At 49.4% G+C, this 428,464-nt stretch overlaps 15 protein-coding genes across 51 annotated transcripts; 9 read left to right on the top strand and 6 right to left on the bottom strand.

The window, feature by feature from the left end:
* The first annotated feature begins 3,225 nt into the window (after positions 1-3,225).
* Positions 3,226-6,260, top strand: HPS6 (HPS6 biogenesis of lysosomal organelles complex 2 subunit 3). Its single transcript, XM_040992249.1, has one exon. The coding sequence runs from the start codon at positions 3,311-3,313 to the stop codon at positions 5,732-5,734; it is 2,424 nt and encodes an 807-aa protein (XP_040848183.1). The 5' UTR covers positions 3,226-3,310; the 3' UTR covers positions 5,735-6,260.
* Positions 6,261-24,244: 17,984 nt separating this feature from the next.
* On the bottom strand, positions 24,245-36,950 carry LDB1 (LIM domain binding 1). Of its 7 annotated transcripts, none has more exons than XM_040992245.1 (11): positions 36,457-36,950; positions 29,005-29,107; positions 28,856-28,900; positions 28,666-28,741; positions 28,460-28,562; positions 28,169-28,341; positions 27,497-27,619; positions 27,180-27,263; positions 26,964-27,087; positions 26,673-26,821; positions 24,245-25,986 (listed from the first exon to the last, which is right to left on the bottom strand). In XM_040992245.1, exons 1-11 carry the CDS (start codon positions 36,479-36,481, stop codon positions 25,756-25,758), a joined length of 1,236 nt encoding a protein of 411 aa, XP_040848179.1. In that variant the 5' UTR covers positions 36,482-36,950; the 3' UTR covers positions 24,245-25,755. The 7 variants fall into 7 exon arrangements, with proteins under 7 accessions (XP_040848179.1, XP_040848181.1, XP_040848182.1 ...); XM_040992247.1 differs by having other exon boundaries at positions 26,679-26,821; positions 36,457-36,580; XM_040992248.1 differs by lacking the exon at positions 36,457-36,950 and adding an exon at positions 31,515-31,607.
* A 7,246-nt stretch (positions 36,951-44,196) lies between these two features.
* PPRC1 (PPARG related coactivator 1) lies at positions 44,197-59,156 on the top strand. Of its 5 annotated transcripts, none has more exons than XM_040992238.1 (14): positions 44,197-44,349; positions 48,726-48,914; positions 49,443-49,589; positions 49,671-49,772; positions 49,891-52,750; positions 53,035-53,088; positions 54,269-54,326; positions 55,092-55,159; positions 56,063-56,786; positions 57,757-57,897; positions 57,987-58,053; positions 58,169-58,290; positions 58,517-58,668; positions 58,906-59,156. In XM_040992238.1, exons 1-14 carry the CDS (start codon positions 44,197-44,199, stop codon positions 59,007-59,009), a joined length of 4,941 nt encoding a protein of 1,646 aa, XP_040848172.1. In that variant the 3' UTR covers positions 59,010-59,156. The 5 variants fall into 5 exon arrangements, with proteins under 5 accessions (XP_040848172.1, XP_040848171.1, XP_040848173.1 ...); XM_040992237.1 differs by having other exon boundaries at positions 55,089-55,159; XM_040992239.1 differs by having other exon boundaries at positions 49,440-49,589; positions 55,089-55,159.
* Positions 59,157-61,159: 2,003 nt separating this feature from the next.
* On the top strand, positions 61,160-70,750 carry NOLC1 (nucleolar and coiled-body phosphoprotein 1). 5 transcript variants are annotated; one of them, XM_040992232.1, is made up of 13 exons: positions 61,160-61,327; positions 63,571-63,626; positions 63,750-63,895; positions 64,000-64,130; positions 64,426-64,588; positions 65,951-66,081; positions 66,194-66,332; positions 67,622-67,750; positions 67,948-68,061; positions 68,180-68,860; positions 69,024-69,130; positions 69,275-69,367; positions 69,530-70,750. In XM_040992232.1, the coding sequence occupies exons 1-13, from the start codon at positions 61,208-61,210 to the stop codon at positions 69,686-69,688; spliced, it is 2,169 nt and encodes a 722-aa protein (XP_040848166.1). In that variant the 5' UTR covers positions 61,160-61,207; the 3' UTR covers positions 69,689-70,750. The 5 variants fall into 5 exon arrangements, with proteins under 5 accessions (XP_040848166.1, XP_040848170.1, XP_040848168.1 ...); XM_040992236.1 differs by having other exon boundaries at positions 61,167-61,327; positions 63,753-63,895; positions 65,960-66,081; XM_040992234.1 differs by having other exon boundaries at positions 61,167-61,327; positions 63,753-63,895; positions 65,960-66,111.
* A 38,483-nt stretch (positions 70,751-109,233) lies between these two features.
* ELOVL3 (ELOVL fatty acid elongase 3) lies at positions 109,234-112,331 on the top strand. Its single transcript, XM_040991796.1, has 4 exons — positions 109,234-109,500; positions 110,210-110,341; positions 111,189-111,340; positions 111,608-112,331. Exons 1-4 carry the CDS (start codon positions 109,400-109,402, stop codon positions 112,033-112,035), a joined length of 813 nt encoding a protein of 270 aa, XP_040847730.1. The 5' UTR covers positions 109,234-109,399; the 3' UTR covers positions 112,036-112,331.
* Positions 112,332-112,905: 574 nt separating this feature from the next.
* Positions 112,906-114,580, bottom strand: PITX3 (paired like homeodomain 3). Its single transcript, XM_040992231.1, has 3 exons — positions 114,457-114,580; positions 114,140-114,342; positions 112,906-113,866 (listed from the first exon to the last, which is right to left on the bottom strand). The coding sequence occupies exons 1-3, from the start codon at positions 114,572-114,574 to the stop codon at positions 113,279-113,281; spliced, it is 909 nt and encodes a 302-aa protein (XP_040848165.1). The 5' UTR covers positions 114,575-114,580; the 3' UTR covers positions 112,906-113,278.
* On the top strand, positions 113,408-239,925 carry GBF1 (golgi brefeldin A resistant guanine nucleotide exchange factor 1). 14 transcript variants are annotated; one of them, XM_040992217.1, is made up of 41 exons: positions 126,653-126,903; positions 136,223-136,328; positions 137,595-137,661; positions 209,004-209,135; positions 215,179-215,297; positions 215,782-215,890; positions 216,384-216,444; positions 217,547-217,601; positions 218,307-218,405; positions 221,528-221,675; positions 221,992-222,215; positions 222,725-222,890; positions 223,997-224,208; positions 224,539-224,637; positions 225,196-225,390; positions 225,689-225,878; positions 226,441-226,581; positions 226,862-226,950; positions 227,913-228,115; positions 228,541-228,664; positions 228,942-229,067; positions 229,361-229,443; positions 230,060-230,296; positions 230,566-230,659; positions 230,997-231,173; positions 231,454-231,518; positions 231,604-231,727; positions 231,912-231,983; positions 232,133-232,227; positions 232,431-232,584; positions 233,747-233,972; positions 235,028-235,188; positions 235,301-235,547; positions 235,661-235,854; positions 237,038-237,188; positions 237,299-237,429; positions 237,584-237,685; positions 237,967-238,080; positions 238,193-238,373; positions 238,517-238,645; positions 239,071-239,925. In XM_040992217.1, the coding sequence occupies exons 2-41, from the start codon at positions 136,233-136,235 to the stop codon at positions 239,346-239,348; spliced, it is 5,670 nt and encodes a 1,889-aa protein (XP_040848151.1). In that variant the 5' UTR covers positions 126,653-126,903; positions 136,223-136,232; the 3' UTR covers positions 239,349-239,925. The 14 variants fall into 14 exon arrangements, with proteins under 14 accessions (XP_040848156.1, XP_040848151.1, XP_040848157.1 ...); XM_040992222.1 differs by lacking the exons at positions 126,653-126,903; positions 218,307-218,405 and adding an exon at positions 113,408-113,681 and having other exon boundaries at positions 222,722-222,890; XM_040992223.1 differs by lacking the exon at positions 218,307-218,405.
* A 4,207-nt stretch (positions 239,926-244,132) lies between these two features.
* On the top strand, positions 244,133-252,177 carry NFKB2 (nuclear factor kappa B subunit 2). 2 transcript variants are annotated; one of them, XM_040992215.1, is made up of 23 exons: positions 244,133-244,242; positions 245,479-245,571; positions 245,759-245,840; positions 245,929-245,969; positions 246,209-246,307; positions 246,387-246,538; positions 246,755-246,861; positions 246,941-247,099; positions 247,621-247,725; positions 247,866-247,951; positions 248,027-248,165; positions 248,255-248,383; positions 248,475-248,660; positions 248,749-248,890; positions 250,015-250,129; positions 250,227-250,440; positions 250,582-250,751; positions 250,854-250,956; positions 251,060-251,211; positions 251,298-251,367; positions 251,496-251,668; positions 251,749-251,860; positions 251,954-252,177. In XM_040992215.1, the coding sequence occupies exons 2-23, from the start codon at positions 245,551-245,553 to the stop codon at positions 252,073-252,075; spliced, it is 2,679 nt and encodes an 892-aa protein (XP_040848149.1). In that variant the 5' UTR covers positions 244,133-244,242; positions 245,479-245,550; the 3' UTR covers positions 252,076-252,177. The 2 variants fall into 2 exon arrangements, with proteins under 2 accessions (XP_040848149.1, XP_040848150.1); XM_040992216.1 differs by lacking the exon at positions 244,133-244,242 and having other exon boundaries at positions 245,311-245,571.
* A 119-nt stretch (positions 252,178-252,296) lies between these two features.
* PSD (pleckstrin and Sec7 domain containing) lies at positions 252,297-266,509 on the bottom strand. 2 transcript variants are annotated; one of them, XM_040992213.1, is made up of 18 exons: positions 266,437-266,509; positions 265,509-265,567; positions 263,597-264,333; positions 263,260-263,362; positions 262,423-262,783; positions 261,357-261,803; positions 260,111-260,305; positions 259,861-259,941; positions 259,571-259,683; positions 259,077-259,135; positions 258,892-258,981; positions 256,135-256,178; positions 254,411-254,601; positions 254,251-254,321; positions 254,009-254,166; positions 253,734-253,878; positions 253,465-253,608; positions 252,297-253,093 (listed from the first exon to the last, which is right to left on the bottom strand). In XM_040992213.1, exons 3-18 carry the CDS (start codon positions 264,248-264,250, stop codon positions 252,863-252,865), a joined length of 3,087 nt encoding a protein of 1,028 aa, XP_040848147.1. In that variant the 5' UTR covers positions 264,251-264,333; positions 265,509-265,567; positions 266,437-266,509; the 3' UTR covers positions 252,297-252,862. The 2 variants fall into 2 exon arrangements, with proteins under 2 accessions (XP_040848147.1, XP_040848148.1); XM_040992214.1 differs by lacking the exon at positions 266,437-266,509 and having other exon boundaries at positions 265,509-265,958.
* Positions 266,510-268,269: 1,760 nt separating this feature from the next.
* Positions 268,270-270,321, top strand: FBXL15 (F-box and leucine rich repeat protein 15). 2 transcript variants are annotated; one of them, XM_040992208.1, is made up of 4 exons: positions 268,270-268,552; positions 268,714-268,867; positions 269,150-269,655; positions 269,991-270,321. In XM_040992208.1, the coding sequence occupies exons 1-4, from the start codon at positions 268,500-268,502 to the stop codon at positions 270,178-270,180; spliced, it is 903 nt and encodes a 300-aa protein (XP_040848142.1). In that variant the 5' UTR covers positions 268,270-268,499; the 3' UTR covers positions 270,181-270,321. The 2 variants fall into 2 exon arrangements, with proteins under 2 accessions (XP_040848142.1, XP_040848141.1); XM_040992207.1 differs by having other exon boundaries at positions 268,714-268,952; positions 269,124-269,655.
* Positions 270,322-270,445: 124 nt separating this feature from the next.
* CUEDC2 (CUE domain containing 2) lies at positions 270,446-277,019 on the bottom strand. 3 transcript variants are annotated; one of them, XM_040992210.1, is made up of 10 exons: positions 276,938-277,008; positions 275,149-275,150; positions 272,258-272,339; positions 271,822-271,965; positions 271,675-271,736; positions 271,457-271,584; positions 271,190-271,372; positions 270,987-271,048; positions 270,848-270,908; positions 270,446-270,774 (listed from the first exon to the last, which is right to left on the bottom strand). In XM_040992210.1, the coding sequence occupies exons 3-10, from the start codon at positions 272,329-272,331 to the stop codon at positions 270,628-270,630; spliced, it is 861 nt and encodes a 286-aa protein (XP_040848144.1). In that variant the 5' UTR covers positions 272,332-272,339; positions 275,149-275,150; positions 276,938-277,008; the 3' UTR covers positions 270,446-270,627. The 3 variants fall into 3 exon arrangements, with proteins under 3 accessions (XP_040848144.1, XP_040848143.1, XP_040848145.1); XM_040992209.1 differs by lacking the exon at positions 275,149-275,150 and having other exon boundaries at positions 272,258-272,344; positions 276,938-277,019; XM_040992211.1 differs by lacking the exon at positions 275,149-275,150 and having other exon boundaries at positions 270,446-270,738; positions 272,258-272,344; positions 276,938-277,019.
* Positions 277,020-282,912: 5,893 nt separating this feature from the next.
* Positions 282,913-283,554, bottom strand: CUNH10orf95 (chromosome unknown C10orf95 homolog). The gene has a single exon (XM_040992504.1). It carries the CDS (start codon positions 283,552-283,554, stop codon positions 282,913-282,915), a length of 642 nt encoding a protein of 213 aa, XP_040848438.1.
* A 12,493-nt stretch (positions 283,555-296,047) lies between these two features.
* Positions 296,048-303,017, top strand: MFSD13A (major facilitator superfamily domain containing 13A). Its single transcript, XM_040992206.1, has 8 exons — positions 296,048-297,393; positions 297,941-298,023; positions 298,443-298,895; positions 299,005-299,128; positions 300,135-300,231; positions 300,943-301,114; positions 301,197-301,390; positions 302,245-303,017. The coding sequence occupies exons 1-8, from the start codon at positions 297,226-297,228 to the stop codon at positions 302,505-302,507; spliced, it is 1,554 nt and encodes a 517-aa protein (XP_040848140.1). The 5' UTR covers positions 296,048-297,225; the 3' UTR covers positions 302,508-303,017.
* Positions 303,018-304,850: 1,833 nt separating this feature from the next.
* Positions 304,851-320,615, bottom strand: ACTR1A (actin related protein 1A). The gene is made up of 11 exons (XM_040992205.1): positions 320,491-320,615; positions 312,527-312,591; positions 311,717-311,792; positions 310,978-311,103; positions 309,987-310,111; positions 308,761-308,977; positions 308,158-308,250; positions 307,342-307,516; positions 307,181-307,242; positions 306,628-306,668; positions 304,851-306,499 (listed from the first exon to the last, which is right to left on the bottom strand). The coding sequence occupies exons 1-11, from the start codon at positions 320,536-320,538 to the stop codon at positions 306,397-306,399; spliced, it is 1,131 nt and encodes a 376-aa protein (XP_040848139.1). The 5' UTR covers positions 320,539-320,615; the 3' UTR covers positions 304,851-306,396.
* Positions 320,616-320,812: 197 nt separating this feature from the next.
* On the top strand, positions 320,813-423,040 carry SUFU (SUFU negative regulator of hedgehog signaling). Of its 5 annotated transcripts, none has more exons than XM_040992203.1 (12): positions 321,875-322,097; positions 333,009-333,143; positions 350,410-350,546; positions 383,077-383,219; positions 384,087-384,172; positions 384,435-384,507; positions 388,609-388,762; positions 390,508-390,619; positions 406,324-406,458; positions 408,139-408,277; positions 417,534-417,602; positions 419,920-423,040. In XM_040992203.1, exons 1-12 carry the CDS (start codon positions 321,916-321,918, stop codon positions 420,007-420,009), a joined length of 1,455 nt encoding a protein of 484 aa, XP_040848137.1. In that variant the 5' UTR covers positions 321,875-321,915; the 3' UTR covers positions 420,010-423,040. The 5 variants fall into 5 exon arrangements, with proteins under 5 accessions (XP_040848138.1, XP_040848135.1, XP_040848134.1 ...); XM_040992202.1 differs by having other exon boundaries at positions 388,606-388,762; XM_040992204.1 differs by lacking the exons at positions 321,875-322,097; positions 419,920-423,040 and adding an exon at positions 320,813-320,882 and having other exon boundaries at positions 388,606-388,762; positions 417,534-418,904.
* Positions 423,041-428,464: the final 5,424 nt, after the last annotated feature.

Below are 428,464 nucleotides of genomic sequence, written 5' to 3'. Positions count from 1 at the left end.
TAATTGATACAAAATTGAAATAAGAGTGTGGTATAATAAGTTAAAGCTACCACATGCAGTGCCAAAATCTCAAGCTGAAATGCTAATTTGAGTCCTGGCTATTTTGTTTCCAGTCCAACTTAGAGCCAATGCATCTGGGAAGGCAGCAAATGGTGGTCTAAATACTTTGTTCCAGCTAGCTGAGAGGGAGGAATATAGAGCCAGGATATAGAGTTCCTGGCTGCTGCTCACTTGAGCTGGGACTGGCCCTGGCTCTGGCTGTTGTAAATATTTGGGGAGTTAAACTAATAGATGGAAGATACCTATCCTGTCTTCTCTGTCATTCTGCCTTGAAAATAAATCCTTTCTTAAAAGTTAAAATGGGGCCTGGCTAGATAAATCCTTGCCTCACACATGCCAGGATCCCATATGGGCACAAGTGTGCCCGGGGCCCATATAGGCGCTGGTTCATGTCCTATCTGCCCCACTTCACTGCCAATTCTCTGCTTATGTCCTGGGAAAGAGTCCAGGATGGCCCAAAGCCTTGGGAACTTGCACCTGCTTCAAAGACCCTGAAGAAGCTCCTGGTTCCTGGCTTCAGATCAGTTCAGCTCCAGCAGTTGCAGCCACTTGAGGAGTTAAACCAGCGAATGGAAGATCTTTTTCTGTGTTTCTCCTTCTCTCTGTAAATCTGTCTTTCCAACAAAGACAAATAAACCTTAACAAATGAAAATTAAAATGAAGATAGGCTATAAAGATGAAGAAAATCCAGTGGCAACTAGGATCCACATGAGGAAAAGCAACAGGCAGCAGGAAGATAACGCTTAGGTAACACTGAGACTGTCAGTGTGACATCCAGGTATAAAGATTTAGCAGACGTCTGAACACTCTGTTTTGGGACTCAGTGAGATGAACGCGCTGCCGGTGAACTTTTCTGAACTACTACTGTAGGAGCAATGGTTCCAAGACTAGAAGAGGGTAGTCTAGAAAAGAAGGTAATAGAAAAGAAGAACCCAAGATTGAATTGAGGTGTGGGGGGAAGAAACCCAGCATTTATAAGATGGCTGACAGAGACAAGCCATGGCAAACAAAACTCTGAAGATGATGCTGTATTTTTTAAAAGATGCATTTATTTATTTATTTTATTGGAATCCCAGATTTACAGAGAAAAAGATCTGTCGTGTACTGGTTCACCTCCCTCCCCAAGTGACCACAACGGGCTAAGCTCAGCTGATCTGAAGCCAGGGGCTTCTTCCTAGTCTCTCATGTGGGTACAGGGGTCCAGCGCTTTAGGCCATCCTTGACTACTGGCAGGGAGCTAAATGGGAAGTGGAGCAGCCAGAATTAGAACTGGCGCCCATATTTTAGCCACTAGGTTATTTCACCAGGCCTTATAAAGTTGTCTTTAAAAAAAAAAAAAGGAAAATCAGGGACTGTCATAGTGTATTAGGCCATGCTTCTGTCTGTAATGCTGGCGTCACTTATGGGTGTCAGTTCAAGTCCCAGCTGCTCCACTTCCCATCCAGCTCCCTGCCTGTGGCCTGGGAAGGCAGTGGAGGACGGCCCCAAGTCTCGGGAACCTGCTCCCATGTGTGAGACCCACAAGAAGCTCTTGGCTCCAGATTGGCTTAGCTCCAGCCATTGCGGTCATTCTCTCTATAAATCTGCCTGTCCTATAAAAATAAATAAATCCTTTCTAAAATTGTCTTTGAAGATTTCAGCAACAGTTACTTTGGGAAAATGATGGTTTGAGGAGTTATTGGAAAGAGAGAACAGCAGAGGATACAAGTGCAGAGGATTTTTGCAAGAAACTTAATTGAGGGCTAGCACTGTGACGCAGAAGGTTAAGCCACTACCTGCAGCAACGTCATCCCATGTGGGCATCAGGTTGTGTCCCAGCTACCCCACTTCCAATCCAGCGTCCTGCTAGTACACCTGGGAAAGCAGCAGCAGATGACCCAAGTGCTTGGGCCCCCGCACCCACATGGGAGACGTGATGGGGCTCCTGGCTTCGGCCTGACCCAGCCCTGCAGTAAACCAGCAGATGGAAGACTCCCTCTCTCTCACTATACCTTTCAGATAAATAAATAAGTATTTTAAAACAAAGAAAAAAACTTGACTGAAAGAGGAAAGGGGGTGGGAATGATGGGGTGGAGAAAGGAGAAATGAATTTCAAGACAGGCCAGGCAGGAGTGCGTTTCTGTGCTGACATGGAAGCCTGACCCCGCAGGAAAAGCTGCAGATCGTCAAGTTGCTGGGAAGCCAGGAGCCAGACTCGGCTCCTCAAGAGGACCTGGCCAGGGAGGGAGGGACGCCAGACCCCTGAGAGGGCCATGGTGGGCTCAGAGGAGCCATGCATATATACAAAGGGACTCAGTGCATCCAAAGTGTCTTTTCCTCTTACCCCCACCAGGAGACTGAATTGTGGAAGTGGTTGAGTGTATCCACCCTGGAGCAAGGTTGTGGTTGAAATCCCAACTCCGGGCCTGGCACAGTAGCCTAGCGGACTTTGGCTAAAGTCCTCACCTTGAATGCACCAGGATCCTGTATGGGTGTTGCTTCTAATTCCAGAAGCCCCACTTCCCATCCAGCTGCCTGCTTGTGGCCTGGGAAAGCAGTTTGAGGATAGCCCAAAGACTTGGGACCCTGCACCTGCATGAGAGACCTGGAGGAAGCTCCGGCTGTTGTGCTCACTTGGGGAGTGAATCAATGAATGGAAGATCTTCCTCTCTCTCTCTCTTCCTCTTTCTCTCTCTCTCTCTCCATATATATATATATATATATATCTGACTTTTGCAATAAAAGTAAATAAATCTATTAAAAATAATACTTTTTTTTTTTAAAGGAATCCCAACTCTGGCACTGAATACCTGTGTGACTATAGCCAAGTTTCTTACCCTCTCTATGCTTCATTTTTCTGTTTAGGGTACGAGAAAGCTGTTACAAACATGTTACGATTTTTTCACTCAATTGCCATCTCCACTAGAGGCTTTCTGTTTTGTTCAAGGCGTAGCACACAGCAAGAGTTCAATTAAAAAAAAAAGTGACTCAAAGAGACATTGAGGTGAGAGTAAGGTGGGTCGGGCCCTGGCCACTCGGCCCGGCGTGCAAGGTGCCTGGGCGCTGACACCCTTGGTTGTGCTGCAGGTCCCTCCCCCGCCAGCGCGTCGTGAAGGCGGGGCGTGAACCCACGCCACGGGGCGGGGTTGAGCACGCTCGGCCGCCCTCGCGCACCTCATCGACTGGGGACGGAAGTCTCACCCCAACTCTTGCCAACCTGGGGATCCGTGGCCCGAAGGCTGGAGCTCCCCCCACGGGGCTGGCAGCCAACATGAAGCGCGCAGGGACTCTGCGCTTACTTTCGGATCTGAGCAACTTCAGCGGCGCCGCCCGGCTTCGTGAGTTGCTGTCAGGGGACCCCGCGGTCCGAGTGCGCTGCAGCCCGGATGGCCGCCACCTGCTGCTATTGCGACCCCCGGGGGCCCCTGCGCCGCAGCTGCTGGTGGCCGCACGCGGAGCCGGTGCGGAGCTGGAGCGGGCCTGGCCCGTGGGCCAGGCCTCCCCACTGGACGCCTTCTTCCTGCCGGGACCCGCAGTCCCGGCGCTGGTCCTGGTGTGGGAGAGTGGCCTGGCCGAGGTGTGGGGTGCGGGTGTGGGGCCGGGCTGGCGGCTACTGCAGAGCACCGAGCTGTGTCCGGCTGGAGGAGCCCGCTTGGTGGCCGTGGCAGCGCCCCGAGGCCGCCTGGTATGGTGTGAGCAGCATCTGCCCGGCGCTGAGAACCAGCTGGGGCCTCCCATGGCCGCTTTCAGTCACAACGTATGCGTCCGGACCCTAGAGCCCAGCGGCGAGGCCGGCACCCATCTGGGCTGTGCCCGAGTCCTGCTGCGCCACTGTCCCTGCTTTGGGCTGTTAGCCTCCCGCAAGGACCTCTTCCTGGTGCCCACTGCCTCCACCTGGCCTGGCGTGGCCCACATTCTGCTCATCTGGAGCCCAGGGAAAGCCAAGGTGACAGTGACTGCCCCACAGCTTGGTGTATCTCATTGTAAGAGCCTGAACCCGGGACGAGGGGACTCATGGGACTTCCGGACCCTACTTCGAGGCCTGCCTGGGTTGCTGGGCCCGCGGGAGCCGCTGGCGGTGCATACATGGGCGCCCACTGCGCAAGGCCTGCTATTCCTGGACTCCAAAGGTACGGTGAGCCTCTTACAGTCCCACGGCGGTGTCCGGGTAGTGGGCACTCTGCAGGAGGGCCCTGGAGGCCTGGCCAGGGGCTCTGCAGCCCTGGGAACCTTTCAGGGTACCCTGGCCTGTGTGCTGGGCTCCACCTTGGAGCTGCTGGACCTGAGCAGTGGGCAGCTGCTGGAAAGAAAAGTCCTGAGTACAGACAGGGTGCATTTGCTGGACCCCCCACTCCCCGGCATGGAGGACGAGGAGGAACTGGAGAGTCGGGGCTGTCTTCGCATGCTTTCAGCATTGGGTCTGTTTTGTGTGGGTTGGAAAGCCCCACAGGGCCTCGAAGTACCTTCCGCCAGAGACCTGGTGTTCGAGGAGGCTTGCAAGTACTATCAGCGGCGGAGTCTGCGAGGTGCCCAGCTCACACCCGAGGAACTGAGACACAGCAGCACGTTCCGGGCACCTCAGGCCCTGGCCTCCATCCTCCAGGGCCATCTGCCCCCGTCCACACTGCTGGCCACACTGAGGACTGAGCTCCGTGACTACCGGGGCTTAGAGCAGCTCAAAGCCCAGCTGGTGGCTGGGGACGAAGAGGAGGCTGGCTGGGCAGAGCTGGCCGACCAAGAGGTGACACGCCTGCTGAGGACAGAGCTAACAGGAGACCAACTGGCCCAGCTCAACACCATTTTCCAAGCACTCCCCACAGCAGCCTGGGGCGCCATCCTCAGGGCTCTGCAGCTGCAGCTGGATGGGAATGGCAGGCTGCGGTCCCAGGCGCCTCCTGATGTGTGGAAGAAAGTTCTAGATGGTCCAGCAGCTGGAAAGGAACCCCCCAATGGAATACTGCCCCCCTTTGAACTGCTGTGCCAATGCCTCTGCCGAATGGAGCCCCGATGGCTGCCACTGTTTGTGGAGCTGGCCCAGCAGCAGGGTGGGCCGGGCTGGGCAGCCGGAAGCCCGGGGCTGCCTTTGTATCGCCGAGCCCTGGCTGTGCTGGGTGAGGAGGGGACCAGGCCAGAGGCACTGGAGCTAGAACTGCTGTTGGGCAGTGGGCGGCCCAAAGCTGTGCTCCAAGCCATGGGGCAGCTGGTGCAGAAGGAGCAGTGGGAGCGGGCTCTGGAGGTTGGCCTGGCCCTTGGCCCCTCCAGCCCACTGCTTCGAAGTGAGATCTTCAAACTGCTGCTGGCCCAGTTTGCCAAGCACCGCCGGCTCGATGCACACCTGCCCCTCCTCTGTCGCCTGTGTCCACCAGAACTGACTCCAACTGAGCTCCTCCAGTTGCTTCGGGCACACCTCCCAGATGATGTGGGACCTGCCACCCCATTCCCTGAGCCAGGGGCAGAACCTCCTCTCACAGTGGGCCTGCTCCGAGCCCTGCTGGAACAGACTGGGGCTCAAGGACGGCCTTCAGGTCCAGTTCTAAGTCTATATGAGGACATCCTATGGGACGCAGGTACTCCTCCTCCCACCCCACCCCGGGGACCTATGACCACTCCCCAGGCATCGGACCCTACAGGCCTGGAAACCTGGGTACCATCGGGACAGAACCTCTGCATGACTGACACAGGAAATTGTTTCTAGGTCTTGGGAATCAAGGAAGAGTGCCCAAGAGTTGAAACGGGCCAGGGGTGGGACCTGAATGTACAATCTTGTCTTGTTTTGAAGCAATTTAGCAGTGAAATATACGCATTGCACTTGTGTTTGGGAACAGCTGAGGGTCTGAGAAGGTTGTGAGTTACAGAGGGAGGGGCCGAATACCTCTGCTGACTGAGGTGGCAACTTGTAGTCACGGAGCATTCAATGAGTGCCAGGATGTGGGGTGCAGCAGAGGAGGCCAGTGCTTAAGATGCCATTCCTCCACACCACAGTCCTCGGGCTCATGTCCCAGCGCCACTCCTGAGTTTAGCTTCTTTCTCCTGCATATCCAAAAGGCATGGGTTCAAGTACTGGACTCCCTGCCGTGACACCCCTGTTAGAGTCCCGGATGGAGTTCCTAAGTCCTGGCTTTAACCTGGCCCATTCCTGACTATGGCAGATTTTAGGAGATTGAACCAATACATAGGAGGTCTTGGTAGTCTCTGTTTTCAAATAAATAAACGTTTAGAAGGTATGTTCCAGGTACTTACTGGTCTGTAAATGAACATTCACTTGGCATTTCCCAGACCTCTGCAGAAGCACGGACCTTGTCTTCTTTTTTTTTTTTTAAAGATTTATTTTTATTATTTTGTTATTGGAAAGGCGGATATACAGAGAGGAGAGACAGAGAGGAAGATCTTCCGTCCGATGATTCACTCCCCAAGTGAGCGCAACGGGCCGATACCATGCCGATCCGAAGCCAGGAGCCTCTTCCGGGTCTCCCACGCGGGTGCAGGTTCCCAAAGCCTTGGGCTGTCCTGCCACAGGCAGGGAGCTGGAAGGGAAGCGGGGCTGCCGGGATTAGAACCGGCGCCCATATGGGATCCCGGGCGTGCAAGGCGAGGACCTTTAACCACTTGCGCCACCGCGCCGGGCCCGGACCTTGTCTTCTATTTCACGGGAAGGGAAAGTTTTAAGCAAGATGAAAAGACGATATCAAGGCCAGGGAGCTGGAAGTAGCAGCTCATAAAATCTGGACCAGCTTAGCCTACATGCTGCTCCTTGCCCTGGGCTCAACACCAGCTTCCCCAGCCTGTTGTGAGGATGGGGCTCTGCAAAACTGCACTCTTCCAGTCCCCAGGACTAGCTTGCCCCTCCACAGGTACTAGAAGGTGCCACAGCCAAGAGAGCTGCCTGCAGAGTTCTCTGGAATAACAAGACACTGGGGGCTCAGCTACTTGGACGACCCCACATTCCTTTCCAAGTCAAGAAGTAAGAGCATACACAGCCCATGTTTCTTCTCTCTAGATATATTCAGCAGAACTGCCTCTGAGGAGTGCTGCCTGAGTGACCCTTCGGTGTGGTTTTAGCTGAAGGGAGGACCTTGCATGCTATTTGTCAACAGTATCCTGGGCCAGAGCTAGCCCTTGTCCAAGGCCGCAACCAAGGTAATGACTGCCATTCAGTCTTGTCCTCGGCTGGGACCAGCAGCTTGGTTTCTGCTTAGCCACATTGCTGCTTCAGGTGGATTCATGGGCTCATGAACTAGGGACAGTTCTTTGATCTGTCAGGAGGCCCCCACCCTTCTCTGAGATTGCTGTTAGCTTCTTCAACTCATGAGGGTCCTGTAGTGAAGCACAGCCAAATCTGAGGTAAGCTCTGCAGCCTCATGAAGGCAGGTTGGCCCCTGGCCCTCAGCCAGGGCTGGGAGGGGTTCCTCCTGGTCTCAAATCTGGGCCACTTGGGGCACCTCAGTGGGAAGCTATGGATTTGGCTTGGGCTTCCTTCTGTGCCCAGAGAATTAGACTGAATAAACCTCTGAGGTGATGAGTGAGTCAGGTTTTTCCTCAAAGTTTGTCTATCCCACAGGAGCTCCTCCCCACAGGGTTCACATGGCCTGGCAGCTCGGAAAACAGCAGGTGGCACTAGATGGTGACAGCTGCCTGCCTTCTCAGGCTGGACACTTGACCACACTGATGCTTGCCTATTTCCCACCTCTGAGGTAGAGAGTGCAGTAACTAAGGAGCAGCTGGAGGATGCAGAATCACTGTGCATCCTGGCCATTGGTGGAGCATCTGAGAGGGCTCAGGGAGAGGACTCAGTGTGAGCTTTGTGAGTGGGACATCCATGAATAGGTAGGTAGAGATCCCAAAAACAAGTTTGTTGGCTCACAGGGAAGGTCCCTGTACCAGCTGTCAGGACCTGAGGAAGTGGGAGATCCAGGAGCCATGGTTCCTGACCTTACTCTGGGGTTGAAGTGTCAAGAAGTGGTCAGGGGCTCAACCCCAAGTCTCCAGGCAGAAGGCAGAAGTAGGGAGGTCTGAGGTCCCTGACAGGAGTGTGTGCAGGGATGTGCTTCAGCCCTCAGGCTCACACAACAGCAGTCTCTGGAAGACCAGAAGGTGGAGATGCAACAAGGCCCCCTCGGCCCTGGGCAGGAGTGCCTGCAAAGCCAGCCAGCGTGTCAGGCATAGAAAAGGCAGCAAAGCCCAAGTCTCCTCCCCTGCCCACGTGTCCTTGAGGGCATAGTCCTTCTCCCCTGTCGCACCCTTCTTCCCTAGCCTTGCCAGCCCCGGCTCTGTACCTTGTTCCCCTCACCAAATGAGCCACTATTTGGACACAGACCATGGTCTCCATGCTGCCCAATAGCCAGGAGACCATGGAGCCGCACTGAACCGAATCTTCTCCAACCCACAAATGCCAGGGTCCTCTACATGTGGACTGGGGACAGTGGTGGGGGGTGAGAAACAGCCAATGTGGGGCCATCTTAGCAGTCAGGGTTGGGGTGGAAGGAGTGAATATCACTGGGACCACAAAGAACTCCTGACTCCCAAACAAGGAAAGGAGGAAGAGGAGGAGAGCCTGAGCCAGTGAGGTTCCAAAAGACAAATGCACGGGGTGGGCACCAGTGCCTACTGTGTGTTAATTTCAAAGGACGAAAAGATTGAGTCCCATATTAAATTTGACCATCAGAAAACTGGGACACGGTGGCTTCCATTGACCAGGTTAGAGAGGATAAGGGAATCAGAGAGGAGAGAACCGATATTTCTAGACTCCTATCTCCACAGGAAGCCACCTTTGGCCAGAATACTAGACACCCTTGCCGCCAGGGAGAGAGAAGAGAATTGCAAAGCTCGCTTCTAGACGCCTCTGCTCGACTCTTCTTAGGCACAGGCTCCCTCTGGTGGTTACTCTTGTCACTGCTGGATCCACCCACAACCCTCCCACACGCACCAGCTTGCCACTTTCTCAACTGAAGAAGCCTCTGGAGGTGGTAAGGTTCTCCAAGGACAATGGAGGAGGGGAGTTCAGGAGAGAACTTAAGGAACAGAATCAAGTGGAGCAGAATGATCTTGCACTTGCACAGGGACAGTGTTACCCAGGAGAAAAGCGTGAGCTGCCAGGACTCCTTATCTTTAGAATAGGAACTCTGTTCCATCTGCCAGAGCAACTGGAATAGTTTGGTCCATCAGGGGAAGAAGTCCATGGCAGAGTAGAAAGAGGACAATTTATATGAATTTGAAATAAAACAGACCAGTGTCATGGTGTGATGAAGCAAGTCAAGCCTCAGCCTGCAGTGCCAGCACATCCCTGTGGATATCAGCTGAAGCTCCATTTCCAATCTAGCTCCCTGCTAATGGTCTGGGAAAGAAGCAAAAAAATGGCCCATCTCCTTGGGCCTCCAAATGCACATGGGGGAACTGGAAGACACTCCTGGATCCTGGCTTCAACTGACCTAACATTGCCCCTTGCAGCCATTTGAGGAATGAGCCAAAGGGCAAAAGATCTCTCACTCTCTCTCTCCTTCTGTCTCTAAAACTCTGCTTTTACAATGTAAAGAAATAAATCATCTTTTTAATAAGTATGATGTTGGGCCTTATTCAGAAAATCAGTAAAATTTCACTTTATGAATTGCCTCTGGATAAAAATTTTAGGGAATTTATTGATTTATTTATTTGAAAGAGTGACAAAGATGGAGAGAGTTCTCTCATCCACTGACTTATTCCCCAAACAGCTGTCACAGCCAGGTCTGAGCCAAGCTGAAGGCAAGCATGTGGAGCCAGAAATGCCTCTGTGTCTGTGACACGAATGACAGAAATCCAGCGGGCCATCCTGTGCTGTGTTTGCAGGTGCGTTAGGACACCAAGCAGCCAGGATTCCACCTGATGTTCTGTTACAGAATACCACACAAGCAGTGGCTGAACCCACTGCACCGCAACACCGTGGTTAAGAAATCACTCGGCATACCCACACCTATGTCAGTGTATCCCAGTCAGCTGTCCATTCAGGCTTTCTCCTAATGCACATTCAAGGAGGTGATATTGATGGCCCAAAGTCGTAGGGTCCCCACCATCCATGCGGGAGACTAGGATGGAGTTCTTGGATCTTGGCATTGGCCTGGCCCGGTACTTGTTGGTTCATGCATCTGGAGAGGCTTCCCATGGGGTGGGGAGCAGGAACCCAAGTACTTGGGCTATCATCTGCTGCTCCCAGGCACATGCAGGAAGTGGGATGGGAAACAGAGGCTAGACAAATACTCTGCTATGGGTTGCAAGCATCCTTAGTAGCTTAACATAGTGTACTTCGTTTATTTAAGCATTCATATTTATTATATGTATGTATGTGTATATGTGTATCTCATGTACGTGTTATTTTAATAGCAGACAGAGAAAGATACACACAGAATCATTTCCCCAAATGCCCATCACCAGCCAAGGCCAGGCCATGCCAAGGCAGGGGGTAAGGAACTTAACCTAAGGCTTCCCTGTGGGTGGCAGGAACCCAGATGATTTTTTTAAAGTTTTATTTATTTTTATTAGAAAGGGAGATTTCACAAAAGGAGAGACAGATCTTCCATTCATGGATTCACTCCTGAAGTAGCCACAATGGCTGGAGCTGAACTCATATGAAGCCAGAAGCCAAGAGCCTCCCTAGGTCTGCCATGTAGGTTCAGAGTCTGAGGGCTTTGGGTCATCCTTGGCTGCTTTCACAGGCCACAAACAGGGAACTGGATGGGAAGTAGAGCTGTCAGAACACATACTGCTGCCCATATGGGATGCCAGTGTTTGCAGGTAGAGGATTAGCCAATTGAGCTAATTCTCTGCCTAAACCCAACTCCTTGAGTCATCACAAGCCGCCCCAGGTGCACACCAGCAGGAAGCTGAAATTCAGGGCAGAGGCAAGACGAAATCCAGGTTCTCTGACATGGGACAGAGGTGCCTCAAGCAGTATCCTGAATTCTACATCAAATACTTATTCCCACTGCGTCCTCATAGCTGCTAGCAAACAAAAATGCCAATGGGGGAAAGAAGCTGAAAATGCTATAAGGTCATAAAGACAAAAAGAAACAGCCCTGGCGCAGTGCCCTAGCAGCTAAAGTCCTCGCCTTGCACGCACCGGGATCCCATATGGGCACCAGTTCTTATCCCACCAGCTCCACTTCTCATCCAGCTCCCTGCTTGTGGCCTGGGAAAGCAGTAGAGGACAGCCCAAAGCTTTGGGATCCTGTACTCATGTGGGAAACATGGAAGAGGCTCCAGGCTCCTGGTTTCAAATCAGCTCAGCACTGGTCATGATGGTCACTTGGAAAATAAATCATTGGACGGAAGATCTTCCTTTCTGTCTCTCCTTCTCTCTGTATATCTGACTTCGCAATATAAATAAATAAATAAATAAATAAATAAATAAATAAATCTTTAAAAGATAAGGAGAGACAAACTTCAAGAAATGGAGAAGATGGGGCTGGGATCAGAGCAGTGAAATAAAAGAGACAGAGACTAACAGATGGGCATAAGGAAAGTGGCCTGGGATGGGGAGGCAGGAAAATTCCTCTCTGGGGAGCTGTGGGGCCTTTCAGGTCCCCGTGCTGGCAGGGGCAGGGTCCCAGAAAACAGATGGGCTTTCAGCTGACTCATGGCCAAGACCGAAAGCCAGAGAGCCAGCTGCCCCATTCTCGGTACCTAGGGAAGGGGTGAAAAAGAAGGAACTGTGAGGATGAGGAAGTTAAAATGAGAAAGTAGATTCCACACAGTGCACCTCTTGCGGGACACCCTGGGCCGACCCAGGTCTTCCCCAGTCTCTGTGTCCCCAGCCTGCAGCAGCCATTCCAACATCAACATGATATGCACTCTTCTTCAAGCCCACTGTTTTAGTTGTTGTTTTGCTTTATTCTAAAAGCAGGGAGAAGTGGGCATTGCCTCCATCCTACTAGTTCCAAGCAAGCTCCAGGAACATGCTGAATTGCCAGGACTTGGAAACAGGACTTCCCAAGAGAAGGAGATTGAGCCTGTTGCTGGGATAGGAAGGTGACAGTAGGATCTAGGGCCGGGAGGAGGGGTCACAGTAGGGGGAAGGAGAGAGAAAAGTAAATGGAGATATTGGGTATGGAAGACCCAGAGGTGGCTAAGCACTGATCTGTGTATCATTGAGATAGTTCTGAAACTGGTGCCATGGTGTAATGAATAAAGCCACCACCTGTACACCAGCATCCCATCTGGGCACCAGTTCAAGTCCCAGATATTCTGTTTCTAATCCAGCTCCCTGCTAACGGCCTGGGACAACAGCAGAAAATGATTCAAGTGCTTGGATTCTGTACCCATGTGGGAGACCTGGAGGAGGCTCCTGGTTTCAGATTAGCCCAGCTCCATCTGTTATAACCATTTGGGAAATGAACCAGTGGATAGAAGATCACCACCTCTCTCTCTGTCCCTCCTGTCACCTGCCTTTCCAATAAAAATAAGTAAATCTTAGAAACAAAAACTTTCAGTGATATCAGCTCATTCACATGAGTGAGCTGAACAAAATTAAGAGGGGGTTGGGCCACATGGGAGACCCAACAAGGCCCAAGTACTGGGGACATTATCTGCTGCTTTCCCCAGCCCATTAACAGAGAGCTGGATTAGAAACAGAGCAGCTGGAATTGGAGCCATCCCTCTGCCAGTATGGGATGCCAGCATTACCTGTTGTGCCTGCCACTATGCCAGTCTGGAGACTGCCTTCTCTTAGCCAGAGAGAATGTAAAGGTCTCAGAGATCATTCACCATGCTCAGGCAGAGCTTTGGACTGTGAACTTGAACTTGCTGGCATAGCTCCTACCACTTTGCCTAGGTTGGCCTAATTGTTGCTACCCAGGACTTGAAGCTCTTGGTTCAGCTGCTCCCTGTCCCTGGTGAGCTGAGGACCAAGGTTTCCAAGTGCTCTACAAAAGCTTCTTTGTAGCCTTGGTCACTAGGAGAGGAGTTGAGTACAGCAAACTAAACCCAGACCCTGGCATCGACAGGGGAAGAGGACTTCGACCCAGAGCAGGGTAGTACTGCTCTAACAGTGTCAAGCCAGAGCCACAGTCTCAGGGATTCCTGGGATAACTTCCTCCCTCCCCACTCCATAACTTACACTGAAGAGCAAGCTGCACCTCCCTATCAGACATTCCATCAGATCCTCCTACCTGCAGACGCCCACAGGGCAAGATTGTGATGCCCACATTACTGAGGAGAAATTGAAGCTATCAACAGGCAGGCAGGCTCCTTGAGGAGCAGGTGAGCTAGCTGGGACTAGAGAGGACACAGGTTCATAAGCTTTAGACCAGGACCCTTCCCCTTGCCTCCTGGACTTCTGTCCGTGGCTGGACTGCTGTAGCTGCAGGATTTTAACTTTGGATTTGGGGAAGGCAGATATGTGTTTCAAGGCCTGAGCATGCTGTAAGTTCTAAAGCAAAAGAGATGGCATCCTTCCATTTCATGACATCCTCCCAATTCAGGGATTTTTCTTCAAGTGCCGTGCCTTAAAGAGAACATGCCTACTCTTCAGCTCTGGGTGTTTCACCAGGCTTTTGACCCCATTTGGATTGCATTCTAAACTTTTGGGGCCAGCACTATGGCATAACGAGTAAAGCCATCACCTGCATTGCCATCATCCCATATGGGGACTGGTTTGAGTCTTGGCTGCTCCACTTCTGATCCAGCTCCCAGCTAATGGCCTGGAAAAGCAGCACAGGATGGCCCAAGTGCGTAGGCACCTGCACTCACATGGGAGACCTGGAGAAGGCTCCTGGCTCTGGTCTCCTGACTACAGACTGGCCCAGCTTTAGCCGTTGCAGCCATTTGGGAAGTGAACCAAAGGGTGGAAGATCTCTCTCACACACACTCTGTGTGTTTGTGTGTGTGTGTTTGTGTGTGTGTGTGTGTGTGTGTGTGTGTCTTGCCCATCTTGTGTTGCCACTACCTTTGTAATTCTTTCAAATGAAAATAAATAAATCTTTTCTAAAAAGCACAATAAAGTGTTGCAATGAACCTGGAGGCGCCCTGGGTAAAAATTCCTAAGAATTTTTTTTTAAAAGATTTATTTTTTATTTTGAAAGGCAGAATTACCAGGGGGACGGAGGCAGGGATAGAAAAAGAGAACCTGCTGATTCACTCCCACAGATAACTGCAAGAGCCAGGGCTGGGCAAGCTGAAACCAGAGTCCAGGAAATTCTCCCTGGTCTCCCACATGGGCAGCAGGGGCCCAGGTACTTAGGCCATCTTTCATGCTTTTCCCAGGCCATGAGCAGGGAAACAGATTGTAAATATAGTAGCCTGGACATGAACGAGTGCCTATAAAGGACGCTGGTTGCTTTACCTACTATCTCATAATGCTGACCCTGAAATTCCTAAGAATTTAATCCTGACTTTACCACCTAATGCTGTGTAACCCTGAGAAAGTTTCTAAACTTCTCTGATCCTGACCCTTATTTTCTGTAACCATCCATGAACAAAGGGTAAGATAATAGTAACTGCCGTATGAAATGATTTTGAGGATTAAGGGAGCAAACATGGAGAAAAACCACTGGCAAGCCGTGAGTTCCTTCTGCGCCCCTTGGAAGGCTCTAAAAGGGGCACCAGTGATCCTTGGGATCCATTTCCCCACCTTGCCTACGTGCACACAAATGCTCCTAGGGGAAAGGACCAAGAAACAGTCACCAGGAACACTGTATGACAGCATTATGTCAGAGATGATGTTTGGAAGTCAGCACACAAGTTAGAATAGACGGTTCATCGCATGCAACAGAGCCAGCTCACTTGCTGCTTCCCCTCCACCAGCAACAAGCCACAGTCCCCATGGCTGAGCCTGAATCCTTAAAGCTGGTTGGCTTAAGTTCCCTGTGCTGCAACAGATGCTTGCATTACTGGGGTGTTGCCTTCCTCCTCACCTGACAGCAGTTCCTCTGGAATTACCATTTGCTAAGTGCACACAATTGGGCCAGCCCTGGGTTAAAAGGGCTTACCATGTGGCACCATTGTGGTTGAAGGGGGTTTAGATCCACACCTCTGAGAAGGTCCTGACTGTCTCAATGTGTGCTTCAAACTGTTTCTTTTTTTAAATGAATAAATACTTTTGTTGTTATTAAGTGTTTAATTGGTTTTTAATAAATAGATGTCTAGTTATTTTTTTTTAATTTTTAAAAAAGATTTATTTATTTTTATTTCTAAGTCAGATATACAGAGAGGTGGAGAGACAGAAAGGAAGATCTTCTGTCTGATGATTCACTCCCCAAGTGACTGCAACAGCCAGTGCTGTGCCAATCCGAAACCAGGAGCTAGGAACTTCTTCTGGGTCTCCCAGGTGGGTGCAGGGTCCCAAGGCTTTGGGCCGTCCTTGACTGCTTGCTTTCCCAGGCCACATATGGGATCCTGGTGTGTTCAAGGCTAGGACTTCAGCCACCTTGTGGGAGACCCAGAAGAAGCTCCTGGCTTCAGATTGGCTGAGCTCTGGCCATTGCAGCCACTTGGGCAGTGAGCCAGCGGACAGAAGATTTTCTCTCTTGTCTCTCCTTATCTCTGAAAATCTGAGCTGCCTTTCCAATAAAAACAAATAAATCTTTTTTGTTGGTTCACTCCCCAAATATCCATAAGAGCCAGGGTGTGCCTGATGAAGAAGGAGAGGCAGGACTCAAATCTAGGGACTCCAACACAGCATGTCAAAGCCCCAAGCTGTAGCCTCCCTCACTCCATGTCACCTACCAAACCCAGAATTAATTATTCCCTAGACAGATTCTGGTAGGATCAAGCCCAGCCAGATTCTTCTTGTTCTTGTTCTTCTTCAAGGTTTACTTTGGGGCCTGGCGTGGTGGCCTAGCGGCTGAAGTCCTCGCCTTGAATGCGCCAGGATCCCATATAGACACCGGTTCTAATCCCAGCAGCTCCACTTCCCATCCAGCTCCCAGCTTGTGGCCTGGGAAGGCAGTCAAGGACGGCCCAAAGCCTTGGGACCCTGCACCCACCTGGAAGACCTGGAAGAAGCTCCTGTCTCCTGGCTTTGGATTGGCACAGCACGAGCTATTGCAGTCACTTGGGAGTGAATCATCAGACAGAAGATCTTCCTTTCTGTCTCTCCTCCTCTTTGTATATTTGACTTTGCAATAAAAATAAATAAATGAAAAAATAAAGATTTACTTTAAAAAGAAAGGCAGATTACACAGAAGGACCTTCCATCCACAGGTTTATTCCGAAGTGAGTTCGGAGCTGAACTGATCTGAAGCCAGTAGCCAGAAGCTTCTTTTGGGTATCCTATGTGGGTGCTCTGGGCAGTCCTTGACTGCTTTCCCAGGCCACAAGCCAGGAGCACCCAGGATATGAACCTCCACCAATTCGGGATCCCAGCGCATGCAAGGCAAGGACTTCAGCCATTAGACTACCGTGTCGCTGTGCCAGGGACCTGAGGTCCTTCTTGACTGCTTTCTGACAATCCTTTGAAGGAGGAGGACCTACTTGTGGATGTCTGCAGGAGAGAGGATGACAACGCACCACAGGCAGCCCCTCCCCGCCCAGTCCCACTGCAGGCTATCTCCACCTCACCCAGCAGGTTGGGTTGGATTTTTCTGATGGACTCCCATGCGCAGAGAGTGTCGGTATACTGGGAATAAAGAAGAGTATGAGGAAAGGGTTCCTTCCCAGAAATGGTCCCTAGGGAGCAAGGACAAAACAATGATGTTGGACAGACTGGGGTCTCTGAGCTGGGCCTGTGTTGTCTGGAATCAGGTATTACTGTGTGTGTAAATCCAGTCTTCCAGGAGGTTGGGATTCTAGAGTGGGGAGGGATTGGAGAATCAGGCCTGGAAGGAAATTCCTAGGGGTGGAGGAACAGTTCAGTTGCCTGCAAGCCTGGAGGATGGATTTGACAGTGAGGTGACTTGAGGTGAAGGTCGTGTATGCTGTTCCCAAGGGAGTTAGCCGCTGCGGGAAACTCCCACCCAGCTGCTTAGGAAGCTGCATATGTTCCTTAGGGAGCCACAGGAGGGAGGAGAGGACCCCAGAAAGAAGGGGAGCAGGCAGGAGAGGAGATGGAAGCAGGGCAGGTGGAGGTGTGGACATTAGGAGGGTGAGAGGAAAACGAAGCGTCAGGGTGCATGAGAGAGGAGGCAGGCTGTGGGCAAGCCTCGGGGGGCTCTGGGTAAGAAAAGCAGCCGGTGCTGGGACAGATGGGCCAGGGAATTCAAGGTGCACAAGATGGGGGCCAGGGAGCAGGCACAGGTTAGGATGAAATCTCCCCATGGGAATCAGAAGTTGTCCTTGGCCTGAGGGATCCACGTTCAGACTTGGGGTTGAGCTCTGGTCAGGCAGGGGCAGCACACAGGAGCAGTCACTGCCCCCAGGGAGTGGATGGGCAAGGGCTTCTGGCAGCTAGAGTGCTGGAACAAGAGCTCTTGCAGGATCCAAGTGGATGGCAGCAGGACAAGCTGAAGCTGGCAGAGAAGAGCAGGATACCAGGTACATCCTGGAGCCCTAGCCCATCTGAGGGAGCATGGCCTAGGGCTTCAGCTGGACGTTGTGGTGGCAGCTCACATTTCCTACCCACTGTGTGTCCAGGGCAGAGAGGACAGCAGTCAGGAGCTGCACATAGAGCTCCTGGCACGTAGAGCTCCAGGAGCTGCCCTGCTGGGTGCTGTGGTCATTGAAAAGCTCTCAGCAAGCGTAGGGCCTAGGCAGGACACAACCAGGACTGGATGAGTCACTGCCCATGGCGAGGAGACAGTGCATCTTTCCAGAGCAGAAAAGCACACTGACTTGCTAGGCTGGAACAGCAGGGATCTAATGGGCTGCTCCAGGACTTCCTGTATTCCCGCCAGCTTGGACCACCTCTAGCAAATTCTTGCAAGTTAGCTCCTATACTCTTCCTCTAGTTCAAGGTCCTGTCCACTCCCACTCCTGAGGGTTTCATGGCCTCCCCTGTGGCCTCCCTCCTGGCAGTGAGCTGCCTGAGGGAAGGGAGGTGGAGAAGCTATTTTCGGTCTGACAGGTGGCTGGGGACAGAGAAATCTTAGCCCCCATCTCTTAGGGCTCTTGGGTATATGACAATAGCTCATTTTTATTTAAAGTTTTTCCTGTGCCCGGCACTTACTTACTTTCTTTGTTTCTTTGTTTGTTTGTTTGTTTGTTTGTTTCTTATTTATTTATTTTTATTGCTAAGTCAGATATACAGAGAGGAGAGACAGAGAGGAAGATCTTCCCTCCGGTGATTCACTGCTCAAGTGACTGCAACAGTCAGTGCTGAGCCAATCCAAAGCCAGGAGCCAGGAACTTCTTTCCGGGTCTCCCACACGGGTGCAGGGTCCCAAGGTTTTGAGCCTTCCTTGACTGCTTTCCCAGGCCACAAGCAGGGAGCTGGATGGCAAGTAGAGCTGGCAGGATTAGAACCGGTGCCTATGTAGGCGAGGACTTCAGCCGCTAGGCCACCACGCCAGGCCCCAGAAGGATTCTTAGCGCAGTAAAATTTGGGTTTTGTTGTTGTTGTTTGTCATTTTAAGATTTATTTATTTTTACTAGAAAGTCAGATCTACAGAGAGAATAATAGACAAAGATCTGTCTGCTGGTTCACTCCCCAGGTGGCCACAATGGCCAGACTTGAGCTTATCTGAAGCCAGGGGACAGTAGTTTTTTCTGGGTCTCCCATCTGGGTGCAGGGTTCCAAGGCCTTGTACCATCCTCTACTGTTTTCCCAGGCCACAAGCAAGGAAATGGATGGTTAGTGGAGCAGCCAGAATACAAAGCAGTGTCCATATGGGATCCCAGAAGATGCAAGGCAAGGATTTAGCCACTAGACTATCATGCCGGGCCATCTGCTTTTTTTTTTAAATTATTTACTTTTGAGATAGATACACAGATAATCTTCCATCTGCTGGTTTGCTCAACAAATGGCAGGGATGGAGTTGTGAACTCATAGCTTTGACCTGACCCAGCTTCAACTATTGCAGATGGAGTCCTCTCTCTGTGTCCTTTTCTCTTTACGTATAATTGTACCTTTCAAATAAATTAATAATTTGTTTAAATGGGTAAAGTTTAAATTTTCCAAATAAGATATACAGGCAAGGAGCCTGGCATGATATAGCCTAGTAGCTGAATCCTCACCTTGTACATACCGGGATCCCATATAGACGCTGGTTTATATCCCAGCTGGTCCTTCGTTCCAGCTCCCTGCCTTTGGCCTGGAAAAGCAGTAGCCCAAAGTCTTGGGACCATGCACCTTTGTCAGAGACCCAGAAGAAGGTCCTGGCTCCTGGCTTCAGATCAACTCAGCTCCAGCAGATGCAGCCACCTGGGGAATGAATCAGGAGACAGAAAATCCTTCTCTCTGTCTCTTCTTCTTTATAAGATCTGTCTTTACAATCAAATAAAACTAAATCATAAAAAAAAAAGATATACATATATTCAGTATGGGTTGATAACTAGAGAAATGTGAGTCAATAGTCACAATATCATTTCCTATTCTGCAGGACAGCTATAATCAAATGGGCAGACAATAACAGGTGCCAGCAAGCACAGAGAGAAATGAAAGCCTTCCTATATTGCAGAGAGGTCTGTAAGACGAGGCAGCTGTGCTGAAAAAAAAAATCTGGCAGTGTCACAGAAGGTTAAACACAGTTACTGTAAGTCCATTCCTAAACATATACTCAAAGCACATTAAAACATGCATTCACACAAATACACGTACATATGCATAAATGGTCACAGCAGCTTATTTCTTAATAGACAAAAAATGGAAATAACCCAAATGTCAGCCAACTGACCAATAAAATATACCCATGTAGTGCAAGGTTCTTGTTAATAAAAGTAAATACTGGTAAACGGATCAATCTTGAAAATATTACATTAGGTGATAGATGTCCAACACAAAAGGGCAGATCTAATATCATTCTGTTTGTATGAAATGTCCAGAATAGGCAAAATTATAGACCAGTGATATCTAAGTCAGAAAGGGGGCATGTGTGGAGCAACTGTTAATGGATACAAGTTTTCTTTTGGAATAAGGAAAATGTTTTAAAATCAAGTACTTGGGGGGCCCAGCATGATAGCCTAACAGTTCCTCGCCTTGAACACGCCAGGATCCCATATGGTCGCCAATTCTAATCCCGCCAGCTTTCCACTTCCTATCCAGCTCCCTGCTTGTGATCTGGGAAAGCAGTTGAGGACGGCCCAAAGCCTTGGAACACTACACCCATGTGGGAGACTTGGAAAAGGCTCCTGGCTGCGGCCACTTGGGAGGTGAACCATGGATGGAAGATCTTCCTTTCTGTCTCTCCTTCTCTCTGTATATCTGACTTTGCAATAAAAATAAATAAATCTTTTTTTTTTAAAAAAATTAAGTACTGGGATCAGAATTGCAGTATAATGAGTTAAGCTGCCACCTATAACACTGGTATCTCATACAGGCTCCACTTTGACTCTCAGCTACTCCATCTCTGATAAAGCTCCCTGCTAGCATACCTGGGAAGGTAGCAGAAGACAGCCCAAATGCTTGGGACCCTGCAGCCAGGTGCAAAACCCAAGGTCCTGGCTCTTGGCTTTGGCCTGGCCCAATCGTGGCAATTGTGATCATTTGGGAGTGAACCATCAATGTAAGATCTCTTTCTACATGTAGCTCTGTCTTTTAAATAAGTAAATAATGCTTTTAAAAGGTGTGTTTATTTGTTTGAGAAAGAAAGATAGTGAGCAAGCTCCCATCCAGACTCATTTCCCACGTATTCACAATGGCTAGTTGGGGCGGGGCCAGGCTGAAGCTGCGAATCTGTAATTCAATTGAGGTGTTCCTCATGAATGGTGGAAGTTCATTACTTGGGCCATCACTACTGCCTCCTAAGGTCTGCTCTGTAGGAAGAAAGCCAGACTAGATAGCAAATCAAAGCTCCTGGCTTCTCATCAGCTCAGCTCCAGCCGTGGCGGCCATTTGGGGAATCAACCAGCAGATGGAAGATCTTTCTCCTTGTCTTTCCATATCTTTGTAAAATCTGCCTTTCCAATAATTTTTTTAAAAAAAGAAAGAAATATTTTAAAAAGATGTAAGACTTCTACTGCATGTCCCTCATTTTTCATCCAGGCTTTGAGAAAGCAAAGGGCGGGGCCCGGCAGCATGGCCTAGCAGCTAAAGTCCTCGCCTGCTCCCTGCTTGTGGCCTGGGAAAGCAGTTGAGGACGGCCCAAAGTCTTGGTATCCTCACTTCTCATTCATCTGCCTGCTTGTGGCCTGGGAAAGCAGTGGAGGACAACCCAAAGCCCTGGGGCCCTGCACCCACGTGAGAGACCCAGAAGAAGCTCCTGGCTTCAGATTGACTCAGCTCTGACAGTTGCAACCACTTGGGGAGTGAATTCAGTGGATGGAAGATCTTCCTTTCTGTCTCTCCTCCTCTCTTTATATCTAATTTTCCAATGAAAAAAAAATCTTTAAAAAAAATAACAAACAACAGTAAGAAAGTGCACCTAAAGCAGTGATAAGCATGTGCCCCAGGTCAAGGCACTGGCTAATCTGGTGCTATGAATTTCAAGTCCACATGATGAAAAGGAGTCAAGTTATGCCTGCCTCCTGTTGGGGAAGATTCTTCTCCCCAAATCAGCAATGAAACTTCTCTAGGGACTGTTCCCAGCTTCTTCTCCTCCAGGCAAGGTGAGCTTCTGGCACAGAAGTGCCACAACCAGGAGGGGGAAAAGTCATTCAGGCTTAGCAGCTCAGGAAATGGGGCCTGGATGCCGTAGGAAGTGGTACCCAAAGCTATGTGAGGAACCTACAGCACTGGGTCAGCTTCCACTCTCGCCCTGCTTCCCTACACAGAGCCAGCCAAAGAACAGCAGGAAAGCTGTCATCTCTCACCCATTTCCTGTGCCTGCTTCATCTGAGACCTCAGGCTGGGGCAGAGGGAGGAGCCTCAGGGTTGGGTGCTTGCTGCATCCTGGGTGGCCAGGATGCATGACAGTCCACCCGTAAACATTTGGGGGTACTGGGGAGCCAGGCCAACCTGGGCTAAGCAACACGATAGCCATGGCTCAAACTTTTCTTTCTGCACTCACCCTTTTAGCCTGCCCCGCCCCGCCCCCCAGGGCTGTCTTCAGCACCCCAGCTCCACAGCTTCCTGTCTTTCAGTATTTTTCCAGCCTATAACGCGAAGCTTTGATCCTTTCTTCTACTTCTCCTAATCTCAAGATAAGGCCCTACCTCATGAAAAAAATAAATAAATAAATAAGGGAAAGGAGCCTTTGGGAGGGCAGTTCAAGTCTTTCACTTTAGCATACAATGTTTGTGGTCAGATGGAACTGGACTACTCTGGTGGCATGAAAATCCTACCTTTAGGGGAAGGGATTGAAAGTCTGGCCAACTTAAAGGATATATAAGAGGGGCTAGTGGTTGTGCTGAGCTAGACCAGGGTGCTAGGAGAGGGGTCAGAGCTCAGGCTGTACTGTACTGGACCAGGACACATGGGGAAAGAACTGGAGTCAGGCTGAGCTGGGGATTCGGGGGGGGGGGGGGGGGGAGAAGGACAGAGAATTGGATTCAGGGCCATGCCTTCCTGATTTTGAGGGATGGCTCTTCCTACTCCTCCCAATTCCTCCTCACCCGGTGCCTTCCCCAGAGGGGCTGCTGGTGGCCAACAGGGAGGAATCAGAGCTGGCTTTCAGAGGAAGTCACTACCCATTGTGCTTCCTGAATTCAGATCCAGTGACTGTCCCTACCGCCCCTCTCCCAACATTGTGATGCTGACAAGCCCACAGTGCACAGCACATCCTTATTATGTTCTTCCACTCACACTCTGCAGCCTTAGTTTCTCTCCCCAGTACCTAGACGTGCACCTGACCCTGGATGGCTCAATCAATACCAACTGAATTAATGAATTCACCAGCAGACAGAGACAGCAACACATACATACACAGGCACACATTCATAGCCACACATTTATTTTCAGTTACACACAGGCCTATACACACATCCACACAGTCCCGGCTCAATAGTCACATGGACACTGGCACAAAGCTAAGTGTCCAACCACACTAGACACAGACCCACTGTAGTTGTTAACCTGCCACTCCTAGGATGAGTTAGTGGTAGCAGTTGGCTGGAAAATAGCCTTCAGTCAGGCCAGCCCCACAGAAACACATGTGTGTGTAAACAGTGTTTTGGGGTCCCAAGGCTTTGAGCTGAGAACCTGGGTGAGTTGCAGGGTAGGATCAAAGATAGCTGGGTGGGTTGGGGAGTGGTGGGCTGGGCAGGCTGTGCCTCACTGTCTTCCTGCCAGCTGGGCAATGAGGAGGATGGAGGTCAAGAGGAGGACCTGATTCAGATTCAGGAGTCCTTAGTGGAGGACTGACCTGAGGCCTCAGCCTTCCCAGAAATGGTAACAAAGGACGGTGTCTGAGAAGGAAGGGTCCTGCTTCTCCTTCCAGTCTGTTACAGAGCTCAGGTGGCCCCCAGCAACAGAATCCCTGTGTCCTCATCACTCCATCCCTCTCACTGGGAAGTCAGGAAGTAAACAATCCTGCTACTCTCTTAATCCCTACCAGGGGACCTTGGCATCAGGGTAGACGTGTTTGTCTCAGCTGGGTTGGCAGGCTGGGGGCTGGACAAGGGTGGGAGTGTTGCCAACAGAAAGCATCAAGGAGGGGCAGGCATCATGGGGCAGCAGGTTGACGTTGCTCGGGTCACTCACTCACATTCCAAATTGGAACACAGGTTCTGAACCTGGGAGACAGCAGAGGATGGCTCATGGACTTGGGTTCCTGCCATCCACATAGAAGATCTGCATGAAGTTCCTGGCTCCTGGGTTCGGAACAGCCCAGCCCTGGCTACTGTGGGCCATCTGGATGCAAGACCTCTTTCTTCCAGGTCCTGCAACTGCTCCTAGAACCTCCAATGCAAGCCCTTCCTAGACAAATACTGCTTCCTCACAACTCAGTCTAGAGCTATATCACAGAAAGCCTGCCTCAGGAATGCCTCCTTTCCAGGTGCCTACTGGGAGTGGGGGCTGATGAGCAAGTCCTAGAGTAGGCTGGGTAACCAACTTCTGATGGAGATGGGTCTGGGCAAGGACAGCTGGGACAAGACTCAGGGTGCAGGCAGGTGCCAATCAGAGTAACTCAGAAAAGCAAGTGGACACTTAGGCGAATGAGCAGGAACACATTCCTTCCCCTCATATAGGCTGGACTGGCTTCAGAACTCTGGGTGTAGGGGTGCATTGCCTGGACTACTGATTATTAGGTATCAATGACCAACCAGGACACTCTCAAACCAAAAAGTCTCTTTATTGATCAGTACCATACATGACTCAAATGGCCCAGAAAAAAAAAAAAAAGGCATTACAGTCGGGGTGGGCCATCTATCTTCCTCATCCATTCTCTCAGCTCCTGACACAACACTCTTCAGGAAGTGGAGGCCAGAGTGGAGGAGATGGCCAGCTCCATGGCAGAGAGGGGCAGAGAGGTGGGGTTGATACTTCCCAGGACTGGCTGTCAAAAGGCAGCAAGGTCAAAACCGGGTATGGCGGCTGGGGACCCTGTTCTCAGCCTCCCATGAAGCCTGATCCTCCAGGTCCAACCGTGACCCCACAGCAGAGGACCCTGGCTGCTGCCTTCTTCCTCCTCCCAAGGAGGAGGGGGAGGGGATGTTGGGAGATGAAGACCCCCACCTCCCAGAACAGAAGAGCAGGGTAAGCCTAAATGACACAGTTGACAGGTTGGGGAAAGAGGGTTCTGGAGAATAGTAGATGAGTCTCTCCCCAATTCCATGTCTGCACAACTGAGACAAAATCAAATACAGCGACAGACAAGGCTGCTTGCTCTCTTCTCTTCACATTCCCTAAGTGGGGAGTTTCGCCCCATCCCAGACAGCTGCTCCGGTGGAAGGATGTGAAGAATACACATCACAGGGGTGGGAGTTGGGCTGGGACAGAGGGGTCACGAGCATGAGGAGGCTAGGTCAGAGTCCTGGAGGCTGGGGAGACAACAGCAGAGCACTGTCCCCAAGGTGTGGCCACCCAAGCCCTCCCGTTGCCCCCTACACACCATCCCCAACTCCAGTCATTTCCAGAAAACAGGGACGAGAGATGGTGAGTGTCTCCTTGGTCTGAAGCTCTGAAACCGTGGAAAATGGGCTGTGCCCCTTCCCGCGCCCTCCCCCCCACCTGGGCCACAGGTCCCCCATCTGCTGGGAGAGTAGGGAGGTAGCTGGACTTTGAATAATAGAGGTAAGGGGCGGGGGATATGAATGACTTTGCTTTTTTAAACTTAACATTTTTAATAATATATTTTTTTAAAAACTTGGAGCTGAGATAAGTGGCAGGGGAAGGAGGAGCCCAGAGCTTTACCCCTCAATTACCAGCTGCCTAGGGTGGAGGGGCATTCATTCAAGCCCCAAGTGTAACTTCTTTTTTTAAGTCCCTAAGGGTTGTGAGTACAGACAACCCAAGGCTTGAAGAGGGTGGAGTCAGGCGAATAGGGGACCCGGAACCTGCGGTTAAGGTGGAGACAAATGCCCTGGGGTGGGGGGTGGTCAGGACATTTCTCAGAGGCCCAGGGCCCACAGAGGCAGCCACTTGAGTCTCCCCTACCCCCACCAGGCCTGGCCCAGGGCCACTGGGAGGGCCATATTGGCACCTGCCCCCAGCAAGTCCAGTTCCTCCCGAAAGTGGGTGGATTGGAGGATGTTCATGCTCAGTCTCTCATTCTGTCTTCTGCTCCCTGGGGCTGCGAGGGGTGGGGCAGGCAGGCAGAGCGCTGGGTGGCCACGGCAGGGCCCTTACTGGGAAGCCTGTGATGTAGGGTTCTCTGATTTGCTTTCTTGGCTGGACGGAGGCTTGCTGTTCCAGGGGCTGTTGGCGCCCAGCGCAGGGGAGTTGTTAAAGCTGTCCTCGTCGTCAATGCCGTTGGCCGCGTCAAACTGGGTGTTCTCCAGCCGGGTGATGAGCCTCTCGTCCTCGTCCCCGAACTCCCCGCCCATCAGGGTGGGCTCCCCCACCACCATCACATCCTGAGAGTGGCGGAGGTCCCCAAACATAATCGGGGCAGGGGCTCGCCCAACCCAGGGCGGCAGATACCCCTAGAACCCCATTGCTTACCCTGGAAGCTCAATTCCATCCAACCCCAGTCCACCCTACCCCAGCCCCAGCCCCGAGCTCCCATAACCCCACTGAGGGTCGCCAGGGTAGCAGAACCTTAAACCCATTTCTGTCAGATCCTGGAAGACGTCAGTCTGCTCACCAAGTTCCCCGTCTACCTCCCCACAATTTCAGGGGCCTCCTAAGCTTCTGTCCACATGCAGGATAGAGCAGATCACAGGCCTGAGAGAGGACTGTTTGCATGTGCTTGTATTCCAGACCTGCGAACACTAATATCTGTGTGTTCCTCTCAGCGTGCACCTATGTGCTTCTGACAGTCCTATGCCCTAAAAGCCGCCAATCCTGAGAATCCACAGGTTCTCGTGGCCGGCTCGATCCTCTATGTCCCCTACGTCCCCATGACTGAGTCTGTGTGGCCAAAAGCACGCATGTGCCAGCCAAGAACTCCCTCATCAGTGAACAAAGTCAGCCTGTGTCACAGAGTGCATGGGGCAAACTGCCAACTGCCTTTGCTTCAGTGTCTGCTAGGGACAAGGGCTGGGCGTCAGGGTAGGGTGGTGGGGCAGCCCCGAAGAGAGAAGAAAGCCGAGATGCTTACAGGTACCTGGCTGGAGAGGGCGAAGGTGCTGGCTGGGCTCTTCTTCTTGCTGTTGCTGTTGTTGGTGTTGCCACCCCCCGAACTCATGGTGCTGCCCCCAGACATCTTCCGTTTCCGCCGCTTGCTGGGCTGCTGCCGTGCAGGTTCCGCTGTTCCAAGGAAAAGAAACTCAGGTGGGAAATGGCCCTAGCTGCCCTATTCTCTAGCCTAACCCAGGCAGGAGCCAGCTTTGCAGACCAGAGACAAAGGTGGAGCAGCGTCAGACCCCAGTAAGATCAATAGAATACTCACCAGGGGGTGCTACCATGCGCTGCCACTTCTGGAAAAGGCAGGTCTTGAGGCAGTCTCTGGGGCTGAGGCTGTAGGTCTTGTGGCGAGACATGAGCTCTTGCATGGGCTCGAGGATCACACAGAGCTGGGGGCAAACCCAGGAGGTAGCTTATCAAGAGGGAGATGCGGAGTCAAGACCAGTGGAATGGAGCAGAAAGAGAGGGATCAGAGACTCACTCGGAGGTAGTTGAGAGTGGAGTTGGAGAGCCCACACCGTGTGATGTTTTTGGAAAGCTGATCCAACATCTGGGGGTCCTGGGCCTAGAGTACGAGGAAGACAGGACAGTGGCACCTGCTGCATTGCATCTGCTGGAGCCCTAGCATCCGAGTGCTGTGGTACTGGTTGGCTGGAGGGGGGCAGTTACAAAGCATGCTTTCCAGATGACAAAGCCTGAACCCTCGGTCTGAGGTCATGGTCAGGAAATAAGCTTTGCTCCACCCTTCCTGCTGCCTGCCTCTCTAGCCTGATGTCTTGGGTCCCATTCACAACTCACATGCATGGCAAGGATGCTGCGGGGGATGAGCTCTCGGTGCTGCCGGATGCTGAAGTGCCACGTCTTTATCCGCATCATGTCGTCAAACATGAACTCCAGGTACAACCGGCCCTCCACACACACCTGGGGGACAGGCTTGTCACAACCCTGTCCCCTCCCCAAACCTGACAACATGCCTGCTACAGTTTTCTCATGTGCTTCCACTGCATAACTTTAGGCCACTTGCTCATACATCTGGGTGCTTAACTGCCATGATAACCCTTATGTTACACCCTTGGGCCTTTTACACAGACACGCATGGACATTGTATACAATGGCATAGTTTGCAGAAAATGGGATCAATGGTTACATTTATTTTGTAGACCCTTCCCCTGCCCACACACACAGTAGAAAAAGCTCAATGCGCCAAGATACGCTCCCTGCCTAGCCAGTGACACACGCTCTATGACATGTTCTCCATGGGCAGGCTTCTGTTGACTGGCGACTGGTGTACATTGCCAGGGACCAGAAAACTGACCTGTGCAAACTCCATCGACGTTCACCAAGTGCTGCACTGTGCCTGCCTTCCCTTCTTAAGTGGCCACTTCCCACTCTGCTTCCCTGGGCACCCATTGTGAGAGAGGAAGTCACATCCCCGTGCCTTGATGTCCCACACGCAGCTGGGCTGCTGACCTGGGTGAACATGGGCTTGCCGTGCTGGGTCACCATGCTGCCCTGGTCACAGTCGAGGGACACGAAGTTGCTGTGGAATGCCTCCTTGGGATGCTTAAGCACATAGTAGAGCTCTGTGGCACCCCCCTCAAAGATGCTGCGGAAGTAGCGTGGGATCAGGGTCCGGCCAATAGCTGTAGAGATGGGACAAATTCTTCAGACCAGAGGAAGCTCAAGAGGCCAACCAGCTGTCTCCCCTGGCACCTCCAGCAGTTATCCATGCCCACAGCAGGGCCCCTGGAGGTCACTCACTGTATCTCTTTGGTCCATCCTCTAGGCAGAAAGTGATGGTCAGCATTGCATCATCCTCAAAGAACTCGGTTGTGAAAGCATCCCACCAGAGATTGTCACACTCCTAGGGAGTGCAGAGAGGGTTTGTGTGTCTGTATCACAAGGTTTGCCACATGACTTGCCTAAGATCTCTCACCCCTTCCCAGCTTTCTTCCCTTTGATCATACCTCTGTCCAGTTCTGAAGCCGTTTGTTAAGCTCAAATATTCTGTAGTCAGTTTGGTTGCCATATGGCGTATGCCTCCTGGGGAGGTGAAGGTGAAAAGTCAGGAGAAGCAAAATGTTCTTGTTGCTCCCCACACCTTGGCCCTCTCCTACATAATGGAAAGTACCCCGCTGTCCACTGGACTCTACTTACCCAATCCCAGGCTCCAGGTACGTAGGCGGGTACATGGGAGTTGGGCTGTGTAAGAGAAGAGGCTATGAGAATGGGGTAGAACATAGGAATTATTGGGAAGGGGGAGAGTTCCATTTGGAGAAGGATAAGGAAGCGGCCAAGAGACTCACCCCACATCCCGATCTAGCATGGTGCCGGGATGAAAGGGGGGGAAGGCGTTGCCGTTCGGGGGTTCCTTCGGCGAGTACAGCTTGAATGACTTGGAGGAACAACCTGGAAAGGAAGGCCAGTCCACTGAGCCTCTTGTGGGAGCCAAACCCCCGCTTCCCGCCCTGAAGCCTGATCAGCCACAAGCACAGGGATGGGTCTTACTGAGCCCTCTGCCTGGATTACAAAGCTCTACTGGGGAGAAGGAATACTTACTCTAGGAGGCACCTGTCTCCCTCTAATACTTTGGCTCCAATCTCATGTAATTAAGCTGGAGGTACTCAGCCCAAATCCCAGCCCATACTTAAAAATCCAACTTCATCTTATTGAGTCCTGGGTGACAGAAGAGGAACTGGAGCTGGGAAGAAATGTCAGGATCATAGGATGAACACCCACATGGGAGAAACTAAGTTGGACAGACACCCTTTTTATCTACAGAGCCGCAGTCAATCAGTAGCAGGGCTGGCTGAAATATACCCATTTTACAGGTTAAGAGGAAAGATGTGAGCTCCAATTCTCTGACTCTCCTATCCAGTACTAACACCTGACCCCTGCATTGCCTTCCATAGGCTAAGCTTGGGGGAGGACCCAGGGGGATTTGGTGTCTTTGCATCTCCTCCCCAGCCTCCAGGGTCTGCAGAGATAACCAGAAGGGGGTGCCTGCTGGGTGCCGCCCACCAGATAACCAGTTGGGTCTGCAGCCTTCCCCACTAACGGCCACTCTTATCAGCCCAGACCCCCTCACACCAGCCCCATCATGAGCAGGGTAGTTTCCAAACCAAAAACCCAAAGCCACACTCATTCTCTCCTAAGACTTGTGGAGGGGGAGGGACACACAAGGGTCCCTGCTATGTGTCAGTGCACCTGTAAGTGTCCCCTCTTGTACCTTATCAAGCCACCCAGTTCCCAACATACCATCTCCTGACTGAAAAAGTGTCCAATTCATTGCTGGTTAGGAGCAGCTCCCCTGCTGCCAAAATGAGAGGAAATCAAGGCACAACCCCACAGGTTCTAGTCGTGGTCTAAGGGGCTCCTCTACCCTCACACTTCCCCCCGAAATCTGACTGCATCTGGAAGGCAAGCAGAGGAGCTTCACTGGTAGGATCTGAGCCCCCTCCCAATGCAGATGCAAAACCTGTCTTGTTCGTTAGCGGAAGTAGACAAAGAAAGACCCTGTGCCAACATGTGTCATTGAACTCTCTCCCCAGGGCCCCCTCTTCACCCTATGGGCAAAAGCAGGGTCCCACAAGGACCCCCACCCCCCGAACTTGCACAGTCCCTGAGGGTGCCAAGAGTGACAGCTTATGTGTGCCCACACATGTGTGTGCCTCACCCCACCTAGCAGGCTTCCACCCTCATCTCGCCCCAACACGCCTACCAAGGGCTGCAACCCAGCAGCCCTGGGGCGGGATCAGGGAGTCGACAAAAGGCCCTTGCCCAGCGCAGGGGCCCTCACAGGCCATGTCCACAGGCTCCAAGCACAGCATACACTGCCTTCACATGCCAGCCTGGACTGAACCCGGGTTTAAGGAGACAGGGTTCCCATCCAGCTACCAAGCTTGCACCCACTCCACACACGGAGAGGTCATGGTCACTTAGGAAACCCGAGTTCACACAACCCACAGGAAGCTGGGCCTGGGCAAGTAACTAGGAGTCCGGATTCTCCCACCTGGCTTGCAAAGGCATAACCACTAACTACTGTGCCCTTCACGTCAAGTTCACCGAAGAAGACACGTGTCCACTCAAGAATGTGCAGAAAAACAAAGGAGGACACCTGGGTTCTTTCCTCCCCAACCCTGAAAAGTCTCACAGGCTATGTTTCTCCCACAGGAAGGGTCAGGCACTGTCTGGGGCTCAGTGTAATATTTCTGGGAGCTAACGCCCGAGGCTCTGGGGTCTCCATTTACACCTCCAGTGAGTGGACACAAACCAACTCAGCATCTCTCTAGAGCCATAGCAACTCCCAGCAGCCCCAGCACAAGAGCCTGGGAGAAGGGGAGGGACACCACCCAGGCCATCTGTCCCTGTTACTGCCAGTCCCCACAGGCAGGGGTAGAAGGAGCTAGGTGGGGGTGGGGATGGAGGGACTGTGTCTGCCACCCAGGAGTCACATGTACCCCCCACCCTAGCAATCTGGGAGCCTTAAGGAAGCTGGGATAGGACAAGAGGTGCCTAAACTAATAAAGTTTTCTCCAGACTGCAGCTGCATCCTGGGGCTGCTAGGGGAGTGTGTGTGTGTGTGTGGGGGGGGGGGGTCCTCTAGCTGGGCATTTCCATGGTAACCAGTCAGTCCTAAGAGCAAGCCCCCTTCCTTTAGGGGCTGCTGGTGGATGGGTCAGCAGGCCAGAGAGGCCCCTACCCATCTAGGCCTCTGAGCTGAGGCACCTCTCCCCCAGGGCAAGCACACCCGGCCTGGGCAGGACTGCGGGCCTTCCGCCCACCCCCAACAGGCTTGCAAGGAGCCCAGACTTACCTGGGAGAACTGAGGGGGCCAGGAGAGGTGCGGGGAGCAGCTGGGAGCCCACAGGCACCCTGGCAGGGGTGAGGGCTGAGGAGGGGCCAACTTCAGCCGCTCATATCCCGAATGGGACAGGCAGGCCCGGCTGGGAGCTCCACTCTACCGGCCGCACAAAGACTCGCACACAGGGGCCTCGGCCCGCCCCGCGGCGGCCACAGCCCCGGGGGAAAGTTACAATGGCCACTGGGCTGGGGGCCTGGGGCCAGGGGGCCGGCCTGGGGGGCGGGGGGCCGCGGGGAGTCCGGAGCCGCCTTTGTTTGCAAGGTTTCCCTCAACAATGGCTGCTCCGCTCTTTCCTCTCTCCTCCTCCTCCTCCTCGGCTCTCCCCGCCGCCGCCTCTCGCTGCCTCTGCCTCCGAGCAGCCCACCCGCCCTCCCCAGGCTACCGGGCCCTTCTGCTGGGGGTACCGAGAGAGGCAGGAGCCGGCACTCACACTCACTCACACACTCAGACACACTCGCAGCGCCCGCCGGCTGCCTGCCTTTCCTCCCTTTCTCTCCCTCCCTCCTCCTCCTCCCCGCTCGCTCTCTCCGAGCTCCTCTCCGAATGAGGCCCCAGGGCGGGCGGAGGGTGGAGCCGCCCCGCCAGCCCCGCCCCCTCCCTGCGAGGAAAGAGGAAGAGTGAGCGAGGGAGGGAGGGCGCGAGGGAGGGACTGCTGAGAAAAACAAAAGAGAGACAGAGACGGGGAGAGACAGGGGATGGATAGGTTGGGCCGGAAGAGACCTGGAAGGAGGGGTGGCCTGCGGGGGTTGAGGGGTAGCTAGGAGCGATGCGCAGCCTGTCCCTGGCGTGCTGGCCCGAGCTGAGCGCCAGAGCCCAGAGTCGCAGGCAGGCAGGCATGGGGTGGGAGGGGTGCGCTGGGCTCCCAGACTCCCAGTGTCTTCTATCTGCCTCCCAGATCTGCCCCGGTGTCGCCTCCCAGGAGAGTACAAAGCTGGCCTGTGCGGCCACCCGTGGGCTCTACTGCTGAGCTCCCCCAAGCAGCTGGGGGGAGTCCCTGGGGTTATTTTTGGCAGAGACATTCTGAAGGGAGCCTGTAAACACGAGTGAGAGGGAGGGGGCACCCTGCCCCAGTGCAGCCAGGTTCCAGGCCCCAACCTTCACGGGAAAGCCCCCTCGCCATCACCATCACCATCACCACCACTGAAGCCACGTGGTGTCCTCAGAGCAGAGGAGGGCAAACTTACCCCTCCAGGGATCCCTGGGAAGGATCCTTAAAAACGGCTGAGGAGAAAGGATGGCCAGGGTCAATGGGCGTAGGGCCTGTTCTCCAACCTGGTGAGGTTAGGCATCCCAAGGCGATGAGTCTTTCTCAGTCTTGAGAAGTAGTCCAAAATGACCACTGGCTGGCAGACTGGACAGGAAGCCCAAACGCACAAGGGGTGCGAGACCCTCCTACTTCCTACTTGTTTCCAACTTTAGCATCTACTCTTCTATGGCCCCATCTCACACAAACCCAAAAGACAGTATCTCTAAACACACTCTAGTTGTACAGTTGTGTCACACCTGGCTCCAGGAGGATATCCTCCACATGTGAACGCATCTCACTTTGACATCAGTCAGGACCTGATAAACACTTCAACCTGAGGGACATGGACACACACACAGTCAGACCCTGACTTCCATATACACTGGGACCCGTGACACAATGGATCCTGACCCCCAATACACACACACACCCCTTTCTCCCTCTCTCCCTCCCTCCTATTTCCCGCTCACTCTCCAAAGGAGGAGTCCTTCCTGAAACCTTCACACTATGCCGGACCACAGCCCTGCCACACTGAAAACTTAAGGGAAAGACCTGGGAAATCGTATCCTGCCACCAAGGCTATGCAATGTACAGCCCAACTGGGATAGTTCCGTTGATTGTCTTTTTGCTTCTAAACTTCCCAAACTTCATTTGCAAACAGGGCTTGGCCCCTGGCCAGGCTGGGAATTTTGAGCTTCACTAGATTCCCTGGGGCACTGCAGCCATTCCTTGCAGCAGCCCCTTCCTCCAGGCCTCAAATGACAGTCCACCCAGTGAAGTGGGGTGGGGGATGTGCTCTGGCTTCTGCCCCGTGTCAGGAGCTCAGAACCCCCACCCAGCCTGCCTCCTCACACAAGGGCCCTCCTGTCTCACTGTGGGGAAGACAGGCCCCTAAATGCCAAGATGTCTCAAGACTCTGGCGAAGCACCCAAGTTCCTAGTTCCCTCCTCTAGCAAGTCTGCGCCTGCTCTGATGTAGTGTTCCCCTCCCCCCCACCCCTTGCACAGGGCAGAGGAGGTCCGGTGAGAGCAGGTCTGAGTTAGGAGGATCTAAAATTGGTGGTGGCAGGGAGTAGCCAAGAATGACAAAGGTGAGAAGGCAGAGAACAGAGTACTCTTCTGGGAGGTGGGGACTCCTGCAGCACGGCCCATGGGATGAGGTACCACCATTGCCCCCTGCCCGGGCCCCTGACCCAGGCCTCCAGTGTGCCTGCCCCCCTTCCTTTGTCTGTGCCCGGCCTCCCGTTGGCCTGGCGCTCTGCCATCCTCCTCTCCTGGCTCCCAGCCGCCACCACTGCTGCCTCCTCCCCTCCCCCTACTCCTCCCTGCCTTAACCCTTCAAGCCACATGCTGCCCCAGGCGGCAGCCCTCTCAGCATCTTGCCCAGGGTGATGCCCCTTAGTAGTCGGTTCTTGCTGCTTCTGGCCATTTCAGCCCTAGAAGTCCCTTGCCACCCCAGGAGCACCTTGGAAGCTGGGGGTGTGTGGGTGTGTGTGGGGGGGCTATCTCGTAGCATTTTTCTGGTGTGCATGTGTGTGGGTCTGCCTGAGCTCTGGCTTCCCTCAGTCACATGTGTGGGGCATGTGCTGTCTCTGTCGGGCTGGGGGAGGAGGAGGAGCCGGGAGACAGCAGAGCACAAAGGAGAGACTCAGGAAAGCAGGCGGGCAGGCGGGCGGGCAGGCGGCAGGCGACCTGCCAGGGCACCTCTGCCCTCACCCCAGGGCGCCTCAGTGTGGGGGAAGTCTTTGGGCCTGAACTGCTAATGCAGCCCCATGCCTCTGCATTAGCTCCTACCCACACAAGTCAGACCAGTCCCCTCTCTCACCTCAACTCCTACCACTCCCCACCTCCAGGCTTTCTTCAGGTTCCCCCCAACCCAATGGGGTTCTCCTTGAAGTCTAACCTCCGTCCATCCTCTTGGCTATTAATCCATCATCACGAGAAACAGCCACCCCCGCCCCTCCAGCTCAGTCAGACTCCCAAGACACAAAAGGAACATTGCTTTTGGGGACCTGGCTGAAAACTTGTGCCCCTCCCCCCAACCAAGGCACACCCCTGGGCTGGTGGGGTCCTCTTCCTGTCCTCTTGCTGCTCCGAGAACATTCACTCTCTGCGTCCTCCCACTGGGCCCAGCTCTCTGTCTCAACTTCAGGACTAGCCTTCCTATTGACCCTCCAGCCCCTCCATACACACCCCTTGCCCCCACTGTTTACAGAAACTAAGAAGCAGCATTTACGACTGGGTCATCCAGGGTGTTCAGAGCCTTGGTTTTGGTGTTTGCCCAAGTGTGGAGAGGGAGGGTCAGGATCGAGGGCTGGCCTCAGAGTCATCTATGGACCCTGGACAGGGTACCCAGCATGGGTGACAGCAAGGAGAAAACACTCAAGCTGGCATGAGGAAGGATGGCGGGGCCAGGCAGGATTCCGGCTTGGCAAGTTCTTCCCTCTGCTGCTCTCTCCCACTCTCTACAGCAGGAGCCAGTTGTTTCCACAGCTGGGATGTTCCAGGATCCCTGTGCTCTCCTAGCCCTCCCTCTGGGCCCCGGCCCCTTAAATGTCAGCCACAGCAGGCGTCTGGTGTGTGCCCTGCCCTGCCCAGCCAGCCTGGTCTGGGTCATATGATTTTTCAAGGAAGCTTCCACACTGGCAACCTCCCCTGGGGATGTGTGGATCTGTTTGTGTGTGTTTGGGGGTGGGTCCAGTGGAGTAGAGCATACGGCTGGATGCAGTGGTACTGACTCCCCGGAGAAAGCTGACTCCAGTCTGGGACAGAGGACCAACCCAAATCGCCAGAGGGCTTGGCATGGCAATGGAGAATGTGCTGGAGCCCTCAGTAGAATACCCCATGCAGTTACACAGCTCCCCTCTTTGCTCCCAGCAGTGAGGTAGAGCCTTTTGCCTCAGTTCAGCCCCAGGCTGTCCTTAGTAAGAACCAGGCTGTTTTGGGGAGGTGAGAATATTAACTCTGCAAGTTCTTACTTTAGGGATCAAGCGCTGCTCTCCCCAACTTAACTCTCCACAGAGGGCTCTATTTCCTAGTTTGCCTGGGACTGTCACATTCCCTCCTCCCACTAAGGCACAGATGCATACCCAAGGGCCCAATTATTCAGCACCCCTAGGAGTATCTCCTACCCCCTCAGGAGGGCCAACCCTTCCAGGCAACGGGCAGGAAAAGTTGAAGGGGGGCAAGATGGGCCAATCCCTATCTCTCCCCCCACAAACAGAACCTTGGAAAAAGCCTGAAGGGGGTATCACAGAATATGTGAGAAGCAATAGGCCGCAGGGAAGGGGGGGGGACCCAAGCCAGCCAATCACAACTCTATGATGACCTGGGGGGGGTCAAAAGTCCAGAGTCACTTGTGATTGGCTAACACCTTGGAATTCTGGGAATTTCAGTCCCCCCAACCCCTCCCCAATTAGCCTACTCCCCCCCAAAAAATACACCAAAGCTGCCCTCTGCACCCCCTCTCAATGCTTCTGGGCTGGTGCGCATTTATAGTTGGAGAAAACCTTCCCTGCGGAGGCCATATAACCCTGACCTCCCCCCCTCCGAGGGATGACCCCCACACAAGTTCTCGCCAAACAAGGGGTGTGGGGGTCACGGGGAAGGGTAGGAAGGGAGGGGCCGGGCGACCGAGCGCCCCACTCACCAGGACAGGCACAGCCCACTGACATCTTCACATCGCCCGCCGCTGGGGGCCCAGCCGAGTCACGGTGCCCGCCCCTCGCGGGGACAGGCCGGGCATGAGCCGCCGCCGCCGCCCGCGGCCCCCGTTGCCCTCGCCGCCGGCCCGGCCAGGCCTCTGCCCGGTGCGGGCGGCCCCTGGCTGCAGCGAGGGGCCTGTCAGGCGCCGAGCAGACAGGAAGGAAGCCAGGCAGGAAGGCGAGCTGCCGCTGCGTGTGTGCGCGCGGGCGTGCGTCCCCGGAGTGTGTGTCCGTGTGTGCGCGTGTGCGTGTGCGTGTCTGTGCGCTCCCGCCGCCCTCGCCGCCGCCCTCCCCGTCGCCGCCGCTCCCCCGCCCGCGCCCGCGCGCTCCCGCTCGTCTCTCGCAGGCGCCAGCTCTCCAGCCGCTCCGGCGGGCTGGGCCTGGCTTTATTAATATGCTAATTGTACTGCTAGTGGGAGGGGAGAGCTGTGTCAAAGTGACCCGAGCGGGCGCGCAGTGAGCGGCGATGTGCGTGCGCCGCGCGACGGGCGGGCGGCGAGGGGCCCGGAGCGTTCAGGGAACGGCAGGCGGGTGACGCAGCTCTAAAAAAAAAAAAAAAAAAAAAAAGGAGACGGAGGCAGAGACCCCAGAAACGGAGGACAGTGGGGTGGGCGTGGGGGATGGGAGGCGAAGCCTCACACTCGGTGTCCGTCCCCTGGGTGCCGCTGGGTTGGGAGCAGAGCTGAGCCGGCGCGGGAGCCTGGGCTGGGGAGGCGGAGCTTGGGTGGGCAGTGAGGTGTAGCTCTCTCCACCCCAGGCCGCGCGCGTTCCGGGAGGGAAAAGAGACCGCTGATTCCTTTGCTCTCGCTCTCTGCATAGATCCCTGTGCCTCATGGTAGAGACCCCTTTTTAGGAGCCCCTATCCCAAGGTGGGCGGGGAGACAAACATTATACTAATTCCTGCAGCAGTCCCGCAACTCATCTCTCCCCCGCCCCATTAACCGCTCCTCCCTTGCCCGCCAAACCAGTTGGGACTAGTACTAAAAGGGTTAATTAAATGGGGTCCCCGCCCTCCTCTGCTCTAGGGCTCGGGATTCGCGTTTTGCTGGGGGGGGGGGCGGAGGGGCTGCGGAATGACCACCTGGTTGGACTGGGGAGGGGGAAGAGCAGCGGTCCTTCCCCTTCGCAGGCTCTGACGCACCCGACAAGACGCTCTCCTCCCTTCCTCCCCATCCTCCCTCCAGCCTCGGCGCCTTCCACACCCCACCCCATCCCCGCCCCCCTGCCTGGAAGCTGTTCTTTTGAGGGCTTTGGATTCGGAACTGGAAGCAGACCTCTCGGTCTCAACCCTAGGGGTAGAGACCAAGGGGTGTGTGTTGGGGGCGGGGGAAGGCGGGAAGAAGAGGAGCCGGGGTGACCAGTGTTAAGAAACCGGTGGCTTCCTCAGGGAGCAGCCTCCCAACCTTCAGGCACTCCTCAAGGACTCCCCCACCCAGCCTACGAGGGGAGGGGCACCATCGCCATCCATTCTCCCAAAGCCCAGCCTTGGCTGCCTCATAAACAGGAAATACCTATTAGCCCGGAAGGAGGGAGGAGTGAGAATCGGCCTTGTGGACGGAGGTCCTGGGGGTCCCCAGCGGCTGACTTGACCTTTAAACCTCAGGGCAGGCTCCAGGACTAGTGCGACTCCTCTAGGGCATCTCCCCTTTGTTACAGGGTAGGGGTGCTGGTGGAGAGGACCCCTTGGTTTCCTAGCTCTAGCCCAGCATCTGCATTGCTGGCTGACTGGTTGGGGGAAGGTTGCAGAGGTGAAGTCTTTAAGCCTTTGAGACTCCTTTCTGATCTTCAGTTTTTGCTGAAGGAACAAGAGTTCATGGACAGATGCAGCCTGGGGAAAGAGAGGGTCCACCGCGGAATAGGGGCCCCTTTCTCCTTCCTGTGGATTCCTCTACCCCCAATATCACCACCAGGATACAGAGGAACTTGACAACTGTCCACGCATACGATTTTGTCAGGGCAGCATCCTCTGCCTGAGTCTACCTCCTCCCTGTCTTCTCCCAGACCGAGGGATTAGAGAGGACTGAAAGCTAGGGTTGAATTCCAGCTCCACCTGTCCCTGGCTCTCCACTGAATGATCTGGGACAGCTAGTTGCCCACCCGAGCTCTAGCTGTATCCTTTGTAACGGGTACCTAGACGCTGGTGAAAATCAAACTGGACATCTCCTATGTACTCGGGCACTAAACCCCGCACTAGCTGCGCCGGCAGTCCTCAGAAAGATTTAGCTCCTGTCTGCTTTTTCTGACATTATTGGCTGTTCTTAGAATGACAGGAAGGGCCATACTGGCTGATGATTTGAGATGGTATGGAGGAGGGGGGAATGCCTGCTTTCAGCCCCTTCTCTGCTGCCCTTCCTCCATTCCTGAGACAAGTTACCCCTGAGGCCACCCATACCAAGTAACTAGCTTGACGGGATTCCATGGTGATGGACATCACCCTGGTGGACAGCTGAGCTGATAACCTCTCCTATGAAGATCATTGCTACCTCTGAAGCTAGGTTCCTTTTTCCAAGATGCCCCAGGTGGAAGGGAGGCAGGAGGAAAAAAAACACTGCATGTGTGAAGTGGGCTATAGTGGACACTGTGCCAGCTGGTCTGCACCCAGGCTGTCATTTGCTGCTCCTGAGGAGGCTGGGACGAAGGTAGCGTTCTCTTTATCAGTCAAGAAAATGGAGGTTCATGAAGGTAGGTGAATTGGAACTTACCAGCAAAACACTCTTTTCTCACCACCTGTTAACAAGTTAACACTTTAACTCCTCTGTGCTAGCTGCATCTCCTCTGGGACGATTACCCCTCTCACATCTGCTCCCACCCCAGCTACTAACCCAGTTTCTTTCCAGGAAATACCACCTCAGTACTGTGGATTTTGACTCCTAGAGGAATTGGGCTTGGGAAGTTAGGTAATTTGCCCTAGGTTACATAGTTAACAAGCACTTGACCCACTTCTCTAACTCCCTGCCTTATTTCTAGTGTGGATCAGACCTGGGGAAGGAGAGGAGAAGATCTTTAGAGCAGCTCTGGGAATTGGGTGCAAACAAAAATGGGAAGAAAAGTTCCAGATGCATGGAGGATTGATGTGTGGTACAGAGTTGGTAGAGCCCACCCGGGCCATCCTGAACTAAATCAAAATGTCTTGGAGGACACTGACAGGCTTAGCTGATTTGAAGAAAGGAATAGAAACATCCAGTATTTTATTTATCAAGTGAAATTTGCATGAGAAAATTAAATACTTTTAAAAGGTAGAGTTATAGGAGAAAGAGGAGGCAAGAAAGTAAAAGAAATCTTCTATCTGCTGATTTGTTCCCCAAATGGTTACAGTGAGCTCAGGCTCAGCCAGGCTGAAATCAGGATCCTGGAGCTTGATCAAGGTCTCTCATGAAAGTGGCAGGGACCGGGCCCAGCGTGATAGCATAATGGCTAAAGTCCTCACCTTGCATGTGCCGTGATCCCATTTGGGCATTGCTTCTAATCCCAGCAGCTCCACTTCCCATCCAGCTCCCTGCTTGTGACCTGGGAAAGCAGTGGAGGACTACTCAAAGCCTTGGGACCCTGCACCCACATCAGAGACATGGAGGAGGTTCTTGGCTCCTGGCTTCGCATCAGCCATTGCGGTCACCTGGGGAGTTAATCATTGGATAAAAGATCTTCCTCTCTTTTTTTCCTCCTCTCTGTATATCTGACTTTCCAATAAAAATAAATCTCTAAAAAGTAAATCAATCTTAAAAAAAAAAAAAAAAAAAAGAAAGTAAGTGGCAGAGACCAAGAACTTGAGCCATCTTCCTCTGCTTTCCCAGGTGCATTAGAGATGCTGGTGTGGGGTAGCAGCTCAACCCAGTGTACCACAGTGCAGACCCTGAAAATTAAACATTTCAAAGTGATTAATGCAGGGGAGGATACAGTGGCTCAGCAGGCTATTCTAACGTGTGGCACTGGCATCCACAATGGCACCAGTTTATATCCCAGCTGTTCCATTTCCCATCCAGCTACATGATTATGGCCTGGGAAATCAGCAAAGGATGGCCAAGGCCTTGGGACCTGCATCTCTGTGGGAGACAAAAGGCGGTTCCTGGACTTGGATCATTTCAGCGCCAGCTGTAGTGGCCATTTAGGGAATGAATTAGCAGATGGAAGATCTTTCTGTTTGTCTCTTTTCTGTAAATCTGCTTTTTGGGTCTGGTGTGATGGCTCAGTGGCTCAAATTTCACCTTGTAAGCTCTGGGATCCTATATGATTGCCGATTGGTGTCCTAGATGCTTCACTTCCCATCCAGCTTCCTGCTTGTGGCCTGGGAAAGCAGTCGAGGACTGCCCAAAGCCTTGGAACACTACACCAGCATGGGAGACCCAAAAGAAGCTCCTGGCTCCTGGCTTTGGATAGGCTCAGCTCCAGCCGTTGCACGCACTTGGGGAGTGAACCATTGGACAGAAGATCTTCCTCTCTGTCTCTCCTCCTTTCTGTATATCTGCCTTTCCAATAAAAAATAAATAAATCTTAAAAAGAAAAAAAAAAAAAGATGATCTTGGCTTCTAATTGGCTCAGCTCCAGCTGTTACAATCACTTGGGGAGTGAACCAATTGACTGAAGATCTTTCTCCGTCTCTCCTTCAGTCTGTAAATCTGCCTAATTTACAATAAAAATAAATCTCTTTTTTTAAAGATTTATTTATTTTTATTACACTCTGGCGTGTTCAAGGCAAGGACTTTAGCTGTTAGGCCACGGCGCCGGGCCCTAAAAATAAATCTTAAACAAACAAACAAACGAAACAAAGATCTTCTGTCTTCTGGTTCACTCTCCAAATGGCCACAATGGACAGAACTGAGCCAATCTGAATTCAGGAGCCAAGAGCTTCTTCCAGGTCTCCCAAGTGGCCATCCTTGACTGGTTTCCCTGGCTATACGCAGGGAGCTAGATGGGAAGTGGAGCAGCTGGGACATGAACCAGCACACATGGGGGATCCTGGAATGTACAAGGTGAGGATTTAGTTACTGAGCCAAAAATAAATAAATCTTTCTAATTTTCTGTCTCTCCTCTCTGTAAATCTCTTTCCAATAAAGATAAATAAATCTTTTTTAAAAATTATGTATTTTGGGCCCAGCGCTATGGCCTGGCAGTTAAGGGCCTCACCTTGAACGCGCCACAATCAAATATGGGTACCAGTTCTAATTCCGGCAGCTCCACTTCCCATCCAGCTCAATGCTTGTGGTCTGGAAAAGCAGTGGAGTATGGCCCAAAGCTTTGGGACCCTGCACCCGCATGGGAGACCCAGAAGAGGCTCCTGGCTTCGGATCGGCATAGTATCAGCCCGTTGCGCTCACTTGGGGAGTGAATCATTGGACAGAAGATCTTCCTCTCTGTCTCTCCTCTCTGTATATCCGCCTTCCCAATAAAAAAATAATAAAAATAAATTTAAAAAAATTATTTATTTTTATTGTAAAGGTAGATTTACAGAGAGGAGAAATAAAATGTTCCTTCTTCTGGTCTCCAAGTAGCTGCGACAGCAGGAGCAGAGCCAATCTGAAGCCAGGAGCCCTCTGAGGATTCTGGAGTTTGTTTTGGGTTTCCCATGCTGATATAGGGTCCCAAGACCTTGGGCTATTCCCTCCACTGCCCTCCCAGTGCACAAACAGGCAACTGGATGGGAAGTGAAGCAGATGGAACATGAACTGGCACCCATATGGTATCCTGGGGCATGCAATGAGAGAATTTAGCGACTAGGTTATTGTACCAGGCCCACACGAATATTTTTAAAATTTGGAGCCTGGTGGGGTTGGCACAGCGGCATGTCACTTAAATCCTTAGCCTGCAGTGTCCTGGCTTATTGACTTCTGATCCAGCCGCATGCTTATTGCCAGGGAAAATGGCAGCAGATGACAGTCCTCAAAAACCTACACCCACATGGGAGGTCTGGAAGAAGCTCCTGGCTTCTGATCAACTGAGCTGCAACTATTGTATCCATTTGGAAATTGAACCAATGGACAGAGTATCTTTGTGTCTTCCTCTTTGTGTAAATCTGCCTTTCAAACAAAAATGACTCTTAAAAAAAATGTACTTACAGGGATGTATGGGTGAAAGGACAGAAGTGCTTAAGCCATTAACTTCTAATAGAAAGTTGGATGGGAAGTGGAGGAGTAGAGACTTGCACCAAGTCTTCTGAAATGAGATGCTAGCAGGGAAACAGCTCATAACAACCCCTTCTGCATAGAACATTTTATTCACAAGTTTATTGGACATAAGATTTATTGTTTGGCTTTCATATAATTACAAAGAAAGTTGCGAATAAGACTATTCTCAAATTCATGCCTTCTAAAGCCTACCTGGGGAAACTACATTCATTCGCCTGAAATATTAAGCAACAGCTAAGAAGAGGTCCTCTTCTCTCATGAAATTTTGTAGCTATATATATTGGGGTTCCCTTCCCCAAGGGCAGTCTGGCATTATTCTCTGAATTTCAAATGCACACATCTTCCAACTCATGGAACAAATTTCAAGGAGAGTACTGAAAGAAAGATGGTAAAATGTGCAGATACTTGTATACAACATGCACAGGAATGTGAACTTTAATATGTCATAGTGAAAAACTGGGAACAATCTACATATCTGAATAATGATATACCCAAAAATGCAAGTGGTACTAACAGCTCAGAAAATTTTCAGCTAGTGAATGGATTAACATTGTTCCATGTTGTAGTACTACATGTATATGATGATTCCATTTTTGAATAAAGACCAGTTTTTTGCTACATTTTTATATATATAGAGAAAATGTTGCATGAATATTCAATAAAGACCAGGAAGGTTAAATCTGGAAAGTAGAAGTGTCATTTGCAAGGTTTTTTTTTTTTTTTCTTTCTACACTTTTGTATTTAAAGAATTTTTAAGCTTGTTAATAAAAGTTTTTCAAAAATAGAAAACAACATGAAGTATTTTCTCCGCGGCGAACAGGGCATAGTACAGACAGTAGTGGACTGTAGGAATACAGAAGGGGGTTATAAGGGCTCCCTGTAATTTAAAGAAGATACAAAAGGCGTTTTGAGGTTCAAATAGCCCAGACAGAAGCACAGAGGCAGGAGAGCACTCGTCCTCAGAGGACAGCAAAGATACATGGAGAGTTGGGAATAAATGTGGTCCTAAGAAGCCCGTGCAGGCGTCTGAGGTATCGCTGAGAGCGAAGAATGCGGTATTTTTTAAGATTAAATTTGCGGTAGTGCTGCAGTGTGGAAATCAGTGAGGGTTAGCATCTGCAGGATGGGTATACACCAGGGGGTGCTGTTTCAGAACGAGGGGCCCGCTCGAACTCAGGCAAGCAAAGAACGTACCGCAGGAAAAACGGCAGACAGAAACCTTTCAAGACACATCGACAGCAAAGAAATGACTCGCCAATGTCAAAATGTCAACTTTGTCTTTTTTCCTGCACGCCTGCAGCAACCAGTTTCTTCGGGTACCCTCAACTTGGGCACTACAGTACCACCAGAGAGCCTGCCACTCGGTCTCGGCGGAAAGAGACTACAACCCCCAGGGTCCTTCGCGCGAGGCCAGTTTCTCTTCCTAGATGCAAAAGGATCCTACCGCACAGCCTTCTGGGGTCTGTAGTCTTGCGGGGTCACTCGGGAGTTGTAGTTCGCTTCCCACAATCGGCTGGGCGAGGCGGCGCCGGCGATCAGAGCAGCGCTGGGTGTTCAGGGGCCAAGATGGCGGCGCGCCGGGGACGCAGAGACGGAGTCGCGTCGTCCCCGGCTGGGGGCCCTGGTCCGGACCCCGGCGGTGGAGTCCGCAGTAGCGGTTGGAGCAGTCGAAGCCCAGCGCCGTACGGGACCGTGGGCGCTGTGAGCGGTGGAGAGCAGGTGAGAGGCTGGCGGGCGGCCCGCGGCTGGCAGCAAAGCGGCGTGTGCCGGGCGGTGACACGTGGACGCCACAGAAAAGGGAGGAAGCGCTTGGGAGTCGATGCCGGGTGGCCGAAGCAGTCCGGATGGACCGAGTAGAGCTTACTCGTGGGCTGGGGGTACGCCGGCAAAGGCAGGGTCCCTGTGCCCATTCCTGGGGAACACCTGGGGGACAGAACCGGCATGCAGGAGTGAGGGCCCGTGGTGGCAGGTTAAGGATTCGTAATGGGAGTCGTAGTCTAAACATCTCCTTCCCCCAGACACCCTACCCCGAGGATGCCGAATGGGGCTCTCCTCGGCTTGGCGCCGCAGTTCCTTTTTCGGAGCCACGTGGGGTGTGTGGGGGGAATGATTTTCCCGGGAGAACTTGTCTGCTTCCCCTCCCCCTACTCGCGGCCCGGGCACCCACGTGGGTTGGGCTCCGGACGAGGGCGGGGCGGGGGGCGCGGGGCGCGGGTCCACGTGGGGGCGGGGAAGGGACGTCCACGTGGCTCTCGTCCCAGGCTGTCGGGCGTCTCGTGTCGGCTGGGAGCCGCACTGCCGGGAACTGGGTGTGTCTCAGCCGGTCCCGCCATCTCCAGCCGGGGCTGGGGGGCCTAGCCGGAAAGGAAGCTAGGGGCTGCTAGAGTCAACTTTGCCCAGAGTCTTGGTAGTTTTCTTCCTCCGGCTTGCGTCCCCAGCGCTTCTCGACAGCTGGTGGTGAAGGGCTTTCCAGATGCTGGGGGAAGCTGTTCTCTGCGGATGGCGGAGTGTGATGGGAGGGTAGTGGCTGCGCCTTGAAGGTGTGTGGAGGAGTGAGCTTGTGGCCGCTTCTGTCAGACCGGCTTGGAGTGGATCGTGAGTCATGGGCATCGGCGTTCTGGTTGCCAGAAACCCTGCCTTCTGCATGATTCCAGGGGGCGTGGAGAGGGTCTGCATATGCCTGGGACGCGCTGAAATCGGGGAAGGATACTCTTCTTCCCTCCTTTCTTCTCCAGCATTTTTTCGGAGGGAGACAGTTCAGGCCTGTTCTTGTAAACCGACTTAAGGACATTAATTGGGTTTTTTTTTTTTTTAAGGTTCTTGGCAATGTATGTTGGAGATGGGAAATATTGGAGATGGTTTGAGTGCTGTTTCATGCTAGTTTCATGCTTGTTGGACGGGTGGTGGTGATGTTTGAGATGGTGAGGGGGCTGGGGATAGGTTCTGTCTCAGTGGAGGGCTTTTAAAAGTTCCCATTCAGTGTCGCAGTTGGAAGGAATCATTTGGAACTGTTGTTTGTCTTAAGTTGAACCTTGTCAGTATTTGTTTCTAGGTTGCAGTTGGGTTCCAGGCTTCCCTGTAGTGTTCAGTATGGACCATTCCAGGCCCTTGCTTGGGTGGTGGTGGGGGTGATGGCTTCTAGGGCATCCATTTGGAAGAAGTCCAACCCTTCCTTATTATTATTATTATTATTATTATTTTTTTTGAGATGACATTTTTTGGAAAGTGGTGTTGCCTGCATCCTAGGGGAGAGGCAGGAGGGATGCAGCTGTGATGCAAATTAGGGAGTCATTTGGGGGAGATTGTCTTTAACATGGATGTGAGTCAGGCAGCCACCTCAATGGACATACCAAGTGTTCAGAAACAGGCGTTAACACGGGCAAACCGCAAACATGGTTCTTGCCTTCTAGGAGCTTATGTTTTAATCAAAGATCCCCTCCCCCTGGGAAAGAAATAGGACTGGGACAAACGGGATGTGCAGACTATTGGGGTTATGTAATCAGTGGTAATACTGCACTTTTGCAGTGTCTGGGAAAGGACATTTTAAGCTGAGAGCCAAGACTTTGATCAGAAGGAATCCAAGGAGAGAAGATGGTTTGTTAGAGAAATAGGATGGGATGACGGAAGGGGACATGCTGGTGAGGAAATGCAGGACCCCTGCTGAGAGAGAGGATGTTATAGAGGGTGATTAGACATAAATTTTTAGAAGTTTCTAACTGGTTTGAACTCTTCAGGAACAAGATTGACTTGAGAGAAGGCAGTTGTGAGGCTGTTGAACTTAGAGATGCTGTTCAGGTGGCTACTGCTGGGTTAGCCTGCAAGATAGACTGGGGGTGGAGATGTCCCTGGCTTGGGCTCTTGTGCCTGAGTGATGGAGGTGGCTATGACTGGTTGGTAGAGCTGGGCGTTGTACTGAGTTTCCAGCCTGGTGGTTGGGGCTCATCAGGTAGGTAGGTGGTAGGGCAATTAGGCATCCAGCCTCCTTACTCACTCAGGAGAGTTTGCTGAGCCAGGAGCTGGTTGTAAGTAATTACAGGATTGGAAAGGCTTGGGAGGGGTTAGTAGCTGAAACCTGTTGCTTTGACTCTCTGGGCCTAGCTTGCTGAAGTGTCCCTTTTAGGCCTTCCCTCTCCCTGCATATTTTAACTCTTCACCTTTGGGAATGGGGGAGTGTGTTAGAGCTAGTATCACCTCTTTAGTTTTCTCTTTTTGAAGAATTGAGGTGCAGTTTCTTTTTATAGCAGGATGGGGAGGGGTCCTGCTGCTATCTGACCTTGTACTCAGGTCTTCACTGGTTTTCTGGAGAAATACTTGTTGCTCTGGGCCCTGCCCTTACCCATTCTAGCCATTTCTGACCCTGCCTACACCCACATTGTTGACAGGTTTGGGCAGGTGCCTTGCTGCTATCTCTCAGAGGACATCTGCAGCATCAGACTTTATCTTTTGTTTTCACCTAGCAGAGGCAGGGAAATAGACCGCCCCTTCCCTTGGGACTATCATTGAAAGATTAGTGGCACTCCATTGTGCTTTTAGAATAGAAGTATGACCTGTGTGTGATTGTCATCTGCCTATCAGACATTGTGCTAAGAATTATGGGTAACTGCGAGGTATTAGTACATTTTAAACTCTTGTAGTAGCCAAGGATAATATGAGCTAACAGAATGCAAAGGGGTTATTTGGAACTTGGAACCCAGTTTTCATAGAGATACAGGGAATGATTTGGGATGAGGAGGCAGACTGTGACTGCCAGAAAAGCAAATGCTAGAAGAATACCTGGGGCCCGGCAGCATGGCCTAGTGGCTAAAGTCCTCACCTTGAACGCGCCGGGATCCCATATGGATACCGGTTCTAATTCCAGCAGCTCCATTTCCCATCCAGCTCCCTGCTTGTGGTCTGGGAAAGCAGTCAAGGACGGCCCAAAGCCTGGGGACTCTGCACCCGCGTGGGAGACCTGGAAGAAGTTCCTGGCTTCTGGCTTCGGATTGGCACAGCACTGGCTGTTGCGCTCACTTGGGGAGTGAATCATTGGATGGAAGATCTTCCTCTCTGTCTCTCCTCTCTGTATATCTGCCTTTCCAATAAAAATAAAATAAATCTTTATAAAAGAAGAATATGTGGTGCTCCACACTGGGGACCCTGGTATGGTTGGGGTGCTGGGTGTGGCTTCTCCCCTTATCTCCCCTCTTCTCCCAGATATAGGAAGGAAAAAAAGAATGTGGAAATAATGGTCTCACCCACCTTCCTGTAGCCCTTAACCCTTTGCACCCTAATCAATTATGTAAAAATCTTCAAAAATAAAAATAATTATCTTGGGGAAAAAAAGAATATGTGAATTTAGAGGTGGGGAGAGACCAGCATTGGCTGGGGAAATTTAAGGTATCTTCTTAAAGAAGGAAGCATTTGGGGCTGCCCCATGGCATATAAGTTAAGTCTATCTGTGGCACTGGTATTCCACATGGGTGTCAATTTGAGTACCAACTGCTTCACTTCTGACTCAGCTTCCTGCTAATGGCCTGGGAAAGCATCAGAGGATGGCCCTAGTGCTTGATCACCTGCACACATGAGAGAGACCTAGAAAAAGTATCTGGTATTGGACTGGTCCAGTTCCAACTGCTGTGGTAGTTTGGATAGTGAAACAGTGGAATGAAAGATCCTGCTCGCTCTCTCTAGCTTTCCTTCTCTCTGTAACTCTGCCTTTCAAATAAAAATAACTCTTTAGAGAAAAAAAAAGTAGCATTTGTGCTAAGAGGGATTTTCAGGTGCGTGCTGGTTCTGTTGGCTTCACCACACTAGCAGGTGACTTCTAAACAATCTTGATCATTCTGATGTTTTTATTCCCCACGTTAATAATCCCTTGTGACTTCAGCTGTTGCTGAATGAAGCCTAATTTTTTTTTTTCTGCCCAGCACATGGCTCTCCTGGTTGGCTTTTGCTCATGGTTTGTGTTTCTCCCAGCCCAGCTTGCAGCTTGGCAGTAGTGGGGCTGCTGAATTTGGCCCTGCTGGTGGAGGGTTGGGGACCTGGCTTATTGAACTGTTAATCAGTTACCCCCAAATCACCCAAGCTGTTACTACCTTTCTTCCTTTCTGCTTTAGATGTTGCTGCATGAGGAGGTGGATGACTCTGGCTTTGTCAATCTTTCTCGGCTGGGCCCCTCTCTGAGGGACAAGGACCTAGAGATGGAAGAGCTGATGCTGCAGGATGAGACACTGCTGGGGACCATGCAGAGCTACATGGATGCCTCCCTCATCTCCCTCATTGAGGACTTTGGCAGCCTTGGAGAGGTGAGCTGGAGCTGGACTTTGAGGTGTTCAGTTTTGTATGGAATTGCTTTTAGGCATGGATCTGTTCTTCCCGGATCTTGGCTTCTGGGCGCCCAGCCTGAGTCTTTGAAAGTCTTTTAGTTTCTAGATGGGAATGAGCCTGCAGACTACCAGATTATGTCCTGGCTAGCTGGGGCTATAGTCCAAGGTCTTGTTCGCTATTTGGGCCTCCACCCTAGGGTGGTGATTTTAGCTTTTGAGCCCAATTCCAGTCTGGCCAGAGGTTGGGTTAGGGTGCTGGGTACTCTGCTGAGCATCCCCATCTTGTGCAAAGGTGGGAGAGATTGTGAAACTCAAGCAGAAGACTCACTGACACTAGAGAGGTGATGAATGGTCGAGAGCCTGGAAGTCTGACTCTAGGTACTCAGATTGCTCGCTGGCAAATTGAGCTGCTGAGATTGGGAGGTAGTTTCCTTGGCATCCAGTCGTCAGTGGCCAAGAAATGAGTAAAGATGTTGGTGGGACCTTTGTGTTGTCTTTCTGGAGCAGAGCAAGTTATCGCTGGAGGACCAGAATGAAGTGTCACTGCTGACAGCTCTGACAGAGATCTTGGACAATGCGGATTCTGAGAATCTGTCTCCGTTTGACAGCATTCCTGACTCGGAGCTGCTTGTGTCACCTCGGGAAGGCTCCTCTGTGAGTGTGGGACCCAGGGAAGGGGACACGTGGCCATGTTTAGGTTGAACCACAGACTGATCTCAGGTCTTTCCCTCTTAGCTGCACAAACTGCTCACTCTCTCTCGGACACCTCCAGAACGTGACCTCATCACCCCAGGAGACTCACTGGGGTCTGGCACAGGCAGCAGTAGAGTGAATGGGGTAAGCCTGACCTGCGAACTCTTAAGGAGCTCCTGGGTGGCAGTGGTAGGTGGGTACGGGTTTGAAGAATACTTGCCTGAAGAAAATTCTTGAGGCTTCTCTTTGTTTCCTCCTGCAGGTTGAGATGTCTCTTACAGATCCCTCTTGGGATTTCTCCCCACCTTCCTTCTTAGACACGTCTTCCCCCAAGCTTCCTAGCTGGAGACCGCCAAGGTCAAGACTACGGTGGGGCCAATCTCCTCCTCCCCAGCAGCGTAGTGATGGAGAAGAGGAGGAGGAGGCAGTTAGCTTTAGCAACCAGATGCTTCCTGGGGAGCTCACCAACTTAGCGAGCAATGTCCCGGACTTCCCTATGCACTTGGCCTCTCCCGAGGAGGAAGACGAAGTGTCAGCAGCAGAAATGGCAGAGCCAGTGGCTGGCGATGAGAGCATCTCCTCCCTGAGTGAGCTGGTGCGTGCCATGCACCCGTACTGTCTGCCCACACTCACCCACATGGCATCACTAGAAGATGAGCTTCAGGAGCAGCCTGAGGATTTGACGCTGCCTGAGGGTTGTGTGGTGCTGGAGATCGTGGGCCAGGCAGCCACAGCTGGTGACGACCTGGAGATCCCAGTGGTGGTGCGGCAGATCCCTCCTGGACCTCAGCCTGTGCTCTTGAATGACACGCTTGAAGAGAGTCCTGCCTTGCAGCTGCTCATGCCCACTTTGGAGTCAGAAGCAGAAACAGCTGTACCTAAAGTTGCCCTCTGTCCTGAGAAAGACGGCTTGTCACTGGATTCTGAGAAGCTGGACTCAGCCTGCTTGTTGGAGCCCAGTGAGGTCATGGAACCCAAGGGGCAGAAATCACCTACTAATTCAGTCCTAGGTTCCCAGAGAACACGGAAGGTCAGGAAGAAGAAGAGCAAGGAGCAGCCAGCAGCTGGTTCAGAAAGCTGTTCCAGAAGGCTGAGGTCATCAAGTCGTGTTCAGTGTTCCATGGCTGTAGAAGGGACCTCTCAGGCTGGCAACCTGCTGAAAAAGCCTCAGGAGGAACTTCAGAGAGAGAGTGGGCCACCTCAGGGTAGGGGAAAGCCCCGGGCTTGGGCTAGGGCCTGGGCAGCAGCCTTAGAAAAGCCTCACTCTGGAAATCTGGAGCAGAGTGCTGGACGGGCTAGTCCTGCAGAAGATCCTCTAGACATTTACTCCAAGCTGGTTGATGCTGTCCAAGCCAGTCCTGCCCCAGCCCATCTCTTCCTGGCAGACTCTGAAGAATCTGGGCCCCCTGCAGGTGACCCTGTGTCTGTGGACCCTGTGTTGGTTGAACCTCTCCTCGCATCAGACCCAGTGCAGATTGGTCCTGTCCTGTCTGGCTCTGCAGCAATTGACACCGCAGTGGCTGTTCCTGTCTCCAATAATGTGCCATCAGTCAGTACTGTAGTAGCTGATCCAGAGCCAGTCGTCAACCCTGCACCAGTTGACTCTGTTTCCCGTGACCTGGCCCAAGGTAACCCTGTGCCAATTAAATCTAGACCGACTGACCCCAGACGTGCTGCAGTAGCATCAGCCCGGGCGAGTCCAGTTCTCCACCTTCCAGAGTCAGGATGTTCAGATGCTCCAAAGACTGTCAACCCTGAAATCAAAGAAGTTGTGGATCCTTTGAAGGTGGAAAGTGGTACCAGTACCACAACCCAGGAAGCCAGACCTCGGCCTCTCAGCCTGTCTGAGTACCGGCGCCGACGGCAACAACGTCAAGCAGAGACAGAAGAGAGGAGTTCCCAGCCCCCAGCTGGGAAGTGGCCCAGCCTCCCAGAGACCCCTACAGGGCTGGCAGACATCCCTTGTCTTATTGTACCACCAGCTCCAGCCAAGAAGACAGCCTTGCAGAGAAATCCTGAACTTCCCCCTGAGAGTGGCTTTGTGCCTATGGGTCCCAGTCCTGCTTCTACTAGTCCCGAGCCACCAGCAGGCAAACCTATGGCCTCAATTCCTCCTGAGCAAGTGTCATCCCAGGAGATGCCTCTTCTGGCCAGGCTTCCCCCTCCACCTGCACAGTCTGTGTCCTCTGTTGGGCCCATGCCTCCCCCTATGCCCACTGCTCTGCCTTTTCCCCCAGGTGGGCTGGGCATGCCCCCTATGCTGCCTCCACCCACAGGTGGGCATGGGGCTCCCAGTCTGCTGCCACCGCCACCTCCAATGCAGCCTGCTGGTCTCCCAGTGTCTGTGGGGCCAGTGCCACCTGATCCCTATCCTCACTATGCTTCTGTGTCTCCCTGGCCTTGTTATCCCCCTTCTGGCTATCCTTGCCTGCCTCCCCCACCAGCAATGCCCCTTGTGTCTGGTACTCCTGGCACCTATGCTGTGCCCCCTGCTTGTAATGTGCCTTGGGTACCCCCTCCTGCTCCAGTGTCTCCTTACAATTCCACCTGTACCTATGGTCCAATGGGGTGGGGCCCAGGGCCACAACATCCTTCATTCTGGTCTGCTGTTCCCCCACCTCCTTTACCTCCAGCATCTGTTGGGAGAGCTGCTCCACCACCCAAGGTGGAGCCCAGTGGTATTCCAGCTGGCCCTCCTGAAAATGTACCTTCCATGCCTGTGGCTCCTTCCCTTGCTATTGAATCACCTGGCCATGGAGCTCCACAGATTGAGCTCACCAAGGCAGAGAAGGCAGAGGTCAAACCTGTACCTGCATCTCCTCAACCAAAACATAAAGGGTCCCCCATGGGGCAGAGCCCCCGTGGTAAGGCTCCCCCTTGTCCACCCGCTGAGGGACTGGCTGTTGATCCTGTCTTAGAGAAGCCACAGCCTGAGCCCCAGGAGAGCAGGCCCAGGGAGAAGCCCCCATCTCCTGCCACCAAGCCTGCTCCTACATCAAGGCAGAGCTCTGTACCCAAGCTACCTGCTGTCCACCCAGCCCGTCTAAGGAAGCTGTCCTTCCTGCCTGCCCCACGTGCCCAGGCTCCTGAGGATGTAGTGCAGGCTTTCATCAGTGAGATTGGTGAGTACCACCTGGGTCAGTCTGTGGAAAGGGCATGGGTGGCTGAGGAATGCTGTCGTTGAAATAGGGTAGACCACCTTGAAGAGGCTAGTGTTTGTGGGGTCACTTGAAGGGTTGAGGTTTGTTAGAGTCCTTTGGGCTTGTGCTGTTGCCTTGGTGGCACTCAGTACAGGGGTCTGGGGCATGTGGAGAGAGACGGGAGGTGATAAACTGCTTCCTGGGATCTGTGGACTGATTCAGTAGGTAAAGGCTAGGTTTTAATGCTGTATTGTGTGCCTCCACAGGGATTGAGGCATCGGATCTGTCCAGTCTGCTGGAGCAGTTTGAGAAATCAGAAGGTAAGGGAACCTAGGTAGTGTTCCCTCCTGCTTTTGGGTTGTTGATAATTCCTTTAGGCTCAGCTCTGCAGTGTCCTAAAATGGAGTGGTACATTGGGCAGGAGGGCAATCTCAGCCAATAGAGCAGCTCTCTAATTGCCACAAGGAAGCAAGATTTGCCCATGACACTGGTGGAATCTTGGGCAGTGGTAGAACCTGGGATAGTGGTGGCACAGAATAAGTGCTTTTCTAGACAGGGAGATCCAGGTGGGGTTGGGATTGTTGGGAGACAACTTTCAACAAGGGAAGAAGCCCTCAATTGGGCATTGAAAGACAGGAATTCCCAGAATGTATATAGTGAAGAGAAGCAGAGAAGAGGAGGTATAGGAAGGCCACTGGTGGATTTGGCAGTCAAGAAATAGTTCTGTTTTTGTTTTTTTTTTCAAGATTTATTTATTTTTATTGCAAAGCCAGATAGGAGGAGGAGGAGAGACAGGAAGATCTTCCGTCCGATGATTCACTCCCCAAGTGAGCGCAACGGCCGGTACTGCACCAATCCGAAGCCAGGAACCAGGAACCTCTTCCTGGTCTCCCACGCGGGTGCAGGGTCCCAAAGCTTTGGGCTGTCCTTGACTGCTTTCCCAGACCACAAGCAGGGAGCTGGATGGGAAGTGGAGCTGCTAGGGTTAGAACCGGTGCCCATAAGGGATCCTGGCGTGTTCAAGGTGAGGACTTTAGCCGCTAGGTCACGCCACCAGGCCCAACAAATAGTTCTGTTTTCTTAATGTAAGGCATGGCTCGGGGTGCTGTGGAGGATTCTCCTAATTTAGGCCTGTTCTGAAGGAGCTTATGGCTTGCTTGAGGAAAAGAACTTGCAGAAGTGACTACCGAGTTGGATATAGGTCTCTAGTGGACAGCCAAATAATGTACTGCAAGGGAAGGTTGTATAAACCTTGAAAGCTAGCTGTATAAATTTATGTCAAATTTAGGGGGAATGTCCGTGTTTCCTAGAAGAGATGTGATTAAACAGCACTGGGGCACCCCCTGGTGGAGATTGGCTCTCTCTGGGGCCAGTTTAACTGGGACTAGATAGACACCTTGGTAAAGTGATTCTTCCCCCTTTGGGTCTCAGAGCAAGCCCTGTGCACCACTTCAGTCTGGAGCATCTCCATGGGCTTTAACTAGTATGGTTTCCTTGCAGCCAAAAAGGAGTGTCCTCCCCCGGCTCCTGCTGACAGCTTGGCTGTAGGAAACTCAGGGTAAGTATGGAGACCTTGGAGCGAGTTACCCTACAGCTGTTGGTCAGCAGCCGGCGGCACTCCAGGACTGTCGACTCGATGCCTCTGAGGCAGGACGTCAGTCAGCGGGAAGACTCCGTTTGCTCGTCCCCTCCTGCCCATCACTGCTGGGCACTGGTCTTGGGCAGTGAGGTGGGATTATGTGTCCTACCCGGCTGACTCCAGTCAAGGATTCCAAATGCCTTGGAGGTGCCCTGCTATATTCTGGCAGGTCACGCCTTGAGGATTTCCTGCCTTCACTTAATAGACTAAGCTTGTTCAGTATTGGTGAGGGGATAACTTACAGTAAGGGAAGATGTTAATGGCTGTTTTTGTTTGTTTGTTTGTTTCTTGACCCCTCCCGTACCTCCTTGCTCCCCAGTCTCCAGTAATTAGACAGTTTTTTTGTTTTCATGGTCATGTTACCTCATCCTGTTCTGCCAAACATCTTCCCCTCCACATTGGTTTCACCTTGATTTGAGCTGAGCAGGTGAGGCTCCTGTTTTGAAGGAGGTGGCAGGTAATGTTCAAAGTCATAGCTTTCCTGCCTCCAGAAGTTGGGCAGATCTGAGACCCAGTGTACTGTTGAGTACTTAAGGCCCTTTTATTGCTGAAGGAGGGTAATGGAGCAGTGTGTGCATCCCATTCTTTGTATGCACCCCCTTCTGTTGCTTTGTGAGGAAAGCAGATGTGCAAGATATTAAGGAGGCAATGAACCAGGCTTTCCCTTTTCCCCCCCGCCAGCAGCGTTGACACTCCCCAGGAGAAGAGGCCCCTAGACCGGTTACAAGCCCCAGAACTGGCCAACGTGGCAGGTGGGTTCACGGTGGGGAACTCTGCCTATCACCAGTTGATACAACAAACGTGTGCAGAAGCTGCTCCACCTAAAGTGTGTGTAGGTGTTGATGCGAAGATTTGATCTCTGTTTTCAGGTTCAGCCTAGTGGACAGATTTGTAAACAAATGGGCGTGTTAAGTATCAGGTAGTGTGGTAAATTGTGGTTTACAGTGAGATCTGAAAGGACAGTCTAGAGAGGTTATATAGGAAGTTACCACCCAAGATGAAGTGTGAGGAAGTGTTGGTAATTGACCAGGTGATAGATTTCAGGGATGGGGCCTTGTAGGCAGATGGAGCAGCTTCAGTGAGCTGAAGAAACAATCTAGCTGGTATGTTTTGGGGAATTGAGTGGCTTGATTTGAGTGGAGTGGCTGGTGCAGGGTGGTGGGTAGAGCTAACGCAAGATCCAGAGTGGCAAATAAAGTCAGGTTGTGGGAACTTTGGATGCTGTTTTAAGTTTAGACTTTGTGTGTTAAAGAAGCAGTTGAAAAATCTGCCTGGAAGGCAGAAGATAAGTAGACAGATATAAAGTTGGAAGTAGGGAGATAATCTAAAGGTTATCTTACAAGTCCAAGCAAGATGCAGCCCAGAAGTCAGGCAGCACTGTGTGAAGAGGGTGAATCTATGAAGCAAGAGGTAAATTGGATTGTGCCTGGTTACCAGCTCAGTTTGGCCAGAAGGTTCAGGGGGGATGCTGGTGGCTGGGTTGACTTGCTGGTTCCCAAGATGGGGAAGGAACAGTTGAAACAGCACAAGTTGGCCTGTTTACCACTTTGGTGTGCTGTGTGTGAGATGAGGTGGGGTTCTCGAGCCTGTGTATGCAGTATTTGGAAGCAGAATCGGATCTCATCGTACTATCTCCATCCTCCCTCCCCTCACAGGGCTCACCCCTCCAGCCACCCCTCCCCACCAGTTATGGAAGCCCCTGGCTGCTGTCTCACTGCTGGCCAAAGCCAAATCTCCTAAGTCTACCGCCCAGGAGGGAACCCTGAAGCCTGAAGGAGTTACAGAGGCCAAACATCCAGCTGCAGCCTGCCTCCAAGACGGGGTTCATGGTCCTAGTCCTGTCCACGTGGGCTCTGGGGACCATGACTATTGTGTCCGGAGCAGGACCCCCCCAAAAAAGATGCCTGCCCTAGTTGTTCCAGAGGTGGGCTCCCGATGGAATGTCAAACGCCATCAGGATATCACCATCAAACCTGTCTTGTCCTTGGGCCCAGCCGCTCCTCAGCCCCCATGCACAGTGGCCTCCCAGGAGCCACTGGATCACAGGACTAGCAATGAGCAGGCAGATCTCTCAGCACCTTGCCTTGCCCCATCTGCCTTGCTGTCCCCTGAGGCCTCACCCTGCCGAAATGACATGAACACTAGGACTGTCCCAGAGCCTTCAACCAAGCAGCGAGCAGTGCGCTGCTACCGCAAACCCTGCAGGTCAGCCAGTCCCCCAGACCGGGGGTGGCAAGGCCGCCGTGGCCGCAGCAGCCGCTCTGTCAGCTCTGGGTCCAACCGGACCAGCGAAGCATCTTCCTCTTCATCCTCATCGTCGTCTTCCTCATCCCGATCCCGGTCCCGGTCCCTCTCCCCCCCACACAAGAGGTGGCGAAGGTGAGCTCTGATGGCCTTGTTAGGTCTCCTGTATTTAGGAAGTTCATATAATCTCTGGTTCACTCTGAAAGCTTGTACACATTGACTTTGGTATCTCTGGGCACTACAGATTCCTATTTCTGTCTTGGCTTTTGTCTTCTTCCCTTCCCTGTTTTGTTGAAGGCAGCCGACTGTGAGGTGATAGCTTCTACTCCCTGTTGGAGTTTGGGGGGTATTGCTGAGGTCTCCTGCTTTCTTGAGACCTGACCTGTCTTGAGGAGACTAGGGTTTGATCTTGACCAAGGTGATTTCACAGACTGTGTTAGACCTCATGGTGTTTTCTCAGTGGGATGTGAGATAATTGATTAATTGTTTAGGGGAAGATAATTCATCCTTCAACCATTGGTTGGAAAAGTTGGCTGGGGCAGTTCCTATGGGTATTGCTGTGACCTCATTATTGTGTAGTAGTGTATTTTTCTCAGTTTTGGGTCCAAGTTTTCCCACTTGATCAGTGAACTCTCAGATTTTGGCAGTAATGCATGTTGTCAAAAATGCCCCCTAGTTTAGGACTAGTACAATGACATTCCTTTATGCCATGGTCACAGTATTCCTTTGAAGTGTGCTGTGGGAGCAGGAAGAGCTCAAATAGTCAGGTCTGGTCCCAACACCTCAGATGGTTGTAAGGCCTAGGGCCCTGCCCATTCTCTCCCTCTTTCCATTTCTTTTTGACTAAGTATTTTTCAAGTTTTAAGTGCACAATCGACAATAAATATGCCTGTCAGAACACTCCAAAGTATTCCAGGTACTATCTAAGTTTCCATGAAGGACCTGTGTTAATCTGTGAACAACAGTAATCCTTCTAGGTGTCTCTGCTCTGCTTTACTTTTGGTTCTGAGCCTCCTGATCAGGAGGCAGGGCTGGGGCTTGGGTGAGAAAAGCAAAGTGCACTTGCACTGGTCCCTACATCCTGGCATGCCCTTTGACTCTCCAGGTCCAGCTGCAGTTCCTCTGGGAGATCCCGAAGATGCTCTTCCTCTTCTTCATCTTCCTCCTCTTCTTCGTCCTCCTCATCCAGTTCCCGAAGTCGCTCCCGCTCCCCATCCCCTCATCGGAGAAGTGACCGGAGGCGGCGGTGAGCATGGCCTGGGATTCGGGTGCCTGAGAGTTCAGAGTCATGAACTATCTTGTGTGTCGGGGTCTGATGACACCTTCTCTTGTCAGGTACAGCTCTTACCGATCACATGACCATTACCAAAGGCAGAGAGTGTTGCAGAAGGAGCGTGCAATAGTGAGTAGAGGACAGTCATGGGTGGCGGAGGCTTGCCCTCCTGAGCAGGGAGCTCAGGAAGCCAGCTGCAGCCCTGACTCATATTGTGTCAATTTGCCTTGACATCCTAACCTAGGAAGAGAGAAGGGTGGTCTTCATTGGAAAGATACCTGGCCGTATGACTCGGTCAGAGCTGAAACAGAGATTCTCTGTGTTTGGAGAGATTGAGGAGTGCACCATCCACTTCCGGGTTCAAGGGTAAGCTTGGCTCTAAGGTCAGGATGGACTTGGTACCCCGTTTTCATCTACCTTCTTGGTTGTCTTCCTGCTCTGAATTGCTAGGCAGTGGTGGGTGTGAGGGGCAGGGAGAGACCTTATTTTCCATGTCAGGTTTGGCTATTGGGCAATGAGAAGCACTCTGGTGTGCTGTGTCTTGGCATGTGCCCAAATGAGCACCTCAGCTTCTGCCTCACCCTCCCACCAGTGACAACTATGGCTTCGTCACTTACCGCTATGCTGAGGAGGCCTTTGCAGCTATTGAGAACGGCCACAAGCTGCGCCAGGCAGATGAACAGCCTTTTGATCTGTGCTTTGGGGGCCGCAGGCAGTTCTGCAAGAGGAGCTATTCTGATCTTGGTAAGTGGAGGGCCTGTGGTCTCAACATTCTTCATTTCCTCTACAAAAGGGTTGAGAGTGGAGGTAGACAGGTTTGTCTGCATTTGACAGAGAACCTAAGGGGTAGGTTGAGTAGCTAAAGGAGGGTCTCCCATCCTTGACTTTGGGCAGTTTGAACTGCATCTGTTTTTTGGATGGGAAGACCCTGTGATTATGTGATCAGAGAGCTTGACATTTGTCTCTGTCTTTACTTTATAGACTCCAACCGGGAAGACTTTGATCCTGCTCCTGTAAAGAGCAAATTTGATTCTCTTGATTTTGACACCTTGTTGAAACAGGCCCAGAAGAACCTCAGGAGGTAACCCTGGGCCCTTCCCCCGTCCCTTTTTCTTTGGAGGTGCCCAACCTCCTCCACCCCCCTCCCCTACTCCAGGGGAGAGAGCTGCTAGTGAGGAGATGACTGTTTTATAAAGAAATGGAAAAAAGTGAAATAAAAATGTGTTAAATCAGGTTTCTTACAGGGTATTTGTCTTTTATAACAGGTATTGAAAAAGTGAATTTGCATTCATATGTAAGCTGGGTGGAACTGAGGGGTTCTCCCATTTGTTTGCAACAGCTAAGTTACAATGCAGGTTAATAAATATGGAACTGGAGAGTCAAGTCTCCCATGTTGTGCTGCTTTCCACAGCACAAGTGCCAGAGGCATTCACTTCACACTCACTTCTCTGGGACATGCCCACCTCTATCCAGTGCCTAGACCTGGAGCCAGGTGCACAATTAAACTCAGTTGGAAAGTTGTTTCCTCAGATGCTTTGTACTTAAAATTAGTTATTTAGGGTAGAACTCCTCAAAACTGAAAGAGCACCAATTCATCTAAGATCTTACCAGGTTCTTACTTATTTTGAGAGATTTTTATTGGAAAGTCAGATATACAGAGAGAAAAAGAAGACAGGAAGATCTACCATCTGTTGATTCATTCCTCAAGTGGCTGCAATGGCCAAAGCTGAGCTGATCCAAAGCCAGGAGCTTCTTCTGGGTCTCCCACGTGGGTGCAGGGTCCCAAGGCTTTGGGTCCGTCCTGGAGTGCTTTTCCTAGGTCACTAGCGGGGAGCTGGATGGGAAGTGGGGCCCATATGAGATCCCAGTGTGTGCAAGGCGAAGACTTTAGTCACTAGACTACTGTGCCGAGCCCAAGAGGTAGATCTTTGATCACTCCAAGTGCCTCCAGCAACCAGAGCTAAGGCAGGGCATAGCTGGCAGCTGGAAACACCTCTGGATCTCATGTTGGTGGCAAAGCCCCCAGTCCTTCGGCTGTCACTTGCTGCTGAGTAGGGTGCACATTAGCTGGAACCTGGAATCAATAAGCAGAGCCAGGAGTGAAGCCTGGCATTTCATCAATCTCTCAAGATGCTCCTGGAGATTTTGTAGGTTCTGACTGCTCGGGGAAAGGGGCTGAGAGTCTACATTTTGAATGGAATGATCTTGGTCCAGGAAGGATTTTTTGGCAGCTAGCATAAGACTGAGAAGCAGCTCATATTTATTCCAAATAAAAGGTTTTTCTAAATGGGCTGATGTGTGCACTCAGTGTTTTATTTAACAGATTTATTTGTTTGTCAGTGCTTGGCACAGCAGGTGTATGGCAGTTCATTCAAGAACACTTGTCTGTGGATAGACTTGGCTTTAGGGAAGAGGGCACTGTAGGAGGTCAAAGTGGGGAGTGTACCTAGGAAGTGGATCCTTGGGCAAAGTTAATGGGATGTATTTTAAAGGGAGTTTTGAAGGGATTGCTAATGTGACCAGAACTTGGACTAACCTGCTGAGTTTAGGCATTGGTTTATTCACAAGAGATGGAGTTCCCAGGGTGAATTCTGACCCATTATTCTGCAGGGATCTAAGGGTTGCTGCTATGATTGAGGTTTCTTGTCAACATTGTCCCATATGCAGTTCAACTAAACCTGACGTTATCTATAAGACCAGGAGGAACGTTGTCATAACTTACAAGCAAGTCCTGATTGAGGGAGAGGCAGTTTGTGGCGGCCACACGTTCCTCTTCCCAAAACTATTGAGCTTCAGCTGTGGAGGAGTCCAGGGTGGTATTGTGGGACCCTCACTGGGTACTGGAGGCAGGGACAAGGAGGAATCTACTGGCAATGTGAATGTGGGAGGCTGGGAGCGCTGGTGGCCATGTCTGGGCAAGTGAAGGGCAGCTGGAGAATCCAGGTCCAGCTGCGGCGCTGGAAACCTGTGCTCTGATTCTGCAACTTCGCGGAAAGAAGGCGCGGGAAAGCCCGAGTTTTCCCGCCACGCCAAGGGCATGACCCCTGACGTAAAGGCTCCGCCTTCACACGGACTCCACCCTTCCCGACATGGCGACGCGCATGGGACCGGAAGGAATTCCAAATTGACCCGGCCTCTGAGAGGGCGGGACGGCGCCGTGGAGCCTCACCTCTTCCGCTGTGCGCCCGCGCGGCGCCGTGACGTCGCACGCCCGCTGCCGGCCGCAGTCGCGTTCCTGGTTCAAGCTGCGTCGCGGACGGTAGTGACGTGCACGGCCTGGAGGATGGCGGACGCCGGCTTTCGCCGCGTGGTTCCCAGCGACCTGTATCCCCTCGTGCTCGGCTTCCTACGGGATAACCAGCTCACAGAGGTTGCCAACAAGTTCGCCAAAGCGACAGGCGCTGTGAGTCTTGGGCTTGGGACCCGCGGGCCAGGGTGGGGTGACCACGAGGGTCCGGGCCCTGACACGCTGGGGTTATCCTGACGAGCAAATCTGGGGGAGGATGGGGTCCAGCAGTCCGGTATCAGTGAGGCTTTTGTGCCGATTGGTCGGCAGTGACCGGAGGCAGCCCGTGGCCGCGGAGGGTCTTCTCCGGGCAGAGCGGCAGCGGCGTGGAGCCCTCGTGGTCTGCGTCACGTGGCGCCCTGACCCACCGAGGGCTTTGAGATTTTCCTTGGCTGAGGCAGCGCAGGGTTTGACCTTAGCTGCCATCGAACTTTCCTGATGCAGATAGATGAGATTGCCTTAGAAACAAAGCCGGGAATTTCTATTGGTTAAAGGAAGGTATTGGGACAAGTTGGATTCTGCTTTGGATGATACCGATTGTGATGCACGCCTCCCAGCAGATAGCAGTGGCTGGGAGGTACAGTCCACGCGACCGAACTGTTACTTTTGGAGATGAAGCCTTTGCCACTTGGAAGATGTAGGACCCAGGCAGCTTGATATAATCTCACTGTGTCTGTTTCTGAAGGGTGCAGATGTTACTGCTTGTTTTATGGGAGTTTAATGAATTTCAGTACAATAAAACGGAGGAATGTTCTGCATGAATGGGTGGTGGCCAAATCCTCACCTTGCATGCATCAGGATCTCATATGGGCGCCAGTTTATGTCCTGGCTGCTGCACCTTCCTTCCAGCTCCCTGCTTGTGGCCTGGGAAAACAGTAGAAGATGGCCCAGGGCCTTGGGACCCTGCACCCACGCGGGAGACCTGGAAGAAGCTCCTGGCTCCTGGCTCCTGGCTTTGGATTGGCTCAGTTCAGTTCTGGCTGCTGCAGCTTCTTGGGGAATGAATGAGTGGATGGAAGATCTCTGTCTCTCCTCTCTGTGGTCTGATTTTCCAATAAAAATAAATAAATTAAAAAAAAAAAAGAAAGCCATTAATACTAGTCAGGGCAGGTTAGTGTGCTGTAAGCAGATGTGAGAGCAAGAGAGAAGGAATGGATTAAGTTCTGCATCTCAGGAAGTGCATGTGCCAGGAGGCAGGCGTGGTGCAACTGGAAAGTTGGGCTGCTGCTTTGTAGCAGGATGCACTGGAGCAGCCCTCCATGGGCTCTCACCGCTTGCTTCTTCCTAGAGCTACTGGGGGGCGAGGGGAGACTGGGGCCAGAGTGTCCCTACAGTGAAGAAAGTTAGGAGTCTTGGGATATTTATATGACAAAAATTCATCTTTGTGGAGCCCTTTCTAAGGCCTAGATGCTAAGCCCTGTTGTGCCTTGTCACTTTTCCTCTCAGTGAAATGTAGAGTATCATCTTCATTTTGTAAAAAGAAAAAGTCTGAGATGAATGTGCTCAAGGTCACACCATGATAACAGGCAGAGGGAACTGTACTCATGGAGTGTCACGTTTTGCTTGCTTTCTTTAGTCACTTTATCTGTGTTGGGATAGTTGGAAAGCTAAGCACAATTCTGTGTAGTAGGCATATAGCATGTAATATTCTGGAGACGTTTCCAGAAATTTGGTCTTATAATTCACGTTGCAGAGAGCACTTCTGTTCATGTTTGTGCCCTCACTTCAGACTAAAATTAAATTCTTAGCTAGCTGGTAAAGAAGTGACTTTTTTGTTTGATAGATCTTCCCCGAAGAAGGCAACACTTTTTAAAATCAGATTGTTTATAACTAAATAGAAAGTTATTGGTAGACTTGACAGTCAATAAATCTGGCCCTTGCAGCAAGAGAATTTCACAGGGATTTTTTTTTTTTAAAGATGTATTAATTGAAAAGTCAGTTCAACAGAGAGAAATCTTCCATCTGCTAGTTCACTCCCTAAGTGGCTGCAATGAGCCATTCCAAAGCCAGGAACTTCTTCCAGGTTTCCTGTGTGGATGCAAGATCCTCAGGCTTGGGCTGTCTTCTACTATTTTCCCCGGCCACAAGCAGGGAGCTGGAAGGGCAGTGGAGCATCTGGGACACGAATCAGCACTCATATAGGATCCCAGCAGATGCAAGGCGAAGAGCTTAACTACTAGGCTATTGCGCCAGGCCAGGGATTCTTTTTTGTAGAGAACCAGTTGACAGGGCTTTATCAAAGGCATATGACACTAGTATTCTAGAGATGGGCTTTAGTGTGGCATTTAAGGAAAGTAATGCAAAAGCTTATCTCCTGGAATAGCCAAAGTAGCATTTCCTCACCCAGCTCTCTTCTACAGACACAGCAGGATGCAAACGCCTCTTCACTCCTGGACATCTATAGCTTCTGGCTCAAGTAAGCCTGCCCTGTTACATTTCAACTGCTTCTCTCCCCACCTCCTCATCTCTCTGGTGGCCTGAGTGTTCATTGGGTTTGAGAAGGTCCTGATCCCCCTGAAGATAGCCTAATCTCACTCAGCAGGTCAGCCAAGGCCCCAAAGCGGAAGTTACAGGCCAACGGACCAGTGACCAAGAAGGCTAAGAAAAAGACTGCATCCAGTGACAGCAGCGAGGACAGCAGCGAGGAAGAAGAAAAAGGTCAAGAGCCTCCAGCTAAAAAGGCTGGTAAGGCTGGGCAGAGGGTGGGGCTTAATAGCTTCAGGAAAATAAGTTGCAGCCTGCCGGTGCTAACAAGGTGGCTGGTTTTTCCTGGGACCTATTTTGTTCAGCTGTACCTGCCAAGCGGACCAGTTTGCCCCAGCATCCCGTAAAGGCTGCAGCCCAAGCCTCCGAGAGCAGCAGCAGTGAAGAGTCCAGTGATGAGGAAGAGGAGGAGGACAAAAAGAAGAAACCTGTTCAGGTTTGCGACTTGAAAAAACATTGGGGTTTGGAAAGGAAGAAACCTAAAATCTTGTCCTTCAGCTTATGATTAAGGGTTGTGGTGGTTTTCACAGTAGATGATTATAAAGAACAAGTGAGGTGTGGGGTACAGCAAGAGATATGATGAAGTTGGATTCCAAATTTCCTTTTTGTGCTTCCTATACTCTGTCCTGCTTTGATTTCCCTCATTCTTATTTTGTGATAGATAAACAGACTGCAGATGCTATTTGAGTACATGGAGGCTCCTCATGATAACCTCTTGTGTGTTCTAACAGAAAGTAGTCAAACCCCAGGCTAAAGCGACCCCTCAGAAGGCTAAAAGCTCCGACTCGGATTCTGACTCAAGCTCGGAGGATGAGGCACCTAAGAAGCAGCAGCCGAAAGCAACACCTGTGGCAGCAAAGGCTCAGGCCAAAGCCGCAGCTGCACACAAACCAGGTACCGTGTGACTCTGAGGAGGTTAGGCTGGGGACTGACGCCAAGATTGCTCACAGAGAGCTGGGATGAAATATCGGTCGGTGTCTTTTTTCCCCTTTTTAAAGCATTCCCCCCCGCCCCCTCTTTTTAAAGATTTATTTTTATTAGAAAGTCAGATATACAGACAGGAGGGGAAACATAGGAAGCTCTTCTGTCCAGTGAATGATTGACTCCCCTGAGGCCGCAATGGTCAGGGCTGCACCGATCCGGAGCCTCTTCTGGGTCTCCCATGCGGGTGCAGGGTCCCAAGGATTTGGGCTGTCTACTGCTTTCCCAGGCCACAAGCAGGGAGCTGGATGGGAGCGGGGCTGGTGGGATTAGAATTGACACCCATATGGGATCCTGGTGGGCTCACAGCGAGGATGTTAGCCACTAGGCTACTGTACGGGGTTTGCTTCTTTCGGATCTCCCATGTGGGTGCAGGGTCCTAAGGCTTTGGGCCGTCCTCTACTGCTTCCCAGCCCACAAACGGAGCTGCAATGAAAGTGGAGCAGCTAGGACACGAACCAGCACCCATGAGGGATGCCAGTGCAAGGTGAGGATTTAGCCACTAGGCTCTTGTGCTGAGCCCTTGGGATCATATCTTTTAGATGTATTCTGAAGCCAGTCTTGTGTAACTAGTTAAGCTGCTACTTGCAATGGCAAAATTTCATATTGGCTATGCATGGTTCAAGTCTAAGCTCCTCTACCTCAGTGCAGCTCCCTGCTTATGTGCCTGGGGAAAGCAGCAGAGATGGTCCAAGTCCTTGGAGCCTGTACTCAGTTTGGAGACCTGAATGGAGTTAAGACTCCCTACTTTGGCCTGGTACGGCCTCAACTGTTTGAGCCATTTGGGAATAAATAGATTAGAAGATCTCTCTCTTTCTCTGCAGTTCTACTTTTAAAATAAGTAAATAAATGTAAAGGATGTATCACTTTCTCTTTTTTTCCTTAAGGATGTATCTTAACATTGAGTCCCCAAAAGTCATCTTTTCACATGCTAGATCGTGATAGTTACCTTCATAGCTGCTGAAAAGCTTACAGAGCTGGGGGACTCCTAAGTTTAGCACTGTTTTAATTTGTATCTGAGAAAAGGGGAGGGGTTAAAACTCCACAATTGATGGGCCAGGCTGTCAGCTAAGACCTCAGTCCAGGCCTCCAGTGTGCTTGAACAGGCACAGTTGCCTCCTGGGGTGGGCATTAGTAGGAAACTGGAATTGGGGATGGATCTGGGACTGAACCAGTGCAGCTCAGTATGAAAATACAAGCATGTGCCACAGGAAAAATTTTATACGTAAAATCTTTTGACTTGCTATTGTAGTCCTCGCTTACTTTTTCTCTTAGTTGCGCCAGCCCGAGCAACAGTAAAAGTGGCTAATGGCAAAGAGGCTAGCAGCAGCAGCAGCAGCAGCAGCAGCAGCAGCAGCAGCAGCGATGACTCGGAGGAGGAGAAGGCTGTGGCCGTTCCCAAAAAGGTACAGGCCCAAAATTCCTTTCGGAAGAGAGTAGAGCAGGTGTGCCCTTTCATTCTCTGCCAGGCTTTTTCAGTATATTCTTTCAGTCACTGATGTTCTCTCTGTGACACAGGCTGTACCTAAAAAGCAGGTTGTGGCCAAGGCTCCAGTGAAAGCAGCAGCCACTCCTGCCCAGAAGAGCTCCAGCAGCGAAGATTCCTCCAGTGAGGAGGAGGAGGAAGAGCAGAAAAAACCCATGAAGAAAAAACCAGGTTAGTGGACGTGGCAGCCACATTGAATCTTTGGGACACAGACTTCCCCATAGAGCTGCTTAGTGTCTTCATAACTTGATTCCTGAGCTCAGGATCTGAGAAAGCATAGAGGAGCTGCAGTCCAGTGTGCCTAGACTCAAGATCGCCTCCAGCCTATACTTCTTGGAGAATGGGGTTCAAGCCCACATTCATGGGAATGAAGTGCTACATCCAGAAGGGGGCAATGTGTCGAGGGATTGGTGTTGCTTATTTTACTGTTTAAGTATTTATTCAACTGAAGAGTTAGAGAGCTTTCATCCTCTGGTTCACTCTGCTATATGCCTACAATGGCCAGAGCTGGGCCTTTCCAAAGCTAGGAAGGAAGCTTTCCCTAGTCTCCCACATGGGTGCAGGGTACAAGCGTTTAGTTGTCTTCAGCTGCTTTCCCAGGCACAGTAGCAGGGAGCTGGATTGGAAATAGAGCAGCTGGGTCTTTTTTCTTTCTTTCTTTCTTTCTTTTTTTTTTTTAATTTATTTATTTATTGGAAAGTCAGATATACAGAGAGGAGGAGAGACAGAGAGGAATATCTTCCGTCCAATGATTTACTTCCCAAGTGAGCACAACGGGCTATGCTATGCTGGTCCGAAGCCAGGAGCCAGGAACTTCTTCCGGGTATCCCACACGGGTTCAGGGTCCTAAGGCTTTGGGCCATCCTCGACTGCTTTCCCAGGCTACAAGCAGGGAGCTGGATGGGAAGTAGAGCTGCCGGGATTAGAACCTGCGCCCATTTGGGATCCCTGCGTCTTCAAGGTGAGGACTTTAGCTGCTAGGCCATCACACTGGGCCCAGCAGCTGGGTCTTAAACCAGAACTTACATGGGTTGCTGGTGTTGCAGGCATTGGGTTTACCCACTGTGCCACAGAACTGGCCCTTGTATACATGTTATAAAATCGTTCTGGGGCGTACCGTGTGGCACTGTCATCCCATCCTGGGTGCCAGTTGTAACACCAACTGGTCCATTTCCAATCCAACTCTGCTTTTGTCTGGGAAAGCAGTGAAGGATGGCCCAAAGCCTTGGAACCCTACGTCCATGTGGGAGACACAGAAGAAACTTGGTTCTTGGCTCTGAATTGGCTCAGCTCTGGTCGTTGTGGCCAGTTAGAGCGTGAACCAGTGAATAGAAGACCTTCTTCATCTCTTCCTCTTCAGAAAATTTGCCCTTTAACTAAAGAGATAAAAATAGCAATCTTAAAAAAAAAAAGGAAACAAGTTTTTTTTTTTAAATCCCCACATTGTGCCTTTCAACCAGGTCCTTATAGTTCAGTGCCTCCGCCTTCTGCTCCCACACTTAAGAAGACCCCAGGCACCCAGCCTCCCAAGAAGGGCGCAGAGCAGAAGCCACCTGAGGAAAGCAGTGAAGACAGCAGTGACGAGTCTGGTGGGTCAGGGGTGCAGTGGAAGGTGTGAGTGTGTGCATGCGCACGCGGGTTGGAGGCAGTGGGTGATGAGGAGGAGGAAGAGACAAGTTCACCATCATAGCACTGTTACTGGCTTAGACTCTGGGGGTGTTGGTGTCCTTATGTTCTGGTTAGGGTGATAAGTCTGGACCCAGTGTAATGGCCACATTCTCCCCAGAATCTAGTTCTGAAGAAGAAGAGAAGAAAGCCGCAGTTAAGGCAGTTGTTCCCAAAGCAGCCCCTAAAGCAGGACTGGTGAAGAAGCCCGCTGAAAGCTCTTCAGACAGCTCAGGTAGGGCCTTGGGTGGCCCTCAGCCGGTGGGACAAACTCCCCAGGGCCCAGAGCTGTCCCCGGGCTCCCTGGATCTGCTTTGGGAGCTGACTTCTTTCCATCCTTCCCATTTGTGTAGACTCGGACAGCTCTGAGGATGAAGCTCCTGCCAAGCCAGCTAGTACCACCAAGAATAAACCAGCTGCTGCTACTCCCAAGCAACCTGCAGCTAAGCCAGCTGCCACTCCCAAGCAGCCTGTGGCTAAGCCAGCTGCCACTCCCAAGCAGCCTGCGAGTGGTGGCCCGAAGCCTCTGACCAGAAAGGCTGATAGCAGCTCCAGTGAAGAGGAGAGCAGCTCCAGTGAGGAAGAAGAGGAGCAGGAAAAGGCAAAGAAGACTGTAGTCACCCCTAAGGCAAAGGTTGCAGCCAAAGCGGCTCCAGCTGTGCCAACCAAGCCGACTCCTCAGGCTGGAGGGGACAGCAGTTCTGAATCAGACAGCTCCAGCAGTGAGGAGGAGGAGGAAGAAAGGACACCTAAAACCTCAGTTAAGAAGCCACAGAAGGCAGCCGGGAGTGCCGCCCCTCCCAAGCCGGCCCCCAGAAAGCCCGCGAAGGCCGAGAGCTGCAGCAGCTCCTCTGATGACTCCAGTGAGGAGGAGGAGGACGAGAAGCCCAAGGGCAAGGCTACTGCAAAGCCACAAGTTCCCAAGGCCAATGGGACCTCTGCCCTGACGCCTGTCCAGAATGGGAAAGCGAGCAAGGACAGTGAGGAGGAAGAGGAGGAAAAGAAAAAGGCAGCAGTGGCCGATTCTAAGCCAGGTCTGTGTTTGAAGGCCCTGCCCTCTGGGAGGACGGAGTGGGGAGACCTCATTCTCCAGTCCTGTCCCATGCTCTGCTACCCCTACCTTTGCCAGCAACTTCTATTTCAGAACACCCCCACGGAAGCAGAACTGTTTTCCCGAGTGGTGCTTTTGATTTGTAGGTTCAGGAAAGAAGCGGAAGCAGAATGAGGCTGTCAGTGAAGCAGAGACACCGCCAGCCAAGAAGGTTAAGGTCCAGACCCCCAACACATTTCCAAAAAGAAAGAAAGTGAGTTCTTTCATTTTCCTCTCAGAGGCCAGCCCTTCAAAAAGCAGAAAGGGAAATCTGAGATCACCTGGAAGTTCGATCTGCCCAACACGTGGCTGTTAGGCAGCCATTCCACTTTGAATTTTCAACTTCATTCTTCCCTAGGGAGAAAAAAGGGCATCATCTCCGTTCCGAAGGGTCCGGGAGGAAGAAATTGAGGTAGATGCACGAGTGGCAGACAACTCCTTTGATGCCAAGGTGAGAGGTGTTTGCTGTTCTTCGGGGTTCCGGGGTTGACAAAAGGGTAGCTTTCGGTTCGGGTTGGTGGGAGGCTCTGTTCAAGTTTCTTGAGCGAGCAGTAGAACATGGCAGTCCCTGGATGTTTCCTTCTGTGTGTTGAGCACCTCTCTGCTTCACCAGCGAGGTGCAGTTGGAGACTGGGGGGAGCGAGCCAATCAGGTTCTGAAGTTCACCAAAGGCAAATCCTTCCGGCACGAGAAAACCAAGAAGAAGCGCGGCAGCTACCGAGGAGGCTCCATTTCCGTCCAGGTCAACTCCGTTAAGTTTGACAGTGAGTGACCCTGGTAATGATTGGAAAGTGCCCACTTTCTCCAGTGGACTTGGGAACCCTCAACTCTATTAGAGGGGAGGGTTTTGGTGAGGACAGAAGTTTCAGCTGCAACATAACATATCCTGTGTTCCTAGTCTGTACAGATTTTTTGAGTGTTGGGTAGCAGGGACAAGGTAAGGGAAATGTTATTTTTTAAAAATCTTTTTTAGTTGTCACCCCATCCTTCCTGTTTTGTGGAAGTCCTCATATGAGAAGTTTGTATGTTTTATATTAAATCATTTCCAATTGATGATTGTGATTTTCAGAGGTGGATTCGTACAGATGAAATCTTAACCATTGCCGAAGATACAGTAAAAGGTCACATTGTTTTTTATACTATTGAGAACAAAATGTTCTGAAAAATACATATCATTTATAAGTATTTGTTTTGGTGGCTATTATGACATGCAGAATTGGTTTCATTAATTCCTACGTGACTGGGAACTGTTGATCAAGAAAATGATAATATAAAAAAAAAAACCTATAGGGAAAAACCTATAAAGACCTCAGTCCACCATGGGGAGTAGGTTACTTTTATTTAATTTATAGGCAACCTATGTATGTGTGAAGGTGGAAAGAACTTTTACAAAGCTAATTGTCTGATGAAACTTGTGGAATGGGCTTGGGAGACAATCCCATTTGGTTCATGGGAGCATTTGTTCTGTCCCTTGAGAACTTTAGTTGTGAAAAAAACAAACAGAATAGCTCCTGGATGCACTGGTGGTTGGTCAGGTTCTAGGAGTAGCCATTGTTGGTGCTCAGGCAGAGACATGGAGAAAAGTCAGTGGACTTCCTGGAGGCTGGACTAGCCCTGTGGTGGGCCAGACTTCCCAAGCTTTTGTGGACAAGGTGTTAAGTCATAAGACTAGTCTCCCCTTTGCATTCCATGTTCACCAAGTAGCCTGGTAGCAGCTGGTTTTCTGTGTAGCTGCCTCTGGGGAGAAAGTGTGGTGTTCATCTTGATTTTACACATTTCAGTCTGCATGGTGGAAATTCTGTGTCTACAACAAAATAAACTGGATGGTTTATAATGTGTCTTGGAGTTGTATTGTGCTTCTAAACCCCTCCTACCTCCTCCCAAAACAGACCTTGGGTGCTGCATCTCTAGTGTGGGGGTCTAGACAGAGCTGTGAGTTCACCTGAGGGATTTCTTTTTTTTTTTTTAAGATTTTTTTTTAATTTTTTTATTACAAAGTCAGATATACAAAGAGGAGGAGAGGCAGAGAGGAAGATCTTCCATCCCGATGATTCTCTCCACAAGTGGCTGCAATGGCCAGTGCTGCGCCGATCCGAAGCTGGGAACCAGGAACTTCTTTCCAGGTCTCCCACACGGGTGCAGGGTCCCAAAGCCTTGGGCCGTCCTGGACTGCTTTCCCAGGCCACAAGCAGGGAGCTGGATGCGAAGTGGAGCTGCCAGGATGAGAACCGGCACCCATATGAGATCCCAGCGAGTTCAAGGCGAGGACTTTAGCTGCTAGGCCACGCCACCGGGCCCCACCTGAGGGACTTCTTAGCAATACCTTGCTGGCCTTTCTTGGCCACACTTGAATCATAATGCCTTTTCCTGACTAAAATTTCCAGCCTTGTGTGTCATCTAGAGGGTTTCAAAATGGACCAAGTACATCTCACAGTTGTTCCAAAAAAGCCAAAAATCTGGTTGACTTCTGACGTAGTTTTGTTAAACTCCTAATGAAAATGGTTGATAATAACAGCTGAAAATTAGTATCATTTAATGGGTGCTTTGTGTGTGCTTGTTTTTATAAATTTTATTTTTTAATAATTACATGGTTGATCAGGGTTGGAAGAATCTAGGTTTGGGGAAAATTGGGTGAACTCATTGCTTCCAAATTTGCTATTCTTGTTCCTTGGGGGAGGGGGAAGAGACAGGGGAAAACCACTCATGACTTTCCACACAACCCGGTACCCAGGGATGAGGAACCGCCACCTTATATCAACCTAGAGTCAGTGTGTACGTATTCTGACAGTTCTGTCAAAGTTGTTTGGATAGTTCTGAAATGCTGATTTCCCCGGCCCGAGGATGATGTGTCCATTGGCTCCTTTCACTGAGATTTTTTGCTGTCATTGTTTGGGATAGTTGTCCAGTTTGTTCTGTTCTGCTACAGCACCAAGTGTTCTGCTATATTTTATAGTAGGGTCTGTGTCCACTACCCCACCTTTTTCATGAAGTGTGACATGTTTTTGTAGGTGAGTCCAAATACTCAGGTCAGATGACTCGAGCCTTGCTGGAGCCCCTGGCCGCACCCCTCCCCCCCAGGCTCACGAATGGTAGGTGCTTGAAAAAACTGATGCAGAATGGGCATTAGGCCCAGTGGGTTACATTCCCATCTCCAGTTCCCGACTGAGTGCTGCCACTGCAGACTGGAGGCAATGGTCATGACACAAGTTAACTGGGTCATGGCTCCCAGCTAGTTGGTAGACATCTGGGGAGGAAACAGTGGAGGAGCCTTCACTTAGGTCTGTCTGCCTGTCAGTCTTCATATCCCACTGATAACAGAAGCTCATCCCCAGGCCTCTTAAATTAGATCTTGGTGTTCTTGGGGAGTTTCAGGTTCTAGGATTTTTATTTATTTATTTTTTAGATTTTATTTATTTTCATTGGAAAGTCAGATATACAGAGAGGATCTTCCGTCTGTTGATTCCACAAATGACCACAAGGGCCACAGCCTTGCCAATCCTAAGTCGGGAGCCAGGAACTTCTTCCAGGTCTCCCATATAAGTGCAGAATTGGCCATCCTCAACTGCTTTCCCAAGCCACAAACTGGGAGCTGGACAGAAAGTGGGACTGCTGGGATTAGAACCACAGCCCATATGGGATCCTGGCGTGTTCAAGGTGAGGACCTTAGTTGCTAGGCCACCACGCTGGGCCCTAGAGTTTTTTGAAGTTACAAAGTTATTCTTTTTTTTTTTTTTAAAGATTTATTTTTATTATTTTTTATTGGAAAGGCGGATATACAGAGAGGAGATACAGAGAGGAAGATCTTCCGTCCGATGATTCACTCCCCAAGTGAGCACAACGGGCCGATACTATGCCGATCTGAAGCCAGGAGCCTCTTCCGGGTCTCCCACGTGGGTGCAGGATCCCAAAGCTTTGGGCTGTCCTCGACTGCTTTCCCGGGCCACAGGCAGGGAGCTGGAAGGGAAGCGGGGCTGCTGGGATAGAACCGGCGCCCATATGGGATTCCGGGCGTGCAAGGCGAGGACTTAACCACTGCGCCACCATGCCGGGCCCAGGGCCGGTTGCTTTTAAGAATAACTTGTAGGGCCCGGCATGGTGGCGCAAGTGGTTAAGTCCTCGCCTTGCACGCCCGGAATCCCATATGGGCGCCGGTTCTATCCCAGCAGCCCCGCTTCCCTTCCAGCTCCCTGCCTGTGGCCCGGGAAAGCAGTCGAGGACAGCCCAAAGCTTTGGGATCCTGCACCCACGTGGGAGACCCGGAAGAGGCTCCTGGCTTCAGATCGGCATAGTATCGGCCCGTTGTGCTCACTTGGGGAGTGAATCATCGGACGGAAGATCTTCCTCTCTGTATCTCCTCTCTGTATATCCGCCTTTCCAATAAAAAATAATAAAAATAAATCTTTAAAAAAAAAAAGCAACAGGCCCCAGCATGGTGGCTAAAGTCCTCCCTTACCATATGGACAGTTTGTATCCTGGCACTTCCCTGCCTGTGGTATGGGAAAGCAGTGGACTGCCCAAAGCCTTGGGACCCAGGAGCTTCTTATGTGTCTCCCACATGGCTGCAGGGAGGAATTTAAAATCAGCACTTATATGGGATCTCGGCACTTAAAGGTGAGGACTTTAGCCACTAGGCTACCGCACTGGGTTCCTCCTTTTTTTTTTTTTTTTGATGTTTATTATTGGGAAGGCAGAATAGACGCTTCTTCCAGTCCCAAGGCTTTGGGCCATCCTTGACTGCCTTCCCAGACCACAAGCAGGGAGCTGGATGGGAAGCGGGGTTGTCAGGATTAGAACCGGCGCCCATATGGGATCCTGGCACATTCAAGGTGAGGTTGTTAACCACTACGCCATTGCATCGAGCCCAAAAATAAATATTAAAAATATTAAAAATACTTGGCTGACTTTGATTTAGGGTTTTGAACAGAATAGTAGTTTACTTAGTGTGAGAAAAGCACATGCCAACCATGCAAAAGAAAAACTAATCTCTAGTGGGGGAGAGGGCCTTTACAGTGAATTAAATGATTGCATGTGGTAATGGGAGCACAGTAATGCTGAGTGTGACGGTTCAGCGGCAGCGACCCTTCAAAAATGTTAGGTATTAGCACTTTGTGTGGCAGAGCTCTCCTGTTTCTTGCAGGGCTTGCATAAGCTGTCTGCTTTTACTGAGAAAGACCAGCAGGTGGGGCTCTTGCCACTCTGTTGGGAGCTGCCCCAGATGGGACATTTGAGTAGAGCAGGAAGCCTCTGATGGCTGATCTGGACTCATTATCTATGAGCAGTTACCCTGAAAGCCAGCCTGGGTCATGTGGCTGTAGAGGATGCTCGCTGTGGGGCCCTCCCTGACCTCTGCAAACTTCCCAGCTTGGCTTTGGGGTCCTGCAGGAGCCACCACAGCTCCCACTGCTCCACAGCAATTGCCACAGGACGGCCTGCCTCGAGTGAGAGCTCAAGGTCTGCTGCTGCACCCTGAATCTTCTCTCTGTCTTCTGGAGCTCAAGCCTGAGAGCAAACGTGTCAGGTCTCCATCTCAGATTAGGGAGCTGACATTGTGGCACAGTGGGTTGTGCTGCCACCTGTGATGCTGACATCCCATATGGGTGCCAGTTCAGGTCCTGTCTGATCCACTTCTAGTCCAGCTCCTTGCTAACCTACCTGGAAAAGCAGAAGAGGATAGCTCAAGTGCCTGAGCCCCTGTACTCACATGGGGGACCCAGTTAGAGCTCTAGGTTCCTGACTTCAGCCATAACTTTGGTTGTCACAGCCATTTAGGGAGTAAACCCATGGATGGGTGATCTCTCCCTCTGTGTCACTCTGCCTTTCAAATAGGTAAGTTTTTTTTTTTCTTTTAAAAGTTAATTAGGAGAGTAAGTGGAGTACAGAGTGTATCAGCATACATACTAACCTGTCAGAAATGAACGCATTCCTCAAATCAGTGTCTACATTACAGGGTACAAGGATGTTGAGGATATAGCCAAGTCCTTGCAGTCATGATTTACTCAGGCTAGCTAGTTATAAAAAGATCACCACAGAGGCTGGTGTGGTGGTTCAACAGGCTGATCCTTAGGCTGCAGGTGTCCGCATCCTTTATGGATACCAGTTCATGTCCCGGCTGTTCCACTCCCTGTTTATGGCCTGGGAAAGCAGCAAAGGATGGCTCAAGACCTTTGGCCCCTCCCTGAATCCTAGTGTGAGGTCCAGCAGTAGAGGATGGCCTAGAGACTTAGGACCCTGTACCTGGGAGGGAGTCTTGGAAGAAGCTCCTGGCTCATGGCTTTGCATCCGCTTAGCTCTGGCTGTTACAGCCTTTGGGGGAGTAAACCAGCAGATGGAAGATCTTTTTCTGTCTCTCCCTCTCTGTAAATCTGCCTTTCCAATAAAAATAAGTAAATGTTAAAAAATAAATCCCCACAGATAAAATTAAATACAAAGTTCAAGTCAGTGAAGACAAATTATGCAGAGCTGTAGGACATATGACAGGCAGCTGGGCCCTCATGGGAGTCCTTCAACATGGGTATATTCTAGACAGTGACAGAGCAGTTAGGCCAAGACAAACGGGTGCCAACAGGCTATTTTACCTAAACCAGGACATAAGACGTTAGTCATAGAAATCTACAGAGGGGCAAGGGTTTGGTACAGTGATTAAACTTGGCTTGAGTTGTGGCATCCCAGAGCAGAGTACCTGAGTTCGAGATCTTGTTCTGTACCCAATCGCAGCATTCCTGCAGATACACACCTGGCTTGCAGTAGGTGATGATCAAGTCCTTGGGTTCTTGTCAACCATGGGGGAGTCCTGGATGCAGTTCCCAATTTCTGACTCCACTGGCTGAGCCCTAGTTGCTGTTGGCGTTTAGGGAGTGACTATGTACATGTTCAGGGTTAGCACCATGTGAACACCACCTACGTTTACCATCTATGCCTTCCAGACATGGGATATCTCTTGGTCTTTGTACCTCTAAATTCTTTTTTTTTTAAAGATTTATTTTTATTATTATTATTTTTTAAAGATTTATTTTTTTATTGGAAAGGCAGATATACAGAGAGGAGAGACAGAGAGGAAGATCTTCCGTCCGATGATTCACTCCCCAAGTGAGCACAACGGCCGATGCTATGCCGATCTGAAGCCAGGAGCCTCTTCCGGGTCTCCCACGCGGGTGCAGGGTCCCAAAGCTTTGGGCCGTCCTCGACTGCTTTCCCGGGCCACAGGCAGGGAGCTGGAAGGGAAGCGGGGCTGTCAGGATAGAACCGGCGCCCATATGGGATCCCGGGTGTGCAAGGCGAGGACCTTAACCACTGCGCCAGCGCGCTGGGCCCCAACCTCTAAATTTTAAATAAATAAATACATAAATAAAAATTACTGAAAATAAATTAGAGAACCTGTATGTAATTCCTGGCTTCAGTTTGTGACTCCAGCTTGTTGCTACTGGAGACCCTGGGAGACAGCAATGCTGGCTCATGCAGTTGGCTTCCTGCCACCCACATAGAATACCTAGTTTGCAGTCGAGGTCCTCAGTTTTGACCCTGGTCAATGGTGGGCATTGGGGGAGTAAACCCAAGGATTAGAGCTCTTTTTCTCTATATCTGTCTATACCTCTCAAGTTTTTTAATTTTTAAAAATATTTATTGGAAAGGCAGATTTATAGAGAGGAGAGACAGAGAAAGGCCTTCCATCTACTGGTTCACTCCCCCAGTGGTCTCAACAGCCGGAACTGAGCCGATCTGAAGCCAGGAGCTTTTTCCAGGTCTCCCATGTGGGAGCAGGGTGCTAAGGCTTTGGGCTGTTCTCAACTGCTTTCTCAGACAGCAGGTAGGGAGCTGGATGGGAAGCGGGGCCTCTGGGATGAGAATCAGTGCCCATATGGGATCTCGGCGCATGTAAGGCAAGGGACTTTAGCCACTAAGCTGCCTAACTGGGCCCTTGCTTCTCAAATTTTTTTTAATGACTAATTGAAAAAAAAAGTTATATTTTTGGTAAGGCAGGGTGATAAAGCAGGAAAGAAGTATCTTCTGTCTACTAGTTGACACTCCAAATAACCCCAGACAGCCAAGACTGGGCAGTCTGAAACTAAGAGCCAAGACCTCCATCCACCTGCCATGTGGGTGGCAGGGTCTCAGGTTTTTGAAGCAGAGTAATCAAGACTTGAGCCAGCATTTCCACATTGGGCATCCTCAGTACAAGCAATGGCTTGACCGTAGCACACCCAACACCTACACCTACCCCTAACCTCACTCTACTTTTTTCCTATATAATTTAAGACTAGTGTATTAGGGCCTAGCACAGTAGCCTTGTGGCTAAAGTCCTTGCCTTGCAAGCAATGGGATCCCATATGGGTGCTGATTCATATCCCAGCTGCTCCACTTCCCATCCAGTTCCCAGCTTGTGACCTGAGGAAGCAGTTGAGTATGGCTCAAAGCCTTGGGAACCTGTATCCATGTGAAGACCTGGAAAAAGCTCCTGGCTTTTTTTTTTTTTTTTAAGCTCTATTTATTTTTATTGGAAAGGCAGATATACAGAGGAGGAGAGACAGAGAGCAAGATCTTCCGTCTGATGATTCACTCCCCAAGCGGCCGCAGTAGCCTATGCTGAGTTGATCTGAAGCCAGGAGCCAGGAATCTCCTCCAGGTCTCCCACATGGGTGCAGGGTCCCAAGATCTGGGGCTGTGCTCGACTGCCTTCCGAGGCCACAAGCAGGGAGCTGATGGAAAATGGGGCCGCTGGGATTAAAACTGGCGCCCATATGGAATCCTGGAGCTTTCAAGGCGAGGACTTTAGCAGCTAGGCCACCGCGCTGGGCCTGGCTCCTGGCTTTAGATCGGCTCAGCTCTGGTCCTTGTGGCCTCTTGGGGGACTGAATTTGTGGATGGAAGATATTTCTCTCTGTCTCTCCTTCCCTCTGTAAATCGGACTTTTCAATAAAAAGAAATAAACCTCAGACAAAGTTTCTTTGAAGATCTCCCCAATTGAAATGCTGGACTCAGAACCCTAACCAAGAAAAGAGAGAAGACAGAACAGGTCAATCAAGCATCTCAGCTATATGTTGGCAGCGAAATACGGGGCAAACAGAGACTCTATGATGGACTATGTCAATCAGTGGATTCTTCAAAGACCTCATAGTGCTTGGAGTGGCAAGAATGGCAGCGATTCATAACTTGAAATATCAAAACCGCTTGAGCAGGAACCTCAGAGCATACTCTACATCCGGGACCTGGGGAGGGTGGGAAATTGGGTGGGCCTTCTCCCATAATACTGCCCTTTGAACATGAAGGAAACGATATGGAAAATTATATTTAAAAAATAACAGATTACTAAAAAAAAAGAGTGTATGATTCACAATAACACAATAATTGTCCAATAAATCTTTGGTGGATCTGTAAAAAAAAGAAAAAAGGGAACAATGCATTAAAAAAAAGACTAGTGCATTTAAAAGAACTAATTTACATTTTTGGACACAGTATGTGTAAATAAAATTTGTAGGGTCAAAGCTGTGGCATAGTGGATAAAATTGCCAACTGCAGTGTCAGTATCCCGTACAGGAGCTGATTGGAGTCCCAATCATTCTACTTCCAATCCATCTCCCTAAAATGTACCTAGGAAAGCAGTGGAAGATGGGTTGAGTGCTTGTATTCCTGCACCCATGTGGGAAAGCCAGAGTAAGCTGCCTCTCCTTGCTTTGGACTGGCTCAGCTCTGGCTGTTGGGACCATTTGAGTATTGCACCAGTGGATGAAAAATCTTTCTCTCTTGTACTATGCCTTTCAAATAAATAAATAAATCTTAAATGCAATAATTTTGTGACACCAACAATCAAAAATAGCTGGGAGTGGAATTGGTCTGTTGGCCGAGTCCGCAGGCTCTGGCAGTCCTGCCTTCAGGGCTTTGCTGGGCTCACACCTGACAGATGTCCTCATGTGCTGTATCTGATGCCTGCAGATTACCCAGGCTGGAGCTGTACCCTGGTAGCTCTGCAGGGTCTGGGATCTCTGGAGGGAGTTGCACTCTCTGAATTCCATTAGACATTTCCTTCATGGGGACTCTGCAGTGGCCCTGTCCTCATGACTCTGGGGCACAGTTCCCTAATGAGGATCTTCTGTGGTGACCACCACAGGGCACCATTTAAAATTTCATTGGAGAAAGCTGTGGCCCCTATGGCTCTGGAACTGCATACATCTGCAGGGTTGGCACCTCATGGACGCCACCTACAACTTCTGTGCCCTCTGGAGAGATGTTCATCACAAACTGGACCCCTTGGGGCCATGTGCACAGTACTGATTGTTACACCTGAATTCCAGGAGCAAACACTCGAGGCAGCCCTGGGCAGTGGGCTGTGAAGTGCCTCTGTTCTGCCTGCCCAGCCTTGACATGCTGGCTTTCTGAGGAGAGTAGCAGCCCTGACAGGCTTCAAAATGCTTTCAGGTCAGTCTTGGACTGTTTTGATGAACTGCTTTTGATTTGCTTCTGTCTATGCTAATCTTATCAAACAGTTGCTTATCTGTACCCTTGGTATTTTGGGCCAAATACCATTCTTTCTCATTCTTTTTTTCTTAAGATTTGTTTATTTATTTATTGGAAAGGCAAATATACATAGAGGAGGAGAGGCAGAGAGGAAGATCTTCCTTCAGATGGTTCACTCTCCAAGCAGCTGCAACAGCTGGAGCTGAGCCAATCCAAAGCCAGGAGCCAGGAGCTTCTTCCAGATCTCCCACATGGATACAGGGTCCCAAAGCCTCAGGTCATCCTCCACTGCTTTCCCTGGCCACAGGCAGGGAGCTGGATGGGAAACGGGGCTGCCGGGATTAGAATCAGCGCCCACTGGGCCCGGTGCGGTGGCGCAAGTGGTTAAAGGTCCTCGCCTTGCACGCCCGGGATCCCATATGGGCGCCGGTTCTAATCCCGGCAGCCCCGCTTCCCTTCCAGCTCCCTGCCTGTGGCCCGGGAAAGCAGCAGAGGACGGCCCAAAGCTTTGGGAACCTGCACCCTTGTGGGGGACCCGGAAGAGGCTCCTGGCTTCGGATCGGCATAGTATCGACCCATTGCGCTCACTTGGGGAGTGAATCATCGGACGGAAGATCTTCCTCTCTGTCTCTCCTCTCTGTATATCCGCCTTTCCAATAAAAAAATAATAAAAATAAATCTTTAAAAAAAAAAAAAAAAGAATCAGCACCCATATGGGATCCCAGCGCATTCAAGGCAAAGACTTTAACTGCTACACTATTGCGCCAGGCCCTTTCTCATTCTTAATGACCTGTCTAGGTGGAAAATTTTCCACTTCTTGGGCCTGGCACGATAGTGTAGTGGTTAAAGTTCTTGCCTTGAACGCGCCAGGATCCCATCCAGCTCCCTGCCTGTGGCCTGGGAAAGCAGTCAAGGACAGTCCAAAGCCTTGGGACCCTGCACCCACGTGGGACACCTGGAAGAGCTCCTGGCTCCTTGCCTTGTACTTCTGGAATTCCATATAGAATCTAATTATGTTCTAATCCTGGCAGTCCTGCTTCCCTTCCAGCTCTCTGCTTGTGGCCTGAGAAAGCAGTTAAGGATGGCCCAAAGCCTTGGGACCCTGGAAGAAGCTCCTGGCTTTTAGCTTTGAATCAGCTCAGTTCCAGCTCTTGTAGTCGCTTGAGGAGTGAATCATTGGACAGAAGATCTTCCTCTCTGTCTCTTCTCTCTGTATATCTGATTTTTCAATAAAAAAAAAAAAACGAAGAAAAATTTCTACTTTTTAAAATCTTGCTTCTCTGTTGATTATACATTAGATTTACATTTATCTGAAAGCTTTAGAGAGAGGGAGAGACAGATCCGCTGGATCACTCCCCAAATGGCTGCAACAACCAGGTTGGGCCAGGCTGAAGCCAGGAGCCAGGAACTTCTTCCAGGGCTCCCACATATGTGGTAGGGGTCCAAACATGTGGGCTGTTTTGCTGTTGTTCCCAGGCACATCAGCAGGAACCTGGATGGAAGATGGAGAGTAGCTGGGTCTCAAGCTTGTACCCATATAGGAAATTGAGGTCAGTATATTGCAGTAAAACTGGTCAACATGTTTGTGTTGTTCTCCAGCTGTGTCCAAATGCCTGAAAGCAGGTTGGAGTGGGTAGTAAGCTGTGAGTTAGTGGTTTGCTATGAGGAATCTGGATCAGAACTGGGTAAGATGTGAATTGGGAACATAAGGATGGCAGCTGTGAAAAGGCAGTGGGTACACTGGGTGGGAGACTCTGTGGTGTGCCAGCATTGTGATGTGGGTGAATGTTGGTCGGCTAGTGTGCTTAAACTGAAAGTGCAGAGGTGGCCAGTTTCTGAATACCCTAGGAAGGTTGGGCCATAGTGCCTGGGTGGAAAACGGGGCCCAGGAGAACAGAGGTCAAGAAACTCAGAAACCAGAGTTTGGGGGAATTGGCCTCGCTGACAGTGAAGTCTCAGGTCTTCACTCTGGGAGTGTTTGTGGAGAAGGCAGCAGAGAACTAGTTGCCAAAAATTGTGACGGGACCTGTGGGTCACAGTCAGGTAGCAGCATGTGCTTTGTAGAACTTGAAGGCACACGTGAGAATTTTGCCTACATGAATATTTTGTGCTTCATGCGCATGAAGGCCAAAGCATGGACACAAAATGCAAATACTAAATGAAGACAGCATTTGCTGACAGTGGGAGCGCTGGGTTGCTCTCCATGCCCATTTTGCTCTTTTTTTGGAATCTTTCTGACTTTTTAGTAACAATGATCTTGTGCTTTCTTGACAAATACAGAACTGTTTCTTTCGTAAACAGAATTATTCCACCACTTTCCCAACGTGCTCAGGATGTATTAACCTGAATTCAAAGGCATTACAGACTGCAGTGCCAACCCTTCGCCCCTCAGCGCTCCCTGCTCCCTGTTGAGAATGTGATGGGCTAACAGCGAACTTGTCTTGGGCCTCTATCACCTCTCCACACTCCTTCTCCTTTTCCTCCTGTCCTGCTCTGCCCAGCCGCGTCCTTGTCACCCGAGACTCCTCGTGGATGTCACCTTCGAAGTTTCCCATGCTAGTCAACTCCCCACTGGCCCGTGATCCCAGTGTCACATTCCATTTGCCCTTGAGGCACCATGCCCTGTGCCTTCACCCGTCATAAGCTAGGCTCTAAAGGACAAGGGTCTTGTGTCCCGATCTGTGATGGCGGTGTGACTCCTGAGGGGACACTCCTGTAGTCTTCACAGAGTAGACATTCTGGGACTGTCTAAGTACTAAGTGTGGCTCTTAGAGTACCTTGTGCACAGTACATACTCATACTAGCACACTTGGGGGTAGACTTGGATCTCCTCCTCGTGAATTAAGTTGGATCTGTTTTGCCCAACTTCAGCCTGACACTTTCCTCGCAGTGTGGGAACCACAAGTGGAGATAATAGTAGAAAGTATCATTATTCTAATACCGCAGGAATGCTAGCGCCCCAGCATAAACAAGCCCCAATCTTCCCTTGTAGGTTACCACCACATCCCACTTCATCATAGGGCCTTCCTTTGCTATAGACAGTTCTCTGGGACTGTCCCTTCCTGACGCTAGATACAAAACACAGGAGGGGGCCCAGTGGCGTGGCCTAGCAGCTAAAGTCCTCGCCTTGAACGTGCCGGGATCCCATATGGGCGCCGGTTCTAATCCCGGCAGCTCCACTTCCCATCCAGCTCCCTGCTTGTGGCCTGGGAAAGCAGTCAAGGATGGCCCAAAGCTTTGGGACCCTGCACTCATGTGGGAAACCCGAAAGAAGTTCCTGGCTCCTGGCTTTGGATTGGCATAGCACCGGTCGTTGTGGCTCACTTGGGGATTGAATCATCAGACAGAAGATATTCCCTTCAGTCTCTCCTCCTCTATGTATATCTGACTTTGTAATAAAAAATAAATAAATAAATAATCTTAAAAAAAAAAACACAGGGGGGTTCTGCCATGAGGGAAATTTGGTACATTTGATAAATAGAGCAATTGTTTAGTCCAGAACTGAGAGTAATACAATCTGAAAAGAAACTTTAAAATAACTATATAAATCCATGACTAAGCTAAGACAAATTTTAATAAGTATAATGAATTGTAATTAGTGTATAATAAATGACCCATGTTAAAAGTGAATGATTTAATAAGTTTCAACATATATACACATCTCTAAAATAGTGGTAACACTCAAAGCAAAATATTAACACCAGTGCTGTGGTTAATCCTTGCCCTGAAAGTGCCAGCATCCCAAATGGGCACTGGTTCGTGTCCCAGCTGTTCCACTTCTCAACCATCTCTGTGCATATGGCCTGGACAAGGCAGTGGAGGATGGCCCAAGTCCTTGGGACACTGTACCCACGTGGGAGGCCTGGAAGAGGCTCCTAGCTTCAGAGAAGATCTGTTTCTCTCTTTCTCTGTCTCTCCTCTCTCTGTAAAATCTGCCTTTCAAATAAAAATCACCCCAGCTGTAGGCAGCTGCCTAGGGTATCTTTTACCTAGACAAGTGTTACACTGCTAGAAGAAAAGCAGTCAATAACTGGCAGGCTTTCTGGGCCTGATTAATGCCAGATTTGTGGTAACTGTGCCACCCTGCCAGCATAATTGCCTCTTAAAAAAAGAAGATATGTTGGGAAGGGAGGGAATACCAGGCCAGGATGTGCCACCCGGTATAGGGCTGTAGATTGCCCAGGGAATGGGGTCTGGGAACTTGTTGGAGTGGGCATAGCTGAGGACAGGTTTGTCAGAGGATAAATGACTTCTGGGATCTCCCAACGACCAGGACACTGCCCTCTCAGGTTAGGCAAGGGAGCTGAGACAAGAGTGGTTTTGGGGGGTGGGGGACTGGAAGGCATGTCTGGGTCAGGCCAAGGCAGCCACCCACATGGGGGGCATGTCTGGCTGGGCTAGGCTGCTGTACCCATCCACAAGCTGGATCAGAAGTGGAGCAGCTGGCACATATATTGGTGCCCATATGAGATCCCAGCACTTCCAAGGTGAGAATTTAGCCATTGAGCTATCATGCCAGACGCAAAAGTAGATAAACCTTTAAGAAAAACAAATAAGCAGAAAAACTCTGCCTTTCAAATAGATAAATGTATTTTTTCCTTAAAGACTGATTTTTATTGGAAAGACAAATTTATAGACAGAAGGAGACAGAAAGATTCTCTATCCTCTGGTTCACTCCACAAGTGGCTGCAACAGTCGGAGCTGAGCTAATCCGAAGCCAAAGAGCAAGGAGCTCCTTTCAGGCCTTCCATGTGGGTATAGGGTCCCAAGGTTTGGGTCATACTCCACTGCTTTCCTAGGCCACAAGCAGGAAGCTAGAAAAGAAGCAGAGCAGCCAGGACATGAACTGGCGCCTAAATGGGATCCCAGCAAGTGCAAATGGAGGATTTAGCCACTGAGCCTTCATGTCAGGTCCTAAAGTACATACATATTTAGCAAAAATGAACAATCAAAAAATCCCCCGCCTTTCAAATAAATGATTTAAAAAAATTATGTATTTTTATTGCAAAGTCAAATATACAGAAAGGAGGAGAGATACAGAGGAAGATCTTCGATCCGGTGATTCACTCCCCAAGTGGCTGCAACAGCTGGAACTGGGCCAATCTGAAGCCAGGAGTCTGGAGCTTCTTCTGGGTCTCCACATGGGTGCAGGATCCCAAGGCTTTGGGTCATCCTCATCTGCTTTCCCAGACCACTAGCAGAGAGCCGGATGGGAAATGGAACCAACAGGATTAGAACCTGTACCCATGTGGGATCCTGGAGCATGCAAGGTGAGGACTTTAGCTGCTAGGCCACCATGCAGGGCCCTCAGCATTTCTTTATAGTGGAAACATTCAACCTCCTTCTATAAAATATAAAATATTTTATATTTATAAAATATAAAATGTAAATATTCTATATTTGTGTAGTATAGTTTTACTGTGCAAAAAAACAACAGAATTCCTTTCTCCTTTATACTTTCATACAATTTATAAAAGATTTATTTTTATTGCAAAGTCAGATATACAGAGGAATTTTTGCAATAAAAATAAATAAATCTTAAAAAAAAAACTGAAATGCTGAATGTTTGCCTCCTTCCCTGTAATCTCCTGGGAATATATATATATATCCCTGAAGAGAGCGAACAAGACAGCCCTCACTTCAGCAGGTCTTCCAGTAATTGCTACCTGTGTTCTGCCTGCCATTAAACACTGCCTTTGGTTTCACTGACGGTCTTCTCTGGGAGCTGCAGCACCACAGTAGGATTGCGCTGAGCTCAGTGTGAGCAGAATACATGCGATCAGTGCCACCCACAGGGACGGTGCTGAAGCTGGCGCTGAACACCTCACACTTCTGACGGCCCTGGCCAGGGGCTCTTAGCTAACATCCTGGGGGAACTTTTCCTTTCCCTTTAACATCTGTTGATGTGCTCTCTTCAGAATCCTCAGACATTTCCTTTAGTGCTTCAGGGGTAGACACATACCAATGATCTAGACACTTAGCATATTATAAAAGTCCCCCACACCTGACATCGCAGAGCACAACTGTCCAAAGGTTAAAATCTGTCCCAAAGGGCCTGGTGAGATAGTGTAGCAGCTAAAGTCCTTGCCTTGAATGCGCTGGCATCTCATATGGGTGCCGGTTCTAATCCTTCTCACCCAGTTTCCTGCCTGTGACCTGGGAAAGCAGCCGAGGATGGCCCAAAGCCTTGGGACCCTACATCCATGTGGGAGACCTGGAAGGGCTCCTGGCTCCTGGCTTTGGATCAGCACAGCACCGGCTGTTGCAGTTGCTTGGGGAGTAAATCATCGGACAGAAGATCTTGCTCTCTGTCTCTCCTCCTCTCTGTATATCTGCCTTTCCAATAAAAAAATAAATAAATCTTTAAAATAAAAATAAAGAATCTGTCCCAAAGATGTCATGCATGTCCCAGAGCTGCACTCAGAACCAGGGATTCTACGAATCTCCTTGAGTATGCTTGCTGGTGAGTTCCTTCACACTGGCCTTGTGTAAGTTTGCCAGCTTTGACTTGTGGGATGGCTGATCCTCTGCCAGAACAATCTCTTGCTTCTGAAGATTGGCATTGGCAAGCTGGTGATGACACTGGCTTCCACTCTCTTACAGTATATCCTAGCCCTGGGCACCTGTGCCTCACCACTGCCAGGTCCCACTGGTTCTGCATCCTGGAACCAGTGACCAGCCTCTTACTGTTTGTAGTGCTACTTTCTTTCTCCCTCTCTCTCCTTTTTCTTTCTTTTTTTTTTTTTTAAAGATTTATTTTTATTAGAAAGACAGATACACAGAGAGGAGGAGAGACAGAGAGAAAGATCTTCCACTTGCTGATTCACTCCCCAAGTGGCCACAATGGCAGAGCTGAGCCAATCTGAAGCCAGGAGTTTCTTCCGGGTCTCCCATTTGGGTGCAGGGCCCCAAGGCTTTGGGCCACCCTCTACTGTTTTCCCAGGCCACAAGCAGGGAGCTGAATGGGAAGTGGAATAGCCAGGACACAAACCAGCCACCCATGTGGGATCCTGGTGGTTAAAAGGCAAGGACTTTAGCCATTAGGCTGCCACACTGGGCTTGTGAGTATCATTTTCTTTTTTCTTTTTTATGATTATTTGGTGTTTTGAGAGGTGAATGTCAAACTTTTGATTTTGATTTTTCCATTGTTAGTAACTATATTATGTTTTACTGAATACGTTTTCTCATGTGAAGTTAAGTAACTTGCAGTTAGATAGTGCCTTTTTTTTTTAAAATCACTTTTTATTGGAAAGGCAGATTTACAGAAAAAAGGAGAGACAAAAAGGTCATCCATCTACTGGTTCACTCCTCAGATGGCTGCATCGGCTGGAGCTTAGCCAGTCTGAAGCCGTAAGCCTCCTCTGGGACTCCCATGTGGGTGCAGGGTCCCAAGGACTAAGGGGCATTTTCTGCTGCTTTCCCAGGCAACAAGCAGAAAACTGGATGGGAAGTGGAGCAGCCAGAACATGAACTTGTGTCCATATTGGATTCTGGTGCTTGTGGGTGAAGGACTAGTTTGTTGAAATGTTGTGCCAACCCCAGATAGCTCCTTTTGAGGTTTATATTCAAGTTTTATTAGGGTAGGTCCTGACCAGCCTTTCATCTTGGGCTAATTGACCCTTGTGAGGAGGAGAGACAAAGATCATTCTATTTGGGAAATTCTATCAAATACCTGTATATTACGAGTAGTTTCCACCCTGGCTAGTAGAATTATGTACTATTCCCATGCTTCTCATTGTATTGCTACACTGTAATGCAAATTTCTACTCCCACTACCAGGGAATTAGAAGACCTACCTACATCTGACTTGAGTAATAACAGGTCTGTAGTGACTCTTTCAGTGCAACTTAGTTGCAAAACATATGCATGAATGATTAGGTGATATTGGAATATTCATTTAAAATGTGTTAAAATTCAAATATACAAAATACTCATGCATAATGTATATCATGTTATATAAGTGAGTTATGTAAGTATATGTTACATGGAGCACATTCCTAGTAGTCAAGGGACTTGTGATACATAATTTAACACAGGAAGCAAGACCAAGTATTTACGTAATTGTAATGTAAGAGTTTAATCAAGAAAGAAACAAGAATTAAAGGAGTTCCAAGGTAGTAGGGACCCAATCACCTTGATTGCTCAGGAGAAGATGAAGAAAGTGATAAAGGAGAAGGACAAGAAGGATTTATTTGAGTGCCCTTGGCATATGGGGGCAGGTAGAGGACAAGCCTGACAGACAAGTATCAAAAGCAAAAGTACAGAGGTGGGGATACTCAGGGATTGTTCCGTAGAGACAGGAGAAAGGTCATATCTGGGACCTACAATGAGCTTTTTTTTTTAAGATATATTTTGTTTTTTATTGCGAAGTCAGATATACGGAGAGGAGGAGAGACAGAGAGAAAGTTCTTCTGTCCGATGATTCACTCCCCAAGCAACTGCAACAGCTGGTGCTGAGCCAATCCGAAGCCAGGAGCCAGGAACTTCTTCCAGGTCTCTCACATGGGTGCAGAGTCCGAAGGCTTTGGGCTGTCCTCGACTGCTTTCCCAGGCCACAAGCAGGGAGCTGGATGGGAAGTGGAACAGTCTGGATTATAACAGGTGCCCATATGGGATGCCAGCGTGTTCAGGGTGAGGACTTTAGCTGGTAGGCCACTGCGCCAGGCCCACAATGAGGTTTTGATCCTGCAGTTAAGAAAGACACCCATTATTCCTGTGTCAGTATCAGTATCCTGGCAGCACCTTGGCTCAAGTCCTGGCTCTGCTTTGTATTACAACTTCCTGCTAAGGTGCACCCTGTGGAGCAACAGCAATGATGCCTCAAGTATGTGGGTCCCTGCCATCCAAACAGGAGACATGAATTGCATCCCAGACTCCTGTTGTGGGACTTCTTGAAGTGAACCAACAGATGGAAGTCTTTCTGCCTCCGTGTCTCTCTGCCTTCCATATAATTAAACAACAGTTGCGAGAAGGAGTATAGGGTTGACAGCTGCCGTATTTGTCTCTAAGAGGATTATCAGAATCAGTGATTAGCTTAATCACTGAAAGTCTTGTACTGGCAGAGACTTAGTTGATATGAACTATAAGAAAGAGTTGTGGCACAAAGTTTTAAAAGAGAAGTCTGGGCCCTGGTGCAGTAACCTAGTGGCATGCACCAGGATCCCATATGGGCGCTGTTTCGTCTCCCAGTGGCCCAGCTTCCCAAACAGCTCCCTGCTTGTGACCTAGGAAAGTAATTGAGGATGGTACAAAGTCTTAGAACCCTGCACCCACATGGGACACCTGGAAGAGGCTCCTGGTTTCGGTCGGCTAAGCTCTGCTGTTGTAGCTCCCTGGGGAGTGAATCAATGGATGGAATATCTTCCCTTCTGTCTCTCCCCCTCACTGTATATCTGGCTTTCCAAGAAAAATAAATAAATCTTTAAGAGAGAGAGAGAGAGAGAGAGAGAGAGAAGCCTGATATGAAGGAGGAGCAGCAGATACAAAGACCCTGAGGCAAGACCATTGGTGTGAACAAAAAGCAGCAGGAGAACCACTGTGGCCAGCAATTGATGAATAAGGGTGACAGTGATGGGAGATAAGGTGGGCAATGTTTAGAGAGTGTTAGGTTCATGTTATTTATTTATTTATTGGAATTAAGAGTTTTGTTTATTTGTTTGAAAGGTAGTAACAGGGGCCTGGTAGCATGGCCTAGCAGCTAAAGTCCTCGCCTTGAATGCTCCAGGATCCCATATGGGTGCCGGTTCTAATCCTGGCAGCTCCGCTTGCCATCCAGCTCCCTGCTTGTGGCCTGGGGAAGCAGTCAAGAATGGCTCAAAGCTTTCAGATCCTGCACCCATGTGGGAGACCTGGAGGTTTCTGGCTCCTGGCTTCGGATTGGCACAGCACCGGCCGTTGTGGCTCACTTGGGGAGTAAATCATCAGGCGAAAGATCTTCCTGTCTATCTCTCCAGTGCTGTGTATATCTGACTTTGTAATAAAAATAAATAAATCTTAAAAAAAAAAAAAAGAAAGAAAGGTAGTGACAGAGAGGGAGAGATCAAAACCTCCCATTTACTGCTAAAGCTGACCACAATCATCAATGTTGGGCCAAAGGGAAGCCGGAGTCTGAAAGTACATTCAGATCTCCCACATAAGTGTAGGGGCATAAGCCCTTGGGTCTTGCATCGCTTTCCCAGTGTATTAGCAGGGAGCTAGCCTGGAAGTAGAGCACCTGGGACTTGAATTGGGTGTGTGGTGCTGACAATACAGGTGGCAGTTTCATCTATTGCATCATAATATTGGCCCCACAATTTACAGTTTTAAAAGACTATGTTGGGGGCCACTGTTATGGCATAGCAGGTTGCTGTCTGTGTCAGCGTCTCATAAAGGAGCTAGTTACAGTCCTGGCTGTTCCACTTCCTGTCCAGCTCCCTACAATGCACTTTAGAAAAGCAGTGGGAGAGAGTCCAAGTGTTTGAGCCCCTGCCACTCACATGGGAGACCTGGAAGGAGCTCCTGGCTTCAGCCTGACCCAGCTGCCTTAGCCATTGGAGCCATTTGGAGAGTAAACCAGCAGATGCAAGATCTTTCTCTTTCTCTCTGTCCTCCCCCTCTCTTTATAATTCTGAATTTCAAATAAATAAGTCTATGTGGACTGGAACATTGCTCATGCCTCGAAGTAATGAAGCATGATGAACCTTGAAAACAGTGTGCTAGGGCCGTTGCGCTCACTTGGGGAGTGAATCATCGGACGGAAGATCTTCCTCTCTGTCTCTCCTCTCTGTATATCCGCCTTTCCAATGAAAAAATAATAAAAATAAATCTTTAAAAAAAAAAAAGAAAACAGTGTGCTAAATAGAAGAAACCAGGTACAAAAGGATGAATATCCTTTGACTGTACTTCTATGAAATACATAGGACAGGCAAATTCAAAGATACAGGAAGAGGAGAAGTGACGAGTAGCTGGAGGGAAGTGGGAAGTAATGGCTCTTGCCTAATAGGTACAGAGTATCTACAGGGTGATGAAAAGTTTTGGCAGGGTATAGGAGCAATGTTTGCATAACTCTGTGAATGTAGCTAAAGCCACTGAGTTGTTAATTTACAAATGGTTATAAAGGCAAAGTTCATGTTGTATATAGGTCATCACAATTTATATCTTTATTTTTAAAATTACAAGTAAATACTTATATTTACTTATCACCGGAGTCCAGCTCAAGCTGAGTTCGGAACTCGAGAAGGGTGAGTGGATGAGGTGCAAAGAGAGAGAGACGGACCACTAGGATTCCGTGATCATTGTGGACAATGCAAGAAAGCTGTCCACTTTTTTTATACAGAACAAGTCAAACTCTGGCTCAGATTTTTTACGTCATGGTCAAGTGGGTGTTTCTAAGGATAATTCTGCCATTTGTTTCACCTTAAAGCAGGATGTTGTCCATCCTGGCGCTGTGGTTAGGAAGTTCTCAATAGATGGTGCATATCACTCAGTAACACATTCCTGCTACAATCCTCATTTTACAGCTTAGTCTTGAATCAGTTAAGGGAGGAAAGGCATCACAGAAGGAGGAACCTAAAGATCAAGGAAAGAGGGAAAGAATAGATTCCCACTACACCTGGGGACAGAACACCCTTGATTAGCATATGGTCAATGGGGGCAGAGATAGCAATAATAAAAGGCCCTTTGGCTAAAACAGTATCAGCAACATTAACTTCCAAGCTCACATTGGTAGTAAACATTAACTCCGCAGAGGCAGACAATGTCTAAATAGATTACAGAAATCTCAGCGGGGTTGTCTGGTGTCCGTGTAAAGGAAGGTGGAGTTGCATTCAGGTGGTTGTAGAGACATCCCCTGGGCCCTGCCACACAGCGGGAAGTTCCTTGCGGCCCTGCCTGCAATGGAACAATACTTTTCACACCTTTCTGTCTTCCACACCCATCACATGGACCCCAGCAACTTATTGTTTTAATTTGAAGGGTAGAGAGACATAAATCCCAGCCTATAACAGTTGTTGCCAGCTCAGGCTGAAGCCAGGAGCTGGAACTCAATCCAGGCCTCATATGTGGGTGGCAGGGACCCACGTGCTTGAACCGCACTGCTGCCTTAGCAGGTGCATTAGTGTGAATCAGGGTCAGAAGTGGAGCAGCTGGGATTCAAACCAGCACTCCAGAATGGGCTGTAGTGTTATAGATCATGGTTTACAGGCTGGATCACAACATCAGCCCACTGTTGGCCCTTCTAAGTACATCACATTGTTTTTAATTTTTAATTTTTACATTTATTTATTTTATTGGAAAGTCAGATCACAGAGAGGAGAAGAGACAGAGAGCAAGATCTTTCGTTCCATCATTCATTCCACAAATGGCCACGGCAGCTGGAGCTGAGCCACTCTGCAGCCAGGAACCAGGAGCTTCTTGCAAGTCTCCCACACAGGTGCAGGGTCCCAAGGCTTTGGGCCGTCCTCGACAAGCAGGGAGCTGGATGGAAACTGGGGCTAACCAGGATACGAACCAGCATCGATAGGGGATTGCAATTGGGGCATGCAAGGCAAGGACCTTAGCCACTAGGCTACTGTGCCAGGCCCATGCATTGCATTCTTGACTGCACTGCACTTTGGGGGTGCTTACCTATGATCAGAGACTCATTGGGTTCAGGACCTTTGATCTCTGGTTGAATTTGAAAAGTTATCGGAGGGTGGAAGGGGAGGGAGATCAGGGCCTCTGCTGGACTCCCAGTCCTCAGGTTGCTGTGGACTGCCAGATCCCTTCAACCAGCTCAGGTCAGGCAGGCCTCTCCAGCAGCCCTTTCTGCTCTTGTGTTCTAGCACCTGCTCCCTTCACCCCACTCTTCCATGGTGAAGTGGCCTCCATTAGTGCACTTGTATTTCCCCGGACAATGTTTGTTCACTAGTTCCTTTATTCAGTTTTCCTTGAGTTCCCCAGTTCAGTCTTCTAGTAATGTCTTCCCCTAGAAGAGAATGGCCACTGGGCCTGGAGTGAAGGCTCAATGGCTAAATATTCACCTTGCAAGCATTGGGATTCCATATGGGTGCTGGTTTGTGTTTAGAAATACTAAAATGTGAAATCAGTTGATAGGGATGGGATTACAGGCAAAATCTCAGAGGTAGATTAAATTTTCTTTCATGATTTTTTAATAATCTTTTTTAAAAAGAGATATTTATTTTTAGTGGAAAGTCAGATAAACAGAGAGGAGTGGAGACAGAAAGAAAGATCTTCTACCTGCTGATTCACTCCCCAAGTGGCCACAACAGCCAGAGTTGTGCTGATCCGAAGCCAGGAGTCAGGATGCTCCTCTGAGTCTCTCATATGGGTGCAGGGTCCCAAGCTTTGGGCCGTCCTCGACTGCTTTCCCAGGCCGCAAGCAGGGAGCTGGATGGGAAGCGAGGCTACCAGGATTACAACTGGCAGCCATATGGGATCCCGGTGCATGCAAGGCAAGGACTTTAGCCACTAGGCTATTGTGCTGGGCCCCTATTCTTCCAGCTCCTTGCTTATGGCCTGGGAAAGCAGTGAAGAATGGTCAAAATCCTGGGACCCTGTACTTACATGGGAGACATGGAGAAAACTCCTGGCTTCAGATCAGCTCAGCTCTGGCTGTTTTGGCCTTTGGGAAGTGAACCAGTAGATGAAAGATTTTTTGTCTGTCTTTCCTTCACTTTGTAAATCTAATCTGCCTTCCTTATAAAAATAAATAAACCTTTGAAGAGAGAGATGATGGGCATGGTAGAAACAGCAGTGACTAAATTTGGAGATAAACTCTTGGGGTTTCAATAAATTAGATAATGTGGCAGACATGGCTCATAAATTGAAGGAGATGGGGTGGAGTGGAGGGGCCAGAATCCCTGAGCCTATGGAACTGTAACATAAAATAAATGAATAATTTTTAAATGGAGAAGATGAGTGACACAACATAAAACAATAAGAAGGAACACAAGAGCAAACCCTGAGCAATTCATCCCAGGAAGGTCCTGTTGTGGGTTGATGTCCCCACATGGCTGGAACCAGACACAAACTCAGTGTATCAGCCTGTGTATTGCCCTATCTTGATAACAGAATGGGTTAACCTCAGATACACAGGAGGGAGGTTGGAGGGAGTTGACTGGTTCCCTAAAGGGATTAGAAGACAGGTATCTGAATGAAGTAGGAAGTAGAGCTTCCTGGCCTTGCTCCTAGCAGGTGTGGCCCAGTGGGTGAAGTGTCAGGATGCAGCTGGGTGATGTAATGGTGGAATGAGAAGAGCAGGTCACGGAGGTGCTCCAGGTTACCCCTTCTTATGTCCAGGAGTTCTCCTCCCTCCATGAAACCAGATTTGAGCAGAAGGGGAAGATTTTTCTCATCACACACCCTATGCCTTCCATACATCTCCACCGTCTCTTCTCGGCCTTTTTCTTTGCAGGCCTTTTCCCCAAGTTCATCTATCCCCTTCTGCTGAAAGGCACACATCCAGCCCACATCCTTGCTAGGAGGTAGCGTCGGCATCGAAACTGTCACCCCACCCTTCAGGTATTCCTGAGTCACCGTGGAAATCTTACCTGGCTCATTCCCCTTCAACTCAAAAAACTGATTGGGGTATAATTCCTGCAGCATGCTCCTTAGGCATTGGACCCCGAACTGATGGGTCAGCACAGCCTTTCAAATCCATTCAAAGGTTGGCCAATATAATAACACATTCTCTTTTTTCTTGTCACACTATATTCCTACAAGAAACACCTACTGTTTTTATTTTTACATATTTTTAAAATTTTATTTGAAAAGCAGATTTACAGAGAGAAATTGAGAGACAGAGATATCTTTCATTCATTGGTTTATTCCCCAGATGTTTTCAATAACTGGTGCTGGGCCAGGGACCTGGAGCTTCATCTGGGTCCCCCACATGAAGGAGCACACGGACCTGGCCCATCCTCTGTTGCCTTCTCAGGCACATGAGCTGGATTGGAAAGGGAGCAGCCAGGATTTGAACTTGCTCCCTCATGGAATGCTGGAACCGCAGGTGGAGATTTAAGCTATTATGATATGGCATTAACCCCACCCCCTCTGTTTTACTCCCTTCCCAGCTTTAAGGATCCAGGCACCATTTAGATATTTACAGTTTCTGCCTAGGTTTGTGATCTCAGATGGATAACTTATCTTTTGTACATCTCAGGTTATTAATATATTAAGTTCTTAGCCAAGGTCTGACTTATGGCAAGGCTTGGTAAAGTGGTAATGATTATAGTTATATTGCAAGATTTATTTTTTTATTTTTCAAGTATTCATTTTTATTGGACAGACAGATTTACAGACAGAAGGAGAGAGCCAATCTGAAGCCGGGAGCTTCTTCCAGGTCTCCAACCCAGGTGCAGGGTCCTAAGACTTTAGACCATTCTCTATTGCTTTCCCAGGCCATAAGCAGGGAGCTGGGTGAGAAGTAGAGCAGCCAGGAAACGGTGCCTATATGGGATCCTGGCACTTGCAAGGTAAGGATTTAGCCATTGAGCAATCTCGCCAGGCCCTATTGCAAGATTTTCAAAACATCAATATGGTGATGCCTGTGCCATAGCATATTAGGCTAACCCCTTGCCTGCTGGTTTGAGTCCTGGCACCTGTACTTCAGATTCAGCTCCGTGCTTATGGTCTGAGAAAGCAGTAGAAGATGACGCAAGTTCTTGGGACCCTGCACCCATGTGAGATAGCTGCAGGAAGCTCTTGGTTCCTGGCTTCAGACCAGCTCAGCTCCAACTTTTACAGCCTTTTGGTGAGTGAACCAATGGATAGAAGATTGTTCTGTCTTTCCTCTTCTCTGTGCTCCTCTTTTTTGTAACTCATCCTTTCAAATAAAAAGAAAACAAATATATATTTTTTAAAATGTTAATATGTGGATTCTAACTGGTACAACCTATATCACTAAATTAGAATATGAAAGATTGGAGGGCCTGGGACTGTAGCCTAGTGGCTAAAGTCCTCACCTTAAGCACGGTGGGATCCCACATGGGCACTGGTTCTAATCCCAGCAGTTCCACTTCCCATCCAGCTCCTGGCTTGCAGCCTGGGAAAGCAGTGGAGGATGGCCCAAAGCCTTGGGACTCTGCACCCATATGGGAGACTGTTGCTGTCCCGCAGCGATGGACTTGGTGCACGGAGCCGATAAGAACACACGTGGACCCTGACTGATGGTCCAAGCCAAAGTTTATTAGTGGCATCAGACTTTATACCCTGAGAGTCAGATGGGATAAGGGAGGAAGTATTGAGCTCATCAACAAAACCCAGTAACATGGGCCTGGCGCGGTGGCGCAGTGGTTAAGGTCCTCGCCTTGCACACCTGGGATCCCAAAGCTTTGGGACCCTGCACCCGTGTGGGAGACCTGGAAGAGGCTCCTGGCTTCGGATTGGCATAGCATCGGCCGTTGCGCTCACCTGGGGAGTGATACATCGGACGGCAGATCTTCCTCTCTGTCTCTCCTCTCTGTATATCCGCCTTTCCAATAAAAAAATAAAATAAAAATTTTTAAAAAAGAAAAAACAACCCGGTAACAGTTTCTGTGTTTTTGTTTGGAACTGCTTTTGTCTTGTGTATTCCACCAAGTGTTCTCACACACATACTGTCCATTCAAGTGTTTGTATACAAATAATATCCAATCAGGTATACAAAAGGTAGCCATTCGGTTGTTCTCATGCAATTATTATCCAGTCAACTGTAATCCTGTACTCGCTGACCTTCTAGGGTCACAATGTCCTTCTACAGGAGTTTGGAGGAAGCTTCTGGCTCCTGGCTTCGGATCGGCACAGCTCTAGCCATTGCGGCCGCTTGGGGAGTGAATCAGTTGATGGAAGCTCTTCCTCTCTGTCTCTTATTCACTATATATGTCTGATTTTGCAACAAAAACAAATTAATCTCTTTTAAAAAAAATATAAAATGTTGGAGTGAATGGTTTTGGTACTATGGCTCAACAGACTAATCCTCCACCTTCAAACCCTGGCATTCATGTGAGTGCTGGTTCATGTCCTGGCTGTTCCACTTTCCACCCAACTCCCTATACCACTGCCCACAGCTGCATAACCAGGATTGGAGAGGGGGTAATGTGCATGTTTTTCTCAGGCCAACATCAATTTTTCTGAGCCATCATGCTGAGTCCTCAATGATATCTTAAAACACACAGTCCTGTGGCCTTGGACTATTGCCCAACTGCAGACCCTCATCCACAGCTTGACCTTGGTCTTAAACTTTGCTCACTCATAGACCATTGCCCACAGACTTTGACCTCTGTCCCGAGACCAGCAGCCTGTGAACTCAAGATTGCAGACAGACAGTCCTGTTCTTCTTTGTCAAGTCACGCTGTTATTTTTGCAAACTGCCTGCGTCACCCTGCTCGTGACCTGGAAAAACAGCAGAGGATGGCCCAAGTCCTTAGGACCCTGCACTCAAGCGGAAAATCCAGAGGAGACTCCTGGCTCCTGGCGTCAGATCAGCTCAGCTTTGGCCATTGTGGTCATTTGGGGAATGAACCGGCAGATTTAAGATCTTTCTTTCTCTCTTCTCTGTAAATCTGCCTTTCTATAATAAAAACAAATAAATCTTTAAACAAAACTTGGAGTGGGTGTTTAGCTTAGTGATTAAGACACCAGTCAGGGTGCCCATGTCATGTATCAGAGTATGTAGGTTTAATGATGCCCAGCTCCAGCTCCTGCTTTCAGCTTCTTGATAACACAAACTCTACAAGTCCTAGCTCCAGTGCCTGGCTTACTGCCATCCAGGTGAGTCCCTGAGTTGTGTTGCTGGCTCCTGGCTTCTCCTCACTCCAGTCACAGCCATTGTAGTCATTTGGGAAAGGAATCAGCAGATAGGAGCTCTCTCTCTCTTTATTTCTCAAATAAGTAAGCACACAGAAAAATTACATTTTTCTCTTTTTATAATTCTGAATCTAAATTCAATTTCTGTTTATTCCAGTTTTATTTTAGTTAGTTTTTTTTTCATCTGTAGGTATCTGTAGGTAATATGTACTCTGGGAGAAATGTGAAGAAAGTATAAAGCGCCATCACTTTTCCCAACCACCTGCCTTCTCTCCCACAGGCAGCCCTGTCCCTGCCCGCCCGCCTGGGCTTCCAATGGCCATCACAGGTATTGGTCTGTTTTCCTGCTACAGATCCAATATGTTGAACGGATTTTCACACCCTGATTGAGTTGCCTCATTCTTCCTTTTGAAAAAAATTTCCTCCAAATCTGTTGAAGAATTATTTCATAAAATAAAATTTATTCATGTTAGCTTTGTAATTCGATAATTATTTGGCATCTGTAAACCATCATTTAACCATGACCCAACAGTTAAGACATAAAATGTTCTACTAGTTTAAAAGTTCCCTGTTGTGCCTGGCATTGTGACGTAGTGGGTTGAGCTGCACCACCAGTATTCCTTATCTGAGCCCCACAGTTCAAGTTCCAATCCAGCTGCTGGTTTTTCCTGGGAAGGTAGTAGAAAATGGTCCAAGAGCTTGGTCCCCTGCCACCCATGTGGGAGTTGTGAATGGAGTTGCAGGCTTTCGGTTTTGGGTACAGCTTCCTGCTGGCAGAACAAGTGGTATTTTTAACCCACTGCACCACAATGCCAGTCCCTTTATAATACTTTTTTTTTTAAAGATTTATTTTTATTATTTTTTATTGGAAAGGCAGATATACAGAGAGGAGAGACAGAGAGGAAGATCTTCTGTCCGATGATTCACTCCCCAAGTGAGCGCAACGGCCGATGCTATGCCGATCTGAAGCCAGGAGCCTCTTCCGGGTCTCCCACGTGGGTGCAGGGTCCCAAAGCTTTGGGCCGTCCTCGACTGCTTTCCCAGGCCACAGGCAGGGAGCTGGAAGGGAAGCGGGGCCACCGGGATAGAACCGGCGGCCATGTGGGATCCCGGGCGTGCAAGGCGAGGACCTTAACCACTTGTGCCACCGTGCCGGGCCCTATAATACTTTTTATACATTTCTGTATTTGAATTCACCAACATTTTTGGGGGGAGTAGTATCTGTATTTAAGTTTATTCTGAGAGAAATTCCTCTATAGTTTTCTTGTAATGTCTTTGGTTTTAATATTAGGGTCATACAGGTCTCGTAGAATGAGATAGAGAATGTTCTCTCTCTGCTTCTGCCTTCTGAAAGACATTGTAGAGAACTGCAGAGGCAGATGGGAGGATTGTGGGGCAGTGGGTTAAGCCATATTTAGGATGCCTGCATCTCAATGGAGTGCCTGCAATAGAATCCCACATTCCTATTGCAGTGTCTGGGATAAAGGCCCACCTCTGCCTTTGTTTTCAGGTTAGCTTCCTGACCCTGTGTCTGGAGGCAGTGGGCGATGGCAGCTTTGGGTTCCTTCCATCTATGCGGGAGACATGGCTTTGGCCTGGTCTAGCCTGAGGTGATGCAGGCATTTGGAAAATGAAACAGCAGATGATGGAAGATCTCTCTCTCTTTGGTTCTCTCTTTTTCCCTGTCATTTTGCATTTCAAATAAATAAATAACAAATTTTAAAGTGACAGACATCAATAATGTAGAAATGCCAGTGAAAAGATGAGTTTGGTGGGGGGCATGCAGGATACCTGGAGCAGAGGCATCAGTTCAAGACAAAATACATGTGAAAGAAACACATACAGAAGTTTCAATAAACTTGTTGGACATTTTCTGATAAAAATATTTCAAAATTTCACCATTCAAAGACAAAATCAGCACTGTGTTACATTTCCTATTAATCTTTAGTTTCTATGTGTTTTCTCTACAAAAAAATCTGTGTTTATTTTTTCCTAAGGAATTTCAGTTACCATATTTTTTAAAAGATTTATTTATTTTTATTGCAAAGCCAGATATATATATATATATATAGAGAGAGAGAGAGAGAGAGAGGAGGAGGAGGAGAGACAGAGAGGAATATCTTTCGTCCGATGATTCACTCCCCAAGTGACCACATGGCTGGAGCTGCGTTGATCCAAAGCCAGGAGTTGGTGCAGGGTCCCAAGGCTTTGGCCCATCCTCAGCTGTTTTCCCAGGCCACAGGCAGGGAGCTGGTTGGGAAACTAGGCTGCTGTGATTAGAACCAGTGCCCATATGAGATCCTGGCGCGTTCAAGGCGAGGATGCTATGCTATTGTGCCAGACCCCACCTTTTTTTTTATTTTAAGGCTTTTAAAATTCATTTTTATTGGAAAGACAGATTTACATATAGAAGGAGAGACAGAAGGAAAGTTGTTTCATTTGCTGGTTTACTCCCCAAGTGGCTGCAAAGGCTGGAATTCAGCCAATCTGAAGCCAGGAGCTTCTTCAGGTCTCCCATAAAGTTGTAGGGTCCCAAGGTTCCGGCTATCGTACTCTGCTTTCCCAGGCCACAAGCAGGAAGCTAGATGGGAATTGGAGCAGCCAGGATATGAAGTGGCCCATATGGGATCCTGTTGGATGCAAGATGAAGATTTAGCCACTAGGCCATTGCACCGGGCCCTGCAGTTTGCGTTTTATATCCTATTTTTTTTTCATTAACTATTCTATCAGGAACATTTTCTATATCATTAAGATTGATATTTTGGGCCCGGTGGCATGGCCTAGCGGCTAAATCCTCACCTTGAATGCCCCGGGATCCCATATGGGTGCCAGTTCTAATCCCAGCAGCCCCATTTCCCATCCAGCTCCCTGCTTGTGGCCTGGGAAAGCAGTCGAGAACGGCCCAAGCTTTGGGACCCTACACCCATGTGGGATACCCGGAAGAAGTTCCTGGCTCCTGGCTTCAGATCGGCATAGCATCAGCCATTGTGCTCACTTGAGGAGTGAATCATCGGACAGAAGATCTTCCTCTCTGTCTCTCCTCCTCTCTGTATATCTGACTTTGAAATAAATAAATAAATCTTTTTTAAAAAAAATTGTTTTTTTTTTTAATGTATAGCTTTCCAAAATGTCATGGCATCAATTTTTTTTTTAATAAATTTTTTTTATTTTGACAATCTTTACATAGTTAATTTGGGCAAAAAGGGTCAAGGGCTACAGGAAAGTGGGTAAGACTATTATTTGCATATTGTTTCCTTCATATATTTGAGGTAGAGGGGGATATTGAGGGAGAAGCCCCACCTGGTTTCCCACCCACCCCAAGTCCCGAATGTGGGGCATGCTCCGAGATGCTCGTTGAAGTGGTTTCAATAGGGCACCAGTTTTGAAATTGCTGCCAGTCTTGCCTCTCCAAAGATGATGAGGTTGTTGAAAAATCCATTAATTGACATTGTCCATCATAGCATCTCTATTTGCCCGGTATTTTGTTGCCAACCTATAGCTGAGGTAGTTGATCAACTTGTTCCATCTTCTGTCCCTTCATGGTTAGGATTCTGAGTCTGGCATTTCAATTGGGGAGATCACCAAAGAAACTTTGTCTGAGGTGTTCCCAGGCCAGATACTTGTATGCAGCAGCAAGCACAGGGCCCAGCACAGTCCATCACCCGGTCAGCTGGTAGTTGCAATTGCTGGGTTGGTTCTGTTTTCAGCCCCGCCTTCTACTGGAACCAATGGGTGTTGCAGTCCAGCCTGGTTCTGCTCAGCACATACTCGGTCTTCACCTAAACCAGTGGGAGCTGCATCCTGATGAGAGCGACCCACAATAACCCTCACCAGGCCCACCTCCTACCCTGGTTTGCCAATATGTGTGGCAGACCAGTCAAATCTGTCCCACATCCCTCCTGGCTCTCGTACATGGCAAATGGCATTGAAGCTTGGAACCATCTAACCAGCTCAACAGTCAAGCCTTCATGGGTGTGGTTGAGTGCCTCTCTGTCTAGCTACCCCAGCCCCTGTCCTAGTTCTCGTGCCCTCCCATGGGAGTGGTAACCCAAGAGGGGGCAACCCACTATTTCCCTCCCAGGTCTCTTGCTCCCGGATTGTGCACCTTCCAGGTGGTTCTGCAGTTTAACTTGACAGGATTAGTCCCCAGTGCCAGTTTCTGGCATCAATTTAAAAACATTATGAAAGAAAATGTAAGTTACCTCTGAAATTTTTGCCTGTAATCCCACCCTATTAACTGATTTCACATTTTAGTGTTTCTTTTCTATTTCAGATTTTAGCGGCATCATTTGAAGGAATAGAAAGCATGATTTTCACTATTGCTTTTCTTTGATATTAATCTTTTTTGCTTCTTAAAATTTTTTCCTTTTAATACTGTATACATAGTTGAAATTGATGCATGCCCATGTGAGCCTCTGATTAGGGTAGGGAGGTCAAGTATGGAGGAAGGTGGGTGGAACACATGTTTTAGCTTTTTTTTTTTTCTTCCTGTGTTTGCAGGGGAGGCCACTCCTTGCTGTCAAATTACACCAGTACCCAGGGATGGGGGATTTTATTTGTTGACACTTTAGAGACCCCAATGTAGGGAAGAATATTCCAGGTGGCTTATTTGAGTGGTTTTGATAGTTCTGAGACATTGTCATCTTTGTTGCAGCAGAGTTGAGAAAATCTTTCTAAGGTCTATTGGCCGACCAAATGCACCTTAGTGCATTTACAGACCTAGGAACATGCTGCAAAGCTTGGCCAGGAAAGTGGTCTAACCTGTTCTGCTTTCCATTTTCTGACCAGGCAGTTGATGTCCCTTGTTGGCCTAGATGAGCTGGCTGTCATGTCCCCTGTGTACATCTGGGTAGGCTGTCCACTGCACGTGCGTCATCATGCATCATCAACTGAGGAGGCCCAGTCCTGATTACGTGGACAACTGTGATTTTCCTTGTGGCCAAGGTCTGAGTCCAGTAATAGTTAGGAAGTCCCCCAAGAGACCTTGTCTGGGGTCACTTTAAATCTGACCTTTTGTGCATGAGCCAGGACAGGGTCAGGTGTGTTCTGTCACCTGCACAAGCCAACACACATGCTAGTGGGTGCAGCTCCCTGGCCATTCCACCCCCAACCCTATATGTCTTGTGAACTGATGCATACTATAGCCCAGTCAGCCAGCTCACCACAGACCAAGTTCTTTACACATGCTAGTGGGTGCCATGACCTAGTTGGAGAGACTCATATTAATTATTAGACAGGGTTTCTTCTTTTTTGACATGGTTTCTTTTCTTTTTTTTTTTTTAATTACTTATTTTTATTGGAAAGGCGAATCTACAGACTGAAGGAGATACAGACAGGAAGATCTTCCTGCTGCTGGTTCACTCCTCAAGTGGCCGCAACAGCCAGTGCTGAGCTGATTCAGAGCCAGGAGCTTCTTCTGGGTCTCCCACATGGGTTCAGGGTCCCAAGGCCGTCCTTTACTGCATTCCCAGGCCACAAGCGGGGAGCTGAATAGCAAGTGGAGCTGCTGGGATATGAACTACACCCATATGAGATCCCAGTGTGTACAAGGTGAGGACTTTAGCCACTAGGCTACCACACCAGGCCCTAGTCATGGCTTCATATTTCTGCAAATTCTGGTAGATATAAGTTGGTTTGATAATGTAATCAACTACTGGTGAATTGTTTCCATTTTTGTATTTTAACACCCACTGATAGACTAGTGAAGACTTACTTCACTAGGTTAAATTCATAGAGGAGAGGCTGGGTCAAAGCATACCAATGGCTCTTGCTGACTGTTCCCTAAGTGTATTTTAAGAAGGGTCCTGTCATTTTACCTGGCGGCTGGCCCGGTGTGAATGTATCTATTTCCCAAAGCTTTGACTGGCGTTAAGTATTTAATTCTTGCTTGGCTTAATGGTTGTTAATCAGGATCATATATACATATAGTCTTTAATTTTCAATTCCTTAATTACTAAGGAAGTTGAGTCTTTTTTAAATATATGTTTATTGTTTATATTTTCACTTAGATGCCTATTCAATTCAAAGCAGCAGACACTTTTTTTTTTTTTGAAAGGCAAAGAGACAGGGACAGAGGGACAGAGAGTGGTCACCACCCAAATTCCCGTAATAGCCAGGACTAGGCCAGTCTGAAGTCAGGAGCTGCCAGCTCAAGGTGGTCTCCTACATGGAGACCACTAATTTGAGCCATCATTTATGTAGACATTTTTGAGTATCCAATGCCTGCCAGGTGCTGTGCGCTGGCCTAAAAAATGAGTGATTTAATAAAAACGACCACTCGGAAGAATAGAGTGGAGTTGGAATAGTATAAAAAGTACTGGCTAATTGTACTCTCTGTCAGAGTGTAGTTCTGACATGCAATTTGAGTAAGGCCCTCTGAGTGAAAGACAAGACAGAAAGGCATTGGTGTTATCTGAAATATATTTTACACCAACTTTGAAACTACAGCCTGACAGTGTGTGAGTCTTGTTCAGGAGAGAACATGAGGTCTGGGAACAAGAAACCTTTTGCAGGGGTAAAGGAGGAGGAGTTCATAGAGTTACAGCTTCTATTAGAGCATGTAAGTCCAGAGTGCTGGGGCTATGGGATGGCAGGACATGGCTGGAAGAGAACAATCAGTGCTGAACTCGGGAAGCTGGTCTTTATCCTGAGTTGTTTTATTACTCTTTTTAAAAAATATAATTGAAAAGCAGACTGTGGCAAGAGAGGGAACACATACACACAATGACAAATGTCTCCCATGTGCTGATTTATTCTGCAAAAGGCTGCACCAGCCAAACGTAGGCCAGCCTTCTGGCTCTCCCATATGGCTGGTAGGGACTATCCTCTGCTGCTTTCTCAGATACGTTAGCTGGGAGATGGATTGGAAGTGGAGGAGTCAGGACATTAACACTGCAAATAGCGACTTGACCCAATGCTGGCTCCTTCATTTCTCAATTTTATTTTTATTTTTTTAAGATTGGGCCCGGTGCGGTGGCGCAAGTGGTTAAAGGTCCTCGCCTTGCACGCCCGGGATCCCATATGGGCGCCGGTTCTAATCCCGGCAGCCCCGCTTCCCTTCCAGCTCCCTGCCTGTGGCCCGGGAAAGCAGCCGAGGACGGCCCAAAGCTTTGGGAACCTGCACCCGCGTGGGAGACCCGGAAGAGGCTCCTGGCTTCGGATCGGCATAGTATCGGCCCGTTGCGCTCACTTAGGGAGTGAATCATCGGACGGAAGATCTTCCTCTCTGTCTCTCCTCTCTGTATATCCGCCTTTCCAATGAAAAAATAATAAAAAAAAAAAAAAAAAAAAAAAGATTTATTTTATTTTTATTGGAAAATCAAATATACAGAGAGGAGGAGAGACAGAGAGGAAGATCTTCCACTGGCTCACTCCTTAAGTGGCCACAATGGCCAAGGCTGAGCGATCCGAAGCCAGGACCCAGGGATTTCTGGATCTCCCATGTGGGTGGAGGACCCCTAGGCTTTGGGCCATCCTCTACTGCCTTCCTAGGCCACAAGCAGGGACACAAACTGGTGCCCGTATGGGATCTCAGCACATGCCAGGTGAGGACTTTAGCCACTAAGCTACCATGCTGGGCCCTTCTCCTTAATTTTAAAATAAGAGTTATTTATTTGAGTATGGGTAAGGGTTAGGGAGAAGCAACTTTCATCTGCTACTTTGCTAGCAGATAGCCACAACAGCAAGGACTGAACCAAGTCAAAGGCAGGAGCTAAGAATTCCATCTGGGTCTTCCATATGGGTGGCAGGGACCCAAGTGCTTGAGCTGTCATGTGCTGCCTCCCAGGCACATTAGCAGTGACCTGGATTGGAAGCAAAGTGCAAAGACAAGCTGGCGCTCTGATAGGGGATGTAATTGTCCCAAGTGACAGCCTAACCTTCTGTGCCACAGTGCCCACCCCTGTTATTTCTGAAGAAAAATGATCTGAGTTGATGTGTGATTTAGAAAGACATTTCTGGAAGCAAATAAGATTTGGTGACACTGGAGAGGATAAATGAGCCTATTCATGTCCTTAGGTAATAACAAAGAGTCAGAGATAAGACTGTCCATAGACTTCCAAACAGTAAACCCATTAATCTTTTATCTGACCTATTTGAAGAACAAATGAAGCAAGGGCCAACACTGTGGCATGTAAAGCTACAACCTGCAACGCCAATGTCCAAAATGGATGCTTGTTTGAGTCCTGGCTGCTCCACTTCTGATCCTGCTCCCTGATAATCCACCTGGGTAAAGTAGCATAAGATGGCCCTAGAATTTGGACCCCTTTCTCACATGGAATTCCTGGAAGAAATTTCAGAATTCTGGCTTCATCTTGGCCCAGCCCCGGCCTTTTGGTCATTTTGGAAGCGAACAGTGCTTGGAAGACTTTTCTTTGTCTCTGCTTCTGCCTCTCCCTATGTGCAACTCTGCCTTTCAAATAAATAGATAAATCATAAAACTAAAAAACAAAAAGGAAGGGAAAAAACCCCCACAATTTAGGGAAGTTCTTGTGGTGTAACTGCTGAAATGACAGCTTAGGTAGTCTGCGTCCTGAATTGGAGTGCATGAGATCAAGGCCCACCTCCACTTCTGATCTGGGAAGCACACCTTGGGAAGCAGCAGATGAGAGCTCGGGTCCTTAGCCCATACTAACCATATGGGGAGACCATGTGGGAAATAAGTTCCAAGCTCCTGGGGCCTGGCGCGGTGGCCTAGCGGCTAAAGTCCTCCCCTGGCATGTGCCTCCCATAGGGGTGCTGGTTCTAATCCTGGAGGCCTCACTTCCCATCCAGCTTCCTGCTTCTGGTTTGGGAAAGCAATACAGGACAGCCCAAAGCCTTGGGATCCTGCACCCATGTAGGAGACCTGGGAGAAGTTTCTGGCTCCTGACTTCGGATCAACTCATTTCTGGCCATTGTGGTCACTTGGGGAGTGAAGCGCTAGACGGAAGATTTTCCTTTCTGTCTCTCCTCTCTGTATAGATATACTTTGCAAGAAAAGTAAATAAATCTTTAACAATGACTTTACAAATCTCCACTTATCTTTAAAAATTTATTTCTTTTTATTGGAAAGGAAGATTTACAGAGAGGAGAGACGAAAAGATCTGCTGGCTCACTTCCCAAATTTTCACACTAACTGAAGTAGAATATAGGACTGACCACACATTCTCTGTATTTTTTTTGAACCTCTTATTTCTCTCAATTTTTTAAAAAGATGTTTATTTATTTGTTTATTTATTTATTTATTTTCGAAAGGCAGAGTTACAGAGGTTGGGGAGAGACAGAGAGATAGTCTACCTGCTGGTTCCTCCCCAAATGACCACAATGGCCAGAGCTGAGCTGGTTCAAAGCCAGGAACCAGGAGCTTCTTCCAGGTCTCCTATGTGGGTTTCAAGGGTCCAAGGAGTTGGACCATCATCTGCTGCTTTCCCAGGCCATAAATGGAGCAGCTAGGACATGAACCAATGCTCACATGGGATGGCAGTCTCATAGACCAAGGCCTATACAGCTATGCCATGGCGTTGTTGGCCCCAAAGCCTCCTACTTATAGGTGTCTAGTTCACAATATTCTCTCATTGACATTATCATGTCTGATTTCAGCAGGCGACTATGATTACCTGCATTTTGCTAATGAAAAATGTGCCGGAGAAGTGAGATAACCTGTCTGGAATCACAGAGCAAGTTGATGGTAATACTGATCCTTGAGCCTAGGTCTCAGAATACTGGGGTACTCACTGTGCATCTCTGTAAAGCAGGTTGTTGGAGAAGGGTAAGCCTGCCCATCCTTGCTTGCTTGTTTATCCTTGTATCATGTGATTCCTGTGTATGCCTTCCCACCGGGTAATGAGACAGCCAGGAGATCTCACCTCAGGCCAGCCAGATGGGCTCTCTTGGAATTTCAACCTCCAACACCATGATCTAAACAAAACTGTTTTCCTTATAAAATTTCCAGTCTCAAGAAATTGTTCTACCAACACACAAAAGATACCGTGACAGACAAAGGTCTCGGTCTTGCAATGTTCATTCTTGTATTTATTCATTTAGCCAACAAATGTGCAGCCCACCGAGTGTCAGGCTGTGTAGAGGGCAGTTGGGAGCCACTGAAGTGTTAAGCAGGAAAATTGTGTTTAGTTTTAAAATAGCCTTCTGAATGAGAAGACCAAGTGGTGGTCCTCACCGAGTATCGGGTGGGAGCCCCTATGCAGCCCGGATTTCTGTGACATGCGCCTTAAGAACCTAGTGCCCAGTGAGGTTTGAGAGCACTTTTTCCATTCCAGGGCAACAAAGGACAAGGGGGTGGGACAATCAGTTAACATGACTGCAGTAATAACCAAGTGAGAGGTGAGCAGGTGCAGAGTTGACAGAATGCCCTGGAAGGCCTTCAGCTGGCATGGACACGACTTCCCACCCCACCTTCCTGGAACTCAGGAACATGAGCAGAGGTTACCCTTGTCTTCTACAGCCTGTGCTCAAATCACAGCCATTTATACTCATGTGTTTTTTTTATTATTATTAAAGATTTATTTATTTATTTATTTTGTTGGAAAGGTAGATATATATAGAGAAGGAAGGATGGAGAGGACGATCTTTCATCTGATGATTCACTCCCCAAGTGGCCACAATGGCCAGAGCTTAGCCTATCCGAAGCCAGGAGCCAGGAGCTTCTTCCATGTCTCCCACGTGGGTGCAGGATCCCAAAGCTTTGGGCCATCCTTGACAGCTTTCCCAGGCCACAAGCAGGGAGCTAGATGGAAAGTTGGGCCTCTGGGATGTGAACCGGTGCCCATATAAGATCCCAGCGCATGCAAGGGGCAGACGTTAGCCACTAGACTACTTTGTTCGGCCCTACTCATGTGTTGTTTTTTTTTTTCTCCCTCAGTGCTTGTCTTGCCAACATCCAACTTATTACAAACTGCTCCAGAGCCCTTTGTTTTCTCAAAGCCTAGATGAGAAATAAAGGACATGCAGCAAAAACCTTTTATCTTTCTAAAATATTTCTTTCTTTTTCAAAAAAATTATTTTTATTGGAAAGGCAGATTTTACAAAGATAAGGAAAACGAAGAAATATCTTCCATCTGCTGGTTCACTCCCCCAAATGACCGGCATGGCTGGAGCTGAACTGATCAGAAGCCAGGGACTTCCTCTGGGTCTCCCACATGTATACAGGGTCCCCAGGCTTTGGGCCATCCTTGGCTACTTTCATTGGCCACAAGCAGGGAGTTTGATGGGAAGTGGAGCAGCTGAGACATGAACTGGGGCCGGTATGGGATCCTAGAGCCTGGAGGTGTAGGATTAGTGAATTAAGCCATTATGCCGTGCCAGAAAACATTTATTTCTTCAGGACTGAATAGATAGGTGAAGCTGTCGATTTGCTCAAGCCAGCACAGACCAGGGGGGTGGGGTAGAAATCAGCAGGCAGTCGCGGGAGGCAGCAGATCTTCCCTCCCCGAAGCTAGGAGGCCTCCAGAAAAGCTGAAGATAGTAAGCCCCAAAGCCCAGAGGGTGACCCTGTTTCCTCACCAAGGTTATTACCGGGTGCCAGTCTGGGGAGTTCAGGCATTCAGGAAACTGTAAAGGAACTACAGCTGCCTCAACAACCACCCTCTCCAACATCAACATCAACCACCTCAACCATAAAACTCAATAAAGTGCATCTCCTCCACCCACAACTGCAGGCTCCAGGCTGGGAGGCATTAGAGCTTCCAGGGAGCCTGGAACTGACACCTCAGGGTGCCAGAGACTGAACACACCCCCACTCTCAACCTGTGCCAGGTAGGTATGGACTGAAGCAAACTGAGGCAACGAAGTACAGTCCGCAGTTAGACTGGTCTTGGGTAACCTTCCAGGCTTTACAGCGGCTGAGCTAAGCCCCAGGCACTGCACCTGCTGGGGAGACCTGGGGGGCGGGAAGCTCGCTGAGCTTGAGGGGCCGCGACGGGATTTGAGGCGGTGCTTTGAGACGGCTTGAGAAGGGACGGAGAATGACCAATCAGAGGACAGGCTGAGGCATGTCCTGGTCCAGATTGGCTCATGGCCGGCCGCGGGGCGGAGGCCGCGCGCTACCTGCCTGCCACAACGCAATTCCGCGTTAAATACCGTGGGGACCGCGGTGCTGGAAGCCGGCTGGACTGCTGTGCACGTGCCGGGACCCGACGCCCTGTGTTGGGATTCCTTCCGCCCAGGGTCTGTTCCCACCTGCTTTGAGATTCACCGGATCCTCGACCCACCAGGCTCTTGTCCAGCTCCCCGCTCCAGTCCCCAAGCTCTGAGCCCTGACAGCTGCCTAAAGGTCATGATCACAGCCTTGAACGCCTCACATGAAGTGAGGCTGCTGCTGCAACCTTATGATTTCGAGTTGTCCCAGGACATGAGACCCTTTCTGGAGGAGTACTGGTGAGACTTGGGGAGGGGCCCGGCCTCGGCAACTGCTCTGGGTGGGCAGAAGGGGGTCAGAGGCTAACAGGGCCCTTCATGAAGTGCAAAGGTTCCGCACTGGGGCCCGCTGTTGTCAAGGCCCAGCTGGGCTGCAAGCAAGTGAGCAGAAGTAAGGATGAAGAGGAATATGTGGAAGTAGACAGAGCCAAGGAGAAAGGTGCCACTGGGCAGCCAGGGTGATGTAAATCACTTCCCACCCCTGCCTCTCCCACCCTGTGGCTGCGGGTGCCAGCCGGCACAATTGCAACCTTGTCGCAGATGCCCCTTGGCGCCTGCTGGAGAAGGCAGAGGCTGGTGTCCTGGGGCACTGCCAAGACTGCCTCAGGCTCATCTGCTTAGCCCTAAAGCTCCACAGAGGTGTTTGTGGGTGACTTGGAACTCCAGCCATGACCCAACCAGGCAGGGTCTATTGGCCCAATCTTACACAGCCCGGCAATTCTAGGCCTGGGTCAGACAGTGAGCCAGCCACCCTAAACTCCACTAAGAGAGCACGCCAGGTGCGTACACAGTAATGCTGACAGGAGTGGTGCATCATTCCCCCTTAGCAAGCAGGGAAAACAGAGCAAATGAGATGTCAGTGAGTGACAGCTGGGACTGCAAGCCTGAGCTTACCCCCGGCACAGATGAGTGGCCCCCAGCCTGTGCTCTCCTGCCTTCTTCCCGGCAGGGCCACCTCCTTCCCCATTGCGCTGGTGTACCTGCTGCTCATCCTGGTGGGCCAGAACTACATGAAGACACGGAAGGGCTTCCACCTGCAGTGGCCCCTCATCCTCTGGTCTTTCTGCCTGGCAGTCTTCAGGTGAGACATACCACCGCTACTGCTCCCTTCTCCAGACCCCCTTTGATTCCACAAAGCTTTCTCTCACAGTGTTGCCTGCCATCCTGCTGCTAGCTTCTCTGAACTGCACTCTGCTCACACTGCCTGCCTCTTTCTGCCTCCATGCCTAACAACACCTTCCAGTAACTTCCCCAGCCCCTCCTGCCCATGTCTTCTCCCCCAAATACCTTTAGCTTTTGCTCTTCTGCCATCATTTCCTCCCAGGCTCCTACCTACTGCAAGGACTCCATTCTCTCTCTCTCTCTCTCTCTCTCTCTCTCTCTCTCTCTCTCATTCTCTCTCTCTCTCTCAGATTCATTTGTTTGTAAGGCAGACTTAACAGAAATGCAGGCAGAGACAGCGTGAGCTCCCCTCCACTGGTTCACTTTCTAAGTGGCCACAATAGCCAGAGCTGGAGTTGAACCTGTCTGAAGTCAAAAGCCAGGAGCTTCTTCCAGGTCTTTTGCTGTCTAGTGCTGCTTTCCCAGGTGCATTAGCAGAGAGCTGGATTGGAAATAGGGCGATGGGAACTTGAACTGGAGCCTTTATAAGATGCTGGCACCACAGGTGGCCGCTTTCCGCATTGCACCACCATGTTACACATTAGACCCTGTTCTCTAACTCACCTTTCAGTTCCACCCTTCTGCATCCCCTGGTCTTTCCCCAGCCGTCATCTTTTTCTCTAGACTCCTAGAAGGAACTTGCAGATTGGCTCCCAGGATATCAAAAGCTGTGGCTCATTAAAGGTGGTGGAGTTTGGGACTTAGTGGCCTGGTCTCTGGCTAGGGGAGAAGGGTGGCTTGATGCCTTTTCCTGTGTCCTATTCCAGCATCGTGGGAGCAGTGAGGACATGGGCCTACATGGGAACGTTGGCACTTAGCAGAGGCCTGAAACACACCGTGTGCTTCAGCGAGTCTATTGAGCACTCTATAATCAAATTCTGGTCCTGGGTCTTTCTTCTCAGCAAGATCATTGAACTCGGTGAGCAGCGAGACATTGTCTGTTTGATGCCCCATGAGTCACATCCCTCCTCACAGCCTTCCCCTCCCTCACCCTAGTAGTCCCTTCCTCATCCCCACCCCGCCCCACCCCATCATCTTAGTAACACCTCTCACCCAAGCTGCTTTTCAGAGTCTCTGTTCCCAAACTCCCTTCCCCGCCCCAAGCGAGCAGCCCGCCTAACGCATGCCCACAGCCACTGCAGAGGGTGGTCCCAGCCCTGGTCACCTGTGACACCCCACCTTTCAGGAGACACAGCCTTCATCATCCTGCGGAAGCGGCCACTCATCTTCGTGCACTGGTACCACCATAGCACAGTGCTGGTGTTCACCTGCTTTGGCTACAAGAACAAAGTGCCTTCAGGTGGCTGGTTCATGACCATGAACTTTGGCGTGCACGCCGTCATGTACACCTACTACACCCTGAAGGCTGCCAAGGTGAGGTCCCCCCAGCTGCTGCCCATGCTCATCACCAGCCTGCAGATCCTGCAGATGTTTGTGGGGGCCACCGTGGGCGTCCTGACCTACATCTGGAGGCAGGAACCGGGGTGCCACACCACAGCGGAACACTTCTTCTGGTCTCTCGTCTTGTACACGACCTATTTCATCCTCTTTGCCCACTTCTTCTGCCAAGCCTACCTCAAGCCCAAGGCCAAAGCAAAGGCCAAGAGCCAGTGAAGGGGTGGCGGGGAGAAGCCTCAGGAACTCTCTTCCTCAGGGCTCTGTTCAGGTCTGGGAGAATGATTTGGGTGCCTTACCTGTATGACTTCCCCACAGGCTTTGCAGCCCCAGGTGGCAGGAAGCGTCACCCTGGGTGGCAGGAGCGTGGCCTGGTTTTTGCTGTTCCAGTTTGTAATGTGAAGTCCAAACAGGCCCTGGGAACGGGTGGGACCCAGGAGGGTCAGTCTCCTCAGACTGAATTATTTATATTTTCATCCAGAAATCTTTCTTTCTTTCGATCTAGTTTTTAAAATTAAATATTTCAACAACCAGAGTTTAGGGAGAGGTTTAGAGATTTGGAGAAAACTGGGGGCTGCTGCAAGGGGAGAAGGCCCTTGGCAGTGGGGTGTGATCCATGTAGGTGATGAGCCTGGCTGTGCGTAAGGAAGCGAGGTGCACGCAGAACGCTCAATAAGAATCCTAGGCTATGTAGGCGCTTAATAAATGTCCATCACAGAGCAGAATTTTATTGCTGTTAGAGGCACAAGCCCCTCATACGAACAGTGAGAAACAGGTGCAGAACAGCGGAGGTACCTTCTCTCAAGTCTGGTAAGAACTGGCGCCGGCGAGTAGGCGTCCGGGACGCCCAGCTGTCCTCCCTGAGACCACGAGGTGGCGCCGCGGCACCAGCTTCGGCCGACGCCGGGCGCTCCTCCCCGCGCGCGGCTCGCGCAAAGCCCGGGGGCCTCCCAGCCTGGGGCAGAGGGACGCCCGGGTGGAAGCCCCGGCAAGCCTAGACCCTCACCTCCTCCCTGTGCCTCCATTCAGACTGCCGGGAAACAGGAGGGGAAGGGGGACTCAACCGCAATTCTGAATCATCAGACCTCGGACCGTCGCGCACCTTTATTTCGTTTTTCTTTGAAAACCGGGGAGAGGGAGTCTGGAGAAGGCGGCGTGGACCGAGGCGTCTCGGCCCCCCCACACCTCCCGGGCAAGCTGGTCCCTGTTCTGCTCTTAGTCCCAAGGGCGCGATCTGGGGCTGGGGACGCAGTTCAGCCCCTCGGGGTCGGGAGGGGATGGCCCCCCTTGAGCCTGCCACCCCGCACCCCGCCCGGCACACCCCCCGCTGCCCAAGCGCCCCCTCTCAGACCCTGGGCCGGGGCGGGGAGCAGGGACAAGCCAGCCTAGGCCACCCCAGTCCGGGAGAGAGACTGCGGCTGATCGCCCCCGCCCTCGAAGACGGTCCACGGGCGGCGGCCGCTCACACGGGCCGTTCCACGGCGTACTGGCACGGGCTGAGGTTGGCGGCCGGGGGCGGCCCGGGCACGGCCGGGTAGCTGAAGGAGGCGTGCTGTTTGGCCTTGAGCCGCAGGCTGGCCAGGCTCGAGTTACACGGGTCCCGATAGACGTAGGGGGAGGAGGCGGCTGCAGCGGCGGCTGCGGCGGCCGAGGCGTAAGGGCAGGACACGGCGCCCGAGGACACGGCGCCCGGGGCCAGCCCGGGGGGACCCCCGGCCAGGCCCTGCAAGGCCCCGGGTCCCGGCACCGTGCCCGGGGCGGCGGTGGCCGAGGGTACCATGGAGGCGGCGATGGAGCTGGGCGCCGAGAAGACGGGCTGCGAAGCCAGAGGCCCCACGTTGACAGAGTTGAAGGCGAACGGGAAGGTCTTGGCGGCGAGCGGCGGGCCGAGCGCCTTGGGAGGCCAGTTGCCGTACGAGTAGCCGGGGTAGACCTCCTCGTAGGGCGGCACCAGCCCTCCGAGCGGCGCCGCGAAGCCGCCCTTGCACAGCTCGGCCTGCTGGCTGCGCTCGCGCTTCCGCCACTTGGCGCGCCGGTTCTTGAACCACACCTGTGGGCGCGGGAACAGAGGAGGCCGTCAGCGCTGTCACCCGTCCCCGGGGCTCGAGGTCTAGGGGTCGAAACTGGGGGTTGCAGGGGCCGCGGGGGGCCCACCCCGAGAACAGCGCACAGGAGACGAAGGCGAAGGAGGGGCGAAGGGAGGGGAGCCTAGCCCCGAGGTGGCGAGCAGGTGGGGGGCGTCGGGTCCCAGGCTGCGGAGTGCTCTGCTGCTCACCAAGGGACCCGCGGAGGGAAGGCCCCAGCGGGGTGGGGAGAGCCATACCCGCACGCGGGCCTCGGTGAGGTTGGTCCACACGGCTATCTCCTCGCGGGTGCTCATGTCGGGGTAGCGGTTCCTCTGGAAGGTGGCCTCCAGCTCCTGCAGCTGCTGGCTGGTGAAGTGCGTGCGCTGTCGCCGCTGCTTCTTCCTCAGCGAGCCGTCCTCGGGGGAGCCGCCGGGCAGCGACGTGGAGGCCTTCTCTGAGTCTGGGGTCCAAGGTGGGAGCAGAATGTCACCAAGGGGCGCCCAGGCACTTAAGTCCCACCCCAAGTAGGGATGGAGCCGCCATCTCCTCCACCTCCAGAAGGGGGCGCCCTCACCGCTGTGCTCCGGGCCCTTGCAGCCGTGTTCTGGGAGTGGCGGGTGGGGAGTGCCGGCGTCCGACAGCGACAAGGCGGGGCTCCGGGCCTCCGCCTCGCTGAGCAGCCCGAACTCCATGGAGGGCTCTGGGAGGGAAAAGAAGACAGGCTGTTAATGCTCACAGCGCGGGTTCCCAGGGCTGTTAGCCTGAGAGTTCCTAACCGGGTGTCTTAGCCGCCGACAGAAAGCAGGCCCTATGTAGACGCGCCCTAGAGTAGACGGGGCAGCGATGGCCTAAAGGGCAGGGTATGTGCTCAGAGGTGCTGTGCCCAGGGACAGCCCGACTGCACTTTGCAGCAGCCGGGTACCCAGACCTGAGCCTGATGCACAGGTGTTGCTGGGTAGTTATTGAATTAGGGAAACCATGTACCACACACAGCATGTCCCCCACGCACTCCAGCTCCTCAGGCCAGTGTGCAGTGTCCCCATGGACCAGGCACAGCCAGGCCCTCTGTGAAGCAGTGTCCGTAAAGGGAGATCCTCCCTGGAAGCCCCTTCAAGGGCCTCAGCTAGCACAACAGCCTGGCCAGGCCTGGGCTGCTTCCAACTAGGGCAGTTCTGTTCCCCGGCTGCCCTGCAATTTCCGGAGAGATTGCTAACTCCACCAGGTGCTCCAGCCCTGTCTGCTGATAGCTGCAGCACACGCCCTGCACCCACAGGTCATAGCTCCACCCCATGTGCAGTGTCTGCCAGGCCCACACACCCTGCCCTGAGCTTAGCTTGGTACTGCCTGCCAGGCCTGCCTGCTTCTCTCTCCAAGCTTTCCCTGCTGGCTCTCCCCAACCTGCATGCCTGCAGGTCAGAACCGGAGTCTAGGCTGGGGGGTGGAGGGAAGGAGAGCGAGGTGGGCGGGACCTCTCCCTGCCTGACATACCCTCCCCATCAGTGGTGGCTTAACGCAGGCTGCATGCGTGGCATGGATGTGGCGGATTAGCCTAGATGGGGACGTGTATCACTTGGCTCCTTAGAATTCCTGAGGTACCTTTTCCAGGGCGGTGCAGATGGGCAGTGGCTGGTGTTTGCTCACTGGTAATGCCCCCTTCACCTGGCTCTGAGAGCACAGCTGTGCTCCTTCCACCTTTGCAGCCAGGTTGGAGGTGGGAAGAGGCCAAGGCAGGAGGTTAAGAACTGGTCCCTGCCATTTCTGCTGGGGTCAGAGAGTCAGGGTTAGCTGAAACCGGGAAGTCAGGAGCAAAGGCATTTACGAGTGGGGGTAGCTTATTTCTCTTATTTCTTCTCCCCTTCTGGCCCTGAGGTCAGGAGCCACACAAAGGCTTGGCACCAGGGAGCTTTGGTTCAGCCGTGCCCTGATGGAAAAGGGGTACCCTTGGAAAGGACTTTACTTTGTACCCAAGACTCCCTTGCAATGCTAAACATGTCCCTGACTTTTCTGGAAGACATATGAGCAACACAGAGCTAGCGAGAAGGTGGTCTGTTTGCAGGGGAAAAACCCAAGCCCCACTATCACCATGCCCCCTTCCCACTGAGACTCCTCTCTGCCGTTTTCTGAACTCTCCCACTACCCCCGGCCCCGGGCCTTCCCTACCCGGGCCTTGGTCTCACCCCAGCTTTCAGCAGGGAAAAGCAAGGGTGAACAGGGAAGAGCAAGTGCCTGAGCGCAGGAGGCTGCGAAAGCTGATGCAGGCTGTGTGTGCCAGAGACGGACAGACACACGTGCAGACGCACTCGGCCCCACTCAGACATAATAAGCACTTGGACTTGGAGCCGGAGGCACAAATACACACTCTCTCACACATGTGCTCCCACATGCAGGCAGGCACACACCGTCCCACAGACTCCTCTCTCTGTGACAGGGACAGCTGGCAGGGCTGTTTTAGAGCCAGCCAGTGCCCTCCCCCCTCCACGGTCCCCTGAACCTCAGCCCTCAGTCCCAGGAGCCAAGGATTCCCGTGGTGGCGGCTGCTCAGAAGAGGTGGGGGCAGGCCAGGGGGCTGGGGTTGAGTGGGGGAGAAGAAGAAGGATATTAAAATAGGAAGCGACACAAAGTGCCCAGGTCCCTCTGGGAAAAGTCATCCTGGAGAGCCCCTGGAATTAGTTTTTGGAGTCAAGCGATCTGGGGTTCATATCCTAGCTCCCTACCTTGTGAGTTGTGTTTTCTTGGCAAGTGACAATGTCCTCTCTGGGCGTATGTCCTTCGCATCTACAGGGGAGCTCAGGATTGCATCCCCGCCTGTCTTCAGGGCAGGGTTGGAGCTCTGCTGAGGTTCTGTTTCCCTTGCTCACTGTAGTCAGCGCCTTGGATGAACTGGGCTTGGTGGTGAGTGGGAGGAGTAGGTAGAGACTACTAACTGCCTTCTCACCTCTGCCCTTGCCACAGTGCCCAAGCCCCTGGACGCTTGTCTTCAGGAGCGGCCCCTCTCCAGTGAGTGAAGGAGAGAGGCCACCTGCCACACAGGGTGTGACTTCCATGTTATGAACACAACTGTCCTGAACACGGCGGGGAGGGGGGCAGGATGATAGATACTGGGCAGGAGGGTGTCAATAACATGGGCCACAGACCCCAACCCAAGAGCCACATGGGCACCAGGGACTGGAAAAGATGAAGGTTTCAGGCACTTGACTAGGTTGGTAACCGCAGAGAAGGGCGCCCAAGGTTGACAAGAGCCCCGACCGAGAAATGGAAGAAAAAGGAAAGACCACGAAAGGATGGTAGGCAATACGAGGTTCCAGGGTGGGGGCGCAGGGGCTCCTGATTCCTAATGGGCTGGTCAGGTGAATGGGGAGGGGAGGGGCAAGCTGCAGTCTGAACTGGAGATAGGCTGGCTGGGGATTAAGCTTCCCCAAACTGCCGGGAGCTCATGAAGCCTGGGAGTTGGGCCTGAGGCCAGGAACTCCAACTCATCCAGGGGGCTGGGGAGACACACAGTAGGTCCCGAAGTCCCCAGCATTGGTCAATGCTTCTTAGAAACCCCAGGCAGGGTCAAGAGATGGGAGTGGCAGGAAGGTTAGATCTGGGAGGGGGCTGCCTGGCCCACCCTCAGTCTTTTTGATGCACCCTGATGAAGATGCCCTAGCTGAGGCCTCCTGCTGGTGTTGGGGTAGTGGTCCCCAGCCCAGGCCATCTGGAGGGCCTGCAAACATGCTGTGACTCTGAAGTCTATACTAGCATGTACTGCACTGCTGAACATGGCAATATGTTGAGGAGTATGAAGAATATGGAGTGCAGCCCACAGGCCAGGCAGACCATGGGGCGGAGGCTGGGGAGCATGGTTTCCCAAGGATATACCTAATGGCTTCAGGGCTACAGCCTTGGGGTCCACTCAGGTCCTGGGGCCAGCAGCGTGGAGCAGGGCCACTGTGCGAACACCCAGGGTAGGTTGCAATCATAGTGCTTAGGGCAGGAGGTTCAGCCTAGAACTGCAAAGGAACTGAACCTTTGTTTGGAGCTGACCAGAACAAGGTGACAGTCAGGTCACCACACCACCCTCCCTTCCTTGCTTGTTATCTCCAGCAAGTAAGAAGGATTCCCAAGAACAGTAAATGCAGACTGCCCAACCCCTCGACACCTCCAGTCTGGGGAGATCATCAGAGGCAGAAGATGGAAAGAAATTGAATGGGTCTGATCCTCAGATCATGGGAGACCAGGAGAAATGGTAGGCCATGGAAGGGAACGGCCAGTGTTAGGGTCCCAGAAGGCAGGCATGTAACCAATGCCCCGACCGGGAAGTCAGGGCACAGAGAAGGACCCAGGGTCTTCTGAACAACACAGCAGGGATGAGATGGAGCTTGGCGGCTTCAGGGGCAGGGGCAAGTGTGGGCAGTGGACAAGCAGCAGGAAAAGAAGGGTCAGAACGGACAGGACTCCAAAAAGGGTCCAAGATGGGGGGTGCGGCCCCAACACAGTCTGGACTGGAATGTCTAGAAATCCCAAAGGTCTGTCAAGAGGAACAACTGCTCTGGAAAACCAGCGGCAAGCCCTGAAACGGCCGCCAGGAGCAGAACGTGGCTTTGTTTCCAGCTTGACAAGACTCAAGCGGAGTTTGTGTTCTAGGGCGCACTCCAGCTGCACTTACTGTAGTTTAAAAGTGAAGCACACACCCCACTCCCATCCAGTTTTGGGGGAGGAGATGGACCACTTTTCACCCCTCCCACTCCTGCTCTGCCTTCTCCCACTCCAGCCCTACAGAGAATCAAGCCTTGCTCTCCCCACTCCCTCAGGGATGGGGTCTCTGGAGATATGTAGATAGCGGAGATCCCCAAAAGCGGCTGCCTTGCCTGCTTTGCTTGGCAAGGGTGAGCGGAATGGATGTGGTGGGTTGGGGGTGGTTAGGGAAGAAGGAACAGAGCCTCGGGGTGGAAGGAGCCTTTCTTTCCCTCTTCTGACCTCTCTCCATTCCTTGACCCTTTCCCCACCACCACCTTCCCTTTCTCTTTTTCCCGTTTCTCTCATCTGGATCCCTGATGGTGACCACGGACACTCCAGATACCCTAAAGTTTGGGAGTTAATGAATCCTGAACGTTAGCTCCCGTCTCCTCCGAACCTCCTCTAGAGTGAGCAGGATTCACAGGATGGCATGGCCCAGTTTGCTCTCATACACCTCCACGTCTGCTGTGGCCCTGCCCTCCGTGTCCAGACCTGATGTTCACAGTGAGCAGGGTGGGCAGGCACACATGACAGCAGGATTTGGGGGCCCTGAAGAGAGGCTGGTTGTTTAGGGTACTACCCAGAATTCTCAGAGAGGGGCACAAGCAGTGACTGACATCAAGAGCCTGGGACAGGGCATCCCCTCTGCCCTTAAGCTCCTTCCTGTGTCTGGGTCATGTGTGAGCAGCCAGCTTCAAGGATCAACTCCTGGTTGCTGCAGACAAAGATTCTGTGGCACCAGGGGACCTGCAGCTTGGGCATAATATTAGTAACAATACTTCTTATTTCTAAGACACGTCCCTCTTTGCAAAGAACTTTTACATACATGGCTCCATTTCATTGTCACAACTGCCATGCTTGTCAGGACAGTGTCCAAGGCTACACATTTAGAGGGGGTCTGAGCCCAGGGCACCAGACATCCCGTGCATCACTCGCCCCCTCCTGTCTACAGCCATTCGTAACTCTGACAAGATCCTTCCAAACCCTGAAGGGCTCTATCGCCACTTCCTGACTCTGCCACCCTCCTCTGAAAGTCAGCTCTGCGCGTGTACCACCAGCCATGTGCCACAGAACATTTTCCTGTCGTTTTCCAGCTTGCATCACTGCTGCCCTAAGAGATCCTCCTCATCCCTAGCTTCAGGATTTGGGGAGCAAGAAGCCTTCTGTTTTGTTTTGTTTTTTAAAGACATTTTAGTATCCGGTGGGTTTCCATCCATCTTGTTTCACCCTCCACAGACATCCGCTCAGGGATGTGCTCTCTCTAGCCAGACCCTGCGCATTCTCTGGGGGCTGTGACTGGCGCCTAAAAGCCTATGGCCAGGCACACACTCAGCTGCGCTGTTGTATGCAAGACCCGGGAGAGGTTCTGCCTTTTGTTTCCAAGTCAGTTTCATCAAGTCAATATCCCTCACCAGCAGGAGCAGAGCTCTGGCCAAAGTCTTGGGGAAATTCTGCCTAACACCTGTCCTAATCCTTCCCTGAAATTTTGCTGGAATTTCAAAGGCAATGGGAGCAGAAGTCCCTGAAAAGCGGGTCTGAGTGTGGTGGTGCTAATGGAGCGAGCTCTAAACTCACCAAAACAAGGCAAGGAAGCAAAGGGCATGGATTGTTCTCTTTTTTCTGGAGAAACAGCATGGTCCAATGCAGGTGGGAGTGTGGGTAGCATGTGTGTAGGTCACCCAGGAGCAGAGCGGGAGAAAGGTGGAGACCCACTGATTAGACTGTGTGTTGCTAAATGCTCGGCTTTGCCCTGGTGCCCCTGAGCATGCCGTCCTCCCACTGTGCCATCCTGCTCCCTTACACAGCCCTAGCGAGCTCTCTCTGCTCTGTCCTCTGGCTGCAGAGTTGGTGTCCGGGAGGGTGGTCCTTGTGTGTAACCACAGGGGGCAGGACCCTCCTGCAGCCACAGGCAGAGCAAACAGGACAGCAGGGTGAGACCAAAATACCCTTCCCTGCCAACTCAGAGGGCCAACCAGGCCTGGTATTGGACCCCGAAGTCTGGAATCCCACTTGCCACCTGCTGTTGGTGCACCTCGTGGTGTTGGGACTGGTGGAGCTGAGGACCCTAGAGGGAAACCGGGTTTGCCTGGCTCAGGCACTGCACTCCCCACCTCTGTTGGTTTGGGACAGCCATGCAAGAAGTCTGGGTTTGTCCAGTGGGCTAAATTGCTGCTTGTTGCCTGTAAGTTTGCTCCCTGCTCCTTGCCCTCTCTGCCCTTTGGGACTCATTCCTTCCTTTCCTGCTAGCAGTCCCATCCTTGGCCTTCTCTCCTCCACTCTGGATTCTGGAAGCCCAAAGGGATACTGGATTCTGGGCCAGGCCGCTGCACCACAAGGCCGGGCAGTAGCTTGCACCTGAGCTCCTTGCTCCCAGCAGGGCAGCACGTTCATGCTCCCAGCTAGATACTCCGCAGGCACCGAAACAAGTTCGCAGAGTGTGAGCTGGAAATCGAGGTGACCCATCGCATACGCAGCAGCTGGGCAGGCCCTACCCCGGGAGGATGGACAGGCCATCCGGCCAGGGACATTCTGTACGCTCGCCGCGACACGGCGCTTGCTTCGGGAGAAACCCACTTTGTCACCCCGGACACGCTTCACGTGCTGCCCGCGGACATTCCGTCGGATTCCAGGCAGTCCCACCGCGGGACTCTAATGGTCTCTGACACCCCCGAGCTAAACCCACCGCCTGGTCATCCGGGCTGCCCAGCCTTGGCCCTGCTGCCCGTACCGCGGCCATCTGACCCGTGGCTGGGCTCTCACAACACAGCTCCTATTCCAACCGTGCAGCAGCTGGGAAGGAGAGCGGGTGCAGCCAGACTGTCCCCCCTCCGCCCCACCGCGCCACCGCTCCCCCCACTGGAGTCCCGGTCCAGCAGAGCCTGGTGCCGCCAACCCCCCCCCCCCCCCGCACTGGGTGCCCAAAGCGGCTCCCGGGCGGCCAGGTCTCTGAAGCCGCTTTCAGTCCAGGCTGCCTGTCCCGTGCCCCCGGATTCCCGAGCAGTCTCTGGGTAATGGTTTCCAGACCCCCCAGCCGGTGCCTCTTGGAACCCCCTCAGCCCCACGTCCTGGCTTGATGTCTCCGGTTTCGCTCCGGACCCCGAACTCCTTCCCATTTCCCGGTCTCCTGGGTCATCCCGTATCCCCCGAGTTTCCCTTTCCCCAAGTTCTAGCCCCGGGGCTACAGTTCGTCTTGCTAGTGTCGACTTGTCCCCCTAGTCCCTGAGTTCAGCCCTGCTGGGTCCCGTGCCAGGGGTCCCACGGTTGGGCCGCGACCCCTCGGCCGCGTGAATCCCTAAGCCCCGCGTGGCCAAGCACTCACAGTGCGTCCGGCAGCAGGCTGACTCCAGGCAGCGGCAGCGGTGGCGGCGGCGGCGATCTGGAGGGCAGGCAGGGGCCAGGGGCCAGACAGCCGGCCGGGGTGGGGGCCGCCCCCCTGCTCCCGGGCCGCAGCTGGGCTCCTGCGCTCCCAAAGAGCGCGCCTGGCCGCGGACTGCCACCCCCCGCCGGCGCCCATTCACTTTATGGCAGCCCAGGGCGCCCCCAGCCCGCGGCGGCCAGTCGCACGCCTCAGGCCCCGCCCCTTTCCAGCTGCGCGACCCGAACCCCGCCCATTCCAGCTGTGAGTCCTCAGGCCCCGCCTTCGGAGGGGAGGGGTCCTGCGGGCGGGTCGCCAGGAAGCCCGCCTCCTGGCCAATCGAAAGCGCTCCTTCGCAGCTGGGCCACGCCCCTCCCCACGTGGCCGGGACCGTGTTCCAGCTGGGACGCTCTGGCGGAGCGCGGTGGGACCAGCGGTGGCGAGGAGGCTGGCTCACCCCGGGGAACTGGGCTGGCTGGGTGGCGGCGAAGTGGGGCCCGAGCCGCTGCCCGGAACGAAGTGGAGCCTTGCTGGGGCAGAGGGCTGCCGGGGCGCCAGGTGGGAAGGCGCGCAGGGCCGCCGAGTCTCAGCGCTCAGACTTCACTGCCGCTCAAGTTTCGCCGATTTTCTGCACTTGTCGCTGTCCGTCTTTTCGTCCTTTTGTCTCCGTTCCAATCCTCCTACGTCTCGCTTCCCTCCCCCGCCCCCTTCTTTCTCCTCGGCTGCTTTGCTCTTGATGTTTGCTTCTCCCCTCCCTCGCCTACCACTTGGAAAGACTAATTTCTCCTGCGGTATCTCCGCTCCCCTTTCCCTAACTAACATCGTTCTCTTTATCTTTGCTGTTCTCTCCTCCCTTCCCCACTTTTTGGAAGAAGGCGGCTTTGTGAATGACATAAGCCAAAGTGGGAGTCCCGTTCTGCCGCTAAGTCGCACCGCCCTGAAGGGACCTTGGATCTGAAGGGACCTCTCCCCACCCCTGGTTCGAATGGGACCCCTCCGCTTCTCTGGGCTCTGGCTAGGGCTCCTCTGAGGCGTGCGCAGTTGGCTCCGCAGTCCGCCTTGCTGGGTTGTTTTCCAGAAGGTGGTACTGGATTCCGTCCTGTGGGTGCGGCCTTAGTGCGCACCAGGGACCAGACAGGTATCGAAGGAACATGTAGACTTAAGCAGATTGCTTGGATGCCCCTGATAAATCCCAAGCCCAGTCCCATAAAATGCTCTGAGAACGAATACAACTATTCATATGCCCCATTTTTTTCTAAGATTTATTTATTTTTATTGGAAAGACATCAAAGGAGAGACAGAAAGATCTTCCCTCCGCTGATTCACTCCCCAAATGGCCACAACGGCTAGAGCTGAGCCCCATCTGGGTCTCCCGCATTTGTGCAGGGTCTCAAGACTTTGGGCTATTCTTTACTGCTTTCCCAGCTCATAAACAGGAAGCTGGATGGGAAGAGGAGCAGCGGGGACTTGAACCAGCGCCCATGTACGCTGTTGGCTGAGGATTGCCCAATTGGGCCACGGCGGTGGTCTCTATATGTATGTCCTTTTTGAAATCCTTCAGTGGTTTCTGATTGCCTGCAAGATGAAGGTCAATTAGAGAGAAAAGTATTGCTTCTTTACTAGCGTCAGTCTAGAGAAGATTGGCCAAGGTTACATCATATACCAAGTGTGAGATCAAAGACAGTGGGAAAAGGTGAAGTTCAGTGTCGAGCTCGGGTCAACAATAACAACAACAACAAGACAGCTTGTAAAATATTAAAATGCTGTGTCGTTTTTCATACACATATATACACACATATATTCATATATCTGAAAGTTAAAGAACTGGAGAAAAAAGCTGGAAGAAAATGATTTTGTAGTCCAGATTTCCCATCTACTTCTGAAATACAAATATGTTGTAACTTATGGTAAAAAAAAAAAAAAGTATGCTTGGGTCTGGCACAGTAGCCTAATGGCTAAAGTCCTTACCTGGCATATGCCAGAATCCCATATGAGTACTGGTTCATTTATCAACTGCTCCACTTCCCATCCAGCTCCCTGCTTGTAGCATGGGAAAGCAGTCAAGGATTCCACAAAGCCTTGGGACCTGTACCTGTTTGGGAGACTGGAAGAGGCTTCTGGCTCCTGGCTCTGGACCGGCTTAGCTCTGGCCATTGAATCTTCTTGGGGAGTGAACCAGTGGGTGGAGGATCTTTCTCTCTGTCTTTCCTTCTCTCTATAAATCTGACTTTCTAATAAAAATAAATCTTTTTAAAAAGTATGCTTAAGTAAAAAAGTGTCCTTAGAAGGAAAATGTAGAAATAAGAAGATGAGCCCTAAGGACGTGACTCTGTCTTGTCCTCAATCCCCTAGTGCTTCCTTGTATACCTTTGGTCTTTTTTGTGATGTCAACCAACCTTTATGCCACCTCTCATCCATCCTCCTGGGCTGCACTCAGGTCTTATTTTCATCAGGAAGCTCTCCCCGAAGTCCTGGGTCCAATCCTGGCTCCTGGACCCTCTACATGCATACTCACTATTACCCCACTCACTCTGTGGAATGGATCAGCTTGTGTTTCCCATGCTGAGACTAAGATTTACAAGGGCAATAGCATGTCTTCTTCATCTTTCTATTCCCATCAATGATGTAGAAACCCCATGTATTTGTTAGGTTGGTATCTCAGAGAAATGTTCTACCTATGAAGATGGTCCATATTTAGGAGGGCCTAGGGAATTGTCAGGCCTCTCTCATCCATCTCTGACACACACTGACATACTTCTGGGGTGATGGATTTTGGGAGGTTTGTGGAGGTGGAGCTGAGGGGTAGGAGGTTTTAGTCCTGTGAAGAGAATTTTCCATTTGGCTCTCCAGGCTTTCTTTGACCTCAGCCTAAGAAGGGGTCAGGAGATTGATTCTGATTTTCAAAAGAAGAGAAAAATGGCTCGGAAGTACAATGGAAAGAGATGTCATGGTGTGTGTGTATTCTTTCCCCTGATTTCCTTTGGGTGAGAGAGACAAGGTCCTTAGCTGGAGCCAGAGACCAGGAACCCAGTGTGCAGGTGCAGGAGGTTATTCGACTGTTGCTGAAGTCGGATGAGTTCTTCAGGTTAGAGGATCGTAGCACAGGGATGGTCTTGGGAAGTCTAGTTTTGAGACCTTATTCCTGTGGGCTTAGGTATGGGGCATCCCTGAATGTGGTTCATCCATAAATGTGAGGTGCTGTGTGGACAGTTAATATTTCTTCTCATTGCCTCCCCCAGCAGACTTATCTGGGTTTGCAGGGATCCCTGGGTGCTGGTTTCTCAAAGAGAACATTCAGTCTTCTCTTTTCATCGCACACACTCTTATTTCCAGGTAACTTTAAATATCAAATATCTTAGCAAGTTTTTTTTTTAATCTTTTCTGTGGAAAACATGTATTTATTTGAACGGGATGGAGAGAAAGTGAGTAGAGAAAGAGAATGAATTTCCACCTGCTGGCTCACACCCCAAATGCCTGTAACAGCTGAGGCTGTGCCGGGCTGATACTAGGACCATCCATCCAGGTCTCCCACGTGGGTGGCAGGGACTTGAGAACTTGGCCATCACCTGTTGCCTCTCTTGCATTAGCAGGTAGAAAAGAAGCAAATATGGGAGGCTTAACCTGCTGTGTGCCACACAGGTTGCCTGACTTAACCTCTTTATTTCTTGCAAGGAGAGGAAGCAGTTGGTGTGGGTTGGGGTTGGTGAGTCCTGCACAAGAATGAGAACAGGTGGACATCCAACTGTCAAGACCTCTAGTAACTTGTAGAGCAAACAAGAAAGGTTTCAATTTCCTGACCATTGTAACTTGGAGTACCTTGGGCAACTAGCTTCGCACCCGGTAGGTGTGTCCAGGGTTTGGTATGAGGTGCAGATCTGGAAGTCACAGCCTGATAGACGCAAACATGAGAGGCAGCAAGGGGCAGTAAAAATGAGAGGAACTGGGAGTAAAGCCACCTGCGGTTGTTTCTCAGCTGCGCTGCTGGGAAGCGAGCTATGCGGACCAGCTGTGCACTCCCGGTATCCTGCTCTGTAAAATGCGGGACTTGAATTTGATATCCAGGATCTCTGCCGCCCCTCATTTGCTCTATTTCCAGATGGTGGTAATTGGACAGGCGATGCTGAAGCTGAGTTAAGATAGGACTGATACACCTATGAGAAACTAAACCTCGGCAAAGAGACCGAAGGGCAGGGAAGAGTTTGGACCGCCAGGCTGGTTTTGGAGGGAAGGAGTCCACAGAGGCTTCGAAAAGGCATGGTTTTGGTCCAAGTGACCAGGATGGGATGTGGTGGCAGACGCGAGGTGTAGCGGCGTTCGCTCCAGCTCTCAAAACGGACCCGCCCCCTTTCCAGCAAATCATTGCTTTCCTCCCCATAATGCCCAGCAGCCACTGCCAAACCCCACACTGCAACCGAACTCTAGCGAACTCCGCCTCTCCAACCGCCCAGCACGAATCCCCATTCTTAATTGGCTTTTAAAACTGTCACTCAGAGAGTTCTCGTCTCTGTTGGCTGTTCCCTACCTACCCTCTTCTTTGCCGTGCGATCTCGCCCCCTTTAGGCACTATCCCAACCCCCAGACCCACTTCTTTTCTTGGATTGGAAGGCTGGAACGCCACTTTCCGCGGTGCCAAGATGTGATTGGCTGTGCGAAGTGGGCCTCGCGCAGTTACCAGGCAGCGGGCTAGACTGAGGCTAGTTACCACGTCAGTGAGCTGACAGGGAAGGCAGCCGGCTCTTACCGCCGGTTCCGGCCAACTCCTGCGGCCGGCCGTGTGGTCCCACGCCGACTTCGACCTCCACCTGCAGAGTGCAGGCTCCTTCCCCTTTCCCGTCTGCCGCCAGAGCCGGGAGAACCACTCGGAGACGCCTCCGGGGAGCCGGGCTAGACATGAGCAGCGGCTGCCGGTCCTGGGACTAGGCCCCGCCATTTTGGATCCGCTGACAGGTCAGCGAAGTCTCTTCCCGGAGTTCCCGTGTCGCGAAGGTCTCTCTGACGGCACGATAAGGAATACGGGCAAGGGCCTTGACATTAGGCGAGCCAGGGTGGGTTAAGGACTAAGGGGGCAAGAAGAAGGCGCGGCAGGGGTTGTGGGAGGGAACTGGGAGGCTTGCAGGGGGCAAAGGTCAGGACCCTGCCCCGGGACAGGCGATTGCAGCCCAGACTTTGGATCGTTTGCGGATGTCCGAATTCTTTCGGCTTTCCTCCTAAGCCTTCCGCTCGTGTATTCTGGAGCTTTTTGTGCGTTCGTAAAGAGTCCAGTCCCCCAAAGTCATCTAAGTAGCATGTTTTAAGAGTTGGGTTTTAGACCTTAGGTGGCGCCTCTCGGGAGCTGCTGGGTGATAGTTTTGTCGGTGCACCTGAGCTGCATCAGGCATGCTGGATGGAGAAACCTGTAAGACCCAGACTCAGGTGGGCAGACACGTGTGGCGGGCTTCTTGCCCACTGCCCAGCAGCGTGGGCATTTGAGCCCAGGAGCGGTCCCTCCTGCAGGCTGATTCACCTTCTGGGCCCGTTTCTTCCCTTATTCACTCTTCTGCAGGTTTTCTCTTCTGGCATATGTTTGGGCTGGCACATCCCCTGGAGATTGGCTCATCACTTGACCCAAGCAGGTGCTTGAGTCGCTGGGAAACCTGTCTGTTAGGTTACGCTTGTCCGAGGGCAGAGAGGGGTTCGGAGTTTGGCAAAGTTTAGTGCTCTTAGCCCATTGTTGATGGTGGGTGAAAGCGAGCCATGAGAGAGGCTCCGTGACTTGGGGGAGGGGCATGGCAGCAGCACCAGAGAGGGTCTCTAAGCGCAAAAGGGTGCCCATGTGTCATTTGAGAAAAGGCTGTGTTGTGAAGCTCTAACAGTTCTTCAGGAGTGAAGCGTGCTTTTAGGAACGTTGTGTAGTATAGACTGTGCTTTTGAGTACACAGCAGGGAAGTCTGTGTGCCCTTCATCCAGGTACAGAAGGCCCTGGGGGAGATAGAAGAGGAAGGGTGGGCTTTAACACAGGCTCGGCCTATTGTCTTTCAGCATGTTGTGGTTCCTGAGGATTACCTGCCTGTAGGATTAGTCTTAGTGTGTGATCAGAACTTGGGGTTGGCTTCTGGCCCCGGCAGGCAGAAAGGCATTTTTACTTTTGTGTGGAGAGGTAGTAGCAAGGAGATTGAAACCTTGTGCTGTTAGGAAAACTACTTTACTTGGGATCTTAAAATGACTCAACTCAGGTTGTTCTTACACACTTCGCCAGGGCAAAGGGACTTAGGTTTGTGTGTGTGTGTGTGTGTAATGCAGTTTACATTTATCTATTTAAAAGAAGTGAGATGGAATGGTATGGAAAACTATTCACCTTTATTGTAACTGGCTAATGTAAGTTGTGGAACTTTCAAAGAGTAGCTGAAAGTGGCAGACAGAATGACACAGCTGAGGAGCTGTGCGGTTTGATGGGTCTGCTTGGGTCACATGGGCCATTGCCCTGCTGAGTGGATGTGCTCTGCTCCCAGGCAGGCTGATCTCTGGGTGCAAAGAGTTAGCAGTCCAACCTCTTTCCACGAGTGACTAAAAGAAGTATCAAATGTCCTCCTTGTTTACTTAAGAAGTCCTGTTCTGGATAGAATTCATTCTAGAATGGAATGATTTTTCCAGATAGAAATAATTTTAACCTCCACCCACAACCCAGAAATCTGTTCTTCAAGACTTGTATTTGAGCTTCTTTAAAAGATTTTTGTTTTAGTGTGAAAAGTATGAAGATGTATTCTATATATAATACTTGTACATGTTCATTGGGTGCTGTGCAAATCTCAGTACATGTGTGCAATGTAAACTGGTCACACCTGGCAAGTTGCATCTCATTGTCCTGTGATTTCCTTCTGTTTTAGAGCCTGTCAGCTCTTATCTTCCAGGTCCTTACACAGGAGTTGGTGCTCTGTTGTGAGCCATGGTCAGCCCTCTGTGCTGTGGAACACCTGTTTTGGTCTTTCCCAACCTCCACCACCCCACCATCTTTTTAATGGTGACTGTAGAGACAGTCTTAGCAGTGGCATTTGTTGGCTCCACAGGATCTCTGGTTGGAGACACATCTCTTCAAAAGTTGAGCACCAACCCCAGGGTGAGCTCACAAGTCTCAGAGTTCACTGCTGTTTGCTCTGTATCTCAGAGGATAGGATGACTTCCACTTTTAGATAATCACTTCATTGATAGGATACTGAGAGTGCCAGCTGTGGGTTGCTGGAGAGGAAGAAAACACAGTTCTTGCTTTTGAGGTGGCTCGCTGTGTTTGTGCAGCACTAACTAGAGGTGCTATCCTGGCCTTTGGATCATACCACTTCAAATTCATTGACCACACTTGATCCCTGTGGTTCAGTGTGACTGATTAGAATGGTTCTACTGTTGGGATCACAGGAGGTTGAGGTGAAGAGAGAAGGAGAAGTTCATTTCACCCCAGGTAGTCATTTAATATAATGGGTTGTTCTTCAGCTTCTCTTCTCAGTATTTCTCTTTTTATTTTTTAGTGTGATCAACTATGGCTTAGTTGAATGAAAATGAAAGAGTGATGTGCTAATATGGAGCCCCAGTGGCAGCAGAAGTGATTATGGAAGAAATGATCTGTTTCTGTGGTAGTGAAAGTGATCCTAGAAGCAGTAGTAGCGTAAAGAGTCATGGCAGTGTGATGGCAAAGTAATGAGCCAGGAGTTTGCAAGTTCAAATGCGTAAGTGTCCCAGGAAAGTAATGTTGTGAAGTGAGTTAGGCAGGAATGGGGAACAGTAGTTTACAGAGGAACCTGTGCCCTTATCTAAAGGAGGCAGCTGCTACTTATTAAACAGATTGTTACCATTCAGAGTGTGGACACAGCCTGGCCACACTTCCTATTTTTTAGAAGTTGGAAATCTAGATCATTGTGCCTTTTAATTACTGACTGCGAGTTAAGTGGTTTTTTTTTTTTTTGTCAAACTTTTTTTTTTTTTAAGAGATTTATTTATCTTTACTGGAAAGTCAGATTTACAGAGAGAAGAGACAGACAGAAAGATCTTCCATTGGTTGATTCACTCTCCAGGTGGCTGCAATGGCTGGAGATGTGCTGATCTGAAGCCAGGAGCCAGGAGTCATGGTTTTTTTCTGGGTCTCCCACACAGGTGTAGGGTCTTAAGGCTTTGGGCCTTCCTTGACTGGTTTCCCAGACCACAAGCATGGAGCTGAATCAGAAGTGGAGCAGTCGGGACATGAACCGGTGCCCATGTGGGATCCTGGTGGTTGCAAGACAAGGATTTAGCCACTGAGCCATTGCATTGGGCTGTTTTTGTTAAACTTTGTGTAAATCAAAAAAAGTGTGTGTTCTGGCTTCTGCCCAGTGGCCAATGAATGATACTGCCTGACACGCAAGATGGGCAAGCCTTAAGAGGTGCTAGCTATTACTGCCATTCTTGATGGGAAATCACAGAGACTTCTTTTCTTTGTCCTGCTTTGCTGTCATTCTTACACATGTTGTGGCTTGAATGATTAAAATATGAGAGAGATACTTTGTTCCAGTTTCATCTCCAGTCTGGTAGAAGGCACATCTTTGTACCTCATCCAGTGGTTTTGCCTGGCATGCAGGTCTTGGTAGTCAGATGCTCAGGACGGGGGAGGTGGCATGGCAGGGCTTAGCTGGACTGGTCACCTGATGCACAGGTCTGGGAGGATTTTCTAACCCTGCTCAGTGAGGGCACCAACTTTTTTCCTAGTTTGACTTTCTTTTACTCCCACCCTTTGAGTAAATTTCTTGAGTCCACTAGATTGTTTACTGGTTCAGTTATTCACCCAGAACTATGGTGTATTCCTTGGATGGCTCTGGAAGTGTTGTAAGCTCTGTCTCTCTAGTACTTCTTGGGGCTATTAATGAAATTGAGCATGGATAGCCATTGGAAAGGTCTAATGAGGGTTATTCAGCTCCCTATTACAGTCTACCCTCTCAGAAAGCCTGTCAGGATTATCTTGGGGTATAGGTCTGTGCTGTACTAGGGTGTTATGAAAAGAACACCAAAGGGTCTTTGCAGTTGGAGAATCCAGTTGCTAACTGGGTAAGGACAACTTGTAGAGGGAAAACTTAGCATTGGATCTAGAGTGAATGAGTTCAGTTGCTCCTTCATAATTTTCTACACCCTCCAGAAGCCTCTGTGTGTGTGTGTGTGTGTGTGTGTGTGTGTGTGAGTGAGAGAGAGAGAGAAAGGAGAGATGGCAGGAGGAAGGATAGGTCTTACAGTGTGCATTGATTGGGTTAAAATACATATACATGCATTGATATCCTAATAACAGCTCTGTTTAATCTTATCCTGATTTATAATTAAACAATAACTTTTTAGAACAAATGAAAGACAGCATACGCATATCTGAAGACTTGATACTTACATAAAGAATCATATTATTTCACAGAAGAAATGTGAGAGTTCAAGTAGTACCCGAAGAAACATCAGCATAGGGGGAGGTCTTGTTGTGCAGTAATGTTGACCACTGCTTGTGATGTGCATGTGCTATATTGGCGTGATTGGAATGCTTGGGATTGGGTCTCACCTAAGGTCCAGCTTTTTGCTAATCCTCCTGGGAGACAGAATACGATAACTCAAATACTTGAGTTCCTTCCTGCCAACCCTCCCCACCTCCCGCCCTTGGCAACATGTGGATGGAGTTCCTGGCTCCTGGCTTGGATCTGGCCTTGCCCTGGCTGTGGGGAAGAGTTTCCCTGCTTCCTTCCCTGCTCTCTTCCTCCCTGTCTCTCTCCCTCCTCATGCTCCCCCTCTCCTTCTCTCCCTCTCTGTCCCACTCCCTTTCTCTCTTCCTCCCCTCTCTTCATCCCTCTGTCACTCTCCCTTTCAAATACTTTTCAAAAAGATAAATGTGATAATGTGTTACAGTTTGGGTAAATGTGGGTTATTTTCATGACCGAGTGGCCTATTAATTGGAAAATTGAAAATTTCTGGGATAAAAGCAAATAGGGGACATAGAAGGTTTGGTTGGCTGTTTTTTGATTTATTTATTTTTATTGGAAAGGCAGATTTACAGAGGAGAGACAGAAACATCTTCCATCTGATGGTTCACTCCCTAAATAGTTGCATGGCTGGAGCTGAGCCTGTTGGAAGCCAGGAGCCAGAAGTTCGAGTTTTGAGCTTTTTCTAAGTCTCCCACACAGGTGCAGGGTCCCAAGGCTTTGGGCCGTCCTCTACTGTTTTCCCAGGCCATAAGCAGAGAGCTGGATAGGAAGTGGAGCAGCCAGTACAAGGGCCAGTTCCCATAGGAAATGCTATTTCAGTTAGGTATGTTTTCTCTCACTCTTCCAGTTCTTTAAAAGACACTTTAAGTATTTTTTAAAAATGTATTTGAAAATCAGAGCTGCAAAGAGAGGGAGAGACAGATAATCTTTTCTTTCTTTCTTTCTTTCTTTTTTTTTTTCTGATTTACTCCCCAAATGGCTGCAGTGGCCAGAGCTAGTCTGATGCAAAGCCAGAAGGCAGAAGCCAGGACCTTCTTCCAGATCTGCCACATAGGTGCAGGGATCTGATGACTTGGGATGTCTTACGCTGCTCTCCTAGGCACATAGCAGCTGAGAGTCAAAACAGCTTCCCATATGGGATGCCGATGCTGAAGTGGTGGCTTTACCTGCTATCCATGGCACTGGTTCATATCTACCTATACATTGATAGAGTGATCTCTATTTACAAGCTTTATTTTATTTATTTAAAAGGCAGAGTGACAGAGTGAAGAGAGACAGAGAGGGAAAGAAATCTTCTGTCCTCTGGTTCACTTCCTCAGTGGCTGAACCTAGGAGCCTGGAACTCTGTTTCCTGTGTGGGTAACAGAGACCCAACTACTTGAGCCATCTGGTGCTGCTTTCACAGGTACACCAGTAGGGAGCTGAATTGGAAATGGGGCAGCTGGGACTCTAACTACACCCATATGGAGTACGCTGTCATAGGCAGTGGCTTAACCTGCTACATCGCAATGCCAGCCCAGTATATTGATATTCTTTCTAGTCTCTTTCTTGTCCCTAGAATGTGTGTGTGTGTGTGTGTGTGTGTGTGTGTGTGTGTGTAGGATTTACTTATTTTTATTGGAAAGGCAGATACACAGAGAGGGGAGAGAGAGGAATATCTTCTGTCCGATGATTTGCTCTCACCACAATGGCCAGAGTTGAGCTGATCCAAAGGCAGGAATGAGGAGCTGCTTCTGGGTCTCCCTATGGGTGCAAGATCCCAAGGCTTTTGGCTGTCCTCGACTGCTTTCCCAGGTCACAAGCAGGAAGCTGAATAGGAAGTGGGGCTGCCGGGATTAGAACCGGCGTGCATTTGGGATCCTGGAGCAGTGCAAGGCAAGGACTTTAGCCGCTAAGCCACGCCGCCAGGCCTCCCTAGAATGTTTTTTACAGTCATGGACATTTAATGCACTGAAACGCTGGCTCCTGTGACAGAAACTACCTTTTCTCTTTTGATGCCTTAATCATTTTTTTAAAAAGATCTTTGTCATTTGGCTTTTTTTTTTTTAAAGATTTGCTTATTTTTATTGGAAAGTCAGATTTGCAGAGAGAAGGAGAGCCAGACAGAAAGATCTTCCATTGGTTGTTTCACTCCCCAGGTGGCTGCAGTGGTTGGAGCTGTGCTGATCTGAAGCCAGGAGCCAGGAGTCATGATTTTTTTCAGCCAGGAGTCATGATTTTTTTCTGGGCCTCCCACACAGGTGCAGGGTCTTTTATTTTTTTAATATTTATTTATTTATTGGAAAGTTAGATATACAGAGAGGAGGAGAGACAGAGAGGAAGATCCTCCATCCGATGAGTCACTCCCCAAGTGAGTGCAATGGCCGATGCTATGCGGATCCGAAGCCAGGATCCAGGAATCTCTTCCGGGTATCTCACACGGGCGCAGGGTCCCAAGGCTTTGGGCTGTCCTTGACTGCTTTCCCGGGCCACAAGCAGGGAGCTGGATGGGAAATGGAGCTGCTGGGATTAGAACCGGCGCCCATTTGGGATCCCCGGTGTGTTCAAGGCAAGGACTTTAGCCGCTAGACCATGCCGCTGGGCCCACTGGTGCAGGGTCTTAAGACTTTGGGCCTTCCTTGACTGGTTTCCCAGACCGTAAGCAGGGAGCTGGGTGGGAAGCGGGGTTTCTTGGATTAGAATCGGCACCAATATGGGATGCTGGGCGTGCAAGGCGAGGACCTTAACCACTACACTATCGGGCCGGACCCTCCTATACTGTGTTAATGCCTCACAGGAAGAGATTATATTTTATATCTTATTTATGTTTAATTGTATTGATAGTGCATCAATACAATCCCTTTATAAAAATTAAAATGTTATAGGTAGATTTCCTCTGATTACATCCTGGCTTCATAGCACCTTTTCTAGATATGTTAATCATTCTGAGTTTGGGTATATCTGCTACACTTTTGTGTTTCATTTTGGTCACGATTTATTTTACTTGTTTGTAAGAGTTATAGAGAGATTGAAGGAAAGACAGAGAGAGAGATTTTATCTACTGATTCACTTTCTAAATAGCTGGAATAGCTAGGGGGATGTGCCGAGCCAAAGCCAGGAGCCAGGAGCTTCGTCTGGATCTCTTATGTAAGTGCAGGGGCCCAAGTTCTTGGGGTGTCCAGGTGTATTATTGAGTTGGGTTGGAAGAGTAGCATCTGGGACTCAAATCAGCATACATATAGGGTGCTGGTGTGGCAGGTGGCAGCTTCACTGGCTATGCTCCATTTCCCATCCAGCTCTCTGCTTGTGGCCTGGGAAAGCAATAAATGGTCCAGAGCCTTGGGACCCTGCTCCTGTGTGGGAGACCTGGAAGAAACTCTATGTTCCTGGCTTTGGATTGGCTCATTTTTAGCTGTTGTTGGCTTTTGGGGTATGAATCATTGGATGGAAGATCTTTATCTCTTCTTTTCTCTGCAAATCTTCCTTTCCAATAATAATAAATTAGTCTTAAAAAAATAAAACATACCAAAAGCAATAGATTAGGAACAAAGGTTTTCATTTTTAGACAACTCCATGGGGGCCACAATAGGTCTAAGAACCAAAACCTTAGCTTCCACCCTGCACTCACAGTTGTGTTCAGCTCCCCTTATATTTCTAAGTGATTATTTATTTGAAAGGCAGAGCTAGAGAGGGAAGGGAGATCTTCCATCCACTGGCTCATTGCAATGGCTGCAATGGTCTCCAGAAGCCTGGCACTTGATGCAGGTCTTCCATGTGGGCAGGCAGGTACCCATACTCTTGAGCCAGCACCTGTGTCCTCCTCAGGGGCAGTGGAAGGGTGCTGGAGAGGCTGAGGAGCAGCCCTGCTTGGGTCTGTCCCAGGTCGTAGCTTAACCGTCCCATACCAGGGCATGTACAGTTGGTGCCCGGGTTCAGCTTTGCTACTTGGTCTTTGTGGAGACGTGGGTGTAGTGCCAAGAGTGGGGTGACTTTGGACAAACCGTAACACATTGGAGCTGAATCCTTCCTTGCTACACACAACCAGACCACATGGTTCTGAGCAAAGAGGACTCCTAAATGTGTCTGGGGAGCCCCAGGTGTCACAGTACACGTTTCCGTTCTGCTTCAGCAGAAATCGCACAGAGCCATGCGACGTCTTCATCCAGGGCCTTTCTCATTTGAGGCCAATTTCTTTCGGTCAGTGCCCATGGTGGAGAGCCGATTAGAAAGGCAAAACCACCGTGAACACGTGACTTTCCTAGGCTACTGTGGTATGGAGGGCTGGCATTTGGGAGTCACAATAAGGCAGGTTGGATGCTATCATTCTCTAAAATCCAGTGACAGGCTGTAAAAATAATTTTTTTTCATTTGTAAAAGCGTGAGAATGCCGTATCGAGAATAAACCAGCACACACAGGAGACTCCAAAGGCTGGAAAAATATTTTTTTGAAATATTGTTTTACTGACCATAGGATGGAGTATCTGTTTTTTAGTATATATGTTTTAATCTCAATGTTGGATAACGTTCCAATTAGTCCGGGGAGGGACCAAGTCCCTTTTCCTGCTTGATCACGCACCCTCTGAATGTGTACTATGAGGACAATTCACAACATTCACCTGCTTAACTTTCACTTGCCAACTCCTGGGCTCCTCTGTGCACTAACGATCTTGTTTTGTTGCCGCTGTGGGTGCCACTTTGCTAAACTTTTATTTTACTTTAATCAAAGAGCACACACACTCAGCTGCCCACCCACCCCACCCTCCCTGATTTAAGCATGAGTATGCTCTGGAAAATCATATATTTACCAGACTTCTTTCTTAAATGCTTTTGTTTGCTAGGTTTGCCAGGATGGTGGATAAAAATATTTACATCATTCAAGGGGAGATTAACATTGTGGTTGGGGCCATCAAACGAAATGCCCGATGGAGCACCCATACACCACTGGTAAGTGGGGAATGGGCAGATAACCTGGTTAATGACATGTTGTAGAGGATCTGATACATGGTTAAAATAATCATCAAATTTTCAGTGATAATGAATAGCAGAACATTCAAGTTGCTTTTGATATAAAAGCCTGCTATTTTGTTCCAATCAGACTGTCTTTTTTTCCTCTGGGACCCAATAGATCATACCATTCTTTTAGATATTAAAAAAAATTAGCTCTTTATTTGAAAGGCAGAGTTAGAGAGAGGTCTCCCATCTGCTGGTTCCCTTCACAAATGGACAGGGCATGGTTAGGCCAAATTCAGTAGCCTCACACTCCAACCTGGTGTCCCACAGAGGTATCCAGAGCCTAAGTACTTGGGTCATCTTCCACTGCGTTTTTGGGCACGTGTCAGGGAGATGGATTGGAAGTGGAACACAGGAACTAGTGTTCGTATATGTTGCAAGTAGCAGCTTAATCTGTTGTGTGGCAACACCCTGACCTATATATATGTATTTTGTTTGCTTGTTTGTTTTTGTGGATAACCTAAGGTATTACATGCAACTTCTATAGTCTGCAAATATCATAGAAATTCCATATCTTCTGATTCCATATGGCTATATTTCATAGTTAAATTCATTTAAATTGATTTAGTTGTTGCCATATTATCTAGTATAGTGTGGTGATAGTTACTTTGGGGATTCAGCCAATCTTTCATATACAGAGAGCAGGCCACCTCTTGCCAGTTGGTTAAGTAAGAAATTTACCTCTTATAAAATTAGCCACTTTTTTTGCATATGCAGGTTTCAGGGTGTTTTTGATTTTTTTTTTCCATTCTATAGAACATTTTTTTGTTCGGTAATAAAAATAAGTTTGAAACTTCTAACATGGTGTGTTTGAAAATTTCTCATGTTTGTTATAAAAAATAAATTTATTTAGGAGTTAGGAATATCTTTGAAATGAATACATGTGATCACATAATGACTATGAAGTAGAAGAGGAGATAATACACACGTAGAGGACATGGCAAGCTTTGGTAGCTTGAGTTTCATAGTGATGGTGTAAGTTAGCACTTCATAATTCACTATGCTTGGTAAGTTCAGAGTATCTCTACGGAATAAGAGATGAAGGAACAGGAAAATATGCACCATGACTAATTCTCTTGTTGTCAGAAGAAAAATGTACTGGACTCTCTGGTGGATTCAGAGAAAAAGCCTTTGATCTATCCTTTATCTTCTTTTCGTTTGGCCAAATAATAACATTTTTTTAAACAATGTGTTCCCTAGGATGAAGAACGGGACCCTCTGCTGCATAGCTTCAGTCATCTCAAGGAGGTTCTAAACAGTATAGCAGGTAAGTCTCCATGTCTAGGCAGGAATCCTTAGCCTGGTGAAAAAAAGTGTATTTTATTTAGGGGTCAGCAAACTTTCTGTAAAAGACCATAGAGTAAGTATTTTAGGTTTTGTTAGCCACATACAACTGTGAAACTACTCAAAATTACCTTTATGTCTCAGAAGCAGCCATTGATAATTCATAAATAAATGTGCAACATATATTAGAAAAACTGTAAGCCAATTCTATGAATGTAGGTTTCTAGGCTCTGGTGTACTTCATTGCTTGGAGTCTTCCTGATCTTTGAGTCTTCATGTCCTAATGATAATAACTTTTTATATGCGTATGTTTAGAATTTCTAAGGGCAAATTGGCATTTATTATCTTACTGAACTTGTATACAGTGCTGTGTGGGAGGGATGGTGGGTATTGTCTCCTTTTCAGGAAAGAAGGTGAAGCCCAGAGATTTTTTAAAGTGATTCAGCTAAAGTTATGTTAGTTCTGAGAGGTGCAACATCAGAAGTAGAATTCAGGCCTCTGATACTCAATTTATGCTTTTTCTCTGTAAGTATTGCTTCTTCTATACACATGGTAGAGAGGTGCACCTGAAGTGTCTTATATGATATGTAGGTGTGGCACGGAAGGAAGGAAATCTCAGCACTTCAAAGGACACATATAGGGAAAGCTTGAGGCCTGTGTTCCTGTGTTGGCCGTTGTTCTCGCAGTGAATACCCATGGAAAGCATTCTGCCAGTGAAGAATTGCAGACCATAATTAAATAGTGTTTAGTAGTAGTCTAATTACACAAATAATAAGCAGAAATATTTCTTTCCTGCATGAGAAATATGGAAGGAGATCTAGAGAAAGAATTTTTTTTTACTTTCCTAAACATAAGCTGATGTTACCTCAAAATTTTCTACATGTTTTCATCAAAAGAGAAATTTCACTCCATTGAAAAATGTTAGTCACAAAGTGTCAAGACTAAAGGAGGTGATTTAATTATTGGTTGGTAGGCCTGATTTACTACTGGATGGCATGTTCCTATTTCATGGCCTGTTTCCTAAGTGACTTTACTGTTTATAGAACATTGGTTACTTGCATAGATTTTTAGAAATCATTTTATGAACAAAGCTTATATATTCCAAGTAGGAAGAATATCTAATGTGTGGATATTTACATTTCTTTTTGGTAGGCTAGGGTTCAGAAGACTAACTATGGATAAAAAGAAGATGAACACATTAATATGATTAGAAATTCTTGGTAACATTGTATATCCAGTTTAAGATTTTTGTTTTAAGTGGTGGGGAACACACCAAAGTGACCTGGATCACCTGAAATGGCCTTGTAGGCCTTTTGGACTCTGCCAACCTTGAAGAGCTGACATGATGCTGCTGTCTTGATGCGTTTCCTACCTGCCATCCCAGCGTAGATCCCCTTTCTGCTTTCCCCATCTTGACATAGCCCAAGACTTTAGCTCAGAGACCATTTTTGTGGTGAGTGATCCAGAGTAAGCCTGGGGGTTTCTACACCATTGGATGTCTAATGCCTAATTTTCTTGGTTCTTTGGGTTAGGAATCCAGACAGATTATTTGCTGCTTGGAACTGATAAGATCAGAATGTACTGAGACAATATATTCTGTGGTACAATGAACATAGCTGAGTTGCCAAGCTTTTCCCTGGAAAATGGGAAAGGTAGTGTTTTTAAGACCAACAGCTTTGGCAGATGTTAAAGTGGTTCTCAGTAAGGTTGCCCCATTATTTTTGGCTTTTAGCAGCATACTTTCCTGAGAAAGTGGGCCCCAAGTAGAGCATGTCATGGTCTTCAGATTGTTTCTGACCCCCCACATAGTGCTGGCTACCAGGAGTCACTCCTGTATCAGCTGCCCCTGTGGTCCTGGACTCTGAAATCCATGACCAATTTTTTGTTTCTTTTACTGAAACATATTTATGATTGGCAGTGTCAGGAGGACTGCTTTCCTAGAAGCCTGTTATTGGTAGGAAGCTGGGAAAGGGCTTTGAACTTGGAGAAACTGAAGCAACCCTGTCTGGGTTACATGGCTAGCTAAAATATAACATTAGATTGGAGCAGAAATGGCAGGAATTCTAGGGCATTCACTTACTGTAACTTATGAAGCTGACTTAGGTTTGGTCCTTTTTTGGCAAAGGTTTTCTGTTTGCACTTTACTAGTCTACCTGCTGGCTTTGTTGATATGGATATCGCAGTTGAAAATGGCTGGTTCGTCAGTAAATCAAAGTGATTTTTTTTCTTATAAATAGTGTGAACTCTTTTCTGTGTGTATATATTACTTACTCTTCCAGAAATGTTGTGTGATCATGTTGAAGGACATATATCCATTATCTCCACTTAGACCCAGTAAGTGTGTCTTTGGACCACATTTGTAGTCAGTCTGCCTAAACTTCCATGATGACTCAGTATCATTTGCAGGTATAGTAAGCCCATTTTGGATATTTATATTAAAGAAATATTCAGGTGTTATAATTTGTGGGTCATACAAAATTAACAACTTAAAAATTAGGCTGCTGGCCCGGCGTGGTAGCCTAGCAGCTAAAGTCCTCACCTTAAATGTGCCGGGATCCCCTATGGGCACCAGTTCTAATCCTGGTGGCCCCGCTCTTATCCAGCTCTCCGCTTGTGGCTGGGAAAGCGGTGGAACGGCCCAAAGCCTTGGGACCCTGTACCCGCATGAGAGACCTGGAAAAGACTCTGGGTTCCTGGCTTTGGAGTTCTGACCGTGTGGACCCTTGGGGAGTGAATCATTGGACAGAAGATTTTTCTCTCTGTCTCCTACTCTCTGTATATCTGACTTTCCAATAAAAATAAATAAATCTTAAAAAAAAAATTGGGCTGCTGGGGTCAGTATTAGTGGCTTAGCAAGTTAAGCTGTTACCTGTGTTGTTGGTATGCCATATGAGCAGTGGTTTGAGTCCTGGTTGCTCCACTTCTGACTCAGCTCCCTGCTGATGTTCCTGTACTTCTCTTCATGGTTGGAGTTCTGAGATCAGCAGTTCATTCAGTTGGAGGGATCCCCAAAGAAACTTTGTCTGAGGTGATCCCAGACCTGATTGTTGTGTGTGCGTGACAATACAGGGTCCAGCACAGTCCGTTGCCCCAATCAGCTTTTGCACATGATGGTGGTTGCAATTGCTGGGTCAGTTCTGTTTCCAGCCCTGTCTTCCACATGAATCAATGGGTGTTGCAGTCCAGTCTGATTCTACCCACTTCATATGTGGCCCTCACACAAACCACTGGGAGTTGCAGCCTAGTCAGAGTGACCCACAATAACCCCCACCAGACCTGCCCCCTGCCCTGGTTCCCATGCTTGCCAGTATGTACAGTAGACTTGTCCAGTCTGTCCCACATCCCATTCAGCTTTCCTACATGTAATGGGCATTGAAGCCTAGTTCATCCCAACTAGCTGCGCTACCCAGTCAACACACATACTGGTGGATGCCATTTTGTCTGGCCACCTCTGTCCCAGTCCTGGTTTTCATGCTATGCAGTGAGAGTGGTAATCCAAGTGGGAGGTGCGGTTTATTTAAATTTTTTGGAGAGGCAGATTTACAGAGAGAAAGGGTTTCCATCTGCTGATTTACTCCCTAAATAGCTGCAACAGCTGGAGCTGAGCTGACCTGAAGCTAGGAGCCAGGGGCTGCTTCTAGGTCTCCCACATAGGGGCAGGGTCTGAAGGCTTTGGGCTATCCATCCTCTACTATCCCACGATACAAGCAGGGAGCTGGATAGGAAGTGGAGCATCTGGGACATGAACTGGTGCCAATATGGGATCCCGGCTCATGCACAGCAAGGACTTAGCCACTAGGCTATTACGCTGAACCTAGTAATATTTTTTTAAGAATTTGGCTTGCTAAAATTTTTTGAATTTTGATTCCCACCTGAGTTTGCTTTGGCAAGGTTTAACCAAATGATTTTGTGTCTTAGATGACCTATGGGCCAGACATTCCCCACCCCTGATTAGAACAATAGATTAATCATGCTAAATCTGAAGAGAGGGTTACACGTGGAAGAAAAAGGATACCCGAGAGTGAAGTTTGGGTATTATGTTTGAGTCAAGCTTTAACTTGTTGGGATTGGACTACTCTACTTATTTGGTCTTCAAGTCTTCTCTGGAATCCTGCTACGAGATCATTCTAAAGGAGTTAAAGCAGATGCAGGTTTGCCAGGTTCTGAGATGGGAAATGGGAATGACTGCTGTTGGGTACAGAGTTTCTTTTGGGGGGGTCATAAAAATGTTTTGGAATTAGGTAGTAATGAAGATTGCACGACTCTGAACCTACAAGAAACCACTGAATTGTATAGCTTGATATAAACTTTATGATTATGATTGTATCCGTTTTTAAGACTATGCAGCAGAGGCTTCAGAAGTGATGGGTTTGCTTGTTTCTCAGGATTTGGAGTCATGGAGGAAGGCCCTGGCTGGTTTTGCTACTGGGCATGGACCCATTGCCCAGCACCGGCAGCAGAAGGCTCTAAACAGTGTCTTAGTCCAGTTTGTTCTTTTATGTCTCTCTCATTAACTCAAGGAAGCACATGGCTTTTATATTTAAATTTATTCAAGCTGTAATCTTTGACATTTGAGTTAGCTTTTAGTACAGTTTTGCATTTATAGTAATATATATTATGTATTTTCTCTATCCCCAAAGAATCCATTTTAATCTTTTCCGGATGCAAATTTCAGGCTGTCTTGTCCCATCTCCCCTCTCTGGCTCTCTTTCCCCTCCCCCCATGGAGTGTGTTTGATCAGGTGTGGCATGAATATCCACTGTCAAGCTGCGCCCTTTATATTAGTCAATATTATCCTTTTCACCCCTCCCTGTCTGTCTGCCCCTTTGGGCTTTCCCAGTTGATTTATAATTTTGGAATTCTCATCGGAGTCTGTAATACAGTTTGTTCATTATTTAACCAAAACCTGTTTAATGAGCAGAGAGAGGCAATGTAAATGTTAAGCATGTTGCAGTGCTGTACCTTTGTGCTTCTCAAAGCTGGAGGGTAGTTAACTCTGTGCTGCCCGCAGGGCTGGGGTGTCCTGGCCTTAGGGGCAAGAGGGCCAGGGTCTCTTCTGTATACCTGCCAAGGCCTGCCATGGGCTTGGATTCCAAAGACAGAATTCCATTTATCATTCCAGTCATCTGTGGGATTCTAACATGCTGGAGTCATCTTCAGTCCCACAGCTAGACCCTGTGGTAAGAACAGTGGCATAGGATGGGGCCATGGACATAAAAGTGAAATATCAAGATATTTAATTTTCGTTTTAGGTTTCATAAAAGTAGACAGTTTAAAAACTTATTTCTACTAGTCTTTGGTCTCTTTCTTTGTGGACCAGATTAATCCTTGCAAGCCATGGTACTCTTTACCCACCATAGCTTTCTGGAAAGAATTCTCCAGCAGTTGTAATGGTCATTTGCCTCTTGGGCTGCTTTTGTCCTTAGTTTTTAAGTTTAGATCATTAAAAAGAAATTCTTCCCAGAAAGTTTTTGAAGAAAGAGAGGAACAGTCTAAAAGTATCCCAGCTGTGACTTCGGGGACAGGGTTTGATGACTACTCCTTGGGGGGATATACATATCCTGTGTTTGTGTGTGGGGAGTGACAGTTAAATTTGCCTTTAGTGACTTAGTTCTAGCACTTTTTTTGTTCAGAGGACCTAGTGTGGTCATTTTGATTAATTGAATTGAGGGTGCTTGATGTAAAAGTAATGTGGCCTTGAGGTCCAGTATAAATGCATGCATTAATATGGAATTGCTCTTGTGTCCTGAACCTTTTATTTATGCCACTCTCCTTGGAATTCCTCTGGGCATAGGGTTCTGAATTGCTTCTACTCAGTATTTGTTGAGTATCTACTATATACCAGGTATTTTCCTTTCCACAGGCACATAGGCATCAGGTCTGTTATAACAAATGAACAAAAACCAGCCAAACTTCCACCTTTAGAGCCACTGATTTTCTTTTTTTTTTTTTTTTTTTGTTTTGTTTTTTAAAATGCAACGTCTTGCTGTCCTTTTATTTCAAATTCTGGTTTCATGTTTTTTTTTTTTTTATTAATAAAATTAATTTTGACATTCTTCACATACTTAGTTAGAGTAAGAAGGTTCAAGGGCTACAGGAAAGTGGATAATACTAGTATGTTTTCCATATTGTTACCTTCATGTTAAAAAAGGGGGGTATTAAGGGAGAAGGCCCACCCAATTTCCCACCCTCCCCAAGTCCCGGGTGTAGGGCATGCTCTGAGGTTCTTCCTCGAGTGGTTTTGATATTGCAACAGTTATGAATCGCTGTCAATCTTGCCACTCCAAGCACTATGAGGTCTTTGAAAAATCCACTGATTCACATAGTCCATCATAGCTGAGATGGTTGGTTGACCTGTTCTGTCTTCTCTCTTTTCTTCGTTAGGGTTCTGAGTCCAGCATTTAGATTAGGAAGATCTCCAAAGAAACTTCTTGTATGTGCTAACAAGTACAGGGCCAGGCACCGTCCATCGCTCCAATCAGCTGGTGGTTGTAATTGCTGGGTTGGTTCTGTTTTCACTCCCGACTTCCACTGGAACCAATGGGTGTTGCGGTCCAGCCTGGTTCTGCCCCGCACATATTTGGCCCTCACCTAAACCAGTGGGAGCTGCAGCCTAGTTGGAGCGACCCACAATAACCCCCACCAGGACCGCCCCTACCCTGGTTTGCCAGTAAGTGTAGCAGTAATCCAGTCTGTCCCACACCCCATTCCACCCCAGCCACTGTTTAGTTTTATGTCCTCCCGTGGAAGTGGTAACCCAAGAGGGATGAGCCCACTATTACCCTCCCAGGCCTCTCCCACTCCCAGATTCCAGTTACTGCTGCCCAACTAAACCTCGCCCACTTTAATTCTGTTTGCACCAGTAGGAATAATCAGCCCAGCTCGGCTTTTCCCTGATCTAGTCCACATGAGGCACGCAGGTGTGGTAGCTCTGCCTAGTCTGGTCTGCCCCCATCCCAGCCCATGCTCTCCTGCGGAAGTAGCTATCCTGCAAAGGAACCCTCCCTTATTCCCCTGCTGGCTCTGCCTACTTCCTTTCTTGTTCTCAGGCTGGTTGGACGCTGCGGTCCCCTCTGGTACAGGCAACCTCACCTCGGCATTCCATATTGTGCACTAGTCTTTGTTGCGACCGAACCTGGGTCAACCCACACTGGTGCCTGGATTTGCCAGTGGATGACGTGGACAGATTCAGCCTGGTCTTGCCCCCACGTCTGCCAAGTGTATGCCAGTGGGTAGCTTTCCATGGCCTTTTCTGGGCTGTTTCCTATCATGTTTCTTGCGCTGACCTGTCGGGTCTGTGTCCTGCCAGAGGAGTTGCCCAGGCTCCTCCATCAGAACCTCTCCCAATGCCAGGTTACACGCTTACCAGTGGGTCCATGAGCCAACCATACTCAGTCCACCTCCTGTCATAGCAGGAACTGGAGCCACTGATTTTCTAACAGTAATGTCTCTAGCTGACCATTCTAAAGCTAAATTTTGTAGCCTCTATTCTGTGCCATATGGTACCTGTTTCTTTAATTTTCATTTTAAATTTTAATTTGATGTTTTACTTTGGGTTGGGTTGGTTAAGTGCCAGGAGACAGGAGCTTTTTCTGAGTTTCACACATGGTATGAGTACTTGGGCCATCTTTCGTTGCCTTTCCCAGGCCATTAGTAGGGAGCTGGATTGAAATGCTGAACACAAACCAGTGCCAGTGTGGGATGTCAGCACTGCAGGCAGCGGTTTTGCCTCTTGTGCCACAATGTACCCTCTCCTTTTTTTTTTGTAAAGGCCTATTTTTATTTATTTAAAAGCCAGAACAGAGGGAGAGACACAGAAATTAATTTTTTTCAATTTTACTTTTTATTTGAAAAGCAGAGTTAAGGGAGAGAAGGAGAGACAGAGATCTTCCATTCACTGGTTCACTCCACAATGGCTACACCAGTTGGGCTGAGCTGGTTCAAAGCCAGGAGCCATGAGAGTCTTCTGGGTCTCTTATTTGTATGCAGGAGTCCAAGATCTTGGCCATCCTCTGCTGCTTTCTCAGGCTGTTAGCACGGAGCTAGATTGAAAAAGTGAGGCAGCCTCGACTCAAACTAGCATCCCTGGCACTACAGGTGGTGGCTTGGTTTGCTGTGCCACAGTGCTGGCCCAGGGAGAGAGAGAAAGTCTTCCATCTGGTGGTTCATTCTCTTAATGGCCACAGTGGCTGTGACTTGGCTAGGAGCCTGGAATTCCAATCTCACTGAGCCATGTGGGTGGCAGAAGTCCAAGTACTTGGGCCATTCTCCACTGCTGTCTTAGGCACATTAGCAGGGAACTAAATTGGAAGTAGAACATCTGGGACTTGAATCACCCCTCTGATATTATGAAATACTGGTGTTACAGGAAGTGACTTAATCCACTGTGCCACACATTGACCCCTATATTATCCCCACTAATCATGGGGTGGATCACACTGAGAACCACTTGCTGTTGCCTCTTAAAACATTTATTTATGTATGTATTTACTTATAGAGATAGGGCAAAAGAGAAAAAAAGAAATTGAGATTCTGTCCCTTGGTTCACTCCTTGTATGCCTGCTGTTATGGGCCTGGAGCTGGGAAATGGGAACTTAATCCCATATAAGTCATAGGAACTCAACTGCTTAAGCAATCACCATTGCCTCCCAGGGTCTGCATTAGCAGGAAGCTAGATCAGGTGCTGGAGCAGAGTGTAAAATACAGGAACTTGGATGTGGGATGTGGACATCTGAACGGGTATTTTTTTTTTTTTAAGATTTATTTTTATTGGAAAGGCAGATTTACAGAGAGGAGAGACAGGGAAAGTTCTTCCATCTGCTGGTTTACTCCACAAATAGACACTATGGCTAGAGCTTAACTTATCAGAAGCCAAGAGCTGGGAGCTTCTCCCATGTCGGTGCAGGACCCAGGCCTTCCTCCACTCCTTTCTCAGGCTGTAAGCAGAGAGCTGGATGGGAAATGAAGCAGCCAGAATACGAACTGGCACCCTTATGGGATCTTGGTGTTTGCAAGGGGAGGATTAGGCAATTGAGCCATCACACCAGGCCTCCTGTCATATTTTTTTTTTAAGATTTATTAATTTTTATTGTAAAGTTAGATATACAGAGAAGAGACAGAGAGGAAGATCTTCTGTCCGGTGATTCACTCCCCAAGTGACTGCAACAGCTGGTGCTGTGCTGATCCAAAGCAGGAGCCAGGCACTTCCTCCAGGTCTCCCATGTGGGTGCAGGGTTCTAAGGTTTTGGGCTGTCCTCAACTGCTTTCCCAGGCCACAAGTAGGGAGCTGGATGGGAAGCAGGGCTGCCAGGATTAGAACTCGCGCCCATATGGGATCCCAGCACGTTCAAGGCAAGGATTTCAGCCGCTAGACCATCTTTCTGGGACCCTAACTGTCATCTTAACTGCTAGGTGAAATGGCCACTTCTGACATCTTTTCTTATTTTTACTTTTTCTTTGTATAATAAACAAGCCTAGATTTGAGCAAAATGATAGCTTTTTTGTTTGCTTACTTGACTTTTCATCTGACGGCGTTATGGCCAGATTTTAGATAGTCCCACAGTATTGCTAAGTTGCAATTCTGAAGGATAGGATATCTTAATTGGTATTAATTAATAAAGCTTTATTTTTTTTTCTGTAAGAATGACAAAGTGTGCGAGGGAGAGAGGAAGAGAAAGAGATGCTTGGGCTGTCGTCAGCTGACTTCCAAGGCACATTGGCTGGATCAGAAGTGCAGTAAGCCAGGACTTGAACCAGATCTTCAGCATGGGATATAGACATTCTAAGAGGTGTCTTAACTCAATGGGCCACAATACTGGGCTTACTGGGATAGCAAGATAAAGTGTGCTTGAGTTTAAGAGGGAGAAGCAGGTGCCAGGAGAAAGTGGCTGTGTCAGGAGTTTATCTAAATATAGCTTATCCTGGACAAACACACCTGTAGAGTCCTGACTATCTCAAGCTGTGTGAATTCTGAGTCTGAGTTAGGAGATTTGAATCCACCTAGCCCCCAGAGATTTACAAAGAACATTTAAACAGTGTCTGGAAGTCAATCTGAGAAGAACTGTGACTTAACACTTGTTTGGCCTAGGCCTCAGAAATAACTGCCTATCTAGAAATGAAACTATTCAGTGATGCCTCATACTTTAAGTGTAATCAGTTTTATTTGGAAGATGGAGCAATATAAAGGAAAGTGATTTTTAGCAGTCATTGTCAGAAAAAAATTAAGAATATAGTATATGAAAGAAAATTGCTAGTGTTGTCATCTTTCATGACAGCCTCAGGGATCCATATTTTGGGAAGTGGTAGAGTAAGTAATGTGTCATTAATTAACAGAGCATTGAGCGAATCATTTATTTTGTCTCACTTGTGAATTGTTTACAAGTCCTAACTAAGTAGAGACCAGAAAGAACCATGTATAGTAAAATTTGGCAGACATTCCTTATAAAGAGCTAAGTGTTGTGAAAGCATTTAGTTTAGTGGTTAAGATATGCTACTTGCGCCATCAGCCTGCATTGGAGTGCCTGTGTTCAGATTCCAGTTGTATTCCCAAGTCCCACTTCTGCTAACACTCTCTTCATTTGGTAATTCTAAACCAAGAAGTTCTTCCAAACATTTTTCTGAGCATGAGAGTAGAAAATGATGATACTTTAAGAAATGGTTCTGCATATTCCAGTTTTTTATTGACCAGCTCTTCCCTTCTCTTTCTGTATTGCCCAGTCATACCCAGAACTAGGCTACTGGCTGGTGGGAGGGCACGTGTTCCACTACATGTGTCAGAAAAGGGGATGTGAAAAAAGAGGAAAGGGCATTCTTAATAGCTTAGCTTTAAAAAACAGAGGCAAAGGAATATTATTTCTTTCTGGCCGAGGTTAGGGAACTAAGTGTGGTCTGTGATAAGTGTCGTTGCTCTCATTGTCTGTCATCCTGGACACAGACACCTCTCGATACTTGAAACATTTCTGGGTAGATGTCCAACTTGTTCTGTTAGCAACCACATGAGTAAAAACAGGGAAAGCCAGCTGCTGTTTTGTTCTTAACAATGATTCAGACAGATTCCCTTTATTTTCCACTCACTAAAATTCAGAGAAATGCCAAACAGGTTTCAGAAGTCAAATGCTTGAAATTCGTTAGGAGAGATAGTGGAGTTTGTCTCAGCCTTGCATCTGTCTAATTAATTGTCTGTGCTTATAGATGCTAGGTGATCACCTCAGTTTCCAAAGTGATACTGTGTATTTGTTTGGAAAGGGTTCCCCCCTCTTCCCCCGTCCTGGAACCCATTAGATTATACAGATAGAACAAAATGGACGTTAAATCTTTGTAGATCAGATCACCTTATTAATAAAGGGTGTGACTACCTTAAGTTCTGAATTTTGCTTTAGGAAAACTAGAAGAGCAAATATTCCTTACCACTTTCGGGGCCTTGCTTCTTTCCTTTGTTCCTTGGAGATCTAAAGGACTTAGATGGACAAGCACTCCTGGCTGCTGTTGGCTGGCTTCTCATTGCACGTCTCTTCAGAAATACCAGCCTTCTGTTACCATTGTAGGTCAAGTTGTGAAGGGCTCCCACATGTGCACAGATCATAACTGACCTTTCCTTGTTCCACGCTTATTGAGCAATTACTTGCTGGTTGGTGGAACTCATGTTGTTGCCTTGAGCTTCTGGCGCAGTGTGAAGTAGGACTATCCAGGAAGTGACCTGATAGACTGCACATCAGAGGGCAATAAATTGGCATGCGATTTGGTGGAAAGGCAGGGCCAGATGTACTGTGGGAGCAAGAGTGTTTCTGTAGTCAACCATACAGCCTGCTTCCAGGTGTCCTGGAAAGTAGCTTGGGAACCAGAGGTGAAGGGTGGCTGGGAACATGAATCAGGAAGGAAAATGATCAAAAGGACTTCACTCTTACCTGGGATTGGCCCTAAACTGGGAAAATCCTTTTAAATTAGAGGGACAAATGACATTTCCCTGACACTGGTGGGATCTTTTCCACTGATCATTTTTTTATTTTCCAGTAAAGTCAGTTATTAATTGGTAGAAAAAAATACAAAATTGGGGAAGCTTGACCAGGAATTGTGGAGCAACATAGCCTGGTCTACTGCTGGTTAAGCTGCTGCTTGTGACACGGGCATCCAATATCTGAAGAGCAGTTCGAGTCCTGGCTGCTCTTCTTCCCTGCTTTAGCTGAGCAGTGGAATGGCACAAATCCTGGTGACCCAGGTAGAGTTCTGTGATCCTGGATTTGGCTTGGCAGCTGTTTGGTGGAAGATCTCTTTTTCTCTCAATCTTAATTTTTGCCTTTCAAATCAATATAATAAAATTTTTAAAGAGATGACCTATTCCACGTGAGTTTTGTGTTTGTCAAGGCTCGTATTCTCTTTGGACAAGCAACAGATTTAAGAAAACTGGCACCAAATTGGTTAAGTAAAAGTAGAACAGAAGTATTATGACTGTCTTACTGTAGGTTGCAAATGGCAGTTCTTAGGCTTCAAATGCTTTCCTTCTCTTTCTTTTTTGAAAAACAATCAAATAAAAGGAAGGGAAGGAGGAGGGTTGGGGGGTGGGACTAAGATAAGGATGTGGGCAAAGTGGGAGGTATCACAATGCTCACGATTGTATTGTGAAATACATGAAATTTGTTCACCTTGTATAAATAAAATAATTAAGATGTATTTAATTCAAAAACAGGGTTGTAGAGATGGAGAAAAATAACTCTTCCATCCAGAGGTTCACTCCCAAATTTTGGACTGCTTTCTTATTTAGATATTTTTTTTTTTTTGAAAGGCAGATTCTTTTTTTCACAGAGGAAAGAGAGAGAGAAGTCTTCCATCTGCTGGTTCACTTCCCAGTGGTAACAATGAACTGGAACTTAAGCTGGGAGCCAGGAGCCTCTTCCAGTTCTCCCATGCAGGTGTAGGGTCCCAAGGCTTTGGGCCATCCTCCACTACTTAGAAAGAAAGAAAGAAGGAAAGAGAGAAAGAGAGAAAGAGAGAAAAGAAGAAAAATAAGTAAGTAAGTAGTGGAGGATGGCCCAAAGCCTTGGGACCCTGCAGATGGAAGACCTGGATGGAAAGCAGGGCCAATGGGACACGAACTAGCACCCATATGGGATCCTGGCATGTGCAAGGCAAGGACTTTAGCCACTATGCTACTGTGGTGGGCCCTTGAAAGGCAAATTTTACAGAGAGAGGTCTTCCATCTGCTGGTTCACTCCCCAGATGACTGCAACAGCTGGAGCTGAGCCAATCCAAAGACAAGATCTTCTCCCAGGTCTCCCTCGTGGATGCTAGGTCCCAAGGTCTTGGGCTACCTCTTGCTGCTTTCCCAGCCCATAAACAGCGAGCTGGATGGGAAGCTGAGCAGCCAGGACACAAACAGGCACATATATGGGATTCTGGCACTTGCAGGTGTAGAATTAGTTTGCTAAGCCACCACACTAACCCTTTTTTTCCCCCATTTAAAAAAAAAAGTTCAAATATACTGAATATTGTAAAAATCTATATGAGCACCCATATTACACACTTACAATCAAAATTATTAACATGTTGGAATACTTTATCTGTGAATTTGTGTATGTTATTTTTACTATGAGCTAAATGGAAATAAGTTGTAGACATGTTAACTTTGACTCTGAAATACTTGGGCGTCTATCCTCAATAAGGATATCCTTCTACATAATTATAGTACTGTTGTCACACCCAAAAAACTTAATAATTTCTTAATATTAGTTAATATATAGTTTGGATTTAGCATTTCTCATTTGGAGGCTAGTGATGTGGCATAGTGGGCTTAGCCAGTGGCTGTGACTGCAGTGTCCTGTATGAGTACGGGTTTGTGTCCTGTCTGCTGCACTTTTGATCTTGCTCCCAGCTAATGGCCTGGGGAAAGCAGAAGAAGGTGATCCAAGTACTTGGGATCCTACCACCCCTGTTGGTGTGTCCTCTGAGGGTCAGGTCGACGGAGTGGTCCCATCCTTGACTCTTTTGATCAGTGTAGTCAGAACTGAAGAGCTTACACTGTCAGAAGGCGGTTTGATAGCCTGATCCTTGTGGGTTAGGGTGGAAGAGGCTATTAAGTGATGTTTTCTTGGCTGGCTAGCGTTAACAGAGTTATTTTTAACTTCCCATTTCGATCTCTTCATTGTTCGTGCTCCTCTCCTGGCTACCATGAGAGCAGGCAAAATTAGTAACTACATAAAATGAAGTACCTCTTCTTGTCTCCCCAGTCAATTCCAAAATAAACAGGGAGTAATACTGTTCATATTTTGTCTCACTCCAAAGGCTAGCAGGAGAGGAAGCATGGATTAGTGTGTAGTGATTTCTAGGCTCTGCCCTCTGGACAGATTCCCTGTTAGCGCTCCAGCTGAGTGACAGGACCATGTGGCGCAAGTGCAGCTGGAAGTATATCATTGGCAGATTGGGGTTGGGTAAATATAGCAGGAGCAGGATGTCAGTGTGGGAGATGGATTGTTCTGGGAAAGGAAGTGTTGTCTTTCGTCTGAGAAACAATTTCCTGTACTTCTGGGACTTTTGCTTTCTTCTTCTTCTTTTTTTCCAGGGTAGAACAGGAGGTGGGTACACTTGCTGGATTCTATCTCCGAGTGTCTGTTTCTGCATTTGAAATTGAGAGTCTAAATCAGATCTATTTCAGCCAGTTATAAAATGGACCCAAAAGTTAGCAATGCCCGTGCTTTACATTTTATTTTTTACAGGCTTAAAGCACTTACCTGCTAAGAGCATCTTTTTAAAAGGTGCTTCCCCCGCCCCCCGCATTTTTTTTTCCAGATAGCTAAGTTGGGAAGCAAAAATAGTTATACAAAGAAAATCAAGTCCTTTGAAAGTCAAGAGTGAGGCACCAGCTGGCAGGAAACAGCTGGGATGTTTCTGGGGGTAGACTCATACACCAGAACTTAACTCTTCATGCTACCTGTTATTTGAACTACTTAATGTGGATGCCTAACTACCAGCAATCCATTTAGAAAACTTAATCTACTAAATTATGCAATATTTTCCAATTGACTGCTCTTCATAGTTTTGTAATCTAGGACTTATTTGAAGTAGGCTTTTAATTTTAGAACACGTTTAGATTTACAAAAAGCCTGCAATTTCTATATATAACACACCCAGTTTCTCCTCTTATTGAAATATTAGCATGATATGTTTGTCACAGTTAATGAGCCAGTATTGAGTATTGTTATGGATTAACTTACCTATTCAGATTTCCTTGATTGTAACCTAGTGGCCTTTTTGTGTTTCAGCATCCCATCTAGGATAACATGTTCCATTTGATTGTCATGTCTCCTTTGACCTTTCTTAACCGTGGCAGTTTGTCTGTATTTTTCATTGAAATTTCACAACAATCACAAAATGGACTGTGCTTTTATTAGTATTTTCCTTCTACAGATGGAATTCACAGCCCAGAAAGGCTAAATAATGTGTTCAGTGAATTTTCTATTAAAATTGGATTATGATTTGGGAAAAGCAATGAGGAAACTGATTGGTGTTTTCTGTGAAAGATGGCAGAGCAATAGCTCATGTCCCAGTGGGTGACTGCAGCAGAGAATTAAGGAACGAAGGTGAAAATAACTTGTTCCTGAACCTGTCTGAGCCAAATAAACATTCCTGTTGACGTCAGCCTGACTTGTAAACATTTGAAGAGAGAGACAATAGGTGGAAGATCTCTCTCCATCTGTCTGCCTGCCTTTCAAATAAAATTTAAATTAAAAAAAAAACATTTTCATTCACAATAGCTTCTGAAGCTATAATTTTTTAAAAAGATTTATTTTATTTTTATTGGAAGTCAGACATGCAGAGAGGAGAGACAGAGGAAGATCTTCCATCTGTTGATTCACTCCACAAGTGGCCACAATGGCTGGAGCTGCCCCAGTCTGAAGCCAGGAGCCTCTTCCAGGTCTCCCACACAGGTGCAGGGTCCCAAAGCTTTGGGCCGTCCTCAACTGCTTTCCCAGGCCACAAGCAGGGAGCTGGATGGGAAGCGGGGGTGCTGGGATTAAACTGGTGTCCATATAGGATCCCGGCGCAAGCAAGGCCAGGCATGTAAAGGACCTAAGCCATTAGGATACTGCACTGGGCCCTGTTTTTTGTTTTGTTTTTGTTTGTTTGTTTTTAAAGATATAGCAAACAAATGTTGTAAGGATTTGGAGAAGTTGGAACCCTCATACATTGGCCCAAGGGATTATAAAATGATTCTGCTGTCAGGGCCAGCGTTGTGATGGATTCAGCCACTGCCTGCAGTGCTTGTATTCCATATGCATGCTGGTTCGAGTCCAGCTGCTGAACTTTGAATCTAGTTCCTTGCTAAGGAAGGCACTAGGAAAGCACTGAGGACAGAGCCTGCCTCCACATGGGAGTGTTAGGAGATGATGCCGGATGCAAGTGTAGAGTCTAAGGAGGAGTCTGTATTAGCCAGGCTTGACAATGGAAGTTCTCACTACACTCCAGGAGCCACTGCACTGCATGGGGAAAGTTGTGGGTTTTTAAACTCCCTTTGGTGCACAGCAAACAGGGAATTTTTTTTTTTCCCTTAAACCATCTAATCTGCGGACCATATTCTGATTGGCACACAATAAAAATCATCAACTTGGTGCACAACTCAAAAGTATCCAGTCAACTCAACTTCAGATCACGCCTGGGTTAACTATGCTTGAAACCTAGTTAAGGAACCAAAATGGAATCACATCTGCCTATTGCTTTAGGGTGCTACCACTTGGCTGCATCCCTATTACAGGAGGCCCAAAAGAAGCTCCAGGAGGATTTTGACTTTGACTGGCCCAGCTGCAGCCATTGTGACTGCCTGGGAAATGAACCAGTGGGTGGGAACCTCTCCCTGCTGCTTATGACCTGGGAAAGCAGCAGAGGATGGCTCAAGTCCTTGTGCCCCTGTGCACACGTGGGAGATGTGGAGGAAAATCCTGGGTCCTGTCTTTGAACAAGCTCAGCTCTGGCTGTTCCAGCCTTTTGGAGAGTGAGCTAGCAAATGGAAGAGCTCTTTGTGTCTGTGTTTCTCCCTTTCTGTAACTAACTTTCAAGTAAAAGGAATCTTAAAAAAAAAAAAAAAAAAAAGAGGAGGACCTGGCATGATGGCTTAACAGCTAAATCCTCACTTTGCAAACATTGGATCCAATATGGGTGCCGGTTTATGTCCCTGCTGCTCCATTTCCCATATACCTCCCTGCTTGTGGCTTGAGAAAGCAGCAGAGAATGACCCAAAGTGTTGGGACCCTGCACCTACATGGGAGCCCTGGAAGCTTTGGATCGGCTCAGTTCCAGTTGTTGCAGCCATCTGGGAAATCAACCAGCAGATGGAAGGTCGCTCTCTGTCTCTCCTTTTCTTTGATCTGCCTTTCCAATAAAAATAAATCTTTAAAAAACAAAAAGGGAAAGCAAGTTTAAGAAAAAAATGTGCTATTACCTTCTTTAACATCTAGTAGTTTATAACTACATTTTTCATCATTCTGAGATGACCTTTTAATAATTTTGGGGACTGGGCCCGGCGCAGTAGCCTAGTGACTAAAGTCCTCGCCTTGCACGTGCTGGGATCCCATATAATCGCTGGTTCTAATCCTGGTCCCTGCTCCCTATCCAGTGCCTTGGTTTTAGTCTGGGAAAGCAGTGGAGCAGTGGAGTCCCAATGGGAAACCCAAAAGAAGGTCTGGGCTCCTGGCTTTGGATTGGTGCATCTCTGGCCATTTCAGTCACTTGGAGAGTGAATCAGTGGACAGAAGATCTTCCTCTCTGTCTTTCCTTCTCTCTGTATATCTGACTTTCCAATAAAAATTTTAAAAAATAATAATAATGTTGGGACCATCAGCAGTGGTACCACTCTCTCCCTCACTCATCCCTCAGTATAGGGCATTTAGGGCCATACTAACCACCATAGCTTGTTGGGATTTTTAGTTTGTCTGCATTGTAATTCTGTGAATTTCCTAACCTCAGGCCAAAACTTCAGCCTGTCCAGTTAGTCACACATACTGACAACAACCTTGTTGTGTTACTGTATATGCCATACTCATAGCAGGCCTTCCTACTGAACCTTGAATCCAACGGTGGGGACAAGAAAGCAGCCTAAAGATCAAGTTGAGTAGATTGCCAGCCGAGGGTTTCATGTGGTCCACTCCTTTGGTAGTCCTGGCAGAATCACAAAAAAGAAGGTGGTGGTGTTTTTGTTGTTGTTGTTTGTAAAACCTAGAACAAACTGAAGGCAAGAGACTGGCATCCTATCCCAGTCTTCCTTGTGGATGGCAGGGACCCGCGTATTTGAGCCATCATCACTGCCTTCCAGCGTTCATAATAACAGAACCTACATCAATAGTCAACTGGGATTCAAACCACAGACTCCAGTGTGGGCGATGGTGTCCCAAATGATGACCTAACCACTGCACCTAATGCCTGCCCAAAACTGAAAAGAGATTTAACAATCAAGTTCCATCTCGCTTTTATAGGTCTTAGGCATGCTTCTGTCCTCAAGTACATGAATGGCCTTTTTAGGCCAGATAAGATACTGAAGGTTTTGTTTTTTGTTTTATCCAAAGATTTATTTGTTTTTATTTAAAAGGCAATTTCAGGGAGAGAAGGAGAGGCAGAGATATTCCATTTGCTGGTTCACTCTCCAAATGGCCAAAATGGCTGGAGTTCAGCCAGTCCAGAGCCAGGAGCCTCCTCTGGGTCTCCCACATGGGTACAGAAGCCCAAGCACTTGGGCTATCCTCTGCTGTTCTCCCAGGCAATTGCAGGGAGCTGGATCAGAAGTGGAGTAGCTGGGACTCAAACCAGCTTCCATATGAGATATTGCTATTGCAGGCAGAGACTCGATGTGCTGCACTACAGCACCAGTACCAAGGTTTAACTTCTGTGCTTAAGAGTTTCATCCAAAATATGTGGCTAACAGTGATCACAGCTTGTTTAGCTTGCCTTGCCAAAGTTTAAATTTGACTTTCCCCCCTCAGAAGTGTCAGTTACGCTTTATGTCTTGTGAGTAGGCAATGGTATTTCTTGATGCATGTGCCATCAGAATCTTAGGCCAGGTAATGGGCTGTGACTTGCTCACTATACTTGAAGCTTGGTTTGCCTCCTGCTTGCTGGTTTATCTTTTTTAAAAAATTATTTTATTTTGATAATCTTTACATAGTTGATTAGGGCACAAAGGGCCAAGGGCAATAGCAAAGTGGGTAAAACCATTGTTTCCACATTATTATTATTATTTTTCTGTAACTGGGTTAAGGGGAGTGGCTTATCTCTGCTTGCAGAATAGCTTTCTCTGGCGAAGAGGCTGATTATTTCCAAGGTGCTGTATGTTGACTTCAGTTGTTGCTCCACTGTTTTATAATGGCATGTGCAGATACTGAAGTCTGAATCATCAAGCTGTTTGAGTTCCTGAGTATTCTCTTACTCTTCTCTTTTTTAGTCCATCAGTTTCTGTATATCTTGTGATTTGTCCAATATAAATGATTGATTAATGTTTTAGTGTGTCTCCTTTATGTTTTGTGGAAATTCTCATGAAAGGATAAAATGGATGCTGGACTGTAGGACATTAGAACTTCAGGTTCTTTAGAAATGTAACTCCTCCCCTTTTTTTCCTGGAACTTTCTGCTGAATGGTAGATTTTTCTGACTTTTACAAAAATTATTTTATGTATCTTCATGTATTTTATGTGATTTTTCCTTGAAGTTGTGTAAATTAAACTATTTCATTACTTATCTCCCATTGGTTGTTTTTTTTTTAAAGGCAGTTTGAATTGGTTTTCAATGAAAACAGAAAATTATATATTATATGTAGTCTCAGCTCTAGCCCACCCTGCACCCCACCAATACACACGAGTGTTGGGTTTACAAATGCATCCTAACGTCTGATCAAAATCGGTTTTCAATAAGGCTTTGGAGTCAGGTGTGGTGAATGACAGGTGTGTCTGGATTTGGTCTTGAGAGATTTGCCATGTAAAAACATGAGCTTTTTTTCCCCTCCTCTTTCTCTTCCTGTAGTGTACTATGGTCTATAATAGGTTGAGTTGTAACATTCATTAAACCACTCTTCACATTCCCTGCTTTCAAAGCTTATCAGGATGACTTTGATTTAGTTATTTGGAATCAAAAAGGCAGTTTGTGGAGCCTGGTTTGGAGCTATGTAGCAGTAATATATCAGAGATCAGACTTAGGTCCCAGTGGCATTATTCCCTAGGATTTATTTGCCCTGGAAGTACACACCGGAGCCAAATGGTATGTATGGAAAGCTTTGCTGGAATGCAAATTGGACACATTTTGTTGGGACCTGTAGGGGATTTTCACTGCTTCATAATTTTTCAAAGGTTTGTTATACATCAGACAGTCACTGCCTCTTCTTTAAATCTTTAAATCCCCCCTCTTTTTCCTGTTGTAAAGGTCAGATTTTTTTTGACAACTGTGTGCAGGAACAAGATTTGCTAAATCCCTTCATTTTTATTCATACAAATATCAGAATTCAGTGAGCATCAGTTATCCCAGAATTTAGAGGTAAGGAAAATTCAGGGAGAATCTTAGCTTAGTGCCAGGCTTATGTCTCTGGGGATAAATTTGCTGCCTCAACTTTAACCCTTACCTTGTCTGATATCAGACAACATCCTCATATTGGCTGCATTGTATGTGAAACCTGCCATAATTACACTGTGTCTGTAGCTGTAGATTAGCCATACAATTAGTGGGAGGCAACAGCCAGGTATGGGTCAGGCTGAAGCCAGGAGCCAGGAGCTCCATCCTGGTCTTTCACATGAATTAAAGGGACACAAGTACTTGGATCATCTGCTGCTGCTGTCCCAGGGCCATTAGCAGGGCGCTGGAGCAGAGTGCAGCACCTGACACTCCAGCTAGCACTCTGGTGGGGGGTGTAGGTATCACAATAGTGGTTTAACCCTCTTTGCCACAGTGCCAGCTCCAGTTTTGGCATTTTTGAATATACAGTCAGTATCAGAAAATAAGAACAATTGAATCTCTGGTGGAGCCCTTTCTTTAACCTTATTTAACTTTCAGTAATATCTTGGGCAATAGGCCACTTATAATTTAAAGCTGAATCTTACTGGGTAGAAGAAATCATGACATTATCATATGGTACAATTTTCCATCAAATTTACATTAGTTTAATGTTGTTTTACCATGTTAGCATTATATAACATATTACCCCAAAAGACCACATCTTAAAAGCTAACAACGGGGCTGGTACCATTTTGCAGTAGGCTAAGGAGCTAGCAACTCATATGGGCACCTGTTGGAGTCCTGGCTTCTCCACTTTTGATCCAGTTCACTGTTTATAGCCTGGGAATACAACAGAGGATGGCCCAAAGGTTGGGGCCCCTGCACCCACATGGGAGATCTGGAAGAATGTCTTGGCTCCTGGCTTCTGATCTGCACAGGTGCAGCCATGCGACCATTTGGGAAGTGAACCAGTAAATGGAAGACCTGTCTCTTTTGTTTCTTCCTCTCTCTGTGACTCTGCCATTCAAATAAAATTTAAATAAATCTTTTTTTTTTTTAAGATTTATTTATTTATTGGAAAGTCAGATATACAGAGAGGAGGAGAGACAGAGAGGAAGATCTTCTGTCTGATGATTCACTCCCCAAGTGAGCGCAATGGCCTATGCCATGCCGATCTGAAGCCAGGATCCAGGAACTGCCTCCGGGTCTCCCACACGGGTGCAGGATCCCAAAGCCTTGGGCCGTCCTCCACTGCTTTCCCAGGCCACAAGCAGGGAGCTGGATGGGAAGTGGAGCTGCCGAGATTAGAACTGGTGCCCATATGGGATTTCGGGGCGTTCAAGGCGAGGACTTTAGCCCCTAGGCCACGCCGCCGGGCCCAATTTAAATAAATCTTAAAAATTTTAAGAAATTGTTACATAGGTTCTGGGAGTTAAGAATCTGGGAGCTGCTTAGCTAGTGGTTTTGACTTAGAATCTCTCTCAAGATGTCAGCCAACACTGCAAGCACCTGAAGCTTGATTGGTTTGGAGAATCTGTCTCCATACTTACTTACATAACTGTAGACCAGAGGTCTGTTACTAATGGTGTGGGTTTCTAAATCAGGCTAATCACAACATGGAAGCCGGTCCTACTCTAGGTCACTAGAAACTTTTTCTTTTGCCAAAGATTATTTGAATATTGATATCATTTACAGGCCATTCAAAATTATCACCTTAAAAATTAGCATGCTGCAGTCCAGCTCAAAAGCCTAGTGGCTAAAATCCTTGCCTTGCACACACTGGGATCCCAGATGGGCACTGGTTTGTATCCTGGTGGTCTACTTCCCATCCAGCTCGCTGCTTGTGCCCTGGAAAAGCATTTGAGGATGGCTCAAAGGTTTGGGACCCTGCACCCACATGGGAGACCCAGAAGAAGCTCTTGGTTCCTGGCTTCGGATTGGCTCGGCTCTAGCTGTTGCGGCCACTTGGGGAGTGAATCATTGGATCGAAGATCTTCCTCTCTGTCTTTCCTTCTCTCTGTATATCTGACTTTCCAATAAAAATAAATAAATCTTAAAAAATTACTTCTCTTGTTAAAAAAATTGCCATGTTATAGATTCATTGAATTTTTAAAAAGATTTATTTATTTTTATTCTAAAGGCAGATAAATTTATAGAAAGGAGAGACAGGGGCCCGGCACAATGGCACAGTGGTTAAGGTCCTCGCCTTGCACACCCCATGATCCCATATGGGCGGCGGTTCTAATCCCGGCAGTCCCGCTTCCCATCCAGCTCCCTGCCTGTGGTCCGGGAAAGCAGTTGAGGATGACCCAAAGCTTTGGGACCCTGCACCCATGTGGGAGACCTGGAAGAGGCTCCTGGCTTCAGATTGGCATAGCATCGGCCGTTGCGCTCACTTGGGGAGTGAATCATTGGATGGAAGATCTTGCTCTCTGTCTCTCCTCTCTGTATATCCACCTTTACAATAAAAATAAAAAAATAAATCTTAAAAAAAAAAAAAAAAGAAAAGAAAAGAGAAACAGATCTTCCATCCACTGGTTCACTCCCCAAGTGGCCACATGGCTGGAGCTGAGCTGATTTGAAGCCAGGAAATTTTTCTGGACCTTGAACCTCCTATGCAGGTTCAAGGTCTGAAGATTTGGTGTTGTCCTCAACTGCTTTCCCAGGCCTCAAGCAGGGAGCTGAATGGGAAGAGGAACATCAGGGACACAAACTGGCAACCATATGGGATCGCAGAGGTTGTAAGGGGAGTATTTAGCCACTAAGCTATCACACCACACACTCAATTAATTGACTTTTGGAGGACCAGGCCATTCTTGGTAAATGAGAGGCCAAAAGCTCCTCTTTCTTTTCTGACTTAACTTCAGAAGTAAAATAGCATAATTCTGTTCTACTTTATTGGTCACACACATCAACCTTGATACAGTCTGGGAGAAATTTAGACAATGTTCATTGTGACTCAGATTTTTGTTTTGTAGCCTGAAAATTTATTTCCTCACTCAACTTTCTTTTTCTTTTCTTTTTTTTTTGGCCTTCTCCCAACTCTCAGATTATTTGTTGTGTGTATCTGTACATGAATATTGCTTTACCATGTGAAAATCTTGCTCTTCCATTCTCTCAGCCTTAAGCACTAATGAACTCTTTTAAAGATTTATTTATGTGAAAGGGAAAGTGAAAGAGTGAGGGAAGGAGAGATAGAGATTTTTCATCTTCTGGTTCATTCCACAAATGGCCACATCAGTGTTCTGCTGTCCTTTACCTGCTCTTATCTGACTGGTCTCAGAGAACCAAATGAATCCTTCAAGTGGCAGAACGTGGGCTATTATTTGCCACTTTCCTGGGAGCATTAGCAGGTGGCTAGATTGGAAGTTGAGCAGCCAGGACTCAAACCAGCATCCATTTGGTATGCCATTACTGTAGGTGGTGGATTTACCTGCTGTGCCATAGTACCAGCCCTGCCACTCTTACTTTTCAGGCTGAGTTATATGTTGATGGGACGTGTTTTTGGATCCTGTTCCAGGGGCTCTGGAATGGGGACAAGGGCCTAATGCATGGGACATAGTTTAAAACTAAATTACTTATCTGCCACTGAATGAATTCACCTAGATCTATGTATACTAGTCAGATAAGAGCTGGAAAAGTTATTTGTCATTTTTTACTTAATACAAGCAGGATTATGGTCACAGAGGAAAGCATGGGTAGCTCCTGTGCATCATTCAAATATTCTGGGTTTTTTTTTTCCCCTCTTTGGTGGCCATTGGCTTCTTCTGTGTCCTTCACTCCTTTACCCTAAGTGAGGATGTATCAAATTCTATATCTGGTAACAGAAATACCTGTTATAAGAACGAACTTGCTTAGCTTTTGGTGGCTGAGGCCGAAGCAAATACCAGGAACTCAATTCATGTCCCCTGTGTGAATGGCAGGAACCCAGATCACTTGAAACTGGAGTCAGGAGTCAGAGGTGGATATTGAACCTAGGTACTCTGACAGGGGACACAGAACCACTCAACCATTGTTAACACTGGCTAAGTGCCCACCTCTGTTAATTCATTATTAAAGATTTATTTATTTTTATTGGAAAGTCAGATACCATACAGAGTAGAGGAGAGACAAAGAGGAAGATCTTCCCGCTACTGCCTTGAATAGCCAGAACTGTTAATGATTTTTAAAATTTTTAAATTGTTACATGTTATGCATCTTTAGCTTTATGGTTTTTTTTAAAATTAATTACATTGCATTATGTGACACAGTTTCATAGGCTCTGGGATTTCCCCCAACCCCTCCCTGTTCGCTCCCATAGCTTTATTTTTATAACTGTTTCTTTTAAATTAGTTTCATGGATGGCTGTATTTATGGTTGTACTACATACTATATGCATATAGTATGCACACTGGAAAGACAGATATACAGAAAGGAGATACAGAGAGAAAGATCTTCCATCTGCTGCCTCACTCCCCAAGTGACCACAATGGCCAGAGCTGAGTTAATCCAAAGCCAGGAGCCAGGAACCTCCTCCCGGTCTCCCACGTAGTTCCAAGGCTTTGGGCCATCCTCCACTGCTCTCCCAGACCACAAGCAAAGACCTAGATGGGAAGTGGAGAGCAGCCAGAACATGAACTGGTTCCCATATGGGATTTTGGGCGTGCAAGGTGAGGATTTAGCCATTCGGCCATCATGCCAGGCCCTGTACTACATGCTATGTTGAGGTTTTTTGTTGTTGTTGTTGATAAAATAATGCTTTTTTTTTTTTTTTAAAGATTTATTTTTATTATTTTTTCATTGGAAAGGCAGATATACAGAGAGGAGAGACAGAGAGGAAGATCTTCCGTCCGATGATTCACTCCCCAAGTGAGCGCAACGGGCCGATACTATGCCGATCCGAAGCCAGGAGCCTCTTCCGGGTCTCCCACACGGGTGCAGGGTCCCAAAGCTTTGGGCTGTCCTCGACTGCTTTCCCAGGCCACAGGCAGGGAGCTGGAAGGGAAGCGGGGCTGCCGGGATTAGAACCGGCGCCCATATGGGATCCCGGGCGTGCAAGGCAAGGACCTTTAACCACTTGTGCCACCGCGCCGGGCCCGATAAAATAATGCTTTTACAAGTTGTTTTACATTTCTTTAATTGCTAGTATTTATCAAGTATTTTACTCTTGATTTTTTTTTCCTTACCTGAATTATTTGTTCTTATCTTTTGCCCATTTGCTTGACAAAAATAAGATAATACAGTTTCCTAGTTATATCATGTCCTTTCGTGTTTGGGTGATGCCTTTTTCTGTTTTTCCATACTATGAGTGTCTTTTTTTTTTTTTTTCCTATTACTATGAACTATTTCAGACTAAAGTAGGTAGTAGTATTTTTGATTCTTACTGGTAAGTATAATGCACAAGCTAGTTTATTTGAGACATCCTGAATGAGCCTTTGGCTCAGAGCGTGCATCAGAGCAGTGTGTGTGAAGAGCAGGTGATCCAAGATGTTAGAAGGGGAGCCGAGGACAATGTTGACATCAGGTCTATTAATACTCCAAGTCTAGCTTTGTACTTTGAAATAGGAATTAGGTCACTTTTATTGTCTTCTCTAAGTTATTTACTAGTTGGCTGTGGAGCAGAGGTAGAACGGGTTTTATAGAACACATTACCATTTTCAGCTGAGAAGAAAGTGGAAAGTGCTATTACTGGTTAGTGTTGCTTCTCATTTCTGCTCGAATGGTACACAACTGAATGGGAAGTATGGGTTAGGCATTTGTTCAATTGTAGATAATAACTCACTACCTAAGCAGGAAGGTGAAGTTCTAAGCTGTGAAGGGCCTTGCCTGTATCCCTTTACACGTGCATCGTGGCCTGAAAGACTGACCACGTGAAAGGGGAGCTGGGGAACCAGCAGGTCTCATTCGCCTCATGATTGACAAGAGTCATCTTGTACCCTTCGTGTTGGCTGCCACATGCAGCTATTGTCACTGGGCTCTCTGCAGAGAGTCAGAGACCAGACTCTACAAGTTTTTCCAGGATCTTAGTGTCAGTGGGTCTCCTTCAGCTTTCAGTTTTCTTCTCCCAAATAAGAAATTTGGGCCAAATTGCCTCAAAATTCCTCCAGAATCTTTGAATCTTTTGTCCTGTCACACACATAGAAAATAATTTTAGAAATTCTATTTCATATGAATGTTACTCCAATTTATCTCTCATGAATATTTTGATGTTGGAATATTGCAACATGTAATTTAAAGAAGAAAATATTTACATTTTTTGTGTGGATTTTTTTCCTACAATTTTCTTTTGCCCAGCCAAACCAGAAATACACTACTTCAAGTTTGTCTTATAATCTTACAGTAATTATTTTAGTTTTAAGTGAATGATTCCAAGAACTTATTTCAATATATCTTGAAGATAATTTAATTGTTCCATAAATATCAGGCAAACCTCTTTTGTTCTGAGTTTTAAATTTTTGCTTATTACGATACCTTACACTTGATATGTTATCTATAGGTGCGTTCATATATACCGGTTAAGTATCACAGCAATCCTCTATGGTAGGTGTTAGGATATGGTATAAGAGCACCTGATTCCTACCTTCTCTCTCTTACCATATTCCCAAGAGGTATTTCTTTCATATCTTCTAGTAGTTTTTTCTGGAATTTATTCCCAATTCCCAGTCAGCAAAACTGTATTGCTACTACTTAGTCTTTCCATTTTTATTTGTTTTTAAGATTATTTTATCTATTTGAGATTATAAGGTAGAGTAGATAGAGAGGTGTGTTCCGTCCACTGGTGCACTCCCCAGATGGCTGCAATAGCCAGGGCTGCGCCACGCTGAAGCCAGAAGCCAGCAACTTTTTTGGGTCTCTCATAAGAAGGCAGAAGGCACCCAAATATTTAGGCTGTCCTCTCTGCTTTCCCAGACACATTAACAGGCAGCTAGGTGGGAAGTAGAACAGCCGGGAATTGCACTGGCATCCATACCAAATGGGATCCTGGGATTGCAAGCGGACAGTGCTGGCCCCAATCTTTCAGTTTTAAAGCACTGAATTCCACTCATTTGTTTTATTTACAAAAGTTGAGTTATCTCAGAACCAGAAGAGATTTCAGATTATCCAGAGACCAACTAAAAAGTCCTAGCAGACAGCTTCATGAAAAAGAATAGGTAAGTAGTATGAACTGTGGCAAACTGGAAGGCTTCTGAAAGGCTTCCCCCATCTAAGGACATTCAGTTCAGTAGTTAATGCCACACATATCAACAGTTGCAAATTGTGGACCTTATTTGGATCCTTATTCATACAGCATACTATTTTTAAAGGCTTGTGACAGTTTCCAGAATTGAATAATTGCAACATTCAGCACTAACTAAAGCCTTGCTGTTAAAGTAATGTTACTGTTTTAGAGATGATGATAATGATACTATGGTTATGTGAAAGATGTAGACAATGATGACGATGTATAATATTTGTTCTACATTATTGTCAATTGGTAGTGAATAGTGAAAAAAAAAAGAAGAAGAAGAAAAAGAAAAGTGATTGACTGATTTGCCTGGGTTGGGGCATGTGGGAATTTACTAGTCTGTTTATCTAATTTTGAAAATTTTCTAGTTAGTATTTTAACCAGCAATTGATCTCCTTGAAAGAGAAATGGTAGAACAAGGAGAAAAGGGATCCAGATTAGACTAGAATGGAATATTAACTGTGTTGAGTTAGGATTGTCACTGTTCAGTTGTTAGCTATGTATTTATGGGGCAAGTGTTTAGTGGTTCAGACTCCACTTGGGATTCCTGCATCCCATGGTGGAGTGCCTTGCTGGAATCCTGCTCTGTTTTCAATCTGGTGTCCTATCAGTGCACATTCTGAGAGGCAGCAGTTGATGGCTCCAGATTCCTAGCTTTGGCTGGCCCATCCCAGCTGTTGCAGACATTTGGGGAGTGAACCAGTGTATGGAAAATCTCTTTGCCTTTAAAGCAAAGTAGGTGAAAAAGTTATTTGTTACCAAAAGTATTTGTTTAGTATTTTCTGTTAAATTTACATGTATACTTAAGTGAATACTTAAAATCTTAAGAAGTGGTTGCAGGTTGAGCAAACCTGATTCAAAAACTTGAAGTTTAGACTCTAGATTCCACCACTGACCTCATGTGATAGATCAGTTAACATACAAAATTGTCATGAATATTGTATAAATTTAACTTAAGGCTAACGTGTACATGAGACATACTTACTGGGGCCCTATGCTAAGAGATCTCAATATATATTTGCAAATATTCCAAAATTTAAAATTCAAGACACTTGTAATCCCAAGCATTTTTGGACAAAGATTCCTTAATATAATAATATTTGCTGTAAAATGTTATTTTTAGTTTTTCTAAATGAACTCATTTATTACTTTATAAAATGAGTAAAACATAATAGCATGTGCTTAACAAAATACATCTTTGGACCAGCCTACGTTTTAAAACGAGTATTTAGTTTTTAATTTCTGAGTCTTTTTCTAGCTGACTTGGTTTAAGAAAAAACACAAAGAAGTGTTTATAGAGGAAGCATAGAGAAGTCATGATTTGGCCAAGATCATATAACTTATATTGGGGAACATTAGAACCTGATGTTTTTTTTAAGATTTATTTTTATTGCAAAATCAAATATGTAGAGAGAAGGAGAGACAGAAATATCTTCCGTCCGATTATTCACTCCCCAAGTGACCACAACGGCTGGTGTTACACCGAACTGAAGCGAGGAGCCAGGAGCTTTTCCAGGTCTCCCACATGGGTGCAGGATCTCAAGGCTTTGGACCATCCTAGGTTGTTTTCCCAGGCCACAAGCAGGGAGCTGGATGGGAAGCAGAGCTGCTGGGATTAGACTTGGTGCCCATATAGGATCCCAGTGCATTCAAGGCTAGGACTTTAGCCGCTAGGCCACCGTGCAGGGCCCAAACCTGATTTCTTATCCATGTATCATCTTATGAGAAAATTGCGTAATTGACTTAAATAAGAAAAATGGGCTATGGTTTGCCTGACTTCTTGTCTTTTCTAACCTTAACTGTTCATTTTTAGAACATTGTTTAGGGATTTGATTCCTGTCTTTTTATAAGGTGACAGAGATAAAAGGCTCAGTTTTAAAGTCTGAAATCCAGGACTAGGGTTAGTTCTGTTTTTTTGGATGATATATAACTATAAAGCTTACACAAATTAGAAGTATGAAACTTAAGCTGAGGCAGGGCTGGAAAAATGAACCCTTGTTTTTATTTGCTCCTAGGTAGATTTTACTGCTACCAACAATTTTGTGGACTTTTTCTTTTTTCATTTTTGAATTTTAGCTTTTTTTAGATATATATACATACTCTTAACCATAGGGATGCATTTTTTTTTTTAGAATTTATTTTTATTTTTTTTTATTACAAAGTCAGATATACAGAGAAGAGGAGAGACAGAGAGGAAGATCTTCCATCTGAAGGTTCACTCCCCAAGTGGCTGCAAACGCCGGAGCTGCACCGATTAGAAGCCAGAAGCCTGGAGCTTCTTCCGGGTCTCCCACGTGGGTGCAGGGTCCCCAGGCTTTGGACCACAAGCAGGGAGCTGGATGGGAAGTCGGGCTGCTGGAATTAGATCCGGCACTGATATAGATAGGATCCTGGCATGTTCAAGGTGAGGACTTTAGCCACTAAGCCACTGTGCCGGGCCCAGGAGTGCATTTTTAGAAAGCACCAAGAAACTTGCAGAATGACTCAGCACTTGTGAGGTAGCGAGTTAACAAGTACTGCATTCATTGTCAGTGGGTTAATTGTGAGGTACTGGCTTTTCATGTGGGCTATAGAGAGTCCTGGCTGCTCTACTTCCTATCCATCTCCCTGCTAATGCACCTGGGAAAGCAATGATAGAAAGCCCAAGTATTTGAGCTTATATGTGTGAGACTCAGATAAGGGAATGGTCCAGTCCTGACCATTGCAACCATTTAGGGAGTAAACTAGCAGATGGAAGATTCTCTTTGGAAAGATAACTCTTTCAAATGAATAGATCTTCAGAAGAAAAAAAAATCAATTGATTCTTCTACATGTATTTTATATATATTTCTACATGTATTTTATATATATTTCTATCCTATTCCTTCTTGTTTGTGTGTTTTACCACTCAGACCAAACAAGAAGAAAGAAAAAAGGAAGAAATGATTTCACTGAATTCCTTAGGCAGAGAATTTAATTTCTTTTGGATCTTAGTTCATAACACTTTTTCTATTTTAAAAAAGATTTATTTTTATTTTTATTGCAAATGCAGACTTACAGAGAGAAGGAGAAACAGAAAGATCTTCCATCAGCTGGTTCACTCCCTGTGGTCACAACAGCCGGAGCTGAACCAATTCAAAGCCAGGAGCCAGGAGACTCTTTAGAGTCTCCCATGTGAGTTCAGGTTCCCAAGGCTTTGGACCATCCTCTACTGCTTTTCCAGGTCAGAAGCAGGGAGCTGAATGGGAAGTAGACCAGCTGGGACACTAATTGGTGCTGGTGTGGGATCCTGGCACATGCAAGGCGGAGAATTAGCTGCCAGGGGCTCATGCTGGGCCCAGTTCATAACCCTTATGAAACATATTCTATTTTGCTAAACACTTGAAATTTTACAAATCAGTTACTCATCACATGACAAAGAACTCAAGCCTTTTGTGTGTCTTTTTTCTTCTCATTTATCAAACATTTTTTTGAATAAATACCTACCATTTTGAAATTGATACAAGAATCTAAAATGAAAAATTTGAAACCAGAGGTTTTAAAAATACATTCTAGGTGTTGAATCCTGAAGGCTTTGCTAATATGTAAGCTTAGAGAATGTCCTGTATGAGAAGACAGAGTCCACACTTGAGTCTTGAGTAAAATAACTTTGTTTATTGTTAATTATTTGAGAGACAGACATGGTTCTTCTATCTGCCAGTTTACTCCCCAATTGCCTGCAATAGCCAGGGCTGGGCCAGGTGGAGGCCAGGAGCTGGAAACTTAGCCTGGGTCTTCTACACATACAGCAGGGACCCAAACATTTGAGCCATTACCTGATGCCTCCCAGGGTATGTATTATCAGGAAACTATAATCAGAAACAGAGACATAACTCAGAGGTATTCTGATGTGGGATATAGGCATCCTAATTGCTGTACCAAATGCCCATTCATTTTTTTAATTAAGCAGAAGGTAAATTTATTAATTAAAATTAATGAGTTTATCTTTGTACTTTATAGAGCTAGCCACACATGGACGGTACTGTATAATGGAATTACTTCTGTTTTCAGGAAACATGTAAATCTTTTAGCTGGGACATACTCTCTATAGTAAGAAACCATTGAACCATTTCTATCTAACATTTTCCACAGCTTAATAAATACTGACTTATATATTCAGTAGTCATTTTCTTTGGCAATATTTTTTATTAGCTTTATTCAGGAAAGGTGATAATAGAGGCCAGCACTATGGCACAATAGGTTAAATTACTGCTAGTCTAAGTCTGGGCTGCTCTGCTTCTGATCTAACTTCCTGCTAATGCTTCTGGGAAGGCAGTGAATGATGGCCCGGTGCTTGGGGCTTGACACTCATGTGAGAGACCTGGATGGAATTCTTGACTTATCTTTTGCCTGGTCTGGCCCAGCCCTGACTGTTTTAGCCATTTGGAGAATGAACCAGCCAATGGAAAATTCTCCCCTTCCTTCCCTCCATATCTCTTTATATATCTCCCTCCTCCCCTGCTTGTTTGGTTATTCTGCTTTTCAAATAATAAGTAAAACTTAAGAACTTTAAAAAAGTAGGTGATATAGCCACCATGGTTGTGTTGCATGCTAATTCTCTACAATGCTGCAATCCCATATGGGCACTGGGTCATGTCCTGGTTATTCCAATTCTGATCCAGCTCTCTGCTAATGGTCTGAAAAAGCACTAAAGGATGGCCTAGGTCCTTGGATGGGCTCTTGAAACCATGTAGGAGACCTGGAAGAAGCTTCAGGCTCCCAGCTTCAGATTGGTCCACCTCTGTGGCCATTAGGAGTAAACCAATGGATGGAAGATCTTTATCTCTCCCTCTCTCGCTCTGTGATTCTTCAAGTAAAATAAATGATTCTTTAAAATAAAAAAAAATAGGTGATAGTAATACTATGTGTGAGGAACTTTTTATGTATTATAGAATTAATCATCCTTAGAATATTCAAAATAGGGGCTAGCACTGTGGCATAACTATTAAAGCTGCTGCCTGTTGTACCGGCATCTCATGTGGACACTGGTTTGAGTTCTCCCTGCTACATTTCTATTCCAGTTTCCTGCTAATATGCCTGGGAATGCAGTGGAGGGTGACACCCATGTAGGAGACCTGTTGAAGCCCTTGGCTCCTGGTTTTGTACTGGTGCAGCCCTGGGCATTTTAGCCATTTGGGGAGTGAACCAGCAGAAGGAAGGTAACTTTCCCTCTCAGCCTTCAAATAAATAAACATTAATAAACATTTAAAAAATAAGAATATTCAAAATAGAATTATATTTTATAGAAATAGGATAAAGGCCTAAAAAAAAAAGAAGTTACTGACATGATTGGGATTCCAGACTTGAGCATGTTTTGCTGATCATAGCTGCTGTTCTGCTCCTTGGGAGGACTGGACTTACTGCTGTAAGTTGGTTTTATTTTGTTTTGAAACAAAGTTGTACAGAGAAGAGAGAAAGATAAGCCATCTGTTGGCTCACTTCCAATATGGCTCAATATCCTCATTGTAATAGAGATTTTAACTCAGGCAGCAGCTTAAAGCATTGTATCACAAAGCCAGCCCCTGAGCTGTGCTTCTGATTCAAGCTTTCTGCTAATGTACACCCTTGGAGGCAGGAGTTGAAAGGTCAAGTGCTTGGGTCCTCGCCACCCATGTGGAAGACCTGCCTGGACTGAACTGCAGGTTCCTGGCTCTGAGCTGGCCCAGCTTTGGCTGTTGGGCATTTGAGGGATGGACCAGCAGACAGTTCTGTGAATTATCAACTCATTGAAAGAAAAATGGAACAAACTTTTTTCCCACCTGTATTAGTGAAATCGGTAGACATAAACATGAGTAACTGTAAGTCAGGATATATATATTTTGTGGGAGGGAGATTTTTTTAAAAAGCTTTATTTTTATTGGAAAGACAGATTTAGAGAGAGAAAGAGAGACACAGAGAAGGATCTTCCATCTGCTGATTCATTTCCTAAGTGGCTGCAATGGCCAGAGTTGAGCTGATCCAAAGCCAGGAGCCAAGAGCTTCTTCAGGTCTCCCATGTAGGTGCAGGGTTCCAAGGCTTTGGGCCATTCTATACAGCTCTCCCAGGCCATAAGCAGAGAGCTGGATGGCAAGTAGAACATCAGGGACACAAACTCACACACATATGGGATTTTAGTGCTTGTAAATGGAGGATTAGCTTGCTACCATGACCATGCCAACCACAAGCCTCATAACTGACTTCTTGCCTGGCTGCATATACAGTGCCCTTGATGTTATGCTTCAGCAAAATAACTGTTGTATCAAAAGTCACGGCTCCTTTCACTGACATCATTTTAGATTTGAAATTTGAATTGAGCAAACTGATCAAAGAAGGGGCTGGAAGTGGTTCTTGTACTTGGAAGGTAGTAGCTGGTCTGTGTAACAGCTGTAGCTTCCAGAGCTGTTTCCTCCTGCCAGCCACAATACTTGGATTAGACAGTGATAGAAGTAAGGCAAGCAGTAAGACAAAAGAGCTTATAAAAAGTTAAGAATGCCATGGCATTGTAGTTGTTCTAGCAGTGAAATAGAGGCTTTTGGGTGAAACTTGGACCTTTCCATCAAGAAGAGTGATTGCCTTCTATAGGAACTTAGAACCTGAATCAAAATAAGTTGCATAGTAAAAAGAATCCTGAGCTTGTAATACCTGTTTACTAGTTGGTGCTTTCTGGGCTGTGAATTACTTGATTATAACTAATGACACCAGAATTCAGAAAGCAGTGGAACAGGGATAGAATGAGGAGGAGGAGGACTGGTACAGGGCATTGGTTTAGCAATGACTAGATTTTTCCTAGTTTTTTTTTTTTTTTTTTTACAACATAACTATAAATTCAAGCAAAGCTCTGTTCCTCAATTTGTTTTCTTTTATACTTTTATAATACATATATGGCTAAGTCAGAAGATACTGTGGGAAATATCATTCTTTCTTGGCTATGAAGAGACAGTGCCTGAGGTTGATTTTGGTGTTTGTTTTGTTTTGAAGAGTAGGCATTTGGCCTAGCAGGTAAGATACCCACTTCCGAGGCTTGGCACTATAGATTAGTGGCTAAAGTCCTTGCCTTGCATTTGTCAGGATGCCATATGGGTGCCAATTTGTGTCCCAAATGCTCCACTTCCATCCAGTTTCCTGCTTGTAGTCTGGGAAAGCAATAGAGGATGGCCCAAAGCCTTGGGACCCTGCATCCATGTATGAGACCTGGAAGAGTCTCCTGGCTCCTGGCTTTGGATCAGCTTAACTCTGGCCATTGTGGCTGCTTAGGAGGTAATTTTGCAGATGGAAGATCTTTCTCTCTGTATCTCCTTCTCTCTGTATACCTGCCTTTCCAATGAAAATAAGTAAGTAAATATTTAGAAAGAAAAAAAAAAAGATGCCCACATCCCATATCCTGGTTCCTGAGTTCATTTTCTGGTTGTGACTCCTGACACCAGCATCCTGGTTAATGCAGACCCTGGGGAGTATGGTGATTACTCAAGTGGTTGAATTTCTGCTATCCATATTGGAGACTTGGATTGGATTCCCAGCACCTGGTGTCAGCCCAGTCCAGCCATAGCTTTTGTGGGCATTTGGAGAATGAACCATCCACCTCTCTGTATCTATCTGCCTTTTAAATAAATAATTTCAAAAATATTCAAATATTAGAGGGTCATTATTTTTAAAAATCATCATGTTTGGTTGTATAAACTCTGAATATACTAAAAGTGCAAATTACATATTTTAAAATATTTTTATTCTTTTCATTTTATTTCAAAGTCAGAGAATGACAGATAAAAATCTTCCATCTGCTGGTTCAACTCACAGTTGCAGTTGCAAACACAGTTGGAGCTTGGGTCAGGCAAAAGCCAGGAGCCAAGAACTCAGTCTGAGTCTCCCACATGAATGGCAGGGACTCAAGTTCTTAAACCGCCATCTGGTGCCTCCAGGGCATGTACTTGGAAGAAGCTAAGATCCAAAGCAGATACAGGACTCAAACCCAGGCACTCCACACAGAATGCAGAATGCAGAATGTGTTAACTACTGTACCAAACACCTGTGTCTTTCTATTTTGTGTATCTTTTTCTGTTAAAAATAGGTGTGTTGGGCAAAGGATTTAACCTCTCGATCTCAGTTTCTTTATACATACTTTTATTTGTGCATTTCCTCTATCTCACACATACAGATGAATGGAGGAATGAGCTAGGAAATAGGTTGGATGAATGGATGAATGTCTGTTTTCTTACAGTTTAAAACTATTATTCTCCTTAATTCAATTAGAAATGAAAGTCATTGAAGGTTTGTGAATATGGGAATTTTATCATTGGAGTTACTACTGTTTCACCACTTGGGTACCATTTATCAATGCTGCTCCTACTCCCTGTGGTTCTCTGGGAGGGACTGTCTCCCTATAGTTACTGATGTGTCCAAGAAGTTGGCTGTCATTGTTGTTATTAGTTTATGTTATTGAGAACATGGGAACTGCCAGGTGTCTATTCTTGAATCAGATCTGAAGTTGATCTTGTTTCCTCATTTATCAGTCACTGACTTAGGAGTTGGACCATGTGTCCAGTGTGTGTAGGCAGCAGGTAAGTGCTGACATTTTGATGGCCACATCGTATTTCAGGGATCTATGAGAAGGCCTGTAATGACTAGGAAAAGCCAGCCAAGAATCTCCTTGCCATGAACAAATGGGAGGAGTTACTAAGTTTAGCTGACATTAAGCTATAAATTATTTGAAAGGCGGAAAAGGATTCTATTCAAAGACTATCTAGAATTTCCCGTTGCTAATCAAGCCTCTGTGTTGTAAGGGTTTTCACTTCAGGAGATGTTCCATTCTTGTTATCTGGCAAAGATGATTTTCAGCTCTTAATAGAGCTTGGACTTTGCTAGTCTTATAAGTCAAGAGCCTTACAATGATAGAATCATAACTTGAAACTGCTGTTTAAGAACCAGAATACAAAGGCAGGTATCTGCTGTTGTGGGCAAGATATGACTTGGAATATCACATTCTGTATCAGAGTGCCCAGTGTGAATCCAGCTCTGCATCTAATCCAACTTCTTGTTAATGTATACCCTGCGGAGGCATAAGGATGACTCAAATATCTGGATCCTTATCACCCACCTGAGAGACCTGGATTGAGTGCCTGACTCGTGACTCTTGGGGGTTTGGGGAGTAAATCAGTAGACAGAAGATGTCTGTCTCTGCCTTTCAAATAAAAAGAAAATTTAAGAAATAAAATAAAAATCTGAAATAATGAATAAATGAAATGTGATGTATTCTCATGAAAGAATACCATAACAGGGACCAGATTAGTAAAACAGATTAAGCTGTCACCTACAATCCCAGCATCCTATATGGGTGCCAGGTGGAGCCCCTGTTACACCACTTCTGATTCCGCATTATGCTAGTGCATCTATGGAAGCAGTAGAGAATAGCTCAAGTTCTTGGGCCCTGCTCCCACATAGGAGACCTGGAAGAAGCTCCCGGCTCCTGGCTTTGGCGTGGCATAGTCCCAGGTGTTGTGGCCATTTGGGGGAGTGAACCAGCAAATAGATCTATCTCTCTGTCTCTCCCTCCCCTCTGTCAATAGCTCTGCTTTTCAAATAGTTTTTTTTTTTTTTGAAGTAATACCTTCCAAGAATTGATGAACTACAACATACTAAAATGCATATGACTTTTTCCAATGTGATATTGAGCAAAAGGAGCCAAACTTGAAAGAGTCCATATGTATGGCACCATTTGTATAAAGTTCAAAGTTAATTAGTGGTGTTGTAAGTCAGAATAATGGTTATCCTTGGAATCACTGTAGCTGGAAGAAGCTATGATTGAAACTTTTGGATCCTGATAATGCTGTCTCTTCAGTAGGACGCTGGTTACCTGAGCAGTTAAATATATGGAAATCACTGAATTATGCACTTATACTTTAAGTAAAAACATTTCTAAAATGGGTGTTTGGTGCAGTTGGTTAAGTTACCACTTGGCACACCTGGATTTATACTGAAGTACCTGGGTTCAAGTTCTGGCTTCACTTCAGATTCTAGGTTCCTGTTAATACATTCTCTGGGAAGCAGTTGTGATGGCTCAAGTGGCCAAGTTCAAAGCATACAGATGAGAAAACTGGACTTAGTTCTGGGCTCCTGGCCTTAGCGTGACCCAGCCCAGGCTATTGCAGACATTTGGAAAGGAAACCAGTTGATGGATGATCTCTGTTTGTCTATATTTCTTTTTATCTATTCCTTCCAAATAAACAAAAATAAATAAAAATATGGATATGTTTCCTGACAGGGGAAGGGCATTTAAATTGTCAAGTGCCAGTCAGCTAGACTTATTCACAAGCCAAGTAGTTTTCTCCTACAGATTAGCCCTAGATCAGGATTCAGATTCATGTTTCAGAAATGGTATTAATTATACCCTGTCTTGGGTCTTCAGAGTTAGTCTTGAATGGTTGAAACATATTAAGTCTTTGGATGCAAGGATATAAGTTATGTTGGCCATCTAGACTAATAATATGGTCTTTTGGCCCAGCACAATAGCCTAGTGACTAAAGTCCTCGCTTTTCAACTGCCAGGATCCCATATGGGTGCTGGTTCTAATCCTGACTGCTCCATTTCTCATCTAGCTCCCTGTTGTGGCCTGGGAAAGCTGTAGAGGATGGCCCCAAACCTTGGGACCCTGCACCCGCATGGGAGACCTGGAAGAAGCTCCTGGCTTCGGATCAGCTCAGCTCTGGTCATAGTGGCCACGGGGGCTTGAACCAGCAAAAAGAAGATCTTTCTCTGTGTCTCTCCTTCTCTCTATAAATCTGACTTCCCAATTAAAAAAATAATAATAATAAATCTTTGAAAGAAAACAATGTGGCCTTTGAGGAAATGAGTGTAAGATTGTTAAAATGGCAAGAAGGAGGTCTCATTTGCCCCTGTTAATCCTGTTTCTCCTGCCCCAACTCTCCCTTTTCTTTTTTTTTTTTATTATATTTTTGGCAATCTTTACATATTTAATGAGGGTAAAAAGGTTCAAGGGCTATAGGAAAGTGGGTTAAGACTGTTATTTCCATAAACTCTCCCTTTTCAAGATCAGGCCCAGAGACTGTGAATGGGAGGCTGATGTTTCATCCTTGTAAGTGCAAGGACTTATGGGTTTTCTGCCATATTATTCTCATTTGTAAGTGAAATATTGTTTGTCTACTTCCCATAACTAATAAGCAGAGAAGGTTGGGGTTTTTTGTTTCTGAACATTTTTGGTTTTCCTTGTGATGATTTTTGTGTGTCTTTGTTGTGAATGTAGAATTAATTCATTGCTAGTTGTGAATGAAGGACATGGTTTTTTCTTATTCTCCTGAATTTTCTCCCTTACCTTGTCTTGTATTGTAAAATTTTGATCAGAAGCTAATGTTGTGATGCCAGGTTGGTCCTAGAAATTGCTTTCAGTACTAGAAATTATTTGTATTTCTGAGCCTTAGAAAAAAAATTATATTTTGATTATTGGTTTGTGTTTGTATGATTTAGGATAGAAATATGACCAATTGTATTTTAAATATTTTTGGCCTCGTCTTTTCTGCTGAACTTGAAGAATTTTGTTGGAAATTCTCGTGTAATAGATAGTAATAGCCTTAGTTGTTAGAAATGATAAAACTAGGAAAGTGGCAGGGTACATCTGTTTCTCATTCAAACATTCTAATCGTTTGATATCAGAGTAAAGAGTGTCAGGAAAGAAAAGTTGTGTTTCGTGTTCTATTTGACCAAGCAGAGATTATATTTTCAAACTGGCTTTCTGATGTGAAATTGAACCTGTGCATCTACCATGCATATTCTTCTTAGCCTTGATTTTGGCATGCATTCATGTTTGTGTTCCAGTGAGTGCATGCATTAGGGAGCTTTTCCTAGAACTAGAAGACCTTTTTAAGCAGCATTAACCTAGGAGAGGTTTTGAATTTGCAGGTAGCTGTGGGGCTGATCAGTTTGCGGCCTCTACACCAAGACTGTTGATTAGCCCCGAGCAATATTTGCAGCAGGGCTTGAGGAAGAGGTTGATTTTCTGTTTATTAGAGGTGACATGAGCAGTGGGGCAGTGGCAAAGAGGCCATGTTGCTCTTGCTAAATATACATCCCTGACAGTTGGATAATAGGTTCCAGGAAGTTCAGTGGAAAATTAAAACAAAGCAACATTTATAGCTGATTGAACTTGAAAAGCCATTTTGGTGTTGAATGGCAAATATGTGGACTTCAGCATTCCTGGAGCCTGATGCATCCCGCTGGATGGCCCTGTTCCTGTGTCCATGAGGACCTGAGGACTCAGCATGTACAGGATGCACTCCTTTAGAGACTGCTTTGAGGAAATAGAGAGTACTGCCATTTCCAGTAGTCTCCTTCCCCACAGAGTTATATAACACAGGTTCCTCTTGTCTGAGAATCAACTTTTCCGCTGATGTTTTGAGGATTTACTTGTTAGAAGGACAGGAATGTCTGGCAAGAGACAGAAGAGCTCTTAAATACTATAAATACTCCTGGTCGTTTTTGAAGCTAAAGCACTAAGCAGATTGCCATGGTGTGTACACACGCTCTTACCATGGTGACATTTCTGATTAATGTCCTTAGTTGTCCTGGGGTTACTGACTTTAGCCTCAAATTAGGCTGACTTGGCTAGGAAGAGGGAATGTTGGACTTTTTTTTTTTTTTTAAAGATGTATTTATTTGTATTGGAAAGCCAGATGTACAGAGAGGAGAGAAGGAGAGACAGAAAGATCTTCCATCTTCTGATTAACTCCCCAAGAGGCCACAATGGCTGGAGCTGAGCCTGTCTGAAGCCAGAAGCCAGGAGCCTCTTCCAAGTCTCTCACGCGGATTCAGGGGCCCAAGACTTTGGGCCATCCTCAAATGCCTTCCCAGGCCACAAGCAGGGCTGCTGGGGTTAGAACTGGCGCCCATATGGGACACTAGTGCGTGCATGGCAAGGACTTTAGCCACTTGACTACCCTGCCAGGCCCCAGTTGGACTTCTTGAGGGGTGGTGAATTTTCTTATTTCCTGGAGGGAAGCTGCAGGGAATAAGAAATTAAAGGAATGGTGTAAAAATATAGAGAAATAAAGGAAGCCTTTTGCAGCTATCAAGAAAAGTAGCTGCACAATCCTGTCTTTTTCTTAGGATGATTTTATATGACTGTTTATATGTATTTGTGTGATGGGAGCTTATGGGCTTTGATGTGGTGTAAGGGTGATGAGAAAATGTGTCTCACTTAGCCCCTTTGGTACCTTTGGGGCTTCATGCAAACCATACTTGGTTATAAAAAACATGAATTCTAGACATTGTTTCTTGTCTTTGTTAGCTGTGTGCCCTGTGAATTTCCCCCAAAATGAACTACTCCAGAGGAACTGGGGGTTTGTCTTCTCTAGCTTTTCATGGCATTTCCCTAGCAAATATGGGAAGTTTTCTTTCCTTGCATCTTAATTGAAAAGCAGAGATCTAGCCGTAACAATTCCCATTGTTTTTTATGTAATGAGGATCTGGAGTGGGTGCCACTTTTAGACAACCCTCCTATAAATGGTGGAATACCTCTAGACTTAGGAAATGTTAGGTTGTTTTTTCTCCGTTTTGCTGTGGGATTAGATGTAATCAGGCCCGGCGCTGTGGCCTAGCGGCTAACGTCCTTGCCTTAAATGTGCCGGGATCCCATATGGGTGCCAGTTCTAATCCTGGCAGCCTTGCTACCCATTCATGTATCAGCTGCTCCACTTCCCATCCAGCTCCCTGCTTGTGGCCTGGGAAAGCAGTCGAGATGGCCCAAAGCTTTGGAACCCTGCACCCACATGGAAGACCTGGAGGAGGTTCCTGGCTTCAAATTGGCATTGCACCGGCCATTGCACTCACTTGGGGAGTGAATCATCAAACGGAAGATCTTCCTGTCTGTCTCTCCTCCTCTCTGTATATCTGGCTTTGCAGTAAAAATAAATAAATCTTAAAAAAAAAAAAAAAAAGAAATAATCAACTTAATGGACCCTTTCTCTTCAGCTCAGTTCTAACTATTGCAGCTCTGTGCTATGTTGTTTGGGAAACATTTATAAAGTTCGTGTAACCTGGCACCAGAGCCCGTGGTTCACTTAGATTTTTCTGTTACTGAGGTTTAGCTTTCAATTCAATAACCTTTGTTGTTAGGGGCTTGACTATTCTATTTGGTGATCCCATCCATTGTAAGGGAGTCTGGCAGCTGACCCACTGTTGCCTGTGCAAGTTAGAGAATCTTAGTTGGAGTCAACCATACTTTTGATGTTACTAAACTATGTAATGCTGCAGATAGAAGCAGCTGTTTCTGTTTGGTTTCTCAAGCAGACAAAACTCTATCCATAGAACTCTGCTCTTGGGTTTTTAAGATTTTTTTTTTTTAATTTGAAAGAGTTACAAAGACAAGAAAAAAAAGTTACAGAGAGAGGAAGAAAAAATTTCTGTCTACTGGTTCATTCCTCATATTGGCTGCAGTAGCTGATGCTGTCCCAGGCTTCAGCTAGGAGCTTCTTCTGGATCTTTCACATGAATGCCAGGACTCAAGAATAGTCTGCTGCTGCTTCCCCAGGCCACATTAGCAGGTGGCTGTATCAGAAGTGGAGCACCCAAATCTCAAACCATTCCCACATGGGATGTCAGGCAGTGGCTTAACTTGATATCGCACAATGCTAGCCCTGTTCTGACGTTTTGCTCAAGTGCCTATGGAGTTACTGAGGCAAACAAGGGCCTTCCAGTGGACTGGGTTTAATTGTGGCTCACTGCTTTTTCTGTATGCATCTCATCCTGACACTATTTGTTTGCTTCCTGAGCCAGTTCAGTCTAACTAATGCTTTGTCTGTTGGAGATTGTGAAGTGAGGCTAGATTCACCCTGATTGTTCCTTATGGTGAATTAGGTACAGGGTATAAGGAAATGGTAGTTCCAGTAGCATCTTATGGATGCAGTTCTTAAGTGCTCACTTCAGGAGGAGGAAGGGATACTAAAAGGTGGTTCTGAAGGTGAGCTCCAGAGGCTTCATGCAGATATAGCTTATCATGGGTGCTAATGGAGAGGAATTGTGCCACTGAGCAAAGCAAAATTTCATGACTTGAAACATTTCACATATTGCAGAGGCCAATTATTTTCTCAACTTCAAAAAAGTGACACTAAACATGAGGCTTCGTGTTCTGAGCACATACAATTCTGTACTGTAGTTAGTACTCTCCTTTTCCTGACAATGGAAAGTGGTTTACGAGGTGTGGACCCTTATATGAAAGAAAACAAAGCCAGTCGCTGTGTGGCCAGTGAAATTCCTGTGCCATCACATTGGTGTGGGTTATAGAAGATGGAGAGGGCTAGCTGGCCCGCCCTTACTGGGGCTCAGCTGCCTCAAATACTTGTGATATTGCTGGTTGTTTATGAGCTCCTCTGGATTGGGATTCACTAGCTATACTCTAGTAGGTGAAGATACACAGGAAGAATGCAGAAGACCACATTCATCTTCTGCTCTTGTTGAGGATTTCTTGCAGGCCTGAGCTCATGTTGGAAAATGGATTGGCTTTTTTCACTGAACTGCAATGGGTCAGATTAATATTAATCCATTTAATGCTGTAGTTCATGATATAGTCATTAGGTGACTTGGAACTAATCCTGTCCACCTAACTAGTGTGATTTATTAAATACACATGGAGATCGAGTTTGAATGCAGCTAGGCAGAATCAGCAGCAAATAAATACCTCTGTGTATCTGTATTAATGCTGGTTGATTGGGACACAATTGTAGGCTGGGCTAGGGAGAAACAGGGAAAAGGGAGGCTGAGCTCTCTTAATCAACAGTATTTGCTCACCCTACCCTTTAATTTAGGTGACAGAAACCATAAAAACTCTGATGAGAGTGTGTATCAGGATCAAGGATTGTAAGTAATTCGATTCCGTATATATGTAAAGAAGAAATCACACAATGACTCTTAGAAAATTGTAGACATAGGCTCAGGGAAGGGAGAAACCCTTAAACATTTCAATTATTTGAATCACTTTCCTCCTCTGCTTTTTCTTCCTATAAGAGTAACTATTGCAACGTGGCATTTTTCTGTCTTCCTTGAAGTTTTTCATTTGTAGACAACATAGGCCGGGCATAAGCCTGCCCAGTCTCTCTCCTCTCCTTCCTTCAAAGCTTCAGTTTTTCTTTAAAAGGGGGCAAAGAAGTGGAGCAGCCAGGGCTGCCATATTACAGTTTTCTTCTCTGAGGTTCTTGCCCAAGCTAGCAGAAGTATAATTTCTTTTGTAAATAATTGAGGTTTATCATTTTCCTTTTTCAAACCTCCTTTTCTTCCCCCTCTTTGCTCTTTCAGCAGAGATGGCATTAATATGGAAAACGTCTACCTAGCTGGCTTCGTTTAATCAGGCAAGTCTGACATTTGTGAAACCTCTCATTAACATTTTCCCCAAAGAGCATAAAATGGCCTCCCCTCCAAATACAGCCACCTCAAAGTTTAGGCTGCTTTCCATCACTGTTGGCAGACTGTTCTCAGAGACGTTACTTTCCTCAACTCAGTCCTGGCCAACAGCCACTGGCCACATATGGGAAGACCTTCTGTTCAGGTGCTGCTCTATTCCTTGTAAACATCACTTTTTATCAGTCTTTCCTGGAAGTGACAAGAAATTTTATTTGATAGGAAGATTGGGATGTAGATTTCTTCAGTACTTCCGTATGACCTTTTTCAACTAATTAAGGAATGTTAGTTGACTACAGCTGCATTCCCGACCCCCTTCTTGATACTGTAGTTAACATGAAAGCAGCAAGGTTAAGTCTGTCTGCCTTCTTGGGAGCTTACAGCTACTGTTAGCTATACCATCAGCTGGTATATGCTACACTATTGTAGCAGGACCTGCTGCAAGGACCAAGAGGGAGAGAATTAATTCTGGAAGTGAGAAATCAAGGAAGATGTCTTTGCTGAAAGTGAGCAATGGGAGAGCCAGGCCTATACACTTGTGACAGTAGTACTTTTTACCTTGTCACAAGCATTGCTATTCCTTGATTTTCTTTGTCTTCCCTTATCTAGTGTATTTCAAAGTGGCAAACCAATTCATGTCAGAATGAGGGCAGTAGTCTTCTGTGCTTAGATCATAACCTTGGGATTATATTTACTATTATTTCCCTCGAGATTTGTAACCATTATAATTTAGGTGAGGACATAGACTACTTAGATTTTTTTTTATCCTTTCAGTTATCCTCGTTCTTCTACCTTTTTGTAGTCTGTCAATTCAAGAATCTCAACTTTGGTCTTCTGTGAGCCACAAATTTAAAAACTACCCAATGACAAGTAGAACCACTTGGTATGGCTGACATTCAGAAATCATAGTCCTTGAATTTCAAAGCTGTATGATCATTTTCAGTCCTATTGCTTTAAACAAGCAGGCAGACAGACCAACTAAGAAGTTAACACCCAGAAAATCTGAAGTTTTATCAAAGTCTCTCAATATAATATAATCTTAATAGTCTATAATCAAAGATTGTTATTTATCTTTGTACCTCCAATAGTGAGAATAGGGCCAGCCTCACAGGAAGGATAAATATTTGTTGAAGAAGAGAATGAGGGCTTTGTTTTCCGGAAGACCAGCCTTGTATCGGTGATCTTATAAGTGCTGTTTTTAACAGTTACTTAAAATTCTCAGCTATTCATGAAGAATAAAATCAATATTCACATTAAGTTCTGAGATGTTTTATCATACTCAGTGATAATATTCTCTCAAACTCTAATTTATGCTAATCTAATAATATTAAAAATGATATTCAATTTTTAAAACTTGGGGAAATACAGAAGAATGTAAAGAGAAAAAATCATTTGTACTTCAATTACCTAGAGATAACTATGAGTTTCTTTTTTTTATGCATATATACGGTAACATTTTTAGCAAAATTGGCATCATATTTTGTATATTTTTGCTTATTTCATTTATTTGAAAGACAGGTTGACCGGCAGGGAGGAAGGGCATAGATAGACAGAAAGAGATCTTTTCCAACCACTGTTTTACTTGCCCAAGAGGCCACAACTGCTGGGTCTCAGCCAGATCAAAACCAGAAGACTGGACCATCATCCAGGTCTCCACATGGGATGCAGATACTTGAGCCATCACCTGCTGCTTTTCCTGACACATTGCAGGAAGCTAGATTGGAATTAGAGTAGCTAGGACTCGTGTTGCTAGTGGCAGCTTAACACACTGCACAACACTGGCCCTTCTTAAAATACGTGAATAAATAAATTTTAAAGGTAGAGTGACAGAGAGGGGTAGGGAGGGACACAAAAAGAAAGATCACAAAAGCCAAAAGTTCCATCCTGATCTCCCATATGAGGAGCAAGGGCTCAAATACTTGAACCATCATCTGCAGCTTTCCCAAGCTCATTAGTGGGTAGCCAAATTGGAAGTCAGGAGCCGATGCTGGATATCAAACCTAGGTACCAATGTGGGAGGCAGGTATATATTTTTTGTTGCTCATTTAAAATTTTTTATGTATTTTCTTTCCTTTTTTCTTTTTCTTTCTTTCTTTCTTTCTTTTTTTTTTTTTTTTTTAAACAGAGAGAAGGAGAGTGCAATTAGAGATCTTTTGATCTCTGGTTCAGTCATCAGATGCCTGCAAAAGCCAGGACTGGGCCAGGCTAAAGCCAGGAATATGGATTTAAATCAGGTTTTCAATCTGGGTGGCAGACACAAGCGCTTAAACTAACACCTGCCTCCCGGGGTGTACCTTAGCAGGAAGCTGGAGTTGGAAGCAGAACCCAGGCTCCAATCCAGGTTCTCCGACATGTGATATGATCATCCCAGGTGGAATCTGAATCTCTGTACCAAATGTTTGCCTTAATACATGGGTGTCTTACCCTGTGTCTTAAGCCAGATGTTTAAGGTTGTGCCTGGCAGCCTCCCTACTAACATATCGGTCCAAACAAGTTTTTTTAAAGAGTGACTGACTGAATGACTTCAAAGAGGGACAGGATGAGAGGGAGGAGAGCAAGACAGACCTTTTTCCATCCTCTGGTTCACTCCCCAGGTGACCTCAACAGCTAGGACTGGGTCAAGCTCAAAGCAGGAGGCAGAAATCCCTTTTGGCTCTCTCTATGTAGGTTGTAGATACTTGAGCCATTATCTGCTGTTTCTTAAGAGTATTTGCTGGGAGTTGGATCAGAAGCTGAGTAGCTGGGACTTGAATAAGCACTCCAGTTTGGGATGTGAGCATTCCAACAAGTGGCTTAACTCATTGTACATCATACCTCCTCCCAAGATTGTGTGAAACAACTGTTTTATTAAATCTCACAATATTGTGGTTGTTTAGAGCTCAGCAAGACACTTCTAATGATCTTACTTGGTGTCCTTCCTGTGATTGCAGTCAGCTGTGTCTGTGGTGTGGCTGGCTGGCATTAGTGTGGCTTCTTGTGATGGTTTACTCTCCATGGCTTTTCCTCCTGACCTCTTTCCAGCACAGTAGCTTAGAATTTGAACATGAGGGGCCAGCATGGTATCCTTTACAACAGCTGAAGTCCTTGGATGCACAGGGATCACATATTGGTGCCAGTTCTAATCCCAGTGGCTCTGCTTACCATCCACCTCCCTTCCTGTGGTGTGAGAAAATAGTCGAGGACAGCCCAAAGCCTTGGGACCCTGCATCTACATGGAGGAGGCTTCTGGCTCCTGGCTTTAGATCGGAGCTCAGCTCCAACCATTGCAGCCACTTGGGGAGTGAATCATTAGACGGAAGATCTTCCTCTCTGTCTCTCCTCATCTCTGCAAATCTGACTTTCCAATAAAAATAAATAAATCTTTTGTAAAAATTGAACACGGCAATTCAGGTCTCAAAAATGGAAGAACAGAAGCTTCAAGGCTTTTTTAAAAAAGATTTATTTATTTTTATTGGAAAGGCAGATATACAGAGAGGAAGAGAGAGAGGAAGATCTTCCATCCAATGGTTCATTCCTCAAACGGCTGCAATGGCTGGAGCTGAGCCAATTCAAAGCCAGGAGCTCTTCTGGGTCTCCTACGCGGTGCAGGGTCCCAAAGCTTTGGACCATCCTCGACTGCTTTCCCGGGCCACAAGCAGGGATGTGGATGGGAAGTGGAGCTGCCAGGACTAGAACTGGCGCCCATATGGGATCCCGGCACATGCAAAGCAAGGACTTTAGCCACTACACTATTGTGTAGGGCCCTCAAGGCATTTTTTGTGCCTAGGTTTAGAAATTTAAAATTGTCATTTCCTCTATAGTCTGTCCAGGCAATCACGGGTCGGTCAAGAGGAGTGGACATAAGCTCCACTTCTTGATTAGGGGAGAAGAATTGAGGGGTGGTGTTAGAATATGGGACTGTCTTTGGAGAATAACTACTATGATAACATTTGTTCATTTGTCCTTCCTTGCCTTCTTCCTTTTCTTCTATTCCAGGTAATTAACCTGGACTCCAATGTAGCCTAACTGACTGGAGGCATCTTTTATCCAATAAACTTCTAGTGCTAGGTAACTGTACTCGTTATCATAAGTAGGCATCTAGTTGAAGAGGGTAGCGAGGAAAAAAAAATTAGTGTTTCCATCTTGTCATTTACTCTCCTGGGTGCAGCACAGTATTTCTGATGGACGGAAATAAATTGTTTACTTGAGCAAAGGAAACAGGTGAAAATTGGCCTTGTATTCCTGAGCTCTGCCTACTCCCCAGGAAGGGCTGCCTCTGCTTGTCCTCCCCAGCAAGATTGTCTCCCTTTCCCTTATTGTGGTTTATCCTAAGAGCTCCCTCCTCGTTAGTTACTCCTCTTCTTCATTCACATAGTACTTCTTCCTACCCTGGATTTGCTAACTTCAAAAATTTCAGGTAAAATGAAATTGAAAGATTTGTTTAGGGGGAAGTACTTGGCACAGCAATGAAGATACTGCTTGGAATGCCTACCATGGGGGTACTTGAGTTTGAGTCCTGCCTCTGCTTTCAGTTTGCACACCTGAGAGGCAACAGGTGATGGCTCAAGTTCTTGGATCCCTGCTGTCCACATGGGTTGAATGAGTCTAAACTCCTGATGCAGGGCATTTGAGAAGTGAACCAGCAGATGGAAGGTCTCTGCCTCTGCCATCTTGTGTTTATCCTTTAAAAAGTAAAATAAATAAATAAATGAACATTAAAGATATGTTTAGGATATGGCAAGGTAGCCTAGTGGCTAATGCTCTTGCCTGCATGCACTGGGATCTTGTCTGGATTCCAGTTCATGTCATGGCAGCCCCACTTCCCATCCAGCTCCCTGCTTGTGGCCTGGGAAAGCAGTCAAGGACAGCCCAAAGCCTTGGGACTCTGCACCCACAAGGGAGACCTGGAAAGAGGCTCCTGGCTCCTGGCTTCGGATCAGATCATTCCTGGCTATTGCAGCCACTTGGCGAGTGAATCAGCAGATGGAAGATCTTTCTGTCTCTCCTCTCTGTAAATCTGCCCTTCCAATAAAAATAAGTAAATAAATCTAAAAAAAAAGCTATAGTTATTTGACACAGCAGGACTTAAAATCCATGTGTATGTAACATCTTCAAAAAGTTCACAGGAAATGTACATTATGAAAAAACATATATTTTAATTTTTCACCAAAATATCGACTGTTAGTTCCCTTTTTTCGATATGCTTTTTGAAAAACCCTTCTCTACTCCAAGCAGAGATATATAGTCTTCTTTTCTTCCTTTCTCTCAGCTTAGCATGACAGAAAGCAGCAGGTGATGGAAAGCTGGTGGGGGTAGGGGCTGATAGAGGAGTCTTTTCTCACACACTATGGATGTTGCTCAACAAAATGAGTGTGAAATTCAGTCAGAGCCACAGCATGTGTTTCGATTTTCCAGGGAATTTCCTCTTCCTAACTGTAGATTTAACCCTTTCTTCTGTGTGATGCCTGTGCCACCTGAGAATTATGAAATGGGTTATTTTACAAGAGGGAGCAAATACCAGGATTTCACAGGGCAGCTTTGGGATCTAGGATCTCCAACTTAATTCCTGCCAAATAGTTTAGGAAAAAGGCAGAATTTAGGATCAGAGGCACTGGGGTTCAGATCCCTTCTCTACCATGGTGGTCTTGGGCCTTTACTTGATTGTTTTTGAATCTCCATTTTTCTTCTACCTATAAAATTGAGATAAAATTTGCCTTATAGGTTGTGTGTGTGTGGATACAATGTACCTTGCATCTATTCTCAGTACTTGTTTGATTTGTTCTTTAACCTTTAATCTTCCCTCTGGCTTCTGAGGATAGCTTCTTGTATCCCAAGCCACATTGAGTTTACCATGTTAACAGCTCTTCACATCTTAGATTTGATGCTTCTCCCCCCTAATCTAATTCTGTAAGTGTGTTAAAGGAGAGGAGTTATTTCAGTGGTGTACAAGATCCCTCTGGAAGTCCTCAGAAAGCTGAAGGACAGACCTGTGTAAGAGTGCTAAGGACTTGGGCCCGGCACGGTGGCGCAAGTGGTTAAGGTCCTCGCCTTGCACGCCCGGGACCCCATATGGACGCCGGTTCTATCCCGGAGGCCCCGCTTCCCTTCCAGCTCCCTGCTTGTGGCCTGGGAAAGCAGTCGAGGACGGCCCAAAGCTTTGGGACCCTGCACCCGCGTGGGAGACCCGAAGAGGCTCCTGGCTTCGGATCGGCATAGTATTGGCCATTGCACTCACTTGGGGAGTGAATCATCGGACGGAAGATCTTCCTCTCTGTCTCTCCTCTCTGTATATCTGCCTTTCCAATAAAATAATAAAAATAAATCTTTAAAAAAAAGAGTGCTAAGGACTCAAGTCTTACCTTCCTTATCTGATCTGGAAAGCCACATAAATCATGAGAGTGCCACAGTCATTCAGTGTTAGACCAAGAGGTCACTTAGCCTGTTTCATAAAGAACTGTGCCTTAGCGAAGGTCATGTCTTGCACAGGGCATGGTGACAGAGTAGTAGCAGCTCTGAAGTGGAGCTCTTACTTGCCTGTTATGATTATAATTAAAATTTTTAAAGACCATCTGAATTCTGAAAACTCATAGCCTTATATGTGAACTTTTTTCTAAATTAGAACTTTCATCACACTTTTACTAATAGAGAAGTAAGGATTATTGACGATGTTTCAGTGCTACTCCTTTGGGGAGATACCAGGGACCCATTGATCCTGTTATAAGTTTCTGCTAGGAAACCTCTTCTTTCTTCCAAGGAGTCCTGCAGTAGGAACTCAGCTGTCTGTTGAGTTCCAGAATTGAGAGGTGGAAAGCAAATTTGCTTCTTTGGTTGTGTCTCTGTTCCCCCAGGTAATGCAACCTTGAGAAACTAGTTCTCCACACCCTAGCTGGCTGTCTTCTTTTAACATGAAGTATAGTTAATATACAATAAAATATATAGACCTTGGATGTCCAGTTGACAAGTTTTGATAATTTTATAAATTTTTAAGTAGCATTTAAAAAATGGAACATTTTCACGGCCTGGCATGATAGCCTAAGTGGCTAAAGTCCTCACCTTGCACTTGCGCCAGGATCCCATATGGATACTGGTTCTAATTCCGTTGGCCTTGCTTCCTATCCAGCTCCCTGCTGTGGCCTGGGAAAGCAGTCAAGGACAGCCCTAAGCCTTGGGACCCTACACGTATGTGGGAGACCTGGAAGAGGCTCCTGGCTCCTGGCTACTAGCTTCTGGCTTTGGATCAGCTAAGCTCCAGCCATTGCAGCCACTTGGAGTGAATCAGCAGATGGAAGGTCGGTCTTCCTCTCTGTATATCTGCCTTTCCAACAGAAATAAGTAAATCTTTAATTTTTAAAAATTTTATTATTATTTTTAAAGATTTATTTATTTATTGTAAAGTCAGATATACGGAGAGGAGGAGAGACAGAGAGGAAGATCTTCCATCCGATGATTCACTCCCCAAGTGAGCGCGATGATCGATGATATGCCGATCCAAAGCCAGGAGCCAGGAACCTCTTCCGGGTCTCCCGCATGGGTGCAGGGTCCCAAGGCTTTGGGCCATCCTTGACTGCTTTTCCAGGCCACAAGCAGGGAGCTGGATGGGAAGTGGAGCTGCCGGGATTAAAACCGGTGCCCGTATGGGATCTTGGCATGTTCAAGGCGAGGACTTTAGCCGCTGAGCCACGCCACCGGGCCCTTTATTTTATTTTATTTTATTTAAGGAACAGTTTAATCACTTCAGAAACCTTACTCATGCCTCCTTTGAATCATTCCCCCCCCAACCCCCGGCAACACACATACACATGTAAGCACAAAACTGCTTTGAGTTCTAGCACTATAGATTAGTTTCGGCTTTGGATGTCATATAAATGGATTCATATAGGATAAACTCTTTCATATCTATCTTCTTACCCTAGTATGTTTTCTGGAACCTGTTTTGCTCATTTTATCAGTAGTTTTTCTATCGTTTTGCCATTTGTCTATAATATTCTGTTATATGAGCACACTGTACAAGTTCATTCTTTTTTTTTTTTTTTGAAGGATGTTTGAGTTGTTTCCCATTTTTGGTGCTTACTGCTATAAAATTCCAATGCAAGTCTTTGTGAGCCGGTATTTTTGTGTCTTATTGGTAAATATCTAAGAGTAAAATTTCTTGGTCGTAGGACAACTCTGTGCTTAACTTTAAAAGAAGCTATTTCAGTGTGGCTGTAACTCCCAGTTTTATCTTTTCTTTCCCAAAGGAACAAAGCCCTTTAAATTGAGGATTGGCAGAAGGGAAGCAGCCACATCATCAGGGTTCCTGCTGCCAGAGCACAGTGGCCTGAATTGTACACTTTTAAAAATTTGAAACAGGTGTTTGAAACCCTACTCCAGCTTCCCTATTTGGTGCCAGCCCCCTGAGAGACTCAAACTTGGCTAGCGGCATTCAGGACTAATCTAATGGATGTTGGATTAGAGACTTTATGGGACATAGATGTTTAAGAGAGAGAAAGTGTGCATACACACATTAGTTCGGTATATTTGAAGCAGATAAATTCATTTTTTCAAATAGAAAGGAGGCCTTTAGTGGCCTAGATGTTTCTTGAATGGGAGGGGGTTAAGAAGGTTTTGTGTCAAATGAAAACCCTTTCTTTCCTACTTTCACTTCTGTTTATTCCCTTTGAAGCTGTGCAGTGGGAAGCAGTACTTCCTCTAATAAAATTAATATTGCTGACAGCCTTTAGCTAGGTAGGATTTTTTTTAATCTTTATTTTACATGAAAGTCAGAGTTACCCAGGGATAACTTCTGTCAACTGATTCACTCCCCAGATGGTAACAACAGTCAGGTCCTGGCTTGGTCAAACCCAGGAGTCAGAACCTCATCTGTGTCTCCCATGTGAGTGATAGGGGCCCAAGTACTTGGACCATTATCCATTGCTTTTCCCACTTGTAGAGAGCTTGATCAGAAGTGAAGCAGCTGGGACTTCAACTAGTGCCCGTGGTAGGAGGCTGGCATTTTTGACAGTGCCCCTACCTGCTGCACCACGACACCAGAACCTAGCTAGGAAGGACTTTGTATCCTACACGTTAGTTATTATGGGAGATAAATGATGCCTTGGTAACTTCTTTCTCTGTTTTTAAAACCTCTATCTTATGTAGGCTTTGAAGAACTAATTCTCATTGGCTAGAGGTTAAAGCAACTAACTGAGGATAAGCATGTGAGCTCCCAAAGCCAACTGACTTAATATACCAAAGCAGTGACTTCTCTAACCTTGTTTTAGTGATTGAAATTGATAGACTGGAGCATCACCCAAAGATTTTGGGAAAATCCCTTCTACTTCCAGATCTTCTGTAGGAGTGATTACATCTGGGAGGAAAAGTACGCTGTTCATGCCAGGTAGCCTCTCTACAAACCCCTGAGGGGAAGGGTCATTGCTGAATCAGTCCTACCTTTATAGGTGACCGTTCTCTCAAACCGGTTCTGGATAACTTCAGACCTCAGTTTGGGAAGCTCCATCGTATATACAGCGTCCTTGATGTAAACTAGGCTGAGATTCATGGGCTAGAATTCTATCAATATTCTCTTAATTGTCATATAGAAAATTTTTGGGTTATAGTTCTATGAATTTTAGCTTGTCTAGATTTGTTTGATTGCCACCACAGAGTTCAGGACAGTCTCCCCAGTGCAGCAAACTCACTCTGCCTTCCTTTTGAGTCAGATCCTACCCCTACTGCTAACCCCTGTCAGCCACTGATCTGGTCTTCAACACCACCTTTATCAAAAGGGTCACATTGATGGCACCACACAGCACGTACCCTCTTGGGAGACTGGCGTCTTTCACTCAACACAGTGCCTTTGTGATCCTTCCAAGCTACTGCCATCATCAACAGGTCATTGCTTTCTACTACTGAGTAGTATTCCATTGCATGTATGTACCACAGTGTCTAATCATTCACTGGTTGAAGGACATTTGAGTTCTCCAATCTGGGGCATTTATGACTAGAGCTGCTGTAAATATCTATGCCCATGTCTTTGTATGAACGCAGTTGTAAGTTCTCACTTCTGTAATGTAAGTAGTCAGGAGTGGGATTTCTGGGTCAAAGGGTAGTGTGTGCTTAGCTCTACTGCCAAGCTGTTTCCTAGAGTCACTGTATTATTTGTAGTCCCACCAGCAAAGAAAATTCCAGTTTCCTCAAATATTCAATTCAGTATGTGTATTTTCAATATTCTTATGTAGGCCATTCAAATGGGTAGGTCGTGATACCTGTGTGTAATTTCAGTTTGTATTTCCCTAATGGTTGTTATTCATATTTAATGTCTTTTTCATGTGCTTATTTGCCATCCATATATCTTTTTGGGTAATGTCCACTCAAGAAGTTTCTTGTCCTTTTTTAAATTGTATTGTTTGTTTTCTTATAGTTTAAAAGATTTTTCTTATAAAGATTTCTTTATTTTGAATTCAAGTCCTTTACTGTTGATATAATTATTTAGAAATATTTTCTTGCTGTTTCAAGCTTGTCTTTTCATTCTCTTTTTATGTTGTAAAGATTTATTTAAAGTCACAGTTACAAAGAGAGGGGGTAAGAGACAGAAAGAGATCTTTCATCTGCTGATTCATTGCCGAAATCACTGCAACTGCCAGGACTGGGCCAAGCTGAAGCCAGGAGCTTCATCTCGATCTCCCACGTGGGGATTAGGGACCCAGGTACTGGTGCTGCTGCTGCTTTTCCCAAGCCATTAGCAGGGAGCTGGATAGCAAGTGGAGTGGCTGAGACATGAACTTATGCCCATATGGGTGGACACTTTACTTGCTATACCACAGTGCTGACCCATCTTTTCATTCTCTTAACAGTAGCTTACATAGGATAGATGTTTTCACTTTATTTTTATTTATATATATTTTTTGGAAAGGCAAATATACAGAGAGAAGGAGATACAGAGAGAAAGATCTTCTACTGCTGGTTCACTTCCCAAGTGGCTACAGTAGTCAGAGCTGATCCAATCCAATCCGAATCCAGGAAATGGGAGATTCTTCCAGGTCTCCCACGCAGGTGCAGGGTCCCAAGGCCTTGGGTCATCCTCTATTGTTTTGCCACACCACAAGCAGGGAGCTAGATGGGAAGTGGAACACCCAGGACATGAACCAGCACCTATATGATCCCGCCGTGTGCAAGGCAAGGATTTAGCCACTAGGCTATCTTGCCAGGGCCCAGATGTTTTCACTTTTTAAAAATGATATATTTATTTATTTGAAAAACAGAGTTGCAGAAAGAACCACTATCTGTTAGTCCACTGCCCAAATGCCACAATAGCCAGGACTGGGCCAAATCAAAGCCGGGAGCTTCATCTGAGTCTCCCATGTAGTTGCAGAGGTCCAAACATTTTTTCCAGCTTCCACTTTTTCCCAGGTACATCAGTAGGGAGCTGGATCAGAAGTGTAACAGCTAGGGCTCCCAGTGCTCTGTGATTTGTCAGCATTGCAGGTGTTGGCTCAAGATGCATCATGTCACAGCTCCCAGCCTTCCTAGGGGCATTAGCAAGAAGTTAGATTGGAAGTGGAGTAGAAGGGACTCAAACTGGTACTCTGATATAGAATGCAGGCATCATAAGCAGAAGCTTAACTCTCTGCTCCCTGATTTTGGTCCAGCATTTTTACCTTTTTTTTTTTTTTCTTAATGAAAATTTGTTTATGTATTGAAAGAAATGCAGAGAGACAAGGAGATCCCAAGAGATAAGAGATCTTTCATCTGTTGGTTCACTCTGCAAATGGTTGCAATAACTGGGCTGGGTCAGGCTGAAACCAGAAGCCAGGAACTCCACCCAGGTCTCCCTTGTAGATAACAGAGACTCAAGTAACTTGGATTATCCTCTGTTCTCTCAGGTTCATTAGCAAGGAGCTGGATTGGAAGTGGAACAGCTGTCACTTGACCATGGGCTTATAGGAGAAATAGGCATTTCAGCTAAAGGTTTAACCTGATTTCCGTAACAGCACCCTTAACACTTTTACTCTTGGTGAAGTTGAGTTTATCACAATTTTTCTTTGGTTCATTATGCTTCTGCTTTCATGTAAAAATTCTGGGGCTAGCACAGCGGGCCAGTCTTTAGCCTCTGGCACCAGCATCCTGTATGGATGCCTGTCCATCTCCTGGCTGCTGCGGTTCTAATCCAGCCCCCTGCTAACAGCCTGGGAAATCAGTCATTGGGCCCCTGCACTCATGGTGGGGACACAGAAGAAGCTTCTGGCTCCTAGCTGTTGACTGGCCCAGCTCTAGCTGTGGCGGCCATTTGGAGAGTAAACCGGTGAATGAAAGATCTCTTCCCCCCTTGTCCTCATCCTTTCGTCCTTCCCTCCTCCCTCCCTCCCTCTCTCAATCTTCCCTGCCCCGAGTACTTCTTTCAAAAAATAAACACTTCCTTTGGAAAAAAAGAAAGGAACTTTTTCTTGAATCCTAAAAAATTCCCTGTATTTTCTTCTAAAAGGTTAGTTAATAGATTTGTTTTTCATTTATTATCTGTTTTTACTTGATTGCTGTTTGAAGTTTTAAATATTTAGGTTGGGGGTTGTTGTGGTTTTGTGTGTGTGTGTTTTCTGTATAGATGTATTACTGCATATTTGTCAAAGAGTAGTTGGCAATCTTGTCTGTGCCTCTTTGCTTTTCTGGTTTACTGAGTATAACTATGAACCAAGTTTTAAAAACCATAATGTAATATTTCAAACTTTTTGTTTTCTAGTATCATTCTTCCTTTGCCTTTCTAATTCATTTTAAAATAAGCTTTTTTTTTAGCATTTATTTAAAAATATTCTTGGGAGTTTGAAAGTAATCATATTGAGTCTAACAGATCAGTCTGAGGAGAAGTAACATGTATGTTATGCCCTCCAATTCTTGATACATTCTCTTGTTTAGATTTTCTTGATTTCTTTCTTGATGTATTATAGTCTCCAACACGCATACTCATTTTGTGCTTTGTTGGGTTTGTGACTACTTAATTTTACTTAGAGTGTTTGTAAGTGGTATTGTGCTTTAATTTGTTTTCATATGTTCATTATAAGCATACAGAAACAGCATGGATTTTTGTGTGTTGACTTTGTATGCATGACCTCACTAGACTCACTCTGTAATGGTTTGTAGATTATACTTTGAATTATAGTATTAGATAGAATTAGGAAGATAATAATTTTTAACTGACCATTCCAGAAAATTCTACAAGCCCTAGTATATCATAGTTAAATGGGTCTGTGTTATGACCTGACAGGTGAAACCTGTAACACACGGCATTCTATATAGGCGCTGGTTTGAGACCCAGCTGCTGCACTACTGATCTGGCTCTCTGCTAATGGCCTGAAAAAGCAACAGATGTGCTTGGCCCTCTGCACCCACTTAGGAGACTCATAAAAATCTCCAGGCTCCTTGTCTCCACCAGACACGATTGGTCATTGCAGCCATTTGAGGTAATAATCCAGTGGATAGAAGATCTATTTATCAGCCTCTCCCTGACTGTGTAACTCTTAAAATGGCTTTTAAGAATGGTGGTAGCCTAGCAGCTAAAGTCCTCACCTTGCATGAGCTGGGATCCTATATGGACACCGGTTTGTATCCTGGCTGCTCTGCTTCCCATCCAGCTCCCTGCTTGTGGCCTGGGAAAGCAGTCGAGGATTCCACAAAGCCTTGGGACCCTGCACCTGCGTGGGAGACCCAAAACAGGCCCCAGGCTCCTGGCTTAGGATCGACTCAGCTCTGGCCATTGTGCCACTTGCGGAGTGAACCAGTGGAAGATCTTCCTCTGTGTCTGTCCTTCTCTCTGTATATCTGACCTTTCAATAAAAACTAAATAAATAAATCTTATTTTTAAAAGATTTATTTATTTTTATTGCAAAGTCGGATATACAGAGATGAGAGAGACAGAAAGGAAGATCTTCTGTCTGATGATTCACTTCTCAAGTGACCACAGTGCTCCTAGCTAAGCCGATCCGAAGCCAGGAGCCAGGAACTTTCCTCCAGGTCTCCCATGTAGGTGCAGGGTCCAAAGGCTTTGGGCTGTCCTCGACTGCTTTCCCAGGCCACAGACAGGGAGCTGGATGGGAAGCAGGACTGCTGGGATTAGAACTGGCACCCATATGAAATCCCGGCATGTTCAAGGCGAGTACTTCAACTGCTAGGCTACCGTGCCAGGCCCAGTAAATAAATCTTAAAAGAAAAATTAGGTAGGACCAGCCCAATAACCTAGTGGCAAAATCCTTGCCTTGCATACACCAGAATGCTCCACTTCCCATCCGACTTCCTGCTTGTGGACTACGAAAGTAGACGAGGATGGTCCATAGCCTTGCATGGACCATCCTGCACCCGCATGGGAGACTCGGATTAAGTGCCTGGCTCCTAGCTTCAGATTGGCTCAGCTCTGTTGTTGCAGCCACTTAAGGAGTGAGCCAGCAGATTCGAAGTCTCTCTGTCTCTCCTTCTGCCTGTAAATATGCCTTTCCAATAAAAACAAATGAATTTTAAAAAAATGAAGAAGAAGAAGAAGAAGAAGAAAGAGGCAACTAAAGCTGATGCCATGGCTTAAACAGGCTAATCTCTTGTCTGCTAATGCCGGCATCCCATATGGGTGCCAATTTGTGTCCTAGCTGCTCCATTTCCCATCCAGCTCCCTGCTTATGGCCTTAGAAAACAGGGGAGAATGTTCCAATACCTTAGAACCTTGTACCCAGATGGAAGACCTGGGAGAGGCTCAGGGTTCCTGGCGTTAGACCGGCTCAGCTCCAGCAGTTGTAGCCAGAGTGAACCTGCAGTTGGATGATCCTTCTCTCTGTCTCTCCTTCTGTCTGTAAAACTGCTTTTTCAGTAAAAATAAATACATCTCTTTAAAAAATGAAGCATTTAAGATTTAGGATGTTTAAATAATTTGTACAATGCTGCAAAGCCAATTGACGTTGGAACTGTAAGTAAGAAGTTGAAAGCAGTAGGAAAAATTACGAACTTTGTGGTTCTTGTAGAGGATTTAAATCCCAGTTCTGAAATGTAGTAGCTGTGTAACTTTAGTTATGTAACTTAACAAAAAAGATTTACTTATTTTTATTTGAATGGCAGCTTTTGGAGAGAGAAATCTCCACTCCCCAGATAGCCACAATGGCCAGGACTCAGGCAGGCTGAAGGCGGAAGGTACTTCCAGTTCTCCCACGTGAGTGACAGGACCCCAAGCACTTGCACCACCTTCTACTTTCCCTGGGCCATTAGGAAGTCGATTGGGAATGGAGCAGCCGGGTCTTGAACCAACACCCATGTGGAATATCAGTATCATAAGCAGTGGCTTTACCAACTACATCACAACTCTAGACCCCACTTCTTCTTTTTCTTTAATTAATTTATTTGAAAGAGAGAGACAGAAAGAGAACTACTCTAAGTTAAGGAGAGATAGCAAGAAAACCATTGGCTATTGTCCATGGCATAATTTGGATTATGTTTTTAAGGACTTCCATTTTCTACAAGGTATTCTGATACATAAAATCAGAAAAAAGAAGAGGTTTGTTTTTTAAAACTAATTCCTAAAATACTCAGCTTCATTTTAGAAGAGACAATAATAGCAGCAGCTATTTTTTTATTTCTTCTTGTGCCATAACATGTGTTAAATACTTTATGTGTGTTCTATCTTCATAATTATTATCCCTATTTTGAAGATGAAACTGAGGCTCAGAGAGGAAAAAGCAGATGTGCCACTGGCTAAGATAGCACAACTAACTAGTGATGGAAATGGAAATCAAATCCATCCCACCTGACTCCAGACACTGTGCTCCAGCCCTTCACCTTCATTACTTGCTGCAGTCTTAGAACAGAAAGCTTCCTGGTACGCTGCCTCTGGCTCAGCTGCCCTCGGCGCTGGGAGTCGTTGTCTGGCTCTTTGGAAGGGTGAGGAGAGCTGCCTGAGAGCAACACAACAGAGAGCCAAGATGCTGCTACTAGTAAGCAGGCTGAGTAGTTTCACAAGCGAGGCAACATCTGACACCTCAGCCAAGCAGCCAAAATTGCAGCCTTGGAACATGGTCAACCTCAAGGCACAGATAGTCCAGTAAACAGGGTGCAGATTAGGTAGAGGGGTATTCTGAAGGTGAATGGTTCATCTTCTAGGATGGGGGGAAAGTGGTACAATGTAGGAAAACCCAACCTCTTCTTACACAAACTCATATCCAGCTTCTCATTGATCATATCAATGATTTTTATGATAATTACTCAGCTGCTGCTGGAGAAGCCTCTGCACTGCAGGCTGAAGCAAAGTGAAATCTTTGGAGGTGTTTTAGTGATATTTTGTTTGAAGTCAAACTTCTTATGACACTGAAACAGAGAAGTCTCATTTCAGCCCTGTAAGAGTCAGTGTGAGAATCTGCTGACACCTTCTAGTCTTCTCTTGTCTAAGAGGGATGAATCTGCCAGTTTTCTGCTTTTCATGTGAGAGCTGCCACACTCTGAGATAATCTGTGTCAGAGTCTCGACACATACCACTGTTGGGCAGAGAGTACTTTTCTTGGGACTGGCAGTGTGGCACAGAGGGTTAAGCTGCTGATTGTGATGTTGTATCTCATAGTGGAGCGCCAGCTTGAGTAAGTGGTTTTCATTGTAAAGTCAGATTTACAGAAAGGAGATTTACTTCTGTCGGCTGGTTCACTCCCCAAGTGACTGCAATGACCAGCACTAAGCCAATCCAAAGCCAGGAGCCAGGAACCTCTTCTGGTTCTCCCACATGGATCCCAAGGCTTTTGGACATCCTCGACTGCTTTCCATGACACAGGCAGGGAGCTGCATGGGAAGCAGGGCTGCCAGGATACGAACCTGTGCCCATATGGGATCCTGGCAGGTGCAAGGGTGAGAACTTTAGCTGCTAGACTAAAGCGCCATGCCTGGATGCTCTGCTTCTAATCCAGCTTCCTGCTAAAGCACCTGGGATGCTGCAGAAGCTAGCCAAGATACTTGGGCCCCTCCCATGCTTGTAGGAGACCAGGATGGAGGTCCTCCTCCTGCCTTTAGCCTGGCCCAGACTGGGCTGTTGTGGCCATCTGCTGAATGAACCAGTGCTCGCACATGCTCTCTCTTTCTCTTTCTTTCTCTCCCTCTGCCATCCTTTTTCCCTTTTTGTCTGTGTTTTCAATAAATAAATAAATCTTTAAAAACCAGGAAGAGTGACCACTCTGACAGTCTACCAGGCAGCTATCCCCTCCTCCCAGGATACTGTGTCCTCTAGCCCACAGCAGTCATTTCTCATGTGGCCAGCATTGGGCTGGCACATTCCTGAGCCAAAATGCACACATAAGCTGCTTTCCCTGGTAGCGAAGCTCTTCACTCCTGAGTGACTCTTATCAGGGGCAGTTGGGCATTCTCAATTGGATTACGCTGACAAGGAAAAAGGCCTGCAGTGTATTATTTCAACACCATTTGGCTTCAGAAATGCCTGTCTCGACCCTTTGGCCCTCAGAGTCTACTTCTCCCTTCTTGCCTTCAGAGGGTCATCATCCTGCTCTCATCCTGGGTCTTCATTCTGCAAATATTGACCCATGCTGCTGGAGACAGACTATTGCCGTTTATCAGGAAGATCATGTATAAAAGATTAATATATCAGAACATAGTAAAGACAGGCTTATTTAACCTCTTGATATTTCTACACCTAGAGACATGGAACAAAACTGTCAAAGTTTTTAGGTTTTTGGTTTTTCTGTCTATACCTATACATTGCATTTTAGGAGATAATGTTAGGTCCTAATCTACTTTTCTGATTATCTTTTAATCAGATACATATTTCTTATACAAGTCATACATTGAAAACAATCAACAAATAGAATTTCTGAGACACTATGAATTCAGTGGGTCACTACTGATATATTTGGTCACTATAGGATATATGGAGTAATGTTCCTGGGACAGGTATTTTGTCTGGCAGTTAAGATGCCAGTTGGGATACCCACATTGCATATCAATACCTGCTCCCATATCCAGCTTCCTTTCCGCTGGTGTGTACCCTGGGAGGCAGTAACTGATGGTTCAAGTGGTTAGCTTTCTATTGCTCATATAGTAACCATAGATTGGATACCTAGCTCCTGACCTTGGTTCCTGCCTCACCTCAGTTGTTGCAGTGCAGTGGATGGGCACTCTATCTGTCCTTTTTGGGGGGAAAACATTTTTTTTTAAAGACTGATTGGTTTGTTGGTTTGCTGATTGGAAAGGCAGATTTTACAGAGAGTTCTTCTGTCTAGTGGTTTCCCAATACAGCCACAATGGCCAGAGATAAGCTGATTTGCAGCTGGGGGCCAGGAGCTTCAACCAGGTCTGCCACTTAAGTGCAGGAGCCCAAGACCCTGGACCATCGTCAGGTGCTTTTCTAAGCCATGAGCATAGAGCTGAATCAGAAATGGAGTAGCTGGGACACAAATCGGTGCCCCTATGGGATGTTGGCACTACTGGTGGAGAATCGACTTGTTATGCCACCATGCTGGCCCCAACATTTATGTCTTTTAATAACTTAACTGAGAATAGAGATCATCCTTTCCTTTTTACTCTCCACATGCCTGTCAGAGCTGGGCCAGCCTGAAGCCTGTGCCCTAGAATTCAATCCAGGTCTCCCCCATATGTGCCAGGTAACCAAGTCCTTGAGCTATCACCTGCTGCCTCCCAGGATATGCAGGAACTCAAATCAAGCACTCATGTATGGGAGGCCAGAAGCCTTTGGAATATCTGCCACAACTTCTATAGTTTTCATTTATCAGAGTGAACCATCAAGTAAGGATTTCCTAGCCTTTGTTGCACAAACTGATTCCAGAGAAAACTGCCAAACGGCAGCTACCCAAGCTGTATTTCCTGGCTTGGACTTAAAGGCTTATCAAAATTCTACTTTAAAAACCCTGATCTGTACAATAGGAGAAATAAACGCATTAGGCTCAGTCCTATTTCCATATATATGTGTCACTTCTGTGGCCCATTGTTTTCTTTCTGTCAGGATTTTCTGAGAAAGACAATGGTAGTAATTTAAGCATTTTCCTTAAGACCATTTAAAGTCCTGAGACTTGGTGTTCTAAAGGCAAAGTACAGTTGGAAAGAAAATGCACGTGAATGCAGATAGTTTGTAACAGAGGCATACCTGAGAACAAGCAAGCTGCTTCATCCTACAGTTTTTCAGTCTACTTCCTTTCCTCAAATAATGCTTAGTCTCTCATGGTGCTTCTGGACTTAGCTGGGCTCTAGGGTAGCAGATGTAAAGATACTCTGCTGCCCCCAGATATAAGGTGAATCAGTTGGTTCTGATCTATCTCAACCCAACTTTATTTTCTTTTGAATCAGAAAACCAATCTTTTTCTCTGGTTAAGTATGAGTACTTTCTGGTTTTATACACTTTGGAGTTAAATTTTTTTAAAAGATTTATATATTTTTATTGGAAAGGCAGATATACAGAGAGGAAGAGAGATAGAGAGGAAGATCTTCCATCCGATGATTCACTCCCCCAAGTGACCGCAACTGCCGGAGCTGAGCCCAACCAAAGCCAGGAGCTTCTGCTGGTTCTTCCATGCAGGTGCTGGGTCCCAAAGCTTTGGGCCATCCTCAGCTGCTTTCCCAGGCTGCAAGCAGGGAGCTGGATGGAAAGTGGGGCTGCCGGGATTAGAACTGGCGACCATATGGGATCCCAGCACATGCAAGGCGAGGTCTTTAACCACTACGCTATCATGTCAGGCCCTGAAGTTAAATTTTAAAATCTAAAAAGTCTAGGGATTGGAAATCCAAAGTTTGTGTTTCCCCCTAGACTGTCACAATTAGTATGTAGAAGTTTGTTTGGACCCATGCTGTGGCAATGCCAGTAAAGCTGCCACCTGCAGTGCCAGCATCCCATATGGGTGCTGGTTCTAGTCCTGACTACTACACTTTTTAAAGATTCATTTTATTTTTGTTGGAAAGTCAGATTTATAGAGAGGAGGAAAGACAGAGAGGGAGATGGTTCACTCCCCAAGTGGCCACAATGGCTGGAGCTAATCCAATCTGAAGCCAGGAGCTTCTTCCAGATCTCCCATGTGGGTGCAGGGTCCCAAGGCTTCGTACCATCCACTACTGCTTTCCCAGGCAACAAGCAGGGAGCTGGAAGGGAAGTGGAGAGCAGCTGGGATGCAAACCATCACTCATATGGGATCCTGGTGTGTGCAAGGCAAGACTTTAGCTGGTAAGGTTACCACACCGGGCCCTGCTACACTTTTGATCCAGCTCCCTGCTAATAGTCTGGGAAAGTAACAGAAGATGGCCCAAATGCTTAGGAACCTGCAGCTGTGTAGGAGACCAGAGGATGCTCCTAGCTTTGGACGGTCCAGCTCCAGCTGTTACGGCCATTCAGGGAGTGACCTAGGGGATGAAAGATTCATTCTCTCTCTGTTTCTCTCCCTCTCTCTCTCCGCCTTTCAAATAAATAAAATCTAACTTCCTCACAGCATATGGAACAACAGCTAGTTGCTCCTCAAATACTCACCAAATATATATATTGAAAAAACAGATCAGATTTATGGAGAGAAAGAGAGACAGAGAGAAGGGTCTTCCATCCACTGGTTCACTCCCCAGATGATCACAATGGTTGGAACTGAGCTGAGCTGATCCGGAGCCAAGAGCCTCTTCCAGGTGTCCTGCAGGGGTGCAGGGTCCCAAGACTTTGGGCCATCCTCCACTGTTTTCCCAGGCAGGGCAACTGGGACATGAACCATTTCCCATATGGGATCCCAGCACTGGCAAGGTGATAATTTAACCATTGAGCCATTGCACCAGGTCCCCAAATACTCACTTTTACCACCTCCTTATCAAATGGGGTCCACTTTGATCTGCCCAAGGTTGGATTTAGCCTCCACTTTTAAAAAGATAAAATAGAAGTTAGAGGCAGCACACATGGGAAAATGGGCTGTTGCATGACTTTGTCCAATATGATGACTAAATCTTGACTCAGGAGCAAGCCTCCCACCCTGGGAATATTTGCTCAGTATCTGCTAGCAGTGTCTGCCACCTTTATAAGAATCCCCTCCACCATTCAGACTAGCAGCCTCAATTTGCTTCAGATATCAGCAATAGCTACATAAATACTAAACAACTATCATATAGAATAATTTTATCTTCCCAATAACCCCAAGAAATAATATTATTGTCTGCATTTTGCATTTATTTAGGAAATCCAGTCTCTAAGACTTTAGCTGACTCACCTGAAGTCACAGAGTAGGTGGAAGAGATAACAATTTGAACACAAGTCTGTTCTGACTCCGAAGTCAATGCTTTTAAAGATTCATTTTATTTTAAAATACTATACCAGGCTGTTGCTTTAGGTTTACCCATAGATTATGTTAACCACCTGACGAGGATGTTACATGGAAGTTTAAAACTCAGCTATTCTAGAACTGAAGTTTTTCCTGTACCTTTGCTCCTCTTAGTCAACGACTAAATCCAGTAGGTTATTGATGGCAGTACTGCTACACATATTCAGCATCAGGTTTGCCCAGGTTCACTCCTAATCCAAGAGGGAGAGTGAGGCCCCTTTAACTAGCCAGCAGGGCTAAATGAGGCTCACAGGGACAGTCCTCAAACATATCAAAGAATCGAGGACAGACTGATCCATGTGTCTTACTGAGGGCATAAGTTTGATGCATATCAACTTAAACAACAGTTCTCTGCTTTCTGGAGGAAATTGGTACCTATTGAAGGGAAAGCAATTAGGTTGTAACATACAGGCAGATCAGAGTGGCCATGGCTCTTCATTTGGCCTTGCTGTTTTCTGTATGCACTGTACAAGGCAAAGCCCAAACTTAAGCAGGCAATTTGAAAGCCCAGGAGAAATTAAAAACTCCTCTTGCTCTACTTTCCAACAGAAAAATTCACCCCAGCATTATGCAGCCTTTACTTTGAGAGCAGCTTTTTCAACCCAAATCTCTCTAGTAGTCTAGTAAAAAAAAAAAAAAAAAAAAAAAAAGAGTTCCATGGCAGCACAAAGAGAAGGCAGTCCCATGTTTATTATCAATTATCACCCTATCAGGTCTTCTTGATAAGTCCTGAAATAAAAGAGAAAAGAACTAAATTCTGAATCAACAATAGCAAAGTCTTTTTTTTAAAAAAAAGAAATTTTATCAATAAGCTCTCATGGAAGTTTTTTGAAATTTTCTTAAATATTTGAAAAAATTATAGTAAGAGAAAGAGACCTCTTCCATCTGCTGGTTCATACCCCAAATGACCACGATAATTGGGGTAGGGCCAGGCCAAAGCCAAGTCTCCCACATGGATGCAAGGTCCCAAGCATTAGGGTCATCTGCCATCTGCACTGCTTTCCCAGGCCATTAGCAGGGAGCTGGAACTGGAACAGCTGGGACTCCAGTGCCCATATGGAATGTTAACTCACTGCACTACAAAGCCGGCCCCAAAGGCAAAGTGTTTAAGTGAGGAAAACCCCTGTAGTATCAGTTGCCAAAACCGGTAGATACAGGGAATCTCCAGACAGTGTGAATCACAGGACTGCAGAACAATCTCTCCCTGTCCCTCCAGTGTTCTTTAGAATCTTACTTCTTCACCTTTATCCAGCAATGAGAAAATATTGCTGTAGCAGCATATCATAAATTCTCAGTGACTAAGATGAAGACTCATTCTGCTTCTGCCACCCTGATGCTAACAGGCTCAAGAACTTCGGATTAGGTGTACTTGCAATTTTCCTGGTGGGGAAAGAAAAGAAATAAAAATGCTGTAGACTTGGGCCCAGCATGGTGACCTAGTGACTAAGGTCCTTGCCTTCCACGCACCAGTATCCCATATGGGCACCAGTTCTAATCCCGGCAGCCCCACTTCCCATCCAGCTCCCTGCTTGTGGCCTGGGAAAGCAGTCGAGGACAGCCCAAAGCCTTGGGACCTTCCACCCACATGGAAGACCCACAAGAAGCTCCTGGCTTTGGATTGGCTCAGCTGCAGCCATTGCAGCCGCTTGAGTGAGTCAGAGGATGGAAAATGTTCCTCTCTGTATATATTGAAAAAAAAAAAGCACTAAAGAGTCAGGGGAAGGTAATTTCTGCCTGGCAGATAGAATGTCCAATCTTGTGTCCCGCACTGGCATGCCACCCTTTGACTCCCAGGTCTGGCTCTGGGTCCAATTCTTTCTTTTGGCTCCAGCTTCTTCATAGTTTGGGCTATCGGAGGCTGCAGCAATGGCTCACCTAGTTGGGTTTCTACCATCCACATAAGACCTAGTTTGAGTTCCTGGCTGCCAGCTTTGGCTATCCCAGCCATTGCAGGCACTTGAGGAGGGAACCAGCAAATGGAAGCTTACTTACATATGTTCTCTCTCCTTCTGCCTCTCAAATAATAATAAATACAAAACTACAGGGGCAAGCCTACAAGTTTAAAAACAGGTTAAGCGTCTGGCACCATGATATAGTAGGCTAAGCCTCCACTTATGGTGCTGGCATCCCATATGGGCACCTGTTTGAGTCCTGGCTACTCCACTTCTGATCCAGCTCCCTGCTAATGTGTCTGGAAAAGCAGCAGGAAATGTCCAAATCCTTGGGTCCCTGAACTTACATGGGCAACCCAGATGAAGCTCTGGCTTCAGACCAACCCAGTTCTTGCCATTGTGACCATTTGGAGGGTGAACTAGTAGATGGAAGGTCTCTCCTTTCCTTTTCTCTGTAAATCTGCCTTTCAAATAAAGCAAATCTTAGAAATTAAAAAAAAACTGAGAAGAAAAAAAGAAACCGATAAAGACACTCAAGTTCCAGGTGAGAGTACCTGGTATTGTTTCCAGTTCTGAATTCCAATTCCAGCTTCCTGTTAACATAGTAACTGGGTCCCTGTCACTCTTACTGAAGACGGGTTATCCTGGTCCAGCCCTGGTCAGGGTAGACATTTGAAAGGTGAACCAGCTGAGCCATGTCTGTCTCTCAAATACATAAATAAAAATGTAAAACTGTTATACAGGTCTGGGGGTCAGGACAAATATTCATACCACTTGCCATTGCTACATCTTGAAGGTATGTTTGTGATCTGGGGGACAAATAAAATTGACGAGGGCATTAGTATTCTGCAAAGTCATACCTTATTTGCTCCCAAAGAGGAGAAGCAGTATTCCCAAAAGCATGGGATAAAAACTGAGCCCAGCCAACACCTATTCTCCCAACAGTGTGTGTCTTGTCTCAACTGCATACTTAAGGCAAAAGTTGCATTACTTTGGTAGACTCTCATTCCAGCCCAGACTAAAGTTCATATCCTTCAATCAGTGAATGAATAAAGACATTGTGGTATATACATCCAGTGGAATACTACTCAATAGTAGAAAGCAATGACCTGTTGATGATGGCAATAACTTGGAAGGATCACAAACATATAATGTGAGATGAAAGAAGCCAGTCTCCCAAGAGGTTACGTGCTGTGTGATGCCATCTATGTGACCCTCTGGATAAGGGTGAATTTGAAGAGCAGATCAGTGGCTGACAGGGGTTAGCAGTAAGGGGAGGATCTGACTCAAAAGGAAGGCAGAGGGCCTGGCACGGTGGCGCAAGTGGTTAAGGTCCTCGCCTTGCACGTCTGGGATCCCATCGCCGGTTCTAATCCCGGCAGCCCCGCTTCCCTTCCACCTCCCTGCCTGTGGCCCGGGAAAGCAGTCGAGGACGGCCCAAAGCTTTGGGACCCTGCACCCACGTGGGAGACCCGGAAGAGGCTCCTGGCTTCGGATCGGCATAGCATTGACCGATGCGCTCACTTGGGGAGTGAATCATCGGACGGAAAACCTTCCTGTCTGTCTCTCCTCTCTGTATATCCGCCTTTCCAATGAGAAAATAATAAAAATAAATCTTAAAAAAAAAAGTTAACTGTAAAAAAAAGGAAGGCAGAGTGAGTTTGCTGCAGTGGTGAGACTGTCTTGTATTCTGTTTGTGGCAGTAGCTACATAAATCTGTTCAAATTTATGAGTAAGTCATTAACAAAAAGTTAGCTTTGCCAAAATAACAGAAAAGAACAATGAAAGAAGTGGGAATGGCCCAAGAAGTGGACACAGTGAAGACAAAATGACAGGTGGAGTGTGCTAAAGTGCCAATTGACACACACATCCCTTATCAGAGTAGTCTGGTAAATTCAGCCTACTCTAATTCCTATCCAGCTTTCTGCTGATACATCCTGGGAGACAGCAGTGTTCAAGTCCCTGATGTGCCTTCCACATGGGGAGCCCAGGTGGTGACTGCCTGGCCTGGTCTTAGCTGTGGTGAGCACTGTGGAGCAAAGCAGCAAATAGAAGATTTTTCTCTCGGTCTCTGTGTTGTTCTACCTTTCATATAGATGAAAATAAATAAACTTGCTTTTTTAAAGGAAGACACAAAGAAAGTATACCTTTAGCAACCAAATAAAAACACAGGTAATCTGTTCCCAGTCCCCACTCCTAATTATTCTTTTTAAAATTTGAACTTTTACCTTTTACACCTCAAATAACCTTTTTTTTTCATGATAGACCAATACATACACATAATGTGTTTGTGTTCTCACATCAGCAAGACTAAATGACTTTAATTTTTAAATGTGAGTTATATATTTAAAACAGATTTTTTTAATGGAAAGCCAGATTTTACAGAAAAAGGATAGACAGATCTTTTACTTGCTGGTTACTTCCCAGGTGGCTGCAGTGGCCTGGAGCTAAGCTAAGCTAAGCTGAGCTGAGTTGATCCAAAGCTAAGAGCCAGTAATTTCTGGACCTCGCACATGGGTACCATGGCTTTGGGCTATCCTCCATTGCTCTTCCAGGTCACAAATAGGGAGCTGGATGGGAAGTGGAGCAGCCAGGACATGAACCAGTTCCATATGGAATGGTGGTACTTGCAAGCTGAAGATTAGCCAGTTGAGCCACCATACCCTGGTTAGTTATATTTTTTATAACTACATTATATATTTCTGTTTTCCCAAATACAGTCCTCACAGTTCAACCCTCCACCAATCACACACACACACACACACACATTTTTTCCCTAGCTTTAATCTGCAAATGAGACATCTCTAGGTTGGAGGAAGTAGAGAATGAGAAGCAGGTTGTATACAGCTAATGTGTCACTGTATAGACTCTCTGGGTGGAAAATACCCAGTCTACCAGTTAATTAAAGCATTAATCTAAGTGCAGGCTGATCCTGGGAATGCTTTCCTGGCTAGAGTTTAGGGTAGCAGGAATTGAGTAGGAAAGTTCTTAGGAAACTCAGTTTGCTTTTTTCTTTGTAGGTGGGGCATCCTTAAATGTTTCTTGCCTATTTAGGAGGATTTCTAAGGAGCTGATCTCTAAAAACAGAATCTAGGAAAACAAATGCAGGGCAGAGAAAGATAGGAAGTAAATCCAATGTGATGGTGTGTTGGCCTGGAATGAAATCAGAATGTGCTGGTAATTAGTTAAAGTGTAGTTTTACTAGTTTTGGAATCATATAGACTGACTTCAAATTTATCATGGGTTACAGGGCTGGCCATGTATCTTGTTAAACCTTGCTTTTCTCATCTGTAAAATAAAGATCTTAAGGGTTTTGTTTTTTTTTTTAAAGATTTATTTTAATTTCATCGCGAAAGTCACATATACAAGACAGGAGGAGAGACAGAGAGGAAGATCCTCCATCTGATCATTCACTCCCCAAGTGACTGCAACGACTGGTGCTGTACCATTCTGAAGCCAGGAGCAAGGAGCTCCTCTGGGTCTCCCACGCAGGTGCAGGATCCCAAGGCCTTGGGCCATCCCTGACTGCTTTCCCAGGCCACAAGCAGGGAGCTGGATGGGAAGCGGGGCTGCCGGGATTAGAACCAGCGCCCATATGGGATCCCAGGCATGCAAGGCAAGGACCTTAACCACTAGACCATCTCGCCGGGCCCCAGAGCTACACCTTTCAAAACTCCTTTTCTACACACAGATGGTAGAGCACTCACATCTACTAGTTTTCTCTGCAAATACCATCAACCACAGAACTAGGCTCACCCAGAGCCTAGAGCCAGGAATTCAATCTAGGTCTCCTACTTGGGTGACAGGAACCTAATTTCTTGAACGATCATTGTGATCTGCATTAGCAGAGTCTGCATTAGCACAAAACCGGATTCACAAGCCTGACCTGGTGTCAAACTCTGATCCACTAGGCCAAACAACCACTCATCCCCCCACCACCTACTGAAGACTTTATTGATGAAACGATAGAGTATCTGTGGTTTGATTTAAGGTCTTTCAGAGGGTGGAGGATTGATACAACAAAGATGTCAGCCTCATGGCCCAGATGGAGGAGCTTTTTCCAGGGATTACCTTTAGGTTATGTAGTAGCTCTTCCTTTCTGTTTGTTTTCTTGCAGAACTCTCAGAGATTGAGCCCAATGTATTCCTTCGTCCTTTTCTGGAAGTGATTCGCTCTGAAGACACCACCGGCCCCATCACTGGACTGGCACTTACTGCTGTCAACAAGTTCCTGTCCTATGCACTTATAGGTAAGAGTACAGGCTTTGTTGGATGAATAGCATTTCATTTCCTGCTTCTTCTGGGGTACTCAGGCCTTAGACAAAGAGTTGGTGATACTGGAAAATTTTCCCCAGCTATCCCTTTCCTTGTGCAAGAGAACCATGATTGAGGCCAGCTCTGTGGCATCAGGTGAGGCGCCTGGCCACATGGCCCGCATCCCATATGAGTCCTGGTTTGAGTCCTGGTTGCTCTACTTTAAATCCAACTCCCTACTAATATACCTGGGAAAGCAGCAGAACATGTCCCGAGTATTTCAGCCCGTGCACCCATGTGGGAGACTCAAAAGCTTCTGCCTTCAGACCAGCCCAGCCCTGGCCATTTGGGGAGTAAACCTGCAGATGGAAGATCTCTTTTTCTCTCTTTTTCTCTGTGACTGCCTTTCAAATAAATAAATAAATAAATAAATAAAAATATTTTAAAAGAAAAATGAGAAATAGGAATTGTTATAAGCTTCTCATCTGACTAATTGACTCAGGTTGCACGGGAGAGGAAGTTTGCCTGGAACTGTGGTTCTTCCAACTGCTTTGTTTATGGAGCCCTTGGAGATTTGATTTTTCTTTCACATTGGTTTTTCTTCTTTTAGCTGTTTTTCAAATAAAATTCATACTTTTTTCATACTTATAATTAGAATATTAACCTGGCTTGAATGCATTCTATGCATTTTTGTAATTATGAGGATGCTTCAAACCATTTGTGTAAAACAATATTTAAAAAGCATGTTTGGAGGGGCCCGGAGAACTAGCCAAGCAGCTAAAGTCCTCACCTTGCATGCACTGGGATCCCATATGGGTGCCAATTTGAAGCCTGGCTGCTCTTTTTACTTCCCATCCAGTTCCCTGCTTGTGGCCTGGGAATGCAGTAAAGGACAGTCCAAAATCTTGGGACCCTGCACCCATGTGGAAGACCCAGAGGAAGCTCCTGGCTCCTGGCTTTGGATCAGCTCAGCTCTGGCCAATGCAGCTACTTGGGAAGTGAACCATTGGACAGAAGATCTTCCATTGATTCACTCCCCAAGTAGCCGCAAAGGCCCTAGCTAAGCTGATCCGAAGCCAGGATCCCATAGCCTCTTTGGGGTCTCCCATGCGGATGCAGGGTCCCAAGGCTTTGGGCCATCCTTAACTGCTTTCCCAGGCCACAAACAGGGAGCTGAATGGGAAACAGGGGTGCCAGGATTAGAACCAGTGCCCAAATGGGATCCCAGCACATTCAAGGCAAGGGCTTTTATTGCTAGGTCACCACACCAGGTCCAGTGCTCTTGTTTTAAAAAAAGATTTGTTTATTTGAAAGGTAGAGTTACAAATTGAGCAGAGGAAGGCCTCCCGTCTGCTAATCACTCTCCAAATGGCTGCAGCTGCCAGGGCTTGGCCAGTCCAAAACCAGGAACTTTTTCCTGGTCTCCCACATGGGTGCAGGGGCCAAGTGCTTGACCATCCTCCACTGCTTTCTCAAACATTTTAGCTGGGTGTTAGATTGGAAGTTGAGCAGGTAGAACTCAAATGCATTCATATGAGATGCTGACACTTCAAGCAAGGGCTTAACTAACAATGCCGCAGTACCAACCCCTATCATGATGCTTTTAAAACTATAGACTTGAAACACATGAAGCTTGTTTCCTTTTTATTAATAAAAAGTCTTTAAAATGTCCTTACTAGTTTTACTTTGAAGTATTTCTGAAATTGAAATTTCTGGATGGTATGTATATATTACATTTTTGTAGATACTACCAGGTAGCTTTTCTAGAAGACAGTAATGTTTACATTTCCGCCAGCAACATTTGAGTTTCCAATTCCATCACTATTGTATACTGTTACTTTTTTTGATTGTAACAAATTGGTGGGTTAAAATATAATATTGTTCTTAATCCATAAGGTTGAAAATTTGAATTTCTCCTGCTTTGCCTGGTTTTTTTTTTTTTTTTTTTTTCATTAAATTGGATTGGTTTTGGTCTTGGTTTTTTTTTTTTATCAGTTAGTAGGACCTCTGGTAAGGATATGATCCCATTATAGTATTTGTTCCCAGTGTAGGCAAATATTCCACCCTGTTTGTAGTTTATCTCTGAATTTGTTCATGGTGTCTTTTTTTCAGTTTCCATTTTTAATTTAGTTGGTCTTGTCACTCAGGATTCCGAATTCCTTTTCCCCTTTTGCCAGCCCATATACAAAGATGAGGAACACAAAAGACGCAGCTGTCTTTGTTTCTAAGTAGGGAGACAGGAAAAGAAGAAACTCAGGAAGTAGCTGGCCAGAACAAAAAAAAAATGGTTTTCAGTTCAGGTCAAGGGAACTCTTTACCTTCCTAGGAGTTTCTGTCTCCTTCCCCAAAGCATTAGGATCCTGAACAGGCGTCCTGGTGCCAGCCAGGCTCTCAGCAGGTTCACCAAACTTTGCAGGCATCTTCATTCTGGCTCCATGCTGTTCCTAAAGAAAATGAAGCCTGCCGCCTGCCGCCTTGCCCTGAGCACCATCTGCAGGTCAGCTCTGCTCAGTGTCCAGCAGCTGTCCCTTGGGCCATTTCCCCCTGATGTCTTGGAGTGACTGTCTCCCCTTCCTGGAGTTGGCAGACAGGCTGGTCATTGGAGACCTCAGGCCAGCTGGTCATTGGAGTTTCCTGCAGTTGGAAAGGAGAATGCTGGAGGTGGTGACTGCAGTGGGCCTGAGAAAGGAACAGGAAGGAGTGAATGAAAGCCAAAGGAACGAATGAGATAAGGTTGGCAGATGTCCCTGAAGTTATCTCCGGAGTGACTGTAAAAGAAGGACATTCCAAGAAAGGGGTCTTGGAGAAGACAAAGTCTGTTAAATGAGCCCAAGCCAAACAACCCTTTGATCAGGCTGCCCTTCTAGAAGAAGTCACTTCTCACCTGAATCTTGTGACCCAAGGGTTCTGGGGTTCCGAGGACCAGCCTTTTGTTTGACCCCACACAGCTGTTGAATGAGGATTTGTGACACTGGCTAGCTTGCTTGCAGGCCCTGCCTGTGATTCTAAAGATCTGTCATTATTACCTGCCTTTTGTAGAAAATTAACTTTGCTATTTCATTTGGGCTCAGGAAATAAGAACTAAAAAGAGATCATTAAGTCACCTTAACAAGACAAATTACTGAAAGAACAGGAAAAAAAAAAAATAGTCCCCCAAAGAGCCTTTGGAGTTAGCAGCAAGACTGCCATTTCCTGAGTGTGTAAGATTTTCTGTGCGCAGGCCTGGCGCGATGGCCCAGTGGCTAAATCCTTACCTTGCACATGCTGGAATCCCACGTGGGTGCTGGTTTATGTGCCCACTGCTCCACTTCCCATCCAGCTCCCTGCTTGTGGCCTAGGAAAGCAGTCGAGAATGACTGGGAGCCTTGGGACCCAGCACCCACGTGGGAGACTTGAAAGAGGCTCCTAGCTTCAGATCGGCTCAGCTTCAGCCATGGTGCCATTTGGGGAGTGAACCTAAATAGCGGATGGAAGATCTCTATTTCTGTCTCTACTTTTCTCTGTAAAATCTGCCTTTCCAATAAAAATAAATAAATCTTACCAAAAAAAAAAAGATTTTGTGTGCTGATAGAAGCTGTCACTGCCCTACACTGTTTACCCCGAAGCTCGCTTCCTTCTGCATGCTTTCAAAAGTAGTCAGTAGGAGAAGGAGCATTTGACCAAGTGTCAAGAACTAAAAACAAGAAGGATGAAAGTCTTGTGGCTCACGGTTATAAGAGAAAATGCTCTGGCTTTCCTTACCATTCCAGGAGCTTTAGACTCAGCAACCTCATGAATTTCAGTTACCCAGAAAGAGAAAATGGCAAAAATGTTATCTTATTTGAAAGAGAAAGAGTTTTCCATCTACTGGTTCATCACCAAATGGCTGCGATGGCTGGTCAGGACCAGGCCAAAGCCAAGAGCTGCTTCTGGCTCTGTCACGTGGATGGAAGGGCCCAAGCATTTGGGCCATCCTCTGCTGCTTTCCCAGGCACATTACTAGGGAGCTGGACTGGAAGTGGGGCAGCCAGGACTCAAATTAGTACCCATATGAGATGATGGTGCTGCAGGGGGCAGCTTAACTTGCTGTGCTACAACACTGGTCCTGGCAAGAATTCCCACCGTTTGAAAGTAGGAGGTGTGCCTCTGTTACATCATGCTACTTGCAGAGCAACTTTCTGTCACTCTCAAGAGTTTTAACATATGCCTGTCTTCCTCCCTGCCACTACTTCCTTTTTTTTTTAAGATTTATTTATTTTTATTGCAAAGTCAGATATACAAAGAGGAGGAGAGACAGAGAGGAAGATCTTCTGTCTGGTGATTCACTCCGCAAGTGGCTGCAACAGCCGGAGCCATGCCAATCCGAAGCCAGGATCCCAGAGCCTCTTCCATGTCTCCCACACGGGTACAGGATCCCAAGGCTTTGGGAAGTCCTCGACTGCTTTCCCAGGCCACAAGCAGGGAACTGGATGGGAAACGGGGCCACTGGAATTAGAACCAGTGCCCGTATGGGATCCTGGCGTGTGTAAGGTGAGGATTTTAGCCGCTAGGCCAGCCCACTGGGCCCCACTGCTTCCCTTTCAGGACTAAACAACAGACCTGGGACAGAAGCCAGAAATTCAGGCAACTCTTCTGGACCCTATTAGGCTTTTATGGAGGCACCAGCTTCGGCTACTCCTTGAGACTGTTTTCACATATGGACAGAAGTGGAATGCCCCCTCCTTAGTGCTGGTTGTCTAACCCCTAGCATCTTTCCTTATTCATGGCTGAAATCCCCACTTCCCCACCTAGCCAGCCCTGTTTACTCTCTCACTTTTTCTCTCCTAATGCTTAGTCAAGCTGGTAGCAGGATTCTTGCTCAGTGTCATATTGCTTTCAGTAATAATGAAACCAAGGAGCTCTCTTAGCTGCTGTAATGTGGCACCCAGATGTAAGTATGGATGGTATCAGCTTTTCATATCTTACCACAGCACCTGAACTGGTTTGAAAGTTCAGGAGAGGCTATATAACGTTGGTATTAAAAGCTCTGGCCCAGACCTGGCGCAGTAACCTAGTAGCTAAAGTCCTCACCTTGAAGATGCCGGGATCCCAAATGGGCACTGGTTCTAATCCCAGCAGTTCTACTTCCCATTCAGCTCCCTGCTTGCAGCTTGGGAAAGCAATGGAGGATGGCCCAAAGCATTGGGACCCTGCACCTGCATGGGAGAACCAGAAGAAGTTCCTGGCTTTGGTTGGGCTCAGCTCTGGCAGTTGCACCCACTTGTGGAGTGAAAGCTGGGGCCCTACTTAGCATTTGCCTTGGGCCAAAACTTTATACAACAAGCCCTTCAACAAAATAAGGTTTATACCAGTGATTGCCAAAGTGCTGTTTTTTATCTAGCAGTATTAATTTCACTGTGGATCTTGTTAGAAATATAAATTTTCAGACCTCACTCTAGACATACAAATCAAAGAGTCTGCAAGTGGACCCAGCAATTTGCATTTTTGTTTTCTAAATTTGCTTTAAAATATTTATTTTTATTTGAAAGTCAGATTTACAGGGAGGAAAGAAAAAGATCTTCCATTCACTGGTTCACTCCCCAAATGGCCACAACACCTGGAGCTGAACTGATCTGAAGCCAGAAGCTTCTTCTAAGTCTCACGTGGATACAGGATCCCAAAACTTTGGGCCATCCTCTACTGCTTGCCTAGGCCTAGGCCTCGGCCTCAAGCCGGGAGCTGAATGGCGAGTGGAACAACTAGGGCATGAACTGGCATCCATGTGGGATGTTGGTGCTTGTAGGCAAAGGATTAGCCTGTTGAGCTACTTACTGTGCTGGTCCAACAATTTGTTTTTTTTTTAACAAATGATTTTGATTCACACTTAAACATGTGAACCACTGTTCTTACCTAGTGGAATTTGCAGTGAGGAGCTCTTTAAAGCCAGTTTTTGATTTTTAAAAAAATTCTCTGGGAGCTCAAGGAGAGGGGAAAACTGAAACCTTTCATAGCAGCCTCTAGACTGTCTCACTTTTTCTCTGCTCTTTATGTCATTCCATCTGTCCTTTTTTTCTGGAGCAGATCCCACTCATGAGGGCACAGCAGAGGGCATGGAGAACATGGCAGATGCTGTCACTCATGCACGTTTTGTGGGCACAGATCCTGCCAGCGATGAGGTTGTCCTGATGAAAATCCTTCAGGTAAGCACCAGGGGAAGAGTAAGTGGGCTAATGGCCAGAGGCTGGTGCTGTGACTCTCCTTACCCAGCTGCCCATTGGCAGCATGTTGGCTCCAGGAAGACTTAGGGAACATCTTATGTCTCCAAACAGGCAAGTTAGCACCTAAAGTAAAAAAGCTTTTTCCAAAGATTATTTAAAGTGGTAAGTGAATTGATATCGGATACTAGAGGTCCTTAATATACCTGTCCCTCAGGCAGAGCGTGTCTGTGTTATCATCTGTTGAGCTTGGCCAGGACTGGAAAGTGTTCTGAGCATTAGCAGAATTGTACAGAGTGAAAAAATGGTTTCTGGGATACTCCTACCAAGCTGAAGAAAGGCGGGCGTTCTTGCTAGCCTCCCTGTCTGAGCTCTTAATTCTTCCTTGGGACACTGGAGAAGCTGGGGTAAACTGCTCCTCACTCAGCCGGCCTGCTTACTCACAGCGTCTCCTTTTTCTTGCTGGTAGGTTCTACGGACCCTGTTGCTGACTCCAGTGGGTACCCACCTAACCAATGAATCTGTGTGTGAGATTATGCAGTCTTGCTTCCGGATCTGTTTTGAAATGAGGCTCAGTGGTAGGTATTTGACTATTGAATTTCTCCCTTCTCTGGAAGCCAGTGTCTGAGAATGAACACAGAGCACCGTCCCTGAGCCCGAGAAGCAGAAAACTCGGAACTCATACTATGTTTACATCATGGAACCACGGGGGTCTAGAAATATCTGCACTGGTTACTGTGAAGCTGGAATAGAGACCTCAGCCTGTTATGTCAGGGCAGAAGTTGGGATAGATCCCAGGTTGACTCAGCCCAGGCACTGAATCCCCCTCCCCTGGGATTGACACCCGCCTGCTACCCCAAAGAACAAATGTATCACGCCACTTTCCCTGACTCAGTAATGCCACCTAGTGGGCCAGTGAGCCAATGGCTGCCAAGCTGCACTGGAGCTGGTTTTAATAAGTTTGGCATAATCCTTGGTAAACAAGGTTTGGAGGGGAGTCTGCCCTGAGAAGCCTCCTGATAATAGCACGGCAAGTAATGACACCTGTGTTATTTGTTTTTGCCTGTGCAGAGTTATTGAGAAAATCCGCAGAGCACACTCTCGTAGACATGGTGCAGCTGCTCTTCACAAGGTAAACCTGCTGCTGTTTGCTTCAGTCCGGCTGCCCAGGCCTCTTGAGTCTGCCTGCTGCTACACAGCCACTTCAGGGACCTGGCCAACCCTACAGCCATGGGAGAGGCCACGGGGAATATGGACGGGGATAGTTCTCTGGGCCCAGGGTTACCAAGCAAGGGAAAAGGAGGAGGGAGCTAGCTTGGCCTCCAGGGGAGGCACAGGGTTATTTAATCTAGGCTGACAGATCTCATTCTGCTTCCCAAACTTGCGTCTGTTTCTGTTCAGGAAGCAGCTGAGAAAGGGAACCCAGAGACTTTATTAATTCAGAAGAACCTGGCACAGATTGCTGAACTCCTAGAGCTCCACCTGATTACTGTGAGAGAAGGTCAAGGCTGGGGTGACCAGCAATCTTGGTTTCCCTGGGACTCTTGATTTTAGCACTAATAGTTATTGCACATTCCAGCAAACTTGTCTGTCCTAGGCAAACCAAGATGGTTGTTTACCCTAGGTAAGGCCCTCAGCCTATGAGGCCTTTGCACGCAAGGTCTCACCACCTACTTTGAGCACCTCCTTTCTGTGGACTTGCTTTTGGAAGAGCTGAGGAATTGGCTTTAAAACCTCCCCCTAGGATTTCTTTTTTCTCTTAGATCCATAGAAAATAATCTTTACTATCTCACACTAGACAGCCATTGGACCCTACTACAGTGAGCTTCTTACTTCTCAGGCTCAGATTTACTGGTTTTGAGACTTCAAGCTGCCTTTTGTTTCTCGCCCTGTGCTCAGTCTCCTGGGGTTTTTTTAGACTGCCCTCTCCCCATCTCTTGGCTTCCAGCAGTACTTACCAAGTGAACACAGCAAGGAGTCAGTTTGAGGTTTCATGAAAAGAACTTCCATAGTCCAAGGGCATTTTGTCACCTTACCCTGAGTCTACATTCTTTTGTTCATGTCATATGTTCCCAATTCCTGTGGCTCTCCAGTAACACTCTGCAAAAAGTGAAATTAGCCTGCTTCTCTTCCTAGCTTGTCCTAGAAGAGAGCATGCTCTGATCTATGGCTGGCATGGAGAGGAATATCTGTCATTCTCTCTGCTGACAATCTATGGATTCTCTATGTTATAGGTTACCTCAGTTTAAAGAAGAACCCAAGAGCTATGTTGGGACCAACATGAAAAAGGTATGATCTGAGAATGACCTCCTGTCCCTCGTCCAAACTTTAATCTCCCAACTTCAGGGATATGTGATACCCTTGCTTAGCAAAGATGCACTTTTAGTTAGACATATCTTCTTGGGTCCAGAAATAAATCTCACTGTTTTAATGAGAAATTATTCTCTCATGGATACCTCTCCTTTCCCAGGCTTTCCCTTTCTGGCCTTAGATGACCCACCAAATAACTTGCTGAGACAGTCCTTCATGGAAACTGACTGAGACCTGTCAGCTGGGCTGGAAGTTTATGCTGGCAAAGATGAAGGTCTCACCACCTTAGGGCTCAGCTTTGTGGGCAGATTAGAGGCCATGCCCCACATCCTAGCCACCGCTGGGTTAGACTGGGCTCATGCTTGTTCTAGTCTCTGTTGAAGAGGTAAATCAAGCCTAACTCCAAACCAAAGGATTCTCAAACAGCTTGGAAAAGAATGGGGATCAGAAGAATGGCCTCTTTCTGTCTTGCCTGAAGCCCTGGAGCTCAGAGGCCTGGAATGAGGATTCTTCTTGTCACCCTAAGAGGTTCCTCCCATGGAGCTGACCCTTGGGTGTTTGGTGCATGCACCTGGTCTTCCCTTCTCCCCTGCCATCCATCCCCATTCCTGCCCTGCTCCCTGTTGGCTTGTGTTTGAGTTTATTTCACTTTGTTTAAATCGTACATTTGCCTGTCTTTCACAGATTTCTCCATGTCTTCTCAACAAACTGGAGCTAAGTAGTGGGGAACAGACCAAAGCCCTGAACCAGTTAGAGAGGGTACTTCTCTTTAAGAACCTCAAGGTCTCTCTCCCTCTCCCTCTTCTTTCCTCCTTTTTATTTATTTCCTTAAATGTGTATTATTTTTTTATATGTAACACCTGGGTCCTATTTCCATCGTGTAGTGTACAACTTACCCCTTCCTAGTAACACAACTTGGCTTTGAAGAGTTGCATGTTCTTATAGCTTTGCAGTGTTGGGAATTCTCCTGGGCATCTGGTTGCCTAGAAGCAAGAAAAGAAAGCCTTGAGTGTCACACAGTGGCCCAGAGAGCCTAGGTCCTGCTGTCACCTTGTGGTGATGCTGAAGAGCCACAGTTTCTAGGGAAACTATGAGGGACATTCAAGTAAACATCCTTCCCTCTCTATCCTCCCTGCCTTAAAGCTGTCATGGAGAGCCTAAGTCCCTCAGCTTTATCTCCCTGCCTGGATTGGGTCTGGAGGGAAGAGATAGTCCCTCTAGATTGGGTCTTTTTTTTTTTTTAATTAGAACTGTTGGTTGATGGGAAGGAGCCAGAAGCTTGGGACCAGGGTAGCTCAGGGCACTAAGAATACATTGGGAGCTTCAAAAATGGCCTCTGTCCTTTAAAAATCAGCATGTAGGGGAGCTTGGAGGGAGGTTCCAAGTTAGAGATTACCATAATCCCTACACCTCTGCTTTAGGAAAAATGGAGAGGTATGGGCTGTCTGTGCTTACCATTACAAACAGAAATGTGCATGCTAGAATTGTGGTTGTGGACATTCAGGTCACCAAAGATAAAAGTAACTGTACATCATGAACTAACTACATAGTCCATAGGCTTGTATTTTCTCTTAATGCATTATCTCTATTTTCATATGTGTGCCTGCACAGTCTCAAGTACAACTCTATTCAGTGGCTACTCAGTATGTTGTTTGAACTGTTAACCTAGGACTTGCTCTTTAATAAAGAAACAAAAGCTTTGTTTGCTCTTGTACAATTAAGAAAGTGTAAAGTTCCATGAATATTTGCTGCCCATCTGTACCTTGGGATCTTAGGAAAGACAGCATAGTTTCATTCTTTTCGAGGGCTGAGGCATTTATAAGGACTGGCAGCCTCTCAGCTAAGAACACCCATTCAAGTGACCAGCTGGCAGCTAGCTTAGCAGAGCACAGAGAGGAAAACAGGAAAGGCTCACCTGGGTGTATGGAGGAATCTCAATGACTGACTGCTGCCTGGCTTCTCAGGGGAATTAGGACTGCTTGGAGGAGTCCTACTGAAAGAAGGTAGCCTCTTGGAGAGAAATGCTGTCATGAAATTAGGTATTCTTCTGGAGCTCAGTGGCAACTGCCAGTAAAGCCAGAGGGTTCTTCATAGTCTTTGATGATGTCTTGGGCCTCTTACCCTTCTGTATATTTAGCTGACTGTTTTCCCAGATTGTATTTTATCATAAATTTGATCCAACTGAATTCCAGTGGCTGCTAGAGAAAACATCCTTCTGATTCCTGGTTAGCCACAGAACAACTTAAAGCTTAAATCTAGGTAAATGACTACAGGTATTTGGAGATGAAAGGAGACGAAGTATAAATTGAATATGAGGTTCTTGCTATGTTAGAAGAAAGAATTCAAGTCTTAGCCTTTCTCCTTTCTTAGAAGGAACTGTGAGTAAGGAGAAATCATTGTATGGTTTCTAAGAAAGGAGTCAAAGGGTAACTGGGGCAATTTGAGATAGGAAACCTATTCCCAAATAGTAGAAGGAATGCAGTAGGCCAAGGCTAATAAGGATATATTCATCCTTTAGAAAGAGGCAGGGAGGGCCCGGCGCGGTGGCGCAAGTGGTTAAGGTCCTCGCCTAGCACGCCCGGGATCCCATATGGGCGCCGGTTCTAATCCCGGCAGCCCCGCTTCCCTTCCAGCTCCCTGCCTGTGGCCCGGGAAAGCAGTCGAGGACGGCCCAAGGCTTTGGGACCCTGCACCTGCGTGGGAGACCCGGAAGAGGCTCCTGGCTTCGGATCGGCATAGTATCGGCCCGTTGCGCTCACTTGGGGAGTAAATCATCGGATGGAAGATCTTCCTCTCTGTCTCTCCTCTCTGTATATCCGCCTTTCCAATGAGAAAATAATAAAAATAAATCTTAAAAAAAAAAAAAAAGAAAGAGGCAGGGAGAAAAAGTGCTACTTTCATGGTTCTTGAAAGAGGGTTGCTGTTGCCTAACCCAGTATTGGTATTACTAGTCTAGGAATAGTTCAGAATAACTGCAAAGGGATTGAGTTCAAACCCCCTCCCTCCCAATGTGAAAGCATCAGGGCTAGGAAACAAAAATAGGCCTAAAGTAACTGCAAGTATATAGAGTCAAAGAAAATGCATGAGAAAATGTAGATATTAGCATAGTCAACATATAATAGAGATTATCCGTTGAGACTGGAAGGAAGCTGTAAGAGGAATAGAAATACTACAGGAAGAGGGGAGTAAAATAGAGCAGGGATCCAAAGAATCGGCAGCCTCACCATCTAACAGTGTAAATGTTTAATCTAGAAAGACCAACAATAAGAAGGTCAGAAGGTCCCATTGATATGCCCAAATTGGGAGTAGGAAAGTGCAGAGCAGCAACATAGCATGGCCCTGTATCCTTAACCCCACAAATAAACCATGATGTCACTTTTTTTTTTAACTCCAAAAGAATAAGCTCTTAACCAATTTGATAGAAAAAATCCAGAGAATAAAGACTATTTTTAGCCACAAAGAAATAAGAAAGCTAAGGTGGAAGGAGTAGGCTGTCATGGTTGAATATAAACTAACAGTAGGAAGATTCAGAGAGCCCCTGCCCTGACTCTGTCCACAAGAAGGGCGCGGACTGGCTACAGGACTCAGGACTGCCAATTAGTGTAACTGCAGGACCCAGGGAAGCAGAATGATAAGTTTTTAAGCTGGCCCTTTAATGACCAGCCAAGACGCAGAGTGTCGCCATGCACACTGAGGCTGCACACCAGGCTCTCAGGCAACACGTGTGGAGCCAGGCTAGAGAATTAGAAACGTGAACTGACGGTCTGAATTCTTATGTTAGCACAAATGTGGGGTGTAGATGGTTTTCTAGAGACCAGTAGGATTAAATGAAATAGGGATTTCAGGGATAGAGTCTTAGTTTGAATACTCTTTATATGACCACTAATGAAATACGGTATTTTCAGCTGAAAATGAGAGCAGGAGGCATGAGTGATGCATCCAAATGGAAGAAACAGAAGAAATCCCCCCGCCCCCCACGCCATATGACCAAAGTCAGCCCAAGTTCAGAGCTACACACTCCCAGTGGAACCACCTTGTCCTCTAACCTCACTGGTGAGTGCCCTGAGCAGCTGATGATGATCAGGACGGCCAAGGGAAAAGTTCTGCTCGCTCCTGAGGATTTCTAAATGGGAGACCAACTGAGGGCCTTTGGGCTTCCTACTGAAGCAACAAGGGGCACTGCAGCTCAGTTAGGCTGTAATTATTTAGCAGCTCCTTGGTGACTTAGGGTGATCCTTTCAGGGAGACCGTGACCACCTTAAAGAAATTAAGGTACTCAAAGATGAACCTGCCTGAAGAAGACAGCCACCCAAAACATGCAGGGTGTGTTGGTACCATGTCTCTCCTCCTTCCCTTCTTTCCTTTGCAGGTGGTATGCCCTTCGTTGATGTGCCTACTCCTGTCTCCTCTGTGAGTTCAGAAGCTGCCTCAGCAGTGGTCAGCCCCTCTACAGACAGTGGCCTGGAATTTTCCTCCCAGACTACCTCCAAGGAGGATCTCACTGACCTGGAACAACCTGGCTCTCCTGGCTACAGCACCGCCCCCGAGTCTGGGAGCAATGAGTCAGGGGTCCCTGAGCAGCCTGACCTCCAGGTATGGCTTTGATTTCTAGAGCTCCTCTCCAATCTTCCACTGTGGGAATTGGTTTAATCCTTTACCTAGGTTTTGGTTCAAGGAAAGATTAAAGTGGTAGCAGAGTGAGGGGTGAAAAGGAGTGTGGCCTGTCTCCCAAAATCAGCTGTGCTGCCTAGAAAGCCCATAGCATGACTCACTGTGAATCAGCTCAGAGGATTTGTTAAGTTATGCATAGAAATAGTACGTGGCAAAAGGGAGGGGGCTGGAGGCTGGACAGGGCTTTTTCTGAAAGGTAATGTTCTAAATCCTAAGGCTATGAGAACTTTTTCACCTCTAGGGTTCTAGTGATGCCTCTGGAACCATCTAGTGTTTCTCTGAACCATATTGCACTGATTCATAAACCGATGAGCTGGCCCTACACCTGCAGGGCAAGAGACAATTTAAAGGACGATACTTAAATGGAGTGAATTGCAGCTTGCTCTTGGCTCATCCTTATTCCTGTATCTCCCTGCCTCTGGTCACAGCAGGAAAGGGCCCAAGTGGAAAAGGCCCAGTCAGCATCCGTGGAATCCATCCCAGAAGTGTTAGAGGAGTGCGCCTCTGCTGCTGACCACTCTGACTCGGCCTCTGTCCATGACATGGATTACGTCAACCCCCGGGGTGTGCGTTTTACACAGTCCTCTCAGAAAGAAGGTGGGCACTCTCTGGCAGGCTCTGTCTACTCACCCGTCCTACCCACTGGCCTACCTAAACCCAGAAGACCATGCACCAAGGTGACTACTGCCTGCTGGTCCAAGTTCCAGGCTGTTTTCTAGTTAGGAAATGGAATCAAACCATAAAAACTTGCATGGATGGAGCGCTTCCCTATCTTATACAGAAGGGATTTTGATCAATAATAGGAAGAAAGAGGCATAAATAGAAAGTAGGCTACTTTTAAGGAACTGTTTTATTTATTTGAAGGGCAGAATTTTAGCAAGAAACAGATGTTTTATCTGCTGGTTCACTCCCTAAATGACCATATAGCCACAATCAGGCCAGATCAAAGCCAGAAGCCAGGAGTCTCCTCTGAGTTACTCATGTGGATGCAAGGGCCAAAGCACTTGGGCCATTTGCTGCTGCTTTTCTCAGGCGCATTAGCAGAGAGCTGGATCAAAAGTGTAGCAGCTGGACTTGAACTGGTGCCCATATGAGATACTGCATTCCAGGTGATGGATTAACCTTTTATGCCACAATGCTGGCCCAAAGACCTTAGGACTTTTTTTATTTTTAAAGGTTGATTTATTTTTATTGGAAAGGCAGATATATAGAGAGGAGGAGAGACAGAGAGGAAGATCTTCCATGTGATGATTCACTCCCCAAATGGCTGCAACTGCTGGAGCTGCTCCAATCTGAAGCCAGGAGCCAGGAGCTCTTCTGGATTTCCCACGCAGGTGCAGGGTCTGAAGGCTTTGGGCCGTCCTTGTCTACTTTCCCAGGCCACAAGCAGGGAGCTGGATGGGAAGCACAGCCACTGGGATACAAACCGGCCGCCCTCATGGGATCCCAGTGCATTCAAGGCAAGGACCTTAGCCACTAGGCCACCACACTGGAATCAATCTTAGGACTTTTAACAGAAGGATAGTTTTATTAATTCTAATTGCTTGTAATAAATGAGACCAGCTCATTTCTTCTCCAGGAGGAAAAATCATTGAAAAGAATCACTTGCCTGAAATTACCCTATACAGTGCAAGACAGACTAGTCTAAGCCAGCAGGTAGTTGTTTTCTTAGCAATCTCTCTCTCTCCTCTTGCCTTTCCTAGGCACAACTTTGGTTCCCTATGGTCTGCCCTGCATTCGTGAGCTCTTCCGCTTCCTTATCTCCCTCACCAGTCCACACGACCGCCATAACTCAGAGGTTATGATCCACATGGGACTGCATTTGCTGACAGTGGCCCTTGAGTCAGCTCCTGTGGCTCAGTGCCAGACGCTCTTGGGCCTCATTAAGGATGAGATGTGTCGCCACTTATTCCAGGTAAGACCAGGTTACTCAAGGGACTCAAGAGCCACTGTCTGATTTTTAGGGTCCCTCAAGGGCCAGGGAAGCACAGAGAGGTTTAGCCAAGTGTCTGAAGGCTGTAGAACCGAGAACAGCCCCTCTCTTCTAGTTGATCAGTAGTTCATAGTAGAAGGATTCTTATAGTTCTCCTCTGATAGCTAAAGAGGAAGAATATAAAAATGACTACACAGTTGGTTTCCTCAAAACATGGGACCTGAGATAACTTGGCCCTGTTTGCTCTTCTGCCTCTCTTGGTAGAGTTTTTATCAAACTCATGAATCTCATGGCCTATGCTATCATTTGTAGCTGCTCAGTGTAGATCGGCTGAACCTTTACGCTGCTTCCCTGCGTGTATGCTTCCTGCTGTTTGAGAGCATGCGGGAGCACCTCAAGTTTCAACTGGAGGTGAGTTGACCTTGAAAGAAAAAGAAAAAAATACATATATATGTGACATCCTCAGTGGGACTGTGCTTTCAGGTGGGACTTAGGAGCTTCCTGTAGAAGGGCACTTTGAATCCCCATGGTTGGGTACATTGACTAACTACAATAGGAAAGTTCAGAGAAGCCTAACAAAAATTGGCCAGCTATAAACTAGAGGAATTCAAATAGGAGAACCTCATCATGAGGGGGAGTAGCTTCTCTGCTTCACAAGCAGGCAAGTCAGATGAACACTGTTAAGATGCAGAAAGTTACTCTGAAACAGGACCAGGACAGCCTCACATGGAAGCCACAGAAATGGTGATGGGCAGATCAGCCATGAGGTAGAGAGCCGTACCATACAACTCAGCACAGATGCAAAGGAGGATGATCGATTTTAGGAGAGGAACACTTTGGAGTATCTCTTAATGTATACCTTGTGCTACTGTTTCCTGTTTAAGGCTGTTTTTGTTCAATTTTGTTTTTGCTTTTTTCTTGTCTCGACCCCTTTCCCCAACCAAATGGTAATTACTGGGTTATTGCCAGATGTACATCAAAAAGCTCATGGAGATCATCACTGTGGAGAACCCCAAAATGCCTTACGAGATGAAGGAGATGGCACTGGAAGCCATCGTGCAACTGTGGCGCATCCCAAGCTTTGTCACTGAGCTCTACATCAACTATGACTGTGACTTCTACTGTTCAAACCTCTTTGAAGACCTCACCAAGCTGCTGTCCAAGGTGCTGAGCATTGCCGCTGCTTTCAGATTGAAGGCTGTCTCGGGCAGATCTGTTCCATACTAGGAAGGAAATGTCTGAGAGCCAGGAAACAGAAAGAAGAAAGACCCTTTCTTTTTTTTTTTTTATTGTTGCTTACACTGTATTGTGTAGTACAGTTTTATAGGCGCTGGGGATTCCCCCCAGAAAGACCCTTTCTAAGAGTAATGTTAGAAGTTATAGAAGGCTTCAGGATTCTGGGAAAATGATCAGTGCGTAAAATGTTCTGATATTGCATCTAACGGATCTCTTTACTTTCCAGAATGCCTTCCCTGTGTCGGGTCAACTCTATACAACACACCTGCTGTCTCTTGACGCCCTGTTGACAGTAATTGACAGCACTGAGGCACACTGCCAGGCCAAAGTCCTCAATAGCCTCACCCAACAGGAGAAGAAAGAACCAGCCCAAGTCAGCCACGAGGCAGTGGATGTCACCCAGGAAGCTAGCAATAGTGAGAGACATTTCTTTTTTGGGGGATTCTGTGTTTACCTGTTCTCTGCTTTGAGTCCTTCTTTCTCTTCATGTTACTTTCCTGGGCTGCTTCCAATTCTGTCTCCAGGGTTTTATGGTTTAAATCACAGACCAGTCAGGCTAGTTAGCTGGACTTATAGACTTCTTTTCTCTCTCTGCATTTTGATTTTTTAAATAGAACAAGGGAAAGGAAGAGAACAAAAATTAAACGATATATAACTCTGTCCCTAAAAGTTCCAGGCCCTACCTCCTCTTAAACCCCAGTATCTGCCTCCACTCTAATTAGTCTTCTCTATCTGCCCCCTTGAGAGTAAAGTTGCAAAAGATCAAGGAAAGTGACTAGACAATTCCTTTATTACATTATAGAATGTAATGCTTGACTGACCTAAAACAGTGACCATTTACTTTGACTTTGTCCTAGTCAGGGTTGACATTCTATGTGGGAGCATGCAAGCTTTCTTGACTTTGGACTTCATTTCTTCTGAAGCTCTGCTTGGCTTCCTGTCCCATAAACCTTCATGTATCTTCTTCTCTCCTACTAGCTGAGAGAGCAGTCAGTGATGGGAAGACTGTAGGCATGACCCCAGATGTCCCAGGCCTGCATCTGCCGAGTGGAGGGCGGCTGCCAGGAGAACATGGGAAACTGGGATGTGGTGATCTGGAGGAATCTGGTGACTCTGGTGGTAGGTATCGGGTGTCCGTGACCCTCCACTGAAGTTCCTAGTGCAGAGTGGAGGGAGGGAAGACAGAGATACCTAAAGCAGTACCTCACTGTGCCTTCAAACCCAAATAGAAGAAATACTTGGAGCCCCAGAAGACAAGCCCTCCACAGAAATCAAAAACCAGTGAAGACAAACCAATTTCTAGGGATCTCCATTTTTCAATGGGGAGTATTTCAGTAATCCTCCAAAAGTCATCTGGTAGAAAGCATCTGACAAACTTTTCTCTTTCTTCCATTCCCAGCTGACAAAAAGCTTACCCGGAAGCCACCTCGATTTTCCTCTCTCCTGCCAGATCCACGAGAACTAATTGAAATTAAAAACAAAAAAAAGGTACATGCATGTACTGCCCAGAACTCAGCCTCTAGCCATCTCTGGTCTCTTCAGACTTCTGTCACAGAGGAGGAGGGAGAATCTAGCAGTTCTCTGTGGGGCTTCCTAAGGTTCATCCTTAGCCCATGGGGTTTCAGCAAGTGCTTAGCCTTCTTGGAAGACTTCTACTCCTAAGCTGTGTCACTGGGCATTTCTTATTGTGCACCCCTGGGAAAATGCTATATCAGCTGAGACTCAACTGTGACTGATAATGGGGACAGCAGCCCTGGGAGTTGGTGTCATGTGGGTCACTGAAGGTTATTGGTCATCTCTAGCTCTGGTGTGATGATTGGTAATAAAAGGGAATTGACATTTATTCTGGTGCTTTAGTAAAGTTCAAATAACTGTTTGTGCTTTTGGTTTTCTTAACAAAAGAAAACTCTATTTAACCCTTTCTTCCTTTCACTGCCATTCCTAAATGGCTGCTTTATGTGTGTCTTTGACTGCAGGGCTCTGACACAATATATAGAACCTTATCATTACAGTTCATCCATCCTCCCTGTGACACTCAGGGCTTTGTAAGCCACATAACAAAAAAAAAAAAAAAAAAGGAGAATCCAGTCTATCCATAAACAGGATGCTGGCTATCAATAGATACCAGAAAAGGCATATAAACAGAGACAATTCTCTAGTGTCTTCTACTTCTCACCCCAATCCTCAAGTTGAAAGGTGGCAGCCATATGCATCTTGAGCACCCAAAAAAAGTGATGAGGAGCTCCTCACCCAGTTTTAGGGAGACATTCAGGGGAAAGCTAGGGCCAGCCTGACTCGGGGCTTGGTCCTGGAGTCACTAAGAACCCATCCCAGCAGTCTATAAGGTGACCAGCTGGGAGCTGCAGTGCAACCAGCCTGCCATCGCCTGATGCAGGTCCAGAGCAGCTTGGGAGACGTCTAGTTTTTGTTTTGTTTCGTTTTCCCTCCAGCTGCTAATCACTGGCACAGAGCAATTTAACCAGAAGCCAAAGAAAGGTATCCAGTTTTTACAGGAGAAAGGTCTTCTCACCATCCCCATGGACAATACAGAGGTAGCCCAGTGGCTCCGAGAGAACCCTCGGCTGGACAAGAAGATGATTGGAGAGTTTGTGAGTGACCGCAAAAACATTGACCTGTTGGAGAGCTTTGTGAGGTGAGGAAGCTGTAAGGTAGAACATATTGGGTGATCAGTCTGGGGAGACAAGACGTCCCTCCCTCAAAGTAGCCTCAGCCAGCTCTTGTTGCTGACCCAGGTCACACACATTTCCTCTAACCACTGTTTATATCTGTTTGTACCAGAAGGGACCTCTTGCAAGATAGTTTTGGGAACCCCTCCATACTGCACAGATGGCATTACAAAGCAGTAGAATTAGGTTTCATGGGGTGAGGTTTTATTAGGCGACTTTGCTAACATGACAAGGACTAAGGTTGGAAGCTGTGTTAGGGATGACCCCTTTGCCAGAGTCCTCAGCTTCCCCTCTGTCAGTAAAAGAAGTTTAGGGGGACTATGGCTAATTGAGGGCCCAATCATGTTTAGCTTTTACGTCTTCAACCACTCCATCCTTCTTTTTCCTATAGCACCTTTAATTTTCAAGGTCTGCGACTGGATGAAGCTCTCCGCCTCTACCTGGAAGCCTTCCGTCTGCCTGGAGAAGCACCTGTCATCCATAGGTTGCTGGAGGCATTCACAGAGCATTGGAGGGTGAGTTTGAGTGCCAGGGGCTGAACCCAGATCCTGGGACAGTTTGAGGGCTTCTAAGGGCCTAGCTAAGAACCCAGCTGTTGTCTCTTAAGAGGCTTGAGAGTGAAGTCAATGAGCTACCCACAGAGAGACCCGCTTCTGATAAGGAGTTAGCAAGAGACTGGCCACTTTGTGGGTGATATCTTCTCTCAGCACCAGCACTGACCAATGAGTTGGTAGTGAGGGCTTGACTGGCAAGAGAAGGACATTGACATAGGCGGGGTCTTTGCTTTTTCAGAATTGTAATGGCTCCCCATTTGCCAATAGCGATGCCTGCTTTGCCCTGGCCTATGCTGTCATCATGCTTAACACTGACCAGCACAACCACAATGTTCGCAAACAGAATGCACCCATGACTCTGGAGGTAAGCTTGGGTCCCAGCCAAAGCAAGAAAGAGATCCAGTGTGGCTTTAGAGGTAACAAGAACATAGGATTTCCAGTAGACATAATGGACAGAGTTCTGAACAGGTAATCAGGGAAGGATGGCTAACCCAGAAGGAAAACTGAGTTGGGGGAGCTGGGTTCCTTCATTGGTTGTTTCCTAGGTCCTAGTTACCACAGACTTGGGAGTTTCCTGTTGCCAGGCCAGGGGTGGGGGTGAGGGAGGGTCAGCCAGCATTGACGCTAGGGGTGGCAAGCTTACTATCCTGTTCCTAGGAGTTTCGCAAAAACCTAAAAGGTGTGAATGGAGGCAAGGATTTTGAGCAGGACATCCTGGAAGACATGTACCTTGCCATCAAGTGAGTATATATGGAGACAGTACAGCATCTGTGTTGGGGAGAGGCACATTGCCTCCCTAGCCAGTTTTTACGGTTGTGTTAGACTTTAGCTACTCACCTGCCCTGGATTTATCCTGGGAGCATAGCTGGGCACTGTACTCTCTAGCAGCTCATTTGTTAAAGAAACCTAAGCAGTATTGAGACTGCAGCATTGTAAATCAGGATCCAAACTTCTTTTCTGCAGTGGGGTGTAGTGACCCCATTGCCTGGGTTTTCCTGTTTAGCTCACAAGACACAGTCTCTGACATAAGGATCTAAGGTGAGCCCCAGAGGGTGAAACTTGGACCAGAAGTCAGAGGTGGGAATCTTAGCTCTTTACTACAAACCAGGAACTGCACAGAGAATTGTTCATCTCAACCCGAGAGTGAATTCCTGAAGCACTCACTCAGAGATAACACTTGGAGATTGTAAAGCATTTCTTTTCTTTCTGGTGCTGCGGGTGGATGGGACGCAGACCACTGAACTGTAGTAGTTCAGGTGCTCTCAGTGGAGGATTGTCAGTATGGGCAAAACCCTTGTCCTCATTTGGAAACAGATTGACAGCAGTCAACTTGCTCCTTCCTTTACCACCTGGCAGGAATGAGGAAATTGTGATGCCCGAGGAACAGACAGGCTTAGTTCGGGAGAATTATGTCTGGAATGTTCTTCTTCATCGTGGTGCCACTCCCGAGGGCATATTTCTGCGTGTGCCTACTGGCAGCTATGACCTTGACCTCTTCACCATGACCTGGGGACCCACTATTGCTGCTCTCTCTTACGTCTTTGACAAGAGCCTTGAGGAGACAATCATCCAGAAAGCTATCTCAGGCTTCAGGTAGCCCGGCGTTGGCCCTGGTGTTTCCCTCTTCCCTACCTCCCTGACTTTGCGTGGTTCTGTCCAGGTCTCTAAGTTTCCTCAGAAGGTGATTCCTTTAGTTTTGGGAGAGAGGCTGAAGCTTGGGAAAGCCCAGTCTGAAACAGACTCAAGAGTGGAAGTTTCTTCCTGGGATTCCTTGGGATGAGCCCCTTGTAAACCACCTCAGGAATGGGCAAGGACTGCTCGGCCTTCCAATGACTGTTTCTGGGATGGGGGTTATGTTACAGGAAATGCGCCATGATCGCTGCCCACTATGGCCTCAGCGACGTATTTGACAATCTCATCATCTCTCTGTGCAAATTTACAGCTCTCAGTAGTGAGGTGAGTAGAGGCAGGCACTGTAGCTCAGACTCCTAAAGGACAACTGATGTTGAGCTGTGGATCTGCCCAGAGCTGCAGAGCTGGTTTCCCTTAGTATCTTTTTCTCCCCGTCCCTCTAACTAGCTACACCAGAGCTTCGGTCATTTCTGTCTTATATACCTGGAATGAGAATAGTTTCCCTTCATGGAATGCAATTGGAGTTGTAAGAGCCAGAGAGGTCTTCAACCAGTTTAACCCTTCCCACCAGTATTGTAGGGGATTAAACAGGGATGATAGAGGGAATCTTAGGGAACCTAGCAAATTGTCCTAATTTAGCCTCTTCTCAACCTCTTTCAAGTCTATTGAGAACCTGCCCAGTGTATTTGGAAGCAACCCTAAAGCCCACATTGCAGCCAGGACAGTTTTCCATTTGGCTCATCGTCATGGTGACATCCTGCGAGAGGGCTGGAAGAATATCATGGAGGCCATGCTGCAGCTATTCCGAGCCCAACTGCTACCCAAGGCCATGGTGGAGGTAATTCTCGTAAAAGACCAATCAGTAACAACAGTGCAAGAGGCCAGCACTATGTACTACCTGTGTACAGAGCTAGTTAAAAGCACTGAGCCTAGTACTTGCCAAGACTCACTAGAAATGCTTCAGATGTAAGACCATGAATCTTGGGAGATCCCTGGTAACAAGCCATCATCAGTCACTGATTGGAGAGGATATAAGGTTATCAGAAAAAATCTAGAGGGGAAGCTTGGGGAGGAGATGCAAAGGGCATAAAGAAATGACTCTTGACCCACTTTTACAGGTCGAAGATTTTGTGGATCCCAATGGCAAGATTTCTCTACAACGAGAAGAGACTCCTTCAAACCGGTAAGGGCCTCCCACAGGCTAAAGGCCTTGGGAAGGGGGAGAGCCAGAACTTTGGGGCTTACCAGCACATGGGCCCTTCCTACAGAGGAGAGTCAACAGTGCTGAGCTTTGTGAGTTGGCTGACTCTGAGTGGACCTGAGCAGTCAAGTGTGCGGGGCCCATCTACCGAGAACCAAGAGGCAAAGAGAGTAGCATTGGACTGCATCAAGGTAAACTGCCTGCCCACTCGTTGTGAGGAAAGCCTGGAGCCCTTCCCACTGGATAGATGCTGACCTCTGGACTGAAGGGCTGATGACCAGGACTGACCTTGCCCTTTCTGGCTCTTGGGGACGTTCTTGTCCCTTCAGCCCTTGTTACAAGCTCCCTCTCTCGTGCCCTCCCCTCCACCCTCAGCAATGTGACCCAGAAAAGATGATCACAGAAAGTAAATTCCTGCAGCTGGAGTCCCTGCAGGAGCTCATGAAGGTACGGGATGAAGAAAGAAAAGGGCTGGCAGGGCTGGCTGGGTCTCTGGGAGGAGCAATAGGGCAGTGGTGTGTACCCCGATGGCTCCTGAGGCAGACCCTGTGGTGGCCTCTCCATGTTGGCTTTCCTGCTGCTGCTGCTCTCTCCAGGCTCTGGTCTCAGTGACACCAGATGAAGAGACATATGATGAGGAAGATGCTGCTTTCTGTTTGGAGATGTTGCTCAGGATTGTGTTGGAGAACAGGTAGGAGAAAGCAGATAAGGGCAATCTTTAGGCAAGTCCTATGACTGTAAGAAACACGCAAAACAGTCAACAGTACCGGGAGATGTTACTTATTACACCTCACTGCTTAGGGTATGTAACCATTGAACTGTGGAAAGCCCGAGACTTACTACACAGTGTCCTCCCTGGTTGAGACTATCTTCATTTCTTAATGTTGTGTGCAGGGATCGTGTGGGCTGCGTGTGGCAGACAGTCCGAGATCATCTGTACCACCTCTGTGTCCAAGCACAAGATTTCTGCTTCCTTGTGGAGCGAGCAGTAGTGGGCCTGCTGCGCCTGGCCATCCGGCTGCTCCGAAGGGAAGAGATCAGTGGCCAGGTAAGCAGGCGCAGCTTGAGAGCAGGCAGGAACTCAGAGGGCTAAGGCACAGTGTCAGTTACAGAAATGAGCACACACAGTGAGTTCTTGTAGTGCTGTCTACCTGGGGCCCAGAGGCCAGGTTATAGGGTTGGTATAGTCTTTAACAGATGGGATTAGTCTGAAATGGCCTCAGGCATGGAGCTAGTGTTTTGTACCTCTAGACTTCCATGAGAGTTTTGGAGTGCTGGATCACTGCTGCCCCTACCTAGTTTTCTAGCTCTTGGCACCCTTCTGAGCTCCATAGTCAATCACATATTGTAGAACCAATGTAGAATTGATCACTGAGTTCAGTAAGTCCGTAGCATATAAGATCAATCAACATTTCAGAAACTAATTATATACACATATTAACAATGACCGCATGGAAACTGAAATTACAAATGTAATACTAAGGCAGGCGTTCAGCTTCCCAGTTAAGACACCAGTTGGAATGGCCATGGTCCTATATCAGGGTCGCTGGGTTCAGTTTGCAGCTCCTGATTTCAGCTGCCTGCTAATGCAGATTCTGGGGAATAAAGGGTGATGGCCCAAGTAACTGGGCTTCTGAACTTATATGGCAAAACTGAATGGAGTTCCTAGCTTCAGCCTGGGCCCAGTCCCAGAATTTGCAGGCATCTGGAGAGTGAACCATCAGGTAGAAATTCTTTGTCTCAAATAAGTGAAAAAGCACATTATAGCTTATAGGTGTTCTAAATAAAGTAAAATACTTAAAAATACACCAGGCCAAATGTCTACCCTTCTATAAGATTTCTGAAATGACAAAATGTTAGAAGTTGCAGATTTATTGCTAGGAGTTAGGGATAAGAAGGAGAATGTGGGTGGGGTTATGAAAGGGCAGCATGAGGAATCCTGTGGCCTAGGACTGTGTAGCATCTTAACCAACTATGTGGAAATGAACATACAGAGGCTTACAAACCAGGGAAATAAAGCCAGTGCATGTGAACCTACAACTATCTCGGGTTTTTTGTTTATTCTTTAATGTGGGCAAAGATCAGCAGCACCTTTAACTCCTATCCTAACCAAATTCTTCTCACTGGCCTGAGGGGGCCGGAAGGAAAGAAAGCTAGGTAGGAAGTTATGCGTCTGTTGCCTACTTCCTGTTTTCCACCCTGCATCCCAGGTTTTGCTCTCGCTGCGTATTTTGCTACTGATGAAGCCCAGCGTGCTATCCCGAGTCAGCCACCAGGTTGCCTATGGGCTCCATGAACTCCTTAAAACCAACGCAGCCAACATCCACTCGGGCGATGACTGGGCCACCCTCTTCACACTGCTGGAATGTATCGGCTCAGGTGTGAAGCCTCCAGCTGCTCTACAGGCCACAGCCAGGACTGATGCACCTGACACTGGTGAGTGCTTTTCCCAGGGGAATTCATACGATTAGATAAGTGCTTATGGTTTGAGAGATTGGGGCAGGAAAACAAAACACAGCTTACTGCATCTGCCAGGCTCGGCCTCTGCCATATACCTGCCAGAACGTCCATTGCCCTGCAGCCAGTGTGTACATACTAAATAGCATGAAGGCAAATAAAAAGTTCCAGGCTTCCTACGGTCCTAAGGATTGTTCTGCCAGACACTGTTCACACTCCCCCCTAATGGCTGCTACAAGATGCCAGCAGGAGCCCAAATTAGCCTGCTGCCCTTTTTGATCAGGAAAGAAGCTATGAGGCAGGCATGTGTGTTAACAAACGTTAAGCAGGCACAGTGCTTAACATACCTCTTAAGGCACCACATCCCCTATCTCCTGCCAGGATCCAATTCCGGCTCTGCTTCTGGTCACAGCTTCCTGCTAATTTGCACCCTGGGAGGAAACACTTGTGGTGCATGTAGTTACATCACTGCCCCCTCACATGGGAGTCCTGGATTGAGTTCCCAACTCCTGGCTTTGCCTGGACCCAGCTCTAACTGTTGTGGGCACTTAGAGCGTGAGCTAGCAGATGAAAGACACAGCTCCCTCTCTCCTCTTACCTCTCCCCTCTCCTCCTCATTTTATCATTATCATTTTATGATACAGTTCCATAGGCCCTGGGATTTCCCTTATCCCCTCCCCTATTCCCTCCCCCTTTCACTGAGTTTCCCTGTGTCATTACTATAGTATAGTTCTTCATACACAGCCATAAGTCCATCATTGCGGGCACGAACAATGGCAGAGTGTCCAGCATCCTAGGGTCAAGATATTTACAAAGCCATAAAGTTAAATTACATCCCCTCTCTTAAATAAAAAAATACTAATGCTTTATAAAAAGAAGTTGTTCAGACTTGAGCTGTCTGATGACAGAGCTGAAAGTAAGCCAAACCAGAGAGTAGAAAGACCAGCTAAACACCTGCATCTGAGAACCTAAATTGTCCATATCCCAGTGTCCCATCCCCACCTTGACTCTGCCCTTCCCATTGCGTGGTGTAGGGGCCCAGTCTGACAGCGAGCTCCCATCCTACCATCAAAATGACATGAACCTGGACAGAGGGTACACTTCCGATTCGGAGGTCTACACTGACCATGGCCGGCCTGGCAAGATACACCGATCAGCCACAGATGCTGATGTAGTCAACAGTGGTTGGTTAGTGGTGAGTGAAGGGATGGGCAGTGGATGAGTCTTCCCTCCTGGTCCTCTGAAAGGGAGTCTGAGGGTAGCTAGAGCTCTAGTCTTGTTTTCCAGTTCCTCTCTGTACTTAACAGGTGGGGAAGGACGACATTGACAACTCCAAGCCGGGCTCGGGACCCAGCCGGCCAGGCCCTTCCCCATTGGTTAATCAGTACAGCCTAACAGTGGGGTTGGATCTGGGGCCACACGACACCAAGTCCTTGCTTAAGTGTGTGGAATCGCTGTCCTTCATTGTCCGTGACGCTGCCCACATCACACCTGACAACTTTGAACTCTGTGTGAAGACTCTGCGCATCTTTGTGGAAGCCAGTCTGAATGGCGGTAGGTAATAAGGAGCAGTTGAATAGCCAAGAGAATATGTGGGTCTGGGAAAGGAAGGGGAAAAGGCGAGGTATCTGAGTGTGGAATTATGAGCTGGCTCTGGCTGTGCTCAGGATGCAAGTCCCAGGAAAAACGGAGCAAGAGTCACAAATACGACAGCAAAGGAAACCGCCTTAAGAAGAAAACCAAGGAGGGCTCAATGCTTCGGAGACCTCGGGCCTCCAGCCAACATGCCACTCGGGGTGGGCATAGCGATGAAGATGAGGATGAAGGCGTGCCCGCCAGCTACCATACGGTGTCTTTACAGGTCAGTCAGGACGTAAGTACGGCACCCTTTCCTTTCTCTCCTCCCTGCACCTGAGACGTGGGGCCAGGTGGGGCCAGGGAAAGCCAGGGTTGGCAGGAAGGGCCTGGACCCTCAACCACAACCTCCATAGTAAGCCCTTTATCCAGGTCCACCTGTGTGTCTTTTTTGTCTGCATAAATTGGTTTTTAAATAAAGGTTTTTGTTTTCATTTTTGGAGGGTAGGTCATTTATGTCCTTGGTGTAAAGTTCAAAGGGAGGAAAGGGAGGCAAATGCGGTCAGGTTCCATTACCTTCTTGTCTCCAGCCACTAGTTCTCCCTGGAGGCACATATGCCCATCAGTTTGTTCTCTCTTCTCCCAGAATTATTCTTGGCTACTTAGGCAGATGCAATTTTGTGAGCAGATTTTACACCACCAGATAAATGGAAAATGAGTGGCCTTAAGTAACCCTGTGTTGAAAATGGAAAGGTATTCAATCTGATCAGACACCATTAACCATCAACATGTCTGAGCCCAAGGTTGGCTTTCTGTTTTTTAAAAGAATAACAAGATGAGAGTATGAAATAGAATTAAAAAGAAGTAACAGCAGTAAAATACAGGAGTCGCATTGACTGCCTCTTAGGATACCTATACAACTCAACATCAGAGTGCCAGTTTAGGCCCTGGCACCTCTGCTGCTGCTCCAGCCTCATGCTAATGCGCCCCTCGGGAGGCAAGAGAAGGCCATGCGCCTGGGCTCCCCTCACCCTCAGGGGAGATTCCAGTTGAAATCCGGACTCCTGGCATTTTCCTGGCCCTGCACTGGTTGTTTTGAGCATTTGAAGAATGAATCAGTAGATAGGAGAACTTTCTGTGGCTCTCACAAATAAATGTAAATAGTTGGGGGGGTGTTGTTTTGTTTTGCTTTGCTTTTGAAGAATTGAAAGTGCTTGCTCACAGCATCCTTCACTGCTGTTGAATACTTCTTCCACACATTTTCTCAAGTCTCTTCTACAGTGAGGAACACCTGACTGAGAGATGGGCCAGGACTGTAGCCACCAGCCTGTCAAGTCAAGGAAAAGAGGGCGCAGCATGGCCTGAATAGAGCTAGGAGCCCTTTGAGGACTCAGGGACAGCGAGGGGGGTGGGAGGAAGGGTCCATCAGACCTAACCCGACTCACATCTGCCCCTTTCTGTGATTGCAGTTGCTAGACCTGATGCACACCCTGCACACGCGGGCAGCTTCTATCTACAGCTCATGGGCAGAGGAGCAGCGCCATCTGCAGACAAGTGGCCACAAGATTGAAGCTGATTCACGCACCCTCTGGGCCCACTGCTGGTGCCCTTTACTTCAGGGTAAACCTGGGGGATCAGGCAGGGTAGGGGCAGAGGTGCAGCTGGAGCCGGCAGTTCGGGGCACCCAGACCCAGCCGTCCGGTGGGCCCTGACACTGCTCTTGCTCTCAGGCATCGCCTGCCTGTGCTGTGACGCTCGGCGGCAGGTGCGGATGCAGGCACTCACTTACTTGCAGCGAGCACTGCTGGTACACGATCTGCAAAAGCTGGATGCCCTGGAGTGGGAGTCATGTTTCAACAAGGTAGGACTCACCACTGTGTCCTCAAGTTCAGATCCTCCACAAAGAGAACCAGACCCCCCAAGGGGCCTCCCATGTCCGTCTGTGGCTTCTGCCCTGTGCCCTTGGCTCTCTGACTTACCCTGCCGCAGAGACACTGGAAGTATCTCTCTACCAGGTGCTGTTTCCTCTCCTGACCAAGCTCTTGGAGAACATCAGCCCTGCGGATGTTGGTGGGATGGAGGAGACCCGGATGAGGGCCTCCACACTGCTCTCCAAGGTACTGCTCATCAGTTACACACTTGCTCTCTCCACACCTGCTTTTTCTCAAGGAGAGGAGTCAGGGCTTCTGATGGGATTTAAGGATACAGTGTAGGCTCTCAGGACCCCCATTTTTGGAAACTGAGCAGGACCCAGGGATCTGGGAGGATTCTTGTTTTCAGAGGAGTCTATGATGGTGAGATTCTCATACAGGTTAGAGCAGGCTTGCCTTCCAGCCTTGGAGAGGGGTGCAGAAGGCTCCTGTGTTACCCTTGGCTGAAACGGGCTGGCTGGCCATAGGTCTTCCTGCAGCACCTGTCTCCACTGCTGTCACTGTCCACCTTTGCGGCCCTCTGGCTGACCATCCTGGACTTCATGGACAAGTACATGCATGCAGGCTCCAGTGACTTACTGGTAGGTCCCACCATTGGCCACTTCTGCCGCTGGCTGGGAACACTTGCCCTCTTGCCATCCTCACCCAGGCCGCTTTTCCCCCTCTCCTGGTCCCACTGCCACCCAACTGCAGTCAGAGGCCATCCCTGAATCTCTGAAGAACATGCTGCTGGTGATGGACACGGCTGAGATTTTCCACAGCGCGGATGCCCGTGGAGGAAGCCCCTCGGCCCTCTGGGAGATCACCTGGGAGCGCATCGACTGCTTCCTGCCCCACCTCCGAGATGAGCTCTTTAAGCAGACCGTCATCCAGGGTAAGGGGGCTCAGCCCAGCTTCATCACCAAGTCCCCTAAGCTGCATTAGTTCTTTGTGCCCTGGGAAGGTGGGAAGATGCATGAGTGGCCAGGGAAAAAGTTGCTGGAAAGAGTTGCCATCTGAATTCTTTGCCCTCCCCAGACCCCGTGCCCGTGGAGCCTCACAGCCAAAAACCTCTCATCTCAGCTCACCTCGCCCCTGCTGCTGGGGACCCCAGGACCCCCAGCCATCCTCCTGCCCCAGAGACACCTTCTGAGCTGGGGACATGTGGTAAGTCTCTTGGGACTGGATTGCTCCCAGGGTGTACAGGAAGCACAAAGCTAAAGGGAATGCCCAGGCTAGCCAAGAACCCTGACAGAACTGCCAAGGGGGCTGGGGGGCTGGGAGGCTGGAGGAGGTGGCAACCAGAGACTTCTATTTGCTCCCAGTTTCTGTGAGCAAGGCTGGGTTTGGCCAGAGAGACCTGGGTCATACATACAAATTGCCCTTTAAGGAATCTAGTAGAAACTGACCAGAATAAACCCAATAATGGGTACAACAAAGCAAGTGGGCATAGATAGAAGATAGCTGAACCCTGGAATGAGCTTCATGGGGAGCATCCCACCTGGGCTGGGGCAGGAGTTGGGAGGAACGGAGGCCAGTGCCTGCTGAAAAGTGGGAGGGTTGTGATTGCAGCTGCATTGCTCTCCTTACAGACCTGGAGAAGCCTGAGGGCCCCCGAACCAGCAGCAGCTCACCCAGCTCACCAGGGGCCCCCAACCCCAGCAGGCTGAGCCCTACCCCTGAGGGGCCGACGCCACGGGCTCAGTCCCCACTGATTCTGCAGCCCTTGGCTTCCCCACTGCAAGTGGGCGTTCCACCCATGACTCTGCCCATCATTCTCAACCCAGCACTCATTGAAGCCACCTCTCCGGTGCCCCTGCTGGCCACTCCCCGCCCCACAGACTCCATCTCCACCTCCGAGGTCAACTAAGGCAGGCCCTGCAGGCAGCAGGACAGAAACTTACCACCAGGCTGTCCCTGGCCCTGCTACCAGCTGTCCCAGAGGCCACAGTCTCTTCGAGCCCAAGCCAAGCTGCTGCCGCTGCCCCTTGGATTGGGAATAAGAATTTCTGTAGCCCCCTTGCTGGGACCCCGATGAACTGCAGGACCTTCTTCCTCCTCTGCTCTCCAGTCCTTGGGATTCAACCAGAGAGCACACGAGTGCCACCGGCAGCCCTTCTCTGGCTTGCATCTCTGGGGAGGCATCCCAGTGCCAACCCTACAGTGCCCGCCTATGTGCCCTGCTGCCCATGGTCAGGTGCTGAGAGTCAGGCCCAACCACTCTGCACTTTGTTCCCCTCTGCCACCCGATGCCCCTCAGCCCTGGAACATCTTCCTCTGGTGCTTCCTCTCCTGTATGAATTAGTTGGTCAGTTTGGAGAGTTGATCAGCACCGTAGATTGTGGGCCAGTGGGCTTGATGGGGGGCTGCCCGCAGGAGCATGTACATATAGGAAAATGGGACAACGATGGACTTTTTATGATGTAATAAATGTCTTGGTATCAATATCATTGGCTTTTCCTCCCTGAGCTTACTGGTTGGGTCACTGTATTACCTAGGGCTCGGGCCTTCTGTGAGCAAAGGCAAAGTGAAGGCCAGCTTGTCAGTAGCTGGCCCAGCTGGTGCCTGAGTCAGGACTGCTTCACCTCTGTTGTGCTTCCTGTGCCACAGTGGTGCCCCATCTGTCATCAGAGGGGTTCCAGGTGCCTGGGCATTCCACTTGTTCATAACTGCTCAGAGCAGACATGGGAGACACCCCTTGCTGAGGTCAGAGTGAAGAAGCCAAACTGAAGTCAGAAGCTGAGCTGAGTTCACCAGCTTCCCATCAGAAGGGGCCCAGCCACTTGCCTGAAGCTGCAGCCTGTGTTGGCAGGCGCAGGGCATTCATTCTGCCTCCCAGCTGTGGAGGAACAGCCCTCCCCTCTCCCAGCCCGCCCATCCATTGTGGCAGTGTGGTGAAGGGACCTTCCCCTTCTCTCCCATGCAGCCTGGTGAGCAGGTGCAGGTGTGCATAGGCAGGTGGGACAGCCCCTGGGGATCCAGGCACCATAGAGGGATAGTCAGAATGTCGTGTATTCAGCTTTTCCAGTGGAAGAATCTATGTCTTGCCATCCCCGACCTCAGTGGAGCCTTCCCTTCTGGGATGCAAGAGAGAGGAAGTTCCCCCAACTGGGCTCTCAGAGTTCAGGCACTAACACCCTGCACAGGGCGGGGAGAGGTGGAGGTAGCATCCAGCTGGCCGGGTGATTCTTTAGCACCAGTGACACCTCACACACTGAGTCAGGGCTTGAGCCACTTCCTTTGGATGTCACAGTGGGAACGGCTACCTTGGAGAATAAAGGGCAATGATGATGTGAGGCCTAAAGCTCCTAGCCTAGTGTCCTCCTGCCCTTCTTCCCCAAATCCCACCCAACCCTGCTCTAAGGAAAATGAAGGGGAGCCAGCAGGCTATGAGGAAGTATAGAGAAGTGTGACTCTACAGCCAGCTGGACGTGAGGCCACGAGGTCCTTGGCCCCAGTTGTGGGGGTCTCCATTCTCCTGTCTGAGCCCCTTAGAAGTTTCTATGTGTTTCTGGGGAAAATGGTTGGTGAAAACAAGTCTGAAGGCCACCATCCAGTGAACAAAGGGCTGTGGTAACTCTGCTTCCTTCAGTGGATCTCAAAAACATGGAAGCTGGAGTGTTCACAAACTAACCCTCTACATGCTGGGCAGCAAAGAAAAACTGTCACTGAAAATCTCTTTCTGTCCCTTGATTGATAATGACAGATCGGTTTTTTCATGTGGTTTCATTGTAGCTCTGGAAAAACGATGGGTCACCAGCAGCTCTGCTAGAGCCCACCCACAAAACTTCAGCCACATTTCTTGCTTTTGCTGTATCTGCTCAAACTAACGGTATGATCCAGAAATACAGCCTCAGTGTGTGCTGCCAGGGGTCACTTTGCACAGGATCTGAGCCTCACTAAGTTGGCTGAAATGATGATCTGCCTCCAATGGGTTATCCAAGACATGTGCCCAAAGAAAAACCATCTTAGCTCTGCACAAGGTAAAACTATAAGAAAAAAAAAAAGATCCTCAAAAAGCAGCCTTTACATGTATGATTTTGAAAATATTGCCTCTTAGAAGGCAAGAGAAGCTGCAAGAGAAACTCAGGCCTTCATTCAGACTAACAAGAAAGAAAAGCACAGTAATGTGGAAGCCACACAGCTCCAGGGAGAAGTGTCAAAGTGCCAGCAAAGTCCAGAAGGAAACGCTGGTTCTCATGCTTTTTGCCATTAGAACTTTGTAGGACAGCAGGCTTCAGAAAGTCCAGAAGGGAGCTGGAGCAGACAGCCTAGGACTACCACTGAGAAAGGCCATTGCTGGAGCACCTGATGTGACAGCATTATGTGCACTGCTCAGGCAGCTTTCAGAGACGCTCTGTCCTACGAACGAGAACGGTTGAGAAATGTCACCCAGCGGGAAGTCAGGGACTTGGGACTCAAACCTAGGTCTGGCCACTCTGAGCCTCCCACTCTGTCCTTTATCCTGTCTTCTGTTATTCCAAAGATGCAGCTGTGGTGTAGAACCCCTCAAAGCTAGACAGGTCTCTCTGTAGGCTCTGATAAGAAAAGGTTGAGGTGGGAGGCCACAGGCTACTCCCTGCTGAGCTCAGAGTTCAGTGGAGACCTGTGAAAACGGAAAGAGGCCGAAGCAAACAACCCACAACAGGTGAATTCCTGAGCACGTGCTGGGAGAAAGCATGAACTGCAGACAGAACAGGCACTCGTGACCAGCAACAGAGTGGCTTTCAGGCACACAGACACCTTTGTATAGGGCTCTCAGGAACTGGACATGAGAAAACACAAACCCGCATGGCCCCCAGGCACCAGGGCTGAACTGGGCATTCCAGCTCCTATTGGACCAGTGCAGGCATGCAAAAAATGAACTAGAAAATGGGAGATTTCTCTAGAAGTTAAAAAGGGGGGGGGGGGGAGATTTCTCTCTCTCCTTCCCTTCCTCTCTCTAAAATAACAAAATTTAAAAAAAGTTTTTAAATACAACACTCAAAAATTACTTTTTAAAAAATCTGACTTCCAGAGCCTGGTGCGATGGCGCAGTGGTTAAGGTCCTCGCCTTGCACGCCCGGGATCCCATATGGGCGCCGGTTCTAATCCCGGCAGCCCCGCTTCCCATCCAGTTCCCTGCCTGTGGCCTGGGAAAGCAGTCGAGGACGGCCCAAAGCTTTGGGACCCTGCACCTGTGTGGGAGACCTGGAAGAGGCTCCTGGTTTCTGACTGGCTCAGCACCAGCCGCTGCAGCCACCTGGGAAGTGAATCATCAGATGGAAGATCTTCCTCTCTGTCTCACCTCTCTGTATATCCGCCTTTCCAATGAAAATAATAAAAAATAAATCTTTAACAACAACAACAACAAAATCTGACTTCCGGGCCCAAGGAAATGGCTCAATTGGCTGATCTTCCCCACTTTGGGTGCTAGGACCCTATATGGATGACATTTCATGTCCCAGCTGCTCCACTTCTCTTCCACCTCCCTGTCTGTGTCTGGGGAGGGCAGAGAAGGACTACCCAAGGCCCTGGGACCCTGCTCCCACATGAGAGACCTGGAGGGAGCTTCTGGTACCTGGCTTCAGATTGGCTCAGTTGTAACTGTTGGGGCTACTTGGGGAGTGAACCAGTGGATGGAGGAGTTTTGTTTCTCCTCTTTGTGGATTGTCCTAAATGGGAAAAAAAATAATTGTTTAAAAGGGACATAGAGTAAATAATACATCTGACTTCAGTAAACTGCTTGGCAGCACCTTACTCTTCTTTCTCAAAAGGCCCACAGCAAGATAGGAAAGTCAGCTTTATTTTCTATCAATTTGGACAGAAGAGCTTTGTCGTGGGTCTCATGACCTTGGTTTGAATGTTGGTTCTGTCTCTGTCCGTAATTAAGTGTATTATTTCATCTCTCCTGCTTAATTTCTCCAGAAGTAGAGGTAATGTTTACCTACTAGTGTTACTGGGAGCTCACAGCAAAGTCCCCCAACACGTGCTCTGGCACATGACGACGTGTGCACAGGAGAGAGGGCTAGAGTGCACTCCTGCCTTACATCGCTGCCTGCGAGGGGCAGTAGGTATCACTGCAGAGGCGATGGTCTCCAGTGTCAGAGGAAATCCAGTCAGACTGAGGACCTCTTTTCAATCCTAACATTTCAGATCTCACCCCACGCAGAACTCCCTGGCCCCGAACCCGTACTGAGCGTCCTTGCAGTTCCACGGGAACCGACAGGAGGGGCCCTGGAACAGACCTCAAGACCACTTCCTTCCTCTTCCCCAACACTTCCCGGCAGTGAGTCCTGGCTCCGCGAGAGGGACCCGCGGGCTGGGGCCGGTCGGCTTCCCCCTGGGGTTCCCCAGCTTCAGCGGGAGCCAAGAGTCCGAGCAGCAGCAGGGCTAGGCTGGGGCTCCCAGCCGTGCGAGGCGGCCTGGCCGCGGAGAGGCTGGCGCCGAGAGTCTGGGCGCGGAGGGTGGCGCTCGGCCGGCGAGTCCCACCTCGCGCCCAGGGGCCAGTCACGCCCGCCCCGCGTCCTCCGCGAACTTCCCTCCACCCGCCCCCCGAGGCGCGCTGCCTCGCTCCCGGTTGGCTGTGCCAGGCCCAGGCTTGAACTTTCAGCCAATGAGAAGGAGCCCGGGGAGAGACGCACGGAAACGTCACGGGAATTCCCCCCTCCGGGGGGCCGACAAGGGGCTTTCCCGACCGGGGGCCGGGTGGCTTGGAGAGGCGCCGTGACCCGCCTGACCCTCTCCGGACCCGGAGAGCAGCCGGAACCGGAGCCGCCGTCACGGTGAGTGTCCGGGTTCAAAGTGCTGGGGGAGAGAGTGCAGGACACGGAGGAGCGGGGCGGCGTGCGGGCCGGTGAGCGAGCGAGCCCCGGGACTCGGAGAACAGCTGGCGCCCCGGCTGGCGGAGTGTGTGCGCCACAGCGGCAGAGACGCGTCCCCAGCGCCGCGCCGTGCGCCCACCTGCAGCCCCACGGCGCGCTCCCCTGCGCCCCGGCGCCCGCACGCACAGGCTCCGGGACTGCTCTGCCCAGCGCGTCCCGGCCTGCTGCCCTGCCGTGCCCGCACCGACCAGCTGGCTGGCACTGGCTGGGGCCGCCGGGCGCGCACTCACACACACACACACACACACACACACACTCTCTCTCTCTCTCTCTCTCTCTCTCTCTCTCTCTCTCTCTCTCTCTCCACCTAGACGCTGGGGCCTGAGCACTGGGCTGGGGGCACACACACACACACACACACACCGTGCACCCAGGCGCTGGGGCCTGAGCACTGGGCTGGGGGAGCGCACGGCCGTGAGAGGTGGGAACTCTCGGCTGCAGAGAGGTTTAGCCGACCCCAAAGATCCCTTTGCTTCTCTTACACCACGGCCCCAGAATCGCTTCCTGGGGGAGAACTCGGGGGGGGGGTATCCGCTGGGACCAGCCCCCCCTCAACACACACACTCCGCCTACATGCTCCTCCGAGAGGAGGGAGACCTTCGGTAGCAGGAATGTCCCCCCAAAAGCCCCCGGGTGAATCAGCCGTGGCCTCCCTCTCGGCAGAAAAAAAAATCCCAAGGTTGCTCCAGACCGGGGAAGCGGGGAGGGGGCAGGCTGCGGGCGCTGGAGCCGGCCCCGACCTGCAAGCCTCCGCAGCGGAGAGAGCCCCTCGGGGCCGAGTGGGCCCGGGAGCCGGGAGGGGGCCTGCTCCCCGAGCCCCGCGGGACTTCCCTGCCTCGGGGCGCCGGGGCGCCCCGCCTGCCGTGGGGGCGGGGCCGCCGCGTCATTTCCAGGCCCTCCCCCTCCGGCGCCGCCCCCCTGGTATTTTCGGGACTTTCCTGAGCGGCTCTAACTTTCTGCCCCTTCCCCGACCCAGCCCAGCTCCGGATCTCGCCTGCCACTCCCGGACGGGCGGCTGGAGGAGCTCGGACCCTCGCTCGAGCCTGGGTCTCCCCACGCCCCCCCTTTCATCTCCTGCCCACCCCGACCTGACCTGTCCCCCCTTTCTTCTCGCCACTCCCCCAACCCCCACTTTAGGCGGGCGCCTGCAGCTCCGGGAAGCAGACCCGGTGGGAGGCGCCACCCTGACCCAGGCCTAGCCGCAGAGCCATGGAGCAGAGCTACAACACTGTAAGTCCTGCCACGGGGTCCTGCAGCAGGCTGGCCCCCCGGAGGAGTACAGCCTGCCTCTCCGCCCTGAACGTGGGGGGGGGGGGCGAGCACTGAGACTTTCAGCTGCGGGAAGGGCTCCAGAGGGGGCTCTGGGTCAGCTGTCCACCCCTACCCTGTATGCCCCTGTTTCTGTCTCCAAACCCAGGGCCTGGACGGCATCATCGAATATGAAGGGTTCAAATTTGACCCCTCCATTGGCGAACCCAAGGAACCAGCCCCGGAGACAGGTCAGTGAGTTCTCTAACTCAGAGGGAACAAGCGTGGGGAGAGGATGGGCCCCCAGAGCCTGGCTCAGCAAGGCCCCTCTGTCCCCAGCTGATGGCCCCTACCTGGTCATTGTGGAGCAGCCAAAGCAGGTGAGTTAAAGGGATGGGAGTGGGGAGGGACTTCAGCTTTGGAGCTGGGAGTAAGCCACCAGTGGGAGACCACTGGGTTGAGGAATCCCACCGGGAAGGCTGCTGTAGATTAGGTGCTTGGCCTGGCTGTGGCTTGGGGCTGACAATGCCCATCCCTGGAGTCACCGCTAGCCAGGGCTGCGGCCAGGGTGGCTGCTCCCCTCCCGCTCACCATGTTGTCGCCACATGTGGACTTGCAGCGAGGATTCCGATTCCGCTATGGCTGTGAAGGCCCCTCCCATGGAGGGCTGCCCGGGGCCTCCAGTGAGAAGGGCCGGAAGACCTACCCCACTGTCAAGGTGGGCCTGGATGGCACCTGGAGGGTGGGTGGGAGACAGCTCATCTTGGGACACTGCTGACCGCCCCTGCCCCTCCCAGATCTGTAACTACGAGGGACCCGCCAAGATCGAGGTGGACCTGGTGACCCACAGCGACCCACCCCGCGCACATGCCCACAGCCTGGTGGGGAAGCAATGCTCGGAGCTGGGGGTCTGCGCTGTGTCTGTGGGGCCCAAGGACATGACTGCCCAGTAGGTGGCTCCTTCCCCGGTCCCGTGGGATATCCCCACTGCCCCAACTGGCCTCTCTGACTTGGCATCTGACTTGGGAATTAGGGGCGGAGGGTTGGACTGGGAACCCAGGGGCCTGAGGAAACAACAGCTAGCTGCCTGGAGGTAAGGCTGAGCTGAGCTTGGGGCAGGGGAGGGTGCACAGAGGCCAGCACCTTTGCGTTGCCCTCCTCCCAGATTCAACAACCTGGGTGTCCTGCATGTGACCAAGAAGAACATGATGGATATCATGATACAGAAGCTGCAGAGGCAGCGGCTGCGCTCCAGGCCGCAGGGCCTGACAGGTATGAAGGGACAGGGGAAGTCAGATGAGGGGAGCGAGGGAGCTGGGAAGGTCATGCTCCTTGCCCATTGGCTGTGCAGAGGCCGAGAGGCGGGAGCTGGAGCAGGAGGCCAAGGAGCTGAAGAAGGTGATGGACCTGAGCATCGTGCGGCTGCGCTTTTCTGCCTTCCTGCGGGCCAGTGATGGCTCCTTCTCCTTGCCCCTGAAGCCTGTCATCTCCCAACCCATCCACGACAGCAGTGAGTGTCCTGTTTCTTGGTGATGTGGGCAGGGGGCCTGGGTAGCACCCATGGGCAGAGGGAACAGGTGGGCACCTTGAGCTGTGCAATCCGGTCGTCCTGGGAGGAGTCTAGACCTTCCACCTGCACATTGGGTGATCCTGAGCTAGTCCCACCCCCCTCTGTCATTGGGAAGAACACTGGTCAGTCCTGGACCTGCTGGGGGTGTTGACATCATGAATTTGCCTATTTCAGAAAGGTCATGGAAGTGGAATTAGATGACAAGTTTATTTAAAGAAATATTTGCAATTCATGCAAGATTTTTTTTTTGTAATACACAAGTTCCATGAACTGTTTCAAACCCTCCCCCAATAAGTGTAGATTTCAAAATATCGGCACCAAGCAAAAAAAAAAAAATGCCTTGGCTTTCACTTCCATTTCTCCTGGAACTTTCTGAACGACCCTTGTGGGGAGTACCTGGTTGTGCAAACTGTCACCCCAGCTGGCCTGGCATCTCAGTGAGACACATGCCGCCCTCACAGAGTCACCTGGCGCATCCAACCTGAAGATCTCACGCATGGACAAGACAGCAGGCTCTGTGCGGGGCGGAGACGAAGTCTACCTGCTCTGTGACAAGGTGCAGAAAGGTGAGCCTGGGGCCAGGCCCGGAGCCAGAGGTATGCAGAGAAACCAGGGGGGGTGCAAGCTGCCCCAAAGTAAGTGGTCCTGGAGAGCCCCCCAGGGGCTGTGGCCGGGTGACTGGGATAACCGGGAGCTTCTCTCATAGATGACATTGAGGTCCGCTTCTATGAGGATGATGAGAATGGATGGCAGGCCTTTGGGGACTTCTCTCCAACGGATGTTCATAAGCAGGTGCCCAGGGGACCAGGGCCCTGGCGGGGGTTGGGTTAAACAGCCCACACTGACCCTCTGCTCCCCCCTCTCCAGTATGCCATTGTATTCCGGACACCCCCCTATCACAAGATGAAGATTGAGCGGCCCGTGACTGTGTTCCTGCAGCTGAAGCGCAAGCGTGGAGGGGATGTCTCTGACTCCAAACAGTTCACCTACTACCCCCTGGTGGAAGGTGAGCAGGCCAGAGGGTCCTCAGAACCAGAGCAGGGGGTGGGGAGGGCCCCGGGCAGGGCAGTCACATCCTGATCCCTGCACTTGAAGACAAGGAGGAGGTGCAGCGCAAGAGGAGGAAGACCCTGCCGGCCTTTTCCCAGCCCTTTGGTGGCGGCTCGCACATGGGTGGAGGCTCTGGTGGCGCGGCTGGGGGCTACGGAGGAGCTGGAGGGGGAGGTGAGTGCTGGTGGCTGGAAGGGGGATAAGGAGAGGAAGGCAGGGAAGTCGTTGCTGGAGAACTCTGGGTGAATCCTGCCTTCATCCACAGGTGGCAGCCTCGGCTTTTTCCCCTCCTCCTTGGCCTACAGTCCCTACCAGGCAGGCTCAGCCCCAATGGGCTGCTACCCTGGAGGCGGGGGCGGGGCACAGATGGCAGCCTCAGCACCCAGCACAGATGCTGCTGAGCCCTTGGTGGAGCCGAGTGAACCACAGGCCCCCGAAGTGCTGCAACGAGGTATGGCCTTAGTACCTGGAATAGTCGGGGCGCGGTTGCTAGGAGGTGAACCTGTACCCATGCGCTGGCATCCCCCTGTCGCCCCCAGCACGGGAATATAATGCACGTATGTTCGGCCTGGCCCAGCGCAGCGCCCGAGCCTTGCTGGACTACGGCATCACGGCAGATGCACGCGCACTGCTGGTGGGACAGCTCCACCTGCTGACGGCACAGGACGAGAATGGAGACACGTAGGCAGGGGAGACTGGCCTGGGCTGGGGTCTTCTGAATGGTGCCCTGTGAAAGTTCGTGGGGCAGGGACAAGAAAAGGACCCATAGAGAGGCGGACTCGGGGGTGGACAGGCCGGGTCTCAAATCCAGATTGACTTGTTCTCCGTTACCAAGGTTCTCCAAACTGCAGTTTAGCTAAGAGGGCACAGTAGTACAGCAGAAGGCAGCATGTATGCACGTGCGTCAGTCTAGTCCCACCACCCCAAAATAACCATCCTGTTAATGCACATTTTGGGTGGCAGCAGGTAAAAAACCAAATTACTGGGAACCTGTCATTCACACGGGAGACCAGGACAGAGTTCCTGGTTCCTGGCTGTTTCCCAGCCTAGGATCCTTGCAGACATCTGGCTGGAAGACAGGCACTCACTGTTGTTTCTCTCTCTCTGCCTCTCAATTAATTTTAAAATATACTCATTTGAAAAGCACAGTAACAGATCTTGCTCACTCTCCAAATGTCTGCAACAGCCAGAGCTGGCCAGGAGCCTAGAACTCCATTTGAGTTTCCCACGTGGATTGCAGGGACCCAAGCACTTGGACCACCATCTGTTGCCTCCTAGGTGCATTAGCAGGAAGCTGGGAAGGAAGCAGAGTATCCCAGACTCAAATTGGCACCCCAACATGGGGTGTAGGCAGGCACCCCAAGGAGCAGCCTAACACCCTGCTCCCTAATGCCCATTCCTGATGACCGTTCTAAGTTTCAGGTGGGGGACAGCATTTGGGGCAGTGGTTATGGTTCAGCTTAGGATGCCCACATCCCTGGGTTTGCGTTTCTGATCCAACCTCCTGCTGGTGTAGTACTCCTTGGCCCCTGCCACCAATCTAGAAGAGGCATAGTGGGTCCCAGGTTCCTGGTTTCAGCTAGCCAAGCCTTGGCTTTTGTGGACATTTAGGGGGTGAACCCATGTATGCACAATTTCTCTCTGCTTCTCAAATAATTTTTTAAAGACAAGCTTATTTAAAAACAAAAATGCGTGCCGTTGAGGACATTCTGGGTTCCACAGGCCCCAGGAGGAGAGGGATGAGGATGGCAGATGCTCCAGCTGGCTGGGCTTGCTGGGCCAGAGTCTTACTCTCTAACCCCTAGGCCGCTGCACTTGGCCATCATCCACGGGCAGACCAGTGTCATTGAGCAAATAGCCCATGTCATCTACCATGCCCAACACCTGGGGATCGTCAACCTCACCAACCACCTACACCAGGTGAGGGATACCTGTTGGTGAGCGGGCAGGGACAGGGGTTAGAAAGCAAAAGGGTCTAGACCAGGGCAGGCCTAGCTTACCTCGCCTTTGTCCGCAGACTCCCTTGCACCTGGCGGTGATCACCGGGCAGACGAGGGTGGTGAGAGTCTTGCTGCAGGTGGGTGCGGACCCGGCACTGCTGGATCGGCACGGGGACTCAGCTGTGCACCTGGCACTGCGGGCAGGCGCCAGCGCCGCCGACCTCCTGCATGCGCTACTGTGCAGTGGAGCTCCCGCCATGGCCCAGCTGCTGCATATGCCTGACTTTGAGGGTGAGGTCCCTACCCCAGGATGGGGATCAGACCGGGTACTAGGGGGTGCACAGAGTGATACATCAAGGCGGGGACTGGTCAGGACCGGTTAGGAAACCATTTTGCAGTCCTAGCTATAAACCAAGTGTCTCCTATCTCTAGGGTTGTACCCACTCCACCTGGCAGTCCATGCCCGAAGCACTAAGTGCCTGGATCTGCTGGTGGATAGTGGGGCTGAAGTGGAGGCAGCAGAGCGGCAGGGGGGCCGCACGGCCCTGCACCTGGCCACAGAGCTGGAAGAGTTGGGCTTGGTTACCCACCTGGTCACGAAGGTGGGATGAGGACTGGGAAGGGTGGGACATGGAAAGTGGGGAGGTGGGTAGGGGAGGCGGCCTATGGACTGTGTCGTGGTCAGCCACCTCCTGCCTCCACAGCTCCACGCCAATGTGAATGCTCGTACTTTCGCGGGGAACACGCCACTACACCTCGCAGCAGGACTGGGATCCCCCACCCTCACCCGCCTCCTCCTAAAGGCTGGTCAGTTTTGCTCTAATGGACATCAGAATAGGGGTAGAGGAGGGGTACCTCCTGGCTCCCCCACGTGATCCCCCAGCACCCCCTTAATTACTGCCTCCCTCAGGAGCGGACATCTATGCGGAAAACGAGGAGCCCCTATTCCCATTGCCCTCCCCTCCCAGCTCGGGGAGTGACACGGATTCTGAGGAGCCAGAGAGGGATACCCACAGCAGCTTCCGGGGCCACACACCACTGGACCTCACGCGCAGCACCAAGGTGAGGCCAGTGGAAGCTAGCAGCAGTAGGGAGTGAGGCCCTGGGCAAATGGACAAGATGGGAAGTTGCCTGCACTGTGCCCCCAGGTGAAAACCCTGCTGCTCAATGCTGCTCAGAGCATGGCCGAGCCCCCCCGGAGCCCCCCGAGCCCTGCAGGTGAGGTCTCATTCATGACCCCCAGTGGTCCTGTTAGCCTTAGCCATGTGCTCACTGGCAGAGAAGCATGGTCCAGGTACCTGTGTCTGGACCTCTGCCCTACTAACTGATGTGTGTGTGTCCCTCAGGGCCAGGGCTGTCCCTTGGGGACACGACACTGCAGAACCTGGAGCAGCTGCTGGACAGTCCCGAGGCCCAGGGCAGCTGGGCGGAACTGGCCGAGCGGCTGGGGCTACGCAGCCTGGTGGACACATACAGGAAGACACCTTCCCCCAGCGGAAGCCTGCTTCGTAGCTACAAGGTCTGTTGCTGTTGTCAGCTCCCAGCCCAGCCCCACAGCTCCAACCCCACAACCGCCTCATGTCCCTTCCTTGTCCACAGCTTGCCGGTGGGGACTTGGCGGGTCTGCTGGAGGCCCTGTCCGCCATGGGCCTGGAGGAAGGAGTGAGGCTGCTAAGGGGTCCTGAAACCCGGGACAAACTGCCCAGTACAGGTAAAAGGAGTGCAACCTTGGCAGGTAGGGCTGGCTCAGGGGGAAGGGGTATGCCAAGGCCCTGACATGCCCCTTTCTTATCACCCCTGGCAGAGGTGAAGGAAGACAGCGCATATGGGAGCCAGTCGGTGGGGCAGGAGGCGGAGGAGTTGGGTCTGCCTCCGGAGCCGCCAGGAGGTCTCTGCCATGGGCACCCCCAGCCACAAGTCCATTGACCTGCCCCCTATACGCCAGCCCTCTGTACAGCTCCCCATTCCAAGTCTTATTTAACACCCCAAGCCTGTATGCCTAAGTTAGGGCAAATAAAGGATTCTCATGGGAAAGGAAGGGTTCCCTACCCAAGTCTTGGTGGTCTCCACCCATGAACCCCAAAATCAGTGATTTGCCTGGGCCCTAAGCCAGGCACTGCAGACAAGAGGCAGTAGCAGCCCAGCCAGCAATTCCGAGCAGTTTTAATGGGGGTGGAGGCAGAACATAATAGGCAGGGCCCACATGGAGAGGAAGCAGGCTGGGCTGCCCAACCCAGGAACAGGGCCTTATGTGGGTACCCTACACACAGGGTGACCCTTGGGAAGGAGGGAAGGGAAAGCAGCCTCGCCCCAGTTCCTGGCCCCTGTCTGAACCAGACTCCAGGATGGAAGGAGACTGCTGGTGTCAGGATTGAGGGGTCTCAACAGAAAGCGAACCCTCGTCAGGCCTCCCCCACCAAAAAAAAAAAAAACAGCATCAAAAGTTTAGGGGCGCTGGCCCTTCCCACCCCCACCCACCCTGTACGAAAAAGTGCAAAACATTATCACAAAAAGGAGATTTGGAGGGGCCCCTCAAGCCTTGGCTCCTGAGGCCCGCGCCCCAGCTCTGCCCTGCCCCGGACACCGCGTCCGGCGCGGTCGGGCCCTGGGCCAGGAGGCCCTCACAGGTGGCCCGAGGCCGGCCCGGGCTCAGGCAGGACTTTGTCATCATGCAGGCGCCCACAGGCACCGCCCCTGGTGCACCCACCCCAGCTCAGGACTTCCACCTCCCGCTACCCACCCCTGCCCGGGGCTCAGAGCCTGTACGCGGACCCCGGGGCTGGCTTGGAGGGTGAGGCTGCAGGGAGGGACTGGAGTGAGAAGGAGCAAGCCCATCTTCAGCACCCCCGGCCTGGGCCAGTGCTGCCTCAACCGCATCCAGCTCTTGGCCCGCTGCCTTCAGCTTGATCCGAAGCAGCGCGGCGTAGGTGCTGTAGCGGGATTTCTGGGCAGAGGGGTGGAAGCCGTGAGGGTCTGCTCTCCATACCTGTCCGTCCCTCTCCCTCTGGACCAGCGAGGGATACCAGGAAGGCTGGAGAGCAGATACCTGCCCAACTCTGGGTGGCCCAAATGCCCAAGAGCTGACCCTCTAGCAAGTTGGAGACCCCTTAAGGACTCCCAGGGCTACTGTTTCCGGTGGATCTCTCACTCTGGGACCCTCGTGGGTGTGAAATGCCAGCCTTGTTCTACAGGTAAGGAAACTGCACTCTGGGGAATTGGGCAGCCCGCACAAGGCCACCTAGCTAGTTCCACTCCTGGGCTCACACCTCTTCCTGATCTGAGCTTATGGGTAGCAGAGGTGCCCAGCAGGCTCACCTCAAACTCCAGATAGGCCTCCTTCTGCCTCAGTTCTTCAGCCTCCTTGCCACGGGCTTTCTTGCCTTGTTGGGCAGCCCGGTGCTCCCGTAGTTCGCTGGCCATGGCCTTCAGCTTGGCCTCATGGGTCCGCACCTGCTCCTCCTAGCAGCAAACGGGGAGCAAGTTCAGGGTCCTTATGGCCCATACTGCTTACATATCAGTGTTGTAAAAGGTACTGAACACACAGGACCCGCCCATCCTGTCCCTCTGCCACCAACTGGGGTTACCTGGGAGAGGCGGGTGGCAGCACTGGGTAGCAGGGGGCGGCTGAACTTTTTCTGGGAGCTCACAGCAGCTGGGAAGGGCGGGGCGGAGAACATGGCAGCCACCACATTGATGCGGGTGATCCAGGACTGCATCTGCTCCAGGCTCCTGGGGAGAAAGCCCAGGCCTTGGGACAGGTATTCTGGGGGGGCCTGTCCTGAGCAAGAGGAACAGAATGGAGGAAGGAAGCAGGGTATAGGGAGGTGGGAGCAGGGCTGGGCAGGAGGAGGGCACGCACGGGGCCTGGAAGAGGAAGACTCGCCAGTCTGCTGTGCGTAGGTAGAAGACATGGGGTCTCTTGCTATAGTCGCTGGCACGGGTGGCCAGGGCATGGTGGATGCTGATGGCATTCTTGAGCTCCACCTCCGAAAGGGCTTTCCCAGGCTGGTACTCCTCCTGCGGGGGGTGGGGTGCCCATTTGTTCCTGGCTCCTCCAGCCCATCCCCTCCCCAGCTGTGGGCCCGCAGCCCCGCCCCGCACCTTCTGCAGGTAGAGGATCATGCCCTTGAGGATTCCGTGGAAGCTCTTCCAGCCCCGCTTGCCTCGAGGTGCTAGAAGGGAGGAGTCAGGTCAGGAGGCATGGGACAGCTCCCTCCCAGTCACCCTGATCCCCAGCCTGCTCCCCACAAGGGCCACGTACTTTTCCTGCAGTCAGGGTCTGCGTGCACCTTGCGCACCAGGGCCCCGTGCTTGTAGACGGCAGCCCCGGGCTCGGGAGTCAGATCCAGGAAAGGGCTGGAGCTGCTGCCACTGCCCCCGCTCACCCTCTTGATGACCTTGGGGTTGGGGTCAGCCAACTCAGACAGAGAGCGTCTCAGCTCCTCCTCGTCTCTGCAGGTGAGATGGCATAAGAGGGGGCTGCCCCTGGATCCCTCAGCCCACTGCCCAGGGCTCCTCAGCAGGGGTGTCTGGGGCAGTGACTGGGAACTCCCTTGATCCAAGGCTTCTGCCATGTCTCCCACCTTACATTGGGTCTTACCCTTTCCAGCACTGCTCCTCAAAGCATCATGCCCCTTCCCTCAGGTTAGAGCCCTGCCAGGTGGAACCACAACTGCCTCTCCCCTCCAGCATAAGGAGCCCCATCCTTTCCACCTCTGCACACAACCCTGACTTTCACACACTTCTGATTGAATTTAACTCTGCCTCAGCCACACCCAGCCCCAGGCAGGTTTTGCTCCTTGTGGCACCAGAAAAATGTAGCTTCCTAGTGCTACCCTCAGTGTATCCTGGTTTCCAGACCCTGATACCAGGCTAAAAACAAAATACACTGGGTTCTACATTGTAGCTCACCTGCTCAAGGACTTGTAGTGGCTAGCTCTGGCCTAGGCCTCAACCTGTGATGCCAGCATCCCACATGGGTACCTGTTTGAGTCCTGGCTGCTGCAGTTCCCATCCAGCTCTCTACTAATGCCCAGAGAAAGCAGTGGAAATGGCCCAAGTCTTTGGGCCCCTGCAGCCACCTGGAAGATCTGGAAGAAGCTCCTGGCTCAGCCCTGGTTGTTGCCATTTCGAAAGTGAAGCAGGAGACAGAAGTGTGTGCTCTTGCTCCCCTCCTCTGTGACTTTCATTTTAAGAATAAACAAAAGAACTTGCAGTACCTTCCTATTGCCTTCCACCTGCACCTTACCCTATATCCCCAACAAAGCCTTCATCTTCCCATCCTCCATTCCAGCCGAGCCTGCTTCCTCCAGCTCTCCCAACCCATACTCGTGCTGGTCAGTTTATACTTCTCCCCAGTTCCTCCACTTCTACAAGATTTGTCTCAGTCCTAGAATTCCAACTAACCTTCCCTGATCCCCTGCACCCAAACCCTGGCCTCTGCATCCTCCTGAGGTCTCCTCGTCTAATGCCTGGGCGCTTCTGGCCACCCCACACAAATACCTCAGCAGGTACCTGCAACCCAAGCCAGCTGTGGATGCCTAAGGGTAAGGTCTGCCCTCAAGAAGACAGGCAAACTGCCACCTCTCTTCAGACTGGATTCCTATGAGACTCATTTTGAGCCTCCCTGCTTCTACCATGCGCTGTCAAGGGCAGAACACAGCAAATCATTCTGTCGCTTCTGAGAGCTCTAGGACCTGAGGGGGCCCCTGTACCACTGATCACAGCCTTACTTCCAGAAACTTCTGCTTCTCCCATGAGAGCTGCCGGGGGCATCCCCACCCCAGTCCCAGCCCAGCTTGTCATAACAACCGCCAGAGACAAAACACAGCCCCAAGCGCAGGCAAGCATCACCAAGTAAGGATGTAAGGCAGTCTCACCCACTCTCCTGCCCCCACAGCCCGGGGACTCCCAGGGGCCATTCCAAGCAACCCCTCCCTCACCCCCACCTTACCCCTAGCCCCTCAACACAGGCCCAGGACTCACATAGCCCACTGCAACTTCTCATTCTTGATGGAGCTGTATAAGGCCTGGTGAGAGGGAGAGGAATAGAAAGGGGCAGGGGTCACTCTCAGGAAGAAGCCCACCACAACAGCACCCCAAGTCAGAGCTGGTAGCTCTCCCTCCCAGGGTCTACCAGCCCCACACTTCCCAAGCCTCCTGCACCAATCTTGTCTCTGAAGACAGTCAGCCTGGGGTACACTTAGGGTTGTGAGGTGCTGGGAACAGAGAATGGGCGGTGGGTATCAGGGACCCTTCTTTTCCAGGCATGGTCTGGAACACAGGTCCATGGCAATGCCTCTGGCTGTGGGGGTGCTTCTGACAGCCGGTCTGTGAGTGGGTGTGTCCCCGGCATGTGTGTTGCCAGGCTGTGTGTGGCGTGTGATGCTGCCTGCGTGTGAGCCGGGTGCAGTGGTGACGTCGGTGCCTTCCCTGTGATGGGACACAGCACCCCCATGTTCCCTAACACACTGCGACCACCAGCTCACCCTGTGCACACAGCCATGCCCGGGCACAAGGTTAGCTAGGCTTGCCATTGTGCACACCCTGTCTGGGGGCGGGTACAGCCGGCAGCCTCCAGCCCCCGCACAGCATAAACCCATGCTAATCACAACAGCTTCCCAGCACACACCCGGCCAAACCTAGCCACCCCTGGAACCCTGAACCCTTACCACCCAACTCTCGCCAAGAGCCTGGAGTGGCCACCGAGCCACCCTGCACACCCCAGCTCCAGCCTGCTGCTGCCTCCCTGCCCAGGCTCAGGCCCTCCTCTGGCCCACAGCTACACCTTCCTTCCAAGGCCCTGGGACCCCACCCACGAGCCCCAAGTCATGCTCCTGGCTAGGAAGCCCTCTTTCTCCCCCAGACCCTTTGGTTGGTGAGGCCCATCTCGGTCCCAGGGTCTCTGCCCTCCTAGCCCTGGTCAGTCCATGCCCATCTCCTTGGCCTATGAACTCTGTCCCTGCTAAGCTCGCTCTCACCCCCCCTGATGGACCCCCTCCCCCGGCTCGCGCCCCTCCCCATGCCTCCCTCCCGCGGTCCCCAAGCTCGGCGTGGGCAGCGGCCCCCACACCCTCACCGCCTTTTTCTTCTTGCGGCTCTGCAGGCGACTGACCACTAGGTCGGTGTAAAGCACGGGCTTGAGGCTGCGCGAGCGCTGCGGCCAGCCGTAGCACAGGGTCTCGGCGCCGCGGTGGGTGCGCCCGTAGCGCACGGAGCACAGCGAGCGCGAGCGCAGCCGCCCGGCGCTGCTGTGGATGCTGTTGACACCGATCATGCTGGCCCGGCCGGCGCGCCGTGGCCCCCGGCCATGCCCCCCACCCGCCCTCCGCCCCCGGACCGCCCAGGACGGCCCGTGGACGGCTCCCCCGACAGCCGGCGCGAGCGGCGCGGCCCGGCGCGGCCGGCTCCCACCGACGCACAGAGCGCGCGGTGGCGACAGCGGTGGCGCGGTCGACTCTGCGGCTCGGCGCGAGGGGAGGGCGCGGGCTGGGGGCGGGGACCGCGCACCACGGAGGCGCGCGCGGCCGCCAGGGGGCCCTGGGTGCGCAGCCACGGGGCGGGGCGGGGGCTGCCCCCCACTCCCGGGGCCAGACGCTGGCCCCTGACTTGTCAGGGTAGAAGGGGATGGAGAGCAAGAGGAAGGATCGGACCGACTCCCCTGCTGCTCCTTTTCACTGAGGACACAGCCACGGACTAGCTCTGGCCCCAGGAGCCCAGCCGCAGGTATCCTGAAAAGCCCATGTGCAATATACCCCATTTAGAAATACGCCCCAACTAAGTAGGTGCCACCATCCATTCTCCCCAACTCACAGATCCTACAGATCAAGGATGCACACCTACCTCACACTTTACAACCTTTAACTCAACAAACATACACCCCTACATTCGCGGGCTTATGCCATCCAACAGCTAGCCAATTCAAAGCTGTCCGTCCCATCACAGTGCCCGGTGCTGTCGCCAGTCTTAAATCTCCCAGAGCCCAGCGCGGCACAAACTCCTTTTCAGGACACAGCCCGGCTCGCGGCCCCGGACCTCACAGTTCACGTTGGTGCACCCCCCCTCCACACACACACACACACACACACACACACACACACACACGCCTCATACCCGCCCGGGGACACGTGGGGTTGCATGGAGACCATTGTGCTCAACCCGGGGGGGGGGCGGCGGTTCAAGAAACTCCAGACCTCCCCAAGTAAAACGCTATGGATCTGGAGGAAGCACCGGTGAGCCCGTCTGCCCAGCACCGGTGCGCGTGTATCTACTGCCTGCGGGCTGGGCACTGGCTCCTGAGCGCGTGCCCTGCCTACGCTGGACCCGCCACGCTGGCTCTGGGTCCAGCTCTGTGCTAACCGGCCGTAAGCCTCTGGAAGAGCCTTTGTCCCTTCCCTCTTCCTCTGCGCAGGAGGTCTTTGTGGCTGTCCGCCCCTGGCGGGCTGCGCTGGGCCACTTGAACCGGCCGCAGGGCAAGCTGAGGCCGCCGCGGGCCCCGGGGGCGCGGGTTCTGCTCCCCTGCCCCTCCCCGCGCGTCGCCGCCACCGGCACTGCACGCGCGTGCGCAGGCTCCGGGAGCGCCGCGCATGGGGGGCAGGGAGAGGGGGCGGTCCCCGGGCTGAGTCACGAGCATGGGGGGGCCGGCGCGCCCCACCCGCCCCTCCCCCATCCCCGGGAGCCGCTGCCCGCCCCAGGACTCTGGCGACCTTCCCTCCCGCAGCTGCCATCTGCGCCGCCCCCCACCTTGAGCAATTCCCTGGGGAAGTCACCACCATCGTTGAGACCCTCCAAGTTGCCGATGAAGTCTCCACAGGTCATGCGCTTCCCGATGTTCTGAGGGCGGGAACAGAGGCCGGTGAGCTTGGGGGGCCTTGAAGTCTCCAGACCCGGGGTGTTTTCCCAGCGCCCACCTGTCCACCCCCACTCACGTGGCCGTGGAGGTCCGTGTTGAGGAGCATGAGGGCACAGGTCAGCGTGTGGGCGCCGTCTAGTGAAAAGCCAACTTTCAGCCTGGCCACTGCACCTGCCCTACTCAGGTGCCATGCCCTCTTAAACTCCCTTCGGTCCCAGCAACCCCTTTCCAAGCCTTACATCTTGGCAAGCAAAGATCTCATTGTGGACCCCTCCCTCATCTCATTCCCTGGTTCCCTAAGATGCTGGGAGCTGTCCATTGTCTGCCCCCAACATTTACATCCCTGTCTGCCCTGAATGCAAGCCATCCCCAAAGAAGCCAGGCCTTGTCCTGCACATGTGTGTGGACAGCTGTGGCTTCATAGCACAGTCTGGGCCTGCTTGCATGCCGCCAGGTTCACACTCCCTGCACACATGCATGTATACATGCTTGCAACATGCTCATACTCCTCTGCCCGACCCGTCTGCCTTAGTGACCCAGCTGAGGCAGCCCTGCTTGCGGCCTCCTCACCCTCGGAGGACAGGGCTTCAGGGTTGCACTGGAAGTATCGCTGGGAGAAGTGGGCCAGCACCCGCTCCCGTTCCTGGGTCTCACCCATTAAAGCCAGCTCTTTCAGAAACACCCTGGGGAAGGAGGAAGAGCATGTCACCCCCATCCAAGGTGCCCTTTCTGAGCCGCCCTGGGTTCTCGCCCATGCCCATGCTGGCCAGCTTAGGGGAGGGAGGTGTGGTGTCAAGGTAGACACAGGAGCTTAAAGGAGGCATGGCCAAGCCTGGAGAGTAGGGGTGGTGACCACCCACCTGAGAGCTTGATCCAGAGTCATGCCCGTGAAGACAAAGAACTTGAGGTACTCCCCAGCCACCAGTTTGCTGAAGTCATTGCTATGGGTGGGGCAGAGAGACAGGTGGGGTCTCCCAGGGAAACATCAGGGGGTCAGGTGGAAGGGTTACCTAGAGACATGGGGACCCTGGATGGAGAGGATATGGAGGTGCCACCAGGATGCATCCCACCACCCCCTCCCGTGGGCCAGCCTGGTGGGGGTGGCTTTACTTCTTGCCGAGGTGCCGGGCCACGTCGGCCTTCCTGAAGCCATCGAGTCGGTACAGCCTCTTGGCAAGGCGCTGTGCGGCCTCCAGATCCGCCTTCTGCCCATTGGACAGGGTATCTGTGCTCCCCAGGGCCAGCCGCTCGGTGCTATCCAGCTCTGAGTCCGAGTCAGACACCAGCGGGTTGAGAGGCGTTTCACTGCCAGGGTGGAACACCAGCTCACAGAATGGGCAGGCCCCCAAAGCCCACCCAGGCCCTCTTTGTGTCTTCAGACCCTCAGACAGAGAAGTGGGTAGAGGGACATGGGGCAGAACATCTTTTTTTTTTTTTTCTTCAGAGAAAGAGACTATATAGGTTCTCCTCATTAGCCCATTCCCTGTGGAAGTCCTGCTTTAAATCTAACCCACATCCCACACTACTGCTGTGGTTGTGTTGGCTGCCTCCCCCAGGCTCCTCAGTTTGCTGCTATATACGGAGTCCCCATCCTCACACTGGACAGGGGTGGGGTGGACAGGGTGCTGGAAGGAGCCATGGAAGGCAACAGTGAACCCCTCCTGCTTCTGGCTCTTCCCTGCGCCTGCCCACCAGGGAATGAAATCTCCCCTTGCTGCTTCCATCTACTCACAAAGCAGTAGACTGAGACCACAAGGATGGGGGTCAGGCTGTACCCCTAATTCCCTTTCTTCTATCCTTCCCTTCCCGCCCCAGTTGCTCTACTCCTAAAGCCACCTGTCACCCCAGAGACAGAGGCCGGAAACTCCTGGTTGCTAGGCAACCCAGTCTCCCTGGCCACCCCCTCCTGTTGCCATGGCTTCCGTGACTGAGAGGGTAGCTGAGCAGTGAGCAGAGCAGAAAGGTTAGCTTGTGAAAGGACTTCCTGGAGCAGGGTGAGACACGCCTGACAGGGTGTGGGGGTTGCCATGCCAGGGGGTGATGGTGGAGGTTGCTGGCTGCGAGCTGGGAAGGGGTAGTACCATGAGGATTCCAAGCAGATTGGAGACTGCCTGGTGAGCCAAGAACTCTCCAGGATAGAAAAGAGGTTGTTCTCTGGGGAATCCTGAATCCTGGTTTCTCCTATCCGTAAATCTAGGACCTCACAGCCAATGGAAGCTGTCCTCTAGTAGCAGAGCAGACATGTGTATACCCTGGCTACCCCTCCTCAGGGATCAGGAATATAAACAGAAGTTTCACTAGCCGGAGCAGCTGTCCCTTCAATCAGCTGTGCCTGGGGCCTTAAGGAATTACTCACCTGCCCAGGGGTGCTGCCCCCAGACCAAGGCTGTCCTCCGAGTGGCAGGGACTAGGGGGCTCCCTGCCTGGGACAGGCTTCATTCCTGGCTCTGCCTCCTCCTCCTCTTCCTCCCCTCTCTGCATCCAGGGACCATCCGCAGCAGAGTTGGTACCAGAATCAGGTTCAAGGAGGGCAAGCGGGGCCCGAGCAGGGGGATCAGGCCGCGGGGCAGGGGGTTGGGGAGGCAGGTCAAAGGTGAAGAAGGGGCTCTGGGTTGGGCCAGGTGAGGCCAGGGCCTCCAGCGAGGCCAGGCTGGTGTAGGAGGTGCCTTTGGCCCGGTGGGACTCCAAGATGGCTTCAAACACACAACTAAAAGAGTCAGGCCCGTCCGCTGAGGGGCTGGTCCCAGGAAGAAAGGGCACCGGTGATTTGAGAGGCCCGGAGTGAGGCATCCGGCTCCCTGGCCTGTGGGGGCAGAGAGAACCTCCGTCAGGGATCCAGAGCACAGGCCTGATGTGGGATTTCATTGCCTCCAAGTCCCCATTCCCAGGCTCCTAACCCCTTACCAAAACAGCCCAACAGTCAGTGCCTCCTACCCTGCCCTGGACCCCAGCCCCACCTGTCCTCAGCACCCAAATTCCCTCTTTCCCTCCAGCCCCGCCCTGCTAATCTCCCTTTCTCCTCCTTTCCCCTGATCCGCTTCCCTCATGCCATCTCATTTCTATTTCTGGTAACATCTTAGGAGATGAGGCTCCACGCTGCGGGTGGGGGGAGGGTGTGAGACAGAAAGTCTACTATCGGCTCTCTTACCAGGGACCCATTCTAGCCTCTGACCCGCCCCCCCTGCTCTGTGTGAAGCCCTCCCCTATCCTGGCTGCCTCCTCTACCCCGCTGCATACTGGCAGGTTTCCCTACAGCTCCCCACCAGGCCTGAGGACTCTGTCCTGAACTCCTGCCCTCCACCTCGACACTGTCTGCGCCACTTGCTCCACCTTCATCCTTTTCTCAGCCCCTTTTGACCCCAGTGCTGCCTCTGGGCCGGTGGCAAGGAGCAAACCATCATCTTGCACCTTCTCCTACTCACCGGGCCCCCTCTGAGGCCTCAAACACCTCATCGTCCACATCCTCTTCTGCGCCTGCCTCATCCTCGTCCTCATCGCCACTGCCCAAACTGGAAGGAGGGCCGAGGCATGGGCCAGGACGTGGGGCAGGTGGGCGGGTAGTGCCAGGCAGGCGCTCGGAGCTGGGCTGACTCTCGATGGCTGAGTCGGCCTCCTCGCGCTCGGCCAGCACCTCATCAATGTTGGTCTCGCGGTAGCACCTCAGGGGCACCGTGTCCAGATCCGTCTCAGAGTACTTGGCTGCTTGCCCCACAGCCACCCCAGAGCCCTTCCCTGAGCCCGCTCCGGCTGGGGACGGCGGGGCCTGCTCTGGGGGCTTAGCACCTGTAGTATATATGCATAGGCACCCAGGTCAGGTCAGTGGGGTTAGTCCCCATCCTGATCCTGCTCTGCTCAAGCTGACAGGAAGTTCTTTCATGGTCTAGCCACCATTCCTCCCACTAGGAAGTTCACTTGTGCCTTGGGCCTCTGGAGCTCGCTTCTAACTGAGTTCATGTCAAATAGCTCTGAGGAGCCTGTGGGAAACCAGCCCCTTTGCTACTCTAAGGAAGGAAAGACCCCCGCACCCACTGCCAGCTTCCTCTGGGGGCACAGCCTAGGCCCAGCCTGCACCATAACTTCAAGAGAGAGCATGAGGCCTACCAGGCTATTAGCTGGGTGGGGAGCCCAGCAGCCCGGGGAAGGTTGAAGGGCAAGCTCCCTCCTAAGGCTTAGCTGCAGGGGGGGCGGGGAAGAGAGGTGGCCCAATCCCTCCCCCACCCTCTCCACCCCTGTGCATCTCACTTCAGCCCCAGCCTTACCTGAGCTGGGGGGGTCCAAGGAGCCATAGAAGAATTCCCACTTGGCTCGAGCGATTCTCTGGGCGTGAGAGGAGACTTCCCAGGGAGAGGACCAAGTGTCCCCCTGAGCCAATGAGGGAGAGACAGAGCAAGAGAGAAAGCACCCAGAGAAAGATAAAACCAGACAGAAACAGAGCGTAGGATAGAAATTAAGACACACAAGGGCATAGGTGGAGGTGCAGACACAGGGGAAAAGACGAGTTAGGACCACTGGAAGGTTTCAGAGTGCAGCAGGCCCAATTCGGGAGGGGGGAAGGGGCAAGGACAGCCCTTGGTCTAGTCCAGAGAGGGTGTATACCTGGCTCAGGAATCCGGTGTCAGCAGTTCCTCGGAGGAGCTTGGCCAGGCGCTCAGGGGCCCCCCCAAGGCCATTGGGGAGAGAGGAGTAGAGGCCATCTGCTCCAACCTGGGGTGGGACTGGTGGCCCCCGGAAAGGGTCCCGGTTGCCAGGCAGGCCTGAGCCTTGGCCTGCTGGGAGGGGATCTGATGTCGAGGCCTCCAGTCGCAACTTCCGGTTGGACCCAGGCCTGAGGCCTGGGGTGGGCATGGGCGGAGAGACACCCCCCAGGTCCCAGCTTCGACTCAAGCCTCCAGGAGCAGGGAGACCATTCAGCGGCCTCACACTGGCCTTCTCCACAAAGCGGAAGATGACCACGGAGCTCCGGGTCCCAGCGGGAGGCTGCCCAGTAGGGGAAGAAGGTGGCCAGGGGGAGGGAGCTGCGCGGGGGGAGGAGGGCCCGCGCAGAGGAGTGCAGGGTGCTGTCACACGGCCCAGGTCCCGGCCTCGGGGCCCTGGACCTGCTACTCGCCGAAGCAGGGAGCCTGTGCTGCCGTACATGCTGGCTGGGGGGCTCTGGGGCACGGGGCCTTCGGGGAGCCAACGGCGAGGACATCGTGGTGGGGAAATGGCACAGTCGCCTTCCGAGCAGAAGCGCATGGCACCCTGGGCCATGCTGGGGCTGGGGGTCAGGCTGGGGGGGCAGGGATGGTGAGGCCAGGCGGGGAGTGAGGGGGCTGCATGCTCTTCAGGCAGGCCTGCAAGAGAGGAAGGGGAGCAGAGGGTGAGCTGCCAGGGAGTTAGGGGGCAGGAAAGCAGAGGCACAGAGTAGGAAGCTGACTAGTGCCTCTGAACCTCTGGGACCTGGCCCCCATGGGTGACAGAGGCCTAGGGGCCCCAACCCTGGGTGTTACTTTCATGAGGATCTGGGAAGAAAAATATTATGCCCCCAAGTGACCCCTGTTTCCTGTTGTCCTGCCTGGGGCCCTGAGAGGAGAGAGCACGCCCTTTTAGAAGTTGAGGGAGCCAACAGCTCCCTGTGGCACCCGAAGGGAAGTCAGGGCCCCACCCTCAAGGTAAGGACTGTCACTTGCACACAGCCTTGGGTCCCCTGTAGCTCCCTCCCCACCCTCAGGGAGGGGAACTCAGGCCTCTTGGAAGGAGAAGGAGGAAGAACAGGGGTTATTTAGGGACAAGGATGGATTGAAGGCACAGGGAGGTGGGGAGAGGTCCAACAGCAGCCCTTGTCCCCACTCCATTCTCGCTGCATGGGAAAGGGCCATTCTTGATCACCACTACAGGTGTGAACAGGTGCACATGCAGGTACAAATATGCACACATACACACTCACATGCACACACATACCTAAGAGTCAATATGGCAGGATACAGTGGACACACATCCACAGGCAGCACCCTGGCACACACGGACATAAGCATGCGCACGCACACACACACACACACACACACACACAGCTCAAAGACACACCCTCATGCACTCTCACAGTCATAACAAACGTGTGTGTAATGGACAGGCACAGGCTTGCTCTACAACACAGTCAGCAAACACACACACACACACAGGTACACAAACACACGTAGCCTCCCACTGCTCAGTGCATACAGACAGAGCGCACAGCATACACACACACACCCATGCTCTGGCAGGGACACACACCCGCCCCTCCCCCCACCTGTCACTGAGGCTCTGGCAGGGAAAACTGCACCACATCCTTCTCCTGCTGCCCTCCCCTAGGGAACTAACAGGTCTACCCACCACAGTGGGGTGATGGGCGGGGAGTGGGAGGGGAGAGGCTTCTGGTGGCAAGGCAGGGTAGGGACAGAGGCCCAGAACAGCAACCCTGCTAGGCAGCCTCCTGCAGCTCAGCTGGAACCCAGGACGTGCCGCGCAGCAAAGCCGCCTCTGTACTCACCGGTGCTCGTCAGGAGCTGGGACCGAGGAGAGGCAGGGGAGAGGCTGGGCGCAGCTCAGCTGTGAAGGCAGCGCGGCTCCCGCTTGCTCCAGGCCCGCCCGCCTCGCCTCGCAGTCCCTCCTCCTCCCCCAAGCACGCCACTCAAGCAACGCTAATCCCCACCCTCACCCCGCCCTCTCCCAGAGTCCTGAGTCCCCGAGGCTGTCAGCCCCCTGGTCCTCGCTAGATGCCCGCTGGGGCTCTCCCGCCAACCCAAGACTGTCCCAGGTGAGGTGGAAGCCGATTGGAACCCTGGCTGTGGTTCCTCAGATCCTCAGGAGCCCCATCCGGCTGAGTCCACGTCCCCGTCGCCCACCGCCCCCTGAACCCACGTCGGAGCCAGCTGCACACGCGTGTCCTGCTCCAGACCCCACGCGTGTCCCTCGGAGGCTGCCACATGACCTGTTACATGCCACACGCGCTCCCGCCTCCACAAGCACGCGGCCGCGCCAGGCACACGGTCCGGGTCAAGATTGGACCCGCCCCCAAACCCGAGAGACCATTATTGCCTGCAGCTGTAGGTCTGGCCAACACCGTCTCGAACTCTCCGAACCCTCCGGCATTCTGGGTCTCAAACCCGGGAAGTCCTAATGCTGACTGCACACCCAGGCTGCAGCAGGAGGGATATTAAATCAGATTTCAGGGAGTACTTCCTTGCGGCCCTTCCTCCCATGGCTAAGAGTTTAGATGAGATGGGGCAACCCCAGTCCCCTTGTCCCGGGTAGAATGGGGCCCGGCTATGTGAAGAAAGCGCCGTTCGATACGTTTGTGGCAATTACCCTCCTTGGGAGAGTCAGGACCGCCAGGTGGTAACCTCGGAAGGAAGCTGGGGTCTGTGAGGGCGGTCGGGGGCGCGGGGACGAGCGAGGCGGAGGCGCGCAGGGCTCACCGCGGGGAGGGGCGGCGCGGGCTCCGCGTGGTGCTGAAGGGGACAGCGCCAGATTTGTCGCACTGCGCAGGCGTAGAGCGGCGAACAAAGCGGGGAGGGGGAGGGAGGCGCGTGGCCGGCGACGGTGCGCGTTCCCGCAGCCCCGTCTCTGCCCAGGTCGGTCCTCCTACAAGCGACTCCCGGAAGTGTGCCAGCAAGCCCCTCACCCAATTTGAACCTCTTCAGGTCCTTCCCTGCGGCAGGCTTCTCCCTCCTCTTTGGATTGGGGGGCGGGGGTGGTGAGGGAGCATAGAAAGAATTGTGGGAAAATATGATGCTTGGGTTCTCGCTGCCCGACCCGGCTGGTTGCTGGACAAGGCCTCGGTTCTACCTGTGCTCAACTGATGTAACAGCCGTATGAATGAGGGGCACTGTGGTTTCCATTCGTGTATGTAGCCTGTGATCATCAATTTACCAGGCCAATCGCCACATCCATGATCTCAAACGCTTAGTGTTTCTTTGTGTTGGAGCATTGCAACTTGGAAATATACAATTAACCGTCGTCATAGTAACAGTCACCCTACTGTGTATAGAAGCCTAGACGTTATTCCTTCTACCCCGTGCCCACGAGCTACCCTCTCTCTCTCCATGCCCCTCCCTCCCTGACGTCCCCTTGTTTAAATGGACAGCACAGACCCACTCCCCTCACCGAGGTGTCCGCAGATCGAGGATGCGCATAGAGGAAGCCGGTTCGATACCCAGAGGTGGCGGAAGAGGCTGCACTGAAGGAGCACGTGGCCCTCGCATCCCTCCACACCCACGCGGTGTGTGGTGGGGAGAAGGTACTATGGCAGTGTTGTGCCGGATTTTGAAATCCCCAGAAAATCATCAAGCCTTAAGTCGGTGCTGAGGCACAAAGGTTGTTTATTCAGGTTAGCCTAGGTCTCCCAGCCACCTCCCCCAGCCCTGCAGGGCGGTGCGGGGGAGAGGCAGCCGCAGCCCGGGCTGCTGCAGGATCCGCAGGGAGGGCAAAAGAGAAGGAAGAGCTCCCAGTTGAACAGCCCAGCGTTCTTATACATTACAGGCTATTAATTATACAGTGATGATTTAGCAGGCTTCTATTGGTGGGTTTGAAGCAAGCCACTTTCAAAAGGTACAAATTGATGGACTATAGGGTGGTGATCTTCTCAAACACCAGGTACCTGGTGGTCAGCCTACGTGACCTGCCAGGTGTCCTGTCGGGCATCACGTAGACTATCAGGCCTGGAGTTCACACAGCCCCTAGCCAAGCCACTAAAGCAGAATCGCAAAAGCAGAAAACATCTAGGTTCTTCAGCAGGTGTGCCCCAGAGCAGACTCTGTGGCTAGAAACTGAGCCGTGGTAAGAGGGCGGCCAGGGGTAGAGTCCAGCTGCCCGCAGCCACTAGGCGCAGGGCCGGCCTGGAGGAAGGGCTGCGGCCCCATCCTCTAGTCTGTCTCCCTGGGGGCAGTGGGCCCTCGCCACCCGGTCCCGAGGCTTCGCACTTCACAATGAACCGGGGATGGGTGGTCTCGTCAAGCGGGTTTGATGGAGGAAGAATATTCTAGCTTCGCCGCCTTCGTTCCCTCTCTCCATATTGACTCATAGAGTCGTGCTACGTGTCAGGAAGCTCTGGCCTATTACGGGAGCTCCACAAAGTCCCACGGAGCGCCCTCACCGCCGCTCGGTCACAGGACGCGACCTGAAAGCAGCGGGAAGCCGGTCACCCCGCAGTCCCGGCTCCGCCCCTGCTGAGCGGGGGCCACCCCAGTTCCTCCCTACGCCACCTCCCTCTGAGGCGGCTCTAGGCGAAGGGAGATCCCAATGCCGGAGGCCCGCCGCCCTTTCCTGCTTCGAGCCTCCCGCTTTCTAACAGCCCAGAAGCCGGAGTCTCACGCTAAGCTAACGTCCTGCTCCGTCTTAGCCCGGAAAGCTTTCTGACTGGAGCCTCGGTGAGACGGCGCTCGATTGATTCGGCCTGCCTCCACAGCCAGAGGAGACGGCTTCACTACGGCATCTCCACCGCCAGAGCGAGACCTCACTGCGCACGCGCAGTAGACAGCTCATGGACCCACCAATGGAGCGTTCCGGAGGGGAGCGAGAGCCGGGAGCCGTCAGGTACCGAGCACTGGAGGGTCTCAAAGAGAGAAGAGGGGGCTCGGCGAGGGGAGGAGGAGAGCTGAGTCTGGGGGTCTCTGGGAGCCGGGGCGTAGTGGCACAGAGGAGGCCGCCTCTCAGGGAACTGCGGCCCGGAAACGCCAGCTGTGCATTATCCGCAGGCTCCTGGACCTGCCCTGGGAAGACGTGCTGGTCCCTCACATCCTAACCCGGGTCCCGCTGCGCCAGCTGCTCCAGCTGCAGCGCGTCAGCCGGGCATTCCGGGCGCTGGTCCAGCTGCACCTGGCGGGGCTGCGCCGCTTCGACGCCGCCCAGGTGAGCCGGACACTGGAACCCCGCTCCCGCATGGCTCCCGCCCCGTCCCGTCTCCTGCCCAGCCCCCAGCTCCATTCTCCACCTTTCCCGACCCCCTTGGGCTGCCAGCGCTGCCCGGATGCTATAAGTCGAGCGGGGGGAGTCCTGGGTGGTGAGCCCGAAGAAGCATAGGATCTCTCCTTGGAGAGCAGGCGGCTGCCAGGAAACAAGTCAGGGGCGGGTGGGCAGCGTGCATCCCTCCCTCCGACGGGGCTGAGTGTGCAGGTGCCTCCCCTCGCGCAGGTGGGTCCGGAGATCTCGCGGGTTGCTCTGGCCTGGCTGCTGCGAGACGCCCAGGGGCTGCAGGAGCTGGCGCTGGCGCCGTGTCACGATTGGCTGTCGGACCAGGACCTGGTGCCGCTGCTGGCGCGGAATCCGCAGCTGCGGAGTGTGGCGCTGGCCAGCTGCGTCCATCTAAGTCGCCGGGCGCTGGGGGCGCTAGCCGAGGGCTGCCCTCGCCTGCAGCGTCTGTCGCTCGCGCACTGTGACTGGGTGGACGGGCTGGCACTGCGTGGCCTTGTCGACCGCTGCCCGGCACTGGAGGAGCTGGACCTCACCGCCTGCCGCCAGCTCAAGGACGAGGCCATAGTATACCTGGCGCAGAGGCGCGGGGCCGGCCTCCGCAGCCTGTCTCTGGCGGTGAACGCCAACGTAGGGGACACCGCAGTCCAGGAGTTGGCCAGGAACTGCCCGCACCTTGAGCACCTGGACCTCACTGGTTGCCTCCGCGTGGGAAACGATGGCGTCAGGTGCCGGGGCCAGGGGGGCCGTAAGGTGGTGGTGGTGGTGGGTGGTGGTGCTGAATGGAGAGGTTTTGAAAATTCTTGCTAACTTCTGCTGGGCCTCTGGGATTGCCCAGGTCCAAGAGCCCACAGTTCACAAACTTTTCTGGGCCAGTATTGACACACTGGGCGAGTTCACCTGGTGAGTCTGTTTCTGGCTTCTGGGCTCAGGAACCAGGGCAGAGCTGAAGGGCAGGAAGTATTGAGGTCCAAGGCCTCGCCCCTTGCACATGGGAAGGAAGGGTGGAAACGACCCCCCAAGCCAGCTGGCTGCCCCTAGCCTCACCCCGCTCCTCCCCCAGGACTCTGGCTGAGTACTGCCCGGCGCTGCGCTCGCTGCGGGTACGGCACTGCCACCACGTGACCGATTCCAGCCTGAGCCGCTTGCGGAAGCGCGGTGTGGACATCGACGTGCAGCTGCAGCTGCACCAGGCCCTAGTGCTGCTGCAGGACATGGCGAGCTTCGCGCCCTTTGTCAACCTGCAGGTCTGAGCTGCCTGCTGCTGGAGCACAGCTGGACTGTGTGGTTGGGACCTGATGCCAAGCTGTAGGGACATTTAACTGGGGGGGGGTCTCTGTGTGAGGCGGGGGCCCAGCCCTACCCTGGAGGTTCAAATAAAGATCATTTATTCACCTCTTGCCTCGTGCTGCCCTGTTGGATTCAAAAGTGAAGCTGGGGCTGGGGGAGAGAGTGAAAGGTCAGACAAGTGCAGAGTATCTCAAGCCTGAGGTAGAAATGACCAGAACTGCTCACAGCTTCCTTGGGTCACTTTTATTGTATCCGTGGAGGCAGCTCCAACAGTAGGTGGGTGCTATGGAGCCAGAAGCTGAGGACAGGGATGGGGACAGGAGTTGAGGAGGGGCCTGTGTGGGGACAAGGGGCTCCTGCATCCCCGTGGGACTGGAGCCACAAAGGCCCGGGCAGAGTCCGAGAGCGCCTCAGTGGAAGCGGTACTTTCTGGCGGGCTTGAGGTTGATGTACGTGGCTTTCATCTCCTCAGCCTCAGGGCTCCGCACATCTTTGAATCGCTCCCCTTTGGTGCTTACCACCTGGTTGTCAATGTACCGGATAAGCTTCTTGGGAGCCTGCACAGCAATTCCTACAGTGAGTGGCAGAAGCCAGGAACCAGCCAGTCCCTACCACCCCTTCCCCGCTCACCTCCTTGGGAGCCATGGGCCGGTGAACCTTCTGATCCTCTGCGCTGTCTACCATCATGTACCTGCCAAAGACAACTGGATGAGCGCCTGCCGCCCAAGGAAGGCCTGCCAGGGCCTGGCCTAGCCCAACCCAGACTCACTTCTGTAGGATGAAGGATTTCAACTCATCCTTTTGGGGGCCTCGGAGGCGCCTGGGCAGGTCCTGCCAAGAGGGAGGCCTGGACTAAGCCCAGTGGCAGTGAGGACAGGGAGGGATGGGGTCTCCCCCCCGCCCCCGCCCCGGGTGAAGTGCAGCCATAGCTGCATGGACAGGACCGAGGGCCAGAGCCCAGAGAGAGGATACCTGGTTGGAGCTGTCCCAGTCCTGGGGCCCCACTTCCTTCCCTTCTACCAGCATCTGTACAGCTTCTTCCAGGTCGCCCCGAGCTTTGGCCAGCACCCACTGAGCCTGCTCCACCGAGCAGGTGGGGAACACCTCCAGGAGTACATCCACTCCGGGCAGGAGCTCTTCCTCAGTGCCAGCTGCCTGTGGGCACAGACAATGACGAGAAGTAGAGCTCCCTCCTTCCCTGGCTTGCAGGTCCCCCTTCAGCGTCCTTCTCCCCAGTACCTCCTCTTGGGCACCCTCAGTGGCAGCCGAAGACCTGGCCTCTTCTTTGAGCTTGTCAGGCTGCTGCAGGGGTTCAGGGGAGATGGACACCTGGCCTTGGGCACTAGCACTCTGTGGCTGCAGGTTCTCTTAAAGAGGCAGAAAACAGGAGGTGTGCTGGGGCTTAGCGTGTGTGTCGGGAGGTGTTGCTGTGATGTGCCCAGGAGCCCCCGCCTCACCTTTGTTTCTGGCATCACTCAGCTGCCCTGAGAGCTTCTGCATCATGTCCCCTACTGTGGACCTGAGGACCAACAGGTCGATGAGATGAGGGAATGCCTCTGCCCACCTCCCAGCGCCAGCCAGCTCCCCTCTGAGCCATGTCCTACCTTGGGATGCAGGCGAAGCCGGGCACGTAGGCCTCCATCATCTCGGTGAAGGCCTCCATGTCAAAATTCTCCTCAGAGGGACCAGAGGGGCCCAGATCCTCGAGCACCCCAAGCACATAGGAGAAGATGACCTCATCCAAACCGCTGTAGGGGAAGAGAAGGCATGCCTGGGTTGGACGGTGGATACCTCCCCCACCCCCATTGCTACTTTGCTGGACACCCTGGCTTTTGGCTTCATTGGGCCTGGGAGTCCAAACTCAGTCCATAAGCTGGAGGATGCCCACCCCACCCGCGCCCTGACCCCTCCAGTGACAGTGATGGGATGGGCTGTCAGGAAGCCCCCTCAACCCTGCCTTGGGAATGGGCAGTGTGTGACCCTGTCCAGGTTCCCCCAGCCCTGGCCCCGGCATGCTCCTCCCGCAGGAGCAGCCTCTACCTGCAGTCGGCCTCTGGGAGGTGCGTCTGGACAAAGGCGAGCAGGGCATCACTGACGATCCTCTCTAGCTCCATGCTCTCTCCTTGTCTGCAGGGACACAAAGTAGGCGGGACTGCCAGGCCCTTTTCAGCCTGCCTCCACCCGCTGGGTCGGGGACAGCTGCCCTTCCCTCCTGGCTTGCTGGGGACCCATCTGTCACTGGGGCATTCCCAGCCCCCTCTGCTGCCACTTCTGCCACCTCTTCCAGCCTCGAACAGGGCATGGCACTGTCTCGGAGAAGGCATCCAGAGGGGGATTCCACCCCTTGCCCTCCTCCCAGCGTCCCTCATCCCACTCCTCAGCAGCGGGCCAGAACCTCTGGCAAAAGCCCAAGGTCTTGGGATCACATGCCTCCTGGCTGCTAAGGAATCCCAGCAGTGAGGAGGCCACTTGGCTTCCAAGTGCAGCCACAAGGGGCTTCATTGTGTAGCCCCTCCAGGAGCAGGCCTCCCGACCAAGCACAGCTCTTCCTCCACCCAGAAAAGGCCACCCACCCTCTCGGCATAAAGGGGCTTTTCTGGCTCCAGGGCCCAGACAGAAGGGGCAGGCTTTCATGAACTTGCTCTTCCTGTCCAAACCCCGCCCCTCCAGCAGCCTGGGACACCCACGGAGGACTGGCCATTCTCCTTTCCAAGGCCTTCCCCCCTGTGGGTCTCAGCTTTGCCCACCTCCCCAGCCTCTGCTGCCTTCTCACCCCTTCCACACCCAAGCAATCCTGCCTTGTTAGTTCTATTCTATCCACTTTTCTCCACCTCCAGTCTGGCTTCTCCATCATATCTACCAAATCTCTTGAGCTAAGGCTGCCAGCAGTTAACTTTCCTGATTTTGGTCAGATTACATTGACTGGTCCTCTGAGCTTGCTGATTCTGTCTAGTTTAATTTACAAAGTTGGGAGAGTCAGGGGACAGATGTTCAGTTAGCACTCATGATGCTGGTTAGGATGCCTGCATCACAGTACCTGGTTTCAGCTGCTTACTAATGCAGACCACGAGAGGCAAAAGCTTCCAGCCACCAATACGGGAGACATGAATCGAGTTCTCAGTTCCTGGCTTCCACCTGGCCACCTGGCCGTTGGCAGCATTTGGGGGACAAGCCAGTGGATGGAGTGCTTGTCTGTCTCTCCCTGCCTCTCAAATACTTTTAAAAGGGTAGGGAGGAAAAAGGGGGCGGGTAGGGAGGAAAAAAGGGGCGGGCAGGGAGGGCACTTTTTTTTTTAATGAGTACACCTAATATCTGCCATTTCAATAGCACCAATATTAGCAACACACTCTCCTGGTTTCCTTTTACGTCTCTGGCCATTTTTCCCTGGCCCCCTCCAAATGTTGGAGCTCCCCAAGCTCAAAGCCACTGCACTTCTTGCTGTTCTCACTCCCTCTGGAAGATCTCATCTGGCCCATAACTGTATGAAACAAATATCACCAAGTCCCCTGGGTCCAGTCCTCCAGTCCAGTCCCCTGCTCTGAGCTACAGCTGATCATCTGGACAGTGTCTAACATTTCTGCAGTGATTGCAGGAAGATAGGAACTGCACCCTGGGTGGACTCACCTGGACATTCTCAGCATATCTCACCAAAGGGGCACTCCATGATTGAGTTACTTCCCCTTCTACAGAGACACTGGGGCCCTGGGAGGGTTAATGCCTTGCCCAGTCACCTGGCTTGCCTATGGTCGCCAAGATTTAAATCAAGTGTCTACTCCAGGGCTACTCTGTGGATGGAGAAGATATCGAGACTTGCAGGTGGGTTGGGCCAGGGCTATCACTTACGGTCAGAGTGGCCTTGTCCCCCGAGTGGTCACAAAGTCACTGTGATAGCACAGAAGTTATATTAAGAAGCACAGAAATGCTTGTCTGTTGGATCCTGGAGACTTGGGGTCGGGGGAAGCTGCCCTCCAGCAGATGCATGAGCTTGTGTGCCCAGGAACCTCTGCAGGAACAAAGGCTCATGGTGCTTGAGGGGAGTCCAGGTCTAGGCAAAAAGCTTCTCAGGGAAGCTGACTGATGATTCTGACTTGCTAACCAAGGCCCGCTGGTCAGGAAGCTGGGAGAGGGAAACTCCTCAGTGTCCCCAAAGAAAGACTCCCTTCCCAGAGCTTCCTAAGGGAACATCTTCCACTCGCCCTTCTTAGGCTGCCTGACCCTCACCCAGCTTGCCTGCTGCTCTCTTATCCTTGCCCTCCTCAGCTTGTCCCTCAGCTTGGCCTCTTCCTAATAGTTGTCCCCATACTGTGCCTGAGCCAGGGAGATCTGGCTTACTAAACTGTTTTCCTAAGTCATGAGTCTAAGTAGCCATCTTCCTCTGGTGTAGAGATGTGATTTCCCCAAAGCTTTCCACATTTCCAGATGTAACCTACAGAATCCATTGCTTTGTACTTTGAGGGATCACTCATTAGTGCTACCTAGGAAATGGGACTGTCCCTCTGTCATGAGTCCACCTTCAATAGCTCTGATGATGGGCATGATAGGTAGGCCTTGCCCACTGCTGACCAGATACTGCCCCAGCACTGTACATATGCAACGTACTTTCAAGAACTCATGAAAGGGTGGGTCTCATAGTACAGCGGGTTATACCACCACCTGTAACACCCACATCTTATATCAGTTTTTGTTTTATCTTTTTCTGTTTGTTTCTGTTCTGAATCTCAGCTACACCATTTTTGATTCAACTCCCTGCTCATGCACCTGGGAAAGCAGCAGAGGATGACCCAAATGCTTGGGCCTTGACACCCACATGGGAGACCTGCATGGAGTTGTGGGTGCTGGGTTTGGTCTATCCAGGCCCCAGCTGTTGTGTGCATTTGGGAAGAGAACTGGCACAGGGAAGATTCTCTGTGTCACTCTGCTTTTCAAAGTACTTCTAAACAACACTCATGTAAGAGCTGGCTGTCCCATTAGGTTCCCTGATTCAACACTGGGCTCTGGTCCAATTGCAGCTGCCTACTAAATAAGACCCCTAATAGCTCAAGTAACTGGGTTACTGCCACCCAGATGGAAAAAAATGACTGAATTAAGCTCCCAATGATTAGAGTGTGAACTAGCAGACAGGAGTTAGTTCTCTGTTTCCTTCTGCACCTAGAATTTGAAGAAAAAAAAAAGGTTCATGGAAAATAGAATTAAATTAAACTTATTTTGGTGCCAACAAATGTTGAAATTCATATATGAGGGATCTTCAAAAAGTCTGATAGAGAAGTAAACATGGATTGCAAAAACATTTTTGCATGAAAGCTTTAAAGTTTCATCTTTTTAAAAAAGATTTATTTTACTTGAAAGTCAGAACTATAGAGAAAGAGGGAGAGACAGAGATCTTTCACCCACTGACTCCCAAAATGGCGCCATGGCCAGAGCTGGGCCAGTCCAAATCCAGGAGCCAGGAGCTTTTTCCGGGTTCTCCACATGAGTGCAGGAGCCCAAGAACCCGGGCCATTCTCTGCTGCTTTTGTAGGCACATTAGCAGGAAGCTGAACTTAGAAACAGCGTTCATATGGGTTGCCTGTGCTGCAGGCGGAGGATTAACTTGTTATGACATTGTGCCAGTCCCCAAGTTCCATTTTCTGTGATTATTTTTTTTGAGTGACTGTAAATTAACTTAACTAACCTACATTAACCCCCAAATGTAGATATGAACCTTATCCCCACTTCACCCAAAAGGAAATGGAAGTACTGAGAAGTATTCCATTGCACAACTGCTCTCAGGGACTCTGTTTGCAACCCTCCCTTGTCAGAAGTCACAAAGCAAGTTTGTGGTGGATTCACTCAGGCCTCTTGGTCCCAGAACCCACACTGTTAGTCACCATGCCACACCATCTCCATGCCAGTAACAGGGCTGCAGGCTGTTGCTGTTCCTGTCTGGCCCGCTTCAGAATCTTGGCCCACACTGTCCTGCTGGCTCAGAACATCTCTCCTCCGGTCTCTCCAAATCGCATCCTGTGGGACCTATTCTCCCCCCCCCCCCCGCCCACCCCAACAAGCCCACACGGTGCCTCCCACTGGCCCGAGAGCTCCTTGGGGACCAGATACAGGCCTGGACGCCCCTGCTACCTGGTGGAGACCCTCTAAGATGGGGTGAGGGGGGCTGTGCCCCTCCCTTGGGTGGCGGACCGGGAGCAGGCCCTGTTGGGAGGACTGTCCTGAGGAACGCGGGTGGGCAGGTGGCCGGGGTCCGGTGCCGAGCTCTTTCCTGCTTCCTCCATCCCAGCGAAGCCCTCCTCCTGGGGCATGAGTCCCACGGTGCAAGCCCCAGAGGACCCTTGCAAGCAGCAAGGACAGGGAGGAAACCGGGCCCCTGACATCCAGTCAGGCAGGGCACACACGGGCTTGAGAGATAGGGGCACACAGGAAGTGGGAAAGCGATAATGACCGGCCCCCTGAAGCGAGAGCGCCTGAAACCCGCTAGTGGGGCACCCGAAAGCATCCATAATAGTGGAGCCGAGGGCACAGGGATGCAGTTGCGGCCTTCGGGGACACTCGAAAAGGCCGGCCTGAGGAAACTGGATATGCCTTCATACAGGACACAGAGAGAATCGGAGACAGGGGTCGGCGAGCCCGGGTGGGGGGCTACCAGAGGGAAACATTCAGGTCAGGTACCCGGGCCAACGCTCTCTGCGACTCTCCTACCCCTGGGTCAGGGGCTGGAGGGGTAATCACCTGCTCCGTCGGGCGCCGCCGGCGACTTGTCCCGCGCGGTGCAGCTCTCATGCCCCAGTCCCACCAACGAGATCAAAGGCGGGGCCCAGAGAGGTTCCCGTTCACAGACGCTGTAACGGCCATTTTTGAGAAGGGCTCATTGTCTACAACGGGGTGGGATAGCTCCCCCTAGGCTCTTCTATCTCTTGCTTTGGATGGGAAAGCCACAGCGGCCATTTTTCTTGCGGGTACGGAGGAGTTAGGCGTGAAGGTACTCCCCACCTCAGCCCCAGCAATGGGTAGAATTGCAGGTGCTGTGTTTTTGTGTGTTCCCGCATCCGGCTTTCTTCCTCCCGAGCCTGAACCTCGCTCCCGGGGTCTCTGCCCGCAAATTATAAATTCACCCTCCCCTCCGTGTTTTTCCCGCCCCTCCACAGAGGACGCTGCAGCTCCTTGCTAGAATCCGGTGACCCTTATTCACGGGTGTGGTTCTTGTCCCCGAATCCCAGCGTCTTTTTCCCTTCGTGTCCAGTCCAGGTTCAAGCCCTGGCATCCAATCAAGCAAGAGTCCGCCTCGCCCACTTGATATGTTCCCAGGAACCCTGAAACGGGTCCTGAAGGAAGGAGTCCCCTTGCAGGGTAAACTAGCCCAGCCAGTGGAGATGAGCCCTTTGTCCATACTAGACACTTGAGGGAAGGCTGGGGACCCAGAAGCTGTATCCCCCACCTCCCCTGGAGCTCACAGTCCCAGAACCTCTGCAAAAGGGATCATAATCCGCCCTCCAGAGACGTTCTCTCCACCAGTCTCCAATGCACAATTGCTCTCAGGGACTCTGTTTGCAGCCCTCCTTTCCTGGAACCTTCAGAATTCTGGTCAAAGGCACCCAACCACTGTCCTTGACACCGTGTGACTTCCCTCCTTCCCCTGCTCCCCTGCTCTCTTAAGTGCTATCTGGGAGTAGCTAGATGGGGGGGGGGGGTGAGGGGATGGGAGACCTTTCTGAGCTTTCAGCAAAAGATGGAGCGAGATTTCAAACTCTCCCACATCTCTCCATGGCAGGGATCAGGTCCAAAGGCCAGAGGCCTGAAAGTGGGTTAAGGAGGGGGACTACCCTATACCAAGGACACACAAAGTATAAGATGTGGGTACCAGGGAGTCCCTGCCCTTCTGCGTTCCATGGTTGCCCAGACCCTGAAGCACTTACTTTCTCTGTCCCCTCAGGTTTCTGTCTCCCTCCAGATAATGGGCACAGACTCCAAGGAGGAGGCAAAGAACCCTCTCCACCTGCCCCTGGCTCCCTCAAATACAGCTGGTGTTTGGATACCTGCATTTCACCTAAGCTGGAATCCTAGGCTGAGCGTGCTCTCCATCATTCCTCATGGTATACAAGGCACTGAGTCCAGTGAGGTGCAGAAAACCGCACCCAGTGGGCTGGTGTCAATAGGTAGGAGGGATTCAGGGGCTGAGATGAGAAAGCTGCCTGGCCAGGGTGTCTTGCCCTTCCACACCTTCTTCCTTTCTCAGAGGAGCATGGAGGGCAGGGTGGGGGAGGAGGCATGGCAGAGGGCAGGATGGAGGTACTGTTTAAGGCTGGGGTAGAAATGATCCCTGCAGACCCAGCCCCAGGAGGACGACAGAGTAGAGAGAGAGTGTGGAGACTTCATGGGTAAGTGCTTCCCCTTGCTGGAATTCACATGCCTGGGCTGGGGGCACACGCCTGGGCTGGGGCACACGCATCCAGGGTATGTTGGTTGGGAGTTCTCTCCACAGGGGAGAGATGTGGGCTGCAGCTGGTTTCCGGGAGGACTGCAGCCAGTCCTTGGTCCAGTTTTGCAGAGCCGTTGTGCTTCCAGGACACCCAGCTCCTCCAGTCCACCATCCCCAGCATGGAGCTGCAGGCTTTTTCAGGGAGGTAGGACTCCTGGGCTCTTATCTGGGGGACCCCCCTTTAGTTCAGGAAGTCCCCCCAGTGTACAGAGAGATGTCTTCTTTGCAATGTGACTGTTCAGGCTCTTTCAGCAGCCCCTTGCTACCCCCAGTCCTGTGTCTGGCCCCCCAGGGCACACCTTGAGGCAGAGAGCAAAACTGACAATGATATCACTGGGGGATAGAATGCCTGCCCATCCTCCTCCCTTTATACCCACGTTCAATTTCAGTTGGCATCTAGGAATGCCTTGTCCCTTCTTCCTTGCCAGGTCTCACATCAGGCCCCCTCAGAGATCCTAAGATCCCAGGTTTCTCTTCTGACCCTCCCTGGGCTTTAACTTGCTCCTTGTGGGAAGGGGAGACTGTTCACCAAGCAGCATGGGAGGGCAGTGTCAGGGCTGAGAAAACTTTGGTTGCCTGGCTCTGAGAACTGAATTCTATAGGCTGTGAGCTCTAGCAGATACCCTAGGGACTCAGTTCTGGTGCCCAGCTGGGCTGCATCACCAATAGCAAGGCTATGGAGAAGCTAATGGCCACAGCTCAGGTGTGTGCTAGCAGACACTCCCACAGGCTCCCCTCTTGCCTGTGGCGCCCATCTCTTGATCACCTTGACTCAAGCTACTTTTCTGTTCAGAGATTTCCCTGGCTGCTCAAATCTGACTGTGCCTTTGAAGTCTTCCATAGTTTGACCTCTAACTTTCTAAAGAGATGACCTTTGTCATCTTGTTACAATTTTATTTGTTTTTATTTATTTGAGAGAGAGAGCGAGAATCCTTCCATCTACTGTTTCACTTCCCAAATACCTATAACTGCCAGGGCTGGGCCAAGCAAAGTGAGACCCTGGAACTCAACCTAGGTCTCCCATATGTGTGATAGGGACCAAAGTACTTGTTGAGTGAAGGGCTCTGGATAAGATGCTAGGATTGGCTAACAGAGAAGGCTGGAGTAAGGCAAGGGAGAGGAGGCTGTTAGGGCCAGGGCCTGGGGTACCAGTCTCTGTTGAGAGTCCTGGATTCCCACAAGCAGTATGACTCACTCCCTGTCTCTGCCCTTGCTGTCCTAACATCAGGTCAGTGGAGATCCTTGGCAGCCCAGATGTTTGATAGGTTTTGAGCTTTGAAGGGTTATGTAAAAAGGGAAGGTCAGGGGGTTGGTATTGTGGCATAGCAGGTGAATTTGTTATGATGTGATACCAGCATCCCATAGAGACATTCTAGTTTGGAAACAGCTGCTCTGCTTATGATCCAGCTCTCTGTTAATGCCCTGGGGAAAGCAGTGAAGAATGACCCAAGGATTTGGACCCCTGCACCCACATGATGACTCAGTTGAAGCTCCTGTGGGGCTCACCTCCACAGGGCTTAGAGGACAAAAAAATGCCCCATGGCAGTGTCTCCATCTGAAAGCCTGCAGTCAGAGCTCCCTTGCTGGGAATGGGGAACAGAAGGAAGCTGCTGTACAGTCGAGGGTTACTTCCAGGGCAAAAAGGGAATGTCTGGAAGCAGTGAGGATCCCTATTGATGGGGAAGGATCTCGAAGAGAATTCAAGTCTCTAGACCTAAGAGAACAGCCTGGGAGGACATAGAGCATCCCTTATGTTGATGTGGGACTCATCTACTCTTTACATACTGCATTGTTTTACAGAAGGATTTTTTTGAAAAGGCTTAGCAGCATGCAGACAATTCTCCATGACTGAAGAATAAAACTAGTAGCATAGATATGTAATTTATTTATTTAAACATTTATTTATTTATTGCAAATACATAGAGAGGAGGAGAGAGGACAGACATTTATTTAAAAAAAATCTTTTAGAAACTATTGGGCCCAGTGTGGTGGCCCAGTGAGCTGCCGGGATTAGAACCAGTGCCCATATGGGATCCCAGCGTGTTCAAGGTGAGGACTTTTAGCCACTAGGCCACCGTGCCAGGCCCTAACTTTATTTTAGTGCTTATGTATATTCATCTACTTGAAAGGCAGAGCAGCAGGAAGAGAGAGAGAATCCTCATTCTAAGGTTTATTCTCTCTGATGCAACAGCCAAGCCTGGGCTAGGCAAAGACCAGGAGCCTTCATGTGAATCTTCCAGGTGGCTGGCCGGAGTCCAATCCCTTGAGCCATCATCTGGTCACTGCCTTCCTAAGATGCATCAGCAAGAAGCTGGATCAGAAGCAGAGAAACCAAAACTCCACAGGTACTCTGACATGCAGTGATCCAACCTACAGTGCCACAACACCACACCCCAATTTCATACCTTTTTAAAAACCCTTTTTAAAGGTTTATTTGTTTGAAAGGCTTCATTACAGAGAGAACAAGATCTATCCACAGGTTCATGGTTAACATCCCAAACAGCGGCAACAGATGGGACTGGTCTCCCACATGGGTGCCGGGGCTCAAGGACTTGGGTCATCTTTTATTGCTTTCCTAGATACATTAGCAGGGAGCTGGATAAGAAGCAGAACAGCCAGGACTCAAATTGGCACCACATGGGATGCCAGTATCACAGGCTGCAGCTTAAGTTACTGTGCCTCCATATCAGCTCCTATGCCTCTTTTTTTTTTTTTTTTAATTGCAAAGTCAGATACACAGAGAGGAGGACAGAAAGAAAGATGTTCCATCCGATGATTCACTCCCCAAGTGAGTGCAACAGCCGGTACTATTACAATCCGAAGCCAGGAGCCAGGAACTTCTTCCACGTCTCCCACGTGGGTGCAGGGTCCCAAGCCTCTGGGCTGTCCTCGATGGCTTTCCCAGGCCACAAGCAGGGAGCTGGATGGGAAGTGGAGCTGCTGGGATTAGAACCGGCACCCATAAGGGATCCCAGAGCATTCAAGGTGAGAACTTTGGCTGCCAGGCCTATCCCCTATTCCTCTTATAGATGAAGAAACAGACTTAAGAGTGTAAAATTGAAATCAAAATGGAGTAAACATGGCTCATTGCTAACTGCAACACTTCTCCCTTCTGTAACTCCTGCTCTGCTTGGCTATGAGGCTGTATGAGAATGTCTGGGTAGGCTCGCAGGCCGAGCCTCCTATGTGCTCTTCAACACAAATGGTTCCCAGTTCCCAGGGATTCCGGTCTGAGTCTGGTTAGCTCACGGACGTTGCCAGGACCTCAGCCTGGTTATCTGGATTGCCAGACTGAAAGGGAGATGGGCACAAGCTGCCCAGCCGAGACAGGCAGGGAATACGCAGCACCTTCTCTTCTGCTACACTATGCAAGCCATTGTCAGCTGTCCCTATAAAAGCCCTGTAAATGTGCTGTTTGGGGCCATACTCTGGTAGGGGTGTCGATCCGGGTCTGTTGGTCGGTCGGTTGCCTTGCTTTTCATTGTAGTTATAGTTTGTTGTGACTATCACTGGTGTAACATTCTGTTTTAGCAATTGAGTGCAACATTTGGAGCCTAATGTGACATGACCAGAAAATGTCCGAGCAGCCATAAATGTAGGCCTCGTGCATGGGTCATGCCTGCCACACATCGGTTGATCCTGTGCCCTGAGGCTAGGGCCAGGGTCACAGGACCAGGAAGGCAAGAAGAGTGTGAGTTGCACACCACATGGGCTAAGCCCAGCCAGGAGGTTGCCTGTTTCCTCCCCATTCCCCACCTTTCTGCTCCCCAGGGTGCACAAGGGGCAGCACCCATTGCCAAACAACAACTACCTTGAAGTCAACATCTATCTCACATTTATTTACACACTGTGGAGAACCGAAACATCAGATTGGAAAGACTCGGGTTGGAGAAGAAAGAAAAGCACCACCCTGCAGGGCTGGGTTCTTGGGGGTGCGGGGGGAGGGGGGGTGAGAAGCTAGGGAGAAAGTAATTGAGGGATTAAAGGGTACAGGCCTTGCTTCTTCTTAAACCCATCTGGAGAGAACAAGAAACATAATATCTAGAAACGTCCTTCTTCGAGCCTCTGGCCAGAAGTGTGAGAGCAATCAAGAAGTGCAGGTGTTGGGCCAGGGCGCAGTAAAGGCAAAGGGTTAAAGACGCGTGAAGCACGAAGCAGGCTCGGCTCCAGGAGCGCCGGCGAGGCTGCGACAGAAGGAGCACGCGAGCTTGCCGGCTCCGGGGCGCGCTCAGTTCAGCCCTTTCTTCTTGGAGCGACGACGACGAAGCTCCTGGGCTTCCCCCTCCGGGGCACCGTCGCCGCTCCCGCCACTGTCGGGGCGACGCACCACGCGCCTCTCCACGTGGTACTCGGGCTCGAGGACGCGCGGCAACCCCTGCAGCAGGAACTCGCCGCGGCGGTAAGTGACGCGCGCGTCGGTGCGTGGGTACGTGCCGTACACGCGGCGCAGCTCGCGGCGCACGAAGTCGGGCAGCTGGAGGCGCCGGCCCAGCGCTCGCTCCACGCGGCCCCAGCGCAGCTCTACCTGGAGGCTGCTGCCTTCGGGCCACGGCGCCCAGCTCTCCGTAGCCTCTGGTTCGGTCTGCAGCGACGGCCCCAGAACGCCGGCGGGCGGCGGGGGTAGGGCCGCGGCGTAGGCGGACGGGAAGAACCACCAGGGTGGGACGGCGGCGGCGGTGGAGCCATAGAAATAGTGGTATTCACGAGGGGCCGTCCACTCGCCCGCGCCCAGGCTGCTGGGCCGGCTGCAGAAGTTGTGCGCCTGGATGGGGGGCAGCAGCAGAGGGACGGGCAGGCAGGTGTAGGTGCGGGGCTGCGGCAAAGGCCAGCCTCCCTCTCCGAGCGGTGGGCTGCACCAGTATGAGTGCATGGCCTGAGAGTCTGAGACTCAGGCGTTGGGCGTTTTCCTCGGGACGTCAGCCTGGTTCAGCCTGTGGCAGAGGGTGCTTTGTTAGCAGCGTGCGTCTCCAGGGCTGCTAACCTAGGGCTCTGGGGCGTGGTTTTGCTGAATTTGACCTATTTCGGGTGCAGTTCCCCACCTCGAAACCCGCACCTCAGGCTTCCAGCAGGAAGTAGGGACCCTAGCCCTTTTCAAGTCCCCAGCCCCCACTCACTTGTCTCTTTCAGCCTGGAGGAGCTCGACCCCCAGCATGTGGGGGTCTGCACGTTTCTCCACCGCTTTGTGTCTGTCGGGCAGCTCCTCTCCATGCTTGTCTGAGCCACACCTCTGTTACCAGGCAGAGGCAAACACCTCGACCTGGCCTAGGGCCAGCCAGCTTGTGTTTACAAACTTGAGTGAGCCTACTGGCTGTGCTGGCCTGAGCTCAGGAATGTCTTCCCAGCCCACACTTCTAGCCTCTGTGGACAGGCTGAGTCAGGTAGCGTTTGAGTATTATCAATCAGGTTGCTTATGCACCTCTCCAAGTGTCTATGAACTGTAGCAAGAAGGTCCTAATGTGCTCGCTTATACATCACATTGAGCTCTTTGTCCGAGTGGGCACTCATCGCTTTTGCAATGGCTGCAGCTTATGTAGGATAACTTGCCCGGACTCACAGCCAGTGATGGTAAGGGCAAAACCCAGTCCCGTTTCTGTCCTAAGGCTCATCGCAATCTTCATTTTATCGCGTCGTCCATACTGGAACTTCTTTTGGACTAAATTAGTTACTCCTTCCCAGGATGATACACAAACCCTTAATTTGTACTAGTTACACGATGCACACAGTGATATTCTCATATACGTGGTGAGAAACTAGGGGCCACTTTGCTAGAACCGCACAGCCTGTGAGCACAGTGAGGTCCGAAGCTGATGACAAAGCTCAGAAAACACTAAGTAAAGTCAAATAGCTTCCTATAGTTAGGGTGGTCCCTGTGAGCTCTGGCCCTCTCTAGTTAGGGTTCATAACCCCTCACCTACTGCTTCTCCAGTGGGGAGAGTGGTAAACGCACAATTAAAACTGATCCCTCGGTCCCAGCACGATAGCCTAGTGGCTAAATCCTCACCTTGCTTGCACTGGGATACCATATGGGCACTGGTTTATGTCCCAGCTTCTCCATTTCTCATCCAGCTTCCTGCCTGTGGCCCGGGAAAGCAGTAGAGGATGGTCCAAAACCTTGGGACAATGTGCCTGTGTGGGAGTCCTGGAAGAAGCTCCTGGCTCCTGGCTTTGGATCAGCTGAGTTCCGGTCGTTGCTGCCTCTTGGGAGGTGATGCAGCAAGTGGGAGATCTTTGTCTTTCCTTCTGTATATTTGTCTTTCCGATAAAAATAGAATAATTTTTTGATGATTCCTGGCAGCTGCGTTGTGACTTAGTAAGTTAAGCTGCTGCTTGGGATGCTGATACCTGATGTCAGTGTCAGTTTGAGTCCTGTCTGCCCAACTTCCCATCCAGCTCCTTACAAATGCTCCTGGAAAAGCAGTGGAAGATGGCCCAAGTGGAAGGTGTTTGCATCCTAATGTTAGCCTGGTCCATTCTGAGCCACAGAAGCCATTTATAGAGTGAAGCAGAGGATGGAAAACCTCTTTGTCACTCTAATTTTAAAATAATTTAAAAAAATACCTGGTACCTTCTTCCAGTTGCAGGGCTACCAGGCGGTCACTTTTTCCTTCTTCTGCCAGCTCAAACAGAACAACCAGGATATCCCACAGATGTTCCTTGGTTCTCAGGGATCCCTGAAAACCCTGCTACCCCCTGTGAAGGCCTCTGGTACTCACCTGTCACATCCCTTGCCCCTCCCACACTGGGCCTCTGCAGTGTCCTGTGGAGGGCTACTGCTGGGGCTGGGCATCTGAGGAACAGAAGGGACATAGCCAGAGTTCTAGTTTGGAATCCACTTGCCACTGCCTATGCATAGCTCCAAGAGGGAGCCGGCCAATCTGAAGACTGGGCACAGACTACAGTGGCCTTTAATAAAGGGATCTATTTTATAGTAATTGGAATAACACTCCCAATCAAAGATTTGGGGCCTGCATTGTGGTATAGCAGTTAAAGCTACTGCCTCAGATGCTGATAGCCCATATGAGCACTGGTTCAAATTCCCTGCTACTGTGCCAAGGAATGCACAAGGAAAATGGCTCAAGTGCTTGGATATCTACTCATGTGGGGGACCTACAAGAAGCTCCTGGTTCCCAGCTTCCACCTGGCCCAACTCTAAGCATTGCAGCTATTTGGAGAGTGAATCAATGGATGAGAGATTTCTCTCTGTGCTGTTCAAATAAAAATTAAAAAAATATATATTTTTTTTACATTTTATTATTATTATTACCAGTTTATGATACAGTTCATATTCCCTTATTGCCTCCCCAATTCCCTCCCCCCCATAGTTCCTTATATTATTACTAACATAGTTCTTCATACTCCGTCATATGTTCATCATTGCGGGCATGGACAATGGCAGAGAGTCCAGAATCCTATTGTCAAGATATAGTGAACAGTTTCATTATTAAGTCCATCTTTGTCTGGAAGCAGAAATGCATACCACACTGCATCCTCACATCTGGATGTTAGTCTCCATTTCACAGCTACTGTACAACCCTTTAAATGAAAAGTCATAATACAAAATCAACAATAGAAAGAAAAATAGAAATTTACAATGCCTTGAAGTTAAATAACATGTTACTAGATATGACAGTCTCCATTACACAGCTACTATATATCCCCTTAAATGAAGAGCCACAAAACAAAATCAACATCAGGGAGACAAAAGAAATTAACAACACCAAGAAGTTAAACAACATGCTATTAAATGACTAACGTGTAGCTGAAGAAATGAAAATCAAGAACCTTCTTGAAGAAAATGATGCCACTGCATGATTTACAAGTCATTGAATGATTTAATCAGAAGAAAGTGTTTTGAAGAGATGAAACCAACAGAAAACAACAAAACCCATGTGATATAGTTTCCGCTGATCTTTGTTGGTGAAGTGTGTCTCTTCTAGACAATAAATAGATGGGTTTTGTTCTTTAATCCAGTCTACTAATCTATGACATTTGATTGAGCTTAAGCTATTTACATTCAGAGTTTAATATGTATGGGTGGTACTTTGGTCCTGTCATTTTAGGAATGGGTTGTTCATTGGTTTAGTCTTCTGTCGTCTTTTTACTGGAATGTTCTTCCCGTTTGCCTTTGGTTGTAGTGGGTGCTATTCCTCTTTGTCAAGAGAACATCTTGAAGTATCATTTGTAGGGCAGGGTTGATAGAGGCAAATTCTTTTAACTTTTCTTTACTGTGGAAGAATTTTATTTCATTTTCAAAGACGAAAGAAAGCTTTGCTGGGTATGTTATCCTAGGCTGACAATTTTTTTTTTTCTTTTAGAATCTGGAATATGTCACTCCATTCTCTTCTTGCCTATAGAGTTTCCTGTGAGAGATCTCCTGTGAGCTTAATTGGCATTCCTTTATATGTCAATTGATGTTTTTCACGTGCACATTTAAGGATCTTTACCTTATGTTCAATGGAAGAGAGCTTGATAATCATGTGTCTTGGTGAAGATCGCTTTTGATCAAGCCTGTAGGGAGTTCTGTGCCCCTCCTGGATGTTGTTTCCCAATTCTTTCTCCAGATAAGGGAAATTTTCCTTTATTATTTCATTAAATACATTTGCAAACTCAGCTTTTCTTTCTGTACCTTCTGGGACTCCCATAACTCTTATATTTGACCTCTTAAGTCTTAATAGTGTCTTTCAATTCTTGAATACTTTTTTTGACCTGATCCAGCTCTGCTTCCAGCTTTTTGTTTGTTTCCCCCTGGTGACAGGAAATATCTTCCAATTCTGAGATTCTTTCTTCTGCTTGCTTCATTCTGTTTTGGAGACTCTCCACTGTACTTGTAATTTTCTCTACTGTGTTCTTAATTTCTGATATATCAGCCTTGATTTGCTTTATTGCTTCCTTAAATTCTTTGAATTCTTGCATGAGCTTCTCATTTTTGATCAGAATCTTTAAAATGAGTCTTATGGATTCTGTGTTCCCCATTTTCTCGATGTCTTCCTCAGTTAACTCTGAGGTCGGCATAGAGTTTTGCTCCTTTGCAGGGGAGCTTTTGGTAATATTCATTGTGCCTTTGTCTCTTCTTTTGCTCTTGATCATTGTACTACTGGTTAGCAGAGTCTTCTCCTTGAGGCAGGTTTCTAAGCTCTGTCACCCATAGGTCTACAATGCGATTTTACTTGTTGTAGTTGGTACACAACTTTTTGCTTGCAACCACTTGTGCCACAACCTCCAGAGAGTTCCAGGTCTGGGTTCTTATGTCAGATTTCCACTATGGTCTCCACAGCCCCCGTTCTTGGCTCACCACTCTCCTCCTGTGATACTGTGCTGAGGCTGCACTGTTGTCTCTGCACCTTTCTCCCACTTCCGGTTGGAGCAGGTCTCAGGATTAGAGAGACACCAGGTGTCCTATCTAGTTAGGTTGTTGGTGGCTCCGTCCCTGCTCCTGGTCAAATCAAACGGACCAGCAGGATGCACAGTTCTTTGTCTGGGTTCACCTCCCAAACTCCCAGTGAAAGTCCCTTCCCACCTGGTTGCTGGAAGAGTTCCGGCTGCCAGTGAAGTTCAGATCGCAGTTAGCTGAATGCTGCTGGAATATCAGTCACTGCAACACCACACCATTGTGTCCGCTGCTTTTCTGTGTCTGTCAGTCTCCAGGTACCCCTCTGCTGTTGTTCTGTCCTTTCCTATTTCCTGAAATATGTCTTCTCTGCTTCATCCTGATTAAATGTTTTTCCGTCCGTTTAAACGTGTCCTTACCCTATTCTGCCATCTTGATTCTCCCAAATAAAAAATTCTAACAAGAAAATAATTTTTTAAAGATTTATTTTGGGGCCCGGCACGGTGGCGCAAGTGGTTAAAGTCCTCGCCTTGCATGCCCGGGATCCCATATGGGCACCGGTTCTATCCCGGCAGCCCCGCTTCCCTTCCAGCTCCTTGCTTGTGGCCCGGGAAAGCAGTTGAGGACGGCCCAAAGCTTTGGGACCCTGCACCTGCGTGGGAGACCCGGAGGAGTCTCCTGGCTTCGGATTGGCATAGCATCGGCCGTTGTGCTCACTTGGAGAGTGAATCATCGGTTGGAAGATCTTCCTCTCTGTCTCTCCTCCTCTCTGTATATCTGACTTTTCAATAAAAATAAATAAATCTTAAAAAATAAAGATTTATTTTGTTTATTGGAAAGTCAGAATTATAGAGAGGAGAGACAGAAAGAAGGTTCTTCTTTCCACGGTTTCACTCCCCAAGTGGCTGCCACAGCCAGAGCTGAGCCAATGTGAAGCCAGGCACTTCTTCCTGGTCTCCCATACAAGTGCTGAATCCCAAGGCTTTGGGCCGTGCTTGACTGCTTTCCCAGGCCACAAACAGGAAGCTGGATGGGAAGTGGAGCAGCTGGGACACAAACTGGCGCTCATATGGGATTCTGGCGTGTACAAGGGAAGGATTTTAGCTATTAGGCTACTGCACTGGGCCCATTAATCTTTAAAAAATGTCCCTAATTTTGTTGCAGAAAGCCTGTGAACCTGTTATGTGGTAAAAGAAAATTAAGATTGTATTCAACCTGCTGATTATGACCTCAAAAAGATTGTTCTAGTTATTGGGTGGCCCAGTGGTCCTCCTATGTGCAAAGAATTCTATGCGAGTGATGAGCTGTGATAGGTGTTTTTTTTTTTTTAAAGATTTATTTTTATTATTATTTTTTTTTCATTGGAAAGGCAGATATACAGAGAGGAGAGACAGAGAGGAAGATCTTCCATCCGATGATTCACTCCCCAAGTGAGCGCAACGGGCCAATACTATGCCGATCCGAAGCCAGGAGCCTCTTCTGGGTCTCCCACGCGGGTGCAGGTTCCCAAAGCTTTGGGCCATCCTCGACTGCTTTCCCAGGCCACAGGCAGGGAGCTGGAAGGGAAGCGGGGCTGCCGGGATTAGAACCGGCGCCCATATGGGATCCCGGGCGTGCAAGGAGAGGACCTTTAACCACTTGCGCCACCGCGCCGGGCCCGATAGGTGTTTTTTTTTAAAGATTTATTTTTTAATTTTTATTGGAAAGGCGGATATACAGAGAGGAGAGACAGAGAGGAAGATCTTCCGTCCGATGATTCACTCCCCAAGTGGCCTCAATGGCTGGAGCTTCGCCCAATCCGAAGCCGGGAACCAGGAACTTCTTCCAGGTATCCCCCACAGGTGCAGGGTCCCAAAGCTTTGGGCCGTTGTTGACTGCTTTCCCAAGCCACAGGCAGGGAGCTGGATGGGAAGCAGGGCTGCCGGATTTAGAACCGGCGCCAATATGGGATTCCGGGCATGCAAGGCGAGGACCTTAACCACTGCGCCACCGTGCCGGGCCCTGTGATAGGTGTTGGCCAGCTGTTTCTTGCTTCCAAGATGGAAGGGGTCATGGGCAACCGGGCAAGAAACAGATTCTCCCCTAGGGCCCCCGGAACTGTGCAGTAATGAATTTGTGTTGCCTTAAGCCTCTGAATGTGTGGTGATGATAACAGCATTGATGGGAAATGAAGACACCTTCATTTCATTAGCTTGTTCCTTAAAATCCCAGCCCCTGAGTGGTATCCAAGGACACTCACCGGCCTTCCTCACTTCAGCCTGGAGTTCAGTAATGGGCTTCATGGGACTGGCTACATTTATCATCTGCTTCCACTCCTCAGGGGAATCTGGGCACTCCTGGATATGGAGTGGCACACTCAAGTCAGCCCAGGAAGATGAGGAGTCTGATTTTAATTTTGGACTCTTGCTGAAGACCTCTGCTGGTCGTGGGAGGTCCTGGGTATTGTGGGACATCAGAGAGTCCCAGGTCGCGCTACTTCCCCGTCCATGTCTGCCTCAACTGTACATCCAGTCAGATCGCAAGACTGGAGAGAAGGTACTGAGAAATCTTCATTGTAATGACCGAGCAAGCGTATGTACGAAGGAAAGAGGGTGCCCAGGAAAACCTGAGTTTGAGTTGCAATGAGGTAGAGCCTTCGTGGAGATGACAGAGCAGGGGAGCTCTTCAGTCCCCCGGGCAACGTGCTTTGTCTTCACCAGTACCTCTCTCTTTTTGGTGCCTAAGGGCAAGCGCCCAAGACAAGCATGGCGGTGGCAGCCTCAGGCGCGGCCACCTGCCGGAGATGCGCGGGAGCCGTGCGGAGCCAATCGTAGGGAGGGGCGGAGGGGGAAGGCTGGGGAAGCCCGGAGCCAGCGTTAGCGCAGGCGCGCTGGCTCGCACCTGGCTCCAGGCAGCCCTGGGATTAGGCTTCGTCTGTCCCGATAGCGGTGAGAAGCTGGCCGCGGCGGGTGGGGGTCGATCTGACACGAACGACAAACCCAAGTGGGTCTCCGTTCTGGCGGCTGTGGAGCCGGCTGGGGCGGTCCTTCAGGTGAAGAGCTTGTGGATTGGTAGAGTTCTGGTGTCAGAATCGGAGAAGCTGGGTCCAGGGTCCAGGGTGGAACCTCTGCAGACGGGGCTTGGGTGGGGCAAGGGGCGGAGAGGGGGTCCGTGGCAAGGGGATGCAGTGAGCCTGGGGGACAAGGATCCGGGGATGCAGTGGGTCAGGCCGGGTTCCCTTCTTTAATAAAATGGCTGTCAGTCCAGGTGGTGTAGGAAAACCACTTGGAGAGTTTGTATTTCTTTTTTTCATGATACAGTTCCATGGGCTCAGGGATTTTCCTTTCCATCCTCCACTTGAGGGAGCTAAGAAGAAGAAGAAAAAGTAAAAACCTGGGTGTTGGGTGCACTTGAGGTCTGAGGTGAAGGCTGGTGTGGAAGGGATGGTGATCCACCACACCAGTGTTGATCTTATACTCCACAGGGGCTTGGGAGGGGCTGGTGGACCTGGAGGGACGCTGCTGACCTTCGCTGCCATTGTCACCCAGGGATTGGAGAGGGAGGAATCCCATCCCCTTAGGATCAATGTTTGTTTCTAGCCTGGGCAGCAGGAAGAGGATGGGCCTGTAGGTGTTTGGGATGCAGGGTATTGCACCCTCTTTCCAGGGCCAGATTCCAGCTGGAAGCAGCAGGCACAGTGAACAATTCACAGGTCAGTTGCTGGTTGAGAAAAGGACATGGGTAATAATGTTTGCTTGGGTATTAGGCCTTTCTATTCCATTTGTTTATTTGATACCCCTGAGGTCAGGCAGGGCCTGGGTTAGTTTCTGTTTCACAGGTATAGGCATCAGCTGATAGCTGGTTTGGGGTGGTTTGCAGACCTGCGATGGGGTTCCTAGCACCACAGTGTGCCCAGGAGGTTTTCCCCCTGTCCTAATCACTCCTCATCCAGGCCTTAGTCCCACTGAAGGGCATCAGGAGCAAATGCCCAGCCTGTTGATGCCCTTTGCTCTGGGGGCCCAGTGTGCTGTTGGCATTCTCAGTGTCATTGGTTGGGTCAGAGGCCAGGGAGAAGGGGCGGCCATCTCCATTGCTTCCAAGCTCCCTGTCCCAGGGTGGGGTGTAGGAGGCAATGGGACACAAAGTGGAGGGTTCTGTCCAAACAACCCTCACTCCCCTCTCAGCTATGGGCTACCTGCCACTTGTTGTCTGGGCCGAATCTTGTGTTGGTGTGTAACACTTCTGTCCCTAGCACCTTCCTGGCTCCCTGCTCTGCGCTCTGCCCATGCTGCTTCGGCTTCAGTGAGTTCATAACTGTACCCATGGTGCTGTTCTCCATTCTCCTGGGCTACCTGTTGCCTTGTACACGATTTCCTCAGAGGAGCACATGAGGTTTCCAGGCTGCCTCTGCCCCTGCCCCAGCTGTGAAACAGCACAGCTGGAGCAGAGCAGGGCCTACTGATGGTCATTTGCTACAGCTGGGGCTAGGGTTGCCCTGCTGGCCAAAGGAGTGAGTTGGACCAGAAGGTTTTCGTTGAGCAATCACTGCATGATGAGGGAGCCAGGTGGAGGCAAGTACAGGGGTCAAGGAGGGCATTTACTGGGCCAATGGACCAGAAGGGGAGGGTAAGGAAGGCATTTGGGTGCCTGATCCAGGGGCTTACGGACAGAAAAGGGGAGAACACCTGATTGGGTGCATTTGGGAATCTCTATGGTGCTGATTGGATGAGAGGAGATGCACAAGGTGAAGTGAGAAATCCTAAAGTTTCTGGTCAAGCCTGTTTTGAATCTTGGCTGCAGCACCTAAGAGCTCTCTGGCACTGGGTCAGGTGTTTTAACCTTTGGGGCATCGGCATCTTCGTTTGTGCCAGTGGAAGGAGGGACAAGGGCCTGTAAAGCTCATCATGACGTTTAGAGACGTCAGACAGGCAAGTGGGAGGGAGCTGTGTGTTGTTGAGGACACCAGGGTGGAGGTGGTTAAGGAGGAGTGTGAGGCAAGGCTGGGATATTGGGACTAAGCTGACCCCAGTATTTTGCCAAAGCCAAGGGACACTCCCATCCACTGAAAGAGGCTAGGATCTTTCAGATAGCAAAGGAAGAGACCACTTCAGCTGTGGGTCTGGCAGCGTGGTCATGGACGTACATTGGAAGATCATGAGACCTCATTTCAGAGGCATGAAAAAACAAAACCAGCTGCTGTTTATTGAGGGCTGCCCTGTCATGCGCCCTGCTTGGTTCCTTTCATTCCCCCCCACCCCCCGCCATCTGAGATGTTGGCACTGACATCCCCACTTTGTGGGCAAGAGACCGAGGCTCAGAGGGAGGGAGTGGCTGATAGGACCACCAACTGGACCGGATTGAAGGGGGCCTCCCGCAGGCTCTTGTGCAAGGAGCCCGGGGGTAGGGTGGAGCTGGCTGTAGGTTATAGGACACCTCACCAAGCTTACACAACCAGGCTGTGCTCCCTCCCCATGTCTGCCTGGCCATTGTTTTCAGCTGGGGTGGATTGAGGGAAGAGAATGGGGGAGGAGGCCAGCTCCTGGTAGGATAATCTGAATCGGACCCTGTGTGCCTCTCCCCTGCTGCTGGCCAGCCCAGCAAGTCACGGGACAGGTGCCTTTGTCTCTATTGTGGGTTTGCAGTTGAGGGGCTGTCCTTGGTGTTCCCACCATCCTATGTGACCCTGCTCCCCTGAACCCCTTTTCTCACCCCTTTCCCTGGGGAAAGGGCCTGGTTACCATGTATTCTTTGCTCCTACCCTTTCCTGTGTTACAAGTGAGTCCAAGAAAAAGCCAGTTTCTGAGCTGCTTTTGTGTGATAGGCACTGTGGTCCTGGCTTTCTGGGTCCTCATCCTTCCAGCACCCCAGACCTCATTACCCTATTTTATAGTCGTGGAAACCAAGGGTTGGGGACTTGCTTAATGTTGCACTCTGAATAGAAGTGCAGTTAAGATTTGAGATTATGAGTTAGAGTTAGAGACAGAGAGATCTCTGTCTGCTGGTTCACTCCCCAAATGACCACATTGGCTGGATCTGGGCTGGTCTGAGGCCAGAAATCCAGGAGCTTTCTGTGAATCTCCCACATGGGTATAGAGGTCTAAACGCTTGGGGCTTCTCTGCTGATGTCCTAGGCACATTAGCAGGGTGCTGGATTAGAAGTAGAGCAACCAGGACTCAAACCAGCACCCACATGGGATGCTGGCATTGCAGGTAGCGGCTTTACCCACTATACCACAGCACTGGCCATGCAGTTGGGATTCAAACCAGACCTTTATATTGGTGAAAGTCACACCATTCACCTCGCCTTACCCTTTGAAGTGAAGGCAGGAGGACCCCGTGTGCCATGGGCTTGGCCTTCTCCAGCACCAAGGACAGGGCTGGACTGAATGGAGTGGGCCCAGTAGGGGTGTCTCTGGGCTTTGAAAAGCTTTGGAGTTGAGGCAGGGGAGTTGTGAGAGTCCCTAGGGAGGCAGACACTGTGAGCTGGGTTAGGGACAGAGAAGGAGGACCTTATGCTCCAAAGCCCTTTTAGAGGCATCTCCCCAAATACTCTCCAAATGGGTCTACTGGCCCCAGGTGGGGACCAGACCCTTTTTGGCGGAGGGTCTGAGAGGCTCAGCTACCATTCTCTCTAAAGCTTTGCTGCCCCCTGCATTCGGTGCTGTACAGTATTTCAGAGTATTTGCTCCTTCGCTCTCATGATGCCCTGATGACCCAAGCATGGGGTGGGCAGGCAGATGGCTCCAGATAACACAGGTGATCTGGAAGTGGAGTCAGGGCTTGAAAGGCCTCCAGTTGTATCTTGGCCCTGGGCAGAGCAGTGCGCAGGCAGCTGAGGGCTAGGAGTGAGTTCATCTCTATTGTGCTGGTGTCACAGGTGTGCTGCGCCACCCATGAACGCTGCCCGGACTGGACACCATGAATATAGGCAGTTTATTATATGTCAGTTATACCTCAGTGGAGCTCCCAGGAGAAGAATGGAAAACATTTCCTTCAGGGGCCTGAGCAAGGGGCCTCCAGACTGTCCTCCAGCCTTGCTGGGCTCCTTGCAGTCAGCTGTGAGAGCCTCCCAGGCTTCCAGGCCACTTCCCAGCCCTTTCCCTCTTACCCCTTCCCTTCCCCTTTCTCAGCCTGCCAACCCTGGCCCCAGTGAACATGGCATTTGGGGTAGTATGCATAGGTGTCCCTGATTATTCTGATCCTCGCTGAGTCTCAGCAGTGGCTCCACCGAACTCCCTGAACTCCCAGCTCCTGCCCTGCGAAGTCCACAGGCAGGTTGGGGTGGGAGGCAGGCATGGCTTCTGGCACTGGGTGCAAATGGCTGCCTGGATGCTGTGGCAGCTCCTGAAAGAAGGGACGATGCCTGTGGGCTGGTGCATTTGCTGGGGGGTGGAGGGGTAAGCAAGAATAAAGGCCTGGCACCAGGAGGGAAAGGGTAGGCCTGGGAGGAAAGGCCAGCCTGGGTATCAGGCAATGAAGCCACACTGGGCTGTGGGGCAGGCACAGGTCCTGTAACCAAGTGGCCTCCCCATGTGGGGTGTGACTGGGATGAGCTAAGGCAGGCAGGCTGGAACTCTGGCTCCCAGCCTGTGCTTCCCCAGGCTGTCCTAATGGACAGCCACTGTAGAGGAGCAACAAGCTTCCTTCCTCCAAGTTGGTCGGGAGGGTTGAAGGCTTCCTCCCGTCAAAGTGTTTTCAGGGTGTGGGGCTCCCTGTGGGGATCTGAGGGAAGAACCCTTGACCGTGGTGGACAATGCCAGGTGCTGGGCCTCGGAGCTGCACCGCCCCCCAGGTTTGTGCCTTTGTTCCTGTGGCGCTGGTTTTTTCCCGGGTCCACATCACTCGTTCGTTCTAAGGACACTTCAGCTTGCTTCAGTTTAGTGTGGTCTCAGCTTGATTTGTTTACATCTTTAAGACCCTTTCCAAATATAGTCACACTCACAGGTTGTGAAGCAAGGAAGGGGGGCAGTGATGACTTGTTATCTGGGGTAAAAACTAGCATAGGGAGTTTGCGAGAAGGGAGCTGCTGGGGCTCGGGTACAGGGGGACATTGAGTTTTTGCCAAGAAAAGCAGCTATGGGTATGAGAAAACTCCAGGCTGGGTTGCTTAAAGGGCTGGCTGCCTCTGTGTCACCTGGACACAAAGCTCCAGAAGCCTGCCTGCTTTTGCCAGCTCCCCACACCCAGGTGATGGGTGTGCCTGTTTGAGAAGTTCAGCTTGAAGCCCTAGTAATAGCCCAACCCTGGTTTGTGTCAGTGACTTATCCCTGCAGAGCTGGCTCTGCCTTCTTCTCTTTCTTCAACCCTTTCCTTCCCCTCGATGTGCCAGGGACTGTGTGTGCCTGGGGCTCACTAAGCCAGCCCCGTTGCCTTGCTCATGGGCTAGCTCCCTACTGTTTTGTAGGGTTGGCTGCCACAAACATCTCTGAGTACATTCTTTAGGGGCTGGTTCCTTCGAGGTAGGATTTCCAGGTTCAAACTTGACCACATTTTTTCACTCTACAGAGCAGGAGTCACTCTGGGCTTTCCCCCCAGTTCCCCAGCAAGGTCTGAGTGCAGGGTTCCCCACCTGAGATCAAGTGGCAGGCAGCCAGGCAGCCTGGGGTCCCAGTGTTGTTCTGCTGTGTGGCGTTGGTCAGTTGACACCTCTGAGCTTGGGGGCCACCCTCCTGTAGAAGTGCAATTGTACTGTTAGCTTGGCTGTGCTGCTGGTACCTGTTAACTGCACACACTCTGTGAGGTACCTCATTGATTCCTTATGGGCCTCAGTGGAGTTGGCCTAGTCAGCCCCTCTTTGCCTTTGCCGAAAAAACTACTAAGGACCTTACATAGGTCACACTTGCAGCACAGTGTACATTCAAGCCCTAGGTTGTCCTGGCCAGACCATTACAATCGTACAGTGCAGCTGCCAGAAGATACTGGGCATCTGGCCCCAACACAGGAAGCCCGGGCCTTGCTGGATGCCTCCCACAGACTTATCAGTTGTCTGAGTTCCTCCCAGCATTGTATCAAGTCCCACATTGTTCCAGAGGCACCACCTCATAGGTTCCCAGGCTTGGTTTTCAGTACCCACGCTCTTGGTGGAAGCCCATGGCAAGCCTGGGTTGACGGTAGAGCTGGCTGTGGTCCCTGCTGCTAACTGTTTGCTTCTTCCCCAGGGACAGGAATGGTGAGCCTGCCCATGGTCATGGGCCACTCTGTGTGCTCCTGGGGCTGAGACCAGGATTGGCAGCCATGGGATGGGGCCAGCCCCAGGCCTGGTTCTTGGGCCTCCCCACGGCCGTGGTCTATGGCTCCCTGGCCCTCTTCATCTCCATCCTGCACAATGTGTTCCTGCTTTACTACGTGGACACCTTTGTCTCAGTGTACAAGATCAACAAAATGGCCTTCTGGGTTGGAGAGGTAGGGACTGCGCCGGGTGGCAGAGCCTCTTGGGGGACCTGGAGCATGCACGGCTACCCAGCAGATGGCAGGGCTGGGGCCAGCCATGCTGCCTGCTGAGACTCTTGACAAGGAGAGCCGGGGAGCATGCAACTTGGAGTGTGATAGACCAGCCCTCGCAGCTGCTGACTTCCATCCCACTGCTCTATATATTCATGCAAGGGCTCTGTAAAGCATTTGTGGGAAAAACTGCACATGGATTATATTAATTAACAGGACAATTAAATCTTTATACACACACACACACACAGATATACTCTTCTCTGTATTAGACACTGCATTGAGTTATGCATCAGCTGGATATAGGTCCTAATGGGACCTTAGGCTGGTAGAAGTTCAAAGGGAATTGTGGCTGATTGAGGGCTTTTTAACCAAGGCACTGACATGAGCCAAGGTCAGCAGGTGGGTAGGGGCTGGCTTCGAGGGGTGGCGACCCTCTAGCTTGGGCTAGGGACAAGCTAGAGGGGAGGCTACAGAAGCCCACCGCACCATCTTCCCTCTACCACAGACGGTGTTTCTCCTCTGGAACAGCCTCAACGACCCACTCTTCGGCTGGCTCAGTGACCGCAAGTTCCTCGGCTCACAGCCCCGGTTTGTGTCCTGTGGACAACTCCTCACTGGTCCAGTTCCCCCCACTGCTGGCAGCCCCCTGCCTGTGTTGAGGGTGGGATGAAAGGGCAGGCTTGGTCCAGGTTGGTGAAGTGGCTTTGACTAACCCTGGCCTGGCTTGCAGAGGGGTGGGGTCGAGGAGCAGACATGGGCTAGGCTTAGCTTGTCTAGCTCCTGGGGCTCCTGCATGACCAGCATATGAAGCTGCTTCTGGCAGGTCAGAGCCATTACTGCCTGGGGGCTCTGGGGGCCAACAGGATGGTGCAATAGGACACAGGAGAGCTCTGCTTCTTAGGGTGGGGCACAGTGGAACCACCCTGGTGGGAGCCCCCTACTCCGGTCTCTGTCTCATCTATAGGCCCAGAGGGCATCTCTCAATAGCCCTCCTCTCTCCCCGGCAGGTCAGGTGCTGGCTTCTCCTCCAGGGCTGTGGTGCTGACACGGGTTCGTGCCCTGGGCTGGCATGGGCCATTGCTGGCGCTATCCTTTCTGGCATTGTGGGTGCCTTGGGCCCCAGTCGGCCTGCAGTTTTTGCTGTGCCTGTGCCTGTATGATGGCTTCCTGACGCTTGTGGACCTGCACCATCACGCCTTGCTGGCTGATCTGGCCCTCTCAGCCCACGACCGCACCCACCTCAACTTCTACTGTTCCCTCTTCAGCGCGGCTGGCTCCCTCTCTGTCTTTGCCTCCTACGCCTTCTGGAACAAGGAGGACTTCTCCTCCTTTCGCGCCTTCTGTGTAGTGCTGGCTGCTGGCTCAGGGCTGGGCTTTCTGGGGGCCACGCAGCTGCTGAGGCGGCAGGTGGAGGTGGCCAGAAGGGAGCCAGGGTGCTCGGCCCTGGCCATGGATGGCGGGTGAGTGTTCTGCCTTAGCTCTGGGCTCCCATTGGCATTTTCTGAAGACTGCCTGTCCCACTGGTGTCCTGGCCCAGTTCCAAGGGTCTCACCTCCCTCTGCCCTGTAGCCAGTGTGAAGAGGAGCTGTTGGTGGGCACCGAGGAAGTGGGCAGCATCACATTGGGCCAGTACCTCCGGCAGCTGGCACGCCACCAAAACTTCCTATGGTTCGTGGGCATGGACCTGGTGCAGGTATGGGGAGCTGTCCCCTGCTCTTGGGCTGGCCTGGACCTCCTCCAAGGAATGCTTCCTCGGGAGCTGGGCATTGGGTTCTGGGCATGATCTACCAGGCAGGAGCGTGGCCTGGGTGACCAGGAGGCCTGGATTCGAACTCCAGGGAGTGCCTCACTCCCTGGGGGCTCCTAGGTGGGTCTCAGCCTAGGCAGCCTTGACCTCATTCTTAAAGATGTGGGGGAGCTGCCCCTTCTGGGCACTGGGGACCATCTCTAAAAGCTGTATGCCATGCCTCCTGTATAGCTGGTTTTGGAAGCAAATTGCATTTGTACCATGAAACTTTTTTTAAGAAAGATTTATTTTTATTGGAAAAACAAATTTGCAGGAAGAGAAAGATGTTCCATCTGCTGGTTCACTCCCCAAATGGCTAGTGACCAGAACTGAACTGATCCAAAGCCAGGAGCCAAGAGCTTCTTCCAGGTCTCCCACACGAGTGCAAGGTTCCAAGGCTTTGGGCCATCCTCCATTGCTTTCCCAGGCCACAAGCAGGGAGCTGGATAGGAAGTGGAGCAGCCGGGACATGAACCAGTGCCCTTATGGGATCCTGGCACACTTGAAGGGAAAAGATTATCCAATTGAGCCATTGTGCTGGGCCTATGATTTCAGTTGAAACTACTGGAAGCTGAAGGAATTACTGTTAAGCAGTAATTCCTGACTTTGAGCACATTCTCTATGCAGGTCCTGGCCAGCAGAGGGATAGCTCAGATAGCTGGGTCCCTCCTGCCACCTGGCAGACTGGAATGAATTCCTGGTTTCTGGGCCAGCCCTAGTCTTTGCTGGCATTTGGGGAGTGAATCAGGCGAGGCAGATATTTCTGCCTCCCAAATTAGAAAAAGAAAAAAATAAATCTTTAAAAAGAAAAAAATGCATTAGCTAAGCAGCAGGAAGGCGTGAGGTTTTGGGTTCTGCTGCATGGCCAGTTCTGTTTCAGGGCCCCTGCTCACTGTGCCTTGTGGGCTTGCAGGTCTTCCACTGCCACTTCAACAGCAACTTCTTTCCCCTCTTCTTGGAACATCTGCTGTCAGATCAAATCTCCCTCTCCACGGGCTCCTTCCTGTTGGGTGAGTGCATGCTCTGGGCAGGCTTGGGGGATAAGGAGTCCCTAGCCCAGCTGAGGGCAGGGCCACTTGCTTGTTGGCCCTTGGATTCAGGCCGTCAGTTCGTTTTTTCTCTTCCTTCGTTCGTTCGTTCGTTCCTTCCTTCCTTCCTTCCTTCCTTCCCTCTTTCTTTCTCTCCCTCTCTCCCTCTTTACCTCTCTCTCTCTTTCAGAAACAGTGTGGGGCACTGGCCTGTTCTCAGGAAGGTCCTTTTGGTGTTAGTGCCACCCAGAGGCAATGCCAGGCAGTGCTACTTGGAGGCAAGTGGTTCACCCACTGGAAAGTGAGCCTGGTATGGCTCTGTGGCTGTGCTGTGTGGGTTCTTTAATCTCCCTGGACCTCTCTTTCTGAGCTGTAAAGTAAGGATGCTGAATCACTCTCGTTCTGGTTGCTTCCAGGGCAAAAGTGATTTATGCAGCATTTGCACTATGTTGGGTATTGCACATAAGCTGGAGATGGCTTACGGTGTATGGGAGGATGGTTATGGGCAGCCACCGTGCTATCCCTGGGTAAGGAGCAGGCTGCACTTACCTTACCAGCTGCCAGGGTTACAGAATGTGGAACTCTTTGCACAGGCTTTTGTCAGTGTTGTACACGTGCAAATTCAGATTCTGGTTATTGCTGAGGCTGTGCAGTGCCCCTGATGTGGTGGGGTTCCTTCTCCCTTCCTCCCAGGCATCTCCTATGTTGCTCCCCATCTCAACAACCTCTACTTCCTGCCCCTGTGCCGTCGCTGGGGTGTCTATGCCGTGGTGCGCGGACTGTTCCTCCTCAAGCTGGGTCTCAGCCTGCTCATGCTGTTGGCTGGCCCAGACCGCCCTGGCCTGCTATGTATCTTCATTGCCAGGTATGCCTTTGCCTACCCCTGTTCCTGCACCTTTGTCCCGTGCCCTCCAACACTTCATCTTGCCTGCTCTCTCCACTGGCAGCAACCGTGTCTTCACTGAGGGCACCTGTAAGCTGCTGACCTTGGTGGTCACTGATCTGGTGGACGAGGACCTGGTGTTGAACCACCGCAAGCAGGCGGCTTCAGCTCTTCTCTTTGGCATGGTTGCTCTGGTGACCAAACCAGGCCAGACTTTTGCTCCACTCCTGGGCACTTGGCTACTCTGCTTCTACACAGGTGAGTGCCTCGGGGGGCAAGCTTAGCTATGGGAGTGGTCTGTGGTTATCCTGGACCCTCCTTCTCTGAGTAGAACTGGGTCTCAGTGCCTCTATTTTATTAATTTGTTTATTCATCCATCCCACACAAAGGTAGAGTCCTTGGCAGGCTGTGTGCTCTGGGTGCCAGAGAGAATAATGGTCAAGACTGATGAGGTCACATGCATCTAGCTGGAGTGGGCAGGTGGGGGTGAGGGCAGAGGACTGGACAGTGAGGAGCCAAGGAATAGCAGCAGTGATAGATGCTGTGGAGTGGGAAGAGGCAAGACGACATGACTGAGAAGCTGCTTAGTGTGGGCGAGAAGGATGGTCCAAGAAGGTGATGCTTTGTGTGAATTGAGTGGCAAGGGTTTATTCTAGAAAAGATCCCAGCCCATTGCAAGCAGAGAGTGGGAATGGTTGGAAGGGAAGAGGGTTTTGCAGAGAAAGGAAGGGTTTGTGTTTATGACTTTGTTTTTGGAGCAAAGAAAAGCTTTTGGGAGGGTTATAAGCAGGGAAGCCCCATGTCTGACTTAGTTTTGATGTTTGCTCTGGCTGCTGCATGGGGAACAGACCATAGGAGATAAGGGGTGGGCACCGCAGGGAGGCCACTGAAAGAATGGGCAGAGCCCAGGGAGACGGATTAGGGTAGTGGCATATGCCATGTGCCCTAGTCAAGGGCAGTTGAGGAATTGAGGGAGATTTTGGGAGGTAGGAGAGTCTGGACAGGCATCACGAGTTGTGCTTTGGGCATGTACGTGCAACCTGATGATGCCACACACGCATTGTGGAGTGGAGTGGGATTAGCCACGTGGTTTTTGTGTTCTCTTGCCCTAGGTCATGACCTCTTTGAGCAGTCCCTGCTGACCCCTGTGGGGAGTGCCCACCCCTGGCCAGTGCCCCCGGCCCCAGCCCCTGCCCGGGCTCCCACGCTCCGTCAGGGCTGCTTCTACCTGTTGGTGTTGGTGCCCATCACCTGTGCGTTGCTGCAGCTCTTCACCTGGTCCCAGTTCACACTGCATGGGAGACGCCTGCACATGGTCAAGGCCCAGCGCCAACACCTGGCACAGGCTCAAACCCTGGACATTAAGACAGTGTGAGAGGTGCAGCAAGGCCGCCCCAAGGATGATGGAGCGCACAGCCTTGAGGCAGGTGCCACTGTTGCCTGCTGCATCGTGCTCTTCTACCATCCTCAGGAGAGATGGTGGGTGGAGTACCTGACCTGAGCCAGGAGCATGACCAATGTCTGGGCGTCTGCCTGGCCTGGGCCCTGTGTGCTCAGGGACCTGCTTCCCTTGTGGGACAGGAAGAAATAGGGACCCAGAGGGAGTGGCTGCTGGGTGGTACACTGGGTAGCTGTGGGGCCTATCCCATTGCTTGTTTGGGGCTGGCCACCCGGCAAGCTCAGGAGCCACTTTTAATACTGCAGCTACTCTGTAAACTGTTAAGCCCCACCCTTCTGGTGGTTTCTCTGAGAGCTCTCTATGTCAGCCAGGCTTGTTTGAAGTGTCTTGAAGTGGTGTGCTCCCACTGTTGGCCAGCCTCTCACCCCAGCAGGCCTCTTAAGAACTGCATTTGATGGCAGCCAATTAAAGCCAATGATTCCTAGGGTATGTGCCTGAGAGTGTTTTTCTGAGTCTCAGTGGTGGACTCCCAACTTTAGTGCCTGGAGTACCCAGGGAGAAAGATGCAGGTTGATAGCACTGTGGGCACTGGGGAGCAACATGACCTCCAGGCCTGGGGCCCGCAGCCCGCAGCCTGTGCATCGTGGCTATGGGTCATGGTAGTCAACGAGGCGGGAGAGCCTCAGCCACAGGAAACACCAGTGTCTCAGGTCTGGTCTCTCAAACCCTGGCTCCTGGCTACAGGGATTTTGAAATTCTCTGCAGGTGATTTCTTTCTTTCTTCCTTTTAAATTTTTACTGGAAAGGCAGATTTACAGACAGGAGAGACAAAAAGATCTTCCACCTGCTGAATCACTCTCCCAAATCCAAAGCTAGGAGCCAGAATCTTCTTCCAGGTCCCCATGTGGGGTATAGCATCCCAAGACTTTGAGCCATCCTCTATTACTTTCTCAGGGTACAAGCAAGGAGCTAGATGGGAATTAGAGCAACCTGGCACTCAGAAATGGAGGATTATCAAATTGAGCCGCCATGCTGGCCCCCTGCAGGTGATTTTTTTTTTACACACAGCTGGGATTGAAAACCATGGCTTAAAACACTTGGGATCAGGTAATTCTTTGTTGTGGTTGTGCAGTAACAACCTTTCCTTGCCCAGCCATGACAACTAACCATGTCTCTAGATATTGCCAAATGTCAGGGTAAAACTGACCCAGATTGGAACTCACTGCTATAGACCAATTTTTTTTTTTTTTTTTTTGGAAAGGTACAGTCTGTTCCCATCTCCTGGTTCACTCTCCAAATGCCCGCTGGGACTGGAGCCAAGATCGCAATCAATTCAGGTCTCTCATGTATGTGGCATGGCACAACTGCCTCATCCACTGTTGCTGCCGCCCAGGGTCTGCATTGGCATGAAGCTGCAGCTGGGAACCAAACACAGGCACTCTGATGAGTGGTGTAGGGTCCTCAGATAACCACCTTTGGGCCATCGGCTTGAGGGTCTGCATAGCAGTTACAAGTGCGGTGCTAGGCAGCCACTTGTGGCACGGGAGAAGGTGCCCCTTGGGATGCCTCAACCCATTTCAGCTGCATGGGATTGAGTCCTGCCTCTGCTTCCGATCCAGCTTCCTAACATGCACCTTGGGAGGCAGCAGGTGGCAGCGGAAGTACTTGAGCGCCCACCATCCATGTGGGAAGCTTGGATAGAGCACCTGGCTCCTGGCTCTGGCTGCAGAGATGACCAGTGGATGTCATCTCTGCCTTTCAAACAAAACAAAAACAATACACCTTTTAAAGTGTAGCTTTTAAGGCTATGTTGACTGAGTTCACATCATAGCTAGTAAAGGGTGGAGTTTTCTGAGAAACTGCCTCTATTATGGCTCCATCTCTTCAGCAGTAAAATGTGCAATGAGCACAGTTGGGATAACTGGAAGGATAAATGGGTTAAGAGCTGTCAGGCGCCTGGCAATTTCCTCCCTAAGTGTGGGTTCCAGTGGAGAAATGATCAACCAGAATGTCTAGGTGTGCTACATTTTGATGTTTCTTACATGCAAGTTTTGAGAACTCTGACAGGGATGTCCCGTCACTTACCTGGAGTCAAGGCCGCATGTGGGCTCGGGTGTGTGCAGCCTGAACTTAGGCTTCCACGTGTTCATCATTTTCTCTGCATCCACCTGACAAGCTGGGGCTTGAGCTGCAGCCCACTAGTTCTGCTGATACCACACCTGCTCGAGGGTACCAGGCCAGGTCACTGCCTCCGATATTGGGACCTGCATTCCTCCCCTTCCCAGCCAGCACTAGCCACAAACAGAGGCTCAACTGATGTGTTTATTGGAACAACTTTATTTAAGTACACTGGGCCCCACCAGGCAGCATGGTTTGTGCGAGGCTGTGCGAGGAATGGGCTTGGGCTAGGGGAAGGGAGGTGAGCTGGTTAAGCGCACTGCAGTCCGCGGGGCGCCACATCACTTTCACACACACCTGCTGCTGCAGCCCACATCTGGCAGGGGCCTTTGGTCCTAGGACGGCATGGGAGAGAATACTGCCTGGAAACTGGAATTGAGGACTCTTGGTGTCATGGGTGCCAATGAGGACAGGCTGACCTCAGCTTTGCACCTTCTGGATGGAGAGTCCCTCAGAGCACTGCTAGGAGCCAGGCCTGAGTCCGTTGGCTCTCAGCTCTCTGGTCTGGCCCCTTCCCTCCCTAACTAAATAGGTCCAAAGTCAAGAAGAGCACAAGATGAGCCCAGAGGGAGCCTTCTCACCTCTATAACCTAGCGCCCCTGGTGAGCCAGGGTGGCAGAAGGCAGCTTGGTTAATTGCAGCTTTCTTGATGGGATTGCTAATCTCCCTCGTTTGCCAGGAGCCTCTACCCAAGATTCTTCTACCTCCGATTTCAGAAAACCCTGCCAGCAACCAGCTTGTGGATCCCAGGGCAGCAAGCAATGGAAGAGGGAGAAGAGGCTGATGGGAGTGCTCCAGTCCTGTGGCCTCTGGACACTGTCGGATCGCCGTCACCAGGGAGTGGTGGGGCCTTAGGTTCTAGGCTAGGTGCTGTAAACATCAGTGTGAGCAGGGTTAACTGGGGGCAGGAGGCAACACACTCCCTCTCCAGTGCCCTTGCTGAATAAACACTTCAATAAATAAAACTGAAGATGGCAATGAAACAGGGATGAATGAACAAGTAACAGGCCTTGGTGCCAACGGGCTCCCTCAGCTCTCCCAAGACCCCTGGATTGGGCTCTGGAAATGAATTTGGAGCATGGCTTCTGCAACCAGATCGATAGTGGCTCTGCTCCTGTCCTCAAATGCCCAGTGTGGTCCTGCTGCCCAGATGGGTGTGAGGGCAACATACTCGCCCGGGCCCAGTGTCTGTAAACTACTCTAGGAGTGCTTTTCCAGCCTTCTGACATCAAACTGCACCACCACCAGACAGAATGCAAGCCCAGCGCCACCCTCAGCCATGAGCAGGAGGTGCCCATGGCAGCTTGATGGGCAAGGGGACCCTGGGGGTAGGGGTGGTGGGGTGGGACCAGTCCAGCTGAAGATAGGCAGCAGCAGGGTCTCCCTAGGGTGGTAACCGTAGTCCCCCAGAGCCAGGCAAAGGCTCCACTGAGGAAGGGGGTGCGTGGCCAGCGCTCTTCCCTGCTGGGGGCCAGTAGTGGTGAAGCCCAGGCCTCAGGCCGTCGCCATCATGGGGAGTTCCTTGTCCTTTCTGGGCCCGGGCATCCTTGGGCCACACGGCACTCGTGTTGCGCACACACTCGTACCCACACACGCACACACAGGCAGTTCCTCGCAAACACTCCGACTCAAGAAAGCGAGTTTTAAAGTAGAGTTAACATCAGAGAGGTGAAGATGCTGTCCCATATTAGAAGGTCTTCCTGTGGATGGATCGCGCCCCGTCTTCCTCATACTCCTTCTTAGAAACCCACATCTTCTTAAAGGTGTCCAGGGAGGCAAGGATAGAGCCCCTGGGGTGGAGGGAATTCAAAGAACAGTGAAAAAGAGGCTGGCCGCCCAGTCCCTGGGCTTTCCTCTAGAGGAAAGGGTGACCAGCACCTCTGCCTACAGTGACACTGATTCCCCAGGGGCTACTCACCCAATCCACGTGGAGTACAGTCTTTCCTGCGGTGCGGATATCTGCAAAGGTGGAGGAAGACATGGACGTGACTTGGCCAACCCCCACCCAAGGCAGTTTACACAACAGGCTCCAGACTCTTGGCTGGGCTCCTGGAGGCTCCTTGGCTGGCCTGACATGCATCTGAGGAAGCTGGGGCTATGAGGAGGTGCAGACTGCAGGCAGGATCCGACTGCTTCCTGCAGGCAGTCAGCCAGCTCTCTTCTGCACTAAGGTGCCATGGGACAATGTATGTAGCAGCCAGAAACTCCATGCCTGCCAACTGCAGCTTCCTGGAAAGCCTATACTTGGAGTCTCAGCCTAGCGCCCAGCTCCATCTGGGTACTGAAACTGGAGTGAACACTGGGCCTGTGTGGACTCTCCTCTGGCCAACCTGAGTTTTAGGGCCCCCGTGTAGCCTGGGAACCGCCTGCCACTGCCTGCAGAGTCCTGGGGTCCCAACAGCTGGAGCAGAACCAGAGGAAGACCCCAGCACAGGGGTCAGGTCTCCCGCCCGGTACCCCCAGGCTCCTACCCTGATCTTCACGTCTTTTGGAGCCAGTTTCTTCACCTCACTCAGTAGCCTGTCACCAAAACCTAAATGGGTAGAAAAGTAGGATTTCAAGTCAATTCTTGGTATCTGGTGTCAGCAGGATCTGGAAGTTTCCCTGGGAAAGGCTCCATAAGCAGACCAACCTTTGAACAGGGTAGAGCCTCCGGAGAGGACGATGTTGGAGAAAAGTGTGCGCCGCAGGTCCATGTCAGACTTCTGGATGGCAAACACCAGCACTTCATGGATTCCCTCACTCTCTTCACCAATCAAGTCAGGCCTGAACAGCAGCTCAGGGGCACGGAATCGAGACGGACCGATCTGCAGGGTGGAGAGCCAGCTTGAAAGGCTGGGGTTGGAGGTCCTGTGCGGTAGCCTAGTGGCTAAAGTCTTCGCCTTGAAAACGCTGGGATCCCATATAGGCACCAGGTCTAATCCCAGCGGCCTTACTTCCCATCCAGCTCCCTGCTTGTGGCCTCAGAAAGCAGTTGAGGATGACCCAAAGCCTTGGAATCCTGCACCCACGTGACCCGGAAGTGGCTCCTGGCTTTGGATCGGTTCAATTTCAGCCATTGCAGCCCCTTAAGATCTTCCTCTCTGTCTCTCTTCCTCTCTGTATATTTGACTTTGCAATAAAAATAAAATAAATCTTAAAAAAAAGAAAAAAGTGGGGTTGGGACCAAAGTCCCTTTAAAGGCTTTGACATTATTACACAGTTTCATTCATTTGTTCATAGACATCTCTTTTGTTAGCAGGAATTTCCGGGAGTAGCAACTCCGCAGGTACAGCTACCCACCACCTAATCCTACCCTGGTCAGGCATGGCATGATCCTGTTCCACACAGCAGCAAGCAAAGGCCCAGCTGGCTCCTCTGTGGGAGGCCATGGTTAAGGACGGGTCTGGTCCTGGCTCATAGCCCCTCAGGGCATGGTAGGTCTCAGGGGAGGGGCCCAGCCACCTACCTCAATGGTGCTGCCATCGGGCAGGTAGTACTGAGCCTTCTCTGTCTCTAGTGTCTCGTCCTTCTGCGGGTTGATGGACAGATAGCAAGCTCTCTGCAGGACCAAGCACAACCGTGAGCTGGCAGGGACCTGGCACACACCTGCAGTCCCAGGGAGCCACGTGCTGTGCAGAAACCAGCCACCCTTCAATGATGCCCTCAGGCCTGGAAGAGCAGCTTCCCAGATAAGCAACAGGAGGTCTCCATGGGCCTCCGCTGGGCAGCCTCTTGGTTATGCGTCCTTACTGCCCTGGCTTCCTAGTGGGCATCCTGGCTGTCCAACATTTTGTACCGCTCTAAACAGGTATCTTTCTCCTCCCTCTCATACAGTTGTGGGTCCTCCTGATCCAGCTCAGAGATTTCTCTAGAGTGACAGGTGGCAGGAGGGTTCAGGATGTAAAAGAGCCTGCGAGATTTAATTTGTACTGAAAGTATGATCCAGTTGAAGAGATGGAAGCAGTGCCCTTGCCCTCCACAAGATGGCAGCACAGGAACCCTTAGTTTTTCCACACAACAGTCATCATCCTGGATCCCAGCCCATCCTTAGGATGCAGGTAGCACTCACTTCTTTAATGGCCTTGACGATCTCAAATTCTGAGGATGAGTGGAAATCATAGCCCTCCTTACGCAAGTAGAGGCGGAGGAAGCGGGAGACGTCCCGGCCTGCGATGTCGATGCGCATGATAGAGTGTGGCATGGCGAAGCCCTCATAAATGGGCACAGCATGGGTGACGCCGTCCCCAGAATCCAGCACCACTCCTGTGGTCCTGCCTGTGGCGTAACTGAAATAGACACAACATCGCTGATCCTAGACTCCTCAGCCTTGGAAGAAACCCAGTTCCTCTGGGACCTTTCAGTGGGCCCAGCTAAGGAAGCCCTGAGGTACCTGCAGGAAGGGAGCTGGGCTTCCGCAGGATCCCTCCCTGACCCCAGAAGAGCACGCCTTCTGGTCTCAGGACATGGCCTGGGTCGCCTCAGCTGCTTCTGGGACTTGGCCCAAGGGGCAGTTTGAGTTCTTCCCACAAGAGGAAATGCCTCATGTGCATACCAGGAAGGTGGGAGAAGCCAATGAGTAAAGAAAAATTATAGTATCTTTCACTTCCAAAAACTACTTTTCCTCCACATGGCCTTTTACATCCATCTTTGGTAGCTAACAATACACTCAGCCTCAGGGCGGAGGAACAACAGGCAGGGAGCCAGCTGCGGGGCAGCGGAGCTCGCCAAGCCCTGCTAACACCGTGGCTGCTGCAGCTGGCTTTACTCTGCAGGCCCAGCAGCACCAGGTCCCCTCTGCTTTGCAGAGAGGCCATGGGTTTGGATTCTGATATGAAGTTTCCCAATGTACAAATGTCGGCCCATAGCTTCCATCAAGCAGAGCCGCTGTGCAGGTTGGCAGTGTGTGAACCTCTGTAGCCTGATCTGCGGAAGCCAGCAGCAGGACAGGAGTGGCGGGGCGTGAGAACAGGGCTCATGGAGGTGTTTGAGTGCCAGCTCTGTCACAAACTCAGCCCAGCACGCAGCCCACGGTAGGTACCGAATCCACATGGGGACACACACCGGGGCCTTCGGGAAGAATTGCAGGACTGGACTGGGACGTGGCCTGGACACCAGCTACATCTCCTCTTCTGATTTCCACAAAAACTCTGTGTCGAGGTCAGCAAGAGTCATTCTCCCTTTCTGACCATCCCACCATCTTAGGGCCGGAGAGAGGACCCATGTGACTCTGAGGCAGCCTCATTTGTGGTGAAGGACTGCTCGCCCCGCCAGAGGTCAGGCCCTGCTCTTACTCACAGGCTGAGCACGGCTTGCATGGAGATGAAAAGAGCTGGCACGTTGAAGGTCTCGAAGAACACTTCGGCAGCTCGCTCCCGGTTTTTCCGTGGGTTTAGTGGTGCCTCAGTCAGGAGCACAGGATGCTGTGGAAGGAGCCCAGAGGGCAAGGAGGGTGAGGTCAGATTTGCCTTTCATTTGTCTAACTGGTTTGAGAGCCAGGGGACCTATGTGAGCCTCCCTCCAAAAAGAGGCAAGCTGGCCCTGTCACCTAGCCTTGCCCCTTTAAAGTCTCATTCTTTCCTTGTCTCCATCCCTTCATCCTTCCTTGCCCTCCGACACCCCCACTCCTTATCAGAATGCCTGGGCTGCAGTCCTGGTTTCACCCCCAATTCCATCCTCCCACTAGCGTGCACCCCAGGAGAAAGCAGGGGATGGCTCAAGGACTTGACTGCCTGCCACCCACGTGGAAGGCCTGGACAGAGTCCCTGGCTTCTGGCTTTGGCCTAGCTCATCCCTAGCTGTTAAAAACATTTGGAGAGTGAATCAACTGATTAGAGATTTCTCTCTCTCCCCCTGACTCTCCAATATATAATTTCAAAATAAGCTCCTATATTGTTTATGCTTAAAAAAAAAAAAAACCTGGAAATTGATACCCCTAGCATATACCTTTTTCACATTTCTGAATTGAGTTTTACCTCTTCAGAAATTAGAGGCTCTGAATTCTGAAAGATGGGTTTGAATCCCAGCTCTGTCACCTTAACTCACAAGATTATCTTAGAAATATATACTACATGGATTTTCTGAATGTCTGTTCCCTTGTTTGTAGAGCTAATACCACCTCTATTTCTTGAGACTAATGTGGAGATTCTATTAGATCAGCTCTGGCGCACAGGAAAACCCTGGCACCCCTGGCAGCACCACTATCACCCTCCTATCATTGTCATCCTCTCCAGGGGAGGGGCTCTGCCTTGCATAGCCCAGGGGAGTTCGCTGCACACGGCCCCCTTACCTCCTCTGAGAAAGTCTGCAGCTGGTCCTTCGAATAGACGTATTGCCAGATGCGCTCCATGTCGTTCCAGTCCTTGACAATGCCGTGCTCCATGGGGTAGCGGATCGACAGCAGCCCTCGGTGCTCCTGGGACAGAGGGCAGGACTTGCAGCGACAGCCACACCCTGCCAGGACCCAGCTCTCCCAGGACCACGCTGTGAGGCTGAATTCACTTACAGAACAGCCTCAGGTTCCTATGCCCCTGCCCGTGCAGGGCGGGCACCTGTTCTCTGGGTCTCTAGACTGCTTGCATTATCCAAGCCCAGGAAGGGCCCCAGGACTCCCACCTCTGGGCTGTAGTGCTGAAGCCAAAGTTGGCAACAATGGTTTTGTTGTTCTGCTCACTGGAGCTGCCCAAGGGCTTTGTCAAAACTGTGCTAATTAACTCATCCTGAGGATATGCCAGCCAGGATCTCCCCTGCACAGGCTTTGCCAGAAACATAACAAGAACTGAGCCAGTTCAGTTTGATGACTGGCGGGCAGTAACGGCTATAGAAGGAAGGCAAGAGTCCTGTTTTCTAGATTGGTCCTCATGCTCCCCAAAGCAGGGTTCCGGAGGTTTCTCCATGGACAGAGGCTGCTCCTGGGAGAAACAACCTGGCCAGATCCAGGATGGGAAGGCCCAAAGGGACGCCCTCGCTGGGTGAGTTGGGAGGGCTGCGTAGGGGCCTGCAGCTTCTTTGTTGGGCTAGGATTTTACCTCAGCTTTGGGACCAATGAAGATGTCGCCTTCCAGGGCTCCTGCCATGACCCGAACATGCTTGGGTCTGCCCACACTAGAAAAAACAGCAGGGAGGACTGTTAGTTTTCACTTCACGACAGAATGTACGGCAGACGTACAGACTTCATGTGATGGATACTGTCAGCTGTCACCTTACAAAGGATCTTCCTTTTCACACTTTCCTGTATTCAGATTCTACAATGAACACATACTGTTTCTACTTATTTGCATATCATTTCATATTTATATCAGGTTACAGATTACTAAAACAACTTTTAGAGGATTCAATCCTCTGGTTGTTCTCTTTGCCCACTGAGTGTGCAGAGCCAGAGGGAAACAGGAAGTGCTCTGTGACCGCGCGGCTCCCACGCTCCCCGGACCTCTGCGAAGAGGAGCTGCGATGGTGCACGCTGCAGAGTCCCCCTCCTCTTCCCATTGCTTCTCCTGTGGCCAATTTCTCCACCTTTGAGAAACTCGCTCTCACTAAGATGACAGGTATAGGTCGCTGTTAAACCTCATCCCGGGCGATGGAATGTTAACAAAAGGTACATCCAAAGCAATGAGTCACCAATGACAAAAAACAAAAACCACTCCTGTGACTCCCAGACTGCCTCATGTAGACAACTGGTTCCTCTGCTCACTCAACCCAGTTCCTGCCCTTGCTTCCTGCTGCTTTAACACCAAGGCCAACCTGAATGGGGATTCCTCTTCCTAAAAAAAGGGGGGCCCACATCATAACAGAGCTGACAAATCACCCCCAAATCCCGTCTAAGCTACAGGTTGACTTACTAGTTTGGAAAGCAGTATTTGGGGATCTGATCACCAGCAAAACCAGCTTTAATGACACCGGATCCCTGGGGAGAGGAGAGACAATGGAAGTCAGCACTGGCAAACAAGAGGGAACATGCATTATATGGTTTTATTATTATTTAGAAAAAAGAGATTTCATGTTTGTATAGAATATATTAAACCACATGGGCCTAGGAAAAGAGATTGCACACCAACAGACAGAAAGTGGGACTGGAGATGGCATGAGAAGGGTTTTCACTATTTACTTAGCATATTAAATTTTCTGCAGTCTTTGTTCTATACCAAACATGTCTGTTTTAAGGAATGAAAGATAGTATTAGAGGCAGGTGTTTGGCCTAGCAGTTAAGAAACCTAGATCCATGGCAGAGTGCCCGGGTTTGACTCCCTGCACTGACTCCTGAATCTAGCTTCCGGATAACGCACATCCTGGAAAGCAGCAATGACGTGCTGAATAATTGGGTGTCTTCTACCTGCACTGACTGACCATTGTAGGCATCTGTGGAGGGAACCGGAGGATGGGAGCTCTTTCTCTCTGATCAAATTTTGGGGGAAAAATTAATATTAATAAAAGGAAGAAAAAGAAAATCTGGGAAAAGGAAAGTACCCAGAAACAGCTAAGTAACCAGATCAGGAACATAAACAAGGTGGCAAAGCCTGTGATTCTTCTGCTATACCACTGTGGAATGATGTCCACCCATCCTCGCCTTGGGGAGTCCCCTCCCCTCCTTGCCTTGGGGGTCCCCATGACAGACAGCACTTTGAGAAGATTCTGACGGAACACGCACTGTCTGGTACCTCCTGCAGGGGCAGAGCTTGATGCTGTGTGAGCTATTGATTATTCTGATTCCTTTATTATTGTTTTCTTGTGGTCTAATGACGGTAAAGAGCAGGTGAGGCCTAAACCTTGTCTGAGAGTAAGAGAGACCCAGTCTTGCTGTTCCGACGCCTTGTCTGCTGGCTACAGTGTCTGTGAAACGACCTGGGCCCTCTGGTACCACCCCAGACCCAACACTGTAAATGCTGATTCTAGACTCAAGCCTGTGCAGGGCAGATACCAAGGCTTGATGCTGCTTGTAGATGGATACCCACTGCTCTCCGTCTTCTTAACTCTTCAACCACCACACCTGACACCCTTACCCATCCACCCTGCTATGGCTGCAGCTGACTGTATAATGGGAGCAAGTCTTTCCCAGCTGCCTGTTGACCACTTCCTCTTGGGGTGGGGTGTGGTCACTGCTGAGCTCACCCAAGCAGTGTATACACCTGGTGGGACCAAGCAACCACGGTAAGCTTTGCACCAAAGGCTTCCCAGCAGCACCTTTGGTTCCCTCTCTGCCTCTCTGCCTCCTGCCCCGCTGCAGGAGAAGGGGAGGTGACAGAATGGGGGAGGAGGGGCCCCACAGGAGTGAGAACTGACTGAGGGAGAGGGAAAGTGCTACAGGGAGAGCAGCCTGTTCTCTAAGGGAGCAGAAACCTCTGCCGACAGAGGAGCAGGCAAACATGAGACAACGTGCAAACTCATCGGCCTGGGCAGGGCAGCCAGGGGCCTGGAAAAGGCGCAGCTGGAAACTGAGTTGAAGGAGAAACATCCCACTGCCAAGCCAGGGCTCTGAGACGACGTGCAAGGGAGACAGGCAAGGCCTAGCAGCCCAGCACTGCTCGCTGCCTGCACCTGCCTGCACCTGGGGAGGTGCTGTACGCTAACTGGACCTCCAGGCAGAAAGGGTCAAGGTGAGACCTCTTCAGGGTATTGGTAAGACATGGATTTTCTCGGGCATTTAAGAATTTGGTAAAAAGTTTTTCAAAATTTATCTGAGAAGCTGATAAAGTTCTCATTTATCAGCTTACTCCTCAAATGCTTGCAGCAGTTGGGACTGGGCTGGCTGAAGCGGGGAGCCAAGAACTCAACCCCGACATCCTGGAGGGTGTCAGGAGTGCAGGGCCATCCCAGCTGCCTCTCAAGGTGGGAGCTGGCAGGAAGCTGGAGTCAGGAGCAGAACAGGCCCCTGGAGTGTGATGTCAGGTTACACCAGCTGGAGTCTGAGTCAAAGGTGGGTAAAGACCTCTCCTCGATGTGCTTCCCGGCACAAAGGTAACAGGCCAAGTTCAAATAGTATCAGACATCAACCGCTTTCTTCCTGAAAAATGATCGTGGGCTGGAATTATCCTCTTCCTGTCACTATCACTTGTACCAAGAGGCCACATGCATTTCTGTCTTCTAGTAAAATTTGTGGTTTCAATTGCTGTCCCTTTTCAGTCCAAGTTCTTTGAAGTCAGAGACTGTATCAGCAGTATCACAGATACTGACTAAAAATCAGGCGCAAACAGTTGGCAGATAAAACCTCAAGTTCGGAACCTGAATGGGCAGTGGGAATGCCAGAGGCCCCAGGCAGAGGCGTGCCACAGAGGCCAAGGCAGTGCTGGAACTAACACACCAGGAGGAACCAGACCCAGCTTGTCTCTGCAACCCTAGGCGAGCCAGCCAGGCTGGGGGAAGAAGCAGTGGGGAAGGAGCAGCAGCCGAGACGCCTCTTTCTGCCCAAGCCACACCGTGAGATCACAGAAAGGGGGGACTGTCCATTTCTGGGACAATATTTACAGCTAGGAGCTGTGAAGCTGGTAAATGAACTGCTACTCTCAATCATTCACCCTGGCCAAGTCAAGCGAACAAACGCCCCCTTGAGGCTTCTTGGAAAAGTGGTCTCATGAGCTATTTGATTATGAGGCCTCAAGTCCCCTGCAAGACATCCCTGACCACTCTTTGATACAGGCAAATAAACAACAACTCCCTCAGCAAGGATCTCCCAGCACCTACTGGCTACAGGCCTTGCGGCTTAGGCAAACTGTATCCGAACACTTTGAGTTCTTCTTAACATGCTGGTTGACTCCCACTTTACAAGCCAACTCACAGATTACAAATTGGTATCCCATTTTGGCCCAAAGACATTTTGTTTGGCCTAAAAAAAAACTTTATTGAGTTAAAAAAAACCCATGAACCATACAATGCACACATTTAAAGTGCATAATTCAGTAGTTTTTAGTCTATCCACACAGTTGTATGGCTGTTGCCACAATCGAATTTGAAAATTTTTACATCATTCCAAGAGAAACCCTGTACCGATCAGCGGTCATTCCTCACCCCGCCCCCCACCTCTGGGGTCATCCCAGAAGACAGCCACAAATCCACCTGTCTTTGGAGACCATAAAAGACTTTCACACTAACCGCCAATAGTTAAAAACTGGAGACTGCACATAAAATTAAATATTCCTGATTTCTTTTAAAAAGAGAGGAAACAAACAAACATCAGAGTATCCAGCAACATGGAGCCTGTATTCTGGCAAGAGGACCACTGGCTGAGAACTTGCCCTCTTGTCAGGCGTGTTCAGTGGCCCAGCGTCTGTCCGGTTTTCTCATCCTGAAAGAGACGGCTTTCACTTTCACGCCATCCTGTCCCATCTCTTTGTGATGTAGTTGCATTCCTGTATGACCTTTGATTTGAGATCTCCAGGTGTTCCTACTGCAATGCCAGGTGGTATCTGGCTTCTTTCTTAATCGCGCACAGTACTTAGCTCAGCAGGAAGCACATCCTTGTATTCAAAATATACAAGTGGGCCCAGCCCCATAGCCTAGTGGCTAAAGTCCTGAGCCTTAAACATTCCCAGATACCATAAGGGCACTGGTTTTAATCCTGGCAACTTCGCTTCCCATCTAGCTCCCTGCTTGTGGCCTGAGAAAGCAGTTGAGGACGGCCCAAAGCCTTGGGACTTTGTACCAGTGTGGGAGACCTGGAAGAAGTTCCTGGCTCCTGGCTTTGGATTGGCATAGCACCGGCCATTGTGGATGCTTGGGGAGTGAATCAACTTCCTCTCTATATATCTGACTTTGCAATAAAAATAAATAAATCTTAGAAGAAAAAAATATATATATACACAATTGAAAATAACGTTATCAGTCACCTACTTTTCCCCTTCTCCATCAGAAGAGGAATGGATCACTCCTCGGGCTGTATAACCAAAAACATAGTGCAACATGAACACTAACTAGAAATTTTATATTATGGGATTATTGTAACTATTAGGTGTGATAATAATAGATGGATTAGGTTTTTATGGACAAAATTTTAATTTATTATTTTCATTTATTCCAAAGTCAAAGACAGAGATTTTCTGTAGGTGAGGGATTATCCCCTAAATGCCCACAACTTCCTAAAAAAATAAAAACCTTTAGCAAATATGGCAAAAATGTCAGCATGATGAAATCTGGGTGGTAGACATAGGCTAAACTTCTCTGAATGTTTGTGTATGTCCAAAGTGCCTATTTTTTTTAAAGGGGGCTAAAGCAACATGAAATTCTTTATACTAAAAGCAAAAATGACCACTGAGCCTCAGCTTTTTGATAAAGTGCCGACGCTTTGACACTGCTCCTGCAGACAGGCCCACACGGTCATGACAGTTTGAACACTTATAACAATGCTGATCAGTTACAGGGCAGAATCAGAGCCTTTAAAATTCTGAGCTTCAAAACATGCATAGTGTTAAAATAATACCATGTATCCAAAATAAAAAAATAGTTGTTATCCTTAAAATGTGTCCTGCCAGCTGCCCTCCTCTTATATTACTGCACAAAGGAATTATTTAATTTTTTTAAAAATAAGTTACTTTATTACTGTCAATAGTGTGTGCACACACATCTCTCCATGAGCCTCCCAAATTCTAACGAACTGGTCCAGCACCACAGGAGGATAAAAGAAGTGGCTGCACTGTCCACAGAGCAGGAAGGGCTGGGAGCTGGTAACGGGGCTCCTCGCCTCTTCTCCGTTTTGTTCTCCTTTCTTTGAATTACCCTTTCTTCAGTCCAGAAATAAAACTGCAGCACACATTAATCTACAGTTATTAATCAAATGATTTTTTTCCTATTCATATTTCATCTTAAAAGTCTCTAGATACCAAATAGCAAGAACCACATGAGACCCAAATCTGAAAATGTGGTTAGATACTCAGCATATCTTAAGGGGAAAACGACATAAGGTTCTCGTACTTCATCAAGTTATTAGCATATAACTTTGAAATATTCCAAATATACAGTTGTCCCTTGGTAGTCATGGGGGAAAGGATTCTCAAGGCATAGTATTTGCATATACAATCCACACACAACCCTCTGATATAACTTCATCTTTGCTTATTTATTATCTTTTCTTACTTGAAAGAAAAAGAGAGGCAGGGAGAAAGACAGAGGGAGACTTTCCATCTGCTGGTTCACTCCCCAAATGTCTGAAACAGCAAGGGCTGGGACAGGCCAAAGCCAGGAGCCTGGGACTCCATTTTTGTCTTCCACGTGGGTGCCCTTGGGCCATCATCAGCTGTCTCCCAGATATGAAACAGCAAGAAGCTGGATGGGAAGTGAAGGTGGGATTCAAGCCAGGCACCTGAAATGGGATGTGGGTGAGCCAACTGCTATGCTAATGCCTACCATTTACTTTAAATCAATTCTAGATTATGTACAATACCCAATTCCAGGAAAACTCTACTGTACGCTGTACTTTGTGTTATACTGTTTAGTGAATAATGACCAGAAGAAAAAGGTGTGCATGTTCAGTTTAGATGTGTTTTTCCCCAAGGATTTTCCATCTAAGGTTGGCTGAATGCACGAATATGGGCCCTGCGATAAGGAAGGCTGATTATAGTACGAGACGCGAGAGCAGAACCTCAGGAGCCTGAGCGCCATGAAAGGCACTGAGTGGAGATGGAAATCTTGCCCAACAAGTCAAGACGCAAGGGGATGGATGGGACAGATGGGCGGCTCCTTGTGCATTGCAGAGGAAAATGGGAAACAGTTTCTACATAATTCTTCTTTTCACAGCTAAGAGGCCACACAGAGATAGAAATATTAGTGTTCACCGAAAATCAGCATCAAAGAGTTCTAGCTAATCCTCTTTGATAAGCACCCCGAGAGAGCATCCTTTAATTAGGAATGCTCTCACGCTAGACATATGTAATCATTCATCCACTTGCCCACGAATGCAATGAAACTGCATTTATTGGGTACACAGCGGTGCTAGCCTCTGTGCCCTATGCATTGTATTTGGAGGGAGGTGAGAAAAAGACTAATTAAGAAACTTAACTTCTTCTTAACAGTTCATCCAGGGAGGTGGGTAAAAGACCAATCAAGGAAAAAAAAAAAGAAAGAAAGAAGGAAAGAAACACCAGCTTTCCCATATTTAAATCTAGGGAAGGAGACCAAAAAATCCTCTTAAAAATGAAGTGTCTAAGAGTTGGGCATAAGGTGCAGCCAAGAAGATGCTGTTCGACAAGTCTGTATCCCAAGCTGGGGCACCGGGGTTGAGTCCTGGCTCCCCTGGTTCCTCTCTGCTTTCCTGCAAATACAGCCCAGGAGGCAGCCAGTGACGGCTCACAGGGACGGAGCCCCAGGTGTAAGCCTGCTCCATCCCTGGCTACTGCAGGCATTGGGAGGAGGCCCAGGGATAGTCGGGCTCTACCTCCCTCCCTCCCTTTCACACGTGTCTATTTAAAACGTTGTCTCATTGAGCTCAATCTTGCCCTTTCAATGCAGAAGCCATGCTCCTCCTTAGAAAGAAGCTAACAACAAAAAGCACCTTTCTCATGGGGGAAAAAACACGGAACATGGAACTAGATCTCCATCTTTAGCCTCAGCACCTGGACTCCTAAACCAGAGGATTCTTCAAGTCCTGCTTTCCGGCGTGTACTATCCACCAGCCAGAAGTAAAGCTTAAAGGAGATGATGCAAACGAAAGGCCCCTGCAGTCTGTTCAAGGTTCCAAAAGAAGTGTATCTGATAGCTGACGACACAGGCCACTGGGAGTTGGCATCAAACGGAGGGGCCTAGAAAGGTCGCAGCAAAAATCTCAAGCCATCAGGGTGGGATTACATTACAGACAGGCAGTTGCCTTGCAATTGCCCCTTTTCTCCCCGATGTAACAGCAGTATTTAGATTCTTTCCGTTTGCAGGAGACGTGCTGGCAAAACGAAAGACTTAAGGATAAAGCATCAGATTAAGGGTGCTTTCACCGTATGACCTTGAGTTCACTTTGAAGACCAAATTTCTTCTTAACTGGTTACAGTCTGGATGAGGATCCACCCACCCCAGGTCGGTAACAGCGCCGGGGAAGCTCCAAGTACAAGGCCAATGTTTAGTCATCACCCCCTCCCATGCCCCCAACTAGGCGTTGCGAACGGCAGGGCGCCTCCCTGCTTGCTTTGTCACCCTCCTTTTCTGCTCCATCTTCATTCACCTGATCATCTGTAATCACATAAATAACTGAAACCCTTCGGGAGCCAGCTTCTCCGGCCTCACCCACAGAAAGACCACCAAGCCTTCCCACCCGTTCGCAAGCTGGGAAACTTCAGTCTTTTCCCCTAGCCGCAGGCGGACCCCCCCTTTGCAGGCCACGCCACTCAGTCCCGGAAGCCAATCCCCTCAGCCCTCGTGCGGCGCACCGCCCCTGCAGAGCGAGGGAAACGCCATGGCGGCCGGGAGGAAGGGCAGGCGCGTCAGCCAATAACGGCACAGCGCTGCCCTCATCCGGCAGGGCCCCGAGGCGGGATTAGCAGCGTAGATGGACGGCCGCGGCACCCAGTAGCATCATCGGACACCGGGGAGAGGGCGGGCACCGGGCTCGCGGAGCGGCAAGGCCCCTCGGACCCATGGGCCCGAGGAGCGGACTCACGCTGCAGCTCTTCCCGTACCCACCCGAGTCCTCCGTCCCACGGTGACTGGCCAGCCTCCCCACCTGCACACTGGGGGTGGGGAAAGGCGAAAAGACGGAGGCGGCGGAGGCTGAACCCCGCCTGACAGGCCGCTGGGCCAGTGACAAAGAGCCGGCGACCCAGGCTGGACACCGGAAAGCCATTGTCTCGGGGAGGAGAGCACACGTCCCTTTAGAAAGAGCAAAGAGGCAACTCACATTGTCGATCACAACAGGCTGGTTGGCGATCACATCGTACGACTCCATGGCACAAGGATCGCTCCTTCCGAGGAAGGAACTGCCAGCCGGGTGCGCCGCGAACGCCACTGACGCGCGTGCGCAGACTGACCGCCGGGACTGGGCTGCCAGGGAGCGGCCCGCCCGTTCCTCTGAGAAACTACAACCCCCAGAAGGCCTTTCGCTTGGGACAGCCAGCCAGTCCTTCTGCTCTGGAATCCCTCTTGGTTGAAGAGACCGGACGTCACTTTTCCGACGCACAGGACCATGGGGTTTGTAGTCTTACGGATTAACGAGCCAGAGCCGCAGGTTGATGGTTATGTTGCATGTCTGGATTTGTAGTCCCCTTGACGGGGCTCGCTATGCATGCTGAGGTATGTAGTCTTTTTTAGTATTTGTGTGTAGCTGGGTTCAGATTGGTCAATAATTGGTGGATGTTTGGGTTTTACGGATCAGACCCACCACTCCCACCTTTCCCTTCTCTCGGACAATATATGTTGCCATATTTTTTATTTGGGTCTATAAGACATCACCAGACACCTCCCCTAGCACTTCACACTCTGAACAGAAAGAAATTGTGACACACACGTGCAAAGGAAGAATGTATTCTTAAAGGACAAGAAGTTAGCTTGCAAAAAATTTAGCTGTGGCCACAAGGAGGAGGGATGCTGTGCGTTGCCATTAAACAGGCTAATACTGTCAATGTCAACATTTGGAACCGCTAGTTTCAAAACCCGTCTAAGGGTTTCAAGAACTGCTGTCGCATCTCTTCACAAAGAGAGTCGACCCCGGCAGGTGGGATCTTTGAACGGGTTGAAATGAGCGCGGTGCATTTTCCCCCCCTCTGGATTATTAACTCCTTTCGAGTAACCGGGACAATGGGATTTGGAAACATTCTGATGCCACCCAGAGGGCTGAATCCATGCATTCTCAAGTTTCTGATTCAGCCGCTGTTGGCGGCGCACCTGTCAGCGCGTTCAGTGGGACCCTAGCACCTCCACGTCTCCGAGTCATTCTGGGTTCCTCCCAACACGAGGGGGAGACACTCCCGGCCCAGAGGACAGCGAGGCGGGGCCTATTGTACAGTCACGCCTTCCTCACCCGTGACTGACAGTGACACTCACCAATGGCTGCTGGGACAGGGCGCGCCGCGCCCCGCCCCGCCGAGCGTCCCGCGGCCCCGAGGCACACTCTGGCAGACTTGGCGGCGGCGAGGGCCCGGGTGGACAGGACAGCGTGCGCAGGCGCGGAGCTGGACCTCGCTGCAGCCTCCCCCCCTCCCGCCCGCCCCTCCCCGCCCCGGCGCCTCGGGGAGTCGCGCACCCAGCCGAGTCCGCCCGCCGGCCCGTCAGAGCACTTCCCTCTCGTCCGCGCTCCCGGGTTCCCCTCGCGCTCTAACGCGCCGGGATGGCGGAGCTGCGGCCTAGTGGCGCCCCCGGCCCCTCCGCGCCTCCGGCCCCCGGCCCTACTGCCCCTCCGGCCTTCGCCTCGCTCTTCCCCCCGGGACTGCACGCCATCTACGGAGAGTGCCGCCGCCTCTACCCGGACCAGCCGAACCCGCTCCAGGTTACCGCTATCGTCAAGTACTGGTATGCCCTAGGTCACGGGGGAGAGCGGGCCGGGCTGTTTAGAGCGCCGAGGGGTCCAATAATTTGCTGGGAAGGGAGGCGAGGTGAGGAGGAAGAATGGTTAAAGCCCTCGGAAAGAGTGCTTCCTGCTGCGAGGGAAGGAGTTAAGGCAGAAGTTGGGAATGGGGACAAAGGGGTTAACGGAGCTTGAGCTAGCGAAGGGTTAACCGGGATTAGGAGTATGGAGTTAAGGACTAGGGGTGTCTGTGGGGTGGAAACTGGCTAAAGACAGATAGCTGTAAGCGTGGTGAAAGGAGGGGGCGCCTGCTGGGGGTCATTTGTGGGTGAGGGGAAACCGAGGGGGCGGCCGAAGTGGGATGGGGGAAAGACAAGGCGGGGCTTTTGGAGGAGCGCGGCTGGGGAAGTCTTGGGCATGATCGGGCCAGGGGCGGGTCTGGGGGCCCCCGGAGCTCCCCTGCCAGTGCCTGGGAAGGGGCGAGGTGGAGGGCCTCCCTTTGATACCTTCTCGATGAGCTCAGCTCTGGTATCGGAGCAGAGCTGGCGCTTTTGAAGTTTGACGGAGCAACGCTGCCTGATAAACTTTCTGCTTACTCGGCGCGGCTCTGTCCCTGCAGAGCCTCCTTATGGCTCCGCGGTGGCTTGGCTTGAGGTCACGGGCGAACAGTGGTTTGCCTCGGGTTTTAAGGGGATCACAGCTTCTCGCTTTTAGGGAAAGGAGGTGGGATGGGGGAGGGGTACGGGATGGAGCCCTGGCCTTGCTCAGGAGCACGGAAAAAAGATCTGCAGCATCCTGGCCATAGTCTTCAGTTTCTCCCCATCGCTGAGGGGGTACCTCTGTTAACAGTTTAATATGGGGTGGGGGAAGAGAGGGAAGGATTGATCTTTCCTAGTTTCCCACTCCCATTTGCAATTTGACTTTTTGATGCAGCCTTCAGGCCAAACAAATGGTCCTGGGAATGGGGGGGGGGGAGATTGTGGGGGGTGCCTGAGAAAGTGATTCAGTCTGCCCAATCGGCATCCAGCCAATCCTGAGAGACCATTTGGGTACCTGCTTGGTATGTGGCCGGAAGGGACAGCGGACAGGGGAGGTGGGCATCTTGGCTGGTCACTTCCCCCTTTAGGACTGTGTCCATCTGCATGCGCCAGGGTAACCTCACACTTCCTTGGTGGACTGTGCAGGGCTTAGGCTGGCTCCCAGTTGTCTGTGAGGGGATGCAAAAGGTCCAGGGAGAGCAGGTGGCCCTAGGAAGCAGCCTCCTCTGCCCAGGGACTCGGGGAGATACTGCCGGTGGCTGAAGTTGTCTATGCCAGGCAGTTTTTTTGGTTCCAAGGAGTGAGTTTGGTTTTTGTTTTTGAGCAGCATTTCCGAGTGGAAAGGCTTTTTTTTATAGCTGAATCCCACATTTGAACTGTGCATCTGCATTTGCTTAGGTTTGTGATGTAGGTTTGTGCTGTCTTGTGTCATGAGGAAAGTGGGCCTGGCTGTACCAGAAGACACCCAGTGACAAGTTCTTCCTAAGACATAAAGGGATTTGTAAAGGTGGTAATCCCCTCCCCACCATGGATTCATATTGTTGTAGGGTTTTTTGACCCAGAGTATGGCAGCAACCTCAATTCTTGTCTCACAGGAAAGAAGGATTTTCGTTGAGAAGAGAGACTCCGGTCCTAGTGACAGGAGGGGGCTCTGAGATAGGAAGGACCCTTACCCTCTGCCATAGTGGCAGGAGGAAACAGAAGAAAATAGCCCTTATTAATGGTGGGAAAAGCATCTAAGATGTTTCTCCATAAACAAAGAAAATTCCTGGTTTCCATGGTACCTGGCCTTGGGACAAAAGGCCAGAAAGATGTCACTGGCCAACTTCCTTGGTCCCTTTCTAATGATAAAGAGGCCAGTCTGAAGCCCTCCCCCTTGGTAATGGCCAGGAGACAGAATGGGGCTGATGCTTCAGGTGGGGAATTGATGTTAATGTCGCCCTTGTCTCTTGAGGAAGTATGTTTCTGATAAGCTATGCATTTGTCTTGGGAGAGACATGCTCTGGGGAATGTAAGACATGGTGGGGAAAAATATCCGTTTATATTTGAGGAAAAATGACTTGGGTACCCAGAATACCCTAACTACCTACTACCCAGTCCTTTTTTGGGGGGGGGGATATATTTTCTTTTTTAATATTATTAATAACATTGTATTATATGACACAATTTTATAGGTACTGGGATTCCCCCCACTCCTCCCATAACCCTCCCCCCATGGTGGATTCCTCCACCTTGTTGCATAACCACAGCTCAAGTTCAGTTGAGATTCCTTCATTGTAAGCATATACCAAGCACAGAGTCCAGCATCTTATTGTCCAGATAAGTTCAGTGGCTTCTTGGGGAGACCTTCTCTGGTCTGAAGGTAGAGCCAACAGAATAAAATCCCGATCAATCAGAAGCCCCAACATAACATCAGCAACAATATGCAATGCTATGGTATTAATTGACATAGTATTGAGTAAACAATATGTTAAAAATAATACAAGTTCTTAACCACATCCTGTGACTACTCCATTGACATTTCAACAATTGAGGTGCATAACCATTATAGGAGGGGTGTGCAGAGAAATCTTCAATACCTTGGTGAGGAGTACTTACTCTGTGTCCTACCTAGTAAGGTATGTGTGAGTCCATGCTGACCTAGCTTTCCTTGTTGTTCTCTGCCTATCTGAATTTATTTGTGTGTGTGTGTGTGTGTGTGTGTGTGTGTGTGTGTGTGTGTGTGTGTGAGGAGGGAAGGCTCGGGAGCAACCCTGATGGTCATTGCAGAGAGGGTGGAGACCTAAAGTTGGAACTAAGTAAGGAGCAGAGAAAGCTTCTCTCCCTAGTCCCGAAGGAAGTTTACCGTTTCCGAAGACCGCTCTGGGTAGTTGTTCCGATGACCTTGGATCCTATGAGGAAGAATTAGGGCTTCTTTCATCCGGTGTAGTAGATCCAAGCGGGGGGATGCCTTCTGAGTTCTCGGGCTCTGAAGGCATTCCAGTTCCCCGTGTTCTCTTTGGCAGTTGGGATGTAGTCCTTGGTGCCTGTACTGATAGTCCTTGGTAGGGATCTGGGAGTCTCCAGGTTTGGGATACAAGCCTCCTCCGGCCCCCCTGCTCCACTCTGGGGTCCACCCCTGCTCTGTGCATATGACCTATTGTGGTGGGGCCAGACTTACCTAACAAAGCAAGAAGGCTCCCTCCTGAGAGGTCATCTTTGTCCTACTACCCAGTCTTACATTCCTCCCTCCCCCCCAAGAAGTAACCCTAACTGCTGTTAGGGGGAAATGGGATGGTGACTGCTGTGACCACTTCCTGCTGACAGAGGGCATAGTTCAAAGGCAGCAGTTGGGTATTCCTCTGGGGGGGCTCTGTCTAAGGGTCCCCAGTAGAATACAGAAGTCATCAGAAGCACCTGGCAGAAGTCATCACAGGTGCCTGGCAGGTTGTTCGGGCTCTGGGTGTTCCTTCTTGAAGTCTAGATGACAAAACAAAGACAAGTATAATCTTTCCCAACCTAGTATGTGATGGGATCAGTGGAAAACACCAATTTGAATACTTGAGTTTTAGAACTTAGACATGAGAAACGTTTTGTTTAACATTGGACTTGAGCAGTTTAAGGCTATGAACTAGACTTATCAGTTTGAAATAATTACGTGTAAACGTTAAGTTTCCATGGAGTTGCAATTTTGTCTAGCATTGATGATTCTGAATTAAGATTTAAACTTACTTGACTTTGAAAATACTATAGTTGCTTTGTATACTAGTGGTGGATTTTTAAAAATCACAATTGTACTTTACCAGTTGCTGGAAACCCTAAGAGTGTCAGAAGACATCGAGCCTAGAAAATAAAGCACAACACTGAAAACATTTCAAGACTTATCTGAATCATAGCGTAGATGGCAAAAGATTTAACTGGTTGTGAGTTACAATAACCCAATTTATGGCAATGTAATAAGAATTCACAGAACTTCACACATTAGGGCAAAGGCAAGCAATGAACTAGTCCTGTAGTTGTAACAAGTCATACATTGACAGTTGGAGAACAGAAGAGTCTTAAATATATGAACAGAGAAATCCCCAATAATTTAGTAAATGAGGAAGACATAAACCCTGCCTTAGAATAGTGATGGTGTCCTGTCCAGTGATGTCTAGTAAAAACTGAAGAGCGATGGCAAACCTGTCTGTCGGGAGCCTGGTCAGTGCTGCAGGCTGAGCAGTCACAGGCTAACTTTTCCCTAGAAAAGCTTTTCTGAGCTTCTATATTAGTCTGTCTGTCACCTAAGCTAATTTGGGGCTCCTGAGAGACCCTGATGGTCATCCTAAGAGAAGGAAGAAGCCAAAGCCAGCCAGGACAGAGAAGGCAGTGTCCAGACAAACTTGCAGTTTTCTCTTCCACTGTGAGAACCACCCGTGACTCTTGGGTGCTGTTCCGAGGTGTCACTGAAGTCCGTGGATGGCCTTGAGCCTGTGCAGGTTCCCGGGCTGCTTCCATCTCATGTGGGAGATCCAATGGGAAATGGCTGACCTGAAGTACTTGGCCTTCGAGGACAGTCAGATCTCCCATGACCTCCTTGGTAGTTGGGACATGGCCCTGGGCATTCGTTCTGACGAAGTGTCCATTGCTTCTGCAGTGAAGGGCAGAAACAAAAAACAAAAAACAACAAAGTTGTTTTGTTATAAAACAAAACAACTTTTGTAACAGCTTTTGAAAAGCTCTTTTAAGTGTTTTAAAGTTACCAGTTATTTAGAATTACATCTTGCTCTTAGTAACACTAGTTGAAGGCGCTTTTAGTTGGAACCTGTAGCTTACTGTTTAGCTTTAGCTCTATCTGCAATGGATGCAATAGTATCTGTTGGAACTAGAAGATGAAGCATTCATTGTTAGAATTATAATATCAACAAGTATAGACATCTATTTACTTTACAGGGCATACTGCGGAACCACCTGTTTAAACCTAAACCTACTGTTTAGGCCTCCAGGCCTTGTTCATTAGGATAACAGCTGTAAACAGAAATGCATTAAGATTATTAGACTTTAGTGATGTTTTCACATTTGTACCAATAGCAGTGTTACATTGTTAACATTTCATTATTATACTGGAGCTAGCTAGCAGATTTAGTCACCATTAAGACGAAATTAACTTAAGAGAAGTTTAAAAAACCTGTTGCTTTGACAAAGAATCAGATTTCAATTCCATTGTACAAAAGAGGAACATTTAGACAATTTTGTACACAGTATGTTCAATCGTATCATACATCCTTTAAGAACTTGCTGTCTTTCTGTAAGACAAAATCTTACAAATGATGCTTTTTTGCAAGTTAGAACATAGATAATCAACAATGCAAGAACACAAATAATCCCAACTTGGTCCAGCTGCACAATTAAGACAACTTGACCAATAAACATAACCACCAGTACTATGCATTAGCAGCTTTTGAAACTTTACCAAGAATCTTTGTAATTATGCAAGTGTTCTTTCAGTTTAATAGAACATGCAAGCTCACACACAGAATCTGCTCCTCCTTATAGCAAGCACCACTCTAGGTGTAAACACTGTAGGCCGGATCTGATCAGAGCTAGGATGGCACTATAAATCAGTAGATAGTTAAATTTCAAGACCAAATAGCAACAAAAGCAGCAGAAAACATTGCAAATGAGAGCTCATCGCTGAAGCCAGTTGCACTGACACAGAAAAACCTTGATTTAGCACATGAACAGTGAGATACACCATGAAGCAAAAGGCACATAGAATGAAATACTAGTCGGGAGCAGAGGGAACTGCAAAGGGAAGGAATCTCTCAGGCTAGAAGGAGTTAATGAATTTTAAGTTCTATCCAGGGGTGCAGGAGTCTGGGGTCTGGCCCATTGTTAACTAGCAGTATTCCTGTTGGTTTCTGAGATCAGTGACCAAGGAGAGACAAAATGAACTTCTACCTCCTGTTAGATATCTCTAACAATTAAAGCCTAAAACTAAACAATTAAAGCTAAAAGACAGAACAGGGAAGGGCCAAGGTAAAAGCCAGTTGTGTGCACCAGTGGCAGTGGAGCCAGCACAGCACAGCACAGCAGCATAGTTACGCAAAGAGGCCCAACTAGGCTAACTCTCCCCATTCTAAAGCTCAAAACTGGCAGCTAAGGCTGTGGTGCGGAAAAAGATCAGGCCCTTTTTCCTTAAATTCTGGGTGTCAAAGGAATTCCAAATTCTGAGGATAAACCCCAAGGGGGTTTGTGGTGGATGCCTTGTTTCCCATCTGAAAAGAGAGAATAAGAAAATAGAAGCATCCCTCAGTTTCTCTCTCCTGAGTCTAAGATGTCTCAGGAGTCCAGGTGTGCGCTGCTGAAGACCACAGAAGGGAGGAAGGTGGGAGTGAAGTCAGCACACTGACTCACGTCGCTCGACCTTCCACGCCTTGTGGGATGTCTCAGTATAGCATGTGCCAGGAGTGAACAATCCGCTCCTGTTTCCTGCGCCATGCTAGACCTAGGCCTCTGCCTGGTGCAGTATATTCTGGTGTCCTGGAGAACATACAAGTCAGAAACAGCATGTGCCAAAAATATCCCCTGCACCATGCTGCATCTGGGACTTGTGCCGGACAAAATATGCTCTCCCTTTGAAATTTGTCCTAACCTCAAGTTGACAAGCTTGACCTCAAACTTTGGCCTGATTCTATAAGCCTGTATAACCAATGTCCTTGACTGGAGCTGGAGGAGTACATGTGTTGACTCCAGTTTTGCGCTCACATTAGCGACTACACTAGTTAAGAGCTATCCAGGAGGAACTGTCTCTGCTGCCTGCCTTGTGAAGGAATTAAAGCACTTTCCTCATTAAATTTACCTTAGATCTCATCAGTAGAGGGCCTAGAAAGAAACTCTGCCTGCCTTTTCCCTATCACAGACCAATTGATGTTCAGCACATACTGACCAGTAAAAGAAAACCCAAAAACTGAATCCATAGAGAATGAGGAGACTCAGTGAGAAAGAGTCTTTGAGACGATCCTAACAGAAAAGGTAGCGGAGGACTTGTCAGTGTCAGAGGCAGTTTGGGAATTGAAGCACGCAGCACAGGGCTCCTGGCCTTGCCGTGGGCTGCGCCCATTCTTACCGACAAGTGAATCCCCGCGGAAGGAAGGAAAGAGTGCAGATTTCAGCCCGACACCCTGACGGGCTGTCGGAGTCTGGGATACAGTCTAGAGGCCTTTGGAAAAGCATCAGGGAGTGGCCTTGACCAGAATTTGAGGCGCCCTAAGACCTCCCCCAGTCTCGCGCGACAGGCGCGAAAAGAAACTGAGTTCGGACAAAAACCGACACTCCTGGAGCCGAGGAGCCCAGCTCCAGGGGATCAGTTTAGCTAAACTCAGCAAGCCTTGAGTCTTAAGACCCGCAGCCGCCCTAAACGCATTTAACCGGCTGATAGGGACCCGGTGTTTCTTTTTGCAAGAGTTACTAATTGTGGAGAGCTAGTGTCTCCGAAAGACAGGATAGAAAGTCCGCTTTGCTCACCATCTGGCGAGATGGATGTCTGGAGGCTGGCTGGGGATGAACTAAAAGCTCGCTGGTAGAATCCGAGTTACGCGGCACCAAAACTGTTGTTGGGTTTTTTGACCCCAATATGGCAGCAACCTCAATTCTTGTCTCACAGGAAAGAAGGATTTTCGTGCGGACACACTTTTAAAGCAAGACTTATTAGAAAGGTTGAGAAGAGAGACTCCGGTCCTAGTGACAGGAGGGGGCTCTGAGATAGGAAGGACCCTTACCCTCTGCCATAGTGGCAGGAGGAAACAGAAGAAAAATGGTGGGGGGGAGCATCTTTTAAAGGTTTAACTCAAAGATGTTTCTCCATAAACAAAGAAAATTCCTGGTTTCCATGGTACCTGGCCTTGGGACAAAAGGCCAGAAAGATGTCACTGGCCAACTTCCTTGGTCCCTTTCTAATGATAAAGAGGCCAGTCTGAAGCCCTCCCCCTTGGTAATGGCCAGGAGACAGAATGGGGCTGATGCTTCAGGTGGGGAATTGATATGTTAATGTCGCCCTTGTCTCTTAAGGAAGTATGTTTGTGATAAGCTATGCATTTGTCTTGGGAGAGACATGCTCTGGGGAATGTAAGACATGGTGGGGAAAAATATCCGTTTATATTTGAGGAAAAATGACTTGGGTACCCAGAATACCCTAACTACCTACTACCCAGTCCTCTTAACTCCTCCTCTCACAATATCCTGCCCATTTTGGATCCCTGGAGGCCGGGTCAGTTCCCTCAGCTGGATGTCTGACACATGCTGCCTGGACCTGGCTGTCACCAGGGTTTCTGGGCATTCTTTGTGCCATGGCAAGGTCCAACTAACAAGGACATTCTGGCTGGACCTGGTGACTTCGATGAGCAAGGAGTGAAGCAGAGAGGCAGAAACTGTGCTTGGGATTCCTCAAGGCCTGCTCTGCCCTGCAGGTGTTTGAGGAATTCAGTTAAGGGACTTGCTGGGACCTTGTTTCACGGGTTGTTCCTATGTAGAGACTGCATACTTTCCTGGTCTCTGTGTAGTGGAGTGGAACACTTGTAGGCTTGGGGCCAAGGTTCACTTTACAGGAGTTGAGGGCAGAGCTGCCCTGCTTGATGTGACACCTTGTGGAGACTTGGTCAGGAAGACAGCTGTTGTGGGGTAGAAGATGGGGCAGTTTGGGTGCCTGTCGCTGGATGGACCTGGGTGGTGGGAGGGGTGGGGTTGGGAGTTTGCCTGTGGCTGCTCCTGTGTCTGTCCAAGGCCTGCAGCTCTAGTGGGATCCTTCCAGGGGTTGCTGCCCGTTGGCTTCTTCCTTTCTCCTCCAGACTTGCTTGTGGAATTAGTCAAATGACTTCGTGAAATTAGAGTGAAAGGCATACCTGAACATATGTCTCTTTCTCAGTGGAGATTCTAAGCTATCTGAATTGTCTGTGGTTTTTTTTTAAGAGTTATCTGTTTTTATTGGAAAGTCATATATATATATATATATATATATGAACGAGAGAGAGAGGAGGAGAGACAAAGAGGAAGATCTTCCATGCACTGATTCATACCCTAAGTGGCCTCAATGGCTGAAGCTGAGCCAATACTAAGCTAGGAGCCTGGAACTTCTTATGGGTCTTTCACATGGATGCAGGTCCCAGGGCTTTAGACCATCCTCAATGGCTTTCACAGGCCACAAGCAGGGAGTTGGATGGGAAGCGGGACCACTGGGACACCAACTGGGACACTATCCCAATGGTTGCCCATTTGGGATCCCGGTGTGTGCAAGGTGAGGACTTTAGCCACTAGACTACTACACCAGGTCCTCTATAATGTCTTTCTTAACAAATTGTATAAATAACAGCATTCCCTGTTTAAAAAAAACTAAGGATTTTTACAAAGGTTAATAAGATCCTCGCCAAAGAGGGTGAAACCAGACCTGCTGGTTTTAGGTAGCATTGAAATTATGTGTCTTAGGCCTGGGGCAGTAGCAGTTGAATTTCTTGCCTTTGGTGCTGATTTGTGTCCCAGCTGCTCCACTTCTCTTCCAGCTCCCTGCTTGTGACCTGGGAGACCAGTAGAGAATGGCCCAGAGCCTTGGGACCCTACACCCATATGGCAGACCTGGAAGAGGCTCCTGACTTAGGATTCGTTCAGCTTTGGCTGTTGTGGCCATTTGAGGGAGTGGGCCAGCAGATGGAGGATCTCTCCATCGTTCCTTCTCTCTGTAAATCTGACTTTCCAATAAAAATAAATGACTCTTAAAAAAAGAAAGAAAGAAAGAAATTTTGTGTCCTGGCACACGCTCCAGGACTACATGTGAGTTGCCCGTTGTTGGGATTTTGCTTTCTTGCAGAATACTCAGCCAGTGTGCCAGAGTACGTGAAGTTTCTGCAGCCTGTGTGTGAAGTGGGCATGTGGACCAGGCAGCTGAGATGTGTTTATGGGCTCAGTGCAGACCTTCTCCTGCTGATGGTTTCCATTTAGTCTGTTTTTTCAAGTTCACCAGGTTTCCATATCATTCTGGGGGGGAAAAGGATTTTAAAAAAATGTCACTAATTATTCTACTAAAAGGAATCTTTAATTAAATCATCAGTGAGATCTTGACTCCATATTCAGCTGCTTCGCAGCGGGAATATGGGGGGAAATTTCATGTGATTCCCAAAGGCTTCCAGTCGTTGAATGTTTTGGCTTCATCTCAGAGATCAGAAGCTCCTGGGACCATCCTCCCTATGCAGTCACCCCCGGAGCCCAACCTGCTTCCTCCTGCAGCCCTCCTGGTCTGTCAGTGCAGAGCTGAGCTAGCCTGTATTTGGCCTTTGTCACTGTTGATGATAAAAGAGTGGCTTTGGTCTCTGGGGTGCAGGCTGAGTCTGCCGGGACTGGAGGTTTTGAATTTGCTTAGAACAAACTGTAATTAACATAGGACACAATGTAGTCTTTCAGGAATTAGAGGCAGGAGGGGAGGGGAGCCCCTGCTTCCAGTAACAATGCCCACTGGGGATGCTCCAGTCCAGCTTTCAGCAGAAGCCAGTTGATTGACTGGTGCATCTCTTGCTTTGAGGCTTGGTTTATTTTTAGGCCCCATAGAGGAGAACTAATCCCTGTCCATTTCATTTGGTATTGGCAGTTTGAAACAGGACAAAGTAACTGGACAGCCACCCTGGCTATTGTATTTCTAAAAGAGACCCTGCCTGGTTGGGGGTAGCAGAAAGAGCCTGTGGCGCAGGTGGAACTGGACAGCCTCATCCCAGGCAGGTATAACCGCTTTTTACTTCACACTTCTCCAGGATTGGGGCCTATAGGGTTACAAGACTGAGGTCCTTAACCTGGTTTAAAGATGTGCACAGCCGAAGCCCTTAGCTGTCTACTTTCCAGGCTCACACTGACAATAATTCTGTGTTTCGTCTTTTGCAGGTTGGGTGGCCCAGACCCTTTGGACTACGTTAGCATGTACAGGAATGTGGGGAGCCCTTCTGCCAATATCCCTGAGCACTGGCACTACATCAGCTTCGGCCTGAGCGATCTCTATGGCGACAACAGAGTCCACGAGTGAGTGTGTGTCACCTGCCTGTTCCTGAGCCTTGAGTCTGAGGTGCTCTGCCATCAACATTTCACTGGGCAGGGCTAATAACGCCGTAGTCCTGTGAGGTTGGCATTGCTCAAGTGGAACCTCTGGGTTTCTTCCCTCTGTTTCCACTGTGTCAAAGTCGTCCAGGGTAACAACTGAGTACTGCTCATCTGGTACAGGAAATTGGTAATAATAAGCAAGAATTCCAGAACAAACCATTGTAGTTTTCTAGGCTTGCCCTGGAGTTTGGGCTCGGGATATAAGCAGTGTGACTATGATTTAGAACTTGGGCTGATGCCTCTAAGTCTGCTTCTTTCTCTCTCCCCTTCCCCACCCCCAGCGTATTATTAAAATGTGTGAATGTAAAGCAGAATTGTAGTAACTTTAAAGTGAACTCTCATTCCTGCAACCCATATGCTACTATTCATATTTTACTCTATTTGCCTTACCTTATATCTGTCAATCTCCCTTTTATCCATCTTACTTACTTTCCTTCCCTTAACGTGTCTTCTTGGCACTTGAATTAACCACAGCATATTTTAAACAACCTAGTGCTTTTGTTTGGAAATAAAATTCTGCCTCAGGGCCGGCATTGTGGTACAGTGAGTGAAGGCACCACCTGTGATACCTCTGTGCTTTAAGGCCACCAGATTGAGTCCCAGCACATCCACTTCCATGCTAGCTCCCTGCTTCTGGCTGGGAAAGTAACAAAGAATGGTCCCAATCCTTAGGCCATTCGGATGGAGTTCCAGACTCCTGGATACATCCCAGCCCAGCCTTGGTCATTGTGGCCATTTAGGGAGTGAACAGATGGTGAAAAATCTCTGTCTCTCCTTCTCTCTAACTCTGCCTTTCAAATAAATAAAGATCTTGCCTCTCCTATCTCTGTAATCACCTAATTTATGTTTAGGAAAAGCAAAGAAAGCTTAATATTTACACAATCCACTTGGTATTAAGTCTGCTAAGCCAATAGCAAGTAGAACGTTTATTAAGCACTGATTACAAGCTAGATACTCTTTCCTACTGTCTCTGTATGTTACTAATGAATTTGATTTTTACAACACTATATAATACTGGCAGATGCTAATATTCACCCTCCTGTACAGAGAAGGAAACAGACATAAGGGTTTATGTAACTTCCTAACATCATAACTCAGATGCGGCAGAGCCAGCATTCTAAACCAGGTGGTCTGGCTTCCAAATCCAAAACTCTGTAAGTTTTCATTTGTTTTAATTTTAATCTCAGTGGCAGAGGGACATAGAAAGAGAGAGAGAGAGAGAGAGAGAGAGAGAGAGAGAGAGAGCTTCTTTCTATTGCTTCTCTCCCCAAGTGCCTGGAGTGATCAGGGCTGGGCCAAGTCTAAGCAAGGAGCCAGGAATTCCATGTAGATGGCAGAGGACCTAGTACCTGCTGCGTCTCAGGGTACCCATTAGCAGGAAGCTGGATTGAGAGGAAATGATCCAGTACTGGACCCAGGCACTCGGATATATGATGTGGGCATTCCAAGCAACACCAAGACTCTCCAGTCTTGTTTTGTTTCTTTAAAAAAAGATTTATTTTTTATTGCAAAGTCAGATATACAGAGAGGAGGACAGACAGAGAGGAAGATCTTTTGTCTGATGATTCACTTCAGGTGGCCGCAATCCGAAGCCAGGAACTCAGATCCTGCTTTCCCAGGCCACAAGCAGGGAGCTGGATGGGAAGTGATGCAGTGGGGACACGAATTAGCACCCAATATGAGATGCTGGTGTTACAAGACAGAGAATCAGCCAATTGAACATGGCATTGGCCCCAGAGATATTGCATTTCTAGTTAACATTGCAGTCAAGGGCTTATAAAGAGATCAGTACGTAGAATATAAAAAGATGGCTCCTGGTGTGGTAGCCTAGTGTTTAAAGTTCTTGCCTTAAATGTGCCGGGATCCCATATAGATACCGGTTCGTGTCCTGGCTGCTCTACTTCCCTTCCAGCTCCCTGCTTATAGCCTGGGAAGGAAAAGAGGACAGCCCAAAGTCTTGGGACCCTGCATCCATGTGGGAAATCAGAAAAGCTCCTGGTTCCTGGCTTTGGATTGGCTCAGCTCTGGCTGTTGTGTCCACTTGAGGGAGTGAATCAGTATATGGAAGAGCTTTCTGTCTCTTCTCTGTAAATCTGCCTTTCCAATAAAATAAAAATAAATCTTAAAAAAAATAAAAAGATGCTAGTTCAATAACAGTATAGGCAAGGGCTATAAATGATAATTAAGTAGAAAGATGACCATTTCACCCATGCACAGTAAATTGTATAGTATTTTATTTTAAAGATTTATTTATTTACTTGAAAGGCAGAGTTACAGAGAGAGACCTTCTATTTACTGGTTCACTTCCCAAGTGGCTGAAATAGCCAGGAGTGGACCAGGCTGAAGCCAGGAGCTAAGAGCTTCATCCAGGTATCCCCCATGGGTACAGGGTCCCAAGGACATGGGCCATCTTCTGCCTTGCCAGGCACATTAGCAGATACCTGGATCAGAAGTAGGGCAAACAGGGCAGAAGCCAATGGCTATATGGGATGCCAGTATCATAGGTAGCAGCATATTTCACCACAACCTGGCCCCACAGTAAATTTTAAAATTATCACAGATCATTGAAACTGATAGTATAAAATTCCTACTCACTGATTTGACAAAGGTGCATTGCAGCTTTCTTTGGTACTTTGATATTGGCTAGGTACCTAGCCCGGGCAGGTCTTGCTTCTGTTGATGGAGGCTGATTAGGGGACAATGATATAGAACAGTGGTGATGGCTTTTCCCCCAATTTCAGTCTATCGTTTATGTCACATGTTTAATGCTTTGGGATCTCATTAGGTTCTCCTATTTCCATATTAAAGACTGAGACTTTTGGGACGTTAAATGAGTTGCTCGGAGTCATGCATTTAGGTTGGACAAGAGTTAGAATTGGGCTGTGTGACTCCACAATCAGAGCTCTTTTATTTTTTTAAGATTTATTTATTTTTATTGGAAAATCAGATATATAGAGAGGAAGAGAGACAGAGAGGATCTTTTCTTCACTGATTCACTCCCCAAGGGGCCACAATGGCCAAAGCTAAATGAGCTGATCTGAAGCCAGGAGCCAGGAGTGTCTTCTGAGTCTCCCATGTGGGTACAGGATCCCAAGGCTTTGGACCATCCTTGACTGCTTTCCCAGGCCACAAGCAGGGAGCTGGATGGAAAATGGGACTACTAGGATTAGAACCAGTACCCCATGTACCGGCATGTGCAAGGGGAGGACTTAAGCTGCTAGACTACTGCGCTGGGCTCCATAGTCAGAGCTCTTAACCATTGAGCTATAACACTTCTCCAATTATCAGTCCAACCCAGTTCCTCATTTTTGTTTGCTTGGAGGCCCAGGTCATGTGTTGGGAACAATGTCTGGGCCTGCCTTTAATGCCGCCCAAGTAGATCCATTGCAGTGTCAGCAGAAGGTGTTGGGAACAGGGAATTAGTCTTGTCCGAATGGGAACCATGCCTCTCAGTGTCAGTAATGGAGATGGAATAACCAACAGAGTGGGTTAGTGGGGAGTGAAGGGACTGTTGCTTCTCTTCCTTATAAAAACCTGCAGAGATTCTTCTTGCAGCTAGTCTGTGCCTTTGAGTAACAGATTTGTTCTAGTTAAAAGAACGCTATCTGCTATCTGGCTCAGTGATGCTTCCAGTCTACCTGGTATGGGTCCAAGGACCAAAATAACCGAAGGAACGTGATAGAGAAAGTTCGTATTTCAGAAAGGTCAGCCTCTGAATTAGAAATAAAGCCCAGCTTGCAGTTTTTCCTAGTTTAATCCTGTTACACATGATTCATTTCTGTGTTAAAGCACTTCAATACTTGTGACAAAAGTGAGACCTCTAATTGGGCTCTCACCTCACCATGGAAGCCTAGAAGGAGATGAAAGGAGTGTTCTTATATATTTACTTAATTCTGGTCTATGTTACAGAAATAAAAAGTAGCTTTAGAATTTTCCCTGTCTAGGATAATTGAATTCTTCATTCTAGGAAGTTTTAGAAGAAAGAGCTGGTTTCCTAAACGTTAGCTATGAAGGAGTCTTTTTATAATAGGTTAATGAGTTCTCATTTAACTTAGCTGGGGTGTGACAAGTGAGCCTTGTGCCATCAAGCATTGATGCTGGATTGGAGTTATGCCACATGAACTGCTGGCAGCATTCTCCTCAGGTTGTCTTTTGGTGTCTCCACAGTTCACTTTCTAAGCTGTGTCTGTTAGGCACCTGTTTGTACTGGCACAGAATATCATAATAGATGTTTTGGGGACACGCAGTTCCTATCTCAAGGAGCAGATACTTAATAAAGGGATGGTTACAGTACTGGGGAGTAAATACTGGAGTCCGTGTGTGTAGAATGTATTCTTAGAAGAGTGGAGGAAGTGACTTTTTGTCAGGCTGCTGCATTGGAAGAAGCTTCAAAAAGGAGGTGAAGTTGAGGAATTTGGTGGAAGGGGCCTGAAGTGCCATTGGCACCAGCTGTCATTTTTATGATTGAAAGAGACTTTACAAATCTTACAGTGGGGGGGTCAGCACTGTGGGTTAAGCTTCTGCCTGCAATGCCAGCATCCTCTATGAGTATCTATAGAATCTGGATCTTGTGTTTGTGATCCATCCATCTGCTAATGTGCCTGAGGAAGCAGCAGTAGATGCCTTGGGTGTTTGGTCCCCTGCAGCCTATAGGAGACCAGGAGAGAGTTCCAGGCTCCTGGCTTTGGCCCGGTTCAGCTTCTCTCTATAAATCTATTTTTCCAAAATAGATATTAAAAATATTTATTTATTTTCTTTGGAAAGGCAGATCTACAGAGAGAAGGAGATACAGAAAGATCTTCCATTTGCTTGTTCACAGCCCAGGTAGCTGCATTGGCCAGAGCTGAGCTGATCTGAGGCCAGAAACTTCCTCTTGCCAGTCTCCCACACCAGTGCAGGGTCCCAAGGCCTTGGGCCATCCTCCTCTGCTTTTCTAGGCCACAACCAAGGAGCTGAAATGGAAGTGGAGCAGCCAGAACGCAAACCATTGTCCATAGGAGATCTCAGGACTTGAAGGTAGAGAATTAACCAATGGAAACATTAAGCTGAGCCCAAAATAACAGTCTTAAAAAAAAAAATCTAATGCCATCTTAATGATTTTTACCACCTATGGTATTATTTATTTTTAATGTTTCTTTTTTGAATGTATATGCTTAGCTTACTACCACGTATGGAAACCAGTATCACATGACAATTTATGGGTAATTATGGAAGTAAACAGAATGAAAACAATGCTACTAAATTATAACTTAATTTTCTGATCTATCACAAAAGATTCTATACTTTTTATTTCTTTTAATAGATTGATGAGTATGGGAGAGGTGCTAAATAGACATGCTGGGGACCACTTTGTGTTGCAACAGTTAGGCGCCTGCTTCAGACATAGGCTTATATCCAAGTTTCTGTCAATGCACTTGGGAAGGCAAATAAAGATGGCCCCAACTTCAGCGGGCGAAATGTGTTGCACTTCCATGTTTTGCACTTTCGTTGCATTTGGGAGGTGTTGGCCAGCTCAGCCATAGCTACCCAATGCTTATTGGAAGCCTGCTACTCTAGCCTTTCCCTTTTGGCAAAGAAGCTCGTGGACTGGAATGTGAAGCTACATGGGACTGTGGAGGAGGTGACTTCAGTGCTACTCTGCCAGGATATCCGGCCTCCTCTACACTTGATCTTAGCCAAAAGGCCGAGAAGCGATTCTGGCCTCCTCTGATAACCACTACCCACTGTGGAAGGACAAAAGCTACAGGGGACCTAACACAGGCATACAGGGGACTGGCTAATTGGAGAGTATTTTTTTTTAACTCAGGCGCAGGGGTTCCTGTGGGGCAGTTCATCTGCTGTACACTCCAGACTAGTTCCAAAGGCTTTTGTGTGGAGGCAGCCTGAATGCTGGCAGCCCCGTGGATGGAAGAGTCCACATCTTACCTCCACAGGAGATCTAGGCTCTGCCCTGCAAATGCTGGCTTCCTGGCAGGTATGTCCAGTGGGGTTTGGAGTTGTTCCTAGCTGGGCACCCACATGGGTTACTTATTAAAACACTGGATACAGATTAACTTTTCCACTTGTTATTTAGCATGGCCTCAGTCCCCTGCTGTTGAAAAATGCTCCTTTTTTCCTTCCTCAAAGCTTGGCTTACAGGAACTTTTTAACCTGTTATTTTATCCTCTGGGGTTTCCAATAGGAATCTTGCCTTTGCTATATGCACCTGTTCTGTGGGAGCCTGGTCCCTCATCCAGTTGGATCTTTGCTTTCCTCCCAAAGCTTTTGTGAGGCCAGTAACCATGATAGCTCACTCAGTCACCTGCAGGTAAGAGTCTTTAACCCATGCACTGCTAAGCAGCAGGTTAGAGCCTGGCTCTGCAGGCTCACGGACCTTAGGGAAGCCTAGTGGTAGGATGTCTGATTGTGCAACAGTGGAGCTCTTTGTTGAGGGCAAAGATCTGGCCCACCTGGGAAGATAGGGGTGCCCTTGGTCTTGGCACAGGGTGGGCAAGGGCTTGCAGGGATCTAGCAACCCTCTTGAAGCTGGAGCTGCCCCTTTGGGTTGCATCTCAGGCCCCAGATTGCTGGTTTTTTAACATGTTGAGGAGAATTTATTTTCTTTTGTAGCCATGAAAGACCTCAGGCATGTTGGGGTTCTCAGCAGACGTGTGTGTGTATACGCATGCACATGTGTGATTCCATCATCCTCTGTAAAACCCTTTATCCACAGCGTGGGCTCTCTCTTCTTCGTGGGGCCGCAACTCCCATGAGTCCCTCAGCAGTAAGGGGACAGACAGCTGGGCAGAGGCTTCACTAGCTAACCCAGCCCAATCCTTTTCAAAAGCTGCCACCAGCCTCCTTTCCGCCAGCCTCTGGCCTCTTAACATGTGCCCAGGAGCTTGGGAGCCAAAGCTGTTAGGAGGAATAACTACTGAGGGATGGGGCCTGGCTAAGGCTTGTGGTCCCAGGAGTTTTGACTGGCTATCCTTTCTGCCTGTGATGGATTTGACTCTTAAATACTTCTGAAAAGTTTGGTTGGTTAGAGGGTAAAAATGTAGTGCAAACCAATAGGCAATACGGTGACTTTTCCTCACCACCTCTCCTCACACTCCAGCTTTTCCAATGTATCGGGTTGCGGACACACTGGAGTCTTGCCCTCCAGGAGCTAGTCTGGACTTTTTGCACAGAAGAAAGACCCAGGAGGAAGATTCTACTTGAGAGGGGAGTTTTTAGAGTTAGAACTCTGCAAGAACTTGACAAATGTGGCTGCCTTACTTTTTTGCTAGCTTTTTGCTTGGGGACAGTGTCCAGAATATCTCCTGCAGTCACCTCTGCTCAGTCCTCTAATGACTTTTGGTCTCATATGAGTCAAAGCGACAGCCAATGCCTACCCGTTGCAGGGCCCTGGTCTGCTGGTGTTTCCCCCTTCCTGACCCACCTGCCTCTCCCCTGCATGCCTCACGGGTGTACTCTTGCTCTCCCCTTGCAAGAAAGCTCTCCCTGTAGGTGGCTACTGCTGGCTCTTGCCCTCTTAGGTTTTTCCTCTAGTGTCTTCTCTCAGGATTTCCCCAACCTTGTTTGAAACAGGAAGCCTGTACCCCTTCCATGATGTGTAATCTCATTTTCCTGCCTCACTATTCTTTAAAGCTCTTGTCTCTGCCCAACTTATGTCACTTCTTTGGCTTGTTTATGGTCTGTCTCCTCTTCTTCCTTCTAAAACCTAAGCGTGCTGTGGGGGCAGATGTTTATCTTTTAGGCTTTGATGCTTCCCCATTATATCAACAACTATTTGAAAGGTTTTTTAAAATTTTACGTATTTATTTGAGAGTGAGCATGTATGGTTCTTTTCCATTGCCTTCCTCTCTACATATCAGCAACATTTGGGGATGAACCAGAGCCAAAGTTGGGAGCACGGGAGTTAATGCAAGTCTCCCACCTTGGTGGCAGGAGATCAATTGCTTGAATAAGAGGAGGCAAAGGGAGGTTACAGAATTTGAAGGCAAAGTAAAGAATGTGACATTCCACAAATCCCTGTTGACTGATGGAAGCAAAGGAATGATGTGGTGGGGACCAGAGCAGTGCTGTAGGAAGCTTTTCCAACAGCTGGGAACTCTGCTGGTGCGAAGGCAGTTGAACTAAGTTGAGTAATGGTTATACTTCCCTAAAAAGGAAGTAGCAGAAGTAACTCTAAAGAAATGGCTTCAAGATATTGGAATTAAACTCTGACAGTGACTTAGAGGAAAGCTCCTTGCTTTTTTTATACTGTCTTGGCTGCTTGTTGAATGTCTTGGACTGGTTATCTCCGGGCAGCAATGGGAATGTTACTGCCATTCTTCAAAATGTGCTCCTGCTCAGAAGACACAAAAGGTACAGTCCTTGCCCATGGCTAACTGAAATGCTAGAAAGATTTCTTTCTTCTCATTACCCTGGTTCAGGTGTTTCCACCTTCTTAGGTGATTGTCTGCTCAGTCATACAGGGTAGTGGATGGGAAAAGGCCCTTGGGCAGGTGCCCTGCTCTGATCAACAAGAAACCCTGAAGTTGCACACCTGTGTACAGAAAGCAACTTATTTTCCAGATCAGACTGTGCTCTGGCTGCTGTTGGCTTGGTCTTTAAAAACATTTTTTAAAGGATTTATTCATTTTTATTGGGAAGGTAGATTGACAGAGAAAAGGAGAGAAAGAAAGATTTTCCATTTGTCATTTCACTCCCCAGATGGCCACAATAGCTGGAGCTGAGCTGCTCCAAAGCCAAGACCCAGGAGCTTCTTCCGGGTCTCCCAAGTGAGTGCAGGGTCCAAGGCTTTGGGCCATTCTCTACTGCTTTCCCAGGCTATATGCAGGGAGCTAGATGGGAACTGGAGCCACCAGGACATGAAATTATACACATATGTGATTCTGGCACTTGCAAGGTGAGGATTTAGCCAATCACACTAGGCCCTAGTGTTTTTTTTTAATATGTTTTATTTTTACTTGAAAGGCAGAGTTAAAGAGAAAAGGAGCGATAGTCTATCGTTGATTTCCTCCTCAAATGGTCACAATAACCAGAGCTGGGCCTATTCAAACTCAGGAGCCAGGAGCATCCTCTTGGTCTCCCACATTGTTGCAGGGACCCAAGCACTTAAACCATCCTGCTTTGCTTTCATAGGCTGTAGGCAGGGAGCTGGATCAAAAGTAGGCAGCTGGGACACAAACCAGCTCCCATAAAATATTGCTAGTGCAACAGGTGGAGGCTTAGCCTACTATGCTACGGCCCTGGCTCCTTCTCTAGTATTTTAAGTATTATTTTGTTTGAAAGGCAGAGATACAAAGAAAAAAAATCTTCCATCTCTTGTTTACTTACTCAAAAGCCTACAGCAACCAGGATTGTACCAGACTGAAGTCAAGAACTAGGAGTTTCATCCTGGAATCCCACATGGTAATCAGGAACCCAAATGCTTGGGCCATCAGCTACTGCCTCCCAGGATCCTCATTAGGAGGAAGCTGAATATGACGTGAAGAACCAGGCCCTCCAAAATGGGATGCAGACATCCCAAATGGAACTTAACTGCTACACCAAATGCCTGCCCCTTTAAAACAAATAAACAAACAAACAAAAAACAAAACAGAGAAAAAAACCTTTGTAAAATTTCACTTTAAGCCAAAACCAAGAGTTGGCGCTCTCAAAGTTTCCACAATGTCCCACACTTGATTGAGACCCCCAAAGAGGCTGACCTTTCCATTCCTGGGGGAACTTGGGAGTAGAAAGAAGGGACAGCAGCTCTCCACCAGGGGATGGTTGAGTGTGAGCTTTCTCCCCCCACCCCCACAACAAATGATCTGCTGTCCCTGGGGCTTATCTTAAATTTAATATGTGAGTCTAGGAGTGTTCTATTCATTGAAAGTCCAGGACAGAGGTAAGCTCCCCAAAGTGTTAGAAGCCAGGAGAGTTTGTTTGGTTAGATTCTCAACTGAATCAGTTCTGGAAGCTACTGTTTTTAGAATTGAGGGATGCTGTGGGAAAGTGGTCCCCATCTGCTTGAGTAAGGTGCATGTATTTCTTGAATCTGGTTGGATGGGATGCAGTGGTGGAAAGAGAGTGTCTGCGACTCTCTTTTCAAAGGTACCACCTGCGTGAAAGCCAAATCAGACTCCCAGCTCAGAATGTGGGAGTGGAATCTTTTGTTTGTTTGTTTTAAGGTATTTATTTATTTTACTTCAAAGTTTGAATTCCTAAGAGAGAAAAGAGAGAGCAAGATGGAGAGAGCTTCCTTACTATGACTTACTACCAAAATGGCCACCATGGTCAGAGCAGTTTGAAGCTGGGAGCTTTGAGCTTCATGGGACCTGCCCCTTGGGTACAGCAGCCCAAGACTTTGGACCATCCTCCTCTGCTTTCCCAGGCCATTAGTAAGGAACTAGGTCAGAAGTAGGGCAGCCAAACCACTACCAATAAGGAATAGCTGCATTAGAGGGTGCAGGATTGGCCTGCTATGTCATCACATCATCACATCAGCCCCTAGGGAATAATCTTTTTCTTTTTTTTTCTTTGTAATTTATTTTTATTGGGAAAGTAGATTTATAGAGAGAAGAAGAGTCGGAAACATTTCTATCCTCTGGTTCACTCCCCAAGCAGCTGCAATGACCTGAGCTGAGCCACTTCGAAGCCAGGAGTTTCTTCCAGGTCTCCCACATGGGTGCAGGATCCCAAGGCTTGGAGCAATCAGACACAAACCAGCACTCATATGGGATCCTGGCACATGCAGGGCAAGGACTTTAGCCACTATGCTACCTCGCCAGGCCCATGGGGAATCATCTTAATGAGCTTTTCTTGTCTATCTCCCCATCTTTCCTTTTTCCTTCTTCTTTTTTTTAAGATTTATTTTATTTATTGGAAAGTCAGATATACAGAGAAGAAGATCTTCCACCTGTTGATTCACTCCCCAAGCAGCCGCAAGAGCCAGAGCTCGCTGATCTGAAGCAAGGATCCTGGAACCTCTTTCCGGTCTCTAACACGGGTGCAGAGTCCCAAGGCTTTGGGCCGTCCTTGACTGCTTTCAGAGACCATAAGCAGGGAGCTGGATGGGAAGTGGGGCTGCCGGGATTAGAACTGGCACCCATATGGGATCCTGACACAGGCAAGGTGAGGACCTTAGCAGCTAGGCTACCGTGCTGGGCCTTCTTTTCTTTCCTTTTTTTTTTTTTTTTTGTTGTTGTTGTTGTTGTTTTTTGTTTTTTGTTCTTTTTCTCCTCCTCTGCCTTGCCTTGTGTTTTTTGGAAATTATACAAAATTAATTTAGTATGCTGGAAGCAGTAGTCTTGTTATACAGCAAATTAAAAAAAAATTTAATAAAATTTTACTAATTACTTGTGGCTATCCCCTATCCCCAAACAATACCAAGTTACTAATGAAGTGTCAGGAATTTTGAATTGCTGAAAGTAAAACCATCATTTCTCCTTTTTTTCTTCTTTTTTTAAGATTTATTTGTTTTTATTACAAAGTCAGATATACAGAGAGGAGAAGAGACAGAGAGGAAGATCCTCTGTCTGATGATTCACTCCCCAAGCGAGCGCAATGGCCGGCATTGTGTCAATCTGGAGCCAGGAGCCAGGAGCCCAGATCCTCCTCCAGGTCTCCCACACGGGTGCAGGGTCCCAAAGCATTGGGCTGTCCTCAACTGCCCTCCCAGGCCACAAGCAGGGAGCTGGATGGGAAGTGGAGCTGCCAGGATTAGAATTGGCACCCACATGGGATCCTGGCACGTTCAAGGCAAGGACCTCAGCTGCTAGGCCATGCCGCTGGGCCCTGCTTTAAAAAAAAAATTATTTATTTTTATTAGAAAGTCGGATATATAGAGAGGAGGAGAGACAAAGAGAAAGATCTTCTGTCCGATGATTCACTCCCTAATTGACCACAATAGCTGGTGCTGCATCGATCTGAAACCAGGAGCCAGAAAGTTCCTCCAGGTCTCCCACACCAGTGCAGGGTTCCAAGACTTTGGGCCATCCTCGACTGCTTTCCCAGGCCACAAGCAGGAAGCTGGATGGGAAGTGGAGCTGCCGGGATTAGATTTGGCACCCATATGGGATCCCTGGGTGTTCAAGGTGAGGACTTTAGCGGCTAGGCCACCACACAGGGCCCCTTTTTTTGTTTTTTAAAGTAACCATTTACTGAATCCTGCTGTAGTGGCTGTCACTCAAAGCTTGGTAGCACTCATTCTCAGGTCAGGTTTGAGAGTGCTGGGAGATTTTTGGAAGCTCTGGATGAACTTTCTATAAATTTGCCTTTTAAGTAATAATAAATAAATCTGAGAGAAAAAAAAAAAAAAAGGAAAAGGCACCTGTATCTTCCTTTGGAGTCCTTGGGTCTGATTTCTGGCCCAAGCTCCTCACACTAACTTCCTGCTAATGCATACCCTGGGAACACCAATGATGGCTCATGTAGTTTTGGGTTCTTGCCACCCATGTGGGAGATCTGGATTGGGTTGTTGGCTCCTGGTTTGATTTGGCTCTCGGCCTAAGCCTGGCTGTTGTGGGGAAGTGGGGAATGAACTAGCAGATGGGAACTCTCTCTGCCTCTCAGATAAAAAGTATAAAAAAAATTAAAATGAAGTGTAAGCTTCATACTCTTTAAAAGTATATTCAGTGTATATAACCATTACCATAATCTAATTGCAGAATATTTCTGTTATCCTAAAAAAGAAACTCCATTCCCATTGGTAGACACTCTGCATTCACCCTAGGCAACCATTAATCTACTTTCTCTCTTTATAGATTTGTCTATTTCGACCTTGTGATATCATATGCATGTGATTGATATAAGATATTATGGTATTTATTCCATTACTGCAACCATGAAATGTGTAGTCTTTTGTGACTGGCTTCTTTCATTGACTGAAAATAGAGTATATGATGCTTTCTGTATTCTAAGCACTGTTTCTAAACGTCTAATTCTAGTAACTCTGCAACATAGTTATCTTTTACTTTTATATTCACATTTTGTTCATGAGAAATCCCAGGCGCAGCGAGGTTAAATGAAACCATTATAGTGTTCTAATTCCAGGACATCTCAGTCACCCTAAACAGCCATGAAAAAAATGGGCTTTGAAATCAGATAGACCTCAGGTCAAAGCTCTGTAACCTGCTTGCTGTGTGATGTGGGGCATCATTTAAGCTCCCTCTGTGTTTTCTGTATATTGCTTAAGTAATGTGTAATACAGTGGCTGAATTATAGGATTGTTTGAAGTTGAATGCTGTAACATTGGAAAACCACTTTGCCCAGGTCCTCAGTCTTGTACATTATAGTGTTTATTAATAGGTAGCCAGATCATGACCTGGATTTTTTGGCATGGATGAGCCTGCCTTCTTAAGTATTGATGTGAGATGCCAGCTTAAAATTTAAAAACATTATATATACAGATACATATTTTATATATGCATATATATACAGATATATATTTTTATATGCATATATTTTTCTATGAAATTTATGTAATTAATGTGTATAATTCAGTGGTTTTTTAGTATGATTGTGAAACCATTACAATGTTCTAATTCCAGGACGTCTCAATCACCCTAAAAAGAAAATCCTGTACTTATGAACAATTACTTCTCCCTCCCTTCTCTGCCACCTGTGCTATGTGCTGATTCGCTTTCTGTCTCTGTGAATTTTTCCTGTGGATGCTTACATAAATTGAATCGTACAACATGTGCTCTTTGCTATCTTTCACTGAGCATTATGTGTTCAGGGCCATCCTTGTATAGCAGGTATAAATGTACCATTTCTCTTACTGTCCAACATTTCCTGTACAAATACATCATATTTTGTTTTTTCATTTCTCAGTTGATGGACACTTGGGTTGTTCCCATTTTTTAGCTACTATCATGAGTAACGCTGCTGTGGGCAAGTTTTTGTGTGATGATGTTTTTAGTTCTTTGAATACATAGCTGGGAGTGAAGTTTCTGAGTTGTGTGATAACCATTGCACTTTGTTTTGTATTCCCAACAGCATGCCGGCATTCTAAGTTCATCATCATCAGTGCTTGTTATTGTCTGTCTTCTCTAGCTGTCCTAGAAGGTGTATAGTGGCTTCTTGCTGTGGTGGTGTTTCATGTGTGAGATGCATGGAGAGAGAACTCCCATCTGCAGGTTCACACCCCAAATTCAGCAATGATTAGGGGCAAAGCTGGGAACTCAATCAAGGTTCCCCGCTAAGGGTAACAGGAATCCAATTAATTGAAGCATCCCTGCTGCCTCCTGGGGTGTTCATTAGCAGGAAGCTGGAATTGGGGCAGAGCTCAGACTTGAACTAGGCTGCTTGATGTGGGATGTAGACTTTCCAAGTTGCCATCCTTACTGCTTCCCCAAGTGCCTGCTCTGCACTGTAGTTTTGATTTGCATCTTAGTAGCTAGTCATGTTGGGCATGGGATGCCACTTTTAGGCACTTCTGTGTTCCAGCTGTATGAACTCCCCCATCCTCTGAAAGTCTCCTCCAGGTTTGTATTCTTCTGCCTGGGTATTTGTGGTCATTTTGTATACTGGAGGCTGATTGATGCCCTGTGACTTCTGGGCAGGTTCCAATGGTCAGGCAGGTGTGTCTGAGATTCAGGTGCACACTATTCTGTTGGAAGCTTTGATGTTGCTATCAAGGCCGGCACAGCCGTTGTGTCAGCCTGCCAAACTCCTGGGACAAAGCCAGCCTCCCCTTTGGACACCTCAGTGAGCAGGCGTAGGGGCTCTTAAACTGGAAATTATCTTTAGAGTTCATCTCATCCATCCTTCTGTAACAAGACAGTTGGACTCCCTCACCCCCACCCTGCCAGACTGGGGAGAGTATCTATTCCTCTAAAAAGCACTGTAGGGAGAAATTCTGTTGGCCCACTGACCGCCAGCCAGTATTTAAGCAGCCTCCTGTGTCAGAAAATTTTTTCCTCTGACCTAGATCCACCTTCTGCAGCACATGCCAGCTCCCTCTTGCGCCTTCCATTCTTGAAACTAGAGAGACAGCTGCTCCCGCCATGGGGCTTCGTTCTTCGTCCAGACAAAACCACTCTGGCTGGAGAAACCCTTGCGTGAGCTAGTTCAGTCTAAGCCAGACCCCTCCAGGAGACTTTAAAGATGGAATGACCTTGTCAATTGCCTGTTGCCTGGGTAGCGTGCTTTGAAGTAGAATTTTTCTGACAGGCTCCAGGTTGTGTGTTTATCCTGAGGCTAGGCCATTCCAAACTCATGTTCAGGGTTTGGAAGCTGTGTCCAGCCAGCCTGGTGGGTGGTAATCAAATGCAGGTGGAGACCATCTGGCTAGGCCTGTCCCTCCCCTTCACCTGGAGAGAGTTGGCTTGCCTACCACAGAGCTGACCCAGAAGCCTGGCACATAGAAGCAGATGGTATATACATGCAGGTGCGTGCATGTACACCCACAGTGTGTGTCCCCACAGTTCTTAGTGAGCTGAGCTGTCTAGATGCATATGACTCAATGATTTATCTGCCTCTGGGGGTTCTCCCCATTGTACAGCACATGAGGAAGGGGTTCCTTTTAGTCCATTCCTCAAGTTTTTGTGGTTAGAAATTGTGTATTTTTCTTGGCCTAGGATGAAAGTCCTGTAATAATGGCCTAATACATTTTACAAAGCTGTCTCTAATTGGCAGCTGCTTGAAATCTTCCTTCTGCCCTGGTTACCCATATCCTTTTGCAGAGTTTTTAATTTTTACCCCCGCGTTTCCGCCCCAAATCTGCAGCCCCAGGAGGCAGCTCTTCCTTCCTCGGGTTGCATAGCTGGTCCCTTTACCTCCCTGGACTGGCCCAACCCTGAACAGGGAAATTCTAGAAGAAAATGGATTATGCTGTGTCCCTCCAAGCTTGCCCTTCCATGTGTACCCTCACAAGGTACTGTGTTCCACATGACTAGATTCCTGGAGAAGCTGCAAACATGGACATGTCCTGTAAATGTGCCTGGGTCTGATGAGGATAATTTCTAAGGATGCCTTTTCTGCTTCGTTGTAGAACTTAGCTTCTCAGAAGTAATTTCCCCCCTGTGAAAGATAGAGGGATTGGGTTCAACCAGGCATACAAAGTCTAGACTAAGACTGACGTCAGCCCCTGAAACTTTGAAATCCCTATCCAGTGCCTTGGCCTCTGAGGGTGATGATGATGAAGGGAAGATGCCCTCGTGGAATTCCAGGATCAGGTATTACTACTTCATTAGCCCTTGAGAATTCTTCCCCCTGAACGCCAGTCCTAGCAAGGAGGTGCTGCTGGCTGTCAGTTTAGCTTATGGTTTGTGTTTGTATGCTGACAAGTTTACATGTGTATAATTTTTGTGGCTCATGTTTGTATAAGATATAATTGCTGAAAATTATGTCATGAGCATGTTTTAACTCTTAACTCTTCCCATGCTCTCAGGATCTCTTCCCTAGACACTTCCCTCATCACCCAGGCCCTGCCTCCCCTGGCAGAAGTCCATGTCAGAGACTTCCTGAGATGCAGGGTCCTTGAGTGTTTTCAAGCAGATGGGGAAGCAGGCATTCTGCCCTGGTCTCATTGTCACTCTGTTAAGTTGTGGCCACCATTCTGGGGCAAGCACACCACACTTCCTTCCAGGCTACAGTGATTGAGTGCACCTGGAGTGTCTGGTTCTGGAACCAGTACATGCATGATGAGTGCTTGGGAGGTGCTGTGTTTGAGGACAGATATGGGTGCAAGTACATACCAGTGTTTGGCACTGAACTTGGAAACTGTCTGTAAATGCTGAGTTTAGAGGCCAACCAGTCCAGCCCCAAAATCGTACTTTAGTGTGGCAGGGTCCTCACAGAACACACAGTCTTGTTGGTAACTCATAGGATGTGGAGGTGCAAACCCAGTAGGCACTTCAAACAGCTTCAAGGAATAAGGGGCAAAATTCAGGAAGATTTTTGGTAGTGGTACCTCATTTTTCAAAAAGGAATGTTCTAGAATCACAAAATCTGGAACTCATCATTCAAAGCACTAATAGAATTGGATTGGTCAGGCCAAACTCTTAGGCCCTCAGCTGACAAGAGAGCAAGGAGCAAGTCTTGGTTCTTTACAGGCTTTCAAGATCCTTCCCTTCCAAAAGGTTCAGACATGGAGAAATTTCTCTGAATAGGTTTTGATGTCGAGATGACCAAAAAACAAACCAAACCAAAAACCTAGGGAACATTGGTTAGGCTTTCAGTTGAATTTAAAACATTTTCTTTTGATACCTTTCAGGTTTACAGGAACAGATGGACCTAGCGGTTTTGGCTTTGAGTTAACATTTCGTCTGAAGAGAGAAACAGGGGAGTCTGCCCCACCAACGTGGCCAGCAGAGCTAATGCAGGGGCTGGCCCGATACGTGTTCCAGTCAGGTAAGCTCAGAAGCTGCCTTGTGTGCTGGTCCTTTTGCCATGAGCCCGTTTGGCTTTGGGACCTTGCAGTTATAGTTTGTTGTCTGAGGAATGACCTTTCCTAGGAGTACCATACCCTGCTTCTCCCTTGAGTGTGGTCCTCCACCTGGTGGAGCCCGAGTGAAAGCTGCCTGGGCCATAGTGGAAAGGGATCAGTCACTGTGCCCTGAAGCTGCAGGTGTTCCTGTTAGCAGGAGCCTTCCTTCCAGCTCCTGTGCCATGACTATCTCAGTTTCTGGGGCTGCAGTGTCCATGCTGCGCTTGCCCTGAGCTTGCCCAGAGCTTGGGTTCACAGTGGAAGAGAGAAGGTATTTCCAGGAGCTTGCTCCCTCACAGTGTTAAGGGGAAGCTAGAGGCAGGCGGGGCCTCAATGGTCAGGAACAGTGTTTTACTCAGATGAATTAGTCCCTTCCAAGGGGCTTGTCCTGTGCTTAGGTGCTCCTCTGGAGTAGAGCCTGGTGGGGAGTTCTGTTCTGGGGCCGTTGGCCTTGCTGCCTTGGTTCATGCTGCTTCTTGTCTTGGATGGGATAAAAGATCTCAATGACAATGTGTCTCATGAAGACTTTCTGATCATCCCCGTATTTCTATGTGGCTGATACCTTACAGGTAATTTCCACGTGGGCTCAGGCTTTGCAGCACCTTTCATGCAAAAGCTGACACTGTTCTTTCACTCAGTAGGTCACTACTTGTTCCTTGATCTCACTGGTGAAATGCAGAGCAGTATCTCGGCCAGTGTCTCTTTGAAGTGGGGTCCCTGGGCCACTTGCTCTTGGCCACTTTCTTGCAAGCACATATTCCTGGAGGCACTTCACTCAGAATCCTGAGGTAGGGGAATGATGTTCCCACATACTTCCAGATACAGATGAAATTTGGAGAAACAAGATCTGTAGCTTCTCTAGGCATCATGCCTTGAGTAGGATGTAAATTCAGAGTGCAATAGTCCTGTCTAGGTTGGACCTCTCTACCCTTGTTCCAGATCTCTGAGAATCAGTTGTTAACAGAGTAGCTGTCAGACCTAAGGAAGAATCATAATTGCCCTCTGCCACCCTGGATCCCCTAGGAGAGTCCCTTTCTGGAGGCTGCAGTAGGTCATGAGTGCACTGCTCGTGAGCTCCTCTGGGGAAGCTTTTCCCCATGCTGATCCCAAACCTCTGTCTGGGCTCCATCTCTTATGCAAACTAATGAATTGCTATGGCCCAGGTCAACCATGCCCACCATATATTGAGCGCTAATGCACCAGTGAGAACTGCAGCCCAGCTGGGGGAACCCCCAGTGATCCCCACCATGCCCATTTCCAGACCTGGTTCCTGTGCATGCCAGTATGTGCAGCAGACTGGTTTGATAAGTACCACATCCCATTCAACTTCTGTACATGCCAATGGTATTACAGCTTAGCTCAACCCAACCGACCCTACTATCCAGCCCACAAATGCTAGTGCATGTTACCACCTGTCCAGCCCAGTCCATCACCCTTCTCATGCTTCTCATGCTCACTGGTGGGAGCTGCAGCCTGTCAGAGAGGTGCCCAGTTTCCCTACTAGGTCTACTCCCAGCTCCAGATCTTGCGCTTTCCAGGTGGTTCTGAAGTCTAGCTTGACAGGACTTGTCCCCATTCCCAATACTTGCCAGCTGATGCTGTGGCAAAGCCCAACCAGCCTATACTTACTCTGGCTTATGCATGTACCAATGGATATGGTTGCTTAGCCCAGCCTGGCTCTCTCTCTAACCCAGTTCACATTCAGGCCAATGGGTGTTGTAGCCTTGCCTAGCCTGATTTGCCCCCAGTCCAGTTCTCACACTAACCAACAGGAGCAGTGGCTCAGCAGGCGAGTCCTCGCTGCCTCCCTACTGGGCTCGCTCCCACCCCTACGTCTTACATGTGCTGGTGGGTGCTGCAGCCCAGTCTGGCATGACCTGCTTCACCTTGACATTTGCCAGCTGGTGCTGTAGCCTGGCCTGCCCTGGTGTGCCCCTAGTTCCAACTCATGCTGGTGAATGCTGCAGCCTAGTCCAGGCTGGACTGCCCCCAGTCCTGGCTCTAATATGAACTGGTTGGTGTTGTGGCCCAACCCTGCCTGTCCTGCACCTGTCCTGGTTCTCAAATCTGCCAGTGGGTATTATGAATTGGCCACGTCAATATATCTGCCACATATATGCCGGTGGATACTGTAACCTGGCCTGGTCTGGATTGCTCCTAGACTTGATTCTTGTGCTCACCTGCAGGGACTGTGTCCTGACAGAGGAGTTCCCCAGGCTCCTCTGTCATGTCACCTCCCAGTGGCAGAGCTCACTCGGACTGGTGAATGCTTGGACCCAACTGGTCCACCTCCTGTCTTGGCAATTACAACGGCCTTGTCTGACCAGCCCACACCCATTCCAGTTCTTACTGTTGGGTACTACAGCCTAGCCATGCCTGATCCAACACCAGACATGGTTAAGCAGGTGCTAAGATCTAGACCAGCCTGTCTTATACCCACCCTGGCTCTCATGAGCACTAATGAGTACTAAAGTGTAGCACAGTCTGGTGTACCTGAAACCCAGTCCACACCCATGCTGAGATATACTACAGTCATGTCCACCCAGATCACTGCTCCCAATCTGGCTCTCATGCTTACCAGTGGGAAACTCAACCAGCTGTGGTGTCCCCTTAGCTCCCCAACCAGGCCTGCTCCCATTCCTTGACTTGTGGATGGGTACTATGTCCTAGCTTAACCAGGTATGGTCCCCAACCCCAGCTTTTAAGTGTGCCCGTGGTCAGTGAGCAGTGCTACTTATTCCTGCTTAGGTATCCCATGTGAAGGGATGCATTGGCTTGACCCAAACATACCCTCCATTTTCCCTCCTCTCTAAACCACCTGCCTCAGCTCCCTGGCCTACCTCCAAGTGCAGCAGGTCAGTTCGTGGAAGTCCTCAGAAGTCGCTTCTCTGCCCTCTTCAGCCTCCACTTCAATGCATTCCCACACTCCCTTTTGCAGATAATCTATTTTTTTTGGGGGGGGGTTAATTTTTAATTTTACTTTTAATATTGTTTACTTAGTTGAGAAGGATGCATGCCCATGTGTGGGAGGGGCAGGTATGGAGGAAGGCGGATAGAACAAATATTTCTGTTTCTGGGTTTTTTTTTTCTCCTGTGTCCACAGGAAAGGAAGGGGAGGGGACCGCTCCTTGCTGTCAAACCTACCTCAGCACCCCGGAATGAGGGAAAGTTATTTGATGATGCCTTAGAGACCTCAGTATTTCCTGGGCAACCTGTAGCCCCCCAGATTCGCAGTGGCATGCTACATTCCTAGGGTCCTGGGTGGCATATCCCAGCCTGGCATGCCCCCACCTTCTGCTGCACTGTACTGCGCACTTACCCACATATCTTTAAATAAATAAAATTTAAAAATATATAGCAGAATAGGCAACTGTGTTGGCACACTGGTATAGCATTTAACCAGGCCCAGATTGCATGCCAGGTATTGGCTGCTTTTCTCCGAACAGTGAAACACTTGCCTAGGTACAAAGCAATCTAAGCAGTTGCCTACAGCTGGAGGATCATTTTAAGAAAAATGGAAAATACAAATACAGACTTATATTCAGTAATAGTCTTGTACTGCTGTGAAATTTCATGTGATTTTGAGATTATAGTTATAAGAGAATATCTTTGTTCACAGGAGATTAAAGCTGAAATATTTATGTGTAAAATGACATAATGTCTCCCCAATAGTAGGCAACTGTCTAGGTTGCCTTGTACCTAGACAAGTATTACAGTGCTGGGAGAAAATCAGCCAGTAAATAGTTGGTGGGCATTTTAGGACTGGTTAATGGCAAATTTGTGTTAACTATATCAGTGTGCCAACATCGTAGCCTATTCTATTTTTTAAAAAAGATTTGTTTTTATTGGAAGGTCAGATATACAGAGAGGAGTAGAAAGGGGGGAAGATTTTTCATCTGCTGATTCACTCCCTGAGTGGCCAGAGCTTAGCTGATCTCAAGCCAGGAGTCTGGAGCCTCTTCCAGGTCTCCCATGCAGGTGCAGGGTCCCAAGGATTTGGGCCATCCGTGAGTGCTTTCCCAGGTTACAAGCACAAAGCTAGATGAGAAGTGGGGCCACTAGAATTAGAAGCAGTGCCTGTATGGGATCCCATTCTTTGCAAGTCAAGGACTTTATCCACTAGGCTACTGCACCAAGTCATTTCCCTCTCTCTCTCTTTAAAGTTATGTGAAGAAGGCGGGGAATACCGGGCCAGGACATACCACCCTGGTCCCAAGGGTGGGGGAGGGCTGCAGATTGTCTGGGGAAGGAAGTCTGGGGTGGTATTGGTGTGGGAGTGGCTGAGGGCATGTCAGAGAAGGAGTGACTTCTGGGAGCTTCCACAGACCAGGCCACTGGTAAGGGAGTTCAAGAGCTGGGAGTGGTAATGGAATGAGCCAGGCTGGACCACGGTACTTACCAGATAGGAGCTCACCTGACACTCAGGGGAGCTAGAGCTGGGAGGAGGCTGGACTGCCCCTAGCTGTGGTACCCAGCAGCACATGCAAAGTCCAGGACTGAGAGCAGATTGCAAAGCAACGCCACAGAATTCCCAACACACATGACATCTGGGTCTGGGAGTGGGCCTGGTAGAAGAACTTGGGGACTTCCCTTACTAACCCACAGCTCTGCTAGGGAGCGATAGAGTCTGGTTTGGAGGTGGGTCAGGCCAGGTAAGGAGTTTGAGTCTGGGGACAGGTTGGACAGGACCAGACTGCAGCACCCACTGGCACGCACAAGAGTCAGGGCAGAGTGTGGGCCATGCCAAGCTGGGCTAAGCTGTAACACCTACCAGCAAGAGCTGAGACTGTGGGTGGGCTGTGTCAAGCTGGGCTGAAGCACCCACCAGCATGTGCAAGAGAATGGGAATGAACCTGCTAAGGGAACTCTGGGGACTCCCTTGGTAGGCTGCAGCATCCACCCGCTGGTGAATGTAAGAGCTGGGGCCTTGAGCAGAGCAGGCTGGGCAAGGCTGTAGCACCCATTGGCATGCATGTGGGTTGGGTCTGGGATCGTGCCAGACTGGGCTAGGTCCCAGCACTTTCTGGCATTTTTGAGAGCCAGAATGGGTGTGGAATGATTAGGTTAGGCCGTATCACCTGCCAAGTCAAATAAGTTGGGTCTAGTGGTGGGCCAGGTTAGGTAGGCTGTAGTACCTACCAGTGAGAACTGGAATGGGTGTGGACCTAGTTGGGCTAGGCCACAGTACCCACCAATGAGTGTCAGGATAGGGGGCATGCTATGTCAGGCTGGGGCACAGCATCCACTGACACAAGTGAGATCCAACATTGGGATCATGTCTGGTAGGGGAATTGGGAAACTCCCCTGCTAGGCCACAGCTCCCACTGGTGAATGCAAGAGCTGGGGCAGGCAGGGCCAGGTTGGGCTACAATACCTATTGGCATTTGTGTGGGCTAGGTCTGGGGGTGGGCTGGGCTGGGCTAGTCTACAGCACACATGAGCGTGACCCAGAGAGAGACAGGCTGGGGTGCAAGCCAAGCCAGGTTGGACTGCAACACTCTACTTCTCTTCCCTGTGCTGTTCTCATCCCCCACAAGAAACCAGATCAAAGATTCAGCATGGTAAGGTGGTTTCAGAAGATGATCCCTGGGTGCAGGCTGTTGCCTTCACAGCTTAACCCTACTGGCCTTGGGCAGTGTATGTATGTCCATTTGCCTGTCTGTAAAAGCAGGGATGGTAATAGTAAGTATGCATAACATTGTTGAGAGAGTAAAATGAGTTGCCACTTGGAAAATGCTAGATCAGTGCCTTAAAATTAGTACTATGTAGTGCCTGTCATGTTATTCAATGTTAACTTTTTATATGGATCAAGAAGATGAGTGCTTTGTTCTTTTCCTTGTTTATGGCAGTAGAAGTAAGGACAATGTAAGTACAAAGCCCTTCTAGGAAATGCCTTCTTTCACCCTGAACAAGATACTCATCTTTTTAAAAAAAATTTTTTTTATTTGAAAGGCAGAGTAAATGGAGGTAAGGGCAGGGGAGGAGGGGAGAAAGCAAGATAAAGAGATTTTTTTAATCTACTGGTTCATTCACTCAAAAGGCCTCAGCAGCCAGGGCTGGGCCAGGCTGAAGCAAGGAAACTTGTAGCTTCTTCCAGGGCTCCCACATGAGTACAGGGAACCAAGTGCGTGGACCATTTTCTGAGGCACATTAGCTAGGAGCTCAATCAGAAGTGAAACAGCTGGGACTTGAACCAGTGCCATATAGGATGCCAGTATTGCAGGCAGCGACTTTATCCACTGCACCACAACGTCAGCCCCCACATACTCATCTTAGCCAAAATTATATCATTTGGTGCTGTTGTCTAGCTCCCATACAGAAAATTGTTAACAGTCATACAAATAAAATTGACAGTGTTTTTTTCTTTTTTTTAATTTAATTTTATTTTTATTTATTTTGACATTCTTTACATAGTTAATTAGGGTAAGAAGGTTCAAGGGCTACAGGAAAGTGGATAATACTAGTATGTTTTCCATATTGTTACCTTCATGTTTAAAGGGGGGTACTAAGGGAGAAGGCCCACCCAATTTCCCACCCTCCCCAGGTCCCGGATGTAGGGCATGCTCTGAGGTTCTTGCTCAAGTGGTTTTGATATTGCAACAGTTATGAATTGCTGTCAATCTTGCCACTCGTGTGTGTGTGTGTGTGTGATTACAAGCAATTGGTCTCTTATGGATGATTGATTAATGGATTACATCATAAGGTCAAAAGCTGCTGACTTTATTGAGCTAAAAATGTTTTTGAAGACCATGACTGTCAAAAAGGAAACCAAATGGCAAAAAGACTGGAGGGGAGGGTGGAACTGGGCATCCACTCAGGACAGCAGGCCACTATCACTGTGGGGCTGCAGGGGACATTGAAAGGGAATGCATGGAAGTGTGAGAATTTCAAAACACGTGGAAATGGTGAAGGCAGGGGACTCCACAAAAGCACTGCAGATGAATATGGTGGCAACACCCCACTCTGTTTGGGGACACTGTGTCACTAGAAGGCATCACACCACTCCTGCAGGCAGCCAGAGTAGTTAAAGCAGGTGCAGACTGCTTGGCTTTGGCGCCGCATATGTCCTTCAGCCACTTCCAGAAGAGATCTTCGGGTTTCTTCTGAGCACCAGCAACTGGCCGAGGATGACATAGGCCTTGGTCCAGCTTCTTTCCCCAGGACCTCGCTGATTCCTGCTACAGAGTCTCGGTGCTTCTGCCACATGGTCATCTCAGTTGGCATCACTGGGCAGATCAGGCTCCTGCAGCAGCTCTGCCCACAGAATTCTTTATTTTTATTTGAAAGTCAGACGTTACAGAGGGAGGGGGAGGCAGAAATCTTCTATCTGCCAGTTCACTCCCCCAAATAGCTGCAGTCCAGGGGTGGACCAGACTAAAGCCTGGAGCCTGAACTCCAACTAAGTCTCCCACATGGCAATAGAGAGAATTCAGATCATCTGCTGCTGCTTTTGCATATACATCAGCAGGGAGCTGGACTGGAAGTGAAGCAGCAGCCATAAGGTGATGCCAGAGTCACAGGTGGCAGCTTAACCTATTGCACTGCAACACTGACTTTATTTTGTACTTCATACTATACAGCCAGAACACAAATTCACTTCACATGTGGTTTCCTCATTGATGTAGTTGATTGTTGTAGTTGCTCATAAAGTTTGATACCAGTGAAACTTGATTCTGAGTGCAGCTGAGTCCGTGCAGTTCTATGAGACCATGTGGCAAATCCTTTAGAAAGAAGAACCTTTTTAAAGATTTATTTTAATTTGAAAGGCACAGTTATACAGAGAGAATGAGAGGTAGAACAAGATCTTCCATCCGCTGGTCCACTCCCCAAATGGATACACAATGGCTGGAGCTGGGCCAGTCTGAAGCCAGGAGCTTCTTCCCAGTCTCCCACACGGGCGAAGGGGCCCAAGGACTTGACCCATTCTCTGCTGCCCCTCCAGGCTATAACCAGGGACGTGAACTGGCATCTGTAGGGGTTGCTACTTGGCTATTGCCATAGCATCGGGCCCCCAAAAGAATCTGCATTGAAGTGTGAATAATTGATTCTTTTTGCACTTGTGTTATAAGGTTGAGCTAAGGCCCGTTAGGTGTTTTCAGAACAACTGATGCCCTAGAGAACCCCCCTATGACCTGAAGGCATCACTTACTCTTAGCGTAGTTGTACTCTACAAGGTTTATGTATACACGTATTGCACAGAACATGTGTATTTTGTGTTGGATGTGAACACAGATACACCTCCACACTTGGATACTGTCATCATCCCCTCAGTCTGGCTGCACTTGTTCTGTCCACCTTAAGCCTGGAGCTTTAATGGTGGAAGGTTCCGCCCACCTGTTTGCATGTGAAGACGTGCTGAACAAGGTAGTCAAGTAAGTAGGATGTTTAGACCTGCTTTTCTGGATCTAAATAGCGCCCACAGTTTTACCCTCCTGGCTTGTGAGCACCGCTGGCAGTGGTAAGCAGGGGAAAGAGAAACAGGGAGGCTTGGGGCGGAGGAAGGGGAGCAGCTCTAGGGCTGCTCTGAAGAACATCGTGGGTGCTGCTGCTTAGCCCTAAACTGCTAGCAGACAGCTGCCCCTGGGTGCAATAGCTGCAGGAAGCTGAGCTGGAGAGAAAAGGAAGCAGAAATGAGACAGACCTGGGAAGGAACATTTTCATCCACAAAGTTGAAAGCTTCCACAGGTAGAGTGGGATAGCTTAGAGGTCATTTTCATTAGGAGAAAATGACAAATCCTACTCACACTACAAATATTTGATAGGTCCAGTTAACTGGGACATCCAGGGTTCCAGGTATGGCCTGATCTGTGTGTTCAAGCAGTATCTTCAGGGCTGTTGATCCTTGTGTATGGTCTTTACTTTCAAACCAACTGAACCCATGTATCAGGAAAGGTGAACACCTCTGCTCCAGAGTTCGAGAGACTGTAGTTCTGGCAGGCAGAAATAGTTTCACTCGGAACATTCGTACAGGAGCTCTAAACGAAAGCCTCAAGTTAGTTCTGCTGCCTGGAGCATGCGACCACCTTGGTTGGCAACAGAGGTCCAAATGGAATACCAGGATTTACGTTTAAAGTCCTCTCCTGCCTGGGTTGTGGCATAGCAAGTAAAACTGCCACCTGTAATGCCAACATCCCATATCAGGACCAGTTTATATCCTGGCTACTCCATTTCCAATCCAGCTCCATGTTAATGACTTTGGAAAAACAGCCAGGAGATGGTGTAAGTAAGTGCTTGGACCCCTGTTACCATGTGGAAAACTAAATAAAACTACCGGCTTATGGCTTCTGCCTGGCCCAGCCCTGGCCATTGCAGCCATTTGGCTAGTTGCCTAGTATAGGGGAGATCTTTGTCTCTTCTGTAATTCTGCCTTTTAAATAAATAAATCTCTTTTTTTAATTAAAAAAAATGTGTGTAATATATATTTATATTTATATATTACATATATTAAAATATATATAAATGTATTTAAATATGTACTATATGTTAAATATGTGTTTTAACCAAAAAGAAATATATTTGAAAGGCAGAGTTCCACAGAGAGATTTTCCATTGCTGGTTCACTCCCCAAATGGCCGCAACAGCTGGAGCTGAGCCGATCTGAAGCCAAGAACTAGGAGCTTCTACATGGGTGCGGGGGTCCAAAGGTTTGGGCCATCCTCTGCTGTTTTCTCAGCCATAAGTAGGGAGTTGGATGTGAAATGGAGCAGCCAGAACTTGAACCACCATCCATATGGGATACCAGTGCCACAAGTGAAAAATTAGCATCTTATGCCATGGCATGGCCCCACAAATATTTTTTAAAGGACTTTTTTTTTTATTGGAAAGGCAGATTTACAGAGTGACAGAGAGACAGAAAGATCTCCATCCACTGGTTCTCATCCCAAATGACCACAACAGCTGGACCTAAGCCAATCTGAAGCTAGGAGCCAGGAGCCTCTTCCAGATCTCCTATATGGGTTAGGGTCCAAGGCTTTGGGCCATCCCCCACTACTTTCTTAGGCTATGAGCAGGATGGGAAGTAGAGAAGCCAGGATTCTAACTGGTGCCCTTACGGGATGTCAGTGCTTGCAGGCAAAGGATAAACTAATTCAGCTATTGAGCCAGCCCCGACAAATCTTTTTTAAAAATAAGTTAAGGGCCCAGCACGTTAGCCTAGTCGCTAAGTCCTCACCTTACATGTGCCGGGATCCCATATGAGCACCGGTTCATATCCCAGCTGCTCCACTTCCCATCCAGCTTCCTGCTAGTGGCCAAGAAATGCAGTAAAGGATGGCCTAAAGCCTTGGGACCCTGCACCCATATGGGAAACCAGAAGAAACTCCTGGCTCCTGGCTTTGGATGAGTTCATCTTCAGGCATTGCAGCCACTTGGCGAGTGAACCAGCAAACGGAGGATCTTTCTCTCTGACTTTCCAATAAAAATAAATATTTTTTTAAAAAAGAAGTAAAAACAAAGCCCTTCCCTAGGATTAAGCATTTGGTTTAGTAGTTAAGTCACCTATGCCCTGTATTTGGGTAGCTAAGTTCAGCTCCTGACTCAAACGTCCGCTATAGCAGACTCTCCCAGGCAGCCATGATAGCCGAGGTCATCAGGTTCCTGCCATCCATCTGGGAGACCTGGATTGAGTTCTCACCTGCTGGTTTTGTCTTCAACCCATAGCAATTCCAGCTGTTGTGAGAATTTGGGGAATGAACCAGTAGATGAGCACTCGCTATCTCTTTCCCAGTCTCTCTAGTAAGTAAATAGAAGTTATACAGCAGTGGGTCCCAGCAACTTCAGTGCCAGGGACAAGGCAGCCCAGCTCTTGGTGCCCTACAGATGAAAGGCATCCAGTACATGCCTTCCTTACCACCAAGACACTCAAGATCAAGATCGGCTTGGCAGAAGGCTTAATGGAGGAAAAGCCCAAGAGTAGAATGATGACATCGTTGGCTAATCCTGCACATGCAAAAGATGAGATGAAGCTGACAACAAAGGACAAGTCTTCAGATTGAAAATGGCGAGAGAGAGCCTGGCATGATGGCTCAGTGGATAAATCCTTGTCTTGCACCTACCAGGATCCCATATGGATACTGGTTCATGTCCCAGCTGCTCCGTTTCCCAACCAGCTCCTTGCTTGTGGCATGCCAAAGCAGGAGAGAATGGCCCAAAGTCTTGGGATTCCGTACCTGCATGGGAGACCTGGAGAAGGCTCCTGGCTCCTGGCTTTGGATAGGCCGAGCTCCGGGTGTTGCAGCCATTTGGGGAGTGAACCAGCAGGTGGAAGATCCTTCTGTTTGTCTCCCCTTTTCTCTATAAATTTGCCTTTCCACTAAAAATAATATTTTAAAAAATAAAAAACAATGAGAATGGCAAGAGAGAATAAGAGAGACATAGAGGAAATAGGAGAAAGGTGAAAACAGGCCAAGTTAGCTTATCCAGGAAACCAAGAATGTGACGGTAGCAGCCAGCGCTGTGGGATAACAAATAAAGCAGTCACCTGCAGCACCAGCATCCCAAATGGGCTCTGGTTTCAGTCCCGGCTGCTCTATTTCCCAGCCAGCTCCCTCCTGATGACCTGGAAAAGCAGCAGAGACTTGACAGAAAAACAAATTTAAGGTTCTGATATTAATGAGGAAAATGACCAAACAAGTGGCTGTCTTTCCTTCACTGATAAGTCCTGCCTGGATCAGGAGCCTTCCAGATTGGTCAGGATACTGTTCTGCCTGAAAGGATTAGGGAGAAAAGACCATTTTCCTTGCGCCTGATACGGTAGCTAAAGACCTCACCTTGTACGCACCGGGATCCCATATGGGCACTGGTTTGAGGCCCAGCGGTCCCACTTCCCATCCAGCTCCCTGGTCGTAGCCTGGGAAAGCAGTAGAGGACAGCCCCAAGCCTTGGGACCCTGCACCCGCACGGGAAACCTGGAGGAGGCTCCGGGCTCCTGCTTTCAGATTGACTCAGCTCTGGCCATTATGGCCACTTGGAGAGTGAAGATCTTCCTCTGTTTCTTCTCCTCTCTTTTTATGTGACCTCTCAATAAAAATAAATAAGTCTTTTTTTTTTTTTAAAGATTTATTTTATTATTTTTTCATTGGAAAGGCGGATATACAGAGAGGAGAGACAGAGAGGAAGATCCTCCGTCCGATGATTCACTCCCCAAGTGAGCGCAACGGGCCGATACTATGCCGATCCGAAGCCAGGAGCCTCTTCTGGGTCTCCCACACGGGTGCAGGGTCCCAAAGCTTTGGGCCGTCCTCGACTGCTTTCCCAGGCCACAGGCAGGGAGCTGGAAGGGAAGCGGGGCTGCCGGGATTAGAACCGGCGCCCATATGGGATCCCGGGCGTGCAAGGCGAGGACCTTTAACCACTTGCGCCACCGCGCCGGGCTCAATAAGTCTTTTTTTTTTTTTTTTTTTTTAAAAAAAAAAGCATTTTACTCTTTGGGTAGGGCAGCCATCATTTCACCTGCTACAGCAGATTTGGAACTCAGTTGGCCTGTGGTGGTAACCATTTGGAAAGTTCTGCAGGCAGTGCAACAATGAGTTTGCTAGGAGACCCTCAGTTCCTTTCTAGTTTGTATACAGTTTCTTTTGCTCCCCAGTTCTCCTTTAATCTTGTGATCAGCTTATTCTTGCTTCTCAAATTGTCAGTGACGGCTCCCCCTATCCTCTGGGTTTCATTAGAAAAAAAACTGTTCCACAACTCAGCAGGGCTTGATTTCTGGGTGGTTCTTTGGAATTCTGCTGGAGAGGCCGTCTGCTCTGTTATGTCCTTGGTAGACCCTACCCGCCTATTTCAGGGCAGTTCTGTATTTTAGGGGAAACGTGGCTCTCCAAACTTGTAACTAGCGCTTTGGAAATTCAAGTGCCTTCACTTGTTGCTGCATAATGGCAACCTCATGATGTGTTCTGGCCCAGCTCCGTGTGTGACGTGGACCCAAGGAGGGAGACATAGGGTGTGCTTTATCAGGACCTCTTCCTGAGCTGCAGCCTGGAGCTGATCAGACTCTGTTGGGGACAGACCAGTACCACAGGGATTAAAGAAAAAATTTTTTTTCCTTTCTCCTGCTTACAAAAAAAATGTTTGCACATTATTCAAATGAAAACATAGAAATATATGACATAGAGAATGAAAATCCCACTGACAGATGGTGTTCCTTTTCCAGATTTTCTTTTCAGTGCATGTATCTAGATGGAATTATCATTATTTATAAAATAAATCAGGCGTTTCCTGTTTTGAATTTAATCTTTTGGACATCCTTTTTATCCTTATATTATTTTTTTAAAGAAAGATTTTTTTTTTAATTGGAATGGCAGATATACAGAGACAAAGATATACAGAAAGATCTTCTATCTTTTGGTTCATTCCCAAAGTAGCCACGATAGCCAGAGCTAAGGTGCAGGGTCCCAAGGCTTTTAGCCATCCTAGACTGCTTTCACAGGCCACAAGCAGGGAGCTGGATGGGAAGTGAGGCAGCCAGAATACAAACTGGCATCCATATGAGATTCCAGCATATGTAAGGCGAGGATTTAGATACTAGGTTATCGCACTGGACAGCCCCTGTCCTTCTATGCTCTTTTTACTATGCTCTTTTATCCTCTCTCCTAGGATTTATTTGTTTGTTTAGAAGGCAAGAGTTACACAGAGAGAGTAAGAAGGGAAGAAAAAAACCTTCCATTTGTTAGTTTAATCGCCAAAGGGCCATAATGGTCAGGACTGGACCAGGATGGAGCCAGGAGCTTCTTCCCAAATGGGTACAGAGGCCAAAGCCCTTGGGCCATGTCCTCTGCTTTCCTAGGCACATTGGCAGGTTCTTGGATTGGAAATAGAGTAGCCAAGTCTTGAACTGGAACCCCTATGGGATGCCATTGTCGCAGAGGAGGCTTTATCTGCTACATCACAATGCTGGCCCCAATTGTGCACTTCTTTACTATGTAGACATGCTGTCCTTTATTTAATCAGCCCCTGCTGTTGGGAGCTGGAAGGGATTTATTTATTTCCAGTTTATTCTACCAAAAAAAAAAGATTATTTATTTGTTTGTTTCTTTGTATTCTTGTACCTAAGTATTGCTAAAAGATGAATTCCTAGACATGGGATTCCTAGGTTAAGGAGAGTGAACATTTTGCATGCTAATAGGCATTGTTAAAGGATATTTTAGAGTAAGAGGGAGGAGTTAGACGAATGACTTTTATTATATTAATACTGTTGTGCCACCCAATAAATAATTATAACTCTTTTCAACAAACAATAGAAAGACTGTTATGAAAAAAGTCTTTTTATAGCAACACAGCACTGAGTCCTTGCCTCTCGGCCCCTTGCTTGGTTTACTTGGCCTGAAAGAGTTGGGTTAATTATTGCTGAGCGGCACACATGTGGGCTTAGGGAGATTAGGCCCCTTCTCTAGGGTTTTGGGTAGTTTATGTTTAGCACAGGAACCCATCCGTCACCCTTCCTGCCTCTCGAGTTGGAAGTGGTGCAAGACAAAGGTTGCCTCCTGGAGTAAGAGAGGCCTTTCCAGGCACTGACAGCATGGCAGTTTTTATACATGAAGTCTCAGTGAATTGTGGAGTTTTCTTGAGTTTTTCCTCTTCTTCCTTTCCTAAAGTTAAAATTCACATGTCACTTACAGGAGCTTGCTGTTGAGGTTTTTCTTTTTTAATTTGCTCTTCTACATATTTTTAAAGACATATTTATTTTTATTTGAAAGCAAATCTACAGAACAAAGGAAAGACAGAGAGAGATCTTCCATCTGCTGGTTCATTCTTACATGGCTGCAATGGCCCAAGCCAGGCTGAGCTAGTACAAAGCTAGGAGCCAAGACCCTCCTGCTGTTCTCCCACATCGGTTTAGGGGCCCAAGGACTTGAGTCATTCTCTTTTGCCCCTCCAGGCCATAAACAGGAAACTGGATCAGAAGTGCAGAACCAGGACCAGAACTGGTGCTCATAAGGGATGCCACTGCTAGTAGGTGGAGGATTAGCCTATGGCAGCTGGCCCCTAACTTGCTTTTCTGTAGTTGAAAAATAACTAACTAAAACAGTTGAGCACCACATTGTCCTAGGCATTCACGTTCTCTTCTTGACCACTGCAGTAGAGATTGATATTGCCATTTCCCCTTTTCAGAGGGACAGGCAGGGACCTGAGAGGGGATGAGTCAGCCAGAATTCCCTGTAGCTGGTCAGTAGCAGGGCAGCCTCACCAGCATAGCTGAGCATGCAGGGAGATCTGAGCAGTCATAGGCAAGCTTGAAATAGAGAGGACATGAGGGAAAGAAAGAGATGTGCTTCATTGGTTGCATGTGTTTTTTTCAAAGATATATTTGTTTGAAAGGTGGATTAAGAGAGTGAGAGAGAGATCTTCCTTTCATTGGTTCATTCCCCTAATGGTTGCAGCAACTAAGGTTGGATCAGGCTGAAATCAGGAGACAGGAACTTCTGAATTGGAAGTAGAGCAACTGGTACTCCAACTGGCACTCGGTATGGGATGCGGGCATCAGTCAGTGGCTTAACCTACCATAAGCCTTAGCCCCACTTGTATTTAGCATGTGCTACATACCAGGGGCTCTGTGAGATGCCTGGTGAACATTGTGGAGCAGAGGATCCCTGCCCTCCGACCAAACAAACAAACAACAGCAAAAAACCAACCAAAAAAAAAAAAAACCCACAGGCAAATAAACTTGTTCTTGCTGAAAGGCAAGAGGCAGGGAACTGCCACAGATTTAAAGCAGTTGCCCAGTTTAGAGGATCGGGCTAAGAAAGAAAAGAGGTGAAGGCTGACAGTGAAGCACAGACCTTTTGCTGGCACAGAGGACAGCAGGTGTGCGCTCCAAGGAGGGAAGGGGCTGGAGGGAGCTGAGGGAGAGGGAAGGCCAGGCGCAGCAGGTGGCTCTGTGGGGATGGGGAAGTGCTGGCCTGCAGGCAGGGACAGTGAAATATGTGTCTGCATTTGAGTCTCAGGGCCATGGAAAGCTACAGAGTGTCTTAAGAAGGAAGGTGAAGTGAACAGTGAGAACTTTTAGGGATTTTGTAAGTTAAAATGTGTGTGGGAACCAGTGCAGTGACTCAGCAGGCTCATCCTCCACCTACACTGCCAGCATGCCATGTGGGCGCCTGTTCTTGTCCAGGTGCTCCACTTCCCATCCAGCTCCCTGCTTGTGGCCTGAGAAAGCGATCCAGGACGGCCCAAAGCCTTGGGATCCTGCACCCACGTGGGAGACCCAAAGGAGGTTCCTGGCTCCTGGCTTCGAATCGGTGCAGACCAGCTGTTGCAACCACTTGGAAAGTGAATCATCAGATGGAAAATCTTCCTCTCTCTCTCTCTCTCCTCCTGTCTGTATATCTGACTTTCCAATAAATCTTTAAAAAATAATAATAAATCTTTAAAAAATAAAAAACCCAAACCTCAAGAACAGAGGTTGACCAATAAACCCACAGGACAGATCCTAAGCCTGTTTTTGTAAAGAAGTCCATTGAGGCTGGTCAGCTTTGTGGCACAGCAAGTAAAACCACTGCCCACAACACTGGCTTCTCATGGGGCACCAGTTCATGTCCCAGATGCTGCACTACCAAACCAGCTTCCTGCTAAGGGCCAGGGGAAATCAACAGAAAGTGGCTCAAATGCCTGAAACCCCTACCAAATAACTGGAAGATCTAGGTGAATGAAACTTTTGGTTCCTGGCTTCAACCTGGCCCTACCCTAAGCGTTGCAGCCAATTTTGGAATAAACCAACGGATAGAAATTCTCTCTTTCCTTCTGTTTCTCCTTCTCTGTAACTAAAAAGTCCATAAAAGCAAAGGGGTGGCAGCGGCTGCTCCATTTATAGTAGCAGTTCTAGGTAAGGGGTGGCAGACACTACGTGCGGCTGGGAGGGTAGCAGAAAGAAGCCCCTGAAACAACCCTAGAAGCAGGCCAAGAAGATGGATGAGGAGGATAGGCGCTCAAGGAAAAACAGAAAGGACCAGAAGAAACTGAAGGAGCTGAAAGCGAAGGCCACAGGGTTGGGCCCCTTGGCCACAGGTGGAAATAAGAAATCAGGGGAGGGCCTGGTGCAATGGCCTAGCAGCTAAAGTCCTAGCCTTGAGTGCTCTAGGATCCCCATATGGGCACCGGTTCTAATCCCAGCAGCTCCACTTCCCATCCACCTCCCTGCTTATGGTCTCTGAAAGCAGTCAGGGACGGCCCAAAGCCTTGGGACCCTGCACCCTCATGGGAGACCCAAAGGAGGTTCCTGGCTCCTGGCTTCAGATCAGTGTTAGCACCGGCTGTTGCAACCACTTGGGGAGTGAATCATCGACGGAAGATCTTCCTCTCTGTCTCTCTTCCTCTCTTCCTCTCTGTATATCTGACTTTCCAATAAAAATAAATAAATATTTTTAAAAAAGAAAAGGGATAACTTTGACTGAAATGTTAGAACTTCCCAGAGGACAAAATAAGCTCTTAGAAGCAGCCACAAGCCAGTGCCAGATCTGCCGGTGAAGGAGAAGGTGCTTACTGGGACAGTCTTGAGTATGGTACAATGACCTGCTTTTAAAAAAAATGAAGATTTATTTTATTTTTTTCTTGGAAAGGCAGATATACAGAGAGAAAGATCTTCTGTCTGCTGGTTCACTCTCCAAGTGGCTACAATAGCCAGAGCTGAACTGATCAGGAGCCAGGAGCTTCTTCTGGGTCTCTCACGCAGGTGCAGGGTCCCAAGGCTTTGGGCCATGCTTTTCCAGGCCACTAGCAGGGAGTTGGAAGGGTAGTGGGGCAGCTGGAATATGAACTAGTGCCCATATGGATCCCTGCGGATTCAAGGCGAGAATTTAGCCACGAGGCTGCCGTGCTGAGCCCAGTGACCTGCTGTCTTGCCCAGTTCCTGCCTTGGGCTCCTTTGGGTGTGGATCTACCTGGCCAGGCCTGTCTTTTAGACTCATGCAGACACGGTGACAGGCTGGTTATTTACTTTTCCCCTTGCCCTCCTGGCAGAGATCTGACTCTTCACACTTGCTGCTCTCTAGGAGACCTATGTTTGTAGCTAGAACCAGGACAAAGAAGGATAAAGGAGCCCAGGTACTTTCTGATAGGGATTGTAGTAAGCACTGAGGTGGGATGTTGCTTAACTGACATGGGACAGCTGGACACCAAGCAGTGCAGGCCTACTACCTTGTCTTGCTTCCCCAGTGGCAGCTGCAGACCTGGGACACTGCGCTGGGGCAGTGGTGGGGCATCCCAGGCAGCCTTGAGCCAGCTGGGCATGGCTGAGTCTTCCCGGTGCTGGGCAGGGTGGTGACGTGTCAGGAGGCCTTTGTGCTTTGCCTGTTTCCACTGGGCCCCTCAGCTCACACGTACATTGTCTTCTGCCCTGGTTGGTGCACTCTCATCCATTCCGCACCCCAGCTTTATTATTTCTCTAAGTACAAAAATGGCATAAAGTACTCCTAATAAGACTGAAAAGTTTTAAAAAGCAAACAGATCAGTGGTAGAGTGGAGTGCTTTCCTACTCCATGAAATTTATGAATTTGGTGACCCATACACAGAACTTAAAAAGCTGTGCATCAAACACTAACTATGAGACCAACGGGGAAGAGATTCTCAGAGCTGGCATGTTGGCTCAACTGGTTAATCCTTCACCTTCAAGCTCCGGCATCCCAAATGGGTGCCAGTTCTTATTCCGGCTGCCCCACTTCCCATCCAGCTCCCTGCTCGTGGCCTGGGAAAGCAGTCGAGGGCATCCCAAAGCCTTGGGACCCTGGACCTATGTGGGAAACCTTGAAGATCCTGGCTCCTGGCTTCAGTTCGGCTTAGTTCTAGATATTGCAGCCACTTGGGGAGTGAACCAGTGGATGGAAGATCTTTCTCTGTATCTCTCCTTTCTGTAAGTCTGCTTTTTCAATAAAAATAAATAAAATATTTTTAAAAGTTCCTCAGTCTTTGTGCACTTCTGTTTGAATATCTTATAATAAATCTGTGTAAGTTTGTAATTTAAGTAAATACATATTTGGAAATGAAAATTAAACATTATGTAAATCCTAGCTCCTGAAACAGCCACTTTTGATTTAGTTATCATCCTTCTAGGCATGTTTCAAGCACAAAATAATTAATGTTATTAACGTGCTTTCTTCACCCAGCATGATGCTGTGGGATTCTGTTCTGATAGTTCTATGATGGTGTCCTGTTGCGTACAAGTAACAGGAAAAACCCTATAATCCCCCAATATATTTTTAAAGTTACTTTGAATATTTATTTTATTAATGTATTAATTCATTTGAAAGCAGAGAGAGAAAGAGAGATCTTCCATCTGCTGCTGGTTCATTTACCAAATGGCTATGATAGCCAGGATTTCATCAGAAACGTTAAAATCCCAAAGCTACTGTATGAGTAGCAGGAACCCAAGTACCTGTGCCACCTGCTGCTGCCTTCCCCAATTGAAACAGTGCTGTAGGGGGTATCTGTGTAGTTACATTTTGGCATCTCTGTCCGGTTTAGTGTGATTGGATGTATAGCTACATAGATGCATTGATGCAGAGGAGCTCTTCATCCACTGGTTCATTACCCAAATGCCTGGCCAGACCCAGCAGCTCGGAACTCAATTCAGTTATCCCACACTTGAGCCATCATCTGTTGTCTGCCAAGAGGTATATTAGAAAGTAACTAGAATTGAGAGCAGATATGGGACTTGAACCCAGTAGCTTGGATTTGGGATGCTAGTGTCACCAAGCAATTTCTTTAGCATTATGCAAAGCACTCACTTATCAGTAAAAATTTATTAAGATTACCAGGTCTAAAGTCTTCACATTTTTCAACTGGGTGCATATATCTGATTAGCCTGTTTGAAGGTGGTTCCTGTAAGCTGAGTAACTTCTTCCCACAACTGCCCCTGTACTCTTACCCAGAGTCATTGCTCAGTGGAAGCCCAGGTACCAAGGAGACTTTGTTTAGCTTTTGATGTCCACAAAATGAGTCACAGGAATCTTCCAGCTTTTGATAATTCCAGACTGGCTTCAGTCCTATGTTAAAGATGTTCTTTGAGACAGGAGCCCTACGGCTAGGCAGGTGCTGTCTAACCGCACTGAGTCCACCCTTATGACTCAGTCCTGGCTGCATTCCTCTGAGCAGAAAAAGTGTCCTGGCAAGGAGTCTGGTCCCAGCATTACCATGAATGGTTTATTACTGCTGCTTCTATAATCAGGTCACCCCGACTTGGTTATCTGGAGCCTTCTTTCTGTATCTATATGTGTATCTGATCAGTTGAGGAACTTAGGAAGTACATGGGGCAGGTGCATGGATAGTGAGACTCTGATCCTTAAACACATACTCAGTATTAAGTGCCTGCTTAGTGTCCTGTCTCTGACCAAGTACCCCTTCGGTACCACTTTCTACAGGGGATATTGATAGATCAGAGAAGGTAATTTTTGCGCTGACAAAACCACCTAAACTGTGTGTTCTGTGAGGTATGGCTGTAACAGCAAGGGGACTGGAAACATTTCAGATTCTGGAATTAAGTGGTGTTGAACTATGACCCACAACAGATATGAAAAGGATATTTGAGACCTTGTCATATGGGAAAGGGGTTTGACTTTTTCATTGTTGATTTTTATGTCTTGTTGAAGGGATTTAATTAGAACTCTGTTAACCATTCATTGGAATATGGAAGCACTTCCTAACATGCATAGACCTTACTTAACATTACTAAAGTCATCCTTGCCAAGTCAGGGCAGTTGCTGAACCCAGTGCCCACTTTATGCTGGATTTTTTTCTAGTCCAGCGTTCTGGCCACTGTGGCTTCCTGAAAGCAGCCTGACCTTCTCTCTTGTCCCACGGCTTCTGTCCTGGTGCTCCAGGTCTAACCCAGCTAAATGATCTTTGAGTGCTCATAAATAGCAGGCCTCTGCTTCCTGATGTAAAGCAAGGTGGGGGAAGACACTACGGCATACTCTGCGGCACCAGCTTCCCAGGTCGGAGAAGCAGCTGCTTTGCTTCCTATCCAGCTCCCTGCTTATGCGCCTTGGAAAACGGTGGGAGGTGACCCAAATGCTTGGACCCTGCCGTCCACGTGGGAGACCTAGGTGGAGTTCCAGGTTCTCTGTCTTCAGCCTGGCCCAACCATTGTAGTCATTTGGAGAATGAACCAGCAGATGGCATACCTCTTTGTGTGTTTTCTCTCTCTCATTCTGCCTTTCAAATAAATAAGTCTTTAAACTAAGGCAAGATGGGGGTCAGTTTCCTAAGCTAAAAAATCAAAATCTTTCTCCTTTAGAAAAGTGCTAGTCTGTCACAGTGAGTGGATTCAGTGTCGATGTCCCTGTTCCCACAGGGCTCTGCCCCCTTCATTCCTTTACATGTAGATTGTGACTTTGTCTCCCAGCAGTCAGATCTTTCAAATGAAGACAACTTGCTTGATTTATACAAAACTTTCTTTTTTTTTTTTTTTAAAGATTTATTTTTATTATTTTTTCATTGGAAAGGCAGATATACAGAGAGGAGAGACAGAGAGGAAGATCTTCCGTCCGATGATTCACTCCCCAAGTGAGCGCAACGGGCCGATACTATGCCGATCCAAAGCCAGGAGCCTCTTCCGGGTCTCCCACGCGGGTGCAGGTTCCCAAAGCTTTGGGCCGTCCTCTGCTGCTTTCCCAGGCCACAGGCAGGGAGCTGGAAGGGAAGCGGGGCTGCCGGGATTAGAACCGGCGCCCATATGGGATCCCGGGCGGCAAGGTGAGGACCTTTAACCACTTGCGCCACCGCGCCGGGCCCGATTTATACAAAACTTTCACAGCACTGTGTCATTGCATCGTGTTTGGATACCTGAGGAAACAGATGCAAAGGAGAGAAATGATTTGGTCAGCTGAGTTACACAGCAAATGAAACTGCAACAGAGAATGAAGCCCGGAGGAATGCCATTGCATGGACACTCAACCTGAGGGTCTGATGTTGCCTTGCACTTGAGGGTTAATGTGATGCCCTCCATGATCTAGTAGAACAACAACAATCTGCTTACTAAGTGACACTTTGACCTTACACTAGAGGACAGAAGAAAAAATTAGTGTTATGTTTCTTTATCTTTTAAGTTGCTGGGAATGAGGCCCACATCCTTGGGTTAAAAGTTGATGTGTCAAGCAAATACCCATCAACACAGGAAAAGATGTTCATGTCATTCATAATAGGAGACACATGAGTTGAAACTACCCTGAGATATCAGTCCTCATTTGTCAGAGTGGCAGGAGTCCAGGGTTGCTAGCATAGCCAGTTGTCAAGCTGTAAGGAAGCAAGTGCTTCCACACATTCACTATAGGATACAAAATGCTGCTCGCTCTCAGAGAATGCTGGGTAAACACATGTGCATTTACCCTGTGATAAAGCAGTGCCCACAGGCCCATTTCTAGGAATCTCAAAATGACGGGTAGGTTAGGTTGTTGAATTGTGAACCAGCCTTGTCAAGTCTCTGCTATGTTTGCCACTCTCCTACTGGACAGACAAGTCCATGACTGAGCCTAGAGGGAGGAAGTGTGAAGTACAAGGTATGAATTCAGGAAACTAAACTGATTTACCCTAAGAAATAGTTTTTCTTGTCACTTAGATATAGGACAATTTATATATAGATTTAGCATCCTCTCATCCAAATAGAATATATTCTAAGTTAACAAGATGTCTCAAAGATTATTAACCCAGCTATATTGTTGCATGTATTTCAATAAATGTTAGATAACTATATTTGAAAAGATGAATCCTCATCCTTCTGCCTGTGAGGTTTAAAGACTTGACGGTATGGAGTGGACAGCACAGCAGTTAGGACACTGGTTTGGACAGTTATATCACATGTTGGAGGGTCTGTTGTGGTTAATCAGATTAAGCCTCTCCTTGGGACACTATCATGGCATATTCTAGTACCTGGGATTAAGTCCTACTTCTGTCTATTATCCAACTTCCTGCAAATGTGCCTGAGAGGCAGCAGAAGATGTCCTAGGCATTTAGATTCTTGCCACATGTGTGGGAGACCTGGATAGAATTCCAGATTCCTGGCTTTGGCCTGGCCCAGTCCTGGGTGATGCCAGCTTTGGGGAATGAACCGGAGGTGGAAGGTCTCTCTTTCTTAAATTAAATAAAAATAAGTAAGAATTACTTTTTGATCTGTTTAATTCCTGACTTGACTCTGGAGGGTTTTTCCGTCTTCATATTAAATGGAAGCCTGTGCTCACTTCAGCAGCATGTACACTACATGGGAACCAAATGTTTGAGCCAAAACAAGTTATACACGAGCTACATTCTGTTCTTGCCATATTCTCTCCTGAAGGGAAACCCAAGATGCTTATTTGGTCTGCATCTCTCTAGCCTGCAAATTCTGAGAACACAATTCTCCTTTCTCCTTTCTCACAAAACACAAAACAAGAAAGCAAATGTTTCTCCTAGAATGATGTCTCTTTAGATTTCCACACTTCAGTGGAGCCAATCTGCAAGGGTTGGGATCTTCTTCCCCTTTGGGATTTAGGCACAGTGAAAACCACACTCAAGCTCTTTGACAAATGTTCATAGGTATAAATGCAATTTTACTCCAGAGCAGAAGTGTATTAGCTTTGTTCACTCCCAGCAAGTGTGAAGAGCAAGTGTGTGCAGTCATTTTTACCCAAGCCAATGTTGTAGTTTGTCTTCAGAAAAAAATTTTTTTTAGATTTATTTTGATTATTTGAAAAGCAGAGTTGGAGGGTGGTGGTGGTTGGAGAGAGAGAACTTCTGTCTACCTCTGGGTTATTCCTCAAATGGCCAGGACATGTCAGACTGAGCAAGGCTAAAATCAGGAGCCTGAGACTCCATCCACATATCCCACATAAGTAGGCTGCTTTCTCAGGCATGTTAGTAAGGAGATGCAACAGAAGCAGCAGCCAGTCCTAGAACCAGGACTCATGTGAAATGCTGGCATTGTGGGCAGTGATCTTAACACATTATGTCACAATGCCAGTATCAGCTTTACCATTTTGAACTTAGATGCCTTAAAAATGGTATCCTGGCTGCAAAGTGATAAGAATGCTGAAAACTTTCATGGGAAATGATATACAGTAGGTAGGTATTGTTGCACAGTAGGTTAAGCTGCCACTGGGGGCACCCACATCACATACCAAGTCTCTGCTACTCCATGCTTCTGATCAGAATTCCTACTAATGCACCTGGGAGGCAGTAGATGCTAGCCCAAGTACTTGGATTCTTGCCACTCACCTGGGGAACCTGGATGGAGTTCCTGGCACCTGGCATACCCCCAGCTGTTGTGGGTATTTGAGTAGTTAACCACAAGATGGAAGAATTTTCTTCCTTGCTCTGTCTTTGTGCCTTTCATGTAAATTAATGTTAAAAAGAAGAAAAAGCAATATACAAAGATGTTGGAAACAGAAAGAGGACTAAGAATATAAAATACAGGGGAGAGTTGAGCTGTTATGTAAATGACAGTAACAAGCAAGAGGAAAAGAAATGGGGCAAGCTGGTAGCAAAAGGGTCAGCATCATTAGGTTGGTAAATTTAGAAGAAAGTGGGTATTTCTTGAGGATCGAAAGCACTTAAGTTCATCAAAGTGCCACTGGTGACATTCATCTTAGTGTCCTTCCTAGCGCAGCTCCGTAGATGTTCAGCCTGTCTGGATGAGCACTGTTGCGCTGAGTGATGGGTGGGCTCTCTGTCTAATGCTAAGTACGTGGGTAATACATAACCACATCTAAGCAGTTTAAATACAGACTCTAGGGCCTGGCAGTGTGGCCTAGCAGCTAAAGTCCTTGCCTTGAGTGTGCCAGGGTGCCATATGGGTGCCGGTTCTAATTCCGGCAGCTCCACCTCCCATCCAGCTCCCTGCTTGTGGCCTGAGAAAGCAGTCGAGGATGGTCCAAAACCTTGGGACCCTGCTTTTGTTTTTTTTTTTTTGCAAAGTCAGATATACAGAGAAGAGAAGAGACAGACAGGAAGATCTTCTGTCCAATGGTTCACTTCCCAAGTGAGTGCAATGGCTGGTACTGCGCCGATCCAAAGCCGGGAACCAGGAACTCTTCCAGGTCTCCCACAGGGTGCAGGGTCTCAAGGCTTTGGGCCATCCTCAACTGCTTTCCCAGGCCATAAGCAGGGAGTTGGATGGGAAGCAGGGTCACTCGGACTTGAACTGGTGCCCATATGAGATCCTAGTGCATTTAAGGCGAGGACTTTAACCACTAGGCTACTGCACCAGGTCCTGGCTTTAGACATTTAAGCAGGTTTATGAAAAGGTCCAATGTGGACAGTGGGCAGACTGAGTAACCCATTTGAGAGTGAACAGAAATCAACCGAGTTGGCTTTGAACTTTACCTCTGCCCCTGCTCCGGCCAGGGCTGGTTTGTCCAGCAATACCTCCAGGTTTTCTTCTTCCATCACTGAAGTCATGAGGTTGCCCAGGCCTATACAGACCTGTGTCTCTATCATAATAGTATTTTTAAGCTCGTGAGCCTTCAGCTAACTTTAAGGGCTCTCTTCCCATCCTGGAGGACACTTTCTCTGCTGAACAGCTCACAGTGGCTACAGCAACAGCTTGAGCATTCTCAGGAAGGAGGGTGGGGTTAGCCAGTTGCCTGATTCGCTCCATGTGTGTGGGCTTCCACCTGAAACGACCAAAGACTGGCGTAAGTGACTGGCCCTTCTCTCCTCAGCAGGGTGTGTCACTGGGGACAGATCTGGTGCATCCAGCACTTGGAGAAAGGCTGCTAAGCCCTCCCAGGAGCCACCACTGTGTTTCACAGAGGACCACCAGGCCATGGCTGTCAGAGTGATTGTGAATCCTAAGAAAACAGCCCGAACGGAGATTGTTTCTCAAGTGACTGTGATGGCTGCACTGTGGCTCAGAGGCTTACTCTCCACCCCTGCCAGCCTGCTCTGGGTCAGCTCCCATTTCCCTGCTGCCTCCAACACCTGCGCCCAGCCACTCACAGGTCACCTGTTGCAGTTTAGCTGCCTTTGCCGCTCTGTTCTATATCCCTGGCAAGTGTATAATCCTCTGGGAGTGCTCAGAAGAAAACTTGGAAGAAATGGGCCTTTAACTTTAGGCTCCAGGCCTCAGCCACAAAACTCCCCCCTCTGCTGTGCTTCAAGGGGAAATGCCAGATTCCTCTCCACAGCCCCACGACATGAATTCTGAGTGCCAGGCTGGGGTGTGGGGTTGGGACTTGACATCTAAGCTATTGTGTAAAATATCACAGCAACTGTAGTTGTCACAGAATGAAAACAGATCTTTTTTCTTCAGAGTTAGGATGAATTCAGAACTCTTAAAGAATGGCAAGAATGTTTCAAAGGCAATACTAATTATTTTGCAAACAATGACCGTTTCTTCCACAACCCATTTCCCTAGTTCTTGATAACTTATTATATCCAGCACAGTGGAACCTCAGGTTGCCATGACTGATTCTAGAAGTTTGGGAGCTGAGGAGAAAGCAGTGGCGAATTAGAGGAGCCTGTTGGAGTCTGAACAGCCGTTCAAGGCCCCTACCTCAGCTTTAAAGTTCTTGCCTGGGAGTCGTTAATGGGGAATGAGAAATACAGCTCAGCAGGCAGAACAAGTGTTACTAGTGTGGGGGAAGTTGGACTTTTTGACCCCTTGGAGTGGGATCCCCTCTGGTGAATTTGCTGGTGAAGGCTTGGTAGTTGAAGGAATTTTCTCCTGTTACTTGGGGGCAAAGCTCAGAGGAAGGGAGACAGGGGGCAGTGCCCTCACCTGACCTCCTTTCAGCCACCAGGTGGCTCCTTTGCTGTGCCATTTTGGTGGAGAACCAGGGATCTTCATCTTTACTTCTTAGTGGAGAGAGAGAGCTTCTCCAACCTCTGGATCTACCTGACAGCTGGGCCTGGGCCTTGGCATTGTTAGCATTTGAAAACTTCTTGGAAGAGGCGGAGAGTTCTCCCTGCTAGGCGCGAGGGGCCTGAGTGCTGAGACCCCAGTGGCTCCACACAGAATGGGGCTGAGCATCCAGGACACAAAGACCAGACCGAACTCAAGAATGAGTCCATTGTGGCTTTGTCTCAGGCTTGAAAACTGTGACCAAGGCCCTTTCATTGTTAAGAAATGCTGCTCCTTGGCCACTGCAGGTTAGTAACTCTAACCCTTCCTCGCGAGGCAAGCCCTGGAAAGTTCTGTGAGATGGCACCCTCTTAACATTTCTGTGTAAAAGCTGCTCCTGTAGTCTCCTACCCCATCCTGTTGTAGTGGCAAGCCCTGATCACACATGCATAGGTTGGCCTGTACCTGGCCTGGTTTCCTTTGCTTGAGGTCTCTCCCAGTTGCCAGTATTAAACTTGTACAATGCCTTTTGATCATTTCTTACTGAATTTAAACACATTTTCAAAATTTAAAAAAAAATTATTGGAAAGGCAGATTTACAGAGAGAAAAGTCTTCCATCCACTGGTTCCCTCCTTAAGTGGCTGCAATGACCAGAGCTGAGCTGAGATGAAACCAGGAGCCTGTCTAGGCCTCAGACATACGGAAAGGAGGAGAGACAGAGAGGAAGATCTTCTATCTGATGATTCACTCTCCAAGTGGCCACATTGGCTGATGCTGCGCCAGTCTGAAGCCAGGATCCAGGAACTTCTTCTGGGTCTCCCACACGAGTGCAGGGTCCCAAGGTTTTGGGCTGTCCCAACTACTTTCCTAGGCCACAAATAGGGCCTAGGATGGGAAGTGCAACAGTCGAGGTACAAACAGGGCTTTACAGTGTCTTCTTTTAAATCAGTGTCACTGCTGATTAATAGAAAGTCAGGGCTTTCCATATTGCCACCTTAAGTCCCTGCTTGATTCTTTTGTTTTTTGTTTGTTTTCTACAGACCAGACATCAGATAAGTGTATGAAACTTCAGGAAACTGTCCCTTTTTCTTAAACCAGGAGCATTGGTGCCACCTACTGGGCACTTGCTGTTGGCTGCAGCCTCTGTGGCTGCTCCTGCTGTTGTCTTTGGGTGAGAGTGTCTGTTTTCTAGTACCAGGATAAAACATGTAGGAGTGGAAAGCCTGCCGAGTGTGCACAGTGTTTTCTGTTTACAGGCAAGGGAACAGGCTGTGACATTATGATTGGGTAACTAGTAAGGGACTGAAGCAAATTAGGAGCAAGGCCTTCCCAACCCCAAGTTCACTAGATTCACTAAAGTCAGGGGAAGCTTTTAGGTGGTGGCTGCACAAGACATGCAGTAACATGAACAGCAAAATCCTTCCTCCCTCCTCAATTCTCTCAGTCCTTCCCTTGAAGGACTTGTTAAGTCTCAGCGGTTCTTTGATCCTTGGTCATTTTAATTTTCTTAAAGATTTGTTTGTTTCTTTGAAAGGCAGAGTTACAGGAAAGACACTAAAGAGAGAGATTGGTCTTCCATCTGCTAGCTCACCCCCTCAAATGGCTGCAACAGCCAGGGCTGTAACAGCCAGGGCTGCAACAGCCAGGGCTGGGCCAGGCTGAATCAGAAACTAGGAACTTCCTCCAGGTCTCCCTTGTGAGTGCAGGGGCACAGGTACTTGGACCATCTTCCACTGGAGACTCAAACTGGTGCTCATATGGGATATCCGTGTTATAGGTGGCACCTTAACACCATGTGCCACAATGCTAGCCCATCATTTCAATATTTACCAGTATTAACTGGGCAGCAATCATTAGAACTTAACATTTTATTTTGTTGTATTATTTTTAACCTATCAAAGTATCTTCCACTTACTGATGATCAGCACTGATTTTCCATCTGTTTTCTTTATTTTTTGCATAATTTTTATTTATTTATTTTTTTTACTTTAAAGTAGAGAGAGAAGCTGATGCAAAAAGATCTTTCACCCACTAGTTCATTCCCAAATTTTCTATAACAAAGCCAGGATCTACAAAGCCCTGTGGGTATCTCACTTGGTAACAGGGCCCCAATCACCTGAGCCATCACCTCTGCCTTCCAAGGTGTGCATCAGCAGGAAGCTGGAATTGGAAACAGAGCCAGAACTTGAATCCAGGCATACTGGCAGAGAATACAAGCTTCCCAGGCAGCATCTTTAACTGCTATGACAAATGCCCACCCTTAAAATATAACTTCATATTACTATAATATATAAGGAAAATAGGAGTGGGCATTTGGCTAAGTGCTCAAAATACTACTTGGGTCACCTGTACCCCATATCGGAGTACCTGGGTTCGTCATGGCTGTGCTTACATTTCCAGCTTTATGCTGGCACATACCCTGGGAGATACACGAGTCAAATACTTGGATCACTGCCACCAACAGGGGAGACACTGATTGGTTTCCTGGCTCCTGCCTTCAGCCTGGCAGCTCTGGTTGTTGGGGACATTTGAAGTAGCAGATGGAAGATATCGCTTTCTCTTTGCTTTTCAAATTCAAAAAAACTGTCCTGGGTCTAATACAGTGGCACAATTGCTAAATTGTCACCTTATAAAGCACCAGCAGCCCAACTAGGCGCTGGTTCATGTCCCAGCTGCTCTGCTTCCCATCCAGCTCCCTGCTTGTGGCCTGGGAAAGCAGTAGAGGATGGCCCAAAGCCTTGGGACCCTGCACCTACATGGGAGACTCAGAAGAGGCTCCTGGTTCCTGGATCCTGGCTTAGGATTAGCTCAGCTGCAGCTATTGTATCCATTTGGGGAGTAAGTAAGACAATGGAAGATCTTTCTGTCTCTCTGTAAATTTGATCTGCGTTTTCAATAAACATAAATAAATCTTTTTTTTTTTAAAGATTTATTTTTATTATTTTTTTTTTCATTGGAAAGGCAGATATACAGAGAGGAGAGACAGAGAGGAATATCTTCCGTCCGATGATTCACTCCCCAAGTGAGTGCAACGGGCCGATACTATGCCGATCCAAAGCCAGGAGCCTCTTCCGGGTCTCCCATGCGGGTGCAGGTTCCCAAAGCCTTGGGCCGTCCTCGACTGCTTTCCCAGGCCACAGGCAGGGAGCTGGAAGGGAAGCGGAGCTGCCGGGATTAGAACCGGCGCCCATATGGGATCCCGGGCGTGCAAGGCGAGGACCTTTAACCACTTGCGCCACCGCGCCGGGGCCAAATAAACAGGGGCCCAGAACAGTGGCCTAGTGGCTAAAGTCCTCACCTTGAATGCTCCGGGATCCCATATGGGCACCAATCTAATCCTGGCAGCTCCACTTCCCATCCAGCTCCCTGCTTGTGGCCTGGGAAAGCAGTTGAGGACAGTCCAAGGCCTTGGGAACCTACACCTGTGTGAGAGACCCAGAGGAGTCTCTGGGATTCTGCCTTCATATTGACTTGACCCCAGCCGTTGCTGCCACTTAGGGAGTAAATCAGCAGATGGAAGATTTTTCTGTCTCTCCTCCTCTCTATCTGACTTCCCACAAAAAAATAAATAAATAAATCATTAAAAAAAGAAATGTGAGAGCATTCAGAGTTACAGAAACAAAGAGGGAGAGACAAAAGAGAAAGACAGATCTTTCATCTGTTGGATCCCTCCCCAAATGATCACGATAGCCAGACCTGTGCTAGACCAAAGCTGGGAGCCAGGAGCTTGCTCCAGGTCTCCCACGTAGTTACAGGCACTCAAGGCCTTGGACCATCTTCTGCTGCTTTCCTAGGACATAAGCAGGGTTCTGGGTTGGCAATAGAACCACCAAGGCTTGAATCAACACCCATACGGGATGCTGGCGCCACAGATAGAGGATTAGACTACTACGCCACTGTTAACCTTTTATCAAGTGGGGAGATTTCTTGTATTCCTAGTCTGAAGGTTTTTATTATGAAAACATGTCAGATTTTGTCAAATGCTTGTTTTTTGTCTAATGATGATGATGTGTAAGTGTTTAAGCATAATTCTATTGATCTGTTACATGATAGTTTTACTCAAGAACTTTGTTTTTCTGAAATAAATCCCACTTGGTTGTGCAGAACCTTTTTTTTTTTTTAATAGTTTCTGAGTTGAGTTTGCTGGTTTCTGTTTAAGGATTTTTGTTTCTGTGTGCACAGAGGATGTTAGTCTGTGGTTTCATTTTGTTTCATTCGCCATGTGACTGCTCTGTTTGATTTTGCTATCAGACTGATATTGCCTGTATAGAGTGAATTGTGAAGTGTTTCCTTTTGCTTTTTGGAGGGGTTTGTGAAGAATTGATAATTATTTTTAATTGTTTGGTGAGACTTACCAGTGAAGTCATCTGGGCCTGAATTTGTGTGTGCATGTGTGTGTGTGTGGCAGAGTATCCACTGCACGGTTTCTTACTTCTGGAGCATGTTAGTCAGTGGCTTGTGGATGTGCATTTCTGTAAGAGAGGGGATCTGAAAAGAGTGGGCCCAACAGAAGTTGGAAAATTTGGGAGAGGTTCTTGTTGACCTTACCTGGAACCCTACCTTTTTTTTTTTTTCCCGCTTTATTGTCCAGTGTATTATAGAGGATGAGATCTTCATTTTTCCTCCTAAGTGGATGCTATGGAGGTTGGGACCAAAAACCTGAGCCTGTCTCTTGAGTGGAAAAGATGCCTATAGGCATCGCTCAACAAAGGAAGAAGTTAGCACTCAAATGGAGACAAGAAAGAATGGGGTCTTGGGCCCTCCTGGGCGCCTTCAGATTTGGGTGTGTGTGTGTGTGTATGTGAGTGTGTGTGTACCCATTCCACCTCACCTTAAATATTGCCAATAAGTCAAGGTACTTTAATTGCCGAGGGTCCCAAATGATAAATGGCAGACTCTGTGATGAACTATTACATAGCCATTTAAAGAATGCCTTTGGTTGACAAAATATCTAGTTAAGTGCAATGTGCAAAATGGTGTTAAGAGAAAAAATGGAAGGGAACCTATACACGTGTGTAAACTGTGTGTGCCCTGGCAGAGTTCAGGTTTTGTGGAGCGTTTTCTTGTTACCTGGGTCTTTCCCCCTGATGTTATGCTGCCTTACACAGCAGAACAACACTTGCCGAAGTCAGGAACTTGTGTCAAGTGCAGTAGTGAAGTTGTGAGACCACTATGTCCTCCAGAAAACAGTTGCCCCTCAGATCTGTCCCATATCTGCCAGAAATTTTGAGCGCTCCCCAAAAGTCCTTCTGTCTTGTCTACCTGTGGCAGCAGGTTTCACCGACACTCAAGCTTCGGTGCTCCCTGCTGACAGCTTCAGTGGCCAGAGACCCTGCTCTGTCTCTCCCCGGTGAGGACCTGTCACGGCACTCTGGCCTCCCTGTGGACCTCCAACACGATCGTGGTTGCTGCCCCCACCCTGAGTCAGGGTGCTTGGGGCATGAAGCAGATGCCAGGAACCTCTGGATTTCCCAGGCATTCACACTAGCAGCCTCTTCTTTCCCACTGAAGGCTAATGGAGTTGGCAAACAGGATCAGCTTAGCTTGGTTCTTCAGAAATAGCTACAAACTCTTTGCTTCCAGCCACAGTGACTGTGTTGCCTCCTTCCCAGCATGTTGAAGCCTCCCGGCTCGGGGTTTCTGAAATGCTAGGTTGGAGCCAAGCCTGGGTGCAAGGCCTTAAACACTAAGCCTTCTCCTGTCTCTCCCACAGAGAACACTTTCTGCAGTGGGGACCACGTGTCTTGGCACAGCCCCTTGGATAACAGCGAATCAAGAATTCAGCACATGCTACTCACAGAGGACCCGCAGATGCAGCCCGTGCAGACACCCTTTGGGGTGGTCACCTTCCTCCAGGTGAGCCTTGAGGTGTCCTCTGCTTGAGCCGCCCTTGTGTGAAAAGTCCAGGCCTGACAGGAACAGGCTTCCTTTGCACTCCTGGCATCTTTTGTTCCCTCTGGTGGTTTGTCAACAGATGGTCTGATTTTACCAGCTGAGATGGAGGAGGGAGGGAAGGGGTGCTGGCATGGGAGGATGACTGTAGTGGACAGGAGGTCACAGGGAAAGTATTTTGTGAACTTATAAAGACCCAGTTGACCCTAGACACAGGACTTCTGACAGAAAATCAGCTCCATTTTCCCAGGAATGTGAATCCACCCCCACTGCAACTAGGGCTTGCTTTGGGTCCGGAGGATGTCCCTATGAAGGGGCGGTCTGGTTGTTCCCTGGAGCTTGACACTGAGTTAGGCCCTAATGAGAGAGGAGCATCTCTGCAAGCCACCAGAGCATTTGGTCTGTGGTTCCGAGACTGAAGGATCTCAGACTCCATTTACAGTCCCTGTGATGCCAGACTGCTAGGAGCAGCTCTCATCACCTTCCCAAATTCCAGAGCCACGTAGCCTAAAGACTTATCCTGTAATGGCCAACGCCTGATTTTCTCCTCTACAGCTTGGAATTAGACCCTGTGTCTCCCAGACATGGACGGGGGAATGGGGGAGCAGGTCTGGGTGCTACTGTGGGCCCAGCCATCTCCTGGCCACACAGGTGGGCCCTGCTAAGTTGCTTGTGAGCTAATTTTAGACAGAGCAGGCCTGGAGCACAGATCCTACCTGTGGTCTCTGCACTTGGGGTCCTCCCCCCAAGAGAGCTGAGTGGCTGAACTGTCGGGGGCAGGGCGGGAGGAGAGGTGGTGACCATTAACACACAGTGACGTTCCTGGTCTAGATTGTTGGTGTCTGCACTGAAGAGCTGCACTCAGCCCAACAGTGGAACGGGCAGGGGATCCTGGAGCTGCTGCGGACTGTGCCTGTGTGAGTACGTGCCCCTGGGTGAGGCGGGGGCCTGGGGCTGGGGATGCCTGTGTTACCCCACATGTGGGGTGCCCCCTTGCATTGCTGTTTCAAGCACTGGTTTTCCTATCAGGGTTTCCTGACAGCTCACTTCTTGTCAGTCTGTAACCATGAATTATTCCCCTGTGTTCGGGACTGGGGGCAACAAACAGGACAGGCTGTCAACCCAGTCCATAAGCCCCAGACCCTTAGTTACCATCGTAACCCCTTTGCTTGTCCACAGCGCTGGCGGCCCCTGGCTGATAACTGACATGCGGAGGGGAGAGACCATATTTGAGATCGATCCACACCTGCAAGTATGTCTTGAGGGAGGGAAACCTTTCTAGCACACGGTACTTAGGCTTCTTCGAAATAGCACTGACTTTAACCCTGGGAAAATGGAGGAGCTTGATATGTAACTGAGTTAGAAATATGGCATGATTTAGAGCTTGGCCCCTGAATTCTGCAAGTATATGAAAGGAAACAGAGATTTCAGCCTGGGCCCCGCGGCGTGGCCTAACAGCTAAAGTCCTCGCCTTGAACGCCCCAGGATCCCATATGGGCACCGGTTCTAATCCCGGCAGCTCCACTTCCCATCCAACTCCCTGCTTCTGGCCTGGGAAGGCAGTTGAGGATGGCCCAAAGCCTTGGGACTCTGCACCCATGTAGGAGACCTGGAAGAAGTTCCTGGTTCCCAGCTTCGGATCAGCACGGCACCGGCCGTTGCACTCACTCGGGGAGTGAATCAATGGGTGGAAGATCTTTCCCTCTGTCTCTCCTCTTCTCTGGATATCTGACTTTCCAATAAAAATTTAAAAAATAAAAAATAAAAGATTTCAGCTCGGGCAAGTCTATCTCAGACATGTATTTTTGCATTTTAAAAAGAGTGAATTTCATTGTATGCAAATTATGCATCAACTTTTAAAACTTAGATTACCAGCAATGAAAGAAAATTAATCAGTACGGTTGTCTTGCCCAAGGTTCATTTCTTTACTTCCCCCCTTCTAAAAGAACACAGACAGGGTGGGCGTTATGGCACAAAAGGTTAAGTTGTCACTAGTAATGCTTGCATTCTATGTCAGATCACTAGTTTGAGACTGGCTGCTCCAATTCCAGTCCAGCTCCCTGCTAAAGCGCCTGGAAAGCAGCAGAAGGTGGCCCAAGTACTTGGGCTCACTCAACCTGTGTGGGAGACCTAGCTGCAATTCCTGGTTCTGACCTGAACCATCCCTAGTTGTTGCGGCCATTGGAAATTGAATCAGTGGAGAGAAGATTTTCTCTCTCTCTCTCTCCCCTTCTCTCACTCCGTCTCCCTCTCTCACTCCTCCAATCCTTTGTCCCTCTCTCTGCATGTCATTCTGCCTTTGAATCTCTCTCTCTCTCTTTCTCTTTCTCTTTCTCTCTCTCTCTCTCACATACACACACACACATATGCACACAGAGTCTTTCAGGGAGCCACCCCATACTTACCACCGCCCTTTCCAGACAGAGGTACAAGTGTCATTGCTACCTGGCCAGCTGCAGTGCCCCCTGGGAGACATGTCTCCATCCTGAGAAGCCAGATACTAAGCTCCTGCGCTTCCTTCCCTGGCTAGGTCAGCGTCCTGATGTGTAGAGGGGCCTTTAGCCACTCAGACTGCAGCTGCCCCTCTCAGTGGCCCTCCTGAGCAGCCTCACTGTCATCTCTGGTGTTCTAGAGGAAGCACTCCTCGTCATGTGGGTGCATTCTGTTTATTTTTTTAAAGATTTATTTATTTTTATTGCAAAGTCAGATATACAGAGAGGAGGAGAGACAGACAGGAAGATCTTCTGTCCGATGATTCACTCCTCAGGATGCCACAACAGCCGGTGCTGCGCTGATCAGAAGCCAGGAACCAGGAACTTCTTTCAGGTCTTCCATGCAGGTGCAGGGTCCCAAGGCTTTGGGTCGTCCTCAACTGCTTTCCCAGGCCACAAGCAGGGAGCTAGATGGGAAGCAGGGCTACCAGAATTAGAACTGGCGCCTACAGGGATCCCAGCGCGTTCAAGGCAAGGACCATAGCTGCTAGGCCACCACTCTGGGCCCATGTTGGGTGCATTTTGAAAAACCCAAGAGCATGACAGTTGTTGCCATGATCTGCTCGGGGAGCAAGATCAGTAGGCAGCTCGTTCTGTGCCTGCTGTGCTTCTGGTTCCTGCTCCACCGATTGCATGTCCCTGCTGCCTCCTTTCATGCTCCATGAAACTCTGCACTGCCATGGGTGCTGCCTGTCCTGAGCAGGGGGAGAAGTGGCAGATGGGTACATAGCCTTCCGTCACTGGTTTCTCTGCTGCAGATCTGTGAATTCTTGAGGATATATCATCCTCATTTACAGAGGGTGCTCCTCTGTTTTCCTATGCTAAATTTTAATGCTAAAATTTCCAGCTGCTGCCATGTTCTTCTGTCATCTCTGCTTTAGGTTGATTTCCGTGTAGCTTTGCTTGGGCAGGAACCTGGAATCACGAAGGCTGTTTCCTAGAGCTCTTCTGCAGCCACACTGGGATCCAGTGTGGGGCACTGTGGGCTGTTGTTTGGGCCCTGTCATAAGTATCCAGTTCTAGGATCCTGGTCCTTCACAATAGTAGGGCAAGCAACTTGTGCTTTGTCTGCCTGCTGAGAATGGTTCTCTGTGGTCTGCAGTCTGCCCTGCAACCAGCCATTAGAACCCAGAGCACCCGATGGTCTGTCTGTACAGGCAAGGAGCCATGGGAGAGTGGTGCATCTGGCTTTGCTGGTGAGCTCTGCTGTATTCACTTAAGCTGATCTCAGGCCTCTTGCTGTCAGTTCCTCTTAGAACTGTCTCCTGTTCCTTTGAGTTAAGCTTTACCACTAACAAGCTGTGTGCCTAAACTAGTCCCCTAAATGCTTTGTGTCTTAACTCTCTTTTTACTTATAGAGTAGATGGGCTGGACTAATTTAGCTAAGAGGTATCTATTCTCAGCTCTTAGCTGGGTGAAGGGTTTCAGGGCAGCCAGTATCCAGGCTCTCCCCTGAGCAGGCAGGGTTCCCGTGCTTAGCGGCCACTGAGCCAAGGAGCCATGTCGCCACATCCCTGCCACCCGCCTGCTTCCTGCTCAGGGCCCCAGCCTGGTTATTGCAAGCTGATGACAACACTGGAAGGGAGGAGGGGAAGAGGTGTTCCATGTAAGAGAAACTTGTGCTGAGTCCCAGCAAGTGAGAGCAGTCTACCCCAGATAGCTTCCTGGTTGGTGCCCCTAGCACCACGGGGTGTGGGGTTCGGGATGGAATGCAGATAGAGTGGGGTGGGAGGAGCACAGCCTTGTTGACATGCTCAGTCATAGGATCTTTATTTGGCCCCAGATGGCTGCTGATGGATAGGGTTGCTAGAGCCTTCTAGATGACCTTTTATCTAAAACACAGCATCTCACAACTGTGTTTTACCAGAAAATCCAGGCATGTTTTGAGTACAACTCTTCCTTGAGGCCATTTGGAGAGTGTTTGGAGTCAACAGTGCCAAGACTTGCACAAAGACAGAGCCTCCTGGCGGGGCGGGGGTGGAGGCGCTGATTACGGATGTCACTGTTCCCCCAGGTCCCTCTTCCATCCAAGAAATGGAAACCAAACTTCAATCCGTTTTTTTTGGCCAAACAGGTCAGCCTGGGCAACCAGAGGAGGGCAAGTGCACCCTCTAGCCACTAGAAGAAGAACTGCAGGTGTGACTTCCCTCTGACTCCAGTGACAGGGAAGAAGGGTTCTTTTAGGAGGGTCAGGGAGGAGAGAAAGAATGAAAACTTGGCTTAGGGCCCAGCGCAATAGCATAGTGGTTAAGGTCCTCGCCTTGCACGCCTGGGATCCCATATGGGCACCAGTTCTAATCCCGGCAGCCCCGCTTCCCATCCAGCTTCCTGCTTGTGGTCTGGCATAGCAGTCGAGGACAGCCCAAAGCTTTGGGACCCTGCACCCACATGGGCGACCCAAAAGGGCTCCTGGCTTCTGGCTTCGGATTGGCTCAGCTCCAGCCTTTGCAGCCGCTTGGGGAGTGAACCATCAGATGGAAGATATTCCTTTCTGTCTCTCCTCTCTGTATATCCACCTTTCCAATAAACAAATAAATAAATCTTTAAAAAAAAAACTTGGCTTAGGGAAGTAGATCCTGTCTGCCTCACTGCTTTACAGACGAGCGTGGGGTGGACAAGGCCGGGGTTCTGAAAGAAAGGAGAAAGCACAGACCTTGAAGGCTGCTGGTAGAGAAGCAGCTCCCCTTGGCCTTTTTCTTCCTCCTCGTTCCCCTGCAGGTGTGCAGGACCTGCTCTACAGCTGCTGCGCCATGCTTGGCACCTCCAAGGGCTCAACATGTACAATGGGAGTGGGGAGGGCAGTGGTGACTTGGGCCTCGGTTCTCTGAAGGAACTCTGGCTCTCTGGTTCTTTTCAAGCAGGAGAGAGTTGACAAAGGCATCGAGACAGATGGCTCCAACCTGAGTGGAGTCAGTGCCAAGTGCGCCTGGGATGACCTGAGCCGGCCCCCCGAGGACGACGAAGACAGCCGGAGCATCTGCATCGGCACACAGCCCCGGCGGCTGTCTGGCAAAGGTGGGGGCTGCAACCCAGCCCTGCTTCCTCCCTCTCTCTTGCCTGGTATTCAAGCTGTCTAGGATGGGTTTTGGACAAAAACAGCCCATTTAGTAGATTCTTTACTGGCCTGATTTAAGCAGCAAGTGAAATCTTCCAGCAGGCAGAATTAAGGGAGCTCTGTTGGCCCATCTCTAGCTTTTTCCTCTGTGTGTTTCAATGCACCACCAGTGGGGCCCATTGTGTTTTAGCTTTGAGTCTTGCGATCTGGGGTCATGGAGGTGAGTGGAAGCCATAGAACCGTTACAGGAAAAGCCCATAGTCTACGCAAGTGCAAGAAAATAAGCACCGGTCACCCATGGAATTAACACATGGCCCAACTCTCACCTGAAGCCTGTGCCAGACCCCAGGATTGTTCGTCTTGGGCCCTCTCAGGAATTTGATGAGACAGACCTGAGCGTGAAACCTGCTTGCAAAGGACCCCTCTTCAGCTTTCCTGTAGTTACAGAATGAGAAGCTGTGGGTAGTTCACACAAGATCTTGAGGAAAGAAAATGTCATCTCTCCTGTTGGAAGTTCCCCGTGCTGCTCTTGGCTACAGCAACAGATGTGACTTTAGCAGAGGGCATCCTGAGCTAACTCCAAAGTAAAGCAGCCATCCCTATGTACATACATATGTTGCTGGCTTCTTGGTCTACTTCCTTTCTCTGTTTTTTTTTCCCTTTTCTGACTTTTAAGAATAAGATTCTTTCAGCCTTGGTTAACACCTGAATATGTGCTAACACTTTTAAAAGGTTTTCTGTTTCTGTAAAGAACAACTTAAACCCTACTGCAAATATTTGACCATATTTAACCCTTCTTTCTTTCCTTCCTGTTTGTTTTAATGGTGTGCCACATCTGTTGGAGGTTGAGAAAGATAGTACACAGTTACCAGAATCATTTGGTTGCTTTTGACAAAAGAGAAAACTTTAGGAAGGTTTCATAGTGTTATCCAAAACTTTAATCACAACTGACTAGTTGTGAAAAATTATGAAAGCAACTCATGCCACTGTGACCGTTTAAATAAAAAAGTTAGTAACCATTCCCTCCTCGGCCTTGGGCAACTAATGTTAATGTGCTTTGTTGTACATGTTTACAGTTCCATAGAGGCAAGTCTTAGATCAAAATCTGGATAAAGGGGACAAGATTAGTAAACTTTGGCCCAAAGACCACAAAGTACCTTGCAAGGAAATAATCTCACCAAGGCACTGCTTTCACAGCCTGTACCCCTTGCTAGCTCATGAGGGGCCGAGCTCCCTGGCATAGGGCCAGGAGGTGAGATGAACCAAGCCCAAAAGGGGAGAGAGCAGCAGTGCCAAACCTTATGTGAGCCCCATAACCCAACCAGGTATGTGATGACAGCTACCTGTTCTCAGCAGGCACCTACTAGCCCTCATTTCAGTGAGCAATGGCAGCTGCTTTGTCAGTCAGTCCTTGTCTAGAGCCATGTTACAGAGAGTTATCAGGCCTGGAACACAGGGAGACTTCCGAGGCTGGGTGTACATCTTCCACAAGGATGGCCTCAGCCTCTAAGCCCCTTAAGAGCACGTTGCCTTACCTGCCCTTTATGGTGTGCGCTCACCCCTCTCTCCTATCCAGCGCCCAGCATGGGCTCAGAACTGTCCTCATAGCAGCTTTCCGGGCATGTCCACCAGCCTGGGTCTCAGGGCAGGGTGGGAACGCTGGAGGCCGAGAGGACCATTGGGCAGCACACTGCTGTTGTTGCAGACACTGAGCAGATCCGAGAGACCCTGAGGAGAGGACTTGAGATCAACAGCAAACCCGTCCTTCCACCCATCAACCCTCAGCGGCAGAATGGCCTCACCCACGACCGGGCCCCGTAAGTTCTCCAGTATCCCAGGGCTGGAATGAGAGGACAGTCTTGTCCTAGGGGGTTGTCCATGTAGGTTGCATGAGGGAGAGCAATGTCCATGGCCCTTATGGGATGGGCCCAGGATCCTGGACTTAAGGGAGGCCATAGTCTGGGGCACATGGACCTACGGGTTGCGGGAAAGAACTTCTGAGGGGCACAGCGGAGCAGGAATATAAACAGCGGTAAATATTTACATAGGCTGCATGAACAGGCGGGAGGCCAGGTTGGGGCACAACCTGACTTGGGGCCTCCTGGCCTTGTGGGAGCCCATTGTGCTGAGCACGATTCCCTCCTTATCTCAGCCTCGGCCAGAGTTGCCCTTCCTTCCTTCCTGGAGCCTGGTCTCCGGCCGATAGCTGCAAGCCCGGGGGCCTCCCTGTCTGGCCAGCCCCACATTGGACGCCTGCTGCTGGGGCCCTTCTTCCTGCCTGCCTTCCCTGGGGCCAGAGAAGGGAAGGGAAGTCCTCTGCAGGCTTCTGCTGCCTGTCCAAGAGCCCCCGACCTCTGAGCACAGACTGCGGCTAGCCCAGAGGTCAGATCCACTTCCTTCCAACCTCTCTTCCTCTGACAGGGGACATGTGGTGGGCAGTGCCGAAGCTGAGCAACCCCTCCTCTGCCCTGAGTCCCTAGGCAACTCTAGGGACTAAGTGCTGGCAGTTGGATGCCTGGGAGCTGGCAACCCAGGCCGGAGCCTTGCCTGCCAGGGAGGAAATGGTTAGGCCTTGGGCTCAGAGACAGATCAACTGATCCTGCAAAACCCTCTTGTGAGAAGCTTTCATTGTGCACTTGCTGTGTGTGGCCAGCCCCAGCACCGGGAGGCCATATGAGTTGCAGAGTATTCATCTGGGAGAGCATGAGTGAAACAATGAGCCTGTGATGATATGAAGCCAACTGTGGATGCCATTTGCTGGAAGTGGCTGTTGCTTTGGATTCCCTCTCCAGTTACCAATCTGTGATGCCCCAGAGTAGTGGAGGTACAATACGCTGTAGAAAGGTTAACAGGAAGTGATGGAGTAGGAGGGCATCTTGGAGGTAGGAGAGTGTTAGGTGGACCTCAAAGGGGCCCTAGAATTTTTTTTTTTTAAATAAGCAGGGAGAGAAGCTGGGTTGGTTTGGTGTGCATCATGGGAGCAGATTATAGAGGAGGGAGTCTCTCTGGGAATGGAGCTGCACAGGCTGGCTCCCCAGGTGAGCCCACCATCCGAAGGTTTGAGAAGCTGTGCTCTTTGGCAGGAGTCTAGAGAAGCTCTGCTGGTACCTCCAGCTGCCGCCAGCTGCCCTGAAGTAGCTGGCTTGAGTTACCTGCATCTTCCCTTGGTGACACAGATGTTCAAGCTGGGTCATGGGGTATCTGGAAGCTCTCCACTTGTGAGTCTGGACACTGACCCAGGGACACATGCCTTCCCCTGCTCAGAGCTTGGCTTCTCACTCTGGGTCTCATTGTCACTGGTGGGAGGCCAGTGACACTGGAGGCTTCAAATCTTGAGCAGATTTCCTCTGAGAGCAGTCCCCTCCAGGGGCACTCCTCCCTCAGCAAGGCCAGGGCTCCTGAGCAGAAGGACGGGGGCACCTGTTTGTCTGGGGCAGGCCTGTCTTGGGCATGCTCACAATAGCTGCACCCCCAGGCCTCACAAGGGGGCACAGTGCTCTCGATTCCTACTGATGCACCCTGACCAGGCAGTGGGGCATCAGTTCTGGACCCAAGACAAAGAGGTAGCAGCCTACACTATTTGCTTGAGTTGGCTGAGGTGCAGAGAAGTGGGTGGGCAGAGGCCAGAGAGGCCAGACTTCTGCTGTCATCTCCTCTCCCCGTAGCTCTCCAGAACACAAGGATCTGCTGTCAGGAGGGAGCCATAGTGTCTCCTCGGAGGGTCTCATTGCTGGTTATCGCTTTGTGGATAATTGGCTCCAAGATGGTGCTAACTCCTCCTTTCCCAAGAACATTCTCCAGCTCAGCCTTGAGGCTCACAGCATCCTACTGCCTGTTATCACAGGATCGATGATGATGATGATGTTGAGCCCAGTGCAGACTTACAAGCACAATTGTAATATCTGTGCTGCCCACTCCGGGACCTGACCCCATTTCTGATATACCACATGGATTGTGACTGAGAACGCCGACCCAAAATGTGCTGGCACTGGCGTTTGCAGCACTCCCTGGGCGGGAGCAACCAGCACATGCCTTATTTTGTCTGCTGTCTGTTTTCCCTTTAGTCAGGATTTCTGGGACAGAGAGCTCTGATGCATGGATCTTTGTGGGTCTGTATCTGGCCCTAGAGGCTGCCAAGATGGATCAGGGGTTCCAGACAGCTGATCGAGCTGGGCAGTAGATAGCTGAACACTGGCCTGCTATGCTGTCCACCTCAGTGGCAGCTGACACTTACCCAGTGCTTAGTCTGCACTGGGTGCTGTTCCAAATGCTCTCTCCCCACATGGCTCAATTGCTGCTCGGAGTGCTCTGTGAAGTAGGTCATCTTGGATCTGTGTCCCTTGTACAGATGAGGACAGCATGGGACACCTAAGTAACTCACCTAAGTTAAGAAAGGAGTGCAGTTTAATGCCTTCTGTCAGCTACTGAAACACTTGTGGGCTGCCCTACCCCATGTTCAGGGGTCCCAGGAGAGCCCACAAGCCCCTTGGGTGGCATTCGTCCAGCTAGCAGGGGTGTGAATAGGGGGCCTATCGCTGCCATGTAACACTGAGGACCAGGCTAAAGCCCTGTGGTAGAAACCGACTCCAGGGAGCACAGGTATTAGGTAAACCTCGAGGCTTGGTGATTCCCAACCCCAGATATAATGAACCAGCTTGTAATCATCCCAGAACCTCTTTCTGACACAAGGTCTAGTTGTCTTCATGTTCCAGCCCTGGCCCTCTGTTACCCCAGGGCTAGGGGATTTCTTACTTTCTTGGGGCTTATTTCCTGATTCCCAGAAAGGCAGCCCCTTTGGGTAACCTGCTCCTCTCCCACTTGCCCTTGCCAGCCCTCCTCCCGCTGCCTTCCGGGAAGGAGAGCCCTTGGCCCTCTTGGGGACTTCTTTGGCATTTCACAACCCTGCATTCCAGCCGTGAAATTTGTGTCTGGCTTCTCCCAAGATGATCAGTTGAGAAAAGCCTCCTCTGCTTGCTTGTGCCTTTCCCCTACCGCCTGCCTGAGTGAGTTTAGGAGGCACAAAAAGCAGCCCCTTTGTGATACGGGACAGTCTGCGCCGACCAGTGTCTGTGGAGACCTGCGATAGTGGAGGGGGAGTCCCTGGCATCCTTTCCGTCAGAAGTCACCTGGCCAGATGTGGACTGTTCTGTGGGATCTGGGCCTTAGCCCCGAGCCTCTCCACCACAGCGATGTGGAGGCTGCGTGGGGAGCAGGACATGATCCTGTGAACTGCTGCACAGTAACTGGAAACCTGCTTCTGTGTCACAGGCCTCCTCCTCCTCCCTGGCCGGCTGGTGACTCATGGCCTGAGTTGGGGACTGAGCCGGAGCCCTCTGGGTCATACGCCCTCCCAGGAAGGGTCACGGATCTTGGGTGTGGGTACATGTGTCAGAGAGGAGGCTCTTGACTGCGGGAGGTGCTTTTTGCAGTTGAGAGGCCTCTGAAAAGCAAGCTTGTGGAGTTGGGTTTCTTGATCTCCTGGAGTGGCACCAGCAGCTCCTGAGGTTTTGCTGTTGCTGTTGCTTTGCTTTCCTGGAGAATTAAAATTTTGTAGCGTGAATTATCCTGCTGTGACATTCTCATCTGGAACACCTCCTACACACACACACACGTGCACACACACACACATGCCCACATGCACATTCCAGCTACTTTTATGAATGTGTCTGCTCCCATCTGCAAGGCCTTTTGGGAAGAAAGAGGGACTTTGCTCCTTCTAATTTCCAACCAGGAAGTCAGCCTTTAGAGAAAAATGGTGCTTTGTTTTGTTTTCTTTTGTTCAGCTTATGAGGCTTATGAAGATTAATTAGGAAACAAAAATATCTCCATCCAACCTACCAGTGAACTTGGGTTCAGGATAATTGATGAGTTTCCATCTGGGGAGAGGCTGGGTTGGGCTGGTACAGCTCACACACAGGGAAGTGCTGGGTAACCAGGTCTGAATGGTCTCCTGGATCAGCCCAGTGGCCAGCCTAGAGCCTGTCCCATCACATTTGCTGCCACTCCCACATTGGTGAAGGGCAGTTGTTTGCACTGGAAAGAGAACTCAGAAAGGCACAGCCAGTGTGTAGGGCCCGCCAGGCCCTGTAAGGCTCTTTTTGTTCCCTGCAGGACAACTGCCTTCCTTTCTACCGACTTCACCGTGGTGCGTGCTGCCCTGTGAAGTGCCTGTATGTGCCTTTTTCAATGGTGCATCTTGGAAAGGGTATCTAGGCGCCCCACAGCCAGTCTGTTTTGGGCCAATTTCTGTTTTAACTTCATTCGACTCTACATACTCTAAGAGGTAGCACCATGGCCATGCTGACCCCCTGACCTTGGGACTCCCGAGTGGCACTTTGAATTTTCAGTTCAAATGCAGCATCCCCTTCCTCAAGTTGCACAAGCAGAAGTATTTTTATCACCTATCCTTGATCCTCCATGTCATCCAGCCATTCAGCAGTGAGTCACTCCAGCAGCGAAGGGAGAAGCTCCGGGATTAGCGCTAGAGAAAGGAAGTGACTCAGTGTCACAGGAAAAGGACAGAGCAGGCTCCCTCAGGGTACCAGGGCTCCTCCTTTTCCCCGAGGTCCGTTGAACTCAGAGGAGGTCCTGGTTGAGTTGGGAGTCTCCTAACCCTCATTCAGGCTTTGTTCCCCCATCTTCTTCAGCCATGCACTCTGTTGCCATCCCATCCTGGCAGTTCCCTAGTGGGAATGTGGCATTTAGTCCTTTGGTTGTTAATGTTCACTACATCATCCCTCTCAAAGACTGTCAGACTCACCGGGTGACACTGCCTTGCTCTTAACAGTAACTTTGGAAGTAAACACCTCCCCTCCCCTGCCCTCCCATCCACAGCATTCTCATTCCCAGTTTGCCCTGAAATGAGACCTGCCAGTGATTCTTTCTCTGGGAAGCTCAGAGCTTTTATCAGCAATCAGAAAGCAAGAAGATTAATCTCCCAGGCGAAGAACAGGCTGAGAAGGTAGGGCTGGGTTCTGTGTGCCAAAGCCGCTTGCTTCACTTCCCAGTAATCACAAGCCCTGAAGCCCTAGTTGGTTCCCATTCCTGGGCGTCCCCGAGGACGCCAGGGCTAACATAGTGACTGATACGGACTGTCAGTGATTCAGCCTCTCCTTTCTCTCTTTAGGGCTGCCCCTAAAGCATGTGACCAGTACCCTCTGGGCTAGGGCAGGAGAGTGAAGACTTTGCTGACTGAGGAGCCCACCTTGGTGAGGAAGTATGTTAGGGTCTGGCAGTCTGGGGAGTGCAGATGGCCAGGGCAAGTTAGACAGCCATGCAGTACTAGAAACCAGGAAGCAGAGGGGGTGTTAGGATATGCGGAAAGGCACCTTATGAAGTGAGAAGGGTAAATATAGAATGTGCTATATAGACAGGTGGTGAAGACTAAATGGAAAGATTCTTATCAATTCGTGTGTTACTGAGGTGTCCTTCCAAACCATCCCATCAACTAGTGCTACCCTAACGAGGACCTCGGGGCTGGATGGGCTCTTGGGGCCAAGCAGGCAGTGTTTATTATGCATCACCATGTGCCGTGGCAGGCCTTGTTTTTCAGGCTGCTATTGTCCCCATTTTGCCAACTGAAACACTGAGTCCTGCCTAGGTTATATAACCACTAGGGCTAGTGTCTGCTGTGGTTGGAACGTTGGATTGTTGACTCCAGATCAGGGCCCCCTCACCACCTGGTATGACCTGCAACAGAGGAATTGTGGAGGCACTGCATGTAAGTTCAAAGGGAAAAACAGCATGGAAGAGGGCCTTGGAGCACCCAAGGGCACAGGGTAGAATACATGTGTTAGCCTGCCCAGTAACTTATGAAGAGGGCAGGCAGGTCAAAGGAGACCATCTGGCTGAGAGAACCACACTAAAAGCTAGAATGGGTCCTGACACAATAGCATAGTGGCTAAAAGTCCTTCCTTGCATGTGCCAGAATCCCATATGGGCTCCGGCTCATGTCCCAGATGCTGCATTTTCCATCCAGCTCCCTTCTTGTGACCTGGGAAAGTAGTGAAGGATGGCCCAAACCCTTGGAACCATGCTTTCATGTGTGGGAGACCCAGAAGAAGCTCCTGGCTTCTGGCTTCAGATCAGCTCAGCTCTGGTTGGTGCAGCCACTTAGGGAGTGAACCAGTGGACAGAGCTTTCTCTGTGTCTCTCCTTCTCATTGTATATCTGCCTGTCCAATAAAATTTTTTTTTAAAGAAATCTATTTCCAAAAAATAAATCTTTAACAACAACAATGAAACTAGAATGAAATCTGCTAAAGGATGTGTTCTTTCAGGAAGAGTAAGGAAGACAGCTTGGATGTGGGAAATGGGCTCCATCATGAGAGGGAGGCAACAGGTACCAAGTGTGTGGGTAGGGAGTGATTCCAAATACCACCAGCCCAACAACATGGAAAGAATAGTGGGAGAAGGCCAGCTCAGAGGAACAACCTGGACAATTATTTCAGGAAGTAAAATCGACAAATACTTGATGTGTTTCAGTGTCTTGCAAGAAGGATCTCTGGACCATCATTAGTAGTTTAGGACTGAATTGGCAGTAAGCATGTGGAAAATGAAGATAGCTGAGCAGCACTGTGGGTAAAGCCTGCGTCTAGGGCAGCAGCATCCCGTATAAATGAGGCTGCTTCACTTCCTGCCCAACTCCCTGGTGGTGCTCCCAGAGAAAGCAACAAGAGGGGCCCAGCACAATAGCCTAGTGGCTAAAGTCCTCACCTTGCATGCGCCAGGATCCCATATGGGCACTGGTTCATGTCCCAGCAGCCCTGCTTCCTGTCCAGCCCCCTGCTTTGTGGCCTGGGAAAGCAGTTGAGGACAGCCCCAAGGAAGAAGCTCTGGTCTCCTAGCTTCAGATCGGCACAGCTCCATCTGTTGTGGCCATTTGGGAAGTCAATCAACAGATGGAAGATCTTCCTCTGTCCCTCTTCCTCTTTATATATCTGCCTTTCCAATAAAAATAAATAAATCTGAAACAAAACAACAAAAGCGACAGCGGATGACCCAAGTGTTCCAGCTCTTGAGCTCCTGGATCCTGGCCTAGTCCCAGCCATGTGGCCATTGAGGAGTGAACCAGTAGATGAAAGATCTCTTTCTTTCTCTCTCTGTAATTATGCCTTTTAATTGCCTTTTTAAATATTATTTTTAAAAATTATTAAATTTAAAAAGAAAGTCAAGGGCCTGGTGCGATGGCGCAGTGGCTAAGGCCCTTGCCTTGAACGCCCGGGATCCCATATGGGCGCCGGTTCTAATCCCGGCAGCTCCGCTTCCCATCCAGCTCCCTGCCTGTGGCCCGGGAAAGCAGTCGAGGACGGCCCAAAGCTTTGGGACCCTGCACCCGCGTGGGAGACCCAGAAGAGGCTCCTGGCTTCAGACTGGCTCCACTCCAGCCATTGCGGCCGCCTGGGGAGTGAATCATCGGACGGAAGATCTTCCTCTCTGTCTCTCCTCTCTGTATATCCGCCTTTCCCATAAAAATAAAATAAATTTTTCAAAAAAAGAAGAAGAAGAAGAAAGTCATGACATAAAGGAAAAGTAATCCTAGTGCTGTTCAGGGCTTGTCTGTAGACCACAGCGACGCGGTCATGATGAGGTAATCTCTTCATAAGGATCTCCGCAGACATAAGACGCGCTTACCTCGGGAGAGTGGAAGGTGAGAGGGCAGAGTGAAAGGCAGCTCTGCATCGTGTGCGTAAAGCCTGCAAACGCAGTTCCAGGAATGAGAAAGGAAAAACCGGGAGTTGGCCATGGTTGTCTCTGAGAAGTTGGCCTGAGAAGGCTACTGACTGTTGTGATGAACTTTATCGAACCATTTGACTCTTAAAACTTACAAAAGAGAGAGAAAGAGAAGAAAAGAAAGGTCAAGAAAAGGGTATGACATAAGTTATCCAGGTAAAAAAAAGCACAGAAATGACACCCAGACAAGTCTAGTGGGGCTTGAGCTCCTGGGCATAATGGCAGGAGCTATGGGTGGGCGTGGTGTACGTTTGAGGGCCCCTGGTAGGTTTTTGTGCCAAGGGGGAAGGAAATGGGCCCGTGTTGAAGCTGGAGCAGCAGTGCCTGACCAGTACCCCAGAGGGGGCCCATACCGCCTCCCAGGCATTTTTATTTTTAAAAATGGTTAAGACTGAAGAATGCTGGCTTTCCCAAAATGAAAGCAGTATGCACTCCTTCTGTGGTCCTTAGGAAGCTCAGATGCCAGCATTTTGTAAATCTCCAGTCTGAAGTGCAATGCATGTCGCATCCACCTGCTTTTCTAGAGGCTCTTCTTAAAATTCCATTGAATACTCTCTGGAAAGCCCTGCCCTTTCTTCCAGGAAGGCCATTCTTGCGAGAGTTCAGAGAAAAGATAGCTGTGTTTTCATGGCCCTGAAACTTCAGAAGGAAACCACTCCAAGGGAGGGGACTTTCAGATGGAGCAATGGCATGGTGGTGTGTCAGCGGTCACCAGGAGACCTGCGATTGTGTCCATCCGTGATGTGATGCTGGGCTAGTTGTCTCAATTTCTAGGTTTCAGTTTCTTCATGAAAGAGACATGAGGAGAGTAACATCTATGTGCAGCTATTTTAAAAAAATGACAAACAGCAAAGTGTGTGATGAGTTTAGTATGGGATCCGTGCACAATGGAAGGTGGTATCTTTTCATGTTCTTACTATGATTAGTCTGAGAACGAAAAACAGGCGCCAGTGTAGGTATGCAGAGAAACCTTCATGCAGCCCATGGTTTTGGACAAATTTGAGCAATAGCTGGAAGGAAAAGCTTGTTACACCAGCCCAGGCTTTACAAAATGGGGTCAAAGAAGAGCTGAAACCCAAGAAGCCCTGTAGCTTGTAAAAAAGTGCTGTCATCAACAAAAAGGTTACATATATGTACATCTGTGTGTGTGTATATATATACGTATAAAATATATACATACACATATGTACATTTGTGTATTTTTACTGGAAAGGCAGATTTCATAGAAAGATAGAGACAGCTGCGCTGATCCAAAGCCAGGAGCTTCTTCCAGGTCTCCCACGCGGGTATAGGGTCCCAAGGCTTGGGCTGTCCTCAACTGCTTTCCCAGGCCACAAGCAGGGAGCTGAATGGGAAATGGAGCAGCTGGGATATGATCCAGTGCCTATATGGGATGCCAGTGCCTGCAGGCAGAGGATTAGCCAGTTGAGCCATCACCCTGGCCCCAAGGCTTCATTTTTGTGCTTCTTTTTTAGAGCAAGGAAAAAGCTAGATACTCTTGTTTGGACAGAGTTCATGTTAATCAGTAGGTGAGAGAAAGCAAAGTTTACTGGTGTTCTGTCAAACTTCCATCTCAAAACAAGCATCCATCAGGAAAGAGTCACTAATAAGGGCACTAATAAGGATTGAAACCACATCAACTGGTCACATGAGCAAGGGGCTTTCAAAACATTCATAGAAAATATGGATTATTTTTATTTTTTTAAGATGTATTTGTTTGATTTGAAAATCAGAGAGGGAGAGACAAAGATAGATCTTTCAAGTGCTGTTTGGTCCTCTAGGTAGCCACAGCAGCCAGTGCTGGGCCAGGCCGGAATCAGGGGTTTCATCCTTGCCTCCCACATGGGTAAAGGGGCCCAAGCACATGGGCCAGCTTCTGTTGCTTTTCTCAGATCATTAGGAGGGAGCTGGATTAAAATTGGAGCAACTGGGCCTAGCACAGTGGCCTAGTGGCTAAAGTCCTCACCTTAAACGCACCAGAATCCTATATGGCAGCTCCACTTCCCATCCAGTTCCCTTTTTGTGACCTGGGAAAGCAGTCGAGGGCAGCCCAAAGCCTTAGGACTCTACGTAGACCCATGTGGAAGACCCTGAAGAGCTCCTGGCTTCTGGCTTTGGATCGGCAACAGCTCCAGCCATTACAGTCACTTAGGGAGTGAATCAACTGGTGGAAGATCTTTCTCTCTGTTCTCTTCTCTCTATATATACCTAACTTTCCAATAAAAATAAATAAATATTTTTAAAAGAAGAAGAAACAGAGCAACTAAAACATGAATTAGCATACATATGAGATACCAGTGTCATAGGAAGTTGCTTTACCACCCCCTACACCATGCTAGCAAGAAATGACATCAGCCTGTCACCCTAGCCCTGACTGGCTCACTGTTTAATCAAAATTTAAGAGGAGAACATCAGTGGCAAGTTCATCAGCTTTGTCCATGAGGGACAGAGTGGCAATATGATGGATGCTAGAGTCATATTGGCCCTTGGACCCAGCATGATGGTTCAAAGGCTAAATCCTCATCTTGCAGATGTCAGGATCCTATATGGGTACTGGTTCATGACTGCTCCACTTCCCATCTAATTCCCTGCTTGTGGCCTGGGAAAGCAGTTGAGGATGGCCCAAAGCCTTGGGACCCTCCACCCACGTAAGAGACCTGGAAGAAGCTCCTGGCTCCTGACTCCTAGCTTCAGATTGGCTCAGCTCTGGCTATTGTGGCCATTTGGGGAGTGAGCCAACAGATGGAAGATCTTTGTCTCTCCTTCTCTGTAGATCTGCCTTTGAAATCTGCAATGAAAATAAATACATCTTTAAAAAAAAAAAAAACAGTTAACGTTAGCATGATTTAAAAAAAAAATACTTGGGCGTCCTGAACCAGCCACATAATGCAGAGCTCTGCTTTTAGCTCCAAATAACTCATAGTGCACACTGGCTGGGGGAAGCCTGAGGGAGAATTGTGGACAGCGAGTGCAGTGTGTGTTAGTAGTATGATGAGGTTACAAAGAATAGACAGTCTGATGACAGTTTCAGAGAAATAAAGCGTCCCAAGCAAGAGTCTTCATAGTCCTGCTGTGATCTGTGACCACACACTATGTATTTCCACACATCATGCTTCACTTCTAGCCAGAACACTCTTCTTGACAAGCTAGAATGAATCCAGGGAAGGGTGGCTTGAACAGATGGATTTCAGAACCTTGTCTGGATCGAGTTGAAAGTTGGGCCACAGATACTGGGACATGAAACCATTGATAGGCCATGAGAGCAGCCACGGGAGTTGGAAAGCCTGTCACAGAAAGATGGATTAAACTACTTCCACGCAACTTGAGGACCTATAGTTCAAGAATTCCAAGAAGGCAGACTACTTGGTGAAAGGAAGACAGCCCTCCCTGTAAGGAACAAAGGCTTCAAGGGGGTTGGTTGCCCCGTATTTAGGCCTTCCCAGGGCACCAGTGGTTGACCAAGGTTTGGAGGGTCCACTCAAGGAGGCATGGCATAAATCGCCTTTCCCAAGCTCAGGGCAGGGTAACTGACCTTGCCGGGGCAGCTGGGCTTTGGGCTCAGGACACGAGCAGACACTGCTCTGAAGCCATTGGCCTTGTTGCAGGAGAGGCAGATAAAGGCAGCCAGTTAACACTGGCACGTCAGTTGTGGTTTTTTTGTTTGGTTTGGTTAAGGTGGTTAAGGTCCTTGCCTTGCACGCCCAGGATCCCATATGGGTGCTGGTTCTAATCCCGGCAGCCCCGCTTCCCTTCCAGCTCCCTGCCTGTGGCCTGGGAAAGCAGTCGAGGACTGCCCAAAGCCTTGGAACCCTGCACCCGCATGGGAGACCCAAAAGAGGCTCCTGGCTTGGGATCGGCATGGCATTGGCCGTTGCGGCCACCTAGGGAGTGAATCATCGGACGGAAGATCTTCCTCTCTGTCTCTCCTCTGTATATCCACCTTTCCAATAAAAATAAAATAAATATTTTTTAAAAAAATTAGATATACAGAGAGGAGGAGAGACAGAAAGATCTGTCTGGTGATTCACTCCCCAAGCAACCAAAACAGCTGATGCTATGCTGATCCGAAGCCAGGAGCCAGGAATTTCCTCCAGGTCTTCCATACAGATGCAGGGTCCCAAGGCTTTGGGCTGTCCTCGACTGTTTTCCCAGGCCACAAGCAGGGAGCTGGATGGGAAGTGGAGCTGCTGGGATTAGAACAGCGCCCATATGGGCTCCCGGGCGTGTTCAAGGCGAGGACCTTAGCTGCTAGGCTACCACGCTGGGCCCTATCAGTTGTGTTTTGAATACCCACTATCTCACAGCCACTATTAAATCCTCCTTCGGCATCATGTCATTTTCCTTTTAATGATCCCCTGGCTACCTAGTCCTATCAAGCTTGGAAAGAGTTAAGCCATGTGCCCAACGTCATCTAAAACTCCGTTTGCTGCAATGTGCTCTTGACCCCACACTCCTAACAATCCCAAGTGGGTGTGGGCCATGCCTCCTTGGAGATATCGCTCCCTCCCAGCACTAAAGCTCTGCCTTCCCCCTCCACTGACAATTCAGGGAGAAAACAGCCCAGCTGAGAAATTAGGCCACGCTGCCTAGCACACTACTTATTTTTTTATGACTAAGATTAAGCTGACAACCACGCAAAACACTGCAAACCTATATCGGCTGCAGATTTAATACCTCACCCAGCCCACACAAATAATTCATGCTTCTGCATCGATGTCCAGAAAAGACAAATCAGCAAAAAGCAGGGCTCCTGCGTGTGTGTGTGTGTGTGTGTGTGTGTGTGTAGAGCAGCCACATTTCCACTGAAGTGGCGTGCCGGAAATACCCCAGCTCCAGGACTGCAGATCTAGCATTTTGCGATTTTTTTTTTTCTCTTCAAAGATTAAAGTACGTTTCAACTGATTGAAGGTTAGTGGGAGGTGTCAGTGTGGGCACTTGTCACGTTATTTCTTCAGATGATTAAATTATTTTCCATTTCTTTAAAGCTGTTTGCAGTTGGGTTTGATGTCCTGTTCCGGGTGAGTGTGTTGTGGCAGTTACCAAGGTGACTTTAGCTGACTTTCAACAATTTATTTTTCCCTCCAGCGTGAGAGCTGGTAGAGTGATCCTCCTCTCCCAGTCCGCGCCCCACCTCCCGTGCTGTTCATCAGCCTGTCTGCCAGAGCCACACCAACCAGAGAGGCTGGGCCGCTCTCTAAGGAACACTGAGGCGCCCGTGGCTGTGGGAACCTATGCTCAACAATGGCTCAGGACAATGTGACAGTCACACTCTGGCTCCCCCATATATATACTCTGGCCTCATGTATAAACTAAGGGTTAACAGAAGAGACCGCCTCCATGCTTGCTGTGTGGGGTCTGTGAGTGACCCTGTGAGTTAAAGGCCAGTCCAGTGCCCTGCAAAGGCTCAGCAAAGATGTGAACCCTATGGGTGTCTGGGGCTACCCTCCTCAGAAGGAAGGTGTAGCAGCCCCCAACAGACCAGCAGATGACAGGGTTTGTCAGAAGTCTGAATTTCCCATGCTGGCCAGCCACATGCCACTAGCTCTGTGGCCTTGGACACCTAAGGAAACCATCTTAGCACTTCCTTCCAGGCCTGAAATGCTGTGGGCCCTCCTGGCCGAGGTGGCCTTCTCCTCCCCAGGTTTTGTGAAAGCCTCTGCTGAAGAGAAGCTGGGGGAAGGGCCCTCCAGAGCAGAGGAGTGGGAAGCTTTGTCAGAGGACAGTCAGAACTAGGGGAGCTCCTCAAAGGAGTGTGACCTCGGAAGCCTGTCTAAAGCTCTGCCCTTCCTGTCTGAGGTCATCCTCCATTTTTGGATTTATTTGAAAGAGAGAGAGAAAGCCAGAGCTGCCATCCTCTAGTTCTCTCCCAGATGCTCACAAGAAACTAGGACTGGGCCAGGCCCAAGCCAAGAGGCCAGAACTCAATTTAGGTCCCCTGTGTAAGTGGGAGGACCCAATACTTAAACCATCACCAGCTGCGGCCCAGGGTACACGTCATCAGGGAGCCAGAGCTAGAAACCTAACCCAGACACTCTGATGTGGGAATGGGCTCTGCCTGTGGGCACCTTCTCAGCTACTGGCCCCAGCCTGCACCACTACTACCCTGTGAGGTTAGACTAGCCTCTGTCCCGACATCCTGGGTGGCTCCTGGGTGCTGTTTAGTGATAAATAGCTGGAAGTGCTCACCCAGGTCTTTGATGGACACAGGGGAGTTGTTCCTGAGAGTCCCAGCCCAAACCAAAATCCGGTCTTTTGAATGGGATCAGTGAGTAACCCTGGCTTCCTGCTGAGGCAGATTTCGAAGGTTGTCAGGAGAGGTAGTTGAGGTTTTTTTTTTTTTTTAATTTATTTATTTATTGGAAAGTCAGATATACAGAGAGGAGGAGAGACAGAGGGAAAGATATTTCGTCCGATGATTCACTCCCCAAGTGTGCGCAACGGGCCGATGCTATGCCAATCCGAAGCCGGGAACCAGGAACTTCTTCCGGGTCTCCCATGTGGGTACAGGGTCCCAAAACTTTGGGCCGTCCTCGACCGCTTTCCCAGTCCACAAGCAGGGAGCTGGATGGGAAGTGGAGCTGCTGGGATTAGAACCGGCACCCATATGGGATCCCGGGCATGTTCAAGGCGAGGACTTTACCCGCTAGGCCACGCTGCCAGGCCCAGGTAGTTGAGTTTTAAAGAGCAAATCTCAGAATGCAGATGGACGTGGTACCCCAGCCATGGGAGTGGCTATTACAGGGAGCCAGGGGCTTGAGTGGCCCAGGCCACAGGCCAGAGAGCTCTGGTACAGGGTTTCCAGGGCCTTGACGCCCAGTATGCCAAGAGCCTAGTTCTGTTGCCTCACCAGGCCTGCTGTTAGGACCCTAAAGGCCTGGTTCCCACGCTGTCCGTATTGCTATCGCATGTCCTGGTTTGATATGTATGGCGCTGCCACTTTTGTCCATTAACAGATGTATACACATTCTGAGCTTCTCGGCATCAATCAGACAGAAACTCTTGAGATGTGCCTCATGGTGCTTTCGCACTCCAGTGATGCAGAGCTGGGAGTCTGAGGTTTCAGGGCAGGAGAAGAAGAACTCCCAGAAGCTCCTAAAATGTCACAGTGAAAGGCCAGCCACTGTGGCACTAACTTTATAGTGTGATATTGGCCAAAGGTGCATGCTGTAGTTTCAAACCCACCTGAAACCAAATCCCATCTTTCCCTGTGCACTGCCGTGCAACCAAGACAAGGTAGTTTCCCTGAGCCCCACCTAGTTCTTTGTCTTTAAAGAGGAGATAATAGGGCCCGGTGTGGTGACCTAGCAGCTAAAGTCCTCACCTAGAACATGCCATATAGGCACCGAATCTAATCCTGGCTGTTCCACTTCCCATCCAGCTCCCTGCTTGTGACCTGGGAAAACAGTTGAGGACGACCCAAAGCCTTGGGACCCTGCACCTCTGTGGGAGACCTGGAGGAAGTTCCTGGCTCCTAATTTCAGATCAGCGTAGCACCAGCTGTTGTGGTCACTTGGGGAGTGAATCCTAGAACAGAAGATCTTTCTTTCCTCCTCTCTCTATATCTGACTTTCCAATAAAAATAAAATAAATCTTAAGAAAAAGAGGAGATAATAGTATCATTTGGCATTGTGACGTATAGCCAGTCAGAAGTGCTTGGCATAGTGGCTGGCACTTGGCACACACGGTAGCCTTTATTGTCATTGTCAGTCATCAGTTCTGTCATTATTCAGGAGCCCAGCCAGAGTCTCCTACCTCCCTGTGTTCAACCTGTCCCTGTGCTTGCTTCACAGGAGCCGCAAAGACAGCCTGGAAAGTGACAGCTCCACAGCCATTATTCCCCATGAGCTGATCCGCACTCGGCAGCTGGAGAGCGTGCATCTGAAGTTCAACCAGGAGTCAGGCGCCCTCATTCCTCTCTGCCTAAGGTGAGAGCCTGCTCAGCTCAGGCCCTGCAGCACCCAACTTGACCTCCAGGGGGCACCTCAGAACCTTATCCGGCCATCCCAACAGGGAGTGGGGGTGCCTGTCTGCAGCCTGCTCAGCAGGCAGACCCTGAGGCTGGAGAGGGAGGAGAACCCAGGCAGCTCTAGCTTAGGGACTCTGAACCAGCCAGTAACCAGCCTCCTTGTTGCTGAGCCATGCCATGCAGTGTTCCCTCTGCCTAAGGCTCCAGCCAGCCTAGCCAGTGAGAAGTCTGCAGGTACTGGGGGCCTGTTTTCCTGTAGACCACCCTGAGAGAGAGGCCCTCTTCTCTCTAGTTCTTATCTGGCCCAAGCAATGATGGCGTCCCGTGGGTCCAGGACTGTGACCAGAGAGCCTTACTGGTCTCCAGCCTTACTGCTTGGTTGACAGCCCATTCTCATTTGCTGTAGAAGTTGTCTCCTCTGTTCAGAGAAAGGTTCAGTAACCCTGGGAATCTCAGCTACTCTCAGTGCCCAACAAGCCCAGGGTCAGCGTGGCAGGCCCTCCAGCAGCACTGGACTCTGGAAGTTGGACTCTGGTTTCTCTCACTATCTGCTTTCCCCATGCAAAACACCATGTTCCTCAAGCCCAGTGGCCAGCCCAGCAGACTCCTTGAGGGATCGGGAAGCTGGGTTGTGTCCCTGCTACTGCTGTCCTATGCCAGAAACCCAGCCCTGTGGCCAGAGTCCAGTGTCCTGCTCGGGGCATGCCTCATTGGCTGAATATGTGGCAGCCCATGGCTTCCTCCTCTGGGCCCCACCCTCACTGTGACGGCTGGGAAGGCAGCAAGAAAAACTCTAAACTGAAAGAACAGTGACAAGACAAGGTTATGGTTTGGACCCTCCCCACCATCCCTGGAGTCTGAGGAGTTTGGAATAGAACAAGGTGTCAGCACAGCAGAGCTGGCCAGCCCACTACTGGGACCCCAGCCATTTCTTCCCCAGCCACTTCCCTGGCTCTGGGCTGAGAACTGGTGCAGGAATCATAGGGGCTGCCTGAGAAAGCAGAGAGCAGGTTTCACTTCCTTTGCTGAATGGCACATCTGCCCCACTGGCTACCCCTGCTTGCCCTCCCCACAGGTATATTTCCAGAATGAGGGTTAACAGTAGCCTTTGGGGGTTCCCTCAGAGTGACCTCACTTGGCTTCAGCTTTTTAAAAACCTGGGTTGGGTCTCAGGGTTAGCCTGTAGCCACTGTGGGCCAGGTACAGAGCGGGTGAGGAATCCTTGGGCCTGGGAAAGCGTAGCTGCTAAATTCCTGGGCACAGAGGCTGTGTGCCTGCCCACTCAGCTCTTGGCATGGCCCTGGGCACATCACTAACCTCCCTCTCTGGCCTCAGGCCCCTCTTCATACCTCGGGGAGATGGACTCTATGACCTCTACAGGCCCTCTCACCCTGACATAGTGTTGTGGGAGCCGTGAGTACTTGGGACACTGACGTTAGAGGATGTAGGAGAAGGGCTGTCCATGAAACTGGAGAGAGCAACCTGTTTGGGCACAGTCCCCTCCTCCCAGACAGGTGGGTAGTCTGGATTCAATTGTCTGGACACCCTATGCCCGGAAGCACAGTCCCAGGGTCATGGCCAGGCTGCGGCACTCAGGCTGTTTGCAGGCTGTTTCCTTACCATCTCCCTGTTCCCCCAGGGGCAGGCTCCTGCATGGACGGCACTTTACGTATAAAAGCATCACAGGTGATATGGCCATCACCTTTGTCTCCACGGGAGTGGAAGGCGCCTTTGCCACCGAGGAGCATCCTTATGCAGCCCATGGACCCTGGTTGCAAGTGAGAAGGCTCTTTTCTCTTCTTCTTCCCCTCCCTCCCTCCTCTCTGTGGCCTCTTCCCTTGCTTCCCTTCCTTAGCAACTCCTGGGGGGGGCCATTCCTGAGGCTGCTGAGGAGGTGGCTCTCTCGGACCAGGGGTAAAGTCCTTTGTGTGGGTATGGAGAGCGGATGCTGCTGCTTATCCCAGCAACTCCAAAACCTCTTCCTGGCCTCCCCCTTCATCCCTTGGTGAAACCCACATGATAACTCGCCAGGCCCTGGCCACTGGTAGTTCTGTTTTCCTAGAAGTCTGGTTTTGACAGAAAGTACCCAGGTACTTTTCTACCTGGGTATGCCAAGGTACAGGTGAGACAAGATGAGAGGGTGGATGGCTACCACTCTCCAGAAGCTGTCTGCATGTGAAAGTGGGCCTGTGGACCTGAGCCTGACTGGGCAGGATGGCCTCGGTGGCCGGGAATGCCTTCCTCAGCCCTCTGCACATGCATGTCAAATGGCTCTCCTCTTCTTTCTGGTGGAAACCCAGCTTGTCTGAGTAGAAACCTGCTGGCTTGTCCAGAACACTTGGTTCCCCCTCTGCTCTTCTGGCTAGAGCAGGCTTCATAGCTGAAGGCAAGCAGGGTGCTGGGGCCTGAGGACCATCAGCCTCCTTCCGGCTCCCACTGGGCCCAGCTCCATAAGGAGTGCTCTGCTCTGGTCCACCATACTCCTAAGTTCCTAAGTATTTTGAAGCAAAGCATCTCCCCCCCCCCCCCCCGTTTTTGTTTTGTTGGGATTCTGGGAGAAAGGAACACTTTATCTCCCTCAAGAGTATCAAGAAAGGATATTTAACCCTAGTCCCAAAGGTCCCTTGTTTGTGATATGCTGAAAGGGGGCAGGAGGTGAGGGAGGGGTAGTCAAGGGATAAGAATTGAGCTGCTCTTGTGGGGTTAGATCTGCAGGGCATCTCTGCTCTTGATGCTGCCTTGCTTTTTTATCGGCTTCTCTCTGCTTACAACACAGTTTCTCCTGCTTTAAACCAGTCGCCACCCCACCCCCACCCAAATACAAACCCTTCATTAAAACAAACAGCAAACAGAGGACACCAACCACACTCCCAAGACTAAGCGGAGGTAGAAATGGAAGCTAGTGCTTTAGGGATATTGTGTTCCATAAATTATCTTGCCTTTTTCCACTGTTGTTATTACATTGTTTCATAACAAAATTACTTTGAACCATAAAGTTATAAATACATTTTAAAAGTCCCACTTGGTAACATTAGATTTCTGTCCATGTGGTATTGGTAGTTACTGTAGCAAAAGCTCTGAAGTGTAACATTTGAAATTAGCCCAACACATGTGGGAAGGGCCTCCCCAACCCCAGGCATGCGGCAGGTGCTGTCTGGGGAGAGCAGGCAGCAGCAGCCTTCCTGATGGGGGTGGGTGACCAGGTAGGAGATGGGTACTGTCACTGCAGGAGCCCCCAGACCCCAGGGTTGAGGCGGTGACAGGGCTCAGCAGATGTGCACTGGGATGGCATGTGCTTGTATAGAAGTCTCAGCACATTTTCTTGGAAAAGTGGAGCCTGGGATCTCCCCAAACTCTAGAAGAAATATCCCCCAGTGACATTGTACATCCTCAGCTCAGGGCCTGGCTTTGGAGTCCTGCCGTCCCTTGGAGTGTCTCCCCCGCTCTGGCGACAGAGTGATTGGCATCTCCAGCTCCTAGCAGCTCAGCAGCTGTGGCACCCAGAGGACTCGCAGACACCAATCCTGTCACCAGCCTACTCAACCCCTTTAAAGCTTTCCAGGTCCCACGTAGCACCAAGTCCCTGACCCCCGGCTGCCAGGGTCTCCCTCATCCCCCTCTGGCATCCCCTGCATGAGCTCCAGAGTCCAGCACCGGCAGAATCCCCAGCTCTGAGTCCCCTCCCATGTACTGTTGCCCAGGGAACCGGGAGTGGTGGGAACGGAGCTGCTGTTTCAATAAAGTTGCTGTGCTGGGAGCTGCTTGATCAAAGGCCCGTGTTATGGGCTCATTAGTGTGGTCCACCACGGGGCCAGCTCACAGGAGCACTCCTGGGAAGGCTGGCCGCAGCCCCATTCCCCAAGCATGCACCGGATCATTGACGGGTTTCTCAGGCCCCTTCCAAGGAACCCTGGGAAACCTTCTGACCCGGCCCAGCCAGCAGGATTCACAGTAGGGGAGCCAACACCACCCTGTCTTCCCCTCTCCCCAAGCAGTCAGCGTTTTCTGCATGTGTCTGCCAGCCAGCCAGCCAGCCTTGCCACTGTGGTCACAGGCAGCGCCCTAGCTGTGGGAACCTGGGCTTGTAGTTACTTGTGGGCCCTCAGGGCTCCCTCTGGGAGTTCGCAAAACCTCCCCAAGGCCTGGGCTGAGACTTGAAGTCAGAGCTAAGGCCCAGTCTGGAAGCAGGGGGGAGGGCTGTGCAGAGGTCAGCAGCTCTAACTCACATTCCAAGGGTGGGGGTGTCTCCTTTGTCCTGTGTGCCAGACCTAGGGGAAGCAGACAAGCAAGAGGGGGGCACCGAGTGTAGCAGAGGCAGCACAGGAAGGGACCTAGATGCCTGGAGATCCTATCTGAACCAAGAGGGGCCGGGGTGACAGTCTTGCATCAGCCCTGGCGACCTGGGAAGTCCTCCCTCCCAGCCTTGGCACCTGGTTATGGCGACGAGCAGGGCCTGCTGTCTCTTGGGGAAAAGGCATGAAGACACTGGGACACCCAGGAGAGGCTGAAAGGAAAAGGGAGCAAGGAGGCTGGTGCACATTTTCTTGGGAAAGCGGGGCCTGGCATCTCCCCAGACTCAAGAAGACATACCCCTTGGTGATGTTTCACATCCTCAGCTCTGGGCCTAGCCCCACCTACTCCTAGGTGGCCCTCTGTGCCCTGGAACCTTCCCCCTACCCTCCAGACCCAGGAGAGTCAGGCCCTGGTGCAGCATGGAAGAATGGAGCCAACTACAGCCAGGGGCACTGCTCACAGTGGAGGATCCAGTCAGCTCTGCCTTGGGCTCCAGTAGTGTTTCCTGTCCCCAGAGTGACACCCACCTTCACCCTGTGTGCCCTGCCACTTGCTGTTTCATACTTGTGAAGCTTATAAAGCTGCCACCCAACCCCAGATCTTTGCAGGAGGTCTACTCACCCTAGGGTTGGGGGTAGGTGCTCTCCTACAGTCCCTCCACCAGCACACTTCACCCGGCTGGCTTTGAGGGGCCTCTCTTCCTGGCAACACTAGCTGTTAGTCTTCTGAGCAGGAGCCCAGCTCAGCACTGAGTTCTGCATCTATCCATCCCTGGCCAGGGTTGGGCTAAGGGGGTAATGTTGCAGTTCCAGGGGTCGCAGAGGGGTCACGTCACCAGACAGGAGGGATTTTTTTAGGCCCTTGAAGTACCTTCTCACCTGTGTGGTGGCTGATGGTTACCCCGGGGGTGGGGACAGAGGAGGGACACCTCCTGTCCCAGGCAGTCCCTTGCACTCCTGACCAGAGGCCCAGGCACTGTTGCTCCAGGCTGGAGTGGAGGGCAGGTGCTGAGCTCCCCTTTCCTCCAGTACTGACTCGCTACTGTCCTGGGTAAGGCCCTGCACCCTTCAGGGCCCTGAGCTCACTTGGAGCAAATGGCCTCGGGGAGGCTGGGCCCTGGGCAGCCCTTCTTTGGTTCTTCTGCTCTTTCTCCTTCCCCTGGTGAACCTGTGTTCCCCAGAGACCTCTGTTTGGCCGTGCCAGAAGTCCCATTACCCAGGAGCTGTCCAGTAAGGCTTAAAGCCCAGCAATGTGCCTGAAAAAGTGCCCTCTGGTGCTGGAAAGGACTGGGATGCCCTGCTGGGTCCCCAGTAGCCCCCAGCCTAAGCAGAAGGAGTCAGCCTGTTACTGGCCATGAAAGCCAACTTGTCACCACCCACCAAGAACAGGAAATGAGTGAGGCCTCCCTGTCCCCCTGCTGCAGCCTGCTGTGCTACCCACAGGCACAAGTCTATGCCACCCCCCAGGTTGGGGGTGTGGGGGCGTCTCCAGGCTGGCTCTGGCTTTTGTCTGGCCTGGGGGCGGGGTGGGGGGTGTTGCCGAGGACAGCTACAGGACTGCCTCCTCGGCTGCCATCAGGGATGCCAGGGCAGCTCTTTGGCAGGCCCTGCACTGTAAACAACACATTTCCTTCCCTGAGAGAAGGAAAGGGAGGGAAAAGAAAGCCAAACTTGTTGGGAAGCAAGAACAACGTGTCAACACGAAGAGCAAACAGGCCCGGGACAAAGTGTGGATTGTCATGCCGGGGGGAGGGGTGGTCACCGTCCGCCACTCACAAATACCATTGACCACAAACATTTGAATCGGCGTCAGCTCCACAGCACAGTCAGGCCTGCCCAGGGCAGGCTCCAGTGAAGCAGCACCTTTCAAATTCCCTTCTGGAACTTGCTAGGGCCCAGGGAGTTGGCAGGTTATTGACAATGCTTCCTCACCGTCAGCCAGCCATGTTCTCCCAAGGCACCTAGCAGGAGCCCACTTGGGGTAGGTTTGTTGGCCTAAATTCCAGACCCCTTTCTGCCTGGCCAAAGATGAGGATGAGGAGTAAAGGGCCAGTGGCAGGACAGTGGGTTAGGCCTCAGCCCGGAAGCTCTTGCCATCAGGGTCAGAGTATTCCCCAGCACTCCCTGCCTCAGGCTCCCTGGGGGTCTTACTGCCCAGGGCAGTGCGCTCCTCAGTTCGGCCAGCACACTTTCCTCTCTGAGGACAGGGTGTCCTCCTGCCAAGGGCATTTTTCACAGGCCAGTGTTTCTCAAGCAAGGACTTTGTGACTGTTCTTGGTGGGTAAAGCACCCACAAATGCTGCTGTCATTGTCACAGTTACTCCTGCTGCTGTGGATTTCTGAGCTAGAAGAACCGTCCAAATGTCCATGTTCAACCAGATTGGCCTGGAAACTTGCCCCACTGTCCCCCATTTGGAAACCACCTTGGGGCAGGATCTGCCCTTTTTCAGTTGGCCAACATTTAGTTTGTTTTGTTTTGTTTTAGCAACTACTTGTCTGTATCTTGGGGATCCAAACCCCTTGAGCTGAGCAGGTGGCCAGGAGTTTTGTGGCTGGTGGGGGTTAGTTTTCCAGGATCCTGGGAGAATCCTAAACCACCTTCAGCTTCCTGGTGCAAAAGGCTCTGCGTATACAGGAGTCTAGAGCCTGGAGTACATTACCCAGACAGGAAGAGCATCCTCCTCAAGGGCGATGAGGTCAGACCACTGTGCTGAAAAAGCTGGGAGACCTGGCTGCACTCATCTGTGAAATGGGGATAAAAGTTCCCTCAGACCCCACCCCGCTAGGCCGCCTTGGGGATTCTGTGAGATTGAGCCGGTCAAGCACTTAGTGCTGTGTCTAGCACGTGGGGGCAGGGCAGTGCTGCCGCCATGGGTCTTTATCATAACCACTCCCATTATGCTTTGAGGCAGAGCCAGATAGCTCCGTGGGGACCGGGTGAGCTTCCCGAGCTCCAAGGCTCAGCCCCACACAGGTTTTTCCCACAGTTGCATCACAACGGGGAGTCTGTTCCCTGTGGAGCTCCCAGGAGCTGCTCCATCGTAGCTGTCTATCTCCAGTGTCCTGTTGATAAGATCTGTTAACATTCTCAGCTCCAGGTCTGAAATATACAAAGAACAGGGCCTGTTTGTTCAATCCAAGCTTCTAAGGTTTAACTCCCAGAGGAAATTAAATTAGGTGCCTGGAGCTACGACAGTCTGTGGTGTTTCTTCACGGAGAATGTCACCCTTAATACCGTGCAGATCTTGTGGATAAATTTTTTTCTCCTTTAATTCTTTTAAAACAATGTGACATTTCCAGCATGAACCAATAAGCAAGTCCCCAAAAGTGAAAATGGAGTAACAACTAAGGTTTGTCCCCATTTTGGGTCTTGCCAACCCCCTCCCCCAGCTAAGGATGGGCTGTGTCCACTCACAGATGGTGCCACGCTGGGTAGTTGCTCTAGTGAAAGGCACCGTAACTCACCATTCCCCAGCATCCGTTTGCGATCTTTGCTGAGGGAACTGGCTTAGGACTGAGCACATTGTTGGTGGCATTTCTTTCCCAGTCGTTGAAATGCAGCTCCCTCTGGAGTCACACTGGTTAGCCACAATTCTGTAAGTCCTCCCCCTACACAACACCCCATGGCACCCCTGGTGCTAGCAGTAGTCCCAGACTTATTTACCTCCCTGGCAAAAAGCCCCTCCTTCCAGACTATTTGTGGGTTAGAAATCAGCCCAGCCTGGCCCCGGCTGGAGCCATTGTCACAGAATTAGGTTTTAGGTCTGCTTGTGTTTGTGCTAGCATTTGCAGAGATGGCAACAAGCCCCAGAAATGCCAGGAATATGAATGTGACTTTTATTCTACTCCAGCAGACTGATGATAACTGGCGGAGAAACTCTGCACCTCGACAGGGAGGGCAGGTGCACCCCAGGCTGAGACGGTGCACGGGGCCAGAGCTAAGGGAGAAGCAGCCAGTCTCGCTTTGGAGACCTTGGAGGAAGAGCCTGGGGACAACTCGGGTGGGCTGGTTGCCTCTCCCCAGGTCTGCTTTGTCTGTCCTCAGCTGAGGCCTGAGCTCGTAAGGCAGAGAGACGGGGTGAGACATGGCCCAGGTCAGGGCCGGTTTTTTCCTGACTACAGATTGGGGGCCTGGTACAGCAAGTCTAGAAGGAGGTGAGGAGCTGGGCTCTAGGGAGCACTTGGCACAATGCCCAGCATAAGAGTAGTTTTTCTGTCTTCTTCCCCTCATCTCCTTCCTTCTTTCAAGGTCTGTCCTGTGGGGGCTGGAAGGCTCCAGCTTTGCCCTTCCTGTTCTGCCACTTTATCTCACAATTGGAAACTTCTGTCCTGATTGGAAGGAGCAGCACCAAGGGGAAGCTCGATGGCTATTCACTCAAGTTCTTGGTTCTCTTCCTAATCTCCTTCCACAAGGGGTGAATTCCCCACCTTGGTCCTCATCACATTCTCTTCCTTCCTTCCACCAGGTGGGCAGAGAAGATGAGGTCAGGGCAGGCTGAGCTGTTGCCAGGGAGGATCTGGCTAGGCTTGGTACAGGCTCTTGTCTCCATGTGGGGCAAAAAAAAAAAAAACAGTCAAAGAGTCCTAGAAAATAAACAAGGGTGACTTAAAGGCAAAGGAAAGATTTGGCCAAATGGTTCAATGGATAAATCCTTGCCTTGCAAGCACTAGGATCCCATATGTGTTCTGACTGCTGTATTTCTCTTCCAACTCCCTACTTGTGGCCTGGGAAAGCAGTAGAGGATAGCCCAAAGCCTTGGGATCCTGCACCCATGTGGGAGACCAAGAAGAAGCTCCTGGCTTTGGATTGGCTTAGCTTTGGCTGTGGCGGCCGCTTAGGCAGTGAACCAGCAGACCAGAAGATCTTTGTCTCTCCTCCTTCTTTCTGTAAATCTGACTTTCCAATAAAAATAAATAAATTTGAAAAGCAAAACAAAAAACAACAGGGGGTGGCAAAGGGAATGCACACAACTCAGCTGGAAGTGTAGGCAACCTCAAGGGAGAAGGCTGCCCCTGACATAATTTGGAGCCATTCATTTTTAGGAGGTGGAGACATAGCAAGCAGTGTCTGAAGTAGCACTTCATTGTTCAAATGGGGACAGAATTTGGGCAAAGCTTGAGTTCTGCCCATTTCCGCATCCTTTTTGGAATTTTTTTTTTAAGATTTATTTATTTATTTTTTATTACAAAGTCAGATATACAGAGAGGAGGAGAGACAGAGGGGAAGATCTTCCTTCAGATTATTTACTCCCCAAGTGAGCCACAGTGGCCGATGCTGCGCCAATCCGAAGCCGGGAACCAGAAACATCTTCCAGGTCTCCCACACCAGTGCAGGGTCCCAAAGCTTTGGGCCATCCTCGACTGCTTTCCCAGGCCACAAGCAGGGAGCTGGATGGGAAGTGGAGCTGCTGGGATTAGAACCGGCGCCTATATGGGATCCCGGCGCATTCAAGGCATGGACTTTAGCCACTAGGCCACGCCACCAGGCCCCCTTTTTGGAAATCTTGAGTGGTGATGCCAACTGCATGATGGGAATAGGTATGTTGGCCATGGTGATCTAAAGATCACTGTGGGAACTGAGACAGCAGCCATATTGGACATTTGTGGGCAGCACAAACCTGGCAGCTGTGGTTGGCACATCATGGGGCAAGGTTTGAGAGGTGGGGGACAGGGCTGCAGTGTGTCTGGGGCTGCAGTGCAGGTGCTCACTGCCCATGTACAGCTGTTGCATCAGGATACAGAAGGGTCTGTCACGTAGGCCAGGAAGGACAAGAAGGCAGGGTCAGACATGGAAGAGCAAAATCACCCAGAGCAGGCATGCCTCATGTTTGACCTGGCTTGGGACAGCAGCCTGGCCAGAGAAATGGGTTAGCAAAATGGTCCATGGAGGTGAGGAAGACTGGACTTCAGGTGTCCTGGGGACACTCTGACATTGCTATCAATGTCCATGCTTCTTCAGTGCAGGAGGGTGGGCATGGTGCCAGCCTCTTGGTAAAGACCAGGCAGCCCCAACAGCACAGCATGGCCAGGGCAGGAGAGGGGGCAGTCTGGGAAGTGACCTTAAGAAGAGGCTTCACAAAGAAGGTAATAAGAACTTAGTGGCTGCATGGGGTCAGCAGGGCAGAGCTTGGGAGCCTGCACCCCAGGAAGATATTGAAGGGCACGGAAAGAGGTGGAAGCTGACAGTCCTTTGTCTGTCTAGAAGAGAGAAGCCCATCACGATCTCCTAGCTCTGCAGCTCAGACATTCTTAGATGCTCTTCCCAGGTTGTTTCCAGATTCTAGATAGGGCTATAGTTCCAAATGCAAACAGCCTCTTGTTGCTGACCACGGTGAGGGTGGCAGGGTAAAGATACATCAGATCAGCCTGAGGGAGCAAGGAGGATATTAGCAACCCTTCTCCCCACCCCCACTCCCCAGCTTTTCTCTTTCCCTCAGCTTCCCTGGAGCCTGTGGGAGTCCTGAGCAGCCATAGTGGAGGTGTGGTCCCTACTGTGACCCATCTCCATTCCTGAACTGTGTACCCTCACCTCCCTTCCCCGCTGTCCTCAGGGCTCTTCCTTCTCTGTTGAGTCCCACACTGTGTGGGGAGGGAAATGCCAGTCAGGAGAGGCCTCAAGCACTTCCTCCGTGCCTAAACCTTCCTCCTCGGGCCAGAAGAGAGGCCCAGGACTTTAACAGTTGGCAAAAAGATCAGGTATTTAAAAAGAATAATAGAAGCCTACCTTATGCCTTTTTCCCAGATCCTGTTGACTGAAGAATTTGTAGAGAAAATGTTGGAGGACTTAGAAGATTTGACTTCTCCAGAGGAAGTAAGGCTGTTTGTTTTCTCTGACAGTGGGTCCAGTTTCCAGGAGCACATGTGCGCACATGTGTGTGTGTGTGTGTGTGTGTGTGTGTGTGTGCGTGCATGCACGGGCAAAGGTGAATGGGTGTCTATAGGAGCCTTTCTCTGCAGCATGTGAAGGCCTAGGCTTGGGAGGTGATCCCTGGGGTGCCAAGTGGCTTCATCTCTATTTGATTTCCAAGAGCCTTCTAGCCCCTGCCCGCCCCCCAACCCTGTGAGGACACCCAGCAAATTATCTGAATTGCCAGTTCTTGAGAACCTCCCAGAAGAGGCAGCCAGGACCTTCAGGCGTTCTCCCCAGCCCCTGCTGTTCTCTGGCAGGTTCTGAACAGAAAGCCCAAGGCTGCTGCCAGGGAACATTCCTCTGGGGAGTTTTGGTGGGCAGCAAAGGACTTGCTCTCGCCTCAGGCCACCCAAGAGCCACTCTCCCTTCCTCCCTCTCTAGCTATCAGCTTTCCCCTTTCAGTGGCCTTTCTCCACCTAAACACAGAGCCAGGGGAGCTGGCAGGTCAGGTGGGGGTGGTGCTGCTCCCCTGGGGTCCAGGAGAGGACTCCATAATCCCCATTGTTTTTCTTCCTTGTTCCCAGCATCCTCATTCGCAGAGACTTACCTCATCCTGGAAAGTCCCTTTCCCGCCCACTGCCTTGCCTCCTACCATCCAGCACCCCAGCAGTTCCAAGGCTTCCTGGCCTCAGGGCCTGGCGGGCAAGCCTCTGTGGAGCCCCTGAGGGCTCTCCCCCTGGTTGTCCCTTGCCCTGTCAGCTTGAGGGAGCACACTCTCACAGCCCCCACCCCAGGGCCCAGGCAGGCAGGCAGCTGGGGCTGTCCTGCCCAGGTCTTCAGGGCCAGAGGCCACTCTGGTAGGGTGTCATCTTCTCTGTCCTCTGGGATGCAACCTGATAAATTAATTCACTTATACATTCCAAAGTCATCCAGCACCCAGTCTGTGCCAGCCAATCAAACCCCAGAAATCCCTGGCCCCAGAGACCCAGCTCCCCATTCAGTCAGATCAGAGCCAGCTGCCCAGAAGCGCTTCCGGAGAAGACTTGTCGCACTGGGATGGCACTGCGCCAGACCGCTGCTTGGAGCTGGGTGTCGAGGGCCTGGAAGGGGGACAGTCCAGGCAAGAGGAACAGGAGCCAGGGGGAGCTTAGGAAAGTAGGTCAGTAAAAATGACTTTTTTCTTTTTCTGCTTTCTTGTCCAGAGGCTGTCCCCACACCCTGCCTCACTCTCCACTTTGGTTCTGGCATGGTTAGGTCCCCATCAGCAGGAGAGGAAAGGGAGCCAGCCAGGAAGTAGAGGCCTGTCCCTCTCCAGCTTAGCTCTACGCAGGCACACAGTGCTGCGTTCTCTTTCCTGGCTAGCCTGGCCCTAACCACTGGCCTAACCTCAACGCAAATCACAAAACACAAACCTTGCTTCCAAGCCCCAGCAGCAGCAGTCCAAGTCAGGGAGTATGCTTTGAGCACCAGCTGTGTATGCCAGGCCTCACGCAGGCTTGCAGCATTCAGAGTAAGGTCCATGAGCCTCTTCGGCTTTCCACACAGGAAGTCCCCAGAGGACTGGGAGAAACAAAGGTGGAAGCCAGTCAGTCGGCATTTCCTGGGGTGGGGAAGGAAAGTCTTGGGCTCTGCCAGGCCATCAGTGGGAGGGACCCTTGGGAGGCTAAGGACCCTGGGAAATGGAGGAGCAGGAAGGAGGGAAAGCAGGCTGGGGGAGGTTGTGGAATGGCTGTCCCTGAGGGTACACTGGGCTCCAGGAGTCACCTGAAGCCATGTTCATCCCACCCCCACCCCTAGGGCTGGCTAGGCTTCCCTCTGGGCCCTTCTGGCCAAGGCTCCGGGGTTCTTCCCTCATTTCCTCAGAGCCTGGCAGTGAGGACCTCAGGCCTCTTCCCTACACCAACCTCCCCTCCCCCAGCCCCACGCTGCAGCCCCAGGGCCCCTGGGAGCAGATTCCTGGCATGCTTGTGGCTGGAGGCCCAACTAAGGAAGTGAGCCCAAGGGAGGGCAGCTGCAATCAAGAAGGACTTAGAAAACACCTCCTCCTCCAACCCAGGTTAATTATTGGCAGGCAAGGAGAAGAAAAGGGTCACCAAACTCCAGCAGCTTGACCCTGGCCACCCACCTGGGTCCAGCTTCTGAGAGTGAACCCAGCTGTCCAACAGCCGGTCTTGCCCCTCCTCACCCCCTGGGTTAGGGTCCTGTCCTCTCTCTGGCAAGAAGGCACTGGGTTCTGCTAACCATGTGGGTGCTGGGTCTGTGCTTGTCCCCTCCACAGTGCAAACTTCCCAAGGAATACAGCTGGCCTGAAAAGAAGCTCAAAGTCTCTATCCTGCCAGACGTGGTGTTCGACAGTCCACTGCACTAGCCTGGGCTCGGCCCTGAGGGCCAACGACTGCGGATGGGGAGCCCAGCTGACTTCCAGTTGCATAAAGGCGATTCCCTCAAATAAAGGACAAGTGTGAGGAGGATGACTGCACAGCCACTGCGCCTGCAACCCAGGGGAACACTGCACAGGCCACAGGCCCCACCTCACTGCCGGGTCAGGGCACAGGACAATGCAACCCTGGTTGCCTACTGCCACTGCAGATCATGGTTTGAAATTTGACTGTGGACCCTTGGTGCCCCGAGTGGCACAGGCATCATGGTCACCCACTCACTGCCCACACTGTGGCAGGAGGACGTGCAGGGGTGTGCACCAGCTCAGCTCTAGGAGCCTCTGCTAGACTTGCTCCTCTGACCACAGAAGATTCCTCCCCTCATGTTTGGTTTGCTTTTTCCTTATTTTATTTTGTAGAAACCGGTGGTACTTCATTGCCATACACAGAGGCCATTATATGATGTTTTTTAAACAGAACTTTATTCCCAGGTGAACATTCTTATTTTCTCAGACAGGGACCTGGGGCCATGTGTCCCCCTGCACTGCCACCAGAGACGGTGACCACTGTTGGCTTGCCCACCTAGGGCCTGGAGGAGCTGCCTTTCTAGACAGGCTTCTCTTCCCACTGGGCCTGGGAACCTGTGCAGCCTGGAACACAGGTTGGCTGGCATCAGGGAGGGCTCCTGATCGTCTCAGGAGAAACTGAGCTCCCTCTGCCTCCAGGGACCCTCAGGCTCTCAAAGACTTGGTGACCCCAGCCTCATCTTCCAGGACTTCACACAGCTGGGCCTGCCCACACCTAACAGTCCAGCCCCAGCCAGCCTCAGGGCCTGGGTCTCTAGCTCCTGGGCAACCCCTGCCCCATTCCCTGGGCTTCTTGGCCTCTAGGCTGTAGGATTATGACTTATCACTAACCAGAAACTGCTTTCTGCCACCCTCCCAGCCAGCCTGCATCCCGTCATTCCCTATCCTTCATCCCCACTCCTTGTCCTGTCTGCCTCTCATGCTCCTTGGTGCTGCACCCCAGGAAACTGCAGATCTCATGGTCTGTGTTCCCAGAGTCACCCTGGCCTGTGGTTTGAGGGTTCCTCTTGCATAACTAACTGCCCACTCTGCCTAGGAATGAGCAAGGTCCTGTCCTTCCATGTCATGCTGTGACTCCAGGGACTGCTACTTTAAGCTCACTATTTGGACCATTCCAAAGCCAAGTGATTTCACCTGGTCAGGGACTATACAGGGCACCTTTCTGCCTCTGTCTGCCCCCAACACCCATACAGACACCACCACAGTGGTTTAGGAGCCAGAGAGTTGCCTGCAGGGGTCATGATGCTCCTGGCCAGGCTTCCTAGAAAATTGGAGGTGGCCTTCCAATAATGCTATCCAGTTCCAGGCTTTGAGGCACGATCATCCTGAAGGGCGTGGAAGAGATGGACCCCAGTCAACTGCCCCATCCCCCTCTCCGCTCTGCTGCTGCTGAGATGCAAGCCCCCTCGGCTGAGGTCACCAGCAACTGGGACTTCTGCTGTTCTGAGGGCTTTTCAGAAAAGGACGGTGGCTGTCAGCACAGCCTGACCTCTGTGTTGTTGATCCGGATGTGGGCAGGGGTGCCATGCCATTGGGTTGTCCCCATTCCTTGCCATCGTGACCAAGCTCCGACTGAACTCTTCTGAGCATAGCTGGATGGCTCCTACTGCAGCTCACCCTGCCTCCAGCTACTGGTATGGATGTGAGGGGGGCAGTTTTCTGAGCTAAGCTTTGTCATCAGTGAGGCATCTCATCAACATTTGCCCCAGACCTGCAGGTCTTTTACAGTCGGGGGTTGGAGGGGAGGGCTGGTATTGGTTCTTGAAGAAGCAGGGAACTTTGAGGGAGAAGCAAGTGAGTTCTGAGATGATCAGTTCAGGAAGCCTATGGCCCCTTTCTGCTCTCTCCCCACCCCCACTCCCATCGTGCAGGAACCTTATGAACAGCCAAGATCCTGCCGGAGCCAGGCCCCCATCATTTTCCTATTATACATCAGCTCTAAGCTGTGTGGCAGAGCCTCAGCTGCCTCTTACCAGGCCTTCTTTTCTTTGGACAATGGGAAACACCTCCCAGAGATTTCTCAGGGCTGGAGCTTGCCACTGACTGAGCTGCTGGCAGATGAGAGAGGACCCTTGCTGAGCTTCAAGCGACTGTGACCTTGCATGGAACACAGCACAGCCTCTGGTGCCTGGTGGGAGCCCAGCAACTGCACCTGTTCCTTCCCTACCTGCAGTTCAGTAGGAGTGCCTGGCCTCAGATGGGGCCAAGGAGGGAGACACCTTCTCAGCAGGCCTCCCTTAAGCTTGTCCATTTCTGCCCTATCCTTCTAGGTTCCCAGTCCTGGCACTTCTGAGGCAGCGGTCCCCCTTGCTATTTGCCTGCTAGGTAAGGCAGACCATGGTTCCCCGAGTGCAGCCTGAAAGAGGACCACATACCCTGCTGCCCTTTGGGGCACACTGGAGAGGTTCTTGTGGGGTCAGGCGGGAGAGCTGCTGCCTCTTTGGAGGTGAGGCGGCAGGGCAAGGACTGGGAAGACATTAGGGAGAATCCCAGTGGGCTAGAGCATTTGAAAAAAATAGACACGGGGTCTTGGGACTGGTTGTGGAGACTGAGTTGAGAACAGGGAGAAAGCCCTGAAGGTCAGTGCCCCCATGGGGCAGGCCACCAAGGATGCCCTTGACTGTGTCTTTGGTTTTTGTTTGTTTAATCCACTTCTCTCTGGCTTTCAGGACCTCAGCACCGATGAGGTGCCTGGGTCCCTATAGCAAGTCAGGAGCCCTGTAGATGGGTTCCCCCTTTTGTATCAGTACCTGACTGCTGGCAAGCAAACTTTTGTAAAACTTTTATATCTGTTTTTAATGTCCGTAGAGACTGAGTTTCTGGGGCTATAGCCAGCCAGGGACTTTTGTAAGAATTTTTTGGGTGACTCACTTAGATGTCGTATCCTTGCCCCCTCTTCCTTTGTGTAATCTAAGTGTATTAAACATTTGCAGAAGTGCTTGGGTCCTGTGCTCCTTTCTGGCTGCCCAGAGGAGGGAGCAGGAAGCATGGAGTCCTGGCAGAGGAGCTGGGTTGGGCACAATGATTTAGAAGAAGGCACGATGCGGGGGTGGGGGGGGGAATACTCCAAAAACTATTGGGGGAACTTGGGGGCGGTGCAAGAGAGTGAAGTCATGGAGCCAGTGACTCTCCTCAGTCATGCTGAAGTGACTTGGCAGGGTCAGGCCCTCCTTCACTGGTCTTGACTTCCTTTAAGGTCAAGGAGCAAGGAACAGTCTGGGGAGATGAGCAGGTAGATAGAGACCCTTTGCCTGCACTTCCCTTCTCTTACCAAGAACCTGCTTTAAGAAAGGTCCCCAGTTCTGGAATCCTTGTTCCCCCTCTAGCAGCCCATGCCCTTCACCAGGCATCTATTTATTCCATCTCCTCCTCATGGGAGGGAAAGGGGAGGCTGGGAGCAGCCCTTGGAACCCAGATAGCAGGACCATCTCAGACCAGTCTCACCGGCAGGTGGCACAGCAGTCAGCCCAACCTGCCTAGGAACTCCTCCAGCGCTGGCCTGGGTGAGGAGTTGGGTCTCTTCCTTGCTTGGCCTGCCCGGCTCCTGCCTCTCCAAGACCTGGGTGCTACAAAACTGAGCCCAGCATCCCAGGGGCTGGGGCTTGGGGAGAAGCAAAAGTCTGGCACTCCCAAACAGGCAAAATGGCATCTGTCCCAGACAGGGTTCCTGGAACCCATGGGACAGCCCGCCCTGGGGTCCTCCCACATTCTTTCCCTTTTGTTTAGGTGTTTTCTGCCCTAGGCCTGTCTGTCTTCTGTTCCTCTGGACAGAAATGCAGCACCTAGGGGAGTCGCCTGGGGCTGGGACATCATGAGGGGCAAGTCCTGTGAAGGAGCTGTCAGCTGTGTCCATCCTCTAAGAGGCCCAGCCCTCTGGGAACCTTCCTGGGAGGAGGTCAGTGCCTCTCCTTCCTTTGTGACCTCTTACTGAACTCTGGCAAGTGGCTGACCTTAGAGCAGTGGCTGGGCATGTCTGGGGCCTTCAGGCCTTTGGGGTAGTCAGAACAAGGGAAATGAGCACCCAGCCGCAGGTCCAAAGCCCACTGATAGCCCTGGGGTAGCGTAGGCCACACCTCTTGACCTTTCCCCAGGAGAAACTGGGGGGTGTGGTGCTTATCTGTGTAAGAGTCCTCAGGGTCACAATGAAAGTCTTGCCCCATAAATAACAGAATAACTGGATCCTGTACTTGGGTGGTCCTGGGAGACAGTCCCAGGCTGGGGGTTGTTGCTGGAAAGGGACAGGCTCCAAAGCCTTAGAGCAGAGACCCCCTCCCTGTACAAAGAGGAGATAGGCTGATTGCCTGGTGTCTGCTTGGGCCCCATCTGGGGGCCCCCCAGAGAGCCCCGAGGAGGGGAAGCCACAGGCTGTGGGGCCCATGGGATTGGGGAGCCTGAGAAATCTGCCAAACTGGCCTGACCAGAAGGAGAGCACAAGAGCTGGAAGTGACTCAACCTTGCCTGCCAGGCAACAAAGCAGCTGCTGGCCACAGAGAGGGCGGAGATGGGAGGCCTGGTGAGGGCCAGGGGCGTGACTTGCTGGGCAGAGAGAGAGACTTTGAGAACTCTAGGGGCTGGTCAGGGTGCACTCCAGAGGGTTATCTCCTGTCACCTCCCTGGGGACTCACCCAGGCCTCCTGTCTGTTTGGCAAAGGGGGCAAAATGGGAAGGAGAAGCTGATGGCTGGTAGATGTACACAGAGGGGACTTGGAGGGGCTTACAGTGTGAGTGTAGTGATCACTAGGGCTGAGAATAGGGAGCACACACCCTGTTCCTTGAATTTTCAATGCCACCTACCCCACCCACATGGCATCTTGGCACACATGAGTACCCTGGGAGTTTCTGGGGTAGCGTATACAGGACAAGGAACCTACACAACCACACCAGCAATGGTGAGGACAAGAACACATACTTGGTTTTTCAACAGCTATGTGGCCAGGAAGTTTGTAACATGCCTAGAAGTAGACTCAGGCCCTGCCCGGAGCAGCTTATAATGCTGTGGAGGAACTAGACAAAGAAGCAGACTCAAGGAAGAACCCTAAAAGAGGAAGGAAGGCAACTGCTTCCGGTCCCACTCCAGCTCCACCACCTCTGATCAGTGCAGCTCTAGGCTTGCTCATTAAGTTGTGCCTCAGTTTCTTCATTGGCCAGGAACCATGCCACATAGGCTTACTGTAAGGATTATATAAGGTAGCACATATCTGGCACACAGTGATGGCTTAATTAGTGTTTCGTTTTACCAAAGGGCTCTGCTTAGGAAAGGTGCCCAGCCCCATCTGAGGAGATTTAAAGAGTCTTCCTGAAAGAAGTTACATCAAACAGCAAGGTTTGGTGTTGGGCACAGGGAGTTAAGCCGATGTCTGGAAAGCCAGTGCCCCGAAAGGGCTGGTTTGAGTTCAGCTCCACTGCCATGCAGTTTCCTGACAATGCAACTGGGAAAGCAGAAGATGACCAAAGTATCTGGTCTCCTGCCAGTCACATGGGAGATCTGGCTCCAACTCAGTTCAGCTTTGACCATTGCAGCCATTTGGGGAGTGAACCAGTAGGTGGAAGATCTTTGTGTCTCTGTAATATTCTTTCAAATGTTTGTAAATGGTTAAATAAAAGCAGAGAAGGCTTGGTTTTGAAACCTCTTGGTTGAAAAACAAAGGCAAAAACCTCAAAACTGTTACTGCAAATTTTCATGTCAAATTTCCTAGAGGGTACAGTTTAAACCATCAAACTTTCAATTTAAGATTGCCCTGTCTGCTGGATGGATGCTGTTTTCAAAGGGAGCAAGAGGAGCTGGCATTGTAGCACAAAGGGTTAAGCTGCCACCTGTCATGTTTGCATCCCATATGAGCACATTAGTAAGACGCTGGATCAGAAGAAGAGCACCTGAGACTCCACCTGGTACTCCATTATGGCATGAGGGCACCACAAGGAGCAGGTTTTATTTTCTTAAGATTCACTTTTATTGGAAAGTCAGATATATGGAGAGGAGGATAGAGAGGAAGATCTTGTATCCATTGATTCACTCCCTAAATGGCCATAATGGCCAAAATATGCCATTCTGAAGCCAAGAGCCAGAAGCCTCTTCCAGGTTTCCCATGCAAGCAGGTACAGGGTCCCAAGGTTTGGGCCATCCTCAACTGCTTTCCCAGGCCACAAGCGGGGAGCTAGATGGGAAGCAGGGTTGCCGGGATTAGAACCAACGCCCATAAGGGATCCTGGCAATTGCAAGGCAAGCACTTTAGCCTCTAGGCTACCATGCCGGGCCCCCACAAACAGCAGTTTAACACATGGTAATTAGAATACTGGCTCTTAGGGCTGGTAATTTTTCTATAAAGACTTATTTTATTTCATTATTGGAAAGTCAGAAATACAGAGAGAAGGAAAGACAGAGAGGAAGGTCTTCTATCCATTGATTCACCCCCAAGGTGGCCACAATGGCTGAAGCTTAGCCAATCCAGAGCCAGGAGCTAGGAGCCTCTTCTGGATCTCCCTCACAGGTACAGAGTCCCAAGGCTTTGGGCCATCCTCAACTGCTTTCCCAGGCCACCAGCAGGGAGCTGGATTGGAAGTGGAATCTCTGGGATTAGAACTGACGCCTATATGGGATCCTGGCGGGAGCAAAGCAAGAACTTAAGCCAATAGGCTATCATGCCGGCCCCAAGGTTGGTAATTTTTAAAGGTTGACTATATAGCACATAAGATACATGCTATGGAGAAAAAAGTCAGAAAAGTAGACATAGTAAGAGATGGAAGCTTATATATATATATATATATATATATATATATATTTAATTTACTTGAAAAGCAAAGAGAGAATGAAAGATCTACCACCTGCTGGAACATTTTCCAAATACCCACAGCAGCTGGAGCTGGGCTGGGTTGTAGCAAGAGGTGGGAACTTCACCAAAGTCTTCTATGTGTGTAACAGGTTTAAGTACCTGAGTTACCACTTGTGTCTGCCAGGGTGCTCATTAGCAGGAAACTGGGATTGAAAGCAAAGGCGGCAAATGGCAGGGGCCAATCCTTGAGCCTTCCCTTGCAGCTCTCCAGGGTGCACATTGCTAGGAAGCCACAAGTAGGAACAGAGCCAGGACTCAAACACAGGCATTCTAGGGGCTCCATGGTTAAATCCTCATCTTGAAACCATCAGGATCCCATATGGGAGACAGCTCATGCCTTGGTTACCCCACTTACCATCCAGCTCCCTGCTTATGGTATGGGAAAGCAGCAGAGGATGGCCCAAACCTTTGAACCCTGCACCTACATAAAAGAACCAGGAGAAGCTCCTGGTTCCTGGTTTTGTAATGGCTCAGCTCCAGTCATTGCAGTCCTTTCAGGGAATGAACCAGTGGACGGAAAATATTTCTCTGTATCTCTCCTTCTCTCTGTAAATCTAACTTGCCAATAAAAATAAAATAAATAAATAAAAATAGAGGAAAGAGCCCAGCGTGATGACCTAGAAGCTAAAGTCCTTGCCTTGAAAGCGCCAGGATCCCACATGGGCGCCAAGTCTAATCCCGGCAGCTCCACTTCCCATCCAGCTCCCTGCTTGTGGCCTAGGAAAGCAGTCGAGTTTGGCCCAAAGCCTTGAGACCCTGCACCTGCGTGGGAGACCCGGAGGAGGATCTGGGGTCCTGCCTGTGGATCGACGCAGCACCGGCCGTTATGGTCAGTTGGGGAGTGAATCATCGAATGGAAGATGTTTCTCTCTGTCTCTCCTCCTCTCTGTATATTTGACTTTGCAATAAAAATAAATCTTTAAAAAAAAAATAGAGAGGGAAGACCTGAGTGTACAGATGAGCAAGGGTATCAATGAGAGGAAGTGAGCCACAGAACCATGGGGGGCAAGAATCTCCCACTGCGAAGAGTTGGCTGTGGTGTGGGGCATGTTAGGGGCAGCACATTAGCTAGAATGGCTGCAGAATGAGAGATGGCAAGCAGGAAGGATGAAGCCAGCGCGTTATCCCAAGGCTAGACTGGGCAGGGCCTTAGGGGCAACTAGGAGGCTTTAGCTCGGGGCTGGCATTGTGGCACAACAGCTTCAGCTACCACTTGGAATGCCAGCATCCCATATCAGAACCCACATCTGAGTCCTGGCTGCTCTATTTTCCATGTGGAAGACCTGGATGGAGTGCCTAGGTGCTGGCTCTAGCTTCTGCCTTGCCCAGCCCTGACCATTGTGCTTTCTTGGGGAGTGTGATATCATAGATCAAAGATCTTGTCTGTCTTTCCCCTTCTCCTTGTCACCCTTTCCCTGCCGCCCGCCTTTTCAAATAATAAATATAAAACACCGACTTGGGCCTGGCGTGGTGGCCTAATGGCTAAAGTCCTTGCCCTGAACACACCGAGATCCCATATGGGTGGAGGT

Source organism: Ochotona curzoniae, unplaced genomic scaffold (genome assembly GCF_017591425.1).
Source record: "Ochotona curzoniae isolate NIBS_2020 unplaced genomic scaffold, NIBS_Ocur_1.0 contig_66, whole genome shotgun sequence".
Classification (NCBI taxonomy): domain Eukaryota; kingdom Metazoa; phylum Chordata; class Mammalia; order Lagomorpha; family Ochotonidae; genus Ochotona; species Ochotona curzoniae.
Note: the sequence above shows the minus strand (reverse complement) of the source record. Positions and strands in the feature narration are given on the sequence as shown.

Excerpts from the sequence above, each read along its gene's own strand:
- HPS6 (XM_040992249.1), top strand. The coding sequence starts at position 3,311 with ATGAAGCGCGCAGGGACTCTGCGCTTACTTTCGGATCTGAGCAACTTC.
- LDB1 (XM_040992242.1), bottom strand. The coding sequence starts at position 29,987 with ATGAATTGGACACTTTTTCAGTCAGGAGATG. Across the intron at positions 28,742-28,855 it reads TACCTGGAGCCTGGGATTGG|GAGGCATACGCCATATGGCA; the intron begins GTAAGTAGAGTC and ends TCACCTCCCCAG. Across the intron at positions 26,822-26,963 it reads GCGCATGGTAGCACCCCCTG|CGGAACCTGCACGGCAGCAG; the intron begins GTGAGTATTCTA and ends TCCTTGGAACAG.
- PPRC1 (XM_040992239.1), top strand. The coding sequence starts at position 44,197 with ATGGCGGCGCGCCGGGGACGCAGAGACGGAGTCGCGTCGTCCCCGGCT. Across the intron at positions 52,751-53,034 it reads GGCTTTCATCAGTGAGATTG|GGATTGAGGCATCGGATCTG; the intron begins GTGAGTACCACC and ends GTGCCTCCACAG. Across the intron at positions 57,898-57,986 it reads AGAAGTGACCGGAGGCGGCG|GTACAGCTCTTACCGATCAC; the intron begins GTGAGCATGGCC and ends TTCTCTTGTCAG.
- NOLC1 (XM_040992234.1), top strand. The coding sequence starts at position 61,208 with ATGGCGGACGCCGGCTTTCGCCGCGTGGTTCCCAGCGACCTGTATCCC. Across the intron at positions 61,328-63,570 it reads TCGCCAAAGCGACAGGCGCT|ACACAGCAGGATGCAAACGC; the intron begins GTGAGTCTTGGG and ends TCTCTTCTACAG. Across the intron at positions 69,131-69,274 it reads CATTTCCAAAAAGAAAGAAA|GGAGAAAAAAGGGCATCATC; the intron begins GTGAGTTCTTTC and ends ATTCTTCCCTAG.
- ELOVL3 (XM_040991796.1), top strand. The coding sequence starts at position 109,400 with ATGATCACAGCCTTGAACGCCTCACATGAAGTGAGGCTGCTGCTGCAA. Across the intron at positions 110,342-111,188 it reads TTCTGCCTGGCAGTCTTCAG|CATCGTGGGAGCAGTGAGGA; the intron begins GTGAGACATACC and ends GTCCTATTCCAG. Across the intron at positions 111,341-111,607 it reads CAGCAAGATCATTGAACTCG|GAGACACAGCCTTCATCATC; the intron begins GTGAGCAGCGAG and ends CCCACCTTTCAG.
- PITX3 (XM_040992231.1), bottom strand. The coding sequence starts at position 114,574 with ATGGAGTTCGGGCTGCTCAGCGAGGCGGAGGCCCGGAGCCCCGCCTTG. Across the intron at positions 114,343-114,456 it reads CAAGGGCCCGGAGCACAGCG|ACTCAGAGAAGGCCTCCACG; the intron begins GTGAGGGCGCCC and ends CTTGGACCCCAG. Across the intron at positions 113,867-114,139 it reads TCACCGAGGCCCGCGTGCGG|GTGTGGTTCAAGAACCGGCG; the intron begins GTATGGCTCTCC and ends CCGCGCCCACAG.
- GBF1 (XM_040992217.1), top strand. The coding sequence starts at position 136,233 with ATGGTGGATAAAAATATTTACATCATTCAAGGGGAGATTAACATTGTG. Across the intron at positions 233,973-235,027 it reads GACTGATGCACCTGACACTG|GGGCCCAGTCTGACAGCGAG; the intron begins GTGAGTGCTTTT and ends TGCGTGGTGTAG. Across the intron at positions 235,189-235,300 it reads TCAACAGTGGTTGGTTAGTG|GTGGGGAAGGACGACATTGA; the intron begins GTGAGTGAAGGG and ends TGTACTTAACAG.
- NFKB2 (XM_040992215.1), top strand. The coding sequence starts at position 245,551 with ATGGAGCAGAGCTACAACACT. Across the intron at positions 247,100-247,620 it reads CCAACCCATCCACGACAGCA|AGTCACCTGGCGCATCCAAC; the intron begins GTGAGTGTCCTG and ends CCGCCCTCACAG. Across the intron at positions 248,661-248,748 it reads CCCCGAAGTGCTGCAACGAG|CACGGGAATATAATGCACGT; the intron begins GTATGGCCTTAG and ends TGTCGCCCCCAG.
- PSD (XM_040992213.1), bottom strand. The coding sequence starts at position 264,250 with ATGGCCCAGGGTGCCATGCGCTTCTGCTCGGAAGGCGACTGTGCCATT. Across the intron at positions 258,982-259,076 it reads ACACGGACCTCCACGGCCAC|AACATCGGGAAGCGCATGAC; the intron begins GTGAGTGGGGGT and ends TCCCGCCCTCAG. Across the intron at positions 256,179-258,891 it reads TCCCCAGGGAATTGCTCAAG|GCCTTATACAGCTCCATCAA; the intron begins GTGGGGGGCGGC and ends CCCTCTCACCAG.
- FBXL15 (XM_040992207.1), top strand. The coding sequence starts at position 268,500 with ATGGACCCACCAATGGAGCGTTCCGGAGGGGAGCGAGAGCCGGGAGCC. Across the intron at positions 268,553-268,713 it reads CGAGAGCCGGGAGCCGTCAG|GCTCCTGGACCTGCCCTGGG; the intron begins GTACCGAGCACT and ends CATTATCCGCAG. Across the intron at positions 268,953-269,123 it reads CCAGCTCCATTCTCCACCTT|GTGTGCAGGTGCCTCCCCTC; the intron begins TCCCGACCCCCT and ends CGACGGGGCTGA.
- CUEDC2 (XM_040992209.1), bottom strand. The coding sequence starts at position 272,331 with ATGGAGCTAGAGAGGATCGTCAGTGATGCCCTGCTCGCCTTTGTCCAG. Across the intron at positions 271,585-271,674 it reads GAGTGATGCCAGAAACAAAG|AGAACCTGCAGCCACAGAGT; the intron begins GTGAGGCGGGGG and ends TGCCTCTTTAAG. Across the intron at positions 270,909-270,986 it reads AAATCCTTCATCCTACAGAA|GTACATGATGGTAGACAGCG; the intron begins GTGAGTCTGGGT and ends TGTCTTTGGCAG.
- CUNH10orf95 (XM_040992504.1), bottom strand. The coding sequence starts at position 283,554 with ATGCACTCATACTGGTGCAGCCCACCGCTCGGAGAGGGAGGCTGGCCT.
- MFSD13A (XM_040992206.1), top strand. The coding sequence starts at position 297,226 with ATGGGATGGGGCCAGCCCCAGGCCTGGTTCTTGGGCCTCCCCACGGCC. Across the intron at positions 298,896-299,004 it reads GCCCTGGCCATGGATGGCGG|CCAGTGTGAAGAGGAGCTGT; the intron begins GTGAGTGTTCTG and ends TCTGCCCTGTAG. Across the intron at positions 301,391-302,244 it reads GCTACTCTGCTTCTACACAG|GTCATGACCTCTTTGAGCAG; the intron begins GTGAGTGCCTCG and ends CTCTTGCCCTAG.
- ACTR1A (XM_040992205.1), bottom strand. The coding sequence starts at position 320,538 with ATGGAGTCGTACGATGTGATCGCCAACCAGCCTGTTGTGATCGACAAT. Across the intron at positions 311,793-312,526 it reads AAATACTGCTTTCCAAACTA|TGTGGGCAGACCCAAGCATG; the intron begins GTAAGTCAACCT and ends TGTTTTTTCTAG. Across the intron at positions 308,978-309,986 it reads ATGCAAGCCGTGCTCAGCCT|TTACGCCACAGGCAGGACCA; the intron begins GTGAGTAAGAGC and ends TGTCTATTTCAG.
- SUFU (XM_040992200.1), top strand. The coding sequence starts at position 321,916 with ATGGCGGAGCTGCGGCCTAGTGGCGCCCCCGGCCCCTCCGCGCCTCCG. Across the intron at positions 322,098-333,008 it reads ACCGCTATCGTCAAGTACTG|GTTGGGTGGCCCAGACCCTT; the intron begins GTATGCCCTAGG and ends CGTCTTTTGCAG. Across the intron at positions 388,763-390,507 it reads CCGGCGGCTGTCTGGCAAAG|ACACTGAGCAGATCCGAGAG; the intron begins GTGGGGGCTGCA and ends CTGTTGTTGCAG.